Source organism: Antechinus flavipes, chromosome 6, assembly GCF_016432865.1.
Source record: "Antechinus flavipes isolate AdamAnt ecotype Samford, QLD, Australia chromosome 6, AdamAnt_v2, whole genome shotgun sequence".
Taxonomy (NCBI): domain Eukaryota; kingdom Metazoa; phylum Chordata; class Mammalia; order Dasyuromorphia; family Dasyuridae; genus Antechinus; species Antechinus flavipes.
The window spans coordinates 129,575,597-130,152,312 of record NC_067403.1 but is presented as its reverse complement, the minus strand read 5'-3'; the positions used below and the strand labels follow the sequence as shown (position 1 = coordinate 130,152,312).

The following is a 576,716-nucleotide window of genomic DNA, read 5'->3' as shown; positions in this document are numbered from 1 at the left end:
CACAAGATTTGTTAAATTTTTGTCCCAGTAAGGAGAAGTGAGGAAAGAGAGAAAATACATATTTGATAATTTAAGAAAAATAAAATTTAATTTTTAAAAATATTCCTATTTCAATTTCCTAGACAACTGAACGGTCCATAAGAGGGTATTATATTATTTCTCTCCCTTGGGCAACCTTTTCCCATGAAAATCAAGAATGCAACAAAAGCATCCAGCTATAGTTAGATTTAAACAGAATCAAGCTGTCCAACATTTGGCTTATCTAAGGAAAAGGTAGGATAAGCAAAACATCAAAAGGAACTGGGAGAAATTAACAAACCCAAAGGAAATATAGCTTGTCTATGAGAAGGATGAACAGATGAATACTAAAGTCCACTTTTTAAGGCTTCTGTTTTTATGACAATTATTTGTTTTCAAACACCAGGCCCACAAGATATACCCAGAGGTGTTTTTGCATTCACTCAACATTAATTCAATGAATATTTATGAAACACCAGTTAGGTTCAATGCATGTGTTACCCTAAGCATTGAAGGAGATACAAAGATAAATGATTCTTTATTTTATTTAAACAACATAGTCAAAGCCCTATTATGGGAGTTCACCCACAATTTGCCCTTTTTATTCAAATTGATCTGAGGTAGTAGGAAGACTAAATAGATTTTTTAAAAGTTTTCATTTAAAAAATAAAATTACAATAAAATACACTACAATACAATGTAAAATTACAATAAATACACAAAACAAGGCAAAGAGAGTTGGGGAGGAAAAGAAAGAAATGTTAGCAATCCAAAGCAACATTTATTTTTTTAAAAATGACTTCTTTTTAGGTTTGAAAATTTTTTTAATCCATCCCACCAATTTTTTCATCCACACACTCCATCTTTATACTAATATTCTTTGAATGTACAGCATGAAAAAGGCAAGGTAGGAGAAAGTAGTCTAAAAGTTTTTTTGGTGTCTGCTAAAATGGAATTTAAAGTGTGTTATACTTTTAAAGGCTTCCTAATTAGCAATTAACAACCATGATTGCAGAAGGCCAATGATAAAGAATGCCAACTATCTTCTGACCAAGAGGCAAAGAATTCAACATGCAATGGTAGCCATCTCTAGAAAGGAAGTGAGGAGGAAAAGAAGAAAACAAAAGAGCGGGGGGAGTTACATGATAACTTTATTGTACATTGAGAAGGAAAAGCAAATGATACATAGTAGATTTGCAGTTTCATATTCAATCATCTTTTTTTATTCTACTAAGCCATGGAAATGCTTGTTTCATTTCTTAAATTTATAATAAAATAAATAAATTTTTGAAAATAAGACATGCATTTTTAACATGGCCATCTTTGGAGTTTGTTTTGATTGGCTATGCACATTTGTTACAAGGATTTTCTTTTTTCAGTATAGATCACATAAGAAGTTGGAGGGGGAAGAAAAAGTAAGAGAATGAGAAAGAAAAGTAAAGAAAGACAGAAAGAGAGAGAGACACACAGAAAAAGAGAGGGAGAGGAAAAAGAGATTAAATATTTATTAATTATAAAAAGCTATTGTGCACAACCAACAGTTAGTATACATGACATTTTAGACATATGCTTCCCAGGGTATTTTCTGAAATCTCTTGTTTTATAAATCAACCAGTAGTTATTAAATATATATTATATATTGAAATATATGTATGGGTGTGGATGTGCGTATATACATATATATATACATACAAACCTATATAGATATAGATTAAAATACAAAAGTAAAAATAATCCAGATGTGCACATGTATATATGGGGAGGAATGAAGGTAGAGATGGAGATAATGATTCTCAGTAATAACTATTTGATTGTGGGCAAGTTGATTGAACTCCATAGGCCTTAAGTTCCTCAATAATAAAATGAAAATGTGGGACCATTGTAATGCCAAAGAAACTGAGGCAAAACAGAGATTAGGGTTTTTAATATTTTATTAGTAGAGAATTTGGACTAATGAAGCCATACTAGCCATAGCCAGGCTGCTGGATCGGACTCTTGTCTCAAAGCATTCAGCAACCAACAATTAATTCCAGAGACTTTTATAGTCTCTATTAGGGAAACAAAGGCAGGTGGTGGAATCAGAGCAATGGGTGAGTGGAAATTCTAGGAAGGACCATAACTTTAAAATTCTGCCAGGTTGGAAGTCAAGAAGATGGTCAAGCAGGAGATAGAAATTCTGAGACCAAAAAGAAACAAAGTTGCTATCTAAGTATTTGAGATAATCCATCTGAACTTTTATGACTCTTTGGAATATACCAGTGGCCAGAGCTCCAGAGGCCCTAATTCTCTCAGTCCTAATGCCCAGGAAGGGGAAGTTACCACCAAGGAAACTGAGGCAGTACAATTCAGGGAAATTGATGCAGGGAAACTGAGGTATTACAATTCAGGGAAACTGAGGCAGAATATTCCACACTTTCCTGAATATTCAAATCGATGAATTATCTTGGAGGATCTCAACACCATGATTTTGACTGACCCTACCTGGAGTGGATAAGTCAAAATAAAATTAGAAAAGGTGCAAGAATCTATGGCAAAGGCAAGTCTCTCCCTGATAACTCCAGAGTTTTTAACAGCATTCCTTGTTTAGTCCACACAGAGGCCTCCCTGTCAGAGACAATTCAATGTGAGTAAGGTCTGCAGTCATTTGTGCACTTAACTCAGCATCTGCTTGTAGAGGAAGCAGTGCTCAAGGCAGTTGTGAGAGGCACTACATGGCTGTCAAAGACTCTAAAGGGGGAAGGGTGGGACCTGAAATTGCTCCATCTGTTCCTGCCCAGAAAAACAAGAAGGCTAAGGAACCCCACTACAGAAAGGACCTGAATTACTGAGCAGAGTGTGGGAGTATGCACACTTAGTCAGACCATCAAGGCAGGTAAACCATGAACTTTTAAGAGGCCTGATACCAAACTGCAATGTTCTTTGAGGATGCTGAAATACTAATTAAGGAACTGGGTTACAGGATTGGAGAAGTGGATCAGAGAGATTGTCAGTCGTAAGATGGGTGCTTGTACCTTGGAAATTTCCAAGGGTGATTTCTGATTGTTCTCAAGAACAAGTAATCAAAAAATGGTTCCAGAAAATGAATCAGCTACAGCAACTCCAACAGAATAAGAGGGTTTGGTTCAAAGTTAAAGCAGAGCCAGCAATCACAGTCCAGCTGGGTAAATAATAAATCAAGTAAGGAAGAAAGATGAAAAAAGGACTGCTGGGAAGACTTCCAATTTGAACTGGTGGGTTAGGAGTGGCAATAATGCCCGGGGCAAAGTGAAGAGGAATTAGTGGCACTAGGGGTTGCCATTCTTTCACGTATTTGGGGGAAAAATCCGCCAGCTTTCCTGGTCCCTTATCTCTTATTTTTTCCTTTTGTTTTATCGCAGGAATCATCCAAGGGGAAACAAATAGGGCTCCCATTGTCATGTAGTCACTTCACACACAACTCCTGAAAGTGAATTAAAGTTTCTAAACATAACAAATAGTTGAGATTTTCCACTCTGGAACTTATCTAAAGATCCCTCAAATAATTACATGTTCTGAAGGGAACATTGTGATCAATACATACTATAAGCATACTTTACAGCAACAGTTACCCAAATCTTAGCCCAATATTTTTCATCCTAAATCCTAATTAATCTTAATTAAATGTTGCATACAAACTGAATTACCATTTGGTTTTATACACACACACACACACACACACACACACACTATATATATATATATATATTTAAATTGGCTCTCAGAAGATTGACTAGATAAGGAGACTAATCCCCCCCATCAGAGTTTTTTCACCAAAGCAACTGACATCAGCTTCTTTTGTTCTCTCTCTTACTTCCCCTCAGGTAGAACTGCAAATAAGGTTTTATTGCCTCCTTTTTTTCCCCCGAAAAAGATTGCTTTTCTGCCAGGGTTTTAAAAGCTTTTTTCTGTTCCTTTTTCTTTAAAATTAGTGCAAACAGGTTACAATTAGATCCAATAAAAAGTTAAAAACCATAAGCATTTCTGTTTTATGCTAAGCACCTTTGCAATATTGAAATGACCAATTGCCAAATTTCTTAATCATTGTTCTTAAAACTTAACAGAACTCCTTATATCTACACAACAGGCAAACAGTCACATATACAGACCACACAGACACAACATTTAACATATACACACTAGGGGCAAACTCCTGGTATCTCAGGAGTGCTGTGAGGGGAGTTAAATAGGTTTCCAATACTCCACGCTGGTGTGTTCTCTGCCTTCACAGAAAGTACCCAGATGTTTAAAAAAAAAAAAATACCCAGAATCCTGATTTGTGCCCAAAGACACCCAGATCAGTAGTTTTAAAAAAAAAAAAAAAAAAAAAAAAAAAACAGTGCTTAAAGGTACCTAGATATGTGCTGGGAGGCACCCAGATTTGTGCCACAAGGCACCAGACCAGATTGTGTTTTTAAAAACACCCAGAGTGGTGCTCAGAATCACCCAGATTTATTTTCCAAAGACACTTAGAATCAAACCATATTCAAAGAACACCCAGATTAATGCCAAAAGGTATCCAGACCAGATTTTGTCAAAAAGCATCCCTTTTAACACTTCCCAGAGTTGTATGGCTTATCAGCCCAACTGTTTCTGGGGACCCAGATTCACTAGCAATCAGACCAGACAGAAAATTTACCCTTCAGGGATTTCAAAACAGACTCTTCACATGGCTGAAATGGGGGTGTCCTTGATGAGTTCTTGTTATGGGTGGAACTGCTCTCTCTCTCTCTGAGATTCTGGAAGAAGCCAGAGGCTGGCCTCCCTAAAAGAGCCCAGATTCAGCCTGAACAAGGCAGGCAGAGACCTGATAATCTCTAATCTCTAATCTTGCTCTTAGATCTCAGATCTTGCAAGGAACTCCAGAAATGTAATGCCAGAGAAACTGAGGCAAGACAGAGATTAGAGTTTTTACTATTTTATTAGTGAAGAGCTTTGACTAGTTAGATGAATTGGACTCTTCTCTCAAAGCAACCAGCAACCAGCAATTAATTCCAGAGACTTTTATAGGGCTCCAACTATCAGGGAAACAAAGACAGGTTGGAGGGGGATGCACAAACTGGGTGAGTGGAAATTCCAGGAAAGACCATAACTTTTAAATTCTGACAGGTTGGGAGTCAAGAAGATGAACCAAGAGACAGGAAGTCTGTGACCACAAAGATACAGAGTGCTATCTAGGTATTTGAGATAATCCATGGGGAGTTTTATGACTTTTTGGAATGTATGAGTGGCCAGAGCTCCAGAGGCCCTAATTCTCTCAGTCTTAATGGCCAGGAAGAGGAAGTTGCCACCAACGAAACTGAGATAGAACAATTCAGGGAAACTGAGGTATAATACTATGATCTTTTGACCTCTTTCCATCCTATAATCTTATTGGGATGGCATTTTGGTCTACATTTTAAAGAAAACTAGAAATTCCTAAGAGAGAAGGATTACTTGACTCATGAAAACCCATTAAAGGATTCATTTTCAATTTTTTTCTCTATAATGGTAAAGATGCTGTCACAAAGACAAAACACATAAAAGAAGAAGTAGGCATCACTGAAAGACTATTTGTAAATAGTATGCAAAAAAATTCCCACATTTTTTAGGGATAGTAACAAATCAAGATTTCAAGTAGAGAAAGAAAATTCAAACCAGAGAAAGAAAAGATAATTAAAAATAAAATTATTTAGTTCCAATAGCAGGAATGAAAAAATAAGCATATTTTAGTGCCCTCTCTAGATAAAGAAAGGTAGAGAACTGGAAAGACAGAATTCTTAAATTAATTTTTAAAATAGATGTTCCAAACTCTTTCTGATACAAAATCTAACACCTGAACTACTCCTAATTAATAATTGATAAAGAACCATAATATCCTTTATGATCCAACTTCAATGTTTAGCATCTATTGTCACAATATTTTTCTTTCTAAACCAAGTTCTAGTGCTATGATTGAACATCATTCTCCTTAACTAGGTCTTAAGGGGGACAAGAGATATCTAATTTACATCTATTTGGTATTATAAAAATAACCCTGAACCATTTCTCCAAAATTTAAATAATTGCATGCTTGTAATCTTTCTGTAGGTCACAAAGTCATGGGATCTCAGAGTTGAAGGGTTCTCAAGGATCAAATTAGTACAGTGAGTATATTAAGAGCAATATCTTATACCACATCCTTAATGGATGGTCATTCTTCAGCCTCCATTTAAGGATTTCCTATAATATAATACCACCACCTTATAAGTAACACATTCCACTACAAGGCAGTTCTCATCCAATGAATATTTTCTTACATTTTAAGCCTAAATCTTAGGCTGATTCCATTTCTGTCATCTGAGGCTAAGCAGAATACATCTAATACCTTTTTCATGAGACATCCTTTCAACTGCTTGGAAAAAGATGTCATGCCTCCCTTAAGTTTTCTGAACTATATCCAAACTTGATATTTGCTAGCCAAGCAAGTGATTTAACCTCACATTTCTTCTTGGACTCAGTTCCCTCATCTAGATAATGAAATAGTTGATCTAGATGGCCTTTATGGCCCCTTCCATGATCTCTATGAATTCTTTGATTTTTAATCTTTATAAATCCTATTATTCTCCTCTTCAGCTTAACAACCACAGTTCATATGGCTTGACTTCCTGTCTCTTCACCATTCTGATCTCCCTTCTGTAAATGTGTTCCAGTTTGTCAATGTTTTTCCTAAAATGTAATACTCCTAAAATGATCACATAGATCTTTTGGCAGAGTAGATAGATTTCTGTACTTGGAGCCAGGAAGATATAGATTCAAATACAGACAGTGAGATTAAATTAAAATCAAATTTTAATTTTAAATTTTAAATTCCTCTTAGTCTCAGTTTCCCGCTATATAATATGGAGATAACATCTCTATTCCCTACCTCACAGAGACACCATAGCATAGAAGCTGCCCAGAATCTAGAAAGATCTAAATTCATCTATGACACAAGATGGCTGTGTGATTCTGGTCAAGTCATTGGAGCTCTTAATGCTCTAGGAAACTCTAAGACTAGAAGATGAAGATGCCAATCTACATTGCTAGAGGAAGTTTACTCAGCAAAAAGTATTCTATTTTACTGAAATTCTAGCTCCACTCTCTAGTTCTCTCTCCTTCCTGTTCTATAGGATTATTGTGATATTTCCTGATATAATGTACATGTGAAATAAATGCCACATATCTTTCTTACTATAAATGAAGTTTTATCAATGTAGTTTATGGTAAGCAAATATTTCCCTCATTATGAATCAGTGAATAAATCAATAAATGAATATGCATTAAAAATCTAAGTGCTGAGTAATTTGCTAGATACTCAACATACAAGAGGTAAAAGGGAAACAAGCTCTGTTCTGCCTTCCAAGAACTTATATTCTAACAGGGGAGAGATAACATAGATAAGGAAGTAGGAATCAGAAAAGAAAGTTTTGATTTGGGAAATCCCTGGGATGGTAAGTGGGAGTATTAGGTTATTTGACTACCAGGGCATTTTTTTGGTTTGTAGTTTAAATATTAAATAAATGTGGTAGTGGGGGAAAGAAATGAGGCTATGATAGCATTGCTTCTGCATAAATTAGTAATTAAAATATGAATCATGTAACCTGTTAAGAGTTCAAATGTTGGAGTTTGTTCTCAGAGGACAGCCGGTTTAGAGGCTTAGAGCCCTTTGGATGTCTCCAAATCCAAAGGTTCTGTCCTTCAGCCTCTGCCTCTGCCTTCTTCTGCCTCCAACAGAGATGGAAGATCTCTCTTATCTCCTTCTGGGGGGCCCAGCCACCAATTTGCCGCGGAGAGAGGGCTTCTGGCGTAGCTCCACTGAAGTCCGTCAAAAGTGTTCTCTGCAGCAGAGTCGTTTCTCTCGAGTCTAGCGCGATCAGCCAGCCAAGAGGAAAAATGAATTCTGGAATGTCTGTCTCGCCTTATATGTGAACCTTCTGAGAGAATGGGATTATGGGTTTTCTCCCATAGTGCTCTCTGGCCCAAAGAGCTTTAAGGTGTGGACTTTGAGTAAAGGTGGGAACACAAGCCTTGTCTTGATTAGTTCTACTTAGTACCTTGTTTCAGGTTCTGGCCAAAACAACTTCTTGTAAGATTAGATCAACTCTAATTACTTAGCAGTTAGTAAGGATTCCAACATCTCCCCCTTTCTTTTGTTTTAAAACATAGGGGGTTTCTGAGGGGGTACACATAAATCCATCAATATGGGCCAGAACTTTGTAACAGATATACATGGTATACATAAATCCATCAATATGGGAGGCATTATACATAATTTACATGAGCACATAGCAATATAACACAGGCTAGTAGTAATGTAACAAATAACAAGAATCAATCTGAAAATTTACACATGTCCATAAGTCCTAGAAACAGTCCAATAGGATTCCATTGTCCATTAGTTCATGTGCCAGGAATCTAATAATTCTTATGAGCACAATCAGCAACAGAACCACCCGATATTTCTTGGGTCTTCTCCTTTGTTTCAAGGGTCTGCTCCATCTTTCTGCGAAGGACAAGGCGAATGCGGCTCGTAGGCACCCATCTGATTCCTTCTCCACCTGTAGAGATGCAAGCAAATCCTCTCCCCCAAGCAGTTAGTCTATCTGGTCCCTTCCATTCACCACTTTCTGGGTCTCTCCACATCACCTGGCGATTATCTAAAGATAGTGGAGCTGCTCGCACTGGACACTGCTCTTCTGGTGGGTTATAAAACCTGTCTGCTGGAGCCAGTGCATCTTTATCAAAGACTAAAAAATTAATGGTATAGAGAACTAAATTTAGAAGTTCTCTAGGGTTACCCGTGGCTCCTCCTTTCTTTTGTTTTTGGAGGAGTGTCTTAATGTCTCTGTTTCTTCTTTCTACTATTGCTTGACCTTGAGGATTGAAGGGTATGCCAGTAGTGTGTAGAATCTTATACTGTGCACAAAAGTGTTCAAAATGTTTGGAGGTATATGCCGGTCCATTATCTGTTTTTATTTCTTGTGGCACACCCATAATTGCGAATGCTTGAATGAGGAATTCAGTGACCACTCGGGCTGTCTCTTTTGCTGCTGGTATGGCAAAAGTGAATCCTGAAAAGGTGTCTACCACAACGTGGATAAAAGACAGACGACCAAAAGATTTATAATGAGTCACATCCATTTGCCAGATTTCATTGGGTCTCAAACCACGAGGGTTCTTCCCTGGAGGCAGTGTAGGAGCGTGGAAGGGAAGGCAAGCTGTACAGCTTTTCACTATGCTCCTAGCTTCTTCTTTTGTAATCCCAAACTGTAAACGCAAAGCTTGAGCAGCCTGATGGTATTTAGAATGGGATTCCTGGGCCTCCTGAAATAAAGGCGTACTGGCCAACATAGTTAAAAGGCTATCTGCCTTTGAATTTCCATCAAAAATAGGACCTGGAAGTCCACTATGTGAATGGACATGCAGGATATAAATCTTTCCTGGATGCTTTCTCACTTGCTCTTGAAGTTCCTTAAAGAGCTGATATATATTAGAAGCTGCAAATTTTATTTGGGCTGTGGCAATTCTTTGTACCACACCTACTGAATAGGCTGAATCAGATATTATATTTATGTCTCCTGGGTAATAAGTGAGAGCTAGCATGATCGCATATAATTCGTTCTGCTGAGTGGACTGAAAAGGAGTTCTGACTACTCTTTTTACGGTTAGATCATGAGAGTATACAGCACAAATATTTTGTTTGGCTGCGTCTGTAAAGATGGTTGGTCCTTCAAGAGGAACCTTAGAAACCTTCTCTTCAAAAATCCATTGCCAATTATGCAGTAGTCTGGTTATCTTTAATGGAGATCCATGTGCAAAATTTGGAGCCATGGCCAATAAAATCTGCCACTCTGGGATGGTTTCACAGCATACATTAATTTGTGCATTTGTATAGAAGGTATATATCTTGTCAGGTCTTGTCCCAGATAATTGTACTGCTCGCTTAATGGCCTTTAATAGAATTCTAGCCACAAGCACTGGGTAAGGCGTAAGGCTTTGTTCTGGTTGTGCTGGGAGGTTCACCCACTCTATCACACTGTCTCCTTGATGAAGGACTGCTGTGGGTGCTTCTTTCGTAGCAAAAACTGATATTTCCAAGGGTTTTTGAGTTACTCTCTCAACTACATTGGATAAAGCCAGTTCAACTTCTCTCAAGGTCTCTTGAGCTTCTTTTGTAAGCCGGCGTGGTGAATTTAAAGCAGTGTCTCCCCTTAAATGTCATATAGGGGTTGCAATTGATTGGTAGTTAAACCTAATACTGGACGCATCCATTGGATATCTCCTATTAATTTTTGGAAATCATTTAAGGTGTTCAACCTCTCTGTTCTTAAAGACAGTTTTTGTAGTGTAAGTGCCTTAGGATATATTTCATATCCTAAATATTGAAAAGGAGCATGCCTTTGAATTTTTTCTGTAGCGATATGAAGTTTGTAGTATCTTAGTGTTTCTATGGTTTTTTGTAGACATGCTTCTAGAATTTGTTCCTCAGGTGCACAACCCAATATATCATCCATATAATGTAATAGCATAACTTTTGGAAATGCTTTTCTTATTGGAGCAAGAGCAGCAGCAACATACATTTGACACATAGTGGGGCTGTTCTTCATACCCTGTGGCAAAACCGTCCATTCATATCTTTTATAAGGCTCAGCTAAATTGACACTGGGCACCGAAAAGGCAAATCTCTTCATATCCTCCTTATCCAGAGGAATGGAATAGAAACAATCCTTGATGTCTATAACCCAAAGAGGCCATTCTCTAGGAAGCTGAGTAGGAGATGGAAGTCCAGGCTGAAGAGTTCCCATAGTTTCCATCTGTTCGTTCACTTTTCTTAAATCAGTGAGCATCCTCCATTTTCCTGATTTCTTTTTTACAACGAACACTGGTGAATTCCAAGGACTTAGAGAAGGTTGTAAATGCCCTTGTTCAAGCTGCTCCTGTACTATATCTAATAAGGCCTGAATTTTATCGCTACTTAAGGGCCACTGTTCTATCCACACTGGTGTATCAGTTTTCCATTGGATAGGAATAGGTGAAAGTGTTGGCAGGCCTTCAACAGCAGCCCTGATTAAAAAACCGAAGTACTCATTTTTAACCCCAATTGTTGTAAAACGTCTCTTCCCCACAGATTGATGGGGATTTTTTCAACTATAAAAGGAGTAAACACTCCTGTTTTGCCTTCAAAAGTCCATCTCATAGGGGCAGCACTAACTTCAGCTGCTATTGATCCTCCTACTCCAGACATATAGGTATCTGCTTTAATCTTTGGCCAGTGACTGGGCCAACTGGCACCTCTAATAACTGTACGATCCGCACCTGTGTCTACCAATCCTTCCAATGGTAGGCCATTTATATAGATAGTGAGCATAGGTCGGTCAGCCGTTACTGCTGCTGTCAGTATATTCCTGGTTTTTGTGGTCTGGAGTCAGAACCTGGGTGACTATCACGAGGCTGCTTATTAGGATTCTGTATGAGTAAACCTGATGCTACTACGTCTCCTGGGTGATAAGTCACACATTGTCTACCTGTATTAGTGACTGGGATATTATCTACACATTCCCCAGTTTCCCACATCAGTGTGTGGATGGACACTGTTTTGTACATACAAGGAGGTGAAATGGTCAAGCCTACTGTGCCTGGAGGTAGGGGATCCATAGGCTGGAGAGGAACAGATTTCACCTCTCCAGGGGGTATCTCAGTTGTCCCACGTTCAGGGCGCCAAAATGTGGTGAGCTTTTTCTTCTCAAAACGCAGCCAGGTGATAAAAGTTCAGATCTTTTATTATCCCAATATAGCCCGGTTAGCTTGGAGGCCTATCTCTCTGCTTGGTTCCAAGAGCTCTCTCCGAATGTCACCAAATCCAAAGGTCTGGTCCTTCAGCTCTGCCTCTGCTTTCTTCAGCCTCCAGCCAGCTCCAACTCTTCATGTCATTCCGCTGAAATCTCGACTTGTAGCGTCTTCACTCTCTGAAGGACTCTCCGACTGGCCCATTGGCCTATTTATGCTCCTTCCAGAGAGAGGGATTATGGGTAGTTCTACTTAGTACCTTGTTTCAGGTTCTGCCCAAAACATCTTCTTGTAAGATTAGATCAACTCTAACTAGTTAGCAGTTAGTAAGGATTCCAACAGTAACCCATTAGCTGTTAATTTGTTAGGTGAACTGGCACTATACATCAATTAGAATACCTCAATCCCAGGACAAAAGTCCTATTAGAAAGGGATCATGATTTCTGAAGATCAGGCCTGGAAGGACACCTTATTTTTCTTAATGCCTGCTAAGAACCTATTTTTCAGTATTTCAGTCATTTTTTTTGAAATTTCTCCAAATGTTTGACATTTGTCTTGAGTCATAAAGCCCTGTATTATATGGATTAATCTATATGAAGAGCTAATGAATGCAGATCACCCTACAATTTTAACAAAAATCCTTGCTTCACATTCACCCTCCTCCTACCAGATCTGACTCATGTTGAACTTGTGAACAGTGCCTTTCCATCCTTGTCTATTGAACTAGTACCTAATTAAGAATTTCATACTTAGTATTTGTGAAGATTTTCCTAGCATTCTTTACTGTTCTGTCTTTCAAGGACAATATACTTTTTTTTATATAACTTTTTATTGATAGAACCCATGCCAGGGTAATTTTTTACAGCATTATCCCTTGCATTCACTTCTGTTCCAATTTTTCCCCTCCCTCCCTCCACCCCGTCACCCAGATGGCAAGCAGTCCTTTACATGTTGAATAGGTTACAGTATATCCTAGATACAATATATCTGTGCAGAACTGAACAGTTTTCTTTTTGCACAGGGAAAATTGAATTCAGAAGGTATAAATAACCCGGGAAGAAAAACAAAAATGCAAGCAGTTTATATTCATTTCCCAGTATTCTTTCTTTGGGTGTAGCTGCTTCTGTCCATCTTTGATCAATTAAAGCTCTCTTTATCGAAGAGATCCACTTCCATCAGAATACATCCTCAAACAGTATCGTTGTTGAGGTATATAATGATCTCCTGGTTATGCTTGTTTCACTTAGCATCAGTTTATGTAAGTCTCGCCAGTCCTCTCTGTATTCATCCTGCTGGTCATTCCTTACAGAACAATGATATTCCATAACATTCATATACTACAATTTACTCAACCATTCTCCAATTGATGGGCATCCTTTCATTTTCCAGCTTGTAGCCACTACAAACAGGGCTGCCACAAACATTTTGGCACATACAGGTCCCTTTCCTTTCTTTAGTATCTCTTTGGGGTATAAGCCCAGTAATAGGACTGCTGGATCAAAGGGTATGCACAGTTTGATAACTTTTTGAGCATAGTTCCAAATTGCTCTCCAGAATGGCTGGATGTGTTCACAATTCCACCAACAATGTATCAGTGTTCCTGTTTTCTCACATCCCCTCCAACATTCCACATTATCTTTCCCTGTCATTCTAGCCAATATGTCCCTTGCATTCACTTCTGTTCCAATTTTTCCCCTCCATCCCTCCACCCCCTCCCCCAGATGGCAAGCAGTCCTTTACATGTTGAATAGGTTACAGTATATCCTAGATACAATATATCTGTGCAGAACTGAACAGTTTTCTTTTTGCACAGGGAAAATTGACAATATACTTTTAACCAGAATATACTTTCTCATAGGAATGAGGTTATAATTATGAATCTTATTCTTGAATGAATGAATGAAAAATTATTTATTAAGGCCCTTAATGCAAAGCTCTCTGCTAGATTTTGAAGATACAATAGAAAAGTAAAAAGTCCATGGTTCAACGAGCTCAAATTTCAATGAAAGAGACAATACCTATGAAAAGTTTCAGCTGCAAGTCAAATGTTAAGGTCTCAAGGTCTCTTAACTACAATAGCAAAACAGATGATAACATTCTTTCCTTCTTGCCATTTCAATGATAAAACATCACCTCATTTCCCAATGCTGAATTATTTGATACTGCCAAGGACTTTAGTAGCAAGAACATTTTGTTTTTCTCTGGGTATTCACTAACTGCAGGCTTCAGGAGCCATGAATTTGTAAAAACAAAACAAAACAGAAAACAAACAAACAAACAAAAAACATCAAATCCATCATATCTATGATATGTCATAAAACAAAGATATTAGAATTAAAAATATGTTAATGTAAAATAGTAAATGTATTTACATACATATGTGCTTCAAATCATAGATTTTCAACATAGAACATTTGAGATCACTTAATACTACTTCTTAATTTTACAGTTAAAGATAAAGCACAGAGAGATGAACTATCTTGACAAAGAATGTAAGCTTAATGAAGAATAAATACAGGACTGAAAATGGGTTTTCCTGCCTCTTGAGTCTATATTATTTCTGCTACACCACACTATCTCCCTTACAATTTAGTCACTTGAAAGAATCTGTTAAGTTTATCCTTCTGTTAGTGCAGGTCACAGAGCATCTATACTTTTAAACTTTGTTCAACTTACTCATTTGTTGTTGTTGAACCATTTCAGTTGTGTCCAACACTTCATGACCCCATTTGGATTTTTGTGACAAAAATGTGGAATAATTTGTCTTTTTTTTTTTTTTTTTGCTCCAGTTCATTTTGGAGATGAGGGACTGAGGCATATTTGCCTCAGGAATTAAATGACTTTCCTAAAGTCACACAACCAGTAAGTGCCTGAGTCTGATTTGACCTCTGATCTTTCTAATTCCAGACCTGGCCCTCTATTCACTGTGCCACCCAGCTGCCCAGGACAATACTATTATTTAAAAAGATGGATTTTTTTTCAGCACCAAGAAATCATACTTGGAATTATTAATGTAACCAAAATTTTTCCAAAAACAATCCAGATTAATTTTTTCCCCCTCTTAATTCCTGGCCTAGTTCACTGTCCATCTGCTGACTGACCTGTTGTTGTAATCGGACCAATATATATTTTTCTTTCTCTTTGATTTTCTTTTCTGGATGGTGACTTCAATTTCTTTCAAACAACTATGATTTCATTGAGCAAACTTTGCAGCAGTAGGACTTCATTCTTCAGCTCAGAGAATTTGGATAACTTCTCTATCCACAGATCAGTTTTTCTTCTATTTGAACTCTGTGTCGGTCAACCATAGATCTAAAGCTATAAAGGGCCTTAGAGGACATCTTCATTTTAAAAATGAAAATATAAGTCTCAGAGAGATGAAGAGAAAATTCCCAAGTGAATATGTATCATTGGATAAATATATCTGTGCATATCATTAGATTTACCATAATTTCATAATCTCCTATGGGAGATATGTTGTCTAAGGAGAGCTATTAATTTTATTCTACCAAGTAAAATAATTCTTTGAATTCAACTAACAATAATTAGAATGATATTTCTATACTACTGAGTAAGCAATAAGATTGTGAAAACATGTCTTTTTGCTTTAGAAAATCATCTGCAAATGCCTGCTTGTTACTTTATCATATTTGCTTCAAGTTTACTGTATGAAACATGCATAAACCATTCTCATAAACATTTTCTAGAGATGAAAAAATATTTAAATAGGCTGATAGTTCTTCAATTTTTTTAATAGAAAATTGAATAAAAAATAAAAAATGTTACTTTTTTAGATTTATTTTGAAATCTTCAAAAAATAAGATGATTTGAAAAGAAGCAATTGCTTTGTATGTGTTTAACTTGTATTGAATTACTTGCTGTCTAGAGAAGGAGGATGAGGAAAGGAAGAATAATTTGGAACACAAGGTCTGGCAAGGGTGAATGCTGAAAATTATCTTTGCATATATTTTGAAAAATAAAAAGCTATTATAAAAAATTCAGAATAGAAATAACTCTTTAAAGCTTTTTATTTTCAAAAATATGCATAGATAGTTTTCAATATTCATCCTTGCAAAACTCTGTGTTCCAAATTTTTTCTCTCTACCTTCTCTCTTCCTCCTCTCCTTGATAGCAAGTAATCTGCATTAAGCATATGCAATTCTTCTATACATATTTTCACAATTATCATGTTGCACAAGAAAAATTAGATCAAAAAGGTAAAAATGAGAAAGAAAGAAAAATGCAAGCAAACAAAAAGTAAAAATACTATGTTGTGATCCACACTTTGTCCCCACATCCCTCTCTCTGGATGCAGATGTTTCTCTCCATCAAAAGACCATTGGTATTGGCCTGAATCATTTCACTATTGAAAAGAGCCATGTCCATCAGAATTGATCATTATGTAATTTTGTTGTTGCTGTATACAATGCTCTTTTGGTTTTACTCACTTTAGTTAGCATAAGTTTATGTAAGTCTCTCCAGGTCTCTCTGAAATCATCCTGCTGATAATTTCTTATAGAAAATAATATTCTATAATACTCATATACCATAACTTATTTAAGCCATTTCCAATTGATGGACATCCACTCAGTTTCCAGATCCTTGTCACTACAAAAAGGGCTGCTACAAACATTTTTGCACATGTGGGTCACTTGGAAAAAAATTTTTTTTAAATTAATGAATAACAAAAATTCTATACCTAAAAAAGGAAAGAGAGAAAGCAATTGCTGAATACCTTTATAATCATGATAAGAAATAAGCATAAATAAATTTTATAATTTATTATATATGAGTTCCCAAGATGCTAGAAAAGAGGCACATAACATAAAGAGGTATAATTGTATGGGATTATAAGTGTGACTTAGACCTGACATCTCTATGCTAACTATATATAATGAATATTAAAATTTAATTACATATTTATTTCAGAAAAATAATTTTGATTACTGTGTCTTTTTAAAAAGCAATCTTGATTTTTTTTCCTTGCTAAATTTATCTGCCTTATTTTAGACTTAAAGAAAGCCAGACACAAAGAAACTATGACTTACCCAATTAGTGGAAGAGCCTGAACTAGAATTCAATCCTATGCTTCCACCAATTCCAGCAATCCTGACTTCCAATTCTATGTTCTTTCATCATAAGATGTTGAATATGAACTATATGATACTTGTAAGGTCTTGTCTTCTGAAATTCAACCATTTTGATTTTAATTGCAGGTATCCCCACAAACTTGGGTCCTCAGGGACAATGGCTGGTTATATAAGGAGTATTTTCTGGGGTGTGGAGGAGATAGGAAAGAGAGAAAGGAGGTGAGAGAGAGAGAGAAAGAGAGATAAATGTGCAAAAAAGGAAACTACAGAAGTTATTCAAAGAAGTTTTATTACTAACTTGTTATATCCTTCTTTAAAAAGAAATTATACATGTAGAGGACCACAGATAGTGGGAAAACATGGACAAGGTATAAGACCCTTTAATCCTTAAAGGAACTCTGCTAACATGCCTGATTTGGTTCCCCATAACCCCTAAGAGTGTCTTGGCCTTCCTGAGAAATTGGGGGTATGACAACCTGTGTTGTACTTGAAGTAGAGTTATGCTAATGTAACAAGGAAACATCTGCACACAATAGCTAGTTGTTTATGTAGCTCTACATGTGCAGTATCCTATAGTTAGTGCATGCACAGTATCATATAGTTATGTAAGTGTATTACATAAGCATAGGGTATATAAGGCTGAGATTTTTTTAATAAATGAACTTCTATTTGATCATCCTCGTGATTTCCACTTCATCATTCCTCATCAAGCTCAGGAGTCCCAAGATCAGGACTCCAGATAATACTGAAGTCCTCTGGTGAGCAGATTCAGACAGTTCACACTTTCTTACATATCTTTCTTATTCTTCTTTGCATGTTGAAATGTTTGTGTTTCTAATGCATCCTCTAATGCACGGAGTTGTGAATTGATCTAGCCATTCTGGAGAACAATTTGGAACTATGCCCAAAAGGCTATAAAACTGTGTATACCCTTTGATTCAGCAGTGTCACTACTGCCTCTTTATCCGAATGAGATCATAAAAGAGGGGAAAAGAATCACAATGTTTGTAGCAGCTTTTTCAGTAGTGACAAGGAATCGTAAATTGAATACATGGCCATCAATTAGGGAATGGCTGAAAAAGTTATGGTACATGAATGTAATTGAATTCCATTTTTCTATAAGAAATGATGAGCAATCTGATTTCAGAAAAGTCTGAAAAGACTTATATGAACTGACACTAAGTGAAGTAAGCAGAATCAAGAGAATGGTGTACACAAGATTGTGTGATAATCAACTGTGACAGAGTTGGCTCTTTTCAACAGTGAGGTGATCCAAAACAATTTTAATAGACTTAGGATGAAAAAATACCATCTGCATCTAGAAAGAGAATTATGGAGACTGAATTCATTTTGAAGCATACTGTTTTTTATTGTTTGCTTTTTCTTTCTCATGGTTTTTCCATTTTATTTTACTTTTTCTTTCACAATATGGAGATATGTTTAAAATAATAATAATAATGGTACATGTGTAACATATAACAGATTTCTTGCTGTCTTGGGAAAGAGGGAGGTAAAGGAGGGAAAGAGAAAAATTGGAACTTAAAATTTTACAAAAATGAATGTTGAAAATTATTTTTGCATGTAGTTGGGAAAATAAAGTACTATTAAGGAAAGAAACAACAAAAAAGAAATGTTTGTGTGTTTTGATAATTATTAAGTTTATAATAAAAAGTAGTGATTTAAAAAAGAGATTTTCATTGTACTACCTTCTGGGAAAGCATGTATTTCCCATAGACTAGGCTATAAATGGTATGGATAGTATGAAGGTAGAATCAAATCACCATATATAATAAGTTTAAGTTCTATTTCTCTAGCTTAAAAATAAAAGTGACAACCTCCAATCAAACAATCAACAGGCACTTTTAAAAGTACCTACTGTATCCAAAGAACTGCACTAACTATGAAGATACAAATATAAAAGCAAAACAGTCTCTGCCATCAAAGAGCTTTCACTCCAAAAGAAAGATGCAACATGTTCATGGATAGATAAATATAGGACATAGATTTATAATATATATAAACATAGGATATTTACATAAATATATATGATAAATATAGGTGATGTGTGAGCATATATATTTATGTGTATGTGCACACACATGATGATTGGGTTAAATGGGAAGAATAGCAACAACTAGGGGAACCAGCAGGGAAAGAATGAAAATAGTAGAAAACCAAGAAAGTCCAATGTTTTGATCAAAACTTATTTCTGAAGTAAATCAAAGTATCATGAAATAAAACTATATGGAAATGGAAGATGACTAAAAGAAAGCAAGGACTTAGGTAATACCCATTCTACAAATTAGAAGATTTCTCAGTAAATGCAAAACAAAGACAGTAAGAGAGATAAATGAAATTGACTGCAAGACTAATTGGAAGGAAACGAAATTCACAAATTAGATGACATGAATGAACATGTAACAAGGAAAAGATTAGTCCAGAATTAGAGAACTGAAAGAGTTAATAAAACCAACTTAAAAAAAACAAAAAAAGAAGAGATTGGAGAAAGAAAGGGGGAATAAAAAACAAGTCCCTAGGAAAGTCAGTTTTTATGCAAAAAAAAAAAAAAAACTTGGCAGGGTCTTGCAAAAGAAAAGTGAATGTGAATGACAAAAGTACACCAAAAAAATAAATCATCTTTTTTGGATCTTTTACTGAAACAAATTTTCCAGAGATTTAGATTTCATAAATAAACCAAGCTGGATCACAGTGAAAAACTTATAGGGGATTTGGGATGTCAAACACACAGAAGCTATGATTTGCTTGTAATGTTTAAAAAAAAAAAAACCCACCTTCCTTGGCCTTCTAGTTTGAGACTCATTTCAAATAACTGTAGTTCATAGCAGACATAATTGGAAAAAAGCACCCTAAAAAAATCCTAGTAGGTTTTTTTGATAGTTGTGTAATACAGCTAAAACAAGATAGATCTGAAGTTCAAAGCTCCATTAATTTTTTTCTCAGATTTGAAAACTACTGATAATGCTCAGAAAAGAATTGTGACATATTTGTCAATATGGTACTTGGAGGGAGAGTCAGAATTTTAAAATATAGCATGATACTTAATTTCTGAAATCTATACCAAAATAATTCAATCCTGCAAAGTTTTAATGAGAGATTGAAACAGCTAGGAAGAAAATGAATATGAAAAAGAATGCATATTTTCTCATTTCAAAACAAAATTAAAGATCATTCTCTACATGAGCTGTTCACTGGGAATGATTCTTTTCCTTTTGGAAACATCATTAATTTGTATGCAGTGTAGAAATAAATGAATGTTGCCAAATGAATCACCTTGTAGTAGCTTAATTGAATTAATGCTAGTTCCAAAAATGTCTAGTTCAGACAGTGGGGAAAAATTAACTCAATTCATCTTAAAACAATTATTTTAATGAAAGTTTAGAAAGCTTACTTCTTAATTTTTTTACTCTCCAAAATATTGGTTTAATATCTAGTTTGCATTTTTCGAACTTTATGAAAATTTGACGAAAACTATAATGAAAGTCATAACTTGCTGATTATTCAGCATCAAACAGATAATTCCCATGTCAGTGGATTTTTAAACCCATTAAAAAACATAAAATATTTACTTAGATGCAAAAAAAGAGACTAGAATAGGAAGACTAGAATTTGGAGTAGTCAGAGAAATGAGTGGACAGACCCTGTGCTCCATGAATATTCATAGAATGTCAAGATACCTGGAGGAAGTTTCTTCCTAACACACACAAAAAAGCAAAAAGTCTTCAATAAATTTTTTTTTCTTTTTGCTTTGATGTATAGACCTAGCTGAGCCAAAGAATATACATAGTTTAGTGACTTTGGGAGGCATAGTTCCAAATGATTACCAGAACAGCTGGACCAATACATAGTTCCACCAACAATATGTTGATGTATGTTTTCTCCAACAGTATCTTCAACATTTAGCATTTTTCTTTTTTGTCATCTTTAGCAATCTTATAGGTATGAAATGGAACCTCAGAGTTGCTTTAATTTATATTTCTCTAATTATTAAATATTTGAAAGATTTTTTTTCCCCTCACAGCTGCTGATAGTTTGGACTTCTTTTAAGAATACCTCATATTCCTATAAATTTGAATCAGTTTCACATTGTACTAGAAATTCTATCTTTAACAAAGAAATTTGCTGAATTTTTTTTTCTACTAGTTAACAATTTCCCTTCTAACGGTGATTGCATAGGAAGATTCTAAGCACATTGGATAACTTTGGATGGAATCCTTACAGACAATGAGGGCAAAAGTACAAAACCAAAAGTCATGAACAACCAGATATTGATAAAGTGGCCACACAATTTTGAGATCACAGATTATAAAATCACAGATTTAAAATTACTTCATTTAGTCTGACCTCATTTTATAGATAAGGAAATATAGGCTCAGAAAGATTAAATGATTTGAGTGACATAATTTAATTCAACAAATGTTTATCCACTGAAATATGGAGAGAGTCATTTAAATTTTCAGCTTCTAAGCATAATTTTACAACAGGGTCTTGTACTGGCTTGATTAAGGTTAGTTACCATATATTTTGAGAGTGCTCTTTTCATGGAACGCAAGTACTATCAAGGATGCTTGGGAGGTATGGAAAGGAAAGATGGCAAAAGACCAATAAGACTCCATAGAGGATCACTGCCTTTGATATAAATAAAGAATGTGGATATAGTTTTTAAACATTAATGCTATCTATTTTCCACAAAATTCCAATAAAGCATAAGTGTACAGGAGACAATATACACCAAAATATATTATTACTTTCTTGATTAACTTTATGATGACTACAGCATGTTGAAACTAAACAACTTTTTCTATAAGGACAAAGTCCAGATATATGTCTTATAGATGAAATTACTTTCATGCACACTTCCAAAACTTTTAGCCCTGAGTACCTAATTGTTTTTCCTTTTGACAAGAGTCTCTGAACACCTGTTAAAACTATTACTGTTCTATCCTACGGGGACAATAAGACAGATCAACTTTCTCCAACACTACATTTTTTCTCAAGATGTACAAATACTGGAAGATATTATAGTCCAATGCATCTATTGAATATGTTGAGTAATTTAACAGTCTCCAGTATGATGTTCCATCCATCCAACAGTTATTTATACTGACTAGATTATTTATTTCTTGACTGGAATTTTTTTTTCAAATATTAGTGACATCTTGAAAAAAGTATCCATTGGAGGAAAATCTTTGCATGAAATAATTCAGATGAAAGTCTGCTATTCAAAATACAGAAAGAATTACAAATATATGCAAGTGTCTGGCATATGATCAACTTTAAAAAAAGTTTGCAACTTCTTTTCTTGTGGATCTTGATTTGTGGACCTAATGCTCTCCATGTCCTTCAAGAGTGGTGTCAATCATATTGCAGAATCAGATTAAAATGCAATTGGAAATATTTAACAAAAAAATTTTAAATGTAATAGAACATAGATAATGTGAAATCAATATGTAACCTTCAGGAATTTTTATATAAGACATAGTGGTTGCCCTTTTTATTTGAGTTTGACACTATTGCCCTATATCACACTATTTCCAACACTGTAGTTTCGAATCGCAAATAAAATAATATAGACTGCTTTGTAAATTTCAAAATATTATATATAAATGTTGATTATTATTATTGAGCCCATGATGCAAAGCTTTGCTCTTTAGCAACTATCATTTCAAGGTCATTTGGAGGTTTATTGTTTACAGAACTGTCATGGATGAGTCCCATTGTCACAACTAGTCCTTCCTCTAGTCAAATCTTTCTAATTAGTAAAGTGACATTGAAAAAAACACAGAAAGTAGTTTCAGTAAATAAGACTTTTCTGTCACCAAGGCAAATAAGATAACAATAAAAGGATACCTACAGATTTGTAAAAGGAACTGAAAGCCAAAGTAGGGTTAGGGGAAATAATTTAAAGACTCTTTTCTGATATGGTGATTAACAAAACAAAGAGAGATTGAAAGCCTTGAAGACAAGATTGTTTAACAATGTAATTATCAATGCTTTTTCCTTAGTAACAAAGTCTGTTACTAACACTCTCTAACCCAACCCAATCTATACACACCTAATCTTGCCTTAATTTGAATTTAGCATCCTAAATCCTTCACAAAATAAGGATTCGGCAGTTTAAATTTTATTACTAACAACACATGTAGTTTTGTGTGCCTGTTTATTAGTTTACCCTTTGGTGGTGAGGTAATCTTAGGCAAGAATTGGATAGCTGAGGGAGAGAAATCAAAGTCACTTGGCTGCAGGATGAGGAAGAGAGACTGGAGACTCTTGACTCCAGAATGCAGGTTACATCTTTGGTAAGCCTCATGGCAGCTTTCCTGCCTCTTTCCCTTCTTCCCCTAAAGACCAAGGACTTTGACTGATTCTGACTCTGACTGATCCTGAGGTCCTCCAGAGAGCTAGCCTGGACATTATATTTGAAGCCCCAATGTGGACTAAGGATCTGCTCAATCATAATTTCAGTGAAGAAGTCCCTGTGACCAGCTAGTAGGGTGCATATTGTCTATTTTAAACAAGCAGGAAATTTCCTTAAGAGCTAAAATGGAGCAGATCCTAGGAAAAGAACATCCGCCACTCCCACTCTCACCCCAACCCTGAAGGAGCTCTATAGAAAGCATACTTGGGTTAATAAAGAGGCAAGGTTTGCTTGTAATTTGGCAGCAGATTGGTGGATCCTTAGAAAAAATAGAATGCATGTCCACTTGGTTCTTCAAGGAAGAAGAAATAGAGGCAGATAAGTGAAAACTAGTAAGAGAACAACTAAGTGAATAATGCAGCGAAAATGGTCCTGATACAGTTTCTTTTTTTTTTTTAATTTTTTATTTAATAATTACTTTATATTGACACTCGTTTCTGTTCCGATTTTTTTTCCCCTCCCTCCCTCCACCCCCTCCCCTAGATGGCAAGCAGTCCTTTATATGTTGGATATGTTGCAGTATATCCTAGATACAATATATGTTTGCAGAACCGAACAGTTCTCTTGTTGCATAGGGAGAATTGGATTCAGAAGGTATAAATAACCTGGGAAGAAAAACAAAAATGCAGATAGTTCACATTCGTTTCCCAGTGTTCTTTCTTTGGGTGTAGCTGCTTTTGTCCATCATTTCCTGATACAGTTTCTAAGAAAACATCCTATATATACAGCATAATACAATTGGCCTTAAAGAATCCCACAATTTCTAGGGGAAAAAAAGGCTCCCATTCTTTATGGGTCTACATCATCTTATGTTAAGATGTTATTACAGAATTTGGCTTATGAAATTTTAACCCCTAGTGATTGGAAATCTATATCAAGGACATGTTTAGAACCTGGATAAAACTTATTATGGCTTTCTGAACATAGTGAACTTTTTAGGATACAAGCCTAACAAAATAGGCAAGCTGGAGTTAATACACCAATCACCTGTGACCAACTAACAGGTATAGGTCCTTATGCAGACACTTCAGCACAGATTAATTATCCTATAGCACCATATGAGCAAATTGCCTCTGCTGCTATCAAAGCATGGGGCACCCTCCCAGGAAGGCAAGATAGAGGGGAAGCCTTCATGAAAATAGAGCAAGGTCCAAATGAACCCTTTCCTGATTTTGTGAGATGTCTGCAGACAGCTGTCACACGAACTATTGGTGAAAATGCAGCAACAGAAATTATGATAAGACAATTTGCTAAAGAAATTTCTAATGAGCTTTGTAGAAGAATTATACTAGGATTACACAAAGATGCTCCTTTAGAGAAGATCATAAAATGCTGTGCCACAGTGGGCACAAATATTTTTTTATACCCAGGCTATGATGCAGACTTTCCAAAATCCAAACATGGGAAGACAGGATCCTTTTTGTCAAGGAACTTCCAGAGATTCTTATCAATGCTTTCAATGTGGTAAAGTAGGGCGTTTGAAAGCACAATGTTAGCATAAAAATAGAGTGAGAAAACAGGGTGGGAGAACAAGACCCAAAACCCCATGTCCAAAATGCTTCCATTGGGGATCAGAATGTAGATTGATTTAGGGAAATGGGATGCGGGGCTCAGCCCCAGGCCCAAGGCAAAAAATACTTGGGGCATGATGGCAGCCAATGCTACACCCAGGGAGTCTTTAGAAGTTTAATACTTAGACATGACCAATCAGCCAAGAAGCAATCTGATGGGAGAAAGGGATTACACAATCATTCAGCCAGGAGGCAACCTAGTGGGAGAAAGGGATTACAATTAGGGAGAATAGAATTGTATGCAGCTGGGACAACTGAGAAACCTGGAGAGATGAAATCTGTTCCTCTCCAGCTTATGGATCCCTTGCCTCCAGGCACAGTAGGTTTGACCATTTCACCTCCTGAGAGCACTTACAAAACAGTGTCCATCTATACACTGATGTGGAAAACTGGGGAATGTGTAGATAATATCCCAGTCACTCATACAGGTAGACAATGTGTGACTTATCAACTAGGAAAAGTAGTAGCATCACGTTTACTGATACAGACTCCTAATAGGCAATCTAGTGATGCCCAGATTCTAGCTCCCAGCAACAGAATCCAAGAATAATCTGGACTGCAGCTGTTACAACTGATCATCCTATGTTCACTATCTATGTAAATGGCATATCATTAGAAGGATTGGTAAATACAGGTGCAGATCATATAGTCATTAGAGATGCCAAGTGACCCACTCACTGGCCAAAGATTAAGGCAGACACCTATATGTCTGGTGTAGGAGGATCAATAGCAGCTGTAGTTAGTGCTATCCCTTTGAGATGGATATTTGAAGGGGAAACAGGAGTTTTTACTCCTTTTATAGTTGAAAAAATCCTCATCAATCTGTAGGGAAGAGACATCTTACAACAGTTAGGATTACAAAAGAGTACTTTGGTTTTTTAGGCAGGGCTGCTGTTGATGGCCTGCCAACACTCTCACCTGTTCCCATTCAATGGAAAACTAATACACCGGTGTGAGTAGAACAATGGCCCTTACGAAGTGAAAAAATTCAGGCCTTATTAGATATAGTACAGGAGCAACTTGACCAAGGATACTTAGAATCTTCTCTAAGTCCTTGGAATTCCCCTGTATCTGTTGTAAGAAAGAAATCTGGAAAATGGAGGATGTTGACTGATTTAAGAAAAGTAAATGAACATATGGATACTATGGGAAATCTTCAATCTGGATTTCCATCTCCTACTCAGTTGCCTAGAGAATGGCCTCTTTGGGTTATAGATATTAAGGACTATTTCTATTCTATCCCTCTAGATAAGGAGGATATGAAAAGATTTGCCTTTTCAGTGCCCAGTGTTAACTTAGCTGAGATATGAATGGACAGTTTTGCCACAGGGAATGAAAAATAGCTATATTTTTCTGCTATATGCCAAAAGTATGCTGCTGCTGCTCTTATTTCAGTAGGAAAGACATTTCCAAAAGTAATGTTATTACATTACATGGATGATATATTGGGATGTGCACCTGAGGAACAAATGTTAGAAGCATGTCTACAAAAGCCCATAGAAACACTAAGGAACTACAAATTGCATATAGCTCCAGAAAAAATTCAAAGCATGCTCCTTTTCAATATTTAGGATATGAAGCACCCTAAGGTGCTTACAATACAAAAACTTTCCTTAAAACAGAGAAGCTAAACACCTTAAATGACTTTCAGAAATTGATAGGATGCATCCAGTGTTAGGCTTGACTACCTTTCAATCGTGACTATTATATGACATTATAAGGGGAGACAGTGCTTTAAACTCACCATGCCACCTTACAAAAGAAGCTTTTTGCTTTGAGAGGCTTTGAGAGAAGTTGAACTGGATTTATCCAATGTTTTTGAGTCACTCAAAAACCCTTGGAAATATCAGTTTTTACTACAAAAATGGCACCCACAGTAGTTCTTCATCAAGGAGACAGTGTGATAGAGTGGGTGAACCTCTCATCACAACCAGAACAAAGCCTTACTCCTTCCCCAGTGCTTGTGACTAGAATTTTATTAAAGGCCTTTAAGTAGTACAATTATCTGGGATAAGACCTGATACGATATATACCTTTTACACCAATATACAAATTAATGTGTGCTATGAGACCATCCCAGAGTGGCAAATTTTATTAGCCATGGCTCCAAATTTTACACACGGGTTTCCATTAAAGATAGCCCAACTATTGCATAATTGGTGATGGATTCTTAAAGAAAAGGTTTCTAAGGTTCCTTTTAAAGGATAAACTATATTCACAGATGCATCCAAACATAACTTTTGTGCTGTGTAATCATGTGACTTAACTATAAAGAGAGTAATCAGAACTCCTTTTCAGTCCACTCAGCAGAATGAATTGTATGCAATATTCTAGCTCTTACTTATTATCCAGAAGATATAAATCTAATATCTGATTCAGCCTATTCAGTAGGTGTGGTACAAAGAATTGCCACAGCCCAAATAAAATTTGTAGCTTCTAATACATATCAGCTCTTTAAGGAACTTCAAGAGAAAGTGAGAAAGCATCCAGGTAAGATTTATATCTTTCATATCCACTCATATAGTGGACTTCCAGGTCCTATTTTTGATGGTAATTCAAAGGCAAATAGCCTTCTAACCATGTTAGCCAATATTCCTTTATTTCAGACAGCCCAAGAATCTCATTCTAAATATCATCAGCCTACTCGAGCTTTACGTTTACAATTTGGAATAACAAGAAAGAGAAGTAGGAGCATAGTAAAAGCCTGTACTGCTTGTTTTCCTTTCCATGCTCCTATGCTCCCTTCAGGGAAGAATCTTCATGGTTTGAGACCCTATGAAATTTGGCAAATGGATGTGACTCATTATAAATCTTTTGGTCTTCTGTCTTTTATCCATGTTGTAGTAGACACCTTTTCAGCATTCCCTTATCAATAACCCTGAGAATCAGGACTCTTATAATGCAGCTCTATTCCTTGGAGCTCTAGCACATGCCCGAGAATGATATATTTTCCTTGCTCCCTACTTACTATCTTTGTAACATTCGTAGAGAGTAGAAATAATAAGCAAAGCTAGATACAAAGTGCCCAATTCTAAATCTCAGCCATTGAGAAGCATGAAATATTAATCATCTGTCAAGTCTGACTTGGCGAATACTCACCCTTGCATCTGGATAGATATTAGGCTACCAAGGAAAGATAATATGTTCCTAGGATGGATAGGGAAGAAACCTTGACAAGTTCATGATGGAAAAGAGGCTATGGTCTTGGACCCAAACACTCAGTTTCCATTGACAACAAAACAACCCCGTATATAGGACTTAGTGAGAGTGATGCATACCATAGAAAATGGGAAATGCTCTATGACAACAATAAAACAGGCACGAATTTGATCATTCTTTTTTTTTTTTTTTTAATAACTTTTTATTGACAGAACCCATGCCAGGGTAATTTTTTACAACATTAAACCTTGCACTCACTTCTGTTCCGATTTTTCCCCTCCATCCCTCCCCCCCTCCCCCAGATGGCAAGCAGTCCTATACATGTTAAATAGGTTATAGTATATCCTAGATACAATATATGTGTGCAGAACCAAACAGTTCTCTTGTTGCACAGGGAGAATTGGATTCAGAAGGTATAAATAATCCAGGAAGAAAAACAAAAATGCAAGCAGTTTACATTCATTTCCCAGTGTTCTTTCTTTGGGTGTAGCTACTTTTATCCATCCTTGATCAATTGAAACTGAATTAGATCTTTTTATCGAAGAGATCCACTTCCATCAGAATACATCCTCATACAGTATTGTTGTTGAGGTATATAATGATCTCCTGGTTCTGCTCATTTCACTTAGCATCAGTTTCTGAAAGTCTCATCAGTCCTCTCTGTATTCATCCTGCTGTTCATTTCTTACAGAACAATAATATTCCATAACGTTCGTATACCACAATTTACTCAACCATTCTCCAATTGATGGCCATCCATTCATTTTTCAGCTTCTAGCAACTACAGACAAGGCTGCCACAAACATTTTGGCACATACAGGTCCCTTTCCCTTCTTTAGTATCTCTTTGGGGTATAAGCCTAGTAGAAACACTGCTGGATCAAAGGATATGCACAATTTGATAACTTTTTGAGCATAGTTCCAAATTGCTCTCCAGAATGGTTGGATGTATTCACAGTTCCACCAACAATGTATCAGTGTCCCTGTTTTCCCACATCCCCTCCAACATTCCGCATTATCTTTCCCTGTCATTCTAACCAATCTGACAGGTGTGTAGTGGTATCTCAGAGTTGTCTTAATTTGCATTTCTCTAATTAATAATGATTTGGAGCATATTGTCATATGGCTATAAATAGTTTTAATTTCTTCATCTGAGAATTGTCTGTTCATATCCTTTGACCATTTATCAATTGGAGAACGGCTTGATTTCTTATAAATTAGAGTCAATTCTCTATATATTTTGGAAATGAGGCTTTTATCAGAACTTTTGACTGTAAAAATGTTTTCCCAGTTTATTGTTTCCCTTCTAATCTTGTCTGCATTAGTTTTGTTTGTACAAAAACTTTTCAATTTGATATAATCAAAATTTTCTCTTTTGTGGTCAATAGTGATCTCTGGTTCTTCTTTGGTCATAAATTCCTTCCTCTTCCACAGGTCTGAGAGGTAACTTATCCTATGCTCTTCCAGTTTATTTATAATCTCATTCTTTTTGCCTAGATCATGAACCCATTTTGACCTTATCTTGGTGCACAATGTTAAGTGTGGGTCAATGCCTAGTCTGCCATACTAATTTCCAATTTTCCCAGCAATTTTTGTCAAATAATGTGTTCTTATCCCCAAAACTGGGGTCTTTGGGTTTGTCAAACACTAGATTATTAAAGTTATTAGCTGTTTTGTCCTTTGAACCTAATCTGTTCCATTGAATTTGATCATTCTTTGAATGAAAGTAATAGATACTTGAAGTATTTGAATGGGTCTAAGAACTCATCAGAATGGATCCATTTTCATTAGGATACATACTAATAACTAGCATTTCTGTAGTACTTTGTGATTTGCGAAGTACTTAACAAATGTTACCTGAATTAGAAAAAAATAAAAATAAAAACAAAAACAAAATTCCTTTGGAAGAACAAAAAGTCAAGAATACCAAAGGAACTAATAAAAATGTAAAGAAAGGTTTAGCACAGTACCAACTTAAACTCTATTATAAGGAAATAATTATGAAAATTATCTGGTACTGTCTGAGAAAAGTAGATCAATAGAACAGAACAGACATACAATTTGCTGCAGCAAATAAATATAGTAACTTTGTTTTTGATGAGTGTAAAGACAAGTTTGGGAGATAAGAATTCATTTTTGGTAAAAATTGATTGGAAAACTAAAAAACAGTATGGCAGAAATTAGGCATAAACCAATATCCCATTTTATTTTCACAACAAACCAGGAAGCAGGTGCCAATTATTCTAGAGAACTTCTTCTGTGTCTTCTTTGATTAGGGAAATACAAGTACAAAATTCAAGCAGCACATCTGTTGTTTCTCAATCCAGTCTTAATACATTACCATCCTACTTGCCTTTCCAATCTTGTCATGGATTGTGCTCTCTTCTCTACTTGTTACATGTGAATATATTGGTATATATTGGTAATACATTCTTTTAGATTTACATTCTTCATGCTTCTTTCCATTGACCTTTGGATATCTAAAATTTTAATTCCCCTGAGATTGTGATATTATATGTTACATAGCATCACCTGAAGAATATTAGTATTTACAAAATAAAAGGATGTATTGGAAGGAAGGTGCTCAGGAAACACGGATAAAGATATTGGGAAAGATTTAGGTGTGGTAAAACAACATATACTAAAAATATATTTAAAAGGAAAAGTCTGTGAAAGTTTCCTAGTGTTATAAAGCCCTTTTATGGGCCTGGATCATTGTCCAATGATCACTATTAATTCAAGATTTATATGCGTATGGGCCAATTATATGAAGTTTACCAAATTGTATGTCATAATCTAAAAAATATGCATTATTTGAGCATTTGTTTTTTTCCATAGGAATTGCTTGGTCAAAATCTTTTAGGAATCTGTGGCTCTCCTGAAGAAAGCTTTGTAAAGTAGTGGAGTATAAAGTGATAAATCCAATATCTTCCACAAAAAAAAGTATCTGAAGAATGTCACCATCAATTGAATTTTTCCCTTGATCTATGCTTTTGAGAGGCAACTTACAGAGCAGATGCTAAACAAACCATTAATATATGATTCAAGGAAACTAAGGTAGCATAATGGATAGAATGTCAGGCCTGGAAGCAGGAAGATTCATCTTAGGTTCAAATCTACCCTTGACACTTACTAGTTGTCTGACCCTGGGCAAGTCACTTAACCTGGTTTGCCCCATTTTCCTTATCTATAAAATGAGCTGGAGGAGGAAATGGAACACCACTGTAGTATGTTTGCAAAGAAAACCCCATAGGAGGTCGCAAAAAGTTGGATATGACTGAGAAATGACTAAACAACAATATAATGCTAATATTGATAATAAAAAAATCCTTTTTAAAAAAAAAGAAAAAGGAATTTATATTTAATTTCCAAAGTCAGCCAATGAGCCACTGTAGTTTTTTTTTTTTAATTTTGTGCTTCTTTTTTCAAAAAGCTTATTTTCAAAAATATATGAATAGTTTTCAACATTCAGCCTTGCAAAACCTTATGTTCCACTTTTTTTTCTCTTTCTGTTCCCTGCACCCCTTCTCCTAGATGGCAAGTAATCCACTATATGTTAAACATTTGCAATTTTTCTATACCTATTTCTGCAATTATGCTGCACAAAAAAAAAAAACAATCAGATCAAAAAGGAAAAAATGAGAAAGAACACAAAATGCAAATTAAAAAACAAAAAAAAATAAAAATACTATATTGTGATCCACATTCAGTTCCCATAGTTCTCTCTTTGGGTGCAGATGACTCTCTCCATGAAAAGACCATCAGAACTGGCTTGAATCACCTCATTTATTGAAAAAGAGCCACAGCCATTAGGATTAATCATAAATCTTGTTTTTGCTGTGTACAATGATCTGGTTCTACTCACTTCACTTAGCATCAGTTCATGTAAGACTCTCCAGGTCTTTCTGAAATCATCCTGATGATAATTTCTTATAAAACATTAATATTTCATAACATTCATATGCCATAAATTATTCAGCTATTCTCCAACTGATGATCATCCAGTTGTTTGCCACTAAAAAAAAAGAGCTGCTACAAACATTTTTACATATGTGGGTTCTTTTCCTTTTTATGATCTATTTGGGATACAGGTCCAGTAGAGACATTGATGAATCAAAGGATACACAAAGTTTGATAGTCCTTCAGGTCTAGTTCCACATTGCTGTCCAGAATGGTTGAATCAGCTCACAACTCCACCAACAATGTTTTAGTGTCCCAGTTTTCCCACATTTCCTCCAACATTCATCATTATCTTTTCCAGTCATCTTAGCCAATCTCAGAGACTGTAGTGGCACCTCAGAGTTGTTTTAATTTGCTTTTAATCTGTTTTAATTTAATTTAATTTTCATTTATTTTAATTTTATTATTTATAAGTTATTTATTTTATTATTTATAAATAATTTAATTTAATTTTAATTTGTTTTAATCTGACAAACAGTGACTTACAGCATTTTTTTATATGACTAGAATTGGTTTCAATTTCTTCATCTGCAAATTTCCTGTTCATATCTGAAGGATTCTTTAACAATTATCTCTAGAAAATTATCTCTGTGGTTATATCTCTCAAGAACTCTTATATTAACTTAATATTTACATTTAGGCCATCTTTCAGAAACTTAAAAGTTGCCTTTTGCACTACTGATTAAATGCTTCTTTTCTGTTATGAAGAAATAAACACAATAGATTTTATCCTCTTTCTAGTTCTTAGTCAATTGTGCAAATATTGTAAAGGTATAGTTTGCTATAGAAATTTTTCTATAAAAACCTTTGTTTCCTTCTCATAATTTTACCAAGGATGCTCTCAATGTTTGCACAGAACATTCTCATAAAGATTTCATAGATATGAAAAAGTGGACATATAGTACTAAAAACAAAGTATTACCAATAGCTAATACTTCATATTTTTATGTTTGCCTTTTTTAGTGAAAAGATCAAGTGAAATAATCTATATAAAAACATTGTATATCTTAAAATGATATATGAATACTAGATCACATTATTATAATTAATAAAATTATAATTTGCAACGTTTTCCATTTTTAGAAAGACATAGATCTAACACTAGAAGTGACTCTGAGTTCATCTAATCCAATCCACTCATTTTACAAATGGGAAAACTGGCACCTATGGAAGTTTCATATCTCCCACTGGTAGTAAACATCAAGGGTGAGATTTAAATGCAAGTCCCCTGATCCAAAGCTATTCCTCTTTCTACTATATCAACCTGCCTTTCAAGAAATACACCTTTATGAGATACACTAAAAATATTTGAATTGAAATGCTTTTGAAATTATGTTCTTTCTAGAATTGATTTTCTTTGTATTTTTGTTCAGGTCTAACCTCTCTCTGACTTCATTTTTTTAAAGTGACAGTTCTATTTCTTTATACACTACATTAAGGAATCCTTATTTTGCCCTCCCCTTTAAAGCCCCTCTCATTCTTATGTCATCTTCCTAATCTTAATCAATACATCCTTCTAAAAGTCCCTATCTTACTCTATCTCACAGTTTTTTCACTGCTCTAGAATTGCAGAAGATTTCGAAACCTCTTCAGAGATAAAAGTTATTTCTTATTCAACCTGGATTAGAATAAGATTCTAATATTACCAGTCCTCCACTCCTACCTGTTTGTTTTATACCATAAATTAAATTTTAAAAAACAATACTTTGAGTTCTGAGGTATTTGAAATCAAATAAGATAATTGGTGATGAGAATAAAATAATATTAAAAACTCAGTTCTTTCCATTTCACAGCTTTTTTTTTTATTCCTCCACTTTTACCAATAAATGTTCTTGAGATGACCAGCCTTAATTTGTTGCCTGAAAAACTTCTTGCAAGATCATGTTTGATCCATGATTTTTCATTGTTTTCATGAAGCAATATCACTTATTAGCTTCCATCATCTCCCTTCATAGTATTTTACAACTTAGCTTAAATTCAAAATATGTTTTGTCCTTGAGTGACAGTTCTCTGTTTATCAAGGAGATAAAAAGGCTGGAATGATTTCTCAAACTATTTTGGCCTTCTTATTGTGAAGGTTGTTTTACAACAATTAAATTTCCCTAAGAAATGGTAATAGTCCATTTCCTGTTTTTTGCAATCAATAGCTTGTTCATATTGGTTGGATTGAAGCTATAAAAAAAAATCATTCAGTGTTTTATCTGGAGCTCTCCTAATTAATTAGATGTTAATTTTTGCTTTTCTCTTGTCAGTCCTATGACTAAACATAGACAGCTGATTCTGAAACTAATAATATTTTCTTTGAAGCATACTAGAGACTATTTAAACAGAAAAAGAAATTAGATGAAGAGTTGATGGTGGGAATATTAATATTACAGATATTTGTGGGTACTCCCTATGTAATGCCAGAGAAACTGAGGCAAGATAGAGATTAGAGAGTTATAATAATTTAATTTATTGGAGAGTTTTAATTAATTGACTAGATCGGACTCTCGTCTCTAAGTCTCCAGTATCAAATGTGGGATTCAAAGATTCTTTATAGGGTTTTGATGATTTACAAGAACAATGGCATAATGGGGGAGGCACTAGACATTCTGATAAGTTGGGATGACAGAATGGGGAGAGGCACCAGGCATTCTGATAAGCTGGGATGGGGAGAAGCACCAGACATTCTCATGATGTCTAAGATAGAAGATCTTTATCCTTATCAAACATCCTGATGATTGAGAGGGAAGGGTAGTGTTGCAGTCTGGGATTGGGGCAGAATAACTGAGATAAGACAATTCAAGGAGACTGTGGCATAACATTCCACACTTCTGAATATTCTGAATATTCAAATCACTGAATTACCTTCCTTTAGATAACTGGAAGGTCTTAGCACTATAATTTTGACCAAGCTTATGTGAAGCAAATAACCCTAGAAAAATGCAAGGACTGATATGGCAAGGGCAAGTCTCTCCCTGATAAACCCAGAGTTAACAGCAGTACTATAAGGCTCCCTATTGCAAGCATGTCAGTTCCTCTGCACCATCTCAGCCAGTCCAGTTTGAGATAGACAATTCACTATGAATAAGGTGGTCTGCAGTCATTTGTGCACTTAACTCAGCCTCTGCTTATAAAGCAGCAGGACTCAAGACAGTCCAGGGGAGAAGGGTGAGGCTTGGAGTAGTTCCACCTGTCCCCGCCCAGAGGAACAGACAGGGCTGCTATTAGGATACAGAAAGGATACAAACTTCTGAACAGAGCTATCAGAGTATACAGTTAGACCATCAAGACAGGCAAACACCAAACTTTTAGAGTCCTGATATCAAACTACAAGGTCCATTGAGAATGCTGAAATATTAATTAATGGGGTTACAAGACTGGAGAAACAGATCAGAGAGACTGCCAGTCTCAAGATTGTATCTTGGAGATTTCCTAAAAAATAGGCCCCAAAATTGACTCTGCCAGGGCAATTCCAACAGAATAAGGGGTTTCAAAATTAAATCATAATAAAAACGAAAAAAAGGACTGCTAGAAGGCTTTCAATTCAATCTGAACTAGTGAGATAGAGGGGTGGGGCTGAAGTACCTAAGGCAAAGTGAATAGGAACTAAGGAAAAATCCACCAATTTCCTCCCTTTTTTTCTCACGGAAAAGAATGATCAAATAATCATCCCACATATAAATCCCAAGAGTGAATCAAAATTCCTATATATAACAGACTAGTACAGTAAGGTTTCCTAAAAATCCCTCAAATATAACAGCAATAGTTACACAATGTTAACAATTTCCATCCCAAATCTTAAACACACAGTAATAGATGACCCAGTCAGGGTTTAATAGTCATTCATTAACCATTCCCAAATTCCCCATATCAGTCCAAAACATACTAGGAGAAAGGGCGATGATATCGACTCATTCAAAAACTTCTTTGTGCTGAAGATGGGCAGAGATGCTCAGTTCAGGGAGGGGGGTGGGTGTGGTGTGGCATGCTGACAATCAAATCTGATCTAAGTCCCAGATATAGCTGTAATTTGACCAAAATCTAGAAAAAGATACAAATCTAACAAATAAAGGTTAGAACAGTCTGAGATAAAAAGACTGCTCTACAAGGACTGCTACAAGATGTGGAGAGGCCAAAATAGATTGGCCAGCAGCTTCCTATGTAAGGAGACAGGCTTGTCTCACAGGACTGGCAAATATGCTATATTCCAATAAATAAAATAGTAGTTAGGTTCACAGACCACTGTTAATTATTTTCTCATTATTTAGAAACCTTTAAAAACACTTGAATATCATAGACACAATATCCAGTAACAGATAGATGACCAGCCTAAATACTTATTTGCCTAAGTATTGAAGATATAATGATTACATATAACCAGAATGGAAACAGCAAGGTACGACATAATTGAATTGCATTAATAGTTTCTATTGACCATTGTCTTTGATCAGTCACAGGAGGAAAAAATGCAGAGACATAACTATAACATAACATAAGCAGTTAAAACTCAACCACATTCAGAATAAAATAGCCTTAACCTAGTTTTATTCCAGTTAATTGTCCCAACGGAGCTTTAAAACTCACAAATAATATTAACTAAAAGCCCAAGAAATTTTGCCTCTCATAACAGATCTCATTAATCAAAATTTCAGATAAATCAATAACAGTAAGAAATGTTTCCCAGTAAGTTCACATCTTTCATACACAAATAGATATATAAGTTGAACATTATACAAATCATTTTGCTTTAAAATGTCCAATACATAGAAAAATTCCAAATTGCATATTGTCCATAATAGAAATATTTTCAAAAGGACAAAGGAAAAAAACTATTATTTTCAGAGGCCCCTTAAATAACCTCAGGATGACCCACATAATCAATTAAAACTTATACAAAATATCCTAATTCCACATAAAAGAATACAAGAAGTTCTTAAAAGTATTAATTAAACTTTTAGAAAAAAATCTTACCAAATTATAGATCACATTTATGACCATATTTTTTAACCAAGGAAACAATTATGTATCTAAAGAAACAAATATTCAGTCAATTAACTTAAAAGCAGGCCTATCTCTTAAAATCACTTGCCAAAGCCAAGTCTCTGCAGAAAATGGCTAGAACACATTTAGTGTGGGGAAGAAAGGGTCTCTAATCTTTAATCCTGCTCGCCTTTTCTAATATCTAGGTGGGATGCCTCCAAAATGTAATGCTGGAGAAACTGAGGCAAAATAAAGATTAGAGAGTTATAATCATTTAATTTATTAGAGAGTTTTAATTAATTGACTGGATCAGACTCTCATCTCCAAGTCTCCAGTATCAAATGTGGGATTCAAAGATTCTTTATAGGGTTTTGATGATTAACAAGAACAATGACAATGGGGAAGGCACTGGACATTCTGTTAAGTGGGGATAACAGAATGGGGAGAGGCATCAGACATTCTGATAAGTTAGGATAGGGAGAGGCACTGGACATTCTGATGATGTCTAAGATAGAAGATCTTTATCCTTATCAAACATCCTGATGATTAAGAGGGAAGGGAGGTGTTGCAACATGGGGATTGGGGAAGAATAATTGAGATAGGGCAATTCAAGGAGACTGTGGCATAACACCTGCTTTTTAAATTTAGAGCAGCTGATAAATTTGTAATTTGCCTCCATGCTAGTTTCATCAAGAAAAATGAAATGATTCAAGATCTCCTTAGGACCGAGAATCTGTTGCTGAGTGGGCTTATTAATAGAGATTTTGAAAAAAAAATTAGATATAGTGATTCAGAGAAAGAATAAGGATTCAATGGCCTAATATTCTCTAAGAGAAGTTAGAAAAGAATCACAAAAATAAGAGAAATAGAGAGTATGGGGAGAATTCAAAGACCATCTAGATCAACCCATGTTTAAACAAGAGAAATGAGAAAAACATCAAAAATTAAATCCTGAAGAAATAATATAAAATGTTCAGAAGAAGGAGAAAAATGGTGAATTTCTAATATAGCTGCCCAGGGAATTCACAAGCCAGGCATCCCATACATGACATAGCTTCCATTCTTTTCTCTTTCTTTCTGAATCCTTAATTACCTTCATCAAAGATAGTTCGGGTATTTCCTCTCCCATTTTCCTTGTTCTCGATTTTCGTGTGTGTGTGTGTGTGTGTGTGTGTGTGGTGTGTGTGTGTGTGTGTTATATCCTGAAAGCAGAAAGCAAATTTTTTGGGTCTCCCTGTTAATCATTCATTTCCATTTTGCTGAAAGCAAGGAACATTCTACTTAAAGAAGAAAGATCACCCAAACTTATATTTCTGTACTTCATGGAAACAAAAAACTGCCCTTCTATTGGGAAATAGCTAACCAGATTGTGAAAGACTTTCTCAGGTTTTTCTTTCTATCCCTAAAGGCTACTTAGCATTGTACTTGTCACCTAATAGTTGCCTATTGGCCAAATTAGTTTTTATTTTTTTTTAAGATAGAAACAAAGATAATAATGACTTCTGAGGAGTAATATGGCCCTGTAAAAGTATTGTCAATAAAATTCATAATAGACTGGGGCAAGGAGCCAATGCATATGATAACAAAAAAGATATTATTAATTATTATGTTTGGCTCTGTTGGGAGCAAGAATAAGATAAAAGAAGGCATAAAGTCATTGTTCAATTCAGGCTGCATGGAAAATGACAAATGACAACCATGAAAATGGAAAAAACACTCAATTCTTTTTCATGTAGATTTTATTAATATCCTTTTTCATTTGCATCACAAAAATTTCTTCCAGGATTTCTCTTACTCTGCTTTCCCAGAGAATCATCCCTCATAACAGATAATATTTTTTAAAGAAAAAAGAAAAGATAAGGAAAAATACCATAACAAATCAATACATAAAAAAATAAAAAGTTGGAAAACATACACAATATTCCCTAATTGGGAAACTCCCACCTCTACAAAGGACTATGATGGGGATGTCTTCTTGAATCTCCAAGATTATTTGTTAAAATTTTGCAACATTCACTCTTGATTATTTTGTAATTTTTCTTTGCATTTACATGATTGTAGGAATTTGTTTGTATAGTTTTCTAGGCTGCTTCCTCACTCAACCCTGGTTCATTTAAGTCTTTCCTTGCTTTTTAATATCCATCACATCCATCATTTCTTATAACAGATGTATAATGACATTCAGGTACAACAATTGGTTAGCTAATGCACAACAGAAAGGCAGACATTTTGTTTTCCATGAATTACAGAAAGGTAAGTTTGAGTCTGCTTTCTTGCTGAAGAAGAATGTTTTTTGCTTTCAGCAGAATGGAGATGAAGAAATGTTCATTGAATTTCTAGCTTCCCTTAATAAGTTCAAGTCAGACAAACCCCTTTTTAAGAAACTGGAAGAATTAATAGGTGTGATTAAAGACCATACATTGGTAATATTTGAAAGACCATGACAATAAGAGAAGTAAGTGGAACAAGATTTGAGAACCGAGATTATATTTTACCTTTCTTTCTAACACTTAGTATATTCCTTATATATAAGAAATTCTTCATAAATGTTTACTAATGAGTGAGAAAAGCAAATGTCCTGTTTTTCCAAGGAAAAAAGTTGGGGGAGATTCTAGGCCTTTGAGTTCAACTTCTTTTCCTAGCAAAATTCCAAAATGCTTCATTAAAGAGACAGTTTCCAAATTCCTAATAAGGAAAATAGCAACAACAAAGGAAGGTTGGGGAGGGTGGAAATAGTATCATTTTAATGAAAATAGGTCATCCCAGATCCATTTTTATTGACAAAATAACTAAACTAATAGATCAGGTAAATGTTGTAAACATAAGAACCTTTTTTCAGAACAAAAGGTAGGACTAATTCATCAACAAATGTTTATTAAAGAAGAAGAAGAAGGATAGGAACAAGAATTTATGTAATACTTACTTTGAATTCAGCAAAACAAATACAACCTCCCATTCTCCTTCTTCTCCCTTAAAATAATAGAATAAATCTATATATATCAAAAAAGTTTAAAACTATGTACAATATTCCATAATTGTGGACTTCTCACTTCTACAAAGGATTATGATTAAGATATCTTGTCATAGCTTCATAGTTGTTCTTTGTAGTTTTGCAGTATTCACTCTTGATTGTTTTATGGTTATTCTTTCCATTTGCATTATTATATACATTTTTATATTGTTTTCTTGTCTCTGCTTTCTTCACTTAACATCAGTTTACTTAATTCTTTCCCTGCTTCTCAACATATCAGCTTCCTTTACACTATACTAGGAAGGTGATAACACAAGCAATTCAATTAGAATTGATTGAATAACTAGAACACAAAACCAAAATGAATAAAGGCCAAATTTGACAGGGTAAGTCTAGTAGATTACTCAAGACATCTTCCCTTGACCTTATGCTCTTTAACATATAAAACTATGATTTGAATGAAGGCACATGAAGCATGCTTGTTAAATTTGCAGATAAAATTAAGTTGGCACGACTGGCTATCACATTGAATGTCAGAGATCGGATCCAAAAATATTTTGGCAGAATAGAAGGCCAAGTCTAATAAGACAAAATGTAATAGGGACAAATGAGGAATATTTGGGTTCATGAACAGTCCTCAGACTGATTCTTGGCTTCCTCCCTCCCTTCCTTCATTACTCTTCTTCTCTCTACTATGACTGTAAGAACAGAATGGTGCTCATAAGGGATGGAAGCTAAATCCTATTTTGTCATGCTACGAATTTCATGAATGTGGTAGTTCTTGCTGTGCTTCTCCATCCCAAGCTAAGCAGGCCTTCAAATCCTTCCCAGCCTCTTAGAATTTACCAGGTGTTGTCCCATACTAATGGAAGTACCCAAGGTCATTCCCAAAGCAGGAAGCATAGAGGAGCTTTTCCCAAATATAATCAACATTTATAGTCCCTTCCATCCATTTAGAGAGAAAGTGATGGGACAGCATGGCAAGTTGGGCCAGGGCTCAGTGCATCTGGTATGTACAAATGCTTCAGGGAAAGTAAGAACACCTGCATCATTGCTTTATGATTGAACTAGCCTTTTGTCTAACCTGTCAACCATCCTGTTGGAAATCCCTCATCCTGACATGATAACAAGAGAACCAGTTTTTCAGATAAAATATTTTCATACTCCCAGAAGCAAGCCCAAACACATACACTCTCTGTGCCACACCAGCTCCTTTCAGCAAGCAGCTGGTAATTACAGCAATGATTGGCTCCCTGCAACAGTCACCCACCCACCCCCTGAACTTTCACTTATTTATTTAACTAGGAGTGAAATTGTGATTTACTTGTCTCTCTCCCGAAGTGGTCTTCTCCCAGAACTACAGCCAAATAATCATCCCCAGGTTAAACCCAGAGTAAACAAAACCAGTTGTCTTCTCTTCTGAAGTAGGAAGTTAACACAGCAAGCTTCATTGTTTTCCTAATTAGAGGCTCCAGTCATTATTGCAACCCTTGTGGTTGGGAGAACTCTGTAAGATCCTACTCCTTCCATAAAATAAATCAATTTCAGTATATTACAAACCCTACTCAGCAACAGGTCCCACAGCCTCTATTAAGGGATTTGTTTCTCTCCTTTCACCCTCCTCAACTCCTCCAGCCTATGGCATAATGAATAGAGCACTGGGCTTGGTATCAGAAAGAAAGAGATTTAAATTCTGCCTCAGACACAGTCCATGTGACAATGAGCAAATCATTAAATCTCTCTGTGTCTCATCTATAAAATGAAGGGATTGGCCTCTAAAATTCTTTCCAACCCTAAATTTGTGATCTGGGATTCCCCACTGATTCTTTGCCTCCTCTAATTTGCCTACATCCAAGAAAATAGACCAATATCTTTCTCTACACCTTGATGAATATTATTCTATTCCAACTTTTCAGGTCACAAGGGGAGTATTATTTTCTTAAATCATTTCTCCATGCCAGGATAAGGGGTGGGAAGAAAAGCATACAAAATGATGTCTATTTGGTAGAAAGACACAATTCAAGCCTGAATTTAAGAAGCCTACAGTAAGATGAGAACTGTAGAAAAGGACCCTTTCTAGATGAAGGAGCCAGAAAACTAGAAAATTCTATTATATATTAAGAGTACAAGGCTTTAGAGGTGGTGCTTATTGGGCCCACATCCTTTGATTGCATTTGCCTATCCAAATATATATCATACAGTCTCCTCTGACGATAGATCTTTATCCTGGACATCCAGCCATCCAACAGCTAAGATGGAAAGCATGGAAACCCTTAGCTAGAACCAAAAATAAGACCTAATACATCATAACTCCATAATACTTTTTGGTCAAAGTCTTCACAAAGCTTTCAGAAGTTGAGAGTAAAAATCAAGGTACAATTTGATAAGGAACCAGAACCTTACATCCCCCAAAGAGTTGTGAGAAAGTATGTCCATGGACCCAGTAGACTTTCTTAATTGACTAGTGACTGAGACTTTAAAGCTTTCTTGCAGGCAAAGTAACAGCTTTCAGGGACATTTGTTGATATGGCTTCTAGGAAAGAGGATTTAAGAGCTGTAACAGGAAGTGACTGAGTGGTGAAGAAGTCATGCTCCAAGAGTGTCTAAGGCATTTATTTTCCAAAGTACAGAATTCCAAAGCCAGAATTAAGGGAGACAGAGAGGAAAAAAACAAAGGAACGTTCTGCTACCCACCTGAAGGTCTATCAAGGTAGCCACTAATTAAACTACTGTTCCTGCTAATGCAACTGGTCCTGGAGACAAAAATCAAGATTTCTTTACTTGCTGATTCTACCAAAGACTTTTTCCAATGACTTAATCCTCCAGAAAAGGGTGAAACTGATGCTTAAATAAAGAAATGTAGGAGACATTGCTGAGTAGAGTTTAGAGGGAACTGAAAAAGATTCTAAACCAATGGATTCGCGGAGTGGGCACCTTACTCTTGGCCATTCAATATCTTCTGCTTCTTACAATTCCTCTTGCTGTTGTCATGTTTTAATGCTAAAAGTTATGAATTGGATAATGCAAGATGAGCAGTAGAAAAAGAACCCTAGATTTACAGTCAGAGTACCTGGATTCATATCCTGATTTTGCCATTTACTATTTGTATGACTTTAGGCAACTTGCTTCAGTTTCTAGGCTTCTGTCCCCTCAGATATGAAATGAATGGGGTTAGACTGGATGACCCCTGGTTCCTTCTAGATCTAAAATGATTATCCTCTGAACCTAGGAAAATATGCACTAACATATTTTCTCATTAAATAGGAATGGAAGTTAGAAAAGGAGAGTTGTTGCTTAAAGCATTTCATCCAGCTGAAGTGGTTTCTAACCTACCCTAAGAAACTATAAATATTTATATTCTTTAAATATATTTATAATATAAATAATATAATATATTAATGAAAATAATATAAAAATTTATATTCTTTAAAAGAGAAAATCTACCTGAATTGCAAGCCTTAATAATAAGCTGTTTCTCTCGTCTTTCTGGCAGGCTTCTGACCCTCCACAAAGTTTCCTAACACTTCCTTTGCTCACAGTGTCATTAGTAAAGAACTGCACAGTAACCTGAGCTTAGTTAGGGAGGGTTTTCCATTCAGTCCAGAGCCCAAAACCTCAAAATAACTAATCTATCATATCTTCTTGTCTTGTAGGTAATAACTTATTCTGCTACTCTTCAATTCTCTAGAGAAAACTTTTTCTTTTTCTTACTGAGAAATACATACATTAAGAATGACTACCTGTTATTTTGAATAATGACTAAAAAAAAATGAAAGTTAGATATCAACAAGTTAGAAATAGCAGAAAGTCCCAGAATTCAATTTTGTTCTTTTCTTCTCCCCTCTCAAATTGTTCACTGCTCATATTACTGTAAATTCACATGAACACATATGTAAAGCCTGAATAGGAATCTGGATGGGAAAAATGGAGAGAGATAAATATCGGAGGAGATATATATTTAACTATATCCAGAGTTATCAAAATATAATTTTAAATTCTACAAAAAAAGAATGTTATGTAATATCTTTGTAGAATAGGCTGATTATGATACTGTTTCCATTTTGCATATAAGGAAACTGAGGATCAGACAAAGATTAGGTTCATCATTTCCCCTTCACAGTCAATATATTTTTGTTGAGAAGACAAAGAGAAAAATTACAGAGCAAATTATTGACTAAGCAAGATAAAACTTTTAAGTTCTCTGACTTTTATGCTTAATCATAGAATCACCTTGTCATTCCCATATGGTCCTTCAGATGGCTGACTCTTCTGTATTGTCATTGACTTTATAGACTCCATATCTTTATGGAGCTATCTAGTTCTTATTATCTCAGTTATATATATATATATTCATATTTGGAGTATTAGTGCAAGATTATAAATGAATATAAGAATAGATCAATACAGTAAGCTTTATCAGTCTGTTTGACTTTATCAGACTGTTTATCAGTCAAAAGACAAAAAAAAAAAAAATAGTCAGGAATGGACAAGAAGTATTAGAATTGCTATTTTCCCCCTACTCATCTAGAAGGAACTGCAACTCAGACTGGACATGCCTGCTAGTGGCTTTATACAAAGTTGTTTAAGTATGTAAATACCATAATAAAATGCTTCTGGTGGCAATATTTTACACAGAATTCTAAGGGTCTTCTAACAGATACTATATGATTATAGAATAGAAAAGTAAAAAATATTAGACATGGAAGTAAGAAAGCACTGGGATTTGAATCCCAGCTCTGACACATCTAATTCAGAATCTCAATCTTTCCATTTGTAAAATGGAGATGTTAATACAGTCTACCTAGTACAAAAATGCTTAGTAAGCTTAAAGTGATATGGAGAAGTGATTTGCATTGTCATTATCTAAAGAAGAGACTAATGCATCTTAAAATTTTTCCATTCTGATTTCCCAATTAAGAAAGAATTACATAATTTCAGGTCCATGGTACCTGATAGAGATTTCAAAAGGCCTGTAAACTTTCTTGAGAAAAAAAAATTACCTCATTGTTTTCACTAACTTGTAACTGAAATTTATCATTTCTTTTAATTATTTAAAAATATTATTATTTGAAAGGGTTCGTAGGTTTCACAAAACTCCCCCCAAAAGTATGCAATGACATTAGAAAGGTTAAAAAACACCTGATTTAAGTGATTTTTAAATGGAATTCAACTTTCAGATTTCAATTACATGTTATATCAAAGATTCACAGAGTGCTGGATATCTCATCTTCTCTTTCCTCACATCTTGGACCAAAATCTAGTATTTTCCCATGGAACCTATTTACAAAGGAATTTCATAGTGCCATAGGACAGAACTGAAATTAATAGCAATGGTGATTGATTACAAAATGGAAGAAACACTACAAACTTGCTCCAAAAGGGAGAGCAGATGACATCTTCTAATGTGGATTCCATTTCAAAGAGGCAGTGGAACAATCAGAAGGCTGCCAGGGGAAATTAATTCAATATGGCTAGCCAACAAAACCCAGCTTCAGATATCTTCGTCACATGCTACAAAATCAACCCCAAAAGATAGAGGGTGTCTGTTTTGTTTTTGCATATAAATTAGACTTCAGCCGCAAGATATTCCAAACATGTAATGGATTCTCTTTTCTGGGGACTGACAATTTGATTTAATTGCTCATGACAATTTCCTCACCACATTATGTACTACAAAGAAGAAAAGGCTTCTCAAGTGAAAAAAAGAAATGACAGAAATATAGAAGTAATTTATTGTCCATGCAATTTTAATGTCCAGGTCATACTAAAATGTGGAGGATAAAAAAGAAGAAATAAGAAGAAGCATATTTCATGCAGGGTGGGAAAGGTTAGATTAATTATCTCTTTAATGATTTGATATATGATTCTATCTACAAGGCTGTTAAGTAGGTAGCCTAGATTCAGAAATAGGATAATTTTGATTCAAATCCTACCAGATATATACTAGCTGGAACAAGTCACCTAACTCTACTCAGCCTCAGTTTCTTCATCTGTAAAATGGAAACAATAATAGCACCTATTTTACAGGCTTATTATAAGGGTAAAATGTCCTTTATAAATGTTATTTATTGTAAGTTATTTTAACCATTGTTAATTGTTAGTCATTTATAACATAAATATATAACAAAAATATAACTTCTGTCCCTAGAAGTTGTATGGTATAGTAGAGAACTGGTCTCCAAGACTGGAAGAGCCAGGTTTGGGGGTCATTTTTGGTGAATATTGCCTTGGTGACTATTTCAGTGCTCTAGACAACTGTCATAGATGAAGCTGCTGAGAGACTTAATGGAAGAGATTTTTTTTTTTCACCTGGGAGTTCCTCTTTTACCAGTGATATCACAGGTCCAGTACCTTCCCTTATTATTTTTACAGGTCCTTTTCTACTTTAAATTGTGTTCAAACAGTCATAAAAATTTTATTCAAGAATTAAGTACTTTGTTGAAAATTTCTTTTCCATACATTTTCTTTTTTGTAAAATATTTTCATTATGTTTTGCATGGCTTGTATAGTTGCATAATATAGTAATATAATTATTATTTTGCTTGCCTCCTCAATGGATGGAGGAGGGATAAGAGGAAGGGAGAGAATTTGGAACTAATTTTTTAAATGAATGCATAAATTTAAAAATTATGAATGTAAAATATTTTTATGATATTTGACCTCTGTACAGAATTCAGTAACATTGAATGTTTATTTTCTCATCCTTTGCTTTTGTGACATTATTAATACTACTCCTATTTCAGGCCATATCTTGTTCATCCCTTTTGGTGTTTCCACTTCTTTCTGTACCTTCACTGTGTCAGTTTTTGAATCTTGAGTCTTTTCATTCTATACTCTTAACTCCAAAGATTGCATCCATTCCTATTGTTTCAGCTAAGGCATCTGTGTGAATGATTTCTACATTTATATCTTCAACAATGACCTTTCTCCCAAACTTTAATCATTTATTTCCAATTTCTAACTAAACATCTCCATTTATATATTTATTGTCACTTCAGATTCAACAGTTCTAAAAGCTATTCATCTTATTCAGACCCAGCTTACCCTCCAGATTTTTTATCAATAGTACCATCAGTTTCCTGTTACTCAGGCCAAAGATGATAGACTTAACTTGTATTTCTTCTTCTCCTTTGTCTCCTACCTCAAATCATTCTCTTAGTATTGTTGATTATTCTTTCATAATACAATTCATAAATCTCTGTGTGTTTCTCTCTGTCTTTCTGGTCTGCTCTGTTTTTCTCTTTCTCTGTGTCTCTGTCTCTATTTCTTTATCTCTGTGTCTCTGTCTGTCTCTGTCTCTGTCTCTCTGTTTCCTTCTTTCACTCTCTCTCTGTATCTCTCTGTTTCTCTCGTGTGTTTCTCTCTCTGTCTCTCTCTCTTTTTCTCTCCTCTCTCTCTTTCCATTCCTTCAACGAACCACCCTTCCTCTAGATTCTATTACTTCATACTGGGACTCTTCAAAAGTTACACAACTAATCTCCTGTCTCCAATTTGAAGCAACCTACTCACTGCTACCAGCCTTGCTCACACTTCCCCAACTCAAAAAATTCCCATAATCCTCTATTGCCTATGGAATAGAGTCCAAATTCCTTGGTCTGGAATGCAAAGTCCTCCTGACTTCAATTCTAATTTTCCAAATTCATTTTCCATTATTCACCAATACAAACTATCCTCACCTGCAGAATTGCACTAGTAGCTCAAAATATTTTGTGAAGGATTTCTTATCTTTCACTGAATTTTCAGCATAAATTCATTACAGTCAATCTCCATATCTTTGTACCAAAATCTCAAAACTGCTTGGGCAAAAGACAGACACATAAAACATCTGAAGGGAACACATATTAAAAATACCTTCCCCAAAAAAGAAACATCCTGAAAAATCAAAATAAAGACCAAAAAAGGAGGAAATACCTAAGGAGTCCTTATTAAGTATCCTTATTAAGTATCTGTATGTGATGTATAGAGAGAACAAACACCTCTGTGCAAGTGCCTACCAAGTCCTTTTCTGGTCTTATCATCTTTGGTGTACATCTTTCTCCCTACTCTTACCTGTGGCTCTAAGAAGCTGTATTGTGTGCAATGGCCACACTCAATAAAACCATCTCATTAGGGGTGCCAAACCAGGTTGAAGGTAATGGACAGTCCTCAGACTTATTGGTTAATTAAAGGATGTCTCCCCCTAGCAGGAAAAGCAGCCCCTTTTCCTGGTGAAATGGACAAATGAGAACAAATTATATCAATGGCTACATAGGTGGCTGAAGCAAGCAGTATGGATGCTTAGAGCTTGATCAGATATTGAAGTTTCCAAGATCATCCATTACATCTTAGGCCATCTTAACTTTTGTCTTGCCATTGGATATTGATGACTCAGGAAAAGAAAGTAAGATTGATGACTTTGTGCAATTCTGCCTTACTTAAATCCAATTTACACACAAGGCAAGACATCATCTTACAATATAATTGGCACTCTGAAAATAAAAGATTAACAACAGCTATGAACAAAAGAAACAGAAGACAAAAGTATTATGAGAATTTTTCCAATCTACTTTTTGAAGATGATCTAACTTTAGGTAAGAATACAGTGACAATGAAAGAAAAAATGAGTGAGCAAAATAGACAAAGGAATGACCTAAAGAATCTAGACTAGAGAAAACAAAAGCAGATTGTCACCAAACTACATGAAGAAACATTATCAAAAACAGAAATTACAGAAGATAGAGTTTTTAAGTCAACTAGAAGGAGCTCACAAGTGATTGAAGTGATTAGCCTTTCAATGGAGTTAATCAAGAAGCAAATATAAGGATCAAAACACAAATAAAAGAGGTTTAAAATAAATGAAGAGAAAAAGATACTTCATTCAAGTGGAATGGTTTTGAATTTAATAAGAGAGGTAGAATGGGAATTGAAAGAATCAGAAGGGTAAAAGTAACTTCTTTAAAAATGGGGAAAATTGAGTGTGCTTGAGAAAAAAATGTGAAAGAATCAGGGAAGAAAGAACTTAGACACATTAGAAAGTATCAAAACAAAGCTTCTAATTATGTAACAAATATACAAGTACTCTCTGTATGCATATTATTCACACTTACATTATTTTACTCTTTAGGCAACCAAACCAGAAAATTGTTTATTTCAGGACTGTCACACAAACATGTAAAGCAAATAAAACAAATAAAGCCATGTTTTACTTTAGCAAAACAATTATTTTTCTCATTTGTAAATGAAGCTTTTGTATAAAATAAGAATTGATTAACTTTAATATTTTAAAAAATACATTTTGGCAGCTAGATTTCATTTAAATGGTTTCCTGTTATAATTCTATATACTTTATTTTATTCATTTAAAAACTAATCTGAGAAGAAGGCCATTATGAAAGAAAAATTAATGAAGGACCTTTGGAATGAATGATCTTTAAGGTCTTATTATTTCTAAGACTACAATTCTCTGATTCTTAACATTTTAAACTAACAGTTTAGTTTTGCTTTTGTATAATATCAGAATATAACTAGGTAGTACTAATAGAACTAGTAGAATTTCAAATCACAATATCATATATTTAGAGCTGAGAAGAGACCTTAGAGAGTTCATCTAGTCCAAAGCCTTATTAAAAGAAGATCAAACTGAGTTACAAAGATGTTAATTCTCTGGCCAAAAGTCACAGGTAATAAGTAGTGAGCCAGGATTCAAACTCAGTTTCTTTGATTCCAAACAAAATGTCCTTTCCACTGCATACAACAAATGAATTGCACTGTTTCATCAACAAGAGAACCTCTCCACTTGTATAAATTGTAACCCATCCATATCTTCTTATTTTGTGCAATTCTGATGCATATTCTTTCATAGAATCTACCCAAGATGCCAGATATCTTCTTTCCAATCTTTTGATAATTCATGGATATCAATGATAGGTACATCTTCTGTTCCATTCATTTACTAATATTATGCAAGTTTCTTATGCCATTTTTAGGCAATATGATCATATTATAATATGATGTGCTCCATTTCTACCCACTACAAATGGGTCATTCCATTGACCATTAAAGCCCCAGAAATTTTTATTCTTCTGAAATGTTATTCTTTTATTCTTCTATTCTGGTCCATGATCTTCCATCAATATATAAAGAGGAATATAGGCAGTCCAGTGGATAAAACACTGGACCTGGAGTCAAAAAGACTTTAGTTCAAACTCAGTTTCATATATATGTCACTTAATTTTTATCTGCCTTAGTTTCCTAACCTGTTAAATGTGTGTAACAAATTAACTCAAAACAAAATTTTAAATTCTTTCCACTAAGATTGATAAAATTGCTGCTTATCATGTTTAGCCTGAAAAGAAAGTCATTCATAAGAAAACCTGTTTCAATTTTACACATAAATGATGTACAAGGATAGCCATGCATGAACTACAGGGAATTTGCAGAAATTTGTAATAATTCTAAGTCACAGAAATTAAACATGAAAAAGATGCAGCTGGTCATCCTGCTTAGGCTACTGCATGAACCATTCTTCCTAATATATTTTTCTTTAATTGGATTTTCAAAGCCTTACCTTCTTTGGTATTTTTTGCAATCTCTGTGTATGGCATTCATTGAAATTAATCCCTCCCCAGGAAATCAACATTGTCTGAGGGCTTGCTTTCCTGAAATGCACTGCTGTTGTGATCACAGCTCTTTTAGTATCAGCAATAGAAAACAATGTTTTCTCTGAGGTTTAGGTTCTCCAGTGAGATGTGTCTGCCTAGTGGGAGATAACTACTCCACAATGAGTTGTTTAATCTAAATAGTTTGAGCATTGAGATGAAACATAGATAATTGTCATTTTAATCAGTAGTCACATATTAGCCTCTTTTCTATAGAAACATATGTATATAATATATAATACATTAATATAATATATAAATGTATACATACACACATACAGATTTAATATATGCATTTTTATGGGGAGCAAGAAAGAAAGAGAAAAAAAACAAAAACCTTAGAGAGTTCAATCTTATTTTACAAATCCTTGGATTGCCTAATTCCCATTCCAGTATTTTATTGAGTCCCCATATACAGAGTACAATAAAGTACATATACTTTATTGAGTCCTCATATACAAAATTCTCCTAAGAATTCAAGACCAAAAATATATCAGTGTGACATGGTAGGAAGGCTGTTCTCTCTCTAGTAAGCAGATCTTGATTCCAATGCCACTTCTGCTATTTACTGCCTCAATAGCCTTCTATAAGATTCACTGAGCCACTGTTTCCTTCTCTGTAAAACAAAGATCCATTCTGGCTTTATAATCCTTTGTTTTGTAGCTCAAGAAGTGGTGAAAAAACCTGCCTTTCCCCCTTCTTTGCAGAAATAAGTGACTGTGCATGTGGACTATAGCATAGATTGTCAGACCTGAGTTGAAATGATGATTAGTTTTTACAAATTGTCTTTTGTTTTCTTTTTGTTGTTTTTGTTTTATTTTTGTTACAAAGAGTTTTTTTTAGGGTAATCCAGGTAGATGCGGAAATCAGAGGGATATAAACAAAAAAATAATACTTTTTAATTTAAAAATTAAGTTAAATAAAAAAGAATTTTAAGTTCATCTTTTTCATGAGAACTTTTCAGGATGGAGAAGAATAGTTAGCATTTATAGAACATTTTAAGGTTTTCAAAGAGCTTTTACAAATATTTTATAATTTTATCCTCATAAGAAACCTGGGAGGTGGGTGCTATAATTATCTCCTTTTTACAGATAAAGAGGCAGTTAGGCCATAAGTGACATGCCCAAGATCACTTAATATCTTATTTTTTATCTCCAAGCTTAGCTTTTTAACCATTAGGTAGTGACTTCCTATGTAAACTAAAGGCACTTTTATAGTTACTATTTGGTCCAAATTTATATTTTCATTAAAATTATTTTAAAATTTCTTTATGGACCTTAGTTGTTTAATGAAGGTCCACCGAAAATGGGGCATGGAAATTTTCCTTAAATTCTTTTTCATCTTAGTTAAGCCTGATATTATGTTAAATATTTCCCCCTTGTTATTTACACTTCTCAAATATTTTTAGGCAGTTATCAGATCCCACTTAGTTTTCACTTAGTTAAACACATTAGCTTCCTTGATCTCTCCTCACAAACCAATTCTCTGCTCTGTTTTTCAATTACTGTTCTTCCTTAGACCTCTCTAGTCTTTCTTGTCCAAGAATTCCCCAAATAGCAGACACTATCCCAAGTGTGATTTCAACCACCATGGTCTTCCTCTTTCCCTTGTAATGCAGGGTCCCTTTGTGGATTGCTCAAAATAGCATCAGCATTCTCATCCATCACTTTCAGTTATTATCTCATTTTTGCCCTCTGTCCCCTTGACATTTCTCTCTGCATTTATTGGTTCCTGGAGATTCACTTTGGGAGATTTTTTTTAATGATTTTTCTTCATTTAACATTTAAATTAATCATCTTTTTGTCAATTATGTTCTTCAAGTTGAAGGATGATATGAGAAGAAAGAAAAAAATCAAGAAGAGTAGGAACAGAACACTGCAGTAAGCATTATTATGGACATGTTGACACACATATTTAAGAATCTTCTAACTTGATTATGTATTTTCTCATAAACTTAGCTATTAAAAAGAACATATAATTGAGATTACATCTGAGTTCAAATATCTAATGTTCCTTGAGTGAGGGGACACTGCACTTTCTATTTTCTTTTTATCATCACTGTTTAGATGGGGATTTTGATAGGTAGGCCACAAATGCTAGAGGGAAGGGACAGGGTAAAGAAAGAAACAGGAAATACTTTAAAAGAAAGCAGCATATATTTGTCATGATCTTTGTTTGGGCAAACAAGTAGCCAAAACTACATCTTTTCTGATAGCAAAAGTTTTAATATTTTCTGCCACATTAAAAGAAGCACTTTCAAAGAGAAATCAACCATTTGACATTACAATTAAAAAGCATTCACTATGGGTTAGGCATAAGGACATCATTATCTGTGTTGAAAGAAGCTATAAATAAGATTATCCCTCCAGATTCTTTCCTCTACTCCACAAAAAAATCTAGTTATTAGAAACAATTAGACATGCTATTTGGGTTCCCTGTCTAGGCCTCCAAAGCTAATTTAATATAAGATAACGTGAAGGATTATGCTTCTATTTCTATAAAATCTAACCACCATATGTGGCAATCTGTATCACTTTACTCAGAATTTCAGTTTTGTATTAAAGAATCAAGGAATCTCAGAGTTGGCATCTGATTTAAACCCCACTTGTAGTATCACTAATAAGAAGTCCTCCAACCTTCACTTGAAAACATAACAAAGGGAAACTAGGTAGCTTCCAAGACATCCCACATCACTTTTAGACAGCTCTGTTAGGAAATTTTTTTTTCTGACATCAAAATCAAATTCAGATTTTTGTAACTTTTACCTATTGTTCCTCAGTCTATCCTCTAGATCTATACTCTAGAATAGTGTTTATCCTTTTTTCACATGACAGCCTCTTTGAATATTTTTAGTTTATCCATTAGTATATTTTAGGTTCATACTAGGTAGAACGCTGAGGCTAGAGATTTTAATTTTAATCCTTAGGTTCAGACACTTGGAGCCATATGACTCTGGGTGAGTCATATAACTCTGTTTTCCTCAACTTCCTAATTTATAAAATGAGTTAGGGAAAGAAATGGCAAATCACTCTAGTATTTTTGTCACGAAAACTCCAAATGTTGTGACATATGAAGGTAATGAAATATTGTTGTTTTATAAAAAATATGAACAAACTGATTTTAGAAAAGCCTGGAAAGATTTATATGAATTGATGCTGAGCGAAATAAGCAGAGGCAGGAATACATCGTATACAATAACAGCAAGAATGTGTGATTATCAACTATGAAAAACTTGATTCTTCTCAGTGGTTCAGTGAGCCAAAGCTATTCCAATTGACTTTGGGCAAAAAATGCCATTTACATCTAGAAAAAGAATGAAGGAGATTGAATGTAAATCAACACATGATTCACCTCTTTTTTCTATTTTTTCTCTCTCCCATGGTTTTTTCCCTTTTGCTCTGATTTTTCTCTCCCAACATGATTCATAAAGCAATGTGTGTTAAAAATTAATAAATTAGTTTTAAAAAAGGAAAGAAAATCCCAAATGGGCACATGACTGAAATGACTGAAAAACAAATGTCCTTCCTAAATCTTTTCATCTCCAATTTAAACAGTCCCAATTCCTTTAATAGAGTCTTATAAGTCTTGAGGCTACAGGTTCTTTTTCTAAAAGAGCTCTCCTAGAAATACCCTCTGCATTTCCTGTAACATAAATGCAATCTATCTTTATCAATGACTTTTCCCATATTGTAGTTTCCAAAACTGACACAGTAGATAAGAGTTCTGGATCTGGAGTCAGGAAAAACTGAATTTAAATCCAACTTCAACCAACTTTCCAGCTCTATAACTAACTCTGGACAATCTTTGTCTCAATTTTTTTTTTAATCTTCAAAATGGGAAAAATAATAGGGTTGTTGAATGAGATATTATTTCACAAACTGATATATTTTTTAAAGAATTTTGCAAACTACAAAGCACTATATTTGGTCTTTTTTGTCATATGTGCCATATATATTTTAATATAAAATATTAAAACCCAATTTGGGGTTTTCTTGGCAAAGATACTAGAATGGTTTGCCATTTCCTTCTCCTGTTCACTGTATAGATGAAAAAACTAAAGCAAACAAGGTTAAGTGACTTGCCCAGAGTGACACAGGTAGTAAGTCTCCAAGGTCAGATTTGAATTCAGAAAAGTGAGTCTTTCTGACTCAAAAGCCATCATTCTCTTCAAAGTACTACCCAGCTGATATTATGATAGAATGCATTATATGCTATATGTGTTATATGTTATATATGTGTATGATATGTAATATGTGTTATGTTATATGTTCCAAATGATCTTTACATGACCTGAAATTTTGGGAGACTCCCATAGGAAAGTAACATTCTTACCTAGGATTTAGGAGGACAAATTTGAGAACCAAGATGACACCAACAATTCTTAATATCAACTGTACTTGAGTTAAGAGTAGCTTTATTCAAGCTACAAAAAAGCCAAAATAATTAATACTTATCTGATAAAGATTATATAAGATCAACCCTATCATAAATGGATTAATAGACCTGAGTTCATATCCAGTCTCAAATACTTACTTGTGATCTAAACAAGTCACTTAATCTGTCTGCCTCAGTTTTCTCATTTGTAAAGTGAGAATAATAAGAGCATACAAATCAACAAATAAATGCTAGTTGCTAATATTCATGGGGCTTAAACAGAATTGTTGCATATTATAAGGTAAATGATATACCAGTTTAGAAGGCTGGACTTGGAGTCTGAAAGATCTAAATACAAATCCTGCCTCAGATATTTAATAGCTATGTGACTTTAGACAACCTATTTAACTTCTCTACAACTCATCTATAAAATGAGGATAATAATAGTTCTACCTTCTCAGGTTGTTATAAGATTGTTATGTGTTGCATATAATTACATACACAAAGTTCTTTTTAAACTTTAAGATAATATATAAATGTAAGCTATTGTATTGATTGTAAGCACCTGACAAATACTTCTTGATTCCATTATATGTATGAAGGTTTACAAAGCACTTTGTATATCTTTATCTGATTTGAGCTTCATCCTGATCTACCAGGTAGATCACACAGGGATCATTTCCTCATTTCAAAGATAAAAAAAACTGAACCTCCGAGAGGTTAAGTGACTAACACAGCTAATTGAGTTCAAGGCTACACACTGTGCCTCTAAATCTAATGTTCTTGTTTCCAATCTATGCTGCTCTCTTACATTGGAAAAATATGAGGAAGAATCAGAATTTAAATAAGGAAAGCCTAGTTTTTGCCTTCGTGGAGCTTAAAACACATATATATTATATACATGTATATATAAATCAGGAAATTATATGTGTCTATAATTGCAATATAAAATGATCTTTGATTATTGTTAGTTAATATTTATATAATGTTCACATAGCCAGGCATTATACTTTGAGCTTTTACAATTATTATTTCATCTGATCTTCATAACTCTGGGAGATAGATGCTATTATTATCCTCAGTTTACAGATGAGGAAAATAAGACAGACAGAGGCTAACTGAAGAATCTAGAGTCACACAGCTAGTAAGTTCTTAGGGATAGATTTGAACTCAGATCTTTCTGACTTCAGGCCTAAGACTCTTATCTACTGAATTGTCTGCTTCAAACACTGTACTATTGTAATGCCCTAGAAACTGAGCAAGACAGAGGTTAGAGACCAATTTAATAGTTTATTAAATGGAGAGATATACAGGGACCAAATGAATCTTGGTCCCAGGGCTGGACAAGACTATCATCTCAAAGAATCCAGCACTAAGTATCAGAGAGCAAGCTTTTTTATAGGATAACAAAAACAATGACATAATGGGGGAGGTACCTGGATGAGGACAACCCAATAGAGGGAGGCACACTGATATTCTAATGACATCTAAAATGGATAAACCTTTATCCTGTCAAACATTAAGGAGGAATGACTATAACCTAAAGATATAAAACCTTTATCTCATCAACCATTTAGGAGGGAAAGGTTATAACCTGAGGCAAAGTGACTAAATAGGACAATGGGGAAACTAGGTCAGGACATCAAAAGGGAACTTTGGCAAAACACTATGAGAGAATTTGAGGGGGAACGGCCATCATTACTCTGCTAGGGAATGGTAAATGAGGCAGGAAAGTTGTTTTGTCTTTCTCTCATTCTTGAAGATGACCATGAGATCAGGAAAGTGATGCCATGACTTGCAAGTGATTTGGATTTAAGTGAGGGAGGACTAAACAAAGTCACCAGTTTCACTTTATTCTCCAGAGCCAACTGGTTCAATGGCAAGATATAAATTAGAACGACTAGAGATGATCCTGGAGGCAGTGGGAGACCTTTGTGTCTTGTTAAGTTAAGCTGAAGCTGAGCAGATGCACTGAGGTTCAAGCACTTAAAGCTAAATAACAATTGGACAATACTCTATTAATATATGCTTGGACAAAGAATGGCCCTGCCCACTCCCTGTGCAAGTTTGATGTGTTGTATGGGAGATTGGATAGAGGATTAGGTGGGTGGAGTGTGAGAGCCAGAGGCACCTCTGGCCGATTTGTGTCCCAATTGCTCTCACTTCTTATTGCCATTCCAGTTCACCATGACAAAGAATAAAGATCAAGGATTTTCATTTATCCTGACTCAGGATGATTTTAAAATACCCTAGGTGGGCTGTCATCACAACTAAAAATCTTTAATGGATCTCAGTTTGACTGAGGAAACATTGTAATTAAAGTTATCAAATAAGGAATTCAACCTGGAGGCATAGAAGGTAAGTGGGAGGAGGAGGCCTTTCCAGGAATTGTTGTTTGTCCTTCATTTTCTTTTCTTTTCTTTTCTTTTTTTTTTTTTTTTTTTTTTTTTTTTTTTTTTTTTTTTTTTTTTGCTGAGGCAATTGGGGTCAAGTGACTTGCCCAGGGTCACACAGCTAGTAAGTGTTAAGTATCTGAGGCCAGATTTGAACTCAGATCCTGTTGACTTCAGGGCTGGTGCTCTTTCTACTGCACCACCTAGCTGCCCCTGTCCTTCATTTTCAAAAAGGACCAATGACATCAGAGGGTGAAGTCTTGACTTGTGCCTGAATTGGATTTATATGAGGCAGAGTTGCACTAGGTTGTCAGCCTCATTCTTTCTTCTGGAGTCATCAAAGTCCAGTACAAAAGTCTGGATGACTAATGAAGGCCCTGGTTGTGGTAGATGACCTTAGTGTTTTTGATGTCTGGCCAAATTCTATTCCCTCCACAGAATCTGCTTTAGCTGCCTTCATGGCCATAGGAAAAAATTGTTCCCATCCATCCACTCTTCTAGGGGACATCTTCACCTGCTTAGGGCAGAAAGTCTATCAGTAATCCTCAACCTAGTTTTTCCCATCTGATAAAATGATTTTACCAGGGTATGGCTGCTGTGTCTACTACAGATTCTTGAGGGTTAGGTTAGGTCTGGAGGACACCAGAGATGAACAAGCCATCCTAAAAAAAAAAAAAAAAACCCTCAGCAAACCCTTGTACCAGAAGAGCCATATATCCCATACACTTTGTATGCAAAGATGGATAGGAAGAAATTATGAAGTATATATCTGGGCCTAAGTTGTATTGGAAAAGCATTTAGAGACTTTCTAGTCTAAATTTTTCATTTTATAGATACAGAAACTGAGGCCCACACAAAGGTATAGCTATAACTAAGTCATAATTTAATCAAAGTTCTGTGACTCCTAATGCAAAACTGCTTTTACTAGCACATAACTTTTGCTTACAAATAATAACAAATAATTTAGAGAAAATGTCTATGAAGGTTCATTGCTATTGATTCCTGTTCATTTTTCTGTTTATTATTTAATGGCACAAAATTGCTCCTAAATCCTGTTTTTCCATCTATTCAGCTCCTTCCCGTGCTTTATCTCCTTTGGGACTTTTGTATAACATTTCACTTTTACAAAGTGCTTACCCATCCTTTTTATTTGTTATTCTTCCCTGAGATCCCATAAGGGATTATACTTTTGTTTACCATAGGAGAAACCTGGTACATAGAGTTTAAACAAATTGTTCACGGTAACTCATGGATCCCAAGCAGAACCTGAACTGGTAGAAACAGCATGATGTCTGAGCAGTTGCTCTGCTGGTAGATTCAATATGCTATTAGAGGTCAGAAGTTTCACACCTGGAATCTTGGTTTTTTCCATTTAGCCTGAGTCAAACTTGTCTGCCAAAGGCAAAGTGACAGACAAGGTAATTCAGCTGGGACAAAATGTAATTTTGAGAAGTCAGGGAGGTAATTTATAAAGAGAGAATAAGACCAAAAAGATCAGCAGATTATAGCAAAGATAGTATAAAATGAACATTAAAAAAAATTTCTAAGGTATAATCTTTCCACCAATTGATAGAAAGAACTCCGATTTTTTTTTTCTATGTCTATAGACAGAATGCTAGGCTTGGAGTCACAAACTTGAGTTCAATTCTAGCCTCAAACATGCTGAGTGCTATCACTCAGGGCAAACCTGAGAATAATAATATCTATCTTTCAAGGTAATGGAGAACATCAAATGAGATAATATTTGTAAAATATTTAACAAAATGTCTGGTGTAGGTTAATGCTTAATAAATACTTATTTCTTTCCTTCCTTCCACTGGCAAAACATTTGTAAGATCTAATAAGGATTCATAAAGAATTTACTATGTGCTAGGCCCTGGGAATACAAATACAAAAAGAAAAACAGTATTTGCCCCACAAGGAGCATATATATATGGAGAAGCAGGAACGATGAAACAGATGGATAGAAAAATAGATAGATAGATAGATAGATAGATAGATAGATAGATAGAGATAGATAGATAGATATAGATTATTCTGTGTATATATTTATGCATGTATGTATAAATAGATAAGCTTTGTGAATTCTCCCATACTTGTGAACTTACTAATTGTGAATCAATTAGTTCTACTTAGTACCTTGTTTCTTCTGGCCCATAACATCTCCTTATAGGATTAAATCAATCATACTGAACCATACTAAATTAGATAATTATTGTCTCCATCAACTCTAATGACTTAACAATTTGTAAAAATTCCAACATCTCCCGCTTTCTTTTGTTTTAGAACAAACATGGTCATGACCTCCCTGACTTCTCAAGGAGGTGAGAACCCCCCAAAAAAGGCGATCACACCTTCCCTGACTGCTCAAAAAAGGAGTGAAAACACCATAAAAAGAAGGTGGCCACGCCCTCCCTGACATTTCAGGAAGGATGATGAAAACACCAAAGGAAATAGGAAGTCAAATCAGATTAGCGGGTTTCTGAAGGGGCTCACTTAAAACAGGTACACATAAATCCATCAATATGGGCCAGAACTTTGAAACAGATACTTTGAAACAGATATACATGGTATACATAAATCCATCAATATAGGAGGCATTACACATAATTTACACAAGCACATAACAATATAACACAGGCTAGTAGTAATGTAACAAATAACATGAATTAACATGAAAATTTAAGTACTGCAATAGTCTCAACAATTTTTCATCTCAAGAAATCCAATGTTTCTTGCAATTACATAAAATACATAAGCACATAGCAATATAACACAGGCTAGTAGTAATGTAACAAATAACATGAATCAACCTGAGAATTTACACATGTCCACAAATCCTAGAAATAGTCCAAAAGGAATCCATTATCCATTAGTTCATGTGCCAGGAATCCAATAGTTCCTATAAGCTCTGAAGTACTGCAATAGTCTCATCAACAATTTTTCATCTCAAGGAATCCAATGATTCTTGCTGGTTTTTTCAAGAACTAAAACAGTCTCATCTTGTCTGTTAGGACATCCAATGATTCCGGAATATTTTAAAAATTCTTTTTAACAGTCTCATTGTCAGCCATGCTCTTTCAGTGTCAGATGTTTCTTAAATCTCCTTTGTTTTGAAGTTTTTCTCTTTTTCTGTTTCATCTCAGGGAATCCAATGGATTGTTGCTGGTTTTGCAGGAACTGAAAGCTGAAGATTTTTAAGTTCTTTTAACAGTCTCATTGTCAGCCATGCTCTTTCAGTGTCAGATGTTTCTTAAATCTTCTCCTTTGTTTTGAGGTTTTTCTCTTTTTCTGTTTCTCTCTGATGGACAAGGTGAATACGGCTCATTGGCACCCATCTGATTCCTTCTCTACCTGTGGAAATACAAGAAAACCCTCTTCCCCAAGCAGTTAACCTATCTAATTCCCTTCTATTTACCACTTCTGGGATTTCTCCTCATCATCTGGCAATTACATTGGAGCTGTTTGCACTGGATACTGCCTTGTTAGGTTAAAAGGCCTGTATTTTCCCCAACTGTAATCCTGATTGCTTTTCTGTTGGTTGATGACATCAGAGTCCTGAATTTCTAAAGTCTCTCTAGTGTAACCTCAGCTGCTATCATGCCCCATCTGTCTTTTGATTGATGCCTTGGAGCTGGGCCCTGCCTCTCATTCCTCTGGGTTAATCTACATTCAGAGGCCAAGTGAAAGCCTGGGTTATATTTTGGACATGGGGTTTTGGGTTTTCTCTCACCCTATCTTCTCACTCTATCTCCATATTTACATTGAGCTCTCAAATGTTCAACTTTTCCACACTGAAAACATCGACGAATTTCTCTAGAAGTCCCTTGCCAAGAGGAACCCTGTCTTCCCATATTCATCATAGTTTGGGTATAATAAGCATTTGTGCCCACTGTGGCACAGTGTCTTATGATCTCCTCTAAAGGAGCATTTTTGTCTAGCCCCCATATAATTCTTTTGCAAACCTCATTGGCATTTTCCTTAGCCAAATGTCTTATCAGTATTTCTGTGGCAGCATTATCTCCAATGATTCTTATTACAGCTGTTTGCAAACATCCTACAAAATCAGCAAAATGTTCATTGGGACCTTGCTCTATTTTTGTTGAAGCTTTATTTCCATCTTTCTGTCCAGGGAAAGAATTCCAAGCTTTTATTGCAGCCCTAGAAACTTGCTCATACACTGTTATGGGATAATAAATCTGTTATGAATTCTCTGCATACTGACCTTCACCAGCTAGTTGGTCAAAAGCAACTTGTACAATAGCTCCTGTTTGCCTGTTACGTTGGGCTTGAATCCTACATAATTCATGATTCATGAAAGCCACAACAAATTTTGTCCTGGTTCTAGACATGTTCTAGCTATGGATTTCCAGTCATTTGGGGTTAAGATTTCATAAGACAAATTATCTAGTAACATCTTAACATAAGAGGATGTAGCCCCATAAAGAGTGCAACCCTTTTTCAAATCTTTAATTTTTTCCAAATTAAAAGGAGCATATTTTCTCTCTTTTTGACCTGAAGAGTCAAGCTTTTCAATCACAGGACATGCATTTATAAAATCAGATATATCTTCTCCTTCATTTTTTGCTTTAATTAATGCCTCTTCTAATCTTGTCATATTCTGCTTCACTGTGTTTCTGCCTCTCTCCCTCCCCCTTCTTCCTCCACCCATGAAGGGTTATTTGAGGGGGGAGGGTTATGAGATGTGGAATGACCTAATTCCTCCTGCTGTGAAGTATCACACTCAGAATTGTAATTAACTCCATTCTCATCTGATTTGTCCTACTTTTCACCTAGTAAAGTTGGCACTTCTCCCTCCTGCACTTTCTTTTTCTTCATTCTAACACTTAAATAACTTCTTATAGCCAATTGTATTAAATTAAATGTATTAAATACGTTTTTTAAAATTGCATTTTTATTGCAGAATTGACAAAGATCCTCTCCTTCTAATTTCCACTCCATTGAATTTAGATTAGATCTGTAATCATCACAGTGGCGACTGAGGCCCTCCGTCGCCTGCGTCTCCCTCTGGCTGCTGCAGCCAGCGGAGCCACAGAGGCTCAGGGCGGCGCCGCAATGTCTCAGGCTGTGCAGACTAACAGAACTCAACCTTTAAGCAAAACATGGGAACTAAATTTATATGAATTGCAGTGAATATCTCAGGAAGCAATAACAGATGGCTTGGAAAATGTGGTGTTCTTGTTCTTTAATATAATAGTTCTCTCTGGGAGAAAGCAGGTTCCTAGAGGAGGTTTTCTGGAGACAGTCTTAGTATCAGTTAAGAGTAATAATCACCCAAAATGCAACCAGGTGATAAAAGTTCAGATCTTTTATTTACTCCAGTATAGCCTGGTTAGTTTTTCTTAGAGGCCTCTCTCTCTCCTTGGTTCTAAGAGCTCATGCAGCTTTGTCCTTTGCTTCTGCCTCTGCCTCCAGCCAGCACCAAGGTGAATCTGTTTTGCCTCGGAGAGAGGGCTTCTAGCTCTCAGTCTCCCAGAGTGTTCCTCATCAACCCCAGTCAATGTTCTGAAATAAAACTCCTCACTCAGAGAGGGCTTCTGCCTGAACTCACTTGACGCTCCCCTCTCAATCTAAATTCAGCTGAACTCTCTCTAACCCAAAGTAACTAACTAACCCGAAGCTAAGAGCCTCTTTATATATGATTTCCCAAAGGTTGACTCCTCCTTCTGGAGGCACACCTAAGGAGGTGTGAATTCACAAAGTTACAAAGTTTACTTTGTGACTCTCCCATACTTGTGAACTCCAATGAGTAAAGGTGTGAACACAAGCATTGTATCAATTAATTCTACTTAGTACCTTGTTTCTTCTGGCCCATAACATCTCCTTATAGGATTAGATCAATCATACTGAACCATGCTAAATTAGATAATTATTGTCTCTATCAATTCTAATGACTTAACAATTTGTAAAGATTCCAACAGATAAAAATATGCAAGAAGATTTGAGATGAAGAATGACCAATTACAACTAAGGGGATAAGATCAGGAAAGTTATTTCATGAGGATGCATGTAGGTTGAGGTTTGAAGAAACTGGGGGATCTAAAAAATAGAGGTGAGGAAGGAATGCATTCTGGCATAGGGAACAGCCTGGACAAAGTATGGAGATAAGAAATGAATAGTCAATTTTCAGAAACAATTAAAAAGGCCAAAATGTCTAGAATGTAGAGTGAGAGCCCAGAAAGTTAGGCTTTAGTCAGATTGTAAAGGGCTGAAAGACCAGGGAGTTTATTTACTTAAGGCCTCCTTTTACAGAATATGGCACATTATTACTGTTCTCTATGGCATCCCTTAAGCACTTTTATCAAAAACTCCTGCAAATTTTCATATCATGCATTTTCAAAAACTCTTCTTAAAAATTAAAATAATAATAATGGATTCTAGTGTCTATTATAGGAAAATAACTGGCAGAGACCTGATAGCCTTTCATTATAGAGAAAGAAGATGAATCTCAAATAAATTAAATGACTTACCTAAAGCCACAATTATGACATCCTAGTACCAGAAGGCACCTCAGAGATTTCCCCCAATCCCTTGGTTTATAGTTGAGAAAATCATGATCCAAAGATACAACATGCCTTGTCCAGAGTCACACAATCATCATAAGAAATGGGATTCAAACCAAGGTCTCCTGATTCAAGTATTAATCTTCTTTTCACCATACTTCTTCCTTCCTATGTTTTTTCTTAAAAGAACTCACTAAAAAGAGAAAATTAGTCATTAAGTAGTTGGTCTAGGATTATTGGTCTTGGATATTATTGGATTTAAAATCAGGAAGACTGGAGTTTGAATCCTGTCACAGGCATTTCTGAAGCAAGACAATTAACTTTTGTCTACCTCAGTTTCTTCCCATGCAAAATAGTATAACAATGGCACCTACCAATCAGAGTTGTTGTGAGGTTCAAATGAGATAACATATCAAAAGCTTGAGAATAAAATTCATTTGAAGCATCTAGTGCCATGTAGAATAGACCAGAGTTCAAATCAGTCATGAACAATACTAGTTGTATGACACTAGGTAAGGCTGTCTGTCTCAGTTTCCTCCTCTGTAAAAATGGAGAATAATAATAAGATCAACCTCCCAGAGTTGTTGTGTGAATTAAATGGAATAGCAAATATAATATGCTCATATGCTCAATAACTTATACTGCCTGACACATATAAATGTTAGGTGCTATATGAATGTTAGGTATTATTATTGTTATTATTATTAGGTAGAAAGCTTGGAGCCTTTCTGGAATTGCTTATCCTGAAGTTGGATTTCAAGTTTCCTTCACACCAAGGATTCATTTCATACCATTAAGATTCACCAGGGCACTCTTCTAAGGAGTTAATTAACAATAACTTAGAAAAGAATGTTGATCCTTTGTCATAGTTTGGTCCTAATTCCCTAAAGCATAGCCTGACCCTCTATTTCAAAATAGTAACTATTTGCTTATGAAGCCCTAGAAAGGAATTTCTTCCTGAAGTGACCTTTATTATTCTCAGTAATTGTATGGAGTTTCATCAAAAACAGTGTTAGGAGTGAATTAATAATGTTTCAGTAAAAGAGAATAATCCTTCAGCTAGATCAAACCTCAAACCTTGCAGCAATAGCAGGACTTTGGAATTGATTAGACCTTAGTGTTTGCTGAGCATCACAAACGTTTTACAGAATGATTCGGCCAGTGCTGCTCATGACTTCAGAAGTAAGTGTGCTGACCTCTATGAGGTTTCTATCAGGAACCAGGAATCAAGTTGTACCTGAAAGCTTGACTTTCTGCCTCTTTGTCAAGTTCAACTCATCATCCTGGTTAGTCATCCAATCTCAGAGACCTGGAACAATTGTCCACAGCTAGTCCAGGGGACAAGACATGAAGGCCAAGACAGTAATTCCATCCTGTACCTGGTCCCTGCTGGTTTTAGGGCAGCAATTTAGGTCAAGGACCAGATGAATCCTAGCTTCCCCTTAAAGAAGCAACATACTCTCTCCTCTATTCTTCAGGACTTAAGTCAGGAAAAGTTAATCAGATCTTGTTAAAACAGTTCTAGACAGTATTTCTTTTTATTTCAATACTGTCATTAGCCAGGATCAACATAGTGCTATAAATAGAGATATATATAGATATAGATATAGATATATAGATATATAGATATAGATATAGATAGATATAGATTATATAGATATATCGGATCTTGACTAATACAGTGAAAGAAATACTGGGCCTAGAGTAAAAGGACTTAGATTCAAATCCAATCTCTGATATTTCTTAGCTGTGTGATGGGTGGTTTATATGGCCTCTTTCCTCATCTCAAACATGTGAGTAGAATGATGAAGACATTGAAGACCCTATCAACTCTTCATCTGTGAGCTTTTGCTTAACCAAACATAGGATCATAGGTTTAGATCTGAAAAGCCATTATTCAAAGATGAGAAACTGAGGCTCAGAGAGGGCAACTTACCCAACATCACCCAAGTTGATAGAACCAATATTCAAAACCCATGTCCTGTGGTTCCAATTTCATCACTCTTTCCACAGTATTTCTGATTCCTAAAACTTATAGAACTTTTGCCACTTTAAGAATTTTCAAAATAGTTATAATCGAAAAAGGATCTCTTGTCTCTAAGAATCATTTAGGACTCCTTCAGGCAGACAGTAGAGCAATATTTAGCAAAATCTTGCCAACTTGTTGATGACTGCAACCACTTTTTAAAAAAGCACATGTTGCATTAATTTATTTTTCCAGACATTATTAGTTTTCTACTGGAGATGCACACATTGCATTTTTAAAACTCTCATATACAGAACATATCCAATAACCCCAGTTTGGCTAAAACTAAATAGAGTTATCACTGAGAAGGCTGGATCAAGGAAACTGATGCAGCTGACTCCTAAATATTAATCAAGTCGACAAGCATTTATTAAGTGTTGATTCTGTGCTAAATACAGAGCTAAGTGCTGGGAAGCCCAATGGGCATTCATATTATATTTAAATATAATCAGTTTCTCTTGTAATTCTATATATTTCATGCATTAAAAAACATTATTCTGTGAAGGAAGTTCATAAGCTCCATCTGCGAAGGGCATCCATAAAAAAAAAAAAAATGGTAAAGAACCGCTGAGCTATAAAATCACTCTCCCATTCCCCAAACTCACATAAGTGAACTCCCAGAAACAATGGCTTTAGGTATGGATCATGCAAAAGAAAAAGCACAGGGGCACTCAATTCAAGAAAGATTTGAGGAGGGCATTTGCTGATTCTTCCCAGTGAAGTTATTTTAGGGGGTGCAGAGAAATGGGAGGGAGGAGTATAAGTGGTAATAAATAAACAATTCTCCTTTGGGTTATTCTTCAGTCTGTAGACCTCTTATTAATCTTGCTGCTGCCATGCAACAGATGGAATAGCCTCTGGCACGCCTGATGGTGAGTATCCATCTATCAGCCAATATTCCTCCTCACTGTTGTGGAATGTGAATATTATGTTTCACATAGAAATGAGAAAAATGTCTTTACCCTCCTTTCTATGTGAAATTCAATATATTCACCAGATAAATCAGACCCTCATATTAATCACAAATCGATTATGTTCATCCTTAACCTAGAAGGTCCCAAAAATGTCATTTTCTTATTTTGAAATCCAATCTGATATTCACAGCAATTATATTACTTTTCATATGAATCTTTGTATTATACTGTAGTCATCAGGACTATAGCTAATTCATTTTCTACTAGGCAGTCTTTAAAATGCCCTTTTCAATAGGGGTAGGATTGAGGGGGAGGGGAAGGAGGATATTGTTGAAGTAAAGTGCTTTATTAATTAATAAAGGCTTCCCTCTCTTTATCCCTCTTCTGGCTTTTGTTTTTGTCAGATTTTACACCAATATCTTTACTAATATCTGTAAAAGTTAGAAGAATTGTAAAGCTGTGAAGAAGCCAGAAAAGCTTTTTAAATTAATGTTGGAGTCTTTCTCCTCTGATTTCTCTTGATTCCATTATTTCCATCAAATTTACTACACCCACCACTGGTTCCATACTCCATTCTACCTTCCAGAAATTCAGTACTTTTTGTATCCTGTTTTGGGTTAATTTTAAAAGTCCCAGTCCTTATGTTTCATGTCACTACACATGAGTCACAAGCAAAGATAAACCCTTGCCTTGGTATTTTGGAGACCTATGAAATAAGCTCCTCTGAAACAGACTTCCCCTCCCAACCCCCTCTAAGAGATCACATTTAAAAGCAGATGTCTAAGTCTCAGGCACCTAGAATATCAGATTATTCCACATGCATTATGAAATAGGTGTCATGGAAGCATCTCCACTTGGCTCAGATCCTCTGGAATGTGAGGCATGATCTTATGACCATGCCCCATTGCCCTTTACACATTAAATGCTCAACTGTCAGAATGAGTGGAAACAGGTGTACCCGGTCCAAGGACAGACATCTCAAATGGCCTCTTTGCTGAAGCCTGAACAGAATTAAAAAGATTGGGAAAAGTGAGAGCTTTTCAGACATCATGTATTTATAATTATTATTATTAATTACCCACTATGGCTATTAATTAAGGTCACTTCAGGAAAACATACTACAACCATATTCTATGAGCAAAGAAAGGTTCAATTACCACAAATAAAATCATCTCTATTTTAGAGATTTCTTTTAAATTATACTTTATCGAGGGACTTTTCTCAAAAAACAACAACAAAAATAAGATTCAAGTTTATGATTTTTTCTGTTAGTGATGTATTTCAGCTTAGAAAGTATACTAAATCATATTCCCACTTCATATTAGTAAATGAGTTATCTAGGAAAAAATTTCATGCTTTTTTTTTTTCAATCTCTGACATGCAGCACAAAGGAAAATAGTCTCTGAATCAATAAACTTAGAAATAGATAATGGACCTTATATTTTATTGCTTATATAAATCCTATTTTCAGTTTGTTTTCATTCTTCTTGAGAAATTCACAGTTTGCTTTTCCTATCCTTTTTTCGGTTGTTTTTTGGGGAGGCTTGTTTTTTTTAAACATCAGAGTTTTCAAGTCCACTGCAGAACTTGCTAAATCTCTGTAGAAGCAGGCCATCTGAAAAACGGATAATACAAAAATACAGCATTCTATATTTAAGGGTAACAGTTTTATTTACCAGTTTCAGTCATTTCTCTCTAATATGGATATCCTGATTGCGTGCTGCCCCATATTTTTAAAACCCAGAATGCAAGTATTTATAAGCTATGAAAGGACTTCTCTAAAGAGTCAAGCTGATGAATTCTTAAAATGGCTGTTTTCTACCAAGTTAACCGTTTTGATTTAATTTGTGTGAAGTACTTCTGACACCTAGTGGCAAGATATTGAAATTCAAAGTTTTTTGTGTATTTTTGTCCAAAGTACACCTTGAGAATAGTGAAGGCGTCACACAGAAGAAAAATACATGGATAGATTATAATTGAGTCATTGAAGGGAAGACTGAAATCAATAAAATCATGGCTCCATTTGGGTATTTTGGAACATACACAGCAAATGAGAGCTTAAAATTCTAAACAAATGTAAAATCCTATATATGTTCATCAATACTCTATGTTGTTTTGTTTTCCAAAAATTCATAAAAATTAGGTTAACCAAACCTGTAGCTCATTCTAATATTCTAATACATCAGTCCATTTTGGTAAAATGACAGGAAAGTTTAGATGAAGCATGAGAAATTATTTTGACACTCAAAGTCATTATTATTTATCCAAATGCTCTTAAAAGATGCTAGATAAAATGTTATGAGAGACTAAGTTACTTCTATGAATGAAACTGACATTTAAAAATAGCTAGTTATAATTCAAAGCTGCCCCCTCCACCTCCAAAGAAGAAAAGAAACCAACCACAAGACTATTTTCTATCAATGTAACTGAACTGCTTGGAAATTAAATAGATTAAATAGATCCTCTTCCAAGAATCATCCTTTATTCATTAAGTTAGAGAAACACTGTGGGGGAGGGAAAGAGCATGACACCCTATGTTAAATACAGAATTAAGTTCCAGACCACCAAAGATCTAAAAACTATTTTGTAAATGTAACTTGTCTTTTCAAGGAACTATAATGATTCTCTCCTCTTTTTTTCTCTCTTTCTCTAACTCTCCTTGTCTCTATCCTCATGTGTATCTGTTTCTCTTTCTTTTTGTCTCTCTGAAGAAACGATTCTTGAGAATCAGTGTGATGTAATAGGAAAAGCATGGGACTTAGAATCAGATGGGCCTAAATTCAAATCATGATTCTTGCTCCATACTGTCTCTGAGACTTTGGGCAAGTTATCTCTTTCTTTCTAGGCCTCAATTTCTTCATTTGGAAAATGAATTGTTGGATTTATGGTCTCTACCATCTAGATGTATTAGTGCATAAAAAGACTGATTGATTAAAAAAACTCAAAAAATGGAATTTAAAATGGTAAATTTATAAAATCTTTCCTCCAAATGTATAGCTTAGATTTAGAAGCAGAAGGGATCTTAGGGGCCATCTAGTCTAACCATAAATGAGACAGAAAAGCAGTGTTTTGCCCAGGATCTTTATTATTAAATCTTTATTTATGTGAAGAATGTCAAAGTTCAAAGATTCTACAAAATAGAAGGAAAAGCAGTATTCAAAATTTGGAAGAAAAGCCAATAAAATCATACAATTCACTTCTTCCTGTCAAGTTGAACTTAAATGACACAATAACAGAATCTTAAAACTCAGAGGTACATGAAAAATCATTCTGGCAAAATTTGTAATACATCCAGCCTCTACTTGGAAAACTTCCAATACAGGGGAAATCACTATCTCTCAAAGCACCTCAACTAACTTTAGCTCGTTGTTAAAAAGGTTTTTGTTTTTTTTTTTTTTTTTTTTTTGCTGTAACTTGCGTTCCAGGGTTAGAGATGGAGACTAGAGCTGTGATTTTATTGGTAGAGGGAATTTCCAACTGAGAAAATTTCTTCAATCACTGCAGGTGGGCATCTTCTTTGAAATTAGACTTAGACTTATTTTCTTAAATTAACTACATCATTCTAACCTCTCAAAATATTTTAGTTTCAAACTCTTGTCATTCAACTTAATTATTATCTCTCACCTTCCTGTCATTTGAAATTTTGATAAACATGCCAAATTTAGCTGCATCAAGGTGTGAATGAATGCACAATTCTGTGCTTTGAGAAGGTTTATCTATTATTCCTAAAATGAGGAATGTTTGGACATTTCTACTTGCTTAATGTTGGTTGTTGTTGTTGTTTAGTTATTTTTGTCATATCTGACTTTCTGGCTTCATTGGCAAAGTGTTTTAGAGTATTTTTCCATTTTCTTCTTTAGTTCCTTTTATAGATAAGGAAACTGAGGCAAAAAGGGTTAAATAATTTGCTCAAGTCACATAACTGTGGGTTTCTAAAGCCAGATTTGGATTCAGTTCTTCCTGACTTCAGGCCTAGCACTCTATTCACTGAGCAACTTAGTTGCCCCTGTTTATTCTTTATAGTACCATAATTTACTTTTAATAACACATTCCTCTTTGGAAGGAAGGTATGATTTTTTTCTCTTTCCCATTTGATAGGACCAGTTTCCCTGATGTAATTTCTTTCTTCCTCTCCATGATATAGGGAGTTTTACCTAAAAGAAAACAAAGATGTTCCTGGAAGATCTGATTGTCCCTGGCTTCTCTTATACAACTTTATGGTCATCTAAGAACATCAAAATTCCCATCTAGGCTGCTCTGATTTAGTGAATTTTTGAAACTCACAATTATCAGAGTCTTCACCAATGACAAGACTCTTTTGGAAAAAGGGAAGGGAAGGAAGATGTTGCATATCCATGCTGTAATGGGACAAATTAAACAGAAGTGCTTTATTTCATCCCAACATCAATCCTGAACTAGGAGATGACTTGGTATTAATAGAACTGCCTTAGACACCTACTCAACTCTAGGCTAAAAACAATTGCTCTCCAAAAGGGATTTGGATAGAAACAATGCAAACAATGAATCTAATTAGAGGAGACAGCTTCAGAATCATCTGAGGAGGAGCATGCAACAAAGACTTTAGCAAGAGAGAACTCAAGTAGAAGATGGATGAATTCCAATAGACTTGTGATGGAGAAAGTCATCTACATCCAGAGAGAAGATTGGGGATTGAACATGGATCACATATAATATTTTCACTTTTGTTGTTATTTGCTTGCTTGTTTTTTCCCTCTCATTTTTTTTTTCCTTTTTGATCTGATTTTTCTTGTGTAGCATGATAAAAATGGAAATATATTTAGAAGAATTGTACATGTTTAACCTATATTGGATTATTTGCCATCTAGAGGAGGGGAGAAAGGAGAGAGAGGTAAAAAAATATGGAACACAAGGTTTTGCAAGGGTAAATGTTGAAAACTATCTTTACATGTATTTTTCAAAATAAAAAGCTATTATATAAACATAAATAAAATTCAATCAGATATAAAAAATAAAAATTAATTTCATTTCTCTTCTGACAAAAAAGAATGGATGGATGGATAGATGATTACATGATATTAATCATTTACTATGTGCAAAGGAATGCTTTAAATGCTGATCATATAAATAAAAAAATAAAAAGCTGGCTGCAGTAAAGATGAATACAAAACTTTTTTCTAATTCTCTCTTTTCTTTGATGGCAAAGCAACCAACCACAACTTTTCTCTTTCTCTTAGGTAAACTGCATAGCCTGCTGTCAACATCTAATCTAATTCCATTCTATTGTCAAGAATGTTCTCATTTTTACAAAAGCCATTCTTATTTATTCATTTGTGTATAGTAAGCTAAAAATTCCCCCAGAAGTCTAGGTGCTTGTAGAACTTTATTATGCATCTTTCTTCCTCTCTTTCATGAAAAGCTATCTGTTTATTCAGTAAGGTTAAGCTTACCACACCATTATTTCATCCATAATTTAAAGATTTTCCCCAACTTGGCCCCTTATCTTTATATCCTTATTATGCATTACTCCTTTTCATGTACTTTGCAGTTCAGCCAAAGTGATCTTCTTACCATTCCTCATTTATGACACTCCACAGGTATTCTATACACATTCCTTCCTCACCTGGTGCTTCTTGAAATCTAATTTTTTTCAAGAACCACTTTACAAGTACTTCCATTGCTGAGAACAACTCCAAATTAACATGTCTTCTCCTTTGAGAGAAGAACCATTGAGAAAGAAAATTCTCAAATTTATTCTTTATAGGCAAGACAAGGCAACAAGTTTTATTTTTTTTTAAGCTCTCCCTATATAGCCAAGCACATTGTTAAAGTCTAGGGATGCAAAAGGGAAGGAAAAGAGAGACTCTAGATTATAGTAGATTAGGATTTAGATTATAGTAGATTAGAATAATCCATAAAAGAGAGCTGAAATGGGATTAGAGAGTTGTGGTGGTGAAATCCAGAAAGTCAGAAACACAACTGGGAGAGTAATGAAGTTTCACCCAATCCAAAAATGGAGACACCTGGAAGAAACTCTCCATAGAAAGATGCATGTTTTGGGCACATTTTGCATATATATATATATATATATATATATATATATATATATATATATATATATATATATGTTATTCCTACTCCCACCACCTGACAAGTAAGGTCTTTGGGAACAGAGATTATTTGTTGCTGTTTTTGTATCCCCAGAAGAAAGAACAATGTCTGGCTCATAGTAGATGCTTCATACATGCTCACTGAATTGCTGACTATAAAAAAAATCCAATGCAGCACCCAGATTCCTAGCTTGAGCAGTATTGTTTACAAGACAAATTGTATCTCAAATTTCATTATAACATCATAATTTACAAAGGTCATCTCACAACAACCCTTTGATTTAGATAGCAAAAAATATTATCATCCCATTCTAAAAATGAGGAAACAGTGGCTTAATAGTTAGTAAATTGTAAAGCTGAGACAAAAACCCTGGTCTTCCATTCTCAAATTCTTTAACCTTTATACTTTAACATACATTAAACAATTCTTATTTTTCAAAAATTACTTGTTTCCTAAGAGGTTAATATTATATAAATCTCATGAGTGTGGCATAAATGGTTTGAATTGGATGGTAGTTGGTTTCTATTGTCCTTGAAGCCTCAGAATATGGATTTGCTATAAAAATGGACAACAGTATACCACCCAACCCCCCAAAAAGATATTAAATATATCCTTTGTGAGTGGTTTTCTGAAATACAACAGGAATGTGGAAAATACAGAAGAATGAGATGCTGGACTGCTTCAAGGTTTCAACCCTTGCACCCTAACCCCTCATTACCACTCTGTGAATTCCTTTTTTTTTTTTTTTTTAGTTTAGTAGTTTAATTTAGTTTTGCAGGTTCCTCACTAGCCAAAGAAGATGCAAAATGTGCCAAACATCAGTAGACAGTGCGTTTCTTATACATTAAGAAGTCAATAACTCACTTCTGCAAGGATTAGGTCATTAATTTCACCATCACCTTATAGAAGTGTTTAATAGTAACTCCCTTCCCTCTAAACCTCTGAATGTACTACATGTTTAGGACAGATCCTCTCAAGAGAGTCTTAGGGAGAGCCAAGCTAAGTAACAGATAAATCGACATATCTTGATCAGTAACCCAAATATATAGCAACTAGGAAAGAGATCATGTCATAAATGGAAAAGTACAGGCCAGGTACCAACCAACTATTTATACTAAATTGAAAAATTCTTTCATAGATACTATCATAATCAAATGCTTGGTTTGAAAGATATTCTTAATATTAGAACAGGACACATTTCATACAAATTGAATTAGTATATAGAATTATTTTGTATTCTCTGTTTCTGTGTGTGTCTCTTTCTCTCTTTCTCTGTCTCTCTGTCTATGTCTCTCTCTGTCTCTTTCTCTCTCTCTCCCTTCCTCCTTCCTTTCTACCCTCTCTTTTCCCTCCACTTCTTCCCCCCAATGCATATCCCTATCTTACCTTAGGCTAGATGTGCAGGGGGCAATTCTTTGGTTCAGTCCCATTCTAATTGGCCTAGGAATCTTGACCCTCTCATTTTCTAAACTGAGTAACCTAGTTGTGCACCACATTAATGCCAACCTTTTGAAGACACCAATCAATAATCCAGAGCTCAAGAAATCCACCAATAGCAGTCTTACAGGTAACTGAGATTTTGCCTCTACACTTAACCAGAATAAAGTGTTCTTGATTTTAAGTTGATAAATTTTAGCTCTTTGAGGTAAGGGACTGAGCTATTTTTAACCTTTATATTTCTACCTCGTAGAACAAAGATTCATATATAATAGGTGCTTACTAATGTCTTGTTGACTTTGATTTGTTAAGCCTTTAGGAATTTGGAGCATTTGTGAGTACACCTCCATATTTTAAGTTATAGTTATCTAAATATATCCATCCTAATCCTTATCCCAAATGCAAAAAAAAAACAAAACAAAACAAACAAACAAAAAAAGACATTCTTTGACCTTATTTCAAAGTGTGCTAAATTGGCCTATTACAAAAATAAAATTTTAATCACAAAATCACAAATAATTGAATTGAAAGAGACTCAGCCACCAATAATTACAATCTGTACACAAAAGAAATATCCATAATAATATAAATAGCAAGAAACTGTCCAATCTCTGCTTGAACTATTAGTAAAATAATTTCAAAAACAAAATATTCCTAATAGAAGGGGAGGGGAAGAGAGGAAAAAGAGATTGATGGACAGATATACAGAAAAACAGAGACAGAGAGGAGATAAGAGAGACATAATTAGACACAGAGACAAAAGAAGGAGAAAAACAGACTCAAACAAAGAGACACACAGAGAGAGGCAGAAAGACAAAAATACACAGATAGAAGGAGTTTCCTTCTATAAAGAAAATAGATAAAATTTAGCAAGGTAATCTAAAACATAAAATAGCAATTGGATAATGCCCTAAAACATTGTAGAGTTTCATAAATGGCATCTCTTAGTCCTCAAAAAAGAGAAGCAATATAGTGGAAAAAAAAAAAAAGAGTTTTCTTAAGTCACAAAGCCCCAAGTTCAAGTTCTGCTTTTAACACATAAGAATTCTGCAAATATGAGCAATGAACTTAAACTATAAATTACAGATAACTTGCTGTTCTTTATCAGGGGAAATAGTCTCTATGCTAGTGATGAGGTTAATGGCAGTGCAGAGAGTTAAAGTGTGAGAATCCCCTTCTGGTCAGCACAGGTCCTTTGTGAAAGAATTCACAAATCCAAAATAGTGAATGGCAAAAGAAAAGCTTATTGTTGGATGAGAAGTCAGCATTGCTAGGAAGACTGACTTCCAAGTGGCAAAATCCTATTAGGGAAATGGAGGCTGGCACTAAGAAGAGAACATCTTCACAGTGGGAAGGAGTCCTGGCAGCTATGCCAAAGAATCAAAGCATACTATTTTGTACATTCTGCAAAGAATGAGTGAACAGAAACCTGTTTTATGAACAGATCTTGGCAGGAGGTTGGGGGCAATTTGAACTGATTATCAGACCAAGATCTTTTCGAGAATCTGGAATTTCCTGAAGAAGTCAGCACCCCTAAAAGATCAATGGGAGTGCTTTTGACCAAGATTTCCAACTGAATAACAATGCTTAACTTGTCTGGGAAGATATGCTTTCCCAGGAGGGCCTGAGACTCCAAATTTCCCTTCTTTAACAGATCAAAGGGAACACAACTTTATAGGTTCACTCCCTGCCTAATCACTAGCTCTTCTTTAGTTCATAAAACCATATTTTGACACCAGAAAAGGAAGGAAAAGGGAGAAAAGGATTGCTAATCAAATCTTTTTTTTTTAATTTGCATCCTATGTAGAATTTTTAAATTATCTTTGATCAAGTAACAATCTGTATTATGAGTTGCCAGTTATTAATTAGGTGGCCCTGTATAAATCATTTAGTCTGAGTTTCAATTTCATCTATAAAATCAGGATAATAATACTTTCACTGTCCATCTCACATGGGATCTTTCTGAGTAGACTTTTTTAAAAAATAAATATTAAAGTACTTTAGCAATGTTAACAATATTTGTATTTACTCAGATACAAACTTTTTAGTTACCAAGGATATTTCTTTGGTTTTGTTTGGGGGGATAGGATGGTAATGTTTTGACAATCTTCTTTATTTCAGGTTGACACTACAGATGCATCCCAACCACAGGTGAATTCAAAACAGCCATGACATTTAACTGTTTCCTAAGCATAATCCCCAATGTGAATTATTTCATATGAAAATATAGCTCACAACTAGTTAATTTCTTTAGAAATTCACTCTGTAGAGAAAGAAGGAAATAAATCTCCTCACTTTAAACTGCCAAGAACTGGTGAACATTATAAATAAATTCTAGCTATCCCCTAACAAAAAGCTATTTACCATAATCCAACATCAGAATCTTGATATAAGGAAAGGAAAGTTAAGGAAAGTTGCCCTGAAGTTTTAGAACAAGAGAGTGAAGTAAAAATAGAAAAATCTACCATTCATTTGAAAGATTTAAATCCAGTCCATGTCTTCTGAAGGGATATGAAAGGATAATTTCATTTCAGCATATGTGAAACTATCTAATTTAAGCAGAAACATCCTTCTTAGGAATTTGTCCTAAATAAATAGCATTGAGAACCAGAAGAAGAAGGTTTATACATATCTTTCAGAGAATTTTTATGAAATGGCCTTGGAATTAGTGCTTGACTGTCAAAACCCACAACTATTTGGAGTACAACACATTACCAACAGAAGATAATCTCAAAATTTGCCAGAAAAGGTCTGTTTTTGCTTGCAGGTGGGGATAGTTAGGCAAGGCACAGTGTCAGGCAAGTTGGCAGTGAGAGCATGGAAGGCAGCTCACATTGAGCAGACAAGAAAAGAGGGTGGGGTGTAGTCTCAGCCAGCAGAAAATTTTCAGAGAAAACGTCACCACAGTGTCAGCTACTCTACTCTGGCAGCAAGCCAATAGATCAGCAGAGAAGCTATAAATTCAGGGGGTCAAGACTATAACCTCAAAAACACTAGAGTCCCTCAGGACCTGGCCACACCAGGAGGGACTCAGCATGATCTCACCGCTGACCACAGCACGGCCCCTGACCACAGCCTAGATGCTAATCCCAATGCAGATGCTGATCCCAGCACAGCCATTGCTGTCCCACTACTGCTTCACTGCTACTTCCTCTTGTCTGTTGAGGAAGCGCAGACTGCAGTTGTTTTTTATTTTTTGTCAAAATGAGTAAAAAGGTAAAGGTGGGCTCTAACTATAGATAGCTTCTATACTAAAAGAGAGCAGACTTCAAATCCTGAGGAGACGAAAAATAGATTGTCTCTAGATGAAACCCCAAAGGGGGAATATGATCTGATCTCCACCACACAAGATTCTCATAAAAGAAATTTAAAAGGCTCTTAAAAGAGAGCTAGAAGAAAAATGAGGAAAGGAAAGGAAAGCTTTGTAAGACGATCTGGATAAGTCATGTTACTCATTAAAAGATAGAGTGGAAACTCCCTGAAAAACAGAATTAGTGACCTGGAAAAAAAAATACCTCTCTTAAAAAAATAAAATTGGCAAAATGGAAAATAATTCTACAGAAGAAAATAAATCATTTAAAAACTCAATTGGATAATTACAAAAAGAAATAAAAAGTAAATGAAGAAAATAATTCATTAAAAATCATAATTGAACAAATGGAAATCAATGACTTGAGGAAACACCAAGAATCAGTCAAGCCAAACCAAAAAAAAATGAAAAAAATAGAAAAATAAAAAATAGAAAAATTAGAAAAAAGTAGAAAATACCTACTTGGCAAAATAACAGACCTGGAAAATAGATCTAGGAAAGAAAATCCAAAAATTATTGAACTTCCTGAAAATCATGATGATAAAAAAAAAAAAGCCTAGACACTATTTTCCAAGAAATCATCAAAGAGAACTGCCCAGATGTTATAGAAACAGAGGATAAAATAGACATTGAAAGAATTCATCACTTACTGAAAGAGATCCCAAAATCAAAACTCTAAGAAATATGGTGTATAAATTCCAGATCTATCAGATTAAGGAAAAAAATACTACAAGCAAATAGGAAAAAAAATTCAAGTACAGAAGAGCCACAAGAAGGATTAATCAGGACTTTTGATTCTTTAATGTAGATGCTATTACATCTACATTAAAGAATCAAAGGGCCTGGAATCTGATATTCTAAAAGGCAAAAGAACTTGGTATGCAACCAAGAATAACTCACCCAACCAAAATGAGCATTTTCTTCCAGGGAAGAAGATGGATATTTAATGAAATAGGTGAATTCCAACTATTTCTGATGAAAAAACCAGAACTAAACAAAAAGTTTGACCTCAAATATAGGACTCAAGAGAAACATAAAAAGATAAAAAGAAATCATGGGAACTATGTTTCTGTTATGAGTATACATAAAGAATACAGCTATAATTTGGTTTTACTGTTATAATATAAAAAAAGAAGCTAGAGGTAGAAAGAAGATTGTACCAGAAAAAAGGAGAAAGTAGAGGTATTACATCTCATGAAGAGGCAAAGAAAACCTATTATATCTGAGGGAAAGAAGGGAGAGGGATGAACACAGTGTGTATTTTACTTTCATCAGAATTGGCTCAAAGAGAAAATATTATAAATATTCAATTTAGTGCGAAACTTCTCTTACCTCAATGAAAAGTGAGAGGGGAAAAGTGAAAAGGGAAGGAGTAAGCTAAATAGAAGGGAAAACATGAATTGTAAGGGAAAGGTTTAATAAAAAGGAAGGGACTCTAAAGTGTGGGGAAGGATCCTAAAAAGGGAGGGCTGTGTGAGGCAAGTGGTGCTTAGAATTTTAATACTGGGGAGGGAAGCAAGGGGGAAAGAAAAGAGAAAAGCATAATTTGGAGTTAACAAGATGGCAGGAAATACAGAATTAGTCATTTTAACCATTAATGTGAATGGGGTAAACTCCTCCATAAAGTGGAGGTAGATAGTTGACTGGATTAAAAGCCGGAACCCTATAATATGTTGTTCACACATATGATTAATATATGTTAAATATAACATTTAAAGCAGAGCAATGCATACAGAGTAAAGGTAAAAGGCTGGAGCATAATAAGCTATGCTTCAGAGGAAGTCAAAAAAGCAAGGGTAGCCATCCTGATCTCAGATCAAGCAAAAGCAAAAACTGACCTAATTAAAAGAGATAAGGAAGGGCACTATATCTTTCTAAAGGGTAGCAATATCAATATTAAACATTTATGCACCAAGTGGTGTAGCATCTAAATTCTTAAAGGAGAAGTTAAGAGACCTGCAAGAAGAAATAGACAGCAAAACTATAATAGTGGGAGATCTCAACCTTGCACTCTCAGATAAATCAAACCACAAAATAAATAAGAAAGAAGTTAAAGAGCTAAAGAGAATACTAGAAAAGTTAGGTATGATAGATCTTTGGAGAAAACTGAATGGAGACAGAAAGGAGTACACTTTCTTTTCATGGAACCTATACAAAAATTGACCATATATTAGGACATAAAGCCCTCAAATTCAAATGCAGTAAATATATCCTTTTCAGATCATGATGCAACAAAAATTACATTCAATAAAAAGCCAGGGGAAAATAGACTAAAAACTAATTGGAAACTAAATAATCTTATCCTAAAGAATTGTGGGGAGCCGGCACTAATCTACAGGTGATAAAGCCATATTCCTAAAGACTCCTCTAACCTTGAACAAACAGACATTTAGACGCCTTCTGGAGCTTCCTACATCATCAAAGGCCTCTGGTCAACTCCTCTTTCAGTGGGAAACAAACCCTTTGTCTAGGGTCTCCTCTGTACTGAGTTTGCACGACCCCCACTCTCTCACAAACCACCATAAATACTTGTACTTTTGCCCACAATAAACGAGACTTGATCAGAAAGCCTGTCTTGCCTCCAATTCTGCGTGTCTCTTGTCCCGCCCTTCCTCTTCTCTCTTCACAGGGTTTACACACACTGTCCAGCAGGTTCTGGACAAAGAATGATTGGTGAAACAGCAAATCATAAACACAATAATTTCACCCAAGAGAATGATAATGATGAGATGTCATACCAAAATATGTGGGATGAAGCCAAAGCAGTAATAAGGGGAAATTTTATATCTCTATATAAATATAAATATATAAATATAAATATCTTTATTTAAATCTTGCATAAAATAAAGAGAAAATCAATGAATTAGGCTTGCAACTAAAAGAACAAATTAAAAACCTCCAGTAAAACACTAAACTTGAAATTCTAAAAGTAAAAGGAGAGATTAATAAAATTTAAAAAAAAATCTATTGAATTAATAAATAAAACTAAGAGTTGGTTCTATGAAAAAACCAACAAAATAAATAAACCTTTGGTAAATTTGATTAGAAAAAGGAAAGAGGAAAATCAAATTGTTAGTCTTATAAATAAAAAGGGAGAACTTTCCACTAATGAAGATGAAATTAGAGGAATAATTAGAAGTTACTTTGCCCAACTTTATACCAATATATTTGATAACTTAAATGAAATGGATGAATACCTTCAAAAATATACCTTGACCAGATTAACAGAGAAAGAAGTAAATTGGTTAAACAGTCTCATTTTAGAAAAAGAAATAGAACAAGCTATTAATCAACTCCCTAAGAAAAAATCCCCAGAATCGGAGAGATTTACATGTGAATTCTCCCAAACATTTAAAGAACAATTAAGTTCAATGCTATGTAAACTATTTGAAAAAAAATAGGGAATGAAGAAGTCCTACCAAATTCCTTTTATGACACAGACATTTAGTTATCAGTAGATAATTAACCAGGTATTAAAACAAAAACAGTTAAATAATGTTAATATTTTAAATGTTATGTTTATTTATTTATTTAACATATTTATTAATAAAAATGTTAAATGTAACATATTTATTAATAAAAATGTTAAATTTAACATATTTATTAAGTAAATATGTTAACTAAAATACTAGCAAAAAGATTACAGAAAATCATCTCTAGGATAATACACCATGACCAAGTAGGATTTATAACAGGAATGCAGGGCTGGTTCAATATTATGAAAACTATTAACATAATTGACTATATCAATAACCAAATTAACAAAAATCATATGATCCTCTCAATAGATGCAGAAAAAAACATATGATACAATCCAACACCCATCCCTGTTAAAAACACTAGAGATTATAGGAATAAATGAACTTTTCCTTAAAATAGTCAGTAGCATCTATTTAAAACCATCAGTAAACAGTATATGCAATGGTGATAAACTGGAACCATTCCCAATAAAATTAGGAGTGAAACAACTATCACCATTACTATTCAATATTGTATTAGAAATGCTAGCTTTGGCAATAAGAGATGAAAAAGAGATGAAAGGAATTAGAGTAGGTAATGAGGAAACCAAATTATCACTCTTTGCAGATGATATTATGGTGGTACACTTAGAGAACCCCAGAGATTCTACTAAAAAGATATTAGAAATAATCCACAACTTCAGCAAAGTTGCAGGTATAAAATAAATCTACATAAATCCTCAGCATTTTTGTACATCACCAACAAAATCCAACAGCAAGAGATACAAAGAGAAATTCCATTTAAAATAACTGTTGATAGTATAGAATATTTGGGAATCTATCTGCCAAAGGAAAGTCAGGAACTATATGAGCAAAACTACAAAACACTTTCCACACAAATAAACTCAGATCTAAACAATTGGAAAAATATTAAGTGCTCTTGGATTGGTTGAGCGAATATAATAAAGATGACAACACTACCTAAACTAACCTATTTATTTAATGCTATACCAATCAGACTCCCAAGAAACTATTTTACTGACCTAGAAAAAAATAACAACAAAATTCATATGGGAGAACAAAAGGTCAAGAATTTCAAGGGAATTAATGAAAAAAAAAATCAAATAAAGGTGGTCTAGCGGTAACTGATCTAAAACTATATTATAAAGCAGCAGTCACCAAAACCATTTGGTATAGGCTAAGAAATAGATTAGTTGATCAGTGGAATAGGTTAGGTTCACAGAACAAAATAGTTAATAATTATAGCAATCTAGTGTTTGACAAATCTAAAAACACCAACTTTTGGGATAAGAATTCACTATTTGACAAAAACTGCTGAGAAAATTGGAAATTAATATGGCAGAAACCAGGCATGAACCCACACTTAACATTGTATACCAAGATAAGATCAAAATGGGTTCATGATTTAGGCATAAAAAATGAGATTATAAATAAATTAGAAGAACATAGGAGAGATTACCTCCCAGACTTGTGGAGGAGGAAGGAATTTGTGACTAAAGAAGAACTAGAGATCATTACTGATCACAAAATAGAAAATTTTGATTATATCAAGTTAAAAAGCTTTTGCACAAACAAAACTAATGCACACAAGATTAGAAGGGAAGTAATAAACTGGGAAAACATTTTTACAATTAAAGGCTCTGATAAAGGCCTCATTTCCAAAATATATAGAGAATTGACTCTAATTTATAAGAAATCAAGCCATTCTCCAATTAATAAATGGTCAAAGGATATGAAGAGACAGTGTTCAGTTGATGAAATTGAAACTATTTCTAGTCATATGAAAAGGTGTTCCAAATCATTATTGATCAGAGAAATGAAAATTAAAACAACTCTGAGATGCCACTACATATCTGTCAGATTGGCCAAGAAGACAGAAAAAGACAATGATTATTTTTGGAGGGCATGTGGAAAAACTGATACATTGTTGGTGGAGTTGTGGATGGATCCTACCATTCTGGAGAACAATTTGCAACTGTGCTCAAAAAGTTATCAAATTGTACATATCCTTTGATCTAGAAGTGTTACTATGGGGCTTATATCCCAAAGAGATATTAAAGAAAGGAAAAGGACCTGTATGTGCAAAAATGTTTGGGGCAGACCTTTTTGTAGTGGCTAGAAACTGGAAATTGAATGGATGCTCATCAATTGGAGAATGGCTGGGTAAATTGTGATATATGAATGTTATGGAATATTATTGTTTTCTAATAAATGACTAGCAGAATGAATACAGAGAGGCTTGGAGAGACTTACATGAATTGATGCTAAGTAAAATGAACAGAACCAGGAGATCATTATACACTTCAACAACAATACTATATGAGGATCAATTCTGATGGCTACCTTCAGCTGTAAGAGAATCCAATTCAACTCAAATTGATCAGTGTTGAACAGAACCAGCTACACCCAGCAAAAGAACACTGGAAAATGAATGTCAACTGCTTGCATTTTTGTTTTTCTTCCCAAATTATTTTTACCTTTCTAAAACTGATTTTTCTTGTGCAACAAACAAACTATACAAATATGTGCACATATATTGCATTTAAGATACACTTTAACATATTTAACATGTATCAGACTGCCTGTCATCTAGGAGAGGGAGTGAAGGGAAGGAAGGAAAAAGTTGGAACAAAAGTGATTGCAAGAGTCAGTGTTGAAAAATTATTCATACATATGTTCTATCAATAAAAAGTTACAATAAAAATTTAAAAATATTAAAAAAACTTTTTCACTTGACATATTTCAGATTTCCCTTTTAGATTGAAATAATATTGAATGAGTATTGCAACAGATGGTTTAAATTTACATTTATATTTAAATGATCATTAGCACATGGTCTTAAATCACATGATTCATTTACTTTACAACCCCAAAAGAGAACTTTTTAAGATAAATTTTAACTTGATACAAATCATAAAATTATTTTCATATAAAGTCCATTTATTGAATGTGCTGAACTGTTACATAGTTCCTATAAATTTATGAAAAGACAAAGAAAACCTCATGGCAGGAAGACATGAAATAGCAATATGCTTCATAAAATCTTTCATACTATATAAAGTTGAGCATATACCAGGAAGATCTAAAAAATTCAACCCCAGAAGTTGAGTTACTGAATCTGACTTATGCCAAGATGATCTCATTTTCTAGAAAGCCATCCCCCAAGTGAAAAACACAGTTCTTCCCTCTATTTGTTGGATTTCATTGTCTAGGCACAATCCTTTTAACATTTTTGATGAACACATAAATTTATAGAAGATGTCATTATAACATATTGCAACTCCTAATGTAAGAGCAGGAGGTTAATGGGATGAAGGTATCTGGACCATACCTGTTCATCACCAAACTTCAGCAGAAATGATGTCAGAATAAAAAAGCATCTATTTGCTAGTTTGTTAATTTTGGCAAATACTATGGTTAGTCCAGTTTTATAACACATCATAACTGTCAAATTAAGCCATGGAGAGAATTATTAGAGTCAAATGTCCTTTTACTGTCAAATAACAAAAAATATAATCTTCTATTCTTAAATGATCTTCTCAACTGGGTTCCCCCAAATCAACTTACATAACTGCACCAACAACTATAGCCTTTTTTTTTTTCATGACAACCTCATAGATCCCAGTGGGAATTAAAAACACTCTGGGAAGACTCAGGGAACAGAGTCTGACAGATTTTAGGAAGATTTTCCTTGTGAGTAGCAGTAAGGAAGGTTAAGGAAGATTAATCTTTTAATTAATAAACATACCCGCATATATCACCATATAAGGATTCATGGTATATGTTAGAAAGTTAGCATTCTCAGCATTTTGTTAGTATTTTGTTAAACAGAATAATAAATAAGGAACAATAATGAAGTGATTTCCTTTAAATAACTTTGTGTTTCCTGATAAAAGTGAAGCTCTTTTTTCCAAACCAAACTAAATACCAAGGTCTGAACAAAATTATATACTACAATGAACACCTTTAGTCATATGTAGTATGAGTGAATGAACTGATTGACCTAGTATTTTCTGTCATTCTCTTGAACGATTATGTCAGATTAACTTTTTATTGATCAGACTTGTATCTTTATAGTTGAAATTAGATTGTGGTCCAGTTCAATGATTTTAATCATAGCTTTATATACAAAATACAAATTAGCAATGGAATCATGAGGACAAAAAGATGAATGAATATTTACACTTATAAACTAATAAATTGGTTATTGCTTTGATATTTTAATGAGTGCACAGTTTCATGAGTTTATCTCTACCAGGTTAGTTTACAGCCTATCATGCTATGCAATTTGTATGTCCACGTACCCAACCACAGGAGGCTATCTTCTAGATCCTTCAAGCAATCTTTTATATGTCTGGTGCATCACTCACACCATTCATCTATTCTTGATATATGAATGAACTAGAATTTATATTTATGAAACACTATGTTTCAGGTACCATGTTGGAGATACAAAGCAAGTCAAAAACTGTTTATTAAGCACTTATTAGATGTCATGTGCTATGCTAAGTGCTAAGGATACCAAAAAAAAGGATGAAAATCACTCCCTGGCCTAAGTGGAACTCACAATCTAATTAAGAAGGCCATGTGAAATCAACTATGTACAAATAAGACACACAGAAAATAAATTGGAGATATTATCAAAGAGAAGGCACTATTGCTAAGGAGAACCAACAAAGGCTTCTTGCAAAAATGGGTTAAATTTTTTAAAAGCCAAGGGAATCAAGAAGTATAGTTGAGAAGGAAGAAAATTACAGACACCTAGCCAAGAAAAATACAATTTGGAGACAAAGGAAAGACCGTCCCTTTCTTCAAGGAGCTTACCTTCTAATGAGGAAAAAACAACAAAAATGGCTTAGTTCACACCATATATGGAGAAATCTCACCAATGAGGAACTCAAGGTAGGAGTTCAAGTGCTAGGTCAGAGGCACAGTCATGGTATGACCAAGGAGAAGGTTAGCACAGATATCATGGAAAGGAACTAGCCCATCTTCTTTCCCAATTGTACTTGGAATATAGACACATTTAAAGAAATGTCTCGAGGTGCGCTGGACCTCAAGAGACCTGAATAAACCTTCTAGGATTTCATTTTCTTTGAGACAGTGTGCCTGCAGTACAAGATTAAGTTATCAAAAGGGCAATATAGAAAAGGAGGAGACTAGTAGAGAAGAGATCATGATGTCACCCACTACAAGAAGAAATTCAGCAACAGTGAAGCCTCTTGAATAGCTGTTGAATAGGAGGTGAAAAAAAGAACCTCCTTCAATTACTGAAATGCTACAAGTGCTGGGATTAAGACAAAGCACAAATTAATCTTTCCTTCCTGTAATCTTTCACTTGATCACATAAAAGACTTACTATGCCTTCCCTTACACTGAATTATGATTCTCAGGATAAATTTTCATATTATTTGTTCAAGGAAAAGACTCTAGTCTTCAGCATATTTGTACATAGATTATTTTGCTAATTTTTAAAATCCCAGTTAAATGCTATACTTTTAAAAATGTGATTAAATTAAAAAGTGAATTCTGTGTCAAGTGGAAAGAGGGATAGACTCTGTAACATCTATTTATCTTAGATGATGTATTTTGTATCAATCAATAAGCATTTATTAAATGTTTACTATGTGTCTGAAATAGTGATACACAGCAGGCAAAAGAAAAAAGAAAAAATGGCCCCTTTTCTGAAGCTGACATACTATTAAAGGAGACAACAACTACCTAAAATGGTACATATAAAATAAATCCAAAGTAGATTGAAGGAAATCTTATAGAGGAGAACTGAGAAGATACAGAATGACTCTGAGTCTTAAAGAAATTCAGGGAAAAGTGGAGGGAGACTGTTCCAGGTATGAAAGACAGTAGCTTCAAAGGCAAACCTTCATCACTCATATCTTCATTACTTTTTAAGCTACCTGAAAATTGAATTTTTTGGCAATAGTGATATTTTATGTTTCCCAGCGACATAGCAACACTTAGAAAATAGTAGGATGTAAAAAACAAGATTTTATGTCAAGGAAAAAATAAGGATCATTGAAAGCATTGATGATAATTTAACCTGTTCTCCTTTTTAGTCAATATTAAATCTGGCTTATATCAATATTGAATTAACAGTACTAGATATGGATAAATATTTAGAAGAGAGGAGAGAGAAAGGAGAGCACATTCAAAAACTAACTCAATGGGCTGACCAAGTCAGTCAATAAATATTAGTACCTACCATGTGCTAGGCACTATGTCAAGCAGTTGTTACAAAAGGGCAAAGGGAGCTTTAAAATATGATCATACAATTACTTACAATTATCACATAATTACATGTCATAACCCAGGAATAGATTTTCTTCTTCTATTTGTCTAGCACTTAGAACAGTGCCTGGCTCATGGTAACACTTGCCAAATGCTGCACTGACTGGCAGTGTCTTTAGATCTCATTAAGAGACCTTACGATATTATAGGGCTTCATGCATAAGCATAGCACAAAAATGCAAAATTTTTGTTGGCATGAAGATCTCACCATGTCAAGGAAGTCCCTCTTTCAATACAAACCACAACCTTCTGTGCCTTATAAGATAAATCCTATGGAGTTGCTTGAGGCACAGGTGATTTGCCCAAGGTATAAGAAACTAGATTTGAACCTGTATTACTGATTCCAGGTCCAGCACTCTATTTGGTCATATTATTTCCATAAATATCACAATAAAATCAGCAAATAAAATGATGGTTATAGAAATAAAAAAGTTGGGAAAGATATACTGACTCGGGAAAAACATAGTGACATTATGTTTTATTGTATTTTTATTTATTTTATATTGTGTTCTTTACTATAAGGACGACTGTAGTTAAGCCTACTGTTTTTCCAGGCATTAGCAAAATGTACAATGTAAAAACTCCATTGAAATTTGACTAATCCACTTATAATTTGGGCAATTGGAAGAAGAAAAGAAAAACAAATAGGGCAATCCAGAATGGCAAAAGATTTTAGATTTTCTTGCAAGTGCATTGATTGCTTTAAAAAACAATCTGCTAAAAAATAAATAAATAAATGATAAATAAAAACAGTTTGCTTTCAGAATTTGCTCTAGCTTTCAAGGAAAGCAAGATATGGAAACCAAGTAGCATGGTCCAGAAAGATAAAACATTTTAAATTTCTAAAAAAAAGTGCATTGATGCCTTACTAAATACACTCTGATTTAAGAACTTTGCTCTACAATATGGAACTGTACCCAAAGGGTTATCAAACTGTGCATACCCTTTGATACAGAAGTATCTCTACTGGACCTGTATTCCAAAGAGATCATTTAAAAAGGGAATGGTTTTGTGATAGAGAGAGCCATCTGCACCCAGAGAGAGGATTTTGGAGACTGCATGTGGATTACAACATAATGTTTTCACTTTCTGTTATTTGCTTGCATTTTTTTTCTTTCATATTATTTTCCTTTTTGATCTAATTGTTCTTGTGCAGCAATGATAATTGTGGAAATATGCATAGAAGAACTGCACCAATTTAACAGATATTGGATTACTTTCCATCTAGGGGAAGGGGCTTGCAGAAGGGAGGGAAAAAAATTGGAACACAAGGTTTTTTCAAAGGTGAATACTGAAAATCATGTATGCATGTGTTCTGAAAATAAAATAAAATAAAATAAAAAACTTTGCTCTAATTTTCAAGAATAACAAGACACCTAAGTGTGATGGCTGCGCTAGCACCCAGGACACCCCAGAATCAGCTGGAGTCAGGATAAGAAAAAGTCCTTAGTCTTTATTCTTGGTCTTTAGATGCAGGATTGAACAGGATGGAAGCAGAATCTCCGTGACTGCCTTCTCCCTCGCCTACGACCAAAGTGACTCTGGCTAGTCTTACTCCACCCTCTAGGCCCCCCTACAATCCTCTGTATATACCAATCATTGAGCCAGCACAGAATAGTAGGAAGGACCATTTTCCAAGCATATGCCCATAGAGTATTGTCCAATTAGTAATTAGCCCTAAGTGCTTGAACCGACCTCAGTGAAACGACTCAAGCGTTTCAGCCCTCTACATCTCCTGCTTTCTTTTGTTTTAGAACACAGGTGGTCACACCATCCCTGACTTCTCAGAGAGATGAGAGCCCCCAAAAGGAGGTGATCATGCCCTCCCTGACTTCTCAGGAAAGGAGGTAAAAATATCGAAAAGGAGATATGATCACACCCTCCCTGACATCTCAGGAAGGGAGATGAAAAGCACCAAAGGGAAGTAGGGACTGCTAGCGGGTTTCTAGGCTGAAGGGTCTTGTTAGAAACAGGTATGCATAAACCCATCAGCATGGGAGGTATTACACAAGCACATAGCAATAATGCACAGGCTGTTAGTGATGACTCTCCCCACAACCAGTGCAGGCTCAATGTGGTGCAACAAACATGAATTGTATAAGCAAATAGTGATATAACAAACAATATAAATCAATATGGTATTATAAGAGATTTCCAGAAGTCCTAGAAGGAGGGTATGTAAACAACAGTCCCACATTCGCCTTCTTCAGCAGCCAAGAAATAGTCCAAAAACAATCTATTGTCCATTGCTTCAAGTGTCAAGGAATCAAATGATCCCCACAAGTTTTTGAAGTCCTGCAACAGTCTTTTCATGTGTTAGGGAATGCAATGATCCCAGCAGATTTTGAAATCCTGCAACAGTCTTATCATGTCTCAGAGAATCCAATGATTCCTGAGGGTTTTGAAGTCCAACGATTTTTGATGTCCATGATTCAAACGCCATAACTGCCATGGCTCATTCAGTGGTGGGCACAGTCAGCAACAGAATCACCCGATGTTTCTTGGGATTTCTCTTTTGTTTCAAGGGTCTGCTCCGTCTCTTTCTGATGGACAAGGCGAATATAGCTTATTGGCACCCATCTGATTCCTTCTCCATCTGTGGAGACCAGTTAACCTATCTGATCCCTTCCATTCACCACTTTCTGGGTCTCTCCACATTACCTGGTGATTATCTAAAGATAGTGGAGCTGCTTGCACTGGACACTGCCCTTCTGGTGGGTTATAAAACCTGTCTGCCGGAGTTAGTGTATCTTTGTCAAAAATCAAGAAGTTAATAGTATAAAGGGTTAGATTTAGAAGTTCTTTAGGGTTACCTGTGGCTCCCCCTTTCTTTTGTTTTTGGAGGAGCATCTTAATGTCCCTGTTTCTCCTCTCTACTATTGCGTGTCCTTGAGGATTAAAAGGTATGCCAGTGGTGTGTAAAATCTTATACTGTGCACAAAAGTGTGCAAAATGTTTAGAAATATATGCAGATCTGGAATTATGCCCCAAAAGTTATCAAACTGTGCAAACCCTTTGATCCAGCAGTGCTACTACTGGGCTTATATCCCAAAGAGATACTAAAGAAAGGAAAGGGACCTGTATGTGCCAAAATGTTCGTGGCAGCCCTGTTTGTAGTGGCTAGAAACTGGAAAATGAATGGATACCCATCAATTAGAGAATGGTTGGGTGAATTGTGGTATATGAATGTTATGGAATATTATTGTTCTTTAAGAAATGGCCAGCAGGATGAATACAGAGAGGCTTGGAGAGACTTACATGAATTGATGCTAAGTGAAATGAGCAGAAACAGGAGATCATTATACACTTCAACAATAATACTGTATGAGGATGTATTCTGATGGAAGTGGATTCTTTGACAAAGAGACCTAATTCCGTTTCAATTGATAAATAATGGACAAAAGCAGCTACACCCAAAGAAAGAACACTGGGAAATGAATATAAACTATTTGCATCGTGGTTTTTCTTCCTGGGTTATTTTTACCTTCTGAATCCAATTCTTCCTGTGCAACAAGAGAACTGTTCAGTTCTGCACACATATATTGTATCTAGGATATACGGTGACATATTCAACATATTTAACATATATAGGACTGCTTGCCATCTGGGGGAAGGAGGTGGAAGGAGGGAGGAGAAAAATTGAAACAGAAGTGAGTGCAAGGGATAATGTTGTAAAACAATTACCCTGGAATAGGTTCTATCAATAAAAAAGTTATTAAAAAATAAAAAAAGGGACTTCCGGTTAAGATGGCGGAGAGGAGGCTCACAGTTGCATAAGCTCCGCGCTTTCTCTCACTATCCACTTCATTACAAGCCTCTGAATCAATGCTTGACTGAAAAAAACCCACAAATAGTTACCAAGAGAAGCCATCCTTGAGATCCGCCAAGAAAGGTCTGTCTTTACTGGAGGGCTGGGGCGGTTTTAGATCGGGCGCAGGCGGCGGGCAGCGGCAGTGAGAGCACGGGAGCAGACTGGAGAGGGGGTGGGAGTGATCGCAGCTGTCTCTGCGGGGAGAGCTTCGCTACAGGTTTGGAACCTGCAGCAAGTCAACAGCCCAGCAGAGAAGCTAAAAACACCGGGGCTGAAGAACACAACCGCAAACAGCTGGAGTCTCTCAGGACCTGGCCGCCCCCCCCTTCCCCCCCCACAGTGACTCAGCACGCTTTGGGATCTCAGAGCGCAAGCGCAGCACAGTCCTGCTAGTGCCTCACTGCTGCCACCTGCAGTCTGTAGAGGAAGCTCGATAACACACCCAGCCCCCCCCCAAAGAAAGACTCCAGTTTTTTCTGTTTTTCTTTGGTAGTTTGTCTCTGATTAATAGACAGAATGAGCAAGAAGCTGAAGAGGACTTTAACCCTAGACAGCTTCTACACAGATAGAGAGCAGACTCTAAATCCTGAGGAGACTAAAAACAGGCAGTCCCCAGGTGATTCCCCAAAGGAGGAGATCGTCTGTTCCTCAGCACAGATGAACCTCATAGAAGTGATTAAAAAGGCTCTCACAAGGGAGCTAGAAGAAAAATGGGGAAAGCAGAGTGAGGCTTGGCAAAAGGAGAAGGAAGCTTGGGAAAAGGAGAGGGAGGCTTGGCAAAAGAGCCTGGAGAAGTCAGTTAAAGAGAGAGTGGATAAAGAAGTAAAATCCTTGAAAAATAGGATTAGTGAACTGGAAAACAAAATTGGCGAAATGGAAAAAAATTCCACAGAACAAAAGAACTCAATTGGACAATTAGAGAAAGATTTTAAAAAAGTGAGTGAAGAGAATACTTCACTGAAAATCAGAATTGAACAAGTGGAATTGAATGACTCGAGGAGACAAGAAGAATCAGTCAAGCAAATCCAAAAAAATCAAACAATGGAGAAAAATGTGAAATACCTTCTGGGGAAGACAACAGACCTGGAAAACAGATCCAGGAGAGACAATCTGAGAATCATTGGACTCCCAGAAAAACATGATGAAAAAAAGAGCCTGGACACTGTCTTCCAGGAAATTATCAAAGAGAACTGCCCAGAAGTCATAGGAACAGAGGAAAAAATAAACATTGAAAGGATTCATCGATCACCCACTGAAAGGGATCCTAAAATCAAAACACCAAGGAATATAGTGGCCAAATGCCAGAACCCTCAGATGAAAGAAAAAATATTGCAAGCGGCTAGAAAAACCCAATTCAAGTATCAAGGAGCCACAATAAGGATCACCCAGGATCTGGCAGCATCCACATTAAAAGATCGAAGGGCCTGGAATATGATATTCCGAAAGGCTAAGGAACTTGGTATGCAACCAAAAATAACTTACCCAGCGAGAATGAGCATCTTTTTCCAGGGAAGAAGATGGACATTCAACGAAGTAAGCGAATTTCATCTATTTCTGATGAAAAAACCAGAACTTAACAAAAAGTTTGATCTACAAATATAGAACTCAAGAGAAATCTAAAAAGGTAAAGATTAATCTTGGGAACTATATTTTGACTATATAGATGTATAAAGAATACATGTATACCTTGTTCTAGAAATTGATGTGGAAAGGACATTGTACCAGAAAAAGGGTAAAGTGGGGGTAGTACATCTCATGAAGAGGCATAGGAAACCTATTATATCTGAGAGAAAGAATGGAGGGGGATGAATATAGTGGGTATCTTACTGCCTTCAGAATTGGCTTTAAGTGAAAAATCTTAAGACATATTCAATCTATGGTGAAACTTCTCCCATCTCATTGAAAAGTGAGAAGGGAAAAGTGGAAAGGGAAGGAATAAGCTAAGCGGAAGGGAATACGGGAACTGGGAGGGAAAGGGGTAAGATAGGGGGAGGAACTCTAAGGCGGGGGGAGGGACACTAAAAAGGGAGGGCTGTGAGAAGCAAGGGGTGCTCACAAGCTTAATACTTGGAAGGGGGGGAAAGGGGAAAGAAGGGAGAAAGCATAAACCGGGGTTAACAAGATGGCAAGTAATACAGAATTGGTCATTCTAACCATAAATGTGAACGGGGTAAACTCCCCCATAAAGAGGAAGCGGTTAGCAGAATGGATTAAAAGCCAGAATCCTACAATATGTTGTTTACAGGAAACACACCTGAAGCGGGGAGATACATGCAGGTTAAAGGTAAAAGGTTGGAGCAAAATCTACTATGCTTCAGGTGAAGTCAAAAAAGCAGGGGTAGCCATCCTGATCTCAGATCAAGCTAAAGCAAAAATTGACCTAATTAAAAGAGATAAGGAAGGACACTATATCTTGCTAAAGGGTAGCATGGATAATGAAGCACTATCTATATTAAACATATATGCACCAAGTGGGGTAGCATCTAAATTCTTAAAAGAGAAACTAAGAGAGCTGCAAGAAGAAATAGACAGTAAAACTATAATAGTGGGAGATCTTAACCTTGCACTCTCAGAATTAGATAAATCAAACCACAAAATAAATAAGAAAGAAGTCAAAGAGGTAAATAGAATACTAGAAAAGTTAGATATGATAGATCTCTGGAGAAAATGTAATGGAGACAGAAAGGAATACACTTTCTTTTCAGCAGTTCATGGAACCTATACAAAAATTGACCATATATTAGGACATAAAAACCTCAAACTCAAATGTAGTAAGGCAGAAATAGTAAATGCATCCTTTTCAGACCACGATGCAATGAAAATTACATTCAACAAAAAAGCAGGGGGAAGTAGACCAAAAAATAATTGGAAACTAAATAATCTCATACTAAAGAATGATTGGGTGAAACAGCAAATCATAGACATAATTAATAACTTCACCCAAGAAAACGATAATAATGAGACATCATACCAAAATGTATGGGATGCAGCCAAAGCGGTAATAAGGGGAAATTTCATATCTCTAGAGGCCTATTTGTATAAAATAGAGAAAGAGAAGGTCAATGAATTGGGTTTGCAATTAAAAATGCTAGAAAAGGAACAAATTAAAAACCCCCAGTCAAACACTAAACTTGAAATTCTAAAAGTAAAAGGTGAGATCAATAAAATTGAAAGTAAAAAAACTATTGAATTGATTAATAAAACTAAGAGTTGGTTCTATGAAAAAACCAACAAAATAGACAAACCCTTAGTAAATCTGATTAAAAAAAGGAAAGAGGAAAATCAAATTGTTAGTCTTAAAAATGAAAAGGGAGAACTCACCACTAACGAAGAGGAAATTAGAGCAATAATTAGGAGTTACTTTGCCCAACTTTATGCCAATAAATTCGACAACTTAAATGAAATAGAAAAATACCTCCAAAAATACAGCTTGCCCAAACTAACAGAGGAAGAAGTAAATATCCTAAACAGTCCCATCTCAGAAAAAGAAATAGAACAAACTATCAATCAACTCCCTAAGAAAAAATCCCCAGGACCAGATGGATTTACATGTGAATTCTACCAAACATTCTAATTGTATGCCATTTATATAGATAGTGCGCATAGGTCAGTCAACTGTCACAGCTGCTATCCAGTATATTCCTGGATTTTGTGGCTTGGAGTAAGAATCTGGGCAACTATCAGCAGATTGCTTATTAGGAGTCTGTATTAGTAAATCTGATGCTACTACTTCTCCTGGGTGATACATCACACATTGTCTACCTGTATCCCTAACTGGGATATTATCTACACATTCCCCAGTTTTCCACATCAGTATATGAATGGACACTGTTTTGTAAGTGCTCTCAGGAGGTGAAATGGTCAAGCCTACTGTGCCTGGAGGCAAGGGATCCAGAGGCTGGAGAGGAACAGATTTCACCTCTCCAGGGGGTATCTCAATTGTCCCAGCTGCATACAACTCTATTCTCCCCAATTGTAATCCCTTTCTCCCATCAGATTGCTTTCTGGCTGGTTGATTGTGTAATCTTCTTCTCCTATCATATGTCTTCCTGGCTGATTGGTCATGTCTGGGTACTGGACTTCTAGGCACTCTCTGGGTGTATCATTAACTGCCATCATGCTCCATGTATTTTTTGTCTTGGGCCCTGGGGCTGGGCCCCTCATCCTGTTTCCCTGAATCAGTCTACATTCTGATGCCCAGTGGAAGCCTCTGTTACATTTTGGACATGGGGTTTTGGGTCTTGTCCTCCCATCCTGTTTTCTCACTCTGTTTCTATGCCAACATTGAGCCCTACTTTACCACATTGAAAGCATTGACGAGTCTCTCTGGAAGTCCTTTGCCAAAAGGGATCCTGTCTCCCCATGTTTGGATTTAAGGAAGTCTGCATCATAACCTGGCAATAAAAGGCTTTTGTGCCGACTGTGGCACAGCATCTTATGATCTCCTCTAAAGGAGCATCCTTGCATAGTCTAGTATAATTCTTCTACAAACCTCATTAGCATTTTCTTTAGCAAGTTGTCTTATCATAATGTCTATTACTGCATTTTCACCATTAGTTCATATGACAGCAGTCTGCAGACATCCCACAAAATCAGCAAAGGGTTCATTTGGCCCTTGTGTTGTTTTTGCAAAAGCTTCACCTTAATTGTTTTTATTGGGGAGCAAAGTCCATGATTTGAAAGCAGCAGCAGCAATTTGCCCATGTTGCTAAGGGGTAATTAATCTGTACTGAAATTTCTGCATAAGAACCTACTCCTGTTAGTTGGTCACAGGTGATTGGAGGATTAACTCCATTATGACTATTTTGTTGGGCTTGTATCCTACAGAGCTCACTATATTCAAAAAGCCACAACAAGTTTTGTCCAGGTTCTAAGCATGTCCTTTCTATAGATTTCCGGTCCCTAGAGGTTAAGACTTCATAAGCCAAATTCTGTAATAACATCTTAACGTAAGCTGATGTAGCCCCATAAAGAGTGCAAGCCTTTTTCAAGTCTTTGAGGATTTCTATATCAATAGGAGCATATCTTCTACTTTCTTGACCTGAAGAGTCAAACTGTTGAATCACTGGATACATTTCCAGGTGCAAATCACTTAAATTCTGACCTTCTTCAGTGGCTTTAAGTACTGCCTTTTGCAATCTAGTCATAGGAGGGGGTGATTTGGTGTGGGGGAGGGGAGGGGGGAGTGTCACTGCTTCTTCCACTACTCCTCCCCCCTCCATCCCAGAAGGTGAAGTTGATGGGGGCATGTCAAGAACCAGTTCCGGTTTAGGTGGGGTTGAAGCTGCTTTGTGAGAACTAGAATCACCACGCCCTTCATCTCACCTTTTACCATGCCCTTCACCATGTCCTTCATCCTTATTTAACTCCCCATGCCCTCTGGTGATATTGCTTTTAATCCTTCCTTTGTCCTCCTTATTTTTCTCACACTTGATCATCTGGCCATTCTTAGAATTTTTCTTTTTTCTATAACTTGCAGGATTCTTTAAGGCCAATTGTATTATGTTGTATGTATAGAATGTCTCCAAGGAGACCTTGGAAATTGAATGAGGAGCTTTATCATTGTAGTATTCACATAATTGTTGTCCTACTAGCTTCCAATTATCTAGTCCTATCTCCTCTTCCTTTAAGAACCAAGGGGATGTGCGTTCTACTATACCCAACAGTCTAGCAATCTGCAACCAAGTTACAATTAAGCCTTGTCCCTTGATCAACTTACATATGCTTTCTATAGCGCCTGCTTGAGGCGGAGGTGGCCGTGGGCCTGGGACTGGGGCTGGGGCTGGGGCTGGGGGAGAATCTGCCCCAATTCAGCTAGAAAAGGTTTAGCCCTAAACAAAGTAAGTTCCCTGTTTGTCTATTTAAATACTCACCTATTTCTTGGTCACCAGAGACTTCTTCAGTGAAGTTAGGGTCCTCAGGCCCCATGCTCTGGCGCCTAATGTAATGACCATGCTAGCACCCAGGACACCCCAGAATCAGCCAGAGTCAGGACAAGCAAAAGTCCTTAGTCTTTATACTTGGTCTTTAGATGCAGGATTAAACAGGATGGAAGCAGAATCTCTGCGACCACCTTCTCCCTCATCTACTGCAAAGAGAGACCCTAGCTAGTCTTATTCCACCCCTTAGTCCCCCCTCCAATCCTCTGTATACACTAATCATTGAGCCAGCACAGGATAGTGAGAAGGACCATTATCCAAGCATATGCCCATAGAGTATGGTCCAATCAGTAATTAGCCCTAAGTGCTTGAACCAACCCCATTTGGTATTGGCTAAGAAATAGATTAGTGGATCAGTGGAAAAGGCTAGGCTCACAAGACAGAATAGTCAATTATAGCAATCTAGTGTTTGACAAACCCAAAGCCCCTAACTTCTGGGAAAAGAATTCATTATTTGATAAAAACTGCTGGGATAATTGGAAATTAGTATGGCAGAAATTAGGCATGGACCCACACTTAACACCATATACCAAGATAAGATCAAAATGGGTCTATGACCTAGGCATAAAGAACGAGACTATAAATAAATTAGAGGAACATAGAATAGTTTATCTCTCAGACTTGTGGAGGAGAAAGAAATTTGTGACCAAAGATGAACTAGAGACCATTACTGATCACAGAATAGAAAATTTCGATTACATCAAATTAAAAAGCCTTTGTACAAATAAAACTAATGCAAACAAGATTAGAAGGGAAGCAACAAACTGGGAAAACATTTTCACAGTTAAAGGTTCTGATAAAGGCCTCATTTCCAAAATATATAGAGAACTGACTCAAATTTATAAGAAATCAAGCCATTCTCCAATTGATAAATGGTCAAAGGATATGAACAGACAATTTTCAGAGGATGAGATTGAAACTATTACCACTCATATGAAAGAGTGTTCCAAATCATTATTGATCAGAGAAATGCAAATTAAGACAACTCTGAGATACCACTACACACCTGTCAGATTGGCTAAGATGACAGGAAAAAATAATGATGAATGTTGGAGGGGATGCGGGAAAACTGGGACACTAATGCATTGTTGGTGGAGTTGTGAACGAATCCAACCATTCTGGAGAGCAATCTGGAATTATGCCCAAAAAATTATCAAAATGTGCATATCCTTTGATCCAGCAGTGTTTCTATTGGGCTTATATCCCAAAGAAATACTAAAGAAGGGAAAGGGACCTGTATGTGCCAAAATGTTTGTAGCAGCCCTGTTTGTAGTGGCTAGAAACTGGAAAATGAATGGATGCCCATCAATTGGAGAATGGCTGGGTAAATTGTGGTATATGAATGTTATGGAATATTATTGTTCTGTAAGAAATGACCAGCAGGATGAATACAGAGAGGCTTGGAGAGACTTCATGAACTGATGCTAAGTGAAATGAGCAGAACCAGGAGATCATTATACACTTCGACAACGATATTGTATGAGGACATATTTTGATGGAAGTGGATTTCTTTGACAAAGAGACCTGAGTTTCAATTGATAAATGACGGACAAAAGCAGCTACACCCAAAGAAAGAACACTGGGAAACGAATGTGAACTATCTGCATTTTTGTTTTTCTTCCCGGATTATTTATACCTTCTGAATCCAATTCTCCCTACGCAACAAGAGAACTGTTCGGTTCTGCAAACATATATTGTATCTAGGATATACTGCAACATATCCAACATATAAAGGACTGCTTGCCATCTAGGGGAGGGGGTGGAGGGAGGGAGGGGAAAAAATCGGAACAGAAATGAGTGTCAATATAATGTAATTATTAAATAAAAAAACTTAAAAAAAATATATATATATAAAAAAAAAAGGAGTGCAAATAGAAAAAAAAAATAAATAAAAAAAAAATAAAAAATAAAAAAAGAAGTATATGCAGGTCCATTGTCTCTTTTTATGGTTTGTGGCACACCCATCATGGCAAATGCTTGGATAAGGAATTCAGTGATTGCTCAGGCTGTCTCTTTTGCTGCTGGCATTGTAAAAGTGAACCCTGAAAAAGTGTCTACCACAACATGGATAAAAAACAGAGGACCAAAAGATTTATAATGGGTCACATCCATTTGCCAAATTTCATTTGGTCTCAAACCATGAGGGTTTTCCCCTGGAGGCAGTGCAGGAACATGGAAAGGAAGGCAAGCTGTACAGGCTTTTACTATACTCCTTGCTTCCTCTCTTGTTATTCCAAATGGCAAACGTAAAGCTTGAGCAGCCTGATGATATTTAAAATGAGATTCTTGAGCTTCTTGAAATAAAGGAGTATTGGCCAGCATAGTTAGAAGGTTATTGCTTTTGAATTACCCTCAAAAATAGGACCTGAAAGTCCACTATGAGAGTGGACATGCAAGATATAAATCTTACCTGGATATTTTCTCACTTGCTCTTGAAGTTGCTTAAAGAGCTGATATATATATTAAAGGCTACAAATTTTATCTGTGCTATGGCACTTCTTTGTACCACACCTACTGAATAGACTGAATCAGATATCATATTTATATCTGCTGGATAATAAGTAAGAGCTAGAATGATTGCATACAATTCATTCTGCTGAATGGACTGAAAAGGAGTTCTGACTACTCTCTATAGTTAAGTCATGAGAGTATACAACACAAATATTATGTTTGGATGCATCTGTAAAGATAGTTGGTCCTTTAAGAGGAACTTTAGAAACCTTCTCTTCAAGAATCCATCGCCAATTATGTAATAGTCTGGTTATCTTTAATGGAGAACCATGTGCAAAATTTGGAGCCATGGCTAATAAAATTTGCCACTCTGGGATGGTTTCACAGCATACATTAATTTGTGCATTAGTATAAAAGGTATATATCTTGTCAGATCTTGTCCCAGATAATTGTACTGCTCGCTTAATGGTCTTTAATAAAATTCTAGCCACAAGCACTGGGTAAGGAGTAAGGCTTTGTTCTGGTTGTATCTGGAGGTTCACCCACTCTATCACACTGTCTCCATGATGAAGGACTGCTGTGGGTGCCTCTTGTGTAGCAAAAACTGATATTTCTAAGGGTTTTGGGGTGACTCTTTCAATCACATTGGATAAAGCCAATTCAACTTCTCTCAAAGCTTCTTGAGCTTCTTTTGTAAGTTGGCATGGTGAGTTTAAAGTACTGTCTCCCCTTAAAAGTCATATAATGGTTGCAATTAATAGGTAGTCAAGCCTAACACTGGTCACATCCTTTGGATATCTTCTATCAATTTCTGAAAATCATTTAAAGTGTTTAGCTTCTCTGTTCTTAAGGAAAGTTTTTGTACTGTGAGCACCTTAGGATATACTTCATATCCTAAATATTGAAAAGAAGCATGATTTTGAATTTTTTCTGGAGCTATGTGCAATTTGTAGTATCTTAGTGTTTCCATGGTCTTTTGTAATCATGCTTCTAATATTTGTTCCTCAGGTGCACATCCCAATATATCATCCATGTAATGTAATAACATAACTTTTGGAAATGCTTTTCTTACTGGAGTAAGAGTAGCAGCAACATGCATTTGACACATAGTAGGGCTGTTTTTCATTCCCTGTGGCAAAACTGTCCATTCATATTTTTTATAAGGCTCAGCTAAGTTAAAGCTGGGCCCTGAAAAGGCAAATCTTTTTATATCCTCCTTATCTAGAGGGATAGAACAGAAACAGTCATTAATGACTATAACCCAAAGAGGCCATTCTCTACCAGGGGTCCTCAAACTACGGCCCACGGGCCAGATGCAGCAGCTGAGGACATTTATCCCTCTCACCCAGGGCTATGAAGGTTTTTTATTTAAATGCCCACAAAACAAAGTTTTTGTTTTTACTATTGTCCAACCCTCCAACACTCTTGAGGGACAGTGAATTGGCCCCTTACTGAAAAAGTTTGAGGACCCCTGCTAGGCAATTGAGTAGGAGATGGAAGTCCAGGCTGAAGAGTTCCCATAGTTTCTATCTGTTCATTTACCTTTCTTAAATCAGTCTATGTCCTCCATTTTCCAGATTTCTTTCTTACAACAAATACTGGAGGACTTAGAGAAGGTTGTAAGTGTCCTTAGTCAAGTTGCTCCTGTACTATATCTAATAAGGCCTGTATTTTATTGCTACCTAAGGGCCACTGTTCTATCCACACTGGTGTATCAGTTTTCCATTGAATAGGAACAGGTGAAAGTGTTGGCAGGCCTTCAACAGCAGCCCTGCCTAAAAAAACGAGGTACTCATTTTTAATCCTAATTGTTGTAAAATATTTCTTCCCCACACACTGATGGGGATCTTTTCAACTACAAAAAGAGTAAAAACTCCTGTTTCACCTTCAAGTATCCATCTCAAAGGGATAGCACTAATTTCAGCTGCTATTGATCCCCTTACGCCAGACATATAGGTGTCTGCCTTAGTCTCTGGCCAGTGACTGGGCCACTTGGCACAGTGACTGTACGATCTGCACCTGTGTCTACCAATCCTTCTAATTGTATGCCATTTATATAGATAGTGCGCATAGGTCAGTCAACTGTCACAGCTGCTATCCAGTATATTCCTGGATTTTGTGGCTTGGAGTCAGAATCTGGGCAACTATCAGCAGATTGCTTATTAGGAGTCTGTATTAGTAAATCTGATGCTACTACTTCTCCTGGGTGATACATCACACATTGTCTACCTGTATCCCTAACTGGGATATTATCTACACATTCCCCAGTTTTCCACATCAGTATATGAATGGACACTGTTTTGTAAGTGCTCTCAGGAGGTGAAATGGTCAAGCCTACTGTGCCTGGAGGCAAGGGATCCAGAGGCTGGAGAGGAACAGATTTCACCTCTCCAGGGGGTATCTCAATTGTCCCAGCTGCATACAACTCTATTCTCCCCAATTGTAATCCCTTTCTCCCATCAGATTGCTTTCTGGCTGGTTGATTGTGTAATCTTCTTCTCCTATCATATGTCTTCCTGGCTGATTGGTCATGTCTGGGTACTGGACTTCTAGGCACTCTCTGGGTGTATCATTAACTGCCATCATGCTCCATGTATTTTTTGTCTTGGGCCCTGGGGCTGGGCCCCTCATCCTGTTTCCCTGAATCAGTCTACATTCTGATGCCCAGTGGAAGCCTCTGTTACATTTTGGACATGGGGTTTTGGGTCTTGTCCTCCCATCCTGTTTTCTCACTCTGTTTCTATGCCAACATTGAGCCCTACTTTACCACATTGAAAGCATTGACGAGTCTCTCTGGAAGTCCTTTGCCAAAAGGGATCCTGTCTCCCCATGTTTGGATTTAAGGAAGTCTGCATCATAACCTGGCAATAAAAGGCTTTTGTGCCGACTGTGGCACAGCATCTTATGATCTCCTCTAAAGGAGCATCCTTGCATAGTCTAGTATAATTCTTCTACAAACCTCATTAGCATTTTCTTTAGCAAGTTGCCTTATCATAATGTCTATTACTGCATTTTCACCATTAGTTCATATGACAGCAGTCTGCAGACATCCCACAAAATCAGCAAAGGGTTCATTTGGCCCTTGTGTTGTTTTTGCAAAAGCTTCACCTTAATTGTTTTTATTGGGGAGCAAAGTCCATGATTTGAAAGCAGCAGCAGCAATTTGCCCATGTTGCTAAGGGGTAATTAATCTGTACTGAAATTTCTGCATAAGAACCTACTCCTGTTAGTTGGTCACAGGTGATTGGAGGATTAACTCCATTATGACTATTTTGTTGGGCTTGTATCCTACAGAGCTCACTATATTCAAAAAGCCACAACAAGTTTTGTCCAGGTTCTAAGCATGTCCTTTCTATAGATTTCCGGTCCCTAGAGGTTAAGACTTCATAAGCCAAATTCTGTAATAACATCTTAACGTAAGCTGATGTAGCCCCATAAAGAGTGCAAGCCTTTTTCAAGTCTTTGAGGATTTCTATATCAATAGGAGCATATCTTCTACTTTCTTGACCTGAAGAGTCAAACTGTTGAATCACTGGATACATTTCCAGGTGCAAATCACTTAAATTCTGACCTTCTTCAGTGGCTTTAAGTACTGCCTTTTGCAATCTAGTCATAGGAGGGGGTGATTTGGTGTGGGGGAGGGGAGGGGGGAGTGTCACTGCTTCTTCCACTACTCCTCCCCCCTCCATCCCAGAAGGTGAAGTTGATGGGGGCATGTCAAGAACCAGTTCCGGTTTAGGTGGGGTTGAAGCTGCTTTGTGAGAACTAGAATCACCACGCCCTTCATCTCACCTTTTACCATGCCCTTCACCATGTCCTTCATCCTTATTTAACTCCCCATGCCCTCTGGTGATATTGCTTTTAATCCTTCCTTTGTCCTCCTTATTTTTCTCACACTTGATCATCTGGCCATTCTTAGAATTTTTCTTTTTTCTATAACTTGCAGGATTCTTTAAGGCCAATTGTATTATGTTGTATGTATAGAATGTCTCCAAGGAGACCTTGGAAATTGAATGAGGAGCTTTATCATTGTAGTATTCACATAATTGTTGTCCTACTAGCTTCCAATTATCTAGTCCTATCTCCTCTTCCTTTAAGAACCAAGGGGATGTGCGTTCTACTATACCCAACAGTCTAGCAATCTGCAACCAAGTTACAATTAAGCCTTGTCCCTTGATCAACTTACATATGCTTTCTATAGCGCCTGCTTGAGGCGGAGGTGGCCGTGGGCCTGGGACTGGGGCTGGGGCTGGGGCTGGGGGAGAATCTGCCCCAATTCAGCTAGAAAAGGTTTAGCCCTAAACAAAGTAAGTTCCCTGTTTGTCTATTTAAATACTCACCTATTTCTTGGTCACCAGAGACTTCTTCAGTGAAGTTAGGGTCCTCAGGCCCCATGCTCTGGCGCCTAATGTAATGACCATGCTAGCACCCAGGACACCCCAGAATCAGCCAGAGTCAGGACAAGCAAAAGTCCTTAGTCTTTATACTTGGTCTTTAGATGCAGGATTAAACAGGATGGAAGCAGAATCTCTGCGACCACCTTCTCCCTCATCTACTGCAAAGAGAGACCCTAGCTAGTCTTATTCCACCCCTTAGTCCCCCCTCCAATCCTCTGTATACACTAATCATTGAGCCAGCACAGGATAGTGAGAAGGACCATTATCCAAGCATATGCCCATAGAGTATGGTCCAATCAGTAATTAGCCCTAAGTGCTTGAACCAACCCCAGTGAAACAACTCAAGAGTTTCACCTGTCTACACCTAAGTACAGATATTTTTATAGAAAATAGGGCAATTTGAAGACAGCTATATGGAGCAAGGATAGAGCAAAGCCCTGAAGACAAGAGGATCTGAGTTTGATTCTAAGGTGAGAATCATGGAAGGTATTTGCATTCATAAACATGTACAAATAAAGACTTCTAAAAGAAATATTAAAAAAAAAAAAGAAAGTCATACTAGATTTGTTTTGAATATATAGCAATTTGAAGTTTTCCTTCCAACAAAATATCTCCTCATCAAGCTTTAAGAAATACTTTTAAAGAGTTGGCAAGAAATGCCATATTTTCTCTATGGTATTGAAGGAATGGCAATCTTTAGCTGCAAAATGCACATTTCACTTTCCATGTAGAAGCTATGCTTTGAATGGAAAAGCATATTCATACTAAATTCAAAGAAAGGATAAGATGCATCAGAGTAAATATAAAAAACAAATTCTTGAATGGATCTTAGTATGAAGCAAAATGGTTTTAGCATAATTTGTGAAATTTTCAACTTTGATCACTACCAGCTTCTCAATATATACCAATAGAGTCACTCAATGAAAGGAAGACATTTCTCATTTTAAAAAATGAGTGTACTAAGGGATTGGAATTTTGCAAGAGTTGGACTTATTGGTTGGACTTATTTTACTAGAACCATTGCAGAAAAGAGACATTGGCTGTATTCAGATATTGACTACTGTAGTTAAGCCTGCTGCCTGTCCCAGGATCCACAGAATGAATTAACTTAGGAACAATGATTTCTGCCAAAAAATCAAGATGACAATATAAAACGTCCTTTCAAGCTTGTTTAATAAACATCTAATTGAATCAATTGGGAACAAATAGAAGAACAAGAAGTGGAGTCCAAAAGGCAGCAGGGTTTAGGTTTCTTTGCAAGCATCTTCACCCCTTATGAAATACATTGTTTGAAGAATTGTATTCTAGCTTGTAAGGAAAACAAGTTATTCAAATACAAACATTTGTATTAGAAATAGGGCAATTTGGCAAAATTGGGCAAAAGATATCCTCCTCAGACTTCAAAAAATAATTTTTAAAAGTTGGCAAGAAATGCCATATTTTCTTTACAATACTGAAAGAATGGCAATATCCACTTGGATAGTTCTTCATTAAAAGATCTGTGACTGCAACATGCATGCTTCATTTTTCATGGACAAGCTATGCTTTAAAGGCAAAAGCATATTCATATTATATTCAAAGAAAAGTCTAGAAAGATAAGATGCATCAGAGTGAATATAAGAAACAAATTCTGGAATGGAAGTTAATATGAATCAAAATTATTTCTAGCACAATCAATGTACTCTTCATCCTTGATCACTACTAACTTCTTAAAGAATGCCAATTTCATTACCCAATGAAAGGAAGTGCTTTCTCATGAAAAAAAAAAAAGTCTAAAAAGTGGTCAGATTTCTCCAAGAGTTGGATGGATTTGTTGTACTTGAACAATTGCAGAAAAGAGAGATTGGGCGTATCCCTATATCGACTACTGTTTGTTCCAGGATCAGCAGAAGAAACTCATTTAGGAACAATGGTTCCTGCCAAATAAATCAAGAAGACAATTTGGTACATTGGAACTTGACTAATGCAAAGCCATTGAATCAATTGAGAAAAGACAAAAGAGCAAGAAATGGAGTCCAAAAAGGCAACACAGTTTTGGTTTCATTGCAAGTGCCTTGCGCCCTTACTTTAAAACCTCTCTGCTTTAAAAACTATTCTTTCTAGCTTGTAAGGAAAGCAAGATATTCAACCCCAGTGATTTGTATTGAAAATAGGGCAATTTGCCATTCCCCATCAAACAAAATATCTCATCATCAGGCTTTAAGAAATATATTTGGTATTCATTGAGAATTTAACAATTTTCAAGGTTGAAAAGTTCACTGAATTTACTAGAAATAGTTTTGCTTCATATTGATTTCCATTCCAGTATTCCTTACTTAGTTTTACTCCAATGAATTTTATCCTTCCATACCTTTCTTTGAATCTAATAAAGATATGCTTTTCCTTCAAAGCATTGCTTCTCCATGAAAAGTGAAGTGCCATTTTTGCAGCCAAAGATCTTGGCAGAAAGAAATATCTAAGTGGATATTGCCTTTCCTTCATTACCAGAGAAAATAAGGCCTTTCTTGTCAAATTTTCAAAATTATTATTTAAGGTGTGATGAGGAGATGTTTTCTTCAATGGAGAATACCAAATTGCCCTATTTTCCACACAAATATTTGTGGTTGAATATATTACTTTCCTTACAATCTAGAATAAAGTTCTTATTTTATTTTATTTTTTATTGAAGCTTTTTATTTTCAAAACATATGCAAAGATTTTTCAACATTGACCCTTGCAAAACCTTGTGTTCCAAATTTTCCCCCTTTTCCCCTCATTTCCTTCCCTAGATAGCAAGTAATTTATTATATGTTTAACATGGGAAAAAAATCTATGTAAATTTAATGTAAGCATACATATTTATACAATTATCTTGCTACACAAGAAAAAAATCCAATCCCCCCAAAAATGAGAAAGAAAATAAAATTCAAGCAAACAATAACAAAAGAAGTAAAAATGCTATGTTGTGATCCACTCAGTCCCCACAGTCCTCTCTCTGGGTGTAGATGGCTATATGATCAACAGAATGATTTAAGAGAGAGCTGGAGAGACTGGTGCTAAGTGAAATAAGCAGAACCTGAGAAATCATTGTACATGACAACAGCAAGATTATACAATGATCAATTCTGATGGACATGGGTCTTCTCAACAATGAGATTATTCATTCCAGTTCTAATATCCTTGTGATGTTGGCGAATGGCTTGAGTTCTTATAAATTTGAGTCAATTCTCTATTGAGGCCTTTATCAGAATCCTTAAATGTAAAAATATTTTCTCAATTTATTGCTTCCCTTCTAATCTTGTCTACATTAGTTTTGTTGGTACAAAAACTTTTTAACTTAATATAATCAAAATTATCTATTTGGTGTTCAATTATGAGTTCCAGTTCTTGTTTGATCACAAATTCCTTCTTTCTCCACAGATCTGAGAGGTAAACTATCCTATGTTCTTCTAATTTGTTTATATTATCACTCTTTATGTCCAAAGCATGAATCCATTTCTACCTTACCTTGGTATATGGGTAAGAAACTAGGCATTAACTGATACCTAATACCTTGGTATATGGTATTAGGTATCAGTTAATGCCTAGTTTCTGCCATACTAGTTTCTAATTTTTCCAACAGTTTTTGTCAAATAGTAAGTTCTTATCCCAAAAGCTGGGGTCTTTGGATTTGTCAAACACTAGATTGCTATAGCAATCTATTTTTTTTGTCCTAATCTAATCTATTCTACTTATTGATTACTCTATTTCTTAGCACCAAATAGTTTTGTATAGTTTCTAACTTTCCCTTGGCAGATAGATTTCCAAATATTTTATACTATCAACAGTTATTTTAAATGGAATTTCTCTTTGTATCTCTTGCAGCTGGACTTCATTGATAATATATAAAATGCTGATGATTTATGTGGATTAATTTTTCTTCTGTAACTTTGCTCAAGTTGTGAATTGTTTCTAGTTTTTTAATTTGATTTTCTAGGATTCTCTAAGTATACCATCATATTATCTGCAAAGAGTGATAATTTGGTTTCCTCACTATCTACTCTTAATTCCTTTACTCTCCTTTGCTTCTCTTATTGCCAAAGCCATTTCTATTTAGAATTTGCCATTTCTAATACAATATTGAATAGTAGTAGTGATAGTGGGCAACCTTGTTTCACTCCTGATCTTATTGAGAATGGTTCTAGTTTGTCTCCATCACATATGATGCTTGCTGATAGTTTTGAATAAATGCTACTAACCATTTTAAGGAAAACCCCATTTACTCCTATACTCAGTGTTTTCAATAGGAATATGTGTTGGATTTTATCAAATGCTTTTTCTGCATCAATTGAGATAATCATATGATTTTTGTTAATTTGGTTATTGATATAGTCAATTATGCTAATATAGTTTTCCTAATGTTAAACCAGCCTTGAATTCCTGGTATAAATCCTACTTGGTCATAGTGTATTATCCTGGGGATGACTTTCTGTAATCTCTTTGCTAATATTTTATTTAAGATTTTTGCCTCAATATTTATTAGGGAAATTGATCTACAATTTTCTTTCTCTGTTTTCAACCTATCTGGTTTAGGTATTAGCAAAGAAATCTAAATCCTCCTGTCTTTCTAGACTCCATTTCTTGTTCTTCTGTCTCGTTTCAATTGACTCAATTGTATGTATATTAGACTATTTCCAATGGGCCTTATTGTCCTCTTGATTTATTAGGCAGGAATCACATTTCTTTTATTGGGTGACAAGATTTTTATTCACTGACATTTAAAAAGTTGTCCCTCCATTACAGAACTTTTTCCTATATTTACTCCATTGAATCTTATTCTTCCACACATTTCCTTCAATTTAGTAAAAATACACTTTTCCTTCAAAGCATAGTTTCTCCGTGGAAAGTGAAGCATGTATTTTGCAGCCAAAGTTCTTTTCAGAAAGAGATATGTAAGTGGATATTGCATTCACTCTACACCAATGAGGAAATATAACTTTTCCTTTTCAAAAAGCATTTCTAAAAATCTGATGAAGAGACTCTGTCTGATGGAGTATGCCAGATTGCCTATTTCCAATACAAGCCTTTGTGGTTGAATATCTTGCTTTCCTTACAATTAAAGTTCTTCAAGCATAGTGTATTTTGTAAGAGGTCAAGGCCCTTGCAAAGAAACCTAAACCCTACTGCCTTTCTGGAGTTGTTCTTCTCTCTTCCCAATTGACTTAATCAGATGTGCATTAGATAACTTTCAATTAGCCTCTTATATTGTTCCTCCCCATTTGGGGGGAAAGGGAGGGCAAGAATCATTGTTCCTAACTTAATTCATTTTTTTGACCCTGGATAGGCAATAGATTTAATTGCAGCAGTCAAAATTGGAATATACACAATTTCTCTTTTCTGTAATGGTTCATATGTACAATAAATCCATCAAAATCTTACAAAAATCTGACTTCTTTTTACATTCATTTTCTTTTTTGTGAGAAAGCACTTCCTTTCTTTGGATAATGAGATAGATATTCATTGAAATTTTAGTAGCTATCAAGTTTGAAAAGTTCACTGATATTGGTAGAAATCATTTTGCAATATATCGACCTTCATTCCAGAATTTGTTACTTATATTCACTCCAATGTATTTTATCCTTCCCTACCTTTCTGTGAAAACAGTATGAATGCACTTTTCCTTTCAAAGAATAGCTTCTCCATGGAAAGTGAGGTGATGATTTTGCAGCCCAAGATCTTGGCAAAAAAAAAAAAAAGATATCTAAGTAGATATTGCCTTTCCTTCATAATTTAGAGAAAATAAGGACTTTCTTGCCAGATTTTGAAAAGTATTTTTTTTAGCCATGATGAGGGGATGTTTTTGGTGATGGAGAATGCCATATTGCTCTATTTTCAATGCAAATCTGTGTGATGGGATATCTTGCTTTACTTACAATTTAGAATAAAGTTCTTAAAGTGTGTTTTGTAAGGGGACAAGGCACTTGCAAAGAAATTTAAGCCTTTCTGCCTTTCTGGATTCCAGTTCTTTTTTTCTGTCTTATCTCAGTTGACTCAATTGGACATATGCATTAAACAACTTCCAATGGACATTATAGTCATGATTTATTTGGCAGGAATCTTTTTCCTCAGTGAAATCATTCAGTTGATCCAGAAATAGGTGGATCAATATCAGAATACTACTAATCTCTCTTTTCTTTATTGGTTCCTTTACAATAATGCCATTAAACTCTTTTAAAAATCCTACCATTTTTACATGCATTTTTTTTTCATGAAGTGCTTTTGCCCTTCCTTTCATTGAGTGATTGAATTCACTGAGAATTTAGAAGTTATGAAAATTGAAAAGTGAACTGAATTTACTAGTTATCTTTTTGCTTCCTATTGACTTCCATTCCAGAATTCATTACATTCATTTAGTACAACGAATCCTCTCCTTCTATACTTCTCTTTCAATTTAGTAAAAATGGATTTTTCCTTCAAAACATAGTTTGTCCATTGAAAGTGAAGCATGCATGTTGCAGTTAAAGTTTTTTCCAAGACAGAGATATCTAAGTGGATAACGCTTTTCCTGCTTTACCATAGAGAAAATAAGACATTTCTTGTCAAATTATCAACAGCATTTCTTAAGGTATGTTGAGATGTTTGCATCAATGGAGAATGCCATATTTCCCTATTTTCAACACGTCTTTGTGAAGGAATATATCTTGCTTTCCTTACAATCTAGAGTAAACTTCTTAAAGCAGAATGCAGTTCATAAGGATTCAAGGCACTGGCAAAGAAATTTAAACCCTCCTGCTTTGTGGGACACCACTTCTTGTGCTTTTGTCTGATCCCTGTTGACTCAATTGGCATGCATTTAGATAACTTCCAATTGACATTATTGTCATCTTGATTGATTTGGCAAGAATCATGTTCCAAAGTGAATTCATTCAGCTATTCTGGAGAAAAATAATAGGCTAACCTATAGCGAATACTCCCAATCTCTTTTCTGCAATGGTTCCTGTACAATAATTCCATCAAAATATTACAAAAATTCATTGAAAAAACTTGCAAGGAAGTTGACTCAATTGGATTTGCATTTGACAAGTTTCAATTAATATTTTATAGTCCTTCCCCTTATTTTGGCTGGAATCTTTGTTCCTAACTTAATTAATTCTCCTGACTCTGGGTCAGGCATTTTAATTATAGCAGTTAATATCAGAATACACACACTCTGTCTTTTCTGCAGTGGTTCATGTACAATAAATCCATCAAAATCTTACAAAAATCTAACTCCTTTTTACACTTATTTTCCTTTTTGTGAAAAAGTACTTTCTTTCTTTAGGTGATGAGATTGATATTCATTGAGAATGTGGTAGCTATCAAGTATGAAAAGTTCACCAATTTTGGTAGAAATCATTCTGCTGCATATTGACCTCCTTTACAGAATTTCTTACTTATATTTGCTCCAATGTATTATGGAAGCCACCTGCTAGTGGCTGTTGGGGATCAAATTCTGACCAGCAGAATAGATCCGTTCAGTGAGAGGATGATAACTAAAAAAGGAGTCCAAGAAGCAATTGCATTCTCTGACCTTTCTCCTCTTCCATCTTGCCTCCAATTTAATTCACACCCAATTCACAAGCAATATTTGTGTCAGTAAAGGCTGGTTTGTGATTCCTCCAAATGTCTTATGATTTATAGCTATGGGGGCATTTGGAGAATAGATCTGCCCCTTAACACCAATGGATCTTATCCTTCCATACTTTTCTGTAAATCCAGTATGAAAACACTTTTGCCATCAAATTTTAGCTTCTCCATGGAAAGTGAAGTGATGATTTTGCAGTCCAAGATCTTGGGAAAAAGATATCTAAATGGATATTGCCTTTCCTTCATAATTTAGAGAAAATACGAACTTTCTTTTTAATTATTATTATAGCTTTTTATTGACAGAACACATGCATGGGTAATTTTTCAACACTGAGCCTTGCAAACACTTCTGTTCCAACTTTTCCCTTCCTCCCCTCCATTCCCTGGATGGCAGGAAGTTTCATACATGTTATACATGTTAAAATATATCTTTTTTTTTAGAATTTTATTTTATTTTATTTATTTATTTAAATAACTTTTTATTTACAGAACCCATGCCAGGGTAATTTTTTACAGCATTATCCCTTGCACTCACTTCTGTTCCTATTTTTCCCCTCCCTCCCTCCACCTCCTTCCCCAGATGGCAAGCAGTCCTTTATATGTTAAATAGGTTACAGTATATCCTAGATACAATATATGTGTGCAGAACCAAACAGTTCTCTTGTTGCATAGGGAGAATTGGATTCAGAAGGTATAAATAACCCGGGAAGAAAAACAAAAATGCAAGCAGTTTATATTCATTTCCCCGTGTTCTTTCTTGGGTGTAGCTGCTTCTGTCCATCCTTGATCAATTGAAACTGAGTTAGATCTCTTTATCGAAGAGATCCACTTCCATCAGAATACATTCTCAAACAATATCGTTGTTGAGATATATAATGATCTCCTGGTCCTGCTCATTTCACTTAGCATCAGTTCATGTAAGTCTCACCAGTCCTCTCTGTATTCATCCTGCTGGTCATTTCTTACAGAGCAATAATATTCCATAATGTTCATATACCACAATTTATTCAGCCTTTCTCCAATTGATGGGCATCTATTTAATTTCCAATTCTAGCCACTACAAAAAGGGCTGCCATAAATATTTTTGCACAAACAGGTCCCTTTCCCTTCTTTAGTATCTCTTTGGGGTGTAAGTCTAGTAGAAACACTGCTGGATCAAAGGGTATGCACAGTTTGATAACTTTTTGAGCATAGTTCCAAATTGCTCTCCAGAATGGCTGGATGGGTTCACAATTCCACCAACAATGTATCAGTGTCCCTGTTTTCCGACATCCCCTCCAACATTCCGCATTATCTTTCCTTGTCATTCTAACCAATCTGACAGGTGTGTAGTGGTATCTCAAAATTGTCTTAATTTTCATTTCTCTGATCAATAATGATTTGGAGCATATTTTCATATGGCTATAAATAGTTTTAATTTCTTCATCTGGGAATTGTCTGTTCATATCCTTTGACCATTTATTAATTGGACAATGGCTTGATTTCTTATAAATTAGAATCAATTCTCTATATATTTTGGAAATGAGGCCTTTATCAGAACCTTTGACTATAAAAATGTTTTCCCAGTTTATTGTTTCCCTTCTAATCTTGTCTGCATTTGTTTTGTTCGTACAAAAACTTTTCAATTTGATATAATCAAAATTTTCTATTTTGTGGTCAATAGTGATCTCTAGATCTTCTTTGGTCATAAATTCTTCCCTCTTCCACAGGTCTGAGAGGTAAACCATCCTATGCTCTTCCAGTTTATTTATAATCTCATTTAAAGTATATCTTAAATACGATATGTGTATATATATTTATACAGTTCTCTTGTTGCACAAGAAAAATTGGATTTAGAAAGGTAAAAATAACCTGGGAAGAAAAACAAAAATGTAAGCAAACAACAACAGGAAAGAGTGTAAATGCTGTGTTGTAGTCCACGCTCATTGCCCAGTGTTCTTTCACTGAGTGTAGCTGCTTCTATTTCAACATTGATCAATTGAAACTGAATTGGCTCCTCTCATTCCTGAAGATAGCCACTTCCATCAGAATTGATCCTCATATAGTATTGTTGAAGTGTATAATGGTCTCCTGATTCTTCTCATTTTACTTAGCATCAGTTCATGTAGGTTTCTCCAAGCCTCTCTGTATTCATCCTGCTGGTCATTTCTTACAGAACAATAATATTCCATAACATTCATATACCATAATTTACTGAGCCATTCTCCAATTGATGGGTATCCATTTAATTTCCAGTTTCTAGCCACTACTAAAATGACTGCTACAAACATTTTTGTACCTACAGGTCCTTTTCCCTTCTTTAATATCTCTTTGGGATATAAGCACAGTAGTAACACTTCTGGACTAAAGGGCATGCACAGTTTGATAACTTTTTGAGCATAGTTCCAAATTGCTCTCCAGAACAGTTGGATTGGTTCACAACTCCACCAACAAGGCATCAGTGTCCCAGTTTTCCCCTCCAACAATCGTCATTATCTTTTCCTGTCATCTTAGCTAATCTGACAGCTAATCTGACTAATCTGTAGTGGTATCTCAGAGCTGTCTTAATTTGCATTTCTCTGATAAATAATGATTTGGAATACCTTTTCATATGAGTAGAAATAGTTTCAATTTCATCATCTGAAAACTATCTGTTCATATAATTTGACCATTTATCAATTGGAGAAGGGCTTGATTTCTTATAAATTTGAGTCAATTCTCCATATATTTTGGAAATTAGGCCTTCATCAGAACCTTTAACTATAAAAATATTTTCCCAGTTTATTGCTTTCCTTCTAAACTTGTCTGCATTAGTTTTGTTTGTACAAAAACTTTTTAACTTAATATAATCAAAACCACCTATTTTGTGATCAATAATGATCACTAGTTCTTTGGTCACAAATTCCTTCCTCCACAAATCTGAGAGGTAATCTATCCTATGTTCTTCTAATTTGTTTATAATGTCATTCTTTATGGCTAGATCATGAACCCATTTCTACCTTATTTTGGTATACAGTATTAGGTATGGGACTATGCCAACTTTCTGCCATACTAGTTTCCAATTTTCCCAGCAGTTTTTGTCAAATAGTGAATTCTTATCCCAAAAGATGGGACCTTTAGGTTTGCCAACCACTAGATTGCTACAGTTATTGACTACTATGTTTTGTGAAGCTAACCTTATCAATTTCTCTATTTCTTAGCCAGTACCAAATGGTTTTGATGACTGCTGCTTTATAATATGGTTTTAGATCTAGTACAGGTAGGCCATCTTCATTTTCTTTTCTCTTGATTAATTCCTTTGAAATTCTTGAATTTTTGTTCTTGAATCTTGTTGTTATTTTTTCTAGGTCAGTAAAAATAGTTTCTTGAAAGCACTTGATATTTTTCCAACTTATTAAATCGGACTTTATTTATGTGGAAAGTGTTTTGTAGTTTTCCTCATATAGTTCCTGACTTTCTCTTGGCAGATAGATTTGCAAATATTTTATACTATCTACAATTATTTTAAATGAAATTTTTCTTTGTATCTTTTACTGTTGGATTTTGTTAGTGATATGTAAAAATGCTGAAAATTTATGTGAATTTATTTAGTATTCTTCAACTTTGCTAATTTGGGGGATTATTTCTAAGATTTTTTTTTAGTTGATTCTCTAGGGTTCTCTAAGTATACCATCATATCATCTGCAAAGAGCAATGATTTGGTCTCCCCTTTGCCTTACTCTAATTCTTTTCATCTCTTTTTCTTCTCTTATTGCCAAAGCTAGCATTTCTAATACAATATTGAATAGTAATGGTGATAGTGAGCAACTTGTTTTACACCTGAACTTATTGGGAATGGTTCCAGTTTATCCCCATTACATATGATGCTTGCTGATAGTTTTAAATAAATGCTACTGACTGTTTTAAGGAAAAGTCCATTTATTCCTATACTCTCTAGTATTTTTATTAGGAATGGGTGTTGGGTTTTATCAAATGTTTTTTCTGCATCTATTGAGATAATCATATGGTTTTTGTTAATTTGATTCTTGATATCAATTATGCCAATATAGTTTTCCTAATGTTGAAGCAAATCTGCATTCCTACCTAATCATAGTGTATTATCCTGGGGATGATTGTCTGTAATCTCTTTGCTAATATTTTGTTTAAGATTTTTGCATCAATATTCATCTATTTTATCTATTTTGTTGATTTTTTTCATAAAACCAAACTCTTAATTTTATTTATTAATTCAATAGTTTTGTTTTAGTTTCAATTTCATTGATCTCTGCTTTTATTTTTTAGAATTTCAAATTTGGTATTTAGTTTTGGGGTTTTTTAATTTGTTATTTTTCTAGCTTTTTTTAGTTGCAAGCCCAATTCATTGATCTTCTCTTTCTCTATTTTATGAAAGGAAGCATCTAGAGGTATAAATTTTTCCCTTATTACCACTTTGCCTGCATCCCACAAATTCTGATATGTTGTCTCATTATTTTCATTCTCTTTGATGAAATTATTGATTGAGTCTATGATTTGCTGTTTTACCCATTCATTCTTTAGGGTGAGATTATTTAGGTTCCAATTACTTTTTGGTGTATTTTTCCCTGGCCTTTCATTGAATGTAATTTTTATTGCATAGTGATCTGGAAAAAAAAATGCATTTACTATTTCTGCCTTTCTGCATTTGGTTTTAGGGTCTTTATCTTCTAATATATGGTCAGTTTTTTGTATGGGTTCAATAAACTTCCAAGAAGAAGTATACTCCTTTCTGTCTTCATTCAATTTTCTCCAAAGATCTATCATATCTAACTTTTCTAGTATTCTATTTATCTCTTTAACTTTTTTCTTACTTTTTTTGTGATTTGATTTATCTAGTTCTGAGAAAACAAGGTTGAGATCTCCTACTATTATAGTTTTGCTACCTATTTCTTCTTGCAACTCTCTTAACTTCTCCTTTAGGAATTTAGATGATACACCACTTGGTGTATATATGTTTAATATTGATATTGCTTCATTATCCATGGTACCCTTTAGCAAGATATCGTTTCCTTCCTTATCTCTTTTAATTAGATCAATTTTTGCTTTTTCTTGATCTGAGATATGGCTACCCCTGTTTTTTTTTTATTTCACCTGTAGCATAATAGATTCTGTTCCAGTCTTTTACTTTTATTCTGTATGTATCGCTCTGTTTTCAACGTGTTCCTTGTAAACAGCATATTGTAGGATTCTAACTTTTAATCCAGCCTGCTATCCCACTTATGTTTTATGGGAGAGTTCACTTCATTCACGTATATAGTTAAAAACTACTAATTCTGTATTTCCTGACATCTTATTAACCCCAAATTATACTTTTCTTTTTCCTTTTCCCTTTTCTCTCCTCCCCAGTAGTTTACTTATGAGCACTACTTGCCTCAAGCAGTCTTCCCCCTTTAGAGACTCTCCCCTTCTTTATACCTTTCCCCTAGTATTTCTGTTTTCTGTTCTATTTAGCCTACCCCTTCCCTTTCTGCCTTTCCCCTCCCACTTTTCTATAAGGTGAGAGAAGTTTCTCAGAGAAGCCAAATATATCTAATATTAGTTTTTGAGTCAAATCTGATGAAAGTAAGATTCACACAATATTCATTACCCTTCCTTCTTTCCCTCAATTATAATAGGTTTTCTTTGCTTCTTCCTGAGATAAAATTCCCTCATTTTACCTCCACTTTCCCCTTTTTTCCTGTTATGATTGGCTAGAATGACAGGAAAAGATAATGTGGAAATTTCTAGTTTCTTTTTTATATTATAACAGTAAAATCAGATTATACGTGTATTCTCTGTATACTCATAACAGAAATAGTTCTCAAGAGTTTTTTTTTCTTTTTACCTTTTTATGCTTCTCTTGAATTCTATATTTGGAGGTCAAAATTTTTTGTTTAGTTATGGTCTTTTCATCAAAAATAAATGGAATTCCACTATTTGACTAAAACTACTAGGAAAATTGGAAACAATTCATGGCAGAAAGTAGGCATTGACACACACTTAACACTATACACCAAGATAAGGTCAAAATGAGTTCATGATCTAGACATAAAAAATGAGAGTATAAATAAATTAGAAGAATATAAGATAGTTTATCTCTCAGACTATGGAAGAGGAAGGAATTTGTGACCAACAAAGAACTAGTTTAAAAGTTTTTGTAAAAACAAAAACTAATACAGACAAGATTAGAAGGGAAGCAATAAACTGAGAAAACATTTTTCAGACAAAGGTTCTGATAAAGGCCTCATTTCCAAAATATATAGGGAATTGACTCAAATTTATAAGAAATCAAGCTATTCTCCAACTGATAAATGGTCAAAGGATATGAACAGACAATTTTCAGATGAAGAAATGAAACTATTTATAGCCATATGAAAATATGCTCCAAATCATTATTAATCAGAAAAATGCAAATTAAGACAACTCTGAGATACCACTACACACCTGTCAGACTGGCTAGAATGGCAGGGAAAGACAATGCTGAATGTTGGAGGGGATGTGGGAAAACTGGGACACTGATACATTGTTGGTGGAATTGTGAACACATCCAGCCATTCTGGAGAGCAATTTGGTATTATGCTCAAAAAGTTATCAAACTGTGCATACCCTTTGGTCCAGCAGTGTTTCTACTGGGCTTATATCCCAAAGAGATCTTAAAGAAGGGAAAGGGACCTATCTGTGCAAAAATGTTTATGGCAGCCCTTTTTGTAGTGGCTAGAATTGGAAATTAAATAGATGCCCATCAATTGGAGAAAGGCTGAATAAATTGTGTTATATGAATGTTATGGAATATTATTGTTCTGTTAGAAATGACCACCAAGATGAATACAAAGAGGCTTGGGGAAACCTACATGAAGTGATGCTGAGTGAAATGAGCAGAACCAGGAGATAATTATACACAGCAAGAGCAAGATTATATGATGATCACCTTGGATGGATGTGGCTCTCTTCAATAATGAGATGATTTAAACCAGTTCCAATTGTTCAGTAATGAAGAGAATCAACTACATGCAGAGAGAGAAAAATGAGAAATAAGTGTGGACCACAACATAGCATTTCCACTCTTTCTGTTATTCTTTGCTTGCATTTTTGTTTTTCTTCTCAAGTCTTTTTTTTACTTTTTTTCTAGATCCGATTTTTCTTGATAACTGCATAGATATGTATATATATATTGGATTTAATATATATAAATATACATATATTTAACATGTATTGGACTCTGTATTGGACTACCTGTCAACTAGGGGAGGGGGTGGGAGGAAGGAGGGGAAAATTGGAACAGAAGGTTTTGCAAGGGCCAATGTTGAAAAATTACCCATGCATATGTTTTGTAAATAAAAAGCTATAAGAATAAAATTAAAATAAATAAATAAGTGGAATTCAACAATTTCGTTGAATGTCCATCTTCTTCCCTGAAAGAAAATGCTCAGTTTAGCAAGGTAATTTATTCTTGGCTCCATTCCAAATTCCTTTGCTTTTTGGAATATCAGATTCCAGGCCCTTTGATCCTTTAAAGTAGAAGCTGCTAATAATCCTTATTGTAGTTCCTCGGTATTTGAATTGTTTCTATTTGGCTGCTTGTAATATTTATCCCTTGGTCTGATAGTTCTGAAATTTAGCCAAGATATTTCTTGGGGTTTTAATTTTGGGGTCTCTTTTAGATGTTCAGTGAATTCTTTCAAAGATCAGTTTGCTTTCTAATTTATGACATCTGGGCAGTTGTCTTTGATGATTTCCTGAAAAATAGCATCTAGGCTCTTTTTTTCATCATGTATTTCATGGAGTCCAATAATTCTTAGATTCTCTCTTCTAGATCTATTTTCCAAGTCAGTTGTTTTTCTAATTAGCTCCTTTTATTTTTTCTTTTCTTTTCTTTTTTTGGGGGGTTTTGCTTGACTGATTCTTTTTGTCCCATGAGTCATTCATTTCCATTTGTTCAGTTCTGAATTTTAGTGAATTATTTTCTTCATTTATTTTTTTTACTTCTTTTTGTATTTGTCCAATTGAATTTTTAAATTAGTTGTTTTGTTCTGTGGATTTTTTTCCATTTCACAAATTCTGTTTTTTAAGGAGTTATTTTCTTTTTCCATTTCACAAATTCTGTTTTTAAAGAGTTATTTTCTTTTTCAATTTTATCAAATCTACCTTCTAATGAGTTATATGCCTTTTCCAAACCCTCTTGCAAAATTTTCATTTTCTTTCTCCATTTTTCTTCTAGCTCTCTTTTAAGATACTTTTTGATTTCTTCTAGGAGAATCTTGTGTGATGGGGACCAGGTTTTTCCTGTGCAATAACTCCATAAACCTCTTAAAAATCTGACCCCTTTTTACACTCTTTTTTTTCCTCACAAGAAAGCCCTTCTTTCATTGGGTGATGAGATTCCTATCCAATGAGATTAAAAAAGTTTTCAAAGTTGAAAAAAAGCAATGAATTTACTAGATACCATTTTGCTTCCTATTGCCCTCCATTCCAGAATCTTTCTTTTAATGTAATAAAAATATGCTTTTCCTTCAAAGCAGTTTCTCCATGGAAAGTGAAGCATGCCTGTTGCAAGAAAAGTTCTTTTCAGAAAGAGATATGTAAGTGGATATCGCATTCCTTCTATACCACTGAGGAAATGTGACTTTTCTTGACACTTTTTCAAAGGCATTTCTAAAAACCTGATGCAAAGATCTTTGGCTGATGGAGTATGCCAGATTTCTCTATTTCCATTACAAGTCTTTGTGGCTGAATATCTTGCTTTCCTTACAAGCTAGAATAAATAAAGTTCTTCAAGCACAGTGCATTTTGTAAGCTTGCAAAGAAACCTAAACCCTGCTGTCTTTCTGGACTCCACTTCTTGTTCTGTCTCTTCCCAAATGACTCAATTGTATGTGCATTAGACAACTTTCAATTAAGCTTTTATATTGTTCCCTTCCCCCCTCCTCCCACCTTTTTGGCAGGAATCATTGTTCCTAACTCAATTCATTCTCCTGACCCTGGGACAAGCAATAGATTTAATTGCAGCAGTCAATATTGGAATACATACAATCTCTTTTTTGCAATAGTTCGTGTATAAGAAATCCACCAAAATCTTGCAAAAATTCGATCTCTTCCAAATCAGGTCTAATTGATCAATAATGAATAGAACCAGCTACACCCATCAAAAGAACACTGGGAAATGAGTGTGGACCACAACATAGCATTTCCATTCTTTCTGTTATTGTTAGCTTACATTTTTGTTTTTCTTCTACAGCTATTTTTACCTTCTTTTTAAATCCATATTTATACAGTTATCTTGCTGCACAAGAAAAAATGGTATATATGTTATATACCATATACTTTAACATATTTAACATATATGGGACTACCTGCCTTCTAAGGGGTGGGGGGGGGGGGAGGAGTGAAAGGAGAGGAAAATTTGGAACAGAAGTTTTTGCAAGGGTCAATGTTGAAAACTTACCCATGCATATGTTTTGCTATAATTAAGGGGGAAAAAAAAAGAATGAAGCCAGCAGGAAAAAAAAAAATCAATCCTTTTTCACATTTATTTTCTTTTTCATGAGAAAGAACTTACTTTTATTGGGTGTCAAGATTGGTATTCATTGAGAATTTAGTAATTGTCAAGTTTGAAAAGTTCACCAATTTTGGTAGAAATCATTTTGCTGCATGTTGACTTCCATTCCAGAGATTTATATTTACTCCTATCCTTCCATATCTTCCTGTGAATTCAGTATGAATGCAATTTTGCCTTCAAATTATAGCTACTCCATGGAAAGTGAAGTGATAATTTTATAGCCCAAGATCTTGGCAAAAAGAGATATCTAAGTGAATATTGACTTTCCTTTATAATTTAGAGAAAGTAAGGAGTTTCTTAACAAATTTTTAAAGTATTTTTAAGGCATGATAAGATGTTTCCTGGATGGAGAATGCCATATTGCCCTATTTTGAACATAAATCTCTTTGAAGGATTATCTTGCTTCCCTAATAAACTAGAATAAAGTTCTTAAAGCAGAATGAGTTTTATAAGGATTCAAAACAAAGAAATCTAAACTCTCCTGCCTTTTGGACCCTACTTCTTGTTCTTTGGTCTCATCCCAGTTGACTCAATTGGATGTGCATTAGATAACTTCCAATTGACATTATTATCATCTTGATTTATTTGGCAGGAATCACATTCCTAAGTGAATTCATTCTGCTGATCCTGAAATAAGCAATAGGCTAACCTTTAGCAGTTAATAAAAGAATACTTCCACTCTCTCTTTTCTGCAATGGTTCCTCTACAATAACTTCATCAAACTCTTAATAATCTCAACCCATTTTACAATCATCTTTTTTTTTTTTCATTAGAAAGCTCTTTCTTTGGATGACAAGATTCATATTCCCTGAGAATTTAGTAATTATCAAGGTTGAAAAGAGCATTGAATTTACTAGGTATCATTTTGCTTCATCTTGACTTTCATTCCAGAATTTGTTACTTATATTTATTCCATTGAATCTTATCCTTCCTTACCTTTTTTTCAATCCAGTAAAAATATGTTTTTCCTCCAAAGCATGGTTTCTCCATGGAAAGTGAAGTGTGCATGTTTCCAGAAAAAATATCTAATTCCAATCTTCCCTATTTCAAATCCAAATCTTTGGTTTTGAACATCTTGCTTTCCTTACAAGCTAGAAAGAAGTCCTTAAAGCAAAGTCCATTTTGGGAAGTATCAAGGAGCTTGCAAACAAACCTAAATGTTGTTGCCTTTCTGGATTTCACATTTGTTCTTCTGTTTTTTCCCAAATGGCTCAATTGGATGTGCATTATACAAGTTCCAATGTACCACACAATCTTGTTTTTTGAGGTATGAATCATTGTTCCCAAGTTAATTTATTCTGCTGACATTGCAACAAGCAGTAGGCTAAACTTCAGCAGTCGATATAGCAATACAGCTAATCTCTCATTTTTTCCATGATTCCAGTACAAAAAAATCTATCCGACTCTTAAAAAGTCTGACCCCTTTTTACAGTCTTTTTTTTCAATAAGAAAGCACTTCCTTTCATTGGGTGATGAAGTTAGTATTCATTGAGAAGTTAGTAGTGATTAAAGTTGAAAAGCTCAGTGATTATACTGGAAATCATTTTGCTTCATATTAACTTCCATTCCAGAATTTGTTATTTATTTTTACCCCAATGCATCTTATCTTTCCATACCTTTCAAAAGTGTATGAATACACTTTTGCCTTGAAATCATAGTTTCTTCATGGAAAGTGACACATATATTTTGTAGCCAAATTCTCTTTGCATAAAGAGAAATCCAATGGATACTTCCATTTCTTCAGTACCATAGAGAAAATATGGCATTTCTTGGGAACTTTTCAAATATCTTTGTTAAAGGATGATGAAAATATATGTTGTCCAATGGAGAGTTCAAATTGCCCTATTTTCAAAAAAAAATGTGGTTGAATATCTTACTCTCTTTACAAGCTAATAATAACCTCTAAAAATTGGATATGTTTCATAAGGGGTCAAAGCACTTGCAAACAAGCTAAATGTTGTTGCCTTTCTGGATTCCACATTTGTTCTTCTATCTTATTCCAATGGACTCAATTGTATGTGCATTAGACAAGTTTCAATGGACCATATAGTTAACTTTTTTGAGGGGCTAAATCATTGTTTCTAAGTTTCTTCATAATACAGACATTAGGACAAGAAGTAGACTAAACTGCAGCAGTTGATATAGCAATACATCTAATCATATTCTATAATGGTTCCTGTATAATAAATCCATCAAATTCTTGCAAAAATCCAACCTCTTTTTACAGTCATTTGTCTTTCATGAGAATGCACTTCCTTCCTTTGGTTGACAAGTTTGGTATTCACTGAGAATTTAGTAACCATCAAGTTTGAAAAGTGCACCAATTCTGATAGAAATAATTTTGCTTCATATTAACTTCCATTCCAGGACTGATTACTTTTGCAGCCAAAGATCCTTGTATAAAGAGTAATCCAGTAGATACTTCCATTCTTTAAACACCATAGAGTTTCTAGGAAAATCAGTGCAGTTTTCAATATTGGTAAATACTAAATTTTCAAATAATACCAATTTTATCACCTAATGAAAGGAAATGCTTTCTCATTAAAAAAAAAAAAATGAGCGTAATTTGATCTATTAATTGAACAGGAACCATTGCAGAAAAGAGAGATTAAGTGTATTCTGCAACGGCTGCAATGAAGTCTACTGATTATCTCCCAATAAAGCAGAATAAGTCCACTAAGAAATGTGATTCCTGCCTAATAAATCAAAATGACAATAAGGCCCATTGGAAATCGTATAATGCAATACAATGAAGTCAACTGAAATGAAACAGAAGAATGTAGTGGAGAAAGGCAGGAGGATTTAGATTTCTTTGCAAATGCATTAAACCCTTATGAAATGCACTCTGCTTTAAGAACTTTATTCTCATAAAATCAGAGTTTAAAAAAGAGCCATATTTTTACAACATTTTGATCGAGTTATTGTACAGCAAATTTTGCCAAAAATAAATTGGGAGAATTCTGATTTGGATAACTATTGTTTAGCCAACTGAATTTCTGCCCAATTCTGGAATTAATTCCTTTGGGACCGTGATTCCTGCCTGATAAATCAAAATGACAGTGCATATCCAATTGAATCAGCCATAAAGTGGGAAAAGAAAAAAGATTCAAGAAAACACAGAAAGCTTTAGATTACCTTGCAATTGCTTTGAACCCTTATGAAACATATTCTGTATTAAGAAAACTATTATAGATTGTAAGTAAAAGAAGCTATTCCTTCACAAACGAGTTTCTTGAAAAGAGCTTTAATTGTCATTCTCCATCGAAGAATCCATCTCCTCATCAGACCTTAAGAAATACATTTGAAAATATTGTAAAAAGGGGCCAGATTTTTGTAAAACTTTGATCGAGTTTTTGTATAGGAAGTTTGCCAAAAATAGGCTGAGAGTGCTCTGATTAGGATAGCTATTATTTAGCCAACTCCTTGTCTGTGCATTTCCAGAATTAATTCATTTGAGAACATGCCCAAAAAAATCAATATGACAACAGTGGCCATTGAAAGTTGTCCAAGGGCACATCCAATTGAATCTGACTGGAAGAGAGAGAAAAATAAGAAGTCAATAAAGGTTTAAAGATCATTTAAATAAAAGCAATTGCTTTGAACCCTTATGAATCCCATTCTATCCTAAGAACTCTATTATACATTGTAAAGAAAAGAAGATATTCCATTGCAAGAATGAAATTGAAAGGAGTGAACTTTTGTCACTCCCCATCAAAGAATACATCTCCTCTTCACACCCTAAGTGAAAGTTTTGAAAATTTGGAAAGACAGGTCTTATTTTGCCTATACAAATGAAGAAAAGTGTTTTCTCACATAAAATCAAAAAGTTTTAAAAGAATTTACTGGTACCAAGGTTGAAATGAATACTGAACTCACCAGATATCCCTGCTTCTTAATGACTTTCAATCCAGAATTCATTATATATATTTGCACCTAGGCAGTTGATGCTTGCTTACTTTTCTTGGAATCTCCCTGTTGCCTTCCAAGCATATCTTCTCCATGACTAGGGAAGCATTAATTTTGCAGCCACAGTTCATGGCAAAAAGAGATATCAACTTGAATATTGCCTTTCCTTCATTTGTAATGGAATATCCTCTTTTCTTTACATTGTACAATAGAGTTCTTAGGATAGCATGCCATTTGTAAGGGTTCAAAGCAATTGCAACATGATCTAAACCCTTGTGCCTTTCTTGATTTCTTGTTATTCTCTCTCTGCCCAACAGATTCAATTGGATGTACCTTGGGCAACTTCCAATGGACATTATGGTCATCTTGATTTCTTGGGCATGAATCAAGTTCTCAAATGAATTAATTCTGGATCTGCGCAGATAAGCAGTTGGCTAAAAAAATAGCTATCTATGTCAGAATACTCTCAGTCTAGGTTTGGCAAAGTTCCTGTACTTGCTCATAGTTTTGCAAAAATCTGGCCCTTTTTTTCATTCAGATATTATCATATTTCCAAATGTATTTCTTAAGGCATGATGAGGAGATGAATTCTTTGATGCAGAATGAAAGAAAGTGCTCTTTTCAACAAAATCGTTTGCGAAGGAATAGCTTCTTGTGCTTACATTCTACAAAAGAGTTCTTAATATCAAATATGTTTCAATAAGCAATTGAAAAGTAATCTAAAGCCTTCTGTCTTTCTTGACTTCTTTTTCTTCTCCCATTTGCTGACTGATTCAATTGGATATGCATTGTCATTTTGATTTCTCAGGAAGGAATCGTGGTCCCAAAGGAATTAATGCCAGGAATGCGCAGAAATGCAGTTGGCTAAACAATCACTATCCAAATCAGAATTCTCCCAATATGTGTTCACAAAGTCAATCAAAATGTTGTATAAATCTGGCTCCTTTTAAAACCCTTTTATTTTACAGGAGAAAACACATTTATTCATTGGGTGATGTCATTCTTCTAAAAAGAGAATGTAGTAGTTATCACAGTGCAGAGAACACTGAATTTAGTAGAAATCATTCTGCTTCTTATGAACTTTAATAGGGAATTCGATACTCTTATTTTCACAAATGGTGCTGAAGCTTCTCTTTTTCTGTAGGCTGATGCCTTCCAAGTATTGGCAAGGGTAACATTGCTTTTGCAGCTCAATTTCTTGGCAAAAAGAGTTATCAAAGTGGATATTACCTTTCTTTCATTCCAATAGAGAAAATAAGACCGGTCTTTCCTACTTCTCAAAAGTTTCTCTTAGAGAGTGATGACATGTATTTTGTGAAGGGCAGTGAAATATTGCATTCCTTTCAATACAAATTCTGTGATGGAATATCCTCTTCACATTACAATGTACAATAGACTTCTTAATGTAGAATATGTTTCCTAAGGATTCAAAACAACTGCAACCTCTGCCTCTCTTGACTTCTTGTGATTCTCTCTCTTCTCACCTGATTCAATGGGATGTATATTGGACAACTTCTAATGGACATTATAATCAACTTGATTCATTGGGTAGTAATCATGTTCTCAAATGAATTAGTTCCTGAAATGTGCTTAAAAGCGGTTGCCTTAACAACAATCACAATACACTCAATCTCTTTTTTGGCAAAGTTCCTGTACAAAAACTGGATCACAGTTTTGCAAAAATCCAGCCCATGTTTACACTCAGAAATTATCATATTTTTTAAAAGATTTCTCTTAAGATATGATGAGAAGATGGAATCTTTGAAAATCTTAGGAGAAGCAATAGCTTCTTTTCCTTACAATCTACAACAGAGTTGTTAAAGCAGAATACATTTCATAAGGGTTCAAAGCCATTACAAAATAATCTAGATCCTTCTGCCTTTCTTGACTTCTTTTTCTTCTCCCTCTTCCTGGTTGATTCAATTGGATATGCATTGTCATTTTGATTTATTGGGTAGGAATCATGGTCCCAAAAGAATTAATGCCAGAAATGCACAGAAATGCAGCTGGCTAAACAATAGCTATCCGAATCGCAATTCTCCCAATGTGGTTTGGCAGATGTTCTTGTACAATAATTCGATCAAAATGTTGTAAAAATCTGGCTCCTTTGTAAACTCTTTGATTTTACATGAGAAAACACATTTTTTCATTGGCTGATGACACTCTTCTACAAAAAGAATTTAGTGGCGCCAGGGTTGAAATAACCACTGACCTCACCAGATATTCTTGTTGCCTAATGACTTTCATTTCCAGAATTCATTACACATATTTGCACCAATGCAACTGATGCTTGCTTACTTTTCTTGGAATCTCCTTTAAATACACTATTGCTTTCCAAGCATATCTTCTCCATGCCTAGAGAAGTATTGAAAGAATATCAATTTGGATATTGCCTTTCCTTCATTTCAATAAGCAAAATAAGACCTGTTTTTCCAAATTTTCACAAGTTCCACTTAGGGAATGAAGAGGAGAGGTATTCTTTGATGCAGAGTGACATGTTTCAATTCCAGTTTGTAATGGAATATTGTCTTTTGTAATGTGCAATAGAGTTCTTAGGATAGAATGTAATTTGTAAAAGTTCAAAGCATTTGCAACATGATCTAACCCCTTGTGTCTTTCTTGACTTCTTGTTATTCCCTCTCTTCCCAACAGATTCAAATGGATGTGCCTTGGACAACGTCCAATGGACATTATTGTCATCTTGATTTCTTGGGCAGGAATCAAGTTCTCAAGTGAATTAATTCTGGATATGCGCAGATAAGCAGTTGGCTAAAAAAAAATAGCTATCCACTTTGGGAATGCTCTCAGTCTAGGTTTAGCAAAGTTCCTGTACAAAAACTTGATCAAAGTTTTGTATAAATCTGGCCCCTTTTTTCACTAGGATATTATCATATTTCCAAATGTATTTCTTAAGGCATGATGATTCTTTGATTGCAGAGTAACAGAGTGCTCTTTTCAACAAATTTGTTTATGAAGTGATAACCTTCTTTTGCTTACAATGTACAAAAGAGTTCTTAATGCCAAATGTGTTTCATAAGGGGTCAAAGCAATTGCAAAGTAGCTGAAAGCCTTCTTGACTTCTTTTTCTTCTCCCATTTCCTGACTGATTCAATTGGATATGCATTGTCATTTTGATTTCTCAGAAAGGAATTGTGGTCCCAAAGGAATTAATGACACAAATATGAGTCTTTGGGTCTGTCAAACATTAGATTGCTATAGTTATTGACTATTTTGTCCTGTGAACCTAACCTATTCCACTGATTGATTACTCTGTTTCTTAGCCAGTACCAAATGGTTCTGATGACACTAGCTTTATAATATAGCTTTATATCTGGTACAGCTAGGCCACCTTAATTTGCATTTTGTTTTATTAATTACCTTGAAATTCTTGACCTTTTGTTCTTCCAGATAAACTTTCTTATTATTTTTTCTAGATCTGTAAAATAATTTCTTGAGAGTTTGATTGATATGGAACTAAATAAGCAGATTAATAAATAAATATAATAAAAATTACTGTTATTTTTATTATATTAACTCGGCCTACCCATGAGCACTTAATATTTTTACAACTGATTACATCTGACTTTATTTGTGTGGAAAATGTTTTATAGTTGTGTTCATATAGTTCCTGACTTTCCCTTGGCAGATAGATTTGCAAATATTGACAAATGTTTTAAATGGGATTTCTCTTTGTATCTTTTGTTGCTGGACTTTATTGGTAATATATAAAAATGCTGATGATTTATGTGCATTTATTTCCTTCAACTTTGCTAATTTTAATTGTTTCTAGTAGTTTTTCTTTGATTTGGAATATAAGCCCAATTCTAACACTTCTGGATCAAAGAATATGCACAGTTTGATAACTTTTTGAGTATAGTTGCAAATTGTTTTCCAGAATGGTTGGAGCCATTCAAAATTCCAACAATGTATTAGTATCCCACTTTTCCCACATCCCCTCCAACATTCATCATTATCTTTTCCTGTCATCTTAGCCAATCTGACAGGTGTGTAGTGATATCTCAGAGTTATCTTAATTTGCATTTCTCTGATCAAAAATGATTTGGAATACCTTTTCATATGAGTAAAATTAATTTCAGTTTCATCATCTGAAAATTGTTCATTTTCTTTGATCATTTATCAATTGGAGAATGGCTTGATTTCTTATAGATTAGAGTCAATTCTCTATTTATTTTGGAAATGAGGCCTTTATCAGAATCTTTAACTGTAAAAATGTTTTCCCAGTTTACTGCTTCCCTTCTAATCTTGTCTGTATTCATTATTTTGTACAAAAACTTTTTAACTTGATATAATCAAAATTTTCTACTTTGTAATAAATAATGATCTCTAGTTCTTCTTTGATCACAAATTCCTTTCTCCTCCACAAGTCTGAAAGGTAAACTATTGTATAGTCTTCTAATTTATTTATAATCTCATTCTTTATGCCTAAATCATGAACCCATTTTGATCTTATCTTGTTGTACGGTGTTAAGTGTGGGTCAATGCCTAGTTTCTGCTATACTAATTTCCAATTTTCCTTTTTTTTTTCTAGACCACTGAGAAAAAAATTTTTTTACAATGAATTTCAATAAAATTTGCATAAATTATCTTCCCAGTATACAACTGTCCCTTCTGATTTCTTCATATTTGCTTAAAAATCAATCTGTCCTGTTTTCATCATTCTGTTCAGAAACCAAAGGAGAACTCATATTAGTGACAAGTTTTGTGTTGTCTCATGATGGGAGGTCAGTTCCATGGGAAAGTGTTTCTTGCAGGGTATTGGATTTTTCAGATTCTTTATTTTCTAATTTTCCTTCCATTGTTGCCATCAGGATTTTCAGTAAAGCATTTTCAGTTAAGAGGTTTTCTGATGCATCTGCTCATTCTTGAAGCTTCAGTGCCATCTCCTCCAGCTCTCGGGTTTTCTGTTCATAGAGGGCCTCTAATTGCTCACTGTGGAGCTGAAGAACACTATGTTACTTTTCCAGTGTTTGTTTTTGCTTTTGTAGTCTGTGTTTATCTCTCCTGGCATCTGAAAGTTGGGATTCTACTTGGGCTTGAGCCCGATGAAGAGCAGTGATTTCTGCTCTTAATTTATGAATCTCTTTGTCTAAGTGGGATATGTGTCCTTTCTGTAATACTGCCTCATTCTGAAGACGTTCTTTGGTTTGTGGATCAGCTGAGTTCCCAACAGCGGAAATGGGATCTGAGTAACGCAAAATGAACTTCAGCAGATTGGGAAGGGTGATGGGAGAGTCCTCGGGAAACTTCACACTCAAGTCCTTCCTGTTGCATGGAAAAAACAAAATGGTAGGGAGATGGTCAACTATAAATTCCCAGGGAAGATCATTCTGAGCTATATCAATCCTGGCCACAGTAAATTTATCTGGAGGCAGGAGACGAGAAAGCTGAATGAAAATATGATTAAGAGATGCACAGAATCCACACCAACGTGCATAATACAGCAATAAAACATCCTTTTTTCTAAGGACTACCTCTCAAAAGGTATCAACTGTTACTTCAGAGATTAGGTGCTGAGAAGGAAAATGGATGCTGTCACTTCCAATAAGGTGCCTTTTCAATGGATTGTAGAGAACACTGAAGTTCTGAATAAAAGACTCTAAAGTGGGCTTTACAAGAGCTTGTTTTGGATCCAAGATATAATGAGATTCTTCTTTTACATCAACAATAGCGGCAAACTCTTTAACCTGAGTCGAACTTGATGCACCCAGCCTTTCTGCATACAACCAGAACAAATTTGAATCCAATAGATAAAGGTTCAAGGTCTTGTTGGTCCTGCAGCTCAGGCCTGTGATACTTGTGCTATTAATATCAACATCAGGAAAGAGAGGGATGCTCTCCTCTAATTTCCAATTTTCCAAGCAGTTTTTGTCAAATACTGAATTCCTATCCCAAAAGTTGGGGTCTGTGGGTTTGTCAAACACTAGATTGCTATAGTTATTAACTATTTTGTCCTGTGAACCTAACCTATTCCACTGATAAACTAGTCTATTTCTTAGCCAATATCAAATGCTTTTGGTGACCACTGCTTTATAATATAGTTTTAGATCAGGTACAGCTAGGCCACCTTCATTTGATTTTTTTCATTAGTTCCTTTGAAATTCTTGACCTTTTGTTCTTCCATATAAATTTTGTTGTTATTTTTCCAGGTCATTAAAATAGTTTCTTGGGAGTCTGATTGGTATAGCACTAAATAAATAGATTAGTTTAGGTGGTATTGTCATCTTTATTATATTTGCTCCACCTATCCAAGAGCAGTTAATATTTTTCCAATTGTTTACATCTGACTTTATTTGTGTGGAAAGCGTTTTGTTTTGCACATATAGTTCCTGACTTTCCTTTGGCAGATAGAAGCCAAATATTTTATACTATCGACAGTTGTTTTAAATGGAATTTCTCTTTGTATCTCTTGCTGTTGGATTTTATTAGTGATGTATAAAAATGCTGAAGATTTATGAGGATTTCTTTTGTATCCTGCAACTTTGCTAAAGTTGTGGATTATTTCTAATAGCTTTTTAGTAGATTCTCTGGGGTTCTCTAAGTATATCATCATATCATTTGCAAAGAGTGATAATTTGGTTTCCTCATTACCTACTCTAATTCCTTTAAACTCTTTTTCATCTCTTATTGCCAAAGCTAGCATTTCTAATACAATATTGAATAGTAATGGTGATAGTGGGCAACCTCGTTTCACTCCTGATCTTATTGGGAATGGTTCCAGTTTATCTCCATTACATATGATGCTTACTGATGATTTTAAATAGATGCTACTGACTATTTTAAGGAAAAGTCCATTTATTCCTGTACTCTAGTGTTTTTAACAGGGATGGGTGATATAGAGTTTATTAAATGCTTTTTCTGCATCTATTGAGATGATCATATGGTTTTTGTTAATTGGGTTGTTCATATAGCCAATTATGTTAATAGTTTTCCTAATATTGAACCAGCCCTGCATTCCTCATATAAATCCTACTTGGTCATGGTGTATTATCCTGGGAATAATTTTCTGTAATCTTTTTGCTAATATTTTATTTAAGATTTTTGCATCAATATTCATTAGGGAGATTGGTCTATAATTTTTTTCTCTGTTTTCATGATACCTGGTTTAGGTATCAGTACCATGTCTGTGTCATAAAAGGAATTTGGTAGGACTCCTTCAATCTCTATTTTTTTTCAAATAATTTATATAGCATTGGAGTTAATTGTTCTTTAAATGTTTGGTAGAATTCACATGTAAATCCCATCTGGTTCTGGGAATTTTTTCTTAGGTAGTTCATTAATAGCTTGTTCTATTTCTTTTTCTAAAATGGGACTATCTAACCAATTTACTTCTTCCTCTGTTAATCTGGGCAACCTATATTTTTGAAGGTATTCATCCATTTCATTTAAGTTATCAAATTCATTGGCATAACATTGTGCAAAATAACTCCTAATTATTGCTCTAATTTCTTTCATTGGTGGCAAGTTCTCCCTTTCCATTTTTAAGACTAACAATTTGATTTTTCTCTTTCCTTTTTCTAATCAAATTTACCAAGTGTTTATCTATTTTGTTGGTTTTTTCATAAAACCAACTCTTAGTTTTATTTATTAACCAATAGCTTTTTTATTTTAATTTTATTAATCTCTCCATTTATTTTTAGAATTTCAAGTTGATGGGGGGCAGGGGTTAATCTGCTCTTTTTTTAGCTTTTTTAGTTGCAAGCCTAATTCAATGATTTCCTTTTTCTCTGTTTTATGCAAGTAGGCCTCTAGAGATATAAAATTTCCTCTTACTACCACTTTGGCTGTATCCCAACATTTTGGTAGGTCGTCTCATTATTGTCATTCTCTTGGGTGAAATTATTAATGTGTCTATGATTTGAGATTTCAATCAATCATTCTTTAGGATGAGATTATTTAGTTTCCAATTAGTTTTTGGTTTATTTTTCTGTGGCTTTTTATTAAATATAATTTTTATTGCATCGTGATCTGAAAAGGATGCATTTGAATTTGAGGTCTTTATGTCCTAATATATGGTCAATTTTTGTATAGGTTTTATGAACTGCCGAAAAGAAAGTGTACTCCTTTTTGTCTCCATTTAGTTTTCTCCAAAGACCTATCATACCTAAATTTTCTAGTGCTCCATTTACCTCTTTAACTTCTTTTTTATTTATTTTGTGGTTTGATTTATCTAGTTCTGAGAGTGCAAGGTTGACATTTCCCACTATTATAGTTCTCCTGTCTATTTCTTATTGCAGCTCTCTTAACTTCTCCTTTAGGTATTTAGATGCTATACCACTTGGTGCATATATGTTTAGTATTAATATTGCTTCATTATCTATGCTACTTTTTAGTAAGATATAGTGCCCTTCCTTATCTCTTTTCATTAGATCAATTTTTGTTTTTGCTTGATCTGAGATCAGGATGGCTACCCCTGCTTTTGTTTTACTTTACCTGAAGCACAGTAGATTGTGCTCCAGCTTTTTACCTTTACTTTATATGTATCATCCTACTTCAAGTGTGTTTCCTATAAAGAACATATTGTAGGATTCTGGCTTTTAATCCAGTCTACTATGAGCCTCCACTTTATGGGAGAGTTTATCTCATTCACATTTATGGTTAAAATTACTAAGTCTGTATTTCCTGCCATCTTGTTAACTCCAGATTATGTTTTTTTTTTTCCTTTCCTTTCTCCCTTACCCCCTCCTCAGTATTAAACATATGAGCATTACTTGCCTCACACAGCCCTCTCTCTTTAGAATCCTTTCCCATACTTTAGAGTCCCTCCCCTTTTCTTAAACCTTTCCCTTACAATTTCTGTATTCCTTTCTATTTAGCCTACTCCTTCCCTTTTCACTTTCCCCCCACACACACACTTTTCAATGAGGTGGGAGAAGTTTCTCTGTCTACAGTTTCCTCTGTAAGAGGAAATTTTATATCTCTAGAGGCCTACTTGCATAAAACAGAGAAAAAGGAAATCATTGAATTAGGCTTGCAACTAAAAAAGCTAAAAAAAGAGCAGATTAGACACTGAATGTGTCTAATATTTTCTCTTTGAGTCAATTCTGATGAGAGTAATATTCACACTATGTTCATCCTCCTCCCTTCTTTCTCTCAGATATAATAGGTTTCCTTTGCCTCTTTGTGAGAGGTAGTACCTCCACTTTTCCCTTGGTACAATTTTCTTTCCACCTCTAGATCCTTTTTTAGATTATAACAGTAAAACCTAATCATACATGTATTTTTTTATGTATTCTCATATCAGAAATATAGTTCTCAAGAGTTCTTTTTATGCTTCTCTTGAGTCCTATATTTGGAGGTCAAACTTTTTGTTTAGTTCTGGTTTTTTCATCAGAAATAAATGGAATTCCCATTTTTATCTCTTTGGCCTGATGAATCCTTACCCTATCCTCCACTTCTTTCCAGTCTTGCCTTGCTACTTAAGGCCAGACACCTCTATTTGGATGATGGATATATATAAACATATATATATAAAGATAGAGATATATAGATATATTTCATAATTTTCATGTCCAGAATAGAACTTCTTATCATATTCTTTAGACTTACCCCTCTTCCTAATGTCTTCCTGACAGTGTCATCACCATCCTTACAAGCATCCAGGATTCCATTCTCAGAATCATCCTTGATGCTTCATTTTCCCTTAACCCTCCCAGCTGTATTCAATCATTTACTAGATCTTGTTTTCATCAATAAAATAATTTTACATGTATCCATGTGTCTTTATGCAAGAGGTTACTACTCTCTTACCTGAAGAATTTTTAAAGCTTTTTATTTTCAAAACATATGCACAGATAATTTTCAACATTCACTCTTGCAAAACCTATGTTCCCATTTTTTTTTTCTTCCTCTCTTTTCCCTACCCTCTTCCCTAGGTGGCAAATAATCCAATATATGTTAAATGTGCAATTCTTTTATATACATCTCCACAATTATCATGCTGAACAAGAAAAATCAAATCAAAAAGGAAAAAAAAATGAGAAAGAAAACAAAATGCAAGCAAACAACAACAAAAAGAGTGAAAATACTATGCTGTGATCCACACTTAGTTCCCACAGACCTCTCTCTGGATACAAATGGTTCTCTCCATCACAAGACCATTGGAACTGATCTGATTCACCTTGCTATTGAAAAGAGACACATCCAACAAAACTGATCATCATATAAACTTGTTGTTGCTGTGTACAATGTTCTCTTTACCAAAAGAATTAAAACACCTTCCTAACTAAAAAAAAAGAAAAGAAAAGAAAAGAAATAAATGGAATTCACTTGTTTCATTGAATGTCCATCTTCTTCCCTGGAAAAAAAAATGGTCAGTTTGGCTAGGTAAGTTATTCTTGGCTGCATACCAAGTTCCTTAGCCTTATGGAATATCAGATTCCAGGCCTTTTGAACCTTTAATGCGGATGCTGCTAGATCCTGAGTAATTCTTTTTGTGGCTCCTTTGTATCTGAATTGTTTTTTCCTGGCTGCTTGTAGTATTTTTCTTTGGTCTGATAGTTCTGCAATTTAATCACAATATTTCTTGGAGTTTTGATTTTGTGATCTCTTCCATAGGTGATCAATGAATTCTTTCAATGTCTATTTTACCTTCTGTTTCTACATCATCTGAGCAGTTCTCTTTGATGATTTCCTGAAAAATAGGTTTAGGCTCTTTTTTTCATCATGATTTTCAGGGAGTCCAATAATCCTTAGATTATCTCTCCTAGATCTATTTTCCAGGTCTATTGTTTTCCCAAGTAGGTATTTTAACTTTTTTTTCTATTTTTTCATTTTCTTAGTTTTGCTTGACTAATTTTTGGTGTCTCCTCGAGTTATTCATTTCCATTTGTTCAATTCTGATTTTTAATGATTATTTTCTTCATTTGCTTTTTTATTTCTTTTTGTAATTGTCCAATTGAGTTTTTAAATGAGTTGTTTTGTTCTATGGAATTTTTTCCATTTTTCCATTTTCCATTTCCATTTCCATTTCATATTTTAAGGAGTTATTTTCTTTTTCCAATTCACTAATTCTGTTTTTCAGGGAGTTGCTTTCTTTATCCACTCTATCTTCTTTTTTTTTAAATAACTTTTTATTGATAGAACCCATGCCAAGGTAATTTTTTACAGCATTATTCCTTGCATTCACTTCTGTTCCGATTTTTCTCCTCCCTCTTTCCACCCCCTCCCCAAGATGGCAAGCAGTCCTTTAAATGTTGAATAGGTTACAGTATATCCTAGATACAATATATGTGTGCAGAACTGAACAGTTTTCTTGTTGCACAGGGAGAATTGAATTCAGAAGGTAGAAATAACCCGGGAAGAAAAAAAATGCAAGCAGTTTATATTCATTTCCCAGTGTTCTTTCTTTGGGTGTAGCTGTTTCTGTCCATCCTTGATCAATTGAAACTGAATTAGCTCTCTTTAACAAAGAGATCCACTTCCATCAGAATACATCCTCAAACAGTGTCGTTGTTGAGATATATAATGATCTTCTGGTTCTGCTCATTTCACTTAGCATCAGTTCATGTAAGTCTTGCCAGTCCTCTCTGTAGTCATCCTGCTGGTCATTCCTTACAGAAAAATAATATTCCATAACGTTCATATACCACAATTTACTCAACCATTCTCCAATTGATGGGCATCCATTCATTTTCCAGCTTCTAGCCACTACAAACAGGGCAGCCACAAACATTTTGGCACATACAGGTCCCTTTCCTTTCTTTAGTATCTCTGTGGGGTATAAGCTCAGTAGAAACACTGCTGGATCAAAGAGTATGCACAGTTTGATAACTTTTTGAGCATAGTTCCAAATTGCTCTCCAGAATGGCTGGATGTATTCACAATTCCACCAACAATGTATCAGTGTCCCTGTTTTCCCACATCCCCTCCAACATTCCACATTATCTTTCCCTGTCACTCTAGCCAATCTGAAAAGTGTATAGATCCACTCTATCTTCTAATGAGTTGCATGTCTTATCCAGACCCTCTTGCAAAGCTTCCTTTCCCTTTCTCCATTTTTCTTCTAGGTCTTTTTAAAGAGAATTTTTAATATCTTCTATGATAGCCTTGTGTGATGGGGATTAGGTTATATCACCATTTGGGCTTCATCTGGAGACAGTCTGTTTTTAGTCTCCTCAGAGTTTGACATCTACTCTCTTTCAGTATAGCAGCTATCTATAGTTAGAGCCTATTTTGCTTTTTTATTCATTTTAACAACAAAAAAAAAGTTTCAATCTGCTTTTGGTGCAATGTGGGATTACTGAGTTTCCTCTACAGACAATAGAAAGTAGCAATGAAGCAGCAGTGGGACAGCAGTGGCTGCACTGGGATTAGCATCTGTGCTGGGGTCAGCATCAAGTGTCTGTGCTGGGAGCAACATTGTGCTGAGATCTTGCTGAATCCCTCCCAGTTCTGCGTGGGTGTGGCCAAGTCCAGAGAGATTTTTTTTGTTTATATCTTCTCTGCTGATCTACTGGCTTGCTGCCAGAGCAGAGTAGCTGACACTGTGGTAAAGTTCTCCCTGCAAATTTTCAGCCTGCAACGACCACACCCCTCTCCACTTTGGTCTGCTCAACATGAGCTGTTTCCCATAGTTTCACTGCCTACCTATCTGATTCTGCACCTGGCCTACCCCCATTCCATCTCCATGCGTGAGCAAAAACAGATCTTTTCTGGTGAATTTCAAGATTATCTTCTGTTGGTAATGTGTTATACTCCCAATGTTCATGGGTTTGGACAATCAGGCACTAATTCCAAGGCTTTTTTAATTCATAAAAACTAATTTGAGGGTAAGGGAGAGCTCAGAACAACATATGTCCTCTCCACCATCTTCAAGGGAGCTGATTTAAAATTAAGATAGAGTGACTGCTGCTTTATAATATAATTTTAGATCAGGTACAGCTAGGCCACCTTCATTTGATTTTTTTTTCATTAATTCCCTTGAGATTCTCGACTTTTTATTGTTCCATATGAATTTTGTTGTTATTTTTTCTAGATCAATAAAATATTTTCTTGGAAGTCTGATTGGTATAGCACTAAATAAATAGATTAGTTTAGGGAGTATTGTCATCTTTATTATGTTCGCTCGGCCGATCCAAGAGCACTTAATATTTTTCCAATTATTTAAGTCTGACTTTATTTGTGTGGAGACTTTTTTATAATTTTGCTCATATAATTCCTGACTTTCCTTTGGTAGATAGATTCCCAAATATTTTATGGTATCAACAGTTATTCTGAATGGAATTTCTCTTTGTATCTCTTGCTGTTGGGTTTTGTTGGTGATGTATAAAAATGCTGAGGATTTATGGGGATTTATTTTGTAGCCAGCTACTTTGCTAAAATTATGAATTATTTCCAATAGCTTTTTAGTAGAATCTCTGGGGTTCTCTAGGTATACCATCATATCATCTGCAAAGAGTGAGAGTTTGGTTTCCTCATTGCCTACTCTAATTCCTTTAATATCTTTCTCGACTCTTATTGCCGAGGCTAGTGTTTCTAATACGATATTAAATAATAATGGTGATAGTGGGCAACCTTGCTTCACTCCAGATCTTATTGGGAAAGGTTCCAATTTTTCCCCATTGCATATGATGCTTACTGATGGTTTTAAATATATGCTCCTGACTATTTTAAGGAAAAGTCCATTTATTCCTATGCTCTCAAGTGTTTTTATTAGGAATGGATGTTGGATTTTATCAAATGCTTTTTCTGCATCTATTGAGATGATCATATGGTTTTTGTTTGGTTGGTTATTGATATAGTCAATTATGCTAATAGTTTTCCTAATATTGAACCAGCCCTGCATTCCTGGTATAAATCTTACTTGGTCATAGTAAGATCCTGGGGATGATTTTCTGTAATCTTTTTGCTACTATTTTATTTAAGATTTTAGCATCAATATTCATTAGGGAGATTGGTCTATAATTTTCTTTCTCTGTTTTCAGCCTACCTGGTTTAGGTATCAGTACCATGTCTGTGTCATAAAAGGAGTTTGGTAGGACTCCTTCAATCCCTATTTTTTCAAATAGTTTATTTAGCATTGGAGTTAATTGTTCTTTAAATGTTTGGTAGAATTCACATGTAAATCCATCTGGTCCTGGGGATTTTTTTTTAGGGAGTTGATTGATAGTTTGTTCTATTTCTTTTTCTGAGATGGGACTGTTTAGGATATTTACTTCTTCCTCTGTTAGTTTGGGCAAGCTATATTTTTTGAGGTATTTTTCTATTTCATTTAAGTTGTCGAATTTATTGGCATAAAGTTGGGCAAAGTAACTCCTAATTATTGCTCTAATTTCCTCTTCGTTAGTGGTGAGTTCTCCCTTTTCATTTTTAAGACTAACAATTTGGACTTCCGGTTAAGATGGCGGAGAGGAGGCTCACAGCTGCATAAGCTCCACACTTTCTCTCACTATCCACTTCATTACAAGCCTCTGAATCAATGCTTGACTGAAAAAAACCCCACAAATAGTTACCAAGAGAAGCCATCCTTGAGATCCGCCAAGAAAGGTCTGTCTTTACTGGAGGGCTGGGGCGGTTTTAGATCGGGCGCAGGCAGCGGGCAGCGGCAGTGAGAGCACGGGAGCAGACTGGAGAGGGGGTGGGGAGTGATTGCAGCCGTCTCTGCGGGGAGAGCTTCACTACAGGTTTGGATACTTTGCTCTGGCAGCAAGTCAGCAGCCCAGCAGAGAAGCTAAAAACACCGGGGGTGAAGAATACAACCCCAAATAGCTGGAGTCTCTCAGGACCTGGCCGCCCCCCCCCTCCCCCCCACAGTGACTCAGCACGCTTTGGGATCTCAGAGCGCACGTGCAACACAGTCCTGCTAGTGCCTCACTGCTGCCCCCTGCAGTCTGTAGAGGAAGCTCGATAACACACCCAGCCCCCCCCCCCCCCCCAAAGAAAGACTCCAGTTTTTTCTGTTTTTCTTTGGTAGTTTGTCTTTGATTATTAGACAGAATGAGCAAGAAGCTGAAGAGAACTTTAACCCTTGACAGCTTCTATACAGATAGAGAGCAGACTCTAAATCCTGAGGAGACTAAAAACAGACAGTCCCCAGGTGAATCCCCAAAGGAGGAGATCATCTGTTCCTCAGCACAGATGAACCTCATAGAAGTGATTTAAAAGGCTCTCACAAGGGAGCTAGAAGAAAAATGGGGAAAGCAGAGTGAGGCTTGGCAAAAGAGCCTGGAGAAGTCAGTTAAAGGGAGAGTGGATAAAGAAGTAAAATCCTTGAAAAATAGGATTAGTGAACTGGAAACAGAAAACAGCTCTCTAAAAAAACAAAATTGGCGAAATGGAAAAAAATTCCACAGAACAAAAGAACTCAATTGGACAATTAGAAAAAGATTTTTAAAAAGTGAGTGAAGAGAATACTTCACTGAAAATCAGAATTGAACAAGTGGAATTGAATGACTCGAGGAGACAAGAAGAATCAGTCAAGCAAATCCAAAAAAATCAAACAATGGAGAAAAATGTGAAATACCTTCTGGGGAAGACAACAGACCTGGAAAACAGATCCAGGAGAGACAATCTGAGAATCATTGGACTCCCAGAAAAACATGATGAAAAAAAAAAAAGACTAACAATTTGATTTTCCTCTTTCCTTTTTTTAATCAGATTTACTAAGGGTTTGTCTATTTTGTTGGTTTTTTCATATAACCAACTCTTAGTTTTATTAATCAATTCAATAGTTTTTTTTTTTTTACTTTCAATTTTATTGATCTCACCTTTTATTTTTAGAATTTCAAGTTTAGTGTTTGACTGGGGGTTTTTAATTTGTTCCTTTTCTAGCATTTTTAATTGCAAACCCAATTCATTGACCTTCTCTTTCTCTATTTTATACAAATAGGCCTCTAGAGATATGAAATTTCCCCTTATTACCGCTTTGGCTGCATCCCAAACATTTTGGTATGATGTCTCATTATCGTTTTCTTGGGTGAAGTTATTAATTATGTCTATGATTTGCTGTTTCACCCAATCATTCTTTAGTATGAGATTATTTAGTTTCCAATTATTTTTTGGTCTACTTCCCCCTGGTTTTTTGTTGAATGTAATTTTCATTGCATCATGGTCTGAAAAGGATGCATTTACTATTTCTGCCTTACTGCATTTGAGTTTGAGGTTTTTATGTCCTAATATATGGTCAATTTTTGTATAGGTTCCATGAACTGCTGAAAAGAAAGTGTATTCCTTTCTGTCTCCATTACATTTTCTCCAGAGATCTATCATATCTAACTTTTCTAGTATTCTATTTACCTCTTTGACTTCTTTCTTATTTATTTTGTGGTTTGATTTATCTAATTCTGAGAGTGCAAGGTTAAGATCTCCCACTATTATAGTTTTACTGTCTATTTCTTCTTGCAGCTCTCTTAGTTTCTCTTTTAAGAATTTAGATGCTACCCCACTTGGTGCATATATGTTTAATATAGATAGTGCTTCATTATCCATGCTACCCTTTAGTAAGATATAGTGCCCTTCCTTATCTCTTTTAATTAGATCAATTTTTGCTTTAGCTTGATCTGAGATCAGGATGGCTACCCCTGCTTTTTTGACTTCACCTGAAGCATAGTAGATTTTGCTCCAACCTTTTACCTTTAACCTGCATGTATCTCCCCGCTTCAGGTGTGTTTCCTGTAAACAACATATTGTAGGATTCTGGCTTTTAATCCATTCTGCTAACTGCGTCCTCTTTATGGGGGAGTTTACCCCGTTCACGTTTATGGTTAAAATGACCAATTCTGTATTACTTGCCATCTTGTTAACCCCGGTTTATGCTTTTCTCCCTTCTTTCCCCTTTACCCCCCATCCCAGTATTAAGCTTGTGAGCACCACTTGCTTCTCACAGCTCTCCCTTTTTAGTATCCCTCCCCCCGCCTTAGAGTTCCTCCCCCTATCTTACCCCTTTCCCTCCCAGTTCCCGTATTCCCTTCCGCTTAGCTTATTCCTTCCCTTTTCACTTTTCCCTTCTCACTTTTCAATGAGGTGGGAGAAGTTTCACCATAGATTGAATATGTCTTAAGATTTTTCACTTAAAGCCAATTCTGAAGGCAGTAAGATACCCACTATATTCATCCCCCTCAATTCTTTCTCTCAGACATAATAGGTTTCCTATGCCTCTTCATGAGATGTACTACCCCCACTTTACCCTTTTTCTGATACAATGTCCTTTCCACATCAATTTCTAGAACAAGGTATACATGTATTCTTTATACATCTATATAGTCAAAATATAGTTCCCAAGATTAATCTTTACCTTTTTAGATTTCCCTTGAGTTCTATATTTGTAGATCAAACTTTTTGTTAAGTTCTGGTTTTTTCATCAGAAATAGATGAAATTCGCTTACTTCGTTGAATGTCCATCTTCTTCCCTGGAAAAAGATGCTCATTCTAACTGGGTAAGTTATGTTTGGTTGCATACCAAGTTCCTTAGCCTTTCGGAATATCATATTCCAGGCCCTTCGATCTTTTAATGTGGATGCTGCCAGATCCTGGGTGATCCTTTTTGTGGCTCCTTGATACTTGAATTGGGTTTTTCTAGCCGCTTGCAATATTTTTTCCTTCATCTGAGGGTTCTGGCATTTGGCCCCTATATTCCTTGGTGTTTTGATTTTAGGATCCCTTTCAGTGGGTGATCGATGAATCCTTTCAATGTTTATTTTTTCCTCTGTTCCTATGACTTCTGGGCAGTTCTCTTTGATAATTTCCTGGAAAATAGTGTCCAGGCTCTTTTTTTCATCATGTTTTTCTGGAAGTCCAATGATTCTCAGATTGTCTCTCCTGGATCTGTTTTCCAGGTCTGTTGTCTTCCCCAGAAGGTATTTCACATTTTTCTCCATTGTTTGATTTTTTTGGATTTGCTTGACTGATTCTTCTTGTCTTCTCGAGTCATTCAATTCCACTTGTTCAATTCTGATTTTCAGTGAAGTATTTTCTTCACTCACTTTTTTAAAATCTTTTTCTAATTGTCCCATTGAGTTCTTTTGTTCTGTGGAATTTTTTTCCATTTCACCAATTTTGTTTTCCAGGTTCACCAATCCTATTTTTCAAGGATTTTACTTCTTTATCCACTCTCTCTTTAACTTTCTCCAGGCTCTTTTGCCAAGTCTCCCTCTTCTTTTCCCAAGCTTCCCTCTCCTTTTGCCAAGCCTCACTCTGCTTTCCCCATTTTTCTTCTAGCTCCCTTGTGAGAGCCTTTTTAATCACTTCTATGAGGTTCATCTGTGCTGAGGAACAGATGATCTCCTCCTTTGGGGATTCACCTGGGGACTGTCTGTTTTTAGTCTCCTCAGGATTTAGAGTCTGCTCTCTATCTGTGTAGAAGCTGTCAAGGGTTAAAGTCCTCTTCAGCTTCTTGCTCATTCTGTCTAATAATCAAAGACAAACTACCAAAGAAAAACAGAAAAAACTGGAGTCTTTCTTTGGGGGAGGGGTTGGGTATGTTATCGAGCTTCCTCTACAGACTGCAGGGGGCAGCAGTGAGGCACTAGCAGGACTGTGTTGCGCCTGCGCGCTGAGATCCCAGAGCATGCTGAGTCACTGTGAGGGGGTAAGGGGGGGGCTGCCAGGTCCCGAGAGACTCCAGCTGTTTGGGGTTGTATTCTTCAGCCCCGGTGTTTTTAGCTTCTCTGCTGGGCTGCTGACTTGCTGCTGGAGCAAAGTATCCAAACCTGTAGCTAAGCTCTCCCCGCAGAGATGGCTGCGATCACTCCCCACCCCCTCTCCAGTCTGCTCCCGTGCTCTCACTGCCACTGCCCACCGCCTGCGCCCGATCTAAAACCGTCCCAGCCCTCCAGTAAAGACAGACCTTTCTTGGCGAATCTCAAGGATGGCTTCTCTTGGTAACTATTTGTGGGTTTTTTTTCAGTCAAGCATTAATTCAGAGGCTTGTAATGAAATGAATAGTGAAAAAAAGCGTGGAGCTTATGCAGCTGTGTGCCTCCTCTCCGCCATCTTAACCGGAAGTCGCATTCTCACTCTTTTTGTTGTTGTTTGCTTGTATTTTATTTTTTCTTATTTTTTTTTCCTTTTTGATTTGATTTTTCTTGTGCATGTATAAATATACATGCATATATTAGACTTAACATATATTTTTTACCATGCTTAACATATATTGGATTACTTTTTTCTAGGGGAGGGAGTGGGGATAAGGGGAGAAAAATTGGAACACAGCGTTTTGCAAGGATTAATGATGAAAAATTATCCATGCATATCTTTTGAAAATTAAAAAATTTTAATTTTAAAAAAAGAAAATTGAATGGGAAAGAAATATACTTCTTTTCTTAATGGTCTATGGCACTTACACAAAAATTGACCATATATTCGAGCATGAATATCTCACAATCAAATGCAGAAAGGCAGAAATAATAAAATAATTTTTTTTTAGATCATGGCACAATAAAAATTATATGTAATATAGGGCTATGGGAAAATAGACCAAAAATTAATTGGTTACTTAATAATCTAATACTAAAGAATGGATGGATCAAACAACAAATCATAGAAATAATCAATAATTTCATCCAAGATAATGACAGAAATAAGACAACATACCAAAACTTATGGATGTGGTCAAAGCAATTTTTAGGGGGAATTTTATAGTTCTAAATGCTTAGAATAAAATAGAAAAAGGAGAAATCAATGAACTGGGCATGTAACTTAAAAATCTAGAAAAAGAACAAATTAAAAATCTATAATTAAATACCAAATTAGAAATTTTGAAAGTCAAAGAAGAGATTAATAAAATTGAAAGTAAAAAAATTATTGAACAAAAAATAAAATTAAGTTGATTTTATGAAAAAAACAAAAAAAATAGATAAACATTTGGTTAATTTGATTATAAAAAGAAGAGAAGAAAACCAAATTACCCATATAAAAAGTGAAAATAGTGAACTTTAAAGCAATAATTCAAAGCTACTTTGTGCAACTATATGCCAATAAATCTGACAATCTAATTGAAATGGATAAATATTTACAAAAATATAAATTGCCCAAAAGTGAAGATATAATAGCTTATAGTATAGAAGAGTAGTATACTATATGCTTATCATTTCTTATAGATCAATAATATTCTATTACATTTATATATCATAATTTATTCAGCTATAAATGCTATACAATACTACAGTATATAGTATAAATATACCATAGAATATAGTATAAATACTGTATTAAAATACTTAGATTAAGTATTAACTACTTAAGTAACCCCATTTTAGACAAGAAAATTGAATGAACCCCCAAAGTGAATGAATATCAAGAAAAAATCTCTAGGACCAGATTGATTTACAATAAATTCTACTAATTAAATTGCTATTAATTACTTGAAAAAATAGATGATGGAGTTCTATCAAATTCTCTTTATGCTCAGAGATATTGTTGATACATAAACTAACAAGAGCCAAAACAGAGAAAGGAAATTATACACCAGTTTCCCTAGTGAATGTTGATGCAAAAATCTCAAACAAAATATTAGCAAAAAGATTCCAACAATCATGATCAATTGGGATTGATATCATGAATGCAGGAAAAAAAAAAAAAGGAAAAATGTAGATTCAAAATCAGGAAAACTATCAATATGGTTGATAATATCAATAAGAAAACTAACAGAAATCTTATAATTATCTCAATAGATGTGGAAAAAGCATTTGACAAAATGCAGCATACATTCCTAATAAAAACCCTAACAAGCATGGAGTTGAAGATAAGATAAAATATGATAAGATTAAAGAAGTGTTCATAATGTAAATGTAAAGGATTATGACAGAAGCAAATTAGGAGAGCAAGGGATAACTTACCTGTCAGATATTTGGAGAAGAGAGTAATTTATGGGCAAAAAAGAACAAGAGAACATAGTGAAATACAAACGGATAATTTTGATTATATTAAATTAAAAAGGGTTTGCACAAACAAAACTATGGTAATCAAGATTAGAAGAGAAGCAGAAAGCAGAGAACTAATTTTTATAGCCAATGTTTCTGATAAAGGCCTCATTTCTTTTTTTTTCCTCCTCAATATTTTATTTTTTTTTAAAATACATGTAAAGAGAGTTTTCAATAATCATTTTTGTAAGATTTTGTGTTCCAAAATTTTTTCTCCCTCCTTTCCCATCTTTTTCTTCCCTATCAGACAAATATGAAAATATGTTCAGAAGGATTATACATTTTGTTTTCCTTCCCAGGTTTTACCTTCTAAATCCAACTCTTCTTGTGCAACAAGAGAATTGTATGGTTCTGCACACATATATTTTATCTAGGATATACTATAACATATTTAACATGTATAAGACTGCCTTCCATCTAGGGGAGGGAAGGAACAAATTGGAACAAAAGTAAGTGCAAGGGATAATGTTGTAAAAAATTACCCATGCATATGTTCTGTCAATAAAAAGTTATTTAAAAAAAAAAAAAAGGATTGTACATGTTATATATATATATATATATATATATATATATATATATATATATATATATATGTGTGTGTGTGTGTGTGTGTGTGTGTGTGTGAGTGTGTGTGTATATATATATATATATAGGTTATACACACACATATATATGTTTTTATACATATGTGTATATATACAATATAGCTTAAACACATTAAATATGTATAATCCTTTTAAACATATTTTTATATTTGTCATGTTATACAAGAAAAAATCAGGCCAAAGTGGAAATAAATACAAGAAAGAAAAAGCAGACAAACAAAACAACAAAAAAAAAAGTAAAAAATACCATGCTTCAATCCACGTTCAGTTTCTATAGTTCTCTCTTTGGATGCCAATGTCATTTTCCATCCCAAGCCTATTGGAATTATCTGGAATCACTGCATTGCTGAAAAGAGTTTTACTCTGTCATAGTTGATCCCACATAATGTTGCTATTACTGTGAACACTGCTCTTCTGGTTCTGTTCTTTTCACTCAGCATCAGTTCATGAAAATCTCAGGTTTTTTCTGAAATCAGCCTACTCATCATTTCATATAGACAAATAATAGAACATTACATTCATATAGCATAATTTATTCAGCTATTTTGAAACTGATGAACATTCACTCAATTTCCAATTCCTCACCATTACAAAAAGAACTGCTATAAACATTTTTGCACTTGTGGGTCCTTTTCTCTTTTTTATGATCTCTCTGGGATACAGACTCAGTAGTGACACTACTGGATCAAAGGGCATGCTAAAAGGCCTCATTTCTAAAATATGTAGAGAATTAGGTTAAATTTATAAAAATACAATTCATTCCTCACCTGACAAATGGTCAAAAGACAGGAATAAGCAATTTTCAGAGGGAAAAATTAAAACCATCTATAGTCATATGAAAAAAAAGTTCTAATTCACTCTTGATTAGAGAAATGCAAATTAAAATTAGATTGGCTAAGATGGCAGGAAAAGATAATGTTAAATGGAAGGGATATGGGAAAACTAAAACATTAATGCATTGTTGGTAGAGTTGTGAACAAATCCAGCCATTCTGGAGAGCAATCTGGAACTATGCCTACAGAACTATAAAACTGTGTATATCCTTTGATCTATTAGTGCCACTACTGTGTCTGTATTGCAAAGAGATCATGGATTATTATTGTTCTGATTTCAGAAAAACCTGGAAAATCTCACATTAACTAATGCTGATTGAAATGAGAAGAATCAGAAGAACACTGTACACAGTAACAGCATCATTATGTGATCAACTATGATAGACTTTGCTCTTCTCAACAATACAGTGATCTAAGATAGTTTCAATAGACTTGGAATAGAAAATACCATATGCCTCCAGAGAGAGAACTATGGAAATTGAATGTGGATCAAAATTAATTATTTTTGCCTCTTTTTTGTTTGCTTTTCTTTCTCATGGTTTATTATGATTTTTCTTCCTCAACATGACTAATATGGAAATATGTTACAAATCATTGTACATGTATAATCTATATGTGATTGCTTATTATCTTGGGGAGAGGATAGATGAGGGAAAGAGGAAGAAAAAATTGGAACTCAAAATCTCACAAAAATGAATACTGAAAAAGCAAATACTATTAAGTTTAAAAAATTGTTATTTTTATGATGATAGATTTTAACTAAGAAAGAGAAACTGATAGCTAAAATATAAATAATAGTCATTTTGGAGAAAAAGTGACATCTTGAAGTCATGACAGAAGATGAAAGAAGCATAAGACATAGTCTGATTTCTAGAAGATCAGGTAGATTTAGATTCTACCTCTACCTCTACCTCAGCTGTGTGACCTTTGAACAAGTTATTTAACCTCCCTGCTCAATTTCTTCATCTGTAAAATGAAGGAGTTAGGCTTGATGGTCTCGAAGGTTTCTTCTAGTTCTACGTCTATGATTCCATTTCAAAAGTTTCATAAAAGTTAATAGAAAAGATTAAATGATCTGAATCTCCAAAGGCACTGTTGATTCAGGAGGCTAGAGAGCCATGCCCTGTGTGATGTCCAAAGCTAGTGGGGAGTTGGCAGGCCCTCTTACAATTCCCCCTTTTTGTTTTTATGGGACAGTTCTGCTAGCTTGAATTTTTGAACATTGATAGCATACCAGATGGAGGTTTATATAGATCTAAAGATCATGGGTAATAAGCGTAGGGTTATTACAACTACTAATATAATTGCTCCTGCAGTGATTCTAAATTGTTTCAAGTGACCCCATGGGTCAACTTGTTGAAAGAATGAGATGATTTTGTCAGCAAGTACTAATGAACAAGGTACCTTTTGTCATCAAATTTCAAGTAATTTATCGTATAAATTGCTGTTTGCAATTTGTTATGAATGGATCCATGAATTCTCCCTTTTTGTTTTTCTAGGTAGGCTTTGAGAGTCCGGTTATTTCGTTCAACAATGGCCTGCCCTGTTGAATTATGGGGGATTCCCGTTATATTTTGGGTAACTAACCAAAACTGACAATTTTTCATTGTTTAGAGCATACTGTTCCACCTAAATGAGTTCATCTGATCTCCATGTTAATTTTGGTGGTGAGATGTCAGCCTGTCCAGAGGACCCCATGTAAAATCTGTGGTTAGTGCAAGTCCTATTTGTTGTAAAATATCCCTTCCCCATAAATTTGTAGGAAGTCCAGGCACTAAATGAGGCCAAATTGTTCCCCTTTTAACTTTAAATTCCCACTTCAGGGGGCGCTGTGATTCAAGTGCTTGCTGAATTCCTCCAACTCCATAAATGTTTTTGAATCCCCCTGCTGGCCATTGAAGGTCTCAATCCTTTTCAGTAATATCTGTTGTATTGGCATCTGAATCAACTAGTCCCTTTAACCATCTGTTTTCTATCCTCACTTGTATCATTGGTTTTTCCTTTCTTATTGGCTGAGTCCAATATGCCGTTTTTCTGAGACTTTCCTGATTTAGGTATAATAGAGTAGCTATTGGTTGTCCCTGTCCTAAGTTACTCTCCTCATTAATGGTATTAATCATTGGGATTCTAGTAATGAGTTGATGGGAGTGATATAGATGTGTAATTGGGTTCATTCCTCTATATTGATTGTGAGGGGGGGATAAAAGTATCCCTATTCTTCCCTCTGGTATTGTGATAGGTTCCAATATTGGTACCATAACTGTGGTTAATGGATATTTCAATAACTGGATTTGTCGTCGCTCTTGGTCTCTACCTTGGGATTGTCCTCCCACTCTCTTTGTGTTAGTTTGAATTCCCCACTCCTTTGGGCTGGGGCTGGAATGTCACCCATAGTCATGTTTAAATAACCCTCTCTCTTCTGATTTCTGCATTCAGAAGCCCAATGACCCATTCTTTTACACTTTGGGGAGGGGAGGTCTTGCCCTGCCCTTCTCCTGTATCCATCTTCTCCACTTTTTCTAAACCTGCACTCCTTTTTGAAATGTCCTGATTTTCCACAATTATAGCAGTTTCCCTGTGGCTTGGTTTTCTAATTTTAGTTTTTAAACTGAGCATAAGCTTCTGCCTTTACATTAGCCATGAATACTGTACTTCCTATGTCCTCACATCTTTGAATCATTTCCTCAATGCTTGCATCTTTTCTAAGCCCTATCATTGCTCTCTTACAATCATCATTGCAGCTATTTCTGAATACGTCTCTCATGACTATATGTGTTCCTTCCATATCTCCCATGATATGGGATATAGTTTCCTGCACTCTAGCACAGAAGTCCACAAATGGTGCATCATTTCTCTGTTATAATGCTGTTAAAGAAACCTTTCTAGTTTTTTCTATATTATTGGTCATAATATCGGGTTGAACTCTGGGCATTGTTAGGGTTGTGCTTGATTGCCATCTTCCTACATTCCTCAGATAACAGGCTTAGAAATGTAATGTACTCTCCAGGTTTCAGGGTAGCTTGAAAAACTAAGTTCCAATCGTTCGTGTTGAGTATAAAGGGCGCCAGATCTTTATCATTCTTTGTAATTGAGACATTTTACCACTATGTGTCACTCTCTCCCTACTTTTAGATTCTTGGTCTGTTCTTTTTCCTCATCTCCCGAGCTTATATCGCCACTAAGTGGCGCTCGCTTCTCACTTTTAAAGTCTTGATTTACAACCCCTCTATTTCTGACTAGATAAACTAGGTCTCCGGATAACCTTATCTGTAGGAATTCCTTCTCCCCCATTATCTTTATAACTGTCCTTGAGTGTCCTTTTCTCTCCTTAAACTCCTCACATCTTTTTTCTGCATACTCACCAGCCAATAATGCTAATTTTCTTTTGATTTTAACTATCTCTGATTCAACCTCCATTTGGTTTTCTTTGGCTTTCCATCTCTGTAATTCCTTTTCTAAATTGGGGTAAAGTGTGTCTATCTCTAACTCCTCTGTATTTTCCTCAAACTCCTCTGTAGTTTGACCATTTTCTGACCACTAGGCTTCCCGTCTGCCTGGAATGAACTCTTTATTATGTTGTACAGAAAGTGCTGTCTTCTAGTATTCCAGGATTAGTTGATTGATATTCAGTTAATTGCTCCCCCACTAAAATCCAGGATTGTAGCTAGACCTGTGGTCTCTCAACAATCCATGAGTATACCTTCTGAATTATTTCAATAAATTAATTAATATCTTTAATGTGCTTAATTACTCCGGGATCTTTTGCTTTTGAATATATTATTCTAGTGTAATTCTTCTGTTCTAACTTTTCTGATAAATTTTTTTGCCTAATGATAGAAAGTTTCCTATCTCTCTGCTATAGTGATTACTTATATACTATAGTAATTATAGGATTACTTACAGCACTTAAATTTTCTCTTATCTCTCAGAGTTCGTCCTCTTGCCCAGTTTGGCAAGGAGTCCTCTAAGGAATCGCAGGCACTCTCTCACTTCTGCAGCAACCTTCAGGTGTGCTCCTCCCACGCTGCCCTTCCCAGGGAATGATGTAGTGGCTCTCTGCTAAGCAGAGATTTGGGGGTTTCCAGTCACGTTTGGGCACCAGACTATTGGGGTCTCGGACCCAAATCCCCATGTGGAACAGGCCTTATGTGACCAACACTGCCTGTCCACCTGAAATGGTGAAGACTGTGAGTAATGAGGGACGAGAGCCAGGGTAGTATGAGACTCTGTTTATTACAAAGGTGCTTGTTTCTAGTTATTGCTTCATACGTAATCACATTCTAGCTCATAGTAGATACATGATTTTATGAGAAATCAAAATCAAAAAAAATAATAATAAATAAAAGAAAAAAGAAAAAAAATAGAAAAAAAATGTAAAATACCTGATTGGAAAAACAACTAACCTGGAAAACAGATCCAGGAGAGATAATTTAAAAATTATTGGTCTACCTGAAAGTCACAATCAAAAAAAGAGCCTGGACAGCATCTTTCAAGAATATTCTAGAACCAGAGAACATAGAAATTGAAAGAATATACCAATCACCTCCTGAAAGAGATCCCAAATAAAAACTCTCAGGTATACTATAGTCAAATTCCAGAACTGCCAAGTCAAGGAGAAAATATTGCAAGCATCCTAAAAGAAACAATTCAAGTATAGTAAAGCCACAGTTAGGATACCACAAAATCTAACAGTTTCTACATTAAAGACTAGAGGGCTTGGAATATGATATTCCAGAGAGCAGTAGAGCTAGAATTGCAACCAAGAATCATCTACCCAACAAAACTGAGTATAATCTTTCAGAGGAAAAGGTCATTCGATAAAACAGGATTTGTGATGAAAAGACAAAACTGAATGGAAAATTTGATTTTCAAATACAGGATTCTGGAGAAGCATAAGGAAGTAATCAGGAAAGTGATATCATAAAGGACTTAATAAAATTTATCTGTTTATGTCCCTACATGGAAGGATAACTCATTAGAACATTATTATTATGGCAGTTAGAAGGGGTATATATATAGACAGAAGGTACAAGTATAAGTTGAATATAAAGGCATAATATCTTTTTTTAATGATGAAATTGAAAGGTGGGATAGGAATGTACTGTTAGAAAGGGAAAGGAAGAAATGAAATGGGTACAAGTTTTATGACAAATTCTGCCATTAAAAAAGAGGCAAGAAAAAGCTTTTACAGGGGAGGGGAAGAGCGGGAGGAGAGGGGGAGTGAGTGAACCTTACTCTCATCAGAATTGACTCAAATAGGAAATAACATACAAACTCAATGGGGTATAGAAATATTTCTCATTCTGTAGGAAAATAGGAAGGGAATGGGATATAAAAAGGTGGATAGGTGATAAAAGAAAGGGTATATTGTGGGAGAGTGATCAGTAGCAAAACACTTTTGAGGAGGGACAGGGTGAAAGAAGAGAGAATAAATGGGAAAATATAATTAGCAACAATAATTGTAAAAAAAATTTTCAAATCAAATTTTCTGATAAAATATTATTGTTCTCTGGGAAATAATGAGCAGGGGAACTCTCAGGAAAATAAAAACCTGGAAAATACTCTATGAACAAAATGAAATATACTGATAACAAAGTAATAGCAATGTTCTGGGATGATCAGCTGTAAATTACTTTGTTATTCTCAGTAGTACAATCATCCACAACTACTCTGAAGGACTTATTATGAAAAATCCTATGCATACCCATGGAAGGAACTGATTGAGTCTCGATACAAATCAAAGCATTCTCTATTTTTCTCTATATCTCTCTCTTTATTTTTAATTTAATTTTGCCTGAGGGCTTTTTTTTCATTAGGGTGAGAGATCTATGTTTCCTTTCACAACTTGACTTTTATGGAAATGTTTTACATAATTTCACATGTAATTTCTTGTTGGGATAAGGGAGAAAACTTAAAATTCAAAAATTTTAAAAACAAATTAAAAATTGTTTTGAATTTACACATAAAAATATATAAGCAACTCCATGGATTGCCTCATTAATTGCACATCACAGTCTGAATGGCAGCCATTCTTGATTCACTTGGCAATATTCAAACTAAGCATTTATCCAAAGATTACCATCAATATATATAAATTGTGATATACCTAACATAAGTTATGGAGAACAAGGAAATAGGGGTTTCCTATGAAGAACTCACTAAGATTCTTAAAGTTAAATCCACATATACTTTAATATTCAGTAACTTCAATGGAAATAATAAAGAACAGTAAAAATATGTTGAAAAATATGGTTCAGGAATGAAAATAAAAGTAGGCCAAAGTTCATAAAGAAGATCCAAACTTATAGTATATGAAGGGTGCTTTGGAAAAGGGAGCTGGAAGATATGGAGGCAAAGCATCAAATTATTCAGGAATGATCATTTTTGACAGGACATTTTTTATTAAAGCTTTTTATTTTCAAAACATATAATTTTCAATAGTCACCATTGCAAAACCTTGTGTTTCAATTTTTTCCCTCCCTTAGATGGCAGGTAATCTATGTTAAAATGTGCAATTCTTATGTACATATTTCCACAATTATCATGCTGCACAAGAAAAATCAGATCAAAAAGGAGAAAAAATGAGAAAGAAAACAAAATGCAAGCAAACAACAACAAAAAAAGTGAAAATACTATGTTGTGATGCATACTCAGTCCCCACAGTCCTCTTTCTGGGTGCAGATGGCTCTTTTCATCACAAGATCATTGGAACTGGCCTGAATCATCTCTTTGCTGAAAAGAGCCACATCCATCAGAATTCATCATCTTGCTGTTGCGATGTACAATAATCTCCTAATTCTACTCGTTTCACTTAGCATCAATTCAAGTAAGTCTCTCCAGGCCTCTCTGAAATCATCCTGACAGGACATTTCTGATTACAGATTCTGGAATCATTTACTTATCAGTTATTCGTATACAGTTGGACCACCATTTATTAAGAGAAAATATAAAAATCAAGGTTGAATAAGAATAAAATGAGAAGATATAACAATAAGTAATTGATATAAGTTCTGTAACTCCTATTTTAACAAACTATTTGTTGTAGAAAATAAAAAATGAATTTAAAAAGACATCAACACAGACACTATCACCATTTTCTAAAGAAGTTTGACTAATTTAAATTACTTGCTACAATGAAGAGAACAAAAGAATTAAAACTCTTAGCCAGCAAACATTTGACATCTATACCAGAGAGAAGTTGCAACTAAGAGTAATTCCAGTTTAGAATATAAAATAATTTATAAGATTTTATGTGGAATGATGGTGAATATGAGCAATGTATCTCATAAAAATAGTAAAAAGCACTTTGAATAGTTGAACAAAGGAAAAGATTTAAGAGCAAGAATAATAAGTTGAGTTTTGAACAAGTTGAATCTAAGATCAATTCAATATATCCAGTTTGAGATTTCTGAAATATGAGGCTGAAGGTTAGAAGAGAGATTAGGACTAAACAAGTAGATAATCTAAGAGTCATTTATTTTAAGCCATATGAGGTGATGAGATCATCAAGTAAAAAAGTATGAAAGGAAAAGAGAAGAGAACCAGGATAAAGCCTTGAGGTAGCTGCATGGTTAACTAGCATGATGTGATTGAAGATGCTGCAAAGGAGACACAGAAGAAGTGGTCAAAAAGATAGGAGGAAACCCAGGAAAGAAAAGAGAGTATCATATAGAATAGAGTGATCAACATTGTTTATATAGAGAGGTCAAGAAAAATGAGAACTGAGAAAAGATATTGACATAAGTCAATTCATTTGATACAACAACTCTTTGAAGTAGATGCTATTGTTATCACAATTCTATAGATGAGGAAATTGAGAGGCAGAGACAGACACTTTCCCATATCACACAGTAAATGTCTGAGAAAGGATTTGGAGTCAGGTTTTCCTGACTCCAAGACCAGTGGATCCTTAGATCTTGATAGAAATAACCCAGGACTCAGATCTCAATAGTATAGCAGTGACACCTGCTTCTAGTCCATCCCCCACAGCCTCCAATGAAAGGAAAAATCATTGTGGACAAGGGCCTTATCATCCTGAACACCACCAGCAAAAGATACTGACCAACTTCCACCAACAGACAAAAAAGCATAAGAACTCTGGAAATAATAACACCTGTCTTGCTTCCAAACACAGTCACCACAACCATCATTCTGGACAGCAAATCCTGTAAGAAGGGACCAGATATCCCCACCAATTATCATTCACAGAGCAGATAGATCAGCTTACCTAAAGCACTGGGGCACCCTGAGGAAGAGACAGGAATCATTATGTACCATGTACTGCTATCTTCCCTCAGATCTTGCTAGAGACATCCCAGGACCTCTGAACCCAAGAGTCTTTGCAGAATCAATGCAACCAGATCAGTGCCCACAACCATTATCCCAGAAAGCAAACCTAGCCATGGTTCAACTTGACAATTTCTCATATAAATGTAATAGTCACATCTATTGAAGACCCAGAAAAGAAAGGTCTTTTCACCAAAGGCATCAGGGCTGTCAAATGATTCAATATTAGAACCTGATATGATTTTAGAAGTAGCATTATATTCTGCATTGCTACTATACCCTAAGGACCATAGTATGTTTTCATCTGACTTGCAGCTAATACCTTTCATAGGTTTTGTTTTCCTCATTAAAATATGATCTTCTTGAGAGGAGGGGACTGTCTTTTCTATTTGTGTCCCCATCACTTAACATAGTGCTTTTGCTTAATAAGTGCTTAATAAATGCTTCATTCATTCAGTGTTTTATTCATTGTACAACTTAGCTAAGATAGGCTAATTATGCTACAACAGCTATAAAAGAGAAAAAACCTAGAAAAAATAATACTCCAATAGAGTCTTGTTGAATTTTGGTAGAATTTCTCTATCATAGTTATTTTCAGAGTGGTCTTTTTGTAGATTTAATGAGCACTCAAATATAAGGTGATCAAATGTACCATGAAATTGTTCTTTGTTGACTTTAGTAGAACAACAAAACCAACTCCATCAATTTCTTTATCACTGTGAAGAAATCATAGCTAAGAAAATACTGAGAAGCAAGAGCACTTGAAGAATAATGAATTAAGCAGTTTATTATGTACAGGCATGCAATCATGAGGTTCCCTTACTCTAAAGTGCTTATGGGCACATAATATTGGCTCAGCTATTCTGTGGAATGAGTACTCAATCCAGTGCCCAGAACTCTTGGGTTACTGCCCATATATGTGATTTTAGATTCACAGGGACTTAAAGGCAAGATAACCTTAAGGACAGTCAACCAGCAGGTGATCTTGATTGTGACAACTTGCTCTCCACTTCAGCCATCCCACAAGGTGTTATTATGGTTAGGAAAGTTTTCCAAACTTATATCCATTCTCATACAAAGTAGTCATAACTATTTGCTAATATGAAAACAAAATATATTTGATGAATAATTATTCTTTAACTTAGCACGTGATACTAAAAAATTGAGACATATCATAGGAATCTATTTTTCATCCATATTGCATCTGTCCATTATTCATTCCATGTATACAAAAAAATACCACTTACTTCTCCATTAATTCCTTATTAGGATTCTTGCTCCCCTTTTCCCTTTAATTCTATGATTAATATTTGGGCATACTTTTTTGAATATATGTCATTTTAATTTTTATACTTTATCAATCCTTTTTTTGACAAAAGCTTTTTATTTTCAAAATGCATGCAAAGATAGTTTTCAACATTCACCTTTGTAAAACCTAGCATTCCAAATTTTTCTCCCTTCCCAACCCTCCCACCCCTTCCCCTAGTTGGTAAGAAATCCAATATATGTTAAACATGCAACTCTTCTATACATAGCTCCACATTTATCATGCTTCACAAGAAAAATCAGATCAAAAAGGGAAAAAAATGAAAAAGAAAACAAAAAAAAAAAAAAGCAAACAACAACAAAAAAGTGAAAATACCATGTTGTGATCCATATTCAGTCCTTATAGTCCTCTTTTCTAGATGCAAATGGCTCTCTCCATCACATGTTTATTGGAATTGGCCTGAATCATCTCATTGTTGAAAAGAGCCATATCCATCAGAATTGATCATTATATAATCTTGTTGCTGTGTACAATGTTCTCTTGGTTCTATTCACTTGACAGCATCGGTTCAGGTAAATCTCTCCAGTCCTTTCTGAAATCAGCCTGTTGATTGTTTCTTATAGAACAATAATATTCCATAACATTCATATACCATAACTTATTCAGCCATTCCCCATCTGATGGACATCCACTCAATTTCCAGTTCCTTGCCACTACAAAAAAGGGCTACTACAAACATTTTTGTACATGTGGGTTGTTGTCCCTTTTTTATGATCTCTTTGGGATACAGGCCCAGTAAAGACACTACTAAATCAAATTTTTGAAATCAGGTATACCAGAGTTTGATGGCCCTATGGGCATAGTTCCAAATTGCTCTCTCAACTTTCCTAACTCCAGACCCAAGATTAGATTTACTATGTCATTTTAACTGTATATGTCTATATAAGATAGTATAATAATATAGACTTAATTCAATAACTAGTTCATTTGATGTATTTAGAAATTCTATTATAAGGAGGAAGAGGGAGGAGTTGTTCTCTTCTCCATCATGTGAAATATTCACAGAAAACAAGGAAACAATACCAGAGGTAAAGAGATAGTATTTTGCTAAAATTATGTCTGGTGTTCTAAAATCACCTTTGAGAAATATGAAAAAGGAGTCAGCTATTTGGTGTAATGGATCTAGTACCAGCCCTGAAGTCAGGAGGATTCAGTTCAAATCTGACCTCAGACATTGAACACTTCCTGGCTCTATGACCCTAGGCAATTCACTTAACGCCTCAGGGAAAAAAAAAAAAAAAGTGAAAAAGTTTTTTGTTTTAATTAGAAGGAGAGTTTGACCATTAGCTGAACAACCATCAGCCAAACTTTGAGTGTCTCTTAAAAGACAAATTGATTAGCCCTAAAATAAGCTATAGTTCACCCAATTTCTACCAAAGAACAGGGTGAAAAAAGGAGTTCCTCTGCTGCCTTCATCCATGGGACTAGCTAGGGAGCCACTTATCCAGTAAGAAAAACTTAATCTAGCAGAAAGTGGTTTGGAAATTTTAATAGTTTGTGGCAAGAAGCAGACGCGTACATTCTAGACACAGCTAGGACCAGACACAGAGATAGACACACATACTGACATGGAGAGGCAGCATTCAATAGGAAAAAATCACTGGCAGTACAGACAAAAACTGACTAGGATTCAAGAGAATATTGCTAAGCAAATCTAGGAAGGCCAGCAGTGACAAGCTCAGCAGAAATAGTTGGGTATGAATGTTCTATAAAGAAACGACATAAGGGTGCTAAAACATAGTATAGTATGATTCCCTCCTTGGCCACATATTCCCTACATCTTTATTTCACTGCCAGTGTATTTTGTGTCCACTCTTCCCACTAATGCTTGTAATTGTTACATTCTCAATATGAACATTTATTTGTACCTCAGAAATAAAAAAATACACAATAGGAGTTAGTATTTCTATATTCAATAAAGTGATAAAGAAAATATGAACCATGCAGATTAAACTTAAAAGTTTGTCATGTTTTTTAAAAGTCTGTTATTAAATGTTTACCAGCACACCTATAAGTGCAGGTTAGGTTTGAGAGGGAAATATTTCACAATTACTCTTCTTACTATGTCATCTTAATAAATTCTTTTCTTTTAGCTAATAGTATCTACTGACTGACTATTAAAAATAAGTTCTTATTCTTAGAAACCTAGTGAGTATTCCAACTCCCTGAGGATTCAACCTTCAAACCTATGATATTGAGTTGGGAAGGTAGTCCAAAGAAAGTACTACACCTTCATTCCCTGATGCAGTATTTGTTAATACTATCATGCCTCCAGCTGCCAGGGGCATCATACTAAAGTGTAGTTGAAAGTCTGCAATAAACTAAGGCTTTGCCAACACCAGTCATAGAAGTGATTGTTTCAACAATTTTTGAGGAAGAAAAAGATCCAAATCATCAATGGCTATATGAAAAAGCATTCCAAATCACTTAATACAGAAATGAAAATTAAAACAATTCTGAGGATCCACATACTTTCATCAGATAGGCAAGTCTGACCCAAAAAATGACAAATATTTGAAGGGCTGTAGAAAACAGACATATAAATGCATTGTTGGTAGACTTGTGAATTAGTCTGGCCATTCCAGAAGGGAATTTAGAAATATGTCCCCAAAGTAACAGAACTGTTCCTACTCTTTGACTCAGTGAAACTACTGGATTTAAATCCCAAAAAGATCAAAGAAAGAGGAAAAGGATCTATACATATTAAATGTTTATGGCAGATATTTTTGTAGTAGCAAAGAATAGAAACAAATATATGTGAATTAAGGGAAAGTTACAGCGCTGTAAGAAATAATAAATTTTTAAAAAACTAAGGAATGCTTATATGAACTGATACGGAATGAAGTGAGCAGAACCAGTTTATTAAAGTATCTATTTTGTGCCTGATACTGTATTAACCACTGGGAATATAAAAAGAAACAAAATATAGTTCATTTCCTCGAGGAACTTTAATGGTGGAGAGAACAAGAAAATAAATAAGTACAAATTAAATAAAATAGGAAACAATCAAATAGGAACAATTGAATTGATTATTTTTGTAGTATGGGGATATTAGATGTTACTTATTAATAGAAATTGTTATGCATGATTGTCTAAGTTAAAATCTGTACTGTATTCCAAAGCATTTTTAAAAGAATTTAGAATAATTTATACAATAATAGCATTGTAAAGGAACGAAGAATTATGAAAGACTTGAGAACTACAATTCCTAGAGGATTGATCTATCTCTTGACAAGAGAGATTATGGACTCAGGGTACATGCAAAATGAAACAAATACTTTTGGACATGGTCAATCTATGGGAATTTTACTCTTCCAAGGGGTGGCAATGTAGCCGTTTCAGGCACAACCAAGCTGGTCTATACAAAGTCTGATAGACAGATTTTTTTTCTTTATCTCCTTTGTCCCAGGTTTAAATCCTGGATATGTCATTTTCTGCTATGTGACCTTGAGAAAATATTTTTATTTCTCTCCTCCTCAGTTATCTCATCTGTAAAATGAGGATATTAAGACTTTTAAAGTTCTTTATAGCTCCAAGTCTAAGATCATTTGCAGGAGTTCCAGGTCTTGTTGGATATTGTTAGCCTCCCTAGTTAATTAGTATCACTAGCATGCTTACTAATTACGTAGGATTGTTAGTCTTACTACTTAGTCTTACCAGAAAGTTTACAAGTTTATTGTAATTATGAGCATCTTGTTAACCTCCTGATAAGGATGTTCCTTCAGTGCTTTGAAATTTGATCATAAAATTAATGATAGATTTAAGCTTTTTAGGGAACTGATTCATATAAAAGTTGATTTGGATTTTCCCCTTTTATTGTTGTAAAGTCAAGTTGTATCCTTTATTGATTACCTCAACTGATTAACAAAGCCTGAATAAATTCATTGTCCACAATTACTTATAGTTAATGTTAATTTCAGACAGTCTGGGGTTCAAGGAGTGCAGCAAGCTGGATTTATAGCAGACCATGCCTCCTTATAACATGCCCAGGAAGACTGAAAGTCAATTTCTGGGAGACAAAGCAGGTATTAGGAGTATATAGCCCTTTGAGTATATACCCACTCTTGTGATGGACTGAGCATACAGATGAGACAAACATATCTAGATTGTGCACCAGGAGGAAGTTGAGGTCCTTCTTTATTTCTTAAAGGAAGTAAACTTTTACTGGAAGTTTGGGGATGAGTTGCTAAAGGCTGATGGAACTCTTCACACACCTGCTGAGAAAAAGGATGCTCTAGAACTATAGTTTGTACAGCACCTTAAAAAGTCCTTCTAGAACTAGAGGGAGACATCATGATTGACCTCTGCTTCTGTTTAATGACCCAAATCCAATTGTTCATATTTTGTAAAGGCAAATTCCAGAAGAGTCACTGCTAGGCTCTTGGAATTTAAAATTCTTCACAATATAGGAGTAGAAAGATATTTATTCCTATGAGTGGTTGCCCTAGGGATCCCAAGAAAAAGTGAGGCAAACCTTATGAATTTAATTTACTTTTAGGAGAAAACATTGTTTAAAATATGTATAATAATTGTGTAATTGTGTGATAAATCAGAGTCAGAAAGACTAGGATTCAAATCTATCAGTGTAACTTCCCAAATCCTTAATTGTGTGATTCTTGACTTAACCTCCTTAGGCCACAATTTTCCCATCTGTAAAAAAGGGAGTTGGACTTGGTGATCTCCAAGGTCTCTTTCATATCTAAAGATATAATAATTATACAAAGTTTATAGAGTGCATAAAGTTCACCAAGATATATGTATGTACACACATATGTACGTATCTACATATATATTCTCATAGATTCACAACCTATGAGGTAAGTTCTATTATTATCCACATTTTACAAATGAGAATATTAAAACTTGAGGGAAGTTAAGTGACTTTTCCAGGGTCGTAGGGCTAGTCAGTACTTGGGACAACATTCAAATTCGAACTGTTATCATTCCAAATTAGTACTCTCTTCATTATGCCTGCCTCTTTATGCTATAAGGAAGCCTGAAATTTAATGAAACATCACAACCATTATTATTTTCCATTTTTTCTTCATCTAAGTGTTCTATTTATTCAGAATGAGGTCAAAGTCTGGAGCACAAAAAAGAATCCCAATAAAACCATTATTCCCTTCTTTTCTTCCTCCATTCCTTCTATAGAAACTGCAAAGAAGCAAGAATGGCTCTACCTTTAATTTTTTGAGGAAGTCACAGTGACACTATATTAAGGAAAGGCAGACATGTAGGTCCATTGTGATAGACTGCAGTAAATAGTAGAATCTTCATCATATTCATCTCCTCAAACTATCATTCTATATTTCTTCTCCTCTTCATAGGATCCTACAAAAAATAATCTCCACATTTTCTGCCTTCACTTCTCTTATTCATTTCAAAACATTTTGAAGTCTGGTTTCAGGAAATACATGGATCTCTGAAATATTTACCCAAATTTTCTTGTCTCATATCTCAACATATCTCAAACCCCCAAAACAAGAGTAAAGGATGAGCTGACTCCATACAGATAGAGTTCAAAGATAAATATCCCACATGGTAGAACTTGGATTGACTAGAGAATCGATTTACTAATTCCTTACCTCCTACAATACACCCATGATTCCCTCCCCCCTTTAACAACCTATACTTGATCTTTCTGTCCATTCAAACTCACTGTCAGAATCAACAAGATACAGTCTACAGGACTTCTAAACTAATCAGATATGTGGTACTAGACTCTTAGAAGAAGCCATTTAATCTTGCTACCACAATTTGTTCACTACCTAATTACTTCTCAACCCTCTGCAATCAGGCTCCCTGTCCAGTGCTAGCAGTATGTCCCTGGTATGTGGTTTCTCCTTCCACATACAAAAAAAGATGGTCATTACTTCTCTGGATATCTCTAGTGAAACACAAATGTTTCTTCTTGACTAAGTCCCATATGTGTTCATCTGACTCAAACCTCATTCAATCAATTCAACAAAAATTAATTAAGCATTAATTCACTCCTTAGGAGCTAGCACTTACACATAACTCACATTCTAATGGGGGAGAGAGAACACATTTAGGAGGTTTCATCTGCAAGTCAGATAAAAAAACTCATGGTCCTTTAAGTAAAGCAAGTTAATGTCTCTTCTTTATTGTGGTTTTCATGAATAAAACCATATGAGTTTCTGATTTAAGTCATTTGACAGATGACAAAAGATGTTTGGTGGTAGAAACTATCTTTTCTAGGTTTATAGCTGTTGCTAATGAGTAATTGGTAGCTACAGCACCTACAGAAGCATTTGCTTACTTGTGGTTAGAAGCAGAGCTGATGGCATCTGCATGTATGTCATTTCCTCCATATCTCTTTCTGTCTCTGTGTTTTCGTCTCCTCTTAGGTCCCACATATGTATAGTGTAAACACACACACACACACACACACACACACACACACACACACACACACAATGTATTTGCATTGGAAAGATTTTCCTCATTGAGAGTACATTGAACCAAAGAAATAACAGAAACAATCCAAATAAGGACAAGACATACACATGCACATATTTAAGTCCTCTTGGTCCATATTCTAATCTCTCTTCTTTATTTTCCTTTTCCATTTTACTTTAATTCTCACGTTTTGGGATTAGCCTCCAAAAAACTATGAAGCCATATGACACCAGACAACAAATAAGTCCAAGAGGACCCAGGAAATGCTTGCTCAAGTGCACACATACACACACCCACACACACACACACACACACACACACACACACACACAATATCCCAAGAGTTTTAAGGCAGCTTTAAGCATTAGTAATTTAAAACTACACTAAGACTTTTGGTATATCCTATATGTATATTATATGTATATGTGTATATATTGCAAATACACATATATGCAATATATACACATGCATTCATAGACATGTATGTGTATTATATATGTATGGATATGTGTATATATGCCAGATCCATGCTTTCATTACATCAGGAACTATTGTGCAAGTTATAATCTTAGACTATCTCCTGGAGTGTTCAGAAGTCAAATAACTTGCAGATATTGAACTCAGATCTTCCTGACTCCAAATATATAAAAGTGTATGTATACATATATACATACTTGTGTAAGCTAATTCCATTCTCTTTACAGAAGTGTGGATGAGTGAATCTGCATGCATATTATTAGTATGGTACCTGGGGAAATTCAGTATACCTGACATTAATATCATCAGGAGCTGCTAAAGTTCTTTGTGTTAGTCTTCCAAGATATAGAGACAGTATTTAAGCTTGAGTATTTAAGAAAAGAGAGACAGAGACTCAAAAGACAGAGAGAAACTGACCTAAATGTACCTGAAGTATGTTGGTTCAGGTACAGTTATTGGTAAGCCAAACAGAACCTTGCCTTTTCTTGCTGTTCTGTGCCCTGGCAGTAGGGGAGAAATTGTGATGCATTTAGATCTCCTTAAGCAGGTTATCTTATTCACTCTGATTCTAGTTCACCCCCCAACTTAGACATATCATCAACTATGTTCACACAAGAGTGATTCTGTGGTTTGTAAAACAATTTCAAACCCAAACTAGTTCGTAAAACCCACTGAAACTCCTCCAGGTGTGTGTGTGAGAGCCGCAGTTGTTACAGTTGCATCTTCAATCTCTTCACTACTGAAGAAACTATTGCACAAAGGCAGATGCTATCTGTAGTTGCATTTACATGTATATATTTCTTTCATATTCCTCAGACATTCTAGTTTTGTGATTTACAATAGGTTTTATTTCTTAAAAGAGGAAATAGGTGGGTATTATTAATAATAATAGCTAATATTTGTACATTGAACTTTAAAGATTGGAAAATTGTGATATGATATTATCTCATTTGAGTCTAGCAATAATCTGTGATAAAACTTAAAAATCCTCATTTTAAAGATGAGGAAACTGAGACTGAGAGGTTAAGTGACTTGCCCAGTGTTATACTGGTGATAATCACTCAATTTCAAAAGATCCTGGTTAGATTGGCAAGCAAGGATCATTAGAGTATCTTTGACTCCCCCCAAAAAAATCTTTACAGATATTATATCTATATTATATCTCATTTTTGTTATTATTTTATAGCTATTTCCAGACACTAAGAAAACTAGAAGACATTGAGTAAGTTTTTTGTTTTTGTTTCTGTTTTAACTAGGTTATTATTTTAACTAACTTTGTTTGAATAAGACACACTAGGTGAGAAAACTACCTCCATCATTGTCTTTGAGAGGTGTCTGAGGCATAGAGTTCTATGCCATATTTCAGGTCACCTAAATTGTGCTTCTCAGAGAATGATTTGAACCTGTTCACTTGAACATTTCAAATGCTCAAGAAATAGAGTAGATGCTCCATAAATATTTAATTATCTAGTTTGTTGATTTGATTTTAGAGCAGCAAGAAAAGAAGTATCTGTTTAGTTAATTCAAAGTTGTATGTATTACAGACATTAACATCTATAATAAATATAATTTTTCTAACCAGTCAAAAATCATGGTTATTAAGAGTCCAGTCACACACAAAAACTAGGACATAGATTGTATTTCTCTCCCTCTCCCCCCAGTAACAAATAAAAATATGTTATTACTCCTAACCACCAAGGGATTTTGAGATTCTATTAAGAACGTAATTTTTTGATTTAAATAATTGGAAAAATATTAAGTGCTCTTGGATAGGCTGAGTGAATATAATAAAGATGACAATACTCCCTAAACTAATCTATTTATTTAGTACTATACCAATCAGACTCCCAAGAAAATATTTTAATGATCTAGAAAAAATAACAACAAAATTCATATGAAAGAACAAAAGGTCAAGAATCATAAGGGAATTAATGGGAAAAAAAATCAAATGAAGGTGGCCTAGCTGTACCTGATCCAAAACTATATTATAAAGCAGCAGTCACCAAAACTATTTTGTGTTGGCTGAGAAATAGATTAGTTGATCAGTGGAATAGGTTAGGTTCACAAGACAAAAGTCAACTATAGTAATTTAGTGCTTGACAAACCCAAAGATCCTAACTTTTGGGATAAGAATTCATTATTTGACAAAAAGCTGCTGGGAAAACTGGAAATTAGTATGGCAGAAATTAGGCATAGACCCACACTTAATACTGTATACCAAGATAAGATAAAAATGGGTCCATGGTTAGGCATAAAGAATGAAATCATAAATAAATTAGAGGAACATAGGATAGTTTACCTCTCAGACTTGTGGAGGAGGAGGAAGAAATTTGTGACCAAAGATGAACTAGAGATCATTATTGATCACAAAATAGAAAATTTTGATTATACCAAATTAAAAAGCCTTTGTACAAACAAAACTAATGCAAACAAGATTAGAAGGGAAGCAACAAACTGGGAAAACATTTTCACAGTTAAAGGTTCTGATAAAGGCCGCATTTCCAAAATATATAGAGAATTGACTCTAATTTATAAGAAATCAAACCATTCTCCAATTGATAAATGGTCAAAGGATATGAACAGACAATTTTCAGATGATGAAATTGAAACTATTTCTACTCATATGAAAGTGTTCCAAATCACTATTGATCAGAGAAATGCAAATTAAGACAACTCTGAGATACCACTACACACCTGTCAGATTGGCTAAGATGACAGGAAAAAATAATGATGAATGTTGGAGGGGAGGAGGGAAAACTGGGACACTGATGCATTGTTGGTGGAGTTGTGAACAAATCCAACCATTCTGGAGAACAATCTGGAATTATGCCCAAAAAGCTATCAAACTGTGCATACTCTTTGATCCAGCAGTATTACTTCTGGGCTTATAGCCCAAAGAAATACTAATGAAGGGAAAGGGACCTGTATGTGCCAAAATGTTTATGGCAGCCCTGTTTGTAGTGACTAGAAACTGAAAAATGAACGGATGCCCATCAATTGGAGGGAGAATGGTTGGGTAAATTGTGGTATATGAATGTTATGGAATATTATTGTTCTGTGAGAAATGACCAGCAGGATGAATATAGAGAAGCTTGGAGAGACTTACATGAACTGATGCTAAGTGAAATGAGCAGAACCAGGAGATCATTATATACTTCAACAATGATACTATATGAGGAATACTGACAGAAGTGGATTTCTTCAACAAAGAGAAGATCTAACTCAGTTTCAATTGATCAATGATGGACAGAAGCAGCTACACACAAAGAAAGAACACTGAGAAATGAATGTAAACTGTTTTCATTTTTGTTTTTCTTCCCAGGTCATTTTTATCTTCTGAATCCAATTCTTCCTGTGCAACAAGAGAACTGTTCAATTCTTCACACATATATTGTATCTAGGATATACTGTGACATATTTAACATGTAGAGGACTGCTTACTATCTGGGGGAGGGGGTGCAGAGAGGGAGGGAAAAAGTCGGAACAGAAGTGAGGGCAAGGGATAATGTTATAAAGAAAGTTTTTTTCAAAATTAAAAAAAATAAGAGCATTAAAAAAGAAAGAACATAATTTTTCATTAAAAAATTTTTTCCCAGGTATTATTCTTTTTTTATGGAAACTATTCTCTAACTACTCTTGTCTAATTCTCTCCTATTCCTAAATTCTGTCTTCCATCAAGTTACCTATTTTGGTTTTGTCCAATATGAAGGATGAGCAAAAAAATAAATAAATAAATTTTTTCTTTACCACTATTTTCTGTTGTAGCCTGAGCAAACCAAAATCCCTACCAAAGGGAGTCAAGTTTTGCTTAAGGAAACAAAATACTAATGAATGTTATGGAATATTATTGTTCTGTAAGGAATGACCAGCAGGATAAATACAGAGAGGACTGGAGAGACTTACATGAACTGATGCTAAGTGAAATGAGCAGAAACAGGAGATCATTATATACCTCAACAACGATACTGTTTGAGGATGTATTCTGATGGAACTGGATCTCTTCGATAAAGAGAGATAATTCAGTTTCAATTGACCAAGGATGGACAGAAGCAGCTACACCCAAAGAAAGAACACTGGGAAATGAATATAAACTGCTTGCATTTTTACTTTTCTTCCCGGGTTATTTATACCTTCTGAATCCAATTCTCCCTGTGCAGCAAGAAAACTGTTCGGTTCTGCACACATATATTGTATCTAGGATATACTGTAACCTATTTAATATGTAAAGGACTGCTTGCCATCTGGGGGAAGGGGTGGAGGGAGGGAGGGGAAAAATCAGAACAGAAGTGAATGCAAGGGATAAAGCTGTAAAAAATTACCCTGGCATGGATTCTGTCAATAAAAAGTTATTTAAAAAAAAAAAAAAAAAAAAAAAAAAAAGGAAACAAAATACTTGCAGCCTTGGTAAGTCCAAATTTCAGATGAGCACCAAGTATACCTCTGCTTTGGTGTTCTCATTTCCAGGGTGATCTCTCTGTCTCTAAAGATGCTTCAAATGGATGACAACAGAAGACGTGAAGACAAACACATGATTCCTGAGTGAAACTGGGAAGAGCATTTAATTTAATTTCATAAAATGCAACATCGATTTATTTCATCTTATAGAAAGGCTCTGCATATAACTTTCATAAGGTCATGTGTCCAGAGGGCTAACATCCACTTAAGTTTTTGCTTATCTCAGCAAGAATACTTACAGTTGCAATGATAAGGGGATTAAAGAGATTTAAGGTAGTTATTAAGGTTGATAGAAGGCTGGTTTAAAAGATCAGGAGTTGAAACATAAACTTTGACAGGATTTTGCATAGTCAACATGCAATTCAAGTAACACTGTGGTTTGTATGCATCCTGTTTAGGTCATAAAATTTTTCATGAAGCTTTGATAAATGCTATATGTTAACATGCACTCAAGTTTTAGTTTGGCAATAACTATGAAAGCTTTTTATCCAGACCACCACTTTTTCTTAGAGTTCCTATGCAATCTCAGATTAAAACTTTTTGCTGAAAATCTAAGTCTGGCATTAAACATCAGCCCACCTAATACATTAATTAAATATTTGGAGAGAATGAATAAAACCACAATAATTTATTACTGTCAGTATTTCCTCTTCCCAATACTTCCTCCATGCCAAAAGGCATGGATTATCCATTATCTTGGGAGTTTCACAAATATTTACCTGAGCCATGGTCTCTATAGGGAAATTGAAATGGATCTACTACATGCCCAGTGAAGTAGAGATAAGAATTAACTGACTAAAATTTGAGACATCAGCAGAGCTTTCCACAATGAAGAGAGAAGAAAAAATTTCTTGACTTCCTTCAAGATTCAATTTTAATTCCACTTTCTATTAGAGGGCTCTTTCCAGTCCTCCTTCCTGATCCTTTCTACTTCTCCAGTAATACCTTCCAGTATTTTAGGGGTTCTTAACCTGGGGTTCATGGGAATAAGGGTATCCATACATATGTATATATATTATATATTTATAAATGTATATATACATATATGGTATACATTTGCATTATGTGTGTGTATATATGTATATACTTGCCTTGCAAATCTCTTACACAGTTCTCATAATAAACATAATTTCACATTAGTCATGTTGTGAAAGAAAAATCAGTAAATAAAGGGAATAGTCACAAGAAAGAAAAAAGCAAACAATAAAAAAGGAAAAACAGTATACTTTGGCATTCAGACTCCATAGTTCTTTCTCTGAGGGTGGATAGCATTTTCCATCACAGATCTTTTGGAGTTGTCTTGAATCATTGTATTTCTGAGAAAAAACAAATCTATCATAACTGATCATTGCACAACATTGCTGTTTACTATATCTAATGTTCTTCTGGTTCTTCTTATATCAATCAGCATGTAAATTCAGTTCATGTAAATTTTTGGAGATTTTTCTGAAATACACCTACTCAGCATTTCTTATAGAAAAAGTCATATACCATAACTTGTTGATGAGCATTCTCACAATTTTTAATTTTTTGCCATTACAAAAATAGTTTTATACATGGGCCTTTTTGCCTTTTTTATGATCTCTTTGGAATACAGATTTAGTAATGGCATTGTGTAATGTTCTTTTCTAAATTATGATCATTCTCTGGGCGCAGGTTTCTTGGGGGACTTCTGGAAGCAGCCTTAGTTTCAGTTCACATCAATAATCACCTCAAATATAGCCAGCTGTTAAAGTATAGTCCTTTATTGTCTCTTCCAAAATAACCCGGTTAGTTTTCTTAGAAGCCTATCTGCTTGGTTCCAAGAGCTCTTGCAGCTTGTCCTTTGCCTCTGCCAGCTTCAGCTTCTGCCTCCAGTTCCCTCTGAATCTCCAGTTCTGAATCTTCTCCCGACTGAATTTTGGCTCTGTCAATCTCTCGAACTAACTTACTTCACTGACTCCTTACTGACTGACTCCTGACTGAGGTTCTAAGAGCTTCTTATATATGATCTCTTAAAGGTGTGAACCCAAAGGTTGACTCCTCCTCCAAGAGTGGGATTGTCGGAGGTGTAACTTGTAAATCTCCCGAATTTGTGAATTCTAATGTGTGAGTTGAGAGTTATTACTCTCAAAGGTGTAAACATAAGCATTGTTTCTATCAATTCCAGTGAGTTAACACCTTGTTTCAAGTTCTGACTCATAATATCTCCCCCTTTCTTTTGATTTAGAACATAAGATGGTCATGACTTCTAATGGAGTTGAGAACCCCAAAAAGAAGGTGATCATGCCTTCCCTGACTGCTCAAAAAATAAGTGAAAACACCATAAAAAGAAGGTGGTCACACACCCCCTGACTGCTCAGGAAGGGAGATGAAAACACCAAAGGAAATGGGAAATCAAATCAGGTTTCTAAAGGGACTCACTTGAAACAAGTATATATAAATCTATCAATATGGGAGGTATTACACATAATTACATAAATTACATAAGCACATAGCAATATAACATAGGCTAGTAGTGATGTAACAAATAACATGAATCATACATACATGTGCCAAGAATCCAATAATTCCTGCAAGCTTTGAAGTACTGCAATAGTCTCATCAACAATTTTTCATCTCAAGGAATCCAGTGATTCAAGTCCTTGAAACAGTCTCATCTTGTGTTAGGGAATCCAATGATTCCTGAAGATTTTAAAGTTCTTTTAATAGTCTCATTGTCAGCCATGCTCTTTTAGTGTCAGATGTTTCTTAAATCTTCTCCTTTGAGGTTTTTCTCTTTTTCTGTTTCTCTCTGATGGACAAAGCCTTTGTTTCAAGGTTTTTCTCCTTTTCTGTCTCTCTCCAGGTGCTCATTGCCACTCATCTGTTTCCTTCTCCATCTGTATCCTTCTTTGTCTGTAAAAATACAAGCAAACCCTTTCCCCCAAGCAGTTAACTTATCTAATTCCCTTCTATTTATCACTTTGGGGATTTCGCATCATCATCTGGCAATTACATTGGAGCTATTTGTACTGGACACTGCCCTGTTGGGTTAAAAGACCTGTATTCTCCCCAACTGTGATCTCTTTCTGCTATCTGAATGCTTTTTGGCTGATAGATCACATCACAGTCCTGACCTTCTAAAGACTCTCTGGGAGTAACCTCAGCTGTCAGCATGCCCCATTTGTCTTTTGTATGATATCTTGGAGTGGGCCTTACCTCTCATTTTCCTGGGTCAATCTACATGCTAAGGCACAGTGGAAGCCTCAGTTTCATTTTGGACATGGAGTTTTGGGTTTTCTCTCACCCTGTCCTCTCACTCTATCTCTGTACCTATACTGAGCTCTAAGATGCCCTGTTTTTCCACACTGAAAACATCGACAATTTTCTCTAGAAGTCCCTAGCCAAGAGGGACCCTGTCTTCCCAAGTTCATCACAGTTTGGGTATAATAAGTATTTGTGCCCACTGTGGCATTTGTCTTATGATATCCTCTAAAGAAGCATCTTTGTGTAGTCCCCATATAATTCTTTTGCAAACCTCATTGGCGTTTTCCTTAGCCAGATGTCTGGTCATTATTTCTGTAACTCCATTTTCTCCAATGGTTCTTGTTACAGCTGTTTGCAAACATCCCACAAAATCAGCAAAAGGTTCATTGGGATCTTGCTCTATTTTTGTGAAGGCTTTACATTCATCTTTCTGTCCAGGGAGGGAACCCCAAGCTTTTATTGCAGCCTTAGAAATTTGCTCATACACTGTTATGGGATAATCAATCTGTTGTGAATTCTCTCCATACTGACCTTCACCAGCTAGTTAGTCAAAAGCTATTTGTACATTAACTCCTATTTGCTTATTGTGTCTGGCTTGACTTCTACATAATTCATGATACTCTGAAAGCCACAACAAGTTTTGTCCAGGTTCTAAACATGTCCTAGCTATGGATTTCCAGTCACTCAAGGTTAAGATTTCATATGACAAACTATATAGTAACATTTTAACATAAGATGATGTAGCCCCATAATGAGTGCAACCCTTTTTCAAATCCTTAATTTTTTTTCAAATCAAAAGGAGTGTATCTTCTCCTTTTTTGACCTGAAGAGTCAATCTCTTCAATCACAGGGTATGCATTTATAAAATCAGATACATCTTGTCCTTCATTTTTTGCCTTAATTAATGCCTTTTCTAATCTTGTCATAGGCTCCTTAATAGGTGGTTCTGATTGCATTACTGCCTCTCCTCTTCCTCCTTCTTCCTCCACCCATGAAGGGTTAATTGAGGGGGGAGGGTCATGAAATGTGGAATGATCTAATTTCTCCTGCTTATCTGATTCTTCATCCTTTTCACCTTGTTTAGTTGGCACCTCCCCCTTCTGCTCTTTCTTCTTTTTCCTTATTCTAACACATATAATTTCCTAAAGCCAGTTGTACTAAATTATATGTATTAAGTGTATTTTTGAAAATTGAGTTTGGATTAGAATTGTAGTATTCACCTAATTACTCTCTTACAAATTTCCACTCGTCTAGATCCAGTTCTTTTCCCATAGAGAACCAAGGAGATGTGTACTGTATAGTTTCTAAAAGTTCAGTAATCTACTCCAAAATTATAATCAAACCTTGGCTTTTCATAACCTTGACCATGCTCTCTAAACATTTTCCTTGAAGAGAAACAGAAGGCTGTTTTCTTAACATCTGTCCCATTTCAGCTGAAATTCTACTTTAGCTCTTGACAAAATTTCTTTGTTGTACTCACCCTAATTTCTGGGTTGAGGAGATTTTTTGACTGAATCAGGATCAGAGGCTTTTCCACTGAAATCAGGATTGGAGGCTTTTCCCCTGAGATCAGGATAGGAGGCTTTTCCACTGAGATCAGGATCGTGTCTGTCCCACTTTCGGGGGCCAAAATGTGGTGGTTTTTTTTCCCTAAAATATGATCATTCTCTGGGAACAGGTTTCTTGGGGGGACTTCTGGAGGCAGCCTTAGTTTCAGTTCAGATCAATAATTACCTCAAATGTAGCCAGCTGATAAAAGTTCAAATCCTTTATTGTCTCCTCCAAAATAGCCCGGTTATTCCAATGGAGCAGTAATGAACTGAACCAGCTACACCCAGCAAAAGAACTCTGGGAGATGACTAAGAACCATTACATTGAATTCCCAATCCCTATATTTTTGCCTGCCTGCATTTTTTATTTCCTTCACAGGCTAATTGTACAATATAGAAAAAAAAATCTTTTTGTACAGCAAAATAACGGTTTGGACATATATACTTATTTTGTATTTAATTTATACTTTAATATATTTAACATGTATTGGTCATCCTGCCATTTAGGGGAGGAAGTGGGGGAAGGAGGGAAAAATCGGAACAAAAGGTTTGGTAATCGTCAGTGCTGTAAAATTACCCATGCATATGACTTGTAAATAAAAAGCTATTTTAAAAAATAAAAATAAAAATAAAAAAACAAAATGGCTCTGTTAGTTTTCTTAGAGGCCTATCTCCCTCTTTGGTTCCAAGAGCTCTTGTAGCTAGTCTTTTGTCGCCTCCAGCTCCGTCTCAATCTCTAGTTCTACTCTTTTCAACTGACTTACTTCACTGACTCCTCACTGACTGACTCCTGACTGAGGCTCTAAGAGCTTCTTATATATGATCTCTTAAAGGTGTGAACCCAAAGGTTGACTCCTCCTCCGAGAGTGGGATTGTGGGAGGTGTAACTTGTAAATCTCCTGAACTTGTGAACTCTAATGTGTGAGTTATTGTGTAAACTCTCAAAGGTGTAAACATAAACATTGTTTCTATCAATTCCAATGAGTTAATACCTTATTTCAAGTTCTGGCTCAACAAAAAAGTATGCAGAGTTTTATAGCCCTTTGGACACAGTTCCAAATTGCTTTCTGGAATGATTGGATCACTTCACAGCTCTATCAACATTGCATTAGTGTCCCAGTTTTCCCAAATCTTCTCTAACATTAGCCATTTACTTAGGAAGTAACTCAGAGTTGTTTTAATTTAGTCACTCAGCCTTAATTCTTTAGATAATCTAGTATTCCATGACTTGCAGAAATATTAAAAGGAAAGTACCAATCATATTAAAAATATGACCTTTGTTTCAGGGAAAAGACTGGGATAATTAAAAGAACTTTCCAATTGTCTAAAGGCTCAGTTTTTGCAATACCTCTCCAATTACTCCTATGTTCAGTTCTGTTCTCCATAAGCTAATAAATACTTGTTCTTAAAGCACCCCTCTGACTACATCATCCTTTTTGCTCAAGAAGCTATGGAAGATTCATTTGACCTCTGTGGTAAAATACAAATTTATGTTTAATCTCTAAAGTCTTTCACAATCTGGCTCTAGATGACTTTTTCCATGTCTAATATACAGAAGGCCTGTGATAGCTAGGTAACACAGTGGATAGAATACTGGGCCTGAAATTAGAAAGAGCCGAGTTCAAACCTGGCCTTCCAGGCTAGCAGTATGACCTGGGCAAATCACTTAACCTTATTTGTCTCAGTTTGCTCATCTGTAAAATTAATTGTAAAGTTAAAAATGGCAAGCAGTATCTTTACCAAGAAAACCTCAAATGGAGTCATGAAGAGTTGACCATGACTGAAATGACTCAACAATAATATAAATTATTCTACCTCATGTTCTCTGGGTTCCAGCCAAACTGACTTATTTACCAATCTTAACACAGTCCAATCTCTCTCCTACTACATAAGCTGTTTTCCCATCCCTCCCCTCCCCCCCACGCCCAGCATGAACTCCTTCCTCACCTGCTTTATTGAATTTGTAGCTTTCTTCAGTGCTCAGTTCAAGTGTCACTTTCTCAAGAAGCTGATACACCTCCACCAGCTGCTGGTCTCTTCTCCTGGAAAATCACTTATATATATTTTTAATTATTTTTCTATGTGCATGTTGTTTTCCCTCCTACCTCTGATATGGTAAAATTAAAGTAAACTGAGGTGCAAAACTCCAAACATGAAAAATTTATTAGTTAGGGTAGCAATAACCAATAAATTGAGTCAGTGCCCTCTGAGGACCAAAGACCTTGAGTAAAGGCTGACAGGGTCTTTTATAACAATTAGCAAGAAGACAGAGTAAAATTTCTAGTAACATAAATAAGTCTTTTTCTGATTGGCTTTTGATAGCATAGTCGGAAATGAGACTACACCTCCTCCTCTTTCAAATAGACTGTAAGCAAGGATTTTTTTTCCTTTTTAAAAAAAATATCCACAGTATGTCCATGGTGAACATTTAATACATTCTTGCCAAACAAATGAATCAATGAATTAATATATTTGAACTGAAAAAAACAAGGAGGAAAAAAAATGATTGCAGGAGAGAAACATGTAAAGTGTATTTGGGAGAAAGTTAGTTTGACATTGACTGAAATGGAGAATTGGCACAAATGTCAAATTGTAAAATTTGATCTTTACCCTCTAGTCAGTGGAAGTTCATTGAAGTTTTTGAGAATGAAATAGAATGAAATTATTTTAAAGACTTTAGTAGAATTAATCTGGAAGAATTGGCTCCCATGGGTTTGAATTTTGAAATTTGAATGGGAAGAGATGAGAGAGGTATGACAATAGAAATGAAAAGAAACAGTAAGTATAAGAGTGATTATAAAAAACAAAAGAATCTCACTTTTTAATAAAAAGGAAGGTGAAAATCTTTGGTGTATTATGAAATTCTGTTATGGATAGAAGTTTTATCTACTTCAAATATACTCATATATTCAATTGGCAAATTAAAAATTAAAAACTATACTACTGTTACAAGGATCAACATACTAATTGGTACTATTAAACACTGTTCTAAAAGACATAGTACTCACTGATCCCATTAAAAAATTTTGATACTGTGCTATTTGGTTTTCCAAAAACGGACATCAAAATGAAGATATAATTGTAAAATAGAAAATTTCTAGATGAAAAATGTTATTTGCATACTGTGGGGAAATATTATGCTTTTATACAAATAGATGACCAATGTTCAGTAGTAATGTAGTAGAGTGGTAAGAGAGCTGGAGTTGAGGATAGAGGATCTGGGTTCAAATTCCAATTCTGCTACTTATTAACTGTGTAATATTGATCTAGTTACATGACCTTTCCAGGCATGAGCTGTAAAAGAATGGTTTGAGCTAGTTGACCTCTAAGGTATCTTTCAATTCTAGAACTAAAATTCAAAAATTACATGTTTCCTATTATGAAGCTGGAGAATGGAATTTAGAGTCATTTTGCCTAGAAATCTGATGGTTATTTACTTACATAATAATTTTAACTTGGTTTTTATTTTTAAATAGATCTATTAAAAATCAATCACTAGGTCGTTTTTATTTTCCAAACATATGCACTGATAATTTTTCAATATTGACCCTTCCTTGTGTTTCAGATTTGCCTCTCCCTTTTTTTTCTCAACAAGAAAACCTATCCATTTTGCATAAGGCAATTTTATACTGGGCACACTTGCCTTAACCTGTGGTGTATACACCACCAATCCTGGAAAATAATAGGGTATCTCTCATATATAAGTACTAAAACCACATCAGAAAACAAATTTAGCCATTGACTTTTGTATTGTAGCATTCAAATGCTATCTTATAGCTTAGTTAGCTTATAGCTAACTAGAGACTTGAAAAAGAAGTCAGGACAAGTGAGGACTAAGTATAAAGCAGATTTAGAAAAAGAGATTAGATTTAAGAATAATAGTACAGGAGAAATAATAGATCTAGAAATCATGGATTTTTCTTAATTTTTTTTTAATAAATGAAAGATAATTTATGATTTGTTTCCAATGGCATCAAAGAGAAAGTGAGACAACACTTCAAGATTGGCACAGAGTCATTGGATCTGGAAAAGATCATTATGAGCCATCTAACTTATCTCTTTGCCTTCAAATAGCATTACACCTAAATCCAAGACTTTATTGTCTCTTTAAGTAGCCTATCTTAGTATATAGTACAAGATTTTCTTACTTATTTCTAACAAAATAGCTTCTGCTATATTTCCAATGCATTTCCCAGAAGCTTTGGCCTGATACTCTTCTATTCCTTATTTTGTCCCATGTTTAGTGATCTCATCCAAGTCAATCAACATTTATTAAGCATTTATTATGTGTCTGGGTACTTACAACAGTGCCAGGAGTACAAATGCAAGCAAAAGAAACAACAGTCTCACCTGAGAGAGATTAAGTGACTTGTTTGAATTTCATGGAGCCAGTAAATGCCAAAGGCAGAATGTGAATTCAAATTTTCAATATTTCCCATTCAGTGTGCTTATCAGCTGGACCATATAACTGTTCCTTTTTAAGTTTATAAAATCAACAGATTTGGAGACAGAAAGGATCATTTACTTTAATTCATAGATGAGGAAACAGAGAAGTTGATAGCAAGTTATTGAACATATATTAAATACTTACTATGTGCCAGGCACTATACTAAAAATGAGGATTGAAAGAAAAGAAGGAAGGAAAGGAAGGAAGGAGAGAAGAAGGAAGGAAGGAAGGAAGAAAAGGAGGAAAGAAGGGAGGGAAGGAGGAAAGGAAAGAAGGGAAGAAGGAAGGCATGAAAGGAAGGAGAAAAGAATGGAAAGGCAGAAGGAGAAAGGAAAGGAAGGAAAGAAGAAAGGAGAGAATAAAAAGAAATGTCCTCTATCCTAGAAATATATACATTTATGTAATCCATATGTAAGCATGGCTAAATTGTGTCTTTTCTCCATCTTGTCCATAAGGGTATCACAGAGGACTTTGTCAAATTCCTAATTAAAATATAAGACTATTTTATTTGGGCAATTCCTCTAATCTACCAGAGTAAGAACTCTGTGGAGAATAAAACAGAAGTGAAATTAGGCTGGTTTGAGAGTGTACCTGATTAATTCATAAATACTCTTAGTGTTCACTAGTTTTTATATTAAGTATTAACAAGTCATCCTTTTAATTCAGTATTCTCAAGTTTTCCAATCCCTAAATTCAAACTATCACTTAAAAAATCTGTTTTCTTCCTCCATTAGAAAAAAACCATTATTTGCCTGCCCCCTAATCTATATCAATTTTCATTTTCCACTCTTCAAAAATAACCTACAGTAACTCAGCAATAACATTCCAAAAGCATTTTCACTACTTTGGAATATAGTTTGTCTAGATCTGGTAAATTGAGCTTATGGCCTTTCTTACTATCCTTTCTTATTATCTCCATATATTTCTTGGGTTTCATTTATTTCTTAAACATTTTAGTTCTATATTTTCCCAGTCTGAATATGATTCTCCTTAGTAAAGAAAGCAGAAGCAATCTGAGTTGAGTAGTTCAGCCCTCTTTTCATCATCATAGTCTCACACATCTAAAAGTGATCACTAGATCCATTTTTCACTTTCATCTTTCTTAAACCATTAATGTTTTAAATTATCTTTAGTTTTCCTTAGCATTCATCACAATCCTCTTATTCAATATAATTCAACTCAAGCATTTATTAAGTTTATTACGATACTGCAAGTATGACTTCCAGCCAAGATGGTGGAGAGGAGGTGCACAGCTGTGTAAGCTCCACGTTTTCTCTCAGAATCCATTTCAATACAAGCCTCTGCATTAATGCTTGACTGAAAAAAAAAAAACCCACAAATACTTACCAAGAGAAGCCATCCTTGAAATTTGCCAGGAAAGGTCTGTGATTGCTCGAGGGCAGGGATGGTTTTAGATCGGGCACAGGCTGAAGCCAGGCAGCAGCAGCGAGAGTGCAGCAGGAAGCTCACAGCCAAGCAGACCCCAGCAGGATGAGGTGTGATCTCCACCATCTCTGCGGGGAGAGCTTTGCTACAGGATTGGATACTTTACTCTGGCAGCAAGTTAGTAGCCCAGCAGAGAAGCTAAAAACATCGAGGGGTGAAGAAACAACCCCGAACAGCTGGAGTCTCTTGGGACCTGGCCACCCCTCCCCCACAGTGTCTCAGCACGCTCTCGGAGTCTCAGAGCGCAGGCGCAGCACAGTCCTGCTAGTGCCTCGCTGCTGCCCCCACAGTCTGTAGAGGAAGCTCAGTAACACCACCCAGCCCCTCTCCCCAAAAAAGCAGACTCCATTTAGGGGTTTTCTCTTTTTTTCTTTTTGCTAGTTTGTCTTTGATTCTTCTCTGACAAAATGAGCAAAAAATTGAAAAGGACCTTAACCCTTGACAACTTCTATACGGATAGAGAGCAGACTCTAAACCCTGAGGAGACTAAAAACAGTCTCCAGCTGAATCCCCAAAAGAGGAGATCATCTGTTCCTCAGCACAGATGAATCTCATAGAAGAAATTTAAAAGGCTCTCACAAGAGAGCTAGAAGAAAAATGGGAAAAGGAGAGGGAGGCTTGGCAAGAGAGTCTGGAGAAGTCATCCCACTCATTTAAAGACAGAGTGAATAAAGAAATCAAATCCTTGAAAAACAGAATTAGTGAAATGGAAACAGAAAATAGAGCTCTAAAAAATAAAATTGGTGAAATGGAAAAAAATTCCATAGAACAAAACAACTCAATTGGACAATTATAAAAAGATATTAAAAAAGGGAGTGAAGAAAATACTTCATTGAAAATCAGAATCGAACAAATGGAATTGAATGACTGGAGGAGACAAGAAGAATCAGTCAAGTAAAACCAAAAAAATCAAACAATGGAAAAGAATGTGAAATACCTTCTTGGGAAAACAACAGACCTGGAAAATAGATCCAGGAGAGACAATCTGAGAATTATTGGACTCCCAGAAAAGTATGATGAAAAAAAGAGCCTGGACACTATTTTCCAGGAAATTATCAATGAGAACTGCCCAGAAGTTATAGAAACAGGGTAAAATAGACATTGAAAGAATTCATTGATCACCTAATGAAAGGGATCCTAAAATCAAAACACCAAGAAATATAGTGGCCAAATGCCAGAACCCTCAGATGAAGGAAAAAAATACTGCAAGCAGCTAGAAAAACCCAATTCAAATATAGAGGAGCCATAATAAGGATCACCCAGAATCTAGTAGCATCCACATTAAAAGATCGAAGGGCCTGGAATATGGTATTGTGAAAGGCTAAGGAATTTGGTATGCAACCAAAAATAACTTACCCAGCTAGAATGAGCAGCTTTTTCCAGGGAAGAAGATGGACATTCAACAAAATAAGCGAATTTCACCTATTTTTGATGAAAAAAACAGAACTTAACAAAAAGTTTGATCTACAAATATAGAACTCAAGAGAAACCTAAAAAGGTAAAAAGAAATCTTGGGAACTATATTTATGCTATAAAGATGTATAAAGAATACATGTATACCTTGTTCTAGAAACTAGATGTGGAAAGGACATTGTTCCAGAAAAAGGGTAAAGTGGGGGTACTACATCTCATGAAGAGGCAAAGGAAACCTATTATATCTGAGAGAAAGAATGGAGGGGGATGAATATAGTGAATATCGTACTGCCTTCAGAATTGGCTTTAAGAGAAAAATTTTAGACATATTCAATTTATGGTGAAACTTCTCCCACCTCATTGAAAAGTGAGAAGGGAAAAGTGAAAAGGGAAGGAATACGCTAAGCGGGAGGGAATATGTAAACTGTGAGGGAAAGGGGTAAGATAGGGGGAGGAACTCTAAGGTGGGGGAGAGGGATACTAAAAAGGGAGGGCTGTGAGAAGCAAGTAGTGCTCACAAGCTTAATACTGGGAAGGGGGGAAAGGGAGAAAGAAGGGAGAAAAGCATAAACAGGAGTTAACAAGATGGCAAGTAATATAGAATTGGTGATTTTAACCATAAATGTGAATGGGGTAAACTCCCACATAAAGAGGAAGTGGTTAGCAGAATGGATTAAAAGCCAGAATCCTACAATATCTTGTTTACAGGAAAGACACCTGAAGCAGGGAGATACATGCAGGTTAAAGATAAAAGGTTGGAACAAAATCTACTATGCTCCAGGTGAAGTCAAAAAAGCAGGGATAGCCAACCTGATCTCAGATCAAGCTAAAGCAAAAATTGATCTAATTAAAAGAGATAAGGAAGGGTACTATATCTTGCTAAAGGGTAGCATGGATAATGAAGCAATATCAATATTAAACATATATGCACCAAGTGGTGTAACATCTAAATTCTTAAAAGAGAAATTAAGAGAGCTGCAAGAAGAAATAGACAGCAAAACTATAATAGTGGGAGATCTCAACCTTGCACTTTCAGGATTAGATAAATCAAACGACAAAATAAATAAGAAAGAAGTCTAGAAAAATTAGATATGATAGATCTCTGGAGAAAACGTAATGGAGACAGAAAGGAGTACACTTTCTTTTCAGCAGTTCATGGAACCTATACAAAAATTGACCATATATTAGGACATAAAAACCTCAAACTCAAATGTAGTAAGGCAGAAATAATAAATGCATCCTTTTCAGACCACGATATAATGAAAATTACATTCAACAAAAAGCCAGGGGAAAGTAGACCAAAAAATAATTGGAAACTAAATAATCTCATACTAAAGAATGATTGGGTGAAACAACAAATCATAGACATAATAACTTCACCCAAGAAAATGATAATAATGAGACATCATACCAAAATGTATGGGACACAGCCAAAGCAGTAATAAGGGGAAATTTTATATCTCTAGAAGCCTATTTGCTTAAAATAGAGAAAGAGAAGGTCAATGAATTGGGCTTACAACTAAAAATGCTAGAAAAGGAACAAATAAAAAAACCCCCAGTCAAACACTAAATTTGAAATTCTAAAAATAAAAGGAGAGATCAATACAATTGAAAGTAAAAAAAAAAAAAAACTATTGAATTAATTAATAAAACTAAGAATTGGTTCTATGAAAAAAACAAGAAAATAGACAAACCCTTAGTAAATCTGATTTTAAAAAGGAAACAGAAAAATCAAATTGTTAGTCTTAAAAATGAAAAGGGAGAACTCGCCAGTAACAAAGAGGAAATTAGAACAATAATTAGGAGTTACTTTGCCCAACTTTGTGCCAATAAATTCGACAACTTAAATGAAATAGAAGAATACCTCCAAAAATATAGCTTGCCCAAACTAACAGAGAAGGAAGTAAATATCCTAAACAGTCCCATCTCAGAAAAAGAAATAGAACAAGCTATTAACCAACTCCCTAAGAAAAAATCCCCAGGACCAGATGCATTTACATGTGAATTCTACCAAACATTTAAAGAACAATTAACTCCTTTTATGACACAGACATGGTACTGATACCTAAACCAGGTAGGCTGAAAACAGAGAAAGAAAATTATAGACCAATCTCCCTAATGAATATTGATGCTAAAATCTTAAATAAAATATTAGCAAAAAGATTACAGAAAATCATCCCCAGGATAATACACTATGACCAAGTAGGATTTATACCAGGAATGCAGGGCTGGTTCAATATTAGGAAAACTATTAGCATAATCGACTATATCAATAACCAACCAAACAAAAAGCATATGATCATCTCAATAGATGCAGAAAAAGCATTTGATAAAATCCAACATCCATTCCTAATAAAAACACGTGAGAGCATAGGAATAAATGGACTTTTCCTTAAAATAGTCAGGAGCATATATTTAAAACCATCAGTAAGTATCATATGCAATGGGGAAAAACTGGAACCTTTCCCAGTAAGATCTGGAGTGAAGCAAGGTTGCCCACTATAACCATTATTATTCAATATTGTATTAGAAACACTAGCCTCTGCAATAAGAGTCAAGAAAGAGATTAAAGGAATTAGAATAGGCAATGAGGAAACCAAACTATCACTCTTTGCAGATGATATGGTGGTATACCTAGAGAACCCCAGAGATTCTACCAAAAAGCTATTGGAAATAATTCATAATTTTAGCAAAGTAGCTGGCTACAAAATAAATCCACATAAATCCTCAGCATTTTTATACATCACCAACAAAACCCAACAGCAAGAGATACAAAGAGAAATTCCATTCAGAATAACTGTTGATACCATAAAATATTTGGGAATCTATCTACCAAAGGAAAGTCAGGAATTATATGAGCAAAATTACAAAAAAGTTTCCACACAAATAAAGTCAGACTTAAATAATTGGAAAAATATTAAGTGCTCTTGTATAGGCTGAGCGAATATAATAAAGATGACAATACTCCCTAAACTAATCTATTTATTTAGTGCTATACCAATCAGACTTTCAAGAAAATATTTTATTGATCTAGAAAAAATAACAACAAAATTCATATGGAACAATAAAAAGTCGAGAATGTCAAGGGAAATAATGAAAAAAAAAATCAAATGAAGGTGGCCTAGATGTACCTGATCTAAAATTATATTATAAAGCAGCAGTCACCAAAACCATTTGGTATTGGCTAAGAAATAGATTAGTTGATCAGTGAAATAGGTTTAGGTTCACAAGACAGAATAGTCAACTATAGCAATCTAGTGTTTGACAAACCCAAAGATCCTAACTTTTGGGATAAGAATTCATTATTTGATAAAAACTGCTGGGATAACTGGAAATTAGTATGGCAGAAATTAGGCATGGACCCACACTTAACACCATATACCAAGATAAGATCAAAATGGATCCATGGTTAGGCATAAAGAATGAGATTATAAATAAATTAGAGGAACATAGGATAGTTTATCTCTCAGACTTGTGGAGGACAAAGAAATTTGTGAAAGAAAAGATGAACTAGAGACCATTAGTGATCACAAAATAGAAAATTTTGATTATATCAAATTAAAAAGCCTTTGTACAAACAAAACTAATGCAAACAAGATTAGAAGGGAAGCAACAAACTGGGAAAACATCTTCACAGTTAAAGGTTCTGATAAAGATCTCATTTCCAAAATATATAGAGAATTGACTCAAATTTGTAAGAAATCAAGCCATGCTCCAATTGATAAATGGTCAAAGGATATGAACAGACAATTTTCAGATGATGAAATTGAAACTATTACCACTCATATGAAAGAGTGTTCCAAATCACTATTGATCAGAGAAATGCAAATTAAGATAACTCTGAAATACCACTACACACCTGTCAGATTGGCTAAGATGACAGGAAAAAATAATGATGAATGTTGGAGGGGATGCAGGAAAACTGGGACACTGCTCCATTGTTGGTGGAGTTGTGAACGAATCCAATCATTCTGGAGAACAATCTGGAATTATGCCCAAAAAGCTATCAAATTGTGCATACCCTTTGATCCAGCAGTGTTACTTCTGGGCTTATATCCCAAAGAAATACTAATGAAGGGAAAGGGACCTGTATGTGCCAAAATGTTTGTGGCAGCCCTGTTTGTAGTGGCTAGAAACTGGAAAATGAATGGATGCCCATCAATGGAAGAATGGCTGGGTAAATCGTGGTATATGAATGTTATGGAATATTATTATTCTGTAAGGAATGACCAGCAGGATGAATACAGAGAGTCTTGGAGAGACTAAGTGAGATGAGCAGAACCAGGAGATCATTATACACTTTGACAACGACACTGTATGAGGATGTATTCTGATGGAAGTTGATTTCTATGACAAAGAGACCTAACTGAGTTTCAATGGATAAATGATGGACAGAGACAGCTACACCCAGAGAAAGAACACTGGGAAACGAATGTGAACTATTTGCATTTTTGATTTTCTTCCCGAGTCATTTTTACCTTCTGAATCCAATTCTCCCTGTGCAACAGGAGAACTGTTCGGTTCTGCAAATATGTATTGTATCTAGGATATACTGCAACATATTTAACATATATAGGACTGCTTGCCATCTAGGGGAGAGGGTGGAGGGAGGGAGGGGAAAAAATCGGAACAGAAACAAGTGCAAAGGATAATGTTGTAAAAAAATTACCCTGGCATGGGTTCTGTCAATAAAAAGTTATTATAAAATTAAATTAAATTAAAAAAAAAGATACTGCAAGTATTTAAGACAGATAAATGTGCAAAATAGAAGAACCATAGCTTCCCTCTTTTCACATGTGAAATATTCTGCCTCATGCATGTTAGTGATGTTTCATGACTTCCTCATTTTCCAATCATTATAAGTGATTTGGAGGGAATTAAGGTATATGTTGCCTCCAAAGGGAGTGCCTCCACTCCCTTTCATTATTTCTTATGGCAAAATAATATTTTATTACATTCATGTAGTATGCTTTCTAAAACTTCCAGATTGGGGTGCCAAAATATCCTGTCCGGACTAGTTCTCTGGAGGATCTCAGTACCAGCCCAAGTCTTTGGTGTTAGTGGAGGAGTAAAGAAGACAGGAGACCCACGAGGCTTCTAAAAAAGCTGGAGTCCTTTATTTCAAGTCCTCTCAGCCCTTAAATACCTTAGTATGATTATATCATTATAGCACACTAAGCATGAGCCAACTAGAGAACCATTACATAATTACATCACACTGAGCAAGTGCTAACTATAGTAGCATTATGTGGTGTTCTCTTCTTTTTTATAATATATGACGGTTCTCTCTGGGAGCAGGTTTCTTGGGGAGGTTTCCTGGAGGCAGCCTTATTTTTGGTTCAGAGTAATAATCACCTCAAATGCAGCCAGGTGATAAAATCCAAATGTTTATTTTCTCCTTCCTTGGGTCCCGGGTAGCTTTCTTAGAGGCCTCAGCTTTCCTTGGTTCCAAGAGCTCTCGTTGCTAGTCTTTTGCCTCTAGCTCAAGTCCGACTCTTGGCAATCTTCCGAACTGACTCTCCTCCACTCTGAATCTTTTCAACTGAACTCTGCTGACTGAGCTCAGCTTTTTTATGCTCTCTCAAAGGTTGACTCCTCCTCTGAGAGTGGGATTATGGGAGGTGTGAATTCACAAAGTTATAAAGTTAACTTTGTGTATCTCCAGTACTTGTGAACTCCAATGTATGAGCTCTAATGTGTGACCTCTAATGTGTAAACTCTTAAAGGTGCAAACCCAAGCACACAAGCATTGCTTCCATCAATTCCACTTAGTACCTTGTTTCAAGTTCTGGCCCACAACATCTCCTTGTAGGATCAGATCAATCATACTGAACCATGCTAAATTAGATAATTATTGTCTATCAATTCTAATGACTTAACAATTTGTAAGGATTCCAACAGCATTACATTACTACAGCACACTGTGCAAGTGCTAACTATAAGCACCTTGCTATTGATATGTAAATGCCTCTCTTTATTGTAAGTATCCCTTACTTCAGTAGAACACAGGTCACACCCTCCTTGACTTCTCTCAGGAAGGGTGAGAGCCTTTAGGGGAGATGGAGAGCCAAACCAGACATTGTTAGCAGGCCCTCTGGTTTAAAAGGTCTTATACCGTATCCAGAGTTCCCCTTCACTATCAGCAGCCCTCTCTAATTCATGTATCATAATTAATCTTGCCATTCCCCAAATGATAGGTACCAATCCCCATTTTCCTTTCTAGTTCTTTACTGCAAAAATTGCTGCTATCAGTATTTTTGTAATTATGGATTATTTCTCCCTTAATTAATCTTTTTGGGGAATAGGCATAGAGCAGTAATGCTGGATGTAGTTTAGTGACTTTTGGGGAATATAGTTTTAAGTTGTTTTCCAGAAAAGCTGAGCCAAATCATATCTATACCAATAGCGCATTAGTATACCTATTTTATTGCAGCTTTTCCAACATTTATTATTTTTCCTTTTTGAAATGTTTTCCATTCTTGCGAAGGTAAAGAGGAACCTCAAAGTTACTCTAATTTATGTTTTCCTAATTATTAATATTTTCACATTATTGTTGATAGCTTGGAATTGTTCATTTGAAAATCACTTGTTCCTATTTTTAACATCTTAGCTACTGGGGAATAGTTCTTGGTTTCATAAATTTGAATCTGCTCAATATTTATGTTGAATATGAGAAAAAATTACTATATGTTTTTCTTAATTTATTGGTTTTGTACTGAAGGAAATAATGAAAAAGATATTTATCAGTACTAGATCTCTAAGTATACTTAAAAGCATTAATTAATCATCAAAACTATTTTACATATTTGTTTAAATATAAATTTAATTTATTATTTTTAAATTTAAATTAAATTTAAAAACTAATTTAAAAAATAGAAAGTTTGATTAATGGATTGCAACATTAGGTATACAACATGTAGAAGATTAGGTATACAACATGTAGAAGCTATTGAACACAGAAACATAGTGCTGAATTAACCTAAAAAACCTCAACTCTGGGACAAAAACTGCTGAAAAAATTGGAAATTAGTCTGGAAAGAAACAAAGTATATAACATAATCTTACACTACATGCTAAAATAAGCTACATTGAGCTATATGAATTAAGACCTGGAAGGCAATATCATAAACAAATCAGAGGAATGAAGAAGAAATTATTTTTCATATTTATAGGCAGAGGCATGATGAAACATGAAATTGGAAAACAATATAGAAAATAAAATGAATATTTTCAGTTTCATAAAATCAAAAAGATTTTGCAAAAAGCTAGAAAACATTGCTAAAGATTATAAAGATTGCTTAGGCAAAAAACTCTTTATGCCCTTCCTATCCCCTATTTCTAGTGCCTTCTGAAATGACATTCCATTTACATTTTATATATATATGTGTGTGTGTGTGTGTGTGTGTGTGTGTGTGTGTGTGTGTGTGTGTGTGTATCTTATATGGACATAGTTGTTTCTCCTACTAAATTGTGAACTCTTTGAGGGTAGCGACAAATTGTTGCCTGTCCTTGTGTTCCCAGAACTTAGCACATTTTCCACCAACATAGAAAGCCCTCAATAAATGCATAATGACTGACTGACAGATTTCCAAAAAGAATTACCTTTGGATTAAAAAGGATAGAACAAAAATGACCAGTAAGGAATTACTACCCAAGATAATAAGATAGTAAGTATTTGTCTATTTAAAAAACAACAACAACAACAATAACAACAACACAGGCAACCAGAACAGTTTGGAAAACCATATCTTGAATTTGTTATGTATTTTTTAAAACAAGCCTTATGTAGTAGAGATTTCCCTCTCTTATTTAGCATATGAAAATTTCTTTTGTGTGTTTGTTTTTGTTAAAACCAAAACTTCAAAAATTATTTACAAAAAGAAAGCACACACAGATGCCCATGATAATTTTCTTCACCTGACCAAGGTAAACAAAGAAACAGTGGCTGTCACTGTGCCAAGTCATTCAATATTTTTTAAAGATCATGGAGAACAAGAATGGTACTGAGGGAATGGAAAACAAATGCTATCTGAATTTTCAAGAAAAGGAAAATAACAAAGATTCCACCCTCTTAGTTAATGAGTTTGATTTCATTCCTACAAAAATTCTGTGACATCAATAAAGTGATAGTAAGCATCCAGAAAAAGAAGAAATGATCATGAAGTAGCAGCATGACTTCAGCAAGAAGCTTAATTCCTTTTTTGACTATTACATCAGAAGAATTTTATATACATAGTTTACCAAGTTTTAGCAAAATAAATGATAAAGAATCTCATGCATAATTTTTTGTTATTGTTGGTTAGTTATCTTTCAGTCATGTCTTATTCTTCATGACTCCTTTTAGGTTTTCTTGGCAGAAATGATTTACTACTTCTTTTCCCTGCTCATTTTACAGATAAGGAAACTGAGGCAAATAGGGTTAATTGATTTGCCCAGGATCACACAGCTAAGGCTAAATTTTAACTCAGAAAGATATCTTCCCTATCCATTGCCATACCTAATGTAATATAATTAGATGAACTCAAAACTAGTCGAATGACTACCCAAGATAATAAGATAGTAAGTATTTGTCTATTTAAAAAACAACAACAACAACAACAACAACAACAACAACAACAACAACAACAACAACAACAACAACAACAACAACAACAACAACAACAACAACAACAACAACAACAACAACAACAACAACAACAACAACAACAACAACAACAACAACAACAACAACAACAACAACAACAACAACAACAACAACAACAACAACAACAACAACAACAACAACAACAACAACAACAACAACAACAACAACAACAACAACAACAACAACAACAACAACAACAACAACAACAACAACAACAACAACAACAACAACAACAACAACAACAACAACAACAACAACAACAACAACAACAACAACAACAACAACAACAACAACAACAACAACAACAACAACAACAACAACAACAACAACAACAACAACAACAACAACAACAACAACAACAACAACAACAACAACAACAACAACAACAACAACAACAACAACAACAACAACAACAACAACAACAACAACAACAACAACAACAACAACAACAACAACAACAACAACAACAACAACAACAACAACAACAACAACAACAACAACAACAACAACAACAACAACAACAACAACAACAACAACAACAACAACAACAACAACAACAACAACAACAACAACAACAACAACAACAACAACAACAACAACAACAACAACAACAACAACAACAACAACAACAACAACAACAACAACAACAACAACAACAACAACAACAACAACAACAACAACAACAACAACAACAACAACAACAACAACAACAACAACAACAACAACAACAACAACAACAACAACAACAACAACAACAACAACAACAACAACAACAACAACAACAACAACAACAACAACAACAACAACAACAACAACAACAACAACAACAACAACAACAACAACAACAACAACAACAACAACAACAACAACAACAACAACAACAACAACAACAACAACAACAACAACAACAACAACAACAACAACAACAACAACAACAACAACAACAACAACAACAACAACAACAACAACAACAACAACAACAACAACAACAACAACAACAACAACAACAACAACAACAACAACAACAACAACAACAACAACAACAACAACAACAACAACAACAACAACAACAACAACAACAACAACAACAACAACAACAACAACAACAACAACAACAACAACAACAACAACAACAACAACAACAACAACAACAACAACAACAACAACAACAACAACAACAACAACAACAACAACAACAACAACAACAACAACAACAACAACAACAACAACAACAACAACAACAACAACAACAACAACAACAACAACAACAACAACAACAACAACAACAACAACAACAACAACAACAACAACAACAACAACAACAACAACAACAACAACAACAACAACAACAACAACAACAACAACAACAACAACAACAACAACAACAACAACAACAACAACAACAACAACAACAACAACAACAACAACAACAACAACAACAACAACAACAACAACAACAACAACAACAACAACAACAACAACAACAACAACAACAACAACAACAACAACAACAACAACAACAACAACAACAACAACAACAACAACAACAACAACAACAACAACAACAACAACAACAACAACAACAACAACAACAACAACAACAACAACAACAACAACAACAACAACAACAACAACAACAACAACAACAACAACAACAACAACAACAACAACAACAACAACAACAACAACAACAACAACAACAACAACAACAACAACAACAACAACAACAACAACAACAACAACAACAACAACAACAACAACAACAACTCTAATAGAATGCCCCAGTAATCTATATTTGGCCCTGTACTGCTCAATATTTTTTATCTGTAACTTTAAGGCCTTAGAAGGCATGATTATCAAATTTATGATTTAAAACTGAAAAAACAAGCTAACATCCTGGATCATATTTAAAATCAGCCGGAGTCAGGAATTCAGGTTAAGGGAAAAATCTTCAATCTTTATTGAAGTGAAGAGGTGAATAAGGATTGCGATAGCAAATATAGGCAAGAAAGATTGCGATAGCAAATATAGGCAAGAAAGATTGCGATAGCAAATATAGGCAAGAAAGATTGCGATAGCAAATATAGGCAAGAAAGATTGCGATAGCAAATATAGGCAAGAAAGATTGCGATAGCAATATGGGCAAGAAAGATTGCGATAGCAATATGGGCAAGAAAGATTGCGATAGCAATATGGGCAAGAAAGATTGCGATAGCAATATGGGCAAGAAAGATTGCGATAGCAATATGGGCAAGAAAGATTGCGATAGCAATATGGGCAAGAAAGATTGCGATAGCAAATATAGGCAAGAAAGATTGCGATAGCAAATATAGGCAAGAAAGATTGCGATAGCAATATGGGCAAGAAAGATTGCGATAGCAAATATAGGCAAGAAAGATTGCGATAGCAATATGGGCAAGAAAGATTGCGATAGCAATATGGGCAAGAAAGATTGCGATAGCAAATATAGGCAAGAAAGATTGCGATAGCAAATATAGGCAAGAAAGATTGCGATAGCAAATATAGGCAAGAAAGATTGCGATAGCAATATGGGCAAGAAAGATTGCGATAGCAAATATAGGCAAGAAAGATTGCGATAGCAATATGGGCAAGAAAGATTGCGATAGCAATATGGGCAAGAAAGATTGCGATAGCAAATATAGGCAAGAAAGATTGCGATAGCAAATATAGGCAAGAAAGATTGCGATAGCAAATATAGGCAAGAAAGATTGCGATAGCAAATATAGGCAAGAAAGATTGCGATAGCAATATGGGCAAGAAAGATTGCGATAGCAAATATAGGCAAGAAAGATTGCGATAGCAAATATAGGCAAGAAAGATTGCGATAGCAAATATAGGCAAGAAAGATTGCGATAGCAAATATAGGCAAGAAAGATTGCGATAGCAATATGGGCAAGAAAGATTGCGATAGCAAATATAGGCAAGAAAGATTGCGATAGCAAATATAGGCAAGAAAGATTGCGATAGCAATATGGGCAAGAAAGATTGCGATAGCAAATATAGGCAAGAAAGATTGCGATAGCAAATATAGGCAAGAAAGATTGCGATAGCAAATATAGGCAAGAAAGATTGCGATAGCAATATGGGCAAGAAAGATTGCGATAGCAATATGGGCAAGAAAGATTGCGATAGCAATATGGGCAAGAAAGATTGCGATAGCAAATATAGGCAAGAAAGATTGCGATAGCAAATATAGGCAAGAAAGATTGCGATAGCAATATGGGCAGCTGCGACAGGAAGCCAGCTAACAGAAGGGGAATCTGAGCTGAAAAGGTCGTAGCAATGGCAAAAGCAAGCAGTCTCTCCTCCCCTTCCTTTTCCACTCTCCTGCCTCCACCCACCAAAATCATCATTTCTTATACAACACATCAGGACTTGCACAAAGAGTGGGTGGGGGCCATTCTTTCTCCAAGCTTATATATTAATAGAGTATGGTCCAATTACTATTTAGCCTCATGTGCTTGGGACCTCAGTGCATCATCTCAAGCCTCAGCCCATTACATCTCCCGCTTTCTTTTGTTTTAGAACACAGGTGATCATGCCATCCCTGATTCCTCAGGGAGGTCAGAGCCCCCAAGGGGAGGTGATCACACCCTCCCTGACTTCTCAGGAAAGGAGGTGAAAGCACTAAAAAGGAGATAATCACGCCCTCCCTGACATCTCAGGAAGGGAGGTGAAAGCACTAAAAAGGAGATAATCACGCCCTCCCTGACATCTCAGGAAGGGAGATGAAAAGCACCAAAGGGAAGTGGGGGTTGCTAGCAGGTTTCTGGGCTGAAGGGTCTTATTATGCACAAACCCATCAGCATGGGAAGTATTACACAAGCACATAGCAACAACGCAGAGGCTATTAGTGATGACTCTCCCCACAGTCAGTGCAGGCTTGATGTGGTGTAACAAACATGAATTATAAACCCAAGTAATGGTATAACAAACAATATAAATCAACATTGTGTTGTAAAAGATTGCCAGAAGTCCTAGAAGGAGAGTATGTAAACAGCAGTCACACATACACCTTCTTCAGCAGCCAAGAGATAGTCCAAAACCAATCTATTGTCCATTGCTTCACATATCAGGGAATCCAATGATCCCCCCAAGTTTTTGAAGTCCAGCAAAAGTCTTTTTATGTCTTAGGGAATCCAATGATTCCAGCAGATTTTGAAGTCCTGTAACAGTCTTATCATTTCTCAGAAAATCCAATGATTCCTGAGGGCTTTCAAGTCTTATGTCTCAAAGAATCCAATGATTCCTGAGGGATTTAAAGTCCTACAACAATCTAATGTCTCAGAGAATCCAATGATTTCTGAGGGTTTTGAAGTCCAATGATTTTCTATGTCCATGAGTCAAACGCCATAACTGCCACACTCTTTCAATGGTGAGCACAATCAGCAACAGAACCACCCGATGTTTCTTGGGTCTTCTCCTTCATTTCAAGGGTCTGCTCCGTCTCTCTGCGATGGACAAGGCGAATACGGCTCGTTGGCACCCATCTGATTCCTTCTCCACCTGTAGAGATACAAGCAAACCCTCTCCCCCAAGCAGTTAGCCTATCTGGTCCCTTCCATTCACCACTTTCTGGGTCTCTCCACATCACCTGGCGATTATCTAAAGATAGTGGAGCTGCTCGCACTGGACACTGCCCTTCCGGTGGGTTATAAAACCTGTCTGCCGGAGCCAGTGCATCTTTGTCAAAAATCAAGAAGTTAATAGTATAAAGAGCTAGATTTAGAAGCTCTCTAGGGTTACCTGTGGCTCCCCCTTTCTTTTGTTTTTGGAGCAGCATCTTAATGTCTCTGTTTCTCCTCTCTACTATTGCCTGTCCTTGAGGATTAAAGGGTATGCCAGTGGTGTGTAAAATCTTATACTGTGCACAAAAGTGTGCAAAATGTTTGGAGGTGTATGCAGGACCATTGTCTGTTTTTATTGCTTGTGGCACACCCATAATGGCAAATGCTTGCGTGAGGAATTCAGTGACCACTCGGGCTGTCTCTTTTGCTGCTGGTATGGCAAAAGTGAATCCTGAAAAGGTGTCTACCACAACATGGATAAAAGACAGATGACCGAAAGATTTATAATGGGTCACATCCATTTGCCAGATTTCATTGGGTCTCAAACCACGAGGGTTCTTCCCTGGAGGCAGTGTAGGAGCATGGAAAGGAAGGCAAGCTGTACAGCTTTTTACTATGCTCCTAGCTTCCTCTTTTGTAATCCCAAATTGTAAACGCAAAGCTCGAGCAGCCTGATGGTATTTAGAATGGGATTCCTGGGCCTCCTGAAATAAAGGCGTACTGGCTAACATAGTTAAAAGGCTATCTGCCTTTGAATTCCCATCAAAAATAGGACCTGGGAGTCCACTATGTGAGTGGACATGCAAGATATAAATCTTACCTGGATGTTTTCTCACTTGCTCCTGAAGTTCCTTAAAGAGCTGATATATATTAGAAGCTGCAAATTTTATTTGGGCTGTGGCAATTCTTTGTACCACACCTACTGAATAGGCTGAATCAGATATTATATTTATGTCTCCTGGGTAATAAGTAAGAGCTAACATGATTGCATATAATTCGTTCTGCTGAGTGGACTGAAAAGGAGTTCTGACTACTCTCTTTATAGTTAAGTCATGAGAGTATACAGCACAAATATTGTGTTTGGACGCATCTGTAAAGATAGTTGGTCCTTTAAGAGGAACTTTAGAAACTTTTTCTTCAAGAATCCATCGCCAATTATGTAAAAGTCTGGTTATCTTTAATGGAGACCCATGTGTAAAATTTGGAGCCATGGCTAATAAAATTTGCCACTCTGGGATGGTCTCACAACACACATTAATTTGTGTATTGGTGTAAAAGGTGTATATCTTATCAGGTCTTGCCCCAGATAATTGTACTGCTCGCTTAATGGCCTTTAACAAAATTCTAGCCACAAGCACTGGGTAAGGAGTAAGGCTTTGTTCTGGTTGTGCCGGGAGGTTCACCCACTCTATCACACTGTCTCCTTGATGAAGGACTGCTGTGGGTGCCTCTTGTGTGGCAAAAACTGATATTTCCAAGGGTTTTTGAGTGACTCTTTCAACCACATTGGATAAAGCCAGTTCAACTTCTCTCAAAGCCTCTTGAGCTTCTTTTGTAAGCTGGCGTGGTGAATTTAAAGCACTGTCTCCCCTTAAAATATCATATAATGGTTGTAACTGATAGGTAGTCAAGCCTAACACTGGTCGCATCCATTGGATATCTCCTATCAATTTCTGAAAATCATTTAAGGTGTTTAGCTTCTCTGTTCTTAAGGACAGTTTTTGTACTGTAAGCACCTTAGGGTATACTTCATATCCTAAATATTGAAAAGGAGCATGTCTTTGAATTTTCTCTTCAGCTATGTATAATTTGTAGTATCTTAGTGTTTCTATCGTCTTTTGTAGACATGCTTCTAGCATTTGTTCCTCAGGTGCACATCCCAATATATCATCCATATAATGTAATAGCATAACTTTTGGAAATGCTTTTCTTATTGGAGCAAGAGCAGCAGCAACATACATTTGACACATAGTGGGGCTGTTTTTCATTCCCTGTGGCAAAACTGTCCATTCATATCTTTTATAAGGCTCAGCTAAGTTAACGCTGGGCACTGAAAAGGCAAATCTTTTCATATCCTCCTTATCCAGAGGGATAGAATAGAAACAATCCTTAATATCGATGACCCAAAGAGGCCACTCTCTAGGCAATTGAGTAGGAGATGGAAGTCCAGGCTGAAGAGTTCCCATAGTTTCCATCTGTTCATTCACTTTTCTTAAATCAGTGAGCATCCTCCATTTTCCCGATTTCTTTTTTACAACGAACACTGGGGAATTCCAAGGACTTAGAGAAGGTTGTAAATGCCCTTGTTCAAGCTGCTCCTGTACTATATCTAATAAGGCCTGAATTTTATCGCTACTTAAGGGCCACTGTTCTATCCACACTGGTGTATCAGTTTTCCATTGGATAGGAACAGGTGAAAGTGTTGGCAGGCCTTCAACAGCAGCCCTGCTTAAAAAACTGAAGTACTCATTTTTAACCCTAATTGTTGTAAAACGTCTCTTCCCCACAGATTGATGGGTATTTTTTCAACTATAAAAGGAGTAAAAACTCCTGTTTTGCCTTCAAAAGTCCATCTCATAGGGGCAGCACTAACTTCAGCTGCTATTGATCCTCCTACTCCAGACATATAGGTGTCTGCTTTAATCTTTGGCCAGTGACTGGGCCAATTGGCACCTCTAATAACTGTATGATCTGCACCTGTGTCTACCAATCCTTCCAATGGTAGGCCATTTATATAGATCGTGAGCATAGGTCGGTCAGCTGTTACAGCTGCTGTCCAGTATATTTCTGGATTTTGTGGTCTGGAGTCAGAATCTGGGTGACTATCACCAGGTTGCTTATTAGGATTCTGTATGAGTAAACCTGATGCTACTATTTCTCCTGGGTGATAAGTCACACATTGTCTACCTGTATTAGTGACTGGGATATTATCTACACATTCCCCAGTTTCCCACATCAGTGTGTGGATGGACACTGTTTTGTACGTACAAAAAGGAGGTGAAATGGTCAAGCCTACTGTGCCTGGAGGTAAGGGATCCATAGGCTGGAGAGGAACAGATTTCACCTCTCCAGGGGGTATCTCAGTTGTCCCAGCTGCATACAGCTCTATTCTCCCCAATTGTAATTCCTTTCTGCCATCAGGTTGCTTCCTGGCTGGTTGACTGTGTAATCCCCTTCTCCCATCATATGGCTTTCTGACTGATTGGTCATGTCTGGGTACTGGACTTCTAGGCACTCTCTGGGTGCACCATTGGCTGCCATCATGCCCCAAGTGTTTTTTGCCTTGGGCCCTGGGGCTGGGCCCCTCATCCCGTTTCCCTGAATCTGTCTACATTCTGAGGCCCAATGGAAGCCTCTGTTGCATTTTGGACATGGGGTATTGGGTCTTGTTCTCCCACCCTGTTTTCCCATTCTATCTCTATACCAACATTGAGCTTTCAGATGCCCTACTTTTCCACACTGAAAGCATCTACGAGTCTCTCTGGAAGTCCCTTGCCAGGAGGGACTCTGTCTTCCCATGTTTGGATTTTGGGAAGTCTGCATCATAGCCTGGCTATAAAAGGCATCTGTGCCCACTGTGGCACAGCGTCTTATGATCTCCTCTAAAGGAGCATCCTTGTGCAGTCCTAGTATAATTCTTCTGCAAACCTCATTAGCATTTTCCTTAGCAAGTTGCCTTATCAAAATGTCTGTTATTGCATTTTCTCCATTTGTTCTTGTGATAGCTGTCTGCAAACGTCCCACAAAGTCAGCAAAGGGTTCATTTGGCCCTTGTGTTATTTTTGTGAAGGCCCCACCCTTTTCATCTTTATTGTGGAGAGAAGCCCACGCTTTGATAGCATTAGCAGCAATTTGCTGATATGCTGCTACAGAATAATTAATTTGTACTGTGACATCTGCATAAGGACCTACACCTGTTAGTAGGTCACAGGTGATTGCAGTATGAACTCCACTTTGACTATTTTGTTGGGCTTGTATCCTACAGAGCTCACTATATTCAGAAAGCCACAAATAGTTTTGTCCAGGTTCTAGGCATATCCTTGCTATAGATTTCCAGTCATTAGGGGTCAAGATTTCAAAAGCCAAATTCTGTAATAACATCTTAACATAAGCTGATGTAGCCCCATAAAGAGTGCAAGCTTTTTTCAGGTCTTTGAGGATTTCTATATCAAAAGGTGAGTATCTTCTACTTTCTTGACCTGAAGAATTAAACTGTTGAATTACAGGAAAAATGTGGTGTTGAAATTCTGATACATTTTTCCCTTCTTCTTTGGCCTTAATTAGTCCCTTTTGCAATCTACTCAAAGGAGCAGCTGGATGCTGGGGGGGAGGTGCTGGATGCTGGGGGGGAGGTGCTGGTGCTGTCTCTGACCCCCCCACTACCCCTCCTCCCTCCATCCTGGAGGGTGGAGTTGATGGAGGAGAGTCAATTACCTGCTCCTTAGGTGGGGCTGAAGCTGCCTCAGATTCACCCCACCCTTGAGCCTCACTTAAGTCTCCATGCCCTGTGGGGATATGGCCATTAATCTGTTCTTTGTCTTCCTCCTTTATCTCAGGCTTCCCCATTTGGCTATTCCTAGAGTTTTTTCCTTTTCTCCTAGAACTTATACAGTATCTTAAGGCCAACTGTATCATATTGTATAAATAGAATGCCTCGATGGAAATTGAATGAGGACCGTTTTCATTGTTATATGCGGAGAGCTGTTGACCAACCAATGCCCAATTATCTGGAGAGATTTTCTCTTCCTCTAAGAACCAAGGGGAGGTGCGTTTTAATGTACCCAGAAGTCTAGCTGCCTGTTCCCAAGTTACAAGTAGCCCTTGATCTTCTATCAGCTTAAGCAGGCTTTCTATAGCACCACTCCTGGGTGGGGCTGGGGGTGGGGGGGTTGGGGTGGGGGATGGAGAATCTTTACCTAGGATCTGTCCCATTCCAGCCAAAAAAAAAAAGGTTACTAATTTAGTCTTTAAAAAAATAAGTTTCCTGTTTGTCTTATACTCACCTAAGTTCCTGGTCACTGGAGACTTCTTCAGTGAAAGTAGGGTCCTTGGTTCCCACGCTTGGGCGCCAATTGTAATGACCACGTATTTAAAATCAGCCCGAGTCAGGAATTCAGGTTAAGGGAAAAATCTTCAATCTTTATTGAAGTGAAGAGGTGAATAAGGATTGCGATAGCAAATATAGGCAAGAAAGATTGCGATAGCAATATGGGCAGCTGCGACAGGTCTTGCACAAAGAGTGGGTGGGGGCCATTCTTTCTCCAAGCTTATATATTAATAGAGTATGGTCCAATTACTATTTAGCCTCATGTGCTTGGGACCTCAGTGCATCATCTCAAGCCTCAGCCCATTACAGTAAGTTTCCAAAAAAAGATGCATCTAAATCAGAAAATTAGAAAACTTGTGTTCAAATCCTGGTTCAGCCACCTTTTACCTCACTGAATCTCTTGGGACCCAGTTTCATCATCTATAAAGTGAGAAGATTGGTTCCTCTCATTTGAAGCTGAATTTCTCTTTTCTGGGAAAGTCATAAAGAGAATTCTTTTTTTGAGTACTAGTTATATATACTAGATTACCTCTAGAAATTTATCATCTGTAGAATGAGCTTGGATTAGATCACTTCTAAGGAACCTTCAAACTCTAACATTATAATACTATGATTCTTTTCAGGTCTAAGATTCTTGACTAAGTCTTAGCACAGCAAAATGTCCAAGATTTCCACCCCTCAAATTGAATTTATACTACATTGTATGTAATGGAATTGCTGATGTATTATTCATTCTCTAAATAATTCATTTTTGCTTTTAGTGCTAGAGTGATTTGAAGCCCAATAAATGCCTTCAGGAATATCTTGCTAATCAAATTGACTTGCTAGTCAATAAATTAACTATAATATATGCAGCAGCCAAATGCTGAAAACTATCTCAATAGATGGACTAAACCAGATAAAACAGACTGACAACAAATCAATGAGTTAGGGGAATGGCTATTTCAAACATTGAAGATTTCCCTTGGTGTATGAGAAGAGTTTGTTCCAATGGCCACAAAGACACTGTGAAGCTCTTAAAGCTTGGTCAGACATCAAAGACAGTAAGATTATCCACTGCATCCCAAACTATTGTCAATCATTTTGACTTGTCTTGCCAATGGACTTCAATAGTCTATAAGAGAGAATGAGGCTGATGACTTTGCATAGTTCTACTTCATTTCAATTCAATTCGTGTGCAAGTCAAGACATTACCCTCTGATGTCATTGATTCTCTTTGAAAATGAAAGATGAACAACAGTCAATATAATACTTTTTGACATTGGCCATAACATATAAAGATCTCTTGAAAATAATTTTCTAATCTATGATCTGTCTTTGACCCAACAACCAAGATAAATAGCATAAAAATAAATTCTAAGTTCTGAAATAAAATAGTGCAAATGTCTATTTTCAAACTACTACCCTAAAAACATCATTCTTTTGTTAAGGTCTTCTGAACAATTGCCAGAATTATGGAATAATTAATATGCCTAAAACACAGAGAAATCATTAAGCAGAAATATACACTGAGAAATCATTTAGTTTACCTTCTTTTATGCAGTTAGGTTTCAGGTTCAGCCAGTGGTTTAATCCCAGAGAAATAAGAATCTGTTCCATTTTTTAAATTCACCAAAGGATTCCATTCTTTCTGACTTTTAATGGCTCTCACTGTTAGATTCTTCTTCATATTCAGCCTCCATCCAAGATCCTGTATTGTAAGTAAAGTCTTTTTTAAATGAGATCTTAGAAGAAAGAGAAAACAGTTAAATTCTCTTTTTGGTATTTCTTCACATCTAATCCTCACCTGAAGTTTTCCTCACCACCAGTGCATTTTATCTACAAAAATGGGTATTTAAAGATCATCAAACAGCTTTGTTATTGTGAATTAGGTGTTTATGTACATTTTATATAATCCCTGTACTATAGTCATTCAAATAAAGGAATTGATTTCTTTACTGAAAATTTTCACCTCTTTAAAAAAAAAAAAAAAAAAAAAAAAAAAAAAAAAAAAAAAAAAAAAAAAAAAAAAAAAAAAAAAAAAAAAAAAAAAAAAAAAAAAAAAAAAAAAAAAAAAAAAAAAAAAAAAAAAAAAAAAAAAAAAAAAAAAAAAAAAAAAAAAAAAAAAAAAAAAAAAAAAAAAAAAAAAAAAAAAAAAAAAAAAAAAAAAAAAAAAAAAAAAAAAAAAAAAAAAAAAAAAAAAAAAAAAAAAAAAAAAAAAAAAAAAAAAAAAAAAAAAAAAAAAAAAAAAAAAAAAAAAAAAAAAAAAAAAAAAAAAAAAAAAAAAAAAAAAAAAAAAAAAAAAAAAAAAAAAAAAAAAAAAAAAAAAAAAAAAAAAAAAAAAAAAAAAAAAAAAAAAAAAAAAAAAAAAAAAAAAAAAAAAAAAAAAAAAAAAAAAAAAAAAAAAAAAAAAAAAAAAAAAAAAAAAAAAAAAAAAAAAAAAAAAAAAAAAAAAAAAAAAAAAAAAAAAAAAAAAAAAAAAAAAAAAAAAAAAAAAAAAAAAAAAAAAAAAAAAAAAAAAAAAAAAAAAAAAAAAAAAAAAAAAAAAAAAAAAAAAAAAAAAAAAAAAAAAAAAAAAAAAAAAAAAAAAAAAAAAAAAAAAAAAAAAAAAAAAAAAAAAAAAAAAAAAAAAAAAAAAAAAAAAAAAAAAAAAAAAAAAAAAAAAAAAAAAAAAAAAAAAAAAAAAAAAAAAAAAAAAAAAAAAAAAAAAAAAAAAAAAAAAAAAAAAAAAAAAAAAAAAAAAAAAAAAAAAAAAAAAAAAAAAAAAAAAAAAAAAAAAAAAAAAAAAAAAAAAAAAAAAAAAAAAAAAAAAAAAAAAAAAAAAAAAAAAAAAAAAAAAAAAAAAAAAAAAAAAAAAAAAAAAAAAAAAAAAAAAAAAAAAAAAAAAAAAAAAAAAAAAAAAAAAAAAAAAAAAAAAAAAAAAAAAAAAAAAAAAAAAAAAAAAAAAAAAAAAAAAAAAAAAAAAAAAAAAAAAAAAAAAAAAAAAAAAAAAAAAAAAAAAAAAAAAAAAAAAAAAAAAAAAAAAAAAAAAAAAAAAAAAAAAAAAAAAAAAAAAAAAAAAAAAAAAAAAAAAAAAAAAAAAAAAAAAAAAAAAAAAAAAAAAAAAAAAAAAAAAAAAAAAAAAAAAAAAAAAAAAAAAAAAAAAAAAAAAAAAAAAAAAAAAAAAAAAAAAAAAAAAAAAAAAAAAAAAAAAAAAAAAAAAAAAAAAAAAAAAAAAAAAAAAAAAAAAAAAAAAAAAAAAAAAAAAAAAAAAAAAAAAAAAAAAAAAAAAAAAAAAAAAAAAAAAAAAAAAAAAAAAAAAAAAAAAAAAAAAAAAAAAAAAAAAAAAAAAAAAAAAAAAAAAAAAAAAAAAAAAAAAAAAAAAAAAAAAAAAAAAAAAAAAAAAAAAAAAAAAAAAAAAAAAAAAAAAAAAAAAAAAAAAAAAAAAAAAAAAAAAAAAAAAAAAAAAAAAAAAAAAAAAAAAAAAAAAAAAAAAAAAAAAAAAAAAAAAAAAAAAAAAAAAAAAAAAAAAAAAAAAAAAAAAAAAAAAAAAAAAAAAAAAAAAAAAAAAAAAAAAAAAAAAAAAAAAAAAAAAAAAAAAAAAAAAAAAAAAAAAAAAAAAAAAAAAAAAAAAAAAAAAAAAAAAAAAAAAAAAAAAAAAAAAAAAAAAAAAAAAAGGAAGGAAGAATAAAGGAAAGAGGATAGTGATCTGAATCCTCTTCCTCTACATAAGGAAGAAGAACCATCTGGAGGGCTATACAAGATAGAATCAAGGATCTAGACAGCATGTAGGAATAAAAAGGAATCAAGGGAATAATGGTTATTGACCAATAGTGGCAGAGGTCTGAAGATGATCATGAAGAACCAAGATACTTGTCTTGGGCTCTGAGATTAACCACCTATGGCAAGTCACTTAAACTCAACTTTAAGTTCCCCTTCTCTAAAGTAAGGGAAGTGGAGTAAATGGCTCAGAGGTCATTTTCACTCTAGAGTTAGGATCCTATAGTTCAATGAATGCTTCCTTTTAACCCAGTATGTGTTAGGGATTGTGATATAAAGAGCAGTCAGTCTTGGACAAGGTTCCAAAAGTACATTTTTCATGGCCAAGAGAAAGTATGGGAAAAGGATTTTTGCTAAGGCAGAAAAATAATTCTGAATACAGGAATCTGAAAAGAAGGAAAAAAGAATTTGCTTGCCATGTGCATGCAGTGTGCCAAGTAGAAAGGTATTAAATTGGGTCCAAAGTTTTAATTAGAATGTTGTGCATGCCATATGCACAAAAAAATATGTTTAGCAATTCTATTTGTGGTGACATAGAAGTGAAAACTAAAAGCATGCCCATCAAATGGAGAAAGACTGAACAAAATATGGCATATGGATGCAACAGAATATTATTATAAGGGATGATTTCAAAGAAACCTATGAAGATATAAAAATTGATGCAGAGGGAGATAGACAAGTGTATATTAAGTAATTACGATGTACCAGGCATTGTGCTAAGTCCTAAGAACACAAACACAAGCAAAAAGAAAGAAAAAAGTTTATATTTTAAAGGAAGAAGAAGACATATAAAACAGAGCTGAAAATGAGGAGAAAGAGTAGAAAGGTATCCTTCTAGTCCAGGAAGAATAGCCAGGCAAAGAATTAAGATTAGTTTCTTGGCCCCTTCCCCAAAATGAAGGCTTCCAGAGGAGCTCATGTATATAGGGAAGGAAGAGAAGAGGGAAGAGCTTGCATTAGTTATTCCAGAATGAGGAGATTCTTTATTCTGAGAGAAGTTCCAGGGTGAAGGCAATAGCTAAGGCATGATTTTTATATCTGTCAAGTCAAAAATTCAGCCAAGAGGAGAATGTCTAGCGAAATAAGCAGATCCAGAACAATAATAAAAATATTCTAATTCTAAGCAATGCAATGACCAGCCTTGAGGCCAGAGATCTGATGATGGAACATGCTATCTAGCACCCAACAAATAGGTGAGAAATATATGCAGGATAAAACATATATATACATATATATTTTTTAGACTGGGTGAGTGAGAGAATTTGTTTTTCTCAACAATATTTGCTTAACTTCCTTCTGAGGATTTTGTTTTTCTTGTTTCCTCCAATGGGGAAGAGGGTAGAGGGAAAATTGATTCATAATGGAAAAAAAATAAAATTTAAATTTAAAAAAATGCTATTCAAGGACTTTTGCAGATTTTGACCCAGATGTGAAATTTCCTTAATTATTAACACTGGGGAAGAGAATTTATCATGTTTGATAAGCACCCTATCAGCTGTTATACTCATCTACAAACACATATTGAAAGATTTCTCAATGCTGGAAGCTGAGTTCAATAGTGGGAGATAGAACAAAAAGTTATAGGACTCAATCTCTCTGCCTTAATTGTGTATCTAAGTTTGTTGGGGAGAATGGTAGACAGCACACAGATTTAGAAGCTAGTTCTTATTCCTCCATTTACTGATCCCAAGCACTCCACCTAGTAAGGCTCAAAAAATATGGGAAGACATATTACCCTTCATCTCTAGACAAAGATACTGCCTCCGAATTCTGGGGATTGGTAATCAGGGGAAAGCTATGAGTAGGTCAGCTCTCCACCAAGGAGTGAGAAAGCACATCACCATCTCCTTCATTTCACCCTATCCCTCTACCTCCAAAAGTCAATTCCATTTGGCACAATGTCAATTGTTCCTTGATTTTTCTGCTCCTATTTTTTGAGCTGCTAGTAGCATTTGGATCAATTTTTTTTTCTCATGTTACCTAAATAGCACCCAAAATTCATTCTTCATGATTTAGTTTTCTCTCTCTACCTTTGCTTCCTTAAAGATATTATCTTCTCTTATACCTTCAACTATCACTTTGATGTATCTGAGTCCCAAATCTCTCTCTTTAGCCTTGACTTCTCTTGAAAGCACATCTTCTTTAATCTTAAAGTCAAAATGTCTCAAATTAAACTCATCATTTTCATTCTAAAATGAACTTCCCACTCCTGCCTCTCTATTACCTTCTCCCAAATCCCAGTCACTCAAGCTCAAAACTTCATTTTTTACTCAAATCTCAAATCTTTACTTACTATAGTTAATATGTGTATGGCCCTGGACAAATCAGTTATATTCCTTTGATTTTTTTCATCTATAAGGTCAAAGTTTTGAACTTTATGACCTCTAAGATCTTTTTCATCTTTAAAACTTTCATTCTATGATTTTCTACATTCTTTAATAATTCCTTTCACACCACATTCATCTTTTTTATATAAAGTTTTTTTTATTTCAAAATGCATGCATATGTATATATATATATATATATATATATATATATGTATCTAAATATATCTATATATGTAGATATAAATATATAATTTCTTAACTATAGCCTGGTTGGGGGAGGGGGATGAAAGGGGGAAAGAAGAATAAAGTAAATAAGGTGCTTAGCAGAGAATAAAAGAACAACTTACAAGGAATAAAGAAAAGATGGATACTCATGAGTATAATTCTATAATTCTACAATCCCATAGTTCTCTCTCTTCATCAGTGAACAATTGGAATTGGTTTGAATCATCTCTTTGTTGAAGAGAACCATGTTCATCGGAATTGATCATCATATAGTCTTGTTGCTGTTTATAGTGATATCCTGGTTCTGCTCATTTCACTTAGCATCAGTTTATGCAAGCCTTTCCAGGCCTCTCTGAAATCATCCTGCTGGTCGTTTCTTACAGAACAATAATATTCTATAACATATATATAGCATAAGTTATTCAACAATTCTCCAATTGATGGGTATCCATTCAGTTTTCAGTTTCTTGCCACTACAAAAAGGGCTGCCACAAACATTTTTGCACATGTGGGTCTCTTTTCCTTCTTTAAGATCTCTTTGGGCAGAAACTGGAAACTGAGTGGATGCCCCCCAATTAGAGAATCGCTGAATAAATTGTGATATATGAATGTTATGGAATATTACTGTTCTGTAAGAAATGACCAGCAGGATGATTTCAGGGAGTCCTGGAGAGACTTACATGAACTGATGTTGAATGAAAGGGGTAGGACCAGGAGATCATTTTATACTTCAACAACAACACTATATGATGATCAATTCTGATGGACCTGGCTCTCTTCAACAATGAGATGAAACAAATCAGCTCCAATAGAACAGTAATAAATTGAACCAACTACACCCACTGAAAGAACTCAGGGAAATGAGTGTGAACCACCACATAGAATCCCTAATCCCTCTATTTTTGTCCGCCTGCATTTTTGATTTCCTTCACAGGCTAATTGTACACTATTTCAAAGTCCAATTCTTTTTGTGCAACAAAATAACTATATGGACATGTATACATATATTGCATTTAACATATACTTTAACATATTTAACATGTATTGGTCTACCTGCCATCTGCGGGAGAGAGAGGAAGGAAGGGAAAAATTGAAACAAAAAGTTTTGCAACTGTCAGTGCTGAAAAATTACCTATGCATATATCTTATAAATAAAAAGCTATAATAATAATAATCTCTTTGGGATATAAGCCCAGTAGAAACACTACTGGGTCAAAGTTGATAACTTTTTGAGCATAGTTCCAAATTGCTCTGCAGAATGGTTGGACCTGTTCACATTTCCACAACAATGTATCAGTGTCCCAATTTTCCTACATCCCCTCCAATATTCATCATTATATTTTCCTGTCATCTTAGCCAATCTGAGAGGTGTGTAGTGGTATCTCAATGTTGTTTTAATTTGTATTTCTTTGATCAATAGTGATTTGGAGCACCTTTTCATATGGCTACAAATAGTTTCAATTTCTTCATCTGAAAATTTTCTGTTCATATCCTTTAGCCATTTATCACTTGGGGAATGCCTTGAATTCTTATAAATTTGAGTCAATTCTCTATATATTTTAGAAATGAGTCTTTTATCAAAACCTTTGTATGTAAAAATGTTTTCTCAGTTTATTGCTTCCCTTCTAATCTTGTCTATATTAGTTTTGTTTGCACAAAAACTTTTTAACTTAATATAATCAAAATTATCTATTTTGTGATCAATAATGATTTTGAGTTCTTCTTTGGTCACAAATTCCTTCTTCCTCCACAGATCTCAGAGGTAAATTATCCCATGTTTTTCTAATTTGTTTATAATATCATTATGTCTAAATCATAAACACATTTCGACCTTATCTTGGTATACGGTGTTAGGTGTGGGTCAATGTCTAGTTTCTGCCATACTAGTATCCAATTTTACCAGTAGTTTTTGTCAAATAGTGAATTCTTATCCCAAAATCTGGGGTCTTTGGGTTTGTCGAACACTAGATTGATATAGTCATTGACTATTTTATTTTGTGAGCCTAACCTATTCCACTGATCAACTGCTCTTTTTCTTAGCCAGTACCAACTGGTTTTGATGACTGCTTCTTTATAATATTGTTTTAGATCTGGTACAGCTAGGCCACCTTCATTTGCTTTTTTTTTTTTTTTTTTTCATTAACTCCCTTGAAATTTTTGACCTTTTGTTCTTCCAAATGAATTTTGTTATTTTTTTCTAGGTCAGTAAAATAGTTTCTTGGGAATTTGATTGGAATAGCACTAAATAAATAGATTAGTTTAGGTAGTAATCTTTATTATATTCGCTCAATCTATCCAAGAGCACTTGATATTTTTCCAGTTGTTTAGATCTGACTTTATGTGGAAAATGTTTTGTAGTTTTGCTCATATAGTTCCTGGCTTTCTCTTGGCAGATAGATTCACAAATATTTTACACTATCAACAGTAATTTTAAATGGAATTTCTCTTTGTATCTCTTGCTCCTAGATTTTGTTAGTGATGTATAAAAATGCTGATGAATTATGTGGATTAATTTTGTATTCTGCAACTTTATTAAAGTTGTAAATTATTTCTAATAGTTTTTTCAGTTGATTCTTTAGGGTTCTCTAAGTATACCATCATAACATCTGCAAAGAGTGATAATGTGGTTTCCTCATTATGTATTCTAATTCCTTTAATTTCCTTTTCTTCTCTTATTGCTAAAGCTAACATTGCTAATACAATATTGAATAGTAAAGCTGATGGAGGCAACCTCGTTTCACCCCTGATTTTACTAGGAATGATTTCAGTTTATTCCTATTACATATGATGGCTGCTGATGATTTTAAATAGATTCTATTTGATCACATTAAGCAAAACTCCATTTATTCCTATATTTTCTCTTGTCTTTTTAATAGGAATGGGTGTTGTATTTTGTCAAATGCTTTTTCTGCATCTAATGAGATAATCATATGATTTTTGTTAGTTTGATTATTGATATAGTCAATTATGCTAATAGTTTTTCTAATATTGAACCAGCTCTGCATTCCTGGTATAAATCCTATTTGTTCATAGTGTATTATCCTGGGAATAACTTGCTATAATTTCTTTGCTAATATTTTATTTAAGATTTTTTCATCAATATCCATTAGGGAAATTGGTCTATAATTTTCTTTGTCCATTTTAACCCTACCTGACTTTGTATCAGCACCACATCTGGTAAGACTCCTTCTTTCTCTATTTTTTCCCAACTATTTTTCCCAAATAGTTTGCATAGTATTGGAATTGTTCTTTAAATGTTTGGTAGAGAATTCACATGTAAATTTATGTGGCCCTCAAGATTTTTTTCTTAGGGAATTAATTAATAGCTTGTTCTAAATAGTAGCTTTTTCTAAAATGGGACTATTTAAGTAATTTATTTCCTCCTCTGTTTATCTAGGCAACCTATATTTTTGTAAGTATTCATTGATTTCACTTAGATTATCAGCTTTATTGGCAAACAATTGGACAAAATAGCTCCTAAATATTGTTCTAATTTTCTTTTCATTGGTAGAAAGTTCACCTTTTTCATTTTTGATTCTAACAATATGATTTTTTTCTTTCTTTTTTTCTAAGTAAATTAACTAAAGAAAGGCTTATCTATTTTGTTTGTTTTTTTTTTTTCATAAAACCACCTTACAGTTTTATTAGTTCAATGATTTTCTTACTTTCGATTTTATTAATCTCCCTTTCTATTTTCAGAATTTCAAATTTGGAATTGGGGGGGGTTTAATTTGTTCTTTTTCAAGCTTTTTTATTTGCATGCCCTATTCATCGATCTTCTCTTTCTCTACTTTATGCAAATAAGTACCTAGAGATATAAAACTTAGAACTAAGTTCCTAAGAACTGCTTTAGCTGCATCCCATAAATTTTGATATGTTGTCTCGTCATTCTTTTGGATGAAATTATCAATTGTGTCTATGATTTGTTGTTTCACCATTCATTCTTTAGAATTAGATTATTTAAATTCCAATTAATGTTTGGTCTATTTTTCCTTGGGTATTTGTTACATGTAATTTTTCTTTCATCATGAACTGGAAAAGATGCATTTATTATTTCTGCCTCCCTGCCTTTGATTTTGAGGATTTTATGCTCAAATACATGGTCAATAATATTCACTATCTTCAGCTAATATCTTAATGTTTTCCCAGCCTGAAATTTTGCGCACATTTTTTCTCTTATTTAGAATATACTCTTTGTTGTTTCCTTGGGGAAGTGAAATTTCTTTCATGTTATCAAATTTACTTTTATGACTTTATAATTATATGAGTAAGAGCATCTACTTATTACAAAGTTTGAATAAGAAAAGAAAGGTTGAATACAAAATAAGTCTGATATATGATGGCAGAGGCAGCATTATCTTGGAGAATAGTAAAAGCTATTTCCATAATGTTCCATAGCTCAATCATAGCCTCAATGGGGAGAAAAATTAGAGGTCTTTCCTCTCCTCATCTTTCCTATTGCTCTACTTGGGCTCTGTTAGCAAAGGCACCTTACCCTAACCCCTTAATCTCTTGTCCCCAATCTCTTTTCTTATACTTTCTTTATCCTAGGATATTCTTTCAGTCTCTTTCTCTTTTCTCTTACAACATCAAAGACCATAATTTACTATACAAGCTGAGTATATAAGTAGATTGTTGTTGTTGTGCTCAGTCACTTTTTCAGTTGTGTCCTACTTTTCATAATTTCATTTGAAGTTTTCCAGGCAAAGATATTAGAGTTTGTCATTTACTTCTCCAGCTCATTTTATAGACAGGGAAGCTGAGACAAACAGAATTAAGTATCTGAAGCCAGATTTGAACCCAGCAAGATGAATCTTTCTAACTCCAGGCCTGGCACTCTATCCACTGTGCCTCTCTTCTACCTGCCGGTGTAAGTAGGGAGGTAAAAGGAATCTATAAAGTGTTTACTAAGTACTTAGTAAGCACTTAAACAGTACTAAGCAGTGGAGTTAAAACACAAATAAGAACACAGTTCCTGTCTCAAGTAACTTATTATTATATTCTAATAAGGGGAACATCACTTTAAAAAAGAAGCTGGAAATGCATAAAGAGCAAAGTCTTTAAAATCAGAAGCACAACTAGGAGGGTAATGAAACCTGGTTGATGTGATCTATCCACAAAATGGAGGCCTGCAAAGGAACTCATCAATGGGAAGAGAGCATATCTAACTAGCCACCAGCAATTTCTGCTTGTGATTTACTATCATTTTTCTGATCTAGTCTTAAGCCTGCTACTTCTCTGAAATGGTTTTCAGGGCAGTCCTACTGATGGGGGTGAACCCTGAAACTGTGTCCCCTTTAATGTGTAAAAGAAGGGAGATTTGGGCTCTCAGGCTTTCCCCTGGGAAAGCATACCTTCTCAGACAAGCCCTTCCCAAGTTAAGTGGCTTCATTCAATTGGAGATTTTGGTCAAACCATATCCCTCCCCATTGAAACTGAGATCTTTAGGGAGTGGTCTGTGTTGGAATCCTTACTAACTGCTAACTAATTAGAGTTGATCTAATCTTACAAGAAGATGTTTTGGGCAGAACCTGAAACAAGGTACTAAGTAGAACTAATTAATACAAGGCTTGTGTTCACACCTTTACTCATTGGAGTTCAATGAGTTCACACCTCCCTTGAAGCTCTTTGGGCCAGAGAGCACTATGGGAGAAAACCCACAATCCCTCTCTTGAAGGAGCATAAATAGAGCTTCAATGGGCCAGTCAAAGAAGTTCTTCAGAGTGAAGAAGCTACAAGTCGAGATTTCACCGGAATGACATGAAGAGTGGAGCTGGCTGGAGGCTGAAGAAAGCAGAGGCAGAGGCTGAAGGACCAGACCTTAGGATTTGGCGACATTCGGAGAGAGCTCTTGGAACCAAGCAGAGAGATAGGCCTCCAAGCTAACCGGGCTATATTGGAGATAATAAAAGATCTGAACTTTTATCACCTGGTTGCGCTTTGAGAAGAAAAAGCTCACCACAGTCTGGATCCCCTTCAGGGAATTCCCAGACTGGGGGAGGAGAGGGGAAGCCTTCAAAATGATTTTATTCAACTAAACATCTCTGTCTGATGGTCCTTTATTGATTAGCCCAGACAACTCCTAGCCCCAGGCAAACATTTGCCCATAAAACAGGAGTTTGTTAACACATCTTTTGCCAAATTCCTCATTAGGAATTTGCTTGCTAAGAAAGTCTCCTTCAATTTGTGACCAAAGAAGAACTAGAGATCATCATTGGGCACAAAATACAAAATTTTGATTATATCAAATTTAAAAGCTTTTGTACAATCAAAACTAATGCAGACAAGTTTAGAAGGGAAACAATAAAATGGAAAATATTTTTACAGTCAAAGGCCTAATCTCCAAAATATATAGAGAATTGACTCTAATTTATAAGAAATCAAGCCATTCTCCAATTGATAAATGGTCAAAGGATATGAACAGACAATTTTCAGATGAAGAAATTGAAACTTTCTAATCATATGAAAAGATGCTCCAAGTCATTATTAATCAGAGAAATGCAAATTAAGACAATTCTGAGATACCACTACACACCTGTCAGATTGGCTAGAAAGACAGGAAAAGATAATGCTGAATGTTGGAGGGGAGGTGGGAAAACTGTGACACTGATATATTGTTGGTGGAATTGTGAATACATCCAGCCATTCTGGAGAGTGATTTGGAACTAAGCTCAAAAATTTATCTGTGCATACCCTTTGATCCAGCAGTGTTACTATTGGGCTTATATCCCAAAGAGATCTTAAAGAAGGGAAAGGGTATATGCAAAAACATTTGTGCAAAATATATGTGCAAAGTATATGCAAAAATATTTGTGGCAGCCCTTTTTGTAGTGGCTACAACTGGGAAACTGAATGAATGCCCATCATTTGGAGAATGGCTGACTAAATTGTGGTATATGAATGTTATGGAATATTATTGTTCTGTAAGAAATGACCAGCAGGATGATTTCAGAAAGGCCTGGAGAGATTTACATGAACTGATGATGCATGAAATGAGCAGAACCAGGAGATCATTATGTTCTTTTTAAATCTTTTTTTTTTTTGGCTTTTAAAAATATTTTTATTATTTTTTAATATTATCAAAATTGTCCCTAGTATTCTTCTTCCTCCTTCCAAATAGCCCCACTATATAACAAATAATTTTTTTGAAGACCAAAACCACAAGCAACAATGATCAATGCATCAGAAAAAGTTTTTAACGTAACCTACTTTGGCATCTCTAACCCACTGCAAAGAGGTGGGTTATATTACTTCTCATATCTCTTTTCTTGGGAGCCATGCTTGTTCTTCATAATTTTCCAACATCCACTTTTTTTTTTTTTAACTTTGCTGGTTTTTTTTTATTTTTATTTAATAATTACTTTATATTGACAGAATCCATGCCAGGGTAATTTTTTTACAACATTATCCCTTGCATTCGTTTCTGTTCCAATTTTTCCCCTCCCTCCCTCCATCCCCTCCCCTAGATGGCAAGCAGTTTTATATATGTTAGATATGTTGCAGTATATCCTAGATACAATATATGTTTGCAGAACCGAACAGTTCTCTTGTTGCACAGGAAGAATTGGATTCAGAAGGTAAAAATAACCCGGGAAGAAAAACAAAAATGCAGATAGTTCACATTCGTTTCCCAGTGTTCTTTCTTTGGGTGTAGCTGCTTCTGTCCGTCAAGTTCTTTTTAAATCTTAAAAATATTCTTATATTGCTAACTCTTCTATAAATTATTCTTTTTCAAGTGTGTTTACAGGTAACGAACACTGGATGCAAATTTCTCTTGTGGACAAAGGCACCACCATTCTTCACTTCTGTTCTCAAGCTCCTTTACTCTCTCCACTTGAAACCATGACCTTATCACTTCTCACCCACACTAGCAGAATGTCCTCTTAAGTGTCTGTCTCAATCTCTTCTGTTTCAAACTATTCTGCATACAATGGTCAAAGTGATTTTTCATACTAATAGATACAACTATATCACTCCTCTACTCATCCTGTGGCTCCCTATTTCCTTTTTTAAAAAATTGAACTATTTGATATTTAAAAGCTTATAACCTAGCTTCAGCCTATATTTCTAGGCTTACATTACTTTCATTCCTGAAAGATATAGTAATTCATCTGTCTCCTTGCTGCACACTTGGTTATCCTTCACACCTGGAAAGCATCCTCTCCTCAACTCAGATTCACACAATCCCCTTCTTACTTTGCAATGAAACTAAAGGACCATCTTTGACATGTTGTCTTTCATGATCCCTATTGGAACCTCAGTGCCCTCTCTTAATAACTATCTTATATTTTATTCTTTTTAAATAATAGCTTTTTATTTTCAAAATATATGAAAAAAAATTCACCCTTGCAAAGTCTTGTGTTCCAAATTTTTCTCCCTCCCTTTCCCCCACCCCTTCCACTAGAAAAAAAGTAGTCCAATATATGTTAAACATGTGCAATTCTCCTATGCATATTTCCTCATTTATCATGCTGCACAAGAAAAATCAGATCAAAAAAAGTGTAATGCCAGAGAAACTGAGGCAAGATAGAAATTACAGAGTTTTTAATATTTTATTGGATTTCTGAGAGGGAGAGATTTTCTGGGACCAAAGGATCCATTTTGGTCCCAGGGTTGATGTCTTAAAGCATTCAGCATCAGCATCAGCATCAAATGTGAGATTCCAATGTTTTTATATATGTGACTCCAAGATCAGGGAGACAGAGGCAGTGGTTGGAGTCAGAACACTGAGAACGGGAATTTCCAGGGACAGACTATCAATCCAATTTTGACAGGGTGGGGGGTGAGGAACATAAATTCTGATAAACTAGGAGTGAAGGGGGTAGTCACTAGAGACAGAAAGTCTGGAACTTAGAGATAGAGGATGCCATTTAGTTATCTGAGATAGGATATTTGGAGTTCTTCTTTTGGAATGCCAGAGTGAACAGATCTCTATAGCCCTAATTATCTCAGCCCTAATGAACAGGAAAGGGGGGGGGTTGCAACCAGGGGGACTGAGGAAGAACAATTAAGGGAAACTAAAGCAGGACAATTTAGGGAAACTGAGGCAGAACAATAAAAGAAAACTGTGGCACAACAAAAGGAAAAAAATGAGAAAGAAAACAAATACAAGCAAACATCAATGAAAAAAGTGAAAATACTATGTTGTGATCCACATTCAGTCCCCACAAGAAAATTAATACATGTTGTTGAATGTACTGATTTATTTGATTGCATAATTTCTTTAACATGGCTGCAAGAAATGTGTTCTTTTTCTTATCCAAGTATTATTTTTTAATCTAATAGATTAATTTTGGTCTCTTATGAAACATGTGAACCTGTAGCCATCTCAGTGTAAAAATACATCACATGAGTATAAAACATGATTTTAAGAGTAGAAAAAAAATTGTAATAGCATGATAAGTAAAGGGAAATTCCAGAGTTAGCCATCTGATGAATAGATCAAAGCCAGATAGTTACCAGGCAACTCAAGATAAGTTTTTGTTTAGACTGAATATATTAGCTAGAATGTTGTTGAGAGGTGGGGATGGGGGAGAGGAAAAAGGAAAGGGGAATACATTGCAGTTTTTCCTTTTCTTTTTATATTTTACTATTAGCAGAAGTTATGGTGTCTGGAAAAAAAATTTCTCAAATATCACAAAATTCACAATTAAATGAGGAAAGCTAGTGGTTTCTGAGTATTGTCTTCAAATATAAGGAAATGGGAATAGAATACCTGATGTCTGTAAGGCACAGAAAGCTTTCTTTTTTCATTTTTAAAAATCATCTCTAAGGTCTAGACAGAAGCAGAAATGTAGTATATAAGAAGCTGATTTGCCTGAACAAATAAAGAGAGCTTTACAAAGTTGTTTGATATTGTACCATAATGGACCATTAAAAACAAAAGAAATTACATTACAGAAAACACACAGGAAAAGGATGCATGAAAAGCATCCCTGAGTTACAATAGTTTGTCTTCCTATTTTGAGGCTTTAATATTGGGGGTTGGGAGTGTGTATTGTATATGTACATACATGTGTATATGTATGTAGATGTCTATATATGTATGTGTGTGTATGATCTAGTAACCTATAGTCCTTTTTAAAAAGCAGCCTCGCGTATACCTGTCTTCTTTGTGAGATTAAAAAACTCAGTTTTTTAGCATAAGCAACTGTCCCTATAGTAGCTAAGAAATTGAGAATTCAGACCTTTAGATAAATTTTAAGTTACTAACTACCGGGAACTATTATTTTGTACTCTGTTTAGTAGAAATATGGTTGCTCAGTTGTGTCTGACTCCGTTTAGAGTTTTCTTGGCAAAAAAAGTTTGGCAATTCCTTCTATGATTTGGTTTTATAGATGAGGAAACTAAGACAAACAGTGATTTGCCCAGGATCACATTAATAAGTATCTGGGCTGAATTTGAACTTGGATCTTCCTGACTTTGCCTTCTGCATTCTATCTACTGCACTACCTAGCTGTACTTTAAAAATTGGAAAGGAGATACAACTCTTAATGGGAACTAAGGCTATCATTTTTGATAAATTAATGAATTGGTGATAATCTTCATATTGTCTACCATAGATTAAAATGAGATAAGAGAGATCTTGAGCCAGTTTCTAAGATACTTAACAAAAGCTGAGAGGACAATACATTTATGGGACAAGGATTGAGGAGGTCTAAGAATGGTCTTTGAGCTCAGTGACTTATCTGGTCTCTTGCAGTAGTGGTGTCAAACTTAAATAGACATGGCAGTCACTGACTCATACATGAGGATCCCTGTGAGCTGCATATTGAGTTAGTTTTACATTTTAATGTTCTGTGTTTTGTTGTATTTTTACTTATTTTGTTAAATATTTCCCAATTACATTTTAATCTGGCATACTTCACACTGGGGCAGGCTGCATGAACTGTGTCTTACATAAAAATTACATTTGTTTCTGATATTCTGATATTAAAGGAAATAACTTTCCTTACCACTTTTAATTCTTAAGTAAAATATCTTCTTATAGAGAAGATAAAACTCTATATATTATGAAAAAAATTCTTTCTTCTTGAAATACTCCAAGAATAAACAAATAATTCTTTCTATTCAAATTCAATCCAGTGTCACAAATTGAGCTAGATTGGGTGAATTCTAAACTTTTTTCCAACTCTAAATCCTATAATGCTAAAACCATGATATACCAAACCTTACTTTATTGTTTCACATTCTCCTCCATAGCTTTAATCTCTTCCTAGACAATGCCTATTGGGTTAGAGACAATTTATATTTCATCTCAAGGCTTCTAAAGAACTTTGGTTGGTTGCTATCACTCTTTTGAAGGATATGGTTAGTTCCTAGTATCCACTGAAACTAATCATTTCATTTTCCCCATATATGTTAAAAAAAAAAAAAAGAACATGTAAAATGAACCAAGGTCTAAATTTTTCATGCTAAAGTAAGTTAATATGATGGATGGATAACAAACAAATTTTGAAGCTTCTATACAACATCTGCTTTGAGTTACTTCCCCAGAGGATAGGTATTACTCCCACAAGTTCAAATGTACTTTCTGCATGACTACTTCTAATACCAATGCAAACAAACCCTCTCTGGCATCCTTCCCCTTTCATCAGTCAAAAGATACAAATAACATAAAGCAAAGACATTAAGATAGTGAGAATGGTAACTAGGAATTTCTTTCATAAACATGGGATCCATTCTCATAAAAATACATAATAAAATAGACACAAACAGCATATAATGTCATTATACTGAACAATAATTAGGTCAATATGACTGGACCATAAAGTTCATAGTGGGGAATAATGTGTAAGAAGACTAGAAAGGTAGAATGAGATATAAACCAAAAAGAGAAAAGCTTTACATGTCAGAGGAGTTTATATTTGATCCTAGAAGTAATGAAAAAGCCCCTAGAGTTTATTGCATAAAGATATGGCATAATCAGTCAACTAAACATGATAGAATTAAGTTTCTTCAGGACAAGAATTTTTTCATTTTTGTTGTTATAGAACCTCATAAAATATTAGGAACCTAAAAATAAATGCTTATTGATAAGATATGTATGTATACTTACATATACATACACAAATATGGATGTATATGTATATATGTATCAATCTATATAGAAAGAAATATCTAAATCTAGATATATACATATAAGATGGGATTAAAGCCTTATCAACATCTAAAAGTCTAGGATTCTACCTTAAAATAAGATACTCAAAATATAGGTACAAATCAAAGCCTATAGTAGCCTTTTCATTTATTAAACATTTTATTAGTCTTTAAAAAAAAAATTGTTTCTGGTGTTTAGAGAAGCCTGTTCTATGTAAAAACTTCCTGATTTGGCTTCCAATGGTTCTCTCCAACTCCTGTGTGAAAGCAAAGAACAAACATAGTTCAGTCTGGAAATGCTTCTCTTCAAAAATGAATAGAACAGAAACAACTACCTAGGCTAGAAGCTGAAAAATGAAAAGGATGCCCATCAATTGGAGAATGGTTGAGTAAATTGTGGTATATGAATGTTATGGAATATTATTGTTCTGTAAGGAATGACCAGCAGGATGAATACAGAGAGGACTGGCGAGACTTACATGAAGCTAAGTGAAACGAGCAGAACCAGGAGATCATTATATACCTCAACAACGATACTGTTTGAGGATATATTCTGATGGAAGTGGATCTCTTCGATAAAGAGAGTTAATTCAGATCAGAGATGGACAGAAGCAGCTACACCCAAAGAAAGAACACTGGGAAATAAATATAAACTGCTTGCATTTTTGTTTTTCTTCCCGGGTTATTTCTACCTTCTGAATTCAATTCTCCCTGTGCAACAAGAAAACTGTTCAATTCTGCACACATATATTGTATCTAGAACATACTGTAACCTATTCAACATGTAAAGGACTGCTTGCCATCTAGGGGGAAGGGATGGAGGGAGGAAGGGGAAAAATTGGAACAGAAGTGAATGCAAGGGATAATGCTGTAAAAAAAAAATTACCCTGGCATGGGTTCTATCAATAAAAAGTTATTAAAAAAAAAAAAAAAGAAAGAAAGAAACAACTATCTAACTAGTAGAACTGCCTTCAAATGGCTCTTCTCTGATTATTTGTATATTTCAGAAGAAAGAGATTTGGGACCTTAAATTATTCACATATTAAATGATTCCTGAAGTAACCTCAATTTTCCTCTGCTACAAACTGCAGTGAAAAAAAAAAGGGGGGGTGGAATACTGGGAAGATGGAGAAGCAGGTTGGTAAATTTCAAGCTCTCCTGATTTCCCCCACAAATAGAACAAATTTGTACCTCAGGGCAAACATAGACTGGTGAAAAATCTAGAAGATAGGGTAGACACAATCTGAGAAGACCTGAAGGTGAATTCTAGGATTAACTCTTGTGAAGTACAAACTTAACTGGGTAGAAACTTGAAGTGAGGAGCCCTGGGCTAGCTGGATGTGGCTGGAGCCACAAAAACTTTCACCTCCTGGATTGTTTGTGGAGTCAAGGTCTGAGTCTGAGAAGACTAAGGGAACTTCTGCTCTTTTTAGGAACTTCAGACCCAGCGGTGCTGCTGAGTCAAGGACCTAAACGAGAAGGAACCAGCACACAGGGGAATGCAGAGACAGTAAGGCAGGGACACTACTAGCTACAGGCACTAGAGGGAGGAGCTCTTGGTTTGGGATTTCTAGTCAGAGTAGAGAGCTGAGGTGAAGCCACAGACACCATGCCCCCCATCACAGGATTAGAGGTGCTTACACTAATACCTCTTAGTTTAAAAAAAAAAAAATGAACCAGCAAAGAATAAAGAATTCCACCATAGAAATATACTGTGGGAACAAGAAAGACCGGGGTGAATACTGAAGTAAAAAAAAAGCTTCCTCTACCCCAAAGAGTAATGTGAAATGTCTCCCTGCCCAGAGAAAATTTATAGGAGAACTCAAAAGAGAATTTAATAATCAAATGAGAGACATTGAGGGAAAAAATTTAAAAACATACAAGAAAAACAAGAAGATTATAAAAAAAAAGTTAATTAACTAGAAAAGGAGATAGAGTCTCAAAGATTAAAATAAATCTTTGAAATTTGAATTGGGCAAGAGGAAGCCAGAGAATCTATAAGATATCAAGAAATAACAAAGCATGTAATAAAGGATGAAAAAAATAGAACAGAATGTGAAAAAATTATTAAAAAATGACAGATTTAAAGAATTGATTAAGAAGAGAAAATATAAGAATAATTGAACTGCCCGAAAGTTGTATAAAAAGGAGCTTGAAGCAATAATGCAAGAAATAATCCAAGAAAATCGTCCTGGAGTGATAGAACATGAGGGGAAAGTAGAAATAGAAAAAATCCACCAATTACCACCTCAATGAGATCCTTTGTGGAAAACACATAGGAATATTATTGTCAAATTTAGAAAACCCCAGATCAAAGAGAACATTTTGTAAGAAGCAAGGAAAAAACAATTCAGATACACTGGAGCTACAATTAGAATTGTACAGGACTTATTAGCAGCCACAATTAAAAAAAACCCATAGGTCCTGGAATCATATCTGCAGACAATCAAAAGAACTAGGACTGTGGCCAAAAATATTATCTATAATATTGAATGAAAAAAGATAGACATTTGATGAACTTACAAATTTTTGAGGACTTTCTATCAACCAAACCCAAATTTAATAAAAAAATTTGACATATAAGGGCCAATGTCAAAAATCAATTTCAAGGAACTTAATATGGATAAATTGTGTTTTTTTTTAACAAGGGAAATTTATAGCATATATTTATGAATGACATCAATAATATGACAGTTCAAAAGAAAGATTGAAGAAAAATTGGGATAGAGTTAAGGTAAAAATAGTAATTATGTCATACAAATGAGGTTCAGAGGAAGAATAAATACAGAGGCATGGGGGAGAGGAAAGCTTTTAATTCTGAAAACCTGTTCGCATTGGAAATACACAAAAGAAGCAATACTACAAATATACTATGAAAGGTATACCATCCTCTAAAATCTATAAAGAAATAAGGAGGGAGGAATGGGCAGACAAAAAAAAAGAAGCAAAGGGTGAGGGAAGAAAACAAGGGAGGGATCCATAGGTAGGGAAGTTTATTAGCAAGACAAGCTAGGAGCAGAATTAAACAAAGGGTCAGCAGGAATGGGAAGATATGTATGTGTTTGTATGAGGGATATGTTCTATAGCTTGCTTGAAGATGTGAGATGTACAGGGAGAAAAAGAGAACAAAGAACAATTTACAAAGAAGTAAAGAAAAGATGAACATTTGAATATAATTTCTTCTACAAATATTATACTTTCTTGAACTGGTATTTGTTGATACATATATGTGTATATATATATATATATATATATATATATATATATATATATACGTGTGTGTATGTATATATATATGTATATATATATATTTAAATCCTCCTTGATTTGATACATATGTGTGTGTGTGTGTGTGTGTGTGTATATATATACATATATATGTGTATATATATATATTTGAATCCTCCTTGATGGGCTGGGCATCTGACAATGTTCTTTTTTGTTTTATTTTGTTTTGTATTCCTTTTCTGTTTTTTTCTCTTATTCTTTTTCTTTAAACAAAATATATTTGGAAACAAAAAAAAAAGAAAAAAGAATGAAAATGGCTATTGACAAAAAGGAATGGGAGAATATCTAGACATTGGACTCTAATTATCAATATTCTCAAATTATATGTATCCTTCTAAGAAAGTGAATGACAGGGAAGGTAAGAATAGTTAAATAAATGTATTTACCTCAATTATAAAATTAGTAAAGCCTACAAATTAAAAGTTTCAAAAAAATTCATGTTACTAAGTAATCAGAGAAGTATTAGTATTATTCTAAGGCCAACAATTTTTTTGTTTTTCTCTTTTGATTTGGATTAAGTTCCCTAGTGTGCCTGAGTGGTTGTTGTTATTGTTGATGTGTGGAATTTTTTTCCCCTTACATTAATTTGCATCCATTTTTCTTCATGTTGAACTGCATGGATTTCTGTGGAATTGAAAAAGAATTTAGACTCAAAAGTTTACAGATTATAAAGGTTGAATGATACCTTACAGAACATTGAGTTTAGTTGTCTGACTCTACAAATGAGCAGACTGAGGTCCAAAAACTTAAAATGACTTTACCAAGGTTTTTGGAAGCATGCTAATATTGAAATCCAAGATAATAAGCAGGAGACAAAGAATGCTGAATACTATCCCTTTTTCCTTATCTTCAGTTCGATAAAAAAAAGGGGGGGGCGCAGATCAGACAACTAAAAATCTTCTTTGGGGGTTTACTCTAACCCTAAACCCCAATTCCTTGCAGAGGGAAAGGGAGGGAGGGAGACACAATAATTTCTAATCCACTTGAGTTGTTTAATTCCTTTAGTATCCTAAAATTCTACCTGACAGCTTAGGATCTGGGTTGAAAGAACCAGAAAAAAATTAAATTCCATAATTTAGCCTTTATTCTTTAGGGATCTGATAAAGCATTGCTGCTATGTTGCTACTATAAACTTTAAAACACTGTAATTTATGATTTTATCAATTCAGGAATTCCCTTCAGGGTACAAGGAAGTCTACCTTCCATGCCTGCCAGTTTTGTATGATTCTCGTTCATAGTCTCCTAAAGATGTATGATGAGGGGTCCATCCAATCTACTGGAGCCCTCCTCACTTTCTCCAGACTTTATATAAATAAAGCATTATATTTGTGTGTGTGTATATATACACATAGGGAATATTTATCCAGCCTACTTTAATTTTCTACATTGATTATACATAAAGAGGTGTTGAATTTATCTTATCCCACCCTCAACCTTTCATAAGGTCCTAGATCTGAGCTCCTGGTATTTGTATGTTTCTTTTAATTTTTTCCAGTGAATAATTATTTATTTTTTATGTTCTCTTCTACTGGGAAACAAAAAGAAAGGAGTGAAGGAAAACCTTTGTAACAAATGTGCATAGTCAAGCAAAACAAAATGTCCATGGGCCCTCTTCCCAGCTACAGTTAAGTTGCTAAATTCTCTTGGGCTTGTATGCAATCTGGAAATCAGGCTACTATGGGAGAAAAAGTCTGTTCTCTGGAGTTTAATCACCTGGGCTCGGATCCTCTTTCTGACATTACCTATGCAACTTTGGATCAATCACTTAACTTTCTTGGGCCTCAGTTTCCTCATTTATAAAATGGCCTCAGAGATCCTTTCCAACCAGCTCAACATTTACAAACTGTTATTTCATATGAATTTATATTATTTGAATGAGGTGTACTTCATTTCTGGGAAAGATGGTTATCACATATTATTAAACTTCTAAATACATGTGTATTTATATATTCTTTGATAACACAGTTGCCAAATTTTTATGTGCAAAGTTAAAAGACAGGTCATTGAGAAAAGCATGTTTTATTTCTCTTGGTCTTTTCTGAGCCTCTATTCCCTAGTACTGCAATTGTTTTTCATTTATGATATTCTATTTTTTCTTCCTTCCTCTCCCTCTAATAGTTGTCATTTAAAAATCCTATGATCCCTTTTTTGAACACAGCAGAGGATATATGCCCTCATTATCCTGAACAATATGCACTTTTGAAATACAGCAAACTCTGATTTATACATTGTTGGAGTTCTTGTTCTTCTTTAAAATAATAATAATGGTTCTCTCTGGGAGAGAGCAGGTTTCTGGGGGAGAGCAGGTTTTCCTGGGAGGTTTTCTGGAGACAGCTTTAGTTTCAGTTGAAAGTAATAATCACCTCAAAACGCAGCCAGATGATAAAAGTTCAGATCTTTTATTGCCTACAATATATCCCAGTTAGTTGAGGCCTATCTCTCTGCTTGGTTCTAAGAGCTCTTGCAGCTTTGTCCTTTGCTTCTGCCTCTGCTTTCTTCAGCCTCCAGAGCCAGCACCAAGGTGAATCTGTCTTGCCTCTGAGAGAGGGCTTCTGGCTCTCAATCTCCCAGAGTGCTCCTCTTTGACTGCAGTTAATGTTCCGAAGTAAAACTCACTCAGAGAGGGCTTCTGCCTGAACTCACTTGATGCTCCCCTCTCAATCTAAATTCAGCTGAACTCCCGACTTGTGGCTTCTTCACTCTGAAAAACATTTTTTGACTGGCCCATTGAAGTTCTATTTATGCTCCTTTGAGAGAGAGGGATTGTGGGATGTGAGAGAGAGGGATTATGGGTTTCTGACCAGAGTGCTCTCTGGTCCTAAGAGCTTCAAGGGAGGTGTGAATTCACAAAGTTACACAGTTAACTTTGTGAATCTCCCATACTTGTGAATGAGTAAAGGTGTAAACACAAGCATTGTATCAATTAGTTCTACTTAGTATCTTGTTTCAGGTTCTGGCCCAAAACATCTCAACTCTAATGACTTAACAATTTGTAAAGATTCCAACAATACATGGATTTTAATATCTATTTAGTGCCTTGCTCCTAAGGGCTTGAGTGTTTAACACTCAGAGAGCAAGCAGTAAGTTTGGTATTATTATTCTTTTTAAGAAGTCATCCTGTTTATCTCCCTAAGAAGATACAAAAGAAAGTATAGGGACTAAAGAAAAGGAAATTGGAAGGGTACACCCAATGGGGAAAAAAATACAGATTAAGTAATTTAGTGAACTTTTTTTTTTTAATGAATCTTAGACACAATTATTTTAAAATTTAAAAACCATTACTTGAAACACAGATCACTATTCTATTTTAAGGATCAAAACAATAAAATTTAATTGTTAGTAGATAGAGCTCTGGACTTGTAGTCAGGAAGACAAGTTCAAATCTGACCTCAGATATTCATTGGCTGTGTGATTTTGGGCAAGTCACTTAATCTCTGCCTGGCTTAATTTCCTCTTCTGTAAAATGGTGATAATACTAACACCTACTTCCCAGGGTTGTGGTGACAATTAAATGAGTAAATATTTGTAAAGTGCTTGATGACATTATTTAAATGTCATCAAATATGATATGCTAATGAGTCTAATCTCTCTTCCATGTGAAAGTCCCTAAATAGCTCAAATTATCCCTCTAAATCTTTTCTCTTCTCTAAATATCCTTACTTCCATTAAGTGGTCTTTATATGGAATGTTCTCAAGGCTCTTTGCTAAACTGTTTGCCCTACTCTCAATAATTTATGACCTTCTTAAATTTTGACACCTAGAACTGAACAGGATACTAACAACGTTCAATAACTAGAGCAGAGTGCAGTAAGAATATCATCTCTTTGTTCTTGGACCCCTTAACTCTCTTAATTAAGAACTAATAATTTCTTTGAATTAGCTTTCTTGACTGCCATATTCCACTGTTGGTTCACCTCGAGTTTGTAGACCACTAAATCTGCTATATCTTCTGCTGCTATCTAGCCATGCTTTCCTAATCTTGGAAGGGGATTATTTTAATGTCAATGCAAGATTTTCATTTATTTCTATTCAATTTCATTTTATTAGATCTGGCCCAACATTCCAGCCTACTGAAGTTTTTGAATTTTTACTTTGTCATGCAGTGTAATGATCCCCTAATTATTTTTGATCATTTTGATTAATGAAAAAAAATCTTTGAGCAAATACCCCTTACACATAAATTTACTTATTACTAACAACTATGTTAAATATTAAAACTTATGCAAAAATAAAAATTTTTAAAGGATGAGTTAAAGGTGAAGTAATATTTGACTCTATATCCCAATATTAATAGGGAGCTACCTGAATTTATGGAGAAGAGTAACAGGATCAGAATCATACTTCAGGAAAATTACATTGGCAGTAGAAATTGTAGTATGGAGAAGGAAGGAAAACCAATTAGAAGGCCACTGCAATAGTCCAGAAGAGAGATGGTGATGTCTGAATGAGGATAGAGATATAAAAAATGTATAAGGTGAAGCATGCTGCTTAAAAAAATTAATTTTTTCACTTTAAGTTGGAAACTGATTAGTTGGGATTTTCGTTTTACAAATTATTTCTTCTAAGCATAGATTAATGAGGAGGGAATGACCATTTCTTCAAAATTACAAAGATTTATATAGCTTTACATATCACTGATAGACAAATAACTGGAATTTACATAGCACTTTAAATGCATTATTTCATTTAAACCTCACAACACAAGTATGAGGTGGTACTACCCCATTCTACAAGTCAGTCAGGGATTAAAAATGATTTGCCCAGGGTCTCACAGATAGTATAAGAGATAGAATTTGAACTCAGGTCTTACTAAAACTAAATCCAGAAGTCTATCCAATGTGCCATGCTGCCTTTCCTTGATAACTAGTCATATGCACAAACAGAACAAGTGTGATTTTAGGAGTTTGAGAAGGCTGTATAACAAAAATAAAATGGTTTTCTAATTATGGCTAGTTCTTTTAACTATCAGTTAATAGTTAATAGCTTAACAGTTAAAGAACAAGGAAATATAAATGACTTAAAATCATATTTAGATATATGATACTTAAGACATCTATGACTCATAACCATAGGTTTGGGTTAGTATGAACTAGATTCAATCTTGGGATTTCTCCTCTGGGTGGGAAATTGGCTCATGTGACATAAGAGCCTTCAGTTCCCATAAAAATGCCAAGTCTAGGTTGGTACTATCACCATTACTCTTCAATATTGTATAGAAATGTTAGCTTTAGCAATAAGAGAAGAAAAAGGAATTAAAGGAATTAGAGTAGGTAATGAGGAACCAAATTATCACTCTTTGAAGATGATATGATGGTATACTTAATCCTAAAGAATCAACTAAAAAACTATTAAGAAACAATTCACAACTTAAGAAAACTGCAGGATACAAAATAAATCCACATGAATCATCAGCATTTTTATATATTACCAACAAAGTCCAGCAGCAAAAAATATAAAGAGAAATTCCATTTAAAATAACTGTAGATAATATAAAATATATGGGAGTCTAACTGCCAAGGCAAAGTCAGGAATTATATGAATACAAGTACAAAACACTTTCCACCAAATAAAATCAGATCTAATCAACTGGAAAAATATCAAGTGCTCATGGATAGGCCAAACTAATAAAATAAAAATGATTATTTTTTTATCATATTATCTAAATTAATCTACTTATTCAGTGCCATACCAATCAAATTCCCAGGAAATCATTTTACAGAACTAGAAAAAAATAGCAAAAAAATTCATCTGGAAAAACAAAAGGTCAATAATTTTAAGGAAAATAATGGAAAAATGCAAATGAAGGTGACCTGGCTGTACCAGAACTAAAAATATGTTATAAAGCAGCAGTCATCAAAACCATTTGGTACTGGCTAAAAAATAGAGTAAAAATTGCTGGGAAAATTGTAAATTACTATTGCAGAAACTAGGCATTAACCCACACCTAATACTCTATACAAGATAAGGTCTAAATGAGTTCATGATTTAGACATGAAGAATGATACTATTGTATCACTCAAATTAGCAAATAAGAAGAACAAAGGATAGTTTACTTCTCGGAATTGTGGAGAAGGAAGGAATTTGCGGTCAAAGAAGAACTAGAGAACATTATGGGATGTAAAAAGGATAATTTTGATGATATTAAGTTTAAAAATTTTCAAACAACCAAAACTAATTCAGAGAATATTAGAAGGGAATCAATAAACTGAGGGAGAAAATTCTCATCCAAAGGTTCTTTTCTTTTTTTTTTTCTTTTTTTATTTTATAATAACTTTTATTGACAGAATCCATGCCAGGGTAATTTTTTTTTTACAACATTATCCCTTGCACTCGCTTCTGTCCCGATTTTTCCCCTCCCTCTCTCTACCCCCTCCCCTAGATGGCAAGCAGTCCTATGTATGTTAAATATGTTGCAATATATCCTAGATACAATATATGTTTGCAGAACTGAACAGTTCTCTTGTTGCACAGAGAGAATTGGATTCAGAAGGTAAAAATAACCCAGGAAGAAAAACAAAAATGCAAATAGTTCACATTCATTTCCCAGTATTCTTTCTTTGGATGTAGCTGCTTCTGTCCATCATTAATCAATTGAAACTGAGTTAGGTCTCTTTGTCAAAGAAATCCACTTCCATCAGAATACATCCTCATACAATACCGTTGTTAAAGTGTATAATGATCTCCTGGTTCTGCTCATTTCACTTAGCATCAGTTCATGTAAGTCTCTCCAAGCCTCTCTGTATTCATCCTGCTGGTCATTCCTTACAGAGCAATAATATTCCATAACATTCATATACCACAATTTACCCAGCCATTCTCCAATTGATGTGCATCCATTCAATTTCCAGTTTCTAGCCACTACAAACAGGGCTGCCACAAACATTTTGGCACATACAGGTCCCTTTCCCTTCTTTAGTATTTCTTTAGGATATAAGCCTAGAAGTAATACTGCTGGATCAAAGGGTATGCACAGTTTGATAACTTTTGGGGCATAATTCCAGATTGCTCTCCAGAATGGTTGGATTCATTCACAACTCCACCAACAATGCATCAGTGTCCCAGTTTTCCTGCATCCCCTCCAACATTCATCATTATTTTTTCCTGTCATCTTAGCCAATCTGACAGGTGTGTAGTACATCCAAAGGTTCTGATAAAGACCTCATTTCTAAAATATATAGAGAATTGACTCAAACTTATAAGCCATTCTCCAACTGATAAATGGTCAAAGGATATGAACAGGCAATTCTCAGATGAAGAAATTGAAACCATTTATAGTCATATAAAAATACTCTTAAATCACTATTGATCAAAAATGCAAATTAAGATAACTCTGAGATACCACAACATATCTCTTAGATTGGCTAAGATGACAGGAAAAGATAATGATGAATGTTGGAGAGGATGTGGGACATTAATATGTTGTGGGAGTGGTAAATTTATCCAGTTCTGGAGAGCAACTTGGAATTATACCCAATGGACTATCAAACTGTAAACCCTTTGATACAGCAGTATCTTACTAGGCCTATATCCCAAAGAGATCATAAAAAAGAGAATAGGACTCATGTGCAAAAATGTTTGTAGCAGTCCTTTCTGCAGTGGCAAGAAACTAGAAACTATACAGATGCCTATCCAAACATCTGAATAGTTAGCTGAATAAGTTATGATACTAATAATGTTAGGGAATATTATTGTTCTATGAGAAATGATCAGATGATCATTTCAGAGAGGCCTAGAGAAACTTATATGAACTGATTCTAAGTGAAATAAGTAGAACTAGGAGAACATTGTACACAGCAACAGAAATATTATATGATGATCAATTCTGATGGATGTGGCTCTTCAACAATGAGATGATTCAGGCCAGTTCCATTGGTCTTATAATGAAGAGAGCCATCTGCACCTAGAAAGAGGACTGTGGGGAGTTAGTGAAGATCACAATATAGTATTTTCACTTTTTTGTTTTTTGCTTGCATTTTGTTTTCTCTCACTTTTTTTTCCTTTTTAATCTAATTTGTCTCATGCAGTATGATAATTGTGGAAATATGTATAGAAGAATTGCATATGTTTAACATATATTGAATTACTTGCTATCTAAGATAGGGGGTGAAGGAAGGGAGGGAAAAATTTGAAACACAAGGTTTTGCAAGGGTGAATACTGAAAATTATCTATGTATGGTTTGAAAATTAAAAACTAATAAAAAAAAGAAATCCTAAAAATAATTTTAAAGGAAATATCAAAACTATAAAGAATCTATTGATTCTCTACTTTCTCCAGTAGCCCACGCAGTCCTTAGACTGAGAGTTCAATTCTTGTTGAACCCTCCCCTACAAAGAGAAAGAACAGTGTTGCTAGATTAATCTTAGAGCCCATGTGATTCCTGGTACCAATGAAGGAACAGGTTCTTTTTCCATGTTTTGTTTCCCTGTTATATATTAAACTTTTGCTGATTTTCCCCCTCCATTTTATCCTTTCTCTAGTGGCAGCTCCTTTTCTGGAAGAAAGAGAAGTTCCTTAAAGAGTTAAAAGCTCAGGACTTATGAGCTAGCTATGGACTTGAGTCAGTGGCATAATAAAAGCCTGCTCAATGGGGCAATGAGAATTACATGATGGTAAATTTAACACTTTGTGTAGTGAACTCATCTATGACAAGGTGAGAATTCCTACTTCACTTGTATACTTTCCAGAATGGAGAGTGGAAAAAAAGGTTTCCACAGAGAGTGGAGAAAAAAGTAGAGTGAAGAGCGAAGAGGCCAGAGATAAATTTCACCTACTTTATAATGTTATTAAAGTCTAATTCTAAATCAATGAATGAATATGTGTCAGTAGTTCTCGAAATATGAGTACTAATGGCTTGATTGTGGCCCACTCATCTTCAAAAAAGATAATGAGGAAAGTCTGGCTGGTCAATGACTCCTTCCCTTGACTATACCAAGACAGATATTGGGTCATGAGGATTCATCTTGTTGAGTTCAAATCTGACCTTAGACACTTATCAGTTGTGTAATCCTAGGGAAATCATTTTACCCTGTTTCCCTCAATTTCTTTAATTGTAAAATGAGCTGCATCTTTGCCAAGAAAATCCCAAATGGGGTCACTGAATAACATCATTAGAGGAGAATGATTCAATTGATTAAAGGAAAGGTTAAAACATAGTACAATAAAAAGATTAATGGCTTAGATTCAGATAACCTTGTTTTGAATCCTACTTCAATTCTCAGTCTCTTCATATGTAAAATGAGGAGATTGGACTAGATGACCCTTTTGGAGCTCTGAACTTTCTTAAAGCTGTGCTTCTTCCATTTTTCTGTTAAACTATAAAAAATATGGAAAGGAAATCCCTTGGGAATGAAAGTTGTGATTATGTGGAAGTCCAGGAAAAAACAATGAATAATGAACCAGATGCATTCACATGTTTGTAGAGTGAAATACCCATTAATGACATTGCCATATCTTATGATTTACATAAGCTTCCACCTGGTAGTAAAAAAATAAATTCACACACATATCCATTTGTCATTTCTTTCTCCACAGTGGTCATTGGTCCAAGTCTTTCTGTGTTTTTCTAAAGCAACTAGTTCATCATTTCCTATAGCACAGCAGTATTCCAACAGAATCACATTCAATCCAAGAGATTATTTGTGAAAGTTTCTTTCCAGTTTTCTATATTCCTTCTAGTCTGGCTGCATACATAGAAAATTTTAATTTAAAATAATTAAAATAATGTATTTTACATTTCTACAATGTTCTCACCTTATAGTTTAAAATCTGATATTACTGAATCTCCTTCTTTTACATCTTTTTTTCCCTGTTTTTTTAAAATTCCTGATCTTTTGTTCTAAATAAATTTTAATATTTTTTTTTTAACTCAATAAGATTTTTTTAGTAATTTAGTTGGAATTGCATTGGATAGGTAAAAATTGTCATTTTTTTATCATATTGGCTTCATCTACCCATGAACAATAAATATTACTCCAGTTACTTAAATATGGCTTTATTTGTCTTCAAAGGCCATTACAAATATTATTTTATCCTCACAACAACCCTGAGAAATATGTGCCATTATTCTCATTATACAGGTGAGGAAATTGAGGACAATCAAAGAATGTGCATTGGTCACATGGCCTGAGGTTAAATTTGAATTTAGGTCTTCCTGATTCCAAGTTTAGAACTGTATTTACTTTGCCACCCAGCTTGATCTCTCTACTTTCCCTAGCTTATTTAATCTTCCAATTCCCTGACATGTCTTGGCTCAAAATATTTGAGAATGCTTCAGTTAAGCAACCATAAAAATTCTTGCATATGTTTTTAAATCCCAGATCCTACAATAGTTTGGTCTATTGCATTTGGGCTATGGTATTTAGCTTCTAGTGATGGCCTTATTGACTGACAAAATGCTTGGTGTGGTGCTTTTAAGTGACCTCTTAATGTATTTGACTCTGGGTATGAGCTGTTTCCTGTGTCAAGTTAAGGATAAAATTAGAATGAGGTTCAGAGCTTGCTAAATTTAGATCGGAAATTTTTGTGACCCATTGTTTTTGGTTTTAAGTGTCGTTGGGATATAATGGGATAGGCTAATGGGTCTCTCAAAGAGAGTATTATTTCTTATATTTTTCTTAGTTGGTTTAATTATATGAACCATATGGCCAATGACGCAAATTGACAAGTTAAATGGAAAACTGAAAGGTTAAATGATAGCCACTGTGTACCAGAGGCAGGTCTTAAACCCAACTCTTCCTAAATCTGAGGCCAGCTCTTAATCTACCCCTGTTCTGAATAAGGCAGATGATTGACTCATTTCTCCACCTTACTATGTGCAATTGCATTTTAAGAAATTCCTGTATGTAATCAATCAATCTAATAAACATTTATTAAGTACAACCAATGCTACTACACTGAGTAATGGGAATATAGAAAGACTCAAAAGACAGTGCCTACTGTCAAGTAGCATACAATTTAATGAGGGAAACAATATGTAAACAAATAAGGAGAGAGTAAGCTATATACAATTTTTCCTTCCACATTGAGACCTTTCTCATTGAGGGTTTCACTATGTCACAGATCAGTATAAGAAGTTAAATGGGAATTCTGGGAGAGTTTTGCAGAAGCCACAGAGCTTATGACCAAATATTTAACCCGAATTTTACAATAACTTCCCATAAAAGGAAAAGAAAAACATTCAAAATTCCTCTCTGGTATGAAGTGAGGAGCAAAAAATTTTATGCATATTTTCCAGATTGTGGGTGCAAGAAGTAGGGTGGAACCAGGCTCCTAAAACCTAAAACCTACGATGTAGTAGGAATAATTGCATAAGAAAAATAGGAGATAATTAACAGGAAAAGGGCACTAAAATGAAGAAAAATTGGAGAAGGGTAGCTGAAGAAGATAAAATGTTAATCAGGACTTATAGCAGTCAGAGCAGAGGAGGCAGAATGTTCTAAGGCTTGGGAGACAGAAAGATAAAATGCCTGGAGCCAAGAGAAAAAATATCTTGTTCATGGAATAGCTAGGAAGTCAGTGTCACTGAATTGGAGTATATAATGAAAAGATTAAAGAAGATCAGAAAGATAGGGAGAATTGGTTATGAATACCAAACAGAGCATTTTATATTTGCTTCTGGAATCATTAGGGAGCCACTGGAGTTTATTGCAAAGAATGGTGACATGGTCAGACCTGTCTTTTAGGAAAATCACTTTAGTGGTTGAATGGAGGATAGAAGAACAATTGGCAAATTTAACTTTTTTTCCCTTCTGATTACATTTCCTTCACTTGCAGGAAAGTTACAAAGAAATTGAACTAACTCACTTAGTGAACAAGCATTTATTAAGTCTACTGTCTCCAGACGTACACAATTGTGGACACAAAAATAAAATCAAAACAGCCAGAACAAAGACATTGAGATGGACAATGAAGTATCTTGTAACATCAAATCAACCAGAATAAGCTGAGACCTTAGACCTCTTGGAGAGGAGTCATATATAACAATATTAGATAGGTAGGAAAGGGCCAAGTTATCTAAATGTCAAACAGATGAGTTTATATATGATATCTTAAATATAAATTGTTTCTAAAATTCTATGGACCTAATTCCAAAATCATAATTTTAATCACAGATGCTTCCATATAATAGTAATAATGAAGTTTAGTTCCCTGGCATGAAATCTCATCCCAGTACAATGAAGATTAGTTAACTTGAAGTCAAGACATTTAGCTTCTTATATTGGCTTCATCATATTGGCTTTGGTACTGGTGAGGAACTAAGTTTCTCCATATCTTTGTTCCTTATTTATAAAATAAGATAATTAGCCTCAGTAACCTCTAAGGTCCCTTTACTGATAATTTATTAATCTGAAATGAAAATAAAAAAGAATCTACTGGGTTTTATTATGAAGAACTTAAGTGATACAATGTCCTGGGTAAGTCACTTAACCTTTGCCTGCCTAAGATTTTTCATCTGTAAAACTGAAAAAAAAAATTTTCCCTGAAGCAATTGGGGTTAAGTGACTTGGCCAGGATCACACAGCTAGGCAGTGTTAAGTGTCTGAGACCAGATTTGAACTCCGACTTCAGGGCTGGTGCTTAATCTACTGCACCACCTAAGTGCCCCCAAACTGAAATTTTCAAAGCACTCATCTCCCAGAGTTATAGTGAGATTCAAAAGGGATAATACTTGCAAAGGACTTCTCAAATCTTAAAGTCTTGTATAAATATTAGCTATTGTTCTTCCTAATTTTAACATTAGCTAACCCTGATGTGTGAGGCTTACAAACATTTTGCTATTATATATGTGTGTAGTGGGTACATATGTGTGTGGGTGTAAACATATGTGTGTGTGTGCATTTCTCTGTATACAAATATACTTATTAGTATACTGCACCCACTTTACAAGTGTCAAAGACTGATAATTTATCCATTTGACTGTTTCTTCCCTTTATTATATCAAACAGTTAGGATAATGATCCCTGTGCCACAATGAACCTAATCATTTTTTACTCATAATAGATTCTGTTATGTTTTCCAATTTTACTACATATATACTAAACATATATTTTGATAGTTAGCAAACATAATGCAAAATTTACCCTTGTCCTATTCTATAGAGTCTGGTATATTAGGAATTTCAGAAAATATTTTCATTATATTTAGTTTTGTGTTTTAGTGGCTTAGTTTTGTGCCTTTCATCACAATAATAATGAAATAATGAAATTATCTACTGTATTGAAATTATCAGCTTTCAGGAGACAAAAATGAGGTCTTTAGAAAGTGCTCAACTTTCATATTCTAAAAAAACTGGAAAATATATAACAAACAGTTATTTCAAAAACAGTCATACCAATGCTAATTACAGCCCCTCTATAATTAGGCAGACATATTGCTGTCAATCAGAAACTGATCACCATGAAGAGAAGCAATGAACCTTTCCATGTTCAGATAGATATCACCTAGATGTCTACACCAGACTGAAGTTCTAATTCAGAGAAACAATCAAGATTTGGTATAATCTTCAAGAACTTTCTTTAATTTTCTATGTCACAATAAGTAGGACTCCATGGAGAATATAAACATTTCTATTTTAGTAAATTACAATTTGACCTAAAATTACTCCTAACATTTATCGTTAGAAATCGGAAAAAATCATATCCTTTTTTAAAAAAACACCAAGCAAACAAAACTTTAAGTACTAAATAAGTAATCAACGTGAATGTAACTGTTCACTAAAATAATAAACTTTTAAAAAGCCCTATTTGATCAATGAAGCCAAAACTACAGATAATAGTTTGTTTTTTTAATAGGGATAGGTCCTCAAGAAGAATCTGGAAGGGATGTCTGAAACCAATTACTCCAACCCCTCCCATTTGATTGATGAAGAAAATGAGGCCAAGCTTTACCCATTATTATATAGATATAACATCAGAGGCAATAGCAGTAATGGATAACATGATGTTTGCAAAACATTTCTCTTATGTTATGTCATTTGGTCCTCATAATAATATAGGTAAAATGCTACTACTAATTCTCAAACAAACCAGAGCTTTGAGAGTAAATGATTTATTTAGGGTCATACAGCTAATAAGTATATAAGGAAAGATTTGAACACATGACTTTTTGGCTCCAGAGGAAAGATTATATTATATCATAGTGTGCTGCCAGTCAGGTATACACTAACTAAACTCTTTCTACCATACCAGATGCCTGTCAAAAACATATTTTTCCTTTCCTGCCATGATTCGGATGATTCTCAGTAACCATCCCAGTGATATACTTTAAGGATTTTTTAAAATCACTTAACATCCATCAAACATAAGTACTGCTGGGCACAGGAAAACAGAGGGATGTTTCTTCAAAGTCACCCACACAATGGCTGTCTTCCTGCTTTCTGCTCTGCTTATGAGTTCTGTTTCCTGATGAATCATGAGGAGCAGAGTGCATATGGAAAGACTATGGAGTCAGCTAGCTCTCTAGCCACTGATACTGTGCTATCCCCCAGCAATACCCAGAGAACCCTCTCTAGTACATCTCATTGTGTGACCATTTGCAAAAACACTTGATAAAAAATAATAACAATAATAATAACATTCATGTAGTGTTTTAAGATTTGCAAAGCAGTTTACATATTCTATTTGCTCCTTGCAACCATGGGAGATAGATGTCATTATTATTCTCTCTTTAGAGATGAGGAAATTAAGATGGATAGAGACTTAAGTGGTTTACACAGAATCACAGAAATAGAAATGTTGGAGTCTAGATTTGAACCCATGTCTTCCTGACTACAGGTTTACAATAAATTGAAATTAAAATCATCTTCCTTACAGGCTCTTTTAAAATGATAAAGAGAATTGACGAAATCAAGCCATTCTCCAATTGATAAATGGTCAAAGGATAAGAACAGACAATTCTCAGATGAAGAAATTGAAACTATTTCTAGCTATATGAAAAGATGCTCCAAGTCAATATTAATCAGAGAAATGCAAATTAAGACAACTCTGAGATACCATTACACACTGTCAGATTGACTAGAATGACAGGGAAAGATAATGCGGAATATTGGAGAGGATGTGGGAAAATAGAGACACTGACATATTGTTGGTGGAATTCTGAATACATCCAGCCATTCTGGAGAGCAATTTGGAACTATGCTCAAAAAGTTATTAAACTGTGCATATCCTTTGATCCAGCAGTGTTACTACTGGGCTTATATCCCAAAGAGATTTTAAAGAAGGGAAAGACACCTGTATGTGCAAGAATGTTTGTGTCAGCCCTCTTTGTAGTGGCCAGAAGCTGGAAACTGAGTGGATGCCCATCAATTGGAAAATGGGTGAATAAATTGTGGTATATGAATATTATGGAATATTATTGTTCTGTAAGAAATGACCAGCAGGATGATTTCAGAAAGTCTTGGAGAGACTTACATGAACTGATGGTAAGTGAAATGAGCAGGACCAGGAGATCATTATATACTTCAACAACAATAACATATAATGATCAATTCTGATGGACATGGCCATCTTCAACAATGAGATGAACCAAATCCAATAGAGCAGTATTGTAGAACCAGCTACATCCAACAAAAGAACTCTGGGAGGTGACTATGAACCACTACATAGAATCCCCAATCTCTCTATCTTTGTCTGCCTGCATTTTTGATTTCCTTCACAAACTAATTGTACAATATTTCAAAGTCCGATTCTTTTTGTACAACAAAATAACTGTTTGGACATGTATACACATATTGTATTTAATTTATACTGTAACATATTTAACATGTATTGGTCAACCTGCCATCTGGGGGAAGGGGTGGGGGGGGAAGGAGGGGAAAAATTGGAACAAAAGGTTTGGCAGTTCTCAATGCTATAAAATTACCTATGCATATAACTTGTAAATAAAAAGCTATAATAAAAAAAATTGAGAAAAATGCCACTAAGTTGAAAAAGCAAAATTAACTAATAAAAAATCTGTCTGCTCATCAAAAAAATGGAGATTTAAAAACAGGTCTGCTGAAATAATCCATCAGAAAGATATGATGTTTGTAATTTTGTTATGGGGGCTGGGAGGAAAAATAAGGAACATCTCACACATTGCACCAACCTTCTCCCAACTTTAGCCTTATATGAATATCTCCTGAGGTGATCTATATGTTACAATTCTATCAAGGACCAGGAGCTGCTTGCACTGAAAGATGCAATTAAAGAAAATAGAATATTGAGGAATATTGACCACAAGAATCACACCTCTTCAGATTAACCAACAGTTGAATCCAAGGTAAATCTCTTGGCCTTTGTTTTTCAGTAATAATAACAACTAGTAGTGCTTTAAGGGTCACAAAGTATTTTAATTTGATCCTTACAACAAACCTGGAAGGAATGTGGTATTATCTCATTTTATAAAAGAGGCTAAGATTAAATGACTTTCTCAGAGTCACACAGCTAGTAATTATTTGACCAATCAATCATTTAATCAAAAAACAAATATTTATTAAGTGCCTACTAAGCAATAGGAACTATACTAAGTAATGGGGATACAAATGCAAAGAATAAAACATAAAAGTACGTATTTTCAACTTTGTTCCTGGACATCAGAATCTTATAAATTGTTAATATTATTATTACAGATTATAGCTAACTAGCTATAATCAAATATTGACTTTAACTACCCAATGGAATAATCCTCTCTACAGAGCATAAACATTAACTTAAGATATTAAAAGTTAAATTGTCATCAACGTGTGAAATACATCAATATCCAGGCCCTCTTGTGCTCCCTCTGAACAATCATGCCTCCCACAAATAAGGAAAGGTCATTGTCAAAAGAGCTCTTATACCTGTAGTCATACCTGTTCATCTCTCATGGGGAAGCTCAATGGATAGTGTTTTTTATCTTTGCCAGTCACAACTGCAATATGACATCCGCTAATAAGTCCAATGATATGTGCCTGGGCCTTGCTGAATAAACACTTTTTACTCACAATTTTTCTCTGAATTGTTCCAGTCCCTAAAGTTAGTGTATACCTGACTGGCAGCACACTATAAGAGCAGCTTAAATGGTTTACTGAGAATGCTTAACACCAGGAGGGTATTGAGCACAGAAAACAGTCTGGTTAACTACCTGAAGTCTTGATATCAGAAAACTTTCCTGGAAATGCACCTTTTTAAAAATAGAATTTAAAATAAGATTTAATCTTTTTTATGCTGTCCAGTTGGCTTGAAACATATTAAATGCCCATTTCTAGACTGGTTCTATTCTTTAGTGAAGTTCAATATTTTTTATTGTTCTAAACTGGTGTCTGGGTTTTTTTCTAGTAGTCACTCAATTATAATAATTGGTGATGAAGCTCTCTGTATGGCTTCTTCCTCTTGACACAGTAAAAAGCAGACTCCCTTTCTTTTTCTCTTTCAAAGCCCATGTCCTCTTTGGACCTCCCAGTTAGTTTCTGTTTCCTGTATGATGAACACCTTCCACTGTCTGCTCATTTAAAGATACCACTCACATACTGTGAACTTAAAAGTATTCAAACACCCACTTCTGCAAATTCTCTTTGATGTCTCACCAATCAGAGGCTCCAAGAGAAAAGCTAGAACTTTTTATAAAGGATATGATTAAAATTTGTGAATAATCTTATTTTACAATAAAAACAAATAAAGTACAGGTCTTAATCTATATTCTTACCTTCTCTCATCTCTTGGAGAGAGAAAACTAATGTAACATGTGCTTCAATGAAAGTAATCAGTGACACTAAAAAAACAGACAAGATAGAAGTTATTCACAAATATTTGAAGATTTAGTGTAGGTTTCTCTCTCATCCAGTCAAGTTTAGCTTTGAAAAAGCTCATGTGGAAAAAAAAGGAAGAAGTTCAATAGCTTTAGTTCTGTGGATACTTTACTGACAGCCCTTCAAATGAGTCAATTCTTTGTTTTCCCCTTTAGGTTTACATATACTGTAGAGAAGCCAAAGAGCTTAGTGGAATGTTTCATTTTGAGGTGAGATGATGTAGTTCTGATGCTTCCTACTTTTATTAACCTCTATGAGTTTCAATTTCCTCATCTATAAAATGTGAGGATTGGAACAACCTCCTTCTAGTTCTAGATTGGTGGATTATAATTTGACAACACCACATTTGCAAAAGTAGGGAAAACTCCAATAGAAAGAAGAGCTACCAATGTCAGCAAGGAAGGGCTGAAAATGGCACAGCAATTAACATGAATAAATTTCTTTGGTCTTAAGGTTACTCTAAAATTATATAATTTCTCCTTTCTCCTGAAAAGGTAACCAATGACTGCCAATAATGTATTCTCACTGCAATTGCACAAATGGAATTTTTATACTTTCTAGAGAAATAATATTTTAGCAGCTATTTAGACTATTTATCTGTCCTAGATCACATACCAATTCCTGGGCAAAGCCAAAGCAAATGTTCTAATAAGAATCACTACTCAACTTCATATATTAGGAGACTAACATATCACTGTTACCAAGGTAACAAAAACCTTGCACTTCCCATTCCATTAACCCACATGGCAAGAGGCTGAAGTTTGGTTTTGCTGTATTTTTATGTTTTAGACATTCACATTAGACATGGTAATGAATCTTCACAACTTCATGTATTTTTGGTATCTGTAATATGTAATCATGTTGGGGATATCGTCTCTAAAGATGGTTAATCATGTGGTAAGCAGCAAGAGATAGTATATAGTCAGATCAATAAATGTTTAAATGCATACTACAGATGTATTTCTAGGTAGGTGGCACAATGGATAAAGAGCTAACCCTGCAGTGAGGGAGATCTGAGTTCAAATGCAGACTTATACACTTACAAAGCTGTATGACTGGGCAAGTCATTTAATTGTGTTTGCCTCAGTTTCTTCATCTGTAAAAATGGATTGAAGAAGGAAATAGCAAATCTTTGCCAAGAAAACCCCACAAAAGGGTTGGACACCATAAAGTGACTGAACAACCAAAAAACGCCTACTATGCATCAGGCACTGTGCTAAGACTGGAGATACAAAGAAATGGAGGGGAAAGCTAATCCCTGCTTTCAAAAATTTTACAATCTAATAGGAAAGAAGCTTAAAAGCAGTATGTGTGCACATGTATGTACACATGTATGTGTATGCCTATGTATATGGGTTTGGGGAGATATGGTGAGAGATACATGGCTCGGGAGGAAAAGTTAAGTATAGAGTGCTATAGTGAGAATTAGAAGACCTGAGTTCTAATTCTAGATCTGCTGCTAACTATTTCAGGAGTTTTTCATGTGTTTTCTGCCAAAGAACTCTTTGATACTCTGATAAAGCATGTGAATTTCTACTCAAAATGATGTTTTTAAGTAATTGAAGGAAATGCTAAATTTCAGTTAAAGATGAATAAAAATAAAGATGTAATTTTCCTTCCTAAAGACTAAGGACTCCCTTAAATCAATCCATGGACCTTGTATGATTTTTAAAATATTGTATGATTTGGGGCAAATCATTTAATCTAGAACCCTTATGCTTAGTTTCTTCCTTAATTATAATCATTTTTAATGATCAACAAGAAATATTTCTCTTAATCTTTCATAAAAATTTTGAAAAAAATTAAATGGTGCTTCGGTTAAGAGAATAATAGATCAAGGTATATAAAGCACGAGGCAAAAGAGACTTGGGAAAAAGAAATGGGAGTATCTTAGTACAACAGAATCTAAAGGAAAAAAGTAAGTCTTTACTAAGCTAGTTAGGAGAAAGTTTCTTGGTCTGCTCTAAGACAATACTATAAAGAAAGCTGACTTTTCAAGGAGGCAAGAAGTAGAGCCATAATTTGGAATTCTTTCATATCAGGTTGAGAAAAAGAAGGATAGATTAGGAGTTGAGAAGCCATAAAGGTTAGTGGAGAGGGGATGTAGCAATTGTGAATTCACAAGAGAGGCAGGCCACCCTTGTCCCCTCCCCTGCCCCTCATCAAAATCAATGAATAACACATAAAAGTCTGAGGGAAAAGAGGAATATGGGTACCATGGCAATGGGATAAGGGATAAAGCTGAGTAAGGCAATGATGCCTTGATGGGTAGCACAGATAGATAGAGGAATTTAAGATTTGAGGGTAGCAATGTCTCAGGCACTAACCCCCTGAAATGTCAGCACTCTGGGAGAAAAGTCACATCTGTCTTAATCTAGTTACAGCTCTGCCAAAAAGAACAACAATAGTCCAGAAATAATCTCAGTTTGGAAGACAAAAACAGGGATGAAATAACAGATGTAAAATGCTTTGCAAACTTTAAAGTGTATATAAATGCCATTCATTATTATTACTGTTATTATTGTCTTTATTACCTCTAGTCCCGAGGCCTCCATGCTAATGATTATTTCATTCCTATTATACTTCTGCTGAACTCAAACAGAGTTTACAGAAGAATACAGTACAGGAGTATGTTGATTCAGGCCAATTCCAATATATTTGTGATGGAGAAAGCCAGTTGCATCCAGAGAGAGAACTATGGGGACTGAATGTGGATTACAACATAGTATTTTCACGTTTTTGTTGTTTGCTTGCTTGTTTTTTTCTTTATCATTTTTTTCCCTTTTTGATCTGATTTTTCTTGTGCAACATGATAAATGTGGAAATATGTTTAGAAGAACTGCTCGGTTAACTTATATTGGATTATTGGGGGAATAGAGGGAGGGAGAAAAATTTGGAACACAGGATTTTTCAGGGGTGAATGTTGGAAACTATCTTTGCAAAAAGATATTTTGAAAAATAAAAAGCTATTTTTTTAAAAGGAGTATGTTGGTAAATGTTTAGTAATGTGGCTTTCAGAGAAGTTTGAGAGTGGGAGAGAAATATATCCACACATACTTTTAAGTTTAATCTGAATTACTTATACTTATACTTTCCTAAGTCTAGCCAAAACAATAATTCAAGCACTGATCTGTAGCTATTGCTGATTTTTCGCACAACATTTTAATAATCAGCCCTCAAATGCTAGTTAAAGCTGGCTCTGGCACATTCCTGGATAAAGCAACTACAATATAAAAATCTCTTTCAAAATTATATGGAACCCTATTCAAGAAGTCTAATAAATTCTCACTACCTATATTAAGGTAGCTTCTTTTATACTAAAAAAAAAATGTTTTTATTTATTTGATTTATTATGTAATTCTCAGTAAGCCCAAGAACTCTAGGAACTTCTGTGCCCTCAAACCACAAACACACTGTTTTTAGCTCAACCCTTACAGTGAAAACTAAATGGAACAATCTTTATGAAGAAAGGGCCTAACATACTTACCACCAACCAAACAATAGCCTTGAGAAGAATAGTAATACCCTTGATTTGTCAAGATCAGGCATTCACTTTACTTCTAATCTGTTCAGCAGCCACAGTTCAGAAAAGTAACCTTGTAGATATGTGACCTGGCAATGGTCCTCTGCAGATATATAACCCCTGTCTCCTCAGAAAAAAACCTAGAAAAGAATATTCTTGACACCAAAGGCTGCCAAATGATTCAATTTCAGAGATAGATGTGGCTTTATTAATGGAAATTACATTAAAGAAGATGTATCACCATTTTCTTTTCCCCTGAACCCCCAAGAATTGTGGGGCTTTTCCATCTGACTTGAAATTTAAACTTCCATATGAACTATCTCCCTTTAATAGAATATGAAGAACAGAAATTATGTTGTTTTTCTAGTGGTATTCTGGAAGCTTTGTAAAATATATATTGTTGTCGTTTAACATAGCAAGCATTTAATAAATGCTTTTTTCCCCCATCAATTTCCCTTGTTCTCTTTTACCAGCTCCTTGTCATCTGTCTCCATAGAAGCTGGGATCACCCCAATCCTTTAAAAAAGAAAAGAAAAGCCTTCCTGTGACCTTTTTATACCTTCCACCTAACCTATCTTGTTTTCCTTCTCCCTTTCACCATTAAACTTCTTGAAAAAGTTGTTTTCACTCAACATTTTCTCATCATCCATTCATCAATCCATGCAATCTGGCTTCTGTTCTCATTGCTGTATTGAAATTGATCCCATCCTAATAGCTAAATTCTTTGACCTTTTTTTTTTCAGTCCTCATCCTCTTTGATGACCTTACCTAGATACTTTTTTAAAATTTCCTGATTCTAGAAATAGAATACTTTTCTAGTTTTCCTCCTAGCCCACTAACTGATGGTTCTTGTCTCTTTGCTATCTCATTATATCCTTAAAACCTCTGTGTGGATATCCTCCAAGATTCTGTCATTGACCTTCTACTCCTAACCCTCTACAACTTTCTTCCTTGGCAGTCCCATTTACTCCAATACTTCAATTGCTATCTCTAAGCATATGACTCATAAATCTATTTCAATCCTTACTTCTTTTTCCATCAGCACAGAAGATTTAATATATGCAAAAGAAAAAATTATCTTTCCACCTGAACCTATTTCTTCTTTTGAATTAAGTACAATCAGCCAGTCAATAAACATTAAACACTGACTATATGACAGATACTAGGGATATAAAATCAAACAATCATTCCCTGCTCTCAAGAAGCTCACTGTCTAGTGGAAGAGACAAAATATAAACAATGATATACAAAGAAAACATATGCAGAATAATTGGAGATAATTAACAGAGGGAAGGTTAAGGGGGCTAGGGAAAGGATTTTTGCATAAGGTTGGATTTTGTAGGGAGAGAATTCTAGATATCAGGGAACCACCGATAAAAAACTGTTTTGAGCTGAAGATAATGTTATAGAATACAAGAGGGGAGTAAGGTATTAGATGACCATAAAGGTAATGATATGTCAAATTATGAAGGACTTTAAATACCAAATAGAGAGGGTAATGGTGAAGCACTGGAATTCATTGAATAATAAATGATGATGACATGGTCAAGACCTAATGTGACAATTGAATAGAGGATAGATTAAAATGAATAGACACTTAAGGCAAGAAAACCAATCACGAGTTTATAGCAAAAGTTCACTCATGAGGTGAGGAGGGCCTGCACTGGAGCAGCAACAGCATCAAAAAAAAAAAAAAAAAAAAGGTAAGATTGTATGAAAGATGTTGGCTAGGTAGAATTAACAAGAGTTGGAAACAGATTGGCTATGGGAAGTGGGAAAGAGTGAGCAGTCAAAGATGACACCTAGATTGTAAGCATGGATGATTGAGAGTATTGGTAGTGCCCTCACCAATAACAGGAAAATTAGGAAGAATAGGAGGACATGGTGGGAAAGACAATGAATTCAGAATTCACTGTTTCTGAGGATTATACCACCCTTTTACCCAAACTCTCATGTTCAGAACTTTGGTGATATTTCTTATTCTTCCTTCTTCCCTGCCTCTCGTATGGACCCCATTACTGATTACTGCTGATTCCACCTTAACTTTTATGTTGATTATGCCCAACTCCATTTCCACTATCAACATCTCATTACTATCAGCCTAGATAACTCTGAAGCCTACTACCATTCTACTCTCTCATCTAACCTCCTCACCAAATTCTTCATATTTATCTTCCTCAAACTTTTCTCTGCTCAAAAATCTTCCATGGCTTCTCATTGTTCACTGAGCAAAGTTTGAATCTTTTGCCTAAAATTCAAGATCCCTCCAAAATTGTACTCATTTACCTTTCAAGCCTTATCTCCTATAATGGCCCTCTACAGAGTCTAAATTCTACCTTAGTGGTTCACAAAGTGAGATTCAGTGACCCTCAAATACTCTAAAACCCTTTCTGGGAGCTTTGAAGTCAAAACCAATTTTTAAAAATACTAAGATGTTTTAATTTGCAGTACAGTAAATATTGATAGATATAACCCACATAAACAAAAGCTCTTGAGGGCGCAATAATTTTCACAAATGTTAAAGAAGTCCTGAGTCTAAAGAGTTTGAAAACTTCTTCCAGCCAAATTAAACTCCTCTTTCTCTAGAACACAGTCTGAGCTTTTCTTGTTTTGTATCTTACTCATTCTTTAGCTGTCCCCTTATTTTCTTGTCAAATTCCTATATGTCTTTCAAAATCCAATTCAAATACTACTTAAACCCCATGTACCAAATCCTCTAGGCTGCTAATTTACCCTGTCTTATATAACATAAAACTATGGAAGATGTTGAGAGAAGGGCAGACAAGGTAGTTAAAGACATCCAGATCACAACACATAAGTAATTGAAACTCCTAAAGAAAAAAAAAAAATATCTGGAGAGGGGATACATGGAGCAGAGCAAGGCAAGATGCAGTGCAGTGAATGGATTATTGAACTTGAAATTACAACTTGAACATGAATCCTCATTCTATTATTTGTTATCTACAGAAACCTGGAAAAGTTGGATTAGATGATCTGTAAGATCTTTTTCATTCTAACTTGGACATTAACTCTTGTGTCTTCAGGCAAATGCAGGACTGTCATGTGAAAAACAAATTACATGTGCTCTTCTTAACCACAGAACAAAACTTAAAACAATGTGTATAAGTTTCACAGAGGTAAATTGAGTTTTGATTTCAAGGGGGGAGAAAGCAATCCTGGAAATTGAGCCAATTTTCCAAAATGGAATGGGCTGGAAAATAGTGGGATCCCCTCTAGTAGAGATCTTCAAAGCAAGACCACTAGTAGAATGTGTTATGGAGAAAATTCTTAGTTAAGAATCAAGCCTGGAGAACAAGCAGTTTTTGGAGCAAAGAGATAAAGAGAGTAGAAAGTAATCTGAAAATTAGAGCACAAGGAAGATGAGGATTGAAAAGGGGTCCACTGGATTTAGCTATTATTTGAAATTTATTTAAGGTATGCCACACCTAATACTCTGAACAATAGCTTTCTGGTTTGAATTTCATTTACTGCTTGATAGGTCTCAAACTTTGAACATATTTAAGTAGGCACACAATATATAATTGAAACAAAGATGGAAAAGACCTGAAGCTACTTAGTCTAGTGCCCACTTTTTTACAAATAGGGAAACTGAGACCCAAGGTTAAGTGATTTGCCCAAAGTCATCCAGGTTGTAACTATTAGAGCCAGTACTCTTAATACCATATTAAAAAGTCTCCAATAAATAAAAGGGTATAAAAGGTAAACAAATATGAATTTTTTTAATTTCAAGATCTAGAGTGAAACGAAACTCTTCTGTACCTCTCATATATTATATATACATATATATTACATATAATATAGTAATTTTACACTAATGCTGCCTCAAAACTGTATCGACCCATAGGTTGATACAAAATGTCATTGGAGGGAATATATATTACTTAGCCATCCCAAAATGCAATAATGCTTCCTATGTTCCTTAGGGTTGTTACAGTTTTGCAGAATTCTAATTTTTTTTCTCCAAAAAAGAATCAGTCGGATCTTATTATAAATATTATTAATACTTAAACCAAATTTTCAGCAATAAAATGTACTGACATCCGAAGGGGGGGGGGGAAGGAATTAAGTCCCAAAGAAACCTTATCTTCATGGTGGCATTAAATTCTATGTATTGAATTTTGAATATACTCCTTCATACTTTAATGACTTTTGGAAAAGGAAGAAAACACCTTTCCTCCTTTTCATTCAACGCTAGTCAATAACATTTCCTAGCCCTCTCTTGCCTATAAGGAATGAGTCTTTTCTAAAGGTATATATATATATATATATATATATATATATATATATATATATATATATATATATATATATATACATATATATATATGTCCACTTGCCTCTGGGATTAAAAATTGGTTTGAGGGTGTTTGAAACCAGCCAGATTTGTTCCTATGGGCTATAAGAAGAGGTGTAAGAATCAGGTAGCTGGGGGATTAAAGGTTCCATAGTCAGGGGAAATGGGCAGCAACTTCAGCAGCTAAATCTGCAAACCTATTCCCCTTGGCTTGAAGTGAATCTCCCTTTATAAAATATGACTGAAACCTCTCTGGGTATGTAGACAGCTTGTAGTAGCTGTAGAATTTCTCCTGCATATTTAATAGAATTTTTTGCTGTCAAAAGTTCCCTTTCTTTCTATATAGCCCTATGAGCATGCAAAATATGAAAACCATATTTGGAGTCAGTATATATGTTCACTCTCATTCTCTTCCCCAGTTCCCAAGCTCTGATTAAGGCAATGAGTTTCTGGGTAGAAGTCCCAGGGGGCAATGGCTTAGCTTCCAGGGTGCTATTGAGTATAAGACTCCCACTAGTAAGCCACTAACTCACTTTGAATTCTAAAATACTTTGGTACTCTAGGGTAAATTTTGAGGCTTCTCAATTAAAAGGGCCATTGCTCTAAGGCACAAGAGCTGAAGGCCAAGAGAAATTTGAATTTAGCAATCTAATCTAAGTAGGTCTATCTCCCAACAATGGGTTTTATCCTTTGCCAACAGAAGTAAACTTAAATCACCTACTTAAGAATTTTAGAGCTGATAGAGACCTTTAAGATTACCTAGTCTAAATCTTGATCCTGATACCAGAAAATCAAAATTCAAATACAACCTCTGATAACTGTGTGTACTTGGGCAATTTAAATTGAATTTAATTTTCTAACCTGTAAAATAAGAGAATTGACTTAACCTCTGAAGTCCTTTTACTTTAGCTCAATGATGTTATGGTTCTTTATTTTATAGATAAAGAAACAGAAGCTGGGGGAAGGGGGTGAATTCACTTGCTTGAGGTCACACAAGCTAGCTTAATGACAAAATGAAGCCAAATTCCAGGTCTTTTAAACCCCCCAGTTCAGTGCTTTTCCATGACTTCATTTCCAGAGCTAATTTTCTAACTGCATTCCAGTGAAGTTAAATGTTAGTAAAAAGAAAAGGGAAATGTATCTTGGATGGGGGGAGGAGGGAAGAGGACAGAGAGAACCAATACAAAAAGGGAGATTCTGGAAAAGACAGAAAGAGAAATAGGGGAAAATGGGGGGAAAGAGGGTAATGGAGAGAGAAAAAACAAAGAGAATAGAGGAAAAGGGAAGAAAGACAAATGGAGAAAAATTGGAGAAAAGGGAAAAGAGAAAAAGATATGGAAACAGAAAGACAGAAATAGAGATAGAGAGACCAGAGAGGGAAAAGGAGAAAGGAAAAGAAATGAGGAATATCTGGGAAAGGGTAAAGGGTAGATATGGGGGGAAGGGATGAGGGGAAAGGAGAAACAGATAAAGATGCAGAAAGAAAAGCAAATGGGGAAAGAAAGAAAAAGAAAGAGAAAAAAGGGGAGAGGAAAAGAAGGGAAATGAGAAAAAAAGGGTGAGGGAAAAAGTCAAAAGCAGAAAGAAGAAGAGAAAGGGGAAGAGAGTAAAAAAAAAGGTTAAATTGGAGACAAGAAAATTGAAGGAGTGAAAGAGATGAGAAAAAATAAAAATTTGGAGAGTTTTAAAAAGTGAAAATAAAAATAAGAGGGAAAGTAAAATTAGAAAAGAAAGAATGGGTGAATATAAAAAAGAGGGAGTAGAACATAAGCGAAGTGGAAAACAGGGGGAGGTGGAGAAAAAGAGAGAAGGGATGCAAACAACAGGAGAGAAACAGAAAGCTAAAGGGCTGTGGAGGGAAAGGAAAAAAGGAGAATAAAGAATGGAAGGAACAGATTAGAAAGGGGTAGAAAGAAGGAAGAAAGAAATGAAGAGGTAAAGAGAAGAAAGTGAGAGGGAAGAGAAAGATAAGTGGAAAGAGCCTCACTGCCAGCCTCAGGGATGGCTTTTACCTGAGCTAGGGTAACCCTAAATCCCGCCTCCATGACTCCTCCTTTCCTCAATTCCTTGGGACTCCGCCCCAGGGGCAGTGCTTCCGATTTCAGAGGTGGGGCTTGTGAGTGCCTAAAGGAGCGGGACAGAGTCTCTCACTTCTGTCCCCGGGGGCCGGCCAGCCTGGGCGAGGCTGGGCGGAGCGTCTATTCCGTAAGGCTCTCCTCAACCCCCCGAGCGGAGCCGCCGGCGCCCTCCGGCCCAACGACTTGTCAACAGTCGCTGGGGTCCGGGAAGGAAGCTTAGGAAGCGGGCGAGGCCATGCGTGCGTCCCGGATCCCTTCCCAAATGGACTGCCAGACTTGGCTCCAGGGAGGGGGCGGGATGTGCTCCGCCGAGGAGCTGCTACGCGGTGCAGGCAGCGACGGGGAACTGAACGAGGATAGGGACGGAGTCGACTCTGGGCTGGAGAGGCCGGAGCCGGGGCCGGGGCCAACGCCCGGGAAGACGACGAAGCAGGAGGGCGGCAGCCAGAGCCTGCTTGCCTGCTTGCCAGAGCAGCTGCAGCAGCCGGGGCAGCAGCAGCAGCAGCCTTGGCAGCGCGGGCGGCCGCGACAGCAACAGCAGCGTGGTCTTGGAAGAGGCGGCCAGGAGCAGCCGGAGCAGGTGAGCTTGTGAGCAAATGGGCGAATTGGGTGAGAGCCCTCAGGGGCTGCCTGCCGGCTGTGTCAGTGCATGCCCTGAGCTGGGCGGGACGTACCGGAGCGCAACACTGCTCCAACCCAGACGCCAAGGAAGTTTCACTCTTGGTGGACTCCAAGCCCCGGTCCCTCGGCCTCGGACTCTGTGCCCGCCGAGAGTATGGGGGTGGGGTGGGGAAGGAAGGACGCCGCTCTCTCTGTTCCTTGTCCAGGGTCCGCCCGGGGACTGCGTCATGCGGGGAGTTTGTGAGCATCTGGGTCAAGTTGTGTGCGTGGACCAGACCCTAGAGGGGTGCGGCATTCCTGCTTTCCATCGCCACCCGCAGCGAGGTGCAGTGAATGGAAAAAAAGTGGAGTCCCTGAACTCAGTTCGAAGCCCAGCTCTGCCACTTCTGTTTTCTTGGGCCTGTCGCTTATACCCTCTCTGAATCTCCATTTCCTCGTAGGATAAAAAGAAGAAAACTGAGCTAAGTGATCTCAAAAGTCCCTTCCAGCTCTCACATTTCATGATTTTATACGTGCCAGTATACATTGCATATAATCCAGCTCTGAATTATGGCTCTTTGTATACATACCATATATGTATGGTTTATAGGTGTATACACACTATAAACATGTATTTTATACATGTCTATGTATATACAATACACATATGGTAGATAAAGAATCACGTGTGTTTATGCAAAAAATACATATCTAGTGCAAGTACAAAAAAAGCATAGTTAAGAAAGAAATATGTGTATATACATGTACTATATATATGTGGTATATATACAAGGAGTAATGTGTATACATAGAAACGTATACTATATATTATATCTATATGCATGTGTGGTACAGTATAGTTTGTCTGTAAGCATTTATTAAACTATTACAGTGTGCCAGGCACTGTATTAAGCTCTGGGGAAATGAAAGGCAAAAACAGTCCCTGTTCTCAAGGAGCTTACATTCTAATGGAGGAGACAAAATGTGCAAATAATGCATTACACAAGGTATATACAGAGTAAATTGGAAGTGAGCTTAATGAGAAGGCACTAACATCAAAGGAGGCAGGAAAGGTAGAATGAAGAGGTGAGAGTTTAGTTTAAAAAAAAAAGTGAAGAAGAAAATGACAATTTAAAGACCCTGAGAAATAGGTCATTCTCACACTTATCCACCAGAATATTTCACCTACCCTGTTCTAGAGAGGACTAAAGTCTTATATCTGGTCTAAGTCCTTTCTAGTCCAGGTTCTTTTTTTCCTTTTTTCTTAGAGACCCCAAACAACTGGTTATCACCTTTTATATCACATTTATATGTATGTCTTTTGCCTTTCTTTGTATGTCTCATGCTTAGCCCAGTCCTTGGTATGTAGTAGGTGCTTAATAAATGTTTTTTAATCCACATATATATCTATATCAAATCCAGTGTTCTTTCCCCTCCCCCCTCCCAGGCATTTGGGGTTAAGTGACTTGCCCAGGGTCACACAACTAGGAAGTGTTGTCCTCCTGACTTCAGGGCTGGTGCTTTATCCACTTCACAACCTAGCTGTCCCTCCAATGTTCTTTTCATATTACCGTGTAATCAAGAGATCTGGATGAGAATCCTGGATTTCCATACTTGTGCAAATCACTTTAATTTCTCTAGGCCTCATTTTCCTCAGAGTAAAAAGAGAGACTCGAGCATGATGATCTCAAAAATCCCAACTGCCATGCCATTTTATAATTCTATATGTAGTTACACACTTGTATACACATATGCCCACACCACAAATACTATGTTTTGTGTGTGAAGGTGTATTCAGGAACTGAAACCGCAAACAGATGCCTTTTAATATTGAGCAAGTTATTTCTAGTCTTTGAAAACAAATAGAGTTGCAAGCTGATAAAGAAGAAAAAGATGAGTTGGGTTTATGTTGGTATCAAAGTTGAAAGGGAACTGAGATAAGGGAAAATGAGAAAGTGGGCAACTCACATTCTTGCCAATCTGCTCCATCCTGTAATATTCTCAGTATATAATCAAAGCAATGGAAAGAGAATGAAGTGGGTAGCCAAAGACAATGGAGCAAAGGTTGAAGTGAATTTTGACCAGTAAATACAATAATTTATAGCTTGAAAAATTACCTACATAGCTCAGTTACTAATTATATTAGTTGGCAGGAATATAATTTATTGTATATTACACTTGAATGATTTTCCTACATAATATATGAGCTTTGTTTATTTTATCTTTCTTTATATCACCAGCACTTGTCAGTGCCTGGCACATAACATCCACTAATTGCTTATTTACCAATTAACTGACCTGTTTTCTACCCTCCCTCACACACTTCTAAATTAGACTCCATTTTAAAATTAGTAAATATATTCCGACCAAGATAAATTATTTTAGCATATGAAACAAAATTTAGAAAATACATTTTTAAAAAAGCAACCAAAAAGATATATTTTAGCACCACGTTCAACTTTTACAATTTGATTTATTTATCACTGTTGACTATGGAGGAGATAATGATTAAAGCCAAGAACTGGAAACCAGGATTATTCTGAGCCTCTTCCTGGCACCTTCTCTAAGTCGGTTGCAGTAACTCAGTAACGAAAAGATTGATTTTCTTGTACTTTAATCCCTGAAAAGCAAAAATGAAGCATAGGAATCAGAAATCTAACTGAATGGACCTCCCAATAGGTGGATATCTGAGAGGGAAATTCAAGTTGTGAATTCCTAATAAATGATCATGTTTGCAATAAAGTACTTCTTTTATGTTATTGCATGAGACCTTCATAACTCTGTGAGGCCAGTGCAGTTATTCTTAGCCCCATTTTACAGATAAACTGAGGCAGAAAGCGATTAAGGTTTGCCCAGGGTCATGTGGCTAGAAGTCCCAAACTATGGTTTTTGTGCTATATAGGCTTATAGGCTAGGTACCACTCCACCTAGCAATTTTTACAAAGGTCAATTTGTTGCTCATGTAGGTGAGTCCTCATTTGTGTCCTTTATGTTACTAAAATTTTTTTATAACAAAAAAAGAAAAAAATGAGCAGGAGAGTAGAGGAATATGCTTAGTAGTATTAGAGATTTTGTGTGTCACTATAAAACATACCTATCTTTCCTTCACTTTATAAATGCAAAGTTTACTATAAGCTTTTGAATGTAAATACATCATTCCATTAGGCAGCTGAAAGTGTTTAGCCAAGCCCACTAGCATTTTACAATACTGTATTTGAAAACTATGATGGAATTATGATTGATTTACTCAATTAATATTACAGCTCTTTATTCCTATACCAATAATGTTCAATATTTCTTAGTCTGAATTCAGAACATTAAAATTTATTGCACTTAGAGACTGCATTCATTCTTAGCAAAAAAATAAATTCTGGGTGAAAAACAATGTTTTTTACAAGCTGTTTTCATCATAAAGTGTTATCTATGAAATGACATAATTTTGGAAAGCAGTGAATAAAAAACAAAAACAACCCAGAAAACTATTAGTTTGTGGTATTTTTTTTCAGCTCCCAAATGGGCACCAAATTATTGAGGAGAATGAGCTGAATTGCATTTTCATGGATCACAAGCTGTTTCCTCACAGGGAAAACTCAAATTAAAAAATATATATATTCTCTCTCTGATGTATTTTTGATGGTGAAACATGGAACAACATCATGAAATCTCTAAAGAATCAGAATTATGAGTGACCCAAAGGGCAGTGGATGGTTGTAAGTAGACTCTGGAAGCAGGAAATTACCAATAAAAAAAAAGATTAATCTTGGTGCTAACCTGGAATGTAAAAATACTTGGGAAAAGGTAGTCTGGCTGTGTAATTAAATCTCTTTTTTGAGGTTGTTGTTCAGTTATTTTCAATTGTGTCCAACCCTTCCTGATCAGATTTGTGGTTTTCTTGCCAAGGTAGTGGATTGATTTATCATTTTCTTCTCTACTTCATTTTACAGATGAGAAAGCTGAGGCAAACAGGATTAAGTGATTTGCCCAGGATTAGAGTCAAATAGTTAAGTGTATGAGGTCAGATTTGAACACAGATGACTTCCTAACTCCAGGTCCAGCACTGTTTCAATGGAATCACCTAGCTACTGCAAATCCTCCATAAAAGATTTTTTTTTTTTTTTTTTTGGTGAGGGGAGACTTAGAAAATTGTTGTGATGTCTTGACTTGAAAGCCAATTGGATTTAAGTGAAGCAAAACCATTCAGCCTTATTCTCTCCTTCAGAGTAATTGGAGTCCAGTGGCAAGATATATGTCAAGAAAACTATTGGCCCTGGATGCAGTGGGAGGACTTTGGCTTTTTTAAGCTAAATTATTCTCAATTCCCTCTAACTTCACACAACTAACTAACTAACTTCACAAATCCAGCTTTTCCTGTACCAGGAAAGGGGGCAGAATAAGGTAGGAAGACCTACAATAATCTGGATGACTAGATGAGGATGTGATTGATGCCAGCAAGGAAGTTTACAGGAAAGCAGAGAGATTAAGGAAAAAGAATCATACATAGAACTTGGCAACTAATTTATTATGAGGAAAGAGAAGAGACAAAAATTACCCCAAACCTTGATGACTAGATCAAGAGAAAGGGAAGTTAAAGGTGTGGAGAAACTTTTAGGGAAGAGATGAAGAATAACTAGGAAATTAGGCATACTTGGAAACAAGATGAGTTTGCTGAATAATCTATGCTCAGTATCTGCATTTCTTTAGAACTCAAGGTAAGATTAGCTGAAAATGCATCAGTGCAGGAGAGTTTCCATATCCAAGAGATCACAACTCCACCCTAGTTTGTCATCTCTCAAAGATGTGGGTTATAAGTCAAGATGTCCCTCTAGTAAAAGACAATATGTTATAAATGGTGATTAGATTACTGAACCAGCCCACAGAGGTACATTTAACCCATAATGTCACTGAACTAGCCTAAATTATTGGTGTTAGAAACAATGAGCCACATGGTTAAAAAGAAGGCTGAAGAGGCTCGCCTTTCCCTTTTCAGATGTGAGACCAGCTTTAGGCAAAACTAAAAGATATTTTATGACACAATATACCCATGTGTGGCTCTTTCCTACCAATTACTGCCTGCTCTCCTTCCTCCAAATCTTCCATTGTTCCTTTATGCCCTACTAATTAGTTGTATGGAGTGAGGTAAGGGAGAGCAATCAAGACCCTTTTCCAACTGCTTTCACCTGTTAATCCTGCAAGACTCATTTTAATCACACCTCCTTCAAGGAGATTTAGCTCTTGGTATTGCTTGGCACAGTGGATTAGAGCAGGGCTTCTTAAACTTTTTCTTTTCTTTTCGACTGAGAAATTTTTATGAAGTACGGGGCATGTAAGTATATAAAATAGATATACAAATCAAACATTTACTAACATTAATTTTGTGGCCCCCACAATCAGTTTCGAGATGCCATATAGGGTCACAACCACAGTTTAAGGAGCTTCGGATTGGAGCACCAGACTTGGAGTCAGGAAGACCTAAATTCAAGTCTGGCAAGGAAATGGCAAAATGCTCCAGTACATTTGCCCAAGAAAATCCCAAATGGGATCACAAAGAGTTAGATATGACTAAAATGGAAGAACAACAATTTGCCTTCAAAGCAGTCCATGCTCCCAACTTATACCCTTTATCTTCTTTTTCTTCTTCTAAAGCAGAATTCTCCTTACTTCAGTGTAGCTAGAACTAGCTGTTGGAAAGAAATCAGTCTTATTGAACTAATTCATCTTTGTTGTTCAGTAATTTCTTTCACATCCAACTCTTCTTAAGATTTTCTTGGCAAAAATGTTGGAGTGGTTTGCCAGTGCCTTCTCTAGCTCATTTTGTAGATAAGGAAACTGAGGCAAATAGGGTTAAGTGACTTGCCCAGGTTGCAAAGCTAGTAAATATGTGAAGCCATATTTGAATTCAGAAAGATGAGTTTTCCTGATTCCAAGCCCAGTGCTGTATCCACTATGCCACCTAGGCTGCCTTCAAAATAATTTATACTAATGTGTGTATAAGGGCACCAATTTTGTTGAAGGACTTATTTTTAAAATTTAAAAATTAGATTAGTAATAGATGTTGGAAACAACCTTCAGATTTCTAATTAGTAGAATCAGCTCTGAAATTCTGACAGGCAGAGGAAAGAACTCGAATTTGAAATTTGAGGACCAAGGCTCAATTGACTCTACTATGATATTAGGATGTAGAGTCAGTTCATAAGAAAAGGAAGTGGGCCTTTCAAAGGATAATAAACAAGAACCTTTAGCAAGTAACAACCTTTATTGGAACTCACTTTCCTCCTCTATGACCTCTAATAGCCCTTTCAGATTTAAATTCTTGATCCTATTTATGCTTTTGAGTACATAGATTTTTTAGAATGCCAGTTTTTAGGGTTTGTTTTCCCATAATAGCATATGAGACAGGGTCTGCAGTGGAAAGGTAGAGAGGGTATCATCAATTATGTAACACCTATAGTTACTAATTTAATTACTTTGTTTACTAACTTCCTATTTAAATATTAAATTTCAAATTTTAACTTATAGTTCTTAAGATTAGCCTCTGTAAATAGGCATGATTCTAAGGTAAGTTAAGAGGGGCAGTAATTATAATTTTATGTAACTTGAAAAGCTTGGGCAGAGCACATTTATTACCCAACCATCTCTATCTCTATCTTTATAAAGTTAAGAAAAGACTTATGATATTGTATGGCTTTTATCTCTTGTTCTCACTTTTTGGGGGCAGTGGTAGGCTGGATCTGATTCAGGCTGTATGGAAGTTGGAATGGAATGAAACAGCAGACTATTCAACAGGATGTTTCCTTAGCCATATCATGGGGTAGATAATCCAGCAAGAATATAACACTGCTTCAGGTAGAGACAAGTTCCTCTCATCCCTACATCCCCTGTCTCCATACAAAAACTGTCTGATCAACAGTGTATATTGGATGTGATGACTCAGAGGGCTAACTCTAAGGATCACTGAATATTTCTGGGCTCACCTTTTATCCTGGAGGTCTACCTTGAAACCAGTCAGTCCTCTGGGGATAACTATGTATTTTGTATATATTATTTATATTTTACATTTAATCTTACCTATAATTTATTTTATTTGTAATAGTATTTTTTCCAAATTACATGTCAAGACAATTTTTAGCATTCATTTTTGTTGAATTCCAAATTTTTCTCCCTCCCAAAAAATATAGGCAATTTTATGTTATAAATGTTAAACATATTTCCATACTAACTACAGTTATGAAAGAAGAAAAAAATCAAGAGGGAAAAACACAAAAAAGAATAAAGTAGGGGGAAATATTTCAATCTGCATTTAGAATCTATCAGTTTTTTATCTAGACATGGATAACATTTTCTTTCATGAGTCCTTGTACTTGTCTTGGATCACTATGTTGCTGAGATCTGAGTCATTCATAATTGATCTTCACACAGTGTTGATGATACTGTGGACAATGCTTCCTAGTTCTGCTCATTTCACTTTGCATCAGTTTGTATAAATCTTTCCAGGTTTTTTTCTGAAATCTTGTTTTTCATCTCTTATTGCATGATAGTATTCTATCACATTAATATACCAACAGCTTGTTCATCCATTCCCCAACTGATGAACACCTTATTTTCTAATATCTTGTCATCATGAAAAGAACTGCTATAAATGTTTTGGCACATGCAGATCCTTTTCTCTTTTTTATGATCTCTTTGGAATAGAGATCTAATAGTGATATTGCCAGATCAAAAGATACTCATAGTTTGTTTGTCCATTAGGCATAGTTCCAAATTGCTTTCCAGAATGGTTGGATCAGTTCACAACTTGACCAATTATGACACATTAGTGTCCCAATTTTCCTACATCCTCTCTAACAGTTATCATTTTCCTTTTTTGTCACATTAGTCAATCTGAGCAGTGTATTGTAGTACCTCAGAGTTGTTTTAATTACATTTCTCTAATCAAAAGTGATTTAGAGCACATCTTCATGTGCCTATAGATAGTTTTGAGTTCTTAAGCTAAATATTGCTTATTCATATCCTTAGGCTATTTTTCAATTGGGGAATAGCTTATATTCTAATAAATGTGACTCAGTTCTATATATATTTGAGAAATGAGGCCTTTATCAAAGATACTTGCTATAGAGATTGTTTCCCAGCTTTATGAGTTCCTCCTAACCTTGATTGTATTGGCTTTGTTTGTATAAAAGCTTTTTATTTTAATATATTCAAAATTATCTATTTTATATTTTATGATGCTATCTCTGGTTTGCTAATGAATTCTTCCCTTTCCTATAGATCTGGCTTAATAATTTGCTCATGGTGTTGCCTTTATATATAAATCATGCATCCACACTAGTTTGTGTCCTATTGTTTTCTCATTTTTCTGGCAGTTTTTGTCAGATAGTGAGTTCCTTTATCAAAAGCTATAATCTTTGAGTTTATCTAACAGTAAGTTAATATGGTCATTGACTACTGTGTCTTATATACATAATCTATTCCATTAATCCATCACTCTATTTCTTAACCATTACCACATAGTTTTGATAATAACTGCTTGATAATATAGTTTAACTTCTACTGGGCTACTTTTCCTCTGTGTGTAGGGAGAAGGGAGTTGGGGATGTGAATTTTTCCTCCCTTGATAATTCCCTTGATATTCTTGATCTTTTGTTCTTCCAGATGAATCTTGTTTGTTTGTTTGTTTGTTTTTTCTAGTTCTACAAATTATTTTTTGGTAGTTTGGTATGGTATGAGTAAATTTATTTAGTCAGAATTGTCATTTTATTATATTGCCTCAGTCTACTTCAGCAATTGATATTATTTCAGTTGTTTAGATATGACTTTATTTGTGTGAATAATGTTTTATAATTTCTTGATATGTAGATTCCCAAATATTTCATATTGTTTACACTTGTTTAAATGGAACTTCTCTCTCTCTTCCTTTAAATATATATATATATATATAGATAGATAGATAGATAGATAGATAAATAGATAGATAGATATAAAAAAATGCTGATGATTCATGTGGGTTTATCTTATATCCTGTAACTTTGCTAGAGTTGTTATTTTAAGTAGTTTTAAATTTTATTTTCTTGGATTCTCTAAGTGTACCATCATATCATCTTCAAAGAGTAACATTTTTGTTACTTCATTCCCTATTGTATAGAATTCCTTGATTATTTTTCTTCTCTTTTTGCTATAGCTAACATTTCTAGTACTATATTGAATAATAGTTGTGATAATGGGCAACCTTGCTTCACTCTTGATCTTCTTGGAAAGATTTATCTCCATTATAGACAATGCTTGCTGATGGTTTTAGATAGATATTGCTCATCATTTTAAGTAATGCTCTCTAGTGTGTTTTTAATAGGAATGGGTGCTATATTTTGTCAAAAGCTTTTTTTGTGCAACCATTGTGATAATTTCAGTTTTGTTGATTTTGTTATTGATATGATCAATCATGCTGATAGTTTTTCTAACTTTGAATCAACTCTGCATTCTTGGTACAAATTCTACCTGGTCATAATGTATAATCCTTGTAATAGATTGCTGTAATCACCTTGCTAGCATTTTGTTAAAAAGTTTTTATATCAATGTTCATTAGGGAAAGTGGACTATAATTTTCTTTTTCTGTTTTAGCTCTCCCTAGTTTAGTTATCAGCACCATATTTATATCATAAATGAAATTTGATAGGACTCCTTCTTTTCCTACTTTTCCAAATAGTCTACACAGCATTGGAATTAATTATTCCGTGAATGTTTGGTAGAATTCATTTGTGAACCCATCTGTTCCTGGGGATTTTTTTCTTAGGTAGTTCAATAATGATTTGTTCAATTTATTTTTCTAAGATGGGGTTATTTAGGAATTGTAGTTCCTGATCTGTTAATCTGGGTAATTATATTTTTTTTAATAAATATCCATTGAGTTCACTCAGATTGTTAGATTTATTGCCATATATTTGGGCAAAAAACATTTCCTAATGATAGCTTTAATTTTTTTTCATTGGTGGTGATTTCATCATCTACATCTTTGATACTGAGTATTTGGTTTCTTTATCTATCTTGTTCATTCATAAATGCAGCTCCTAGATTTATTTATTTATTTAGTGCAGTAGTTTAACTTTTCTTTAAAATTTTTTTATGTTTCACTTTTTTCTGATTACATGTAAAAATGATTTTTAACACTTTAAAAAAATTTTTAATTCTAAATTCTCTTTTCCTTGAAAAGACAAGCAATTTGCTATAGGTTTCATATGTGTCATCATGTGAAACATAATTCTTATTAGCCATGTTGTGAAAGAAAATACAGAACCAAAACAGACTAAAAGACAAACCCTAGGAAAAATACATTTTTTAAAAAGTATGGTTTAATCTGGATTCAGACTCCATTTGTTCTTTTTTTCTGGAGGAGAATAGTATTTTTTATTTATTTGTTTATTTTTTTACTTTTTATAGCTTTTTTTCTAAATACATGCAAAGATATGTTAGTTTTCAATATTTACTTTTGAAAAACCTTGTGTTCCAAATCTTTCTCCCTCCCTTTTTTTACCTTCTCCCACAGATAGCAAGCAATCCAATATAGGTTAAAAATGGTGCAGTTCTTCTAAACATATTTACATATCCATCATGCTGTGCAAGAAATATCAAATGAAAAGGTGAAAAAAAAAATGAGAAAAAAAAAAAAACCCAAGCATCGTCTTTACTCTCAATCTTATTAATCTCACTTTTGATTTTCAAGATTTTCAATTTAGTGCTTAACTGAGGATTTTTAATTTGTTCTTTTTCTATTTTTTTTAGTTGTGTGCCCAAATCCCTGATCTGTTCTTTTTCTATTTATATTGATATTTTAAAGAATTTAATTAGAGAAATAAAATTCCTCTAAGTACTGATATGGCTATATTCCATAAATTTTGGTGTGTTACTTCATTGTTGTCATTCTCTTTAATGAAATTATTAATTGTTTCTAATGACTTGTATTTTGATCCATTATTCTTTAAGGTTAGATTATTTCGTTTCCAATGACTTTTAATCTGTCTTTCCACTGTCCTTTGATAAATGTAATTTTATTTCATTATTATCTAAAAATAATTCATTTAATATTTCTGCCTTTCTACATTAAGCTTTTGTGGGGGGGGTATCATATGCTCCAGAGAAAAAGAAATATGTTCTTTTCTTTTCCCATTAAATTTTCTCCAAAGAGCTATCATATCTGACTTTTCTAATATTCTATTTATCTCCTTAATTTCTTTGTTATTTATTTTTTAGTTGGATTTATCAAGTTCTGAGAAGGGACAGTTAAGGTCTTCCACTTGTACAGTTTTGCTGTCTATTTCTAATTGTAATTCATTTCTTTAAGAATGTGGATGCTATGTTTTGTATTGATATTGCTTCATTTTTTAGGTATCTTTTCTAAGACATAATTTCCTACTAGTATAGCAAAAACTAGGTGTTGACTCACACTTTACACCATATACCAAGATAAAGTCAAAATGGGTTCATGATCTAGACATAAAGAATGAGATTATAAATAAATTAGAAGAACATAGGATAATTTACCTCTCAGACCTGTGACTTTGTGACCAAAGAACTAGAGATCATTATTGATCACAAAACAGATAATTTTGATTATATTAAGTTAAAAAGTTTTTGTATAAACAACACTAATGCAAACAAGATTAGAAGGGAAGCAATAAATTGGGAAAACATTTTTACATTCAAAGGTTCTGATAAAGGCCTCATTTCCAAATTATATAAAGAGTTGACTCTAATTTATAAGAAATCAAGCCATTCTCCAATTGATAAATAGTCAAAGGATATGAACAGACAATTTTCAGATAAAGAAATTGAAACTATTTCTAGTCATATGAAAAGGTGCTCCAAATCACTATTAATCAGAAAAATGCAAATTAAGGCAACTCTGAGATACCACTACACACCTGTCAGATTGTTGGAGGGTATGTGGGAAAACTGGGACATTGATGGTGGAATTGTGAGCGGATCCAACCATTCTGGAGAACAATTGGAACTCTACTCAAAAAGTTATCAAACTGCGCATACATACCTTTTGATCCAGTAGTGTTACTACTGGCTTATCCCAAAGAGATCTTAAAGAAGGGAAAGGGACCCACATGTGCAAAAATGTTTGTGGCAGCCCTTTTTGTAGTGGCTAGAACTGAATGGATGGAGACTGAATGGATGCTCATCAATTGGAGAATGGCTGAATAAATTGTGGTATGTGAATATTATAGAATATTATTGTTCTGTAAGAAATGACCAACAGGATGATTTCAGAGAGGCCTGGAGAGACTTACATGAAATGATGCTAAGTGAAATGAACAGAACCAGGAGATCATTATACACAGCAACAACAAAATTGTATGATGATCAATTCTAATGGACGTGGCTCTCTTCAACAATGAGATGATTCAAACCAGTTCCAGTTGTTCAGTAATGAAGAAAGTCAGCTACACCCAGAGAGAAAACTATGGGAAATGGGTGTGGACAAAAACATATCATTTCCACTCTTTCTGTTATTGTTTGCTTGCATTTTTGTTTTCCTTCTCAGATTTTTTCTTTCTTTCTAGATCTGATTTTTCTTGTGCAGCAAGATAATTATACACACATACACACACACACACACACACACACACACACACACACACACACATTGGATTTAACATATACTTTAATATATTTAACATGTATTGGATTACTTGCCATTTAGGAGAGGGGGTGGGGAGAAGGATGGGAAAAATTGGAACAGAAGCTTTTGCAAGGGTCAGTGTTGAAAAATTACCCATGCATATGTTTTGTAAGTAAAAAGCTATAATCATGATGATGTAGTTTCCTTATCTTTTTTTTTTCTTTTATTCTGTTTGAGATCAGGATTACTACTCCTTTTTGTTTTATGGAAGAGTTTATCCCATTCACATTCATGGTTATGATTCCTTTTCTTTCTTTCTTTCTTTCTTTTTTTTTTTTTTTTTTTTTTTTTTTTTGCTTTTATTCTGTCTGAGATCAGGATTGCTACTCTATTTTGTTTTTTTAACTTCAGCTGAAGCGCAGGACCTTATCTTAATTTTATATGTGGCTCTTTACTTCAGGTGTGTTTGTTGTAAATAACAAGTTATAGGATTCTGGTATTTGATCTACCCTTTTGTCATTATCTGATTTAGGGAAGAGTTTATGCTATTCACATTCATGGTTATGATTCCTAACTGTGTATTTCTCTCCATTTCATTTTTCCTTCTGTTTGTTCTTTCTGTCCTATCACCCTTTTTTTTCCTGAACAATATTTTCCTAATGTCTACCACTTTCCCTATCTACTTTCCCTTCTACTAATTCTTTCTCCTTTTTACTTAATCTTCTTCCCTCTTGTCATGTAAGACTGATTGTATTCAACTAATTGTGTATATTATTCCTTCTTTGAATCAGTACTGGTGAGAGTAAGATTCAAACAATGCCCATCACCCATTCTCTCATCTTTTCCCTCCATTGTAATGTCTTTTATATCTCTTCATGTGAAATAATTTAACCAGAAGATGGTGGAGAAGATGCATGCTTCTTTCTGATCTTCATCCACAACCTTCAGACTAATGAGCAAATCCAGCCTCTGAATTATTTCTGGACTAGCAAAATCCACAAATGTTGGGAGTGCAACAAATTACTAGCAGAAGATAACTTTGAAGATTGTCAGAAAAGGTCTGTTTCAATTGGGCATGGAGAGAGAGGGGCCAAGCACAAGCAGGCCTAGCAGAGACACCAAGTGCAGGCGGCGCAGACCCCGGGCAGTGGAAGTTCCAAGCTGCGTAGAATCTATGGGGAGAAATCTACAGCAGTATTGGCTACTCTGCCCTGGTTGCAAGCCAGTAGATCAGCAGAGAATTAGAAAACATCCAACACAAACACAGAAAAAATAACCCTGAAATGCCAGAATCCCATGGGTCCTTGCCATGACCACCCAGCACTGGGAGTGAGTATAGACTCAGTGCAACTGCAGTTGCTTGTAGAGGATGCTTGGACAAACTCCCCTGCCCTAAAAACAGACCTAAACTTTAAAAAAAAAATGAATAAAAAAGCAAAAAGAACTCTTTTTTTTTTTTTTTTAATGGTGTTTATGGTGAAAGAGAACAGATTTCAAATTCTGAGGAGAATAAAAGCAGATTGGCTCCATATGAGGTCCCAAAAGGTGATAAAAACTGGTCCCCATCATACTAGAAGAAAGTAAAAAGAATCTTAAAATAGAGCTAGAAGAAAAATGGGGAAAAGAAATGAAAACTTTGCAAGAGGGTTTGGAAAAAGCAACACAAAATAGACTTAGTGAAATGGAAAAAGTATATAGCTCATTAAAAGATAGATTTGACAAAATGGAAAAAGAAAACAACTCCCAGAAAAACAAATTTGTGAAATGGAAAAAAAAAAATAACTTGTTAAAAAACACAATTTGTGAAATAGAAAAAAATTCCATAGAACAAAACAACTCATTTAAAAAATTCAATTGTACAAATACAAAAAGAATTAAAAAAAGAAAATAATTCACTAAAAATCAGAACTGAACAAATGGAAATGAATGACTAAATGAAACAACAAAAATCAGTCAAGCAAAACCAAAAAAATGAAAAATAGAAAAAATGTAAAAAATCTAATTGGGAAAACAACTGACCAGGAAAATAGATTTGGAGAGAGAATTTAAGGATTATTGGACTCGCTGAAAACTATGATGAAAAAAAAAGAGCCTAGACACTATTTTTTTCAGGAAATCATCAAAGAGAACTGCCCGGATGTTATAGAACCAGAAGATAAAATAGCCATTGAAAGAATTCACCAGACACCTAAAAGAGACCGCAAAATTAGAACTCCAAGGAATATTATGGCTAAATTTCAGAACTATTGGACCAAGGAAAACAATATTACAAGCAGCCACAAATAAACAGTTCAAATATCGAGGAGTCACAGTAAGGATTACCCAGGACCTAGCAGCTTCCACATTAAAAGATCAAATGGCCTGGAATCTGATATTCCAAAAGGCAAAGGAATTTGGAATACAGCCAAAAATAAATTATCCTGCTAAATTGAGCATTTTTTTTCAGGGAAGAAGATGGATATTCAATGAAACAGGTGAATTCCATTTATTTCTGATGAAAAGACCAGAACTGAACAAAAAATTTGATCTCCAAATATACAACTCAAGAGATGCATAAAAAGGTAAAAAGAAAAGAACTCTTGATTACTACTGTATTTCTGTTATGGGTATACATAGAGAATACATGTATAATTTGATTTTACTATTATAATATGAAAAAGAAACTAGAGGTAGAAAGGGGATTGTACTGGAAAAAGGGGAAAGTAGAGGTAAAATGAGGGAAATTACATATCAGGAAGAAGCAAAGAAAATCTATTATAATTGAGGAAAAGAAGGGAGAGGGATGAACAATGTGTGAATCTTAGTCATCTAATGAGACTTTGGCTCAAAGAGGAAATATTAGACATATTTGGTTTTACCCTGAAACTTCTCTCACCTTATAGAAAAAGTGGGAGGGGAAAGGGGAAAAGGAAAAGGTAGGCTAAATAGAAGAGAAAACAGAAATAGGAGGGGAAAGATCTAAGAAAAGGGCAGGGAAGGCTGCTTTAGGCAAGTAGAGCTCATAAGTAAAATACTGGGGAGGAGAGAAAGGAGAAAAGGAAAGAGAGAAATATAATTTGGAGTTAATAAGATGGTAGGAAATACAGAATTAGTAGTTTTAACCGTAAATGTGAATGGGGTGAACTCTCCCATAAAGCTTAAGCAGATATCAGACTGGATTAAAAGCCAGAATCCTACAATATATTATTTATAAGACACACATTTAAAGCAGAGTGTAAAGCTAAAAGGCTGAAGCAGAATCTGTTATGCCTCAAGTGAAGTAAAAAAAGCAGTGGTAGCCATCCTGATCTCAGATCAAGCAAAAGCAAAAACTGATCTAATTAAACAGATAAAGACATATCTTGCTAAAAGTTACCACAGATAATGAATCAGTACTAAACTTCTATGCAGCAAGTAGTATAGCATGGAAATTCTTAAAGGAGAAGTTAAGAGAGCTGGAAGAAGAAACAGACAGCAAAACTATAACAGTGGGATATCTCAAACTTGCTCTCTCAAAACTAGATAATTAGAACCACAAAATAAATAAGAGTGAAGTTAAAGAGATAAATAAAATACTAGAAAAGTTAGGTGTGATAGATCTTTGGAGAAAATTGAATGGAGACAGAAAGGAGTACACAGTCTTCTTGGCAGTTCATGGAACCTATACAAAAATTGAACATAATATTACAACATAAAGACCTCAAAACCAAATGCAGAAAGATAGAAATAGTAAATGTATTTTTTTTTCAGATCATGATGCAATAAAAATTACATTCATTAGAAGGCCAGGGGAAAATAGACTAAAAAGTAATTGGAAACTAAATAACCTCATCTTAAAAAATGAATGGGTGAAACAACAATTCATAGGCACAATTAATAATTTCATCGAAGGGAATAATAATAATGAGACAACATATCAAAATTTGTGGGATGCAGCCAAAGCGGTAATAAGGGGAAATTTTATATCTCTAGATGCTTGCTTGCATAAAATAGAGAAAGAGAAGATTAATAAATTGGGCTCACAACTAAAAAAATCTAGAAAAAGAACAAATTTTAAAAACCCCAATCAAATACCAAACTTGAAATTCTAAAAATAAAAGGAAAGATCAATAAAATTGAAAGTAAAAAAAAAAAAAACAAAAAAACTATTGAGTTAATAAATAAAACTAAGAGTTTTATGAAAAAAACCAACAAAATAGATAAATATTTAGTTAATTTGATTAGAAAAACTGAAAGAGGAAAATCAAATTGTTAGTCTCAAAAATGAAAAGGGAGAACTATCCACCAATGAAGAGGTAACTAGAGCAGTTAATAGGAGTTAATTGGCCCAACTTTATGCCAATAAATTTGACAACCTAAGTAAAGTGAAGGAATACCTACAAAAATATAGATTGCCCAGATTAACAGAAGAGGAAATAAATTACTTAAATAGTCCCATTTTAGAAAAAAGAAATAGAACAAGCTATTAATCAACTCTCTAAAAAAAAATCCCCAGGACCACATGGATTTACATGTGAATGATACCAAACATTTAAAGAACAATTAACTCCAAATACTATATAAACTATTTGAAAAAATAGGGAATGGACTCCCATCAAATTCCTTTTATGACATATAGTACTGAGACTTAAACCAGGTAGAACAAAAACAGAGAAAGAAAATTATAGACCAATCTCCCTAATGAATATTGATGCAAAAATCTTAAATAAAATATTAGCAAAGAGAAAATCATCTCCAGGATAATACATGACCAAGTAGGGATTTAATACCAGGAATGCAGGACTGGTTCAATATTAGGAAAACTATTATTATAATTGACTTTATTAATAACCAAATTAACAAAAACCATATGATTATCTCAATAAATGCAGAAAAACATTTGATAAAATCCAACATCCATTCCTATTAAAAACACTAGAGAATATAGGAATAAATAGACTTTTCCTTAAAATAATTTATCAGCAGCATTTATTTAAATCCATCAGTAAGTATGATATGTAATGGGATAAACTGGAACCATTCCCAATAAGATCAGGAGTGAAACAAGGTTGTCCACATTACTATTCAATATTGTATTAGAAATGTTAGCTTTAGCAATATAAAAAGAAAAAAAAGATTAAAGGAATTAGAATACATAATGAGGAAACCACATTATCACTCTTTGCAGATGATATGATGGTATACTTAGAAAACCCTAGAGAATCAACTAAAAAACTATTAGAAATAATCCATACCTTTAGCAAAGTTGCAGGATACAAAATAAATCCACATAAATCATCAGCATTTTTTACATCACTAAGAAAATCCAACAGCAAGAGATGCAAAGAGAAATTCCATTAAAATTCTGTCGATAGTATAAAACATTTGGTAATCTATCTGCCAAGAGAAAGTCAGGAACTATATGAGCTTTAAAATTACAAAACATTTTCCACACAAATAAAGTCAGAGCTAAACAATTAGAAAAATATCAAGTGCCCTTGGATAGATTGAGTGAATATAAATAAAGATGACACACTACCTAAACTAATCTATTTATTTAGTGCTATTCCAATCAAATTCCCAAGAAACTATTATACTGACCTAGAAAAAATAACAAATTCATCTGGAAGAACAAAAGGTCAAGAATTTCAAGGGAATTAATGAAAAAAAAAGCAAATGAAAGTGTCCTAGCTGTATCAGCTCTAAAACTATATTATAAAGAAGTGGTCATCAAAACCATTTGGTACTGGCTAAAAAAAAGAGCAATTGATCAGTGGAATAGGTTAGGCTCACAGAACAAAATAGTCAATGACTGTAATAATCTAGTGTTTGACAAACCCAAAGACCCCAGATTTTGGGATAAGAATTCACTATTTGACAAAAACTGCTAGGGAAAATTGGAAACTAGTATGGCAGAAACTAGGCATTGACCCACACCTAACATCGTATACCAAGATAAGGTCAAAATGTGTTTATGATTTAGAATAAAGAATGATATTATAAACAAATTAGAAGAACATAGGATAGTTTACTTCTGAGATCTGTGGAGGAAGAAGGAATTTGTGACCAAAGAAGAACTAGAGATCATTATTGATCACAAAATAGATCATTTTGATTAGATTAAGTTAAAAAGTTTTTGTATAAACAACACTAATGCAAACAAGATTAGAAGGGAAGCAATAAATTGGGAAAACATTTTTACATTCAAAGGTTCTGATAAAGGGCTCATTTCTAAAACATATTGAGAATTGATTCAAATTTATAATAATTCAAGGCATTTACCCATTGATAAATGGTCAAAGGATATGAACAGACAATTTTCAGATGAAGAAATTGAAACTATTTGTCGCCATATGAAAAGGTGCTCCAAATCACTATTGATCAGAAAAATACAAATTAAGACAACACTGAAATACCACTACATACCTCTCAGATAGGCTAAGATGACAGGAAAATATAATGACGAATATTGGAGGGGATGTGGGAAAATTGGGACACTGATACATTGTTGATGGAAATGTGGACTGATCCAACCATTCTGGGGAACAATTTGGAACTATGCTCAAAAAGTTATCAAACTGTGCATACCCTTTGACCCAGTGTTTTTACTGGGCTTATATCCCAAAGAGATCTTAAATGAGGGAAAAGGGACCCACATGTGCAAAAATGTTTGTGGCAGCCCTTATTGTAGTGGCAAGAAACTGGAAACTGAGTGGATGCCCATCAATTGCAGAATAGTTGAATAACTTATGTTATATGAATGTTATGGAAGATTATTGTTCTGTAAGAAACAACCCATAGGATGATTTCAGAGAGGCCTGGAGAGACTTACATGAACTTATGTTAAGTGAAATGAGCAGAACCAGGAGATCCCTATATACAGCAACAAGACAAGATGATGATCATGATTCTCTTCAACAATCATATATTCAAACCAATTCCAATTGTTCAGTGATGAAGAAAGAGGACTGTGGGAATTCAGTATGGACCACAACATAGTATTCTCATTCTTTCTCTTTTTGTTTGCTTGCATTTTGTTTTCTTTCTCAGTTTTTTTTCTTCCTTCTTGATTCAGTTTTTCTTGTGAAGCAAAATAACTGTATAAATATTAATACATATATTGGATTTAACATATATTGGACTACCTACTATCTAGAGGATGGTAGGAGGAGGAGGTGGGGGGAAGGAGGGAATAATTTGGAACAGAAGGCTTTGCAAGGGTCAAATGTTGCAAAATTTATAAATAAAAAGCTTTAATAAAAATTAAAATTAAAAAAAGAAATAATTTGCCCCATTCTATTTCTTCCTTCCTTCTGTATCCAATGCACTCCTTTCTCTCATCCCTTAATTCTTTCCTTATATCATTCCTTCAGATTCACCTTATAATCATACCCTCTGTCTATGTATATTTTTTTTAGCTATACTATTAGTGGTAACATTTTTAGGAATTACAAACACTCTTCCCATGTAGGGATTTAAACAATTTAGCTCTATTGTATCCCTTGTGTTTTTTTTTTCCCTTAACTTTTTTGCCTTTTTATACTTGATACTGGAAATCAAAGTTTTGGTTAATTTTGTATTTCTCCTTATGAAAGCTTGATCCACTCTTCTGTCCACTTCTATTTAATAGGAGAGTTTCTCCCCCTCAACGTAGTATGCTTCTTTTCACTAGGTAAATGATTCTTAGTTATAGCCTAGCTCCTTTGCCTTCCTTAATATCATGTTCCATGACCTTTATTTTTTAATGTTATAGATGCCAAGTCCTGGGTAATCCTAATTGTGGCTCCCTGATATTTGACTTGTTTCTTTCTGGCCACTTGCAGTATTTTTTTTTTCTTTGATCTTTGTTCTGTAATTTGACCATAGTGTTCCTTGGAGTTTTTATTTTGGGATCTCTTTCTTAAAATGATTGGTGTATTCTTTCAATGGCTATTTTACTCTCTGGTTCTAGTACATCAAGGTAGTTTTCCTTGATTAAAAAAAGATGCTATCCATGTCTTCCTTTAGATTATGGCTTTCAGACAGTACAAGGATTCTGCCATTGTCTCTCCTGGATCTATGTTCCATGTTAGTTTTTTTTTTTTTTTTTTCCCCACAAGGTATTTTATATTTTCTTCCATTTTTCTTTATTCTTTTGAATTTGTTTGATTGATTCCTGATGTCTCACAGAGTCATTACCTTCCAGTTGCCCAGTTTGAACTTTTAAAATGTTTTTTCTCAATTAGCTTTCATACTTTCTTTTCTATTTGGCCAATTATACTTTTTAATGAGTTATTTTCCTTAGTAGATTTTTCTCTTTTCCCATTTGACTAATTCTACTTTTTTAAGCCGTTCCCCCCCTACCCTATTGACGCTTTTTATATAATTCTCTTGCATCACTTTCATTTTTCCCTCTTTTTCTACTCTCTTATATAATTTTAAGCTGTTTTTTGAGGTCTTCCATGAGGTCTTTCTGAGTTTGAGACTACTTAACATGGGTTTTGACCATGTTTGTTTGGAGTTTTGATATCATTGTCTTCTTCACAGTTTGTATCTTGATCTTTCCTATCATCATAACTTCTTATAGTCAAATTAGTTTTTGTTTTTTGCTCATCTCTTAGCCTTTTTCCTTTCTTTTAAATGTCAGCTCTGCTCCTGCAGTGAAGGGGGTACTCTCTCAGCCTTTTGTGCCAGGCCCTGGCTATTTACCTAATACTGCATAGATGTTGCTACATATCTGGTGCTGTGTTGAGAGGGTAGGATGAGTGTGATAGCTGGCATTGCTCAAAGGCTTAGATATCTGGCAGTTTACCTGATCCTGAACTAGGTTCTAGGTTCTAGTATATACTGAAGTTTCTGCATTTCCCTGGGGATACACTGAAACTTGTGGAGGTCTGGTCTTACTGCTAGGGCCTGTTTGCCCAGGGACATATTTGCTTAGGCCCCCTATAGAGTTGGTGTTTACTAATTTACCCAAGAGTACACTGAAGCACATGGTTCTCAGAGCTGGAGTTTTCCCATTCCCTTGGCTATGGTGAGGCACTTGGCCACCATGGTAGGGCTCAGGATCTATCACTGGTTTGCTGAGTTGTGTTTCCTGTCCTAAACTGCATTCCCCTTTTACCTGAATAAAACCTTTCTGCTTTCTGCTGATCTTTAAGGTTTCTTGAGTTCAAAGATTATTTCACTCCATTTGCTAATTCTGCTGTTCCAGGATTTGTTTTGGGTCACGATTTTACGATTGTTTGGAGGTAAATTTTACCTCTGCACAGGCCTCAGCACTCCACCACCATAGGGATCATCACAAAATCATTTTAAATTCTGTATCTGTCAATCCCTCAGTTGTGGAAGTTTAATATTAGATCAACAACAGTAACAAAAGAAAAACATTTTTATATTTCTTTTAAATTAAAAAAAAAGTTCTAAGTGAATTGATATAAGGGGTATTAAGAGAAAAAATTCTTCCTGGCCCAAATAAAAGCATGGGATTTTTATAACTGAAAATGAATGAGAGATCCTATATGCCTAACAGCACATAGCTGTTTAGTGGCAGATCCCAAAATAGATGTCGGGTGTCTTGCCTCCATCTTCCTAATCTCCACTTCTTAACTATATTCTATATAGCATAGGGTGCTCATTAATGGTAGAAGAAGAGGAACTGGGACAGAGAGATGAGTAAATACCTTTCTATTATATAATTTTTTGTTCCATAAATTTTGTAATCAGTAATAAAAATACTAGGAGACAACAGGGTATAGCAGGTAGAGCTGATTTGGGGTCAGGAAGATTGGAGTTCAGATTTTTGAGATATACTGGATCACTTCTTTGTATTTTAGGATAATGTCAGATTAAAATAAAAATGGATCTCCAAGGATATATATTGACTTAGAAACCACAGGTTTTGTATTAGTTATGTTATGTTATAGGAGTCAACTATATGTCTCAGTAGAAAAAATACTGAAACTATAGCCAAGAAGAGTTCAAATTTGGCCTCAAACACTTGCTAGTCATGTGACCCTGGCAAGTCATTTTACCTGTTTTTCTTAATCCATTGAAGACGGAAATGGCAAACCATTCCATTATCTTTGCCAAGAAAACTTCATGGACAATATGGTTTATGTAATCACAAAGAATCAGATATGACTGAACAGCAACATTGTATTGTATTTTTATTTATGTTATTAAACATCTCCTCACTGAATTTGAATCTGGCTCTGGCCAAAGTTTTTTTGGTCACTTAGACAACTCTCTACGAGTCTTAAATTATAGATAAGATTTCAGTCTACAATGGTAAAGGGGATTTCCACGAGTTACTTACACTGATTCAGTCTTGTTCTTTTGCCCACTACACTCCATCTCCTAACTCAGAACATTTTTTCCCATCCATTGTTCATGCAAGAAATGCTCTCCCTCCTTGTCTTTGCCTCATTAGCTTCCTTTTAAGTCCCAGCTAAAATCTTTGTATTGGAAACCAGTCTTGATATTCCCTCTTAAGGTTAGTTGGACTACGCCCAATTTGACCTCTATCTATCATAATGGTACATAGGTTTTTTTTTTTTTTTTTTTTTAACAGGTTTACCCATTTAGACTTTTAACTTCCTGAGAGAAAGGATTTTTTTTATACCCAGTGCTTAGTATGTCTAATAGTGTTTATTATATCTGAAAATATATGCTTCATTCTGCATTTCATGTCCATCCCTTTCTATTGGGAGGCTTCATCATTCCTTCTTTGGAATGTTATGTACCTTGTTGTTCCAGTTTTGCTCATTTCACTCAGCATCACTTTTTACAGATCTTCCCATATGGCTCTGAAGCTACCCATGGGACACTTACTGACCTCAAATTTCAGAGCTCATAATAAGCACTTGTAAAAAAAAAAAAAAAATAGCTTTTTGAGAGTAGGAGCTGGGTTTTGTGGTTATTGCATTAGATTTTTTTCTTTCTTTGTATTTCCACTCTTTACTACAGTACCTGCTGCATAGTAAGTGTTTGATAAAAGCTTATTGACCTGATGTGATATCACCATTAAAAATAATTGCAACTTATTACAGTCAACATCAATTACACTGGATGTGGAGATAGAGAAACCTCTGTGGAAATTTGATAAATTCTTCCAAATAAGTCAGATAATAGTTAAAATTATATTGGAAGATAAGGTTCAAGAGTAAGAAGAAAAAGATGGCAAAGATTCCATGGAACCTTTGAGTAAGACCAAAGAAAAGTCTTATACATGTATATCAGGAAGACTTTCTTAAAGAAAATCGGTTACATCCAGAAGAAAATCTAGACTTACAAAATATCTTCTCTTGATGGGAAATAATCAGCAACCAATGTGAGAATCATTTCCAAATCAGGTGCTACATGGGAATTGTTATATCAAAGATAAAAATCAATGCCAAATTAGAAGAATAAAAACAGGAAGACATGGCTGAAATTAAGGCATTTCTAGCCCATTTATTATTAAACAAACTGTTGATGCTAAAGAATGGGATATGGCTAAAAGAACAGATATCAGTATTGATCATTACCATTTCTTAAGAAAGTGTAACTGATACAAATTACACACCAATAAGGAAACCTGGGGAGACCCAAAGAGTCTAGAAATTATTCCAGTGAGCAAGCATTTGATTTTCTTGGCAATTGGTATAAGGCAGAAAAAGGCTACTCTAGTTTGCAATAAAAAATTGTTTATAAGCTCTTACCCAGGAGGATAGTGAGAGATTATAAATAGTGTTGCTTCATAAAATAGCAGAAATTATGGTCATTTTATACCAGTTTAAAGAGAGCCAAATTATCCCTAGAGTATTTAAAGATGTATCTGCAAAGAGGACTAGAAACACCTTAAAAATGAAAAAGAATTTGTAAATACATTATTTTTTACACCATGGACAATAGAGCCACAATATCTATACTCTAACAACACAGTCCCTTTTATGCTGCCTGGAGAATTAGAAATGGCCCCTGCACTGGACCTAGTATATACAGAAAAGACCTATGCTGGAGGAATGATAATTTGAGGGTTTTAAAGCATCAGTTTTCAAAATAACTGAAATAATGCTTGCCCAAAAAAAGTCATAATTATTACCCTCAAAAAAGCAAATGAAGAAAACATAAATAACTGGCTCATGTGCCTGTCTTCCCATTTCTGTGAAATCTTTATGAAGATAAAAAAGGCATCAAGAGCATCCTTGATTAAAGTATTAGAAGGGAACATGAAGTTCTTCACAAACAATATTATTTGTTTGGTTTTTATGTTTTTCAATACCTTGCCCAGGGTCAAAAGAACTAGTTAGGATCATATGGCTGTTGTGAATAGGTTACTTGTTTATATCTTTTAACCATTTTACCATTTGGGAAGTGGCTTAGTCTAATCTACTTGTGTCAGTTTTTAATTTATTCTTGAAATCAAATTGTGCCAGTGATATTTGATATATTTTCCCTCATTATGATTCACCTTATTCTAGTTGAATCATTTTTGTTTGGATAAAAACTATTTAAAAACTTCTGAAAGCAATAGGAGAAAGTATTTTATTAACTATTTTCTGGTACCAAGATTGGTTGTTATATTTGCACAGAGTTAGTTAACCTTCCTTTTAGTTCTTGCCTGCATCATTGTCATCATTATGTATAATTATCCTTCTGGTTCTGGTTATTCTTTGTGAGATCACAAAAGCCTTCTCATGATTATTCTCATGACACATATTTGTCATGTCTTATTCACAATAAAATTCCACTACATTTATATAACCCTTTTGTTTAGCCATTCCCTAATTTATGGACACTTAGCGAGTTTCCATTATATTTGCTGTAATCATTAAGTGTTGCTGCTATGAATATGTTTTTTTCCTTTTATATTTGACTTCCTTATGGTATATGTAAATAATGGAATCATGGATCAAAGGGTTGGAACAATTTAATCAGTTTTCTTGCATAACACAAAAAATAAGAGTGTGTGTTTTTTTAAACATTTGAGCAGATACATCAACAAATGATATATTAAATAATAGGTCAAACTTTTTAGAACCTCTCCAACATTGACCCTGCTTTTTGTCATTTTTGCCAATTTTTAGGGAATGAGATGAAATCTTATAGTTGTTTTAATGTTTTTCCTCCCACTATTCATGGTTAGAAATATTTATCATGATGATTATAATAGCTAGCATTTATATAGTGCTTTAAAGTTTACAAAGGACTTTACAAGTATATATACACATATATCACATATATGCAAATATGATATATATGTATACATATACATATACCAATTTTGTTTGTGCAAAAACTTAATTTTATGTAATCATGTTTAAGTTTATCTTATTTTTTATAATTTCCCCTGTCTGTTATTTGGCTAATAATTCTACCTCTAACCATAAGTGTTAAACATACCTTTTTACATGTTCTTTTTTAAAAAGGGGGAGAGAGATTTTTGTGTTTTATTTGAATAATGGTTTATGTTATAAGATGCTAGCCAAATCTAATTACTTCCAACTGTTGTTGAGTTTTCCTTTGTGATTTTTTAAAATAGGAGCTCTTTTCCCTATAGTTCATGTTCTTGTCTTTATAAAAACTTGGCTGCTACTTTTACTCCTTGTATTTATTTACTTATTTGTTTGTTTATTTATTTATTTGTTTATTTGGTCTGTTCTACTGATTTTTAAACATTTTTATTTGAAAAAAAAGAGCAAGAAAAGCAGAAAAGGAATACAAAACAAAATAAAGCAAAACAAAAAAGAACATTGTCATTGTCCAACAGAATATCAGGGAGGACTCAAAATATATAACAACAGATTACTAGATCAAGAAAGTATATATATTGATAGAAGAAATTATATTTATGTGTATCCATATTTTCTTTACTTCCTGTATATTGTTTTTTTTGGCTCTCTGCTGTGTACCTTATTTACTTTCCATACTTAGAGACCCATTCCTGATTTTAAAAAAAAAAGAGTCCCCAATTGATAGTCAAAGGATATGAATAGGCAGTTTTCAGATGAAGATATTAAAGCTTTCTATAGTCATATGAAAAAATTCTCTAAATCATTCATTAGAGAAATGCACATTAAAATAACAAGGAGGTATCACCTCACAACTATCAGATTGGTTAAAAAGGAAAATGATAAATGTTGGAGGGGATGTGGGAAAACTGGGACACTAATGCATTGTTAGTGGAGTTAGAACTGATTCAACTATTCTGAAGACCAATTTGAAACCATGCCTAAAGGATTATAAAACTTGCTTACTTTTTGATCCAGCAAATATACACTACTAAGTCTATAACCTAAAAAGATTGTAAGAAGAAAAAGGATCCACATATACAAAAAATATTTATAACAACTGTTTTATGGTAGCAAAGAATTAGAAATGGTTTTATGGTGGCTCATCATTTGGGAAATGGGTGAACAAATTGTGGCATATAAGTGTAATGGAATGCTATTGTTCTTTAAGAAATGATGAGCAGGCAGATTTCAGAAAAACCTGGAATGATTTACATGAACTGATGCTGAGTAAAATTAGCAGAATTGGAATGTTGTACATAGTAAAAGCAACATTATGAGATGATCATCTATGATAGATCATTGTGTTTCTGAGAAGAGCTAAGTCTAAGACAATTCCAAAAAAACTTATGATGGGAAAATGCCATCCACATCCAGAGAAAGAACAGATGGAAGCATAATATTTTTACTTTTTACCTTTTTAGTCATTTTTACCTTTTATTCTTATTCTTTTTTCGTTACATGATGAATGTGGAAATATGTTCAAAAAAAGAAGGAAGAAATGAATGAAAGGGAGGAATAGAGACACATTTTCTCCTCCCTTCTTTGAGGCCCAGGTTTGGTCATTATAATTTCAGAACATTCAGTTTTGATTTTGTTTTTGTTGTTTTTTCCATTTATATCATTATAGTTATTGTATATACAGTAATTTCCCCCCCCTAGATTTGCTAATTTGACTCTGCATCAACAGATAAGCTTTTAAAGCTTAAAACTGCAAACAAGACTTTGGGACACCCCTGTATTACAAAGTCTTTCCATGCTTCTCTCAATACTTCATATTCATTGTTTGCTTCAACATAGAAACAATTCATTATTTGTGTATCACAGTTTGTTCACCCATTGCTCAATTTATGAGCATTTACGCTGCTACAACAAAAAGGGGTACTATAAATATTTTGGTGTACATAGTATCTTTTTTTTTAAAACTCTGACTTCCTTGGGTTACAAAGTGGTAAAATCTGTGTCCCTTAGGTTATTAACATCAAGAAAGAAATAGTCTTCCGACTCATGATAAGTGTTTATTAGTGTTGTGATATCAAACAGAAATCATTCTCTTTCTGTCCTATATTTACTGTCCTTAGTAGCCGTCATCCTCATTCTCCCTCAGTGGATATGTTTTGTCAATTCTATCTCCACACCATCTCTTGAAGCTGCCTCCTATACTCATAATGTTACTACTCCAGTTTAGGCTCTCATTATTTCTTGCCTGAATTATTAAAATAGTTTCCTGATTGATCTCCCTGTCTGAAGTGTTTCATTTATATTTATATCATTCCTCTGCCCAATGAATTCCACGCAACCCATCCCTTGTTACTCATAGAATTTAATCTCTGTTTGGTATATCAAGCCCTTTATATCCTGAATCCATCCTATTTTTCCAGCTTTATTTTTATATATTCCTCATATTCTTTAGCCCAGTCAGTATTTTTGCATTTGTACTATGTCTCATATGCCTAAAATGTACTTCTCATCACCACTTCTTAAAATTACTAGTTTTTTCAAAGTTTAAACATAACTTCCGATATAAATTCTTTATGCCCAATTTTTAAATGTGTGGTTATATATGTACATATTCTTGCCCTCTCAAATACAAACAGGAGCATAAATAGTTAATATGTTTGTCCTTGTGTGCCTATCTCCTATCATAGTACCTACTAGCACATAGTAAGTGCTTAATGAATATTTGGGAATAATTAATGGAAGATGATAATTGCAGAGTTCAAATCAAAGAAGAATTCCATATAAATGTAAAGTTTCTCCAGATACTTCTATATACAGATGAGTATACTGATTGCATTAAACTTTAAAACATTTCAGAGCCTCATAAATGAAGTCCATAATCACCCCAAAGTTCAGCCTAACTATATATATCAAGAAAAAATGGAAATGGAGAAAGGATGTAGTATATAGACTGATATTCATTTAGACAAATAACTCATAGAAGTAGATAAACCATAAAATTACTTTATTTTTTTTAAATTTAATTTTTATTTAATAATTACTTTATATTGACACTCGTTTCTGTTCCAATTTTTTTTTTCCTCCCTCCCTCCGCCCCCTCCCCTAGATGGCAAGCAGTCCTTTATATGTTGGATATGTTGCAGTATATCCTAGATACAATATATGTTTGCAGAACTGAACAGTTCTCTTGTTGCATAGGGAGAATTGGATTCAGAAGGTATAAATAACCCGGGAAGAAAAACAAAAATACAGATAGTTCACATTCATTTCCCAGTGTTCTTTCTTTGGGCGTAGCTGCTTTTGTCCGTCATTTATCAATTGAAACTCAGGTGTCTTTGTCAAAGAAATCCACTTCCATCAAAATATGTCCTCATACAATATCGTTGTCAAAGTGTATAATGATCTCCTGGTTCTGCTCATTTCACTTAGCATCAGTTCATGTAAGTCTCTCCAAGCCTCTCTGTATTCATCCTGCTGGTCATTTCTTACAGAACAATAATATTCCATAACATTCATATACCACAATTTACCCAGCCATTCTCCAATTGATGGGCATCCATTCATTTTCCAGTTTCTAGCCACTACAAACAGGGCTGCTACAAACATTTTGGCACATACAGGTCCCTTTCCCTTCTTTAGTATTTCTTTGGGATATAAGCCCAATAGAAACACTGCTGGATCAAAGGGTATGCACAATTTGATAATTTTTTGGGCATAATTCCAGATTGCTCTCCAGAATGGTTGGATTCGTTCACAACTCCACCAACAATGCATTAGTGTCCCAGTTTTCCCGCATCCCCTCCAACATTCATCATTATTTTTTCCTGTCATCTTAGCCAATCTGACAGGTGTGTAGTGGTATCTCAGAGTTGTCTTAATTTGCATTTCTCTGATCAATAATGATTTGGAACACTCTTTCATATGAGTGGTAATAGTTTCAATTTCATCCTCTGAAAATTGTCTGTTCATATCCTTTGACCATTTATCAATTGGAGAATGGCTTGATTTCTTATAAATTTGAGTCAGTTCTCTATATATTTTGGAAATGAGGCCTTTATCAGAACCTTTAACTGTGAAAATGTTTTCCCAGTTTGTTGCTTCCCTTCTAATCTTGTTTGCAATAGTTTTATTTGTACAAAGGCTTTTTAATTTGATGTAATCAAAATTTTCTATTTTGTGATCAGTAATGGTCTCTAGTTCATCTTTGGTCACAAATTTCTTTCTCCTCCACAAGTCTGAGAGATAAACTATTCTATGTTCCTCTAATTTATTTATAAAGACCCATTTTGATCTTATCTTGGTATATGGTGTTAAAGTGTGGATCCATGCCTAATTTCTGCCATACTAATTTCCAATTATCCCAGCAGTTTTTATCAAATAATGAATTCTTTTCCCAGAAGTTAGGGGCTTTGGGTTTGTCAAACACTAGATTGCTATAGTTGACTATTCTGTCTTGTGAACCTAGCCTTTTCCACTGATCCACTAATCTATTTCTTAGCCAATACCAAATGGTTTTGGTGACTGCTGCTTTATAATATAATTTTAGATCAGATACAGCTAGGCCACCTTCATTTGATTTTTTTTTTCATTAATTCCCTTGAGATTCTCGACTTTTTATTGTTCCATATGAATTTTGTTGTTATTTTTTCTAGATCAATAAAATATTTTCTTGGAAGTCTGATTGGTATAGCACTAAATAAATAGATTAGTTTAGGGAGTATTGTCATCTTTATTATGTTCGCTCGGCCGATCCAAGAGCACTTAATATTTTTCCAATTATTTAAGTATGACTTTATTTGTGTGGAGACTTTTTTATAATTTTGCTCATATAATTCCTGACTTTCCTTTGGTAGATAGATTTCCAAATATTTTATGGTATCAACAGTTATTCTGAATTGAATTTCTCTTTGTATCTCTTGCTATTGGGTTTTGTTGGTGATGTATAAAAATGCTGAGGATTTATGGGGATTTATTTTGTAGCCAGCTACTTTGCTAAAATTATGAATTATTTCCGATAGCTTTTTAGTAGAATCTCTGGGGTTCTCTAGGTATACCATCATATCATCTGCAAAGAGTGATAGTTTGGTTTCCTCATTGCCTACTCTAATTCCTTTAATATCTTTCTCGACTCTTATTGCCGAGGCTAGTGTTTCTAATACGATATTAAATAATAATGGTGATAGAGGGCAACCTTGCTTCACTCCAGATCTTACTGGGAAAGGTTCCAGTTTTTCCCCATTGCATATGATGCTTACTGATGGTTTTAAATATATGCTCCTGACTATTTTAAGGAAAAGTCCATTTATTCCTATGCTCTCACGTGTTTTTATTAGGAATGGATGTTGGATTTTATCAAATGCTTTTTCTGCATCTATTGAGATGATCATATGGTTTTTGTTTGTTTGGTTATTGATATAGTCAATTATGCTAATAGTTTTCCTAATATTGAACCAGCCCTGCATTCCGGGTATAAATCCTACTTGGTCATAGTGTATTATCCTGGTGACGATTTTCTGTAATCTTTTTGCTAATATTTTATTTAAGATTTTAGCATCAATATTCATTAGGGAGATTGGTCTATAATTTTCTTTCTCTGTTTTCAGCCTACCTGGTTTAGGTATCAGTACCATGTCTGTGTCATAAAAGGAGTTTGGTAGAACTCCTTTAATCCCTATTTTTTCAAATAGTTTATATAACATTAGAATTAATTGTTCTTTAAATGTTTGGTAGAATTCACATGTAAATCCATCTGGTCCTGGGGATTTTTTCTTAGGGAGTTGATTGATAGTTTGTTCTATTTCTTTTTCTGAGATGGGACTGTTTAGGATATTTACTTCTTCCTCTGTTAGTTTGGGCAAGCTATATTTTTGGAGGTATTTTTCTATTTCATTTAAGTTGTCGAATTTATTGGCATAAAGTTGGGCAAAGTAACTCCTAATTATTGCTCTAATTTCCTCTTCGTTAGTGGTGAGTTCTCCCTTTTCATTTTTAAGACTAACAATTTGATTTTCCTCTCTCCTTTTTTTAATCAGATTTACTAAGGGTTTATCTATTTTGTTGGTTTTTTCATAGAACCAACTCTTAGTTTTATTAATCAATTCAATAGTTTTTTTACTTTCAATTTTATTGATCTCACCTTTTATTTTTAGAATTTCAAGTTTAGTGTTTGACTGGGGGTTTTTAATTTGTTCCTTTTCTAGCATTTTTAGTTGCAAACCCAATTCATTGACCTTCTCTTTCTCTATTTTATACAAATAGGCCTCTAGAGATATGAAATTTCCCCTTATTACCGCTTTGGCTGCATCCCATACATTTTGGTATGATGTCTCATTATTATTGTTTTCTTGGGTGAAGTTATTAATTATGTCTATGATTTGCTGTTTCACCCAATCATTCTTTAGTATGAGATTATTTAGTTTCCAATTATTTTTTGGTCTACTTTCCCCTGGTTTTTTGTTGAATGTAATTTTCATTGCATCGTGGTCTGAAAAGGATGCATTTACTATTTCTGCCTTACTGCATTTGAGTTTGAGGTTTTTATGTCCTAATATATGGTCAATTTTTGTATAGGTTCCATGAACTGCTGAAAAGAAAGTGTCTTCCTTTCTGTCTCCATTACATTTTCTCCAGAGATCTATCATATCTAACTTTTCTAGTATTCTATTTACCTCTTTGACTTCTTTCTTATTTATTTTGTGGTTTGATTTATCTAATTCTGAGAGTGCAAGGTTAAGATCTCCCACTATTATAGTTTTACTGTCTATTTCTTCTTGCAGCTCTCTTAGTTTCTCTTTTAAGAATTTAGATGCTACCCCACTTGGTGCATATATGTTTAATATAGATAGTGCTTCATTATCCATGCTACCCCTTAGGAAGATATAGTGCCCTTCCTTATCTCTTTTAATTAGATCAATTTTTGCTTTAGCTTGATCTGAGATCAGGATGGCTACCCCTGCTTTTTTGACTTCACCTGAAGCATAGTAGATTTTGCTCCAACCTTTTACCTTTAACCTGCATGTATCTCCCCGCTTCAGGTGTGTTTCCTGTAAACAACATATTGTAGGATTCTGGCTTTTAATCCATTCTGCTAATCGCTTCCTCTTTATGGGGGAGTTTACCCCGTTCACGTTTATGGTTAGAATGACCAATTCTGTATTACTTGCCATCTTGTTAACCCCGGTTTATGCTTTTCTCCCTTCTTTCCCTTTTCCCCCCCTTCCCAGTATTAAGCTTGTGAGCACCACTTGCTTCTCACAGCCCTCCCTTTTTAGTATCCCTCCCCCGCCTTAGAGTTCCTCCCCCTATCTTACCCCTTTCCCTCCCAGTTCCCGTATTCCCTTCCGCTTAGCTTATTCCTTCCCTTTTCACTTTTCCCTTCTCACTTTTCAATGAGGTGGGAGAAGTTTCACCATAGATTGAATATGTCTTAAGATTTTTCACTTAAAGCCAATTCTGAAGGCAGTAAGATACCCACTATATTCATCCCCCTCCATTCTTTCTCTCAGATATAATAGGTTTCCTATGCCTCTTCATGAGATGTACTACCCCCACTTTACCCTTTTTCTGATACAATGTCCTTTCCACATCAATTTCTAGAACAAGGTATACATGTATTCTTTATACATCTATATAGTCAAAATATAGTTCCCAAGATTAATCTTTATCTTTTTAGATTTCTCTTGAGTTCTATATTTGTAGATCAAACTTTTTGTTAAGTTCTGGCTTTTTCATCAGAAATAGATGAAATTCGCTTACTTCGTTGAATGTCCATCTTCTTCCCTGGAAAAAGATGCTCATTCTCACTGGGTAAGTTATTTTTGGTTGCATACCAAGTTCCTTAGCCTTTCGGAATATCATATTCCAGGCCCTTCGATCTTTTAATGTGGATGCTGCCAGATCCTAGGTGATCCTTATTGTGGCTCCTTGATACTTGAATTGGGTTTTCTAGCTGCTTGCAATATTTTTTCCTTCATCTGAGGGTTCTGGCATTTGGCCACTATATTCCTTGGTGTTTTGATTTTAGGATCCCTTTCAGTGGGTGATCGATGAATCCTTTCAATGTTTATTTTTTCCTCTGTTCCTATGACTTCTGGGCAGTTCTCTTTGATAATTTCCTGGAAAATAGTGTCCAGGCTCTTTTTTTCATCATGTTTTTCTGGAAGTCCAATGATTCTCAGATTGTCTCTCCTGGATCTGTTTTCCAGGTCTGTTGTCTTCCCCAGAAGGTATTTCACATTTTTCTCCATTGTTTGATTTTTTTGGATTTGCTTGACTGATTCTTCTTGTCTCCTCGAGTCATTCAATTCCACTTGTTCAATTCTGATTTTCAGTGAAGTATTTTCTTCACTCACTTTTTAAAAATCTTTTTCTAATTGTCCAATTGAGTTCTTTTGTTCTGTGGAATTTTTTTCCATTTCGCCAATTTTGTTTTTTAGAGAGCTGTTTTCTGTTTCCAGTTCACTAACCCTATTTTTCAAGGATTTTACTTCTTTATCCACTCTCTCTTTAACTTTCTCCAGGCTCTTTTGCCAAGCCTCCCTCTTCTTTTCCCAAGCCTCACTCTGCTTTCCCCATTTTTCTTCTAGCTCCCTTGTGAGAGCTTTTTTAATCACTTCTATGAGGTTCATCTGTGCTGAGGAACAGATGATCTCCTCCTTTGGGGATTCACCTGGGGACTGTCTGTTTTTAGTCTCCTCAGGATTTAGAGTCTGCTCTCTATCTGTATAGAAGCTGTCAAGGGTTAAAGTCCTCTTCAGCTTCTTGCTCATTCTGTCTAATAATCAGAGACAAACTACCAAAGAAAAACAGAAAAACCTGGAGTCTTTCTTTGGGGGAGGGGCTGGGTATGTTATTGAGCTTCCTCTACAGACTGCAGGAGGCAGCAGTGAGGCACTAGCAGGACTGTGTTGCGCGTATGCTCTGAGATCCCAGAGCGTGCTGAGTCACTGTGGGGGGGCGGCCAGGTCCCGAGAGACTCCAGCTGTTTGCGGTTGTATTCTTCAGCCCCGGTGTTTTTAGCTTCTCTGCTGGGCTGCTGACTTGCTGCCGGAGCAAAGTATCCAAACCTGTAGCGAAGCTCTCCCCGCGGAGACGGCTGCAATCACTCCCCACCCCCTCTCCAGTCTGCTCCCGTGCTCTCACTGCCACTGCCCGCCGCCTGCGCCCGATCTAAAACCGTCCCAGCCCTCCAGTAAAGACAGACCTTTCTTGGCGAATCTCAAGGATGGCTTCTCTTGGTAACTATTTGTGGGGTTTTTTTCAGTCAAGCATTAATTCAGAGGCTTGTAATGGAATGGATAGTGAGAGAAAGCGTGGAGCTTATGCAGCAGTGTGCCTCCTCTCCGGCCATCTTAACCAGAAGTCCCATAAAATTACTTTAAAAACTTGACATTCAATTTAATTATTATAGGAAGTTTCCAGATAATAAAACCTTCTCTACCAGTGCAAGTTGATATCTTTTCTATAATTCATATAGTCCAAATTACCAAGTGTTATTGCTGGGCAATAACTTGCCCAGCATCACATTGCCAAAATGTATCACTTAAATTCAGGTCTTTTTGCCTTTAATATTGGCTCATATGCCATATGTGACTGGATCTATGTGTATGTATGAAAATGCAAACTGACGTTTACAAATTGTTGTTTAGTTCAACAATGAACTAATGAATAAGAAATTATTCTTACTCATTTGGCGTTTTCTTGTCAAAGGTCCTAGAGTGATTTGCCAGTTTCTTCTCCAGTTCATTTTACAGATGGGGTTAGATGGCAATTAAGGTTGAGTGACTTTCCTAAGTCACACAGTGAGGAAGTGTCTGATACCCAACTTGAATTCAGATTTTTCTGACTCTAGGTTCAGCTCTCCATCTGCTGTACCATTTAGCTTTCCCATATCTACAAATTAGCCATGCCTATAATTGAAGAAGAAACTAAATAAGAATTAGGCTAAATAACTTGAAAAATTGTATGAATTTTTTAAAAACTAAAACCAAGATTTACCTTAATACCTAAAGACCTATCTTTTAAGCAGTGTTCTTTAAGCAGTGATGCTCCATGATTGTGAGTCATCTAATACCATTTCTCTGAAGAATTAGTACCATGGGTCACATTAAGGTCTGTGGGTAGAAGAATGATGGGAATAAGATGCTGCAATATATTTCCAATAAAAAATTACAAAGAAGAAATAACACAAAGGATGCCATCACAGAGAGACTACTCCTGCCAATTAGTATTTGAGCAATACCAAGAGAACTAGAAGTGTTGAAGTGCTATGTGAAAGAGTACTGATTAGTATTACATAGGTGATGGAAAGACATTCATTTGGGTTGATAGGCAGGAAAAATTTCCAGTGATGAGAGCTATTCCAAAGTGGAACGGGCAATGGTGAATGATTATGTGTTCCCCTACATTGGACATCTTTAAACAAAGATGAAGATTTATTATTAATTGAAGTGAAGAAGTTCTAGTTCAGGTGTGAGTTTGGACAGGATCATCTCTAAGGTCCCTTTCAACTCAGATTCTATGATAAAAAGCCTGTGAAAAGAAATTATATGTGATAATAATGTGAAAAAGATGCAGAACCACAGAAAAGAAATCTAGCACCGTGGATGAAATCATTGTGTAAATCATTCCTATATTTCTTATATACTTCTCTTATTAGACTCCTCTCTGCTCCCTTATTTCCCTCAAGACATAGCTCAAGTGTTACCTCTTCCAGACCTTTTCTATGATACCTAAATCCCTCAAGTTGTAAATGCTTTCTTCCCTTATTTTATGTATGGTTTGTTTTCACTTATTGGCTCTATCCCTCTTCTACTCCTATACCTTGACTATGTATTTCATAGCATATTTCTCTCTATTTGTGATTTTTGGATAGATATATCTTTCCACTGATACAGTCTATACTATGGGAAGGGTGGATGTCTTTTTTTTTTTTCTCACTGTGCTATTATTTTAGTAAATGGCTTTCTGTTACAGGAATTGTGCATTCAGTTATCTATCAAAAGAAGAGCTCTTGATCTTTTTTGATTTTTTATGAGTATGGAACCACAACATGCACTTAATTTGAGATAGACCTCTTGATAAATTGATGTCAACATTTAGAGAATAGTAGGAAAGGATACTACAGTCATATGTTTCCTCTTCTTAATTAAGATAAGTTCATTTTTTACATAATTTAAATGTTTTTGATATGTGAGCATTGATTGTTCACCTCCTCCATTCTTCTCACAATAGAAAAATGGTTCCCACCTGTTCTTTAGAAGTTATTCTTGATTTGCAAGGTTCATGGGAACTCATAATGACAAAATTAGGTTACACAGAAAAGAATAAATCAATACCAAGTAAAGATTGTTCCCATGACACTTCTATACAGATAGAGAGCAGACTCTAAACCCTGAGGAGACTAAAAACAGACTGTCTCCAGGTGAATCCCCAAAGGAGGAGATCATCTGTTCCTCAGCACAGATGAACCTCATAGAAGAAATTAAAAAGGTCCTCACAAGGGAGCTAGAAGAAAAATGGGAAAAGGAGAGGGAGGCTTGGCAAGAGAGTCTGGAGAAGTCATCCCACTCATTTAAAGACAGAGTGGATAAAGAAATAAAATCCTTGAAAAATAGGATTAGTGAACTGGAAACAGAAAATAGCTCTCTAAAAAACAAAATTGGCGAAATGGAAAAAAATTCGATAGAACAAAAGAACTCAATTGGACAATTAGAAAAAGATTTTTAAAAAGTGAGTGAAGAAAATACTTCATTGAAAATCAGGGTCGAACAAATGGAATTGAATGACTCTAGGAGACAAGAAGAATCAGTCAAGCAAATCCAAAAAAAAAAATCAAACAATGGAAAAGAATGTGAAATACCTTCTGGGGAAGACAACAGACCTGGAAAACAGATCCAGGAGAAACGATCTGAGAATCATTGGACTCCCAGAAAAGCATGATGAAAAAAAGAGCCTGGACACTATTTTCCAGGAAATTACCAAAGAGAACTGCCCAGAAGTCATAGAAACAGAGGGTAAAATAGACATTGAAAGAATTCATCGATCACCTACTGAAAGGAATCCTAAAATCAAAACACCAAGAAATATAGTGGCCAAATGCCAGAACCCTCAGACGAAGGAAAAAATACTGCAAGCAGCTAGAAAAACCCAATTCAAGTATCGAGGAGCCGCAATAAGAATCACCCAGGATCTAGCAGCATCCACATTAAAGGATCAAAGGGCCTGGAATATGATGTTCCGAAAGGCTAAGGAACTTGGTATGCAACCAAAAATAACTTACCCAGTTAGAATGAGCATCTTTTTCCAGGGAAGAAGATGGACATTCAACGAAGTGAGCAAATTTCATCTATTTTTGATGAAAAAGCCAGAACTTAACAAAAAGTTTGATCTACAAATATAGAACTCAAGAGAAATCTAAAAAGGTAAAGATTAATCTTGGGAACTATATTTTGACTATATAGATGTATAAAGGATACATGTATACCTTGTTCTAGAAACTAGATGTGGAAAGGACATTGTACCAGAAAAAGGGTAAAGTGGGGGTACTACATCTCATGAAGAGGCAAAGGAAACCTATTATATCTGAGAGAAAGAATGGAGGGGGATGAATATAGTGAGTATCTTATTGCCTTCAGATTTGGCTTTAAGAGAAAAATTTTAGACATATTCAATCTATGGTGAAACTTCTCCCACCTCATTGAAAAGTGAGAAGGGAAAAGTGAAAAGGGAAGGAATAAACTAAGTGGAAGGGAATACGGGAACTGGGAGGGAAAGGGGTAAGATAGGGGGAGGAACTCTAAGGCGGGGGAGAGGGATACTAAAAAGGGAGGGCTGTGAGAAGCAAGTGGTGCTCACAAGCTTAATACTGGGAAGCGGGGTAAGGGGGAAAGAAGGGAGAAAAGCATAAACCGGGGTTAACAAGATGGCAAGTAATACAGAATTGGTCATTTTAACCATAAATGTGAACGGGGTAAACTCCTCCATAAAGAGGAAGCGGTTAGCAGAATGGATTAAAAGCCAGAATCTTACAATATGTTGTTTACAGGAAACACACCTGAAGCGGGGAGATACATGCAGGTTAAAGGTAAAAGGTTGGAGCAAAATCTACTATGCTTCAGGTGAAGTCAAAAAAGCAGGGATAGCCATCCTGATCTCAGATCAAGCTAAAGCAAAAATTGATCTAATTAAAAGAGATAAGGAAGGGCACTATATCTTCCTAAGGGGTAGCATGGATAATGAAGCAATATCAATATTAAACATATATGCACCAAGTGGTGTAACATCTAAATTCTTAAAAGAGAAATTAAGAGAGCTGCAAGAAAAAATAGACAGAAAAACTATAATAGTGGGAGATATCAACCTTGTACTCTCAGAATTAGATAAAACAAACCACAAAATAAATAAGAAAGAAGTCAAAGAGGTAAATAGAATACTAGAAAAATTAGATATGATAGATCTCTGGAGAAAATGTAATGGAGACAGAAAGGAGTACACTTTCTTTTCAGCAGTTCATGGAACCTATACAAAAATTGACCATATATTAGGACATAAAAACCTCAAACTCAAATGCAGTAAGGCAGAAATAGTAAGTGCATCCTTTTCAGACCATGATGCAATGAAAATTACATTCAACAAAAAGCCAGGGGAAAGTAGACCAAAAAATAATTGGAAACTAAATAATCTCATACTAAAGAATGATTGGGTGAAACAGCAAATTATAGACATAATTAATAACTTCACCCAAGAAAACGATAATAATGAGACATCATACCAAAATGTATGGGATGCAGCCAAAGCGGTAATAAGGGGAAATTTCATATCTCTAGAGGCCTATTTGTATAAAATAGAGAAAGAGAAGGTCAATGAATTGGGCTTGCAACTAAAAATGCTAGAAAAGGAACAAATTTAAAAACCCCAGTCAAACACTAAACTTGAAATTCTAAAAATAAAAGGAAAGATCAATAAAATTGAAAGTAAAAAAAAACTATTGAATTAATTAATAAAACTAAGAGTTGGTTCTATGAAAAAACCAACAAAATAGACAAATCCTTAGTAAATCTGATTAAAAAAAGGAAAGAGGAAAATCAAATTGTTAGTCTTAAAAATGAAAAGGGAGAACTCGCCACTAATGTAGAGGAAATTAGAGCAATAATTAGGAGTTACTTTGCCCAACGTTATGCCAATAAATTTGACCAACTTAAATGAAATAGAAGAATACCTCCAAAAATATAGCTTGCTCAAACTAACAGAGGAAGAAGTAAATATCCTAAAATAGTCCCATCTCAGAAAAAGAAATAGAACAAACTGTTAATCAAGTCCCTAACAAAAAATCCCCAGGACCAGATGAATTTACATGTGAATTCTACCAAACATTTAAAGAACAATTAACTCCAATGCTAAATAAACTATTTGAAAAAATAGGGATTGAAGAAGTCCCACCAAACTCCTTTTATGACACAGACATGGTACTGATACCTAAACCAGGTAGACTGAAAACAGAGAAAGAAAATTATAGACCAATCTCCCTAATGAATATTGATGCTAAAATCTTAAATAAAAGATTACAGAAAATCGTCACCAGGATAATATACTATGACCAAGTAGGATTTATACCAGGAATGCAGGGCTGTTTCAATATTAGGAAAACTATTAGCATAATCGACTATATCAATAACTAACCAAACAAAAAGCATATGATCATCTCAATAGATGCAGAAAAAGCATTTGATAAAATCCAACATCCATTCCTAATAAAAACACTTGAGAGCATAGGAATAAATGGACTTTTCCTTAAAATAGTCAGGAGCATATATTTAAAACCTTCAGTAAGCATCATATGCAATGGGAAAAAACTGGAACCTTTCCCAGTAAGATCTGGAGTGAAGCAAGGTTGCCCACTATCACCATTATTATTCAATATTGTATTAGAAACACTAGCCTCTGCAATGAGTCGAGAAAGAGATTAAAGGAATTAGAATAGGCAATGAGGAAACCAAACTATCACTCTTTGCATATGATATGATGGTATACCTAGAGAACCCAGAGATTCTACTAAAAAGCTATTAGAAATAATTCATAACTTTAGCAAAGTAGCAGGATACAAAATAAATCCCCATAAATCCTCAGCATTTTTATACATCACCAACAAAATCCAACAGCAAGAGATACAAAGAGAAATTCCATTCAGAATAATTGTTTACAGCATAAAATATTTGGAAATCTATCTACCAAAGGAAAGTCAGGAATTATATGAGTAAAATTACAAAAAAGTTTCCACACAAATAAAGTTAGACTTAAATAATTGGAAAAATATTAAGTGCTCTTGTATAGGCCGAGCGAATATAATAAAGATGACAATACTCCCTAAACTAATCTATTTATTTAGTGCTATACCAATCAGACTTCCAAGAAAATATTTTAATGATCTAGAAAAAATAACAACAAAATTCATATGGAACAATAAAAAGTCGAGAATCTCAAGGGAATTAATGAAAAAAAAATCAAATGAAGGTGGCCTAACTGTACCTGATCTAAAATTATATTATAAAGCAGCAGTCACCAAAACCATTTGGTATTGGCTAAGAAATAGATTAGTTGATCAGTGGAATAGGTTAGGTTCACAAGACAGAATAGTCAACTATAGCAATCCTAGTGCTTGACAAACCCAAAGATCCTAATTTTTGGGATAAGAATTCATTATTTGATAAACCTGCTGGGATAACTGGAAATTATTATGGCAGAAATTAGGCATGGACCCACACTTAACACCATATACCAAGATAAGATCAAAATGGGTCCATGACCTAGGCGTAAAGAATGAGATTATAAATAAATTAGAGGAACATAGCATAGTTTATCTCTCAGACTTGTAAAGGAGAAAGAAATTTGTGACCAAAGATGAACTAGAGACCTTTACTGATCACAAAATAGAAAATTTTGATTATATCAAATTAAAAAGCCTTTGTACAAACAAAACTAATGCAAACAAGATTAGAAGAGAAGCAACAAACTGGGAAAACATCTTTACAGTTAAAGGTTCTGATAAAGGCCTCATTTCCAAAATATATAGAGAACTGACCCTAATTTATAAGAAATCAAGCCATTCTCCAATTGATAAATGTTCAAAGGATATGAATAATTTTCAGATGATGAAATTGAAACTATTACCACTCATATGAAAGAGTGTTCCAAATCACTATTGATCAGAGAAATGCAAATTAAGACAACTCTGAGATACCACTACACACCTGTCAGATTGGCTAAGATGACAAGAAAAAATAATGATGAATGTTGGAGGGGATGCAGGAAAACTAGGATACTGATGCATTGTTGGTGGAGTTGTAAACGAATCCAACCATTCTGGAGAGCAATCTGGAATTATGCCCAAAAAGTTATCAAACTGTTCATACCCTTTGATCCAGCAGTGCTACTACTGGGCTTATACCCCAAAGAGATACTAAAGAAGGGAAAGGGACCTGTATGTGCCAAAATGTTTGTGGCACCCCTGTTTGTGAGTGGCTAGAAACTGGAAAATGAATGGATGCCCATCAATTGGAGAATGGCTGGGTAAATTGTGGTATATGAATGTTATGGAATATTATTGTTGTGTAAGGAATGACCAGCAGGATGAATACAGAGAGGCTTGGAGAGACTTACATGAACTGATGCTAAGTGAAATGAGCAGAACCAGGAGATCATTGGACACTTCGACAACGATATTGTATGAGGATGTATTCTGATGGAAGTGGATTTCTTTGACAAAGAGGCCTAACTCAGTTTCAATTGATAAATGATGGACAGAAGCAACTACACCCAAAGAAAGGACATTGGGAAACGAATATGAACTATTTGCATTTTTGATTTTCTTCCTGGGTTATTTTTACCTTCTGAATCCAATTCTCCCTGTGCAACAAGAGAACTGTTCGGTTCTGCAAACATATATTGTATCTATGATATACTGCAACATATCTAACATATATAGGACTGCTTGCCATCTAGGGGAGGGGGTGGAGGGAGGGAGGGGAAAAATCGGAACAGAAGCAAGTGCAAGGGATAATGTTGTAAAAAAATTACCCTGGCATGGATTCTGTCAATATAAAGTTATTATTAAATAAAAGAAAATTAAAAAAAAAGAAAATTAATCCTTTATTACTCTAGCTTTCCTTTTCTTCTCTCTTTTTTCTCCCTCTTGTTTCCCCTTTTCCTTTCCTTCTCTTTGACTTTCTCTTTTTCTCCTTTTCTCTTCTCCTGTTCCTCTCTCTCCTCTAACTTCCATTTCTTCCCTCTCCTCTCCATTTCCTTCTCTCACTCCTTTCCCCTCTCTTTTCCCTTTTCTAAAGAAAGGAAGTTCTATGACATCTAGTTCTAAAATAAACAAATGCATTTATATGGTTAAAGTTTCAGGTAAGATATTTTAAAAATCAATTTTCAGCTTTCAAAAAATTATCTACTTTGCTTTTCCAAGTGAATTTTGTATTTCCCATGAATTCTCAAGTTAGTGTATTCAGCTGCTGTTTTCACTTTATCATTTAAAGATAATGATGACAAACTACACAGGGTATCCACAACTTATTGTTTTTGACTTTTATAATTTGCCTTAAAGTTTGAAGACCTCTTCACATGAATTATTTCATTCAAGTCTTGCCATAACTCTCTAAAGTCTGCACTACTGATATATTATCACCATTTTACATATTAAATACTTAGAGTCAAAGGTGAACTGATTTGCCCATGTTAATACTTCCAGGTAATATTGAAGTGAGATTTAGTTCTTCCTGATTTCAAGTTCAGCACTGTTTATCCTGTGTGTGTGTGTGTGTGTGTGTGTGTGTGTATCTTTGTCAGATTTAGGTAAGATATATCAGTGTATCATATCACATATCAGTGTGTTCAATATTGATTAACCTGCAGTACAAAGAAACTAGATGCTGTGGTATTGTATGAGGACTTTTTTTTAACCAATCCATATAATTTTGATATTGTATGACTTTAGGCAAATAACCCCCAAGTGTCTGTTTATCTACTAAAACATAGGGGTTTGCCATCACTATAGGTACAAGGAACATTCTCATATTTCTCTATATAGGGAATTTCTAATATTGCTGAAAACACAGAGCCTTCCTGTGGCTGAAAATTTATGTAAACAGAAAGAGGATTTCTAAAATTTAAGGTTTTGACTGAGAAAAGCTTGTTTTGAGAGATTTTAATTGCACAGGATATAATCACTCACTTATTCTACAGCCTAAATAATTCTTAATTGGCACCTAAAAGGTTATGAAAGTGTTTTTCTTGCCAAGAGTTACTTCAGCCACTTGAGGACAGGCTTTTAACTCCTGTAAGAAAAACACCATTCAATATGTGGCCCATATGGATGTGGTTTGTCATCCAAGAGACTTTTGGGCTCTTCTTCACATAGGAACAAACCTATCTTAATAAACTTAACTTGAATATAAGCAGATAAAGAGAATAAATTGGAGGCTTCCAAATCTCCTCTTTTCCTCCTTTCTATGACTCCTCTCTCTCAAATTAACTCGTTCTTTGTTTCTTGGAAATGATTGGTCTAAGGAATGATGCTTATTATTAATGCATTGGTTCAGGAGTGCCTTATTTTATTTGAATGTAGAGGCCAGAGAGTTATAGGATCTCAGGGATGAGAGGGAACTTAAAATATTTTGAAGCCCAAGATTCGCATTTCATAATTAACTGGTAGCTAAGTGATTATGCTTCATTCCTAGCTTTGTCCTTTGTTCAGAATCAGACTTCCTGATTGCACTTTTTTTCACAGAAACAAGTTATTGATGGTATTAATGTGATTCTGTACTACAGATATATCACAATAAATAAATTTTAGGTGACTGACCTTGGAACCTAAGAGGCAGGGAAGAAAACACTAGATTCCTCAGGAAATGTAGACTTGAATCTCAGCTCTGATATATTATCTTATTCAACAATTTATTTAATTTCTGCCTCCTTTTCCTCATAAAATAGGAATGAACATGCTTCCTTACATACTTTATAAGGTTAATTAGGAGAGCAGTGCTTTATGTGACTTTGAAGTTTTTAGGTAAGATTTTAAGAAATCATTATTAATATGATTATTACCTTGTTTTTAAAGGAAAATGCATCCTGTGTTCCAAATTACCAACTTATCAGCACATTTTTAGAATGCAAGCACAAGTTTTTAGAACTATTTGCATTTTATAATAATAAATATATATAAATGCATAAGTAATTGAAATAATGAATGACTAGCTAGGTCATTTATACATAGGTGTCACAAGTGGATAGAGAGCTAAGCCTAGAATTTAGAAAAACCTAAATTCAAATGTGACCTCAGACACTAGATATGTGATTCTGAGCAAATCACTTAACTTCTGTTTGCCTCGGTTTTTGCAAAAGAAAGATATTAACAGCTCCTACTCCCCAGGGTTGTTTTGAGAATCAAATTAGATGGTATTTGCAAAAGACTTGAGCACAGTGCCTGGCACAAAGTAGGCTCTCTATTTATGTTTCTTGGGTTCTTTCCTTCCTTCTTTACCTTCTTCATCCCACTAGGCTCTTCTTTATTTCTTTTTTTTTTTTTTTTTTTTTTAGAAAAGGGGATTGATAGACTTTGCTGCCTTTTGAACTAGGAGGCTAGGTAGTTAACATAAATAAACTTTGGAAGGAGAGCTCAGTAGATACCCCCCCCTTTTTTTTTTTTATTAAAGAGATTGGATGTCATTTAAAAGATACCTCTGAGTTTCTGCCCCACCCCTAAGATAAGGTATTTGAGGCCTGAAATTGCTATGGTAATTTTTCCTTAAGATCACTGTTGTACTCTCTCTCTGGAGTTCTAGCGTTTAAGAGGTACCTTAGCATCATTTTAATTAACACCTTGAAATATAGATACTAACCTGAACCTGAGATCATGAATAATAATAGCATTTTAGCACTAATAGCCCTATGGAGTACACAAGGAAAGGGGTGTGTGTGGAAATTACAATTCCTGATATTTGAAGCTTAAAGCTTCAGACCCAGCCTTCCCTATTTAAGACTAGGGCTTTCTCCTCCAAGCCAGTGCTGCCTCTTAATCACCATGAAGCAAGCCTACTAATGTTGCTGTGGACTGTGATATGAACACATAGAGCTCCAAAGGGAAAGAGGGATAGGGTCAGATCAGACATACAGGACTTGCTTCGTCATTTTACTTATGACCAACCAACTCTGTCTGACTGGCAATGCATATATGTGTGTGTGTGTGTGTGTGTGTGTGTGTGTATAAAGAGTTATATGTATATACATAAACACGTGTTCATACATAAACATGTGTTCATATATACACACACATACACATGTGTACATACATGTTATGTTGCATGCATGTGTACACATACCCACACCCACAGTATCCCAGAAGTCTTGATGATGTTTGAAGGTAGGTTGTGAAACCTACTTAATACGGTGTGAAACCATACTAAGTTTTTGGGATACTCTGTAAATAATGAGTTGGGGGAGTGATATAGGGAAGGGGGAGTAGAGGAAGAGGGAGAGAGACAGAGAGAAGGAAGGGGGAATCAGTGACAAAACTCCTAAGGGAAAGGATTATTTTAAAATTTGTTTTTGCAGCCCCAATATCTTACACTAACATTCACTTGTTAAAATAGAATGGTTGCTATGTGATAAGTAAGATATAGTATTCTGCTGCCTCTGAAGGGCTAAAATAAGAGCAATATATGATACTTGTGAATAGGCTGAGACATATAAATAACCAGGAACTTTAAGATAAACAGAAGTAATAGTAAAATATGTCACCATGGAATAATATGATATAGAGTTTAAGCTAGTCATGTGGCAAGACATCCCTAGATCAGGAGTGGACAACTAGAGTCTTTAATTGGCCCTCTGTCAATATCAGGAGAAAGGAAGGAGGCCTACAGCCTGGTTCTGCTCATTTCACTTAGCTTGTGTAAATCTTTCTAGGCCTTTCTAAAATCAGCTTGTTCATCATTTTTTTATAAACAATAATATTCCATTATCTTCATATAACGTAGCTTATTCAGCTATTTCTCAGCTGATGGGCTAATATTCATTTTCTGATTCATTTTACCACATAAAGAGCTGCTACAAGCATTTTTGTACATTTGGGTTCTTTTCCTTCTTTTGTGATTTCCTTGGGATAGAGACCCAATAATGGCACTGATGGGCATGCAGTTTTATAGCCAGGAATTTCCTCAGTAAATAGCATTTTAGATTTTTAGAGAAGTAGTAACATGACAAGATCTATGCATAATAAAGATTTCCCCTTATATCAGAGGGCAGTGGGGAAAAAGTTATTTCACTCTTTCTCCTGCGTCAGGCCTTATGCACTATATCCACAATAGTACGGGTCTAATGAATAAAGGAAAAATTAGTGAAGGAGGTTAACAAGGTGTGTGATTCTTGGCAGCAGAGAAGAGAGTCCATTTATGGATTCAAGAGAAAATTAACTGGTGAACAGGAGTACAGTTGTGAAGATGAGCAGGCTCAAGGATCCAGATGTTCATCTTGCCCAGGCAGAGATGAAAGTAGTTAAGTTGCTTATAAAGTATCTCCTGGGTCTCTGAACTTCAAGTTCACTATTCTTTTCCATGATACTAATTTGCCCAACTTGGACATTAGGATCTTCTAAGAAATGGCAAATGAGTTTTTCCTTTGTTGCTGTTGGATGTAGTTCTGAGTAGTAATGCCAGCTCTTGTGTTCCCCATCTGGCCAGTGGTCATCTCCAATCCAGGAAATACAACCTACCGACAATTGGCCCCCCATTGAGAGGCCCAAGAACTCCCTCAAATAGTTTCTTCAGTACAGTTGTTAAAAAGTACTAAAATCCTAGGGATCTGCCTTTCTCCATTTGAATGTTCTCTTTGTAAACATTTCTGCTATAATTGGATCCTTTTTTGAAATTGAAAAACTAGTTTTAGTAATCTGTGACAAGTGTCAAAAGGCTTCCAGTGCTAATGCACCAACATCAAGAACTTAGTCATAATTAATAGGACAATTTGTCTTTCATCACCACCACTCTTGATCTCATTCTACCTCCAGACACTCAGAGTCTTCATTTTGCTGTTTGGATGGCTGTTATCCCAGAAATGCTCCAGTTCAAAAATAACCCTTTCTCTCTTTCCCCTATCCCCCCAAAAACACATCTAATGACTAGTGCTGATTTCAGCCAGCTGTCAGGTAAACAAGCTGATAAAAAATATATATATTTCTACTAAATAGTCTCAATTTGACACTTAATCCTCCCTGTAGATATTTGTATTTTAAAGTTTGGAGTTAACTTAAAAATAAAAACTTTATAATTGTTTAAAAAATAAAGAACTTTGAAAACCTTAAGCATTTTATAAATTCAGTACTTTTAAAAAAAATTTATTTTTAACTAACACTTTTGATCTTTTCCAAAAGTCCTCCTTATCTCACTTCTTTTCAAAATTTATAAGAAAAAAATACATATTAATATATGTAATGTAAAATAAAATACATTAATAAATACATATATACAGTTGGGCTATTGCTTTGTAGAGGCTCATGGATTGGAACAGGAGAGTTTTCATTTCAAGTTTTAAATTTCAGAGCAAATATTTAAATAGTCATAGTAAAAAGTGAAAGGTGCATATTTATGCGTTAAGAGGGGGTTACTTGGAATTAGTTTTTCACTTTTCTGAGTTTCTGTCATGAGTTTATATTCCTGAAGCAATTTTCAGGAATATAGAATCTTAACAGTTATTATTAGGGAATTTTAGAGGTCATCTATTTCAACCTTATCTTCCATTGAAAACCCACTGTACACAAAAATTGTAGAAATATGTATAGGAGAATTGTACATGTTTAACATATATTGGATTACTTGCCATTTAGGGAAGGGGGTAAGGGAAGAGGGGAAGGAAATTTGGAACACAAGGTTTTGCAAGAATAAATGTTAAAAAATTATCCATGCATAAGTTTTGAAAATAAAAAGCTTTTATTAAAAAAAGAAAACCCACTATAACTTCCTTGGCAAATGGTTATCTACTTTCACTCTGAACACTTCTGAGAGTAGAGAGCTTATAATCTCAACAATGCAGCAACTCGTACTGTAAGAAAGTTCTTACTGCCTGTGGTAAAGTCCTGTTACTGTTTAGTTTGGGTTACTCAGGTGTTTTTTAGGTCTACAAGGTCACAATGTTCTTAATTCAACACTTTCAGAACTTTATCTTGCTTCTCCCTGGATTAAAAGCTTTCTCTTCCCAAATTTCTCTCTTTTTGTTAATGTTATGGTTATTTTCCTAGGCACCAATTCAAAAGTTGAATTACTTTTTTGCTGCTTCTCCTTCACTAGCCATATTCAATAAGCCAACAGTTTCTGCCCTTGCTATCTCTATAACATTTCCTAAACCTCAGCCAGTCAGTAAATAGTTATTAAGGGCCAACTATATGACAGGCACTGTGCTAAGCACTAGGGATATGAAAAACACCCAAAAAATAATCCCTGCCTCCAAAGAGCTCACAGTATAATGGCCTAATCCCTGAAGATCATCCCAGCTCAGTTGCTTATTATCTGTCACTCAGGCTCCTAGTAGTCTCCAGCCTCTACCAGATAAAAATCCCTAAAACAAAACTTGAATTATGTCTCTCCTTTTGGTTATCTGCAAGATAAAAGTTAAGCTCATTGTCTTTCTATGATTTCAATCTAATGGCATTCTCACCTTTGTCTCCTACATCTCAAGATTGTGGACTATCTATGAAAATGCACAACTTTTGGTTTATATGATGTTTTGGTTTTCCTCCTGCATGATCTTTCTCTTTCTTTCCTTTTAGGATTATCTGTGGTGTTCTTTTTCTTTAAAATATAAAAATGGTTCTCTCTGGGAGCAGATTTCTTGGGGAGGTTTTTTGGCGGCAGCCTTAGTTTCAGTTAAAAGTAATAATCACCCAAATGCAGCCAGGTGCTAAAAGTTCAGATCTTTTATTGTGTCCTTCAATATAGCCCGGTTAGCTTTCTTAGAGGCCTCTCTCTCCTTGGTTCTAAGAGCTCTTGCAGCTTTGTCCTTTGCTTCTGCTTCTGCTTTCTTCAGCCTTCAGCCAGCACAAAGGTGGAAGATGAACTGGGTCTGACTCCTTTAGCTCAAGTCCGAATGTTTCCAGCCAGCACCAAGGTGAAAGTTGAAATGAATCTCTCTTGCCTCTGAAAGAGGGCTTGTGGACTTCCTCCCAGAGTGCTCCTCTCTGACCCCTGGCAATGTTCTGAAGTAAACTCACTAACCCGAAACTAAGAGCCTCTTTATATATAATCTCCCAAAGGTTGAATCCTGCTTCTGTAGGCAGGGATTAAGGGAGGTGTGAGTTCGGATATCTTATACTAAACCCTGAAGTCTCCCAAACATGTGAACTCCAATGAATTCTTAAATACATTAGTGAGCTAGAGGATTTGCTAAGTATCATGCTAAATTAGCACTTTGTAAGGATTCAAACATCTCCCCTTTTCTTTTGATTTGGAACATAGGTGGTCATGACCTCCCTGACTTCTCAAGGAGGTGAGAACCCCAAAAAGAAGGTGATCACGCCTTCCCTGACTGCTCAAAAAAGAAGTGAAATCACCATAAAAAGAAGATGGTCATGCCCTCCCTGACATTTCAGGAAGGGAGATGAAAACACCAAAGGAAATAGGAAGTCAAATGAGATTAGCGGGTTTAGTCAGCTTCTCCTGTAAAGCAGAATATGACAAAATTAGAAAAAGCATTAATTAAAGCAAAAAATGAAGGAGAAGATATATCTGATTTTTTAAATGCATATCCTGTGATTGAAAAGCTTGACTCTTCAGATCAAAAAGAGAGAAAATACATTCCTTTTAATTTGGAAAAATTTAAAGATTTGAAAAAAGGTTGCACTCTTTATGGGGCTACATCCTCTTATGTTAAGCTGTTACTAGATAATTTGTCTTATGAAATCTTAACCCTGAATGATTGGAAATTCATAGCAAAGATATGTTTAGAACCTGGACAAAATTTGTTGTGGCTTTCAGAATTTCATGAATTATGTAGGATTCAAGCCCAATGCAATAGGCAAACAGGAGCTATTGGATAAATCACTTTTGACCAACTAGCTGGTGAAGGTCAGTATGGAGAGAATTCAAAACAGATTTATTATCTCATACCAGTGTATGAGTATAAGGCTGCAATAAAAGTTTGGAATTCTCTCCTTGGACAGAAAGATGGAAGTAAAGCTTTCACAAAAATAGAGCAAGGTCCCAATGAACCTTTTGCAGATTTTGTGGGATGTTTGCAAACAGCTGTAATAAGAACCATTGGAGATAATGCTGCCACAGAAATAATGACCAGACATCTGGCTAAGGAAAATGCCAATGAGGTTTGCAAAAGAATTATATGGAGACTAGACAAAGATGCTCCTTTAGAGGAGATCATAAGATGCTGTGCCACAGTGGGCACAAATGCTTATACTCAGACTATGATGAACATGGAAAGACAAGGTCCCTCTTGGCAAGGGACTTCTAGAGAAAACTCGTAGATGTTTTCAGTGTGGAAAAGTTGGATATTTGAGAACTCAGTGTAGATATGGAGATAGAGTGAGAAGACAGGATGAGAGAATAAAACCCAAAACTCCATGTCCAAAATGTAACTGAGGCTTTCACTGGGCCTCTGAATGTAGATTGACCCAGAGAAATGATAGGCAGGGCCCTGCTCCAAGGTATCAATCAAAAGACAGATAGGGCATGATAACAGCTGAGGTTACACGCAGAGAGTCTTTAGAAATTCAGGATTCTGATGTCATCAACCAACAGAAAAGCAATCAGGATTACAGTTGGGGAGTATACAGGCCTTTTAACCCAACAGGGCAGTGTCCAGTGCAAACAGCTCCAATGTAATGTCCACTGATGAGGAGAAATCCCAAAGTGGTAAATAGAAGGGAATTAGATAGGTTAGCTCCTTGGGGAAAAGGGTTTGCTTGTATCTCTACAGGAGGAAAAGGAATCAGATGGGTGCCAATGAGCTGTATTGGCTTTGTTCATCAGAGAGAAAAAGAAAAGCAGGAAAACTTCAAAACAAAGGAGAAGATTTAAGAAACATCTGACACTGAAAGAGCATGGCTGACAGTGAGATTGTTGAAGGAGCTTTGAAATTTTCAGGAATCATTGGATTCCCTAATACAAGATAAGACTGTTTCAGCAGGAATCATTGGATTCCTTGAGATGAAAAATTGTTGATGAGACTATTGCAGTACTTCAGAGCTTACACGAATTATTGCATTCCTGGCACATGAACTAATAGACAGTGGATTCCTTTTGGACTATTTCTAGGACTTATGGACATGTATAAATTCTCATATTGATTCATGTCATTTGTTACATTACGACTAGCCTGTGTTATATTGCTATGTGCTTATGTATTTTATGTAATTATATGTAATACCTCCCATATTGATGGATTTATGTGTACCTGTTTCAAGTGAGCCTCTTCAGAAACCTGCTAATCTGATTTGATTTCCCATTTCCTTTGGTGTTTTCATCTCTCTTCCTGAGATGTCAGGAAGGGTGTGACGACTTTCTTTTTATGGTGTTTTCACTCCTTTTTTGAGCAGTCAGGGAAGGCATGATCACTTTCTTTTTGGGGTTCTCACCTTGAGAAGTCAGGGAGGTCATGACCACCTATGTTCTAAATCAAAAAAAAGGGGAGATGTTGGAATCCTTACAAAGTGTTAAGTCGTTAAGAGTTGATAGAGACAATAAATATCTAATTTAGCATGGTTCAGTATGATTGATCTGATCTTACAAGGAGATATTATGGGCCAGAAGAAACAAGATACTAAGTAGAACTGATAGAAACAATGCTTGTGTTCATACCTTTGGAGAGCTCATATAAGCAAGAAGTATTTAAGTACTCATTGGAGTTCACAAATATGGGAGATTCACAAAGTTAACTTTGTAACTTTGTGAATTCAACCTCCCTTGAAGTTCTAGGGACAGAGAGCACTCTGGGAGGAAACCCATAATCCCACTCTCATATCCCACACAATCCCACTCTCGGAGAAAGAGCATAAATAGAGCTTCAGGGAGCTAGTCAAGTGAGTTTACTTCAGAACATTGGGGTTGGGGAGGAGCACTCTGGAAGGAAGGCCACAAGCCCTCTCTCAGAAGCAAGAGAGATTCATTCCATTTTCCACCTGGCTGACTGGAGGGTAAAGGACAAACCTTTGGATTTGGAGACATTTGGAGGGAGCTCTTGGAGCTCTCAGAGTTCTTTAGGCCAAGAAAACTAACTGGGCTATTTTGAGGAAGCAATAAAAGATCTGAACTTTTAACACCTGGCTGCGATTTGGGTGATTATTACTTTTAACTGAAACTAAGTCTGCTTCCAGAAAACCTCCCCGAGAAACCTGCTCCCAGAGAGAACTATTATATTTTAAAGAAGAAAAACACCACAGTTATCCTTCTTCTCCTGCCCATTAAATGTCAGCTTCCCTCAGGTTCTTTTCTGGTCCCTCAGCTTTTCTCACTATATACTCTCTCCTTCCTTGATTTCATCAGCTCTTATACATTCATTTATCTAAATAAAAATGATTCCCAGATGAATATATTCCCAATCTTGCTCCTGAATATCCATCCCAAATTTTAAACTACCATCTGAATATCTACATCTGGATGTGTCCTATAGATACCTTGAACTCAATATAGACAAAACGTATCCAAATTTGCTACATTTTCCTCTTTTCTCTAGAATACCCTCAGCTCACTCTCCTCACCATCTGTTCTCGACCTGCCTCTGCCTAGAAGTCTCTGGCATAAATATGACTCATCCCTTTTTTCTGCATTTCTTTTACTATACTTATTCCTATTCTACCTCCTATTGTAGTTATTTGTGCATGTCTTATTAACCTAATAGCAATAGCAACTAACATTTACATAGCACATTAACGTCTATAAAATGCTTCATGTGTTATTTGGTTCTAATAATTGTAAAGTAAATGCTATTACTATGCTCTTTTTATAGATAGGTAAATGAGACTCATAGTGTTAAATCAAGACTGTGATTTTTTATTATCTGCCTTGGCAGACTAGGAGTTAAGTAAATATTCCAAGAATGAGTAAATGAGTATTTAGGTATCTCTTGGCATCTGATTAAACTATGACACCAATTATTTCAGGCAAGTAAAAGGAAGTACTCCAGGGGGAAAAAGCAGTGGTAGGAATAACTGAATAACATATTTCCAGTCATAGAAAATCTGTTTCTGTCCTCCTTTCATTAGCATCTTTTTTGAGTAATCATCGCCTCATAAAGAACACAGGCATTGTAGGAAAGACCTCTGCTTTCTTTTACAGTAAAGAATCACCATTTACCTAGGGTAATTGATCTGGTACAAATGCCACTCTAATAGAAATTTTGTGCTGTGCTACAACAAATAGTTTTGTATTACTTCACACTATGCAGATGTTTTATCAACTTTTTTTTTTCCAATCAGGGTCAAATTGAAGGAGTAGTGATGGATGACAGAGTAGAATACCCTAGAACCCACAAAACATAGTAGTCTAATATAGCTCTGGCAGTTACTAGTTATGTGACTGAGAGAATCACTGAACCTCAATTGACTTCCATTTCTTAATGTGTAAAATGAAGGACTTAGATTAGATAATTTCTTAGATCCTTCTAATGCTAATATCCTATAATTTGGAGAATGCTCATTTGACATTTAGGAATATGTGTGAGAGGTATGTTTTGGTTTCTTTATCTCAAGTCTTTTACTTGAGTTCTGGGAATAAAATTAACTTAATACAATGACTTCTTTATACTGTAGAGAAAAACATTCTAAAGTAACAGCTGCACCAAATGTATTTGAGGTTAGTTTTTGTTTAGCTTCATTCCCAGCCTTGCCCCTATACCTCCACATATTTATAAATCAGAGTTTGTCAAATACAGAAAGAACTTCAGACAATATCTATATGCCCATGGTTGCTCAGAAAAAGCAAAACAAAAAAATGCAGGGGAGTAGAGAAGGGCATGAGAATTTAGCACAACAAGTTTAAAGAAGACTACAAAGTTGATTTTTCTCAGGGAACTCTTAGGTATATAGAACAATTACCAGTAGTGGAAATAAAAATGACTAATTAAACATTTTAAAGTGCTTTTAAACAAGCATTTATTAAGAATCTACTATGTGCCAAGGACTATGCTAAGCACTTTACAAATATCATTTGATCCTCACAACAATGTAAAAACATGGCATTAGGCTTCCTTGTTGTTCCCATATCCTTCCATCTTTCTCCATGATTTGTTAGTGAACATGATGAAAAATATTACTGATAGTTGGGTTTTTTTTTTCCTAATTGGGTTTTTTTTTTCCTAATTATAAATCCTCTTCCTTTCTTTCTCTTTCCTCTGCGTTTAAATTAGAAAGATTATATTTTACTGAGGCTTAAATACATGAGCTTCAAGGACTTGGAATAGTCTGTACTTGGTTCCTCATTTTAGATTTTTAATAACCATTAATCTCTTCTTACTGTATTTTTTGCTTATTATTAACATCATCTTGAGTTTGTCATAATAATTAAGTTGTTATTGGCTCTCTTATTGGCTTATTTCTTATATTTGTAACTAGCCTTAGTAGATCATTTTCTTTTTTAAAAAATTTAACTTTTTTCAATTGATAAAAATCAATTGTTTCTCTTATTCATCCACTCCCTCAGAAAAAAAAAAAAAAAACAAACAAACCTCCTTTAACAAATATACGCAAACAAAACTAACTCTTGTATTGTCTATGTTCAAAGAATGTGTAACAGTCTTTATCCTGAGTCCAGATCTTTACCCAAGTCTTAGTGAATTATATCAAATACACAAAGTGATAATTTTGTTTCTTATTTCTAATACTTATCCTATTCCTGTGTTTGGCATTTCTAATACTATATCAGATAGTAGTAGTGATTTTGCTTTACTCCTGATTTTATTGGAAAGGCTCTAATTTTTCTATATTCCATATAATGCTGGCTTTTGAGTTTAGATAAATACTATTCATATTAAGGAAGAACCATTCCTATTTTCTTGTGCTGTTAACAGGAACAGGTTTTTTTGTCAAAAATTTTTTTTCTTTTTTTAATCTTGACATGATCATATATGTGTTATCTTCATATAGTTTTCCTAATCTGGCATAAATCTAACCTTATCATAATTTATGGCTATATAATTTTTGTATCAATATTCATTGGGGAATATTGTTATGTAATTTTCTTTCATTATTTTACTCTCCCTGTTTTAGGTATCCAGAACATATTTATATCATAAAAGGAATTTGGTTACTACTCTTTCCTCCTTTTTTATTTATTTTTTATTATTTTTATTAATAATTATTAATTAAGAAATTAATTGTTTCTTGAATGTTTGATGGAATTTGCTTATTATTATTTGCTACCTGGTCCTGGAAGTTTTGGCCTTTTTTAAACATTTTGTTTTCCCCCTGTTGATTATTCATTTGTAGCTTGTTCAATTTTTTTTCTGAGATTTTGTTAGTTAAATCCTCTTTTTGTAAATATGAGCATTTTATATTTTTGTAAATGTTCATCCATTTTATTTAAGTTGTCAATTAAATGAATTAATTTTCTTAATTTTTATATAAGAATATAACTTTTTTATCATTTTAATTTGGAAGCTATTAGTTTTTTTTTTTTTTTTTTTGCAAGTAGCTATGGCTGGGGGGTGGAGAAGAGGAGGTGAGAGGAAATTCTTTCCATTTTTCAGATTTATGTAGTCATATTTGTGGCAGAAAGAAGGATATTACTGGAGAACTTGGAATATTCTGACCTACTCCATTATCTTCCTAAAATCCTCTCTCTTTTTAATTATTTTTGAAGGAGACTTAAGAATTTTAAGAGGAATAGGTGAGGAGACAGAGCATTTCAAACATGGACAGCTGCCAGGAATTCCCAGGGATCAAAAATGTAGTCAGATATGATGATCAGTAAGAAGGCTCTTTACTAGAGACAAGTTGTGAGAGATTTAAAATACCAGAATACTTTATATTTGATCCTAAAGAAAAAGAAGAACCATTTGGATTTTATTGAGAAGAGTAGTGACATGTTTGGATCTGCATTTAAGGAGAATTATTTTGGCAGCTGCGTGACTAATGGATTAAAGTAGAGAAGGTCTTGAATCAGGGAGACTGATTAGGAAATGATTATAATAATAGTTCAGATGAGGTGATAATAGCCTGAATTAAGGTAGTATCTGTGTGGAAGGATAGAAGGGGATTTATGCAAGAGTTTGTGTGTGGAGAAAGAATATTTGGATAAATTGGGTGAGGAAGAGTAGGCAATTGAGGAGTGCACTGAGTTTGACAAACTGCTAGGATAGCTGTACTTTCTACAGAAATAGGAAAATTCAGAAAAGGGATAGTTTTTGAGGGGGAAAGAGGCAAATAATTATTTTTGTTATATTTTGAACATGTTAATTGGAAATGCCTATTTGAAATGTCCAATAGTGGCTGGTGAGATAGTACTAGAGTTCAGGAAATTGATTAGGAATAGAAATATGAATCTATGCATCACCTGTTTAGAAATGGAAATTAAATCTCTGAGAGTTAATAAAGTCACTAAGTGAGAGTGTAATGAGAGAGAAAAGAAAGAGTCTGAAAACAGGCTTGGGATACATACACTAGTTGAGATTATTCAAAAAGCTTTAACCTCACCATGAACCTTTTTAATGCCCTTTAGTCAATTGTAATTTTAATTTTTTTAAGATCATGGTGTTATGCCACAGTTCTTTTTTATTGTCCTGACTCACTTTCCCTAATTATCCTGAGCCAGTCCTCAGTTTCTCTAAATGTTCTGCTTCAGTTTATAATTATCAGCTCAAAGCTCAGTCCTACAAAACCTCCCCTCCCTCTTTATCAGAATATTTGATAAGGATAAAAGATCTTATGTTTTAGAATATCAGAATGCCTCTCCCTATCCCAAGCTATCAGAATGTCAGATACTGTCTTATCAAAATGCCTCCCCCCATCTTGATACTCTCAGCATCCAGACTCCGCCCCTGCCTCAATCTACCCCCTGAGTATGAGCCATGTGTATATGGGTCATTGAGAACTCACATTGTTTGCTAGAGTCTTGGAGAAGATAATCTCATTCAGACCTGGGACCAAACCATGGATCCAAATAAATCTCTTCCTTTAAATAAATTATTAAATACTCTCTAATCTCTATCTTGCCTTGGTTTCTCTGGCATTACAATGGTGTTCTGTGATTCACAGCATCATTGGAATAATATTGTTCTTTTAAAAATAATAAGGTTTTGCAGTAGAGAGCATCTTTGGATCATTTCAAACACTATGCCGTTTTCTACAGGATATCATTTGAAAGTGCCCTCAGTCTATTCTGAGTTTTACCTGAACACGATTGCATCCCAAACAAATGGTCAGCCAGTTTATTGAAAATCATTGGTGAAGAGGAGGTGTGCAACCTTCTTCTACTGTGAGGTTCAACCTACTTTTCTCTTTCTGTTCAATTCTCATTTTCCAACTGAAATGCTGTAGTATGGACTAATTCAATAGGCTGCTTCTCTATCACTGCATGTTGTAATCTTAATAGTCTGCATTGTTCATCTACTTGACTTTTTAATGTGTAAATTAATATGTTTACTCTTTTGAATAGCTGTTTTATTCTAGGACTTTATGACTAGCCAGTACAATGTGACAGAAACACATTGTGTATATATTGGGAAAATTTTGTCATCCTTAGAAGAATTGCTTTGTATTTGAAATAGCACTAGAGCACACTTTTGTTTAGCATTGTGTTCTGGTTTGTGCCTCACTTGATGATACTCCAAAGATCATTGAACCAAGTTGTCTATTTAAGGAATCTTGAATAATCTTAACATATGCTTAGGACATTTTTATTTTGTTGTTATTTGCAAACACAGATGTAGTGTGATATATGTATTTATGTATTTAATTTCTGCCAAAAAAAAAACTTAACCTGTTTATTTCTCAAATATTAATCAGTGCTGCCCCCACTCCATGCTCAGACCATTTTCACATTTTATTATACATTAAATCATCATATTTCATCAAATCTTATCCATAGCCAGAGGACTTGTTTGATTTTAAATAAGTTATCTCCTCTGTCCTCCTTTTGTTATAGCTGCTTCACATGAAACATTTCATGAAGAGGCAGCTTGTCACAATACAAAGAACATTTATTGGGGTTTGAGTCCTTGGTCTGCCTCTAACAAGTTATTTATGCTGGGCAAGTCATTTAAGCTTTTGATTGAACTAATCTGTAATTTGGGGTTAAAACTTCACAGTGTGAGAAGGAGGAAGAGAGGTTTATAAATTTCAATGCTATATAATTAGGTGCTATTATTTACTCATTAGGGAAAATAATGTTTTTTTAGAATGACCATTAAATTGTTCTCATAAGAAACTTAATTATTTCCTTTTTTTATAACATGATAAGACAAGAATTTTTACTATATCTTTTAACATATTTCTCTGTTTGACATTTAGAATCCTTCACAAACTATTCCTTTTTTATCTTTCTAGTCTTCTTACACATTATTCTACTTTGAATATGCTACAGTCAATCGAAACTGGCCTATTTATTTTTTGTCCAATGTTTTATCTCCCATCTCCATGATTTCATAAATGAACTCACCTTTGCTTTTTAAAACCAGGTCTTCCTTCAAGCCTCAGCTTAAGTTGCCCTCTTCTGCAAATTCCCAACTCTTGTGATTTCTCCTCTAAAGTTAGCTTACATCAACTTTGTAGTTATCTATTTCTGCATACATCTTTAAACAGTAAGTTCATTCTTTGTCTTTGATTTCCTAGTTCCTAAATTAGTGCCTGGTTCATATAGCTCTTTAGTTAGTTGGTTAACATTCATATTTGCTCTGATCCATATTTCCTTTTTGAATCCTGTTTCTTACTTTAAAAAAGATTGTTTTAATGTCTACATTGCCTTTATTCCTATTTTGTTATTATAACATGTAGTTACTCTTCCATTATAATTTATTAAAAGAAATATTTGCTGTGTAAATTCAAATTAATTTAAATAATTATCTGATTACTATAATTTTCATTTACTGGTTTTCTTCTATCATGATCTTCTTTTAGCTTCTACTTTTGAAAATGTTGTACTTAGAAAACAGTTCCTGCATATTGTTTTCCCTTTCATCTTCATTAAAGAGAGGTGACCTTTTGGGTCTCTCTCTATTTCCCCTTGTTTAATTACTTTGTTTATACTTTTAACTTTATTCCTGTTAAAGCAACTTCAGATATTTCATCCATCTTATCAGTTATACTACCATTTGCTTTAAGAGTACAAAGAAATTGGTCCATAGTAATAGAGATGATAGGTCAGACAAGATGACAAGATGACAGTACAATATGTCTTAAGCACTAATGAGTCTAACTTAATATTTTAATGTATTATTGGCATATTAGTTTCTAACCTTAGACTGCATGATATTCTTTTTAAAAGATTTTTATCTATTCCACTATCAGACACATACATACATACATACATGAAAATCCATTAAAGAATATTAGTTTGGGGTGGCGGAGCCAAGATGATTGAGAAGGCACATGTGACTGTCTAATTTCCTCTCATATCCTCATGACCAATTATTAAATTCAACATCAAAAATAGCGCTTGACTGGTAAAATTCACGAAGATTTTGGTACAACAATTTACCAGCCAAAAATAATCTGGAAGATCTCCAGAAAAGGTTTGTCCTGAACAGCAGGAACAGACCAGCGCAAACAGGGACAGGACTAGAGGCTAGATAATATTGAGCAGACCGGGTGGGGTGGCCTCCATGGTTAGAAAATTTACAGAGATGACTCTGGCATAGGCTGATTGCTCTACCTTGATTGCAAAGCAGTAGACCAGCAAAGAAATTAAAGCCAAAGGTAGAGGATGCTCTAAAAAACACCAGAACCTAACAAGATCTGGCTATACCCACCTAAAACCAGAAGTGACTCCGCACAAACCATAGCATAGCTGTGTAGCTGCATTTGCAACTCGGGCTGGGACAGTCACAAATCTGCACAGTAAGGAGGCTTAGCCTGGGGCAACCTCTAATCTGCACAGTGCGGGGCTTGGCCTGGGCAATAGAACTTCCGCAGTGCATCTGTGCTTCCCTGGGCAGAGACACTTTCGGTCCGTGTGGGGCTATTCTTTGGTCACCTGCTAATACCCACAGCCCCACAGTGGACTTTGGCTTAGGATAGTAACACTTTCGCTGCTCAGACTCTAGCCTCAGGGCAGTCACTAATCCGCACAGCAAGGTTCTTCACAGGGCACTTTTGCAGCTCAGCCTGTGTTACCCAGGCCTGAATCATTTTTTCCCAGAGCACTCTTGTACCTCACCACTCTTTGCAACTACTGTCCATTTGTCTATCCCTGCTCTGCAGAGGAAGCTAGTAACCTCCTTGCTCTGAAGGCAGACCTTACAGACTTTTTAAAAATGAGTAAAAAAATTCAAAAGAATAATCAATAGCTTCTATACAGAAAGAGAGCAGGTTTTCAACTCCGAGGAGACTAATAGCAAACACTCTCCAGACAATACCCCAAAGGGGGATGTAACCTGGCTCCCATCACATAAATCTATCCTAGAAGAGACTATTAAAAATCTTAAAAGAGAGCTAGAAGAAAAATGGCAGAAAGAAAGAGAAACTATGCAAGAAAGTAACAACTTCCTGAAATGTGAATTGGAAAAGGTAAAGAACTCCCAGGAAAGTAGGATTTGTGAATTGGAAAAGATAAAGAACTCCCAAGAAAGTAGGATTTGTGAATTGGAAAAGATAAAGAACTCCCAAGAAAATAGGATTTGTGAATTGGACAAAGAAAATAACTCACTTAAAAAAAAAAATTAGTAAAATGGAAAAAAATTCCATACAACAAAACAACTCATTTAAAAACAAAAAGAAGTATTAAAAAAAAAAAGCTAATGAATAAAATAACTCATTAAAAATCAGAACTGAACAAATAGAAATAAATGATTCATTGAGGTATCAAGAATCAGTCAATCAAAACCAAAAAAAAAAAAAAAAATTAGAAAAAAACTGTAAATATCTACTTGGAAAAACAACAGACCTGGAAATAGATCTAGGAGAGATAATCTGAGGACTCTTGGACTCCCTGAAAATTATGATGAAAAAAAAAAAGCCTAGACACTTATTTTACAGGAAATCATCAAAGAGAACTACCCAGATGTAATAGAATCAGAAGGTAAAATAAGCATTGAAAGAATTCATCCAACACTTTTTCAGACCCTAAAATAAAAACTCCAGGGAATATTGTGGCCATATTTCAGAACTATCAGACTAAGGAAAAAATATTACAAGCAACCAGAAAAAAAAAATTCAAATACTGAAGTGCCACAATAAGGATCACCCAATATCTGGTTGCCTCCACATTAAAGGATCAAAGGGCCTGGAATTTGATATTCCAAAAGGCAAAAGAACTTTGAATGCAGCCAAGAATAAACTACCCAGCTAAGTTGAGCTTTTCTTCCATGGAAGAAGATGGAAACTTAATGAAACAGATGAATTCCATTTGTTTCTAAGGAAAAAACCAGATCTAAACAAAAAAAAAAAAATTGATCTCCAAATATAGGACTCAAAAGAAGCAGAAAAAGGTAAAAGAAACTCTTGAGAACTGTATTTCTGTTGTGGATATACCTAAAGACTACATGGATAATTTGATTTTACTGATATAACATAAAAAAGGGAAGTAGAAATGGAAAGGGGATAGTGTCAGAAAAAGGGAAAAGGGGAGATAAAAAGAGGGAAACTACATCCCACGAAGAGGCAAAGGAAACCTATCATATCTGAGGGATGGGGAGGAACATTGTGTGAATCTTACTCTCATCAGAGTTGGCTCAAAGAGAAAATAATTGACATTTGTTTTACACAGAATCTTCTCTCACCTCATGAAAAAGTGGGAAAGGAAAAGGGAAAAGGAAAAGAGTAATAAGAGAAGGGTACAAGAAAGGGGAAGGGATTCAAAGTGGGGAGGGAGAGATCCTAAAGAGAGAGCTGTGTGACACAAGTGGAGCCCATAAGTTTAATACTGGGAAAGGGGTAAGTGGGGGCAAGAAAAAGAAAAGCATAATTTGGGGATAATAAGATGGCAGGAAATACAGAATTAGTAATTTTAACCATAAATGTGAATGGGATGAACTCTCACATAAAGTGGAGGTGGATAGCAGACTAGATCAAAAGTCAGAACCCTACAATATGTTGTTTACAGGACACACAATTAAAGCAGGGAGATACATACAGAGTAAAGATAAAAGGCTGGAACAGAATCTATTATGCTTCAGGTGAAGTAAAAAAAGCAGGGTAGCCATCCTTATCTCAGATCAAGCAAAAGCAAAAATTGATCTAATTAAAAGAGATAAGGAAGGAAACTATATCTTGCTAAAGGGTAGCATAGACAATGAAGCAATATCAATACTAAACATATATGCACCAAGTGGTGTAGCATCTAACTTCATAAAAGAGAAGTTAAGAGAGTTGCAAGAAGAAATAGACAGCAAAACTATAATAGTGGGAGATCTCAACCTCACACTCTCAGAATTAGACAAATCAAACACAAAACAAATAAGAAAGAAATTAAAGAGGTAAATAGAATATTAGAAAAATTAGTTATGATAGATCTTTGGAGAAAACTGAATGGTGACAGAAAGGAGTATACTTTCTTCTCAGCAGTTCATGGAACCTTTACAAAAATTGACCATATATTAGGACATTAAAACTTCAAAATTAAATGCAGGAAGGCAGAAATAGTAAATGCTTTCTTTTCAGATCATGATGCAATAAAAACTACCTTCAACAAAAAGTTAGGGATAAATAGACCAAAGAGTAATTGGAAACTAAATAATCTCATCTTAAAGAATGATTGGGTGAAACAGCAAATTATAGACACAATAACTTCACTCAAGATAATGACAATGATGAGACATCATACCAAAATTTGTGGGATGTAGCCAAAGCGATAATAAGGGGAAATTTTATATCTATAGAGGCTTACTTGAATAAAATAGAGAGAGAGAAGATCAGTGAATTAGGCTTGCAACTTAAAAAGCTAGAAAAAGACCAAATTAAAAACTCCCAATCAAATACTAAACTTGAAATTCTAAAATTAAAAGGAGAAATTAATAATATTGAAAGAAAAAAACTATTGAATTAATAAATAAAACTAAGAGTTGGTTTTATGAAAAAGCCAATAAAATAGGTAAACCCTTAGTCAATCTGATTAGAAAGAGGAAAATCAACTTGTTAGTTTTCAAAATGAAAAGGGAGAACTTTCCACCAATGAAGAGGAAATTAGAGCAGTAATACGGAGTTACTTTGCCCAACTTTATGCCAATAAATTTGATAATCTAAGTGAAATGGATGACTACCTCCAAAAATATAGGCTTCCCAGATTAACAGAGGAGGAAGTAAATTGCTTGAATAGTCCCATTTCAGAAAAAGAAATAGAACAAGCTATTAATCAACTCCCTAAGAAAAAAATCCCCAGTACCAGGTGGATTTACATGTGAATTCTACCAAACATTTAAAGAACAATTAGCCCCAATGCTATATAAATGATTTGAAAAAATAGGGAATGAAGGAGTCCTACCAAATTCCTTTTATGACACAGACATGGTCTGTGATACGTAAACCAGGTAGATTGAAAACAGAGAAAGAAAATTATAGACCAATCTCCCTAATGAATATTGATGCTAACATCTTAAATAAGATATTAGCAAAAAGATTACAGAAAATCATCCCTAGGATAATTCACCATGACTAAGTAGGATGTATACCAGGAATGCAGGGCTGGTTCAGTATTAGGAAAACTATTAGCATAATTGACTATATCAATAACCAAATTAAGAAAAACCATATATCATCTCAATAGATGCAGAAAAAAGCATTTGATAAAATTCAACATCCATTCTTATTAAAAACACTTGAGAGTATAGGAATAAATGGACTTTTCCTTAAAATAGTCAGAGACATCTATTTAAAACCATCAGTATGTATCATATGTAATGGGGATAAACTGGAACCATTCCCAATAAGATCAGGAGTGAAATAAGGTTGTCCACCGTCACCATTACTATTCAATATTGTATTAGAAATGCTAGCTTTGGCAATAAGAACTGAGAAAGAATTAGAGTAGGTAATGAGAAAACCAAATTATCACTCTTTGCTATGATATGATGGTATACTTAGAGAACCCCAAAGATTCTATTAAAAAACTATTAGAAATAATCCACTCCTTTACCAAAGTTGCAGGATACAAAATAAACCCACATAAGTCATCAGCATTCTTATATATCACTAACAAAATCCAAAGAGAAATTCCATTTAAAGTAATGGTCGATACTATAAAATATTTAGGAATCTATCTGCCAAGGGAAAGTCAGGTAATATATGAGCAAAACTACAAAACACTTTCCACACAAATTAAGTCTGATCTAACCAATTGGAAAAATATTAAATGCTCTTGGATAGGGCAAGCAAATATAATAAAGATGACAATACTTCCTAATCTATTTATTTAGTGCTATACCAATCAGAATCCCAGAAAAGTATTTTAATGACCTAGAGAAAATAACAACAAAATTTGTATGGAAAAACAAAAGGTCAAGAATTTCAAGGGAATTAATGAAACAAACAAACAAACAAACAAATGAAAGTGGCCTAGCTGTACCAGATCTAAAATTATATTATAAAGCAGCAGTTACCAAAACCATTTGGTTTTGGCTAAGAAATAGATTAACTAGTTGATCAGTGGTATAGGTTAGGTTCAAAGGACAAAACAGTCAATAACTTTAATAATCTAGTGTTTGACAAACCCAAAGACCCCAGCTTTTGGGATAAGAATTTGCTGGTTGGGAAAAAATGCTGGGAAAATTGGAAATTAGTATGTCAGAAACTAGGCATGACCCACACTTAACACTGTACACCAAAATAAGGTCAAAATGGGTTCATGACCTAGGCATAAAGAATGAGATTAAAAATAAATTAGAAGAACATAGGATAGTTTACCTGTAAGACCCATGGACGAGGAAGGAATTTGTGACCAAAGAAGAATTAGAGGTCATTATTGATCACAAAATAGAAAATTTGATTATATCAAAAGTTTTTGTACAAACAAAACTAATGCAGACAAGATTAGAAGGGAAGCAATAAACTGGGAAAACATTTTTACATTCAAAGGTTCTGATAAAGGCCTCATTTCCAAATTATATGGAAGAATTGACTCTAATTTATAAGAAATCAAGCCATTCTCCAATTGATAAATGGTCAAAGGATATGAACAGACAATTCTCAGATGAAGAAATTGAAACTATTTCTAGCCATATGAAAAGATGCTCCAAGTCATTATTAATCAGAGAAATGCAAATTAAGACAACTCTGAGATACCACTCCACACTGTCAGATTGGCTAAGATGACAGGAAAAGACAAGGATGAATGTTGGAGGGGATGTGGGAAAACTGGGACACTAATACATTTTTAGTGGAGTTGTGAACAGATCCACCAATTCTGGAGAGCAATCTGGAACTATGTTCGAAAAGTTATCAAATTGTCCATACCCTTTGACCCAGCAGTGTTTCTATTGGGCCTATCTCCCAAAGAGATCTTATAGGAAGGAAAGGGACCCACATGTGCAAAAATGTTTGTGGCAGCTTCTTTGTAGTAGCCAGAAACTGGAAACTGAGTGGATGCCCATCAATTGGAGAATGGCTAAATAATTGTGGTATATGAATATTATGGAATATTTTTGTTCTGTAAGAAATGACCAGCAGGATGATTTCAGAAAGGCCTGGAGAAACTTACATGAACTGATGCTAAGTGAAATGAGCAGGACCAGAAGATCATTATATACTTCAAAAACAATACTACATGATCATCAATTCTGATGGACATGACCCTCTTCAACAATGAGATGAACCAAATCAGTCCCAATAGAGCAGTAATGAATTGAATCACTACACCCAGGGAAAGAACTCTGAGAGATGACTATGAACTACTACATAGAATTCCCAATGCATTTTTGATTTCCTTCATAGGCTAATTGTACACTATTTCAAAGTCTGACTCTTTTTATACAGCAAATTAACTCTTTGGACATGTATACTTATATCATATTTAACTTATACTTTAACATATTTAACATGAATTGGTCAACCTGCTATCTGGGGGAAAGGGGTGGGGAGAAGGAGAGGAAAAGTTGGAACAAAAGGTTTTGCAATTGTCAATCCTGAAAAATTATCCATGCATATATCTTATAAATAAAAAGCTATAATAAAAAAGAAAAATTATAGAAAAAAAGAATATTAGTTCAAAAACATCAGTTTAGCATTTTAGAAAAATTAGGGCAGAATGGGATATAGTTTTTGGCATTTATGTGTCTTGGCAGGCTCTCCATCACGTCCCAGATACATAGCACAGGAAGATAGCACACTTCCCAATTTGCCAAGTCAGCTCTACACACATAGTTCTCAGCAGGAAGTCATCTTATCTGCCAAGCAATACTGTTCTTTTACACATGTGACTGACTTCTTTTCTCACCTTGTCCATGAAAAGATATGTTTTTCAACAAATTATAAATTATAATGAAAATCATGCATTGAGGATTCTGGTTTGATTACCATCCCAGGATAATTTTCTCATCCTACTCAGGTTAAATTCAGGCACTTTTGTATAGGGAGAGTAGCTCCCAAAACATTAATGAGTTTTGGCATTATTTCTACACAGGAAAAATCTGTTACTAACTGGATATTTATGTATATCCTTTGTTATACAACTTCTTGCATGAAAAAAAAATTCTACTAGCCTTAGGCCTTTATGGGATATGTAATCTGTTTTTCCTGTTAGAAAATTATTTTGAGTCATGGAAAGTACTTTTTAAGCAATAAAGTAGTACATACATGTATATAGTTAACAACTTCCGACAAAAGGGAAAAAATGTGATTGTAGAGCTTTGAGGAAATAAAGAAGGGAGACAGTTCCAGAGAAAAAAGCTTAAGGAAGGAGAGAAGGAAACTAAAATCACTACCACTCAGAATAAAGATAGAACGAAGCAGAATTTGGGGCAGGTGTTAAAATAGCAAATCCACATGGAAAAAAAAATGTAAGGTATGCCAAAAAAAAAGACTATTAGAAGAGGAAAAAATGGATTATGAAAAGATTTTTGTGAAATAATGATAAAAATAATCATACAAAATAAATAAGGAACTATTCAAAATCAGTGAAATAATTCCCAATACAAAGTGAATAAGTACTTTGAGCAGACCTAGTTTTCAAAAGAAGAAACACAAACTGATAACAGGCATTGGTTTCAAAAAAAAACAATAATAACAACTAAAAACCTTAGTCTCAGTAATAATGCTAAAGACATGGCTTTATCAGAAAGCAGTATTGATTCAGATTAACCTTATTTCCTTTTTTGAAGGGATTATTAAGAGATAAAAATGAAATGGATAGAGTTTACATGATTTTTAGGAAAGTGTTTTTCAAAAAACAAGCATTTATTAAGTATCTCCTATGTTCCAAGCAATACAAAAACAAAAATGAAGTAGCTCCTGCCCTCAAGGAATTGATTGTCTATCAGTTTGTTGTTTGTCCTTCATTCCTGAAGAGGACTTTGACATCAGGAAAGTGATGCCCAGACATGCCAAGTGAATGGATTTAAGTGATGAAAGATTGTACAAAATCAGGTGCATTGCTTTCCACTCTAGAGCCCTCTGGGTCCAGTGGCAAGCTATAGATCAAGACAACTGGAGATGGCCTTGGATGCAATGGGAGATGTTGGCCTGAAACATACATAATTATGTAACAAATGTGAACAAGGTAATTGGAGGGGGGGGTGCAGTATTAGAAGGATTAGGAAAAGATTTATGTAGTAAGTAGCATCTTAGCTAAGAGATTCTTAGAAGTGGAAATGAGAAAAAAAATGGAATTCTAGATGTGAATGTCAGTCTTGCTAAGTCCTAGAGAAAAGAGATATCAGTTATGAGAAACAGCAAGAAGGCCAGTTTTGCTTAACTGTTGTTTGTGTAAAAGGGAATGATATATAATAAAGCTAAAAAAAGGTAGCTTAGAGCCAGGATATGAAGAACTTTAAACTACAGAAGAGAGCAATTTATTGAATAGGAAAGTAACTTGATCAGACCCTTGTTTTAGGATTATCTCTTAGTTGTGTGCATCATGGAGATTGGAAGCAACACAGACACTTGATACAAGAGGACTGCCAGATAAGGTCATTACATGACTTACATGATTGAGAGTGAGAGCTTATGAGGTTCTGAACTAGAATAGTGGCTGAATGAACACAAGGAACACTTCTTCATCTGTTTAAAGTAAAGGAGGAGGGGGCAGCTAGGTAGCGCAGTGGATAGAACACCAGTCCAGAAGTCAGGAGGACCTGAATTCAAATTGGTCTCAGATACTTAACACTTACTAACTGTATGACCCTGGGCAAATCACTTAACCCCAATTGCCTCAGCGCCCCCTCCCCCCCCAAAAAAAGAAGCTCCATTACCCTCCACTTTGTTGCTTGTTGCTTTACCCTAAGAACCACTAAGTTTATCCATCTGACTTTGAGCTGATATCTTCCCTGCCATTCCATTTAGTAGACAAGGTCCATGAAAGCAAGAGTGCTCTCTTTATCTTCTAACACCACTGCATTTTGCAGGTTGCTGATTGAGTTGTTTCGGTCATATCTAATGTTTTGTGATCCCATTTGGGGTTTTCTATGCCAAAATACCATAGTGGTCTGCCATTTCCTTCTCTAGTTTATTTTACTGATGAGGAAAATGAAGCAAACAGGATTACACAACAGTAAGTGTCTGAAGCCAGATTTGAACCCAGTCTTCCCAACTCCAGGCTGGTACTCCATACACTGTTCCACTCAGCTACCCTTATTTTGCATGTAATAAATTAAATACTAACTAAATTCATTTTCATTCATTCATGATAGGAAAAATAAAGTGTGTTGCTTGGGGAGGTGTGAATGGTGATAAGACAAGGGAGCCAAAGATTCATGAATAGAAAACTGCATAGAGGTACTGTTGTCAGCCTTAGGCAGGGAAGAAATTAAGACCAGAAGAGTGGGAGTAGCCTGGAAGAATAGAATGAGTATTGAATGTCATAATGATTATAGTATTGGGAAAAGAGGAATCAGTCACAGGAAAAAATGAATGATAGAAAAATATATATTCATATTTGGTACTAAGAAATAAGAGTAGTTGATGAGTGGAATAGATTAGGTTCACAAGACACAATAGTCAATGACTATAGTAATCTAGTATTTGATAAGTCCCAAAACCTCAGCTTCTGAGATAAGAATTTACTATTTGACAAAAATTGCTGGGAAAATTGGAAATTAGTATGGCAGAAACTAGGCACTTACCCACATCTAACACCCTATACCAGGATAAGGTTGAAATAGGTTCACGATTTAGACATAAAGAGTGATATTATAAGCAGATTAGAAGAACAAAGGATAGTCTACCTCTCAGATCTGTGGAGGAAGAAGGAATCTGTGGCCAAAAGAAGAACTAAAGTACCTTACGGAATACAAAACAGATAAGTTAAAGTTTTTGTACAAACAAAACCAATGCAGACAAGATTAAAAGGGAAACAATAAACTGGAGAAAATTTTTACATTTAAAGGTTCTAATAATATATAAATATATAAAAATATATAAAAAGGTTTCCAAAATACATAAAGAATTGACTCATTTATAAGAATTCAAGAATTGATAAGAATATCAATTATCCAATTGATAAATAGTCAAAGCATATGAACAGATAATTTTCCAATGAAGAAATTGAAACCATTTCTAATCAAGTGAAAAGGTACTCTAATCAATTGTGATCAGAGAAATGCAAATTTAGAAAATTTTAATGACAAATATTGAAGGGGATGTGGGAAAACAGGGATACTAATTGGTGGTGGAGTTGTGAATTGACTCAACCATTCTGGAGAGCAATTTGGAATCATGCCCCAAGGGTGATTAAACTATGCATACTATGTAATCCAGCAGCATCTCTACTGGGCCTGCATCTCAAAAAGATCATAAAGGAGGGAAAGGGATCTAGATGTGCAAAAATATTTGTGGCAGCTCTCTTTGTAATGGCAAAAAACTGGAAACTGAATGGATGCCCATTAATTGAAGAATGGTTGAATAAATTATGATATATGAATGTTATGAAATATTATTGTTCTATAAGAAACAATCAGCAGGATGATTTCACAGAGGCTTAGAGACTTACATGAAATCATGCTAAGTGAAGTAGAACAGGAGATGTACACGGCAACAGCAAGATCTTATGGATGTGGCTCTTTTCAAGAATGAGATGATTCATACCAGTTCCAATGGTCTTGTGATGAAGAGAACCATCTGCACCCAGAGAGAGGACTGTGGGGACTGATTGTGGATCATAGCATAGCATTTTCATTCTTTTCAAAATTGTTTGCTTGCATTTTGTTTTTCTTTGTCATTTTTTTCCCTTTTGATCTGATTTTTTTTTTTTTGGCAGCATGATAATTATGGAAATTGTATGGAAGAATTGCATATGTTTAACATATTGGATTACTTGCCTTCTGGGGGAGGAGGTGGGAAGAAGGGGGAAAAATTGGAACACAAGATTTTGCAAGGGTGAATGTTGAAAATTATCTATGCATATGTTTTGAAAATAGAAAGCTTTACCAAAGATGAACTAGAGACCATTACTGATCACAGAATAGAAAATTTCGATTACATCAAATTAAAAAGCCTTTGTACAAATAAAACTAATGCAAACAAGATTAGAAGGGAAGCAACAAACTGGGAAAACATTTTCACAGTTAAAGGTTCTGATAAAGGCCTCATTTCCAAAATATATAGAGAACTGACTCAAATTTATAAGAAATCAAGCCATTCTTCAATTGATAAATGGTCAAAGGATATGAACAGACAATTTTCAGAGGATGAGATTGAAACTATTACCACTCATATGAAAGAGTGTTCCAAATCATTATTGATCAGAGAAATGCAAATTAAGACAACTCTGAGATACCACTACACACCTGTCAGATTGGCTAAGATGACAGGAAAAAATAATGATGAATGTTGGAGAGGATGCGGGAAAACTGGGACACTAATGCATTGTTGGTGGAGTTGTGAACGAATCCAACCATTCTGGAGAGCAATCTGGAATTATGCCCAAAAAATTATCAAAATGTGCATATCCTTTGATCCAGCAGTGTTTCTATTGGGCTTATATCCCAAAGAAATACTAAAGAAGGGAAAGGGACCTGTATGTGCCAAAATGTTTGTAGCAGCCCTGTTTGTAGTGGCTAGAAACTGGAAAATGAATGGATGCCCATCAATCGGAGAATGGCTGGGTAAATTGTGGTATATGAATGTTATGGAATATTATTGTTCTGTAAGAAATGACCAGCAGGATGAATACAGAGAGGCTTGGAGAGACCTACATGAACTGATGCTAAGTGAAATGAGCAGAACCAGGAGATCATTATACACTTCGACAACGATATTGTATGAGGACATATTTTGATGGAAGTGGATTTCTTTGACAAAGAGACCTGAGTTTCAATTGATAAATGACGGACAAAAGCAGCTACACCCAAAGAAAGAACACTGGGAAACGAATGTAAACTATCTGCATTTTTGTTTTTCTTCCCGGGTTATTTATACCTTCTGAATCCAATTCTCCCTAAGCAACAAGAGAACTGTTCGGTTCTGCAAACATATATTGTATCTAGGATATACTGCAACATATCCAACATATAAAGGACTGCTTGCCATCTAGGGGAGGGGGTGGAGGGAGGGAGGGGAAAAAAAATCGGAACAGAAACGAGTGTCAATATAAAGTAATTATTAAATAAAAAAATTTAAAAAAAAAAAACAAACAAATCTAAAAAAAAAAAGCTTTAATAAAAAAAGAAAATATATTCAGAATTTCAAAATTGTTCATTATGAAAGAGAAATACTTAGGGATGACAGTGAACTGAAAGGTGTAAACATGTTTTATATAGAGCTAAAACAGATCGAGGAATAATGAAAGATGAATAAGTTAAAACTGGGAAACCAAAATGTTTGAAGGAACATTAATGTATAAAAGTCCCCTAGTGTTAGGACAGAAGATAGAATAGGCCAACCTATTGGTTGTGGAACACTGAGGCTACTCCCCCAGGTTTTAGGATGTGCATCCTCAGAGGCTATTGCACTGGAGTAATATGCTTTGAAGAGGTTGGTTTTTACCTTAAGGGTTGGACCAGTTGCTGAGTCTTTTCTATCTTCTTATTAATAATCATAATCATAATAAAATTCAATGACATCTTTGTGGTTGTATCTATTAAAGAATCTCCAACAATCTTAATGAGTGCATAAAAGAACCTTCTGGGAAAAGAGACTTTAAGGTTATTTTGTTTAAATGAGTCAAGCGGGTTTTGTTATTCTTGTTATCAATAATTGGCTTTTATATTCTCTACTTCTTTCTATCAGTTACATAACTATGAACATGCGGCCTCCTATGGAAAAATCATCTGCCTTCATCTCTTCTCATATTTTCATCAAGAATCTGTTCATGTTCTCATAAAAAATGTTATATAATTGACATATTGATTGATAGTTGTTAACGTCTTTTTTCAGTAGTGATATTATCTGTCATTTCCCCTCCCCCATTCTTTATTTTTCCCCTCTTTGAGACATTGAAAATCTTTTGACTTCAAAATTATGTCACCTTCATCAGATTTGTTCTATTTATTTTGACCCAGTCATTCTTCCTCACTCTTTTGTGTTATGTTTACCTGACTTACTTATACTTAAACTCTGGAGTTTTCCACCTACTTCTCAATTACTTTCTCCATCAGAGTAGAAAATTCTCTACCCTAAAGCCCATTCTCATGACTGGTAACTTCTTCACCTGGAACACCATTTCTTGAGAGGACCCATCCATATTCATTTTACTCCCAGATGACTAACTCTATAGACTTCTATATTACCTACCATTACTTACATTGTTCCACATTTTTTTTTATCTTCTACTTATGGCTTCCAGTTCCCCTTTAACATCTTCTATTATGTAATGTAAGGAGGGCAGAGTATGTCCTATTTGCATATGTTTGTATCCCAGATTTGAGTACAAGGATTGACACATAGTAAGCACATAATGAATATTTTATGTATGATTTTTTCTTTTTCCTATAGCACACTAGTTGTTAAAGATATTAGAGTTTACATGTGGTAGGGATCCATCATTTTGAGTAGGACTTTTCAGGAAAGTGTTAGAAATTAAAAAGGGAGAAATTGAAATAAAAAGCATCTCTTTCTTTATTGCCAGTGTCCCATCACACTATAATGTTCAAGCTAGCTCCCTGGAGGGCCTCAGGATCAGTCAGAGTCAGGATCAATCAAAGTTCTTGGTCTTTAGGGGGAGAAGTGAAAGGGGCAGGCAAGTCGCCATGTGGCTTGCCAAAGATGTATCCTGGATTCTGGAGTCCGAAGTCTGCAGCCTCTCTCCTCCTTATCCTGCATAGCCATATCAATGTCCCATTTAACAGTAATCTTATGCACAATCAGGCATGCAGCATTATTCTGGACATTTTTTAGACTTTATTCTTTTTTCACTCCTTTCATTCCCTCACCTCACTCTAGCAGACAATAATTAAGCATAGATGTACACACACACACACATTCATACCCATCCACAGATCTACTCACATATACATTTATCTACATATATACATACATAAAGCAACATACATATTTATCTTACTATGTATGTATACTCAGACACACACACACACACACACACACACACATATATATATACACAAACACTCATTTACCCACATGTAAATATGCATCTAAAACAATATTAGTATGGCTAATATATGATATAGATGTATCTCTTGATGGAATCTTTAAGTTTGACTTTCTCTAAGATCAGTGATTAGTAGCCGTGCTTTTTTTCCTAATAAATTCTACTCTTGATCCTTGTTGTAGTACTGTGTATATTCTTTACTATCTTCTGCTAACTCTTCTGCTTTAATTCTGCTCCTTAACTTGTCCTTCCCCCATCTATGGATCCTTCCCTTGTCTTCTTCCCCCACCCTTTGCTTTCCCCTCTGCCCATCTGCCCTCCTTTATTTCTTTATAGATTTTCAAGATATATATGTAGTGTTGCCTACTTAATCCATTCCCTATGAGAGAAAGTTTTCAGAACTATGAGCCCTTCTCTTCTCTCTAATTCTCCTGTGTCTGTTCTTCCTCTGTACCTTATTTGTATAACATAATTCCTATTTTTACCTTTGTTCTAGATGGTTTTGCATTTTAGAGTCAGGTCATACTCAACTCTGTCCCAATCTTTCTTGTAAGCTACTCAATTGCTAATGTCAATCTTAAACTTATGGTATACATTTCTGTGTAAAAAAATGTAAAAAATTTGTCTATGTTAAGCAGTTTTGGTTGAAAGAAAGTCCTGAAAATAAGCAAATTCATTGAATTTCCTTTTAAAAATTTTAATATTATGGGGGCAGAGCCAAGATGGCAGAGAAGACACACACGTCATTCTAAGCTCTCTTTCTACTCTCACTACAAATTACAGCCTCAGAAATAGTGCTTGACTGGTAAAATCCACAAATATTGGGAGTACAACAGATTACCAGCCAAAGATAATCTGGAAGCTCACCAGAAAAGGTTTGTCATGATCGGCAGGAGCAGGCCAGCGCAGGAAGGGAAGTAGAACCAAAAGCTAGAACACTGAGCAGACCAGGGCGGGACAGTCTCTCCATGGGTGGAAAATTTGCAGGGAGGATTCTACCATGGGTTGGCTGCTCTGCTTTGGTTGCAAAGCAGTAGATCATCAGAGAAATTAAAGCCAAAAGTAGAGTATATTCCAAAAAATTCCAGAAACTAACAGTATCTGACTATACCCACCCAACACTGGAAGTGACAGCACAGATCACAACACAGCTGTGCAGCCCCATTCTGCAGTGCCAAGACTTTTGCCCAAGGCAGTCACACTTCTGATCACCAGAAAGGAAAGAGAAGGTCTGCAAGAGAGTATGAAAAAAGCTTATAATTCGCTGAAAGAAAAATTTAATAAAGTGGAAAAAGAAAACAACTTCCTGAAATGTGAATTGAAAAAGGTAAAGAAATCCCAGGGAATGCAGAGAAACAGAATTTGTAAATTGGGGGGGGGGGGGGAAGAAAATAACTCAGTTAAAAAAAATAGTGAAATAGAAAAAAATTCCATACAGCAAAGCAACTCATTTGAAAATTCAATTGGACATATACAAAAAGAAGTAAAAAACCTAATGAAGAAAATAACTCATTAAAAATCAGAACTGAACAAATAGAAATGAATGATTTGTTGGCACATCAAGAATCAATTAAAACCAAAAAAAAAAAAAAAGAAAAAATACAAAAAATGTTAAATATCTACTTGGAAAAACAACAGATCTGGAAAATAGATCTGGAACAGATAATCTGAGGATTATCTCAGCATTATTATTCAGCATGTCCTGAAAATTATGATGAAAAAAAAAAAGAGCCTAGACACAATTTTACAGGAAATCATCAAAGAGAACTACCCAGATATAATAGAATCAGAAGGTAAAATAGGCATTGAAAGAATTCATTGACCACCTTCTAAAAGAGATCCTAAAATAAAAACTCCAAGGAATATTGTGGCTAAATTTCAGAACTATCAGACTAAGGAAAAAATATTAGAAAAATATTTAGAAAAAGATGAATTCAAATACTGAGGTGCCACAATAAGGATCACCCAAGATCTGGCTGTCTCCACAATAAAGGATCAAAAGGCTTGGAATCTGATATTCCAAAAGGCAAAAGAACTTGAAATGCAGCCAAGAATAAACTACCCAGATAAACTGAGCATTTTCCTCCAGGGAAGAAGATGTATATTTAATGACACAGGTGAATTCCATTAGTTTCTAATGAAAAAACCAGAACTAAATAAAAAATTTGACTCCAACTATAGGATTCAAGAGAAGCAGAAAAAAGTAAAAAGAACTCTTGAGAACTGTATTTCTGTTACAGACATACATGAAGAGCACATGTATAATTTGATTTTACTGCTATAATATAAAAAAGGAAAGTAGAAAAGGAAAGGGGATAGTATCAGAAAAAGGGAAATGAGGAGATAAAAAGAGGAAAACTACATCCCACAAAGAGGCAAAAGAAACCTATCATATCTGAAGGAATTTAGGGAGGGGAAGCAACATTGTGTGAACCTTACTCTCATCAGATTTGGCTAAAAAAAGAAAATAATTGACATATTTGGTTTACAGAGAAACTTCTCTCATCTCATTAAAAAGTGGGAGAAGAAAAGGGAAAAGGAAAAGAGTAATAAGAGAAATGTATAAGAAAGGAGAAGGGATTCAAATGGGGTGAAAGGGATTCTAAAGAGGGAGAGCTGTAGTGTGAGGCAAGTAGTGCCCATAAGTTTAATGCTGGGTAGGGTAGTAAAGGAGGTAAGAAAAAGAAAAGCATAATGTGGGGATAATAAGATGGGAGGAAATAAAGAATTACTAATTTTAACCATAAATGTGAATGGGATGAACTCTCCTACAAAGCGGAGGCAGATAGTAGACTGGAACAAAAGCCAGAACCCTACAATATGTTGTTTACAGGAAACACATTTAAAGCAGGAAGATACATACAGAATAAAGGTAAAAGGCTGGAGCAGAATCTAGTATGCTTCTAGTGAAATCAAAAAAAGCAGGGGCAGCCATCCTGATCTCAGATCAAGCAAAAGCAAAAAATGATCTAATTAAAAGAGATAAGGAAGGAAACTATATCTTGCTAAAGGGTAGCATAGACAATGAAGCAATATCAATACTAAACATATATGGACCAAGTGGTATAGCATCTAACTTCCTAAAGGAGAAATTAAGAGACTTTCAAGAAAAAATAGACAGCAAAACTATAATGGTAAGAGAGCTTAACCTTGCACTCTCAGAACTAGATAAATCAAACCACAAAACAAATAAGAAAGAAGTTAAAGAGGTTAGGTATGATATTATAAATTTTATTAGAAAATTTATTGGATGTGGCAGCCCTCTTTGTAGTGACCAGAAATTGGAAACTGAGTAGATGTCCATCAGTTGGAGAATGGCTGAGGTTAGTATGATATTATAAATTTTATTAGAAAATTTATTGGATGTGGCAGCCCTCTTTGTAGTGGCCAGAAATTGGAAACTGAGTAGATGTCCATCAGTTGGAGAATGGCTGAATAAATTGTGGTATAGGAATATTATGGAATATTTTTGTTCTATAAGAAATGACCAGCAGGATGATTTCAGAAAGGCCTGGAGATATTTACATGAACTGATGCTGAGTGAAATGAGCAGGACCAGAAATATACTTCAACAACAATACTACGTGATCATCAGTTCTGATGGACGGCGGCTCTTTTCAAAAATGAAGATGAACCAAATCAGTTCCAATAGGGCAGTAATGAACTGAACCAGCTACACCCAGGGAAAGAACTCTGAGAGATGACTATGAACCACTACATAGAATTCCCAATCCCTCTATTTTTGTCTGCCTGCATTTTTTATTAACTTCACAGGCTAATTGTATACTATTTCAAAGTCCGACTCTTTTTATACAGCAAATTAACTGTTTGGACATGTATCTTATATCATATTTAACTTATACTTTAACATATTTTAACATGTATTGGTCAACCTGCCATCTGGGGGGAGAAGTGGAGTGAAGGAGGGAAAAAGTTGGAACAAAAGGATTTGCACCTGTCAGTGCTGAAAAATTACCTATGCATATATCTTGTAAATAAAAAGCTATAATATATATATATATATGTATATATATATAAAAGAAAATTTATTGGACTATTAGAAAAGTTAGGTATGATAAATCTTTGGAGAAAACTGAATGGAGACAGAAAGGAGTATACTTTCTTCTGAGGAGTTCATGGAACCTATACAAAAATTGACCATATATTAGGACATAAAGACCTCAATATTAAATGCAGAAAGGCAGAAATAGTAAATGCATTCTTTTCAGATCATGATGCAATAAAAACTAAATTCAACAAAAAGCTAGGGGTAAATAGACGAAAAAGTAATTGGAAACTAAATAATCTTATCCTAAAGAATGAATGGGTGAAACAGCAGATCATAGACACAATTAATAATTTCACCCAAGAGAATGACAACAATGAGATACATGCCAAAATTTGTGGGATACAGCCAAAGCAGTAATAAGGGGATATTTTATATCTCTAGAGACTTACTTGAATAAAAAAGAGAAAAAGAAGATGAATGAATTAGGCTTGCAACTTAAAAAGCTAGAAAAAGACCAAATTAAAACCCCCCAATCAAATACTAAACTTGAAATTCTAAAATTAAAAAGAGAAATTGATCAAATTTAAAGTAAAAAAAAAAAAACTTTAGAATTAATAAATAAAACTAAGAGTTGGTTTTATGAAAAAAAAAATAAAATAGATAAGCCTTTGGTCAATCTGATTAGAAAAAGGAAAGGGCAAAATCAAATTGTTAGTCTTAAAAGTGAAAAGGGAGAACTTTCCACTAATGAAGAGGAAATTAGAGCAATAATTAGGAGTTACTTTGCTCAACTTTATGCCAATAAATTTGATAACCTAAGTGAAATGGATGACTATCTTAAAAAATATAGGCTTCCCAGATTAACATAAATTGCTTAAATAGTCCCATTTTAGAAAAAGAAATAGGGAACTATTAATCAACTCCCTAAGAAAAAATCCCCAGGACCAGATGGATTTACATGGGAATTCTACCAAATATTTAGAGAACAATTAATTCCAATGTTATATAAATTATTTGAAAAAATAGGGAATGAAGGACTCCTACCAAATTCCTTTTATGACACAGACATGGTATTGATATCTAAACCAGGTAGGTTGAAAACAAAGAAAGAAAATTATAGACCAATCTCCCTAATGAATATTGATGCTAAAATCTTAAATAAAATATTAGCAAAAAGATTACAGAAAATCATCCCCAGGATAATACTCTATGACCAAGTAGGATTTATGCCAGGAATGCAGGGCTGGTTCAATATTAGGAAAACTATTGGCATAATTGACTATATTAATAACCAAATTAACAAAAAAAATGATCATCTCAATAGATGCAAAAAAAGCATTTGATAATTATTAAAAACACTTGAGAGAATTGGAGTAAATGGACTTAAAATAATCAGTAGCATCTATTTAAAACCATCAGTAAGCATCATATGTAATGGGATACACTGGAACCATTCCCAATAAGATCAGGAGGGAAACAACATTCCCCACTGTCACCATTACTATTCAATATTGTATTAGAAATGTTAGCTTCTGCAGTAAGAGTTGAGAAAGAGATTAAAGGAATTAGAGTAGTTAATAAGGAAACCAAATTATCACTCTTTGCAGATGATATGATGGTATACCTAGAGAACCCCAGAGATTCTACTAAAAAGCTATTAGAAATAATCCACACCTTTAGCAAAGTTGCAGGATACAAAATAAACCCACATAAATCATCAGCATTCTTATATATCACTAACAAAATCCAACAGTGGAATTACAAAGAGAAATTCCATTTAAAGTAACAGCTGATACTATAAAATATTTGGGAATCTATCTGCCAAGGGAAAGTCAGATAATATATGAGCAAAACTACAAAACACTTTCCATACAAATAAAGTTAGAGCTAATTGGAAAAATATTAAGTGCTCTTGGATAAGTCAAGCAAATATAATAAAGATGACAATACTCCCTTAACTAATCTATTTATTTAGTGCTATACCCATCAGAATCCCCAATTTTTATTTTAAATATTTTAATGACCTAGAAAAAAATTATAACAAAATTCATCTGGAAGAATGGGAAAAAAATCAGATGAAGGTGCCCTAGCTGTGCCAAATCTAAAACTATATTATAAAACAGCAGTTGCCAAATACATTTGATTTTGGCTAAGAAATAGACTAACTAGTTGATCAGTGGTATAGGTTAGGTTCAAAAGACAAAACAGTCAATAACTTTAATAATCTAGTAGTTTGACAAACCCAAAGACCCCAGCTTTTGGGATAAGAATTTGCTGTTTGGCAAAAACTGCTGGGAAAATTGGAAATTAGTATGTCAGAAACTAGGCATTGACCCACACTTAACAATGTACACCAAGATAAGGTCAAAATGGGTTCATGATCTAGGCATAAAGAATGAGATTTTAAATAAAAGAACATAGCATAGTTTACCTGTCTATGGTGGAAAGAAGGAATTTGTTACCAAAGAAGAACTAGAGATCATTATTGATCACAAAATGGAAAAGTTTGATAATATCAAATTGAAAAGGGTTTGTACAATCAAAATTAATGCAGACAAGATTAGAAGGGAAACAATAAACTGGGAAAACATTTTTACAGTCAAAGGTTCTGACCAAGGTCTCATTTCCAAAATATATAGAGAATTGACTCTTATTTATAAGAAATCAAGCCATTCTCTAATTGATAAATGGTCAAAGGATATGAACAGACAATTCTCAGATGAAGAAATTGAAACTATTTCCAGCCATATGAAAAGATGCTCCAAGTCATTATTAATCAGGGAAATGCAAATTAAGACAACTCTGAGATACCACTACCGACCTATCAAATTGGCTTGGATTACAGGAAAAGATAATGCTGAATGTTGGAGGGGATATGGGAAAACTGGGACACTGATACATTGTTGGTGGAATTGTGAATACATCCAGCCATTCTGGAGAGCGATTTGGAACTAAGCTCAAAAAGTTATCAAACTGTGCATACCCTTTGATCCAGCAGTGTTACCACTGGCCTTATATCCCAAGGAAATCTTAAAGAAGAGAAAGGGACCTGTATGTGCAAAAATGTTTGTGGCAACCCTCTTTGTAGTGGCTAGAAACTGGAAACTGAATGGATACCCATCAATTGGGGAATGGCTGAATACATTGTGGTATATGAATATTAAGGAATATTATTGTTCTGTAAGAAATGACCCACAGTATGAGTTCAGAAAGTCCTGGAGAGACTTATATGAACTGATGCTGAGTGAAATGAGCAGGACTAGGAGATCATTATTGACTTCAACAGCAATACTATATGATGATCAATTCTGATGGACGTGGCTCTCTTCAACAATGCGATGAACCAAATCAGTTTCATTTGTTCAATAATGAATAGAACCAGCTACACCCAGCAAAAGAACTCTGGGAAATGAGTGTGAACCATTACATAGCATTTCTAATCCCTCTGTTTTTGTCTGCTTGCATTTTTTATTTCCTTCACAGGTTAATTGTACATTATTTCAAAGTCCAATTCTTCTTGTGCAGCAAAATAACTGTATGGATATGTATACATATATTGCATTTAACATATACTTTAACATGTTTAACATGTATTGGTCTATCTGCCATCTGGTGGAGGGGGTGGGAGGAAGGAGGAGAAAAATTAGAACAAAAGTTTTTTCAATTGTCAATGTTGAAAAATTACTCATGCATATATCTTGTAAACAAAAAGCTATAATACAAAAATAAAAATAAAATTTAATATTATGGATAATTTTGCTGGGTATGACATTTTTGACCACAGGCCTAGTTCCTTTCATTGCCAATGTATATGATTCCAGGACCAACAGTCTTTTGTTGTGGCTACTGTGCAATTCCAGTTGTAGCTGCAGCATATTTGAATTGTTGGGTTTTTTTTTTTACTTGTTTCTTGCAAAATTTTCTCTTTGAGGATGGAAAGGGACCCATATGTGCAAAAATGTTTGTGGCAGCTCTTTTTGTAGTGGCTAGAACCTGGAAACTGAATGGATGCCCATCAACTTGAGAATGGCTGAATACATTATTTTACATGAAAATTATGGAAAATTATTGTTCTGTAAGGAATGACCAACAGGATCATTTCAGAGAGACCTGGAGAGACTTACATGAACTGATGCTAAGTGAAATGAGTAGAACCAGGAAATCATTACACACGGCAACAAGACTATATAATGATCAATTCTGACTGATGTGGCTCTCTTCAACAATGAGATGATTCACACCAATTCCAATTGTTCAGTAATGAAGAGAGCCATCTACACCCAGAGAGAAGACTATGGGAAATGATTGTGGACCACCAGATAGCATTTTCACTCTAGTCTCACTTCTGCTTTCCCCTCTGACCTGGAAGCATGTAGTATTATCTATTTTTCTGGGGCTTTCATTTCTCCCAATAAGAAAATCTTTTCTCTGAACTTAAAATCATAAGATCTCTTTTTTAATCCTAGCTTTACTACTTAACTACCTGTGTGACACTGGACAAGTCACCAGGCCTCAGTTTCCTCATCTTTAAGATGAAGGCATTAGAATTGACCGTTAGGATCCCATCAAACTGTAAATATATGACTCCCTGGTTGATTAGGCTGTCTGTTGGTCTGTGGTCTGCTTTCATCTGCATAAAAAATGTGACTATCTTAACCACAAACTCTGAAAAGAAATTTTTTTGTGCCTGCTTAAATCCCTCAAAAATGCTATTGTGGAAATTAAGGAAAAGATAAATAACTTCATACCTTAGGATTGATTTTCTTTTTTAAATTAAATTTATTTTATTTGAAAAAATAGAGTAAGAAAAAAAAAAGAAAACCAGAAATGAAAACAAAAGAGGACATTGTCATGTGCCCAGTAGAACATCAAGGAGGATTCAAAAATCAAGAAAGTGTGTGTGTGTGTGTGTGTGTGTGTGTGTGTGTGTGTGTGTGTGTGTCTGTATTAGTAGAAGAAATTATATAGAAATTATATTCATAAAATGTTCATTTTTTTCTTGTAAATTCTTTGTGTTTCTTCTATGCACTTTATTTATTCTTTTCCCCCTTTTCATCCCCCCCACCACTCCCAAGCAATCTACAGTTAAGAAAAGATATATTTACATATACATATATAGATCTATACATTCATACACACAGAGCTAGACCTGAGGTATTTGTATTTCATACAAGTTAATCCCCAATCCTGGGATCTTCAGATTTTCTTGGCTTGTATTAGGAAGACTCCTGTTCTGCTCTTCTTTTTGATTTTTCAGGAGTCTACATTTGCCCTGAGGTGCAAATTTGTTTTATTTGTGCGGGAAACCTTCTCAGCCATCTTCCTAGAATCCTCTCAGGGTTAATTTTCTTATTTTTAGTTTGTCCTCTTAATATTTAACTGAGTTGAGCATTAACAAGACCATGGAAAATTTGGCTAAGATGAGTTGATTAGATAAATTCAAATCATTTTGATCTTGGTAATTGCAGTAGGGATTCTAATTGTTAACATGAGGGGAACAGGAATCTGGGGGGGAAGGAGAATTAGGTTCAAGGTGATGAGACAGATGCAGAAAAGATTGTGGAGACTACCAAAGATTAACTGCCTATTTGAAATTTTTCCCGGCACCTTCCCTATGCCATGAATAAGAGAGTAAGTCCCTTTCCTGCTCTTCCATTTCTTCCTCTCTCCTATTCATATGTTCCCATAAGTTCCCTTAAGTAATCAGAATTATATTAGCACATTTCTTTAACTACATTTAATAAGCTATTACAGAACTGACCTAAAGAATTGCCATTTGTAACATTGTTTCTATGAAGAAATGGGAAGCTCTAAACAACTGATTTAAAAAATAAATGTTTTTTTTTCCCTCAGTGTCACTTCCCAGCAAGCTCCTTTTGTTGGCCCCCTCAACACCACTATCTCCAAAAACAAAATAGTATAATTAAATTAGAGATCATGAATATTATTTCAGGGATCCAAAATTTAGGTGGGGAAAAGTTATATCTTTATTTACATATAGTTAGTATAATCCTATGGATTTTATTTTATGAATTTAAAAACATTCTAAGAAGAAACCCAGCCCATAGACTTCACCAAGACTCCTGATGGGATGAAAGACACAAAGAAGGTTAGGAATCTCTGAGCAAGACAAAACAAACCAAAACCTTGGTCATGTCTGTGCCTCATTCTGGAAGAGGAGGCAAACAAGTGGTTTACATATAAGCTTTGTAAACTCAACCAGCTTATAATTGAGAACTTGGGTCTCTCTCTGGTTCTTTTTATCACTTGATATAAAAGAAGACTGTTTTTCATGATTGTTTATGAAGGTGATCAAATCGTGATATCCATTAATCAATCAGTATACTTTGGAATATATGAAAAGACTTCAAATTTATTTACCCTGTGATATTCTCAGTTGGTGGTAGCTTGTCAGCATTTGTTGCTAGCATGCCATCCCATTTTGCAGTTAGAGATTTTTTAGGAGCTATCATTTTATTTCCCCCATCATTTTATTTTAATTGCATATTTTTGGCTTTGTGATCAAACTATAACCTGTTATTTGTGAGAATTAGGACTTTATAACCATTTGTCACAAGAGGTTGATTGGAAGTTTTATTACATATAGTATTTTGTGTAGGGTGTCATATTTTGTGAATCAGAGAGGCCATGAATTATGAAACCCAATCAAAAAGGAATGCTCTTGAGGAGAACTTGTCATATGTCTCAAAACTTTCAGTGTGGTTTCCTGAAAATAGACAGCAATTTAATGAGTTCTTTGCAAATTTGCCACAAATAGGGCATTGTTTAGATTGTACCACATGCAGGTGCAAACATTTCTAAGCTATCAGCACTCTGGAATATTAAAATGAAAACTTTAAGGCAACTAACCTTCCCACTCTGCCGCTTTTAACATATTTCAAAGAAGGTAACTTTTAAGAATCTTATTGTAAAAAGATACTTTCTGCTTAATAATGTTATAACTCTACATGATTTTTTAAAAATCCACTAGTGAAAAACAATTGAATCCCTTCATCTTTAAAGTATTCTAAATCACTGGAGCCAAACTCAAATAGAAATGTCACTAAATAGTAAGTGAGCTACATATTGACTTAGTTTTCATTTATTTTGTTAATTATTTCCCAATTACATTTTAAATCATTTAGGACACAGGAATGTGGTGGGCTGTGCCAAATGTGGTTGATACCTCTGTTTTGAATGATGGACTAACACCTTACTAAAGTGATTTTACAGGGGTCATTTAATTTTTTTGAATATCAATTTCTTCTCTGGAAAATGAGTGATTTCGACTAGATTAGGGGTTCTTGACTGGGTTGGTGTCATGAACCCCTTTCACTCTCTGACCAAGCATGTAGACTCTTCAGAATAATTTATTTACATGAAAAAATAAAGTATAAGACAGTACAAAGGACATCAACTATTTTGAAACAGTTAATCCAAAAAAAAATTTTTTTAGACAGGAGAACCCCTATACTAGAAGATCTCTAAAGTCATTTTCTAACTTTCAAAGAAGATTTGGTCTCAGAATGGGCAGGAATTTAGATGTGTGGGAGATGGAAACAATCAATTTTATTGTTTTACTAGATTTTTACTAAAAAATGTTATTATAATACAATCATAAAGCCACCTTCAAAACACTATTTTAAGAATATTTTCGTTAACATGTCACACCCTTCTTTCTTCAGCCCCCAATACATATATATTCAGTAAATTTCACTGCCTTCCATTTACCTCCAGGAGCAAATACAGAATGTTCTGGTTGGGATTCATAGTTCTTTATATAACCTTCTTCCCCTCCTCCCCTCCTTGCCCCCCCATCCCTTTTCACTTTTCTTGCACCTTAATTGTCTGACATGTATACTTCAACCCAGTGACATTGGCCTCCTGCCAATTCTACCAGCAAAACACTCTATCTGTGATCTCTGAGTATTTTCTCTGGCTATTCTCCAAGCTTAGAATATTCTCTCTTTTCAACTCTGCCTACAGATTTTCCAGGCTTCCTTTAAGTCCCAAGTTTTACTGGAAGACTTCCCCAGTTCCTCTTAATCTAATCCTACCATTTTCTGTTTGAGGGCAGAGATTGTCTTTTACTTCTTTTGTGTTCCTAATGCTTAGTATAGTAGTCCTTGCTAATATTAGGTACTTATAATATTTATTGATTGGTTGTTAAGAAATTGTACAAGTTGCTACGTTGACATAAGTATGGCATTCTAAATCTTTTAATGTTAATTTAGATGTTTAAATGGCAGGTTTTAGTGATCCTTAGAGTTGCTAGATCCTGCCAGCTGAATCTCTCTTAAATTTTTGTACATATGTTAAAAAGAATTATTTGCACATGCAAATGGAATGTGCATAATATGCTTACCTAACTTGTAAATATACTTGTGTGGGGTTTTGCTTGATCTATTATTAAACAAACTTGAAAGTAGGTCACCAAGCCACAGATTAATTTGGAAATGTGATCCCCCATGGTGATTGTCTTAGATTTGGAAGAATGGGTGTTTTTTCTTATTAGATATGTGACAGTCCTCATCAGAGACTAGATTTAGCCTTCAGTGTTACAACCTTTCTGCTATTTGCTCATATCTATCCTGCACTCAAAAAACTTCTTCTTCAGGGAAATAGAGGTTATGTTCTGATTGTGATCAAAATTTTCAACCTTTGCCACAGATATGAAGTTGTGTTATGTACTCTTTCAGGAATTGCTGGTATGTCTATTCTTTGTCAGTAGTGTTAAAAGAAGAGAAGGCCAAAGGATTATATGTATGTATGTGTATATATATATATATATGTATATATATATATACACACACACACAAACACACAGACATATACATACACATACATATATATGTGTGTTTGTGTGTATGTGTATATGTACATGTGTGTATCACACATACACATATGTATACATATACATACACAGTAGTATTCTCCTGTTAGGAATGGTAGAATGAATGCTCATTGTGGCAGCAGGAATTCTCTATCATACTAGTTCTTTTTTTTTAATATTTTATTTTCTCCAATTACATGTAAAAACAATATTTAATATTTATCTTTTATAATTTTGAGTTCCTCCTCAAATTTTGAATTCCCCCTCAAATTTTGAATTGCCTCAAAAAGGGAAAATTCTTTCCCTCCCTTTTTTTTCTCCTTCCTCCTTGGGGGGAGGGGGTGAGGGGGGAGCACTTATAGAAAGTATATATCCATATTAGTTCATATTGTAAAAGAAAAACACAGATTTAAAAAAATATTCTTCAATCTGCATTCAGACTACTTTAGTTCTTTATTTGATTGGGGATAGCATTTTTCATCATAAGTCTTTCAGAATTATTTTGGATCATTGTATTGCTGAGAAATAGCTAAGCTATCCTCAATAGACCATCCACACTATTCTCGTGGTTCTGCTCACTTCACTTCACCATTCATGTAAATCTTTCCATGCATTTCTGAGAGCATGCTCCTCATCATTTCTTGTAACATAATAGTATTCCATCAAAAATAAATGCCACAACGTGTTTAACCATTCCCCAGTTGATAAGCAACCCCTAGGTTTTCAATTCTTTGTCATCTCACACATACACACACACACACACACACACACACACGCTGTGGATATTTTGTATACATAGGTCCTTTTCTTTTTCTTTTTCTCTCTCTGGGATGCAGACGTAATAATGATATTGCTAGATCAAAAGAAATCACAATTTTAAAGCCCTTTGGGTATACATAGTTCCAAATTGCTCTCCAGAATGAATGAATAAGTTCACAACTCCACTAATATATTATTGTTCCAATTATCCTACATTTCCTCCAGCATTTGCCATTTTCCTTTTCTGCCATATTAGCAAATTTGATGGGCGTGAGATGGCAACTGAGAGTTGTTTTAATTTGTATTTCCCTAATCATTAGTGATTTAAATCATTTTTTCATATGACTAGATAGTTTTGATTACTTTCTTTAAAAATTGCCTATTCATATCCTTTGACCATTTATCAACTGGGGAATAATTGTATTCTTATACGTTTGACTCAGTTGTCTATATATCTGAGAAATAAAGCTCTTTTTAAAAAATTCTGTAATTTTTTTTTGCTATTATGAATACTAATTATGTTTCCATCCTATCCTTTCCCCCAACCCTCTGTCTCTGGCTTTCTATATCTCTTTCATCCTGTTTTCCTCATGTTTCTCTGCAAGGTAAAATAGATTTCTATACTTAACTGAGTATGCATATTATTTCCTCTCCAAGATAATTTTGATATAATTTAATGTTCAAGCATTGTGGGCCAACAGCCCCAATTTCCCCTTCACTATATAAGCACTTTAGTGCATCTTTTGTGTTGACATAACTCCCCCTTTTCCCAGTGCATGCTTCTTTCTCATACTTTTATTTTATTTTTGTAAATATCTCATAATAGTCCACTCACACCCATGCCCTCTCTCTATGTATACTGTGTATTCTTACTTTCAAAGAGGATTTGATTTCAGAATGGGCAGGAATTTAGATGTATGGGAGATGGAAACAATAAGCTTGATTGTTATACTAGATTTTTACTAAAAAAATGTTATTAAAGCCACTTTCAAAATACTATTTTAAGAATATTTTATTTAACATGTCACACCTTTCTTTCTTCAGCCTCCAATACATACATCTTCAGTAAATTCCAGTGCCTTTCATTTACCTCCAGGAGCAAATACAGAATGTTCTGGTTGGAATTCTTTATATAACCTTCTTTGACTGTCTTGATAATGTTAAAGTTCTTAAGAATTTCATGTATCTTCCCATTTAGGAATGTAAACAGTTTAGAACCTTATTGAATCCCTAATGATTTCTCTTTCCTGATTACCTTTTTATTTGAAAGTCAGATTTTCTATTCAGCTCTGATTGCTTCATCAGGAATGCTTGATTTAAAAGTCCTTTATTTCATTAAATATCCATTTCCCCCCTAAAAGATTATACTCAGTTTTACAGGTAGGAGATTCTTGTTATAATCATAGCTCCTTTGCTCTCTGATTTATCATATTCCAAGATCCAAGATCTTATGAATTTTGTCTTTTTCCTGATTATAGTTCCATGATATTTGAATTGTTTCTTTCTGGTTGCTTGCAATATTTTCTCCTTGATCTGGGAGCTCTGGAATTTGGCTTTAATATTTTTTGTTGTTTTCATTTTGGGATCTTTTTTAGGAGGTGACTGGTAGTTTTGATTTCTACTTTACCCTCTGGTTCTCAGATACCAGGTCAGTTTTCCATGAGTTTCTGGAAACAAAATATCTAAGCTCTTTCTTCTGCTCATGGCTTCCAGGTAGTCCAGTAATTCTTAAAAGTACCTCTCCTTGATCTACTTTTCTTTATTGTTTTTTCTCAAATTTATTTAATTTTTTTATTGAAGCTTTTTTATTTTCAAAAGATGCATGGATAATTTTTCAACATTGACCGTTCCAAAACCTTCTAGAGAGTGAACTAATGAATTCTGAGTGCAGATTAAAGCTTACTTTTTTGAACTTAGTTGTTTTTCTTGCTTTTTGCATCAAGAATAATATGGGGAAAAAAGACTAATATGGAAATATATTTTGCATGATTTTGCATGTATAATACATATTGCATAACTTGCCTTCCCAGCAGGGTGGAAGGAAGGAGAGAATTTGGAACTCAGAATTTTAAAAAATGAATGCTAAAACAATTAGGCCAAGGTTTAAAATGACACTGTGAGTTATAAATAAAATCAATTTTACTTAATAGGCCAAAATAATCATTTTTTAAAATACCCAAAAATTGAAATAAAGTATTACTTAACATAGCAGACAACTAGATCAGAAGGGCAGTATGAAGCTCCTGATACCAGCTCCCCTAAGCTGGGGCTTGTACTTAAGTCTTCGAAGAAGCCAAAAACCTCCCTGTTTCCTTAAAGAACCAGCCTAACCCACATAAAATAGTTGTTACTCATACCAGATGCTATATAAATGTGAGCTATTAAAATTATTTTCATAGTTAAGTCCATTCATTAGAATAAGGAAGTTGACATTCACTCATTTCATTTGTTGCCATTCATTCATTCATTTCAATTCTTCAAGACCTTACTTGGGATTTTCTTGGCAAAGATACTAAAGCAGTTTACCATTTCCTTCTTTTAGCTTTATTTTACAGTGGTGGAAATTGAGGCAAACATGGTTAAAAGTAACTTGCACCAGAATCACATAAGCTAGTAAAATTTGAACTCAGGTCTATCAGATTCTAGGCCCAACATTCTATGCATTACACTACCTAGCTGCCCCACAAGGAAATTAGATCTCACTGATTTTGTAGAGAAACGATATCTGAATTCATAGAGCTACAATTATATAGTAAGTTTTAGTACAACAGCAGTACAGTCTTGTCAAAAGAATTGTGAGTGCTTAACCCATCACTATGTTAAGCCCTGAAGAGACAATCCCTGCCCAAATGGGGAAAGAGGATCTAAAAAAGGTAGTGGTGGAAAGGTTTCCAGCCTGAGAGCTGGAGGTAGTAAGAGACCATGGGCATATCACGTAACTTCTCTTAGTCTTAGTTCTAAGTACTCAAAAAAAGATAAAATCCACACATGAACTTAGAAATAGAATTTTAGAGTAAGAAAGAGACTTCAGTGTTATTTCCAATTCCTTCATTTTAGTGATAAAGAAACAGGCTCAAAGATGATAATTTTTTTTATTAAAACTTTTTATTTTTCAAAACATATGCACGGACAGTTCTTCAACATTAGCCCTTGCAAAACCTTGTATTCCAATTTTGCCTCCCTTCCCCCACACCCTCCCCTAAATGGCAAGTAATCCAATACATGTTAAACATGGTAAAAATATATGTTAAATTCAATATATGCATACATATTTATACAGTTATCATGTTGCACAAGAAAAATCAAATGAAAGCAGTTAAAAAAGAGAGAAGCAAAATAAAATGCAAGCAAACAACAAAAAGAGTGAAAATGTTGTGAACTACACTCAGTTCCCACACCTAGAGAGCCTCTCTAGATGGCTCTCTTCATGACTGAACAATGGGAACTGGTTTGAATCATTTCATTGTTGAAGAGAGCCATGTTCATCAGAATTGATCATCGCATATCTTGTTGTTGCCACATGTAATGTTCTGGTTAGCTTTCTGAAGGTCTTTGGACCAGCCTTCGTTTCAGCTGAGTATCACCACGAGAATAACCAGGTGATAAAGTCCAAAAGTCTTTATTGTCACCTTTACAGTTTGTCTCCTTCACTTGGGACCTGGCCAGCTTTCTGAAGGGCCTTCAGACGGAACTTGGTTTCAGTGGAGTAATGAAGGAGAGCCAACAGGAGCCTAATCAAAGATGGAATGTCTCTCATCCAGTCTTTGTTGGCTCTTATATACTCTATTATAATTACATCATCATAGGTGTTAATCTTGTAGAACTATATTAAGTACTAAGTACATGTACTGAACTAGAGAACCATTAATCACCATGCTAAACTAGATAACCATTGTCTTATCAATTCTTCTGAGTTAACACCTTGTTTCAAGTATGCTTTTCCAGAGTTCTGGCTCTCTACATCTCCTGCTTTCTTTTATTTTAGAACACAGATGGTTACACCCTCCATGGCTTCTCAGGGAGGTAAGAACCCTAAAAAGGAGGTGATCACGCCCCTCCTGACTTTTCAGAAAAGAGGGTGAAAACACCAAAAAAGGAGATGATCATGCCCTCCCTGATGTCTCAGAAAGGAAGATGAAAACACCAAGGGGAAATGGGGAATCAAACCAGATTTTGTTATCAGGTTAGTGAAGGGTCTCACTTGAAAGAGGTATACATAAATCCATCAACATGGGTATTACATAACCACATCAATATGAGGAATTATACATATCCATAAGTCCTAGAAATAGTCCAAAACTATTATCCATTACTTCATGTGTCAGGGAATTCAATGATTCCTGTAGATTTTGAAGTCCTACAATAGTCTCATCATGTGTCAGGGAATCTAATAATTCCTGCAGATTTTGAAGTTCTGCAACAGTCTTAACAACAATTTTCCCATCTCAGGTTATCCAATGATTCTTGTGGATTTTGAAGTTCTGTAACAGTCTTATTATTAGCCATGCTCTTTCAGTGTCCTAAGAAGACCTTTTTCTCTTTTTCTGTCTCTCTCCAGTGGACAAGGCAAATACAGCTCATTAGCACCCATCTGATTCCTTCTACATCTGTAGAGATACAAGAAAACCCTCTCTCCCAAGCAGTTAACTATTTGGTCCCTTCCATTCACCACTTTCTGGATCTTTCCACATCACCTGGCAATTATATTGGAGCTGCTTGCACTGGACACTGTCCTTCTGTCGGGTTATAAAACCTATCTTCTCCCCAATTGTAATCCCTTTCTTCCATCTAATTGCTTTTTTGGCTGGTTGATCATATCAGAGTATTGAACTTTTAAAGACTCTCTGGGTGTAAACTCAGTTGCCATCACGCCCTACCTGTTTGTTGCTGGTGGCCCTGGAACTGGGCCTTGCTTTCCGTTTCCCTGAGTCAATCTATGTTGGAATCCTTACTAACTGCTAACTAATTAGAGTTGATCTAATCTTACAAGAAGATGTTTTGGGCAGAACCTGAAACAAGGTACTAAGTAGAACTAATTAATACAAGGCTTGTGTTCACACCTTTACTCATTGGAGTTCAGTGAGTTCACACCTCCCTTGAAGCTCTTTGGGCCAGAGAGCACTAGCATAAATAGAGCTTCAATGGGCCAGTCATAGAAGTTCTTCAGAGGAAGAAGCTACAAGTCGAGATTTCACCGGAATGACATGAAGAACGATGCAGGCCCTGGAGGCTGAAGAAAGCAGAGGCAGAAGCAAAGGACAAAGTGGCTAGAGCTCTTGGAACCAAGCAGAGAGATAGGCCTCTAAGCTAACCGGGCTATATTGGAGATAATAAAAGATCTGAACTTTTATCACCTGGATGCATTTTGAGAAGAAAAAGCTCACCACATTTTGGCGCCTGAACAGGGACCGATTCAGATCCATCTGAACTAGATCACAACATTTTGGCGCCCAACGTGGGGCTGTTCTTCATACCCTGTGGCAAAACCGTCCATTCATATCTTTTATAAGGCTCAGCTAAATTGACACTGGGCACCGAAAAGGCAAATCTCTTCATATCCTCCTTATCCAGAGGAATGGAATAGAAACAATCCTTGATGTCTATAACCCAAAGAGGCCATTCTCTAGGAAGCTGAGTAGGAGATGGAAGTCCAGGCTGAAGAGTTCCCATAGTTTCCATCTGTTCATTCACTTTTCTTAAATCAGTGAGCATCCTCCATTTTCCTGATTTCTTTTTTACAACGAACACTGGTGAATTCCAAGGACTTAGAGAAGGTTGTAAATGCCCTTGTTCAAGCTGCTCCTGTACTATATCTAATAAGGCCTGAATTTTATCGCTACTTAAGGGCCACTGTTCTATCCACACTGGTGTATCAGTTTTCCATTGGATAGGAATAGGTGAAAGTGTTGGCAGGCCTTCAACAGCAGCCCTGCTTAAAAAACCGAAGTACTCATTTTTAACCCCAATTGTTGTAAAACGTCTCTTCCCCACAGATTGATGGGGATTTTTTCAACTATAAAAGGAGTAAAAACTCCTGTTTTGCCTTCAAAAGTCCATCTCATAGGGGCAGCACTAACTTCAGCTGCTATTGATCCTCCTACTCCAGACATATAGGTATCTGCTTTAATCTTTGGCCAGTGACTGGGCCAACTGGCACCTCTAATAACTGTACGATCCGCACCTGTGTCTACCAATCCTTCCAATGGTAGGCCATTTATATAGATAGTGAGCATAGGTCGGTCAGCCGTTACTGCTGCTGTCCAGTATATTTCTGGTTTTTGTGGTCTGGAGTCAGAACCTGGGTGACTATCACGAGGCTGCTTATTAGGATTCTGTATGAGTAAACCTGATGCTACTACGTCTCCTGGGTGATAAGTCACACATTGTCTACCTGTATTAGTGACTGGGATATTATCTACACATTCCCCAGTTTCCCACATCAGTGTGTGGATGGACACTGTTTTGTACATACAAGAAGGTGAAATGGTCAAGCCTACTGTGCCTGGAGGTAAGGGATCCATAGGCTGGAGAGGAACAGATTTCACCTCTCCAGGGGGTATCTCAGTTGTCCCAGCTGCATACAGCTCTATTCTCCCCCCACAATTAACCCTTCATGGGTGGAACAAGGGGGAGGGAGAGAGACAGAAACACAGTCAACTTCTCCTGTAAAGCAGAATTTGACAAGATTAGAAAAGGCATTAATTAAAGCAAAAAATGAAGGAGAAGATATATCTGATTTTATAAATGCATATCCTGTGATAGAAGAGCTCAACTCCTCAGGTCAAAAAGAGAGAAAATACACTCCTTTTAATTTGGGAAAAATTAAAGATTTGAAAAAGGGTTGCACTCTTTATGGGGCTACATCATCTTATGTGAAGATGTTACTGGATAATTTGTCTTATGAAATCTTAACCCTGAATGACTGGAAATCCATTGCTAAAACATGTCTTGAACCGGGACAAAATTTATTGTGGCTTTCAGAGTTTCATGAATTATGTAGGATTCAAGCCCAACGCAATAGGCAAACAGGAGCTATTGTACAAGTTGCTTTTGACCAACTAGCTGGAGAAGGTCAGTATGCAGAGAGTTCAGAACAGATTTATTATCCCATAACAGTGTATGAGCAAATTTCTAAGGCTGCAATAAAAGCTTGGAATTCTCTCCCTGGACAGAAAGATGGAAATAATGCTTTCACAAAAATAGAGCAAGGTCCCAATGAACCTTTTGCAGATTTTGTGGGACGTCTGCAAACAGCTGTAATAAGAACCATTGGAGACAATGCAGCAACAGAAATAATGACTAAACATTTGGCTAAGGAAAATGCCAATGAGGTTTGCAAAAGAATTATATGGGGGCTAGACAAAAATGCTCCTTTAGAAGAGATCATAAGACGCTGTGCCACAGTGGACATAAATGCTTATTATGCCCAAACTATGATGAACATGGAAAGACAAGGTCCTTCTTGGCAAAAGAATTATAGAGAAACTCGTCGATGTTTTCAATGTGGAAAAGTTGGACATTTGAGAGCTCATTGTAGATATGGAGATAGAGTGAGAAGACGGGGTGAGAGAAAACCCAAAACCCCATGTCCAAAATGCAACAGAGGCTTCCATTGGGCCTCAGAATGCAGACAGATTCAGGAAACGGGATGAGGGGCCCAGCCCCAGGGCCCAAGGCAAAAAACACTTGGGGCATAATGGCAGCCAATGGTGCACCTAGAGAGTGCCTAGAAGTTCAGTACCCAGACATGACCAATCAGCCAGAAAGCCATATGATGGGAGAAGGGGATTACACAGTCAACCAGCCAGGAAGCAACCTGATGGTAGAAGGGAATTAGGTTAACTGCTTGGGGAAGAGGATCTGCTTATATTTCCACAGATGAAGAAAGAATCAGATGGCCGACAATGAGACTGTCAAAAGGACTCTTAAAATCTTCAGAAATCATTGGGTTCTCTGAGATGAAAAATTGTTGATGAGACCTTTTGCAGTACTTCAGAGCTTACAAGAATTATTAGATTCCTGGCACATGAACTAATGGACAATGGATTGCTTATGGACTATTTCTAGGACTTATGGACATGTGTAAATCTTCAGGTTGATTCATGTTGTTACATTACTACTAACCTGTGTTATATTGCTATGTGCTTATGTAAATTATGTATAATGCCTCCCATATTGATGGATTTATGTATACCATGTATATCATATTGATGGATTTATGTGTACCCCTTCAGAAACCCACTAATCTGATTAGATTTCCTATTTCCTTTGGTGTTTTCATCTAACAAAAGAAAGGGGGAGATGTTGGAATCCTTACTAACTGCTAACTAATTAGAGTTGATCTAATCTTACAAGAAGATGTTTTGGGCAGAACCTGAAACAAGGTACTAAGTAGAACTAATTAATACAAGGCTTGTGTTCACACCTTTACTCATTGGAGTTCAGTGAGTTCACACCTCCCTTGAAGCTCTTTGGGCCAGAGAGCACTAGCATAAATAGAGCTTCAATGGGCCAGTCATAGAAGTTCTTCAGAGGAAGAAGCTACAAGTCGAGATTTCACCGGAGTGACATGAAGAACGATGCAGGCTCTGGAGGCTGAAGAAAGCAGAGGCAGAAGCAAAGGACAAAGTGGCTAGAGCTCTTGGAACCAAGCAGAGAGATAGGCCTCTAAGCTAACCGGGCTATATTGGAGATAATAAAAGATCTGAACTTTTATCACCTGGATGCATTTTGAGAAGAAAAAGCTCACCACAAATCTACATTCTGATGCCCAATGGAAACCTGTGTTGCATTTTGGACATAGGGTTTTGGGTCTTGTTCTCTCACCCTGTTTCCTCACTCTATCTCTATGCCAACATTGAGCTTTCAGATGCCCTGCTTTACCACATTGAAAGCATCGACGAGTCTCTCTGGAAGTTCTTTGCCATGAAGGACCCTCTCTTCCCATGTTCTGCATCACATCCTGGGTATAAAATGCATTTGTGCCCACTGTGGCACAGTGTCTTTTGAGCTTCTCTAAAGAAGCATCCTTGTGTAGTCCTAGTATAATTCTTCTACAAACTTCATTAGCATTTTCTCTAGCAAGTTGTCTTATCATTGTTACTGTTGCTGCATTGTCACCATTAGTTTGTATGACAGCTTTCTGCAGACATCCCACAAAATCAGCAAAGGGTTCGTTTGGACCTTGCTCTATTTTCGTGAAGGTTTCCCCTCTATCTTGTTTTCCTGATAGGAATGCCCCATGCTTTGATAGCAGCAGCAGCAATTTGCTCATATGCTATCAAAGGGTACTTAATCTGAGCTAAAGTATCTACATACTGACCTTTATCTGCTAGTTCATCAAAGGTGATTTGTATATTAACTCCAGTTTGCCTATTTTGTTGGTCTTGTATTCTACATAGTTCACTATACTCTGAAAGCCACAACAAGTTTTGTCCAGGTTCTAAACATATCCTTGCTATAGATTTCCAGTCACTTGGGATTAATATTTCATAAGTCAAATTGTCTAATATCATCTTAACATAAGAAAGTGTAGCTCCATAAAGAGTTCCAGCTTTTTCAGATCTTTGATAATTTCCAGATCAAAAGAAGTGTATCTTCTCCTTTGTTGACCTGAAGAGTCAAACTCTTGAATAACAGGGTATGCTTCTATTCTTAAATCAGATATATTCTGTCCTTTTTTAGCTTTAACTAGTGCCTTTTGTAATCTTGTCAGAGGGGGTGAACAAAGCTGCTTCATGTGTGGTGCTGATTGTGTCACTGCCCCTCCCCTTCCTTCTCCCTCCACTCATGAATGGTTAATTGAGGGGGATAGGTCAGGGGATGGGGAATGTCCTAACAGCTCTTGCTGTGAAGCACCACAATCCTTAATTTCATCAGCATTGTACTTAACTCCTTTCTTGTCTAATTCTTCATACTTTTCAGTTATTTATTCAGTACCCTCTTCCTCCTGCTTTCTTCTTTTTCTTTATTCTAATATTTATGTAATTCCTTAAAACCAATTATATTAAGTTATATAGAGAGAATGTTTCTTTAGGAATTGAATCAGAACCATTATCATTGTAATATTCAATTAGTTGCATTCTAGTTTCCTCCTAGTTTCCACTCATCTGGCTCTAATTCTTCTTCCTTAGAGAACCAAGGAGATGTGTATTTTAATGATTCAACAAGTTCAATGATCTGCTTCCAAGTTACAATCAAACCTTGGGTTTTTTTTATTAATTTAACTATGCTTTCTACACACTTTCCTTGGGGTGGAGTAAGCTCTTTTCTAAGCATTTGCCCATAACAAAGTTTCCTTCTTGTCTGTTTTTGTACTCACTCTAATTTCTGGGTAATGGAGACTTTTCTGCTGAATTCAGGATTGGAGACTTTCCCACTGTACTCAAGATCAGAGACTTTCCCACCGAACTCAAGATCGTGTCAGTCTAGACTGCTGAATGTAAATCCTTAGTCCTGCGTTTGGGCACCAAAATGTAATGTTCTGGTTAGCTTTCTGGAGGTCTTTGGACCAGCCTTCATTTCAGCTGAATAATCACCACAAGAATAGTCAGGTGATAAAATCCAAAAATCTTTATTGTCTTCTTCATAGTCTGTCTCCTTCACTTGGGGCCTGGCTAGATTTCTGGAGGGCCTTCATATGGGAGTTGGTTTCAGTGGAGAAATGAAGGAGAGCCACTAGGAGCCTAATCAAAGATAGAGTGTCTCTCGTCCAGTCCTTGTTGGCTCTTATATACTCTATTATAATTACATCATTGTAGGTGTCAATCTTGTAGAACTATATTAAGTACTAAGTACATATACTGAACTAGAGAACTATTAATCACCATGCTAAACTAAATTCCCATTGTATTATCAATTCCTCTGAGTTAAACCTTGTTTCATGTATGCTTCTCCAGAGTTCTGGCCCTCTACAGCCATGTATAATGATCTCCTGGTTCTGCTCATTTCACATGAAATGTGAAATCATTTATCATTTGTAAGTCTCTCCAGGCCTCTCTGAAATCATCCTGCTGGTCATTTCTTAAAGAACAATAATATTCCATAACATTCATAGACCATAAATTATTCAGCCATTCTCCAATTTATGGGTAGATGATAAATTATTTACCCAAGATATCTAGAGAATGGTTTAGGCCAGCATAGATCCTAGACCTCCTGATCCTTCCAAAATCACATATGTATTAAGTAATAGGACTTAGATTTGAACTCAGATCCCTTCTTCACCAACCATCTTGTCTTAATCAGAAACCTTTCCACCATCTTTTGTAGCTCCTCTTTCCCTATTTGGGCAAGGACTGTCCTAATTGCTTGCATTTGTCTCTTCAGGGCTTAACACAGTAGTGGTTAAGCACTTAACAAGTATCTATTATATTCTCCTGGCTGTCCAGACTTTCTCTATCATGAAACCTCTATCCTAGAAGTTCACACCATCCCTAGAATTCTTATCTAAAGTACTCTCCACTTCTGGGGCCTAATCCTCAGATTGGATGGTTCTTCCAAGAGCCTTATTTTAAAAGCCTTGAAAAAAAAAAAGATTCAGAAAACAAATGAATGGAACAGTCACAACTGTTTTATCCCTGAAATTACAATTATGATGCAGAAAGTTTTATCTTTATTTAAAACATGTTGATGTGCTATTTCCAAAGTCAAATGTTTAATTTTGTCATTGTTTAATCGTTGTTTTCTAACTGTATGTATACCCTGGGAAGCCATTGTTTTTAAATGACTTATATCTTAGATTGTGTAATCATGAGAGATAAGAGGAAAAGAAATGAGTCTCTACAGATGACTAAATAATAAAACAAAGATATCTTTGATAACTGCAAATCAGTCTGTGACATTTTAGTTATATACACTGATCCTATTAGTAATGAGAAGAGAGCAAGTTAAACATATCCCATACAACATTAAATATTTTTTTTCCTAAGAACCAACTGCTTCTTGAGTTTGCATATCTCCTGATAATACTTGGGGAATGGAGTTCTTTTAGTATCATTTTTGGATGATGGCAAAGTCAGCTTGTTTTTTGAATATGATTCTATAAAATGAAAAAGTTAAAAGAAGATTATAAAATTTGTGACAAATAGAATTTCAAAAAAATGTCAAAAGTTTGTTTTTCCTCCATGTTTTCTTCTGTCCTATTATTCATGACAACGTGAGAAATAAGAAAGAAAATTGTATTTTTTTTAATAGCATTAGTTGGTCTACTCTTTAGATTCTGTGAGATTGTCAAGAGTCACCTGGTATGATCTAAGTAAATGTGAATAAGAAGTTTATATCAGATTAAAATAATTTTAAATGATGAATTTTAGGCATGAGAGTTATTTTGCAACTAGTCCCAAAGCCAAACTGTTTTGAAATTTGATTTGCAGATAGGCTACCCTTAGTAATTAATTAGCTAATCCTATACCTTGAGACTAACTAATTAGAATATCATTTGTGTGATTCTCTATGTGGAGGAAGAAACCCTCTTTAATGTTGGTACATGTAAAGAACATAAACTAAAAAAAATTTAGAGGAAGTTTTTTGTATATTTTAGTTTATCTCTAAGTTTAAATATGATTCTTTTTTACTCAGAATCAGACCATTTACTGAGAAGAAGCTATTCACACAGAATAATTTCAACCTATAGCTTCTGGGATTCTGATTATAGAAGCAATTCCTCTGTTTGATTTATAAAACTTTCTACTTTTCTAGTCTTCTTATACCTCATTATAGCCCCTCTCCAACAAATCCCCTCCATGCCAGTGACACTGGCCTCTTTACTGTTCCTCAAACAAGACACTCATATCTGACTCAGGCATTTTCACTGGCTTTTCTCTTAGCTTCCAAGTTTTTCTGGTTTCCTTCATATCTCAGCTAAAATCTTATCTTTTATAGGAAACTTTTCCTAATCCCCCTTAATTTTAGTACCATTTCTCTGAAACTACCCCTAGTTTGTGTTATTTATAGTTTGTTTGTACATAGTTATTAATATTATCTCCACCATCAAACTTAACTTCTGGAGAATAAAAACTGTTTTGTCTTTCTTTGTATCTACATTATCTTAGCATAGCACCTGGTACATTTTGTTATTGTTGAGCCATTTCAGTCGTGTCCAACTCTTCTTGACCTCATTTGGAATTTTCTTGGCAAAAATATTAGAGTAATTTGCCATTTCCTTCTCCAGCTCATTTGACAGATGAAGAAACTGAGACAAACAGGGTTAAGTGACACAGAGTTAAGTTCACAGGCTGGAATTTGAGTTCATAAAAATGAGTCTTCCTGACTCCAAACCTGGCACTCTATCCACTGTACCACCTAACTGCCCACATGCTACATAGTAAGTACTAAACAAATGCTAGTTGACTTACTGACTGCCCTATTGGCATTGCTTGAGTTTAGTGTTATTGATTCTTAACCAAGAAGAATTGTTGGATGGTGGTTGTTGTTTTTTTACATTTGAAGTTAAACCTAATACTTTAGCCTAGAACATTAACCTACTTAATTAACCCTAATCCTATCTAAGAGAAGGTTGATCATTTATTCATTCAGGTATGCATTAAGTGTCAGCCAAAAATGAATAAATTATCCACACTGAAAACATCCTAATTAATTGTTGCTTTTTGGTTGTTGTTTTTTTACATTTGAAGTTAAACCTAATACTTTAGCCTAGAACATTAACCTACTTAATTAACCCTAATCCTATCTAAGAGAAGGTTGATCATTTATTCATTCAGGTATGCATTAAGTGTCAGCCAAAAATGAATAAATTATCCACACTGAAAACATCCTAATTAATTGTTGCTTTTGTTTCTAGGCATTATTGCAGAACCTGGAGTTTAGCCATAAAGATAGATAGCCATGTTCCTAAATTCCTAAATCTTATGGGCAGAAATATTCATAGGATTATCATAGATTTAGAGTTGGAAGAAAATTTAGGGATTCAACTCCCTCACTGATTTTTACAGAAATCCAGCTAATTGCTCTCAGTTACACAGAGTAACTAGAAGATACAGGACTTGAACCTAGGTCCTTGACACCCACATTTCTTCTTATTGTCCTGGTTCAGTAAGACCCCAAATAGGTTTCAGGCTCAAATATCTTTGAAATCCAAACCAGTTCAGAATCTGTTCTTTGAAATGCCTTCCTTTTGTACTCTGATTGATAAACCACCCTTTTAAGTTTTTCAAGACACTTGTGGGGTTGTCAGGAGATTGAGGACTGCCCCTACTAAACAGGACTGGGGGCAGCTCCAGGAATTGGTAACAGAGTGGGAATAAAGCTGGAAGGTCACAGAAGAGAGAGTTTAGACTAGCAGTTGATTTTCTACAGTCCTGGAAAAGATTATGATTGCTTCATATTGGAGATGATGTAGAGGGTTTGTTGTTGTTGTTGTTGTTGTTATTGTTGTTGTTGTTCAAAAATATGTTGGACAGAATGACCTCTCGAGTCCCTGATGCTATGATTCTGAGGAAGAAAAATTACAAATATTGGATACCCATTTAAAAGTGTTTCATTTTAATAGCTAACATTTTGGGGAAAGTCAGAGGTAGAAGATTGAATTTATGAAAGACTTCATAAGAATGTAAGCATTAGTATCATGAGGCAGGCTATTTGGATCAAATGGCATAATCAATCAAATTAAAGTCAATTATATTCAAACATTCTCTATATCCTGGATAGTTCCCAGAGTTTCTGGTCTCTATTGAAGCCCGCTGAAATTCTAAGGGTTTTTGAACAGACTGAATATTGATTGATTAAGCCTTAAAAAAAGCCATACCATAGATATGCCAGTATAAGCCAAAATGGAAACCTTTAGGGTAGTATTTGTGTTTTTTGCTGCCACCTTTTAAGTTTTTTTTTTTCCTTTAAGACCAAATTCAGCAGTTTAAATTGCTTATTTTTTCCTAGTCAGACTACAGGATAAGAATTTAATCCCAAGATAAATTTTTATCCTCCCGGTTTATGAGTGAAGAGGCATTAAACTTTTTCTGCTAATATTAGAAAAGTGTATTAAGCAAGATTTTCCATTTTAAGCACCAAACAAAAGAAAGTCTTTATTCTTAAACATATAATGGAGTTTAGCAAGCTCTTAAACATTGGATAACTCTTGTGGGATTAACTGTTTCTTGTAATGAATTATAAAAATTAATGATAAAGAAACTGAACTATATATAGCAAGAATTATTCTTATCAAGGGATATTGTAGAATTTTGATACAAGAAGAGGCTTAGAGCTCACTTAGATAAAGTCATGCAGCAAAATAGAGATGTTCCTTCTCTGCTAATATATTACATAATCATCTCACCTTTCCCTTTTCCTATGGTTTCCTTGAGAAGGGACCAAAGTATCTTGGTCTTTATTTCCTGGGAATACAATGGTTCTTATACTTCCTTGAACTGAACAAGTGTTCAAGAAATATTTATTTATTTTTTTAATAGCCTTTTATTTACAAGTTATATGTATGGGTAATTTTACAGCATTGACAATTGCCAAACCTTTTGTTCCAATTTTTCCCCTCCTTCCCCCCACCCTCTCCCCTAGATGGCAGGATGACCAGTAGATGTTAAATATATTAAAGTATAAATTAGATACATAATAAATATATATGACCAAACCATTATTTTGCTGTACAAAAAGAATCGGACTCTAAAATATTGTACAATTAGCCTGTGAAGGAAATCCAGAATGCTGGCAGGCAAAAATATAGGGATCGGAAATTCAATGTAATGGTTCTTAGTCATCTCCCAGAGTTATTTTGCTGGGCGTAACTGGTTCAGTTCATTATTGCTCCATTGGAACTGGTTTGGTTCATCTCATTGCTGAGGATAGCCAGGTCCATCTGAATTGGTCATCATATAGTATTGTTGTTGAAGTATATAATGATCTCCTGGCCCTGCTCGTTTCACTTAGCATCAGTTCGTGTAAGTCTCTCCAGGCCTTTCTGAAATCATCCTCTTGGTCATAAGAAATATTTATTAAAGGAATGAACAGTAAGGGCAATATGCTTAAGCTTGAGGAAAAAGATCTAAGATTAGGATAGTTCAAAAAAAAAAGCCTAATGGGAGAAGTGAGACTAGATTTATGCCTTAAAAATAGTGGGATCAAAAGAAGAAGGATACAGGACTATACTGACAGCAAAGGCACAAAAGATAAAATGAAAAGGCAAAAATTATAAGTTGATTACATCTGATATTTGATCAGTGGTAACAGATAAGAAAGGAAGTGGATGGAAATTTGATTTCATTAAAAAATTTCTCAAGAATTTCCTTCACTCCTCCTTCCACCAACCAACCTTGTCCCCAAAAAAGGCACAGTAAAAAAAAAAAATTGGGGACAGTTAGTCCTGATTCAAATTGGGCCTTAGACACTTGGTTAGCTGTGTGACCTGAGCAACTCACTCAAACTTTAGTTTCCTCATCTGTAAAATGAGCTAGAATAAGTAATGGCAAACCCTTTCTTTAACAAATGGAGTCAAAAAAAAGTCACATGACTGAAATAACTGATCAACAACAACAAAAAGAGTTCAGCTTTAGTTAGCTAACAGCCAAAGTGATGGAGAACTGCTGAACCTTTTATTTTCGACAAATTTCTACAAATATAGAATTTTCCCATGACATAAGAGATTGCATTCAGGCATTCCACATGAACATCCACTCAATTTCCATGCCATCAACTGAGGAATGACTGAGTGAGTTGTGGCATATGAATGTAATGGAATGCTATTATTCTATGAGAAATAATGATCAGGCTGATTTCGAAAAAAATCTGGAAAGATTTACATAAACTGTTACTGAAGGAAGTGAGCAGAACCAGAACATTGTACACAGTAACAGCAAACTTGTTTGAAGATCAACTGTGATAGATTTAGCTCTTCTCAGCAATACAATGATCCAAGATAATTCTAATAGATTTAGCATGGAAAATGCCATCTCTATCCAGAGGAAAAACTATGGAGACTTGGCTCCTGAATGTGGGGCATACAAGAAGCAGCAGCAGCATTCAAGAGCTGTCTGTGAGTAGGATCCTTCTGAAGTTCCTTCAATAACCTATGGGGAAGGAAAGGAAGAAGAGCCCCAGTAAAATTTTTTTAGTCCAGATAATTAAATGGGCCAACACATCAAAGGGCAGAGGCAGGAGTCTGATAAGAGACTTAAATGCCTTTTCTGACTCTAATCCTCTTCTCAGTTTGAAAGTTTGCCTCCATGATAGTGCTGCTTGCATTCCTCACAGTGCTCTTACAAAAACAGGGAATTGTTAAGGGACAGGTCAATTCTCTGAGAGTTCCACAGCTGTGGATCATAACATCTGAAAAAGTTGCAAAGCAGTCTTTGCTGAAACAGGTGTTGTGGACTGGGAATGAAATAAATTGGAAGCAGAGGGAAAAGAAGAGAGGTCAAACAATGCAACGGTCTCTCAGGTTCCTTGTATCATCCTCTCACACAAGGAGATCCATTCTGCAGGTCTGGATTGGATCTCCAGCAGCCACTGTCAGGTGGGCCTGTATACCAACAGAGACTGAATGCAGATCAATGCTTACTATTTTCATCTTCTTTTTGTTTTTCCTTTCTTGTGTATTTTTTTTCCTTTTTTGTTCTGATTTTTCTTTCACAATATAACTAATGTGGAAATATGTTCAAAATGATTGTACATATATAACCTACATCAGAATGCTTGCTGTCTTGGGAAGGGGGGAGGTGAAGGAGGGAGGGAGAAAAAAAATTGGAACTCAAAATGTTACAAAAATAAATGTAAAAAACTATATATATAATTGTAAAAAATAAAATACTTTCAAGTGGAGAGGAGAGAGAAGAGATTGAATTGTTTGTATTTCTTACAATGCTAAACATTAACTGCATGTACATAAAATGCAGGTTACTTTCTTAAAGAAGGAAAGGTTGAGAAGGGATGCCTCCTTGTTCCCTGTGTGTTGTTGGTTTATCAGAGTGAATGAAATGTTCTTTGGGAAAAAAAAGAAGTACTATAAGAGAGAAATGAGGGGGAAATAACCGATGAGGCACAGAAGGGAATCCAGACTCACCCCCAAGAGTTTGGTCAGTAGAACAAAGAGAAGAAAAGAATGGGCCCTGAACTGCTGTAACTCTACAGTAAGTTTAATGTTCTCATAGAAGTCTTCCTCTTTTGTACTGATGGTGAATAAAGAACACATTTAGTATGTGTCACAGAAGGAAAGGATAGATCATAGTAGGCGACAATTCTTTGTCTTTTTAAAATAATATTGTATTGCTAGCATTTGTTGTTTACATCACCAGAAATTCTCCCAGGATCCCTCTACCTTCCCTTTCCAGAGAGTCAATCTACATAACAAATAATTTTTTAAAGAAAAAAAAGAGGAATCATAGAAAAAAATCAACAAATGCAACTTTACATCAAAAAGTTTGAAATGGGTTCTACCCTCATGGACTTCCTACTTCTTTCTGCAAAGGAGTGAAGAGAAAGTGTCTTCCAGCCTCCGGGAATGTATCTCAAACATGTAAAGAACCTCCTGAGACATGCCACCTTGAGACATATGATAATGATAGCTAATATTTATTTAATGTTTCTATGTTCCAGTATGTACTATGTAATAAGTGTTTCACAGTGATTATTTTACTTACTGATCCTCACAAGAATCCTAGGAGGTAGGTACTATTAGTTATCCTTATTTTTACATATAGGGAGATTGCAGCCAAAAAAATTAATCAAGACTTGTTCAATGCTAATAAATATCTGAAGTTGCATTTAAACTCAGATCTTCTTTCTGGTGATGCTCCTGGTGATATTAATAGAAATAATGGAGGTATAATTATTTGTAAAGTTCTGGGTATGGAAGCACAAGTACTTTGGAACACATGTACTATTTTTATTACCAATATTAGTTGAAGGCAGGAGCTAAAGAAAAAAGAGGTAGCATGTGAGGTGAACAACTAATTAAATTGATGAATTTGCATGAGGTATCTCTGATAAAAGTCTAATATTCAAGATATAGACAATTAGACCAAGAGCCATTCCTAAATGATGAACAATTTTCAAAAGAATTACAAATCATCAATGCCCCTCTAAGAAATTGTGATCCAAATCACTAATGAATAGAAAGAAAATTCATTATTGAAGTTGAGAATTGGAAACGACTTCAGCAACTCTCTAGTATAACGTGGATAGGAAAGGATCTTCATTATAATACACCTGACAATTGGTTAAATTCAAACATTACCTGATGACTTCTAAGGAGCGGGAAACCACCTCTCCAAACTAGTCACTCTACACTTGGATAAATCTCATTGTTAAGGGCATCAAGCCTAAATTTGCCTTTTTGTAACTTATATCCAATCATTCTGCTTTCTGGGGCCAAACAGAGAAAGACTAATCTTTCCACCATAATAACAGTCCTTCAAATGCTTTAAGACAGTTGATATGATTCTCTCTTGCCTTATCTGACCAGTTTCACTTCTCTCAGTTAAAACAATTCATTTTCACCTATGTCACACCCAGAAAATCGGGAAAAATGATGAACAATGGGCATAATACTGAAAGGGTCTGACTAATGAACCATATTTTCTAACTTTTCTTTTTGGCATCCTTGCCCATTTCTGTTGTGTTGAAGTATTAAATACCGATGTATTTTCTTATGTTTGATGCAATTCAATTCTTTGGGCTTTTAAAATTTTTATTAAAGCTTTTTATTTACAAAACATCTGCATGGGTAATTTTTCAATACTGACCCTTGCAAAACTTGCTGTTCCAAATTTTCCCTTCCTTTCTCCTCCTCTTCCCCTAGGTGGCAGGTAATCCAATACATGTTAAATATGTTAAAATATATGTTAAATCCAATATATGTACACACATTTATCTTCCTGGACCAAAAAAAAAAAAAAATCAAATCAAGAAGGAAAAAAAAACGAGAAAGAAAACAAAATGCAGGCAAACATCAACAGAAAGAGAGAAAATACTATGTTGTGGTCCACACTCAATTCCCACAGTCTTCTCTCTGGGTGTTTATAGCTCTCTTCATCACTAAACAATCGAAACTGGTTTGAATCATCTCATTGTTGAAGAGAGCCATGTCCATCAGAATTGATCATTGTATAGTCTTGTTGCTATGTATAATGATCTCCTGGTTCTGTTCATTTCACTTAGCATTAGTTCATGTAAGGCTCTCCAGGCTTCTCTGAAATCATCCTGCTTGTTGTTTCTTAGAACAATATTCCATAACATTCATATACCATAATTTATTCAGCCATTCTCCAATGGATGGGCATCCATTCAGTTTCCAGTTTCTAGCCACTACAAACAGGGCTGCCACAAACATTTTTAAACATGTAGATCCCTTTCCTTCCTTTAAGATCTCTTTGGGATATAAGCCCAGTAGAAATACTGTTGGATCAAAGTGTATGTATAGTTTGATAACTTTTTGAACATAGTTCCAAAGTGTTCTCCAGAACACTTGGTTCTGGATCTATTCACAGTTCCACCAACAATGTATCAGTGTCCCAGTTTTCCTACATTCCCTCCAATATTTGTTATCTTTTCCTGTCATCTTAGCCAATCTGACAGGTGTGTAGTAGTATCTCAGAGTTGTCTTAATTTGTATTTCTCTGATCAATAGTGATTTGGAGCATGTTTTCATATAACTAGAAATTGTTTCAATTTCTTCATCTGAAAATTATCTGTTCATATCCTTTAACCATTTATTAGTTGGAGAATGGCTTGAACTATTATAAATTTGAGTCAATTCTCTATATATTTTAGAAATGAAGCCTTTATCAGAGCCTTTGAATGTAAAAATGTTTTCCCAGTTTATTGCTTCCCTTCTAATCTTGTCTGAAATAGTTTTGTTTGTATAAAAACTTAATATAATCAAAATTATTTATTTTGTGATCAATAATGACCTCTAGTTCTTTTTTGGTCACAAATTCTTTCCTTTAATATCATTGTTTATGTCTACATTTCGACTTTATATTGATATACAGTGTTAGGTGGGGTCAATGCCTAGTTTCTGCCATATTAGTTTCCAATTTTCACAACAGTTTTTGTCAAATAGTGAATTCTTATGCCAAAAGCTGGGGTCTTTGGGTTTGCCAAACACTAGATCACTAGAGTCATTAACTATTTTGTCTTGTGAATCTAACCTATTCCACTGATCAATTACTCTATTTATTAGCCAGTACTAAATTGTTTTGATGACTCTGCTTTATAATATAGTTTTAGATCTGGTACAGCTAGGCCATCTTCATTTGCTTTTTTTTTTTTTTTTTCATTAATTCCTTTGAAATTCTTGACCTTTTGTTCTTCCAGATGAATTTTTTTGTTGTTTTTTCTAAGTCAGTAAAATAGCTTCTTGGGGGGTTGATTGATATAGCATTAAAGAAGTAGATTAATTTAGGTAGGATTGTCATCTTTATTATATTCCCTCAACCTATCCAAGAGCACTTGATATTTTTCCAATTGTTTAGATCTGATTTTATTTTTGTGGAAAGTGTTTTATACTTTTGCTCATATAGTTCCTAGTTCCTTTAGAGCCCCTCCTCCTTTTTTACACCTTTCCCCCAATTTTCCTTTCTTCCCTTCTATTAATCTTTCCCTTTCTTTTCCCCCTTTCTGTCCTACTTCCCTATAAGGTGAGACAAGTTTCTCTGTGAAACCAAATGTGTCTGATATTCTCTCTTAGAGCCAAATCTGATGAGAGCAAGATTCCCACAATGCTCATCTCCCTCCCTTCTTTCCTTCAATTATAATAGGTTTTCTTTGCCTCTTTCTGAGATGTAATTTCCCTTATTTTACCTCCTTATTCCTCTTTTTTCCAATATGATCCACCTCTAATTTCTTTTTCATATCATCTAATAAAATCAAATTATACCTGCATTCTCTAAGTATACCCATAACAGAACTATAGTTCTCAAGAGCTCTTTCCTTTTTATCTTTTTATGCTTCTCTTGAGTTCTATGTTTGGAGATCAAATTCTGGTCTTTTCATTAGAAATAGGTGAAATTCACCTATATCATTGAAAGATAATGCTCATATTAGCTGGATAGCTTATTCTTGGCTGAAATCCAAGTTCCTTTGCCTTTCAGAATATTAGATTTCAGGCCCTTTGATCCTTTAAGGTAGAAGCTGCTAAATCCTGGTTAATCCTAATTGTGACTCCTCGTATTTAAATGGTTTCTTTGTGGATGGTTGCAATATTTTTTCCCTTGGTGTGATAATTCTGAAATTCAGCCACAATATTCCTTAGGTATTTTAATTTGGAGGTGTGTTTCAGGAGGTGATTGGTGAATTCTTTCCATGGTTATTTTACTTTCTGATTCTAAAATATCAGGGCAGTTTTCTTTTATGATTTCCTATAAGATAATGTCTAGGTTCTTTTTTTCATCATAGCTTTCAGGAAGTCCAATAATCCTTAAATTGTCTCTCCTAGATGTATTTTTCAGGTCAGTTATTTTTCCTGGGAGGTATTTCATATTTTCTTCTATTTTTTTTTTCATTTTTTTTGTTTGACTGATTCTTGAATTCTTATTGAGTCATTCACTTCCATTGTTCAATTCTAATTTTTAGTGTATTTTCTTCAGTTACCTTTTTTTTAAAGCTCCTTTTGTAATTGGCCAATTGAAATTTTTTGTTCATTGCTTCTTTTTCTATTTCACAAATTTTGTTTTCACTGAATTGGTGTCTTTTTCATATCTCTTTTGTAGGGCATTATATGCTTTTTCCATTCCTTCTTGCCATGATTTCATTTCATTTTCCCATTTTTCTTCTCTCTTTTAAGATCCTTTATGCAAGTTTCCAAGAAAGCCTTATGAAATGGGTAGCAGCTCACCTCTCCCGTTTGAGCTTTATCTGAAATTGTTTTTGTTTTTAGGAACCTCAGGATTTGAGGTCTCTTCTCTCTCTCCATAAAATCTGTCTATGGTGAGAGCTCTTTTTTGTTTTTTATTCATTTTTTTAAGCCTTGAGGTCTGTGCAATGCAAAGGAATGATGGCTGCTTTAATTTGCCCTGGGGTAGTTCTACTGATTGATTTACAGTGCTGGGTAATGGCGGATATGTCCAATGTTCTTCCAGGGCTCAGTGATTTATAATTTGCCTTTTACAAAAGGCAAATCTGCCAAACCACTTGCTTGCAACCAGGACAGAGTGGCCTAAGAGGTTGACAGAAAATTCTCAGATGCTTGGAAGCTATAAAGCTCTCACTCCCAGCCCCCACTTCTTGCTCTGGTCTCCCTGTGTCTGGGCTTGGCAGATTGTCTCCCTGCTTGTTTGAAATAGACCTGTTCTGAAGTTCTTCCAAAGTAATTGCTTCTAGAAATGTGTTGTACTTCAAATATTTGTGGATTCTTTGACTCCAAAACCAGTTTAGAAGCTTAATCTGCTTTTGGTTTGAGAAAAAGTCAGAGAAGGTCACAGAAAGTTGTATTTGCTTTCTTCTGTCTTGGCTCCACCCCCTGTAATTCAGTTCTTCTAGTTGTATGTTCACTCATCCATCACTGGAAAAGATAATCCCATTTATTATTAATTTTCATAGTCTAAAAAAAAATGTGATTCTTAGCATAGTGTGCTCCATTTTCTGCACTGCTATTATTAGCTTAGAGGCTAAAGAAATGATTAGTAGTTTCTATTTTTCTTTATTTCATAACAGTCATGTCCAAAAAATTATAACTATGTGCCTAGCTCACTACTGGTGATTCTTTCTATGCTTAGCCAAAATGTTCCTTGGAAAGCAGATAACCAGTTGCTGAGATTATACTTGAAACCTTTCCTGCCTAGATAAATTTATCTGAACTCCTTTAAGAACCAGCAAAATTTCCACAGCATAATGAGGCATTGGATAAAGATGTTGTAGAAAAGAACAAATATAATTGAATAAATATAGTTGAAAAGTTTTAGAAATAAGTTCAAAAAGTCAACTGTATATATGTGTATATAGAGAGGAAAGAAGGGAAGCTGTGGATAGATTATTCATTTTAACAAGATTTAGGAGAGTTTCATTTAATACCAACTCAATATGAATCAGCACTTTTATTTATTTATTTTTTTTTTTTGCTTTTCAGAGAAAAGCAAAAATAAATAAATAAATAAAAGTGACCATATAGTTTAATGTCCAGAAAATAGGAGAGTATAGTTCATTATTTGCTACTCAACTCAGGCCACATCTAAAATATTAAATACAGATTACAACATTATGGGAAGGATATTGACAAACTGGAATGGATCCAGAGAAGAGTTACCAGTGATAACACAGTGTACTCAAAACCATACTACCAAAGTTAGTTTGAAAGAACTGAAGATGTTTAGCCTGGAGAAGAGAAGCATGACAGCTATCTGCTCATATATATCTTCTCATATATAGGAATGTTAATTTAAAGAGGATTTCAACTTGTTTCACTTGGTCCCAAGAAGCAAATATATAGACTAAAGATGGAACATATTAGCTAAATATAAAGAAAAATGTATTAATCATCAGAACTAATCGATTGAAATAGATTGTCTTGAGAGATAGTGGGTTCCCCATAATTGCAATCCTATGAATCCCAGAATAAAATGAGACTTGGCCACAGCCCCCCAGCACTAGAAGAAAATCAGCAGCACCAGCTCATGGCAGCATAAAGCCACTGTCACCTGTGTCAGAAGCTTGAGACAATCTCCCTTTTGCCCTAAGAGCAGACTTCAAAGAACTCTGACCATAACTAGTGTATATAATGTATATGAGGAGAGCATACCTCAAACCCTGAGGATCCTAAAGGCAAATTGTCTCCAGATGAAGCCCCAAAAGGTGATATGAGTTGGTCTCCATCTCAAAAGGTTCTCTTGGAAGAATTCAAAAAGGATCTGAAAAGAAAGTTAGAAGAAAAATGAGGAAAGGAAATGAGAATTTTGCAGGAGAGACTGGAAGAGAAAACAGAAATTATCTGAAGAAAACTCCTTTAAAAATAGATTTAGTGAAATGGAAAAATCATGCAACTCCTTACAAAATAGATTTGAAATAGAAGTCAACTCACTGAAAATCAGAATTTGTGAAATGGAAAAAAAAAATTCCAATGAAATAACATCACATTTAAAAGTTCAATTGGCCAAATACAAAAGGAAATATATATATATATATATATATAAAAGCTAACTAAAGAAAATAATTCACTAAAAATTAGAATTGAACAAACGGAAGTGAATGACTCAATGAGACCTCAAGAATCAGACAAACAAAACCAAAAAAATGAAAAAGTAGAAGAAAATGTAAAATACTTCATTGGAAAAATAACGGACAATAGACAATCTAAGAATTATTGTACTACCTGAAAGCCATGATGAAAAAAAAAAAGCCTAGACATAATTTTTCAGGAAATCATCAAGGAAAATTGTCCTGATGTGCTAGAAGCAGAGAGTAAAACAGCCTTTGAAAGAATGGCTCTGATCACCTCTGAAAGACATCCCAAAACGAAAACTCCCAAGGAATATCGCAGCTAACTTTCAGAATTATCAGATCAAAGAGAAACTAATACAGACGGACACAAAGAAACAATTCAAAAATTGAGGAGCCACAATCAATATTAGCCAGAACCTAGCAGCTTCCACTTTAAAGAATTGAAAGACCTGAAATATGATATTCCAAAAGACAAAGGAGCTTAGATTGCTATCCAGCTAAAGTGAGCATTATCTGTCAGGGAAGAAAATGAACTTTCAATGATACAGGTGAATTTCATTTATTTCTGATGAAAAGGCCAGAGCTGAACAGAAAATTTGACCTTCAAATACAAAACTTAAGAGAAGCATAAAAAGGTAAAAAGGGAAAGGGAAAAAAAACCTTATATTTTTTAAAAGTCAAAGTGTTTATATACCTATATGGGAAGATATGTTTAGCCCTTATGGACTGTACCTTTGATAAGGATAAACTTAGAGGATGTAGGTATAATTTGACTTTATTGTAATGATACAAAAAAGAAACTAGGAGTGGAAAAGGGATTGTACTGGAAGAAGAGAAAAAAGGTAAAATGGGGTAAATTACATCTCATGAAGAGGCAAAAACAATTACAATTGAGGGGGAAAAGGGAGGGGGATGAGTATTATGTGAACCTTAATTTCATCAGCTTTGGTTCAAAAAAATTATCAGATATATTTCTAGTTTCATGGAGAAGTAGGAGTTCTATAGGAAAGCAGGAAGGCAAAGGGATAAGAAAGAGGGAAAGGGATGTAAAAGGGGAAGGCTGTTTGAGGGAGGAGGTGGTCAAAAGCAAAACATTATGGAGGAGGGAAAGGAGAAAAGGAAAGAAAAATATATAACTTGGGGAAAATAAGATAATGGGGAATACAGAGTAATTTTAACTGGGACTGGGAATGGGATGAATTCTCCCATAAAATGGAAACAAATAACAAACTGAATTAAAAGCCAGAATCCTTCAATATATTGTTTACAGGAAACACATTTAAATTAGAATGATACATACAGAGTAAAGGCAAAAGGCTGGAGCACACTTCTCAGATTGACTAAGATGACAGGAAAAGATAATGACAAATGTTGGAGGGGATGTGGGAAAACTGAGGCACTAATACATTGGTGGTTCAGTTATTCTGGAGAGCAATTTGGAACTATGCCCAAAGGGCTATCAAACTGCATATTCTTTGATCCAGCGGTGTCTTTATTGAATCTGTATCCCAAAGAGCTCATAAAGAAGGGAAAGGGAAGGCAAAATGTGCAAAAATGGCAACTCCCTTTGTAGTGGCAAGAAACTGGAAACTAAGTGGATGCCCATCAGTTGGAGAATGGATAAATAAGTTCTGGTATATGAATGTAATGAAATGTTATTGTTCTATAAGAAACAATCAGCAGGATGATTCCAGAGAGGCCTGGAGAGACTTACATGAATTGATGCTAAGTGAAATGAGCAGAACTAGAAGACCATTGTATACAACAATAGCAAGATTTGACAATGATCAGTTCTGATGGATGTGGCTCTTTTCAGCAATTGAGATGATTCAGGCCAGTTCCAAAGGTCTTATGATAAAGAGTCATCTGTACCCAGAGAGAAGACTATGAGAACTGATTGTGGATCACAACATAGTATTTTTACTCTTTTTGTTGTTGTTTGCTTGCATTTTGTTTTCTTTCTCATTTTTTTTTCCCTTTTTGATCTGATTTTTCTTGTGCAGCATGATAATTGTGGAAATATGTATAGAAGAATTGCACATGTCTAACACATATTGGATTACCTTCCATCTAGGGGAGGGGATGGGGGAGAGGGAAAAATTTGGAACACAAGGTTTTGCAAGGGTGAATTATGCATATTTTTTAAAATATAAAATTTTAATTTAAAAAAAAAGAAAATCACCAACAATAAAAAAAATCTTATTTTGTAGTTATATAAAAAGCTACTTAGTAATGTGTTCATCAAAAGGTTGATTTTATTTTTCAAAAATTCTTAGAATTACTCTATCTACCAAAAAAGAGGTGAGATGTTATCTTCTAAATAAATCTTTTGCCACCAATGCAAAGGGAAGCTGAGATGCCATTGTTGTGATTTCTTCTACCCATCAACAAACTGTTTCCATTTTGCTATTTAACATAGTTGTTTTTTCTCACTAGAATATAAATTCCTTGAGAGCAGGGACTATAAAAGAATGTGTCTTTCCAGTGTTAGTTGGGTGCCTTGAACTTAGTAGTTGCTGAATAAATGCTTATTGAATTGAATTGAATTGTTTTAACGATCTGTGTGATAATTGAGCTTTGGCCCATTTCTTGGTCATTGTCAAGCAAAACTCCTTTGTGAAATAAGTGAGTCAATGCTTATCTAGCATAAAAAAAGATTAACTATGAGAAGGAAATAGATTATTTCTCCAAAGTCATCATGCCTATATAGAGTATAAGTTCCTTGAGGGCAGGGACTATCTTTCTCTTTATTAACTATATTCACATAATTTAGCACAGTGGTTGGCTCATAGTAGTAGGTGCTTAATAAATATTTATTGTGTAATACTGGAGAAACTGAGGCAAGATAGAAATTAGAGAGTATTTAATAATTTATTAAAAGGGAGAGATTTACCGAGACTAAATGGATCCGTGGTTTGGTCCCAGGGCTGAATGTGACTATCGTCTCCAAGAATCCAGCAAATAATATAAGTTCTCAGTGACATATATATACACATGGCTCAGACTCACGGGGTAGACTGAGGCAGGGGCAGAGTCTGGGTGCTGAGAGTAGGAATGGGACTCTGACAGGATGGGGTGAGCCACCAGAGATGGGGGGAGGCATCTTAATAAGATGGTATCTGATATTCTGACAGCTTGAGATGGGGAAAGGCATTCTGATATTCTAAAACAGAGGTCCTCAAATTACAGCCCGCAGGCCAGATGCAGCAGCTGAGGATGTTTATCCCCCTCACCCAGGGCTATGAAGTTTCTTTATTTAAAGGCCCACAAAACAAAAGTTTTTGTTTTTACTATAGTCTGGCCCTCCAACAGTCTGAGGTTCAGTGAATTGGCCCCCTATTTTAAAAGTTTGAGGATCCCTGTTTCTAAAACATAAGATCTTTTATCCTTATCAAATATTCTGATAAAGAGGGAGGAGAGGTTTTGTAGGATTGAGCAGACAATTATAAACTGAAGCAGAAACCAAGGCAGGACTGGGTCACGACATTTAGGGAAATTGAGTCAGGAGAATAAAAGAGAACTCTGGCATAACAACTGGAATGTTGGATTGGAAATGCGGTTGTTTTCTACTTTTTGAAAAGCAACTATATTAATAATTCTAGTTGAATATAGAAAAAATATAGACACATTTATTATCATTCATTTAGTGCTTACTGAATATGCTTAGAACCATGCTAAAAGATTATACATAAAACATAATTATATTAAACTATTTTAAGCCACCCAGTTTTCATTTTCCCTTTTTTTTTTATTTACAGGACATAGAAGAATCGCAAAATCATAGTGTGGAACCTGTTATAGATGACTGCAAAAAGATGGGAACTCTTTTTGGTGAACTAAACAAAAGCCTAATCAGCATGGGCTTCACAAGGATGTATTTCGGGGAACGGATTGTGGAACCAGTAATAGTCATTTTCTTTTGGTTTATGCTCTGGTTTCTAGGCTTACAAGCCCTTGGACTAGTTGCTGTCCTTTGCATTGTCATTATTTATGTACAAGAGTAAAACATAGCTAACCCATGGCTTGGTTTGGCATGGCATATGGAAGCCATGTTGTATGTTGATGAATATTTAAGAAAACGAGAACTACAGAAATCTACTTTGTTACAAATTATGTCAGCCATTTTCTAACTAAATTTATAAATTGGTGCTCTTTGAAAATAAAGTCAACTCTTCATTATTTAGGGGTTAATTTTCAAGTAATCCAAACCCTTTGTTTCCCACTAATGACTAACATTATTACCCAAAACTGCAACAAAGGTTATCACATTTAAAGCTATCAGTTTTATTCCTTCTAAATCATTTAGGGAGAAAAAAGCTAAAGAACTATTTTACTTGAAGATCATTTCCCAGATATTTCCACTTTCATTTGGGGATTGTTGGATTTCAATTATCTTTGCCATTCCTATTCCCATGTATAAATGAGAGTTGGGTTTTATTGACTTATCTTTCTCTTATGATAGAAATTAATCATTTTTCAGATGTCAAAAAGAGAGAAAGAGACAACAGAGATAAAAACAGGGACAGAGACATATACTATTAATAGAGAAACTGCCCAAGTGGAATGAAACTTCATTAGGTCCAGAAACCACTTCAGTATGTCATTGAAAGTTTTAGGAATTTTGGTGCTGGTGAATTCTTTGATAATCCAGGAGCCACAAGAGTCTGGTAGTAGATACTCAGATGGCTACATACTTATCCTATGATAAGTCTAATACCACATGCCTAAAGTGGTATTTTTTTCCTATCCAACAAGCTTGATTTTTTTTTTTCCCATGGGGCACTTTCAGTGTATTTTTACAACTTTTACAGTTTTTTAATTCTTTTTTTAACTACTACTTTAAGATACAAATCAAAATCTGTTTCTTAGCTGAACAGTGGAGTATTTTTTTCCCTAATTTGTTACAAAATCTACATCTTTTTCTCTTAAAAAAAAAAAAAGAAAGACTAAAGTTGTGTGTGTGTGTGTGTGTGTGTGTGTGTGTAATAGATGTATAATATTAAAGAAACAGTTAAATTTGGAGTTTAATCATCAATCTTATACATGCAACAAGATCAAATCTGTGAATCCTCAAAATGGGGAAACAAAAGTAATGGAAAATATAAGAGCACATAATGCTAAATCAGAATATCTTAGCCATAGGGTGTTAAAAAAAATACAATGTATTTGTTTAAATATTTACTTTTTTAAATTTATGACTTTTTTATTTTTACAAAAGGTCTTTGTACTCTTTGTGTGCTTACATTGAGTTTGCAAATATTTTTATACTAACAGGTATACCATTCTTCTATATTACTAGAAGTACAAACCACATAAAAAGATATTTTCACTTATACACAAGTACAGTTTAAAAAACAACAGAGAATGTGAGAACTTATAAAATATTAATAGCTACATTCTTTTGAAATACTGCTGAGAGTTTGAATTTTTGAAATGTAACAGCTTAAATCTTAAAAACAGCTCTGGTCCCACCAGTGCCTAATGGTGAATCTATTTTTCAGTCATTTTTGTTATAAATTATTTAGTATCCTATTAGCACTATACATTGCCCTGTTATACTGATGAGATATGTATGTATATCCAATTATGAAAAGTAAGCAGGCATTTTGCTATCTTCTTTACCACTTACCATAGCATATCATCAGGTATTATCAAGGAAGGAGGGGGAAGGAGTAGCTAATAGCTTATTTAATGTAGACAATAATATGTTGCCCCTAGGAAGTGTTGAAATGCAGATTATATTCATTTCCCTAGATAAAAAAAAAAATCCTATAACCTTGTCTGGTTGTGAAATAAATTGGTTAGATAAAAATGGTTATTGAATCACATACTCAGAAATGTAACTAATTCAAAGAACTGGTGTTATATGTGAATAAGATGTATAATCATCACCATATAATTTACCCATATTATTAGTTCTCAGTTTTTAAAAGAAGGTTTTAGGAAATAAGATATATATCTCATATCAAATATAGTCCAACAGACTGACCTGGATGAATAAATCTGCCTTCTTTTCAATAAAATATCAGGCATAACTGGGCATTTTGTTTATTTTATTATTTCTAATCAGTCATAAATATGTCATAAGTAAGTCAGAAATATTTCTCTGATATCTACCACTGTAATGTTCTTGTTTGGTTTTCTGGAGGTCTTAGGACCAGCCTTCATTTCAGTTCAGTAATCACCACAAGAGTAGCTAGGTGTTAAAGTCCAAATCCTTTATTATCTCCTTCACAATCTTGTCTCCTTTCCTGAGGCCCAGGGTTAGCTTTCTTAGAGGCCTTCTGGAATCTTGGTTTCAGTCTCCAGTCCCCTTGTCTTCTCTGGCTCTCACTCTGGGGAGTTTGTCCCAGCTTATATGCCCTCTTATAATTACATTATTATAGGTGTGAATTTTATAGAACTATATTAAGTACTAAGTACATGTACTGAACTAGAGCACCATGCTGAATTAGATAACCTTTGTCTTTATCAATTCCACTGACTTAACACCTTGTAAAAATCCTTGTTTCAGAGTTCTGGTCCATAATATACCACTATAAAGTTCTTAATCTTTGGTCCATGAAAAGTGATATATTTTGATAACTGTACTTCAATAAATTGGTTTCCTCTGTAATGATATATATTTTATTTCATGCATTTAAAATATTGTATTAAAAATATTATTCTATGACTTTTCAAAGGAGTCCATGATGCAAAAATAGGTTAAGAACCTTTATATTATAAATATAGCCATACTTCATTTTCAGTTATGTAGAATCCATTTTCTGGCTTTTACTGGTATTTTTTCAATATTGGAGAGGGGGGGAAATTATTTTAAAAGTATGGAAAAATGCCCAGGATGCCCTCAGGATCTATACTCCTGCATTTATTTTAGCAGATATATAACATCTCCTAGTCATCATACTGCTTTTGGCCCAAGTGTTTGGGTTGGAGAATGCCATTTCACTCTATACACTAACTAGTTTGTTTCAGTCTGATTATCTTTTGGAAATGCTGCACATCCCCAAAGGACAACCTCCTATGGGATAAACCAACTGTTAACAATATTGTTAGGAAGGAGATTCTTAACCCAAGCAATTATGCAGGAAGATTCTTGAATAATCACACTATTATTGAGGATTAATTATCCAGTTTACAGATTATCTGCAGTCCTCAGTTCCCATAGGGTTTTAGCTACGGAAAAGAGAGGAAAAAAGGTAAAGCTCAAATGAGGGTATTTTATTCTTGTATTATATCCCTAATAAAAGATTTACTCTGAAAGAAAGAAATCAATTCATAAAACAAGGCCAAGGGTACATCTCTAGATTTGTCATCATAGAATCCTAGAGCTAGGAAATTATCCATAGAATTCTCAAGTTCATCTTACTGTCTGATGTGAATCTTGTCTTAATATTCCTGACAAGTGGTCATCTACCCTCCATCATTTATTGATGCTTTCCCTGGAACCCATTAACTCAAAGTTGTTTTATACTTTAAAATTTTATGGCTCAAAAGTTACTTTTACCTTGCAGAAGATGAGTGTACTAGGCTACAGGTTGTCATTTAGAAGTCTTGTTGACTTAGGTAATAGGAGTGGCAGCTACATATTTCCTCATAATTTTGCTATCACATTGTTGCATATTTTAGGGGAAAATCCACCTGGCAGTTCATGTTAAATGTTTCAACACTGTAACACATTTCTTTTTTTTTTTTTTTTCTTAGCAGAGCTACCTTTAATCTTTTTTATTTTCTATTAAAATTTTTTATTTTCAAAACATATGCATGAATAATTTTCAACATTTACCCTTGCAAAAACCTTGTATTCCAAATTTTTTCCCTCCCTTCCTCTGGCCCCTTCCCCTAGACAGCGATTAATTCAATATATGGTAAATATGTGCAATTATTCTATAAATATTTCCACAAATATCATGCTGCACAAGAAAAATATCAAAAAGGGAAAAAATGAGAAAGAAAACAAAATGGAAGCAAACAACAAAAAGAGTAAAATACTATGTTGTGATCCACATTCATTTCCCATAATCCTCTCTTTGGGTGCAAATGGCTCTCTTCAACACAAGACCATTGGAACTGGCCTGAGTCATTTCATTGTTGAAAAGAGCCACATTCATCAGAATTGATCACTATAATCTTGCTGTTGCTGTGTATAATGATCTTCTAGTAACACTTATTTCAAGGGGAATGCCAATCACAGATATTGTTTAAGGTATACTTTTTAAAATTACTTATCTTACAGTGTGTCCCAGTAAGTTTTCATCTGCCAAACATTTTTTAAAATAACTTTAAACAGCCAGAATACTCATATCAGGAATGATGGTTCTTATTACAAACTTGCCATATTAATTCTCTACCAGAATGTCTTAGTTGTCCAAACTATTTGTTACACAGACTTATATACAAAATTTTTTGTTATCCTTTCTAATAAAAGATATTCTTCTGTAATCCTTTTTGTATTTTCTGTTATAGGCCTCTCTGTTCCATGTATCAGTTAATTGCTTTCCCATGCAACAGCTATAAAAAAAAAAAAAAAAGGCCCAAACAGTATCACTCTAAAGGGTGCTCAGTCTTCAAATTATTTTCCTCTTGTTTCTGGGGACAATGGCAATTAGCCTGGCTTCCCAAGGAGTAGCATAATGGGAACAAGCAGGTATGTCTCCAGTATCCCAGAATTTCTGTCTAGTGGTGATAATAGAATTTATAATTTCTTTGTTTGAGCAACATCAAAAACTTCTGAGCTTTGAAGCATGGGATACTTATGAGAGAAAGAACATATATATAGTGCCTACAATGTGCCAGGCATTGTGCCAAGCATTTTTTCAATTGTCTCATTTGAGCCTAACAATCCAACTGAGGCAAATATTACCAAAGAACACAATGTTAGTATGTGTCTGAGGCTGAATTTTAATTAGATTTTGTTCTATCCATTGCATCAGCAGAAGAATGTTCAGAGAATATTTCCTAAGATTTTGTTAGAGTTGCCATTTCTCTGTGCATTACTCTAATTTGTCACTTCTAGCAACATTTCAAAATTACATTGATTTCCTAAGTTTTCTCTAGAATTTAGGTTGGGCACTGCCCTACAGAGTGGTTTTTAATCAAGAAATAATTGTATCTTTGCAATGGTTGCTACGCTCATATACTTATAAAAATATTAGTTTACATTCTTACAGGAAGAATATTTTTTCTGTTGTTTAAAAAAACTGGCCACCTTTGAAATTGTGTACAATGTACTGATGTTTCTTTATTTACTCTTATGTCCCCATTCTCAGTTATAGCAATAACATATTTCAAATATTTGTTTTAACAAGATATACAATGATCAATTTTGATAGATGTGGCTCCTTTCAACAATGAGATGATTCGGGCCAGTTCCAATGATCTTGTGATGAAGAGAGACATCTACACCCAGAGAGAGACTGGGAACTGAATGTGGATCACAACACAGCACTTTCGCTCTTTTTTTATGTATTTGTTGTTATTTGCTTGCATTTTATTATTTTTCTTTTTGATTTAATTTTTCTTGTGCAGCAAGATAACTATAAATATGTATGCATATATTGGATATAACACATATTTTTACCACATTAAACATATATTGGATTATTTGCCATCTAAGGGAGAGAGTGAAGGAAGGGAAGGGGAATTGGCACACAAGGTTTTGTAACCTTGCCTTTCATGTTTTGCATGAAAATAAAAAGCTTTAATAACCCCCCCAATTTTATTTTTAGTTCCTCAATATATTGTTTAGACAGGCACTTTTGGCATTTATAAAATACGAAAAACAGCAATTTTATAAATTAAACTATCAAGAAGAAATAGTGGCATACTTGAAATGCCACTAAATCATTAGGTCTGGAAAATCCCAACTAAACAAAAAATGATCTTGCATGAAATCCTGAAATCTTTCCACATCAGAGAAAGATCTGTATAAATGTGGGGTTCATGGGGCAGCTTGGTGGCACAGTGGATAGGATACGAGCCCTGAAGTCAGGAGAACCTGAATTCAAATCTAGCCTCAGACACTTAAGTGACCCTGGGCCAGTCACTTAACCTCAATTGCCTCAGGGAAAAAAAATTTGGTTCATTTAACAAGAATTCTAATCATATAACCTATTATGGTGCCAATTTTCCCTTATAATATTTATATTTATGATTATAGCTAATAATAATAACTAGCATTTACATAATGTGCTTTACAGAGCATTTTATATGTGTTATATATCATAATATATATTGTGAGTTTTTTCCCTCAACAACAACTTGAGGCAATTACTGTTATTTCCATTTTAGAGAAAAAGAAACTGCAGCTGAGAAAGATCAAGTGAAGGATTTGAACTTGGGCCTTTCTGAGTCATGGCCAGCACCTAGGGACTGACACTACCTAGGGACCCAAACTTTGATGAAACCTGAAGTGAATGAGTTATGTATTCAAAGTTTCATTGGAGTGAGTTTACTTGGTTGGATTTTGACTTTGTTAGCAGAGGAAGGAGATTTGTTTGATATTTGTGTGTGCTCCCAAATATGCTTTCTTGTCCAACTTTCACAGTACTTTGTTTCATTATCAATGATTTCTCTCTATATAAAGTGTAAAAGTTCTCATTGCTCTTTACTCTAGCATTGACTTTGTTTACTTAACCACTTTAACCACGTGTGAAACTCCTCCATCCAGTTAGCTCTTGAGGTAATAAGGTCAGATCTGCTTTTTTTTTTTTTTTTTAATCTCTTTGACTACTTAGTAGAAGATGGATTGTAGTGGAGAGAAACTTGAATTGGGGAGACTAAACAGAAGATTGTTGCAGTAGTCCAGGTGATGAGGACCTACACCAGGATAGAAACCTCTCTAGGTCCATGGACAGCTTGCAATAATTGTAAGAAATTTATTTGTTTTTTGCTGTCAAAAGTCCCCTTTCTTTCCATATAGCCCCTTGAGCATGCAAAACACGAAAGGCATTTTTGGAGTCAGTATAGATGTTCGCTCTCATTCCTTTTCCCAATTCTAAAACTCTGTGAGGGCAAAAATACTCCTCTGAACCTCTAATGGTTAGGACCTCCAATGGTTGGCCTAGGGTTGAAGAGGGGACCCTGAAACTCTGAAAATCCTTAAAGGAGAAAATATTCAACTCTGCTTCAGTAAGAGACCCTGCCCCAAAGGACATCTTTGTTATCTGGGTGGGGTTGGCTTAGTCCTGAAACTCATTGAATTCAATTCAAATTCTAGCTCTAGCTGAAATCCAGTGAGGAGCCAACTTGGCACTCCATCCATGGACCACAAATCTCTCATTATAAAAAGAGCCAAACTAAAATTCTCTCTTTGCAGAGATTCCAAACATGCCAGCCCTATGCTTGGCATGCCAAGGGCCTCTGTCCACTGGAATACTCTTTCCAGTGCCATCCTCTCTTTACCTTCATCTATTTCCCTAATCAGATTTTAATCTTATTTCCTATCATCTCCATAATAAACCCTTTTATCAATCTAGGTTTTTGGGTCTGTAAATTCCTTTACAGAGAACCTCTGCACCGCCAGAAGGGAGTCCCCAAAACTCCTTACCCTTGCCCTGAATGCCAAGGAGTTGCAGGAGAGCCAAACCTCATCATTTTGGTTCCCTGAACCCCAAATCTGCCACTAGACCTCATTTAATTCCCTGACCACCAGAAACCCTAATTTCATTTTGGTTCCCTAAATCTAAACCTCATCAGGGTGAGCTTAGAGACTTCCTCAATTAGAAGGGCTGTGGCAGCCACTGTTATAAGGCAGGAGGGTCACCCCAAAAACATCAAGTTTCTTTGAAAAGTAAGCAAGAGATCTGGATGAGCTGAGACCCCTAGGATTATAGAAATTTGCTATAAGGGGAAAAAGAAGAGACATGATTATAATAGCATCAAAATAGATCTTTCAGGCTTCAACCTGAGAGCACATACATGACAGGATAAAGCATTCTTAGATCCATTTGACAATGATCATACAGTAATAATTCCACTTCATAGCCAGACTCAAGAATAATCAGGTAGGAAACAAATAGAACTGGGAAACTGAGTCAGAAGGATTCTACCTTGAGCTCGTGTCCAGGTAAGATATCCACCTATCACAATTCAAGAAGGCATTCTTCTGAATAACATGGCATTTCTCTCGAAGGATGGGTTACTGACTTAATGATCAGGCAATCAAATTCAAAAACTCAAAAAAGCATCAGTTACAGTCCAAAATCTCTAAAGATAATTCTACTAATTGCAGCTTAGTGATAGATACCTTATTTTAAAAAACTTACCAGGATTTATTTGCATGAGATTTTGTTTTAACTGTTTTATATGTTTAAATTTATCCTTATACAAAGGATCAATTATTAAGCTTATAGATTCTTAGTAAACACATTCCTTTTTTAGGAAATATACATCCTAAACAGGCTCATTTCTCAGGGCTAATGACTTTGCTTACTCTGATGGTTTCAAGAAAACTGGAAAGCTTACAAATGAAAGAGAATTGACAGAGACCTCAGAGAAAGGGCTAAGCTTGCTGTTGCCCACCTCAACTATGCTTAGTGTTTTCATAGGCTGTGCTATTTGATACCTCTCCTCACTCTGTGAAGGGGGAAAAAGGAGTTGCACACCTCATACTTAGAGGTAAACTGATAAGGCTTTTACCTCATCCCTTTGGTTCCACACACAGTAATTACCAATTTTAGGTTTAACATGATGATAGTTAACTCCAAAAGACTTAGTCAACAATTTTAGAATTTTCCTAAGTAATAGCCAAATAGTCTTAGCTGTAATTTCTATTCCCTTAAATGAGTTTCCCTTTTGTTTTAGGGAGAAACAAATTTTAAAATTGAAATAGAACAGATTTTAAAATTGACAACTTTAATTAATGAGATGCCCTAAATTAAATGTTCCAGACAAACTGAACCATTTCTCTTTTTTGTGAGCCAGGAAAAGGGTTAAGGTGCCAGTTTTTACTGTCAGGACCCTCAGAAGTGTGACTCTAGATAACTCAAAAGCAGGCTGTTTGTTGCTAGAGTTTTTAAAGTAGTAGCAAACTGCTTTTCTGTTTTCCTAAACTAAGTTTCTTAAAGTTCCCAAACTCTTAAATCTTCTGTTAACATTATCAGTGCAAATAGATTACAATTTACATATCCCCTTAGTGGGCTTTAATTAGAGCTCCTTTAAAAGTGCTTTTACTATCATATCTCAAATAACAAATTTAGAAATTATTTATCTTAACATTGGCATTGTATTGCATAAAGTTACCAAAAATAAAACAGTTGTATCCAAAAAATCAGTTAACATTCATATAACATTTGTTTTATGCTAAGCACTTTTTCAATCATGTGATCTTCACAACAACGATTGTGATGTTTTTCTTCTTTAAAAAAATAATGGTTCTCTCTGAGAGAAAGCAGGTTTCTTGGGGAGGTTTTCTGGAGGCAGCCTTAGTTTCAGTTAAGATCAATAATCACTCCAAATACAGCCAGCTGATAAAAGTTCAGATCTTTTATTGCTTCCTCCAAAATAGCCTGGTTAGCTTAGAGGCCTATCTCTCTGCTTGGTTCCAAGAGCTCTCCGAATGTTTCCAAATGCAAAGGTTTGTCCTTCAGTCTCCAGCCAGCCAGGTGGAAAATGGAATGAATCTCTCTTGCCTCCAAGAGAGGGCTTCTCTCTGAACTGACTTGTTGCTCCCCTCTTAATCTTTTCAGCTGAACTCCCGACTGAGTTCACTTATTATATATCATCTCCCAAAGGTTTACCCCTCCCCTCCAAGGAGGGATTAAGGGAGGCGTGAATTCGGATATCTCATACTAAACCCTGAAATCTCTCAAATGTGTGAACTCCAATGAGTACAGGTGTGAACACAAGCATTGTTTCTCAGTTCCACTTAGTACTTTGTTTCTTCTGGCCCATAACATCTCCTTGTAGGATCAGATCAATCATACTGAACCATGCTAAATTAAATAATTATTGTCTCTATCAATTCTAGTGACTTAACAATTTGTAAAGATTCCAACAAACCATTACTATTTTTCTTTACAAATCAAAAAACTGGGCAGAAATAAAATAATTTGCCACAAATTACATAACTAATACATTTCTGCAACTGAAACAGAATGGTGAGCTTACCAAATGCAGAGGCTGACTGGCTTTCTTACCTCACACTGCCATGCTGGGTGCTGCCAGAAGTACCCAGATTTCTTCCCAGGCAGTTGCTGTACAGAACCTGCTGAAGGCTGGGGTAACTGATGCCATGATCTCCCTTTGATGGAAGTTTCAGGTGCCAGGGCTCAGGAAATGCTGACCATGGAACTCAACCCAAGGTTGTGTGGAATCTCCACGGTTGTTGTTACTTCTTCTGCTTTTTACAGATGGGATAGAATTTGAGCATCCCTACAGTTCTTTAGCATTCTATTTTCTTAATCTGATCTGAGCTGAAAGAAGTTAGCAAACAGAGGGACCTGGGCTATCTTGATCTTGTTAGCAATCCCCACAACTTAGATTTACTCAGGACTCTGGGGAATGGAGTGGAAAGGATCCTTAATACATTCTGGGGTGCTTCCAAAGGAGTAGAAGGGGACTCCGGACAAGATAGGAGTCAAGGAAGGGTTAGCAAAAAGTTGCTATTTACCTAGTTGTTTGGGGTTTTTTTCTTTCAGAATGGGGTAAATTCCAGTAAATATCTCCAACTTTTCAGGAATTTTTTCTTGCAGTCTTAAAATGACTAATTGCCAAACTTGTTAATCATATCTTAATCTTAATTAATCTTAATCTTAATCTTAATCAATGCTCTCAAAACTTTGAGAATCTGCTAAGATATCATTTTTATTTTAATTAACTAACTTTATTTCTGTAGCCCCAGCTTGGCCAGAGCTGAGGTCCACAGGAAAAAGTTAGGCTTTTTTCCCTTTTAAGGGAGGAGTCAAGAATGTTAAGAAATCTTTCCCAGCATTCTAACTACAGCATAGAAGTTTTCTGGCTGGCTGTGTTTTAAATCTTTCCAGATAACAAAATCTAGCTCACAGAACAAACATGACAAGAACATTCTGCACAGAGATGCAGACACAGACAAAAATGACATGAAAGAAGACTGTCTCTTCTTTGCCAAAAGCCATCCTATAGCACTTTATTTCCTCTAGGATCCCAGAGAGGGTGAAAAGATGGCAAAAGTTCCTTAGGAACTTTACTAGGAAATTGCAAGAATTTCCTAGTTTGGATGTCTCCAGTCAAGGAAAACTTGTTGAGCGTGGAGCAACAACCCAGATAAGCCTTCTCCCAGTTGCTTGGGGAGTCCCAGCCATAGGGCTGAAGAAGAAAAAATGGGGGACTTATCTTGACAAGGAAGGAATCAAGCCAAGGGAGGCCAGGTTCACCCCATACCAAATGTTGAAGTTCAGAAAGAACCTCAAAAGGTTGGGGACTGCAGAGTAGTGTCACAAGGTGTCTCAAAACATCTTGCAGGTTTGAACCTATATCCATAACTAGAGGTAGAACTGAAGAGTGGTCTCAGGAATTTGAGTATTTGAGTCCAGCAGATCTAGGACTATCCTAAGGCCAGAAGACTTTAGAGTCATTGAGACAGATTGTCAGAACAATAGCACTCTAAGGTCAGAGTCTCAGGATCACTAATATATCTTCCTTAAAGTCTAAGGGAAGAAATATTATTATATTTCTAGGCCAGAAGACTTTTACAATCATTGAGGGACAGACTGTTAGAATAATAGCATTCTAATGTAGGGGGGACCTCAGAGTCACTCTTTCTAAAGCCAGAAGACTTTAGAATCATTGATAGATTGTTAGAATAGAAGCACCCCAAGGTCAAGGGAAGCTCCCTACTGCTATCTTCTTTAGAAGCCATATTCCCATCACTCTGACTCCAAAATCTCTTTCTTTCCAGTACTCCATGCTGCTTCCCAAGATATATTCTTGGGGCTTGTCCTTAAAAGAAGTCTTGGGATTGATGAGATAGGAAGGTTAGAAAGAAAGACCTGTCACAGCTAGAATGGCCACTTCACTTCCACCTTTGTTGTTGATATCAAAACAACTTAACTAGAACTTCAATATTTAAAGCTAAGCATGAGTAAGAAGTGAGGTGAGGCCTAAAGTTATGTCTAATCCAAAGCATTCCATATCTAATATCATACAATCTACTTTGTAGATTCGGATTACCCAATCTAAGTAACAGACTAAAACAAATCTCAAGAGACTTGGGAGTTCAGCTAGACTCCATGTCTAGTATTCATCAGACTACCAATCAATTCAATAATCAGTAAATATGAACTGGCTCTGTGTTAAGCTCCATGGAGCAAGAAAAAAAAAAAAAAGGAAAGGGGTAGAAATAGCCTCTGCTCTCAAGAAGTTTACATTACATTAGGACATTAACTAGGACCCCATAGTATCTGGAACAGCCAAGATCAAAAGTTAGGTAAATAGACAAGGCTGGATCCCTTTTTTGAAACTTGTGGGTCTGTTTCCAAACAGCAGATATTTTCAGGACCAGGAGTCTGGGGGCTGAGTTGGAATGAGCTTCAGAGTGCTCAGAGAAAATCTACTTTTAATGACTCCCAACTTAGGGAAAATTATTTACAATCCCAAGACTTGACCAAAGATATTTTTAGTACCAAGGATCTGAGAAGCCTGGGTGAGCTATCTCTAGAGGAACTGAAAAGAGCTTCTTCCAGACATGGACCAGCCTGTTTTTGAATCCATGGGATTATTTTTAGCAGCTATTTTTATCCCAGGGAGCTTGGAAATCTGTAAGGGCAGGCAACAGATGGCCCCAAGCAAGTGATTTGCTGAAAATGCAGCTTAGGCAATGGATGATTGCTATTATGATTCTCCCCTTGGAACCTAAGAGACTATAAGCAATGCATGTGTCCTCAAATTCTGCTAGTATAAACAGATGAAAGACTACTTTTTGGATCTTTCTGACCCTGACTTCTTTCCTCAAACTATTATCCCATTTTAGTGGAGAACATCTTACAGGAATTCAGTTCAACTATTACGAACACATGCTTTGTGCCAGACACTAGGTTAGGCATTTGAGATACAGACAAAAACAAAACCTTCCATCTCAAGCTAAGGGGCTCACATTTTACTGAGGAGGATAAAACATAAAAGACATGTAGGAAGCATGTGGGAAGTAATTTCAAGAGGGAAAACATTCTAATTACCAGAAATGGGGAGTAATTGAATAACTACCAACTCTGTAATTGAAATCTGCAATGAGAACAAAGTTATCACTATTATTTAAGCTAGGTACATCTTAGCTTCACTCCCTATTTTGAGACGGGATACATTTTTTATAACCATGAAGAGAAGAGGAGAAATCTTCTATCATTCCTACAGCAGGTCTCAGGAAACTAGGTTACTATTGTTATTATTATAAAGGTTATAACCAGGGTCACTCCATCAGATCACCAATTTAGAATTGGAAGGATTCCATCTAATACAGTACAATACCTGGCATATACCAAGTGTTATAAGTGATAATTTATGAGTGCTTGTTGACTTGACTTGTCTTGACTAATAGAATATCCTTGTGCTAAAAAAAACAGTCTCTGAAGATATAAGTGGTTTGCCCATCTAATTGATCACACAATTTGTGAGTGTCTGAGGGGAAAGTTGAACTCATTTTTCTGACTCTTCAATCCATCATTCTACCCATTATACCATATCCGAACTCATTTTTCTGACTCTTCAATCCATCATTCTACCCATTATACCATATCTAATGTCCGACTTATAAGTACTCCACACTCAGAATATGAATAAATGCTCACACTGATTTTAGCAGCCACTGAGTTGCAAAGTTCCATCTTGTCTCTAAAACTTCACAACTCGGTAGTTGTTAAAATTATTTGTAAAAGCCAAACAAATTATTTTTCAAAGACAGAGTCATGGTAAACATAATCTGTGAAGATACACTTGATCATCTATCAGTCTTTATTTTTTAACCTATTCCAATTTCACTAACGTGATTTTTTTCCCCAAGAATTCTGTTAGTTGTTTATTGCTTCTATGTGTATTTCTGCTCAAGTAAGGAATAATACTCCATAAAGCTCAAAACAAATACAGCTCTAGATACTGTAGATTTGAGCAATTTAACAAATTATTTGTACAGTGATACTCTTCAATATTTTTCAGCACATATTGAAGAATCTACCCTATGAGCCAAAAATATAGTAAGATATATTTCTAGAATTTTGCTTAAATTTAAAAATAAATTACCAGACTAAGCCTATGATTATTCCAAAACACATATTCCCTTTATTTGGCCAGTATCTTGAATAATATGACTAAATCCTAGTCAGTAGTATTTTAAATATTAAATATTTTAAATTTTAGGTATCTAAACAACGGATCAAACTCAAAATCTAAACAATGAGTCAAACTCAAAACTACACATAAGGATTGCTGAAGTCTATATATTTGACTTAGAAAACCCTATATTAATATTATATATGTTCTCATATAGTTCTACTTATTTAAATATTTCCCAATTACATTTTTATCTGCTTTCAAATGTTATAGATTATACATCTCTGGTATAGACCACTGTTCTGGTGGAGAGAGTCTTGCCATGCCCTCAACGATTTATTAGTTTATGGGTGCCTAGCACAGTTTTATATGACATGCCATGGTTTATTGTAATGTTCTCTGGTTCGGTTTTCTTGGGGTCTCTGGAAGCAGCCTTCCTTTCAGTCAGAGTAATCATCACAAGAAAGGTCAAGATTTAAAGTCCAAATCCTTTATTATCTCCTTCCTGGGGCTGGGCAGCTTTCTTAAGGGCCTATCTCTCTCCTTGGTTTTGAGAGCTTGAGCTCTTTCCTGTCTTCTCTGCCCTCTGAATCTCTCTGAATGAATCCTGGCTAAGGCTCCTAGCTTATATGATCTATACTGAGTATAAACCAATCATTATATCACTAAGAAACCATTATATATTGTAGGATTAAATCAATCATACTGAACCCTGCTAAATTAGATAACCGTTGTCTCCTCAATTCCATTTAGTACCTTGTAAGAATCCTTTGTTTCAAGTTCTGGCCCATAACAGTTTGTACCTTAGAGACTTAGAAGCCAAGGTTTGTTAGCATTCATAAAGTTAAGCAAAGGGTTGGTGAACAAGGTAGCATTTGAGTTGTGTTTTAGAAGCAGAATAAGAATTCAACAGACAAATTGGGAGTTAAGCATGGGGAATCAGACTTGGAGAGCACTTTGAGAAAAGCCATGAAGATATGAGAGTCCAGTTATATATTCATTGGGAGCACAAAAATGTCCAGTTTGACTAGAAAGTAGACAACCTGGAGGGCAGTATTAAGATGGAAAAAGCAAGTTGTAAATGATAGCTGGTATTATATTGTGCTTTAAGGTTTGCAAAATGCTTTAGACATATCGCATTTTATCCTAAAAGCCCTGTAAAGTAGTTGCAGTTAATATTCTCATTTTACAGATGAGGAAATTGATGCTGAGTGGAGTTAAGTGACTTGTCCAAATTATACAGTTAATGTATGAGAAAGGATTCAAACTCAGGTCACTCCACTGTAACACATTCCTGCCCCACTTGGATACATGCATCTTTATATCTTTTCAAAATGTCAACTTAATTCATCAGTATGTGTATTTCCTCCTTCACTGATACAAGAAAAAAATGTACCTGTATCTTCTCATCTTGGGTGATCTTTGTCCATGCTCTTCCATAAAACTTCCCTAAAGAGTAAACCTCTTTACTCAGTGTGCTAAAGATCTTTCCTTTATGTTATTTTACATTTTATAGGTACAAGTATAGCACAGGAGAGTAAGAACTGCATGGTAACCTCATCTCTTTATCCAGTTTAAGAATTTCTGTTACTTCTTGTACATAGGACTTCAATGGAAACCAAAGGCTTATTGTGATTTGATTCTTCCAATATTATGCCAACTTGGTTATTTGACAAAGATCTCATATCTACATGATCAACAATTTAATTAATATTTATAAACTATCTCTTAAAATTTATGGTTTACCACTTTCTGCCTTATTTTTCTGAGCTCATTTATTTTTAAAAATGTTTCCCTCATGATTAATATGGAAATGTCAAAACATATGCAAACATGGCTTTGCATATTTAATTCATATTGCATGGCTTGTTATATCCCTTTAGCCCAGTTAATACAGGGAAAAAAGGTTAAATAAAACCAAGCAACACAGAAACAAAAACTCTCAACATATGTAATATTTAACATTTATAGAACTCTCAACTCTGCTGAAAACAAATGTTTCATCATATGTCCTCAGGAACCAATCACTGGTGCTATTTATTCCAAGTTGAATTACCTTTTTGTATTATTTTTGATTGCTTGATTGTGGTAATATATTTTATTCTCTTGATTCTTCTTTCTTCATTCTGCCTCAGTTCATAAATATCTTGCAATTTTTTTGTTCATATTTGTAATTTTATGGCAAAATTATATTCAACTTTTCCATATACTACAATTTTTTAATCATTCTCAGTCAATAGTCACCTCTTTTATTTCCAATGAAAGGAAAGACAATAACAATCTGCTACCGTGGTTCCCCAATAATAAGACCTATCCTGAAAATAAGCTCTCCCCTTACTGTGCAAGATTCCTCTAAAATAAGCCCTCCCCCGAAAATAAGCCCCATTGCGATTACTACTGTAGTGAAGGTGATCCCCTGCGCTACACACTACATTACGGTACCCTCTGTATGCACCATCCCCCCCTTCCCGGTGAAACACACGCCAAGCTCCGAGCTGCATCCAATCAGAGCTGCAGCAGTGAGCGCGTCATCCTGTTCTTCCCCAGTGATTTGCTTGCTGGCGCCATTGAGAGCAGTGCCGCGGAGGAGAGCTGAGGCAGGACAACATAAAACCTGGTATGTAAGCGGGAGTGAGGGGGCATGATGGAAGATAAAAGGGGCATGATGGAGGATAAAAGAAGAACTCAGGGGGCATGATGGAGGATAAAAGAAGAACTCTGGGGGCATCATGGAGGATAGAAAGAGAACTCAGGGAGCATGATGGGGTTAAAACATTATTGAGGGCCATGATGGAGTGAAAAGAAGGACTGATGGTCATAATTTTATTATTCTGTCTGCACGGGTCACCTGTGTTTTGGCAATTTGTTTGGATGGAAAGAAAGCCACACCTCTAATCATCAGTAAGGGCAAGAAAGATAAGACTGAACGTGTATCAGGCATTTACGTTCTTGAAACCGAAAAAGCCTGGTGTACACAAGCCGTTATAAGAAAGTGGGTTGATTTAATGCTGCCACTTGTTATGCGAAGTAACTAAAGAGGTCTGATAATCTGGGATTCAGCCAGCACTCACCGCGCTAAAGAAATGAAGAACTTCCTTGCAGAGAGAAGAATAGATCAAGTAATGATTCCTGCAGGAATGACTGCCTATCTCCAGATCCTTGATATTGCAATAAACAAGCGCATGGAAATCAATGACTACATTGAAAATAGAATGGAAAGAAATCAGCGTGGAAACTTTGTGAAGCCCTGTCTGCAAGAAGTCGTGATTTGGGTGATAGTCACGGGATAAAATTACTGACAGCTGTGTCGCCAAGGCACTACATGCAGGTTACCTGGACAAGACATGTTCATTTAAAGAGAGCTATATTGCTGGACATGACAGATTGGGTCCACTTCTTCTGAAGGAAATAGAGGCGCAAGACATCCAGGATGGAATTCAGGGTATGGACACTTATGACAATGTTGTTGAAGAAGATGACATGATCATTATTGAATAAAGGTACATTTTTTTGTTCACATTTACCTGTTTATTAAAATTGCTGTCACTGTTCATTAAAATAAGCCCTCCCCTGAAAATAAGCCCTCTGGTGGTTTTTTTGTCCAAAAAAATTAATAAGACAGTGTCTTATTATCGGGGAAACACGGTATGAATATTTTGGATATGTGTGAACAAATTTTCTGACTCACTACCTCAGGGAGCTACCCAGTACTAGAATACGCCATGAATTGGGCATTTATTATGGAAGATGGTATAACTGGTCTAATTTATTCTTTGCCAAATTATTTCCAATTTACCCAGCAGTACTAAGCATGAGTAAGTCCTTTCCCCAGGAGTTTGCTCTGGTGAGTTTTTTGATCACTGGACTATTGTGTCATTTGATTTTGACTCTTTTCTAATTTATCTATTTTTCTATTTTTTATTTTTCTAATTTAACCAATAATAAATAATTTTAGCAGTTTCTTAATTTTAATATAGCTTGAGATTTGGTAATGTAGTCTTTGTATCTGTTTTTTTTTTTAATCCCTTGAGATTCCAGATCTTTTATTCCTACAAATGAACTTTTAACATTTTATTTAGTTTGATTGTAATAACTATAATAACTCTATAAATCAATTTAGGTAGTATTATAGTATTATTATTCTTAGAATGTTGACATACCCAACTACAATGAATGTTTCTTTGATTATTTATTGTATTTTGTAAAGAATATTTGTAATTGTAGTTGTAGTTATTTAAATCCTAAACATGTATTGGTAAGGTGATACCCTTAATGTTTCATGCATTTTGTCATTGTTTGAATGAATTTTCCCTTTCTATCACTACCTCTTGGTTTTTTATTATTAACATACAGGAATTCAGATTATCTGCACATTCATTTTTACATCCTGCTCCTTAACTGAAATTGTGTTCTACCCTTTTTTCTTCCACTCTGTCACCAATTTATTTATATATAGGTCTCCAAAAAACTTGACACACTTTTAAAATCTTAATTTAAAAAAAAAAGGCAGGGTGATCATCATTGTCTTCATCTTATGTAGGTATGCATTCATTCAGCAAACATGTATTGAGTTATAGCACACAAGATGTTATACTAGATATTATAGAAATATTCATTTGCTTTTCTAGAATCATGTATAAATTTATTTTAATACAGATTGGGAAACTGATATGGAAGGATTGGCCTAAGTTATAAATTAAATATGGAAATACAATGCAAGTCTCTTCTAACTCTCTATCCACTAGTCTCTCTTCTATAATTTGTATTCTTTCATATTTCTTGTATATATACATGTAAGTATTGAATATTTCCAAACATTATATAATTTTTGTGGGAGAGGAAGGAGGGGGTGAAGTGACTTGCCCAGGGTTAGACAGCTAGTAAATATCTGAGGTCACATTTTAACACAGGACCTAGATTCCAATGGCAGTGCTTTGTTTCCTGCACCACCTCGGTTCCCCTCATTTTTAAAATACAGTTTTTATTCTCAACATGAATGTGGTGAAAAGTTAATTGTCATTTTAACAAATCTGATTTCTAAATCCATCTCCAGGTTGAAAATGAAAAGTCACAATTTATTTTCTCAACTATATTTTTCTGTTCACAAATTGAATTCAACAGGCATTTTTTGAGTTCAAGGAATTTACATTCTATGAAAATAGCATATACACATATTAATATACACAAAGTTAATACAAATAAATTTTTGAGGGAAAAACACTTAATAAAAAGTGGAGGGGTGTTGAGAGAGGAATTAGATTAGACTTCCTGGAGGAGAAAGCAAATGAGCCATCTTTTGAAGGAAATTATAGACTGTATAGATAGACATGAAAAGGGAGAATATTTAAGGCACTGTGGTTGGCCTGTACAAAGGATAAAAGGTATATATGGAATAGCAATTATATACCTTTTTGATTATAGCATAAGATGAATGAAGGAGGAATGCTGAGCAATCAGTCTAGAAAGACAGTTAAACCTAAGTGGCTAATGAGTTTTAAGGGCCAAATGGAAGTATTTGTATTTTCTTCTAGAATAAGGAGCTCCTGGAGCTTCTTCAATGGTCAAGTAACATGATTATACTTAGGCTTTAGGAATATCATTTTGACAGATTTCTAGGGAATGGATTAGAGAATAGAGAGCCTAAAATAATACCATTTGGAAAACTAAAGTAATAGCATGAGGGCCTGAATTGAAAGTGATGACTGTGTGAGTTAAAAAAAGAAAGGTTGAAATAAAATAGAGGTTAGTGAGAGTGAAGAGTTGAGCATGATTCTGAGGTTGCAAATCTAGGTGACTAATGAAAGGTGAAATCTGAAATAACTGAAGAAGCAAAGGTTTAAGCTTCCAAGCATACTGGTTTATTTAGCAATGCATGCTAATTATACATAGGATTTATCCTCCTCAGCTTCATACTAACTCCCAAATACATGGACAGTTAGATTTTTATTCATTAAAAACAAGCAATTAACACATTATAAACTAGGATACAAGATCAGGTAATCTATTTCTAATTGGAGGAAAGATTAGGAACTTTCCAAGTTGGGAAGGGAAAGGCAAACAGGTACAATTTTTTAAATCAGAAAAAAAAAAAAAAAAAAAAAAAGATGTCCCACTCTTCCCCAAATATCTATATTCAATGGAAAGAGGAAATAGTAACTGATTGACCAGATAAGACATATGGGTGGTTTGAGATATATAATTATGAGAAAACTCCTAGAATCAATCTTCAGATCTGATTGGGGTTTTGGAAAACATAATCTAGGGTCCTTCATTAAGGATTTCTAAGCAATAGACAAAAATGATTCAGCTTCTTAGCCATGCAGAACTAAATTCAAAGAATTTTCTCACAATTCTCATAATTGAACAAAGTTTTCTCACAAGATAGAAATTGACTAGACCCATAATTGAGTTAGAAAGGAAACTGAGGTATATACAGAATTGAATCACAAGATAGTCAGTGAAAAGAGCATTAGAATTTAGAGTCTGAATGCCTGAAAATGAATCCTGTTTTTGTTACTTTGTTACTTAGTCAAATCAATTAGTTGATTTGACCCAATTAACCATTTTTGTCCTGACTTTCCTCCGCTTTGTCAAATGAGTGCATTGGATTTGATGGCCTCAAGGGTCCCTTCCAACTCCAAAAGACAGGAGTTTTTACTTTTTTCCTTAAAGCAAATTTCAAGCTATTGAAAAAGAAAAAAGAAAAGAAAACTTCTCCCGCACTCTATTAGAAGTTAGGTAAAAGATGGTAGAAGGAGTAAAGGTTAAAGTATATAAATTTATATTTTCCTTGATGGTGTGTCACATCTTTAATGGCATTTAGTTATTCATTATAAAACTGGTTCTTCCATATTGTCTTTGACTGTCATTTATATATTCATATATTATAAAATAGATAAAGTTATCATTCAACTAGATATTATGGCTGGTTTCCTTAGGCATTATTCTTTTTAAAAACAGAAAATACTTGAATATTCTTATACATCTGTTGCTACCTAATTATAAAAAAAAATGAGATATATTGTATTTTATTTATCTTTTAATTTGTCTTTGAAAAGCAATATGGTATAGTGGAGAATGCTGCCTTGGAGTTAGGATCACCTGGGTTCAATATGGGAATGCCTGCAATTCCCCAGATAGGTCACTTAGTTTCTAATTACCTCAGATGATTCTTTAGGACCATAAGTTGTGAAAATTTCTGATCTGAAACAATAAAGAAAATTTTCTCACTGAAGAGCTTCATACACTAGTGAAGTCAATCAGCAAGCAATGAGTACTTACTGTGTACCAGGCACTGTCCTAGGTGCTAGGCATATCAAAAACAAAAACAGCTGCTATCTTTATAGTCTATTAAAACATATGAGGACTGATAAAGATGACTGATGATGACAATGGCACAATGATGGTGACAACATATATCCTTCTCCCCCAGAATAGAAGCTATTCTCAGAATTAATTTTTCCTCTTGCCCAACTGAATTCTTTTTAACTTTATATTATATAGTTTCATACTCTGAATTTTAAAATTATGTAGAAGAAACATCTACTAGCCTCCCCTGCAATGTAGAATGGCCTACTTCTTTTCTTTAAAAAGTATTGAAACTATTGGCATGGCCATTCAGCAACTAGAGACAGTTGTAAATATATTCTTTAAGAACAGTGTTCTGGGGCAGTTAGATGGATAGAACATCAGCCCTGCAGTCAGGAAAAACTGAGTTAAAACTGACCTCAAACATTTGACATTTAGTAGCTGTGACCTGGATAGTCACTTAACCCAGGTGCCTCACAAAAATAAAAAAAAATGTACTAATAAATACAGCAAAGTATCATTTATTAATTGTTATCGATAGATTAGAATTGATGAGCAATCTTTAAGCTCACCAGACTCTGCCTCCCTTTCCCTATGACTGGAATTTTGAGATGTCTAAAAATTCCTGAAGAAATTTCTTGGGATACTTTAGTTAGTTAGCATTTGGAAGGCTATTAGAAATCATACCACTTTACTGTAATTCTTTGATTTAGAGAACTGAGAGGCACTTGAGAAGACAGTGTTTGATCTGTTTAAGGAGTCTTAACATCCTTCTAGAACTGGGGATGTGAATAAATGCACCCCTGTTACAGGGCATGGGGGAGCTGCATCAATTAAAAAGTTTAAAAGAGCTTCCAATGTCATTGACTTGCAACTTTCTCAGGAACTTCCAACAGAAAATGGAGAATAGGATCCCTTTTTAGAGATCAGACACTGAGTATCCTTTCCCATATGAACAGAGATGGATACCATTTACTTATGGTGAAGAGAGCACATGAACTGTTTGCATTGTGCCCTTTTTCCTGAGAGTAAGTAGATAGTTCTGAGTTGAATGTCCCTAGGCTTTGTGGCTGCTTTATGAATTCAAGATGTCAGAAGCTTTTGAATCCTTCAGTTGGGAACAACTTAGCAAGAAGAATTTTCTGCATTGAAGAGATGATTCTAACTTGATTATCTTTGATGGAGCCCTGGTTTTCCTGTTGCTGCTATTGTACATTGTCACAGCTTTATAGCAGGATACTGTGAACTGTGAAAAGTAGTATCACACCATGTTGGGATTCTCTATTTGGTCATCTCTGTGGGGAATGGTTATATTGTTTGCTATATTTTGTTTTGTTTTGTTATCTTTCAGTTTTAATTTTTCTTTTTTTCTTCAATGCCAGCTTCTCAAATCCCTTAGGTCAGAGTTACCCAATAACAGTCCTAAAGCCATTTAAGTGGAAAAAGTCCTTTAAAAGAAACCTTTAGGACTTTACTACTCATGGATGGCAGACAATAAAAGAAATATGTATCAATTTTTTCATCATTTAGCATTGTATAATTATTTTCCTTAAAATTAAAACTATAAAACTACTCTTGCAACTTGATTGATTCAGTCAACTGACACTAATACTTTCTGGTCACTGCAGTTCACAAATATGTAAGGATATTGAGAATTCACTGAGATTTTTAAACAGGCCACCCTTAGCAACACTGGAATAGGATATATATACAACAAGAGGCTTTACTCAACTGAATTAACACAATATTCTCAGGATAATTATCTTTTCTGTTCTGAATGTCCTTCCCTTGCTTTGGCTAAGTAAATCTCTTTTTCTTATTATATAGACTTCAAGTTCACCATTTCATTCTAATCTAAAACCAGCCCAACCTGGCTACTCCTAATCTGACCCTGACAAGGCCATTTATGCTGCTTGCCCTGGGAATGTTTCACATTACTTTCTCTAGGCATATTTCATGCTGCTTTCCATAGGCACCAAAGCTGCCAATTTTTCCTCTGTACAGGTAATTATGTCAATGAGAGCCAGATAGATTCTGCTGAGTACCTCATTTTTCTTTAGATTTAAAACCTATAGTTTTGCATTTTAAGAACTTTTATTTGGATTCTTATAGAATCAGAGGCAGTGTGAAGACATAGCTTCCAGTCCTACCTCTGACACTGAGTGATCTTGGAAAAATCAATTCACTTCTCTCTGCCCCCAGGCAACTCCATAAGACAACTACATGTAAACAAAGTGCTAATCTGTGGTGATAGAGAGAATCACCCACTAGGAAATTTTTACATTAGTAAAATTATAGAATATTTCTGGAGGTAGAGCCAAGATAGATAATGGATTAGAAAAAGTACTCAGCTGAGCTGTCCCAATATTCCCTTCCAAAAAACTTAAAAAAAAAAAAAATCTCTAGAGCCAAAATGTTGGAGAGCAGACCTAACTTTCTGTGACTGCCTCTGATCTTCTCTCAAACCAACAGAAGATTAAGCCTCTCAATTGGTTCTGGAGTCAAAGAATCCACAATTATTTGGGATACAACACATTCCCAGAAAAAGATACTTTGGAAAAACTTCAGAACAGTTCTGTTTCAAACGAGCAAGGGGACAGTCTACCAAGTCCAGAGCACAACACAGGGAGACTGGGACAAGGAGCTGGGGTGGGGAGTCAGTGTTGCTGCCTCCACGCACCTAGAAATCTTCTGGGAGCCTCTGAGTCTACTCTGTCCTGGTTACAAGCAAGTAGTTTGGCAGATTTGCTACAAAAGACAAACTGAGACCTGCAAGAACACCAAACCAAGCTACCATTATTCAGCACTGGAAATCAATTAGCAGAACTGACCCAGGGCAAAGTAAAACAGCTGTTATTCCTTTGCATTGAACAGACCTCAAGCCTTAAAAAAAAAAAAAAAATGAATAAAAAAAAAAAAAAAACTCTCCTTATGGACAGCTTTTATGGAGAGAGAGAAGAACAGATCTCAAATCCTGACATTCCTAAAGACAAAAGCAACTTCAGATGAAGCTCAAAAGGGCTACTTCCCATTTCATAAGGCTTTCTTGGAAACTTGCATAAAGGATCTTAAAAGAGAGTTGGAAGAAAAATGGAAGAATCAAATGAGATCATTGCAAAAAGGAATGGAAAAAGCATATAATACCTTACAAAAGTGATATGAAAAAGACACCAATTCACTGAAAAACGAAATTTGTAAAACAGAAAATGAATGCAAGGAACAAAAAATTCCATTGGTCATTATAAACAAAGCTAAAAAAGGTAACTGAAGAAAATAATACACTAAAAATTAGAATTGAACAAATGGAAGTGAATGACTCAGTAAGACTTCAAGAATCAAACAAAAACAAAAAAAATGAAAAAATAGAAGAAAAATATGAAATACCCCCTAGGAAAAACAACTGACCTGCAAAAATAGATCTAGGAGAGACAATCTAAGGATTATTGGACTACCTGAAAGCCATGATGAAAAAAAAAAAAAGAACCTAGACATTATCTTACAGGAAATCATAAAAGAAAACTGCCCTGATATTTTAGAATCAGAAGGTAATTCATCAGTCACCTCCAGAAAGAGACCCTACAATTAAATCCCCAAGGAATATCTTGGCTAAATTTCAGAATTGTCACACCAAGGAAAAGATATTGCAAGCAGCTAGAAAGAAACAATTTAAAAACTAAGGAACCACAATTGGGAACCACAATTACCCAGGACCTAGCAACTTTTACCTTAAAGGATCTAAGGGCCTGGAACCTGATATTTCGAAAGGCAAAGGAACTTGGATTACAGCCAAGAATAAGCTATCTAGCTAAAATGAGCATGATTTTTCAGGGAAGAAGATAGACATTCAATGATATAAGTGAATTTCACCTATTTCTAATGAAAAGACCAGAACTGAACAAAAAATTTGATCTCCAAACACAGAACTCAAGAGAAGCATAAAAAGGTAAAAAAGGAAAGAACATTTCAGAACTATATTTCTATTATGGGTATACTTAGAGAATGTGGGTATAATTTGATTTTTCTTAATGATAATATGAAAAAGAAACTAAAGATGAAAAGGGCATTGTACTGAAAAAGGAAAAAGGAGGTAAAATAAGAGAAATTACATCTCACAAAGAGACAAAGAAAACCTAATATAATTGAGGGAAAGAAAGGAGAGAGATGAGCATTGTGTGAATGCTCATTGTGTGGATCTCATCAGATTTGGCTCTAAGAGAGAATATTAGACATATTTAGTTTCACAGAAAAACTTATCTCACCTTATAGGGAAGTAGGACAGAAAAGGAAAAAAAAAAGGAAAAACTAATAGAAGGGAAAACAGAAGAATTAAGGGAAAGGAGTAAAAAAGGGGGAGGGGCTCTAAAGGGGGAGGACTTTTTGAAGGAGTTGCTCAAAATACTGGGGAGGAGGGCAGAGGGAAAGGAAAAAGAAAAGCATAACTTAGGGTAAATAAGATGGCAGGAAATACAGAATTAGTTATTTTAACTGTGAATGTGAATGGGATGAAATCTCCCATAAAATAAAAGCAGATAGCAGACTAGATTAAAAGCCAGAATCCTATAATACATTGTTTACAAGAAATACTTTTAAAGCACAGTGATACATTCAAAGTGAAGGTAAAGGGCTGGAACAGAATCTATTATGCTTCAGGTGAAGTAAAAAAAGCAGGGGTAACAAAACTGATATCAGATCAAGTAAAAGCAAAGATAGATTTAATTAAAACAGATAAGGAAGGAAACTATATTTTACTAAAGGGTACCATAGATAATGAAGCAATATCAATACTAAACACATATGCAAGAAGTGGTATAGCATGGAAATTCCTAAAAGAGAAATTAAGAGAGGTGCAAGAAGAAATAGATAGCTAAACTATACTAGTGGGGGATCTCAACCTTGTTCTATCAGAAGTAGATAAATTGAACTACAAAATTATGAAAGAAGTTAAGGAGGTAAACAAAATGTTAGAAAAGTTAAGTATGATAGATCTTTGGAGAAAACTCTATTAAGGAGTTTACTTCTTTTCTCAGTGGTTCATGAAAATTATACAATACATGACCAGATGTTAGGGCATAAAAACCTCAAAATCAAATGCAGAAAGAAAGAATTAGTAAATGCACTTCTTTTCAGATCATGATGCAATAAAAATCACATGCAATATAAGGCCAGGAGAACACAGACAAAAAGCTAATTGGAAATTAAATAATCTAATCCTAAAGAATGAAGGAATGAAACAGTAAATCATAGACACAATCAATTCATCCAAGAGAATGACAATAATGAAACAACATAACAAAATTTGTGGGATACAGACAAAGCGATAATAAGGGGAAATTTAATCTCTATAGGTGCTTACATAAAATAGAGAAAGAGAAGATCAATGAATTGGGCTTACAACTAAAAAAGTTAGAAAAAGAACAAAGTAAAAACTCTCAATTAAATACCAAATTTGAAATTCTGAAAATAAAAGGGGAGATTAATAAAATTGAAAATAAGAAAACTATTTAATTAATAAACAAAACTAAGAGTTGGTTTTCTGAAAAAACCAAAATAGATAAACCTTAAGTTAATTTGATTAAAAAAAAGGAAAGAAGAAAATCAAATTGTTAGTCTCAAAAATAAAGAGGGACAACTTTCCACCAATGAAGAGGAAATTAGAGCAATAATTAGGAGTTATTTTGCCCAACTATATGCCGATAAATTTGATAACCTAAATGAAATGGAGAAACATCTACAAAAATATAGATTGCCCAGGTTAATAGAAGAGGAAATAAATTATTTAAATAATATTATTTTATTATATATTATTTATTAATATATAATATATATGTTATATATATTATATAATTTTATATAAAATAATTTTAGAAAAAAGAAATAGAAAAACTGATTAATTCACTCCCTAAGAAAAAATCTTCAGAGCCAGATGGATTTACATGTGAATTCTACCAAACATTCAAAGAACAATTAATTCCAATACTATATAAACTATTCGAAAAAATAGGGAAAGAAGGAGTCCTAGCAAATTCCTTTTGTGACACAGATATGGTGCTGATAGCTAAACCAGGTAAGGTGAAAACAGAGAAAGAAAATTATAGACCAATTTCCCTAATGAATATTGGTGCAAAAATCTTAAATATAAAATATTAGCAACAAGATTACAGAAAGTCATCCCCAGGATAATACACTATGGCCAAGTAGGATTTATAGAAGGAATGCAGGGCTGGTTCAATATTAGGAAAACTAGCAGCACAATCAACTATATCAATAACCAAACCAACAAAAATAGATGCAGAAAAAGCATTTGATAAAATCCAACAACCATTCCTATTAAAAAAAAAAAAAAAAAAACTAGACAGTATAGGAATAAATGGACTTTTCCTTAAAATGACCAGTGGCATCTATTTAAAACCATCAGCAAACATCATATATAATGGAGACAAATTAGAATCATTCCCAATAAGATCAGGAGTGAAATAAGGCTGCCCACTATTACCATTACTATTCAATATTGTATTAGAAATGTTAGCTTTAGCAGTAAGAGAAGAAAAAGAGATTAAAGGAATTAGAGTAGATCATTAGAAAGCCAAATTATCACTCTTAGCAGATTATATGATATATACTTAGAGAACCCTAGAAACAATTCACAATTTTAGCAAAGTTGCAGGATACAAAATAAATCCACATAAATCATCAACATTTGTATATATTACCAAAAAAGTCCAACAGCAAGAGATATAACAACAAATTCCATTCAAATAATTGTCAATGGTATAAAATATTTGAGAATCTATCTACCAAGGGAAAGTCAGGAACTATACAAACAGAACTACAAAACACTTTCCGCACAAATAAAGTCATATTTAATCAGTTGGAAAAAAATCAGGTACTCATGCGAATATAATAAAAATGACAGTTAATTAATCTTATTTAATACCATACCAATCAAACTCCCAAGAAATTACTTTACAGATCTAGAAAAAATAGTAACAAAATTCATCTGGGAAAAAAAAAAAAAAGGTCAAAAACTTCAAGAGAATTAATGAAAAAAAAAAAAAATGCTAATGAAATCGGCATAGCTGTACCAGACTTAAAACTCAGCAGTCATCAAAAGCCATCTGGTACTGGATAGAGTACTTGATCAGTGGAATAGGTTAGAATCACAGGACAAAATAGGCAATAACTAAAGCAATCTAGTGTTTGACAAACCCAAAGACCCCAGCTTTTGGGATAAGAATTCACTATTTGACAAAACCTGCTGAGAAAACTGGAAATTAGTGTGGAAGAAATCAGGGCTTAACCCACACCTAACACCACATACCAAGATAAGATCTAAATGGATTCATGATTTAGACATAAAGAGTGATGTTATAAGCACATTAGAGGAACACAGATCTCAGATCTGTGGAGAAGGAAGGAATTTGTATCCAAAGAAGACCTGGAACACATAATTGGACATCAGATAGATAATTTTGATTATATTAAGTTAAAAAGGTTTTGTACAAACAAAACTAATGCCGACAAGATCAGAAGAGAAGCAATAAATTGGGAAATCATTTTTACATTTAAGGGTTCTGATAAAGGCCTTATTTCTAAAATATATAGAGAATTGACTCAAATTTATAAGAATCCAGTTGATAAGTGGTCAAAGGATATGAACAGACAATTTTCAGATAAAGAAATTAAAACAATTTCTAATCATATGAGAAGGTGCTCCAAATCACTATTGATTAGAGAAATGCAAATCAAGATAATTCTGAGATACCACTACTCACTGTCAGATTGGCTAAGAGGACAGGAAAAGACAAGGATGAATGTTGGAGGAGATGTGGGAAAACTGGGACACTAATGCATTGTTAGTGGAGTTGTGAACAGATTCAGCCATTCTAGAGAGCAATTTGGAACTATGTTCGAAAAGTTATCAAATTGTGCTGTCTCCTGACTTTTTGCTGCAAATGATTGAGATATGATTCATTATCTATATTTCTGGGATCTTCATTGTCCAGGCTGCTTGTACATTATTACCTCTCATGTACTGTATGCTCCCAACCAAAAATTCAAAAGTACTTTTCATCTCTATTTCTAGGTCCCCACTCCATTTCCATACCAGATGGCAAGCAGTCCTATACATGTTAAATATGTCACAGAATATTCTAGATACAATATATGTGTGCAGAACCAAACAGTTCTCTTGTTGCAAAGGAAGAATTGGATTCAGAAGGTAAAAATAACTTGAGAAGAAAAACAAAAATGCAGTTTACATTCATTTCCCAGTGTTCTTTCTTTGTAGCTGCTTCTGTCCATCATTGATCAATTGAAACTGAGTTAGATCTTCTCTTTGTTGAAGAAATCCACTTCTGTCAGTATTCCTCATACAGTATCATTGTTGAAGTATATAATGATCTCCAGGTTCTGCTCATTTCACTTACCATCAGTTCATATATGTCTCTCCAAGCCTCTCTGTATTCATCCTGCTAGTCATTTCTTACAGAACTATAATATTCCATAACATTCATATACCACAATTTATCCAACCATTCTCCAATTGATGGGCATCCATTCATTTTCCAGTTTCTAGCCACTACAAACAGGGCTGCCACAAACATTTTGGCACATACAAGTCCCTTTCCCTTCTTTACTATCTCTTTGGGGTATAAGCCCAGTAGTAGCACTGCTGGAGCAAAGGGTATGCACAGTTTGATAGATTTTTGGGCATAATTCCAGATTGCTCTTCAGAATGGTTGGATTCGTTCACAACTCCATCAACAATGCATCAGTGTCCCACTTTTTCCGTATCCCCTCCAACATTCATCATTATTTTTTCCTGTCATCTTTGTCCAATCTGACAGGTTTGTAGTGGTATCTCAGAGTTGTCTTAATTTGCATTTCTCTGATCAATAGTGATTTGGAACACACTTTCATATGAGTAGAAATAGTTTCAATTTCATCATCTGAAAATTTTCTGTTCATATTCTTTGACCATTTATCAATTGGAGAATGGCTTGATTTCTTATAAATTAAAATCAATTCTCTATATATTTTGGAAATGAGGACTTTATCAGAACCTTTAACAGTGAAAATGTTTTCCCAGTTTGTTGCTTCTATTGGGCACATCTTAATACATGCTCATTGAATTGAATTTGTTTGAATTATGGGCTGGGAGGACTTTCTCGAAGTGTAGGATTTAGAAAAAGGAATGGAATCTAATGATCACCCACTATGGGCATCTCTCTTCAGACAAACTTTCTTTTTCCTAATATTAAGATGTGCAGATAAAGCGTGACCTTCAGAAAACATAAAGTATAACATGAATTATTATTGTTGTCAGCATGATCATTTTTATTATTACTTCCCAGTTAAAGAAAATAAGACTGGCTATGTAGGAAGCACAATAGAGTTATCTGCAAAGACAACTACAGATTGGAGAAGAAAGAACACAAATACTGACGTTTGAAAGCATGGCTTCTTTCTCAACAAACTACAAGAATCGGATTGGAGTGTATACCCTTTTGTAAGAATTCTTTGTTTTTTAATATCTAGTTCCTTGTACACTTTACCTCACTACCATATCTGGGACAAAATAAAAGTTCATAAGCTTAGCATCTAAAGCACTTCACAATGTCTCCAATCTACTTTTCCCATCTTATTTAAAATATTATGCTCTTAAATTCACTCTACATTCCAGCTATATCCATTTACTTCTTCTCTGAAGAAGCATGTCAAAAACTTCAGAACTTAACATACTCTACTTGGTGGGATTTAAAATGTTCTGTTGTTGGCAATTTACGAATAACTGAAATTTTATCTCATCACTCTATCAGCTCTTTATTCTCCAGATAATTCCATCTCATTTCCTCACCCTGGAAAAACCTCCACCCTGTGGTTTACTCTTCTAATTGGAGAGTTCCTGAGGTAAAACATTTCATGAGATGCGTAGATAATGGTCACTTTACTCCTGCATCTATTATCACTCTGAAGACTTTTCCAGCTCTGTGCCTATGTCCCTAGCCAGTATTACTTAGTTTCCTTTATGTATTGTCTTCCCCCAATTAAAATTGAGTGTAGGGACTATCTGTTTTGCTTTTGTTTCCCCAGCACTTAGGATATCACCTGCTATCATAGCAAGAACTTAATAAATGCTTTGTCTATCCATATATCTATACTGGTCTATCTGCAAGAAATTGCAGTGACTTAAGAGGCCTCTTTCAGTCACCAGGAATGGGTAAGTTAGAATCACTGTGTGAATTAAATGGATAAAAAGAGTATTGAGTATTCTTTAATATCTTGGACTTTACCCCTTTGTACTAGTTCTACTAAAGAAAAATTAAGAAAAAAATGTGGTAATTTAGAAATGATAAGTTTATTTAAAACCATTTCTATGAAATAGAAAAAAAAAAAAAAGACTTAGTAGGTACTAACTAGAGTAACTATCTTAACATACTACTAGATTGTAAGTTGCTTAAGTGCCCCTCTACCCCAGCAAGAGCAGAAAACATGGAAGAGAAAAAAGAAGTAAATAAAGTTAAAGGGGAAAATAGAAAGCATAAGAGGATAAAACAGGGGAGAAGAAATGACAGGACAAGATTCCTGAGTAACAGCTAACAGTCTTTACAAGGGATTTATAATGATACATCAAAAACTCCAAATATATTCTGCCATGTACACATATGAAACCCATCCCTTGCCTCCAATTTAAAAGGACCCTTATAATAAAAATGCATGGTTAAACTCCTGACAGATAGGTGATAAACTCAATATAAAGAATGACATATATGGGGGCAGCTAGGTGGCACAGTGGATAGAGCACCAGCCCTGAATTCAGGAGGACCCAAGTTCAAATCTTGTCTCAGTCACTTAACACTTCCTCACTGTGTGACCCTGGGCAAGTCACTTAACCCTGATTGCCTGGGGGAGGAAGAGGGAGAGGAAGAATGACATATATCTAGAGAAAACATTTTCTCTTAAAGACCATCTTTAAAAAATTAGAGAAAACACAAAAATTACTTTAAATCATACCACATTATTATAATGCATTAAATACGCATAAATTCAATCTCACAAATTGCAACATATTATATAATTAAAATTTAATTCAATTAATTTAATTTAATTTAAAATTTAAAATCACTCACAATATGCAACTGGTTATTGTTTTCCCTAGAAAATTAATTTTTTATAATAGTGACATGAGAGTTCAAAAATAAAATTAGAAGTATTTTAAAAATAAATTTTTATAAATATATGTAAATATATATGGTTAAAGAATAACTAAAAATTTAAAGTATATACTTTATCATAATAAAATTGTACCCCAAATTTCCAAACTGTAATTTTGTTCATAAAAAGTGATGTGTGTATATTTTAAAATCCATTAAGGAAAACAGAAACTATGTATAAGACAAGATTTCAATGCCTTATTGTCAAAGTCTGAAAACAAACGTTCATATAGTCAGAAATGCTCATTTTGTGACCTAAGTTCATTACAGAATTATGCACGTATCAAACAAAAAATACATGTATACATATGAATTATATTAAATGTATTTTCTATTTTAACTTGTAATTAGTAGCTATATGGTTAATTAGAGTTTATATTAATTCAGAGCTAAGAGAATTTTATTTTCTCTGAAATTCATGGATTTTACAATGGTTGTCAAAAACAATAGGCAAATAATGATACTATCCAAAAAAGACAAAAACATGATGCAGCATAATCTAGATAATTTATACTAGCTTCTCACTTTCCCCACCATTGGCCATAACTATTCTAATTCATTATAATCCACTGAAAATCACAACTATAAAGCTTGTATACTAGAGCCTACTTTTAGTGTAATATCTTTTCCTCTTCTGCTCTCATGATTAATTCTTCTTTCTTGACTTAATTAGCAGCAATAGAGCATTTGTAGATAATTGTAGAATTATTGTAGAAACTATGCACTTTCCATATTTGCAGTGGTTTTAGCATTAAGGAAAATGAAATTCATATCTATTCTTATAGTTATTTTGAGGAACAAATGAGAAAAAAGATATAAATGCAATTTTAAAAATTAAACTACAAATTGGGGGAGTACAACGCGGCTGCTTTTAAAAGGGATCTCTAGAGAACCACAAATTCTAGGATTTCTAGGCAAGATCTAAAATGATCTGCAAAATTCGATACTTCTTAAAATCTACACCTAAATTTTTTTCCCAATCTAGCACATAACTACTACTTCAGGGACCTATGATTTCACCACTGTTGGGATTCCCTCTACTGATATGAATAGCAACAATTCTTGCCACAAAGGTAATGGTTTTTCTTTTTAAAATTTAAAAAAAAAAAAAAAAAACTATCACATTCAACTCTCTTGAGTTCAATTCGACAAACACTTATCAAAGTCCCACTATATTTCAAGTATTGTACTAGACTCAGGGGACACAAAGTCAAAAACAAATCAATCTGTAATGGGCTGAAAATTCTGAGCAGATGCACTGAAGTCAGAGCACTTAAGGCCAATTACCAACTGGACAATACTCAGTATATGCTTGGAGAAAGAATGGCTCTGCCCACTACACTGCAGGCTAGATTTGTTGTATAGGAGATTGGGTGGAGGATTTGGTGGGTGGAGTGAGAAAACCAGAGTCACTCCAGGCAGATTTGCTCTCACCATTCCCTTCACCTCCACAAAGAATAAAGATCAAGGACTTTTGCTGATCCTGACTCCGGCTGATTCTAATGTACCCAGGGTGCTAACTCTGTCATTACATCAATCCTTGCCCTCAAAGGAGTTTACTGGAAGAAGGGTGAGGGTGAGAGGACAACATGTATAAAGACAGACAACTACAAAATAGATAAGAAATTTAGAGAAGAGGAGAGCACTGATTAAAAACAAAAAATAGAAAAGATCTCAAGTAGGACAAGCTGCTCAAGCTGGGTTGTGAATGAAGTAAGATTCAAAGAGACAACAATAGAAGATAGTATAGAGAACACCTTATGGTGGACTCTAAGCTGTTTGTAAGAAAATTGATATTCAGCATGGTGCTCAGTCTATATTGGAAGGCATGACAACCCTGTCCATTTTGCCAGAATAATTTAATAGGATAATTTATTTTTCCCCATCTAATGGTATTTTATTTTTTCCAATTATATGTAAAAAGAGTTTTCAATATTCATTTATTCTAAGATTTTTGAGTTCCATTTTTTTTCTCCTTCCCTCCAATCTCTCCACCTTCCCCAAGATGGCAAATAATCTGATAGAGCTTATACATGCACAATCATATACATGCACAACTTTCACATTGGTCATGTTGTGAAAAAAAGAATCAGAACAAAAGGGTAAAACTGCACATAAGAAAAAACAAAATCTGCATTCAGATTTCATAGTTCTTTCTTTTGGATATGAATGGCATTTTTCTACCACAGGTCTTTTGGAATTGTCTTAGATTGTTGTATTCCCCAAGAAGAGCTAAGTCTACTAAAATAGATAATTTTATTTTATATATTTTTTATATATGTTCTCCTGATTCATTTTATATATGTTCTTTTATTTTATTTTTATTTTTTAAAATATTTTTTATATATGTTCTCCTGATTCTTTATATATGTTTTCCTGACATGCTGTCAGTTCACTCAGCATCAGTTCATGTAAATCTTTCGAGCTTTTTCTGAACTCTACCAGCTCATCATTTCTTATAAAAAAAATAGTATTCCATTGCATTCATATGGACTTCTGGCCAAGATGGCTGAGAAGATGCACACATCTACTTAAGCTCCGTGTTTTCTCTCATAATTTATCTCATGACAAACCTCGGAATTAGTGTTTGACTGAAAAAAAAAAAACCTACAAATAATTACCAAGAGAAAACATGCTTGAAATTAGCCAGAAAAGGTCGGCTTTTGCTCGAGGGCAGGTAAAGTTTTAGATCAGGTGCAGGCTGAGGGCAGGCAACGGCAGCAAGAGCACAGCAGGCAGCTCACACTGAGCAGACGGGAGCGGGGTGGGATGTGATCTCAGCCTTCTCAGTGGGGTGAACTTTACTACAGTATTGGCTACTTTGCCCTGGCAGCAAGCCAGTAGACAAGCAGAGAAGCTAAAAACACAGGGGTTAAAGAGTATAACCCCAAAAAGCTAGTCTCCTGGGACCTGGCCACACCCACCCACAGTGTCTCAGCACGCTCTCAGAGTCTCAGTCATTGCTGTCTTGCCAGTGTCTCGCTGCTGCCCCGCCATAATCTGTAGAGGAAGCCTGGTAATACCATTCAGCCCCCTGCATCCCAAAAAGCAGACTGCATTTGTTTTTTTCTAGTTTGGTTTCTTTGATTCTTCTCTGACAAAATGAGCAAAAAATTTAATGGGACTCTAACCATTGATGGCATTCTATATGGATAGAGAGCAGACTTTAAACCCTGAGGAGACTAAAAACAGACTGTCTCCAGATGAATCCCCAAAGGGGGATATGATTTGGTCCTCAACACAGAAGACTCTCATAGAAGAAATTAAAAAGGCTCTCACAAGAGAGCTAGAAGAAAAGTGGGAAAAAGAAAGGGAAGCTTGGCAAGAGAATCTCAATAAGTCATCCCACTCATTTAAAGATAGAGTGGATAAAGAAATGAAATCCTTGAAAAACAGAATTAGTGAACTGGAAAAAGAAAATAGCTCTCTAAAAAATAAAATTGGTTAAATGGAAAAAAAATTCCATAGAACAAAACAACTCACTTAAAAACTCAATTGGACAATTAGAAAAAGATAGAAAAAAATTGAGTGAAGAAAATACTTCATTGAAAATCAGAATCGAACAAATGGAATTGAATGACTCAAGGAGACACGAAGAATCAATCAAGCAAAACCAAAAAAAAACAATAGGAAAAAATGTCAAATACCTTCTTGGAAAAACAAGAGACCTGGAAAATATATCTAGGAGAGACAATCTGAGAATTATTGGACTCCCTGAAAAATATGATGAAAAAAAGAGCTTGGACACTATTTTCCAGGAAATTATCAAAGGGAACTGACCAGAAGTCATAGAAAAAATAGAAATTGAAAGAATTCATAGATCACCTACTGAAAGGGACCCTAAAATCAAAACTCCAAGAAATATAGTGGCCAAAGTCCAGAACTATCAGATGAAGGAAAAAATACTGCAAGCTGCTAGAAAAAATCAATTCAAATATAGAGGAGCCACAATAAGGATTACTCGAGACTTAGCAATGTACATATTAAAGGACTGAAGGGCCTGGAATATGATATTCTGAAAGGCTAAGGAACTTGGTATGCAGCCAAAAATAACTGACCCAGCCAAAATGAGCATCTTTTTCCAGGGAAAAAGATGGACTTTCAACGAAATAAGTGAATTTCACCTATTTTTGATGAAAAAATCGGAACTAAACAAAAAGTTTGATCTACAAATATAGAACTCAAGAGAAATCTGAAAAGGTAAAAAGAAATCTTGGGAACTATATTTCTGCTATAAAGATATATAAAGAATACATGTATACCTTGTTCTAGAAACTAGAGGTGGAAAGGAAATTATACCCAGAAAAGGGTAAAGTGGGGATACTAATTTCACGAAGAGGCAAAGGAAACCTATTATATCTGAGGGAAAGAATGGAAGGGGAGAAACACACTGTGTATCTTACTGCCATCAGAAATGGCTTAAAGAGAAAAATATTAGACATATTCGATTTATGGTGAAACTTCTCCCACCTCATTGAAAAGTAAGAGGGGAAAAGTGAAAAGGGAAGGAATAAGCTAAGCTGAAGGGAATACAGAAATTGTGAGGAAAAGGCGTAAGATAGGGGAAGAAACTCTAAGGTAGGGGAAGGGAAAGGAAGGGCTGTGAAAAGCAAGTGGTGCTCACAAGTTTAACACTGGGGAGGGGGATAAGGGGGAAGGAAGGGAGAAAAGTATAAACAGTGGTTAACAAGATGGCGAGTAATACAGAATTGGTAATTTTAACCATAAATGTGAATGGAGTAAACTCCCCCATAAAGAGGAAGCGGTTAACAGAATAGATTAAAAACCAGAATCCTACAATATGTTGTTTACAGGAACAACAATGAAGCAGAGTGATATATACAGAGTAAAGGTAAAAGACTGGAGCAGAATCTACTATGCTTCAGCTGAAGTAAAAAAAAAGCAGGCATAGCCATCCTCATCTCAGATAAAGCAAAAGCAAAAATCAATTTAATTAAAAGAGATAAGGAAGGGCACTATATCTTGCTAAAGAGTAGCATAGATAATGAAGCAATATCAATATTAAACATATATGCACCAAGTGGTGTAGCATCTAAATTCGTAAAAGAGAAATTAAGAGAGCTGCAAGAAGAAATAGACAGCAAAACTATAATAGTGGGAGATCTCGACCTTGCACTCTCAGAATTAGATAACTCAAACCACAAAATAAATAAGAAAGAAGTCAAAGAGGTAAATAGAATACTAGAAAAATTAGATATGATAGATCTCTGGAGAAAATGTAATGGAGACAGAAAGGAGTACACTTTCTTTTCAGCAGTTCATGGAACCTATACAAAAATTGACCATATATTAGGACATAAAAACCTCAAACTCCCCCAGTAAGGCAGAAATAGTAAATGCATCCTTTTCAGACCACGATGCAATGAAAATTACATTCAATAAAATGCCAGGGGAAAATAGACCCAAAAATAATTGAAAAATTGAAAACTAAATACTAAATTGAAAAATAAATACTAAAGAATAATTGTGTGAAACAGCAAATCATAGATATAATTAATAACTTCACCCAAGAAAATGACAATAATGAGACATCACCCCAAAATGTGTGGGATGCAGCCAAAGCAGTAATAAGGGGAAATTTCATATCTCTAGAAGCCTACTTGCATAAAATAGAGAAAGAGAAGGTCAATGAATTGGGCTTGCAACTAAAAATGCTAGAAAAGGAACAAATTAAAAACCCCCAGTCAAACACTAAAATTGAAATTCTAAAAATAAAAGGAGAGATCAATAAAATTGAAAGTAAAAAAACTATTGAATTAATACAACTAAGAGTTGGTTGTATGAAAAAACCGACAAGCCCTTAGTAAATCTGATTAAGAAAAGGAAAGAGGAAAATCAAATTGTTAGTCTTAAAAAATGAAAAGGGAGAACTCACCACTAATGAAGAGGAAATTAGAGCAATAATTAGGAGTTACTTTGCCCAACTTTGTGCCAATAAATTCGATAACTTAAATGAAATGGAAGAATACCTTCAAAAATATAGCTTACCTAGATTAACAGAGGAAGAAGTAAATAGAATAAACAGTCCCATTTTAGAAAAAGAAATAGAATAAGCTATTCACCAAATCCCTAAGAAAAAATCCCCAAGACCAGATGGATTTACATGTGAAATCTACCAAACATTTAAAGAACAAGTAACTCCATTGCTATATAAACTATTTGAAAAAGGGATTGAAGGAGTTCTACCAAATTCCTTTTTACAACAAAGTACTGATACCTAAACCAGGTAGACTGAAAAGAGAAAAAGAAAATTATAGACCAATCTCCCTCATGAATATTGATGCTAAAATCTTAAATAAAATATTAACAAAAAGATTACAGAAAATCATCCCCAAGATGACCAAGTAGGTTTTATACCAAGAATGCAGGGCTGGTTCAATATTAAGAAAACTATTGGCATAATTGACTATATCAATAACCAAATTAACAAAAATCATATGATCATTTCAATAGATGCAGAAAAAGCATTTGTTAAAATCCAACATCCATTTCTAATAAAAACACTTGAGAGGATAGGAATAAATAGACTTTTCCTTAAAATAGTCAGGAGCATATATTTAAAACCATCAGTAAGCATCATATGCAATGGGGGAAAATTGGAACCTTTTCCAGTAAGATCAGGAGTGAAACAAGGTTTCCCACTATGACCATTATTATTCAATATTGTATTAGAAACACTAGCCTGGCAATAAGAGTCAAGAAAGAGAGAAAAGCAATTAGAGTAGGTAATGAGGAAGCCAAACTATCACTCTTTGCAGATGATATGATGGTATACTTAGAGAACCCCAGAGATTCTACTAAAAAGCTATTAGAAATAATTCATAACTTTAGCAAAATTGCAGGGTACAAAAGAAATTCACATAAATCCTCAGCATTTTTATATATCATCAACAAAATCCAATAGTTAAGAGACACAAAGAGAAATTCCATTCAAAATAACCATCACAATATATCTGGGAATCTATCTACCAAAGGAAAGTAAGGAATTAGATGAGCAAAATTACAAAACACTTTCCACACAAATAAAGTCAGATCTAAATAATTGGAAAAATATTAAGTGCTCTTGGATAGGTCGAGCGAATATAATAAAGCTGACAGTACTCCCAAAACTAATCTATTTATTTAGTGCTATACCAATCAGATTCTCAAGAAACTATTTTAATGATCTAGAAAAAATAACAACAAAATTCATATGGAAGAACAAAAGGTCGAGAATTTCAAGGGAATTAATGAAAAAAAATCAAATGAAGGTAACCTAGTTGTACCTGATCAAAAGCTATATTATAAAGCAGCAGTCACCAAAACCATTTGGTATTGGCTAAGAAACAGATTTGTTGTTGATCAGTGGAATAGGTTAGGTTCACAAGACAAAATAGTCAATAACTATAGCAATCTAGTGTTTGACAAACCTAAAGGTTCCAACATTTTGGACATGGGGTTTTGCGTTTTCTCTTACCCTGTCTTTTTACTCTATCTCCATATCTATATTGGGCTCTCAGATGTCTTACTTTTCCACACTGAAAACATCTTTGAAATGAAAAATTCTTGATAAGACTATTGCAGTACTTCAAAGCTTTCAGGAATTATTGGATTCTTGGCACATGAACTAATGGACAATGAATTCCTTTTGGACTATTTCTAGGACTTATGGACATGTATAAATTCTCATGATGATTCATGTCATTTGTTACATTACTACTAGCCTATGTTATATTGCTATATGCTTACGTAATTTATGTAATTATGTGTAATGCCTCCCATATTGATGGATTTATGTATACCTGTTTCAAATGAGCCCCTTCAGAAACCTGCCAATCTGATTTGATTTCCCATTTCCTTTGGTGTTTTCATCTCCCTTCCTGAGAAGTCGGAAGGTGTGACCACCTCCTTTTTAGGGTGTTTTCACTTCTTTTTTGAGCAGTCAGGGAAGGCGTAATCACCTTCTTTTTGGGGATTCTCACCTCCTTAAGAAGTCAGGGAGGTATGACCACCTATGTTCTAAATCAAAAGAAATCAGATGTTAGAATCTTAGTGTTATCTCAATGGAATTGATACAATGCTTATTGGTTCACACATTAGAGCAAATGTTAAGTCACTTACAAGGTGTTAAGTCACTAATATTGATAAAAACAATGCTTAATTAACACCTTTGAGAATTCACACATTAGTTCACACGTTTGGGAGATTTCAGGGTTCAGTATGAGATATTCAAATTCACATCTCCTATAATCCCACTTTCAGAGGAGGAGTCAACTTTTGAGTTTACACCTCTAAAAGAGCATAAAAATAGCTGAGCTCAGTCAGGAGAGTTCAGTTGAAAAGATTGAGAGGGGAGCGTCAGTTAAGGAGATCGACAAGCTAGAGACTGCAGTTGGACAGAACTGGGGATTCGGGAGATGAAAACCAAGATTCAGAGAGATCTATTATATTTTAGAAAAAAAGAAGACCACCACACCTGGGAAAATATTTTTACAGTTAAAGGTTCTGATAAAGGCCTCATTTCCAAAATATATAGAGAATTAACCCTAATTTATAAGAAATCAAGCCATTCTCCAATTGATAAATGGTCAAAGGATATGAACAGACAATTTTCAGATGATGAAATTGAAACTATTTCTACTCATATGAAAGGGTATCACTATTGATCAGAGAAATGCAAATTAAGACAACTCTGAAATACCACTACACACCTGTTAGATTGGCTAAGATGACAGGAAAAGATGTTGGAGAGGATACGGGAAAACTGGGTCACTGATGCATTATTGGTGGAGTTGTGAACGAATCCAACCATTCTGGAGAGCAATTTGCAACTATACTCAAAAAGTTATCAAACTATGCATACCCTTTGATCCAGAAGTGTTAATACTACGCTTATACCCAAAGAGATATTAAAGAAGGGAAAGGTACCTGTACATGCAAAAATGTGTGTAGCAGCACTTTTTGTAGTGGCTAGAAACTGGAAATTGAATGGATGCTCATCAATTGAAGAATGGTTGGGTAAATTGTGGTATATGAATGTTATGTAATATTATTATTCTGTAAGAAATGATCAGCAGAAAGAATACAGAGAGGCTTGGAGAGACTTACATGAACTGATTCTAAGTGTAATGAGATCATTATACAACAACAATAATGTATGAGGATGTATTCTGATGGAAATGGCTATCTTGGACAAAGAGAAGATCCACTTCAGTTCCAAATGATCAATGAAGGACAGAATGTGGACTACTTGCATTTTTGTTTTTCTTCCTAGGTAAAAATAACCTAAATAATAACCTAAAAAGAATCCAATTTTCCATGTGCAACAAGAGAACTATATGGATCTGCACACATATATTGTATCTAAGATATACTTTAACATGTTTAACATGCATAAGACTGCCTGCCATCTAGAGGAGAGGGTGGAGGGAGGGAAGGGAAAAGTTGGAACAAAAGTGAGTGCAAGGGACAATGTTGTAAAAATTACCCACACATATGTTCTATCAATAAAAAGCTATAATTTAAACAAAAATAAGGGGAAAGGAATAAGTAGATGGGGAAGCAAAGAGCAAGGGAAGAAGACAAAGGAGGGATCTTTAGTGGGGGCGAGGAAATTAAGTAATAGTAAGCTAAGTTAGAGATCAATTTAATGAAAGAGTCAGCAGGGATAAGAAAGACAAGTATGTAAGGGATATGTGTGTGTATGTAAGTATCTCTCTACATATGTATACATAAAAATATATTTTCTTAATTGTAGTTTATTTGGGAGTAATGGGAAGTTGAGGGAAAAGAATAAACTAAATAAGGTGTGCAGCAGGGAACAAGAGAAAATTTATAAGGAAAAGACAGATACCCATGAATATAACTTCTTCTACTGATATATGTATTTTCTTAAATTCGTATTTGTTATTATATATTTTGAATCCTCCCTAATGTTCTGCTGAGCACATGATAATGTTATCTTTTGTTTTATTTCATTTTGTTTTGAATTCCTTTTCTGTTTTTCTTTTTGCTTATTCTACTTCACCAAACAAAAAAACTTGGGGGGGAAAAAAAGAGGTCAGTAGAGGCCTCAGAGAGGGCAGAATGAGATTGAAAGATAGATTGTAAGATGTTCAGGTCTCAGAAGAAAGAAATGATAGCTCTGAATGTTAATATCTTTAAGGGTTTGGCTGGGGAATGGAAGAAATATATAAGATAAGAGCAGGAATTGTGGGGCCTACTGAGGATTTTTTTTAAAGGATAAATGAGACTTGAATATGTTGTAGGATATCAAGGGGTTATGAAATGAGGGACAGAGAGAGAAAGAAGAAGCGCTCTTAATGAATCACTTTGATTTTTCAGTGAAGCATGAAGTACAGACTTTAAATGGGATAGTAGAAAGAGACGTGTGTAAGGTTTCAGGGTTGTGTGAAATGTTTAAGACGAGGTTTAGAATGGCCATTGTGGGCAGTGGCCATTAAAGAGGAATAAAACGTTTCCCTTGTTATACTGAAAGTTATATTAAATAACACAAGTTTTTAGTGGATCACCATGTAAGTAGAAGTGATGAAGATAGATGATGAGGATAATACAAAGCTGTGTGAAGTATGAGTGATTAAAGGATAGTATTTTCAATAGAGAATTAAGACTGGAAAGAGAGAATGTATCCAAGGCAGAGGTGGTGACCTGGAAAAGTGTTAAAAAGTAGAAAAACTGCACATTGTATTAAGGACAAAATTTGGGAAGAAAAGATACAAAGATATAAAATAATAGAAAACTGCGATCAGATAAAGAAATGTCAAGAGGTCTTTATCATAAAAATGGGTAATGGCGAGTGCAAGGGTGTTGACCATATTTGTGTAGTAAAGGAGTAGATTGTGGGAGTTGAGTAGATGGGAGAACTGGGATGTGAAAGTACATGAAAGATCACCAACATGAAAGTTGTAATCCTTTAGTAAGTATGAACATAGGAATTGAAGTGGAGGAAAAAACTGTAACCCAAGAACTGAACTCATTGAAAAAGGAAGAATATTCTAGGAGTCAATAAAAAACAGCCACCACAGTCTAGTTTGGGTGATAAATTTGAATAAAACTGGACATCAAAGGAGAAGAGGTTCTGAGTGATGGCAGTCAAAGAAGAGTCTGGAAATGGCAGTGAAAAATGGTAGGGGGGAGCAAGGAAGATTCTGATTACCTCTGGGATTAGTGAGTTGGACATTAAAGTATTACAAGAACTAGAAAAGCAGGCTTGTGGTAGGATCATCTAGGATGAGTCAGGTATGGATGAGAGCCAGAAGGTGAAAGAAGCATGAAAGAAAAAACATTTAAATTGAAGGAGAGTTTGTTCATTATGAAGGAGTTCAGAGAGCAAGAGGAAGAGTCAGGCAGATGTAGATTGGAATGTGATGGGGGAGTAGGGTTGAGGTGCAGGGGGTTGAAAGAGCAGGCATAGAGTTTAGAAAAGGAATTTCACTTTTCAGCAAGCTAGGATTCAATGTCTTGGGCATAAGTAGAGTAAGAAAGAAAGGAGGTTACTAATCATTGTGATAAGTTCAGGAAAAATCTCAACAGATGGAAGGGGTTCTGTTGATGAAGACAGGTGAGTATCATGTTTTCCTTCTGTGAAGTAAACATAATTGGCCATTAACATTATTATCCAGAAATTAGGCAAAAAAAGTTCATAATTAGTGACAACCATGGCATGTAAGGGAAAAATATAATAACACTAATATTTGTTATTTAATGAGTCAGTATTTCAATTCAATGAACATTTGCTACATACCAACTATGTGCCAGGACATTATGAAGCACTGGACACAGAAAGGTGAAAAATTATATTCCCTGCCCTCAAGGATTCTATTCTGGGAATATGACAGAGACATAAATATAATATTCAATGGAGTATGAGGGAAGCAATATCTTAACTACCCTTTTCCCCATGAAAGCTAGGCTATTTTTCCTAAAAGATATTGAGATCATCCTTGAAACTTAATTGTCTTAGAATACTAAAAGATCAAGCTACTGACATCACTTCCTGGCCAACTGACTACAAATCAGCTATGAAGAGTTCTTTCATCTGATTTTTGGTTGGTGGATTATAATGGGCAACTCACAGGCAGGATATCTGAATCAAATAGGTTTATAGTGCATAGCCTTGTTAAGTTTCTCTCTCCCTATAGAGCTTAAGTAAATACCCTTTTATTGATTGTTGATTGACTGATGAACTGTCTTGTTTTATTTCAAACATAAATTACCAGGAGAATGGCTGGAACTGGGTCTCACTCAGAAGTCACCCTAACCCAAAATAGGAGACAACACAGTGAGAAAAACAAAAAGTTCCAAGAAAAATGTAGAAGGGAGAATACATTTGTAGTTGGGCAAATCAGAGAAGACTATATAGAATAGTTGGCAGTTGAGTTTATTCATCAAAGAAGAGAAAGATTTTGATTCCCTGTGGGAATTCATGAAAACAGAAGATGACAGTCCGAATTCAGGAAGCAATTAGTAAGCTAGTTTTACTGTATAATAGTCTATGGAAGTAATATGAAATAAGACTAGAAGGTTAGACTAGCATCAAGTAATATGTGCCTTTAAATGCCAGATGGAAACTCTCCAAATGTGCATATGTTTACTTATTTATAAGTTATCATAGTATAATAGAGAACTGGCCTTAGCGCTAGGAAGACTTGAATACCAAGAATACCTGTGACATATACTGGCTACATGACTCTAAGTAAATTACTTAAACTCCTAGTATACTCTATAAGACTGTGCTTCAGAGGTAATGAAGGGCATTGATAGACGAAGTTTCCTCATCTCAAATTTCACTATACCAGTAAAATCACAGGCCCAAGTACTACCTTTTACATAGTCTAGCATACTAATAATGATGCACATTATAAAACACACACAAAAAAATTTTTGAAAAAAGGTTTAGTAAAAATTAATTTACTCTAAAAATCAATACATCTAGATGAAAGTAAAACTGGGTGAGTTTGAAACATGAGTGTTAAGTCATTAATGTACAAATGTCAACTTGAAGGGGGGTCTCTAATGACATGCTCCAGAAATTTTTGGTTCTGCATCATTTGATATTTTTATAATTATCTTCAATTGAGTTATAGATAGCATGCCTATCGAGTATACCACAGACAGAGTTAAGTGAGTAGAAAAGTCAAATGACAGAGTTAGTAGTAAAAAAAAGTTCTCCAGAGATTTAGCATCAGGCTGAATCTAATAAATAAAAATAATTGGGATAAATTAAAGTTTTACTTTATTTATAATTTATAATTAAAGTTTAAAAATCCACTTCATAAGACAGTTAAGAATTATTTGTTTATGTGAAAAAGATTTGGGTGTTTGAATGGACAGCAAGTACAAAATGAATCAAAAATAGCACTATTAAGCTGATATCATCATTTGCTGTATTGAGTGATTTTAGCTATGGACTGATGGAATGGGATGAGGGGATGAAAGAGTCCCATTAACTAGCCCTGTGAATGTAATGACACACATCAACAACCACTACATATTCCCAAAAAGGCAAGAGAGAAGCAGAAAATGTCAGAATTATAAAGCTAAGCTGGACTCAAACGAAAACATATGAGAAGATTCCCATAACCTACCCTTTCATGGAGTTGGGGGATCCACAGATATTACATGTTGCACATGCTTTTTGTCTTTTTCAATGCATCAGTAAGCTGGGCTGATTTTTTCTTCCTTTCTGAAAGAATGATATTCATTATATGAAATGGTTCTCTGGGAGGGAAGAGGAGTGCTAAAGACAATTACAATGATGTAAGATACAGAATATATCAATAAAACTTATTCTTTAAAAAACTAGCCACATGACAGTGGACATATCTCAACCTCTTCAAGCTAATAAAATAAGGATAATAATTCACCAATAACTTATAGAGTTGTTTTTAGATACAGGATCATAAATGTGGGGCTAAAAGGATTCTTAGAGGCTACTTAATTAATCCCTTCCTCCAAAGGATGCCATAATGCCTTTTGAAGAGGCAGTGAAGTTCATGATTCTGATATGTTCCTCTCATCCACTGCAATCCCCATTGCCCAAGTCCCAACTAGGTATTTATTGAATGCTGATTTTCCTCATCCCCACCTCTGTCCAGTTAACTCAGAGTCCTACAATTCTACTCCAACTCTTTTGCCTACCTCTCACTTTCTAACAATCATTGGTTGGGGACCATCTGCCTCTGCCATTTCTTCCTAAGATTTTTCAGCACTTAGGCATCTGCCCAGCTGCTTTGGCTGCCAAATCATACCACCTGGACTTCCATCTGTCATCAAGCTGAACCATTTTTTATGTGTCTCTCTTAATTAGTATGTGAGCTTCTTGAGGGTAGAGAATTGTTTGTTTCACTATTTGTATCCCCAGAGTTTAGAACAGTGCTTAGTGTATAATAGACATTCAAATGCTTTTCTATTCCATTCCCTCATTTTCAGATAAAAAAACTAATGTATGGAAAATTAAATCACCTATCTGAGCTCATATATTTATCCAGTTGTAAAGAAAATACTTTATAAACTGTAAGATGCTTTATATATGTGAGCTAGTAAGCATATAGCAATATATAATAGAACTCAATTATAAGGATAAGATAGGCTCATCTCTTTTATGAATCCACCTTTTACCAGAATATCCAAACTGTAAGCACTGTGTATGAAGATAATTTGGAGTTGGAGAAGGAATGGCAGGTTGGCAATAAGGATAGCTATGAATCAAACTTACTGTATATTTTCAAGTATAATTCCAACATAAATCCAACTTTTTAAAAATCAAGAAACAAAATTCAAATCAAAAGCAACAAAGAAAGACTTACTAGATAAATTCATTCTCTCAGTAAATTCAATGAGGTAATTATTCAATATGGTGTGTTCAAATGATGTCAGACTTGAGTCAGTACCTGTCTAATCTAGATAAAAGCACAGCATGTTATTATATCCATCAGATAGTATCAATTGCTTTATTAAGACAAAGGAAAAGTGGGGAAAGAGGGAAGAAAGAATTTTTTTCATAAAAAGCAAGGAATTTTGCTGAATAAATTTGAAAAACCACTGTCTTCTACCATAAGGAGCAATCTCCTAATTACTTTCCCCCATTTTTCATATTGTTCTTTTGGTTTGGTTTTGTTTGTTTGTTTGTTTTTGTAGGGGGAGGATGGTGGTGAGGAGATGGAGAATTGCTGATACATAAATAACTGGACTATGACCTGGACCTGTTTTATTAATTGCAATATTACAATTATTGAAGCTAAGTAACAAATTCAATGTTAAACTTTAATCCTACAAACAATACTAGGAATCATGAAAGTGAGTCATTTAAGGGATCTGATTAGTAATAATGACTTCTGAAATCAACAGTTCCAGTCTGCCAAATAACTTAGTGTAGAGGGCTGTAACTCTGAAAAGGTGTATTTGAATCTAAGACTTAATTAGCACTTAAGGCTAATTATCTACTCAAGGTGTAATAATAGTTCTATAAACATGGTCATATGATTGATGCTTGCTGAACGTGTTGTGATGAGGTAATCAGAGACAAGGATTGGAGGGCTGAGGGAAATGGTCAAAGCCTCTCTGACACAACATACTGAGGAGAGAAGATTTCAGCCTCCAGACTCTAGAGTCCAGGATTCATCTTTGATAAGCCTCATGGCAACTTGTCTGCCTTCTTCACTTCTCCTCCTAAAGACCAAGGACTTTGACCAATCCTGACTCTGACTAATCCTGAGGCTCTCCAGAGAGCTAGCCCAGACATTACAGCTTAGTTCTAGAAACTTAACCAACTCATATGCGATTTTGTTTTGGTTTTGAATGCACTACATTTTAAAGCTAATGGAAATCTGAGGTGTAATTATGCTTCTTTATAGAACCATTTAATTCAGCTTAAAATCACAATACTGATTTTTGCTAGGTATAAAGTGTTATTTTCTTAAACTGTTGCATTGATGTTAAAAAAAAAAGTCTTGGAGCTTTATAAAGTGATTAGAACTGAATTTGCCCTTAGGCTGATCATATAGTGTTAGGATTCTTACAAGGTACTAAGTCAGTGGAATTGATAGAGACAATAATTATCTAATTTACCACGGTTCAATATGATTGAGCTGATCCTACAAGGAGATATTATGGGCCAGAACGTGAAACAAGGTACTAAGTGGAACTGAGGAGATAATGATTCTCTAATTGACATGTACTTAGTACTTACTATAATTCCACAAGATTCACACCTTTAAGAGAGCATATATAAGGAGGAGCTCTCAGGGCCAAAGAACAGAAGCCCACTAGAAGCTCTGAGCCTCAGCCAGGATTCAGTCGAGGAGATTCACAAGCCAAAGAAGGCAGCTTAAGCTCTCAGAACCAAGACTACAGAAGGCCTCTAAGAAAAACTAGCCAAGCCCCAAGTGAAGGATTTAAGACTTTGAAGGAGACAATAAAGGATTTAGACTTTTAATACCTGGCTGCACTTGTGATTACACTGAACTGAAACTAAGGCTGCCTCCAAAAGCCCCCCAAGAAACATGCTCCCAGAGAACATTATACTTTAGAGAAGAATATTACAATATAGAATTAATATAGTTACAGAATTCTTGAACAGAGAGATGACTTATTCAATGGGAACAGAAAGCAAGAGAACCCAGATTCTAATTTCAATTTTGTTACTTGCATACTTTGTAGAATTGAGCAAATCACAGAGCACCACAGGATCTCACAGCTGGAAGAAGCCATATAATCCTCCAAACTATATTACATGGATAACAAAAGAACTGGGGAGAGAACCAGAGATAAATAATGAATTGGGACAAGTTACCAAAAGCTTCACTGATCCACCCTCTTGAAGTTGTAATGACTACTTTCTTCAGACTTCATATAGTACTTTGTTTTTGTTATTCTAATGTACTTCATATGCATTGTTATGTATTATAGTTCTCTGAATTGAATTCTTGGAGTCCTTGAGTGTAGACTCATTTATATTATGTACAAACATATTTATATATAAACAATATCTGTATATCATCTGATGTGGAGGGTCATAGACAGTGGGGAAACTCTGGATGAGGTATAAGACCTTTCAGCCCAGAGGAAACCTACTAACAATGTCTGGTTTGGCTCCCCATCTCCCCTAAGGGCTCTTGGCCTTCCTGAGAAGTCAAGGGGCAATGACAACCTGTGTTGTGATTGAAGCAGAGTGATACCAGGTGGCAAAGAGTGAAACCAAGTGGCAAACTACATACAATAGCAAGTTGTTTATGTGGTCCCATGTGCGCAGTATATTGTTTTTGTTACATAAAGATATGAGGGTATAAAAAGAGGAAAGTCCTTGGAATAAACAGACTCCATTTTCCCACCATCCTCAGGAGTCCCAACTCATCACTTCTTCACTAAAATGGTATATTTTAATTACCCAGGCATGGGGGCTCCAGAAAGCATGGTACATTTTGTCACCCCAACTGGGGGGCTCCAGAAAGCAGGATACAACAATCTTAAAACAATGTACTCAGGTGTGTGTTCATAACTACATGACAAATATTGAAAAATACAGAGCACTCTCTTAGGTAATAGGGGAGATACAAAAATATTAGACAGGATCATTCAGTCAATATGCTTTTATGAGGGAATTACTATGTGCCTGGTAGCATACTAAGTGCTGAGAATACAAAGAAAGGCCAAAATATGGTCCTTGCCCTCAAGAAGCTCACATTCTAGTAGGGGAGAAAACCTGCAAACATCTGTGTACAAGATATATATCATATAAAGGTAGAGGGAAAGAGGAGAAGAAAAGAACTTCAGTAGATGGTGGAATTTGAGCTGAGACAAAGATATAGGAGTAAAGTATAAGAAGCCTGGAATGGTAAGAAAGAACCAAGTAAGGAAAAAGTAAAGGAAAAACACTGAAAAGTAAAAAAGAGGATTTTATATTTCATGCTGGGAAAATATGGATTCACTGAAGTTCACTGAGTAGAGAGGATGGCATAAATAGAACAGCACTTTAGGAAGATCACTTTAACAGCTGAGTGGAAGATGGACTGGAATAGAGTGAAACAAACCTAGCTATTAGAATAGTCTAAGTATAAGGTGATATGGATCTGCATTACTTTGATCACTGGCTCTGTGACCAGAGAATACACACACACATACACACACAATGTTGTGAAGGTAAAAATAACAAGAGTTGAAAAGAAATGGGTATTGTGGTTATCACAATATCAGATATCACAATATGCTATACATAGTTATAAAAAATTAAAAATAATGCATCATCTTCTAAGAAAATTGCCCTGCTATTTTAAAACAAGAGGGTAAAATAAAAATGGAAAGAACCCACCAATCACTTCCTAAAAGAGACCCCCCCAAAATTAAAACTCCCAGGAATATTATAGCTAAATTCCAGAGCCCCCAGGTCAAAGAGAAAATATTGCAAGCAGTCAGAAACAAACAATTCAAATATCATAGAGCTTCAGTCTGGATAACACAAGATTTGGCAGCTTCTACATTAAAAGATCAGAGGGTTTAGAACATTATATTCCAGGGGGCAGATAGATGACACAGTGGATAGAGCACCTGGAATCAGGAGAACCTGAATTCAAATCCGTCCTCACACACTTAACACTTAATACTTCCTAGATGTGTGACCCTGGGCAGTTATTTAACTCCAATTGCCTCAAAAAAATCATATTCCAGAGAGCAAAAAACCTGGGATTATAATCAAGAATCACCTGCCAGCAAAACTGAATCAAATCCTTCAAGGGGGAAAAAAATGTATATTAAGTGAAATATAGAACACTTTCAAGCATCCCTGAAGAAAATACCAGAGCTGAACAGAAAAGCTGACTTTCAAATACAAGACTCAAGAGAAGTATTAAAAAGATGAACAAAAAAGAACTCACGAGAGATTCAATAAAGAAAACTGTTTTACATTCCTACATGAGAAGACAATATTTGTAAATAAAAAAATAAATAAATAAATCCATCTACCTCCAGAGAAAGAATTAATGCAATTTGAATGCAAATTGAAACACACTGTTAAAAAAAATTCTTTATTTTTCTTGTTTGTTTGGTTTGTGTTTTCTTTTTCAACATGACTAATATGAAAATACGTTTTGCATGACTGCATATGTATAACCTATATCAAATTGCTTACCTTCTCAATGAGGGGAAAAGGGAGGTAGGGAAGGAAGAAGAAAATTTAAAACTCAAAAAAAAAAGTTAAAAAATTATTTTTATATGTATCTAGGGGAAAAATAAAATATTAAATGAATATATTTTTTAAAAATTAATTCCATGGCTCTCCCCAGCCCATTTACTAGTCCTCTCTCTTCCACTTCAGACATCATTTTGCATTTATTTTTAATTTACTTATCTTCCTAATATTGTTTAATTAAAGTAGGATGTAAACTCCTTGAAGACAGGGACAATTTCACTTTTGTTTTTATATCTTCAGCTCCTAACACAGATAGATATTTAATGATTGAGTTAAATGGTTATATATCTAGCATTTGTAAGACAAAGGACTTGACCCTAGATCTTCTGTAGTATAAAGATAGTTTCCTGTACATCTTGTCATGCTTTCCCTCTATGATCTTGATATTCTTGACATATAAAACTCTGAAGAATTCCCTAACTATATTTTAACTCTGTCTAATCTTTGATGGAGCTATGAGAGTATCACGGGCCAATTTGTGGATACTGGGATGATCATTACATCAATCATTGTGGGCAGGGAGACCACTAATCATATAATAATCCTCATATAGCACAATGGGTAATCTAAAAAAAATAGTCATGCTATAGCATACATACCCATTAATTCAGAAAAGTTTCAAGTATGAGTCAGGTGTGTAAATTATATATCTGCTGTCCAAAAATCAATCTTGCTACATTCAGGGACGCTGATTGTCAGAATTTTTGATTAGTCATACTATCAGACCCTTGTTCAGGCCTAACTATTCTTGTGTATTGAAATGATATGTGACTCCTCCTTGATCTAACATGGATTCTATATTCTTACCAAAGAGGAAACCAAGTCCCAGATCGATGAAGTGACAGCTATAGTGATAACAACACTGGACAGGAAGTTTGAATCTGTGTCATCTCACATCTCCGAACCTCAGCTTCCTCTTCTAGAACATGAGGGGGTTTATTTGGTGAATCTGATTATGAAAATTTGATTAATGATGTAATGAAACTTAGTCAAATGGGTTCTCTGCCGGAATCAAATCTATGTTTCTTATGATACATTCTGATTGAGAAAGAACCTAAGAAATAAACACTTAGCTGGTAAGGTGAGATATTAGCATAGTGAACATATTTATTTTTGCCAATAAAATACTGGATAAGGAATATGAGTGACCGCAGGAACTACAAAAACAGAACAACACTGGTAAGTTGATACTGAGTAAGTTCAATTAGAATGAAGTGAAATAATTCAAAGATATTGTGAAGTCTGACTTAGCGTAACATTGTAATCAATTCAGAGAAATTAAGAGGAATTGCAGATCCGAGGATATTAGTGTTATAACAACAAAATTGGGAAAGTAATCAGTTTCCATCAGAGTGAAAAGAAACTTGGAAATAGAATGTCACTCTTTTCTGGTTTATAGAGTACTGAAAATAAAATTATCTTTTAAGATGGCTTCAAGATGTGAGGCAGCAGCCGAAATCCTAAAGGATACTTCTTAGGGTACAGATAGCCATGTTAAGGAGTCCTGGATGGACAGATTTAATTATAAAAAGAAGTCTACCTATATGGTATTTTAAGGGCTAGTCAATCCATTCCCATGGATCTTATCCCTAGATATTGCAGAGTATACTGTTACAATTAGATACAAAGATTTTTGAAATTGCATTCTAAGTATCATTTTCCTTACATTTCCCCGAAACTTATCATGATGACATTGAATTCTCAAAGTTATATATGCAAAGCAAAAGTTCTGAAAGTTTTCTGAAACTTGGAAAAGTTTAAAATATAGGTCCAATAATAGGTTGTATGTTTGTGACTTGCGGACCAATATAGCTAAATCCAAAATTTATTGCCAAAAGACACCTTGAGGAAGAGATTGGAGGCAGCATGTGTCAGGCAAGTCACCATCATCACCACTTCAGATCTTGACCACCATTTCCCCTCAAATTTTTCTAAAGACAGCCCACAAACCAGAGTCCAAGAGCTTTATAAATAGCAATATCTCCCAAACTCCTATATTTGCTCTAACCCAGCTACCACAGCCATCATTGAAGGGAGAGATCATTTTGGAGAAGGGACCCAGCTTTTTCCTTACTACCAGAGAGAAACTGACTAACTGCAGCCAACAGTCAGATTAGCACTCCAGGAGTAGCATCAATCTGAGCAATATCCTACTGACTACCATTAATCCCCAGACAAACCATTACTCCTGCTTAAAGACCAGCTTCTATAGCCATCGTGCAGTGAAACAACCCCTTTGGCGAAAGGGCAACCTATCTCAACTGATTTCTAGCCAACTGCCACTTAGAGAACTAGATAAGCCTGATTAGCTAAAGCAACAAGATAATCTAATAAAACATACAGAAGGCAGGATGTGCCAAGCAAATTAAACCACCACTACCTTGATCACCATCTCTTCTTAGATACTTGTTATGGGCCAGAACTCTGTACTTGAAATAAGGATTCTTATAAGGTACTAAGTAGAATTGATAAGACAATGGTTATCTACTTTAGCTCAGTATGATTGATTTAATCTTCCAACAAATAATGGTTCCCTAGTAATATAATGATTGGTTTATACTCAATATACTGTAAGTGATCTAATTATAATAGAGTATATAAGCTGGGACAAACTCAGCCAGGGTCAGACTCAGAGAAGACAGAGGACTAGAGCCACAAGCTCAAGCTCTCAGAGCCAAAGAGAGACAGATTCACTTCCATCTCACACCACTGTGGTGGCTGGCCTCTTGTATTTCTCCACTGACACCAAGGCCCATCTGAAGCTGGGCCCCAGGCAAGGAAACTAGACTGTGAAGGAGACAATAAAGAATTTGGACTTTAAAAGCTGGCTATTCTCAAAGTGATTACTTTACTGAAAAGAAGGCTGCCCCAGAGACCTAAGAAAACTAACCAGAATGCTACAGATATTGATGGATATAGCTCAAGATCCTGAACCCAGGAGCTTCCATAATAGTAATACTTCCATTTCTATTTCACCCTAGGAAGCAGCTCCTGTGCTTGCTGATATGATATGTGACTCCTTATTGAAGATTATAGCCTGGACAATGCTCTTGCAAGTGCTACAACTAAAGCTACTGAAGATGCAGAAAGGAAAGTTCTTATCACCAAAGTCCTTGATACTGTTTAAATGGTTCAACATCAGATATTCATATTAATAAAAGTTACATTGATTGTTTTAGATTTTAAATTTTAAAATTAAAAACAAAGAAGAGGCATTGCCATTCCCTATATTGTTGTACTCTATGGGTCATGGGACCTTCCCATTAGACTTTTAACTAAAATCTTCATATATGAATTACTTCCTCCCTTATAAAATGAGCCACTTGAGTCATTGTTGTTCAGTCATTGTGTTTTGTGATCTCAATTGCCACTCAAATAAGTCAGATTAGCTGTAGCAAAAAATTAATCTAAGGGACATATAAAAGGCAGGATGACTCTTTGTGATCCCATTTGGGGTTTTCTTGGCAAAAATACAATTGAAGCCAAAGGCAAAATATGACCCAGTTTACAAAAATTCAGTCACAAGCAATTTTGAGATAAGTACAAAAAGATAATGAATTGAAAGTGAAACTGCATTATAGGGAACTCCTTATGGTCATGAATATTTGTTTCACTTTGTTAGACATAAAGCTTTTGTGGCTCAAGAATTCAACAAAATGGAATCTATCACATGGTTTTTCCCATCGTTACAAGAGCATTCAGGGCCCAAAAGAGGTGGTGAAACCAGGACACAAATTGTTTGACTGGAAATCTAACAAGTTCATTTCCATATCTAACTCTCTCTCACTTTGAAATGAGCAGAGTGATCAAGATTCTGGTCCCAACCTTCTGCTTCCTCTCATGGCAAGAATTAATTTCCTGTAGAGAAGAATCAAGGGAAAAGAGTTTTTAAAAATCGATTCTTCTCCTCTTTGAATCATACGACACCACGTGCTTTATATGTATGGGTATAGGTAGTATGGGATACTCCATTTGTATGAATAGAGAAAGTTGGGTATGAGTTTCCAAGGCTATCTATAATAAAAAGAGAGGAGAGAAATGAGTGAAAAGAGTTCCTTTGTTGTCATTTTCTTCTACTACCAGTGGGTTCACTGAGACTTAAATATGAATCGTAAGAATCCGTAATAAAGTTCCTACATAGTGTTATGCCACAGTTCCCTTTTGATGTCCTGGTTTCTCCAATTGTCCTATTTAGTTACTCTGCCTCAGGTTATAACCTTTCCCTCTTAATGTTGATGAGATAAAGGTTTTATATCTTTAGGCTATAATCATTCCTTCTTAATGTTTGACAGGATAAAGATCTATTCATTTTAGACATCATTAGAATATCAGTATCAGTACCTCCCTCCATTGTGTCATCCTAGGTGCCTCCCCCCATTAGGTTATTCCCTTCCAGGTACCTCCCCCATTATGTCATTGTTCTTGTTATCCTATAAAAATCTTGCTATCTAGATACTCAGGGCTGGATTCTTTGAGACAATAGTCTCATTCAGCCCTGGGACCAAGCATGGATCATTTGGTCCCAGTATATCTCTCCATTTAATAAACTATTAAATTTTTCTCTAATCTCTGTCTTGCTCAGTTTCCCTGGCAAATAGCAAAGTGAAAGGACATGTACTGATGGGGGAAAGTTGAGAAAAATAGGGGAAATGGTACAGTTCTGTGAGAGAGATCAGTCCAGTGGTGAATGAATGAAAATGTCTGTTAGAGTTCAAATGTTGGAGTTTGTTCTTCTCAAAGCACAGCCGGTTTAGAGGCTTGGAGCCCTTCGGATGTCTCCAAATCCAAAGGTTCTGTCCTTCAGTCTCTGCCTCTGCTTTCTTCTGCCTCCAACCAAGACAGAGATGGAAGGTCTCTCTTATCTCCTTCTGGGGAGCCCAGCCACCAACTTGCCGCGGAGAGAGGGCTTCTGGCGTAGCTCCACTGAAATCCGTCAAAGTGTCGTTCCTCTCGAGTCCAGCGCGATCAGCCAGCCAAGAGGAAAAAAATGTATTCTGGAATGGCTGTCTCGCCTTATATGTGAACCTTCTGAGAGAATGGGATTATGGGTTTTCTCCCATAGTGCTCTCTGGCCCAAAGAGCTTTAAGGTGTGGACTCCCTTGAGTAAAGGTGGGAACACAAGCCTTGTCTTGATTAGTTCTACTTAGTACCTTGTTTCAGGTTCTGGCCAAAACAACTTCTTGTAAGATTAGATCAACTCTAATTACTTAGCAGTTAGTAAGGATTCCAACAAATGTCTTTCTTAAATGTTGCTCATGTATTAGACACTGAAAGAGCTGGTGATACAAATAGAAAATATTCAACTTTTTATTATTTTATTTTACAAATTAAAAAAAGAAAATAGCACCAGCTCTCAATGAGTCCTATTCTAATAAAGATTTTAGCTGCAAACCCTAGTAGGTTTGTAGTAGTAAGTAACCTAGTAGCAAAGTACAGTAGTAAAGCAATTGGTAATGTATCTTCTCTGTCATTCCTATTAATAAAGTCATGTTTATTTTTATTAAACTATACTTCAGTGCCAAGGATTTTGATGAAAAGAAATTTCTTTTCTCCATCTTTAGTTGAGAAGAGGTATGGGAGGATGGGGAAGAAGAGGGTAAGCTATAGCACCTTCAGAGATACCTGCTGGGCTACATCTCCATAAGAATTAAGGCTATATTTATTAAAAGGTAAGAATTAAAACTAGAAAAATTTTCAAAACTCTTTGTTATGTCCAGGTAAATTCCTGGGAAGCCACAGTAGCTGGGAAGAACATAGAAAAGAACATATTAGAAGTAAGAACACAATAAATGCTTGTTAATTAATTGTTGACTTGCTTTAACTCACCCTAGAAACAACTAAATAAGTAAGATCAAAGGCAAAGGAAAATTATTTTGAATTCTTTTTTGAAAATGCATTTAGTTAAATACTCTACTAGTTGTATATCTAATCTAGATATAATGGATTATATAAACTCTAGAGAAGGGCATTACAAATTCTTCTAATTCTGTATGCCTTCTACTTTAAGTTAAGAAAGCTAAACTCAATTTTCAAAAAAACTATAACAATAAACTATTTTTTAGAAAGCTATCTTTCAGATTTCTTTAAGTTGTCTTAATGATTATCTTCATGCATTTATAGGAAAAAATGGTATAAATAGCACTTAGAAATTTATTATGTTCTTCCCATTTTTCAGATCTTATCATTTCAACAAATGCCTCCATTTTTCAATCAAGCAGTTATTTGGATAAGCAATTAACTCTCCTTATGATAAAGTCAGATCTGCTTTTTTAAAAGTTCAGTAGAATCCTTACCCAAATGAGTGACTTATTAACCCATGTGCCGTTATACCTCAAAAACCACTTCAAAGAAAGTACTTAAGAAATTTCAACACATATTGTAAAATGAGGAAACTAAGTAAAGTCCAAAATTACACAATTTATAATGGTAGACTTTGAACAAGGAGCTTTGTCTGCTGATTTGCATTATTCTAGTTTAGATTATATTTTCTAGTTTGCTGGACTTAAAAACAACAACAACAACCACCACAAAAAATATATGTTCTCAGTTTGGAAGCTTAAATCTTGATTCTTTGTCTCTCTAAAGGATTCGTTTGAAACTAATTGCTCCTAGAAATCACTTTTCTCTGAAATACTAATTTTTTGTAATTTTCCTCCTTTTTCTAGCGAGTTTTCAGTCCTTTATTGAGCCCAGGATTAAAAACTACTCAGGAATCATTCAGAAATAGAAAAATAGCTCATTTCTCTCACACAAAAATTGTGAACCTGATATTTTAAGTGCTTTACAGAGCAATCTTCTGATTATAATGAAGGCATTGATATGGGTTCTGGATTTGGATGAACCTGAATGGAAACTGGACTTGGACAAGCTGTAGAAAGATTCAAATAATTACTCCAGAACAATACTATCATTTGTAGTAGAAAGCAAAAATTTTGTTTAAGATTTAATCAAGAGAGGCAGAAATTTGAAATGTCTGTATGGCAAAGGAAAAGAAATCTGAATACTTTCTCCATATTCAAACTTCCATTTCTAAAGGCAGTATAATTACAGGAGGCCAGGTGAATTAGGAGGAGTATGATGTTAGAAATACCATAGAAACCTTCTGTGCGATCATTTGGTCCTGTTTTGCATTACAGGCTGTCCAGATGGGAATGTTGGTACAATGAATGCAAACAGATTTCTACTAGGCTTCAAGTCATGAACCACAATTAATACTTAAATGCAGTTAAAATTCAAAGTCTTTAAAAATGCTTAATATCTTAAAAGTGTCAAATGGTTCCAACAAATCTGTTGATTTTGCTTATTATTTCAATAAGAAGCAATTGAGAAGAAATTTCCTCCATTAATGCAGACAGTTCTGCATTGTTTTGCAACTTTTAGTTTGGAAATCGAGACGTTAAAAAAATTAACAAGTCACATAGCCAGTATGGATCTGATCTTCTTGACTCCAAGGCTAGCTCTTTAGCTACTGCTTCATTATTCTTTTTGATCCAACAATTTTTTACAAAGCAATGCACAGCACTAAGATTGGAGGGCAAGAGTACAATGATAACAATAGCTTATAGAACCCTTTGTAGCCCCTGTGGAGCTCTTGTGCAACTCCTCCTTACTGTAACTAATCAGTAAGCCAAGTTTTGTCAAAACCTGAGGTTAAATTTTTCCTACGAATTTTCCTGTCTTTGGCCTAGACTGAATCTTTGCTGAATCCTTTTTGGTCCACCATTGCATTTTGCCTCACCCTGTCTCTTCCTCTCCTCCCCTATGCCTCATGGTGTCTTTCCTTTTCATATAGCCAATTTTTTTGAGATGCTAATAAAGTCCTCTGGATTTAGCCTGCCAGTCAATGGCATACTCCCACCTCATGGTGTGTTCCCTTTCTCTGTTAACTGTGAATTTCACCAGGGAACTTGTCTTCTTGCTAACTATATGCTTTCCAGTGCCATTTCATCTATAATCATAAATCTATATCATATGATCTATAATCATAAATAAACCTACCTTTTGAACATGGAGAAAGACCATTGTGAATTCTTCACATGTGAATTGCTCATCTCAATCTCATTCAAATGTATTTTCTCTTTTAGCAATGCCTCCAGAATTGGCTGTTCACATCTTCTATCACCTTTTCAACAGTTTCCTGGTGTGATGAAGCCCTAGGGTTCCTCTGTTAGTGTTGTGGAAGAATCTTTAATATGGGTCTCAGATTCCTCCCATGCAAAATTAACAAAGTTGTACTAGATCAGGGGTTCTGAACTTGATATCCATGAATTTTAAAAAATAAAAAATAACTATTTCAATATTAGGTATCCCCAAAGTCTTTGTGCGGTATTAAATTATTGATTAAAATACATGAAGATTTTTGGCATACTGTATAATTGATTTCCTTTGTACTTCTATATAATTTTGTACATTTAACTATTTTTTCTGAGGATTGCATAGGCTTCACCAGAATGCCAAAAGGGCCTTCTCCTTCTTTCCCCCTTTCCCCTCCCAAAAGTTTAAGAACTCCTGACCTGTACTGTAACTTCTTTGTTTCCCATTCTTTACTACAGAAGGTGTTCTTATGTGAATGTTTCCACGTATATGAGATCTTTCAGCCTTTGACCTCCAAGTTGACAAATTCCCCCGGGAATCCTATTACTCTCAAAATACAATATTCCTTGGAATCCTATTTAATCTTCGAAGTATAAATATTCCCCAGGATCCTGTTTAACCCTTAGGATGTAATAATCACAGGAGGGAAAACTTTAGTGAGAATATGCAGGATGGAAACTATTTTCATTTTTCTTATTCTCGAACCCATCTCTCTCTTATCTCGGGGCCCAGAGAGTCAAAGCAATAGTGGAAGTTCTTGGAACTTCAAGGCTCTATCAATGAATTTCCTGCTTTCCCTTAAGGGAAAAGTAAAATAGAAGGCAGGGTTAATGCAGTCGAAAAAAGAATCTTACGGAAAGCCCGGGGAGACATTCCTGCTCAGCTCGCTGCAACAGCACTAAGAAAAGCCGCCGGAAGTGATGCAAGCCTTAGTCTCTGGGAGGGTAACCAGCTTCGGAACAAGAGGAGAGCCTAGCAGGGACGGGGCGAGTTTCAGTGAAAAAGGAGGGGGCGAGGCCGGAGACGTGTGGGTAGGGCGGGGTCTTCGAGCCGGACTCTGAAGGAAACAGTTTCCTCCACGTGTCCGACCAAGGTGCCAGGGAGGAAGGCCGAAGAGGTTGAGGGGAACGCTGGACAGATGAAGAAAGTCAGGAGGGGCCAGACTCAGGCTCTGCTTCCTCACGCAGCAGTTACTTGGCTGCTGAAATACTAAACGCCTTTGTTCTGCGCCCGCCCGCGGCTTCCCGCCGATCTTCGCACTCCCCATCCCCACCCCCACCCCTGCCTAGCTAGTGGCTCTTCGCCCCCCATGCGACTGCAGCGTTTGGAGCTGGGTAGCGGGCGCGCGCGCGAAAGCCGGGTCTGCTCGGTCTTGAGGTCAGGGGCGCGACGAGCGGCAATGCGATGGGGAACTGTTGCTGGACGCAGTGTTTCGGGGTCCTCCGCAAGGAAGCTGGACGGCTCCAGCGTGGAGGTGGCGGAGGGTAAGCCCGGGGGGAGGGGCGCCCACTAACTCCTCCTCTTCAGCCCTGGGCCTCGTAGTAGACCTCTCTCTCTCCCCAACTTTTAGTTCTCCTTCCCCTGCAAGGTCCGCGTGCCTCCTGGGTTCCGCTGGCAACCTTATATTTTATCCTCCTTCGTATTCATTGATGAGAGAGAATCCTGCTCAGTTGTCAGCAAACAGTCTTGTGCATTCCAAAGCCTTAACACACCCTGTGTCGAAGGTAGAAACCCAGCCCAAGGACGGGGCTTCTCTTTTGAATCCTTGCCTTTCTTTCCTACAGAGGTCTTAGAATTTGGAGGATGTCACATATAGATTTTTAATGCAAATAATTGAGGAAATAGAGTTTTAAAAAAAGGGAACTGCAGTCACTAATTATTAGTCATATATATGTATGTATGTATATATATATATACACACACACACACACACACACACACACACACACAGAGGGTGTTACAAGACAATGCAGCTTTAAGCTATTAAGGCTTTAAACTGCACTGAGACTTTTAGGACAACTTTGTATGGATATAGGCGGATATATAAATATGTATATAATGATGGGACTTAAGTATTTAATCATTGCCTATCATCTTTCTTAAAGGGATCGTAGGACTTAAAAGGTGTTGCAGATGGAGTTTTGACAGAAGGAATTGGGAAAATGGAATAAAAGAAATAGGAGCTCCGTTAGTAATTATTAGACTATCCTAAATATGTGTGTGTATACACATACATTTATGTACACATATATCTTTCTATAAGTATACAATATAAGGCTATTATAAATGGGTTTTTAATGAAAGTGAGACGTACAGCAATGGAAGAAATATTAATGAATTGCAGTCAAATTATTCCAGATATTCATGTAAATATGGTGTTACAAGGTAATACAGTTTTAAGCTAATTGCTTTAAACTGCCTTTTGACTTTTAAGATACTATATGTATACATGCATACATGACTTTATATATAGATGGGACTTAATTATTTAATTGTTTTTCCTAAAAGGATCATAGGATTTAAAATTTGTGGCAGATGATTTTTTTTTTTACGGAAGGAATTTGAAAAATAAGAATAAAAGAAGCAGTAAGAAGTTATTAGGCCATCATATCTATATATACATATACATATGAGACTATTATATATAGATTTGTAAGGGAAGTAATTTGAAAAATAGATTTTAAAAAACCAGTAATGAGCTGTAGTCACTACTTTTAAGTTCATCATACACACAAACCTAATACTGATCATGTCACTTTCCTTTGGGCACTCATATAACATTAATGATGACAGCAAGAGGAACATTATACTTTATTGGAAGTCTTTTGGAAGTTGTATACTGGTCCTTGTCCATACTGTAGGATTTGAATCAATCCGCCCAGTCTAGTTTCCTTACAGAGCAACTTATTTATGGACAAACTCCAATTCTTTCATGTATCTTTTGCACAACACTACTAAAACTTTAGGATTGCCCCTTTCAAAGAGAATTAAAATAATGTTTCTAAGATACTTTTCTGCAGTTTTCACTGCTTTCCTGAGATTTCAACTAGAGTTGAGACTAGTTTCAGCCCTAATAGTAATAGGGTGAAGACATCTGAGGTCAAATACACCTGTTTACTCCCTTTGTAAAATGAGGGATATCCTTGTATTTAATTCACAGGGTTATTGAAGTGTACAGGTGATGTGGTGCTGAACCTGGGGTCAGAAAGATCCAAATTCAAATCCAAACTTCAGATACTTTCTAAATGTGCAATATGGGCTAGTCATTTAGATGCTGTCTTCCTAAGTAAATGGGATAATAATAGCACCTACCTCTCAAAGTTATACAAATTGAATGAAAAAAGCATGTAAAGTTCTTTGCAAAACTTAAAACACTTTATTAATTTATTATTATTACTATTATTTTTCTTTAAAAAAGTATTTTGGAAATCTTACCGTGCTCCACATTATTAGTTTGTTATTTCATATACTATTTTGTGTGTCCTGAAACAAATAGATTTCTAGATTTAAGATTGCATACAGCCTAGGTACAAAACATACTTATGCAGTACTATCAGGGAATAAAGTTAATTGAATTTTTCAAGTAACTGATTCCGATTCTTAAAGTGACCAGTCTTAAAAGTTATAACTTTTTTTTTTTATTCAGATGCATTGGACACATCCTAACTTATCTAAAAGTTGAGGGATGAGCAATTCGAATCTTGGTTCTGAAAATGTCTTAAGCTGTGTGGTTAGTTAGACTAATTGATCTGTAGTAAGACTGGGTTTTTTTGTTGTTTGGGTTTTTTGCTTTTCCCTGTTAAACTGTCATCAGTCATTTTGAAAGTCCATAATTTGCTATTTCTAATTTATGTGAATAAAGCTAGGTAACCAAGTTTATGAGAATTATATGTAAAGTAAGCTGACCAATGGAGCAAAAGAGATGAAGTTTTGAGGACATTTTGGGAAAAGCTAATGCTACTTAGAGATCCTTTTCATTTAATTGCCAGATTTGTTGATGGGCTCTGAGAGGTTTAAGTTCCAAGAAGTCATTTGTTTGGCTTTTAAGTGTTTTATGTTGGGTTTTTTAAATGGTATTTTCACAAGCCTAATTATGTTTTTCTTAGAGTTACATTGGAAATAGTCCCTAGGCTCCAGTTTGGCAACAGAAATGGTAAAGGGGAAAACAGTTTTAAAAATTGCTTGTAGATAATTCATAGAGTATATTTGAGATCAAAGAAATCTATTTCATAGGAACATTTGTGTACAAAACTTCTTGATGAAGAAGTCACTAATTTAAAAGGGTTGAATTTGAGTTAATAACGGAAAAGTCTGAGCCAATATGCATAAACATTATTCATTCAAGACTTATTGAAATTGTCTCATAGAGTTATAGACTTACTTTTCTATATCCATAATAAGTTTTGACACAATTTCTTTACTTAATTAAAAAAAAAAAACCTATTTTATATTTTGTTTTATTGTGGGACACTCCTTGGTTATAAAGAGTGGACGGGATAGAATCTATTTAAGAGTTACTTTCTTCAGACCAGATGAGGCAGGGAGCAGAGGAGCAATATCTCACTTAGATGGTCTAAGGATAAGCAGCAGATCAGTTACTTTAAGGAGAAAAGGGTAAACCTCAAATTTCTTTGGCATCATTATCTCCTTCATATTTCTCCTTTCACATTCTGCCCTGACTTGTCTAAATCCACATGGCATAGCCTACCAGATACTCCCTCTTACCCTTCCCTCATTTCTGCCTTTAGTGTTTTCTGAAAAATGTCTAGGCTTTTTTTTTTTCCCATCATGATTTTCAGGGAGTCCAATAATCTTTAAATTGTCTCTTCTAGATCTATTTTCCAGGTCAATTGTTTTCCCAAGAAGATAGTTTACATTTTCTATTTTTTCATTTTTTTGTTTATGCTTGACTTATTAATTCTTGATATCTCATTGAGTCATTCATTTCCATTTGTTCAGCTCTGATTTTTAGTGAATTATTTTCTTCATTTACATTTTTTTAGTCCTTTCTGTATTTGTCCAATTTAATTTTTAAATGATTTGTTTTGTTCTGTGGGTTTTTTTTTTCATTTCACAAATTCTGTTTTTCAGGGAGTTGGGGTTTTTTTTAATCCATTTTATCAACTCTATTTTTTTAAATAATAATGCTTTTTTATGTTCAAAACATATGCACAGATAATTTGACACCATTGACCCATGCATAGCCTTGTGTTTCAGATTTTCTCCTCCCCTTTCCTTAGATGACAAGCAATTCAGAATATGTTAAACATGTTCAAATGTATGTTAAATCCACTATGTATAAACATATTTATACAATTCTCTTGCTGCACAAGAGAAATCAGATAAAAAAAAGAAAGTAAATGAGTAAAAAAACAAAATGCAAATGAACAACAACAAAAAGAGTGAGAATGTTATATGTTGTGATCCACATTCAGTTCCTACAGTCCTCTCTCTGGCAGTAGATGGCTTTCTTCATCACAAGATCATTGGAACTGACATTAGTCATAGTTGGAAAGAGTTATGTTCATCAGAATTGATTGTCTTAAGATTAGAGGGGAAGCAATAAACTGGGAAAACTTTTTTACAGTCAAAGGTTCTGACAAAGGCCTCATTTCCAAAATATGTAGAGAATTGATTCCAATTTATAAGAAATCAAGCCATTCTCCAATTGATAAATGGTCAAAGGATATGAACAGACAATTTTCAGATGAAGAAATTGAAACTATAGTCATATGAAAAGGTACTCCAAATCACAATTGATCAGAAAAATGCAAATTAAGGCAACTCTGAGATACCACACACACCTGTCAGATTGTCTATGATGACAGGAAAAAATAAGACTAATGTTGGAGGGGATGTGGGAAAACTGGGATACTGACAGATATATCGTTGATGGAATTGTGAACGACTCCTATTATAGGTCAATTCGCCTAGAGCTTCCACAGCTGTGAATCATAACATCTGAAGGAGCTGCAAGGCAGCCTTTGCTGACACAAGTGTTTCAGACTGGGAATTAGATAAATTGGAGGCAGAGGGAAGAGGAGAGAAGACAGATAATGCAACAGCCTCTCAGTCAGAGGTCAGAGAACAGCAACTACCTCTCAATTTCCTTGTATCATCCTTTCACAAGAGGAGATCCATTCTGGGTTTGATCTCCAGCAGCCACTGTCAGATGGTTCCTATGTATTCCAAGAGCTTTCCAGTATATTCCAACAGAATCCACCCGTTCTAGAGAGCAATTTGGAACTATGCTCAAAAAGTTAACAAACTGCATATATATACCCTTTGATCCATCAGTGTTACTACTGGGCTTATATACCAAAGAGATCTTAAAGAAGGAAAAGGGACCCAAATGTGCAAAAATGTTTGTGGCAGCCCTTTTTGTAGTGGCTAAAAACTGGAAACCGAATGGATGCCCATCAGTGGGAGAATGGCTGAATAAATAGTGGTATGTGAGTGTTATGGAATATTATTGTTCTATAAGAAATAATCAACAGGATTTCAGAGAATCCTGGAGAGATTTACATGAATTGATGCTAAATGAAATAAGTAGAATCAGGAGATCATTATACATGGCAGCAACAATATTATATGATGATCAGTTCTGATGGATGTGGCTCTCTTCAACAATGAGATGATTCAAACCAGTTTTAATTGTTCAGTAATGAAGAGAATCAGCTACACCCAGAGAGAACGATGGGAAATGAGTGCGGACCAAAACATAGCATTTCCACTCTTTCAGTTATTGTTTGCTTGCATTTTTGTTTTCCTTCTCAGGTTTTTCTTTCCTGATTTTTCTTGTGCAGCAAGATAGCTGTATAAGTGTGTGTGTGTGTGTGTGTGTGTGTGTGTGTGTGTGTAGGATTTAACATATATTTTAACATATTTAACATTTATTGGACTATCTGCTATCTGGGGAGGGGGTGGAAGGAAGAAGGGAAAAGTTGGAACAGAAGGTTTTGCAAGGGTCATTGTTTAAAATTACCCGTGCATATGTTTCGTAAATAAAAAGCTATAATTTAAAAAAAAAAAAAAGAATCGATTCTCTTATAATATTGTTGTTGTTGTTGTGTACAATGATCTCCTTGTTCTGCTCATTTCACTTAGCATCAGTTCATGTCTCTCCAGGCCTTTCTAAAATCATCCTCCTGATCATTTCTTATAGAACAATTCCATAACATTCATATACCGTAACTTATTCAGCCATTCTCCAACTGGTGGACATCCACTCAGTTTTCAATTTCTTGCCACTCTGAAAAGGGTTGCCACAAACATTTTTGCACAAGTGGCTCCCTTTCCCAACTATAAGATCTCTTTGGGATATAGACCCAATAGAAACACTGTTGGGTCAAAGGGTATGCACAGTTTGATAATTTTTTGAACATAGTTCCAATTGCTCTCTAGAATGGCTGGATCTGTTCACAACTCCACCAATAATATATTAGTGTCCCAGTTTTCCCACAGTCCCTCCAACATTCATCCTTGTCTTTTGTTGTCATCTTGGCCAATCTGACAAGTGTGTAGTGGTATCTTCAGAGTTATCTTAATATTTGCATTTCTCTGATCAAATTTGGAGCACCTTCTCATATGACTAGAAATAGTTTCAATTTCTTCATCTGAAAATTGTCTATTCATATCTTTTGACCATATATTGATTGGAGAATGGCTTGAATTCTTATAAATTTGAATCAATTCTCTGTATTTTGGAAATGAGGCCTTTATCAGAACCTTAAATGTAAAAATGTTTCCCCAATAAATTGTTTCCCTTCTGATCTTGTCTGCATTAGTTTTGTTTGTACAAAACCTTTTTTAACTTAATATAATCAAAATTATCTATTTGGTGTTCTATTATGAGTCCCAGTTCTTCTTTAGACACAAATTCCTTCCTTCTCCACAGATCTAAGAAGTAAACTATCCTGTATCCCTCTAATTTGCTTGTAATATCACTTATTATGTCTAAATCATGAACCCATTTAGATTTTATCTTGCTATGTGGTGTTAGGTGTGGGTCTAGCGCTAATTTTTTCCACACTATTTTTCAGCTTTCCCAGCAGTTTTTGTCAATTGGTGAGTTCTTATCCCCAAAGCTGGGATCTTTAGGTTAGTCAAACACTAGATTGCTATAGTTATTGCCTATTTTGTCCTGTGATCCTAACCTATTCCGCTGATAAACTTCTCTATCTAGTACCAGATGGCTTTGATAACTGCTGCTTTATAATATAGTTATATAAGTATGGCACAACTATGCCACTTTAATTAGCTTTTTTTTTTTTTCCATTAATTCCCTTGAAATTTTTTACCTTTTTTTCTTCCAGATAAATTGTGTTACTATTTTTTATAGATCAGTAAAATAATTTCTTGGGAGTTTATTTGATAAATAAGTAGATTAATTTAGGTGGTATTGTCATTTTTATTATTCAGCCTACCCATGAGCACTTGGTATTTTTCCAACTGATTAAGTCTGACTTTATTTGTGTGGAAAGTGTTTTGTAGTTTTGTTTATATAGTTCCTGACTTTCCCTTGGTAGATAGATTCCCAAATATTTTATCCCAGTTATTTTGAATAGAATTTTTTTTTAATCTCTTGCTATTGGACTTTGTTGGTAATGTATAAAAATGCTGATGATTTATATAGATGTATTTTGTATCCTGCAACTTTGCTAAAATTGTGAATTGCTTCTAGGAGTTTTTTAGTTGATTCTAGGTTCCCTAGGGTTTTCTAGTATATTATATCATCTGCAAAAAGTGATAATTTGGCTTCTTAATGATCTACTCTAATCCTTTAATCTCTTTTTCTTCTCTTATTGCCAAAGCTAACATTTCTAATATAATATTGAATAGTAATGGTGATGGTGGGCAAGCTTGTTTCACTCCTTATCTTAGTGGGAATGCTTCTAGTTTGTCCCCATTATATATGATGCTTGCTGATGGTTTTAAATAAATGCTACTGATCATTTTAAGGAAAAGTCCATTTAGTCCTATACTCTCTAGTTTTTCTTTTTTTTTTTTTTTTTAAGTAGGAATGATTGTTGGATTTTATTAAATGCTTTTTCTGCATCTATTGAGGTAATCATATGATTTTTGTTAGTTTGGTTATTGATATAGTTGATTATGTTGCTAGTTTTCCTAATATTGAACCAGCCCTGTATTCCTTCTATAAATCCTACTTGGTCATAGTGTGTTATCCTAAGGATGATTTTATGTAATCTTGTGGCTAATATTTTATATTTAAGATTTTTGCATCAATATTCATTAGGGAAATTGGTCTATAATTTTCTTTCTCTGTTTTCACCCTACCTAGTTTAATTATTAGCACTATATCTGTCATAAAAGGAATTTGCTAGGACTCCTTCTTTTCCTATTTTTTTCAAATAGTTTATATAGTATTAGAATTCATTGTTCTTTGAATGTTTGGTAGAATTCACATGTAAATCCACCTGGCCTTGAAGATTTTTTCTTAAGGAGTGTATTAATCCGTTTTTCTATTTCTTTTTCTAAATTGGGACTATTTAAATAATGTGTTACCTTTTCTGTTAACCTGGACAATCTATATTTTTGTAGATTTTCCTCCATTTCATTTAGATTATCAAATTTATTGGCATATAGTTGGGCAAAATAACTCCTAATTATTGCTCTAATTTCCTCTTCATTGGTGGAAAATTGTCCTTTTTCATTTTTGAGACTAACAATTTGATTTTCTTCTTTCCTTTTTCTAATCAAATTAACTAAAGGTTTATCTATTTTGGTTTTTTCATAAAACCAACTCTTAGTTTTGTTTATTAATTTAATAGTTTTCTTATTTTCAATTTTATCAATCTCTTATTTTCAGAATTTCAAATTTGGTATTTAATTAAGGGTTTTTAATTTGTTTAATTTTAATTTTAATTTTAATCTAACTTTTTTAGTTGCAAGCCCAATTCATTGATCTTCTCTTTCTTTTATGCAAGTAAGCATCTAGAATAAAATTTCCCCTTATTACCACTTTGGCTATATCCCATAAATTTTCGTATGTTGTCTCTTGAATGAAATTGATTGTGCCTATGATTGATTACCAGCCCCGAAATCAGGAAGACCTGGTTTTAAATCTGGCCTCAGATAATTTATACCTCCTAGCTGTGTGATCTTGGGCAAGTCACTTAACCCTGATTACCAAAAAAAAATTTAAAAATGGGGAATCAAGGGATTCAGAATTAACATATACAAATTATTTTTGATATTTTTTTTAAAAGTATTTTGCTTTTAGTTATTTCTTTGGAGTATTGGAAGATGTTTTCAAGAGGAGAATTACCAGGTCAATAGTAGAAATGTTAATTACCTTTATTTTTGCTAGTTTACTCCACATAACAGGGACTAGTGCCAGTTTACTATATCCCAGTATACTGGTTCAATGCGACTTAAGTCTCACTGAAAATTAACTTAGGAGAAAACTAATTTCAGTGTAATTTTTTTTTAATCTCTTGCTATTGGACTTTGTTGGTAATGTATAAAAATGCTGATGATTTATATAGATGTATTTTGTATCCTGCAACTTTGCTAAAATTGTGAATTGCTTCTAGGAGTTTTTTAGTTGATTCTAGGTTCCCTAGGGTTTTCTAGTATATTATATCATCTGCAAAAAGTGATAATTTGGCTTCTTAATGATCTACTCTAATCCTTTAATCTCTTTTTCTTCTCTTATTGCCAAAGCTAACATTTCTAATATAATATTGAATAGTAATGGTGATGGTGGGCAAGCTTGTTTCACTCCTTATCTTAGTGGGAATGCTTCTAGTTTGTCCCCATTATATATGATGCTTGCTGATGGTTTTAAATAAATGCTACTGATCATTTTAAGGAAAAGTCCATTTAGTCCTATACTCTCTAGTTTTTCTTTTTTTTTTTTTTTTTAAGTAGGAATGATTGTTGGATTTTATTAAATGCTTTTTCTGCATCTATTGAGGTAATCATATGATTTTTGTTAGTTTGGTTATTGATATAGTTGATTATGTTGCTAGTTTTCCTAATATTGAACCAGCCCTGTATTCCTTCTATAAATCCTACTTGGTCATAGTGTGTTATCCTAAGGATGATTTTATGTAATCTTGTGGCTAATATTTTATATTTAAGATTTTTGCATCAATATTCATTAGGGAAATTGGTCTATAATTTTCTTTCTCTGTTTTCACCCTACCTAGTTTAATTATTAGCACTATATCTGTCATAAAAGGAATTTGCTAGGACTCCTTCTTTTCCTATTTTTTTCAAATAGTTTATATAGTATTAGAATTCATTGTTCTTTGAATGTTTGGTAGAATTCACATGTAAATCCACCTGGCCTTGAAGATTTTTTCTTAAGGAGTGTATTAATCCGTTTTTCTATTTCTTTTTCTAAATTGGGACTATTTAAATAATGTGTTACCTTTTCTGTTAACCTGGACAATCTATATTTTTGTAGATTTTCCTCCATTTCATTTAGATTATCAAATTTATTGGCATATAGTTGGGCAAAATAACTCCTAATTATTGCTCTAATTTCCTCTTCATTGGTGGAAAATTGTCCTTTTTCATTTTTGAGACTAACAATTTGATTTTCTTCTTTCCTTTTTCTAATCAAATTAACTAAAGGTTTATCTATTTTGGTTTTTTCATAAAACCAACTCTTAGTTTTGTTTATTAATTTAATAGTTTTCTTATTTTCAATTTTATCAATCTCTTATTTTCAGAATTTCAAATTTGGTATTTAATTAAGGGTTTTTAATTTGTTTAATTTTAATTTAATTTTAATCTAACTTTTTTAGTTGCAAGCCCAATTCATTGATCTTCTCTTTCTTTTATGCAAGTAAGCATCTAGAATAAAATTTCCCCTTATTACCACTTTGGCTATATCCCATAAATTTTCGTATGTTGTCTCTTGAATGAAATTGATTGTGCCTATGATTGATTACCAGCCCCGAAATCAGGAAGACCTGGTTTTAAATCTGGCCTCAGATAATTTATACCTCCTAGCTGTGTGATCTTGGGCAAGTCACTTAACCCTGATTACCAAAAAAAAATTTAAAAATGGGGAATCAAGGGATTCAGAATTAACATATACAAATTATTTTTGATATTTTTTTTAAAAGTATTTTGCTTTTAGTTATTTCTTTGGAGTATTGGAAGATGTTTTCAAGAGGAGAATTACCAGGTCAATAGTAGAAATGTTAATTACCTTTATTTTTGCTAGTTTACTCCACATAACAGGGACTAGTGCCAGTTTACTATATCCCAGTATACTGGTTCAATGCGACTTAAGTCTCACTGAAAATTAACTTAGGAGAAAACTAATTTCAGTGTAATTTTTTTTTAATTATTTAAAAATTATTTAAAATTTTAAAAAATAATAAAATACTATTTTGGAATTATAAGACTTCAAATTCTGCTTATGCTACACCTCAGTGTAATCTTGTCCTAGTCTCTAAGTCTCAAGAGTTCCCTTCCAAGCACTCAAGTTCGTCAATCTTTTATCGCTTATCTTGAATCAATTTTCCCTAGATGTGACCACGATTGGGAGCTAATAATCAAATTTCTTCATGTTTAAGCCTGTATGGTCAAAGTGCCATAGAGAGCCAATCAGTTAAGCCTCCAGTGGAAAAAATGATGGTACTTGAAGCAACAGAGAACAGGTTTCTTTCCCACTCAGAAAAGTATACTACATGATCCCATTTTCTGACATAATTACAAAAAAATCCTAAAACTAAAGGATATTAATATAGAGAACTCCATGTAATGTCATGAATTATTTTCTTTAAAATATATTAATATGCATCTACATTTAGCAGGCTTCCATTAATATTGAATTGGGAAACTAGATGTCCTAACTTAATAAAATTATGCATAAAATAAAAACCTTCTGAATATTATCATTTTGTGACATCATCTTGTCTTTTAAATTCCTCAGACTGTCAGTTAAGTGACTGCTGATAAGTGAAAGATTATTTGTATTTGAGTATTGTATGTTAAACTAATTTGTTCTAGTTTTGTCTTCTATATACTTTTTTTTTCCTCATGACTGCTTAGAGCAGCTACCCCAATTTGATAACTTTGACTTATTATACTTGGAACCTCTGAAAAAGGAATAGAAAAATCAGATAGGAGCTTTTTAAAATAATGATTTGTAGATTAGAGTCAGCATAGTATATATCTTTCTCAGTATTTCAGATGAATATAGTATGTATGAAGAATCAATAATTTCAAACCTTCAAACAGTTTCTAGTTGTATCAGACTATGCAAGTCACTTAACCTTTTACTCTCATCTATATAATGGATAGAAGTTTCAAGGCAATACAAATTTAATCTGAGGTCAGGAAAAATTTCTCAATAGCTGGAGTTTTTTTAAAATGGAATGACTGTCAGGAGAGGTGTTGTGTTCCTTATCTTTAGAGGTCTGAAAGCAAAGTTGAGATGAATACTGATTGCATGTGTTATAGTGGGAATTTCTTTAGTGTATGGTTTGGATCTCTGTGTCTGCTAAAATCCCTTCTAAATCTCAACTTCTATGACTCAAGTACCTCGTATTTCAATATTAGAATGAAGTACATACTTGTAAAATGCTTAGTAGTCAATAAAAGGAGTTTTATGTAGTTATACCTGGAGAAGAATATTCAGAACAGAAAAAGATTGTTAAGGGTTCAGCCTTAATTCAGTTTAGTGCCACATTCCTGCCTTTGTTTTGCTCTTAATGGCCCCCAGTTTGAGCTTGAAGGAAGAATTGAATCATGTTTATAAGTATTGGGGGAAATAATATACTATTAAGGAAAAAGAAAAAGAAAACTGTTCATTGAATTGATGAGTAGACTATTAGTGCTTGTATATGTAACAAAAGAGAATTTTTATATATATTGTGTATGTATATATAGATATACATATATATTATATAAAGATTCCATATACACACACATTGGTGGATGTCCAGTGTCAAAAGAAATAGATACAATTGCTATTACCTACCCAGTTTACCGTTCAGTAGTCTATTTGTGAGAATAAGTAGTAGATCTGGGAAGAAAAGATTTTTTAAAAGGGTTAACTATCTGAGTACAGAGTTGTGATGCAGAAAATATGGAAAGCTACTAGAGTAATTTTGTAAAATACTGAGAAAGATGTATATATTAGAATTATAGGAAGTTATGTCTTTGACTTCTAGAGACCTTTAATCCATCTTCTCATTTTACAGATGTTGCTCAAATTGACTAGAATGAGTCTATGCTTACCAACCCAGTGCTTTTTGAAAATTTCATAACACAAATCTACCTTACTTAAGACACATTCCATAATGTGGAATGAGTTTGAGTGTACTTTTGCCAAATTGTCCATCTTTCCTGCTTGACAACTTCTGGTGAAGGAGAAACAATCACTTCTAGAGACCTCCCATCACTAAAAACAAAAGTGTTAAAGGGGCTAAATAAAACAAAGCATCTGTCATTTCTCCCTTCTCTTGAAGGGATCAATATCCACAGTTCCCTGTGGATACTAAAGACTAAGGTCTTTTATTGCATTGGCTTCTGAAATATACCCAGTATAAAAAGTTTTGGACACTAGCTTTCCTTTCGAAGATTAAAGAGATTCAGACTTGGAAGAGACTAGTCATCTAGTCCATTCCCTTCCCTAATTGGAATTTCCTTGTAAAATATCTCCAGCAAGGGGTCAGCCATTATTTATGTCAACTTTTAGTGAGATGAACTCACTACCATTGAACTTATGAACCCCTAATAGAAACAGCAACAACTTTGGTCCATCTTCTAGGTAAAATTCTGCAGCAGAAATTGATTTTCACTGGTTAAATCCAGTTACCGTCCTTCTTTCCCTTTATCATTTCTAACTGCTGTGGCCTCTTTACTGTAAATGAATACTCAAATTCCTATACCCTACCTTCAACTTCACTTTTCCCATTGCTATCACACCAGTTTAGACAAATAAACTCTTGAACTTTTGCAGTCACCTCTAATGATTATATCTATTCTTCCCTTTCAATCCAATTTTATGTTTTGCTGTTGGAATTTTTTTGGCTAATGCACTATAGCACCCCATGTTGAACATAAATAATTTGTTCATTTCAGAACCGGGATAATAGTATAAAACTATTGATGCTCTGGTGTATTTTCCTTTACTTTCCACCAGCTACCTCTCACTGATAACATTTTTTTTATTTTTATCTCCGTGATTTGATTCATGATCTTGGCAATAATGATCCTACAATAAAGCTAGAAAATAACCCTTACCTTAAATTAATTTAATTTTTCATTTAGAAAATTGAACTTAAGTGAGTTGCCCAAGTTCATGTGGGTAGTAAACAGCAGAGCCAAGATTATACATAAAAATATACCTATACATCAGCCAAGACTCTTCTGAATCCAAATCCAAAACACTTACCACTACCCCCCCAATTAAGCATATCTCTGTTTTACTCACCTTATTTTTAATCAAATATTATCTCTAATTCTTGTTAACTAAGAGACTGAACTTCAGCCTTTCTAAGACTTACTTCCCTCATCTGTAAAATGGAAATAATAATCTCTCACTAAGTTCTTATGAGGATCAAAAATAACAAGTTTTTAAAACTTTAAATTACTCCATAAACTTCAACAACTACATTTGTGTCCTGGGGAACAAAGGACCCCCTTTAAATGAGGGATTCATGATAAGTTTCTCAATTTACAGGTGTCTAAAGTATTATGCCATCTATTATTGATATTTGTCCCTGCACACTGAATTCCACTTATTTTCGTTTCCTCTTCTGTTTGAAAAACTTTAAAGTACTCTTACTGATATATAGTTTTAGATTATGTATGGAATTATAGGATTTCAGAATTTAGACTCAACTGACATTTTAGTTGATTTATTTCATTATCAGATATCTTAGGTCAATTCAGAATATTAAATATAAATGGGATAATCCTGTCTTAATTTTCAGGACTAGAATCTCCTATGCTTATTCAATTGTTGAATAGCTTTGATTGCTCTAAAAGTCTTTTCTACATATTGAAATAAAATGTTCTTTCTTATAATTTCCACTCCTTTATCCTAGTTGTACCTCACAGAACAACAGAGAATTGTCCAAGTCCTCTTTCACATGGTATAAGAATAAAGAACAAAATTCAAGATTTTGAAAAGGCCTAATTTTTTTTTATGCCTCACTTTTAAGTTGACATCTTTTTTTAATAGTATTATTTTTTTCCAAATTCATGTAAAGATAGCTTTTGACATTCGTTTTTGTATGACTGTTCCAAATTTTTCTCCCTTCTTTTATCTTCCCTCTCCCCAAGATAAGCAGTTTGATATAGGTTAAATATGTGTATTTCTTTTAAACATGTTAACATATTTGTCATGTGCAAGAAAACAAGAAGGAAAAAACCACAGGAGAAAAAAAACAAATCAACCAACCAAAAATGTGAAAATATTATGTTTTGATCTATATTCAGTCTCAATAGTTCTCTCTCTGGATGCAGATGGCATTTTTCATTCCAAATCTATTGGAATTGTCTTGAATCACATTTTTGAGAAGAGCCAAATCCATCATAGTTGATCATCACATAATCTTTTTCTTACTGTGTCTTTGCAAGGCTTTTCTGACATCAGCCTGCTCATCATTTCTTGTAGAACAATAATATTCTATCACTTTCATATGCTATAACTCACTCAGTCATTCCCCAACTGATGGGCATCCACTCGATTTCCAGTTCCTTGCCACTACAAAAAGGGCTGCTGCACATGTGGGTTCTTTTCCCTCTTTTAGATTCTCTTTGGGATACAGACTTAGAGATGTTACTAACACTGCTGGATCAAAGGTAAACACAGTTTGATAGCCTTTGAACCTAATTCCAAATTACTCTCCAGAATGGTTGGATTATTTCACTAATTTACCAACAATGTATTAGTGTCCCAGTTTTCCCACATTCCCTCCAACAGTTATCATTATTTTTTCCTTTCATCTTAAGCAATCTGAGAGGTGTGAACTGAGGTACATCTTTCTTCTAGTTCTTCATGTAACATGGTTCCAGTCATTGTCATTGTTTGGCCTTTTTATAGATGTTTTGTTGTTTACTATTGCCCCATGTGAAAGTTATTAACTAGATGTGATCTGTCAACCAACACTGTGTTTATTTTTTAAGCAGTTCTATACACACATGGTGCTGCTTTTATTTATTGATACTGAATGGTAATGAATTAAGCAAAATAAAGTTCTAAAGTTTCTTATTTTTCTGGGGAAGTCAGTAAAGGAAAAGGAATATTTTAACCAATTTCCAGGTCATTTTCAAATTCCTGCTTTGTTATTTGAGATGGATAGTAAAGGGAAGCATTGGAATGTGAAGGGAATTGCCTTGATTGTAATTTTTAAAGGATGGATTTTAAATCAGGGGCACTCTTCGATGTTAGAGCTTCTTTTATGCTGATAATTATATTGACTAAAAAATATGATAATATTGCTTTTTAACAAATTGCTTTTAGTAATAATCCTTTTTGAAAAGATCTAGTATAAGGTCTATTATATAGCAGTTAGGTCTATCATATTGTTAAGTACTAGACATCTTGGAAAAAGAATTTATTTATTTGGCAACTTGTATACCTTTTATGCTGTAAACTATGGCAATGATAAATTTCAGGATTAGTAAATGCTTCTGTCTTTTTATGTAAATGTCAATTGGACATGATTTTTGAACTAATTTTATTTAATGTTATATAAAAAGCATACAATAGTCCATATTGATGTTGGCTTTAGGAGGTACCTTTTTCTGCTTTAGGGACATAGTTTCTGGCAAAATATTTCTATTGAAATAAAAAGGTAAAAGAATAGTAGCAAAGATTCGAAATTATTCATCTGTTTTGGGTAATATTTGTGTCACGAATATTAGTAAATAAGTGCCATATAAATTGAGTTAATAGTTAACTAAAATATTGTTTTAAGATTCTTTTTTAAATGAAATAACCGTTTAAAGAACAATTTAATATACATGTTAATAATTAAACATTTAACAACATAATTTAATAATGTAAGAGTCTGCTTCACTGACATTTATGGGAAAAAATTGTGGTTGTGATTTGCTGACTATATGAAGTATTTGAAGTTTTATAGATATACTCAAGAAAATGATTTTATCCTGTTACATAAAATAATATTGTGAACTGAATTGCATTCCTTAATGGTGAAATTTTTTTTCTTCTTCCCAGATCAAAGTATTTCAGGACGTGCCCAACAGGCGAGCATTTCACTATAGAGGCAAGTAGAATGCTGGATAACATATTAGGTACTTAATACATGTTGAATTGAATTAAAGAATTACATCTCATTTCATTTGTTAAACAAGTGTTTTATCTGCTGAACACTGAATATATTAGCTTGTTTTATTTGAGGAGAGGAAATACTATTTAACGAGAGCAATCATGAAATAATTATGAAATAAAATTGGTAGAGCACTTTATGAACATCTTGAATATAATGTATAAACTAATCAGAATGAAGAGTCCATCAGGAGTAGCTTTCTTAGAGAAAGTTTAAGTTTTTAACTAGGGCCCAAAGAAAGTAATGGACAGAACTGGTAGGCAAAGGATAGTGACAGAAAAAAGACCATTCAGAGGGGGGTGAATAGTATGTCAGAGATGTGGAACTAGTTGGTTTTTTTGTTGTTGTTTTGTTTTGTTTTGTTTTGTTTTGCACTGAGGCAGTTGGGGTTAAGTGACTTGCCCAGGTTCATATAGCTAGGAAGTGTTAAGTGGCTGAGATCAGATTTGAACTCAGGTTCTCCTGACTTCAGGGCTGATGTTCTATCTACTGCACCACCTAGCTGCTAGTTGCTATTCTTTATGTTTTGACTTCTATAATTTGAGTGATTTTCAGGAGCTGTTCCTCAAAAAACCTATTTTTCCTATCCTTTTGATTTCATTGTTTTGCTCTGGACACTATATGGACTCTATGAACCAACATTGTGTTGATATTTTCTTTCTCATCCCCTGTAAAGTTTTTCTTTTTCCATTTTCAAGTAAGAAAGCTTTTTTTTTTTTTTTAAGTTCTCAACTGGGTAATTTTTCAAGTCATTATACATTTAGGGTTTTTTTCTGATGTTGCTAAGTAAAATTTCATCCCTGAATTGTCTTTAATCTCATTTCTTTTTTATTTTCCTTGATTTTTTCTTTTTTGCCTTTCACTACAAGTCTCAGGGCAGTATGAAATAGAATGCTTCTTAGCCAAAACAAAAAATCCCAGAATTTTCAAGATAATACAGATTTCCTTCCACTCTCTCTTAAAGAGGCAGTATTATCATCACTTTTAAATGCAAAAATATAACACTGTATTTCAAAGACATGTTAAACTAATTCTTTTTAAAATATGACTTATAGAAGACAGTAGGTAAAATAATAGTTAAAATAAGATTATTTAGATAGGCTGTTTTATTGCTTTTGTATATATGTGTGGGGGGGTGGGGGTGGGGGGGGTGGTTTAAAAGTGAGTGTTCTCATAATAAAATCAAGCTACTTCTTCCCACATCATATAATCACCACAATTTCTGTGATGCTATAGTACTATTTTAGTAACTCATTGAACCTAGTATTATTGTTAATATTTTGTTAGAATGTTACTAGGTTTTTTTAATTAGATTTTTTAAAGTGCATTTTTTTGAATGGAGTCAGTCTTTTTAATATTTGTAATCAGTTTTTTTTTTTAAAATGTCTTTGTAGTTATAAATTACTGGCAAAATATACTTTGGTACCAGAAGGTAACATTTTGGTAAAATGTATTTTGCCTCATTTAATATTTTTTTAAAATGTAATGTTTAATGACAATCTATAGAATTCTCTATAGCTAGGTTTGTCCTACTGTGGGTGATCAGATCAGAAAGAGCTCAGAAGGTTCTACTGCAATTAATCACAAATAGTCCATAAAATATATATATATTCCTTAATCCCACTGATTTTTATCACAATAAAGATATTTCTTGAAATCTTTAAATGAATTCTAGTGATAGTGATTGCATGGTGATCCAATCTATTCTTATTTAATACTCCTATTAGCATTATTTTAATAAACATTTAATAAATGCCTGCTACCCTGAATTCTGAATATAGTTATAAACAGCCAAGTAATATAGTATGTTCTATGTGCTGGGCACTGTGCTAGATGCTAGAGATACAAATACAAAAAAAAAAGAAAAATTGTTGCTATCTTCAAGAAACTTGCAATCTAGTGGAAGGAAATAATACACAAAAGGAAATTGAAGAGGATTGAGATGGGGGAGTGGTAACTGGTGAGATGGCATTTTGGAGAAGTCTTTAAAAGTGCCATCTGGTGGAAAGGAAGGGATTAACTGGCCTGGGTCCCCTTCATAAACAAAGGTTTCCCTTTGTCTTCCAGTTGAAGGGGCAGAGAGTACTGATAACTAGTAAGGACCTTGTAGTAATAAGCTTCCTGGAGGGATGAATAGGGCACCTTGTCCTCAGGAACATCTGATGGGGAAGTCGAGAGGAAGAAAGTATACTAATAACTACTAATTGGGAAAGTAAAATAAGTGCAAAAAAGTTATACTAGCAAAATACTCTGACACATTTTGAAAGGAGAGATCTCTTTTTATCTGGGAAGGTTTCATGGACAAAATAGTACCTGAAGGAAGGAGTATGTCCACAAATAAAGATGAAGAGGAGTTCATTATTGATATTGGAAATGGCATGAACAGAACAATAGAAATGAGAGAAATCAAGATGATAACAGAGTTCAGCGATTCTTCGAGTTTGGCTGGAATGTAAAGTTAAATAAAGAATAGTAAAAGATAATCTGGGGCAAGTAGATAACATGATGAATAGAGTACTGGGTCTGAAGTCAAAAAAACATTTTTTTGAATTTGAATATAGCCTCAGCTATTTAATAGTTATGTGACCCTGAAGAAGTCACTTAATCCTATGCGCCTCCATTTCCTCATCTATAAATTATTCTAGAGAAGGAAATAGCAAAGCACTCCAGTGTCATTACCAAAAAACCCTAAATAGGAATGACAAAAATTAAATATGACTGAGCAACAACAAACAAAAAAAGATAAACTAGTAATATGGTTTAGAGCCATATTGTAGAGGACTTTGAATGATTCTCAGGAAATAATTCAATGTAGGAGTCACTCTTGAGGAACACTGTTGTGCATTGAAGTATGTGCTAACTGGGGACAGAAGAGTGAAAGATGAATTGGAGAAAAAAAATCTGGAACAAGAAAGACCAGTTAGAAAACCAATATAATAGATTAGATTAGAAGAGGTGAAGGCCTAAAGGTGGGATGATAGTTGAAAAGAGGGTATGTTTTTAAGCAAGATTTCAAAGATGTAATTGACAGGATATGACAAGTAATCGATTGTGTCTAATGAGAATAAGGGAGTAACTTAAAATAATTGAAATTATGAGCCTAAATAACTAAAAAAAGTGGTACTATCTATACAAATGAAATGTATAAGATGGAAAGATGAGTTCAGTTTTGGACATGCTGAATTTGATGGGTTTTGGTGTGAATTGGCACAGATGAAAGTAGAACTAAAGGGCTGGGAAAAGACTTTGGATAAATAAATTTTGGAGTCATTTATATGAAGAAGATGATAGGAATTATTATTAAAGAAACCATTTGTGAAGAAATTAGAGAAATGGGAATGGTGCCAAGAAAATAATTTGGGGAAATACTCATGTTTTAAATTAAGAATTAAAGACTCAGTAAAGGAGAAGGGAATGACTAAATAAAAGAACTTGTATTTTAGGAGGCAAAGCTATCAAAGCAGAAAGAGTACAGTGGATGAAAATGGAAAAAGAGCCACTGGATTTATTAACAATGAGGTTATCAGTGACCATGGAGTTGAGCTACTTTAGAAGAATGGCAGGAGATGGAATCTATATTGTAAAGAGTTGAGGAGAGGACATAAAAAAATAGAGAGAATGAATATAGACTGTTCTTTCTAAAAGTTTGACAGTATTAAAGAAGAAAGATATAATAGTGGAAAAGATTGACAGGGTCAAAGGAAGGTTTGTGGGCTTTTTTAGGAGCAAAAGAGAACTAAACATGTCTGTATCTAAGGGACGGAAAGCTTGAAAATTTATGGCAGAAAAATGATTCATGGAGCAAGGTTACAGAAGAGACAAGAGGCCATGATAAAGAATTGGCTTTGACAAGATGGCTCATAAATTTAAAGGTAGGCGTCTTCTTAGGGTTCACCTCAGACCATCCTTCCATTTTATGGATCAAGAAATGTTACTTAATGTTATATATCATAGGGACATAGTGAATTGAAGTAGTGAACAGTCTAGCAAAAAGCTGACAAATACAGAAATAGAATTAGAAGTTATAAAATAATCTTTAAATCCATACATTGGATAGCCATATATTAGAATGGATCTATCAACTTTGTAGAATCTAAAGGATCCAACCACAAAATAACTTTACAGGAAGCAAAGCCTATACATTTTTTCCATGTTACCTAGCCTTACTGAATTCTAACATATACACATCTTTTTAGTGTTTAGTATTAATAGCCCATTGAATAAGTCACTGTTATAAATAGTTGATTGTTTTTCAATTCTTGTTATCAAGCATAGTAGTTTGTGCTGTGTGGTATGGCTTTTTAATGATTTCAGGAGTCCATGCATTCCCTGTTTTATTCAATTAAGACAAATTATCAAGTTAAAACAAACATTTCTTGCTTCTGCAGCATGAAATTTTTAACATGAAGTTTTGGTTTTGTATTTTCACAGTGATGAGTATTGCTTCCATTTATTTTTCTTAAAAGTAAAAAAAAAATTATTCCTGAAAAAAGAACTAACATAGTAAGTCATGAATAGTTTTCATTATTGGAACTTTTGTTTCAGTAGAAGTTGTCAATCTTTGTATTAATCTGTCAAAAAAGACAACTTTACTCAAAAACTTATGGGTAAAATAACCACAAAGAATCTGATTTTAGAAACTACTTGTGAGAAAGAACTTTATATGAAAATACATTTGAATAGTTGGCTAGAAAATACTTAGCATTATCCTCTGAAAGAGTTAATGAGGCCCCAAAAAGTGATGTGAAGAATTTTAGCAATTGTCTATTTTGAAGGGAAAACTTTTTTCATTAAATTTCTGAATGAAGAGTTTTTATTTTTTGCTGCTGTTATAAAGTAATTAATTGCCTCCAATTCTCCAGAGTTGTTTGGAAAATCAAATGAGATAAATCATTTTATCATTTATTTAAGGTGATGACAACTGCAAGGTCCTTACAAACAGCTATATTACATTATCTTTAAAAATGAGATTACTATCATTTCTGGTAAGATGTTAAATATGTTAACCTCAATTTTTTTTGTTTCATTTTTACAGTTTGAAAATCTAGTAGAAAGTGATGAAGTAAGTATTTTCAATTTTTTTAGTATTGCAGAGTTGAAGATTCTTTATTTCATGGATAAACTCCTAAATTCTATTCAAATTTTGGTTATAATAACCAGGTGTATTTACCAAGATGAGTGAAAGAATAAATGAATTGTGTATAAATAGAAAAATCAAGTTCACACTTTAATTTGAAGAAATAATGTTAAAAATATTCTGCTTCATGACAGGAAAAAAAAAAAAAAAAAAAAAGCCTGGAAGTTCTAAAAGTACTACACTGTCGCAAATAGCAAAGGCTAGAGCTCCTTAACATATATAAGTAAGTCAGGTGACAATGCTGGAAGCTACAGGACCTTAGGGCCAGACGTGTAATAAGGCCTGGGAGACCTTTAATCTTCTATCTCATCTCAAGTGACTGGGCAAAGAGAGAATATAAGGAGAAAGGGCAGCACTATGATGCTGAGTTAATAATACCCTAGTTCTATACTTACACATTTAAATGATAATATTATTGATACAATGTGGTTATTTCTGAATTTTCTTTCTACTTGTCAGTTTTTAGATAGTTTAGAAAAGGAAATCACCCAGTTCATTTTCCTCTTCTAAAAACAATGTGAACATGTTAAAAATAACTGCAAAAAACTGCAAGTAGTTATCTAGGCTAATTCCCAGCAGCTATGCCTAAATGATCTAGTAGAGACACCTATTTAGTCTTCTTTTAAAGATTAAATTAAATCTTGTTTGGAAGTTTCATTAGCTTCTATGAAAGCTCAGGACAGTCAGTACCTTTTCCATCAGGAATTTTCCCCTGTATTTTAAATAAGAAAGAGAACTATATTTTTCTAATCCACTTTTCTCATGTAGAGGTAAAGAACAAATTTTTTTTTGTGATACCCTTTCATTTACTTTACTGAGCAGTGTGATGGAGTAGACTTGAAGTGGAAAACCTAGGATTCAGCCCACTAGTTATTGGTTTTATAAGCTTCCTAAACCAGTGGTTATATAAACCAACTATTTCTTAGGACAGTTGAGGAGAGGAAAATCCCCAGATCTGTATGTTTTTAATGATTTTATAACGTGAATATTTTTATTGTCATTCCATATCCTTCTCTCCAAGACAAATTATGCCAGTTTTTAACTTAAAAGGATTTTTATAGATCCTTCATAAGACCTGTGCTGTTCTGTATCACACCTCACCTCTCCTTCCCTCCGCCCTTTCATTTTTATTACCAGATTTCCCACAATATTTCAAAAAAAGATGTACATGGATGCTATAACTAGTGAAGACCTTTCAGGTTATATAGACTATTGCTTATAAATTCCCAAGAAAATGCCTCATAACAAGCATGACATACACCTTCTGAGTCAGTGTGGTGTAGAGAAAAAAGCATTAAACTTGGACTGGACAAAAATTTGCTTTTGAAGACTGGTTGTGTGTGATCCCTTATCTCTTGGAGCCTTCATTTTGGGGGGTAATAATATTTCTGATACACAGTTCATAAAGTTGTGCGTTAAGTATACTACATATTTTCTTTAGGATTTTAAGTTATTACACTACTATTTAAACTAATAAAGGGTTGAAAAAAAGATCTCGTAGTCACAGAGTTCTTGGCCATTAATTTTTGTGTTCACTCTTTTGTAATATAAGAATATTACTTTTTATGTCAAAGATAGTGAATTAGGACTAATAACTGAAGAAAAACTTAGCTCTTAAATGTAAATTACACATTTTTTGCTTCTATAAGTGGATCTCCCCCACCTCTCAGGAGATCAACTGCCCAAAGCCAGAGGTGAGGTAAGGTAGTCTTGTTCCCCCTCCTAGTTGCATTTGTATAATGTGAATCTAAAACTGTCTGTATGTCACAGTGTTATTTTTCCTTTTTAAGGATTATCTTGCTTACTCATTCGGTGGCTGTACCTTCTCTGTAGAACTCATTTTAGCCATATATTCCTCATCGTCTTTCATTCACTTGAATTTAACCCTGTTTGTTTTTTGATCATCTTTCCTAATTTACTGAAGTTGGTTAGAGGTTTTATTTCCACATTTCCATAATCCTTTTCTTTTTAGTTAATTCTTTTTAAAGGTGTTCTTAAATGTTTTTAAACAATTTGAGTAGAGATCTATTTTAATAATTTATTGTTTATTAAATTTTTAGTGGGGGGGGGGAAGAGGAGATTGAGGGAAGGGGATCTGTATCAGTGTATTCTTTGGAAGTGTCTTTTATGCAACTCTTACCATTTTAACTTCAAATCAAGTAACTGTCTTAACTTTAGTCACTATCAATATAAAGAGAAACCCAAAGTCCAGGCAGTCTGAGCTTTTGATTGTAGCTTGGTATTGAATCAAGCTTACTATATTGTAGGCACTAGGGGGTGCCTATCCCTGTTTATGACATTTCCTATGATGACATTAGTGATATGTTATGTTTGAGCCCTACTACTAACCAAAACTGCTACATCATCTTTATATTTAAAATAAAGTATGCTTTATTTTTATTTTCAATTAAAAATTATGATTTGCTTTCAAAGGGAAAATGAACATTATGTGATTATGTAAAACAATATTGACTGATAGCATTAATTAGTCATTGATTTTATATATAATATATAATTGGTGAATGTTGATGTTATTTTTGTTTTGTTTTGCTTTAAAAGTGTTTTTACCATTCCCCTGAAAAGAATGAGAAAGTGTTTTGGTAGGAAGTTCAAAATATATTCTCAGCACCAAAGAACAATTTATAAGGAAGTAAAGAAAAAATGGACATTTGTGAATATAATTTCTTCTATTAATATATATATATATATATACACTTTCTTGATCTGGTCATTTGTTATATATTTTCAGTCCTCTCTAATGCTCTGTTGGGCACATGACATTGTTCTTTTTTGTTTTGTATTTCTTTTCTGTTTTTCTTTTTTCTTTTTTTCTTTTCAAAAAAAAATAAATTTTTAAAAATAATAAAGAAAAATACTATCATTTACATATATATATTTTCAACATATTGATTTCTTTTTTTAAGGTGATTAATAAAATCTAATGAATATTTGATTTATTTGGAACAGGGGGAAAGCCCAGGAAGTAGTCATAGGTAAGGATTGATTTGTATAAATGTGATAAAATTTTAAAAAATTTTAAACACAGTCTTTAAAAATAACCAAGGAAAAGAACACTTATTATTTTCCCTGTTTCTTAATGCAAGCTTTCTCCTCCTCCTTCCATGTTGCAAATTTTTTTAATTGTCCTATTTTTTCATAGTTTACTTGCCCCTTTTAATCAATAAAGACTTGGATGCTAGAATAGCATTAAAAAGGAGCCAGTTTTCTAAAAGTTCTCTTACTTTTGTTAGTTACATTTGTTACATGAGGAAGAAGTAGTAATGTTTTAATCTCAGAATTATGCTCTTAGTAATCAAGAACATTTTCATTTAATATTCCTTATTTTTAATGTAAAAAGTCATTAGTCTGGCTCAGAGTGATTACAATATAAATATCGTACTGTTATTCCAGTTTAAATTTAGTATTGCTTCACTTTTCTATAGAAGTAGTACTGTAGTGTTGCTTCTAGAATATTTATTAAAATCATACTACTAATTTACTTTAATACTTTTTGACATTGCAAAAATTTTGTACTTTTTTCATCTAGGCCCCTTACTGAGGAAGAAATAGCTGACCTAAGAGAGAGGCATTATGATTCTATTGCTGAAAAACAGAAAACATTTAATTTGAAAATTCAAAGAGAGGTAAATAGAATTCTTGGGTTATACATGTTGAATATTTGTTGTGTTTCATTCTCAATTTTTTGTGATGTTAAGTATTATGTTGACTATCTCTTCACAGTTCACTTTGTAACAGTGTTGTATTATGATCAAAAGAGAGGAGGGGAGTTTGAAGTCAATTTGTGTTACTTCCCCAGCACTAGTCTTGTCTAGGAGCAAGTCACTTAACAGATTTGTGCCTCTCTTTCTTCATCTGCAACTCTACTCCATTGAAGTGTTCTGAGGAAGTACTATCAAAGTAATATATAAAAGGAATTAATATCTTTAGATTCATAATTTAATCTAATTGGGACTTAGTAAATCAGTGAAAAGTTATAGTCAATCAATAAATCATTCAGTTCACAGGGAGTTGGTTCTATAGTATTTAGAAATATGTGGGAATTTAAGAAAATAACCCTAAATTCCAAAGAGGGACTATGGTCAAACATATTTCAGGCAGCATAGTCAAGTAGGAAGAATCCTGGACTGGACCCTAGGAAACCTTGCTTCTAAGTTCCACTTTGAACAAATTGTCTATTGTGTGGACCTCTGTTTTCTCATCTGTTAGAGATAAGGAGGATCAACCAAGTGTCCAAACCTAATGATTGATTCTTATAAAGTTGGTGGAAAAACAGATTCACAGAAAAGCTTGAAAAATTATTTTGCTTATAAAATGGATTTCACTACTGTCCAGTTTCTTGGACAATTTTAGTATGTTTAATATTGTAAAGGAAGGGGGAAAAGTAACTACAAGGATGATAACCTAACTACTGTTTATCTTAATGTTTATGGGATGATTACTATTGCTTAATGGCACTTAAATGTAGTTTTCCAGATATGACAGTATATATTAGTATTGTCTTTAATCCAAGTAGAACAGTTTTGAAAATACATGTAGCATTCGTCGTAAATATTTTTTATTAAAAAAGCAAGTGATATAGAAATTTACAGTGGTGTTTAGTTCAATCAAAAAGAAAGGCAACAAAAACATATGTTAGCCAAAGGGTAAAAACCCATAAAATTCATATTTTAAGAAATATGATTATTACTATAGACATCTTGTATACTACTTAGTTAACAGTAACTATGTTCCAGAGAATTTTTGAACAATAATAAAACTGAATGTTTTAAAGCAAAGCAATGCTATGCTAATTAAGTGTGAAAAACTCCAAAATTAAGTGAAATTCCAGAAAATTAAACTTGAGGATTACCTCAAGAGAAATGTTCAGTATGACTGGGCACACATTACAAAGAATTGTGCAAAAGAACTATAAAGGATGCTTATGTAAGGTTGGAAAACAAATAGACTGATCATATTATGAAGCCAGGAGAGGAGAGAATGAGAATGAGAAATATGGCAATGTTGAATAGAACCAATGTGGGAAATTTACAGACAAATACAGGCAAAGCTGACAGAGTTAAGGTAGGCATAGATGAAGTGTGGTTTTAGCTCTTGAATGTATCCCTCACATTGGTGGAATCAGAGCTTTATTGAAGTGAGGTCATTTGTAAATGAAAATGTTGTCATTGATTGATTAGGGAAGACCATCAGCATTATAATAGGATAAAAGTATATAAAGTGAAATGGTGTGAATACTAATTATACATTGTAAAATGAGAAAACATTCATAAGCCTAAATTGAGATACCATTTCATAATACAGAATATAAACTTATTAAGTAATGTTCAAAGTTTTACTTGTTATAGAAAAAGCTGAAAAATTAATAACTTAAAATTTCTACTCTAACATGTAAAAACCAATTTTTTTGTTGTGAATAATTTTTTTTTATTTTATAAATAAGCATTTCATTATTTTAGAGCAGTTAGACAGGTTCTGATTTTTGTTAACCCTTATTGTTTTGTTCATATACAGTTAGCCTTACAAGAAGAGAAGTTAAGACTAGAAGAAGAAGCTTTATACGCTGCACAGCGTGAAGCAGCCAGGGCAGCAAAGCAGCGAAAGTTCTTGGAGGTGAGGGGATAAAGACCCCAATATATAAATAACAGCTGCTTTTCTATTTATTTGAAAAATGCACTAAAAGAAATTATAGTTTTTGACCTGTTTTTCCCCCAAATGAAAGTCATTTTGTTTATCATTGTTTACTCTCTGCCTACCTTGTAAGAATTTTTAAAGGCAAATTAATGAGCCTTTTATGAATATAAAATATAAATAGTAGCATGCAGTCACATGCCTACTGTGATTAATATTGTTCATTTTGGGATTAATAAGTGCCATTTGCCTTAGAAAATAAAAATGTTGGATTATTATTTTCTTGAAAGAAGAATTATTTTTCATAAGTATGCAGTTTCCAGAAAACTTTTTCAACATTGTAGCAAACAAACTTCTTAGTAAAAATTAATACAATACTTTATGAATATTTTAAAAAGTATACTGAGTTATTAGTTTGTATGCTCCAAAATTTTATGTTAAATTACATGTTCTGTTCTACCTTCATAATTGAAACATGTAGTTCACAGAAAGTAATATAAAATATATGTCAAAGAAAATAAGATGGTAAAAGCCTATATAATATTTTATGTTGTCTTATTATCGATTAAGCAGCTTGTACATATGTTTATATCAAATTAATGCCAGGTTGAACTCCTGGGAGAAATATGCTTTTATGTGCTCATCTGTTATTGCCACTGTCTTGGCCTTTTTCATTTTTGTGGAAATGTCAGTGTTCACAATATAATCCAAAAAGAAAAAAATTTGCAAAGTAAAATATTAAGTAGTCAAGTAATCTATCTGTACCCATGAGGGGATTTAGGGGCCATCTTATGGACAAAAGCCCTGTTGGCAAAAATTTGGCCTGCATTTTTTGTAATTTTGGTTTAAAAGTCAGACTTGTAAGGCAACAGACTTACCAAGTTGCCGTGGCAGTTTTGCCTACATAGAAATGTGCATGTAGTGATAATTGAATCACAATACTCTTTTATTTCTAGTCAAAAATTAGTTTAGTAAATGGGAAAAAATCCTGGAAATTAAAATTTTCAATTTCTTATTCAGAATTTAAAATTTTTATTTTTATAATTGTCAGAATCTGATTTTTTTTTCAAAAAAATTTTAGCAGTGTAAGTGAATTATATTGGCAAATAGATATTTTGTAATGTCTTCAAAACGGAAACTATATTAGAAATTATTTCTTATATTTTTCTAAGAAAAATGTCTTTTTATATATGGGGTAGGCCATTTATTTTGTTATCATACCTGAGATTGCTATATCCTTGTCTCTTTAATGACAGCTTCCAGGATACAGTCATTTAGATATTGCTTAATATTTCCTAGGGTTCTTGGAGCCAAGGATGTGGGAATGGGGAATGGTACAGGGGCGGGGAAGCAGCCTAGTAAATGTCTTTTTCCTTACCTTTGATCAGATTTTAATTTTAGAAAACTGCTCTTTTTGTGAGTTGACTTTCACAGAGAAGCTCTCCTCTGAATCTACCAGTTCCCCAGAAACTGGAGAGAGTCCTCTCTATTTTTGGTTACTATAGAATTGCTATCAAAATTCAATATTTATTTTTTATAGTAAATTTAAGCTCTCCTTATATCCTCAGGGCTATATTGATTCATTTAAAAGTCTGTACTGACAGAGTCATCTGTCATCTCATCTATAAAATAAGGGGATTAGATTCGGTGAAATCTGAGATATAGTCCATCTCTAACATTCTGATTCCATAAATACAATACAAAAATAAAGGTGTTTAGAGGAGAATAATAATAAATAGAAATATGAGGACCCCAGTTGGTTTTCCCCCAACTAGAAAGAATTTTTGGTAGTGATAGAATGATTTAATTTATTTTTTCTCTGACATCTGAATTGTTTTATTATTTTATATTGTGTTATTTTTATAAAGCAAGAAAGGCAAAGGATTATGCAACGATCTCATCATGCTAATACTGGAGAATATCAAAGGTAAATAATAAAAAGTGCTTTTTCTGTCTTTCTGGTGGGAAGTTCTAATGGCCACAGGGAGCAAGGATCATTTCCTTCTTTTATTTACTTATTTAAAAAAAAAAAAAAAACATTTATAGAGGAATGCTCACTTGTTTGATCAGAAAGCTGTTGCATTTTCAGTTATGTGATATGTCATACTCAGAGATTTTGACTCAGTTCTGTTTCTCTGAAAATTTTCTCTGTCTTTTTATGGCAAAGTAGCTTATGTATGGGCAAATAACTTACTTTTTGCAAAAGAAATCCTAGATATATGTTCTATAAATGTTTATTGTTCATTTAAAAAGGCTGAGCAAAAATCTGCTTGTATTCCCAAACTTTTAATTATATAATAGATTCTCTCTTTTTGAAATACAACTTGACTTATAAATCTTATTCTTCACAAATAATGACAAATAATAAATAGGATCTATTGTAAATATAAAAAATGTTTTGTTTTATTACAGTTCAGGGGCAGAAGAAGACTTTGAATATTATTTGAGAAATACAAAGTCACAATATGAAGTTTTTCGTAGTAGTAGTAAGTATTTTTAATCATACAACCACAATGTAAAATACATTTCATGTGTCAAAGACTTCACAAATAAACGATCAAAATTTCCTCCCTGGGATTTTCCTAAAGCTGTCTTTTTAGAACATATTCCCTTCCCTACTCCTCAACCCTCTCCAGCTTCTAACTCAAGTATTTTCCACACAGTAAGCATATAATAAAAGCAAAATGAAAGCTGTATTTATTTAAAAAGTTAATTCTTCATTTGTGTCTCTCAGGAATTCTTAAATTCGTTTTGTGTGTGTATGTGTATGTGTGTGTGTGTTTTGGATCTTTTTGGTAATCTCCCTCCCCAGAAGAATGTTTTTAAATGCATAAAATAAAATATGTAGAGAATTATAAAAGAAACCAGTTATATTGAAGTAGTTAAGAAGTAAAATTTAAGTCATGGATGTTAGATTAAGACCTCCAGCTTATATATTGTAAGAATTTTTCCTTTGTTTCAGAGCTTCTTCCTACTTACCACATGAGGCCACATCTAGCATTATTTCTGAAAAACATTTCCTATAATCTAGGTTTTCTATATGATTTACTTAAGTCTTGTAGTTTTAGTGTTGCAAAGGTACTTCTCCACTTATTAAAACTATAACATTCTTCTCTTTCTTAAAATATTAATAAAGCAAAAAAAAAAAAGGTCTCAAACTATGTTTTGGCTTTTCCAGATTTTTTTTTTAAATCATCCCTGTTAAATGTATTACTATGGATTATGTAGTTAAATAATGTTTTTATTTCTGTCATTAAATGACAGGTTATGATTTTTCTGCCCAGAATTTTCATTCATGGTCTGATTTTTTTTTTTAAACCACAAACTCCCATAGTTCCTCTGACTGAAAGTAAAGAATATGATCACAGTAAAGAGGTAAAAGGGACCTCACCTCGGAGGTCAACCTTGTCCAACCCATACTCAAACAAGAGTCTTATCCATTTCTCTAACACATAATATCCCATCTTTGTTTGACAAACTCTAATGTGGGGAATCTATTACCTCTCAAGGCACTATATATATATACATATATATATATACACACACTTTTAGATAATTGATATTGTTAAATATTTTTCTCACACCAAGACAAAAATCTGTTCTGTATAACTCCCACCAGTTGTTCTTAGTTCTATCCTCCAGGACCAAGAAGAAAATCCCTTTTCCACTTGACAGCTTTTCAATAGTCAGCTCTTTTTCTCTCTAGCCTAAGTAACACCGGTTCCTTCAAATTGTGTTCCTTTGGGCTAGAGGAAGGCAATTTCTTTTTCATTTCTATCATGTTCCCCAATTCTTGGCACCATATCTGATAAATAAGGGCTTAATAAATGCTTGTTGATTCATTGATCCTTGTATGGCATAATTTTCAGTGCCTTCATTGTCCTTATTTTCCCATAGAGCCATTCTTGCTTGTCAGTGTTATGACTGAAATATACAGGAGCCCATGACAGGCTTGCTGATGTGGGACATAATCAATTAGCAGCTGTGCTTGGCATATGATGTGCTTTTCCCAGAGGTTAATGGCAACATGATCTGTAAGACATATTTTTCCCAGTACACTATGTAACTGTGGCTACTTGGTGATATAGAAACTGTTTAAGGATGGCAAGTGAATGTGTTAGTGTCCTTCCCATCTAACACTTGACAGGAGTGAATGTTCTGTCTCAAAGATTTAAAGCTGGAAGAGACTTCAGAAATCAGTTCATGGGATCCAGTCTTTCTCAATTTAAAGTTAATAAAATTAAAGCTGAAAAGATTAATTGACTTAAGTCAAAGTCACATAGGAGTAAGTTGTTGATCAAGCTTCCAGTTGTGGTTGTTAAGCTCTAAATATAATCACTCAGTAAACATTTATTAAGAGCCTACCATGTGCCAGACGTTGTAAGGATACAAAAAGAGGCAGAAGCCCTCAATGAGCTTACATTCTAATGGTTATTTTTCACCCACAACATTTACTGATTGTGGAGAAATAAAATACTGAAATTATCTCTAGATCAATAAGCTACAGAATACAGAAATTAAATCTACTTTTTCTTCCAGTATGTCTTAGATTTTGAAAGCCCAGAAATAGAAATCAGAGCATTTCTCTTCACGTAGCTCTGTCCTTGGTGCTTCCTTCATGCTCTCATTTCTTTATAGAGTTGTCTGGTCTCTGTTCTTCCTCCCCATAGTTAAAAGTGAAACAGGCAGTTTCAGATAATTATATGTCCAGGATATAGAATCTGCAGAACAACCAGAAACAACTGATTTCAAGATCCTCTGTGGATCCATATAGGTAATTTGAAGGAAAGAAATTTAATGAAAGATCATCACAAGAAAAGAAGTAATAAGAACATCTCATTCCTAAATAAGAGTAGCTATTAATAATAACTAATATTTACATAGCACTTAAAGTTGTGCAAAACTGTTTTTTTTTTTATTATATCATTTGCTCCCTACTCCAGCTTTGATTCTGCAGATGAAAAACTGAGAGGTTAAGTGACATGCCTAAGGTCACAAAATTAGTAAGTGGTTTAAGTGAGCTTTGAACTCAGGTCTCCTTTTTCTGAATTTAGCACTCTCTGATATGCTATACCTAGCTACCTTTCATAAATCTAGTGTACATCCTCCCAAAAAAGGTGAGGGAAAAACAATACGAATAGATTATACATGGATGTATGTAGCAAACACATGGATATCCCTAAGAAGGACATCTCATAGCCTTACTTCTCTAAGACCACCCATGTGTTATGATGGTACTACTCCACTAGACATCATCTCTTCAGGACCATCAAACTAGCTTTCTCAGGTCCATTCTGAAAAGTATGAACAAGTGGCTAAAAACTTCCTTCTGCAGGCCGGCTGATAGTTCTATTGCCATATCCCTAGACCTAGCTAACAAAATCCAGGCTAAGATGTATTAGCTCTTTTCTAGGCCTGTACCTGGGGTCTTAGATCACAGTCCTCTGAAGCCTAGAAATCCTCAAGATATACTCTGGCCTAACATGCAAATAAATGAACGGGGCCAACAGTGAACTAAGAAGAACAGTAACTACCCACTTGATTCATTTCTTTGAGCAGTAAAATCCCCTGATCTTCCTTTCTCTTGCATTGGTTTTAATTTCTATGAACCTGAATACTAATATGTCTGTGGTAATTTCTTTCTAGTTGCTTCATAGCAATTCTTTTATTACATAATATTCCTTTAAATATAATACCCTTTTTTCTGTAAATGTCAGCCTATTATTAGCTTCTTATTGGCCTAATCAAATCTTTTTGGTTTTTTAATCCATCAGTTGTACAAAATCAGTAGTTCAAATAGCTTAACACTGATGCTAGTTTTTAAATCTTCCATTCTCTAAATTTTGCTATAGTGTCTTGTCCATATATCTCCTTTGCTGCAATCATACTTTGTACTTGCCCCTCAAATTGTAAGCTCCTTGAGACATAAATTATAATTTTTCTCTTTTGTACCCTAGTATCTGTCGGTGGTAGAGATACTGTAGGTACTTAGTGAATATTTATTGAATTGATAAATTTAATTTATAAGGTCAAAAACCTTTTTCAATCTAAAAAATCCATTCCATTATGCTTCTAAATGAAAATTTTCTTGTTTTAGGTTATTTTTCTTTAAAACTGTTAGATTTTTCTGTTAAACAAATTTTGAAGAACAGATAATGAAAATTTATCTAATTTTTGTCAAATATAACTTTCTAAAACTTACCTGAAAGGACTTTAATGAATTGTACATTTGCTCATTGTTTGGGGTCTTAAAGGTTTCCATAGAAGTCAGGCAGGCTAAGACCAGGATTGTTAAGAACCTTTACCATGGACTTGTTTTACTTCACACATGAAGGCTTATTGACCTAATATGAGATGCCCTAGGTCTGGAACTTGTAGGGACACAAGGGAAGGATTAAAGGTGAAGATTATTACAAGATTTCAGGAGTGGAAGGGGTAAAACTATCATTGCCTCAGGTTCAGCAGGAGAAAGGAAAGAGGAGTGTCTTCTAAAGAGCTTACTTACTCTCCAACTTGGCACAGATTGCACAAATTCTCTTTATTGCTCTAATCAGTGGATATGATAATTACATCTTTTGTCCCCTTGTGTCAGAATAGTTTAGTAGTATGGGAGGCAGGGCATAAATTTAAAAATAAAAAAAAATTCAAGTAGTCATTTAGGCCTTCTAATTGATTTCCCATCTCTAATGTTACAATGTATACAAGTATACAAGTTACAAGTATAGAAATATCATGGATCATGGAAGGTTCCACATTAGAAATATCCAACATAGAAGTTTCCAATATGGAAATTCTAGAGAAACATGAAGTAGAAATACCATGGAATTGAAGTGTATCTAGAGCAGAGATGACTTATCACAGGCAAACCTTAGGAACTTCAGACCAAAAAATGTTTGTTTTTTTTTTTTAATAGCCATCAAGTATAACTAGTAATGATGAGATTGTGGAAGAGAGGAGATCTGCCACTAACTAGCTATTTGGGCAGATTTCTTCATCATCTCACTGTTCTTATTTATAATTTGGATTGAATGATAAAATTTGTCTAGTTTTCAAATTCTGAGATAAGTAGTCGTTAAAAGAGGAATCATAATATAAACAGGATGAAACTATAAACTAAATTACTACATTTGAAGAGAACCATTGTGATATTGTAGAAAAAATTGAATTCATAGCAAGAGGGCCAAGTGCCACTTGGAAGTCATGATTATAGAGAGATTGTTTTACCTTTGAGCCTTAACAACACTTGCACCACTTTGTAGGTATTGTTAAAAAAAACATTTTCTGAACTCTAAAATGCCTTTTTTTTTTTTAAGTGGATAGTTAATGCCATGGTGGTTTTTATTGTGGTCAGAATGGTTAGGGATGATGGTTTTTAATTGTTTTGGTGTTTGACCTAGGGCTTTCATCAGAGGCCACAGTTTTGACCCCAAACACAGAAAGTAGTTGTGACTTAATGACCAAAACCAAATCAACGAGTGGAAATGATGACAGCACATCCCTAGATTTAGAGTGGGAAGATGAAGAAGGTAATATTTTAATAATTCACAATTTCATATTTTTTAAAAATTATTAGAATTTTCTTCTGTCAAGTTTTACTAATGCCTTTTGTTCATGCATTGGTTATTTCTATATATTCTTCCCATCTAGAAAAGCTTTCACTTAACTATCCAAATAAAAAATATCTGAAAAGGACCAAACAGTGACTACAACCTAAAACACATACAGCATTCTTAAACATATTTCTATGCTGTTTGCTCCCTTCTCTCCCCAAAGAATAGAAAGGGGCGTGTGTGTGTGTGTGTGTGTGTGTGTGTGTGTGTGTGTGTGTGTGTTTCCTCATTTTCCTCCCATGTCGAGATAGTTATATAGCATTTGATTTTTCTTTAGTGGGCTTTTTAAATAAAATTTCTATTATTGTAATCTTTTTATTGTTTTCTTGGTTCTGGCCTATTTTATTCTTTATTTTATTCACTTGATATGTCTTTCCATGTTTCCTTGATTTCCCCATATTAGTCATTTCTTACAATGTAACAATATTTGATTATTTTTATATGCTACAATTGTTCTTGCATTTCCAATTTAAAGAACATACATGTTGTTTCTGGTTGTTGGGAGTTTTTTGTTTTGATTTTCTTTTGTTTTTTCTGCCACAAAAAGTGCTGCCTCTGAATAATTTGTTCTAAATGGTACCTTTTTGTTTTTTACTTCCTTTAAATATATACCTAGAATTGGGATTTCCCAGAAATTTTCTATTTAATTTTATTGCTGATTGCAGTATAGTTTGTAAGATTTTAAAATAATTTCTTATGGCCAGAAAAGTGGATCAAAGTAGATTTCTATTAATTTTCTAATCGTGACTAACTACTGCCCACTTGTGGATAACATGATCTTATTGATATTCAGAAATTAAGAGTTTGCTCTATTTTTGCCAGTTGGTAAGTTTAAAAATAGTTTAATTGTTTTTAAACTTATTTTGTAGTTGACTGCTGCATAAGATCCAATTTTAGGTTTTTGTTTTTTTTTTTTTTTTGAGAAATATTTTTGATGTAGTGTCTATACTTTATGACAGTTAATATTTGAATGTTTTAAATAAGATTCATTAAGAAAACATGAAGAAAGGGCAGCTAGGCGCCACAATGGATAGAGCACCAACCCTGAAGTCAGAAAGACCTGAATTCAAATTTACCTTCAGATACTTAACACTTCTAGCTGTATGACCCTGGGTGAATAACTTAACTCCAATTGCCTCAGGGAAAAACAACAACTATGAAGTCTCAAATTATTTTTTAAAAAATTCTTTACAAGCAAGGAAACATAGATAAGTATGAAACATGAAGAACTTAGTTACAGAATATTAGTAATGGAAAGTACCGTAGACATTTGACCAAAAGAAAGAATATGATAGTATGCATTTTGCAATATTTTCCTTGAGTACATTTTCCTCAAGTTTTATTTATATTGAAAAAATTCACCAAAATTGACACCCTAGCTTATAAGTATATAAATTTTTTGAAATTCCTTTCCCTAAAGTTGTTTGTACTTAAGATACTCAAGTATGGGAACCTTCAAAATATGGAATCTTTTAAAATTAACAAATTATGTTACTATTGGAGTTCTGTTATTAATCTGCTTTGTGTGCATTTAACTTAAATAATTGAATTCATTGATAATAAATTCATAATGTAAGTATACTAGTAGTTCCTTTAGAATAGAGCATCTTTGTTATATACTTGAGTCTCCCTTACTGTCAACCTGGTACAGAAATATTTTGGTTAGGAGTTTTGTTCTGTTCAAAGAAATCATGATCTCTGACCAAATGAACCAGTCTGTACTTGGAATTAGACCCTAAGGATATAGCTCTTATACTTGTCACCAATAATGTGGAAGATGTTTTCTTCCCTGAACTCACAGTTAGGTGGCACATTTGATAGAACACTGGACTTGGAATCAGAAAGACTTGAGTTCAAATCCAGCTTCAGACATTTAATGACTGTGTGCACTTAATTTTTCTCAACCTCAGTTCCCTCATCTGTAAAATAATGAAAATAATAGCACTTCTCCCTCCCATCCCCTGGGGGTTGTTGTGAAGATCAAATTAAGTTTGCATTTACAAACTTTAAAGCTAGCTATCAGTACTGTTTTATATCAAAATACTTGATTTGATTAGAATAATTGGATTTTATTTTTTTAATTGCAGATTTTTTTCAGATTCATCACTCACTCCAAAGTTTCTTCTCATCAGATACAAATCATATACTAGCTTTAGACAAAAGATTAATAGTGATAAAATTTTAGCAAAGTTAAGGGATACAAAATTAACCCACAAAAATCTTTCACATCTTTATTTGCTTTTAGTAAAGGTCAACAAATAACATAAAAAGGAAATGCAATTACAATTTGTGGGTCCTGACTGTGAAAGCCATTCCAAAGCAGGGTTAAAGGTAGGGAAGGGAACTATTATAAGGACACTGTATCTAGCAAAAAAACTTGCGTTTATCTGGGAATTTACTCAAACTGATCAGCACACAGCCTTATGGGTCCCTCCTATATGATTGAAAGTCATAACAAAATATGTAACCATGTACAAATTATAGCAAGATATAACAAGTATACAGTAACCAGAACATAACTTTGACTGTGTCAATCACATAATCTTGGGTGTCTAGTATTTATCTAAGGATGTTAGCATGTTGCCCGAGATCTGATCCACAGGCCCCGTGATATATGTAATGATGCTTTGCAGCTCTTCTTCCCTTTGATTTCTCTAATTACCATGGGACTTTGGGAGTATCTTTGTGGGAATCCACTTGTCTTACAGCTGCCTCCAGACAGCCCCTAAGTAAGTAACCCATTATAACTATTAAACAACTCATATAATCATAATGAAGTTCCCTACTACTTTCTTTGGTACAATTAGCTTGCCCTTTGATTAAGGTAGAGGGTAGGATTTGGTTGAAGAATTCTGGATCCTCCAATTGGTGTAGATAGCAGGATACCAAAGAAATGCAGAAAACTGGCACAAAGCTGGAGAGAATCCCAGAATGATCTGAAACCTCAGAGGTAGTCCATGTGTTGGACTCATTTGAGCCTGCTGCCCCTGACTGCCCACCTCATTTGTCTTTAGGGCTGGTGTTGACTTTGCTCTTTCACACCTCCCCTAAAGAGTGAAGAGGTGAACAGGTACTCTGTGAAGAGGGGAATAGGTACTGTATATAAGCAAAATCAATCCAATAAAACTTTCACCTCATCCCCAACCTTCCAAACACAGTAATTATCAGTTTTAGGTTTTTACATTATAACAATAACTTCAAATAACTCCATTAACAATCTTACAACTTTTATAAGTGATAGCCACATTGTCTTAGCTGAGCTTCCTTTACTTAAAGCAAAATTGAAATATCCAGTTCCCTAAATAGTGGTTATAAAACACTAAAAAACAGGATTAGCAGGACAAATAAAATAACATAATTGGTTTTAAACAAATTTTCCATCTTTTAGTTGTTCCATTCTTTTCCTTTTCCATAATTTGTTTAATACTTCCTGAGTCTTTTTACTCAGCAGTAGATCCAACTGGTAGGATTTTCTTTTCCCAAGCTATTGCTGCTCTGGGGGTTTCTTCAAATATTTGGGAATTACTCACTTTAAGATTATGAGGATCTGTGTTAAGAATAATTCAGAAGTTGTAATGACCAAAATAAAGGAGAACCTAAATAACGATAAGGGATATTTACTGTGTTCAAGTGGGTTGAATTAATATAGTAAAAATGACTAATTATGTTACTATCAAAATACCAATAAGTATTACTGTTAGAACTAGAAAATAATTATGATTGTGTATGGAAAAACAAATAGATATGAATAAAAGAAGAGCATTATTTTTTTAAAAATGCTAATCTTGTATTTCTAGACTTTAAAATGCTCCAAAACAATTATCAACACTCCCTATTTGGTGAGAAACTAGATCCATACTCATACTCTATATACTATTGAATTAAAGCTAGATGATAGACATAAAAAGCAATTATAAAAACTATGGGAAAAAATAGTATAACATTTATTGTAAAGAAGAAGGGAAATTACTTTTATATTCAACAAATAGAAGGAATTATCAACAGAAACATTATAATTAAAAGAAAAAACATTGAAAAACATTTATGGTAAAGATGATAGATAAAAAAATCTGGCATCTAAAATATGTGAAGAACTATTAAAAAATAAAAGGGTAACTTCTAGGCACAGTTGATAAATAGATAAAAGATTAAAAAGATAGATGATTTTCTTTTTTTTCTTTTTTAAATTTTTTTTGTTTTTAATGCACAAAACCACAGTGTTAATAATTACTTGGAAAAAATATATAACCCCATTAATAATTAAAGGGATATAAATTAAACCAACTTTTGATACAACTTCATATATCAGAATTAAAAACAGCAAAACTCAGTTATGGCAAAATTGTGGAGAAACAGTTGTAATCATTTCTGGTTGGTGACTTTGCAAATTTAGAATCTTTTTGAAATCTAGCCCTTTAATATATAGTCATCCTTTGACTCCAGAATTCCATTTATGAGAATATGTCCTCAAATGTTGTAAATAAAACACACACAAATAAATATTCTTCCAAGTTGTTTCTTATTTGTAATTAAAAGAAGAAAATTAGATGCCCAACAATAGGGAGCAAACTAAACAGATTGTGGTATATTTGCACATATTATAATGCAACTAAGGAGTATGAGGAAATATACCTTTGTGAAATAATAAAGAGGTAAAGAAATTCACACTATAATCATGTAAAAAGAAATAAATGCTATATAATTGGAAATAGGATCCTCTTTTAAGTAAGGATTGTTTTGTGTTGTTTTTTTTTTTTTTACCTTGTACCCCTAGCATTGTAACATATTACCTAGTATATAGTTAGTCTTAATAAATGCTTTTTACTTAATAAGAGGGAGGGAGAAGCTACATTTTATGTATGAGATACATTTCACATATTTAAATATAATCAAGTGCAAAGTTTGTTTATTAGTCTGCATAGTTTATAAATCATTCCTTTTTTAAAATAAAAATCAAGAATTTTTGTCAGTGGCATCAGAATTTTTTTTTAAACATAATAATTACAGCATTAGAATCCTTTTTTTTGTTACTTCAAACTTGGCAGACCAGTTCATCACATTAATTCTAAAACTATCCTTTTTTGTTAATCTCTAACTCCCTCAGGACTATTGTGCATTTTAAAAAAATATTTTGTTGATAACTCTTTACTTTTTAAAAATATCTCTATCTCCCTTTTTCCTCCCAGTTTTTTATTTACAGTATTGTAGTTATTATAAAAATGGTTCTCCTGATTCTGTTTATTTCACTTTATGGTACACTTTGCAGTTCCCAGTGTTCTATTGCATTTACATATCATATGTTTAGTAGTTCCTTCAATTTATGGGCTCTTGTTTTGTTTCTAGTACGTTATTTCTTTAAACTTCTTTTTTAAATTATAGGAATGAATAGAATGGTCCCATTGAGAGAACGCTCCAAAACCGAAGAGGATATTCTACAGGCTGCATTAAAATACAGTAGCAAGAAAACTGGAAGTAATCCTACCTCTGCTTCTGATGATTCCAATGGGCTGGAATGGGAAAATGATTTTGTTAGTGCTGAAATGGATAACAATGGTAATTCAGAATATTCTGGATTTGTGAACCCTGTTTTAGAATTGAGTGCCTCTGAGTTAAAAAAATCTGAAGCAGATCAGCAAGATAGATAGGGAGAAATCTTCTGGCCTTTTTATCAGTCATGACCAAATGTTTAAAATCAAATAGAATATATATGTTTGTTCTGAGCCTTTTTTGTAAGGAAGAAATTATGTGATAAAAGTTAAGTAGCAAAGAATAAGAGTGATAAAATCTGTCTAAATTCAGAATTAAGTTTAATTTCATCATGATTCTCTCATGCTTCTGAATATGTTGTAAAGATTCTTATTCAGGTACCATTTGGATTGGATAGCCTCTGAGGTCCCTTCCAACTCTTAGATTCTGTGATTATTAAAAACTGTCTGCTCTTATTTATGTATACCAATTTAATATCTGTAGATTTAATTTGTTTCTTTGGAAATAGCTTTCAATTTCATTTTCTTTGCATGGCGCTAATATTGTTTTAAAAAATAAAAACATGAAAATAATAAGGCCTTTTTTTTTTTTTTTAGCAGCTATAAAAGGCACTATTTCCTGAAGGTTTTTTTTAAGTTTTCTGTGTTCAGTAACCTTAACCAGAGCACTAATATTCATTTCTATCAAATTGCTAAGATATTATGTTCATGGTATTATTGCTAAACAGGATTGTTATGAGGCCTGTGAAAGAAATGAGCACTCTCAGAATTGGAAATTTTTTCATTAATGATGATCAACACAAAATTGAGGATAGAGCTTAAGTGTTCCACTTGAGAGTTATATATTCCTGCAAAGGGAGTGTTTACTTTAGATTGTATTTCCAATTTCTAGCTGTTATTTTTTTAAATCTATATTGGATGAGTTTGGAATAATAAAATAAAAAACTTGGCCAGAGGACTAAATTCTTTGCTGAATAAATAATGTGGGAGTTCCTAAAAAGAATCAATATAAGTATCTTGAAGAAACTTGTTCTTGTATAAAATAACAGATTTTATTTGGTTTTCTCTTGTATTGTTTTTATGTATTATAATAAAGGGGTGCTCTGAGAAGTAAAACTAAGTGTAACTTACAACTATAAGTTATAACTACTGCTAAGATCCACAAGATGTCCTAAAAGTCTTAGTGTAGTTTTAATCGACTTCAGACAACACCAAGGTTTTTGGGACACCATACATATTAGGCCTTTCTTTTCTCTACTTTGTAAGGAAGCAAACTCCTTTTAATTAGCTGCATTTCTTGATTTTACTAGCGGATCTAGTATAATTTCAGTAGCTAAATTGTTGTTTCCTTAGTAGTTCTTTTTCTTATAACAGTGTTAATGTACTTATTAATAAGACACCATAGAAAAACTAAGACACAAATGGTGATGGAAGTTCTTGCTGTATTTTTTTAAATCACATGGCCATTCAATATTTTAACTTGTCTGATGAGCAAGGGTATCTGTAAATTCATCTCCTTTTTTAACTTGTAAAACTAAGACACTGACTGAACATGTAAATATATTTCATTAAAGATGTAATTATTTTATGAGTTTTGCCATAATTTAAGTTTGTAGCTATGTCATTTAAAAATTTTTAAATGTAATCTACATTCATGCTGCCTGTAATATGCTTTTTAAAGTTTGTATACATCAGATGTATATTTTTGTTTGGGCATAAGCTACTTGCTAATTTTTCTTGGTATTTTGTCCATATTACAGACTTTTGAAGGAATGGAATCAACTTCTCAAAAGTTATAAATAAATACATTTTTACATTTAAAAATAAATCATCTTGCTTGTTGCTGTTTCAGGCTTTTATCAACATTAAAAATATTATGACCACTGATTTATAGAAGATATTTTATTGATTCTGAAAGACATGAAGATATGATTATTTGGATATAAGGTAAATATTTGGAAGGATAGTTTGAGGACCTATACCTACAAAATGACCTGGACTGCTGCTGTTACTACATTGTGGAAGAAATTTGGAGTTTCTCAGAGAATTGATGGGTTCAGAAGTATAAAAATCATTTTTAAAAAGCAAAATAGATTAGTCTTTGAATTTCTTATTTTAAAGAAAAGGAAGGGAAGTTGTGAAAAGTAGACATGGCTTAGAGTAGCTAACTTCTGAAGTTTCAAATATAGGTAGTTCTGCCTCAAAATGCCTTTTCTGACATTGCCTTTTTTTAAAACTTCAATTTCATTAGGCAAGGACCCACACTTAACATCACATACCAAGATAAGATCAAAATGGGTCCATGACCTAGGCATAAAGAACGAGATTATAAATAAATTAGAGGAACATAGGATAGTTTATCTCTCAGACTTGTGGAGGAGAAAGAAATTTGTGACCAAAGATGAACTAGAGACCATTACCGATCACAAAATAGAAAATTTTGATTATATCAAATTAAAAAGCCTTTGTACAAACAGAACGAATGCAAACAAGATTAGTAGGGAAGTAACAAACTGGGAAAACATCTTTACAATTAAAGGTTCTGATAAAGCCCTCATTTCCAAAATATATAGAGAACTGACTCAAATTTATAAAAAATCAAGCCATTCTCCAATTGATAAATGGTCAAAGGATATGAACAGACAATTTTCAGATGAAGAAATTGAAACTATTATCACTCACATGAAAGAGTGTTCCAAATCACTTTTGATCAGAGAAATGCAAATTAAGACAACTCTGAGATATCACTACACACCTGTCAGATTGGCTAAGATGACAGGAAAAAATAATGATGAATGTTGGAGGGGATGCGGGAAAACGGGGATACTGATGCATTGTTGGTGGAGTTGTGAACGAATCCAGCCATTCTGGAGAGCGATCTGGAATTATGCCCAAAAAGTTATCAAACTGTGCATACCCTTTGATCCAGCAGTGTTTCTATTGGGCTTATACCCCAAAGAGATACTAAAAAAGGGAAGGGGACCTGTATGTGCCAAAATGTTTGTAGCAGCCCTGTTTGTAGTGGCTAGAAACTGGAAAATGAATGGATGCCCATCAATTGGAGAATGGCTGGATAAATTGTGGTATATGAATGTTATGGAATATTATTGCTCTGTAAGGAATGACCAGCAGGATGAATACAGAGAGGCTTGGAGAGACCTACATGGACTGATGCTAAGTGAGATGAGCAGAACCAGGAGATCATTATACACTTCGACAACGATATTGTATGAGGATGTATTCTGAGGGAAGTGGATTTCTCTGACAAAGAGACTTAACTGAGTTTCATTGGAGAAATGATGGACAGAAACAGCTACACCCAAAGAAGGAATACTGGGAAAATGAATGTGAACTATTTGCATTTTTGATTTTCTTCCCAAGTTATTTTTACCTTCTGAATCCAATTCTCCCTGTGCAGCGGGAGAACTGTTTGGTTCTGCAAATATGTATTGTATCTAGGATATACTGCAACATATTTAACATATATAGGACTGCTTGCCATCTTGGGGGGGGGGGAGGGAGGGGAAAAAACGAAACATAAGTGATTGCGAGGGATAATGTCGTGTAAAAATTATCCTGGCATGGATTCTGTCAATACAAAGTTATTACTAAATAAAATAAAATTAAAAAAAAAATAAATAAATAAAATAAAATAAAATAAAATAAAATAAATAAAACTTCAATTTCAGTTACACTGAAATTTTACCAACATCAATTTCCTGAGGAGAGATAAATTCAGAGATTGTTAACATTGATAACATGGGTATAAAACAATTTCATTTAAGTGATGGATAGTGTTCAGATCTTTTGAGTTTGTGAAAGAGAGGTGAAACATCAGATAGTTTAAGGGAATAGAATCGTGAAGTTATTTCCAGGTTTGTTTGTTTTTTTTAAGTAAGCTTAGAATATTTGCACAAACCTGGAGCAATTGAAATTAAAGGAGATAGGATAGTGATCAGATGGGGCAAATTGCTGGAAGTAAAGAGGGACAGTGGAAGCAAAATTGAAGGATGACTTTGATAAAGGTCATCTCTTAGTTTATTTAGATTTAGAGAAAAGAAAGGAAGAATAATAATGAAGTTTTGAGTACAATACAGGAAAATGAAGCTTAGTACAAATGGCATCAATTTTCTCAGGAAAGTTACACAAGGTCCTTTGCTGAAGAGGGAGGGATTAATATAATCAGTTTAAAAAGTTGGAATTGAGCCTTTTATCGATATTTGAACTCCTTTCATTCTTCCCTAATTCTTTCTATGGCATTCTTCACAGCTGAATTAGAATAACAGGGATGATGGTTTGCAATTATGCAAGGAGACAAGGAGAGCAATTATGAATTTATTATAATCCAGATGAGAAGTAATGAAGGCCTAAATTAGAAAAGTGGCTGTGTGAATATAATTAAGAAAGGAAGTGCAAGAGAAGTTGTGGACTTAATATTTGGCAAAAGATTGTTGCATCCTATATTTAAATTCAGATTTGTGTGTGTGTGTGTGTGTGTGTGTGTGTGTATTAGGCTAGAAATTTAACATTTATAGCACTATTTCTGTGAAAATATTTATTTTCCAAATAACTGACATAGATGATTTTTGATACATGACAGATGTGTATATCTAAAATAACATTAGTATTTATTTCTCCCATCACTGAAATTTTCTAGTTCTGACAAAATTTTCCCCTGATAAAGTCTTTGATTCTTAATATAATGCAGTATCTCTTCCTTTAAAATACTAAACATTACATTGGTATGTATTTAACATATTAGTTTTTAAAATAATGTACATATGCTTAGTAACAATTGTCAGTTCCAAAGGACTTGTGGATAAAAATGTTATCCATCTTGAGAGAGAATTAATCATCTCTGAGTGCAGATTGAAACAGTTTTTTCACTATATTTTTTCTTCTCTTTTTGTGCAATAACATGACTTGGCTTGTATTTTCCTATTGTTTGCCTTTTCAATGGGTGAGGAGGGGGAAAGAAGGAGGGAAAGAATTCAGATGTCAAAAAAATTTTAAATGAATATTACAAATAAAAAGGGGATAATACTAGTACCTTCCTTTCAAGATTGGTGTGACAAAATGAGATGATATTTGTAAAGCCCTAAGACTTTAAGAAGTTTAAATTATAAATGTAGCCCCAAAAAAGAAAAAAAAAGTTAGTGTTCTATAGAATAATTTAATGGAGTCAATGGTTTTCTGAGCTGCTACTGCTTTTGGGGGATGTAGTTAGGATGGTATCATTGAAAAATTTCTTTATTTTCCTTTAAATGATCAACATAGTTAGACTGTCTACAGAGACTATTCAACTCAAATAAGCATTTCTTTCTGCTCTGAGACAATAGCAGAAAGAATGATTATCTGCTTTCCTTTTCTTTGGGTTTTATCTGATTTTTTTTAAAATAGCCTTTCTTTTGTATTCCTTGTAAATTTGTAAAATTGTATTCCTTGTAAAGAATTCAGCTTTTATATCACTAAAAATAAGTTGTCTATAAATTATGTGTTTTCATAGAAAGCAACTTTAAGTTAAAATTATCTGCACTTTTATGTTTTGGGTTGTTTTTTTTTTTTTTTTTTTTGGGGGGGGGGGGAGGAGTTGATGCCAGAGAAGAAGTAGTGGCCAGGCTCAGGGTACTATATGTACTTAAGCAACTTGAAAAGCAGTCCATTTTAAATATCACCACTATTATTGAAAGACAAAATATCAGAAAAATTAAATGTAGCAGGTACATGCTTCATTTTAGTCACCAACAAAATATAAACAATAATTTTTGTGGCGTGAATAAGTCAAGTCAGGTCAACAAGCAACCTATAATGTGCCAGGCAATGTGCTAAATCTAGAGATACAAAGAAAGGGAAAAATAGCATCTTACCTCAAGTAGTTCACATTCTAATGTAGGAGACAACATTCAAACTAATATACAATTATGGGATAAAACCTTAAAGCATTATAAAAATGTAAATCATAAAGATCTATAATGAATATTAGTAGTGGCTAATAAGTATGAACAAGGAAGATGTAAAGATTAAGGGAAATTACTAAATAAGGCTAGGAACCTAAAAAAGATCCTATGAGGAAAACCTACAAGAATATCATAGCCAAGTACCAAAATTTTCAGGTCAAGGAGAAAATATTAAGAGCAACAACAAAAATAATTCAAATATGGTGGCACCACAATACAGAACCTGGCTTCCTAAGACATGATCTTGGCTTCATTTTTTGTTTTTGTTTTTCTTTTAAATTTTTATTTTCAGTTCCAAATCTCTCCCACCTGCCACCTCTCCCCTACCCATAGATAAGGCAAGAAATATGATTTCTATTATGCATATGAAATCATACAAAACCAAAAAAAGGCAAAAAAAAGAAAGAAACAAATGTGCTTCAATCTACACTCAGTTCATCAGTTTTCTTTCTAAAAATGGATAGCATTTCTCATCATGAGTTCTTTGGAATTATCTTAGATCATTGTCTTGATCAAAAGTAACTAAAGTTGATCATCATACAATTTTGCTGTTACTGTATATAATGTTCTCCTGGTTCTGCTCACTTCACTTTGCATCAATGATACTACACTTACATGTCCATGAACAAATTAGGTAACCTCCCTTAGTCTTCATGTCTGTAAAATCAGACAGTCCTTTCTAATTCTAGATTTTCATATAACCTTATGTATTATAAGACAAGTGACAACCCCTTTGAAACTGAATTTTTCTCACCTGTGGAATGTAGACAATATTTGTAGCACTTGTCTTGCTGTGTTAGGGTGAGATTAAAATGAGGTGATTTGTATATAGTGCCTTCCAAACTTTAAGATACCAAATAAAAGTCATGTATGTCTTTGTATTCCCAGTGCCTGGCACAGGGTTTAATAAATGTTCATTGAATTATTATTGTTGTTATGAGTTCAAATGTTGGAGTTCTTGTTCTTCTCAAAAACACAGCCGGTTTAGCTTAGGGCCCTCCGAATATCTCCAAATCCAAAGGTCCTGTCCGTTAGCCTCTGCCTCTGCTTTCTTCAGCCTCCAACCAGCACAGAGATGAATCTCTTGTTCCTTCTCTTGGGGCTCGGCTAGCTTTCTGGTGAGTCTTTCTGACCAGCTTGGTCTCAGTGGGGGGCATGCAGGAGCCCAGCCACCAACTACAGTGGTGGGAGATGAAGATGGATCTGGTTGTCCACTGAACTCTCACTCATAGCTTTATCCTTTGAAAACTCTTAGTCTGCCACCAGCCAGCCAAGTGGAATATATTCTGCCTTGCCTCGGAGAGAGGGCTTCTGGCGTAATTCCGCAAAGTGCTCTCTGTCTGCACCAGAGTCGCTCCTCTCCAGTCCAGCTGAACTCTCCTCTGCGACCAGCCAGCCAAGTGGAAAAAGTGTATTCTGGAATAGCTCTCTCGCCTTATATGTGAATCTTCTGAGAGAATGGGATTATAGGTTTTCTCCCATAGTGCTCTCTGGCCCAAAGAGCTTTAAGGGAGGTGTGAACTCCCTTGAAGTTAGAAAGTTTACTTTGTGAAGCTGGCATACTTGTGAACTCCAATGAGTAAAGGTGTGAACACAAGCCTTATATTAATTAGTTCTACTTAGTACCTTGTTTCAGGTTCTGCCCAAAACATCTTCTTGTAAGATTAGATCAACTCTAATTAGTTAGCAGTTTGTAAAGATTCCAACAGTTGTTATCATCGTTATTGTTATTCCAGTCTGGATATAAAAGTAATGTTTTTGGTTAATAAATTCTTCCTAGAACACTTAGCCCTGATTCTGCTAAAATAAGCATTTATAAAGCATTTTTAAATTTGCACAGAACTTTACTAATGTCTTATTTTTATCCTCATAGCAATGATGACAAGTCGGTGCTATTATGATTTCCCATTTTAAAGATGAAAAAAATTGAGATAGCGTTTAAGTGACTTGTGAGCATCACTCAGCTAATAATTAAACTCTAGGCTCCCTGACTTCAGGTCCAGCACTATATCCACTGTGCCACTTAGTTACTTCTTAATAGAAAAAAATGATTTATAGACTCTGGAGAAAGAATAATCATGAGAAAATTTAATTTAACATTTCTGGAACGGTTTTAGGACCAAAAAACTCCACAATTTATTATTTGACCATACATGTAGAGCTGGAAGGAACTAACTTAATCATCTTATACACGAGGAAATTGAGGCTTACAGAGGTAAGTTTTAAAGATCTGATCATAAATATGCTTTTTTTTATTGATCTTTTGATTGCCAAATGTAATGACTTTTTTCAGTCTTTATCCTCCTTGACTACAACCTTTAACCCTTAATCATTTTCTTCTCCTTGATAATTTCTTCTCTTGGTGCAACTTCTCTGTTTTGTTTTGTTTTGTTTTTTAATCTTACTGAATATTTTGTTTTTCCCAATTAGATGTAAAAACAATGTTAATATTCTTTTTTTCCATAAAATTTGACTTTCAAAGTCTCTCCCTCCATCCCCAGCATGCCTATCATTAAGGCAAGCAATTTGTCATAGGTTATACACATGTAATCATACACATCATATTTCCATGTAAGTCATTCTATGAAAGGCAACACAGACCAAAAAAAATCCAAGAAAAATCAAGTAAAGGAAAACTATTTTTGATTTGTGTTCAGGCTCTACTAGTTCTTTCTCTGGAGATGGATAGTATCATAAATACGACAGAATTGTCTTGGATCATTGTATTTCTGAGAATAAATTATTCATTACAATATTGTTGTTACTGTGTACAGTGTTCTGGTTCTGCTCATTTTACTTTGCATCAATTCATGTTAAGTCCAAGTTTTTCTGAGAATATATTTCTTTAAACAAAATAATATTCCATCATCTTCATATACAACAACTTTTCAGCCATTCCCAACTAAAGGGCATTATCTTTGCTACCACTAAAAGAGTTGCTCTAAATATTTTTATACACATAGGATAAAAATGTATTCCTTTTTGTCTTTTATCTCTTTGGGATATAGGCCTGGTCAAAGGTTTTATAGCCCTTTGGGCAAAGTTCCAAATTGCTCTCCAGAATGGTTAAATCTGTAACCAATTTAACCAATAATACAGTAGTGTTTTAATTTTCCCACTTCCCTTCCACCATGTTATTTCCCTTTTCTGTCAAATTCTGCCAAAATCTGTTAGATTTGATTTGGGATAGTGTTGGACCCTCAAAATAATTACACTTTAACTATTTTGGTTACTATAAACATATAAGGGTATGATGGATTGTCTCTCTGCCCTTTATAAAACCCCAACCTTGCCTTTTATCATTGCCTAGAAACAGTACATACCAAGAGGGTCCAAGAGATGCCCTGGACCTCTGCTGTATTCTGCTGATATGCATTCCCGAGTTTCAAGTTTTTGTCCTCCAGACAAGTTTGGCTTAAAGTTATCTACTAAATGTATAAGTAATCAAGGAAAGACAGAGCAGTCATGCATCAAATATGTGCCAGTAATGGGAAAGCACTCCCCTCAAATAGTGGTACTGTTGTTAGGGCAACGAAGAGGCAAAAGGGAAAGGGGAGATAAGCAGGGGACAGGACAGAAAAAGGGAGGAGGAGATAGAAATGTGATACTAATGAAGAGATTGAAACTTTCCTCAGGTGTGATGACTGACTATCCTGCCAAAGTAATCCAGAGATGTCCGAAGAGTCAGTGGTGACCAGGTAAGGAAAGGTGCTGTTTATCTCCGGTAGAAACCTGCGAGTTGGCACCTGAACAGGGACCGGAGAAAAGGGGTAGAGAGCACCAGCAGGTTGAGGCCCTCTCCTCTGCTACTCCAGGGAAGGGCAGCATAGCTGCTTTCTTAAAAGAGAGGAGTGGCTTGGAAGCCAGGGGTATGAAATAGCTCTCAGGATGGGAGGCATTACTAGCCTCCCATGGGAGGCATGGGAGAAGTATATACAAGACAGGTATACAAATTGGCAAAGCAGCAGGGTTTGAAACCAGAATTAAAACAATGTAGAAGGTTTGTACAGAACATCCTTACCAAGGGCTAGAATTTACTGGGCTGGACCCAAAGAAATGGGAGACGGTGGGGAATCAGATGACTTCGTATGAGGAAACCTCCCCAGGGATGCTAGTAGACTAGGATTTCATCTTCTATAGGATTGTAAAAGCATTACTAGGTTCAGAGAAAGCACCCCTTAAATGTGCAGTAATCTGCCAGACTGGGGACTTGTTGGATGAACAGGATAAAGACGATCAGGCAAAGGACCTAATGCCAGCAAAAAAGCAACCCCTAGGTCCACTCCTGGCCCCCTGTACTACTTGTATCCAACCCTGCCTCCCTCATACTCTCCCCACTCCTATCTCTCACAACCCTCAGCAGCTCCTCCACCACTCAAAATGATAATGAAAGTGGTCGAGTTTGTGCCTTCGAAGAGACTGAAATAGCTTATGGAACAATTTAACTACCCTAAATGATTTCCAAAAATTTGTAGGTATGTTGCATGGTCTAGAACTGTACCCCCCATCCTCCCGTCCTTCATGCAACCCTTGTATGAGATTAAGAGGAGGCCCAGAGCTGATCTCCCCCAGACAATGGAGGGTCACAGCAAAAGAGGCCATGACTTAGATTCAATCCCAATTGCAATGCCCAGTTGCCTGAATAATAGAGGGGCATCTGGAGCTAACCATTTTGACAGATAAACCCATGTTTGCAGTAGTGCATCAAAGTACCAAACCCATAGAATGGCTTTACCCCCAGAAGCGGGGGAAAGTTATCACATAGATAGTGGAGATGCTGCCCCGTTTATTCTAGAGTGTTGCCAGAGAGCAATCTGGCTAACAGGAAGGGAACCCCTTTTGTGTTGTCCCCTGAAACCAGAAGAGATGAAAATCTTAGCACAAGATAGTCTTCCTTGGGCCAAATTATTATTACAGACTCCCCTACAGCTGATAAAGCCCTACCCCCTTGCTAACATGTAGTGACATTTGCCATAGAAATGCCCATCCCCCATACCTAAAACTCCTTTAGAGGACCCCCAGATGTTTACTGATTCCACAAAGAATGGCAAAGCTACATTTGGTGCCCTCAAATAAAACAACAGTGGGTCCTAAAAACCCCTTACACCTCCACACAAAAGAATGAATTTTTTGCTATAACCCAAGCTATTCTAAACTTCCCTCAGCCAATATGCCACTCAAGCTATTTAAAGATTGCCTTCTGCATATATAGAGCCACGACATATTACTATCTGCGCTTTATTGCTTGAAGCCCAACAAATATATTTTTCATGTTACATCACACAGAGACACTCTGGGTCCCATATTTGAAGTAACAGCGTAGCTGATTCTCTCATATCCCTTAGAGTTTACTCAAAAAGCTCACCAGCGCTTTCACCTCTCGGCCCAAACCCTTAGACTGTTTCATGGGATAAAAAAGTCACAAGCAGCAGAAATAGTTAAACTCTGCATCTCATGTGCCCCATTCCGCCCCCCTCCAGCTGGTGCAGCGGTAAATAAAAAAGGTGACTTTCCCAACCAGCTGTGGCAGATGGATGTTACGCATTTGAACACACAATGTGTCCATGTCACTGTTGACACCTCCTCAGGCTTCATATGGGCTACTATACAGCCTGGTGAGACCACCCACCATGCCATTGCCCATATGCTCCACTATATTGCTTCCACAGGCCCCCAAATGAACTTAAAACAGACAACAGACCTGCCTATATTTCTAAAGCATTTGCATCCTTTATGGAGGAATTTGGCATCTGTCATGTCACTGGCCTCCCCTGTAACCCCACAGGACAGGCTATAGTAGAGAGAGCCAACCAACCAATCAAAATCCTCATTTTTAAACAAAAGGGGGAGTGCTGGAAGCCCCAGGAAAGAAAGCCAAAGGAGTGCAGAGAGTTACCCAAAGACAACTCAATTTCCTTCAATTTTCGCATAATAACACCACACCAGCCATATGATTCTTTCATTACTTTAGCCGGCCCATTTCAGACCGTAGGTCACACTTCCCACAAACAGGTAATATGGAAAACCCCAAAGGGTAAGTGGCTGGGACCAGGGAGGATAATAGCATGGGGACCAGGATACACTCTTGTTCCAGATGACCAGGCCGAAGGGGAGACAAACTCCTGGGTACCAACCCAATCTCTCCAATTACTCAGAGAAGAAGAAAAGGTCCAGAAGGAGGAGAAGGAGGAGGCAGAAACCTCAAGGTCGGTGCCTATTCCTCATTCGTAGGCTCCTGGGAGTATGATGAGAGACATCTCCATGGAGCCCTCTTGGTAGCTAATGTGACCAATGAAATCCAACAGTTAGCCCACCTCACCATAGAGATTGAAAATATAGCAAAAATCTTTTTTCTCTCCCAAGACTCATCCAGTGATCTAGTTGATTGGTTTGAACACCAATTCCATGGAATACTGCAATGGATGGTTTCTGGGATAACAGTCTTTGTTGTTCCTGTTTCTTAATAATCTGTTTACTTTGCTTTCTGTGCCTACTATTATACTTTTTGTGCAAGCTTGTTACCCAGCTAAAAGCAGAACTTATGCTCTCCCCTAAGGAAAAAAGAATCTAACATTTTTAAATAAAAAGGATAATTATTGGACCCCCAGAATAATTACACTTTAAATATGCTCTGGTTACTATACACATATAAGGATATGATGGATTGTCTCTCTGTCCTTTATAAAACCCCAACCTTGCCTTTGATCGTTGAGAGACGTATGAGAAACAGTACATACCAAGAGGGTCCAAGAGATGCCCTGGACATGTATTCTGCTGATATGCATTCCCGAGTTTCCGGTAAGCCAGACAAGTAAGCCAGATAAAGTTATCCACCAAATGATCAAGGAAACACGGAGCAGTCATGCAATTGAGTATGTGCTGGTAATGGAAAAGCACTCTCCTCAAATGGTGGTACTTTTGTTAGGGGCAACAGGGAAAGGGGATATAAGCAGGGGACAGAGAAAGGAGGAGGAGGGAAAGATGTGATACTAATAAAGAGTTTGAAACTTTCCTTGGGTGTGGTGACTGACTATCCTGCCAAAGTAATCCGGAGATGTCCGAGGGGTTGTAGTGGTGACCAGGTAAGGAAAGGTGTTGCCCATCTCAGGTAGAAAACCTGAGAGGATAGTAGCTCAGTTGTTTTAATTTGCATTTCTCTCATCAATAATGATTTAGAGCATTTTGATTACTTTTTCTGAAAACTGCCTGTTCCTATCTATCTTCATATCATATATAAGGAATGGCTTTCATTTCTATAAATTTAATTCCATTTTCTATTTGTTTGAGAAATACAGTCTTTATCACAGTAAAAACAATTTTCACACTAAAAACCAACTATATATTTTCTTCTGCCCTATTCTCTCTCTCTCTCTCTCTCTCTCTCTCTCTCTCTCTCTCTCTCTCTCTCTCTCTCTCTCTCTCTCTCTCTCTCTCTCTCTCTCTCTCTCTCTCTCTCTCTCTCTCTCTCTCTCTCTCTCTCTCTCTCTCTCTCCCTTCCTCCCCTTTTCTCCCTCCTTCCCTCTCCTCCACCTCTCCATTCTCAAAAATGTTTTCCTTCTGACCTTTACCTTCTCAAAACTGTCCTTCCTTCTATCAGCTCTCTTCAAGCTCCCTTTCACTGTCCTCTTCCCTTCCTGTTTTCCTATATTGTAAGCTAAATTTCTACATCCAACTGTGTATATTATTTTCTCTTTGAAGCAATTCCAGTAAGAATAGGGTTTATATGCTCCTCTCCCCATGTTCCTTTACATTCTGAAATCTCTTTCTTACCTCTTTTATATCAAATAATTTATCCCATTCTGACTCTCCCTTTCCCCTTATGCCAATGCGCTTCTTTCTCATCACTTAATTTTATTTTTTAGATTTATTTTAGAATACATCATCATATTCAACTCACACCTCTGTTTCCTGACTATGTAAAATCCCTCTAACTGTCCTAATAATGAGAAAGTTTTTAGGAATTATATAAACTCTTTCCTATTTATCTTTTTATGGGGTTTTTTTGCATCTTGTTTTTGAAAGTTAAATTTTCTATTCAACTTTGTGATTTTCTTCAGGTATGCTTAGAAGTCCTCAGTTTTCCTGGGTAAGTGATTCTTTCTTGTAATTCTAACTAGTTTGCTTTCCAGAATATCATATTCCAAGACCTCCAATTTTTTTAATGTACAAACTGCTAAATCTTGTGTTACCCCAACTGTGACTCTACAATATTTCAAGTATTTCTTTCTGGTTATACAGTATATTCCTGAGAGTTTCATTTTGAGATCTCTGTAAACCTGGTTCTGACCCTTCATCTGATCCATATGACGGAGCTGTTTAGAAGCTGCCACTGCTGCCACTGATTTTGTCAAAACAAGACCTGCTTCTGATTTGCTGGAGTCTAGTTTGGGCTGCATTCCTTTCTCACCCTGGTACAAAAGACCTTTCTTGCTGACCTTCTAAGTTGTCTTAAGCTGGAAATTTGTTTCATTGTCTTTTTGTGGGTTCTGCCATTCTAGAATTTGTTTAGCATCATTATTTAAAGAGATTTGAGGGAGAGCTCAGATGAATCCCTGCTTTTTCTCTGCCCCTTTAATTATCTCCCCTCTTTAGGAATCTATGACACAATCTATGCCTTTGCTCTTTACCTGCCTATTTGACTACTTCTTAGTCTCCTTTCCTAATTCTAGGTCACACCTCTTAAATATGTATATCTTCAAAGGCTTTGTGGATGGGCCTTTTTCTTCCTCCACAATGCCTCCCTTGGTGATCTCATCAGCTCCCATGGAATTCAATTATTATCTCTTTACTGATAATACTTATCTAGTCCTAACTTTTATTATTATTATTAATGCATTTTATTTACAAAACATTTGCATAGGTAATTTTTCAATATTGACCCTTGCAAAACCTTTTGTTCCAATTTTTCCGCTCCTTCCCCCCACCCTCTCCCCTAGATGGTAAGTAGTCTAATATATGTTAAATATGTAAAAGTATATGTTAAATCCAATATATATATATATATATTTATAGTTATCTTGGGGCACAAGAAAAATCCGATCTAGATTAGGTTTTTCAGTTAGCAGAGAATAGCTTCAGATGTGTGATGGGAATCAGAAAGTTGCTAGATTTATGTGCCTCACAGAGTCAATTTAAGATTTTTGAATTCTTTTGGCTACAATTTGAACAATATAACAGCCTAATAAAAGAAGTCCTATTATAGTATTGACCTATGGTGCCTTTAAAGTGTTAGTTAGATGAGCTTAAAGAGGATTGTTATATTTAACATGTATGGGACTACCTGCCATCTAGGGGAGGAGGTTGGGGGAAGGAGGGGAAAAATTGGAACAGAAGGTTTTGCAAAGGTCATTGTTGAAAAATCACTCATACATATGTTTTGTATATAAAAGCTATAATAAAAAATAAAAGAAAAAAGAAAAAAAAGAAAGAAAGAAAAGAAAAACTGGATCTAGAAAGAAAGAAAAAAACTCGACAAGGAAAACAAAAATGCAAGCAAACAATAACAAAGAGTGTAAATGCTATGTTGTGGTCCACCCTCATTTCCCATAGTTCCCTCTCTGGGTGTAGCTGATTCTCTTCATTACTAAACAACTGGAACTGGTTTGAATCATCTCATTGTCTACCTTCTTTCTTGATCTCCAAGCCCATCTCTCCAACTGCCTTTCAGTTATCTCAAACTTTAAATTTAACATGTCCCAAACTGACCTTATTATTTTTTTCCTCAAACCCTTCCCCATTCTGAATTTCTCTATTACTTTCAAGGCCATCCTTTCGAGTCAGCCACCCAACTTCATAATCAACTCCTCTCTCTTCCTCACTACCCTCTATATCTAATCTATTGGAAGTTGTGTTAATTTTACCTTAATATCTCTCATATATGCCCCTTTCTCTCCTCTGGCACTGTCACCACTCTAGTACAGACCTTCATCATCCCCATACCTGGATTATTGCAATATCCTGCCGGTTGGTCTCCCTGATATCTCTCTCCCTACATCAGTCTATCTTCTACTCAGCTATCAAATTAATCTTCTAAAGTATAGGTCAAACCATATCATTTTCCTACTAAGTAAACTCCAGTGCCACTTAATCACCTCTAGGATCAAATATAAAGCCTTTATTTGCTATCCAAATCTCTTCACAGCCTAGTACCCTCCTACCTTTCCAACCTTCCAACCAGTAAGTACCTTACTCCCTTCCACTTTGTACTCTGCCAACCAGTGACAATGGCCTCCTTGATTTTACTCCCACAAGACATTCCTTCTCCACACTTGATGCATTTTCACTGGCTGTCCTCCATATCTGAAATGCTGTCCTTCATCTCCACTTTCTAAATTCCCTGACTTCTTGAAGTCTTAGCTAAAGTCCCCTATTCTATAAGAAGCCTTTTCTGATCACCTTATTGCTAGAACTTTTTCTCTTGTTGATTGTCTCTAATTTATCTTTTATGTAGCTACTATCAAAAGAATCCTTAGAGTTTAGTATAATATAATAATAGTATAAAGTCAATAAGCCTGACTTGAAGTCCGGTACCTTTTCCAATATACCACACTTTCTCTCATATCAAACAAAAACAGTAGCAACTGGAAAACTTTTCCATCCAGAGAGATTCCTTATTCTATTTGATTTTGCTATTTATCTGTTAATGCCTTTGATTGGTTTGTTAGTTTTCAGTCATATCTGACTCTCCATGACCTCATTTGGGGTTTTCTTAGCAAAGATATTGGAGTGGTTTACCATTTCCTTCTTTAGCTCATTTTATAGATGAAGAAACTGAGGCAAATAGGGTTAAGTGACTTGCCCAGGATCACACAGCTGTTGTCTGAGATCAAATTTGAACTTACAAAAATGAGGCCTCCTAACTCCAATTTAGATTAACTCTAAACATTAGCTTAGTTGTTCATATTTGGTCTCAATGACCAATTCATTAATTGGATCAAGAAACAGACTTACTACTGAAAGAACTATATTGTATTAATACAAAATAATATCTATTCTCTTTCAAGGAAGTCAGTTGAATTCGAGGGACATTCAAACAACTGTATACAATCAATATATAGACACAGTAAACTGGAGATAACCAAGAGAGAGAAAGCACTGGAATTAAGGCCTTATAAATTGTAAAGGTTATTGTAAGTTGTTATACTAACATATATATATATCTTATTCTAAACAGTACCTACTATGTTATTAAATGTATTACAAGCCTATTCGCCGAGGAATAGATAGGGTAAATCAAATGAATTTAATCAGATACTTATTATGAGGTCCTTTTATTCCATGACACTATGCAGGTGGCTTTTTTCACATACACTTATTCTGTTATTCTTTTCCATGTGTTTAGATAAATCTTCCACGAAGGAATCATTTGATTTGTTGGATACATTTTTTTTCTTTTACCATTTGGGAAAAGGTTAGTAAGGCACCTCAGGCTCTGGCTTCCTGTTCTTTTCTCTCTCCCCATATGACTACTAATCACACTTTATAGCATCTTTTACAACAATTCTGGCAAGTCATGAAATGAAAAAAAAAAAAAAACCTTTAGAATATACTAACACTTAGCTTACCTAAGGACATGTCCAATATAGCCAACCTATGTGAAAAAGCTCTGGCTAGTCCTATAATCCTGAACAAGCCCTAGGAAAGACTGTCTGCCAAGTTCAGCCAAATTCAAAGAGCTAAACCCAGCTACATGACTGGATACCAGATGATATTTTTTTAGCCACAGAACCTCCCACATGCTTTCTTTTTTATTATTATTACTTTTTATTGACAGAACCCATGCCTCAATAATTTTTTACAACATTATCTCTTGCACTTACTTCTGTTCCAACTTTTCCCTTTCCTCCCTCCACTCCCTCTCCTGGATGGCAGGCAGTCTTATACATGTTAAATATGTTATAGTATATCCTAGATACAATATATGTGTGAAGAACCATACAGTTCTTTTGTTGCATAAGAAGGATTGGATTCAGAAAGTAAAAATAACCTGAGAAGAAAAACAAAAATGCAAGTAGTCTACATTCATTTCCCAGCGTTCCTTCTCTGGATGTAGCTGATTCTGTCCATCATTGATCAATTGGAACTGAATTAGATCTACTCTTTGTCGAAGATATCCACTTCCATTAGAATACATCCCCATACAGTATTATTGTTGAAGTGTATAATGATCTCCTGGTTCTGCTCATTTCACTCAGCATTAGTTCATGTAAGTCTCTCCAAGCTTCTCTGTATTCATCCTGCTGGTCATTTCTTACAGAACAATAATATTTCATAACATTCATATACCACAATTTGCCCAACCATTCTCCAATTGATGGGCATCCTTGATTTTCCAGTTTCTAGTCACCACAAACAGGGCTGCCACAAACATTTTTGGCACATACAGGTCCCTTTCCCTTCTTTAGTATCTCTTTAGGATATAAGCCCAGTAGTAACACTGCTGGATCAAAGGGTATGCACAGTTTGAAAACTTTTGGGGCATAATTCCAGATTGCTCTCCATAATGGTTGGATTCATCACAACTCCACCAACAATGCATCAGTGTCCCAGTTTTCCCGCATTCATCATTATTTTTTCCTGTCATCTTAGCCAATCTGACAGGTATGTAGTAGTATATCAGATTTGTCTTAATTTGCATTTCTCTGATCAATAATGATTTGGAACACTTTCATATGAATAGAAATAATTTCAATTTCATCATCTGAAAATTGTCTGTTTATATCTTTTGACCATTTATCAATTGGAGAATGACTTGATTTCTTATAAATTAGAGTCAATTCTCTATATATTTTGGAAATGAGGCCTTTACCAGAACCTTTTAAATGTAAAAATGTTTTCCCAGTTTATTGCTTCCCTTCTAATCTTATTTGCATTAGTTTTGTTTGTACAAAGGCTTTTTAATTTGATATACTCAAAATTTTCTATTTTGTGATCAGTAATGATCTCTAGTTCTTCTTTGGTCACAAATTCCTTCCTCCTCCACAAGTCTGAGAGGTAAAATACCCTATGTTTCCCTAATCTATTTATAATCTTGTTCTTTATACCTAAATCATGATCCAATTTTGATCTTATCTTGGTGTATGGTGTTAAGTGTGGGTCCATGCCTAGTTTCTGCTGTACTAATTTCCAGTTTTCCCAGCAGTTTTTGTCAAATAGTGAATTCTTATTCCAAAAGTTGGGATCTTTGGGTTTGTCAAACACTAGATTGCTATAATTATTGACTATTTCATCCTGTGAACCTAACCTATTCCACAGATCAACTAATCTATTTCTTAGCCAATACCAAATGATTTTGATGACTGCTGCTTTATAATATAGTTTTAGATCAGGTACAGCTAGGCCGCCTTCATTTGATTTTTTTTTCATTAATTCCCTTGAAATTCTTAACCTTTGGTTCTTCCATATGAATTTTGTTGTTATTTTTTCTAAATCATTAAAATAGTTTCTTGGGCATCTGATTGGTATAGCACTAAATAGGTAGATTAGTTTAGGTAGTATTGTCATCTTTATTATATTCAATTGATACACCAACAAAACCCAACAGCAAGAGATACAAAGAGAAATTCCATTCAGAATAACTGTTGATAGCATAAAATATTTGGGAATCTATCTACCAAAGGAAAGTCAGGAATTATATGAGCAAAATTACAAAAAGTCTCCACACAAATAAAGTCAGACTTAAATAATTGGAAAAATATTAAGTGCTCTTGGATAGGCCGAGCGAATATAATAAAGATGACAATACTCCCTAAACTAATCTATTTATTTAGTGCTATACCAATCAGACTTCCAAGAAAATATTTTAATGATCTAGAAAAAATAACAACGAAATTCATATGGAACAATAAAAAGTCGAGAATCTCAAGGGAATTAATGAAAAAAAAAATCAAATGAAGGTGGCCTAGCTGTACCTGATCTAAAATTATATTATAAAGCAGCAGTCACCACAACCATTTGGTATTGGCTAAGAAATAGATTAGTTGATCAGTGGAAAAGGTTAGGTTCACAAGACAGAATAGTCAACTATAGCAATCTAGTGTTTGACAAACCCAAAGATCCTAACTTTTGGGATAAGAATTCATTATTTGATAAAAACTGCTGGGATAACTGGAAATTAGTACGGCAGAAACTAGGCATGGACCCAAACTTAACACCATATACCAAGATAAGATCAAAATGGGTCCATGACCTAGGCATAAAGATCAAGATTATAAAAAAATCAGAGGAACATAGAATAGTTTATCTCTCAGACTTGTGGAGGAGAAAGAAATTTATGACCAAAGATGAACTAGAGACCATTACTGATCACAAAATAGAAAATTTTGATTACATCAAATTAAAAAGCCTTTGTACAAGCAAAACTAATGCAAACAAGATTAGAAGGGAAGCAACAAATTGGGAAAACATCTTCACAGTTAAAGGTTCTGATAAAGGCCTCATTTCCAAAATATATAGAGAACTGACTCAAATTTATAAGAAATCAAGCCATTTTCCAATTAATAAATGGTCAAAGGATATGAACAGACAATTTTCAGATGATGAAATTGAAACTATTACCACTCATATGAAAGAGTGTTTCAAATCATTATTGATCAGAGAAATGCAAATTAAGACAACTCTGAGATACCACTACACACCTGTCAGATTGGCTAAGATGACAGGAAAAAATGATGAATATTGGAGGGGATGCAGGAAAACTGGGACACTGCTGCATTGTTGGTGGAGTTGTGAACGAATCCAACCATTCTGGAGAGCAATCTGGAATTTTGCCCAAAAAGTTATCAAATTGTGCATACCCTTTGATCCAGCAGTGTTACATCTGGGCTTATATCCCAAAGAAATACTAAAGAAGGGAAAGGGACCTGTATGTGCCAAAATGTTTGTAGCAGCCCTGTTTGTAGTGGCTAGAAACTGGAAATTGAATGGATGCCCATCAATTGGAGAATGGCTTGGTAAATTGTGGTATATGAATGTTATGGAATATTATTGTTCTGTAAGAAATGACCAGCAGGATGAATAGCAGAGAGGTTTGGAGAGACTTACATGAACTGATGCTAAGTGAAATGAGCAGAACCAGGAGATCATTATACACTTCGACAACAATATTGTATGAGGATGTATTCTGATGGAAGTGGATTTCTTTGACAAAGAAACCTAACTCAGTTTCAATTGATAAATGATGGATAGAAGCAGCTACACCCAAAGAAAGAACACTGGGAAAGGAATGTGAACTATCTGCATTTTTGTTTTTCTTCCCGAGTTATTTTTACCTTCTGAATCCAATTCTCCCTGTGCAACAAGAGAACTGTTCAGTTCTGCAAACATATATTGTATCTAGGATATACTGTAACATATCTAACATATATAGGACTGCTTGCCATCTATGGGAAGGGGTGGAGGGATGGAGGGGGAAAATCGGAATAGAAATGAGTGCAAGGGATAATGTTGTAAAAAAATTATGATGGCATGGATTCTGTCAATATAAAGTTATTATTAAATAAAATAAAATAAAATATTTAAAATATATATATGTATATATATATTCAATTGATATCCAAGAGCACTTAATATTTTTCCAATTGTTTAAATCTGACTTTATTTGTGTGGAAAGTGTTTTGTAATTTTGCTCATATAATTCCTGACTTTCCTTTGGTAGATAGATTCCCAAATATTTTATGCTATCAACAGTTATTTTGAACGGAATTCCTCTTTGTATCTTTTGCTGTTGGATTTTGTTGGTGATGTATAAAAATGCTGAGGATTTATGTGGCTTTATTTTGTATCCTGCAATTTTACTAAAGTTGTGAATTATTTCTAAAAGCTTTTTAGTAGAATTTCTGGGGTTCTCAAAGTATACCATCATATCATCTGCAAAGAGTGATAATTTGGTTTCCTCATTGCCTACTCTAATTCCTTTAATCTCTTTTTCTTCTCTTATTGCCAAGGCTAGCATTTCTAATTCAATATTGAACAGCAATGGTGATAGTGGGCATGATATGTTTCACCCCTGATCCTTTTGGGAATGGTTCTAGTTTATCCATATTACATATGATGCTTGCTGATGGTTTTAAATACATGCTACTGACTATTTTAAGAAAAATTCCATTTATTCCTATACTCTCAAGTGTTTTTATTAGGAATGGATGATGGATTTTATTAAATGCTTTTTCTGCATCTATTGAGATGATTATATGGTTTTTGTTAATTTTGTTATTGATATAGTCAATTATTTTAATAGTTTTCCTAATATTGAACCAGCCCTGCATTCCTGGTATAAATCCTACTTGATTGTAGTATGTTATCCAGAGGATTATTTTCTATAATCTTTTTGCTAATGTTTTATTTAAGATTTTAGCATCAATATTCATTAGGGAGGTCTATAATTTTCTTTCTCTGTTTTCAACCTACCTGGTTTAGGTATCAGTACCATGTCTGTGTCATAAAAGGAATTTGGTAGGATTCCTTCAATCTCTATTTATTCAAATAGTTTCTATAACATTGGAATTAATTGTTCTTTAAATGTTTGGTAGAATTCACATGTAAATCCATCTGGTCCTGGGGATTTTTTTCTTAGGGAGTTGATTAATAGCTTGTTCTATTTCTTTTTCTAAGATGGGACTGTTTAACCAATTTACTACTTCCTCTGGGCAAGCTATATTTTTGAAGGTATTCTTCCATTTTGTTTAAGTTATCGAATTTATTGGCATACAGTGAGGCAAAGTAATTCCTAATTATTGCTCTAATTTCCTCTTCATTAGTAGCAAGTCCTCCCTTTTCATTTTTAAGACTAACAATTTGATTTTCCTCTCCTTTTTTTAAATCAGATTTACTAAGGGTTTATCTATTTTGTTGGTTTTTTCATAGAACCAACTCTTAGTTTTATTAAGTAATTCAATAGTTGTTTTTTTACTTTCAATTTTATTAATCTCTCCTTTTATTTTTACAATTTCAAGTTTAGTGTTTGGCTGGGGGTTTCTAATTTGTTCCTTTTCTAGCATTTTTAGTTGCAAACCCAATTCATTGACCTTCTCTTTCTCTATTTTATGCAAGTAGGCCTCTAAAGATATAAATTTTCCCCTTATTCGTGCTTTGGCTGCATCCCACACATTTTGATATGACATCTCATTATTGTCATTTTCTTGGGTGAAGTTATTAATTATATCTATGATTTGCTATTTCAACCCAATCATTCTTTAATATGAGATTTAGTTTCCAATTATTTTTTGGTCTATTTTCCCCTGGCATTTTATTGAATGTAATTTTCATTGCATTGTGGTCTGAAAAGGATGCATTTACAATTTCTGCCTTTCTTGCATTTGAATTTAAGGTTTTTATGTCTTAATATATGGTCAATTTTTGTATAGGTTCCATGAACTGCTAAGAAGAAAGTGTACTCCTTTCTGTCTCCATTTAGTTTTCTCCAGAGATTTATCATAACTACCTTTTTTAGTATTCTATTTACCTGTTTGATTTCTTTCTTATTTATTTTGTGGTTTGATTTATCTAATTCTGAGAGTGCAAAGTTGAGATCTCCCACTATTATAATTTTGCTGTCTGTTTCTTCTTGCAGCTCTCTTAATTTCTCTTTTAAGAATTTAGATTATACACCACTTGGTGCATATATGTTTAATATTTATATTGCTTCTTATCTATGCTACCCTTTAATAAGATATAGTGCCCTTCCTCATCTCTTTTCATTAGATCAATTTTTGCTTTTGCTTGATCTGAAATCAGGATGGCTACTCCTGCTTTTTTTATTTCACCTGAAGCATAATAGATTCTGCTCCAACCTTTTACCTTTACTCTGTATGTATTGCCCTGCTTCAAGTGTGTTTACTGTAAACAACATATTGTAGGATTCTGGATTTTAATACAATCTGCTATCTACTTCCACTTTATGGGAGAGTTTACCCCATTCACAATTATGGTTAAATTATTAATTCTGTACTTGTTAACCCCTGCTTATGCTTTTCTCCTTTTCTTCCCTCTTACTCCCCTCCCCAGTATTATACTTGTGAGCACAACTTGCTTCTCACAGCCCTCCCTTTTTTAGGATCCCTCTCCCCCATCTTAGAGTTCCTCCTCCTTTCTTACCCCTTTTCCTCACAATTTCTGTATTCCCTTCTGTTTAGCTTGCTCCTTCCCTTTTCACTTTTCCCCTCCCACTTTTCAATGAGTGAGAGAAGTTTCTCCGTAAATCAAATATGTCTAATATTTTTCTCTTTAAGCCAATTCTGATGAGATTAAGATACACACTATGTTCATCTCCCTCCCTTCTTTCTGTCAGATATAATAGGTTTGCTTTGCTTCTTTGTGAGATGTAGTACCCCCACTTCACCCTTTTTCTGGTACAACTTCCTTTCCACCTCTAGTTTCTAGAACAAATTATACATGTGTTCTTTATGTATCTTTATAACAGAAATATAGTTTCCAAGATTTCTTTTCACCTTTTTGGGTTTCTCTTGTGTCTTATATTTGGAGATCAAACTTTTTGTTTAGTTCCAGTTTTTTCATCAGAAATAGTGAAAATTCACCTATTTCATTGAATGTCCATCTTCTTCCCTGGAAAAAATTGCTCATTTTGGCTGGGTAAGTTATTCTTGGCTGCATACCAAGTTCCTTAGCCTTTTGGAATATCAGATTCCAGGCCCTTCGATCCTTTAATATGGATGCCGCTAGATCCTGAGTAATCCTTATTGTGGCTTCTATATTTGAATTGATTTTTTCTAGCAGCTTGTAGTATTTTTTCCTTGGTCTGATAGTTTTGGAATGTAGCCACAATATTTCTTGGAGTTTTAATTTTAGGTTCCCTTTCAGTAAGTGATCGATAAATTCTTTCAAAGTCTATTTTGCCCTCTGTTTTTATAACATCTCAGCAGTTCTCTTTGATAATTTCCTGGAAAATAGTGTCCAGGCTCTTTTTTTTCAACATATTTTTCAGGAATCATAATTCTCAGATTATCTCTCCTAGATCTATTTTGCAGGTCTGTTGTTTTCCCAAGAAGGTATTTGACATTTTTTTCCATTGTTTCATTTTTTTGCTTTTGCTTGACTGATTCTTGGTGTCTCCTCAAGTCATTCAATTCCATTTGTTCAATTCTGATTTTTAATGAATTATTTTCTTTACTCACTTTTTTATTTCCTTTTCTAATTGTCCAATTGAGTTTTTAAATGAGTTTTTTTGTTCTCTGGAATTTTTTTCCGTTTCGCCAATTTTATTTTTTAGAGAGCTATTTTCTTTTTACAATTCACTAATCTTGTTTTCTTTGAAATTGTTTACCTTTTCCAATTCACTAATTCTGTTTTTCAAGGATTTGATTTCTTTATCCACTCTATCTTTAAATGTGTGGGATGACTTATCCAGACCCTATTGCCAAGCTTCCCTTTCCTTTTCCCATTTTCTTCTAGCTCTCTTGTAGGAGCCTTTTTAATTTCTTCTATGAGAGTCTTCTGTGTTGAGGACCAGATTATATCCCACTTTGGGGATTCATCTGGAAACAGTCTGTTTTTAGTCTCCTCAGGGTTTAAAGTCTGCTCTCTCTCTGTATATAGAGGCTATCAGTAGTTAGAGTGTGCTTTAATTTTTTGCTCATTTTGTCAAAGAAGAATCAAAGAAAACAAACTAACAAAAAAAAAAGCAAATGCAGTCTGCTTTTTTGGGGGGGAAGGGGAGTTGAATGGTATCACCAAGCTTCCTCTACAGACTGCACGGGGGCAGCAGTGAGGCACTAGCAGGACAGCAATGCCTACACTGCGTCTACACTCTGAAATTCTGAGAGTGTGCTGAGTTACTCTGGATGAGGGTGATCAGGTCCCAAGAGATTCTAGCTTTTCAGAGTTATGGTTTTTACCCCATGTGTTTATAGCTTCTCTGCTGATCTACTGGCTTGCTACCAGGGCAAAGTAGCCACACTGTGGTAAAGTTCTCCCCGCAGAAACAGCTGAGATCATATCCCATCCCCCTCAGCTCTGCTCAGTGTGAGCTATCTTCTGTACTCTCATTGCCTGCCATGCTCTTGCTACCTGCCTTCAGTCTGCGCCTGATCTAACCATCCCTGCCAATGAGCAAAATCAGATCTTTTCTGGTGAATTTCGAGCTACTTTTTGAAAAGGGAGGGGAAAATAGCTTTTATTATTCAACCAAATGCCAATAAAAAAAATCTTAAAGGAATCTCTTCTAATAAGTAGAAAACTTGAAGATCAGTGGGCATTTTCTAAATCTTGACATATTTGTAGGAGTGCATTAAGTTTTTAGATTATGTAGAAGGTTTCAGGATTCTGATGTAGTTACCCTCAAATCTTTTCAAGTCAAGTTCTCAGCCAGAGAATTGCAGGGGTCCTCAAACTACAGCCCATGGGCCAGATGTAGCAGTTAAGGACATTTATCCCCCTCACCCAGGGCTATGAAGTTTCTTTATTTAAAGGCCCACAAAACAAAGTTTTTTGTTTTTACTATAGTCCAGTCCTCCAACAGTCTGAGAGACAATGAACTGGCCCCCTATTTTAAACGTTTGAGGATCCCTGATAGACTATAGGTGCAAAATAAGGCATCCCCTCTTAGACATAGCCAAATTTTGATACTAATTTGTACTAAAATAAAACTCAAAGAAGAGTTTTATTTTCAGATATGGAGGTCATTGGAAAGTGACCAGGCTAGTTTTTAAAGTGTCAACAAAACATTTATAAGGATAGGAAAAAGAGTAGACCTGTGATTTTCTTAATATTAGGTTAATTCCCACTACTGTCCAGTTCCTTAAAATGTCCTTAAAAAGGATTGTCTAGACAGAAAGATTTAGGCAGTTAACATAGCTAGAATATGAAAGAGTTAAGACTTGAACCCAGATTGTCCTGGCTTTGAGGCAAGCCATCTATCCACTACACCATGCTGACTCTAATGAAACATTAAAGGCTAATAAAAATAATCAGAGGGAACTTCAAGTTATAGCACCTCCCCCTCCCAAAAAAAAGTGATAGGGTACCTGTGATATCTCCAACAGCTAGGTTTGACCAGATGAGCTCTGACATGTGAGGAGTATGAGAAGTTAGGTTTCCAGATATTTGAGGGAGGAAGTATCTTATATTTCCAATCAATTACCATGTGAATCAAGGAAATGGCTAAACAACAAAATTCCTGACAAAGGGGCCCAGCCTTAAACTACCCCAAACTAGCTAGGGTCAATGATAGGACACAAGCCTTTTGACCTATGGAATATTGAATAAAGAGGATCTGATCAATTGTAAAATGGATTGTAAATCTGATCTAATTGTAATTCTGTTAGTCAATCTGACTAATTGTAACTAACTCTGACTGTAAATCCAACCCATTTGAACCTTGAAGAGTGGGGTAAGGAACCAAACTAACAGTATACAGCTTGCTCCTGATTCTGTATTCAGCGCGTCCTTGAGAGAACACCTGTTTCTCATGAGAATCAAAAAAGGATTCTTCCTTCATTCTAAAAGAACTTGGTTGTAATAACACTCCTGGACTAACTTTCAATCTGCAGTGAACAGCAGGGCTTACTTCCCGATACTGCTAAATTCTACAAGGTCTTGATAACAGATTCAAGGTGGATAAATAACAAAAGAAAGACACAAGTAGATAATCTTTTCTTACCTATTTCCTAACAGGAGTCCTCAAACTACGGCCAGCTGGTCAGATGTAACAGCTGAGGACGATTATCCCCCTCACCCAGGGCTATGAAGTTTCTTTATTTAAAGGCCCACAAAACAAAGTTTTTGTTTTTACTATAGTCCAGCCCTCCAACAGTCTGAGGGACAATGAACTGGCCCCCAGTTTTAAAAGTTTGAGGACCCCTGCTTCAAAGAACTAAATTGGTATTACCTTCAGGAAGGCTTAACTGGATCTCAATGGCCTTAGTGCCCCCCCTCCCCAAATCTCCCCAACTGCTAACTGATATCAAAAGTCAACTCCTCGAGGTCAGGGACTGTAGGGTTCTTGTCTTCATAACCCCAAGGCCTACCACAGTGATTAGCATACTAGTAGCTTTTTAATAAATTCTTGTTTATTAAATGGAGTTCCTCTAAGAAGATATAAAACTTTTGATTTCACAATTAATCAATTTCTATTGCTGTGACTGTTTTCTCTAAAGCAGGGGTTCTTAAAATAGGATTCAAGGGCTTTTTTTTTTCTTTATGTTTTCATAGAATTGGTATCTGATCAACCATTCTGGACTCACTTCAGAATTATGCCCAAAAGACTCATAAAAACTGTGTATATCTGATGCAGAAATATCACTACTAGTCTGGCTCTCAGAGATCAAAGAAAAGGAAAAGGAACCTTTTGTACCTATGTACAAAAATACCAACAGTAGTTCTTTTTTCAATTGGAAAGAATTAGAAATTAAGGGGATGACCATCAATTGAGGAATAACTTGAACAAGTTGTGGTACATGGTAACAACAATTTTGCAGCATAATCAATTACGGTCGTTTTGATCAATACAATGATCCAAGACAATTCCAAAGAAAAATGCTCTCACCTCCAAGGAGAAAAATCACATATTTAATTATATGCATTTAAAAACATCCTGTGTGGGAAAACTGGGACACTGGTGCATTGTTGGTGGAGTTGTGAACAAATCCAACCATTCAGGAGAGCAATTTGGAACTATGTTCAAAAAGTTATCAAAGTGTGCTTACCCTTTGATCCAGCAGTGCTATTACTTGGGCTTATATCCCAGAGTGATATTAAAGAAGGGAAAGGGACCTGTATGTTCCAAAATATTTGTGGCAGCCCTTTTTGTAGTGGCTAGAAACTGGAAATTGAATGGATACCCATCAATTGGAGAATGGTTGGGTAAATTGTGGTATATGAATGTTATGAAATATTATTGTTCTGTAAGAAATGACCAGCAGGATGAATACAGAGAGGCTTGGAGAGACTTACATGAACTGATGCTAAGTGAAATGAGCAGAATCAGGAGATCATTATATACTTCAACAATAATACCTCAACAACTGAGGATGTATTCTGATGGAAGTGGATATCTTCGACAAAGAGTAGATCTAATTCAGTTCCAATTGATCAATGATGGACAGAATCAGCTACACCCAGAGAAGGAATACTGGGAAATGAATGTGGACTACTTGCATTTTTGTTTTTCTTCTCAGGTTATTTTTACCTTCTGAATCCAATTCTCCCTGTGCAACAAGAAAACTGTTTGGTTCTGCACACATATGCTGTATGTAGGATATACTATAACATATTTAACATGTATAAGACTGCTTGCCATCTAGGGAAGGGTCTGGAGGGAGGGAAGGGAAAAGTCAGAACAGAAGTGAGTGAAAGGGATAATGTTGTAAAAAAATTACCCAGGCATATGTTCTGTCAATAAAAAGTTATAATAATAATAATAATAAATACATCCTGAAAAGGCGTCCATTGGCTTCATTAGATTACCCAAAGATCCAAACACTCTAGAAATTATTAAAGGTAAGAGTTTAAAATGAAGCCTGCCTGTGATGAGTTTATTCTGATTAATAGATAATCAGTCAAAACTGTAAACAACTGATTTCCTATTTTTTCCTATTTTAATTGCAAAGGAGAGGCTTAGAGAACAGAAAGGGAGCTCTTAAGTACTTGCTATCTTGGTGACCTTCACACTTCACTTGTATTTCTTGATCTACTGAAGGGGGGAAGGGAGAGGAGGCAGTGGAGAAAGAAAGGGAAGAAGGGGGAAGAAGAAAGAAGAGAAAGAATAAAAGAAAACAGAGAGCAAAGAAGGACAGAGAGAGACAGAGAAGAGAGACAAACACACATGCCCTCTAACATTTATCGCTATCTTTTGCTTGCTTTTATTTATTTTATTCATCTATCAACAGTGCCTGGCATATAGTGTTATAGATAACTAGACAGATATAAAAAATAGATAACATGATGTGCTATCCATAGAACTTTTATCTTATTTATCTATCTATCTAGTAGTTAGGCAATATAGATGACAGTGCTGGGCCTGAAGTCAGGAAGACTTCTCTTCCTGAATTCAAATCTTGGCTCAGATACTTCTTAGCTATATGATCCTGGGCATGACAGGAATGAACCCTGAAACTAGGTTCAGGGTCCCAAACTTCAAAAAGCCTTTTCTAAGTTAAGCGGAGTTATTCAATTGGAGGTCTTGCTCAAAGCAACCTCCATTGATCTTTTGGGGATGGCCCTGATCTTCAGGAAATTCTAGACTCTGAAAAAAAGAAAAAGGCCTTCAAAGTGATTTCATTCAATTGGAGATCTTGATCTGATAATCAGCTCAAACTGCCCCTAGACCATAGTTTTCTGTTTACCCACTCTGCAAATCTCTTCATTAAGAATTTGCCCACTAAGAGAATTCTCTTAGTGAACAAATAAAACTTCCTTTTTGCCACAGATTTCCGGGTTCCCCAATTTGCATTTGAACCTGTGTCTGTGAACAGAGGGGATTTCTTCCCCTTATTCCCACACCTCATCAGGCAAGTCACTTAACCCTGCCCTGTTTGCCTCAGTTTCCTCATATATAAAATAAGCTGGAGAAGGAAATGGCAAATCACTCTGGTATCTTTCTGAAGAAAATCCCAAATGGAGTCAGGAAGAGTTAGAGTGAACAACTCTCTTGTCTATTGTGTTATCATCTATCTGATTCTGTGTGTGTCTTTTCAATCTATTTCCCAAAGTTCAAATCCATAAAAGCTTTACTCAGCAAATGTTGCACAATAATAACTGGAAATCTATTGAGGAGTGGGGGGAGGACAGAAGTGTTTTCAGGCTACTAAAATTAAAGAAAATTTCTCAACTAGTCTGCATTCTATTAGTAGATATAGGAAATTTGTTGCAGAGGAGAAAATCTGCAGGACTGTACCTCCTACTCACCGACTCTGCTCAGTCTCATGACAGTGCATGAAAGTATGACCCCTCCAAAAAAAAAAGAAAAAAAGAGATTAAAGTACTGTACTTATACTGTGTAAATTACTTCATCAATATGACCATCGAAAGATTCGAGGGTGGAGGTTGGGTGGAGATGGTATCTGTGTGGGACAATTTTATCCAAAATTAAACTCTCAGGGGCCTTTCAAGGTATAGAACAGAAGCTTTATTCAGGATCTCACGAGAGCCAGGTTGTCATCCAAACTTCGAGCAAAAGGGATGTGTTCAGAGCCAGGAGAGAGCCACCACCCAGTGCCCACTTGCAACTTTTATACAGAGCAACCCAAGAAAAAGCCCCGACTCATATACATTCTGATTGGTTATATAGGTTGTGTTCCCTTATTAGAAACTAGGACATTGACAGGTTATAAATCTTTCCCCTCTACCACATGATTTTTAAAAAGCCCAAACTCTTGCAATAGCTGCATGTGGCCCTTCTTTATTCTATTCCCAGGGAACATGTGAGCCACGGCTCCAAATGGGGATGGGGCTTCTACTGATTGCGCTCCCACCAGGGGTGGGATATAGGGAGGAGGCAGGGCATCTAAAGGGTCCCAGTTCTGCTCCTCCTCTTTGTTTTTCTCCACCTCTTTGTTTTTTGTTTTCTTTGTCTCAGCCCCCTTTCCCTTCTCTTCTGATTCTGTTTTCTGAGGCTGATTTAGAAAAGCCTTAGCAGGCCCATCAAGCCAGATATTAGCATAAGAACACTCCTCTGGATTGAAGGGGTCTTTACCATTAACATATAAATTTAACTGCTGGCACACCCAATCCTTGAAGGAACCAAACTTTGGCCAGATTATTCCTCCACTTAGGTCTTGGTCTCCCCAAACAAAGCAGCAGTATTTAATCAATTTCTTTTGACTTTTTCCTTTGAACTTTGGGACTTCCTCCCAGTTATTTAACTGACTCTCAAGGGGACTATCGGTTGGAATTCCCTGCACCTTGTCCTGACCTACAACTTTAGAGTGCGATTTCCACCTATTATCAGTATAGGTGTCGGTTACCCTTACATCAACAGTCCCCCGAGAGTGCTCCCAGAAAGTCCTTTCCTTGGGGTCTGAGCAGTCCTCCAATTCTTTTAGAGAGCTTGTCTCTCCCTTGGCCAATAGACCCGCAGGCTCCCCAGTCATGCTTACCTTGAGCTACACATGTAGATCTTCTAGACTGTGCCAGTAGTCAAGACTTGTCTATTGTCTTCTTTTTTTTTAATTCAATTCTACACCAAGTTCCCCTGGTTTCAGGTCATTAAGGCTTCCCAGGAAGGAAACAGCAATCTGAAACCAACATCCATTGAACCAAATTGTCTGTGGGGGCGCCTGCCATTGGCTTGAAACCCCGAAGCCCCCCAGAAGGCTCCCCCATGATCCTGAATGAGCCCCAAAGTCTGTGTGGGACAATTTTATCCAAAATTAAACTCTCAGGGGCCTCTCAAGGTATAGAACAAAAGCTTTATTCAGGATCTTGCAAGAGCTGGTGGTCATCTAAACTCCAAGCAAAAGGGATGTGTTCCTCCACCCAGTGCCCACTTATAACACTTATACAGAGCAACCCAAGAAAAAGCCCCACCCACCCCCAGTACCCCTCATATACATTCTGATTGGTTATATAGGTTGTATTCCCTTATTAGGAACTGGAATGTTGACAGGTTATAAATCTTTCCCCCCTACTACATGATTTTTAAGAAGCTGAAACTTAGGCCTACAGGCTTTACTTACTTTAGTCAATAATTATGAGAGATCTTCACTTCAGCTACTTCACTAATACTGAAGAGATTTATGTGGAAGTATTTAGGAGAAAGGTCTGGATATTGCAAGAATTGGACCACGTATTAAGCGTTTCCCAAACAGAAGATTTTATTGGTTTTCCTTTGTGACTGCTTCAGTGGTATGGTATCAGAGTCACCAAAAAATCTTTCCTTCCTACTGCTTCCCCCGCCTCCTATATATTAAAAATAATAATAAATAATAAACCAAACAATAATAATAATAATAATAAAACAAAAGCCATCTAGCTAGATAAAAGCAGAAATTCATTACTGTTAAAATGTGTAAACAACTTAAACATTATCTGATTACTTTAGGGGTGTAGTGAAGCCAGATCTTATCAGATCTGTTACCAGAGTGTTACATTTTGAGTATATGTATACCCCAGAAATTACCACAAATTCTATAAATCAGGAATTGATTTACTGTTTTGTTAATTATCTAGATTTAAGAAAGTGATGGAGGAAAAGGCTGTAATAGATATTAAGTTTAAGAATGTGTTTTTCAGCAAGGCTTCATTTCTTTGTTTTTTTGGAGATCTAGTTGTTAAGTTTGTATCACATTGTTGTCAGATACATAATTATGAAGAAACAAGTATTTCCAACAGAGAGACCCAAAATCTGTGTTCTAATCCTACTTCTGCTACTAACTAGCAGTGTGATCATAGACAAAAAATTTATTTTTTTATTTTATTTTTAAAAATATTTTATTTTATTTTATAATAACTTTATATTGACAGAATCCATGCCATCATAATTTTTTTACAACATTATCCCTTGCACTTGCTTCTGTTCCGATTTTTCCCCTCCCTCCCTCCACCCCCTTCCCTAGATGGCAAGCAGTCTTATATATGTTAGATATATTGCAGTATATCCTAGATACAATATATGTTTGTAGAACCGAACAATTCTCTTGTTACACAGGGAGAATTGGATTCAGAAGGTAAAAATAACTCAGGAAGAAAAACAAAAATGCAAATAGTTCACATTCGTTTCCCAGTATTCTTTCTTTGGGTGTAGCTGCTTCTGTCCATCATTTATCAATTGAAACTGAGTTAGTCAGAATACATCCTCATACAATATCGTTGTCGAAGTGTATAATGATCTCCTGGTTCTGCTCATTTCACTTAGCATCAGTTCATGTAAGTCTCTCCAAACCTCTCTGTTATTCATCCTGCTGGTCATTTCTTACAGAACAATAATATTCCACAACATTCATATACCACAATTTACCAAGCCATTCTCCAATTGATGGGCATCCATTCAATTTCCAGTTTCTAGCCACTACAAACAGGGCTGCCACAAACATTTTGGCATATACAGGTCCCTTTCCCTTCTTTAGTATTTCTTTGGGATATAAGCCCAGATGTAACACTGCTGGATCAAAGGGTATGCACAATTTGATAACTTTTTGGGCATAATTCCAGATTGCTCTCCAGAATGGTTGGATTCGTTCACAACTCCACCAATAATGCAGCAGTGTCCCAGTTTTCCCGCATCCCCTCCAACATTCATCATTCTTTTTTCCTGTCATATTAGCCAATCTGACAGGTGTGTAGTGGTATCTCAGAGTTGTCTTAATTTGCATTTCTCTGATCAATAATGATTTGAAACACTCTTTCATATGAGTGGTAATAGTTTCAATTTCATCATCTGAAAATTGTCTGTTCATATCCTTTGACCATTTATCAATTGGAAAATGGCTTGATTTCTTATAAATTTGAGTCAGTTCTCTATATATTTTGGAAATGAGGCCTTTATCAGAACCTTTAACTGTGAAGATGTTTTCCCAGTTTGTTGCTTCCCTTCTAATCTTGTTTGCATTAGTTTTGCTTGTACAAAGGCTTTTTAATTTGATGTAATCAAAATTTTCTATTTTGTGATCAGTAATGGTCTCTAGTTCATCTTTGGTCACAAATTTCTTTCTCCTCCACAAGTCTGAGAGATAAACTATTCTATGTTCCTCTGATTTTTTTATAATCTTGATCTTTATGCCTAGGTCATGGACCCATTTTGATCTTATCTTGGTATATGGTGTTAAGTTTGGGTCCATGCCTAGTTTCTGCCGTACTAATTTCCAGTTATCCCAGCAGTTTTTATCAAATAATGAATTCTTATCCCAAAAGTTAGGATCTTTGGGTTTGTCAAACACTAGATTGCTATAGTTGACTATTCTGTCTTGTGAACCTAACCTTTTCCACTGATCAACTAATCTATTTCTTAGCCAATACCAAATGGTTTTGGTGACTGCTGCTTTATAATATAATTTTAGATCAGGTACAGCTAAGCCACCTTCATTTGATTTTTTTTTCATTAATTCCCTTGAGATTCTCAACCTTTTATTGTTCCATATGAATTTTGTTGTTATTTTTTCTAGATCATTAAAATATTTTCTTGGAAGTTTGATTAGTATAGCACTAAATAAATAGATTAGTTTAGGGAGTATTGTCATCTTTATTATATTCACTTGGCCTATCCAAGAGCACTTAATATTTTCCAATTATTTAAGTCTGACTTTATTTGTGTGGAAACTTTTTTGTAATTTTGCTCATATAATTCCTGACTTTCCTTTGGTAGATAGATTCCCAAATATTTTATGCTATCAACAGTTATTCTGAATGGAATTTCTCTTTGTATCTCTTGCTGTTGGATTTTGCTGGTGATGTATAAAAATGCTGAGGATTTATGGGGATTTATTTTGTATCCAGCTACTTTGCTGAAATTATGAATTATTTCTAATAGCTTTTTAGTAAAATCTCTGGGGTTCTCTAGGTATACCATCATATCATCTGCAAAGAGTGGATAGTTTGGTTTCCTCATTGCCTACTCTAATTCCTTTAATGTCTTTCTCGACTCTTATTCCAGAGGCTAATGTTTCTAATACGATATTGAATAATAATGGTAATAGTGGGCAACCTTGCTTCACTTCAGATCTTACTGGGAAAGGTTCCAGTTTTTCCCCATTGCATATGATACTTACTGATGGTTTTAAATATATGCTCCTGACTATTTTAAGGAAAAGTCCATTTATTCCTATGCTCTCAAGTGTTTTTATTAGGAATGGATGTTGAATTTTATCAAATGCTTTTTCTGCATCTATTGAGATAATCATACGGTTTTTGTTTGCTTGGTTATTGATATAGTCAATTATGCTAATAGTTTTCCTAATATTGAACCAGCCCTGCATTCCTGGTATAAATCCTATTTGGTCATAGTGTATTATCCTGGGGATGATTTTCTGTAATCTTTTTGCTAATATTTTATTGAAGATTTTAGCAGCAATATTCATTAGGGAGATTGGTCTAGGGGAAATTTTCTTTCTCTGTTTTCAACCTACCTGGTTTAGGTATCAGTACCATGTCTGTGTCATAAAAGGAGTTTGGTAGGACTCCTTCAATCCCTATTTTTTCAAATAGTTTATTTAGCATTGGAGTTAATTGTTCTTTAAATGTTTGGTAGAATTCACATGTAAATCCATCTGGTCCTGGGGATTTTTTCTTAGGGAGTTGGTTGATAGTTTGTTCTATTTCTTTTTCTGAGATGGGACTGTTTAGGATATTTACTTCTTCCTCTGTTAGTTTGGGCAAGCTATATTTTTGGAGATATTTTTCTATTTCATTTAAGTTGTCAAATTTATTGGCATAAAGTTGGGCAAAGTAATTCCTAATTATTGCTCTAATTTCTCTTCATTAGTGGCGAGTTCTCCCTTTTCATTTTTAAGACTAACAATTTGATTTTCCTCTTTCCTTTTTTTAATCAGATTTACTAAGGGTTTGTCTATTTTGTTGGTTTTTTCATAGAACCAACTCTTAGTTTTATTAATTAATTCAATAGTTTTTTTTTTTTTTACTTTCAATTTTATTGATCTCTCCTTTTATTTTTAGAATTTCAAGTTTAGTATTTGACTGGGGTTTTTTAATTTGTTCCTTTTCTAGCATTTTTAGTTGCAAGCCCAATTCATTGACCTTCTCTTTCTCTATTTTATGCAAATAGACCTCGAGAGATATGAAATTTCCCCTTATTACTACTTTGGCTGCATCCCATACATTTTGGTATGATGTCTCATTATTATCGTTTTCTTGGGTGAAGTTATTAATTATGTCTATGACTTGCTGTTTCACCCAATCATTCTTTAGTATGAGATTATTTAGTTTCCAATTATTTTTTGGTCTACTTTCCCCTGGCTTTTTGTTGAATGTAATTGAATATCATGGTCTCAAAATGATGCATTTACTATTTCTGCCTTACTGCATTTGAGTTTGAGGGTTTTATGTCCTAATATATGGTCAATTTTTGTATAGGTTCCATGAACTGCTGAAAAGAAAGTGTACTCCTTTCTGTCTCCATTACATTTTTTCCAGAGAGCTATCATATCTAATTTTTCTAGTATTCTATTTACCTCTTTGACTTCTTTCTTATTTATTTTGTGGTTTGATTTATCTAATTCTGAGAGTACAAGGTTGAGATCTCCCACTATTATAGTTTTGCTGTCTATTTCTTCTTGCAGCTCTCTTAATTTCTCTTTTAAGAAATTAGATGCTACACCACTTGGCGCATATATGTTTAATATTGATATTGCTTCATTATCCATGCTACCCTTTAGCAAGATATAGTGCCTTTCCTTATCTCTTTTAATTAGATCAATTTTTGCTTTAGCTTGATCTGAGATCAGGATGGCTACCCCTGCTTTTTTGACTTCACCTGAAGCATAGTAGATTTTGCTCCAACCTTTTTTACCTTTAACCTGTATGTATCTCCCTGCTTCAGGTATGTTTCCTGTAAACAACATATTGTAGGATTCTGGCTTTTAATCCATTCTGCTAACCACTTCTTCTTTATGTGGGAGTTTACCCCGTTCACATTTTTGGTTAAAATGACCAATTCTATATTACTTGCCATCTTGTTAACCCCTGTTTATGCTTTTCTCCCTTCTTTCCCCTTTACCCTCCCTTCCCAGTATTAAGCTTGTGAGCACCACTTGCTTCTCACAACCCTCCCTTTTTATTATCCCTCCCCCTGCCTTAGATTTCCTCCCCCTATCTTACCCCTTTCCCTCCCAGTTAACATATTCCCTTCCGCTTAGCTTATTCCTTCCCTTTTCACTTTTCCCTTCTCACTTTTCAATGAGGTGGGAGAAGTTTCACCATAAATTGAATATGTCTAAAATTTTTCTCTTAAAGCCAATTCTTAAGGCAGTAAGATACCCACTATATTCATCCCCCTCCATTCTTTCTCTCAGATATAATAGGTTTCCTTTGCTTTTTCACTTTACCCTTTTACTGGTACAATGTCCTTTCCACATCTAGTTTCTAGAACAAGGTATACATGTATTCTTTATACATCTTTACATCAGAAATATAGTTCCCAAGATTAATCTTTACTTTTTAGATTTCTCTTGAGTTCTATATTTGTAGATCAAACTTTTTGTTAAGTTCTGGCTTTTTCATCAAAAATAGATGAAATTCGCTTACTTCGTTGAATGTCCATCTTCTTCCCTGGAAAAAGATGCTCATTCTAGCTGGGTAAGTTATTTTTGGTTGCATACCAAGTTCCTTAGCCTTTCGGAATATCATATTCCAGGCTCTTCGATCCTTTAATGTGGATGCTGCTAGATCCTGGATGATCCTTATTGTGGCTCCTCGATACTTGAATTGTGTTTTTCTAGCCACTTGCAGTATTTATTCCTTCATCTGAAGGTTCTGGCATTTGGCCACTATATTTCTTGGTGTTTTGATTTTAGGATTCCTTTCAGTAGGTGATCGATGAATTCTTTCAATGTCTATTTTACCCTCTTTTCTATGACTTCTGGGCAGTTCTCTTTGATAATTTCCTGGAAAATAGTGTCCAGGCTCTTTTTTTCATCATACTTTTCTGGGAGTCCAATGATTCTCAGATTGTCTCTCCTGGATCTGTTTTCCAGGTCTGTTGTCTTCCCCAGAAGGTATTTCACATTCTTTTCCATTGTTTGATTTTTTTGGATTTGCTTCACTGATTCTTCTTGTCTCCTCGAGTCATTCAATTCCAGTTGTTCAATTCTGATTTTCAATGAAGTATTTTTTTCACTCACTTTTTAAATATCTTTTTCTAATTGTCCAATTCAGTTCTTTTGTTCTATGGAATTTTTTTCCATTTCTCCAATTTTGTTTTTTTGAGAGCTATTTTCTGTTTCCAGTTCACTAATCCTATTTTTCAAGGATTTTATTTCTTTATCCACTCTGTCTTTAAATGAGTGGGATGACTTCTCCAGACTCTCTTGCCAAGCCTCCCTCTCCTTTTCCCATTTTTCTTCTAGGTCTCTTGTGAGAGCTTTTTTAATTACTTCTATGAGGTTCATCTGTGCTGAGGAACAGATGATCTCCTCCTTTGGGGATTCACCTGGAGACTGTCTGTTTTTAGTCTCCTCAGGGTTTAGAGTCTGCTCTCTGTATAGAAGCTGTCAAGGGTTAAAGTTCTCTTCAATTTTTTGCTCATTTTGTCAGAGAAGAATCAAAGACAAACTAGCAAAAAGAAAAAAAGAGAAAAAACCCCTAAATGGAGTCTGCTTTTTGGGGGGGAGGGACTGGGTGGTGTTACCGAGCTTCTTCTACAGACTGCAGGGCAGCAGCAAGGCACTAGTAGGACTGTGTTGCGCCTGCACTCTGAGATCCGAGACCGTGCTGAGACACTGTGGGGGAGGGGTGGCCAGGTCCCGAGAGACTCCAGCTGTTTGGGGTTGTATTCTTCACCCTCTGGTGTTTTTAGCTTCTCTGCTGGGCTGCTGGTTTGCTGCCGGGGCAAAGTATCCAATCCTGTAGCAAAGTTCTCTCCGCAGAGACAGCTGCAATCACACCCCATTCCGCTCCGATCTGCTCGGCTGTGAACTGCCTGCCGTGCTCTCATCTGTCTGCCCTCAGCCTGCGCCTGATCTAAAACCATCCCCGCCCTCATGCAAAAACAGACTTTTCTTGGCGAATCTCAAAGATGTCCTCTCTTGGTAACTATTTGTGGGTTGTTTTTTTTTTTTTTCAGTCAAGCATTAATTCAGAGGCTTGTAATGGAATGGATAGTGAGAGCAAACATGGAGCTTACACAGCTGTGTGCCTCCTCTCCACCATCTTGGCCAGAAGTCTACAAAAAATTTAACAGAACAGAAGTTTAGAAATCTTTCCAAGAAGAAAGTTCCAAATTATATGTTTTAATTTTTTTGAATTCTGAATTTAACAAAAACTAAAGTAAAGTAAACACCATAATAGAAAAAGAGACATATGTGTGAAACTATAAATCTCTAGTACATATAGGATATGAACAGACAATTCTCAGATGAAGAAATTGAAACTATTTCTAGCCATATGAAAAAATGCTCCAAGTCATTATTAATCAGAGAAATGCAAATTAAGACAACTCTGAGATACCACTATACACCTGTCAGATTGACTAGAATGATAGAGAAAGATAATGTGGAATGTTGGAGGGGATGTGGGAAAACAGGGACACTAATACATTGTTGGTGAAATTGTGACTACATCCACCCATTCTGGAGAGCGATTTGGAACTATGCTCAAAAAGTTATCAAACTGTGCATACCCTTTGATCCAGTAGTGTTACTACTGGGCTTATATCCCAAAGGGATCTTAAGGCCAGAAACTGGAAACTGAGTGGATGCCCATCAATTGGAGAATGGCTGAATAAATTGTGGTATATGAATATTATAGAATATTATTGTTTGGTAAGAAATGACCAGCAGGATGATTTCAGAAAGGCTGGAATGACTTACATGAACTGATGCTGAGTAAAATGAGCAGGACCAGGAGATCATTATATATTTCAACAACAATACTATATGATGATCAATTTTGATGTACGTGGCCCTCTTCAACAATGAGATGAACCAAATCAGTTCCAATAGAGCAGAAATAAATTGAACCAGCATTATCCAGCGAAAGAACTCTGGGAAATGACTATGAACTACTACATAGAATTCTCAATTGCTCTATTTTTGTCCACCTACATTTTTGATTTCCTTCACAGGCTAATTGTACATTATTTCAAAGTCCAATTCTTTTTGTATAACAAAATAACTGTATGGACATGTATATATATATTGTATTTGACTTATAATTTAACATATTTAACATATATTGGTCAAACTGCCATCTGGGGGAGAAGGTGGGAGGAAGGAGCAGAAAAGTTGGAACAAAAGGTTTTGCAACTGTCAATGCTGAAAAATGACCCATGCATATATCTTGTAAATTAAAAGCTATATAATAAAAAATAAAACAAAATAAAATACCTGACAAAAAAAAAATCTTATCATGTTTCAGAGCATCCAACGATTCCTGAGGGTTTTGAAGTCCTACAACAATCTTTTCATGTCTCAGGGATTCCAATGATTCCTGAGGGTTTGGCTCTTTCCATGGTGGGCACAGTCAACAACAGAATCACCCAATGTTTCTTGGATCTTCTCCTTCATTTCAAGGTTCTGCTCTGTCTCTCTCCAATAGACAAAGTGAATATGGCTCGTTGGTACCCATCTGATTCCTTCTCCATCTGTGAAGACACAAGCAAACCCTTTCCCCCAAGCAGTTAACCTATCTGGTCCCTTCCATTCATCACTTTCTGGGTTTCTCCACATCACCAGGCGATTATCTAAAAATAGTGGAGCTGCTTGCACTGGACACTGCCCTTCCAGTGGGTTATAAAACCTGTCTGCCGGAGCCAGTGCATCTTTGTCAAAAATCAAGAAGTTAATACCTGACAAAGATTTAGATTTAGAAATTCTCTAGGGTTACCTGTAGTTCCCCCTTTCTTTTGTTTTTGGAGGAGCATCTTAATGTCTCTGTTTCTCTCTCTATTATTGTCTGTCCTTGAGGATTAAAAGGTATGCCAGTGGTGTGTAAAATCTTATACTGTGCACAAAAGTGTGTAGAATGTTTAGAAGTATAGGCAGGCCCATTGTCTGTTTTTATTGCTTGTGGCATACCCATAATTGCAAATGCTTGAATAAGGAACTCAGTGACCACTCTGGCTGTCTCTTTTGCTGCCAGTATTGCAAAAGTGAATCCTGAAAAAATGTCTACCACAACATGGATAAAAGCCAGACAACCAAAAGATTTATAATGGGTCACATCCATTTGCCAAATTTCATTGGCTCTCAAACCATGAGGGTTCTTCCCTGGAGGGAGTGTAGGAGCTTGGAAAGGAATGCAAGTTGTACAGGCTTTTACTAATGCTCCTGGCTTCCTCTCTTGTTATTCCAAATTGTGAACGTAAAGCTTGAGCAGCCTGATGATATTTAAAATGAGACTCTTGGGCTTCCTGAAATAAAGGAGTATTGGCCAACATCGTTAGAAGGCTATCTGCCTTTGAATTACCATCAAAAATAGGACTTGGAAGTCCACTATGAGAGTGGACATGCAAGATATAAATCTTACCTGGATGCTTTCTCACTTGCTCTTGAAGTTTCTTAAAGAGCTGATATATATTAGAGGCTATAAATTTTATTTGGGCTGTGGCAATTCTTTGTACCACACCTACTGAATAGGCCAAATCAGATATTATATTTATATCTCCTGGATAATAAGAACAAGAATGATTGCATACAATTCATTCTGCTGCGTGGACTGAAAAGGAGTTCTGACTACTATCTTTATAGTTAAGTCACGAGAGTATACAGCACAGATATTATGTTTGGATTCATCTGTAAAGATAGCTGGTCCTTTAAGAGGATCTTTAGAAAACTTTTCTTCAAGAATCCATTGCCAATTATGTAATAATCTGGTTATCTTCAATGAAGACCCGTGTGTAAAATTTGGAGCCATGGCTAATAAAATTTGCCACCCTGGGATGGTTTCACAACACACATTAATTTGTGTATTGGTGTAAAAGGTGTATATCTTGTCAGGTCTTGTCCCAGATAATTGTACTGCTTGCTTAATGGCCTTTAATAAAATTCTAGCCACAAGCACTGGGCTTGTTCTGGTTGTGCTGGGAGGTTCACCCACTCTATCACACTGTCTTCTTGATGAAGGACTGCTGTGGGTGCCTCTTGTGTAGCAAAAACTGATATTTCCAAGGGTTTTTGAGTGACTCTTTCAACCACATTGGATAAAGCCAATTCAACCTCTCTCAAAGCCTCTTGAGCTTCTTTTGTAAGCTGGTGTGGTGAGTTTAAAGCACTGCCTCCCCTTAAAAGTCATATAATGGTTGTAACTGATAGGTAGTCAAGCCTAACACTGGTTACATCCATTGGATATCTCCTATCAATTTCTGAAAGTCATTTAAGGTGTTTAGCTTCTCTGTTCTTAAGGAAAGTTTTTGTACTGTAAGCACCTTAGTATATACTTCATATCCTAAATATTGAAAAGGAGCATGTCTTTGAATTTTTCCTGGAGCTATGTGCAATTTGTAGTTCCTTAGTGTTTCCATGGTCTTTTGTAGACATGCTGCTAACATTTGTTCTCAGGTGCACATCCCAATATATCATCCATGTAATGTAATAACATAACTTTTGGAAATGCTTTTCTTACTGGAGTAAGAGCAGCAGCAACATACATTTGACACATAGTAGGGCTGTTTTCCATTCCCTGTGGCAAAACTGTCCATTCATATCTTTTATAAGGCTCAGCTAAGTTAACGCTGGGCACAGAAAAGGCAAATCTTTTCATATCCTCCTTATCTAGAGGAATAGAATAGAAACAATCCTTAATGTCTATAACCCAAAGAGGCCATTCACTAGGCAATTGAGTAGGAGATGGAAGTCCAGGCTGAAGAGTTCCCATAGTTTCCAATATGTGCCAGGTACTGTGCTAAGCACATTACAATTATTAACTCATTTGATCTTCATAACAATCTAGTGAGCTAGGTACAATTATTATCCCCATTTTACAGAGGAAGAAACTAAGGCAAACAGGTTTAGTAACTTTCTCAGTAAGCATCTAAAGATAGCTTTGAACTTACATCTTCCTGATTTTAGGCCCATACTCTTTCCCCTAATACTCAAAAGAAGTGTGTGTTATTCTAATTCCCATTCATGCTTATGAACTAGCTCTTTCAAAAGAAGAATAGTGAGCTACACCTCTCTCAGAGCTCCAGAGTGATGGCAAAACTTTTCATCCTATCAAGAGTTTTACAGTAAGTACTGTCTCAGTCACCATCAGGAACAAGAAACCATTTTGACTGGTTAGTAACTTTTGTTTATATCCTTAAGTTCCAGCCTAGCAGCTAATCAAAAAGTTCTTCTTTGCCACATAGTATTTGTGCTAAAAAGAGAGAATACTTGCACATTCTACAAAGTTCACATGGGAGACTGAACTAAATAGAGTCTTGTGTGCATGTTCATCAGGACTCTAATTGGCTGATCTCTTGTTATATATTTAGCTCCCAAGGACTTAGGAAAGCACTAGATTTATTAACCAGGGAAATGAGAGAGGTGATAGTTGCACCAAGTTCTGTTCTAGTCATATCACATATGGAAGAATTTGATTAATTAAATAGGCTAGCAATTAAGAAGGATATTAATGAGAACAGAGCATGTTGTCAGCAAAGACAATGAGGGGAATCAATAACATGCCATACAAGATTATTGCTGTATTTAACCTGGACAAAGGAAAACTTTGGAGAAACTTGATAGTTGAATCTTGAATCAGTCCCAGACGAGCTAAATCCTTATATTATTCCTGTTCTTCCTTCTTTGTGTCCCTACCATTCAAACAATTAGGAGATTAGCAGTTATTTTCTATGATACTTCCAAGGATGATGGAGCTAGGAGAACTCATATTAGTCTCCTTCCAGTGTCTTAATACATCACCTCCCTGCCCCACCATATCATGACTGAGTAGGCAAGTGCCTAACATGCCAGCAATTATAGCAGTAAAAACATGCATGTGGATATACAAATGAATGATTATTCATTAGCAGGTGTTTTTAACCTTTTTATATTGTAGACCCTTTTGGCAAACTGAATGAAGCTTATAAGAATAATGTTTCTTTAAAAAAAAAAAAACTTCATGATCGAAGAAAATGCTGAATTTCACATAGAGGTTAGATAGTTGAGTTTTTCCCATACAAATTTTTGAGAGCTATCCTTGGAAGTGGAGAACCCTCATGTTAAAAAATGTTCAGTGAACAAAAGTGACTTCTAATGAGAAATTCACCCTATCACCCTATCTATGCTTCTTTGGGATGTGGTATGGAATATAACCAAGAAATACCCATCTCTTCCATCAGGTACATTTGTTTAAGCTAAAGTCTGTGATTACCATTCAACAAGTAAGTATAATTAAGTCTGTCATTTTATCCTTCTATTTGTATCAACTGCTTAGGACACTTAAATTAGCATGTACCTGGATTTGAGTGTGTTATGCTTGCCTCAAGGACTGTGAAATTATCTTCTGGTATAATGTGAATATATGTGATTTCCTTAAAAAAGAAGCAAGTGAAAAGAAATTAGAGTACATTAAAGGAAATGTCTTTACTTATTCTTTCTAGTTTCACAGGTCCTGAAAATTGATGAAGGGCACCAGCCAGGATATAAATTGCCTGTCATAAATCATTTGTCAAATCATAAAAACAAGGTTAAACATTATTTCCTCGAAAATCAAAAAGAAACTACCTTCAATGGAGGGAACAAATATGTATCTAGTTCTAGAAACTATGTAAGCACTTTACAAATATTATCTTCTATTGATACTTTATAATTACCATGGGAAATAGGTGCTATTGTTATGCCTATTTTACAGCAGAGGAAACTGAAGCAGATGAAAAGACTTGTCCAGTATCACACTACTAGTAAGTTTCTAAGGCTGAATTTGAACTCAAGTCTTTCTGATTTCAGTACTATTGCAGTATCTATTGTACCACCCAGCTGCTTCCTTCTAGGGATCAGAGAATTTAAAGTTTAAACAGAGAGGCTTAAAAGAACATTTAGTTAGAGTCCCTTATTTCCTAAAAATGAGGAAAGAACAGCCTAGAGATGAGAACTGATTTGTCCAAGGTTATACATATAAGTAGTAGTAATTAGCTGGATCCTGTTTTGAAATTCTTTCCCAGAACTTGCCTATGATTGAAGCTAATATACTTGGTGCTTGAAATAGAGCATTTCTAGAATATTGTTATTCAGATTTATAAAATGGCTGTTTTTTGACATTTGGATAGTTCTAATCAATTATATCACACATTTGGCCTGACTAGAGATCAACATACAAATGGGAAATTTTTCTTTTAGACACAGAGCACAAACAGGAAGTTTTTAAAAATAAGAGAAGAAAAGCAAGAAGCATTCACTATTGTATAATAGGCCAAAGTTCCAAGGACATTTTCCTAATGAGAACTACAATTCCTAAAAGAAGTATCTTTTCAGGGCCAGCTAGGTGGTGGAATGGGTAGAGCACCACCCCTGAAGTCAGGAGGATCGGAATTCAAATCTGGTCTCAGACACTTAATACTTCCTAGCTGTGTGACCCTGGACAAGTCACTTAACCCCAATTGCCTCAGCCAAAAAAAAAAAAAGAAGAAGAAGAAGAAGAAGAAGTATCTTTTCAGTTAATAAGTTAGTATTCTGAGGCTAGATATGTACTCAGGGAGATGAGTCTTCTTGACTCTAGGCTCGATGCTCTATCTACTGCATCACCTAGTTTCCTTGGCATTGCTATTTACTACTTGTGTAATCATGGGGAAGTCATTTGGGTTTTCTGGGTCTCAGTTATCTTAGTTATAAAATAATCTCTAAGGCCTTGTTTACTTCTAAATCTTAAGGCATTTTATGTTAGACCTTCTAGATATTAGCTGGGATCCTGGGAATTCTCCTATCAAATGTATTCTACCTTACAATTGGATCTTAAGTGTCTCTTTCTTTGTAAGCTTGTTCCTATTGGGCTACCTCAGACTTAAATGACTTCATATATGGACCATTTCAGTAGCCTCCTAAATGGTCTTTCTGATTCCAGTTTCTCCTCCCTTCTTTAATTCATCTTCCACTCTCTTGCCAAAGTCATCTTAATTCTAGATTCTGAAATAGAAGGCCCTTCATCTACTCCAACTCTGTCATTTTAAAGATGAGGGACTGAGACCTAGACAAGTTAAATTTCTTGCCAAGTTCACATAGAATTAGTGACAGAATTAGGATTCACACTTATATCCTGTGACTTCAATTTCATGCTTTTTTTTTTTCATAGCACTATTGTATCCCTTAACATGTGTCTTTTTATTTTAAATTTATTATTTTATTTTGAATTTGCATATAAAACAAAAACACAGCAAAACACAGAGAGGATTGTACATAAAGCTATAAGTCTACATTTCATACTGCTTAATGCATATGTCACCCTCCTGCTCAAAACCTTTAGGGGCTCTCCATTACCTTCAGAATGAGACAGATATCCTTTACTCTGGTATGGAAGCTATCCCATAGTCTACTTTTAATTCATATATTGGGTTTTTTTATAATAACTTTTTATTGACAGAATCCATGCCAGGGTAATTTTTTTTATAACATTATCCCTTGCACTCACTTCTGTTCCGATTTTTCCCCTCCCTCCTTTCACCCCCTCCCCTAGATGGTAAGCAATTCTATATATGTTAAATATGTTGCAGTATATCCTAGATACAATATATGTGTGCAGAACCAAACAGTTCTCTTGTTGCACAGGGAGAATTGGATTCAGAAGGTATAAATAACCCGGGAAGAAAAACAAAAATGCAAGCAGTTTATATTCATTTCCCAGTGTTCTTTCTTTGAATGTAGCTGCTTCTGTCCATCATTTATCAATTGAAATGGAGTTAGGTCTCTTTGTCAAAGAAATTCACTTCCATCAGAATACATCCTCATACAGTATTGTTGTTGAAGTGTATAATGATCTCCTGGTTCTGCTCATTTCACTTAGCATCAATTCATGTAAGTCTCTCCAAGCCTCTCTGTATTCATCCTGCTGGTCATTTCTTACAGAACAATAATATTCCATAACATTCATATACCACAATTTACCCAGCCATTCTCCAGTTGATGTGCATCCATTCAATTTCCAGTTTCTAGCCACTATAAACAGGGCTGCCACAAACATTTTGGCACATACAGGTCCCTTTCCCTTCTTTGGTATTTCTTTGGGATATAAGCCCAATAGAAACACTGCTGGATCAAAGGGTATGCACAGTTTGATAACTTTTGGGGCATAATTTCAGATTGCTCTCCAGAATGGTTGGATTCGTTCACAACTCCACCAATAATGCAGCAGTGTCCCAGTTTTCCCGCATCCCCTCCAACATTCATCATTATTTTTTCCTGTCATCTTAGCCAATCTGACAGATATGTAGTGGTATCTCAGAGTTGTCTTAATTTGCATTTCTCTGATCAATAATGATTTGAAACACTCTTTCATATGAGTGGTAATAGTTTCACTTTCATCCTCTGAAAATTGTCTGTTCATATCCTTTGAACATTTATCAATTGGAAAATGGCTTGATTTCTTATAAATTTGAGTCAGTTCTCTATATATTTTGGAAGTGAGGCCTTTATCAGAACCTTTAACTGTGAAGATGTTTTCCCAGTTTGTTGCTTCCCTTCTAATCTGTTTGCATTAGTTTTGTTTGTACAAAGGCTTTTTAATTTGATGTAATCAAAATTTTCTATTTTGTGATCAGTAATGGTCTCTAGTTCATCTTTGGTCACAAATTTCTTTCTCCTCCACAAGTCTGAGAGATAAACTATCCTATGTTCCTCTAATTTATTTATAATCTCATTCTTTATGCCTAGATCATGGACCCATTTTGATCTTATCTTGGTATATGGTGTTAAGTGTGGGTCCATGCCTATTAATTCATATATTGTATATTTTACTAATGAGACATTTACCTTTTCCCAGAGCTCATTCTGTTTTCCCTTGCATTTGTTTATATTACCCCTCTTTTTTAGAATAGACTTCCTCCACATTGCTAAATGTTGAAATTCTTCCCAGCTTTCAATGTCCAGATCACCTGAATCCTCCAATACTTCATTCCTTTTTTTGTCCTCTATATATTTGGGGATTGGGGAAAGGTGGAATTTTAAAATATAACTTGCAGCCCAGGATTCCCTGAGCTCTGGACTCACAAGAAACTGGTTCTATCTAAATGATCATTATTTATTTTGCTTATGTCTTTCCTTCGAAAGATTATTCTAGAAAAACTCCAAATATACTCATGTTTATTTTCCCACAGATATAGAATTCCCTAATTATATGTGTTCAATTTAACAAATGTATATCCAATAATGTATGTCATAGAGAAAGAGTTTTTAGTTTACCTCAGAAAATATAGAAGGTAATGGGGCAGCTAGATGGCACAATGGATAGAGCATTGACTTTGGAGTCAGGAGGACCTGAGCTCAAATCCACCCTCAAACCCTTAGCACTCCTTTAGCTATGTGACCCTGGGCAAGTCACTGTGTGTGTGTGTGTGTGTGTGTGTGTGTGCGCGCGCGCACGTGCGCATGTGTGTACATACATACATACATAGAAGGTAAAAAAAAAAAAAAAAAAAAAAAAAAAAAAAAAAACATCCATAGACTCACTGTAGTTTCTAAACTCTTCAAAAATTAATTGAACTTGGTTGTTTCCATTCTGATAAAACCCTGAAATTTCAAAGAAATTCTTCTCTCTTATATCAGATAGCAAAACCTTTCTCATTAGATAAAGTAATGGGAGAAGGGGAGAGAAGGATGGGCCTTTTGCTTCCTTAGGATATCACTTTAGTCCTTCTTAGTGTTCCTCTGACTAAAGGGTTTCACATGGGGGATCACTACTTTTTTCCAAGAAGACCACTATGTAGAAATACCACTATGTGGAAACTTTCCTCTGTCTAGAAAATCACATTTCTAAACTCTTGAACTTGAGATTATTCTTTAGTAATGTGTAGGGCTAGTGCTACCTAGAAAATCTCCATTCTCTGCTAAATGGCAAGTCACTGATTCTTTCTATGGATAAGCATAACTGTAAACTGAGTTTACAGACTTCTTAGACTCAGGTCAAATGCCCTTTCCCTTCACTGTATTAAGATTAGTAAAGAAGGTTTGGTTTCCCAAACTATAGCTATGCCATAAGTTTATAGGACACCTAAGTGGAACAGTGAATAGAATGTCAGACCTGGAATCAGGAAGACCTGAGTTCAAACCTCAGACTAGTTATGAGATACTGAGCAAGCCACTTTACTCTGTTTGCCTCAGTTTCCTCATCTGTAAAGTGAACCAGAGAAGGAAATGGCAAACTCCAAATGGGGTCACAAAGAGTTGAACATGACTGAAAAACTTCTAAAAAAACAAGAAGATGAGTTTCAGTAATTTAATAATAATTGCCTTGCTATATTCCCCAGGGAAGGACATTTTAAACATCATCTAATGCCTACTGTTAGTTCTTAAATTGGACCTTAGAAGGAGGTCAAATTCATGTTCTAGTGATACAGTTGAAGTTACCCAACAAAATAACAAAACATTTTTTCTGTCTAGTTCCTTCATTATGGTTACTTTTAACTTCAGAAACCTTTTTATTCTAACTTGTTTAGGATCCTTTGCCTATTAAGATCATTAACAGCATACAGTTTCAGAGGCCTACTAGTACAGAAGAATTTATCAGATGAATCAACTACTAAGGTGAATTTCTTTTTTCCTGGGGAAAAAATGGCATAAGTTTTTAGTATTAAACTGACAGGTTTTTATTTGTTTCTAAAATAAAGAATTTTGAACATTTGCCTCAATTCACCATAATTACATGAATTTTTTGAGTGTGTGTAAAGTTAAATGATGCTTGATGTTCTGTCCATCTCAGGAGTTTCTAATTCTCGCAAATGTGTAACATTTGCTATACCTATGATTTTTTTCCTATTCCAGACTCTCTGTCAGGAAAAGCTATCATTATTGTAAGTAATCAAGTCACTATAAATGCCCAAATCTTAGTCTAGCATTATCATAGAAACATTATTAACAATATATTATTTTATCTTGTTACCTCTATAATAATAATTTGAAATTTTACTCGAAAGTATACATACACATACACACACACACACACACACACTTTTATTGTTTCCTAATTAACATCTCCAAACATCATTTTAGGTCTCAATGTGCTTGGCACATAGTAGGTACTTAATAAATGCTTAGGGCATTTAGGTGGCACAGTGGATAGAGTATCAAGACTGGAGTCAGGAATTATTGAGTTCAAATCAAGCCACAGGCACTTACTTGCTCTGTGAACCTGAACAAGTTATTTAACTCTATTTTCCTGTTTCCTTATCTGTAAAAATGAGTCAGAGAAGGAAATAACAAACCACTTCACTATCTTTGCCAAGAAAATCCCCCAAAGGGGTCACAAAGAATCAAACATCATTGGAAATGACTGAACAATAACAATAAGTACTTACTTGTTGACTTGATGGGACTTGACTCCTTTTTGAGACTAAAACTATGCCGCTAATACAGTGACATTAATTTTGAGACACAAAAACAAAACAGATAGGTTATCTAGCCTAAGGATAAAACGGTCATCCAGTGGAGACTAGATGTGTGTTTATTGGGATTGCCATAGGACATATTCAAATAGAAGGGACAATAGTCCCTTCTGACTCTATGATACTAGCATCATATAAATCTATGACTATATAGTTAAGTAGTACAAATAGTTCAAGATGCTAAAATTCAGTAACATTTTTCTTGAATAATAAGCATACATCACTAGTTACTAAAATATCTGTGTTGTCATTATGATTAGCATAAAGAAAAATTATAATAATATCTAGTAGGGATAACAAAATCAATACTAATTAGCTGACCAGAGATTGTTACATCAGACTGAAGAGAACAGACTCTAAGGAAGTCTTATATTTACACTTATTTTTAAGGTTTTTTTTTCAATTACTAAGCATTTTTTTTCTCATCTCATGCTCTCTTCCTATTAGGAGGAGAAGCCCTAAAAACAAAATTCTTGATTGAATGTATACATTTAAACAGTATAAATTTCCACATTGTCCAAATTGTGTTTCAGTCTACATGTTAGTTCATCACCTCGGTGTCAAAAGAGGAATAGCATCCTTCATTTTGGTCTTCTGGAATCACAATGGATTATTTCATTGATCAGACTTCTTAAGTCTTCAAAATTGTTAGCTTTTACAATAGTGATATCAGAATGGATTATTCTCCTAGTTCTGGTTCTGCTTATTTTATTCTTTATCAATTTTTAGAAATCTTCTCAAAACTCTCTGAAACCATCTCAAGCAATTTTTTACAGCATAGTAATATTCCATTACAACCATATGAGATATGTTTAGCAATTGCTTAATTGGTAGACACCCCCCTTAGTTTTTTGCTCCTTGCTAACATAAAAAGAGGTACTATAAATATTTTTGTGCATATAACACCCTTTCTTCTTTGGTCTCCTTAGGGCATTGTTCTAGTAGTGATTGTTGGGATCAAAGAATATGCCAAGGTTAATAACTTTTAAAGCACTGGCAACTCAATAGATTAACTGAGAAATCACTTGAATATTGTTGTTCTTCATTCTCAGAGGACAGGGTTGATATCTTGACTTGCACTTGAACTGGACATGAGTGAGCAAAGCTGCCCAAAGTCATGAGTCTCATTTTCTTCTCTGCAGTCAACTTTCCCGAAATAAATTAAATGTAATAAAAACCCAACAATACCAAGTTGCCATTAGGAAAACAAGAAATTAATTGCTCAGCCCTAAATGCTTTTAAATTACATTCTGATTTGAATTTTTAAAAAATACTTTCTCCCAAGCCTTAAAATAACTAGTAGCAGGGAGAATCAGGAAATGTTTCATGTAGAAGCTAGAACTTTAATAGAATTTTGAAGATAATTACAGATTCTACGAGACTTAGGTGATTCTGTAAATGGTATATTCCAGACATAAGCAATAGTCAGAAAGAAGATAGGGAACATCATGTATGATGAAGAGCAAAAAGGTGAGTTTGTCTGGATCAGAGAGTTCATAATTATTTATAATAATCCTGGAATGGTGAATCAGAACCAGTTTGTGAATATGTTATATTTTCTGAATGCTTTAATTTAATTAATTAATTACTTCTGAATGCCTTTTTAATTTAAAAAAGTAACTCAGAAAATTATGTACTCTTCAAATGACAGTCTTGGATAAGGTGAATATTGTAGGCTTCCCCTGGCATGGGTGAAACTATGGTTTTCATATTGGATTGAAATAAATTTAATACTTGAAATGGGGGTTATCTTATTGGCATAGCTAACTAACCCTATCTACATAACTTCTGAATGTTTGAGTGTTTGATCTTCTAACTATCAATTTCAGCAGGTTGTTTTCTTATCATATAACTTTAGTTTTGTAAGATTTGTAAGCTATAAATCTAGCTATTGAAATGTTCAGTCTGGCCTTATAATATACGGGACATGGGAAGAACAGATAAAAAGAAAGGAGAGCAAGGCAAGGAAGGATAGTTATGACAAGCAAAACAAAGAAATGAGGCAGATAGTCTATTATCCCTTGACACAAATGCATCAAAAATGCATCTAATCAAATATCCTGCTATTATTACTACTATTAAGGATGATGATGATGATGGAGGAGGCAGAATGATATTACAAAGAGTTAGAACTGAAATCAGGAAGATCCTGATTCTGTTCAAGTCCTGCTTCTGTTGTGCCACAGTTCCTTTTATTATCCTGCTTCAGTTTCCCTGAAACATTCTGCCTCAGTTTCCCTGAACTGCTCTGCCTCAGTTGCTTGAATAGTTCTGCCTTAAACCCCCTGGTTGCAACATCACTTCTCTCTCCTAAATTTAATCCAGATAAGGAGACCTTCTATCTTAGGCATCATGACTTCAGACCTTCCCAATTTATCAGAATGTCCCATGCCTACCCTCATTCTGTCATTGTTCTTCTTAATCCCAACTTATCAGAATTTATGGTCCTACCCCCCAACCCTGTCAGAACCAGATTGATGGTCCATTCTCACTCTTAGTGCTCGGACTCCATTCCTGTCTTGGTCTACCCTGATAGCTTAAGATATATATATATATATATATATATATATATTTCATGGGAACTTCACATTAGCTGCTGGATGCTTTGAGACATCAGCCCTGAGGGCAACATGCCCCCAGCACAATCTCTCCCTCTCAAATAAAAATTAAAAACTCTAGTCTCTATCTTGCCTCAGTTTCTCCACACTGACTGTGTGACTCCAAGAAAGTCATTTGCAAAGCATTTCACATACATGATCTCATTAGACCTTCACAACCACTTATAAAATAGGTATTATTAATGACCAATTTACAAATGTGGAAAATGAGGCTGTGTGAGGTTATAACTTGCCCATGGTCACACAGTCCAGTAGGAATCAGATGGATTTCTCCATGACTCTGTGTCTGGCACTCTATATGCACTGTCATGCTACAAGGTTAAACAGATTGTGCATGTGATACTATTTATCCTTTCTGTATTTTTCTGTATTTGTTATAGCAGAGTAATTCATATGACAGCCAAGTACTCTACAAAGGTTTTTGTAACTAGTCCCAGAAATGAAGGAAATTAAGCATTATAAAAAGTCATATTAAATTAGTGATTTTCTGGAAAGTCTATTAGAGACTAATCTTATCTATTTGATTATGTATAGTAAGATAATTAAATTATTGGAAAATATACTACATTGTCCAAAGTAATCATATCCTTTAATCTGCAAAAATGATTATGTATATTCTTTCTCACATTTGACCACAATTGTGCATTGCATTTTGTAATTCTCCAGGAAACAATTATTATTCTTTTCTGATAGCATTCCAGTTTCTGAGATATTTGGAAGGCTGTGTTTAACATTTGGTACTCTTAATGGAGTTCTTGACAGCTGCTATGAGGTTGCTTGGAATCAAGTTTTGTCCTAATATCCCACTTTGAGTTTTGAATCTGATCACTGGTGGATATTAACACATAGACCCATGAAGAAATAAAATCTTTTCCACTCTCTTTGGTATGCATGTCATTATCAGGAAGATACAACCCACATATACTCAACCATCGTGTCTGTCCCTTAGAATTCCTGAACTTTTCACTTATTAAATTCTAATTTTCTGTAACTTAGAAAGAATGACCAGGAGAATCTTATATTAAAAAGGTCACTTTTGTAGCAGTGAATAGCTTAAGATAAACACCTGACAGTATAAGTACATACATACTGCAAAGACAGAATAGAGGTAAAAAGTCACCTCAGAATAGAGGTGAAAAATAAGGTATGAATATAAGAAGATGAAGATAAAATATTAAGTATTATTGAACCAATAAAAGCACACAACTTTCTGCCATCTTATTTTGGCCTTAGTCAGATGCTCAATTTTGAGCATTTTGGCCCCTGGTCCAAGATTCTAAGAAGCAGATAAATTACCCTTCATCCAGCTCCTGGCTGAGCCTCCCATCTGCTTTATGGAAAAGAATTGTTGAAAGACAAAGACAGATAGGACTCATGAGAAAAAGGAGCCATACTGACAGACTGGAGCAGGTCCTTTAAAAAATCAATGGGCTACCCTGAGTGAGGTTGCTGAGGAAAGACCTGAACCACTCCCGCTAAAAGACCTTAATGAACAGCAAACTTCCCAAAATGCTCAAAGACTTTCTTAGGTTGCTTCCAGTTGCTTTTTTAGATATCTATACTGATATCTGCCTTTACTTTGCCGGCCTTAATCTTCACATTTTCATTATTCAAGCAAGCTAGGTCTACCTGAGAGATTGATCTGATATCTCAGGTTTGAGACTGGAATGAGACATGTGGGGAATATTTAGTGGCTAATAAAGACAGATTTAAGTAGCCATATCAGGGAAAGAATATTCAGAATAGGGAAATTATATTTAGTAAGCATATAGTCAATTCAGCTGATCACTGCTTTCCTGCCTCTATGTTGCCCATATTGGTCTGCTAACCAGAGCCAGAAGGAGCAACCATAGTTTCTTGTTTCATGATTGTTTTTACTTAGGTAAGCAGGAAGCTATGTTAGTAACCCTAAGCCAATCAAGTCTCAAGGACGGTGTATATTTTAAGACTAGCCTATATTATAAAGGATCAGCGGTATTCTGGAGCCAACTTGAACTGAGTTGATTATTAAATTTTCAGTGTGGGCATTTACATCTCAGAAATCAGCAAATGCTACAAATCAGCTAATTATCTAAACTCAAAGAAGAAAATGTTAACAATGCAGATTTAAAAGTGTCCAGTATCTACTTTTTTTTTATTTCAGAAAGCCAGTTGTAGAACATTTACTATCACATTGCCTTCTTTATTTAGAGTAGAGGTGAAAAAGTCATGGAGCTCTAGATCCCTCTTCTTTGAATTCCACAACCATCAAAATAAATTGCCCTGACCAAATGGTCAGTGGAATGGAAGTGAATGCTTCAGTGGGGACTTTTAAGAAATAAACTCAGCTTTACAAATTATTCTTCCATGTATAATACCACTATAAGTACAACATCAGCCTGTCCATATGGTCACTGGGGGCCTTAAACCCTTTTCCTTTCCCTGTGGCAAATCACCAGTTTAAACCCCAGATTAAAATGACATTCCTTCAATATTATCAATCTAGTGAAAAGAGCACTGGATTTTTTTTTCAGAAACCATCAATGAGGCTGCTCTCCTTCAGGTTGACCTTTTTGCTCTGACTTAATATCATACTCCTTTCTTTGTGGAGACTAAAGTTCGGGAACTTGGCATTCTGTTAGAATGTGCATCATACAATCTGATAGATCTGGATTCTTCATCACAAGACCCCAGTACTGATGTTACTGGGGGGAGGGGATGAAGGAAAATTTATGGTAACTAGAGCATAGAACAACTTCTTATTTGAAGTTATGTTCCTTCCCACTCTGATCTTCCCAAATATTTCCAGCTCTGCATTATAAAGGAAAATTAATCCAACTTTACTGTGGAAACAACTAAACTTCCATGGATTACAGAAGGCATATACTAACTTCTATTATCTCTGAAATTCAATAAATAGATACCTAGGAAGTAGATACCAAGGAAGTTCTCTGGGGCTTCTGAAATACCAGCTTGCAAACACAGATTGTCCAGTCAGCCAGCAAGCGTTCATTAAGAGCTTCCTCTATGCCAAGTATTATATTAAATGATAGAGAAACAAAGAAACACAGACTCTAGCCTCAAGGATCTCAAATTCTAATGGGGAAGACAATATGTAAAAAATTGTACATATAGTTGCTCACTTCACTCACAAGGGCCTCAAATGTCTATTATACATTAAATGAGAAAATTATATAGAAAAAGACATTTCAGGCTGTTTAATACCACCAAAATCAGCATACTTTGGTGCTAATTCCTTATTTGCTAGATCTCCTATGACAATTTTAAGGGAAGGGATATTTTCATTTTTGTCTTTGCATTTCCTGCACTTAACATAAGACCATTCACTCAGTAGATACTTAACAACAGCTATTTATTTTGTTGAATTGGTTCTCAGGGGCTGCTTCAGAACCCTAGCTCAGTTTCTGGTCAGTCTAATTATCTAATCTGGACCATGGTTTTCAGCTAGGTCCAGGTCCAAGCTTACTGAATGATGACTGTTCATTTCTTTTTTTAAAAAAATTATTTTTAGCTTTTTATTTTTTAAATATATGCATAGATAGTTTTTAACATTTACTCTTGCAAAACCTTGTGTTTCAATTTTTTTTCTCCCTTCCCCCAATCCCTCCCTTAGACAGCAAGCAATCCTATATATTAAAATGTACAACTCTTCTATACATATTTTCACAATTACTATGCTGCATAAGAAAGATCTGGTCAAAAAAGTGGTAAAGAAAACAAAAAGCAAGCAAACAACAAAAAAAAGGTGGAAATACTAAGCTGTGATCCACACTCAGTCTCCATAATCCTCTCTCTGGATATAGATGACTCTCCCCATCACAAGTCCATTAGAACTAGTCTGAATCAACTCACTGTTGAAAAGAGCAACATCCATCAGAACTGATCATTGCATAATCTTCTTGTTGCTATATACAATGTTCTCTTGGTTCTGTTCACTTCACTTACTATCAGTTCATGTAAATCTCCCCAGACCTTTCTGAAATCATTCTGGTGATTGTTTCTTATAGAATAATAATATTCCATAACATTCATATACCGTAACTTATTCAGCCATTCTCCAATTGATGGACAACAATTCAGTTTCCAGTTCCTTGCTATTACAAAAAGGGCTGCTACAAACATGTTTGCACATGGGTGTCCTTTTCCTTTTTTTATGATATCTTTTACAGTTACAGACTCAGTAGAGATACTGTTGAATCAAAGAGTGTGTACAAGTTTGATAGCCCTTTGGGTATAGTTCCGTATTGATCTCCAGAATGGTTGGATTAGTTCACAACATCACCAACAATGCATTAGTGTCCCAGTTTTCCCACTTCTCCTCAATATTCATCATTATTTTTTCTTGTCCTCTTAGTATATTGATATACCCCTCTTAGGAGTATTGGTACCTTAGGGTTGTCTTAATTTGCATTTCTCTGATCAATAGTGATTTAGAGCATTTTTTATAGGACTAGAAATGGTTTTTATTTGTTCCTCTGAAAATTGTCTATTCATGTTCTTTGACCATTTATCAATTGGAGAATGGCTTGGATTCTTATAAATTTGAGTCAGTTCTCTATATATTTTATAAATGAAGCCTTTATCAGAACCTTTAATTGTAAATTTTTTTCTCAGTTTTCTGCTTTCCTTCCAATCTTGTTTGCATTGGTTTGTTTCTACAAAAACCTTTAAACTTGATACAATCAAAATTATTCATTTTGCATTTCATAATGCACTCTAGTTTCTTCTTTGGCTACAAATTCCTTTCTTCTCCACAGATGTGAGAGGTAGACTATCTTTTGTTCCTCTAATTTGTTTATAGATCACTCTTTATGTCTAAATCATGACCTCATCTCAATATTACCTTGGTATGTGGTGTTAGTCAATGCCTATTGTCATTGTCATATTATTTTCCAATTTTCCCACAATTTTTGTCAAATAGTGAGCTCTTATGCCAGAAGCTAGGGTCTTTGAGTTTATCAAACACTAGATTACTATAGTCATTGACTGTTGTGTCTTATGAACCTAATCTATTCAATTGATAAACTACTCTTTTTTTCTTAGCCAGTACCAAATAGTTTTGGTAATACAGTTTTAGATCTGGTACAACTAGGCCACCTTCATTTGCTTTTTTTTCATTAATTTCCTTAAAATTCTTGACCTTTTGTTCTTCCAGATGAACTTAATTATGATTTTTTCTAGTTCTGTAATTTCTTGGCAGTTTGAGTGATATGGACTGAATAAGTAAATTAATTTAAATAGAACTGGATGACTGTTAATTTCAACCAAACTTTAGTCCCAGTTGCATTGGTGAGCTCTTTATTCCTTTGCCTGGATAGGATCATGGTTTGACTCTACATATACACTAGCTGAGAAAATTACTCTTTGAATAAGCAGCTTGACCATAGATTTAACCTTCTTGTTAGAACTTTGTTAGACTGAAAGGCAGGTACAAGATAGGTGTGTAAACTAAACTAAACAGGTCTGTAACTAAACTAAACTATGAGGCAAGGAGAAAAGGATGATGTTAATTAGACAGAACATTGATTTACTTTCTAAGTCTATAGCTGCTTGCCCTTCAGCAGTGAGAGATTATGACTAATAATATTGTCTCAGACCTTCTTGTATCTTATTCTCTCTGGTATTCATTCCCCATACAAGACACTACATCAAAGAACTCTTGGTGTTTATACTAATTGTCTTTGGGGCCTGCAATTCTCTTCTTCTTCATCATTCTCTCTGAACTTCCCTGCCTTCCTTTGAATCTCAGTTTCTCTTAATGTTACTGATTATGTCTAATTTATCCTGTATATCTCTTGCTTTAACACAATCCTTTGCCTATAGTCACCCCCAATAAAGTGTGAGCTCCTTGAGGGTTCCTTTTGTTTGTTTGTTTTGCTTTCTTTGTGTCTCTAGTACTTAGTACAGTATCTGGTTTATAATAGATGCTTAATGAATGCCTCCTCTGACATAAACTATAAATTGCAGATTTCCTTCTATAGTATGGATCACAAAAAAACAAAAATGTGGCAAATCCTTAAAGAAATGGAAATACCAGATCAACTTGTTTGTCTTCTAAAGAATGAATGTATAGGCAGGCTAAGAAGTAACAGAATTAAAAATGGAACAAATAATTGGTTTAATAGTGGAAAAGGAGTAAACAAGGCTGAATATTTGTCACCTTATTTATTTAAATTATATGCAGAGTATTGCATGTAAAATGCAAGACCAGATTAATCAAAATTTGGAATTAATGTTATTAGAAGAAATATCCACAGTCTCAGATATGTAAGCAAGATCAGTCTGATGGAAGAAAGTGAAGAAGAATTTTAAAATCTCTTGATGAGGATGAAAGAGGAAAGTATAAAAGGTGGCAAGCTTAATATTAAAAAAAAAAAAATCTAAGATCTTGGCCACTTATCTGATCACTTCATGGCAAATGGAAAAAGGGGAAAATGGAAGCAGTTTCAGATTTTGTATTCTTAGGCTCATGGATCACTGAGTGCAGCCATGAAATTAAAATTTTCTTGGAAGGAATGCTATTTGGATAACATACTAAAAAAGGGACATCACCTTGTCAGCAAAGAGCCACGTAGTCAGTTCTGTGAGTTTTCCAGTAGCATTTGAATTATAAAGAAAGCTGAATAATACAAAATCAATGCTTTTGAATTGTGGCTTTGATCAAATAACTAATACTTAAAGAAGTTCATTTGGATTATTCACTGGAAGGTCAAATACTGACACTGATGCTAAAAATCCTGTGGCCACATAATGAGAAGACAAGACTTATTTGAAAAGACCATAATGTTGGTTAAAAAAAAAAAAAAAAAAAAGAAGGCAAAAACAAAGGGGATGGCAGAGATTAAGATGTATAGTGTTATAAAAACAATGTACATGAACTTGAATAGCATTCAAGAGATAGAAGTGAAGCATAGAAAGGCCTGGTGTGTTATGTTCCATGTTCAATAAAGAACTGAACATGACTGAACAACTTTATAGTATTTTCCTTCTTTCAATTCAACTTACATAAGCTTAACTGATACAATGATAAAAAGAAAACAGTCCCTGCCTTCCAGGATCTTATATTCTATTTGGAGGTACAACATAAACACAGAAGACTAAATTTAAAGCACACGTAAAATAATTTCTTGGGGGCACTAACAACTGAGAGCATCAAAAAAGGTTTTTGTAGGAGGTTGCACATGAACTGGGCCTTAGAGAGAACTAGGGATTTCAAGAGGTAAAAGTTAAGAAAGAAAGCATCCCAGGCATGAGAGACAAAATCAGGAAATGGAGTGCCATAGGGGGAATAGCAAATAGACCAGTTTGAGTAGAAAATTTAACACGTATGTTGTGATAATACGTCATCAGCTTGAAAGGATTAGATGGAGCCAAATTGTGAATAATTTTCAAAGCTAAAGAGTTTGTATTTTATCCTAGCTAGGGGGGCAAAGGATAGAGTGCTGGGCTTGGAGTCAAGAAGACTTGAATTCAAACATGGCCTCAGACATTTACTAGTTGTAACCTCTGTTGGCCTCAATTTCTTCAGCTATAAAATGAAGGTAATAATAGCACCCATATTCCAGAGCTGAATAAAATAATATTTGTAAAGCATTTAGCATGGTGCCTAGCACATGGTAGGTCTTTAATTCTTCTTCCCTTAAAAAAAAAGGGAGTTAATATAACTTCTTAAGTAAGGGAATGGTATTATCACACTTGTGGCTCCAGTGCTAGTAGAGAAAAGGGAAGAGAGACGAGAGATGTTATAAAAGTAAATTCATAAAGACTTAACAACTATGGGTTATGTGGGATGAGCATGTTAATGCTCCTCTATATGGGTACCTCAAATTTTTACTTTCCATATCTGAGTTGTACATGGTTGCTTAGATGTTACTCCCCACTGAGATTACAAGCTTGGAAGACATTTCAGAATAATTCAATTTAATCCAATTAACATTATTAAGTAACTATTGTGTGCCAGGCACCAAGTATAGAAATACTGAAGTGAAGTATTTCCTGCCCTCAAGAGATTTACATTAGCTTTTCTTTTTATTCTTTTTAAAAATTTTTGGGTTATTTTCAGCTATTAAAAATCTATATTTCCCCCTCATATCCCTTTGAAAGAAAGAGAGGGAGGAAAGAAGGAAGAAAAAAAGGAAGAGAAGAGAGGAGAAAAAAAGGAAGGAGGGATGAAAGACTCCAAAAAATCCCGTAGTAAATATACATTGTCAAGCAAAAAAAAAAAAATATATTGAGTTCTATATTGGTCATGGCCAAAAATATGTGTTTCATCCTGGAATCCATTACCTTTCTGTCAGAAAGTAGACAGCATGCTTCATTTATTTATTCATTTATCTGTCTATTTAATTTATCTAATTTATCTAACTGCTAGCCATTTAATTTCTCAAAAAATAGAGGAAACCAGCAAGAGAAAATACTATTCTGAACTTGGTTCTCAAGAACAGAAAAGAAGAGCTGGCCAGTGAAGAAGGAAGGAAAACATTAGGTCACAGTGATCCCAGCATCTTACAGTTTGTCAAACCTAGTTAGGGATATACCCTAAACTTTAGGAAAAGATCTAAAAAATAAAAAAAAAGAGATTACTATTGCCCCATATCCTAAAAAGGTTAAACAATTTATTAGGATTGAGAGTTTCTTTTATAAATGAAATTCAAAGAGCTTTCCTTAGAAAAGGAAAAAAGTAGTCAGTGGGACCAGTTCTGAGTATAGGAGAGTAAAGAATGAACTTAACTTTTCTTCCCCTTTGACAAGGTTACTTTATTTATTTAATGTTTGTTTGTTGTTTGTCTTTTGTTCTCAGAGGCCAATGACTTCAGGAAAGTGATACAAGTCAATTGGATTTAAGTTAGGGAGGATTAGGCAAAGTCACCAGCTAAAATAAATATATTCAAAGCACTGTTCTAGGCATTAGGGAAACAAAGATGAAAGAGTTTAATATATAAGACATGATAGCACAATGGAAAGAGCCCTGGGTTTGAAAGTGGAGTACTGGGGTTCAAACCCAGTTCTGAGGTTTATTTATTTATATGACCTTGGGCAAATCACTTAATTTGTCTGATCCTTTTCTAAAGGAGGAAATTGAAAAGAATTGACTTCTAAGACCTTTCCAATTCTCAATCTTTTCAGATTCCAAAATCCCCAATCCTTATTCCTATTAGAAAAAGTAAATATAACTGATTTCATGAAAACTGGGATAAGGTTTTTCATGAGAATTTGTATCTGGACTGAATATCGAAAGGAGCTGAATCTTCTAAAAAGACACAGATGAGAAAGAATTGAATCCCAAACACGGTATCCAAATAATATCAGTTTTTTCTACATAGATGAATAGTGTGCTTCATTATTAGTCCTTTGGGATTTTCTTGGATCATTGTATTTCTGAGAGAAACTAAGTCATTCACAATTCTTCATCAAACTATATTGCTGTTATTATATATAACATTCTTTTGATTCTGTAACTTCATTTTGTATTAGTTCATCATATGTATTTTTAGTCATTCCCCAATTGACAGACCTCCCTTGATTTCCAATTTATAGCCACTACAAAAAGAAGTGCTATAAATATTTTTGTAAAAATAGGTGCTCCCAACCTTAAAGATAGATATGATATTGATGAGGTTTAGATTTAGGGAAGCAAAATGAAATTAGGGTTTCTGGTGGTCAGGGAGTTAAAATATAAGATCTAGCAGCAGGTTCAGGATTTAGGGAACCAAATGGAGAGGTTTGGCTCCCCTGCAACCCCTTGGGATTTGGCGCAAGGTAGGGAGTTTTGGAGACTCCCTTTGGGCAGCACAGAGGTTCTCTGTAAAGGAATTTACAGACCCGAAAATCTAGATTGATAAAAAGAAGTTTATTATAGGAATTAGAAGTAAGGTTAGAAATCCTGACAGAGAGGCATGAAGTCTGGTTGGGAAAATAGGTAAGTATAAGGAGAGGATAACACTGGAAAAGAATATTATTCTAACGGGTAGATCTATGGAAAATGGAGTTTTGCACTGAGAACACAGTTCTCAGTGGACAGAAGGTCCTGGTGGAAAAGGGAGCTGCCAAGGTCTATCTGCAAAGACCTTAGTTGATGGAAGTTAATATTAGTTGTCTTGGTGTGGGTTAGGAAACCTGAGCAGATCAGAACCAGTGAGGGCTGAGACAACCCAAGCAAGTCAGAATGGGGACTGGGACAACTGGAGCAGATCAAAACCAGTGAGGGCTGGGAGAACCCAGGTTGGCTCAGACCCAGTGGGGGCTGGGACAAGCCCAGATCTTCTATTGGAATTCAAAGAGGTGCTTTTGTCCAGGATTTGTGAATCAAAGGCCCTGCCATCCTGGACTGATATGACTCAGCTAGGAGAAGCTGGGAATCTTAAAGGAATCACAGATCAATCTGAAAGGAATCACAAATCATTAGGAAATACAGTTTCTTAAAGGGACCACAACCTGTTTCATTCCCCCCACAAGCAGTTAAAACTTCAGTTCATTTAAGGGAAGAAGGACTTGGGGCAGGGTCTCTTATTGAGGCAGAATTGAAGGAGATTTTCTCCTTCAAGAATTTTCAGAGTTTTGGAGTCCCCTCTTCAATATGACATAGATTAGTAGTGATATTGCTGAATCAAAGAGTATGCACAGTTTTATTGAGAGAGTTACTTCAGAACATTGACTGGGGTCAGAGAGGAGCACTCTGGAAGGAGGCCCACAAGCCCTCTCTCCAAGGCAAGGGAGATTCATTCCATTTTCTACTTGGCTGGCTGGAGGCTGAAGAAAGCAGAGGCAGAAGTAAAGGACAATCTGCAAGAGCTCTTGGAACCAAGCAGAGAGATAGGCCTCAACTAACTGGGCTATTTTGGAAGGAGAAAATAAATGTTTGCATTTTTACCAGCTGGCTACATTTTGGGTGATTATTACTCTTAACTGAAACTAAGGCTGCCTCCAGAAAACCTCCCCCAGAAAGCTGCTCTCCCCCAGAGAGAACCATTATATTCTATTTTAAAGCATTATTCCAAATTGCTCTCCAGAATGGTTAGATCAGTTCACCACTTCATCAACAATGCATTAGTAAGGAATTTTGTATTCCTGTTAATCTGAAAAGTCTATGGAAGATTTAATTGATTCTTTAGCAAGAGTCGGTAAAGCTAAAGCCTGAAAATCAAGTCCAGCTGTTTACGAAATTGTTTTTGAAAGGCTGATGAGTTAAGCATTGTTTTTATATTTTTAATACAGTTTTGTTGATCTTATTTTATGGTATATATTTTTCTTTCATAAATAATTATTTTTTAAGATCACTTACATAATAGTGAATGTCAGTGACAAGATTGGAATAATTTCATTTTTTTTTCACTTGGGGAGAAATGTTTTTTATTGTACATATTGAAGAGTTTCTTCTAAAAGAAGAAATCTTTTTATACCTCCAAGATGTTTAATGTTTGAATACCTTCATCTATTATTTTATCCTCAATGGTCTTTTTTTTCTTTTTAGTTCTGGTTGGATCTTTGATTTTATCCTCATTGCTCCTTAATCTTTCCCTACTACATTTACTCTACTTTTTTTCACTTCCTTGAATAAACTCACTCATAATCATTTCGATGAATATTTACTTTGTACTTTCTACTGTTCTCAACTCAGTCAGTCAACCAATCTACAAGAATTTGTTAAGCACCTATTATTTGCAAACATTGTGTTAGGTACTGGGGGTACAAAGAAAGTCATTTATTTGATTTCTCCATTGGTTTGGGTTTTGGTTTCAAAGCGAATTAGGATTTCCCTTTTATATATTTTATTTCATCTTTTGTTATTTCTTTTGTCGCTTTTACTGTTGATTCAGCAAAGGAAAGGACACAGATGATGGATGTAAAAGAGTAGCTACTTTGGCTCTGACTACATCTCTGGATCCTTTCTTAGTCTTTCTCCACCCTAGTCATGAGGGAGCATAAGACAATAGTGACTAAACTCCTTATCTGTCCCTTTCTAGGTCAGTCTTCCAGGGATTCCAAGACAACTGCAGTAGTTATGACCCCTCCTGAATCCTTTTTCATCTCTCTTTACTTCTTGTCTTAGAGTTTGATGGTGAGCAATGGGGAGGTGGGTGTGAGAAGCAAGCTGACTGGGGATATCTTTTTCCCCAAAAAGGTCCCTCCCTAGTCCTGCTAAAGGGGTAAGCTTCAGCAACCTTCCTTTTTCTTCCTTTGTTATTATGCTCTCATCTTAAGCACCACGAGGTAATGTCAGTCATTTTCTCTGGGCAAATACCTGCTTTAAGTGGGTCTAATATCCCTCTATTTAATGAATGAATGAATGAGAAAAGCATTTAAACATTTGCTGTGTGCAAAGCAGGTGGTAAGGAATGCAAATAGAAAAGTAAGGGAAAAAAAGAAAAAGTCTTCAAGAAGCTCACATGCTAATGGGGGAGATAGCATTATCTATTATCTGTAAGGAAGGTTTCAACTGCAAATCAGATAGAAAGGCCTCATGGACCATAGAATGTAGCAGCAAAGCAGATGCCAATGTATCTTCTTCAATGTTATTTCATTTTATAAAATGATAACAGTTTCTGGTGTTCGAGCTTTTGCCAGTCACTTTCTCCTTCTCTCCCCAGCAGCAACACTCTGGCAAGTTAGTCTTCTTCCTCCCAAGCCTCCCTGAGAGGCAGTATAGTATGGTGAGAGAAGAGAGTGCTAAACTTGGAGGCAGGAAGACCATATTCACTAGTTTTATTCACAGGGTTATTTAAACTCTCTAAGCCTCATTTTCTTCATTTATAAAATGAGGGTATTGAACTTTGTAAACTGTCTCTTCCAGATCTAAACTATGATGCTATGAGTGCGACTCTCTCTCTCTGGGCTCTTTTCCACCTTGCCACAACTTTCTCATCCTGGCAATAACATGCCCTGAAAAACTGATCCTTTAATTGATGAGTCTTACTCTGAACTATGCCATTTCATGAGGGAAAAACTATATTTTTGGCTCAACTCACTTTGTACTTCCTACAAACAGCCTTCTAGTAACCTCTCTCTTCTCCCACCAGCCCAAAAACCCTTCCCCACTTCTAGTTTCTTCTCTGTATTCTCTTCCCTCATTAGAATGTAAGCTTCTTGAACTTACATTTGCTTGTACTTGCATGTATTTGTATACTAGATTTAGCTCTGTCTCTCTTTTTCTCTATGTCTCTGTCTCCCTGTCTTTGTCTCTGTCTATCCTTCTATTTTCTTTCCCCATATCTTTTTCTTTCCCTTTACTCCACTCCTATCCCCAGCATTTGGCACAGTGCTTGATTTGATTGTTTATCCAGTACACCAAATCTCTCTCTCTATGATTCTAAAGTGAACAGGAAATGTGGGACAGCCAGTAATGAGATAGCTGACATGGGTCTGGTCTTTGCAACAGGCTTTTAGCCCCTTATAATATTGGAGATGGGGAAGAAGTCATGATTTGTTGTTTCTCTCTCTGGCATTATTATGAGGAACTGGTCCCTGTGTCTGTAATAACTCTTATTAACTTACTGAAAATCCAAGTTCACATTTTCAGAATTAAGATTTTTTTTAAAAATCAATAAAATATTAGGAAATCATCTTTAAATATTTGTGAGGACTTGAGCAGAGTTCCCTCCCTAAATGAATCCCAGGCAGAATGCACATTTCTATGTCTCCCCTTCCTCTCTGCCCCCTGCTGCCCACAAAACCTTCGTGGTCAGAACCACAAGACTAAAACATGACTGCCCTCTGATGGCAATATGCCAGAGTTTGACTTTACATTTTCTGTGAAGTCAAAAATTATGATCACAGCAAATACACCAAAAATATGTACTTTCCACTGGGTTCATGAAGATAGGGTTAAGTTAGATTAGCTGAATAAAAACAAATTAAGTAAATGGTTTGAATTAAATAAATCTTGTCTCTTTTTCCTGCTTGAGTATAGCTTTGAAGAAAAATAATTGAACAAAGAGTAGATATCACTGGATGTTACATAGTTCTCTGGACCATCTACAATAATCGCTTTGTAAATTGTTTGCCATGGATTGAACTGTATATACTATTATTTCTTTCCATGGATTGCTAGGTCTCAAACTCATTTTCCTCATCTGTAAAATGGGGATAATAATTATTTCAGTACCTACTATACAGAATTATTGCAAGAATACAATGAAATATAGTAAGTGAAGCACAATTTAAAAATTAATTATTATTTTTTATTAGTAGTAGAAAGAACACTGGTTTTGGAATCCAAGCCTTGACTTCAAATCTCAGCCTTGCCACTTCTTATCAGTTCAAGCTTGCGCAAGTCACTTATTTTCTATGGACTTCAATTTCTTCATTTGTGAAATAAGGGAGTTAAACTAAGATCCTTTTCAACTAAAAATATATAATCTTATATTAACTTGACCTTTAAAAACTGGACTTAAGATTTTATAGATATAGAAATCACCTAAGTAGAACTTGCTCTATGATGGCAGCTTTTTACTCTGTTTCAATGTATCATTTGAGAGTTATGAAATTAAGTGACTTGCCCAGAGTCACACACAGCCAATATGTGGAAGCAAGGAAGTTGAACCCTGGTTTTGTAACAAGCTTTCTATCCTCTACATCACACTAAAGTGTTACTTTTGAGTAATATATAGTTAACGAGGATAATGGGAAAGGGAGAACATGATTAATCATTACTTTTTAAAAATGTAATTCTATTTTGTCAACCAACAAACAACTATATGTTAAGCCAGTTAAGGCTAGATGCTATGATCTTCATTCCTCCTCTCCCCAAAAAGAGAAACAATTCTTGCTCTCAGAGTTTATATATTATAGAAGACAGCATATATACATTCAGAATAAATATATATACACACATTCAGAATATATATATATGCACATACAGATTATACATATACATATACATGTAATATATATGAAGAGTATATACGTATACAGTGTATATAGATAAACATACACATGTGCTACATACATACATATATATATATATATATATATATATATATATATATTATATATATATATATATATATATATATATATATATATATATATACACACACATACAATGTGCCTAATACATGCACATGCAGAATATATACACATATACATGGAAAATATGTACACATATGAAGTATGTACAGATACACATAGAGGATACATCTATATACACAGAATATATGCATGTACACATTTAGAATATATACACCTACACTGAGAGAATATATATATATATAAAGCAGACACAAGGTGACACAGAGGGTAGACGTCATCTGTCTTAGTAATGGGAAGACCAGAAAAGTCATGTTGCCAATAGTGCTTTAGATGAGTCTTAAAGAAAACTAAGGATTCCATGAGGCAGAAGTGAGGAGGGAGAATATTCTGAGCATGGGAAAAATACAGAATTGTAAGGAAGGGCAAGAATATCTAGTATGGTTATACTATAAAGAATGAATGTGCAATAAGGCTAGAAAGTTAAAATGTAGCTAGATTATGAAGATTTAAAAATCACATAAATTCATATTTGATCTTTAAGGTAATAGCTAACATTCATATAATGCTTTAAGGCTTGAAAATACTTTAAGTATATGAACTTATTTGATTTTCCTAACAATCTTGATAGGTGAGTGCTATATTTATTATTATTCCCATTTTACAGATGGAGAAACTAAGGGACAGAGACTAAATTTTTTTCATGGGGTCACATAGTTAATAAATGTCTGAGGCAATAATCAAACTCATATGCTCCTTGGAGTTGGGAGGTTACAGTTGTCCAAAGCAGAAATGAGGGAGGGGTTGTGTGTGTGTGTGTGTTTAAAAATATCATCAGAGGGGCAGCTAGTTGGTGTAGTGGATAAAGCACCAGCCCTGAAGTCAGAAGGACCTGAGTTCAAAATCTGGCCTCAAACACTTAATAATTCCTAGCTGTGTGACCCTAGACAAGTCACTTAACCCCTATTGCATCGGGGGTGGTGGGGCACTTCTGCTTATAAGGAGTTGGTATTTAAAGGCAGAAAGGATCTTTGAAGAACATCATATAACTCAGACTAGTTCAAGTTTCTCCCAAGACAAAAGATATTGTTAGCATTTGATCTATAATCAAAGTGCCATGAAATTTTGAATTCGTTTTATTTTTCAACTTACTTAAGAAGATTATAAATAACATTTATAATGAAGTATAAAGGAGTAAGAAGAAAAAATGAAAAACAGAAAAACTTCTCTTCAAGTATAGTACAATGTTCAGAATGCTAACATGATTTTATTCCCTTTATAATTCTCCTTGATGAACACAGAAGGATTTCACAACACAGAAGGCAATGGTTTATAGGGTGCTATACAGACTCACAAGAGATCTCTGTTCAATAGTCTTCAAAGAGATTCAGTGATGGCATAACTGCCACTGTGGCCACATGTAAAGGGTCTGTAGCTCTTTAAAGAGGATTAGTCCTCTCTCACCAGGAGCATTCATCGATGGATTTCATGTAAAGTAGAATATGCTAATTAAATGTAAATGTCTACAATAAACATTGCATAATATTGAAAAACCTTTAAAATTGAGCTTTGTCTCTTGCTCCATTGGAAGTCAATTTTATCATTTCAGAAAAGAGAGAGAGAGAGAGAGAGAGAGAGAGAGAGAGAGAGAGAGAGAGAGAGAGAGAAATATGCCTCAGTGGCTTATAGAAACACTCCTATACAAAATAAAATGAAATATGTGTAGATTTGAAATAAATTAAGATTCAATTTCTTGCCCTACTAAGCAACAAAACAAAATTCAATCAGCCAAAAAGATACTCCTAGAATCTTGAAAAGCAGTGGATATTTAATAACTCTCTCATGGGAAAGAAAACATTTATTTGAGATATACAATGTTGGGAAAATCTATTGCATTTTATCTTATTTTATTCTAAACTATCTTCATTTGTAAATTTTCCCATTTTTTGTCTCTGACAGGACAACTTTCAGTATATAATACTAGAAAATGTTCTATTTCTGTTTTTTTTTTCTTCTCATAGGAATTGATGTGAAATTGACCAGTTTCTTGAAAATAAATAAATTTATAAATAAATAAATAAATAAAGTGCTATACAAATATGAAATAATTCATATTGTATTTTAACCATATGAAACTGAACTCATTGTGTAATGTAAACACTTAGGTTCATAGATAGAATTCCATGTAGGTTTACATAAAACATACATTTGAAGTCATTTATACTTTATTCATGCTGCTCTGAAGTATTCTGAAGTTTCATCTGGATTTGTTGGGAAATAAAGCTTGTAGGAATCAAACGCAGCCATGTTTCTTTGGTTTGATTTCCAAAACGTGAGCTTTCATTAGTTACTAGCATTTCAGCACTCAGCTTGTGTGTGTGTGTGTGTGTGTGTGTGTGTGTGTGTGTGTGTGTGTTTTATATCTCAGTTTTAAAGGATTTGTCTCTGTAGACACGGAGGGATGGTAATACATATTCATGAAAGACATCTCTTTCCAGTCCCTATTAACATTGACAAAGACTTAGCTGTTTCACACAGCAAGCTGAGTGGAATTATGTGTATGTATTGGGGGGGTGGAGGGGAGAGAAAGGAGGGAGAGAAGGAGCAGAGAGAATGTGAGGAGGGGGAGGGAGTTACTGCATGGCCTGATTAGTGCCAACATCAAACTTACTCTTCCAGTAGTTAGACTTTGCCTTCCTAACAATTTCTCCAATTGTCACTTGTGACAAAGCTGTCATTAGGTGATGACTTCTTTTGGCCATTTTGAGATAAAGATGATTTCCTTAACTTCCATTTTATTGGACAACAAGCACTTTGGGAAAGAAAGGAAATGCCCCAGTAGTTTATGGATTGGGGTTTTGTCACTTCAAAGGCATCTTTGATCTAAAAATATGTGCTGTACCAAATTCATTATGTCTTTTTAAAAAGAGCTTTTAAATTTATTGATCTCCTCAATTATTCCCCTTTAACATCTAATAATGATTTGTAAGATGGTAGTGTTGAGAGTAGTACAAGGAAGAACTGGAGAAGGCAGGAATGTCCTGCCAAAAATGGTCACTTTTAAGATCATTACAAGAGCTAAACAACAGGTGCTTTTGTTTCATAAGAACTGATTCTCTACTGATATTCTTAATTTTTGATGCAAGGGACCATCTACTATTTCTCACCCAAGATAACAACATTAATATCAATGAAATAAAGTTTAGATTAGATTTGAGAATGTCAGGGTGTTTAAGATAAGAACTTTACTATTTTTAGAATATACAGAGCTTTAAATTATTTTTGTCCTTATCATGTAGTCCTTCCATGCTTCAAGTCAGATCCAATAAGGTTTAAACAATTGATCAGAAAAAATGAGTGGATACTTGTCAACTAGGAAAGATTTGTCTTTTTTTTTTTTTTTTTTTGGGAGGGGGGGGTTGCCTGTTTGTTTCATTTTAAAAATTGCAACAAAAACCTACTAATTTGAAGTAATGTTTTTTACTATAGAAATCATGGATTTGACCATTTTAGAGCATAGGATCGCTTCTTTAAAAGCTAGCCTACAATGTAAGATCAGTCATGAAATTCTTAAGTTTTGATTACTACCACCCAATTATAGAACCAATTATAAACAATCAGATGACTGTTTTTAAATTAAATTTTTTTTCAATTAAAAATTGGGTTTCTCTTCTCCCCCCTTCCCTTATCATTGGAGAAAAAATTCTTTGTAATGAATGTATATAGTCAAACCAAATTAATTCCCTGGATAGTAGTGCTAAAAATAAGCATATGTATGAAATATCACATTACACATATAACAAGTTACATCTTCAAAGTTGAAAAAACAGATGTTGCTGTTGTTTATTTTGTTTAGCTCAGAAGGAAAGCCTGCTGCCTTTTGTGATTTAAATAACTTATTGCTCAAGTGAAGTTTACAAGCATGCATCACATAATATTTTAATTGGTTTCACAAAAACATGATTTTAAAGGAAGTAATGTTACAGGGGACAGTCTCCTGGGAACATTATCGTGAAGGTGCTATCAGCCAGATGATGTCGCAACATATTTCAGTAACTTTTGCAGTAGGTCAGGACCAGCTTTTCTGGAGCCATACCCCCACACTCTTTAAAAAACAACAATAAAGTATTAAGGGGAAAGAGGTACATAATTTGATCACATCCAAACTATTACTTAATACAATTTTGTTTGTTCCAAATATAGCACTCAATTCAACTCATCAAGCATTCACTGTGCTAAGTACTAGGGATAGAAAGACTAAATATAAAGATATAGATATAGATAGATATTCCTGCCTTCATGGAGCTTACAATGTACCAGGAGGATACAATGAGTAGGCATTTAATTAAATAGAGAGAAAGGACATTAACAACTTGGATACAAGCTATCAGTGTTACTTCTAGACTTTAGAGACAACTAACTTCAAAAATCATAGAATGACATATTTAGAGCGGAAAAGAACCTCAGAAATCTAAGTCTTATAAATACTATATGATTATAATACAACTTGAGAGGCCTGCAAGCAATGATTCTTTGACTTGAAAAGTCAGTATTTCCTGAATCCTAAGCATACAGAGGAACACTGTATATGCATCCAATACCCAGTCTTCTGGTTTGAGGGCATACAAAGTCCCGTGATTTGACTCTGGGCCTATCTCCCAACCCAGAAGAGAGCTACTGTTGTTGCTACTTTCTATTGCTGCCTGGAGATTCAGGAACTACTGGACACCTGAATGAATTCTACTTCTTACTTGCCATTCAAGTAGATGGCTACCAAGGTACACAAACAGGAAGTTTACAGAAATCTTATATTAGACATGGGAGTCCCCAGGTGAACCAGCAAATTAACATGAACAAATTTAGTAAAAATCAAGTCAGTAAGAAGAATAATAATATTAAAAATTATTATTCTATATCATTTTGAGAAATGTAAGCAAGTCATTAAGCTTCTTTTGAGGAAGGAAGGAAGGGAATAAGCATTTATTAAGTGCTTCTTTTGTTGTTCCTCATTCATTTCAGTCATATTCAACTCTTCCTATCCTCATTTGGGTTTTTTTTGGCAAGACATTGGAATGGTTTACCATTTCCTTCTCCAGTCCATTCTATCAATAAAGAAACTGAGGCAAACAGGGTTACTATCTTGCCCAGAGCCATACAGTTAATGTGTCTAAGGCCAGATTTAAACTTGAAAAGATGAATTCCTGAATCTAGGCCCCTTACTCTGTCTACCACCTAACTGTTCTAATACCTATCAGATATAATTGTTATCCCATTTTACAACTGAAGAAACTGAAGCACAGGGTGGGACTTGACTAAGGTCACATTGCCAGGAAATATCTGAGGCTATAAATTAATTCATGCCTTCCTATTTCAGGTCCATTGTGAAAGCTACTGTGCTACCCAGCTGCTTTTATTTCTCATCTAACAAGGTGGTGGTGTGAATAAACTGTTGGGCTTAGGGAACAACTGAGTTCAAATATTGCCTAAGATACCAGTTATATGATAATTTCTCTTGGGTCATGATTTTTTCATTCAGCTTAGTGATATGTTAGGATGCTGCATTTGGAATCAGAAAAATCTAAGTTCAAATCCTCCCTTGGACAATTTACTATCTGTGTGACTCTAGGCAAGTCTCTGGTTTGCTTTGTGATTTACTATTCTCATGTGCAGAATTAGGGGGGTTGGACTTGATGGCCTTTAATCTTCATTTCCAGCTCCAAATCTACATTCTTATGAACCCTGAAATGAGAATAATGGGTTAGATAATGTCTAGATTAGGTCCCTAAAAAATCTTAATTGTATCTTTCTAGTGAAATAAGGAAATAGTGTATTGGGGTGAAGGAATAGAAAGATAAGGGGCGAAGAGGATAGGAGAAGGAACGCTTTGGGAATAAAAGGGTTTTTCTTTTTTGATGGATAACATTAAAAGAACTTAATTGTTACAAAACACCTGAGTCAAACACAGATGGCAACTCTTCTTAGAACTCCTCTGGGCAACAGCTCCAACCCACCAGCCTTAGATCACTGAGACACAAACTCCCCTCCCCAACAGGCTGTCTTAAAGAGGGAAAAAAGCTCTTGCCTAGACGCTCCTCTGCCCATAGAAAGATCATATTACACTTCCTTAAACATACAGGGAGTTTGTAAAACACTATTTCCTATGTAGACAATGGTGATGATAATAATAATGGGATCTCTCTCACTGCTGAGACCTCTAAACTGATCCCATCTCCAAACACAAACACTTCTGCTCCGGTCAGAGCAGTGGTTGTGCAGTGGTCTCTCCCCACCCCCAACACCACTGGTTGTGTTGGGTTTTTCTTTTTTTTTTTTTTTTGCCTGTTAATTGGCTGAGACCACCAGAATTTGAAGGACACAGATGTCACTGATAGTTTGCCTAGGGAGCACATTCATGCCCATCTGTTGCAGTCTAGAATGCTGTTCATATATCCACAAGGCCTTCATTTAATTCTTGTCAGAAAGTAATGTAAATCCAGTTTACCTCAGAGGTCGTAGCTTAGATTTATGCCAATGAGCCCCCTGCAATTTACACACACTGTAGTTGTATAGGATGAAAAGAGAGCTTTTCATGTTAGTGCATATTAACAAGAAAGCCTGCCTTTGGAGAGGCCTAAGGAGTGGGGTTTCTCCTGATTTTAATACAGCCCATGCCAGTTGGTATATTCAGCTCCACAAAAAAGAAATATCTAATCTTTAAACTGGAGAAGTTAAAAAGAAAAAAAGAAAGGCGAGAGAGAGAAAAGGGGGCAGAGAAAGAAAAAGATAGAAAGAGAAAGAAAACAATAAAACAAAATCTAGCAAATAAATGCAGCTGCATCTTTTATTATCACTTTTTTGACAAGCCTTCTATGAAGGAGTGGGAAATAGAAAACAACTAAAGTTTAGGCAAACCTTAGGAATGTTCCATCGAGGGTTTTTGTCCTTCTTAGTAGATAATTGTAAGAATAAGAGGTTGAAATATTGCCTAACATTCCCCTGAATTTGTTCTACTCTATTAGAAATTTCTGAAGCTCTATATTTTCTTGTTTCAAATAAGATAATAAGTTGGAAAATATAATGCCTGACACATAGTAGGCACTTAATAAATGTTTTTTTTTCCCCTTGAAAAGGACCCACATAAAGATGAATTTGTTAGTGAAATGGAAGAAGGTATTTCTGGGTAATCAACATACATACTAGGACATTTATGAAATTATTTTTTAAAGAGAGACACATGAAAACTTCTATGAACTTGTTTTAAATATATATTATACATAATGTCTATACATACACATAAATATATTTTATATGTGTGTTTATATATAGTTATCAAAATACAATTGAAATAGTTATGAAAAAATATATTTTATTGATAACTACAAAATATACATAATATCATACTTTTTCTTTTATTCATTTAAAAACATTCCTCTGAGAAAGGGTCCATAGGTTTCACCATATTTTCAGAGAGGCCCATGACACAAAATAAAGTCCAGAAGTCTAACTGCAATATCTACTGATTGTGACTTGTTCAAATCACCACATTTTCCTAAAAACCAAATGCTATATTGATTGAAGCCTTTTGTCACATGAACCAAAGCCAGTAAGCTATTATATGCTAAGCAGTTGGTCAGATCTGATAGTTATATAGTAAGAAAACATTAGTCATTGGAGTCAGTGGGATTTTGTTAGGATTTTGAAGATGGAAACAAAAAGAGATGGGCTGGTGGGTTCTCCTCTAATGACTGTGAATTACAAATATTTGTGTCTATTCTATGGAGTAGAGTAAAAAAAATTAATGTGCTCCCTAATTACCCATCTCAAAGTAATGTAGAAAACAAGTAAAATTAGACTTCTAAGTGAATCTTTTATAAATAAGTATAAGGTATAGTCTAATGCTAATGACCTGGAAAGGATCTTGAAAAATGATGAGCTTCATTTTATACTCAACTTTGACTATCTGCATTAAATGAGAAAAGCAATTGATCTTGCAAGAATGATTTACCTTTAGGTTTTGAATTTTGTGATATGCTTAGTTTTTTAACAGATTTATCTACTTTATAATGTTTCCAGCTCTAAATCTTGAGAATACTCATCAAATGGTATTTTCATAGAGTCAGCACTAGAAGAGACTTGGAAATTATATAGCCTAAATCCCAGTGAATAAGAAATTAGAGACCAAAGTATCATACAGTTTGTTTAAGATATAACTAAAGATTTTTCTGTTTCCTAAAGATGCTCAAAATGGATCAAGGGTTGAGACAATCTGGGAGCATAATGGTATAGTGAAGGGAGCCCCAGGCTTGGAGTCAGAGTTTTGAGTACAAATTCTAGTTCTTCCATTTGGTTGACCTAAGGGATTATATGTAAGTCAATAATGATTTCTCTAAGCTTTAATTTCATCTTCTGTAAAATGGAGGTGACAATATTGTGTTGTTTTTCAGAAAATATAATGAGCTGGCCATACTGGTGTGCACTGGAGGCTGAGACTAATAAATACCTTGACTTTGGCAGTTCTGAATTGTAGTAAAGTAAAAGCCAATATGGTGTCCATATCCAACCTTACATCAATATGATGAGCCTTGGGGATTGGGGACCCTCCAAGCAATAAACCAGCCCAGCTCAGAAATTGAGCAATTTCTATGCTGATCATCTGTAGGATCAGCCCACATATACCCACTGCATTTCCAGTCTGAATGAAATATAGAAATCTAACCTCAAAAAACAAAACAAAATAGTGCTTTGAAAAGCACAAAAAGTCCTCTAAGTAGTGCCATTGTTCAGTCATCTAGTCACATCCAACTCTTTGCAAACCTCTTTTGAGATTTTCTTGGCAATGATGTTTGACATTTCCATCTCCAACTCATTCTACAGATGAAAAAAAAAAAAAAACTGAGGCAAATAGTTAAGTAACTTGCCTAGGGTCACACAGATATTTGAACTCAGGAAGAAATCTTACTGACTTCAGGCCTAAAAAGTCTATCCCTTGTGCACCTGCCTGTCCACTCTATAAGTGTAAGTAAACTCTGACAATAGTGATGACAATGATATTGAGAGAATAGAGGAAAAATAGCTTGGATTTGATTGAAGTGAGGGGTATGATTTGTGTGTGCCTCAGTGAAAGTTTGAATCCATCTTTCTGAAGGATTATGTGCTAGTGTCTGCCCTGCCCCATAGTCCTGTTAAGGGCATAAAGGTAGGTAGTAGGTGAAGGCATTTAGTAAGTGCATAATAAATGTTTTATAGTTCATTTAGGTGGGAAAACAATTTCCTCTTATTTTATGGCTGTGGTTGCAGTTAGTTCCTTGGAATCTGCAAATATAATGTACATGAAGTAAGATTTATATCAATGTCTCATTACTCATTGGTACAAACTGATATCTTTAGGATGGTATAAGGAAAAGGAAGGAATCAAGACCCCAATTGATATGCAAATTGACATAATATAATACTTTTTTTTTTTAGCTTCCTTCCCCAAAAAGAATGTTGCACTTGTAGTAATTAAAAATGTTTATTGAATAAGATAAACCAATGTGGCCATAAATAACAACTCCATTTCTCACATGGGCTTCATTGGACCTCTATTGAATACCCCTGGGAAGAAGGTTATTTGCTCCCTGTCAGGATTAATGCATAAATGCAGTCCCCACATGGAACTCATTAGTCTTTTTCTTCCCCTTCATCGGTCCCTCTTGCTGCTTGAATAAGATCAAAATGAGGGTTTTTTTTTTTTTTTTATTCCAGGACACAGTAGTTGTTGCTTTGGTGTTTTAAAAACTAGGGCTCCTATAATCAGAACTGGAAGGAGATTTTCTTATTCAAGAAAACCATTCCAATGGTTTTTCTTGCACTTTGGAGTTTGTTGAACTCTTTAATGTATAGAGTACCATATACATCAATGGAGTATATTTGAATGGCAAGCAAAGATTTAGTTCCAAATCCTGGTAAGATTTTTCCTAAGTGTGATGATTGTTTTTTGTTACTTTATGCATCCTAAGTGTCTAATAAGTGCTTGTAGATTGTTACGGGATTTGTATCAAATCACTTAATCCACTTTCTTCTGTAAAATTGGGCATTCCCCCTTACTGCCTTCTAATAATCTTGTGGGAGTTGAGAAAATCACTTTTGTATTCCCTTTTCAAGGAATAACAATGTCTCTGTCTCCTTCCAAGAAATGCTAAATCTTCACAATCCAGAAAATCCTACAAATTCAAGACAGCAATTTGTGAATCAGAATAGCAATAAAGCCTATTTCTTGTCATTTTGCAATTGCTTTTTACATTTGAAAAGTAATTTATCTTCTTTTTACATCTCTGTCATTTTCAAATATATTTCTCTCATCTCTTCCCCAGAGTTAACATTTTGTAACAAAAAGGGAGGGGAAGGGAGAAAAAAATAACATTTCAGCAAAACTAACCAACATAGCAAGCATATATGCTGTCAAATCTAACAATATTCAATAATACCCACTTATAGTCCCCCACCTTCATTAAAAAAAAAAAAAAAAAAAAACAAGGAAATAAAGGTACATTTTCCCCTTTTGTTTTCAGGTCAAACTGATCACTTTAATTGGATTGCATTTATTTTTGTCATCATTCTTTCCCTTTACATTATTGTAGATAATGTAATTAATATTGTTTTCCTAATTAGGCTTACGCTATTTTGCAACCATTCATATAAAGCTTCTCAAGCTTCTCTATATTCCTCATAGATACCATTTCTTATGGTGCAATTAGATGCCATTACATTTTGTAGAGAGGTTGGATTAACCATTTCCTAATCAATGAGCTGTAATTGCATTTGGTCATGTTTTGCTCCCTTCTTAGATTGTTCAATTTTATGAAAGCAGGAAATATTTTTTCCTATTTCTTTCATAACCACTAGTAATTCCAAGCATTTTGTTATGTGAATTTCAAATGTTCAAAAATGTTTCTGGACCAAATTTTAGATCCCTCAGAAAAAATCACAATGTATATATTATATATAATGTTTCTTTTCTTTCTTATATTTCCAAGTTATATACAGAGTATCCCTAGTCACCAAAGAAATAATTTTAAAATTACGATTTCCTCTGATCCTATATTCCGTTAGGAATATTGATATGTGCTGTGCCTAATAGAATGAGAGTAGGGATCTTTTTTTTTCCTGTAGTGGGTCCGCAGTGCCAATAGCATGGTAACTGACACATAGTAGGTGCTTGTAGATTCTTTTTGATTGATTCAATTCTTTGTTCATTTTGACAACTTCCTTTTAAATTTTATTTCTGTTTCGTTGTGAGTTTACTGTCCTTAGAATCATAGGATCCTAGATTTAGAGCTGGATAGAAGTTCAGAGAATATTTTGCCCATCTCCTCGCTCCATTTTATAGATGAGGAAATGGAGGCTTAGGGAGGCAAAATGATTTATCTAAAATGACTTAGATAGTGAATGGCAAATCTAAGATTTGAACCTGAAGTTTTCTGATAATACCATCCTGTGCTTTTTATAACTGCCATCTCAAACAGAAAGATTAGAATTAATGTCATATTCTTTCTCTCCCTCCCCCTCCTCCTTTCTCTTTACCCATCTCTTTCCTCCCTCCCTTTCTCTCCTCTTCTTCGTTCTCTCTCACTTTCTTTTTCCTTGCACTGATTCTGTCTCTGTTCTTATACCATGTTTTTTGATGAGGAAATGATATCTCTAAGGTCTTCATTTTTAATGAGGAAATGAAGCTCTCTGGCCTTTGAACTAGAGGAAACTAGTGAGAAATGAATAAAACAAACAAATAAATGAGTGAATAAATAAATATATACAAAAACAGCAACCATTGCTCCAAATGTTTGCTTATAGTTCTGAGTACCATTTTACTAGCGAATGAGTCCTGAGACTCTGCTGAGAAAGGGGCCTAGATTTTTCATTTGAATCAACAGGACTCATTTTCCAGGACTGCCTACTGACATGAGAAGTTTTTGAAGGTAGGCAGAGAGTAGAAGTAGTGTGCATTTATCAGGCAAGGTTTTTTGGATAACTTTGGCTGAGACATTTAGGCATAAACAGAGACAACAAAACACAAAGAGATAGAAACAGAGAGGAGGGTGAACAGTGAGAAAGAGATATATAATAAGAGACACAAATTGAGGAGAAACATGAAACAGAGATAAGAGAGATACAGGGAAAGTGAGGCAAAAACCAAGGGAAAGAGAAAGACAGATAGAGACACACAGAAAAAGATGGAAACAGAGAGAAGGAGAAAGGAAGGGAAGAGAAAAGAAGAGCTAGAAAGGGGAAGAGAGGGAAGACAAAACAGAAAGAGGAAAAGAGAGCTGGAGAAAGAGAGAGAGAGAGAGAGAGAGAATACAGATGCTTCAGTGATATTGTATATGGTCGATTAAATGAGAAATAAACATGATTTTCCTTTTTTATTGAAGCATGGGATAGGGGTAAGGATGACAGTTTTTACTGTGGGGTGGATCAACACATTTGAGGTAAAATCATGCTCTAAACTTTCTTAGAACTATTGCTAATACTGCTACACTTGGCCATTTAAAAATGAAAGTATTTTGATGACTGTCCTGTTGAATCAAAATTTCCATATAACGTTTTAGCAGCTCCCATTTTCCCCTCTGTGGACTTCTGTAGCCTAGTGGCTCTGGCAGCTCTAGGAAATGTAGCCCTCTATTTGTCCCTGGGTAAGCAGGAGGCTGCCTGCCAAGACCCATCGATTGCGGGTGACATGCCCATTCTGTGTAGATCACACAGCCACATGGTGAATCTTTATTATTTCAGACCTGGAGTGTGATCTGCCAATCCACAACTCGGGAGGCCCACCCCCAGGCTCCTTTGACATTCTAAGTATAAAATAAATAAGAGCTTTTTGTGTATCTCGGGGTGAAGAAAAGGAGGGGCTGGGGGAATGTTCATGTCTGATCTGTAATCTGATGGATTCTTCTTTCCCTCCAGTCACAGCAGTGCTCACTCTCCTGACACCCCAGACAGAGGGCTGGAGAAATGAACAATAGAACATAGCAGGAGCTCAGCAGACCAGGAGATTATGGACTGAGGATGAATTACCTTTTTAAAAGAAAGAAAGAAAAGCAAATAAAGCTCATATCTTTCTCCCTGAAAAATGTCTAATTGGTCATAACACTTCAAATCTTTTGAGTAGAATGTCTGCTTTGTGATAAAATGTGGATCTACTGTATAAAATAGAGGGATATTCCTCATGATCATATTACTTTGCCATAGAAATTCAGCTCAGGAGTATTGGAGATCGAGTGCAAATTATGGCCATAAAATATACCCTTAAGGAAGGAAGGAAGAAAGGAAGAAGGAAAGGAAGAAAAAAAGAAGAAAAGGAAGGGAAGGAGGGAGGGAGGAAGGAAAGCAGGCAAGATGACAAATTATCATTTCTAGGACATCCTAATTTTTCTCTTCAGATAGTTTCAGATTCCTTCTTTATATTTATGTATTTAGGTGTATATATAATATTTATATATTTACATATATAAATGTGCTCTCTCTAGATCTGATTTAAGCTTCTTGGAGGTCTGTTTCTTTGTTGTCTTTCTTTTCTAGTATTTTCCCTATGCCTCGAACATAAGGTTGGGGGGGGGGGGGTGGAGTGAGATGGAGATAGGGACTGGGTCATTAGTGCAGTAAACTCCCAGAAGAGGAAACCTCCTCTACAAATGCAGGTTAACACCCTTTCTTGCAAAGTAAAGCATTAGGGAGTTACTAGGTCAGTGAGCAGTTAAGTGACTTGCCCAGGGTTGGACAGACAGTATGTGTCAGAGAAGATTCTTGAATCCAAATCTTCCTGGTCCTAAGAATGGGTTTCTAGACATAATACCTCTCTGGCTGGTATATAGTAGAAGTTAATACTTAATGATATGTTGAATGAACATACAATGAATTTTTAGTGTTGTAACAGTTTGCACATGTATGCCAACTTCTTGTTGTTCAATCATGTCTGGCTCTTTGTGACCTTGTGGACCATACTGTTTCTGGGATTTCCTTGGCAAAAGTACTAGAGTAATTTGCTATTTCTTTCTCCAGTAGATTAAGGCAAACAGAGGTTAAATAACTTGCCCAAATTTACACAGCTACTAAGTGTCTGAGACTAGATTGTTTAAATCTAGTCTTTAATTTAACTCAGGTCTTCTTGACTCTAGATCTAGGGCTTTTTCTACTAAGCCATCTAGCTGCTCCTATCCCAGATACTTTTCTTCTAAAATTAAACCTAGTAAAACCCAGAGGTCCATAGAGCTTCAAAAGTAATTGTTGGGTAATGATAGTAGAGATAAGATATGAAAGTGGCAGTGGGGAACAAGGAATGTACCAACTCCTCTTTCTGACCTGCTGTGTGGGAATTGTAAGAAAAGGAACAGCCAGCCTTGGAGACTCATGACAAAAGATCATAACAAAAGGAAATTCACAAGCTAGAATATTAGGCTGAATTCAGTAAGATGAAAATTGTTAAGAGTAAATGTAAACACTTGCACTTGAATACAAAACAAAAATCAACTTCTGAAGCTTGGAATTCTTTTGAAATGTTATTTGGGGGTTTTAGTGGACTATTAAAATCAATCTTAGTCAGTAATACTATGTTACAACTAAAGATGCTAACCTAATTTGAGGGTTCAGTTAAGAAGGAAATAGATTCAGGAATAAGGAGATGACACAGTCAAGACTTTAGTTTAAGTCTGGCCTCAGACACTTATTAGCTGTGTGACCCTGGGCAAGTCATTTACCTCTGTCTTAATCTACTAGACAAGGAAATAGCAAACCACTTCAATATCTTTGCCAAGAAAATTCCATGGACAATATGAACAGTAGGAAATGACTGAGCAGCAGCAACAAAAGTTCTATTATACTCTACCTTATTTGAGAAGCTGAAAATCATTCAAAAGCAGTTGACTTGGATAGTAAAGGATTATGAATCCATATCTAACAGGAACCTATTGAAATAACTGGAGAAGACTTAGAAACAGGATAGCTGACTAAGAGAAAAACTCTTATGGAGAAAAGGGACTTTTTTCATGTGGTCTGAGGGGGCTGAATCATGAGCAATCAGTGAAAGGAGCAAAAAAGACAAGCTTAGGTTCAACATTAGAAAAACTTTCTCACAGGAAGAGCTGTCTCCAACTGAGGGATTCTCCCTTCTTAGACACCTTGAAATGGAGGAGCACTGGTTTGTCAGGTTATAATGGGGAAGGCCAGCTACAGATATTCTCCCAAATCTAAAATTCTATGATTGTAGGAAAGGATGCCAAGAGATTCTGTATCTTTAAGAGGCTTTGTTTCAGTGAACATAATAAATAAATAAACAAATGAATAAATAAATAAACAGATATTTAATTCATTTCATAGGATTCATTAGGAGATTATTTGTTCTCCTAGAAGGAGAACTATGATCACAGAATCATTGATTTAGAGATAAAAGGTATTATAGAAGTCATCAGATTATCCCACTTCTTTATTTTACAGATCAAGAAACTGAGGCCCAAAGAAATTAAGTAACTTAAACAAATTCATACAACTACCAAGATCTTTTAAATCTAAATCCAGCTACCTTTCTACTGTAAAGAAAAAGTCTGGCAAAGTCATGGAAATTGAAGGCAGAAAAGAATAAGGACTGTAGAGATTTGGTGTGAATTTTCTGAAAAAGAGCAGAGGCAGAGAGCCACCAATAGTACATGCCAGACTCTTCTTCCATTCCCTTCTTTGTCCCATTTGCTGCCAATCCCCTATTGTTGTCATCCCATCATTTTCAGTCATGTATGACTTCTCGTGATCTCATTTGGAGTTTTCTTCACAAAGATACTAAGTGGTGTGCCATTTCCTTCTCCAACTCATTTTACAGATGAGGAAACTGACTTGACTAGGGTGCCATTGTTAGTATCTGAGGCTGAATTTGAACTTAGGAAGAGGAGTCTTCTGATTTTAGGTCCAACTGTCTATCCATTATGCTAGTCTGCCCTGCTGATCTGCTCCATTGATCCCCTTTTAGATCCCAAATGTTGAGTCACCTGTGGTGACCAGGTAGCTAGAGAAAGGAGCCTGATAACCATAGAATGCTTCTTTTGAGTGGTTGCAAACCCACAGAATACCCCCAACATAAGGTAACTTTCCTGGAAGTTCAATGTGTCTATGAATGTTCCAAGAATTATAATCATTCTTTGCTAAACTACAGTATAATATTATTATGTATTATTGTTATAATATTGAGGACAAGAATTCTGTCTGACTTTTCAGTGCTTTGTACAGAGTGGAGTGACAGCTTCTGGATGAGCAAGAAGGCAAAGAAGAGGGGAGCATGCAGCAAGTTGTTGGTCATTGTTACTTTCTTCTTCCAGCTGTCATCCTAATGACACTTTCTCTTTCTCTTTCTCTCTCCCCTCTTGAATATTTTCTTTGGCTGTACTTCATGTCTAGAATCCTGTCCTTCCTCATCTCTGTATTTCCCTTCCTTCAAATCTCAGCTAAAATCCCACCTTCCACAAGAAACCTTTCCCAGTCCTCTTCAATGTTAGGATCAGAGATTACTTCCAATTTATCTGGTATATATCGTGTTTATACAAAGTTAATTATATGTCATTTTCTCCATTTTACTGTATTAAAAGCCAGAATCCTATAATATATTTGTTTACAAGAAACACATTTAAATCAGAACAATATATAGAGAGCAAAGGTAAAAGGTAGAAGCAGAATCTATTATGTTTCAGGTGAAGTAAAAAAAGCAGGTATATCCATACTTATCTCAGATCAAGAAAAGCAAAAATTGATCAAATTAAAAGAGATAAGGAAGGAAATTATATCTTGCTAAAGGGTACCATAGATAATGAAGCAATATCAGTATTAAACATATATGTAGGGGCAGCTAGATGGCACAGTGGATAGAGCACCAGCCCTGAAGTCAGGAGGACCTAAGTTCAAATCTGGCCTCAGACACTCAAAACTTCCAAGCTGTGTGACACTGGGCAAATCACTTAACCCCAATTGCCTCAGGATAAAAAACTAAATTAAAAAAAAATTAACATATATGCACCAAGTGGTATAGCATCTAAATTCCTAAAGAAGTTAAGAGAGTTGCAAGAAAAAATAGACAGCAAAATTATATTAGTGGGAGATCTCAACCTTGCTCTCTCAGAACTAGATAACTCAAACTACAAAATAAATATGAAAGAAGTTAAAGAGGTAAATAGAATACTAGAAAAGCTAGATATGATAGATCTTTGGAGAAAATTGAATGGAGAAAGAAAGGAGCACAGTTTCTTCTTGACAATACATGGAACCTACATAAAAATTGACTATATATTAGGACATAAAGACCTCAAAATCAAATACAGAAAGGTAGAAATAGTAAATGCATTTTTTTTCAGATCATGATGCAATAAAAATTACATTCAATTAAAGGCCAGGGGAAAATAGACCAAAAAGTAATTGGAAACTAAATAATACTAAAGAATGAATGGATGAAACAGCAAATCATAGACACTATAATTTCATCCAAGAGAATGACAATATTGAGACAACATACCAAAATTTGTGTGATGCAGCCAAAGCAGTAATAAGGGGAAATTTTATATCTTTAGATGCTTACTTGCATAAAATAAATTTTAAAAAAGATCAATGAATGGGGCTTGCAACTAAAAATGCTAGAAAAAGAACAAGGTAAAAAAACCCAATCAAATAACAAACTTGAAATTCTAAAAATAAAAGGAGAGATCAATAAAACTGAAAGTAAAAAAAAAAAAACTATTGAATTAATAAATAAAACTAAGAATTGGTTTTGTGGGGGGAAAAAACAACAAAATAGATAAACCTTTAGTTAATTTGATTAGAAAAGGAAAGAGGAAAATCAAATTGTCCGTCTCAGAAATGAAAAGGAAGAACTTTCCACCAATGAAGAGGAAATTAGAGGAATAATTGAGAGTTATTTTGCCCAACTTTATGACAATAAATTTGACAACCTAAGTAAAATGGAGAAATATCTACAAAAATATAGATTCCCCAGATTAACAGAAGAAAAAATAAATTACTTATATAGTTCCATTTTATAAAAAAAGAAATAGAACAAGCTATTAATCAACTCCCTAAGAAAAAATTCCTCAGGACCAGATGGATTTACATGTGAATTCTACCAAACATTTAAAGAACAAGTAACTCTAATACTATATAAACTATTTGAAAAAATAGGGAATGAAGCACTCCTACCCAAATTCCTTTTATGACAGAGACATGGTACTGATACCTAAACCAGGTAGGGTGAAAATAGAGAAAGAAAATTATAGACTAATCTCCTTAATGAACATTGATGCAAAAATCTTAAATAAAATATTAGCAAAAAGATTACAGAAAATTATCCCCAGGATAATACACCATGACCAAGTAGGATTTATACTAGGAATGCAGGACTGGTTCAATATTAAGAAAACTATTACCATAACTGACTATATCAGTAACCAAATTAACAAAAACCATATAATTATCTTGATAGATGCAGCAAAAGCCTTGATAAAATCCAATACCCATTCCTATTAAAAACTCTAGAGAGTATAGGAATAAATGGACTTTTCCGTAAAATGATCAGTAGCCTCTATTTAAAATGATCAGCAAGCATCATATATAATGGGGATAAATGGAACCATTTCCAATAAAATCAGGGGTGAGACAAGGTTGTCCCTATCACCATTACTATTCAATATTGTATTAGAAATGCTAGCTTTGGCAATAAGAGAAGAAAAAGATTAAAGGAATTAGAGTAGCTCGTGAGGAAGTCAAATTATCACTCTTTGTAGATGATATGATGATATACTTAGAGAACTCTAGAGAATCAACTAAAAATCTCCTAGAAACAATTCACAATTTTAGCAAAGTTGCAGGATACAAAATAAATCCACATAAATCAACAGCATTCTTATACATCACTAACAAAATCCAACAATAAGAGATATAAATATTCCATTCAAAATAGAAAGGATAAAATATTTGGAATCTATCTGCCAAGGGAGTGTCAGGAACTATATGAGCAAAATTACAAAACACTTTCCACACAAAGTCAAATCTAAGCAACTGGGAAAAAAAATCAAGTGCTCTTGGATAGGTTGAGCGAATATAATAAAGATGACAATACTGCCTAAACTAATCTATTTATTTAGTGCTGTGCCAATTAAACTCTCGAGAAACTATTTTACTGACCTAGAAAAAATAACAAGAGAATTTATTTGGAAGAACAAAAAGTCAGGAATTTCAAAAGAATTAATGAAGGTGGCCTAGCTGTACCAGATTTAAAACAATATTATAAAGCAGTGGTCATTAAAAAACCATTTGGTACTGGCTAAGAAATAGAGAAGTTGATCAGTGGAACGGGTTATATTCACAAAACAAAATAATCAATGACTACAGCAATCTAGTATCTGACAAACCCAAAGACCCCATCTTTTGGGATAAGAATTCACTATTTGACAAAAACTGCTAGAAAAATTGGAAACTAGTATGGCATAAACTAGGCCCCACCTAATACCATATACTAAGATAAGATCGAAATAGGTTCATGATCTAGGTATAAAGAATGATATTGTAAAGAAATTAGAAGAACATAATCTCTCAGATCTATGGAAGAGGAAGGAATTTGTGACCAAAGAAGAACTAGAGATCATTAATGATCACAAAATAGCTCGTTTTGATTATATTAAGTTAAAAAGGTTTTGTATAAACAAAACCAATGCAGACAAAATTAGAAGGGAAGCAATAAACTGGGAAAACATTTTTACATCCAAAGATTCTGATAAAGGCATCATTTCTATAATTCAAATAAATAATTCAAATTTATAATAGTTCAAGCCATTTTCCAGTTGATAAATGGTCAAAGGATATGAACAGACAATTTTCAGATGAAGAAATTGAAACTATTTGTAATCACATGAAAAGGTGCCTCAAATCACTATTGATCAGAGAAATGCAAATTTAAGACAACTCAGATAACAGATAGAAAATGATAATGACCACTGTTGGAGGGGATGTGGGAAAACTGGGACACTGATGCATTCATTGTTGGTGAAATTGTGAACAGATCCAACCATTCTGGAGAGCAGTTTAGAACTATGCTCAGAGAGTTATCAAACTGTGCATACCCTTTGATCCAGCAGTGTTTCTACTGGGATTATATCCCAAAATGATTTTAAAGGAGGGAAAGGGACCCACATGTGCAAAATTGTTTGTAACAACCCTCTCTGTAGTGGCAAGAAACTGGAAACTGAATGGATGCACATCAATTGGAGAATGGCTGAATAAATTGTGCTATAAAAATGTTATGGAATATTATTGTTCTATAAGAAACAATCAGCAGGATGATTTCAGAGAGGCTTGGAGAGACTTACATGAACTGATGCTAAGTGAAATGAGCAGAACCAAGAGATCATTACATGGCAACAATAAGACTAAATGATGATCAATTTTGATGGATGTGGCTCTCTTCAACAATTAAATGATTCAAACCAGTTCCACTTGTTTAGTAACCATTTACACCCAGAGAGAGAACCGCGGGAACAGTGTGGACCACAACATAATATTCTTACTTTCTCTGTTGTTATTTGCTTGCTTTTTGTTTTCTTTCTCAGTTTTTCTTTTTCTTCCTTCTTGATTTGAATTTTTTGTGTAGCAAGATAACTGTATAAAAATGTATACATATATTGGATTTAACATATATTTTAACATATTTAACATGTATTGGACTACCTACTAACTAGGGGAGAAAGTAGGGGGAAGGAGGGGAAATTTTGGAACAAAAGATTTTGCAAGGGTCAATGTTGAAAAAAGTACCCATGCATATGTTTTGTAAATAAATCTCTTTAATAAAAAAAAAGAAAGAAAGAAAGAAACTTACCTCAACCAGAAATTTCCTGTACCAATGAAATCACAGCTCTGGATCCTAACTCAACTAACCAAAGTGAAGTAGAGACCTGAATAAGAGTAATTTTTACCTAATAAGAGTGACATGGAGCCATTGTGATGGACTTCATGAGTGGAATCAGAGCTTTTCTCTAAGCTCTTTGATCTTATAGAAAACATCTTTGTCTCTCTCTGACCTCTGATATCCAACTGATTTCTGTTGACAAGGCTTATTGATACTACCCTCAATATGGTTCTCAAATCCATTTCTTCCTTTCCATTCCTACTGCCATAATTCTAATCCTTTCCTCCCTTACTTTTTACCTAGAAAAATGTAATAGATTTCTAATAGTCTTCCTGTTCTCTCTCTTTACCTTCTTCAGTATATTTTTCACTAAAACCAAGAGATATAAATAGATTTCTGATAAAGTAGTCATCACAGGTCGATACAATGACTACCCATGATTCCAAAGGACTGATGATGAAAAACACTATCCATTACAGAAGTGATGGATTTAGGTATGGAATGTGACACCTATTGATTGCTCAATCAATTGGTTGATATATATGACTGGATGTATTTGTGCATAATCATTGAAGACATTTATTTTACTTTACTAAATACAAAAAAATTCATTTTTTTCAAATGGGTTGGGGAATGAGAGGGAGATAAAATATATTTGTTATTTTTTTTCACTGCATTATTCAGTCCACTGCATTATCTAGCTGCCCTTGTTGATGATTTTTGTGAGAGTAGTTTCAATTGAGGATTGCAAAGGATTGAAAACTGAGAAAATGACAAGAAAATATAGGCAGTCAGTGTAGATGATTTTACAATGAATTTGATAATGAAAGAAGCAATGATATCTAGAGAAGATGGATGTCAGGATTGAAGACAGTTGGCTTGGGATTTGTTTTATTGTTTTAAGGACAGAGAATACATAAATATGTTTGTAGAAAAACTAGGAGTCAATGAAGAGGAGAAAATGAAGATGTGAAAAAGAGATGAGATCCTTACACAAAATTGGAAAATCAGAATTCTAATCTAATCTCTGACACTTATCAGATATGAGGGTATGACAAAGACACTTCCCTCTCTAGGTCTCAGTTTCCTTACTTGTAAAATAGCTATCTTTCACCATCTTTCTTGGTGTCTGTCATGAGGTTTTAAAAACCTGGAAGCTCTAGAAAAAATATAATCTTGCATGTTTGCTAGAGCAAAATATTAGCAGAAGTCAGACAGGAGGAATGCTGGGACACAAGTAGGAAGGAAAGTTACTTTTTCATCTTGGTTAAGAAAAAAAGAGGTTAAGTGATATTAGATGTTTTAAGATAAGAAGCAGGAATTGTAGAAGCCTACATAAGAAGAATTTGAGCAATGTTGGAAGAGAAAAATCAAAACAAAAGGGAAAAACCATAAGAAAGGGAAAAAAGAAAAGTTGAAAATAATGTATGTTGATTCACATTCAGTCTCCGTAGGTTTCTCTCTAGATGCAGGTGGGTGTTTTCCATTCTATCATATTTGATACCACCCAACCTTATTGCTGTGTACAATGTTTTCCTGGTTCTGCTTGTTTCACTCAGTATCAGTTCATGTAAATCTTCCTAAACTTTGTTAAAATCAGGCTGTTTGTCATTTTTAATAAAACAATAATAATCTATTTTGTTTTATTAAAAATGACAAACAGGCTGATTTCTATTCATTTTCCAATTGTTTTTCACTACTACAAACTTTTGCATGTGTAGTTTTTTTTTCTCTCTTTTATGATCTCTTTGGGATACAGACCCAAAAGATTCTGCAGTTTTCTAGTCTTTTGGGCATAGCTCCAAATTGCTTTCCAGAATGATTGCATCAGTTTATAATTCCATCAGCAATGCATTAGTATTTCAATTTTCCCATATACCCTCCAACATTTACTATTATCTTTTCCTATTATCTTAGACAACCAGAGAGATTCCAGGTAGTACCTCAGAGTTGTTTTAATTTTTATTTCTCTAATCAATAGAGATTTAGGAGATAATGCTATGTCTTTTGCTAGCTTTTCTGGCTCCTCCCATTCATTAAGCATGAATATTTTTAGTGGTATGCTAGAGCTGGCTCCTGCTGGCTTTACATCTCAAAAATGGGAAAATGCCACAAAGCAAGGATTTAATTTATTGTTTTTTTGATTGTTTAGACTTAATAGTAGTAGTTATAAAACACCTACTAAGGACTAGGCCCTGTGCTAAGCACTTTGCAGTTGTTGCAGGAGGAAACTGAGGTAAATAGAGGTTAAATGATTTGCAGGATTACACAGCCAGTAAGGATCTGAGAATAGATTCAATCTGGGGTCTTTCTGACTCAAGCTTCAGTGCTCTATTCACTGTGCCAAGTAATAAAATGATGAAGAAAATGCTGATCAAATTTGATATGCAAATTAAACTTAGTCTGTCATTTATGTGTTTGTCTCTTCTTGTTTGTTTCCATGAAGAACTAGTTGCTATAACCATTTAACATTTAATTCAAACATTTACCTTTTTGGCCCTCTTTTACCTCCTATTAAGCTATTTCATGCTACAACATCATGAACAATATCATGCAACAGTATCATTTTAGACCTATACAAGGTGTCCTGAAAATCTTGGTAAATTAAGTTTTAAGCTTTTAATAAGAGAAAACTGGACTAAGATTTTGGGGCCAAGGTATTTCCATATCCAGTGTTTCCCCCAGCTCCTTGCTCCAACTTCGCATCTCTAATTCTAAGTAGATGTCTGGACCTGATATCTTCTATTGTTCCTCAACATGAGCAGACTTAAATCCCTTATTTTCTTCCCATGATATTATTTTATTCTTACTTTTTATTGTCTTCAGCTATCCCATCATTTGGCAAGTCATAATGACTCTACTCCCCTAGTATCTCTTTCAACTATCCATTCCTTCCTATTCCCATTTTCACTTCTCTAGTTCAGGCTTTCATAACCTTTTCACCTGAACCATTGTTTCCTACTTAATCTTCCAGTCTATTTTATCTCTGATTCATTCATTATACTGCCTGAAGAATCCTACTAATGCACCACTTTGATAATGTCACTCTTCTCACTCTCCATTGCCTATCAAATTCCTTATATTCAAAGTCCCTTTACAATTTGGTTCTAACATATCTTAGAATCATTAATTGTCCTTCATGTATATATTCCAGTCAAACCATACTACTTATTGTGCCCTAGTCTCTTCCCTTTTTCTTATGTCTCCATGACTTGACTCTCACTCTCCCCCATCCAACTTTACTTATACAATGAGATACAAAGCCAACTTGTCAGTCAAAAAGTATTTATTAAATACTTACAATATGCCACTGGCTCTGTGCTAAGTGTTGAGTATATAAAGAAAAGCAAAAGGCAGTTCCTGCCCTCAAAGAGCTTATAGTCTAATGAAAAAGATGACTTGCCAAGATGTGTGTGTGTGTTTGTGTGTATGTGTCTGCTTTATACTATATAAAAATATAAATTGGGAATCAACATTAATTATAAAGGGTAAGTTTTGCTCTAATAGTTGAGGGGACCAGGGAAGGCTTCCTGCAGAAGGATTGAGCTGATTTTTGAATGAAGCCAGAGTTTCTAAAGGATGAGGAGGAAAAGTATTTCAACTTGAGGATAGCCAATGAAGACATGGAAACAAATAATGGTAGTAGTTGTGCCAATACTGCTACTCCAGGTATTTATTCAAGCTGACAATTTTTTTCTCCTCGCTAAATTCTATCTTACCTTTATCCCTGTCTTCACTTTATTTAGATCCCACTGATCACTTCATGCTATATACATATCATAGATAGACTTTTTTCTTTTTTCTTTTTTTATTATAGCTTTTTATTTACGAGTTATATGCATGGGTAATTTTACAGCATTGACAATTGCCAAACCTTTTGTTCCAATTTTTCCCCTCCTTCTCCCCATCCCCTCCCCCCGATAGCAGGTTGACCAATACATGTTAAATATGTTAAAGTATAAATTAAATACAAGTATATATATCCTAACAGTTATTTTGCTGTTCAAAAAGAATCAGACTTTGAATAGTGTACTATTAGCCTGTGAAGGAAATCAAAAATGCAGGCGGACAAAAATATAGGGATTGAGAATTCTATGTAATGGTTCATAGTCATGTCCCAGAGTTCTTTCACTAGGTGTGGCTGGTTCAATTCATTACTACTCTATTGGAACTGATTTGGTTCATCTCATTGCTGGAGGTGGCCACATCCATCAGACTTGATCATCATATAGTATTGTTGTTGAAGTATATAATGCTCTCCTGGTCCTGCTCATTTCACTCAGCATCAGTATAGATAGACATTTTCACATGGAGACATCTTAAATTCAACTTGTCATAAGCTGAACTCATTATCTTTCCCTCTATTTCTTTTTAAAACTTCCTTATTTATGTCAAAGACATTGCCATCCTTCCAGTATCTTGGGTTTATAATCCATAAAATTGTTTACCTCCCCTCACATATCTAATCAATTACCAAACCTTGTCATTTCTGTCTTCACAATATCTCTTTCATCCAATCTCTTCTTTCTACTCAGAATTACCACTTCAGTTCAAGGTTATTTTTGGTCTCCCTGCCTGGTACCTCTTTAGTCCATTCTACACTCTACTGCTAAAGTAATTTCTTAAGTACAGATCTGACTATGTGACTTCACTACTCAGTCACTTCCAGTACCTTCTTATTGCCCCTAGTATAAAAATATGAGCTCCTCTGCTTAGCTTTTATGGCTTTTATGGCTTTATACAACCTGATCTCAACTTACTTTTCCATTGGATATTATCACCCCTCTCACATTCTATGATCCACTGAAATTAACTATGTGTCTATGCTTCATTCATGACACCATGTTCCACTTTACCATTGCTATATTTTTGTTGTGGTGATCTTTTATACCTGGAATGCACTCTATCAATTGCCTCTGCCCGCAGAGTATGATCTCTCCTTTAAGATGTATCACAGACATTTTTTTTTTGCATGAAGTCTTTCCTGATCTCCTCAACTGCTAATATCCAAACTACTTGGTATTTAACTGTGTATTTTCTGTGTATAGCTATAAACATAGATTTATAGATAGGTATAAAGATAGTACATAAAAAATAGATCATAGACATAGATATCAGTATAGTTATGAATATGCAAGATGTTCCAAAAAATCTTAGTGGAGTTTTAAATTTTAGTAGCCCTGATAAGTTTAAAACTGCATTGACTTTTGTTGTTAAAACAACAAACAGTTATTTTTCAGTCATGTCCATCTCTTTGTGATTCCATTTAGGGCTTTCTTAACAAAGATACTGGAGTATTTTTCCATTTCCTTCTCCAGCTCATTTTATAGTTGAAGAAACTGAGGTCAATAGCATTAAATGACTTGACTAGGGTCCCATAAGCAAGTATTGGAGGCCAAGGTTGAATTTAAAGAAGGTGAGGCTTCCCCAACTCCAAGTCTACCACTCCATCTCTGTGCTTGTAAATATTTTATTCATTCACAGAGTTCACAGTTGTTCAGTTTGATTAGACCTGACATTCAGTAAGGTTTTGTGGGGAAAATGTTTTTAATATGACTTTAGAGAACCTAGCTTTGAATCCTATTTGTATTACCTACTATCTATGTAACATTTCCTTATTTATAATGCTGCATAAGGAAAAATCAGATCAAGGGGAGGGGGGAATGAGGAGGAGGAAAAGGAAGCAAATAAACAATAACAACAACAAAGGTGAAAATACTATATTTGATCCTTTCAGTCTCCATAATTCTCTCTCTGGATGGGGATGGTTCTTTTTATCACAAGACTTGGAATTGCCTTGAATCACCTCTTTATTGAAAAGAGCCAAGTCCATCACAATTGATCATCACATAATCTTCTTGTTGTACAATGTTCTACTCACTTCATTTAAAATGAGGTCATATAAGTCTCTCCAGGCCTTTCTGAAATCAGACTGCTGATAGTTTCTTATAGAACAATGATATTCCATTACATTCATATACCATTACTTATTCAGCCATTCCTCAACTGATGGGCATCTACTCAGTTTCCAATTCTTTACCACTACAAAAAGAGCTGCTACAAACATTTCTGTACATATGGGTCCTTTTCCCTTTTTTATAATCTCTTTGGGTTACAGACCCAGTAGAGACACTGCGGGATCAAATGGTATACACAATTTGATAGTCCTTTGGGCATAAGAACACATCTTTTCTAAATTACCTTAATTATCACATCACTGCATTTTTCTTTGGGAGAGAGGCAAGATCAAAGGCAAAGGGAATGGAATCTATATGTACAGCTATTCTCTGTTCCTCTTATTGATCATGATTACCCTGGACTCTGAGTCCCATGCCCAGATGCACTCATAAGTAGTTTAATCCTGACAAGAATCTCCTAAATATCTACTTATGTGCTTAGCAAAATGAGTGTTGATTTATACTCAGGAAATAGCAAGAAATATAGATAATTCCCTGTAAAATACCATTTATTACTTAACCCTGGGCAGTCATTTCATTTGCCAATGCCCTAGCGTTACTCAGTATTTTACATTGCCAGTCTCTTCTAATACCAGGGTTTCAGAGAATCCTCTGGCCACTGACTTTTGCAGTGTCAACTAACTTTACCCAACTCTTCTCCTCTTCAGGCCTTCAAAGGTCTCTGGCTACAATTTCTTGAATTGCAGTTTAATAACCGATAGTGTGCTCAAGAACAGCCATGTGCAAATTTAAAGTCTTTATTATACTTGCTCACATATACTTGCCCTGATTTGTTAACTCCCAAATGAATACCTGGTCTGCAAGAGACCTATGTATTGACTATCAAGCTCATTACCTCTCTTGGCTATCCATCCACTTGGCTCAGCTACCCCAGGATAAAGAGAGTGACCACCTGCTATGGTGGGCTTAAAAAGAGTCTGTGAGGTCATGCACACAGCCAATAAGAGAGGGAGCTGTCTCCCTCTATGAAGCTATCTTGATATGGCTGGGATCCCGCCCATGGGGCTCTCAAACTTCTTGTTTGCTCTGGGTTTGACTTATAAAAAGACCCTTACAGTTCCCAATTTGTATAAATAATAAATCCCCAGAATGAATATTATATATATAATATGTATATTATTAATAATATTATTACTATTATATATATGCACATATATATAATGAATCCCCACAGGTATTCAGATTTATTATTCATTAACTCTAAATAATGTGTCTACCCCAAGGGTATTCATTATTCACATTAATGGTACCCCAATTAGACTCTTTTAATTATTTCCTATCTATCTTGTATATAGCATGCTTTGCATATATATTTATTCATGCTTTGTCTCCACCATTAGATTGTAAGCTTCTTGAGGGCAAGAATTAGCTTTTGCCTTTTTTTGTAACACCAGAGCTTAGCACAGTGTGAGGCACATACTAGACACTTCATAAATGTTTATTGATTGATTAAATATAGGACAAAAGTTTGTTAATCTGGCTATTTTAGGGAATATTTGTTTACAATCATAGAATATGATAACTGGAAAGAATCTTAGGAATCATGTAGTCCAGCATTCTCATTAACAAATTTGCAAACTGAAGTGCAAAGTGGGGAAGTGATTTATCCAAGGACTTAAAATGAATCATCCTGTTTTTGTGTTCAAAGTAATTATGGTATGCCTCTGTGCTGTGGATAATGTTGTAGAGAGAAAATGTTTTCCAGATCTTAGTTGTTTTGTTTTTTTTAATTAGTTTTCATTTTCCAAGGATGCTGTTTCTTTCTGTGTGGGTCACAGTGATTAAAAATGTATTGGCATCATTACAGGGTCTGTATCCTATGGAAATCATAAAAGAGGGAAAAGGACTCACATGTGCAAAAATGTTTGTAACAGCTCTTTTGTGGTAACAAAGAATTGGAAAATGAGTAGATGTGCATCAGTTGGAGAATGGCTGATAAATTGTGACAAATGAAAGTAATAGAATATTATTGCTCTATAAAAAATGATAAACAAAGCTAACTTCAGAAAGATCTGGAAAGATTTATATGAACTGATGCTAAGCAAAACAAGCAGAACCAGAAATACATCGTACATAATAACAGCAAAAAATGTGCGATGATCAACTATGAAAGACTTGGTTTTTCTCAATGGTTCAGTGATTTAAAGCAATCCTAATAGGCTTTGAATAGAAAAATGCCATCTGCATCCAGAAAAACAAAAAAACAAACAAAAACTAAGGACACTGAATGTAAATCAACACATGCTATGTTCACTTCTTTCTTCTGTTCTATCCCAACATGATTCATAAAGCAATGTGTGCTAACAATTAATTAATGATTTTTTTTTAAAAGAAACTGTTTTGGCATCTATAATTCCAAATCTTAATGCCTCTCAAAGTTGTTGTTTGTTCTTCATTTTCAAAGAAGACCAAAGCTATCACATGGTAATGTCTTGATCTGAGATGAATTGTATTTTAAGTGAAGCACAGTTACACAAAATCTATCAGCTTCACTCCTCCAGAATCATCAAAGTCCATTGGTGACTGGTCATAGCCCAGGGTCAGTGAATGGTCTTGGTGTCTTCAATGTCTGACCAAGTTCTAAGCTCTTCACAGTACCAACTTCAGCCACTTTCATGGCCATTGGAACAAATTATTCTCATCTGTCCATTCCACCAGTACAGGTTTTTTTAATTCTTGGAATAGACATCCCCCTAACTCATCAATGGATGAGTTCAGTCCATCTGCCAAGACAGTTTTACCAGGGTATGGCTACCCCACATGCTACAGTTTCTTGGAGCCACAGGTGAGAGCTGAAAGCCAGAGTCAAGTGGATGAGCAGTCCTGAAAAAAGCTTTGACAAGCCCTCTCATCAGAGGTGCTAATTCTCTCTCAACACCTCATTCTCCCCTCAAAGCAATCATATGTAGAATGCTGCATGAAGAACTTTACAGTAGGTCATGAGACGGGTAAGGTCAGTGCTTTCTTCATATGACTAAGTCCTTGATTCCTTTAAAACAGCTCAAATCCCATCTTCTACTGTAGGCCTTTCCCAGTTCCTCCCTGGGCAGCTGGGTAGGGCTTGATAGCACACTGGATCTAAAGACAGAAAGCCATGAGTTCAAATTTGACCTCAGGCACTTATTAGCTGTATGGGTCCCTGGGCAAGTTCCTCAATTTCTTCTCCTGTAAAATGGGCAACATAATAGCATTTAACTCACAAAATTGTAGTGAGAATCAAAAAGGATAATAGGGAGCTCATTGTAGACGGTTCTCTCTCTCTCCTCCCTCTGAAATTATTTTCCATTATGTAGCTATATCTTATATATATGGCTCCCTATTTTTTCCCATCATTGTTTCCCCAACACTAGTTAAGCAGAGTTTCCAACATAAAGTAAAGACTCAATAAATATTTGCTGACTTAATGAATTTCAAGATTGGGATCATACAGTTATTTCCTAGAGTGTGACAAAGACGGAGAGCTGTTGCCTGTCCCTAAAGGTAACCAAATGCATGAAAATGCAACATAAAGAGGGCAGAGAAATCCAGTGTCCACTGCTGGCTTGTAGCCACATGCTTGACCTCATTCCTTTACTGTTGGCCCACACTGGACTCTTCCTTCTGCTCTCTGGTTCTTCAGAGTTGCTTGCCCTCTGGAGTAGGCCCTGTGGTAATTTCACACTGTCCTCTAACAAAGTCCTCAGAGGCTGTCATGTATTTCCATGCACTGCCCCCATTATCTCTCCCTGTTTGAGCCTTGCAGATAATTGATGATGCTTTAGTTAATTATCTCCTCCATCTCTTTTGTTTACCAGGTACTTCTGCCTTGAAGGGGATCCCTTTATTGAGAATCTGTGTCTTCTCCCCGGTAATTGATCACTCTGCACCCAGGGATATCCAATTCATAGTTGAGGGGGAGTAATCATCATGAATAATCAAAAAGCCATGACTAGGCTGCTGCAAGAGTGCAAACAAGCACTGGACATACTCTCATGGACATTGGAGAAAGAAGGCAAGAGACAATATGAGCAGTGCCAAGGTGAGAGCTAGGGGAAAAAGAGACCAGAAAGGAGTTCACTAGCTCCATGTTTTTACCCTGTCCTACATGAGGCCTGCCCTCCTCTCTGCCCTATTTATCTATCCTTGGCAGATAAGCAGTGAAAGATGGCTGGATTTCTAGGGTATGAATGGAACATGGGCTGTAAGCAGGCAGGGGAGGAAGCCGACTTTGTTGAAGTGAATTGCTGTCAGTTCCAATTTTAGGCTTCAGTAAACAAGAGACCACAATGAACAGTTTAGTTCAAGAGGAACAATGGACTCAAGTTTGCTGCTGCACATAAATTTCAATTATTTAAAAAATGAACTTCTGAATGGTGCCACTTCTTTAAAAAAAAAAAAAAGACAACAAATAAACCTCAGCATGTGTACTTCTTCTTGAAGATTTCTAAAGTTTCAGTTTATATTTCATGCCCCAAGTCCAATCTCGCTTTTGAAGGGCATCAATAGATTTATATAATAATGTTTTGATAACAGAAAAAGATATGAAAAATCAACTAATATATAATAACAATTTATATATAATAAAACAATTTATATGTGGAATGAATGCCATGAAAACTATTGGTTGCATCATTATTTTGGTTTGTGTTCAATTTCATATTCTGCAAAAGTTTGTGGGAGAGGTGTGATTTTAAATCTGAGGTATAGAAAGTGACTTTCTATGTTTTGTATTTCCAATTAATCAGTGAGAAACCATTTTTAGTCTGGCTTGCTCTTTCACTTGATTGTATCATCTCCTCATTCTTCCTTTTTCTTTCTTTTTTTCTTTTGGGAGAATTTGTTGCTTTGTTTTTATAAATTAGAAAGACATTTTCCATGTTAAACTCACACTATATTCTCATTTTGGTTATTTCACAATGGATCCAAAGTAGTGTGAGAGATTTTAAACATTACACATATGTATATTGATGTATATACAGTGATTCAGGTATCTTTCTCTAATGCAAGATTCGTTTTTGTTTTTATGTCTCAATGTTTTCTGATCTATCTTTTGTGTTCCTTTCAATATATAACATGCTCTATCATCAGTCATTTGTCAATTTTAGTTAGCATGTCTCAGTCAGGAATATTAATCAGGTCATTATCTAAAACCACACTCATTGTTCTGTGATCTGCATTTTCATACAATCATCCCCTTACTCATCATTGACTGGTCCCCTGGTCTTTTAAAAACAGACTAAGTAGCTGTCCGTGGTTCTCTCCATGTTTATGATGTTCAGTCACTGACCACTAAGCCCTATTTTCTCCATGGGACACTTATCCTTCTTGTAACAAATTCCTTTAAACTTTGTGATCTCCTTTTAGAGGATACCCTGAACCCCTTAGTCAGGTATAGCTTTTTCTTTACCTCTTTCCTCTCAAATGTCACAGAATTCGAGAAATAATCAAGTTAGTTCCAGAGAATGCAAATCAACACTTTATAATTATGTGATTAGACAGACCTTCAGATAAGGAACTTCAAGAAGTAAGCAATCAAAAAGAAAGGGGAGGCTGCTGCTTGTGCTGGAAACCATTGCTGTGGGCTGCTTGAATAGAATAAATGAAAAAGAAGGAATAAGCATTTCTGCAGCACCTGAGACAGTCTTCTTAATAAGGAGCACAATTGCCATGCATGGACATGCCATTGGAAGGCATGGATTGGTGAGGACGCTAGCTCTCATGGCAGATCCCTTCTCCTCCGGCAGGTGGTTTCTGAACATCCCTAGCAGGCAGATTGTACTCACTGATTTCATCAAGCCTGCATGTGTGACAACAGAATGGCATTAGGGTCATTTGTGGCAGCAGTTTGAGCCAAAAAGATTTTCTGAACAAAAACATAGCCTTTTAATTCCTCCTTTTCTTCCCTCCCCCACCCCCAATCCCACTCTTCCCTCAGATATTGTTCTTGTCAGCATGGTCAAGTCTCCCAAAAGAGATTTAAAGGGGGAAGGGGAAGACAAATACGTAAGTGGAAAAAATTTATTCCAGGGACTTTTTTTTTTCCATTTTGATGTTTCCCATTGGACTTTGCTGATAGAGAACTTAGAGAAATATTGATATGGAGGAGACTAGAATGAGATGGGTTCTGCCCCATTAAAATATTTTTGTATTTTTTAAAACACCTAAGTAGGTGTATGGAAATCATATGCTATCTCAATCATTGCTATATAACTAGTACTGTTACCTAATATTTTAGTCAACAATAAAAGATTCTAAGGAAAAAGTAAGGTCAGAACCACATTAGAAATATTTCCAGAAACTGATGATTTAAAAAAGGGGGGAGAGGGTGTATTTTTATTATTTTTTTAATTTTTATTTTTTGCTGAGGCAATTGGGGTTAAATGATTGCCCAGGATCACACAGCTAGGACATGTTAAGTGTCTGAAGTCACATTTGAACTCATGTCCTCCTGACTTCAGAGCTGGTGCTCTATCCACTGTGCCACCTAGCTGCCCCATAGCAATACTTTTAAAACTTTTTTTTTTCCCCTGAAGCATCGAGGCAGTTTGCACATGGGAGGCTTGTACGTAGTCTTTTTCCTTCAATGAGACCAGCTGTTTTTATACTGAATTTTTTTAAGATTCAAAGGTCTAATGTATTTTGATATATATATGTAATAGGCAAGTTTTGTTTATATTATAATTTCCATACTGCATAGGTTAAACAAGTAAATTCATCTATATAATGTAACATCAAAAATTTTACAGCACATCTACTGAAACTGAGGGCCTACTACAGTGCTTTGGCCCATCCTTTGAGAACCACTATTGTACAATAGGTTTTTAAGACTCAGCTATAACCCTGGATTATATATCTTATACAAAAGAAACAGAGTAAATAAAACAGGAGGATGATGTAGCAATGTACATTAAGATGTTCTTTACATACCAGAAAATCAAGGAGAAAAAGGAATATGTAATTATAAAGTGCCTATTATATGTCAAGAATTATTATAATTGCTTTTCAAATATTATCTTATTTTTTCCTCATAGCAATCATGCAAGGAAGCTGCTATTATTATGTCCCATTTTACAGTTGGAGAAACAGAGGCAAACAGAGGCTAAATAACTATTAAGTATCTAAGGTCAAATTTGAACTCGGGTCTTTCTAACTTCATACTCAGAACTCTATCCTTTGCACCATCAGCTGCCTCTGTAGTAGAAGTAGAAGAAATATTTCAAATGAAGGTCAAAGGAAGTAAAAATAGGAGTAACTTTTTATATACTAATTTATATTACATATCCCCTTGACAAAGAAAGAAGAAATAAATTAGGCATCCAGAAAATAGATCACAGGCCTGGCATAGAGATATATTATAATGATAGGCAGTGATATGTTGGTAAATGTTTAATAATGAGCCTGGTTGCCTCAGTTTATTCATCTGTAAAATGAGTCGGAAAAGGAAAGGGCAAATCACTCCACTATCTTTGCCAACGAAACTCCAAATGGGATCACAGAGTTGGACATTATTGAAAAATAACTAAATGATAAAAACAACAATGGAGAGCTGGGTGATGCAGTGAAAAAAACACTGGGCCTGGAGTCAGAAGATTAAATCTGACTTCAATACTTATTAGTTGTGTGTCAAGTCACTTAATCTCTATTGTTTCATTTTCTGATCTATAAAATTAGGAGACTTTGCTGGAGAAGGAAATCACTCCAACATCTTTGCCAAGGTAATCCCATAGACAAAATCCTTGGGGGTCACATGGAGTCATACACAACTGAACAACAATAATGATTCAACAATAATGATCTTTGTACCTAGAGATCTCTAGTGAAGTACTCCAGGAATCTATTGTTAGTGCTATCCCATTTCATATTTTATCAGTGACTCAAATAAAGGCATATAAATTTTATTAAATTTACCTGATGTCTTGAATGCTTTTGGTCCTCACCTCAGCCTCTTAGAATCCCTGATTTTCTGGCAGATAACACTATTCTGGGAAGGATAGATCAAATAGAAGAAAGTGAAGGGAAGTTCTTTAAAAAAAAAAAAAGTCCTAGACAGGCTAGATTTGGGGACTAAATTTGATAAGAGGAGTTCATTAAGAATAAATGCAAAATCTTATACTTGAATATAGTAAATCAACTTTATAGGCATAAGTTTAGGAGGCAAAGTTAACAGAAGTTGTTCTGGAAAAGATTTGAGAGGATGAGAACTGATGAACTCAGAGAGTAGATTGAAGCATTTCCCTCCCTTGCTTTTTGTTTTTTTTTTTTTAATGTGGCTAATATGGAAGGCTTTTGAATAATTATATATATATATATATATATATGTATGTATGTATGTATGTATATATGTATGTATGTATTATATATCATTATTTTGGTTTGTGTTCAATTTCATATTCTGCAAAAGTTTGTGGGAGAGGTGTGACCCTATAACAGCAATGTTTAATAGCAATCTTCTTTCTTGCTTTATCAAAAGGTGTGTGAGGGTGTGGAGGGAGAAAATGACTTTGGAACTGAAAATAAAAATAAATTTTTTTAATGATGGGAGTGGGGGAGACTATATAAAGGTCAATATGAGTCAGTCATATGATTTAACAGCCAAAAAGAGTTCATGTAATCTTGAACAACATTAAGAGGGCAAGCTTCCAGGGACAGGCTATTGTTCCAATTTTCTCTGCCCTCAGATTCCAGAGGGCATCTGAAGGCATGTATGATAAGTTCTAGATCAGGGTTGTTTTGTTTTTTTAATGTCAGTAAAGTGGAGAGTGTCACTCAAAGACAATAAGAAGAGCTTTTAGTGAACAAAATAAACCACATGTTAAAATACATAAAATAAAAGAATTAAAAGGAAATCAGTTATACTGAAATTAGGATTTATTTTTCCTCGTGCAAGTTCACAACCTCCCGCCCCCTCCCTCAAATCTATCTTCTGACCATCAAGGAAAAATAAAGATCACAGATTAGGAAGTCATGCTATAGAGCAAATCCTTCCCTGCTGTTAAATTGAAAAACAGAAATACATAATCCTAACCCCTATTTTTTCAGATGCTTTATTAAAAATGTTAAAAGACAACAACAAATTGCTTTCTATTAGTGAAAGTATTAGTAACCTAATTTCCCACTGGTTTCCAATTTGATATTCAAGGCTTCCCCAAAGACATTCAGAAAGTAATATGTAATTATTTTCCAGGCTACTGTCCCTGTGTAACAAAATTTCCCACTAAGTTAAACTCCTACTATAATTCATTTTTCTATGTCTTATATGGTTTATCTAGACATAATCCCTATGGTGTTCATTTGACCAACTAGAAAGAGTCAAAAGATAAAGATTCAAGTCCCATGTTTCCCATCTCCTACTTATGTGATTTATTTAACAATTAAGTGGAACAGTAAGGGCAGCTAGTTGGCTCAGTGAGTAGAGTGTTGGGCATGGAGTCAGGGAAAACTCAATTTCCAGAATTCAAATCTGGCCTGCGTGACCTTGGTCAAGCCATATAACCCTGTTTATCTCAGTTTCTTCATCTGAATAATAAACTGGAGAAAAAAGTGGCTTTGATTTCTTTTATTCCTTTTTTTTTAACTTTCTCTATCCTGACCCATTGTTAGTGAAAGTATGGAATGCACAGTTAAGAATGGGTTGAATGAATAGGTTCTCTCCATTCTCTCTATTGTCCCTATAGCCACTTTTCACTTCCCCCCCCAATTCCATTCTATTCCTCATTTGATAGTGAAAATATTTCCTCCATTCCTTTATCTGATTCTTCATGCAAAGGTAGTCACTGGAGTGCTTTGCTTCCCGGCTAAAAACACTTTTTAATGCCTGAGTACCCCCAATTTACCTGTAGGGCAGAGCCGAGAAGGACAGTTCCTGACAGCTAGTTTCTCATTATTACTCTTTGAGTGAGAACCAACAGCTTGTAGCATCTAAGAAGATGAGGGATAGGGGGAGGCTGGTTTCATAACCTAAGTATCTAGGTTGCCTTTTCTTTGCCTGCAATTTCCTTACCTGAACCCTGACCTTTTCAGCTTCACTCCTCAGTGAGTTAAGGACCCTGATCCAAGAGGCAAAGGAAATGAAGTGGCCCTTCGTGCCAGATAAGTGGCAATACAAACAAATCATAGAGCCCGAAGACAAAACAAATCTGTAAGATGTGAGTGGCGCCAGATTTCATGAGTTACTGGTAGGAAGTTCCCACCACCTGTTCCTTTAAAATCACAACTTTAGAGTCTAAAAAACACCTTCTGAGATCAGATTTCTTGAAGCACAAGACATCTTTATCCCTTGTAGTGGCTTTGCCAGACTTACTAATGAAGAGAAGTAGTTATTAGAAAAAGACTGGTCATCCAGAAGTCTGTCCATGGGAAATCTAAACAATAGTTAAGGGAACAAGAATCTCAGAGCTCATCATTATATCCTAGTATTTAGGTCCATTTAAGATGCTAGACATAATAGGTTGGATCCTATTGTTCCTCATAAGTTTTGTTTTATATTTTTTTAAATTTGATTATGGTTTTTTTAAAATGCACAGCATTTTTAGAAGTGTTTTGCTTTGGAGGAAGGGAAATTTATGCCCTCATGGAAATACTACCCACGCCTGCTCCTGCTTAATGGGGCGTACTCATAGCACTACTGTGGATAATAGTAGGTCCCATTATCACACAGAAACTCAGTATAACAGGACACTGGCCAATGCAAATATGGTCGTTGGAGCATGTGTGTTATGTTCTGATTAGTATCAAGTTGTATAAAGCCTTGAAAAGCATATTTCTATAAATGTTTGATGTGTAAGAGGAAAATTTTTCCCCTTATGTGCATGTGCAAGTATCTTGTTTCCTGTTGGCTTATTCCATAGTGATAAAAACTGCTGAATTGAAATTGTGAATTCAAAAGGCTTCAGTGGGGAAACAACTCCCCTCTCCCAAAAAAAAAAAAAAAAAAGCATTCAAGGGAGGAAAAAGAAATGCTATATGCCTCTAGATGTGAAGAGAGGTATTAGCTGTAGCCTGCAGCCCCGCTACCTATCTTCCTACCCAAGCTGTCATGTGTCCATGGCACTGTTGTTTTTTTCTCTCTCGTGTTTCTTCTTCCTTACTCTTTAGGTAAGTGATATTGAAGGCAGATTAAACCAGGTCACAAACTTGTGGACTTCAACAACTGGAATACATACCAGTGCTTGTTGATATGATGAGGAACCAGCTTGAGCAATCCAGCAGTGACTTGACTTGGCAGCCAAGACACTACATCTTACAAGCAAGGAAGTAATTCATTTATTGAAAGTACCAGTTTTGGTTGTTTTGCTAAACTTCCCTATTCTTTCCTGAATGTTATATAAAAGGAAATTTGTTGTCTTATGATGCTTTACACACACACACACACATAAAATTCTGCCAGAAACTAAACTTTTGTAGCAACATTAGTTACTATTCATTATGTCTAACTGCATATAGTACCAAACAAAGAGCAATATATCACCAACTAGTCCTTGCCTATTAGTATAACAGCTAAAAAATATATGCCAACAGAGACTAACCTGTATAGTATCATAGACCTGGAGCTGCTAGGGACCTCAAACCCATGTAGCCCAACCCCTTCACTTTATAAATGAGCACATGGCAGACAACTTAATAGAAACAGTAAGTCAAAATATGACAATACAGGGCAGCTAGATGGCGCAGTGGATAGAGCACCAGTCCTGAAATCAGGAAGACCTGAGTTCAAATCTAGTTTCAGACACTTAACACACTTCCTAGCTGTGTGACCCTGAGCAAGTCACTTAACCCCAATTGCTTTAGAAAAGAAAGGAAAAGAAAAGAAAGAAAGAAAGAAAAGGAAAGGAAAGGAAAGGAAAAGAAAAGAAAAGAATACTGACATACAACTTCAGTGACACAGGACTTGGACACTAGGGAGAAAAATGTCCAGATCAGATGGGCAATGATGAAGCAATTATTTCTTCTCTAATCAATCCAGAAAGACTTGATAAAAGGGTTAAGAATTTAGGACATGTTTAAAAGATGGGATGATGGCAGGTGATGACAGATTACCTGTGAAGATAAATGAGCTATTAATTAGACACACATTGCTCAGGGCTTTGTCTTTGCTTTAGCTGAGGTCTCAGGAAGGGATGAAGAGGTGATCTAGTAGGATATTATTTCCCATATTTTACTCATTTAATTCTATTCTCTAAGGACATATCTCTTCCTCTCATTGAGAGCTTATGTTAACTTCAACTGAAGAGCTACCAATTTTTTAAAAGGTCATTAAATATAAGGCAAGTCTGATTACAAGAATCTGTTTGGGTACTTCATATTTTCTGAATTCTCTTATAGTCAGGCATCCATTATTCAACATCAGATTTTTCTCTTTATTTTATACATCTGGCAAACAGAAATTTCATGATATTGAGGACTTAAAATTTTGATACCTAGCTCATAAGGTCAGTTCTTGGCATCTTTAAGAATTTAGACTAGTTCTGGGTACTTTCTGAACATTGATTTACCATTTGCTAATTTAGTGGGCTATAATTTTTTAAAAATATACATACTTTGCAAAGACTCTTTAGAGCTTTCACTTTTGTATAGTTTCCTGTTGTTTGTTTTTGTTAAGATCCTAACACTTTGAGGAAGTCAAACCGAGCAACTTTTAACCTAGTCTACTAATACTATTTAGTTTGTTAAAGAAAACTAACCATAGTCATAGTTACATTATTATACATGTGGTGGTGGTGGATGTGTGTGTGTGTGTGTGTGTGTGTGTGTGTGTGTGTGTGTAAGAGAGAAAGAGAGAGACAGACAGACAGAAAGAGACAGACAGAAAGAGGGGGAAGGGAAGGAGAGAGAGAGGGAGGGAGGGAAAGAGAGAGAAATAGAAGAAGGGAGGAAGGGAGGGGAGGAGGGAGGAAGGAAGGAAGGAAGGAAGGAAGAAGGAAGGAAGGAAGGAAGGAAGGAAGGAAGG

At 34.8% G+C, this 576,716-nt stretch overlaps 2 protein-coding genes, 1 long non-coding RNA gene and 1 pseudogene across 9 annotated transcripts; 2 read left to right on the top strand and 2 right to left on the bottom strand.

Annotated features, from left to right (window-relative positions):
• Nucleotides 1-129,732: 129,732 nt before the first annotated feature.
• Nucleotides 129,733-151,523, bottom strand: LOC127541444 (thioredoxin domain-containing protein 11-like; annotated as a pseudogene).
• Nucleotides 151,524-248,026: 96,503 nt separating this feature from the next.
• Nucleotides 248,027-368,701, top strand: FAM241A (family with sequence similarity 241 member A). 2 transcript variants are annotated; one of them, XM_051967139.1, is made up of 2 exons: nucleotides 248,027-248,658; nucleotides 248,906-250,080. In XM_051967139.1, the coding sequence occupies exons 1-2, from the start codon at nucleotides 248,314-248,316 to the stop codon at nucleotides 249,119-249,121; spliced, it is 561 nt and encodes a 186-aa protein (XP_051823099.1). In that variant the 5' UTR covers nucleotides 248,027-248,313; the 3' UTR covers nucleotides 249,122-250,080. The 2 variants fall into 2 exon arrangements, with proteins under 2 accessions (XP_051823099.1, XP_051823098.1); XM_051967138.1 differs by lacking the exon at nucleotides 248,906-250,080 and adding an exon at nucleotides 365,778-368,701 and having other exon boundaries at nucleotides 248,049-248,658.
• Nucleotides 351,911-427,029, bottom strand: LOC127541853 (uncharacterized). 3 transcript variants are annotated; one of them, XR_007948487.1, is made up of 5 exons: nucleotides 426,934-427,029; nucleotides 413,609-413,701; nucleotides 412,388-412,485; nucleotides 361,601-361,709; nucleotides 351,911-360,367 (listed from the first exon to the last, which is right to left on the bottom strand). It is a non-coding gene; the product is annotated as an uncharacterized LOC127541853 (long non-coding RNA). The 3 variants fall into 3 exon arrangements; XR_007948486.1 differs by lacking the exon at nucleotides 426,934-427,029 and adding an exon at nucleotides 425,984-426,736; XR_007948488.1 differs by lacking the exon at nucleotides 426,934-427,029 and adding an exon at nucleotides 415,454-415,520.
• Nucleotides 427,030-427,051: 22 nt separating this feature from the next.
• AP1AR (adaptor related protein complex 1 associated regulatory protein) lies at nucleotides 427,052-470,082 on the top strand. Of its 4 annotated transcripts, none has more exons than XM_051967132.1 (10): nucleotides 427,058-427,563; nucleotides 444,261-444,309; nucleotides 449,408-449,434; nucleotides 452,477-452,502; nucleotides 453,057-453,153; nucleotides 455,042-455,140; nucleotides 457,027-457,085; nucleotides 457,571-457,644; nucleotides 462,556-462,684; nucleotides 468,148-470,082. In XM_051967132.1, exons 1-10 carry the CDS (start codon nucleotides 427,484-427,486, stop codon nucleotides 468,411-468,413), a joined length of 906 nt encoding a protein of 301 aa, XP_051823092.1. In that variant the 5' UTR covers nucleotides 427,058-427,483; the 3' UTR covers nucleotides 468,414-470,082. The 4 variants fall into 4 exon arrangements, with proteins under 4 accessions (XP_051823093.1, XP_051823092.1, XP_051823095.1 ...); XM_051967134.1 differs by lacking the exon at nucleotides 427,058-427,563 and adding an exon at nucleotides 451,159-451,208 and having other exon boundaries at nucleotides 444,278-444,309; XM_051967133.1 differs by lacking the exon at nucleotides 455,042-455,140 and having other exon boundaries at nucleotides 427,052-427,563.
• Nucleotides 470,083-576,716: the final 106,634 nt, after the last annotated feature.

What these genes read in the sequence shown, in the direction of transcription:
- AP1AR (XM_051967132.1), top strand. Translation starts at nt 427,484, where the DNA reads ATGGGGAACTGTTGCTGGACGCAGTGTTTCGGGGTCCTCCGCAAGGAA. An exon ending in CAGCGTGGAGGTGGCGGAGG is followed by an intron (nt 427,564 to 444,260) that starts GTAAGCCCGGGG and finishes TCTTCTTCCCAG; the next exon opens with ATCAAAGTATTTCAGGACGT. An exon ending in ATTTGAAAATTCAAAGAGAG is followed by an intron (nt 453,154 to 455,041) that starts GTAAATAGAATT and finishes GTTCATATACAG; the next exon opens with TTAGCCTTACAAGAAGAGAA.
- FAM241A (XM_051967138.1), top strand. Translation starts at nt 248,314, where the DNA reads ATGCGTGCGTCCCGGATCCCTTCCCAAATGGACTGCCAGACTTGGCTC. An exon ending in GCCAGGAGCAGCCGGAGCAG is followed by an intron (nt 248,659 to 365,777) that starts GTGAGCTTGTGA and finishes TTTTATTTACAG; the next exon opens with GACATAGAAGAATCGCAAAA.